The sequence below is a fragment of the Loxodonta africana genome, chromosome 18 (assembly GCF_030014295.1).
Source record: "Loxodonta africana isolate mLoxAfr1 chromosome 18, mLoxAfr1.hap2, whole genome shotgun sequence".
In the NCBI taxonomy this organism is placed as follows: Eukaryota; Metazoa; Chordata; class Mammalia; order Proboscidea; family Elephantidae; genus Loxodonta; species Loxodonta africana.
In genome coordinates, this window is record NC_087359.1 from 56,885,222 (window position 1) to 57,460,179 (window position 574,958).

Genomic DNA, 574,958 nt, shown 5'->3' on the forward strand with positions numbered 1-574,958 from the left:
CACTCTCTATTTTTTTATGGCTTAAGGGGACTTCTAAGTCAATTGGCATAATAAACTCTATTATGATAACACTCTGCATCCCACTTAGAAGTGTGGCATCTGGGGTCTTAAATGCTAACAAGCGGCCATCTAAGATGCATCAAGTGGTCTCAACCCATCTGGATCAAAGGAGAATGAAGAACACCAAGGTCACACAATAACTATGAGCCCGAGACAGAAAGGGCCACATGAACCAGAGACTTACATCATCCTGAGACCAGAAGAACTAGATGGTGCCCGGCCACAACTGATGACTGCCCTGACAGGGAACAAAACAGAGAACTCCTGAGGGAGCAGGAGAACAGTGGGATGCAGACCCCAAATTCTCATAAAAAGACCAGACTTAATGGTCTGACTGAGACTAGAAGAATCCCGGTGGTCACGGTCCCCAAACCTTCTGTTGGCCCAGGACAGGAACCATTCCTGAAGACTACTCATCAGACATGGAAGAGACTGGACAATGGGCTGGAGAGAGATGCTGATAAAGAGTGAGCTACTTGTATCAGGAGGACACTTGAGACTGTATTGGCATCTCCCGTCTGGAGGGGAGTTGGGAGGGTAGAGAGGGTTAGAAACTGGCAAAATGGTCACGAAAGGAGAGATTGGAAGAAGGGAGCGGGCTGACTCATTAGGGGGAGAATAAATGGGAGTATGTAGTAAGGTGTATATAAGCTTACATGTGACAGACTGACTTGATTTGTAAACTTTCACTTAAAGCACAATAAAAATTATTAAAAAAAAACACAATTAAAAAAAAATGTCACTCCGCTTTATCGCCTGTTGTGTTAATCTTATTGTAATCCTGGCTCCTTGTCATGATCGCAAGAGGGCTGCCAACAGCTTCCAGGACTATGTGATTCTTCATGTTCAGGGAGAGAGAAGAGAGCTCTTCCAGAGTGCTCTTGAAAGAACCAGAAAACTTGTCTTCTTTGATTTCATTGTCTCAGATGGGGTCAAATGCCCACTCCAAAACCAGGTGAACTTCAGCACCGGAGGATGGGATGTGTTGATTGGCTTAGACTTGAGCTCCATGTCCCACTCCAACTGCAGGGCAGAGTCATTTCCCACCAAAGCACATGGGTGATATGGACACAGGACTAGATGGTATCTCCTAGGGAGAGAGTGTAGGTGGACCAGGAGGGTGGGTGAACCTGGAGGAAGGCTACTGTGTTTCCCAAAGAAGGAGGCCTGAATGCAGCCATTCTGAGGGTTTTCCTTGAAAAGTGAATGTGCTGGAAAACCAACAAGTCTTTGTGCCAGCCAGGCTAGCTTTGAGCAGCCACTGCCATTTGCCTGCTGTGTAAGTTTTAGCAACTCATGTAGCCTCCCTGAGCCTTAGTTTCCCTTTCCTGTAAAAAGGAGGTAATAATACCCACACTGTGGGGTTGTGTGAAGGTAAAACTCTGTCTTAAATGGTGTTAGAGAAGTAGCATCTTAGAACTAAAATATGAAGTATTGTTATAACAACTAACATCTGTACAGCATGCTACTACAGGTTGCAAAGTGTTAATTGCATATTATCTCAATTATTCATCACAACAAATCTGGTGTCATTATTATTACGTCACCTAACAGTCTAGGGAACTGAGGCTTACCAAAAAAACCCTCCTTGGTTGAGTCAATTCTGATTCATAGTGACCCTATAGGATGGAGTAGAATTGCCCCATAGGGTTTCCACTGAGTGGCTGTTGGATTCTAACAGCCAACTTTTTGGCTAGCGGCCAAGCTCTTAAACACTGTGCCCCCAGGGCTCCAACCAAGTCTTAGAGGGGACCTTAAAGCTGGGTTTTGAACCAGTCCTGTCTGGTTCAAAGCTCTGGTGAGAATTCACATTTCTAACAAGTTCCCTGCTGATAATTTGCATTTCCACCACAGATATACTGAATCAGAATCTACGTTTCAACGAGATCTCTACGTGATTCTTACGTATAACTTCTTGAGAACTTGTTAGAAATGCAAGTTCTCAGCAGGAGGATCAAACCAGAATGAACCAGTTCGAAACCCTGCCTTAAAGATGATCTAGACCAGGGCTAGCAAACACTTGACCCTCTTATTTGCACACAGGTAGACATCATTAATCAATCACTGCACTCTTTCCCATTTAACTCAGTATGAGCTTCAGAATGCTCAACGTTGTGGCCCAGGTAGCCACTAAAAAAAAAAAAACTGATCCATTAACTGATCAGACTGACGCACAGGACACAAAGCATTTTCCAAATGGGTAGTCTGTGTCCCTCATTTTGCATGTGTGGAAACTGAGGCCTAGAGATGCCACCCAGTGAGTTAGTGGCAAAACCAGGGCTAGAACCCTGGATTCCTGGTTCATGCTTAGGGGTCTTTCCACTGGCCCCTGTACATACCACATTGCCATCAGGTTGATTCCGACTCATAGCGACATACCTACCTCTGCACTTGGAGTCTGATATAACCGGGCATCAGAATTTTTGAAGATCCCCAGGAGATTTTAATGCATAGCCAAGGTTAAAAACTACTGACTTTTTTTCCACTATAATCATGCTGGGCATATTTTCTGATGTTCGTGGACTGTGGTCATGTGTTAAATGTACTGGTTTCCAGGCCTCTCTCCTGGAAAATGTGATTCAGAGGGCTGGACTGGGGCCCCAGGAATCTGCATTTTAACAACCATCCCAGGTGGCTGTCATCATCAGGGAAGCTGGACCATACAGTCTAAACACGCTCAGCTGGGACACTCTTTGAAAACCCAAGAATGAGGCCCGTCACCTATTGAGTGTCAGGAGGGGAGGGACGATCTGGGCTCTGTCTCTTTAAACAGTTGCAGAGACCTCTGTCCATTTACCAAGCAGCCGCCTTTTCTTTTTAAGTCTCTCGTCTAGATTATTACATAATCCATTTTGAGAATTTATAAGAATAATATCATCTTCATGCCTGGCTTATGTAGAAAAAGGGACAGCAAGGAGACAGATAAAGTGGAATACAGAGAGAAGGATGAAATGAAAATTATTTGTCTATTTTAGACAAGCAATTTTCTCTAATGTTCTGTTCTCTGGTTTTGTTGTCCTTCTGAGAGCTCAAGGACATTTTAAGTTGGAGCAGAATACGGGGGTTGTTCTGGGGGGAGATAATTAGCCTTGGGGGGCTGGACATGTGGGTAGGAATTGCTGGAAGCGGGGTCAGGAGACCCCATCCCAGCCCAGGGAGGGGTGGCAAAAACTACAGTGCTGAGGTTTCACCATTTGTCAGACACCAAGCTAGATTCTTTTGACCCCCATTAAGATCCTGCAAAGCTCCAGTTTACAGATGAGTAAACTGAGGCCAAAAGAAATTACAATGTCAGGCTTAAGCCAATGGGGGGCCATGGTGGTTCAGTGGTAGAATTCTCCCCTTCCATGCAGGAGACCCAGGTTCATTCCAGCCAATGCACCTTGCGCACAGCCACCACCCGTCTGTCAGTGAAGGCTTGCTTGTTGCTATGACGCTGAACAGGTTTCAGACTAAGATGAACTGGGAAGAAAGGCCTGGCAATCTGCTTCTGAAAGTAAGCCAGTGAAAACCCTATGGATTACAATGGTCCAATCCACAACTGATCATGGGTATGGCGCAGGGCTGGGCCATAGATCGTCTTTAAGGCAGGGCTTCCAGCGGGTTTGTTCTGGTTTGATCCCCTGCTGAGGGTCTGAATTTCTAACAAGTTCCCAGGAAGTTATACATAAGAATCACCTGGGGATCTTGTTGAAATGGAGATTCTGATTCAGTACATCTGGGGTGGAAATGCAAAATAATCTTGGCCGCACATTAGAATCTCCTCGTTGTGCTTGGGAGCCCAGTGAGCCGGAGCGGGGGTGGGGGACTGACACAACAGCAGTTAACAATAAGGCTTAATCGGCTTAATCTAGGAATTTCTCATCCTAGAAGGTAAAAGCAGCATTCCCCAAACTACCAGGAAGAACCAGGTGCACCAGAACGCAGGGGTAAGATTGTGCTTGGCACTTATAAATGGAAACTAGAGTCATTTTTCTCAATCATACATATTAATAGAGAGAAATAGCCCAGAAAATTACAAATAGCAGGTTCACCACCTAAATTTCTTTATCCTCGGACTAATGCTAAAGTGGGTGGCAAATTCATAGCCTGAAAGAAATCGCCCTGGAATTAAAAGTAGGCCACAAAAAAACACCAAAAGCCTTAAAAATGCACACGGCCTCTGACCTCACAATTTTACCTCCAGGAATTTATCCTTCCAAAATAGCTGGGTAAGTGGGCAAAGAAGTATTTAAAAAGCAACATTGCTTATAGTTTTTAAAAACTGCAAACATAATTGTCCAACAATCAACTTAATAAAGTCTAGAACATTCACATAGATAAATATCATATAACCATGAACAATGGTGGTATAGACCTATATCAGGTGACATGGAAAGCAGGTTATTACACACTTGTTAAGTAAGAAAAGTCTGTATTGGAGTAGCCTGTATGATATGACAGCAGTCTTGTTAAAAACAAGTAAATCATATTTCAGTAGCGATATAGGATATGTATTTTTCCAGCAGTGTTATATAGATTATATGTGTGAACGTTCATGTATGTGTGTATATAGATACAGACATATATATGGAGCCCTGGTGGCACAGTGGTTAAGAGCTAGGGCTGCTAACCAAAAGGTGGGCAGTTCAAATCTACCAGCTGCTCCTTGGAAACCCTATGAGGTACTTCTACTCTGTCCTACAGGGTTGCTATGAGTCGACGGCAGCGGGGGCACAGTGGCTACAATAACAGGCTCAAGCAAAGATTGTGAGGATGGCGTGGAACCGGGCAGTGTTTTCGTTCTGTTGTACATAGGGTCGCTATGAGTCGATACTGACTGGATGGCACCTAACAACATCAAACACACACATACGCATACATATATGTAATATATTATATATTCAGATATTTGAGAGGGATCAGTCCCTGGAGAAGGTTATCATGCTTGGTAAAGTAAAGGGTCAGTGAAAAAGAGGAAGACCCCCAACCAGATGGATTGACACAATTACGGCAACAATGGGTTCAAGCATAACAGCGATTGTGAGGATGGCGCAGGACCAGGCAATGTTTAGTTGTGTTGTACATAGGGTCACTATCAGTTGGAACCGACTGGATGGCACCTAACACCACCTAGCAAAAACAACGTAGTGGGATTAGAGATCATTTTTATCTGCTGCTTTTTTTGCTTAACTGTTTTTTTTCCCCCTCTAATTTTTTTTTCCAGGGAACATGCTTCACTTGTGTAATTAGATGAAAGTTTAAACAGACTTTCAAAGGAAAGTGCTCCCACGATCCTGCATGACTGACTGTTGTCAGTGGTTTCTCCAGAAATAAACTGCTGAGCTGGACCCCCGGGGAGGGGACTTGCTAATGCCGCTGATGAAAGGGAGGCAAAGACAAACCCAGGGGAGGGGCAAGAAGCTGGGGGCACCTATATACAGGGCTCCAGGCCAGAACAGGAGCAGGAAGGTGCAGAGGGCTCTAGGGTAAATCAACCGCGAAAGCACCTCACAGATACACCTACTTCCTGGCTTACCGACAAGTAGGCAGAGTGTGTTGTACACCGTGGGCTGGTCCCTGGGGGGTGCATATGGCCTGTGGAGCTCGGTGTCTGCCCACCCCTGCTCCCATCATCTGTCTGTGTGGGTCAACTTGTTTATGTGGGAGCTGAGACATCTTTTGGAAAGAAATATATAAACCCTGACCCATACCCATGGCTGGGATCACTCATACTGAGGGTGTCTGGCCACCTTGGAAAGAGTGGGGTGGAGGGAGAATAGGGAAGGGGAATCAGGAAGGATTCATGATGGGGGGTCTCCTGCACAAGGAGCCCTACCGGAAATGGGCCTGGGTTGTCAGAGAGGGTGGTCCTGTGCATAGACTGGCCGCCAGCTCTTACTTGGGGTTGGGTCTGTGCTCAGGGAGAGTGTGGATGACACTCAGGACCCAAGAGACAGCCAAACTGCCATGCTGCTTAACAACTGCAAATGTTCGTTGCTGGGGTGAGGAGGCAGAGACCTCCAGACTTGAGGGGGCCCCTTGAGAAGCCATGTTTCAGAGTCTCCTAGAAAGTGGGAGCATCACACTGGAAGAAGCAAGGAGGCCAGGCAGGGTGGCTGGGGTGAGTGACCAGTGGCAGTCTAGCCTAACCAGTATTAGTTTCCCATTGCCGCTGTAACAAGCTACTACCACAAACCGAGTAGCTTAAAACAACCAGTCCTGGAGGTCAGAATCCTAAAACCAAGGTGTTGGCAGGGCGGCATTCCTTCTGAAAGCTCTAGGGAAGGATCCACTTCCTTGTCTTTTCCATCTTCTAAAGGCCACCTGCATGCCTTGGCTCATTGCTGCTTCCTTGTATCAATCACCCTGACCTCTGTCTTCTCTCCTCTGCTTCCGTCATCACACCACCTTCTCTCACTCTGACCCTACTGCCTTCCTCTTACAAGGACCCTTGTGATTACATTGGGCCCACCCGGATAACCCAGGATAATCTCCCCATCTCAAGATCCTTAACTTAATCACATCTGCAAAGACCCTTTTGCTATGTAAAGTAACATAGTCTTGAGGTTCTTGGGGATCAGGATGAGGACATCTTTGGGGAGCCATTATTCAGCCAACCATGTAACCCAAGAAGACAGGCAGGACATCCCCTTGGGGGCTCTCAGAACTTCTGGGAGCACAAGCAGGGGCTTGAGTGTTCACTCAAATCTGCAGGTTGGTGAAGTTTAGGGATGCTTAGGATTCAATAAAAATGGGGAAATGGAGGCCCAAGGGAAACTAGGGATTTGTCCAAGGTTGCAGGGCTTGTTCTCCAGCTCCAAATCCAGTCTTCTCTCAATGTTGCCTGGCTGTTTAACTCAACTGACTTTAGCCACAAAAAAAAAAGGGGGGGGGGGGTAGGCATGGAGATTGTTGTTGCTTGTTGTTGTTGCTGTTTAAAGCAGAGAATAAATTCTACCATATTATTTGGGGGGTGACGGGTTGCTTTGCAAGGGAAAGGAAGACCCAGAACCTCCTGGGTATAACTGGCTGGCTGGGGCTTGCTGGACCTCTGGACTCTGAAAATTGTTCCCTCACTAGGGCTTTCCATGAAGCCCTGTTATGGATTGAACTGTGTCCCCCCAAAATATGTCAACTTGGCTGGGCCATGATTCCCAGTACTGTGAGGTTGTCCTCCATTTTGTGATCTGAAGTGATTATCCTATGTGTTATAAACCCTAACCTCTGTGATGTTAATGAGGCAGGATTAGAGGCAGTTATGTTAATGAGACAGGACACAATCTAGAGGACTAGGTTGTACCTTGAGGCAATCTCTTCCAGATACAGAAGGGAGGAGTGAACAGAGAGGAGTGCAACCTCATACCACCAAGAAAGAAGAATTAGGAGTGGAGCGCATCCTTTGGACTCGGGGTTCCCGCACTGAGAGGCTCCTAGACCAGGAGATTGATGACAAGGACCTCACCCCCAGAAGTGACAGAGAGAGAAAGCCCTCTCCTGGAGCTGGTGCCCTGAATTCAGACTTCCAGGCTCCTAAACTGTGAGAGAACAAATTTCTGTTTGTTAAAGCCATCCACTTGTGGTATTTCTGTTATAACAGCACTAGATAACCAAGACAAACCCTAAACACCACTGAGAGGGTGAAAGGAGGCCAGATGCTTCCAGCCGCTGACGCAAAGAGAGATGGCGAACAGTCACTTCCTCCAAGGCTGCCTGGCAGCTGTTGGTCCTCCTTCAGCAGTAATGTTAAGTGGTCATTCAAAACTGCAGCTTGGTGAAGTTTAGGGATGCTTAGTGTTCAATACAAATGGGGAAATGGAAGCCCAAGAGGAACTAGGGATTTGTCCAAGGTTGTAGGGCTGCAGCTCCAAACCCAGTCATTTCTCCATGTTGCCTGCCTGTTTAACTCAACTGACTTTAGCTAAAAAAAAAAAAAAAATGGGTGGGGGGTGGGTGGACATGGAGTTGTACTGCTGTTGTTCAGCTATTTTCAGAAGGAGGAAGCTCTTCCTCTCGTTTTGGATTTGAATTATGGGCTGCTAACTGAAAGGCTGGCGGTTCAAACCCACTAGCTGTTCTGTGGCAGAAAGATGTGACAATCTGCTTCCGTAAAGGTTGCAGCCTTGGAAACCCTATGGAGCAGTTCTACTCTGTCCTAAGGGGTCACTAGGAGTCGGAATCGACTCAATGGCAACAGGTTAACCAAAATGTGGGCAGTTTGAATACACCCAGAGGTGCCTCAGAAGAAAGGCCTGGCAATCTAAGTCACTGAAAACCCTCTGGAGCACAGTTCTACTCTGACACAACGGGGCCACCATGAATCAGAATTAACACTAGGGCAACTGGTTTTCTCAACTGGTTTTCCGGAGGTAAAGGAAAAGCACTTGGTACTTGCTCAGTAAGAAGAAATTTCTGTCTAGGTCTTTGACCTTCAGGAAGATCCATATGTGTGCATGCCTGGGTAGTGAGTGGAAGTAGGGAAGCAGAACTATATGATGCAGGTATTTTTTTCTTTCTGCTCTCAAGTCAGCCAGTTTCTCACTATATTTTTCAGAAAGAGCCACTGATGTGAGTTCTAGTCCCGCCCCTGGTTCTCACTCAGGATATGACTCTGGGTAGGTTACTTGACTTCTCTGGGCCTCGGTTTGCCTAGCTGTAAATCAAGGGGTCAGACTGGACAGTTTCCAAGGAGCCTTCTAGGATTTGTCCAGCTCATGCTTGAATATTTCTGACAACCTCCCCACTGGTCTCCCCACTTCCTTCCTGTAGGGCTGGGGTCTCAAACCCACTAGAATCAGCACCCCCCCCCAACCCAGTGAAACTGTAAACCCCAGGGCCAGGAGCCACATTTGCTTTTGCTCTTCGCTGTACCCTGATGCACAGTGGTCCTGGCCGCACAGCAGGCCAAGCTCCATAAACGCATAGGGAAGGACTTGATGTCTCCAAGGAGGAAGAGGCCATGTGCTCCAGGCATAGTCGGTGTGCACAAGGAGGGGAAGCTGGGCCGAGGCAAGTGCTCATGTGAGGACGACAGACTCCCAGGAAACAGGTTGTTAAGGAAGGAGCCAGCAGCTGGCTACTGAGTTAGATAATGAATACTTGGCTTTCCACCCTGTTTACCTTGTGTTAAGTACACAAAAAATGATGTCATTTTTGCCCCCGTCCAGCTGATGCAGCTAAAGGGGTCTCTCTGGGTCTAGTCTCTGGCCTCATCGGGGGCTCCCTCCCCTCATCACTCTGGTTACCCCAACCTTCATCAGTGTGGGCTGGGCCTGGGGGAGGGTGTTGAGGCCAGTCAATGCCACATCATGAGTCTCCTAGCCACCCACTTTCTCCACTGCCTCCACCCCACGTTCATCCAGGAAGAGATGGACCTCCTGTTCCCAGCCGATCTCCTCCAGCCCATTCACCTCAGCAGTTTCAAAAGGCTCTCTAAATGGCACCCTACTTGAGCCCTTTGACTGGCTCTAGTTGTGCCCTCAGAAGAAAGCTTAGCCTGAGCCCAGGCCCTGGAGATCTGCCTACCTTTCCAGATTCACTGCCCCCACTTCCCTAATACCCCCCCGCCAGAACTCCACTTTAACCCTTCAACCAAATGAAAGTTCTTCCACATTCTCGATGGTTTGTCCCTTCTCCCCAAGTTCTTCACCCTTTGGCTCCCCCTTTCCCTTCACACTGACTAACTCCTACTAAACCTTTAGGACTCACTTCCTCTAGGGAGCCTTTCAGAGCCAACCCCTCCTTCACCCTACCCAACATGATCCCTCTACGTGCACTCATTGTGTCCTGCCTGGAACAGAAGTCATTGACACTCAGAGACTATCAGAGGCTGCAAAATGTGCACGACTCGGGGCCCTTAGGAAGAGGTGTGCCTCTGGGGATGGAAGGAGAGTGGGAACTTTGATTAGGAGGTAGGGGGGCTTCCAGGAGGAGGGAGGAAAAGGGAAGAGCCAGGGACCGAAGGAGAGGCCAGGAGGCCTGGGCAGTGAAGCTCCACTTCCTCTCATTCCCAGTTCCTTCTGAACCCTCCTTCCCTCCCACCCTGCCTGGCTTTGGGACAATTGCCTGAACTCCAGTAAAGCCCTAACAGCTGCTTCAACCTTCATCAGGGAGGAGTGTACACTGGGTCAGTGAGGTTGAGCCAGATAGGACAGAGCATGGTGGGGGGACCTGCCCCTCGGTCAGCTGATGTCCAAGAAAGAGCTCCCACTGGTCCCAGCCACCCTGGAGAATGGTCAGATCTCTGCCCCAGAGAGGAACTGAAGACTGGAGAGGCTGCCTCGTGGATTACAGGGGAAAGAGTGTGGCTTCTCTGGAGCTCTCCCCATGGTGGAGGCAGATTACCATGCCAATGCGGCCCTTGGCTGTTTGCTCTGGACTGGCCCCAGTGGGCTCCATTAGAAGGATCTCCTGTTTGGGAAGCTGGTTCCCCCCAGAAAGACATGGAGACTGAAGGCCTGGTGGTCTAGGCCTGGCTCTGTGAGAGTGAGGATCATACCCCACCCCAGGCAGTATTTCTCCCTGTTTTTTGAATATACAACCTCCACACAGACCCAACACAGTGGAACCCTTGTACTGGCTGCTGCCAGCTGAGGGAGAGTCTGGAGAGAAGGAGCTTCTGAGAGCCACTTGGGGTGGAGTGGGGTGGAGTTGGGAGGTAGCAGGCTGCACTGAGCACCTCTTCTGTGCCAGACTCTCAGGGAAGTGCAGGGGTTAGGGAAACAAGGCTCCCCCTGCCCTCAAGGGACAGACACAAACACAAAAAACAAGACTCCTTTAATTCAATCACAGATGCCAAGTTCAGCTGAGAACTAGGATCAGCTATGTGGATGTTGCTTCGTTGTTAACAATGACCAGTGTAATCTCCTTTATTCTTCACAGCATACCTGTGGAGGGAGACAGTTTAGCCCACCTTTTTACACCTGAGGAAGCAGAGGGCAGGTAATTTAGGAAGTGGCAATGTGACTGCAAAGCCCGTTCTCACAACCTGGGCTGGGCCTGGGGGCTGCTCAGGGCTTGTCCTTGGGCTTGTCTTGACCATTCCTCTGAAGAGATGCCCCACACCTTCTGCAGCCTTCTCTCCCCTACTGCTAGATCTTTACCCATCAATGAATTAGGAAGGACACATTCAGGCTTACCAAAACCAAACCCACTGCTGTCTAGTCAATTCCAACTCATAGCGACCATATAGAACAGAGTAAAAATGCCCCATAGAGTTTCCAAGGAGGGCCTGGTGAATTTGAACTGCCAACCTTTTGGTTAGTGGCCATAGCCACTACACCACCAGGGTTTTCCAAGTTAGGCTTACCTGAGTTCAAAGCCAAGCAAGTACCTTAGCCACTCTGAACCTTGGTTTTGACTTTTGTTAAATGGGATTACATTGCCTGTGTTACAAGGCTCCTGTGAGACTGAGTGAGTCTCAGATCACAGTAGGTGTGCAAGGAAATCTTAGCTTCCTAAGAAGAAACAGCCATCCTGGCCATGGGGCTAGGTGGTAGGTGGGAGCAAGAGACTTTGCCCAGATAAAGCAAGTTGGGACCCTAGTACAGGAGGATGAGGGTGAGTTCTCCGGGGCCAAACCTCAGGATACCAGGCCTCCTGGCACTGCCTTGACCTAACCCCTCTCCCCAACAGGGCCAGGGTGATCGCCGTCCTTCTCCCCCTCCTAGGTCCATGGCAGGCCAGTGTCCTGGCCTATCCATTGTGGAGTGTGGTTCACGCACGCCTAATTTGGAAATCCCCATCTCCCGCAGGTGGGGGTGGGGACATCAGTGAGGCCTAGTTCATCCTCCATCCTGACTCGCTGGCAGTGGTGGCCACTTCCGCCCGCCCGGTGGAGCCAGCAGTTGTGCTGCCTATAAATAGACAAGTGAGATTCCGAGTGGCCCTGTGAATGGTGCTGACATCCTGCCTCCGCCTGACTGAGCCCTGAGTCACAGGCCCCACTGGAGGCCCGCCCGAGTAGACCAGGACTGCACCACCAGCGTGGTCTCAGGGAAGCGTCCAGAGAATCCCTGGGGAGACTGAGTGAAGCTTAGAGAAATACGGCTGGCATTTCCTCCCTGTGAGGCCTGCCAGGGCTCCACGCTCTGGATGGCTCTTGAGTGTGCTGAAAGTGTGCGCGCTTGTGTGTGTGTGCACTGTGTGTACGTATATGTGTGTACTTGTGTGTATGTACATGCATGTGTACGTGCATGCACATGTGCCCTGTGGAGGTGTCTGACTCCAGGAAGTGCAGCATCCTCGACACTTTTCTTCAATGGGTGTGATGAGGGGATTCCCCAGGAGCCTATCTGTTCTCACCACACTCTCTTTCTGGTGTTGCTAATTTAAAAACCAAACCGAACTCACATGGAGATAGACACACCTACGCAGCTCAGAAAATGGAAGAGAAGGTTGGAGAAACAGGCCTGGGCATGGGCAAGATCTAAGACCACTTCAGAAGACCAAGAGGCAGGAACGTGCCACAGGAGACAGCCGGGGATTCCAACCACTTCTGTGTCATTGTCACCCTGCTCAAGAGTCAGTGGGACCCTGGGCTGGGGTCACATGCCCACCTTTTGGCTTGTGCAAGGTGGAGGGAGCCTAGTAGACTCTGTCTAGCAGGGATGAGGTAATTCTCCCCTCCAAAATCAAAGACTTGTTAGGAAACAAGACTGCAGTTGGTGGCCTAAGCTCAACTAATGTTCGCTGTAAATTCTCAGCTCAACCGCCACCCACTCAGAGTTCTGTCCGGCAGGTTCTCCCCACTCGCACCCTAGTATTCATTAATCCCCCCATCCCCAACCCCAGCTGTCTCCTTTATAGCCCAGTCACAATTTAACTTATGGAATATGTTTGCGTTTGCATTGTTTCTTTCCTTCTCCTCCACTATGTACATCCACTAGATTATACGCTCCCTGAGGGCAAGGATCAGGCTTGTTCACTGCTGTGCACTTGGCAGAGCACCTGACACATACCTGTTAAATGAAGGAATGAATGAACAGCCTGTGCACACAGTCACACACACACACTCACATACAGTTGCACACAAACTCATGTACACACAAAATACACTCTCACTCATATCCGCCTGGCTCACACGCTCACACACAGACTTCTTAAATGATTTGAGAAGCTTGAACAGCCCACTCTGTTGCTGTCATTGCCACCTCTCACTCTCACCTGGGTACTATTAGGGCAAGAAACCCCAGCTGTGGGGTTATAGTCTTTGCAGTTTTGACCACGAGTTCCTCCAGGAGGAATGGGCTCTTCTCACAATTCACGCTGGAAGTCAGTGATTCTCAGTCCAGAGGGGCTGATAGGGGAAACCCTCTCCTGATCAAAGGGGAAACAGTCTCTGCCCCATTCGAAATCCTTGCCGGTTCACAAGTTGGAGTCCCACCATGGGGCCACAAGGAACATCTACACTTCTGCAAACACTCGTGCTCTCACGCTTCCATGCCAATGAACAAGCTGATTCTCCCATCTAGAATGCACTCAGTTCTGCTCACCCAGCCCCCATCCCTTGCTCACCTTGCAAACTTCTATTTGCACTTCAAAACCCATCCAAATCTCGGCTCTTTGCAAGCCTGTGAGCCACATTAACACAGTTTCTGCCCCTTCCTCCCCAGATTCGTCCAGAATGCTCAAGAAACACAGATGATAAGAACTGTGGGTTTGGCAAGGCCTTTAGAGACCCGCAGTAGCTTGCAACCAGGTGGTACCGCCCCCCAGGGGTGGCTGGAAATGTGTGGGGAAATATGTGGCTGGCACAGTGACAAGGATTGTCACTGGCATTTAGTGGGCAAAGGGCCAGGAATGCTAACAAGAACTGTCCCTCTCCAAAGGCCAGTAGCAACCCACTGACCTTCCGCCTGCTGGATGGGGAACTCAAGGCCAGCAGGGGAAGCATCCTGTCAAGGTCACAGCAAATTGGGCACCAAGGTATTCAGGGCAGAGGCCTAATGAATAGTACCCACTCCCTTGGGGGAGCACTCCTGGGCATGGGGCACTCAGGTCCGGGCCTGGCCCCGGCCACACCACCAGCCCCAGGGACATCATCGGAAATGTGTCTGGGACTACCCCACAGCTTCCACCAGCTGCTGCACCTTCTCCTGCCTGCACAGGTGGCCAGACAGCTTGACGTGGTGAGGATGTGCCTGGAATGTGGAGCCAGTGTCATCAGGGAGGGAAGAGCTGAGCTCGTGGGCTGGGGCCAGAGTTCTACAATTACAGTGTTCAGCTCCATGGGCTCATCCACACGCAAATAAAGCCACCCCTGTGATCTGAGCCTGGGGGCTAGTGACCACAGCACTCCAGGGCCCAGCCTGGCCATCGGGAGGTGGGGCAGAGCAAGGCCTACTGGTTGCCGTCAAGTTGATTCTGACTCATAGCGATCTATAGGACAAAGTAGAGCTGCCCCATAGGGTTTCCAAGGATGTAATCTTTACGGAAGCAGACTGCCACATCTTTCTTCGTCTAAGTGGCTGGCGGATTTGAACCACTGACCTTTGGTTTGCACCTGAGTGCATAACCACTGCACCACTAGGGCTCCTTCAGCAAGGCCCTACCCCTGCTCCAAGACAGCATGGCTATCCTTCCCCAAATCTCCCACCGTCAACCAGAGCCACCACAGACCCCTACCATGGGGCTAGAAGGGACTTTCCGTGTGTGTGTGTGTGTGTGTGTGTGTGTGTGTGTGCTTTAAGTGAAAATTTACAAATCAAGTCAGTCTCTCATACAAAAATTTATATACACCTTGTTTTTTTTTTTTTATGTACTCCTAGTTTCTCTCCCCCTGCACACTCCGCTCCACCCTATATTCCCGTGTCCATTCAGCTAGCTTCTGTCCCCCTCTGCTTTCTCGTCTTCCCTCCAGACAGAAGCTGCCCACATAGTCTCATGTGTCTACTTGAGCCAAGAAGCTAACTCCCCACCAGTATCATTTTCTAGCTTATAGTCCAGTCCAATCCCTGTCTGAAGAGTTGGCTTTGGGAATGGTTCCAGTCTTGGGCTAACAGAAGGTCTGGAGACCATGACCTCGGGGGTCCTTCTAGTCTCAGTCAGACCATTAAGTCCGTTCTTTTTTTATCAGAATTTGAGGTCTGCATCCCACTGTTCTCTTGCTCCCTCAGGGATTCTCTGTTGTGCTCCCTGTCAGAGCAGTCATCAGTTGTAGGCAGGCACCGTCTAGTTCTTCTGGTCTCAGGCTGAAGAAGGGACTTTTTAAAAACTGAAAATTATACCAAGATTAATACAACAAACCCCCATCTCCCCATTACTCAGCTGTGACAATCATCAACCCGTGGCTGACCCTGCCTCTTCCAGCACTCCCCATCCACATCCCAGGCATGACATCGTTCCATCCATAAATATTTCAGGGTGTATCTCTAAAAGTGGCATCACTAGGGGAGTGTGGAGGGTGCAAACCGCAGCCCCAACTCTGTCAGAGGGGGTGGCACCAAAATGACCCCAGGGTCCAAGGCGGCAGTGGCTGGTCAGCACTGCAGAGGGGAGAGGCCACCAAGGCAGAGGAGTCACTAGGGTTGGCGTTACCCATCACCAAGTGCAGTAACGACTCATCACCCCCCTATCCCTCACCCTCTCAGCTATGTCTATTAACAAAAAACTGGCCATTTTCACCACTTTGAAGTGTACATACAATTCAGTGATATTACTTACATTCACCATGTTGTGCTACCATCACCACTATCCATTTGCAAATGTTTCTTATCACCCTGAGTAAAAACTCCGTAGCCCTTAAACAATAACTCACCATTTCCCCCTTCCCTCAGCCTCTGGTCACCACAAATCTACTTTGGTTTCTAGGCATTTGCTTAGTCTAAGTATTTCATATAAGTGGGATCATTCAATATTTGTCCTTCTGGGTCTGACTTATTTTACTCAGCACGCTTTCCAAGGTTCATCTACATTGTAGCACGGATCAGAAAGAACTTCATTTCTCTTTATGGCTGAATATTAATACTCCATTGTATGGATATACCACATTTTGCTTATCCATTCATCTGTTGATGGACCTTGGGTTGCTAAAAGGACCCTTTAAAACAAAAACAAAAACAAAAAACAATTGCAGCAGCATTATCATCCACCAAAAATTTAATTGTAATTTCTGATATTATCAGAAAGCCAATCAGTGTTCAAATTTCCCATAGTCACATTTTTTTTTTACAGTCTATTTGAATTATGACCTAAATTTGAATTTAGATACAATGCAATTGGTACGTCTTTTGAACCTCTTTTGGTCTAGAGTTTTGTTGTTTATTTACGTACAGTTTATTTATTGGAAGAAACTGACTGTCCTGTGGCATTCTGCTCTGTCTGGGTTTTGCTGATTTGCTACCTTGTGATGTAGTTCAATTTGTTCCCCTTTCCTGTTTTTCCTGTAAATTGATAGTTAGAAGTAGAGGCTTAATCAGATGCAAGTTTATTTTGTTTTTGGCAAGACTACCAAAAGCAAAAATTGTATGTTCAACACCACAATTCAAAGGCGTCAATTCTTCTTCAGTCTTCCTTATTCAGTGTCCAGCTTTCACATGCATATGATACAACTGAAAACACCATGGCTTGGGTCAGGTGCACCTTAGTCTTCAAGGTGACGTTTTTGCTCTTCAACACTCTAAAGAGGTCCTTTGCAGCAGATTTGCCCGATGCAATGAGTCTTTTGATTTCTCAACTGCTGCTTCCATGGCTGTTGATTGTGGATCCAAGTGAAATGAAATCCTTGGCAACTTCAATCTTTTCCTCGTTTATCATGATGTTGCTCACTGGTCCAGTTGTGAGGATTTTTGTTTTCTTTATGTTGAGGTGTAATCCATACTGAAGGCTGTGGTCTTTGATCTTCTTTAGTAAGTGCTTCAAATCCTCTTCACTTTCAGCAAGCAAATTGTGTCATCTGCATAACACAGCTTGTTAATGAGTCTTCCTCCAATCCTGATGCCCCGTTCTTCTTCATATAGTCCAGCTTCTCGGATTATTTGCTCAGCATACAGATCGAATAGGTATGGTGAAAGGATAAAACTCTGATGCACACCTTTCCTGACTTTAAACCACGCAGTATCCCCTTGTTCTGCCTGAACGACTGCCTCTTTATCTATGTACAATTTACTCATGAGCACAATTAAGTGTTCTGGAATTCCCATTCTTGGCAATGTTATCCATGATTTGTTATGATACACACAGTCGAATGCCTTTGCATAGTCAATAAAACACAGACATCCTTCTGGTATTCTCTGCTTTCAGCCAGGATCCATCTGACATCAGCAATGACATCCCTGGTTCCATGTCCTCTTCTGAATCCAGCCTGAATTTCTGGCAGTTTCCTGTTGATATACTGCTGAAGCCAATTTTGAATGATCTTCAGCAAAATTTTGCTGCATGTGATATTAATGATATTATTCGATAATTTCTGCATTCGATTGGATCACCTTTCTTGGGAATACTGCCTTTGAATTGTGGTGTCGGCGAAGAATGTTGAATATACCACAGACTGCCAAAAGAATGAACAAATCTGTCTTGGAAGAAGTACAACCAGGATGCTCCTTAGAGGCAAGGTTAGCGAAACTGCATCTTAAATACTTCGGACACGTTGTCAGGAGGGCTCAATCCCTGGAGAAGGACATCATGCTTGGCAGAGTACAGGGTGAGCGGAAAAGAGGAAAACCCTCAACAAGATGGATTGACACAGTGGCTGCAACAGTGGGCTCAAGCATAACGGTCGTGAGGATGGCGCAGGACTGGGCAGTGTTTCATTCTGCGGTACATAGATAGGGTCGCTATGAGTCGGAACAGACTCGACAGCACCTAACAACAACCACCAAAACCAAAAGGGGGAGTTCATAGTGAACAGTATTTAACAATCATAGCCATGTAAATGGTATTTCTTGGCTTTCAAACTTTTGAGTCAATCTATGGAGTCCTGGTGGCGAAGTGGTTAAGAGCTCAGGCTGTTAACCAAAAGGTCGGCAGTTCGAATCCACCAGCTGCTTCTTGGAAACCCTATGGGGCAGTTTTACTCTGTCCTACGAGGTCGCCATGAGTTGGAATTCACTTGATAGCACACAACAACAAAATGGACAAAGAAGAGTTCATTGTGGTGCAGAAGAGAATGTAAATGTCAGTGATACGGACAATGTAAAAAATATATAAGCTGACAAAGTTGGGGTGTGAACAGGCAGAAGGGATGGTAGGAACATTCGTATTTATTTTTATTCTAAAAAGGGTGACAGGAATCAAGAAGCACTGCCTAAGGTTGAACAAAAGAAGTAGACACTTAAGTATAGGTAAACTTTAGATATAGGTGGTTCTAGACTTATGACAGGCTTCCGTTCCAATGACTCCATCGCAAGTTGGTTCTGGTGTTAAGTCAAACAGCTCTTTCATTTTTTAGTTTTCATTGCCACTGCCTTTTCTTATCAGTATCTTTATAAATTAGATCTTTGAACATCTGTGAGTAAACATCTGAGAATGATAACTTCAGCAAAATTACACCCTGCTACTTTGTATGTATTACTAACGATAAGATGTACAAAACAAAAACAGCTGGTCATAAGTGCGGTTCCTTGTAACCCGAATGCATCATAAGTTGGGGACTACCTGTATACTGTGTATACTACAATTCCAATGCTGAGAAGTAGATGGAAGCATAAGTGAGCTAAATTCTCATGTACCGTACAAGGAAGTCAGTGGCTATTGTCTAAAATTTTAAGTCAAGAAATAGATGGATCAGCATATTATCTAGAGTTATGGAGGTAACCATTAGAAAAAATAAACAAGGAAATAAAATCGTTTGCCTCAGGAATGAAGCTGGGGTGAGGACGAAAGAATAGGCAAGAGTCTGATGCTATCCTTTATAAACCTCTGCTGTGCTGTTTGATTTACCGTGTTCATCTATTGCTTTGAGAATAACTATTGTTGTTAGTTGCCCCTGAGTCGGTTCCGACTTATAGTGACCCCATGTGTGTCAGTGTAGAACTGCTCCATAGGATTCTCAAGGCTGTAACCTTTTGGAAGCACATCTCCTGGCCTGTCTTCCAAGGTGCCTCTGTGTGAGTTTGAACTGCCAACATTTCAGCTAGTTGTGGAACACTTAGCTGTTTGTGCCATCCAGGAACTCCATTGATAATAATGATAATAATTAGAAAGTAAAAACGGGGTGGGAATTTACTGCCCCGTATAAAAAAAATTTTTTTTTTTTTTTTTATAAGCCAGACACTCAAAGGCAAGGGGCACTTATCTCAGCTGACGCCTTCAAGGCCTTATTCTCTGGGGCTCCACCACCTGGCCATTGGAGCTCTGGCTTCAGATACTTAAAGTTCACAGTCCAAGGGGAAATTCTGGGATGGATATTCCACAGTAGGACTCTGATTGGATCACATACCCACTTCTTGGGCCAATCCAGGGAGTCCTGGGCTATGACTGGCTTCACCAGGGTCATGTGAGCATCTGGTTGTCAAACCAAGCCAAACCAAACCAAACCCGTTAGTGTCAAGTCGATTCCAACTCATAGCGACCCTATAGGACAGAGTAGAACTGCCCCATAGGGTTTCCAAGGAGTGCCTGGTGGAATGGAACTGCCGACCTTTTGGTTAGCAGCCATAGCTCTTAACCACTATGCTGCCAGGGTTTCCCCTGGTTGCCAGGAAGGTTGAATACCCCAGGGCTACACAGACTGGTAGAGGAACCGTTCCCCAAAGAAGGTGGGGAGCTGCTATTGGAAGAAATGGAGAAGTGATGCTGGGGGACAAAACCAGTTGATGTCCATGGCACAGGCTCTACTGTGGGCCAGTCCCTGGGACAAGGTACAAGGTGTGGAAGACGTGGAGACAACTGCAACATGGAGCTTCTATGGGGAGTTGAAGTGGGACATATAGACAGGGAAATAAAGCCCTCTTATGCAAAGAAGCTCTTGTGGCACAGTAGTTAAGCACTCAGCTGCTAACCAAAAGGTTGGTGGTTCAAATCCACCAGCTGCTCCACAGGAGAAAGACGTAGCAGTCTGCTTCCATAAAGATTACAGGCTTGGAAACCCTGTGGGGCAGCTCTACTCTGTTCTATAGGGTGTCTAAGAGAATCCACTCAACAGCAATGGGTTTAGTTTTGGTTTTATGCAAAGAAGAGTGGGGAAAGAGCCACAAAGAAATTCACATGCTGTTCTGTGGCTCAACAGACCACAATCCACTGCCTGCTGGGGCATCAAGAAGTCATTGATTCTAAGACCTGTCCTAAGGCTCCCTGCTGTGAGCAGGGATTGGGCACTTGGGTTCAGATCCCAGTTCTGCTCAGGGAAATAACTCCACCTCTCTGAGCCTGTTTCTCCATCTGGATTCCCTAGAAAAGGGCCTTTGGAAAAGAGATTAAGGGCTGATGCTTTATTTTGGAGGTGGAATCCCAGGGCAGTAAGAGTGAGAGAAAGAGGAAGGGAGGTCGGGAAGGATGGGAAGTAATGTAAGATGATGTATTAACATGCTGCCACTGCTTCACAACCAACCATGGATGGACTCAGCTGGTTCCTCAGCAGGTACACCACTTACTAGGTCTCCAGGGGTGCCTCCAGACAGGCTGTATGGAGAGGGTGTTTTGACTGGTCCGTGGAGAGAGGGAGGAAGGAAGAAGGGATTTATCCTCCCATCTTCTGTCTCCCATTTCTCAGAGTTCACCCCAGAGAACTTCTGGGGTGTGTTCTCCAGCCCCTTTGGCAGCCATCTGGGAAACCAGATCCATTACTCTGGGATATGGTGTTTTATCCACAACTGAGAAGAGTTGAAGACTCTAGAAAAGTAGCTGGTCATCTTCAGTTGCGGAACTGTGAGGACCCCCCATGGAGTCTGCTGGTCACAGCAGCAGCTGAGGGAGAGCCATCAGCCAAGAGTCTGGCGGTAGATGGAGCAGAGAGAACCTGAGGAGGCACACAGACCTGTGTGATATACCCACATTAAAGCTGTGACTTCTCCTTGCCTGTTTCCCTCACCGTAAAATGGGGATGATAATACCTCCCACTAGGGTTGTTGGGAGGATTCAGGACAATGCATGTAAAGCACTTAGTACAGTGCCGGGCACCGGGGAGGTGGGCGGGATGCATGACAGCTGATTTGGTGCTGGGGGGGAGGCATCTCTGAAGGGTGGTATCATAGCTCTGCTGTATTAGTTGAGATGCTCAGTTGCAAGCTGACTCAAATGGAAAAGATGTATTGACTCATAAAACTGGGAGGTCCAGAGGAGCATCTGGGTTCATCACAGTTGGACCCAAGGGTAACTCTGCATCCCAAGGGAGACAATCTGTATAAGTTCACAAGACAAGCATCTAATTTCCAAGTGCTGGCCTGGGCAGAGAGGAGACCAAGAGGGAGATCTGGGCTGAAGCAACTGTGAAATGGGAGGCTGGACTAAGTTGGGGGTTACTGGCTTATCCTCCAGGCCTCTGGGATGGGTCCATGATTTAGTTGGTCCCATGCCAAAAAAAAAAAAAAAAAAGCAGGTCTATTTGTTTCTGGAGCCCTGGTTGAACAGTGGTTGAGTTCGGCTGCTAAACCAAAAGGTCAGCAGTTTGACTCCAGCAGCTGCTCTTTGGAAACCCTATGGGGCAGTTGTACTCTGTCCTGTAAGGTCAGTATAAGTCAGAATCTACTTGACGGCAACTGTTTCTTGTTTGTTTGTTTATTTCTCGCTGGAGTGATTTCGGTTCCCATGTCTTCAAACTGGCTTGCTCCGTGATCAGTCAGCTCAGACAGGGCGCTCTGGATACGTCTTTTGGAGCCTGAGGAGTGTGTTTGGGGAGGTGGATTCTGGCTTCATTAGTGCAGCCTGTTTAGTACCTACGATCTTTCAGACCGTGGAATTCACCAGGGGAAAACAAATAACATGGGTCCGGGGAGTGAAAAAGTGAAGACCAAGGCTACAATCCCTCACGTCAACCACAGGTACCGGACTCCATGAGCTCCTTCTCAATCAGTCCCCAAAGAGGCCCCTTTTTTAAGGAACACCCATAGTCCATTCCTCCAGCTACTTAACTGTCCCCGTTTGTGTCCATGAAGGAAAAGAGCCTTGGATTTAGAGTCAGACTGAAGACCATCAGCCATATGACCTTGAACAGGTCATTTGGCCTTTCTGAACCTCAGTTTCCTCAGCTGTAAAATGAGACTGATGTCTTGGTATAGATATGGAAACATATGCCCGCTCAAAGACTTTTATGTGAATGTTCAAAACAGCTTTGTTCATTACAGCCAAAATCTGCAAATGGCTCAAACGTCCAGTATCAGGTGTCCACCCTCAGGTAAATGTATAAGCAATCTGTGGTATATCCATACAATGGAATACTGCTCAGCAATAAAAAGGACTGAACTATTGATACATGTAGCTACATGGATGAATCTCAAAAACATGATGTAGAAAGACGCCAGACACAAAAGAGTATCCACTCTATGATAATGTTTATACGTATATGACATTTTAGCAAAGGCAAAATGAATCTATAGATCAGAAAGCACAAGAGTGGTTGTCTGGAGTTGGGAGGACTGACCGTAAAAGGGCACAAGGGAACTTTATGGGGAGATGGAAATGACCTACATTTTGATTCTGGTGGTAGTTACAAGCGTGTATATATTTAACGAAACTCAAGAATGAAACACTTAAAAAAAGGTAGATTTTATTGTGCATCACTAAAGTTGATTAAAGATGAGACCAAAGAAAAATATTGTCTATTTGAATCCCTTTTTTGACTGCAACCCAACTCGGGCTGGTTTTAGACAAAAAAAAAAATGCCTTGGCTCATATAGTCAGGGGTGCAGTGGTATCAGGCATGGCTGGAGGCAGGGCTTATTGATACCTGGACAGCACACTCTCTCCATCTCTTGGCTTTCTTCCCTGTTTGCTGGCTTTGTCCTCAGGTAGGCTCTGCCCAGGTGGAGACTAGGATGGCCACCTGTAGTCCCAAGCTTACGTCAAAGAAAATGCCCTTTTCTCCATAGTTCCTGCAACAGTGCCAGGGGGAGTCTCAGTGTCCAGGACTGGGTCACATGCCTGCCTCTAGAGCCAGGGGCTGGGCTTAGCCCCACCTGAATTCCAGGGATACAGGGTGAGGAGGGGTGGTCCCCTGAAGAAAATAGAGGCATTAGAAGAAAGGGCCATGGTGCTGGGGAGGGAAAGCCGAGAGATGGCTGCATCTCCACACATGCTCAGGGAGTGGTGTTACCACCCATTTCCTACCTCCAGACAACCCTGCAGTACCCAGGCCATCAGGGACAGGCCTACTCATTCAAGGCCTACAGCTGCTTGCTGCGCAGTCTCAGGTTCTGCCTGTCAGTTAGATACAAGTGTCAAAATAGAAAGTGAGCACTAATCACCTCCCCACCAGCCAAGCCAAACGGAAAGCCCTTCCTGCCTGTGCTGAGCCATCCGCTCCTCAGGAGGCTGGCGGGGAGGGAGGGGCTCTGCAGCAGCTCCTCTGGCCCAGGCCCAGTGGCAACACCTTGAAGCTGACGGCGTCTGAACTTGTTGGATGAACACAGCAGAGGGAAAGGATGCCTCCGTGGGCCCTAGCCCTGGACAGTGATGATGAGAGAGGAAATCTAGGGCAAAGGGACGACCAATGGGGCATGTCCAGGACCTCAGGACTACAGTCCAGAAGCACCATCCCAACAGGATCCAGCCAGGGCAGGAAAAACCATGAGGTTCAGAGTGAAGGCTGACAGGGGAGGTCATCCTGATAGGACCAAGGAGAGAAGGCACCATCTGCCATGTTGAGACTCAAACTGAATTTCTTGAGCAGTGTCACCACCACTGAGTGTCTTCTCCACACTAGTCACCACACAGAGTTCTATCCTGGAAAGGGGAAGAGGAAGCAACAACTTCATACCTATCTTCATAATAAGCGTAAACACATTCCTTCCGGGCACTACTATGCCCATCAGACCAATGAGGCAGTAGGCTCAGGGAGGTGGTGGCGGAGTTTACCCAAGGTCCCCAGCTAAGTAGCCGCCCTGGATCTGACTCCTGGGCAAAGGGTTGTCCCGCTCCAATTCCAGGAGCCCAAATCTCTTGTCTCAGCCTAACTGTTTTAGGCTGCTAGTTGAGCTGAGGTTATTCCCGACCCAGGCAGGCCAAAGCAGTTTAGGGTTATCTCCCGACCCAGCTCCCAGGGAATGTGGGATAGGAAGCTGAGCTGATGCCCACTCCCTCAGCACTGTTTCTTACCTAGGTGCTGGCCGAGCCTGCGTGCCCAATGCACCCTGCTTTCTGGGAAGCAGGTTTAATGGATGTCGTTGCCACGAGTGTGCACTCTGCTGCAAAGAGCTGGGTGGGGAGAAGGGCCAGAGCCAGACTGAAGAGGGAGAGGGAAGATGCCAAGCAAGGAAGGAGAGGCCGAGTGCTTGAGGCCCTCCCTTCCGAAGGAAGCCAGCCCGCGGGCCTGGCCCAGTGCCACAGGGCTCCGGGAAAGCGGCATTCTCGGCAGGCTGGCCCTCTAGCTCCGCAGACTGGCCCAGGGAACAGCGGACTGCTTCCTGGAGCCGACAATGCGCCGCCCGTTAGCTCACTGCACTGGCAGCCTGCCCAGCTGGCCCATAGGCCAGGCCTCCCGGAGGCAAACTCAGAGGAAGAGGAAGGGGGCAGGGACAGCTTCCTGGAGACCAAGGCACCCCCGGTGAGGTCCTGACCTTAGGACTGCCAGCCAGGGCAGGGCAGATAAGCAAGCCCCATGCAGGGCTGTGCCCCCTCCCAGATGCCTGTCTGAGCAAGGAGCAGGGAACCAAGCCACTAGCGTGTTCTGAGCCTGTTTCTCATCTGTAAAATGGGGCTAAACCTGCCTTCCCCAGAGCTGGGCTTCGTGGCCGCATGGCAGGCTGTGGATCCAGGGTATCTGGGTGCACAGTTAGCATCAGGGAGACTAAGGAAAAAATAACTCACTTTCCCTATGCAGCTGATAACTCCATAAGACAGGAGCACCCCATCCAACCACCTACCTCAAGATTCTGTAATCACCAAATGCTTAATTCAGCAGCGACTATTATTATTATTGAAATACTGACCTTGGGAGGCAGAAGGTGTGCACGTAAACCCCAGCTCTGCCATATCTCAGCTTTGTGTTTTCAGATGAAGTCCCCTGACCTCCTTAGCCTGTTTCCCTGTCTGTAAAACAAAGGTCGTAAGAATCTCAAAAGATGGCTCTGAGCAGCAGAAAAATAATGGAGGGAAAGAAATCTGCCAACGGTAAATGGTCACATCTCCCTGGTCAGGCTGAAAAGGCAGAGCGGAAGGGAATCTCTTCCATCCCTAACAAAACCAAGACCAAAGCCAAACTCATTGCCATAAAAGTCGATTCTACTCAGAGCACCGTCCCGGACAGGCACCCAGTATTCACCTCTGGCTGCTCATGAGAATCACCTGAGAAACAAACCAAAAAAAAAAAAAAAACAACCCAGAAGTAAAGACACCAATCCTTGGGTGCTCTCCCCGCCCCCTGCAATTCAATTCTACTTGATTTTGGGTGGGGCCCAGGAATTTTGTTTTGTTTTCTTTTAACCACTTCCAAGATGACTCTTATACGCGACCAGGGTTGAAAAGCAATGCGATAGGCCACCCCAAAATCAATCCAACAAGACCTCTGAGCTTCCTGGCTGGAGGTGAGCAGTGGTGCACAGCACACCCCACTTGGCAAAAAGAAAAAAAATAAAAAGGCTTTCTGGTTCCCAAGGGTACCTGGACACCTGCTCAAATGGGTTATGAGCCCGGCTCCTGTTAAAAGCCCCAATCCTGCTAACCGGGTGGGGGAGTCCATGTACAGGGAAGAAAGAGCTGGGAGGATGCACTTCATTAGCAGACTTTTTTTTTTTTTCTTTCATGTCATCCTTTTGTATTTTCCCAATTTTCTAGAGTGGAAGGCAATTCTTCCATAATGGGGGAAAAACAGTCATCAGTTTTTTGTCTTACAATCAGTTTATTGTCTTACAAAGGTTCTGTGGGGAAGAATGAGGAACATACTCAGGGACAAGGAGGAAGGTTTGGGGGGACACAAGGGCAAGGCAAAAGGTGCTCAGGGGAAGGGACAGTTGACCTGAAATCAGCAAATGCAGTCAATGAGGGAAGAACCCTCTTCCGTCACCCTTTGGCCATTGTACGTTCATTACCATTTGTCCACTGTAGATTTTGAGAATCTCCATTTAACTAGAGCCTCACCCACCTCTTACCAAGAAGGGAAAATACCATCCCTGTTTAAACTTTACCTTGGAGAAGCGTCCCTTCTCGCTAAGGCTCCTTAAAAACCATCTCTGGGAGAGCTGGTGTTGAGGCACGACTGGACCAACAGGATGGGCCAGAGCTCAGGGGCGCCAGGGGCTAGGCCAGCTAGGAAGAATGACCGAGGAAGTCAGGGTCTCACAGACGTCAAGCACCCGGCGGCCACCTTCTTGCGCAATGAGAGCCTGTGAATCAGCACCTGGAAACCTTAGAAATACCCTGGGGATAAATTTCCCCTACTGACTTGTGAGGTTGGCAAGACACAATAGACCAGGCGGAGCAAGTAGAGTTTGTCCACCTGTCTGTCCATCCATGGGCCAGCCGCCTGCCCAGCCTTGATTAGAGAGGAAAATTCTGTTGCTTTGGGATTTGGTGGCATTCTTGTGGCTCGGTGTTTTTGGGTAAGCGGAGCATGTCACAGATGGGTTGCTGTTTTAAAAGGTATTTCTGCTTTTTGACAATCCTCGAGGAATCCCAAATCTACCCCCAAGATAAAGCCTTGGCTCAAAGTATCTGTGGGGTGGAGCTGGAGATGGTTGGGGTGGGATCACCTGCTGAGAATGGAGAAGGCCCACGAAGTGAAATAGGGATGAAGACCATCCAGCTGAGACAAAAGCAAACTCCAGGGTCACAGCAGAGGGAAAAGGCCTTCAAACCACTGCAAAAGGATTTTGAAAATGCCCAGAGCACTGGGTGATTTCTGAGTGGACTCTGGGGCTTCCTGTTTTAAAACACAAGGCAAGTTGCTGCCCAGGTGCCTTCTCCCCTCTGGCCCCTAGAAGGGTCCAAGTTCTCAGTAAAGGCTGGGCATGCCGTTCAGCCCAACACTGTTGCCTTAGCCTGACAGACCCCAGGACGACCTTCCTTGGGCACTGCACATGCATGCAGCTGGGGTTTTTAAACTTCAACCACACACCAACCAGGGAGACCCCGTACTCTCCTGGGCCCCTGCCTGCACCTCAGTGCCCACCCTCCTCCACCCCAATCCTCCACCGAAACACAGACTGCACAAATGTTTGCAAGTCAATGTGTTGATCATAAAATTGCTTTAATAATCAGCAAGTCCCCATTCACTCTCATTTGGTGGGGTACATTCCAATCTGACCCCAGAGGGCCCTTCCCCTCCCAGCGGTGGGAGAGGGCAGGTTGGTGGCCATGTCCGATGCACACTGCAAGAACAATAAGGATTTTTAGGGGCATTATGACTGAGTCAGAAAACACAGCTGCCCCTGAAAGTCCCTCATTTTTCTTGCTGTCTTTGAACTCTCCAGGTGGTTAAGTGGTCGACCAGTTGTCCCAGGTGAGCTGAGGTGGAGATGCTGCCCCCTCACCTCACCCTACCCCACCTCCCCACAGCCCACAGGAAGCTCTGTGGTGGGTGGGGTTGGCTGCAGGGTCTCCACACTGGCACAATTCCCCCCAGAGTGCAGCAGTAGCCATCCTCACTGCCCCCATGGCACGCCCAGGAACAACCAGCCTCTGTTCCACCCACAGCCAACTCAGAACCCAGTGTCTTCCACCCACAGGGAGCCGTGGACTAGAATCCTGGTGGAATTCCAAGTGGGTGAGTGCTCTGGGATGTGGCAAGAACTGGGAGAAGGGTCAACTGGCCCTCGTCTTCACATGTGGTACGTGGACCCACTGTGGAGAGACTAAGCCCCCTCACCACCGGCCTCGCTTCAAGCAGAGAAGAAAACACCAGGAGGTACCGCAAGACCTAGGGAAAGGGTTGCCTTACCTTCCCTAGCCTCATAAAGAACAAATTCGGATGCCTGAACTCTCAAGAAGGAACCTGAGCTCTAGTTCAGGGCTTTGAACCGGTTCTAAGCAGTTCAGTCAGCACTGACGGAAACAAGGCAGGGGTTCAAACCAGTTGGAAGTGGTTCAGTCATGGCCGATGGAAACAAGGGCAGCATACACACTGCATAGAAACCAAATCTCTTGCAAGTTGGCTTCTGAAGAGAGTATGAAACAGACAGCTGCATCCTGCTCAAAGATGGTGGCTGACTGCTCTGCTTTAAATGTGTGTCACTCTCCACAGTCCCGCCAATAATCCAGCCTCCCGTATCAGGCTCCTGAAAGTTTCCTGATGCAGTAGAGTGGATTACTGACAGGACACACATTCAAAGTGGCGTGGCAGACTGCTATCTTTGAGCAGGGCACTGCTCTCTGTTTCCTACACAGGTCAAAAGCCCATGTGCAAGAGATCTGGTTGCTATGCAACACCTATGCTGCCCTTGTTTCCTCCAGCCATGACTGAACCATTCAGAACCAGTTCAAAGCCCTGTTCTGGTTCTACTTCTCTCCAGCGGTTACTCTATCAAATGAGCCTAGAAGGAGCTATGCTGCCACCACCATCTCTCCCATTTCAAAAGAAGAGCAAAGGAGGAAATGAGAGAATTTCAGCCATGCCATACACATCTAAAGGGCTCTTCCTGAAAAGCTGAAGGCCACACACCCACTGTCCCTAGAGAGAGGCAAGAGGCTGCAAACCCATCAGGAAGAGCCCACCTAGGGGAACTGGATCTCAAATCTCAGTCCTGCCCAGTTCCCCCTTTCTCACCTTAGCCCAGGTGAGCTGGACAAAAGGCAACAGGTTCCTTTGGGCCAAGTAGGAAGGCAAGTCCACCTCACACCCCATCTACAAAAATAACCTATTGTGTGCAACAAAGACATGAGCAAAGGCTTTTGGAATGCCCTGGGATGTTTCTGCATTCCAATCAAGGAGCTGACAGGCTCTGCTGGAAAGCACAGGCTGGGAGAAACTGAAGGTGGGTGGGGGCATGGTCAGAAAGTGACCAACAAGAAGGAAGAAGGGCCAGTGTTCTGGATTGAATTGTGTCCCCCAAAAATCCGTGTTTACTAATTTACTAACCTCTATTTTATGCCTGTGGTTATAACCCTGTTTGGGAATGGGTTGTCTTTGTTATGTTAATGAGACAGGATTAGTGTTGGGTGTGTCTTGAGACAATCACATTTGAGATATAAGAGATTAAATAAGCAAAAGAGTAAAGGGAAGGGGGGAAGAGATGTCAAGCCACATAAAGACTGCCCAGGAGCAGATGCTCAAAAAGACAAGGACCTTCCTCCAGAGCCGGGAAAGAAAGCCTTCTCCTAGAGCCTGAACCCTGAATTCAGACTTCTAGCCTCCTAAACTGTGAGAAAATAAATTTGTTTGTTAAAGCCATCCGCTTGTAGTATTTCTGTTATAGCAACACTAGATAACGAAGACAGCTGGCAACTGACTTTTTTTCCTCAGCTCACTCCCTTCCTAGAACTTGCCAGCACTCAATCTGCCCAGAGACAATTATGGGAAGATGAAAAGGGTTTCCAGAATCAAAGTCTTGTCTAGGGTCTTCCTTTCCCAATGGGATGACCCCTTCTGTCTCCGGGTAGGCAGTACAGCCTGGCCTGGCCGAGCCTCCAGCGGGGGCAGACGCTTACTAGACCACAGACGCCCCCAGCAGGCCACTCCCCACAGACCCCAAGCCTTTCTGACTCCAGGGAATGTGGTCCTCCTCCGAGACCCACGGCACGAAATGCCACCCATCTGTGGAATGCCATCCATTGGCGGGAAACTCCTCCCCAGAAGTCAGGCCACTCCACCCAGGGCCCAGCATGGCTGGAATCTGCCCAGCTGGCTGCTGGGAACATGCCCTACCCAGCCTGGCAGAGAACCCACTCTTCGGTGGGCTGGTGCAGAAAACACAGCCTCTCACAGCACGGGTGGCCCCCACTGTGGTGAATGCACAACCCCCCAGAGGACTAACCTGGCTCCACTATTTCTTACTCACTGTGTGACCATGTACAAACTACTCTGCCTCTCTGGGCCTCAGGTTTCACATCTGTAAATACGAATAATAAGACCTTACTTTGCAGGGTGATATGAGGGTTAAAGTAAAAGCATACAAAGTATTTAGCATACCACGCGCTAAGGGCCTGTGAGTAGGCTCCTAACCAAAGCATATTCCCCTCTCCAAGTAGCCTTCTCTCAGACCCCAAGGGCAGAGGCTCTGTCTGGCTCCCTGGGAGTCTCCAGGGACTCAGGCCATGGAGAATTCTTCCCTTCTTAGACAAGGGCCTGGAACAGAGTGTCAGGACATAGGCCTCCCTGCTCCCTGTGCCTCACAACACAAACATTCCACCTCCTCACCCACGCCCCACGGCCCATCTTTGTTCAAGACTGAAAGGAAGAGGGCCTGGAAGCCCACCTCTGCAGCTCCCCAGCCCTCTCGGACTGTCGTTACGGCTCCCCAGCCCTCTCGGACTGTCATTACAGTACATGTCCTCTCTCTGGGAGCTTTCTGCCCCAACCAAGATCACAGCCACCTACTCCACCAGCCGCAGGCTGTCCTATATACTAGGAGCAGAATCACCTGGACCATGAAGACAAAGTGACAGCATTATGCTTGCATGCTAAGCCCCAGCCCTCCCAGTCTGCCTAGACTTTCCGTGTGCTGACCCCCTGCCTGGCATGCCCTTACCCCTAATGCCACGGAACTTTGTAAGGAAGAGGCAGGCTGTGGGGCAAAACTGCCTGGGTTTGAACCCAGACCGTTGCTTCCTAACCACATCATCTTGGGCAAGCTACTGAACCCCTCTGTGCTTCAGTTTGCTCCTCTGTGAGGTTGGGATAACAGTATCCACTCTATGGGGTGGTTGTGAGGATTGAATGGGTTCATTCATGTAAAGGGCTTAGAACCGTGCCTGGCACAAAGTGTTCAATCAAGTTTAGCTACTATTATTATTGCCTCCTTGGTTCTTCAAGACTCAGCTCACCTCCTCTGGACAACTCCTCCCTGGGTTAGAGCCCCTTCTCCCTGTTCCTTCCTGTCCCGACACTCATCACTCTGTGCTGGCCCACCCTGCCAGAGGCTGCTCCTGGAACCACCCACATCAGAACCACAGGGGACACTTATTACCAACGCAGGTTTGCCTCCCCCTCTCCAGAACTACCAAGGGGCCTGGGGATCTGCATTGCTAACAGGCTTCCCACGCGATTCTCAGGAACGGTCAAGTTTGAGAACGACTGCTCTGGGCCAGGCTGTCTTATTCACCATGATACCTATAATGTCTGACCCAGGCACAGGTGCTCAATGACAGGGAGGTGGGGACAGAGGGCTACCCCTGGCAGTGGCCGGAGGATCCCCATGCTGTCCTAGGTAAGTGAAGGTGACCCATCTGGGCTTGGCTTTGTCAGCAGAGCTAACTCATCACCAAACACACCAGGCCCTCAGCCTGGGTTGGGTACATATCAGTGACCAAAGGGGTGCCCCTTCCACCGGGACCTGATAAGCCACTGAGACTTATAAGGGAGCTGTAAAGTGAGGTTATACCATGAACAACCCAAGTCCCCAAAATAGCCAGCTACCCACAAGCCACGACAGATGGAAAAGAAAAGCCAACCAGATATTAGCTCGTTTGCATTTTGCTTTAGAAAGAAAGCTATGCACCAGCCCCACCCTGGCCAGGGGGGAGGGGGATCCAGGCAGAGAGCAACGATCCCAAAAGGTCTTGGTGGAGGGGCTCTTCTGCAGAGAGAGCCCCCTAAGCCCAGACAGGAACCCACTGCCTTCCTGGGATGCTGGGGCCTGGCCTGAAGGGTCTGGAAAAGCCAGGCTTTGAGTCAGGGGTCCTGGCAGAGAGCTGGGTTGGGGCCAGGCGCAGGCATGGTGGCACTCTCTGCACACAGCTTAGGGGAGTGGTCTCTGCAGGGTCCTGCCCTCCTTCCAGCCACTCCACCCTGTCTGCCCAGGCCGGCCCACTGTGGAGGTAGAGCCAGAAAGCTCGGTGGGATTGAGCCTCTGCTGCAGTAAGTCTTCTTGGACTCACTGGGCAGACCAACCCTTGCTGGATGTTCTGGGCTGGGATGAACGAAGCCAGAAGACCTGAAACTCATCCATCAGAGCCCCTGGGTTTATGATAACCAAACTTTCCCTGCCAGAAATTCTTTAGCTAAGAACACATTGGCTCTAAATACTCACGTTCAGCCCCTCAGCTCCCCCCATGTACTGGCAAACTCTCCCGAGACATAGTCGCCTGGCAGCATAGCCTGGCCCGACTCTGATGGCCAGCAGGGCCTTGGGGCTTGGCTCAGCCCCCAAAACTCATCAGTGGGTAGAGGGCTGAATGCCCCTCGGCAAGGTTGGACCTGTGCCCAAATGCATTTGTCCACACAAAATATACACGTTTCCACTAAAGAAGCCAGTCCAGGGAAGGGCAGCACCTTCCTTTCATCCATGCTTCCAGGCCATCCGGAGGAGTCAAAGCAAGGGGTGGGTGCTGGCGTCAGAGCTACAACTTTTATCTCTTTAAAGGAGACGGGAAACAAGACAGGCAGAGCAGCAGCAGGGCTAAAAGTACAGAGGAGGAAGAGTCTACGTTCAAGATGCATTGATTATTTTGGCAAGGGGTCAGCAATCTCTAGCCCACAGCTCATTTTTGTAAATAAAGTTTTATTAGAACACAGGTATGCTCATTTATTTACATATTATCTATGGCTGCTTTGGCAAAGCAGAAGAGTTACAATAGATATCCTATGGTCTATAAAACCTAAAATATTTACTGTTTGCCCCTTTACGGAAAAAGCTTGCCGACCTCTGCTATTGACCAATATTTACTCAGCATTTCATACATGCCAAGTGCAGAGCTGGACACTGAAGATACAATAGTGAGGAAAACCTGTTGAACCTTCATGGAGTTAAAGGCCTGCAGAGGGGAGGGCTCTGAGGGCCAGAGGCAGTCAAATCCCCTGCCCCAGTGGGCATACAGCTGTTTGGATATCCTGTCCATCTATCAGCTGAACCCTCATTCAACCCACAGGGTCCTCCTCTAACTGAAGAAGCAACAGGTCTCTGCCCCTGTCTCTGGGCATGTAGCTGCTGTTGCCATTTATTAAGCTGATGATACTACAGGTCTGCAATCGCTTCCCCAAACCTCCAGGCCTTATGTGTTTCCAGAAGTCAGAATTTTTCACATTCTAGGAGGTACACCACGTATTATGCAACAACACCCCAGCAGGGCAGCACCCGTAATCAAACACATTAATATCTACTATAATATCTCCACAGTGGAATCCATGAATATTCACACCCTCCAGGATAAATATAGACTATTAATAGTCTCAAGTCAGGTTGGGTCAGATTTTCTCACTAAATTAGTTACTAAAACGACTTCTAATTTTCACAGTTTTGGGAGTTCAGAATTTCGGATAAAAGATTACAGGCCTATACTACCAAAAGCCACAAATGGCAAGAGCCGGGTCTCAACTTCATTCTCTGGGTCCTGGACGTCACCCCACCCCTGCTAGACTGCCCTTGTTGCCAACTGGCACAATGAAAGCACACACAAGGCACGCAGTGAATATGTACTCAGTCAATTCACATCACCACAATTCCCCCCCAAAGAATACCTACTAACATTATTGCTGAAAACAGACACATCTTCATGGCTACGTCACTGTCAAAAAAAAAGAAAAACCAAACCCATTGCCATCAAGCCCATTCCGACTCATAGCAACCCTAAAGGACAGGACAGAACTGCCCCACAGGGTTTCCAAGGAGCGCTTGGTGGATTCGAACTGCCAAACTTTTGGTTAGCAGCCGTTGCTCTTAACCACTACGCCACCAGGGTTTCCACTTCACTGTCAGGGGAAAAGAAAAACAGATATAAATGAATAAACTCATTTATGAAAAAAAAGAATAATTTTTCTAATACTATTTACGCAGGGCAAGACAAACAGCTTTCTGGTCACTGTTGCTGGCTGGGAGTCAGATGCGCTGAGTTTTTGAGGGGAGCCGTTGAATGAAAAGAAGGGAAACTTAGAAACCTGTTATTTTTCCCTTGTCTACTTCCTCGGAGCCTCCTTGTGGCCAGTTACATTTGGAAATTTAAAATAATTTTTATCTCCTCACAAATTCCTAACAATTAATTTTTTAAAATTACTAATTGGATAATCTGCTTCAGATGTTCTAATTATATTCCTTTGGGGAGAAGCAAAATACATATACATATATATATATAATTTAAAAGCACTTCTTCCCCAAAGTATAAAATATACCCAGAAAGCCTAAAGTATAATGTTCAAAAAAAAAAAACCCACCTCGAATCTTAAAACAGTAGTGATAATGAAGGAACATTGTAATACACATTATTTACGAACAGATAAACCATTCCCTATGAAATGCACAGTTCTACAAGAACAGAAAAGATATTTCAGAGATAACTCCCACCAGATGTCCTGGAATTAAAATGGATTTTCCCCTTTTTTAATGCAACACGGTTTCGGCATTCTGAAATGTCATACCCTCTTTCTTAACAGAGTACTCCTGTGAATGACTACCCCAAATTTCCTCATTGCCTGAGATTTCTAAACCCCAAATTGGGAAAGCGGCTCCCTGGTGATCTCTACCTAACCCCAGCACTGGGCAGATTTCTGGGAGCGATTTTAACTGTGCGATTGGGAAATGCTTTCAGCCTGCCTGACAAGAGTTGTGGAAAACTGCTCTGAAGGGACCACACGGAACGGTCGTGGGGTAAGAAAGCAAGAGGGGGTGGCTGTGCGGGGGCTTGCACGGCAGCAGGCCTCCCTCCCAGCTGAGAATGGCTGGAAGAAGGGTCCAGTCAGGCCCGTGGGGGCCAAGCAAACCATCCCAATTAACTGAAAGCTGCCGTGAGCTCCAGGGCTATATTTAGTCAGGGTTCTGACCGCCCCAGCACGGAGGGGACATGGAGGAATCAGGGAACTGCCACCTGGGAACCTCAGCACCCTGCAGGCACGTAGCCTGCCACCTGGTAGACGTGTTGGTAAGCCACAACTCCTGGTGGAGAGGACACAGGCATCTCTCTGGTATTCTCTCCAGACCTCCACAGGACATGTGCTACCCATCTGGCAAATATCATATCCGGGAGGGGTTGCACTGGGCACACAGGGCCTGGGCCAACGCAGGACGGCAAAGAGAGCTCCAAGGCCGGGATCAACACTGAGGAGTCAAGTTAGTTTCACTTTCTGGTTTTTTCCTGGGTCACTTCTCACCCTGAAGGGAGAAAATGTCTTTTACATGCTGTCTTAGGCTGGGTTCTCTAGAGTATCAAAACCAGTGAAGCGTATTTATATATATATATATATATATATACACACACACACACACACACATACACACACACATATATATATATAAACCAAACCTACTGCCACCAAGTTGATTTTGACTCATAGCGACCCTACAGGATAGAGTAGAACTGCCCCACACATAGGGTTTCCAAGGCTGTAAATCTTTACAGAAGCAGATGGCCACATCTTCCTTCCGCGGAGTGGGTAGTAGGTTCAAACCACCGATGTTTTGGTTAGTAGCCAAGTGCTTCACGACTGTGCCACCAGGGCTCCTTATAAATATAGAGATATAGAGGTTTATTTCAAGGAAATGGCTCACGCCATTGCGGAGGCCGGCAAGTCCCAAATCCACGGGTAAGGCATCAGGCTGGAGGATTCTCCTGACTCATGTGGTCATAGGGGCAGGTCAGGTGGAAGGCTGCTGGCTCAAAGGGTTACGAGAGCTGGAGAATCCCAAAATCCATAGGTCAGGCGGCAGGCTGCTGGCTCAGATTCCGAGAACCAGAGGTCAGAGGATGACCCGTCAGATGCAGGATCAAGAGCAAGTGAGCTTTGCCAGAATGTCCACATATATTGGATGCAGGCCACACCCCCAAGAAAACTCCCCTTACATCAAATCACAAAATGGAGGATAATTATAAAATACTGATATTCGTGGCCCAGTCAAGTTGACACATATCATTAACCATCACATATGCCAAGAGAGAAAAATCCTCAGAAACATTCCTTGTCATTTTCTTTTTTTCTGAGGATACTTTTTTCTCTGAAGACCGGGTAACAGGCTTTGGTGAAAACCCCAACTACGTAACTGCAATCCCCTGGGCTACTTAGTTCTAATGTGATTACACATCGAAACGCAATAAACGGAGCAAAGTGGTATTATTTTTCTGGGAAAAACCAACATCATGAAAGGGTCTTTATTGAATCAAGGGCCCGTGAACTGTTCTCTTGCCTAATTATGGCTCCCAAGTGAGTGAGGCTGGGTTTCCAGGCAGGGCTCCTCACAACTCTCTGGCCCAAAGACTAATGGGATATTTGTCACGACTTGTCTAATTAAAACAAAATCTACCAAATGGACGAAAGGGAGAATGCCAAGATAGGTTGGCAGCAGCCCCCTCCCCTCTGCCCCAAGTGGGCTCTAGAAACTGGGAGCTGGTTCCCAGGCCTCCTTCTATTTTAAGAAGCTGCCCCCCTGAACCATCACCACCCCTTACATTCACAGTCAGGATTGCAGACCCTGCCCCTTTCCAACTGTCAGTGCCTAAGTGGTTTTTCAGCACCCCAGGGCTGCCCTCCTCTTGCCCCTCCTATACAGAAAAGGTTCATTGTCGCAACATGGTATTTTGCCAGATGTTTTAATATTGAACAATTTGGCCAGGGTTAACATGAGCCCAGACCTGAGCGACATGGAACGCTCACTATCACTAGATACAGGAGGAGTGTGTGTCTCAGGCCAGGGGAGAAGTGAGCCCCCCACACCAACTAGCTGGGACCAAGTCATTGTGCTGACTTTTCCCAGCTATACAGTGGTCTGGCCCAGCTATTTGGAGATCAACATTTTGCTTATACATAAGCCCTGGTTCCAAGTATCTGCTTACTCTAACTCAAAGTTCCAAGAACAAAAACACATTTTCTTAATGTGTGTGTGTGTGTTTTTTTTTTCCTCATGTTCTTAAGCCCATGCAGCAAGCCCAATAAAATGGAATTCAGAAGAATGTCTCCCACTAACCTGTCCCCTCAGATGGGTTTGAATGCAGTGACCATATGAACGTACTCCTGGAAAAGTTAGGGGTGTCTGACTGGCCCCCCATCTCTACCCACTGCTTCTCTCAAGTTGTATCAGACAGGTGCCCCTGGAGAAGCAGGAACCTCCACCGCAACTCCAGCAAGGACTCACCTTTCTTCTAGTGTTTTTTTCTCTCCAGACATTAACCAGCACCTGGGCTGGCCAGGCCAGGTCTTCCTTCCTTGACTTCACTGAGGTTTGCTCACCAGCCACACAGGCCCTGGGATGAACTATGGTGTTACCTGAGAACAGCTACCATGGTGCCACTACCACAGGGCCACCACGTGCCTGGAGTTCACACTCACATTCCCATTCAATCCTCTGAATGCCCTGCAAGGTGGGCATGTATTATTACGGATGGGGAAACTGAGTCTCAGGAAGGTGCTTCACTCACCCGAGGTCACCTAGTGAGTTCGTGGGAGAGTCAGGTTCCTGGCTCCAAAGCCAACACCCATTCCATGATGCAGAAAAACGTTTTCTGCCTTAGACCAGTCTCTCAGAAAGCCCCGTGCTATCAGCAAATGAGTAGTGATGCAATTTAACACTTTCCAGAGGACAGGGAATAGGTCTACTTTACAACAGACTTAGAGAAAACAAGATAGAGAATTTTTTCTTAAATATTTGCTTAGGGGCCCAGAATTTAAGCCTCAGTCACCAAGGAGGAGAAACCAGCGTGTTCCCGTGAACCACACATACCCCAGGGCAGAAATCCAGTGAGAGGAAGCAAGTTTCATGAGAATGAACCACAAAGTCTCTCATAGACTGATCCAAATTTCCCAGCTGCACATCTCTGAGTCCTTCCCCCACCTCCTCCCACCCCTACAAACCACAGCCCCAGGTTCCAACCCTGTTTCCTCCTCTACGCCTCCTGGCTCAGAATGTTAGAAGAATTTTCAGGCTACAAGGGGGTGCACAGTCTCTACTCAGTCCAATCCCCCACCTGACAGAGAAGGGGCTCTGAGACCCTGAGTGGCAGGGCTGTGATGAAAATCGGGTGATGGTTCTTTCCACCCAGCACCTCTCTGCCCAGTTCTCCTGGGCAGCAGATGCCAAGGGGTCTAGCTACAGGGTGACTTCAAAATTCCCCAGACCGTGCCAAAGGGAGGAAGCACACAAAGCGGGTGAGAAGTCACCTGCTCGGAGTCTCGCAGAATCGCAGAAACTTCCTAAGCCCTGCCCGCTGCCAGTCAGGACTACTAAAGGCTGGTAAGCTCTGAAAACATGATGGTCTACCCACACCTCCAGTTTGAAACTAAAAATAAAAACTGAGCCACAAAAAAGGACAGGGGAGTCCAGCAAAATTCTGATCCCCCCCCCCCACCCAGGATGACTACTTTGCAGCATTTTTCTGAATATCAAATCCTACCCTTCATCCCCTTCAATTTTGCCCCTGCTTGGCTGGTCCCACTAGAGTATGTTTAACTTGGTTAGGGAGCGGGCAAGCCTAGAAAGGCTGTAGAAAAGTCACCTTTCCTGGGGGCCTTTCATGAAATGTGGAGTCTGTGGGCCTTTTGGGCTGGAGGCAGTGCACAGCAGATGTGTGAGGCAGCCACATCTGCAAGCCCAGGGCTCCTCTTTAAAGGCTCTGTGCTGCTAATCTAGACCAATCCACCTCCTGTTCTACAGCTCATGCTTGCTGGCTCTGAACCTGGGAGGCCCAGCTGCACCCAAAAGGCTTGGGGTATTGTCCCTGGTACACCAAAGGCCAGCTGTGAGATCCTGGGAGAAGCCTTTCCTGGATGTGTCTCAGCCTCAACTATAAAGTGAGGACTTTCTGCGCTGGAGTAAAAGTCAGGGTAGGCAGCAACAAGCCATGCTAGTTTTACCCCAGCCCAGCCTGGCCCAGTCCCTGGCACATAGTTGGTAGACAACAAAAACAGATTTAGACAGGGGAAGGGGCTCCCAAGTATTATCTCTGCCTAATGATCATGAAGAGTCCCTGGGTGGTGCAAACAGTTAACAGGCTCAGCCGCAAATCAAAGGTTGGAGGTCCGAGTCCACCCAGAGGTGCACCAGAAGAAAGGCCTGGCAATCTCACGTCTGAAAAATTAGCCACGAAAAACCCTATGAAGCAGAGTTCTATTCTGACATACATGGGGTCGCCATAAGTCAGAGCTGACTCAAAGGCAATTGGTTTTGAACGATGAGGAAGCTGTTGTCCCCAGTGACTTAAGTAGCTTGCCCAAGTCCACGTGGCTAGCAAGCAATGGAGGTGGCATTCGGACTTACCAGACCTGAGATTTTAACCACTCTGCACCCCTCTCTACCAAGAAATATACCCACGCAGACTCCAAAATTAGATGAGATGCGAGGAACGACAACTACCAGTTGTGCCAGGCACTGTATGTGTACTTTTTCATCTAAACCTCACCACAACCTTACATGGTAAGTATCATAACCCTCATTTCACGACGGAAAACACTGGGGCACAGAGAAATCACTTGTCAAAGGCCACTCAGCTGGCAAGTGGCAGTTAGGGCTCAACCGAAGCACAGCAGGACCCCAAGTCCACCTTCGCGGTTCCCACACTGGGCTACGAGACAAAAATCCCTCCTGGAAACCAAACTGATCCCTCGCTTCGGAGACAACTCTCTTTCAGGGACTTATCACAGATAAGGAGCACAGTGCTTTTGTATAAAAGAGCTAAGACTGGCCAAATATTTACCAGTTCACACAGAGCCGCAAACCAGCCTGGCAGCAGAATCAACTCTCACAGTAGCAAGGGCCAAGCTGTCCCGGGACAACGTAGGGGGCCTGCTGCTGCAGCTTCATAAAGAATCCTCAGTGACAGAGGGTTCGCAGAGTTCGGCTTTGGGCAAAGGGGCGGCTTTGGGCAAAGGGGCACCGAAGGCGACTTGGGGAAGCAGCTCAGAGGCCCTATAGGAGCAGACGCCAAGGAAACCCTGGAAGGAAGGTGCTACGATCTGGAGTGAAGATGAGAGAGGCCCAATACCTCCTTTGTCATCCAAATCCTGCTGGACAAAAACTGATCTCTAATTTTTCACAGGTTGGGATTTTTTTCTCCCCCCCCCCCAAAAAAAAGTCAGGAGGGTGAAGTTAATTATTCACCAGGTCACAATTTACTTAAGAGTTTGAGGGAATGCAAGTTTCCTCCCAGTGGGCAGAACTAGGAATCCAGGTGGATTTTAGGAATATTCTGTGGGCCTCCCCGGGAGTCTGGCTAAAATCCTCCCCTCCCACCAGGGTTTCCACCTTACATTTGGCTGCTTCCCGAAGAAGGCTCCACGGCAAACAAGTCTGACATTCAAGCCACTTCTCCACAACACCTGAGGTACCTGGCTTAGAAGGATGGGGTGGTGGGTTGCGGGGGGGGGGGTGGGGTGGGCAGGAAGGCCACATCTGCTCCAGGAAACTATAAGAATGCAAAAGCGACTACAAAATCAAAAAGCTCTCAACACTCAAAATTCCTAAATACAACGACTTCAAAACACAAAGTGGCTGCTGGAGGCCAGGCCCAGCCCACTGTGTAGCTGATTCAATCGCGTTCTGCAAAGGAAAAAGCCAAGAAGGAAAAACCTAATCACTCACTTCCCCCAAAGGAATGCGCCGCCAAGTCATTTCCTAAAAATCCCTAAAACCCTGGCCAGCTCTGGGGAGAATGAAGCACAGCTTGAGGAAAACTTTGGGGGACCCAGACCAGGCCGGGACTCTGGGAAAACAGTGGGTCCTTATTCCTTAATCCCAGTGATTTACATCCTGGCCTCCCCTCCCAGGTGGGTGGGAAGCCGCCAGTGAAGCCTGCTTTTCCGCAACTCCCTTGTTCTGACCCACTTCCTCAGATGTTTTAGGACCATGCTATATTCTGGAGATTTCCATTTCATTTAAGATACTCACCCCGAGGGGTGGGAGAGGCATCAGTTAAAAGGAAGACCTTCGTTTTCCCAACCTGACCCTGTGCTCCAAAGAGGGCATTTTTCCCAACTAGGGGCATATCTTCCGGTTGAAGCTCCCACCATTTCCATTCCTCTAGATGATTTTGCCTCCAAACTGAGAATTTGTCAAGAGGCTCAGCAATCTACCCCATGGTCAAAGAAAGTTCCATAATTCTGGCATCTGCACCTTCCACTAACTGGAGCCAGCAGGACAAAGCCTAGAGATAAAACGCACGCCAAATGTAGCACAGAGCTAGGCCCTCTCATCAGGTGCCAGCCCAAGCCCAACCTGCCTCAAGACCTGTGGCCCTTTTGGGTCTCAGCACACCTGGCCCCCACGTGGCCACCAAAACAGGGAAAGCTGCATCAGTACTACTGCCTGGTCTACTCAAAGTAACGCCAAGAAAGTCAGGGGGAGCCTGTGGGAAAACGTCTCTTGAATGGGTCTTTGCACAACCTGGCCACGCCCTCCTCCCTGCTTCGAGAAACCTCTCCTGTTTTCCAAAACCAGGAAGAAAGGGGCCAGAGGCACCCTATTTTGTCACGTTGCCCTTCCCATAGCTCAGGTTACCTGAGTGTCCCCAAATATTTTTTCCAAGCCCCCCACTGCCAAGACAGCCAAAACACAACACAGGCAGAAAAACGAAAAAGCAGCAAAACTATCACCATGCAAAGTTTCAGGGCTTGGTGAGGTTTTTCTTTTAGGAGTGTAAAAGCAACAGAGGAGGAGAATTTCAGCATAAAACTTGAAGAGAACTCAGACTGGGTCAGCATGTGTTGCATTTGTCAGGGAACAAAAGACCAGCCATCAGAAACACACCTACGGAGACGCATCTTTAAAGAAACGGTGAGTGTAGGGAGCGAAAGAGATGTCCTGCTCCCCAGGGGCTAAACCTCCACATCCCGTCCCACCTGCCTAGCTGCAGCTCAAGAAGTCACCCCACCCCCACCCCCTACTCAAGCTCAAGGTTGCGCCCAGGAATGCGCAGGCTCGAAGGCCCGGGGAGGGATCTGGGCTCGGACCCTAAGGGGACATGGGTGCCTCTCCTTCCACCACAGGTTTGCCGGCCATGGATCGGGCTCTGCCCGGCCGGCACGGGCCACGCGAAATGAACGTCTCACGCTTCCGAAAGCGTAGCCACTTTTCCCGCGAAGCCCAGGGAGTCCCCCCACCCTGCCGAATCACCGCCTAGAGCCCGCAGCGAGCGCGCGCCCTTGCCACCCCCCTGTCCAGTGGACCCGGGAAGTTGCAGCCCCGCCAGATTCCAAGCCCCCGCGTCGGTGCTGAGCGCGCGCGGGCCCAGGAGAAAGCCAGACTGGGGCGAGAAGCGCGGAGGTGCCGCCGGTTCTGGGGGCCGAGGACTGGGACTTTGTAGGCCAGTTGAAACGACACCCTCATCTCGCCCGCAAAGACCCAGCCCTCAGCTCCCGTCCTCAGAGTATGGAGGGGCAGGCGCCCCCCTGACGGACTTCCTCGGGCTGGGGCCGCCCAATCTTGGCACGACGCTCTGCTCGGCCCAAGCTCAGGTTTGTCCCAAGCGGCGTCCCCCAGAAAAGTCACCCTTCTTGCTCGAGCTCCGTCCGCGGGCTCCAAAACCAGCCCTCGAAGGGTTACACGGCACTCGGCGCACGCGGCAGCTTCCAGACCACCCCCGGGCCGCCCCAGTCCTGGCCGAGGGACTGTGCTGGGGTTGGGGGAGGTGCGGGGACTCAGCCTTTCCCCACCCCCACCCCAAGTCCAGCCCAAGAGTTACACGCCGAGAAACTTCGCCACGGTCCTACGCCGCGCCTGCGAGGCCCAGCTCCACGCCTTCTCGGTTACCTGCGCTCAGCTCCGCGGGGCGCAAGGCCGGGGCCGAGGAGCGAGCGCGGCGCCTCTCGCCACAGGCCGCGCCCTCCCGCACGTTCGACCCCGCGCCGCCGCCGGGGTTCGGGGGCGTAGCCACGATCGCCAGCCAAGCGACTTGCGCGCTATGGGCCCTGCGCCCCGACGTTCCCGGCGACCTGCGCACGCCTGGCCGGGGGGCCGTAGCCTCGCGCAACCTGCCCGGGACCTGGCGCCCGCCACCGCCCCCTCCCCAAGGAAGGCAAGCCCGGCGCACCGGTGAGAGGAGCGGGGCGGCGAGACCCCTCGAAAGTTGGGGGGTCCCGCTCTCGCGGCCCGAGCTGGCTCCACGTGCTGGTGACACATCAGGAAGGCTGCGCGCCCCGCGACTCCCGGCGGGCGGACGCGGCTAGCGCCCGCCGGTACCACCTCCCAGAGGCGAGCGGACGGCGCCCCGCCCCGGCCCGCCCTCCGCCCGCCCCTCGGCGGCACCGCCCCCGGCCGCGGAACCGTCTGCAGCCTGCGGCACCGGCGGGAAGAGAACCGGGCAAGGGGGAGGGTCGGTCCGGAACGGGGCGCCCCGAACCGGGGCTGTCGGAGCCGCGCCGGGGGTCGGCCCTCGGCCCGGGCGGCCCGACTCGACAGTCTCCAGTGCCTTCCTCCCAGTCACTCAGCTCTTCCCGCCCCCGAGCCCCAGTAATTTTCCCTTTTCCTCCTCTGACCCGTCCGAGCCGCTGCCAGCGCTTCCTCCAGCGAAGGCCGGCTCTGGGGGCCCTCTGCCGGCCGCGGGCGTCGCTGGCCGCTCCGCTCGCCGGCCGCGCCCCGGCCCCGGTGGAGAGCGCCTGCGATCGGCCTCAACCTACCCCGCTCTGGAACCTGGAAACGGTCAGACTCTTCTTCCAGGGCTCTTGCGGTAATCAACGAGATAATAAATGTAAAGCTACGCATATAGTAGCCTGCAGCAGTACTTAAGATGTTAATTTTGTGTTTTCCACTCCCTGTTCCGGTTACCTGCAGACAGCCTCTCTTCCTTGCTTGTGCTTTCTGAAAACCGCAGTTTAAGGGAACTGTGGAGACTGAGGGGTGAGGAGAGAGAAACTATGAGGCTACGACAGGAGGGGGTCAGCGGTCCGTGGGCTTCCTTTTGGTGGGACCCATAGCCCCACTTTCTGGAGACAGGATATGGGGTAGCTGGGGCCAGCCTGGATCAGTGGCGTTATTAGGGTTGATGTCACCCCCTCCCCATGGACCAGACCTTACAGAATCTTTAGTAATGTTTTTTGTACTGTTACTCATAAATGGTAATTCCCGTGTGTCACACCTCCTATTCTTTAATTACTACTTCATTCTTCAAAAAAATTATTGATACAGTTTCACAAATACTAATTACAACAATATTATAGCTAAAACACCAGAAAATTTGACAGAATCAGCAACTATAAAAACACCGGCAGCAGTTGCACTTCTAGTGGGCACAGATCAAAGGTGATTCAAAGCATCACCTTTTGTATAGAGTCGCTAGGAGTCGGAATAGACTGGAGGGCAATGGGTTTGTTTTGGGTTTTTTTGGTAATTGGGTATTAATGGCAGCTTTTCTGACCTGAGTGCATTAACCAAAAAAGACAAAACTATTGCTGTGAGTCAATTCCGACTCATAGTGACCCTATAGGACAGAGTAGAACTGCCCCATAGGGTTTCCAAGGAACACCTGGTGGATTTTGAACTGCTGACCTTTTAGTTAACAGCTGTATAGCCGCCAGGGTTTCCTGAGTGCATTAGAAGGTTCAAAAAGTAAATCAGCGTAGAGTTTTAGCCTTGTGGGTATATTGATACATGTAAGCTGGGCTTACGAAAAATGTTTTTGTTGTTACAACTAACTACAGGGATCTTTTGATTGTAGTGTCACCCCCTCTGACAGTGTCACCCGGTGCAGTCCAAAACCCCCGCACTCCCCTAGTGACACCACTGGCCTTAACCATCCATCAGCCTCTGCCAAAATTCCCAGCCTCAAGAGGGATCAGGACTCCAGGGACCATGGAAGAAGGGGTGATGGGGAAGCCCGAGTAACGACTAGGATTGAGTTTCCCTGCCAGCCTTTCTTCAGGTGGAGGCCTGGAGTCAGAGTTAAAGAAAATGATGTAACCATCCCTTTCCTGGCCTCACCAACCCAAATCATGCCTTAAACATATCGCAGTGCGGGTTGGGAGGTTTAGCTTCACAGCTTGCTGCCCCCCTTCTCCTCCCTCCCTACCACCACATTGGGATCCCTGGGCAGGACAGACAGATGTGTCGGGGGCAGGTGCTCCCATGAGAGAGCCATTATGGACAGGGATGGAGGGCAGATGGCGGCCAGGCTTGGCAGAGGCGCCCAGTGCCACAAGGTGGGGTGGGGCCGCTAGCCCCAGGCGTCTTTAATTCCTGTTTTGTGGGAGCCCGGGTTTAGAAGGAAAGAAAGAGGAAGAGTCCTGGCTTTGCTGGTGAAGCTGCCGGTGCTGGAGGGGGTCTGGAGCCTGTGCTCTGCTCCCTCTTCTTCTTTTATTGCTCTCTCCAAATCTGACAAACCCTTAGGGTCTTGGAGACTTGAGGAGCCTGGAGGAGCCGGTGTCCTGGGGGGATGAAAGGGCAGGGATGTAATGGGTTTACCCCGGCTCTGATCCCACAGAAGCCCGTGGATGATTAAGATTTGCTCCGAGTCTGAAATCTCCCTGCTACCCCCTGACCACATCAAAGAACACGGCAGTGGGGGTGGCTTAATCCCATCAATGGAATCAAAGCTCAACAAGAAAGGAAATTCTGCAAACTTGGGGCAGTGGCGGGACACTGCTCACAGGAGAAAAACAGATACTTGGGGCCCTGGCCCCCTTCACTGGTGGTTACATCCCAAGAAAGATCCGGAGGCAGTCCACAGAGCGACAGGGCCTCTCCTTTGCTTCTTGAGGTGGTCACTGTGGGAAAGCCAATCATAAAGTCTCAGAAAGCTGGGGCGGTATGAATGGCTACCCCCCAGAGGCAGAAAGGGACCCAAGGAGCAGCTGGTAGATTCGAACTGCCGACCTTTTGGTTAGCAGCCAAGCTCTTATCCACTGTGCCACTATGGCTACAAAAATGGTGGTTAAAAAAAAAACCAAGCCTGTTGCCATCTAGTCAATTCCAACTTATAGCCGACCCTATAGGACTGAGTAGAACAGTCCCATAGGGTTTCCAAGGAGCACCTGGTGGATTCGAACTGCTGACCTTTTGGCTAGCAGCCGAACTCTTACGCACCACCCCACCAAGGTTTCCAAAAACAGTGACGGGGGAATATAAATTACTAAAGGTAGGAAAACGCTCCTTCTAACCGTCTTTAGAGAAACACTGCCTTAGAACCTGGCTTTCAAACCCTTTTAGGCATGCCTCACGGTAGAAAATACATTTTACACCATGACACACACACATATATATTGGTACTATATGTGTATGTGGGGCCACCATGAATCGGAATTGACAGGATGGCCACTGGTTTTGGGGGGGGTATGTGTGTACATATGTTTATATATACTTATATTAATATATAAACAAATGTTTATATATTCATATATAAACAAACAGTTCTTACACACTCACATATATTTTGTTATACTATTTTGTTCCGTTAAAAAAATGCTACATGTAGAAATTGTTGAGATGGTGTATGCTTTGTAATGTATCTTTTCACCACAATTAAAAGCAAATGCTGCTTGTAACCTGTTACATTGATTTCATAATCTGTTTAAGGGTACCTCCTGCAGCTTGAGAAATACTGCATTAGAGAATGTGGCCTAATGATGATATTGACAGCTCAGTTAGTGAGAAACGTCTAGGTACCAGGACCCTGTGCTGAGAACTTCTTACAATCTCACAGTGACCCTGGGAGGTAGGTCATTATTACCCCCATTTTACAGATGAAATTACTTGCCAGGATCATTGGGCCAGTAAGTATAGATCTGAGACCAGCACCTCCAACTCCTGCCTGGTCTAAGGCACTTTCTACCACCTCATCCCGCCCTCATAAGTAAACATCTCAGAAATGCCCAGTCTGGAGATCATTTGTACCAGTTTTGCCCTTCCCACTGTGTTCTCTACCTCCCCAACTCTGCCCTTCTTGCGTCCAGAAATGACCCCCAGGAGTCAGGCTCCTCAGCAAGCCATCCACAGAGCCCTAATGTAGGGATGGGGGTGGCTTGTTGTGGACAGTTTTAATGTCCCTGCTACCTTTCCAGATTGGCGTACACATCCATCTCCATGGCTGGGAGAGATCATCCAACCTTGGGGACCAAACCCCAGAGTCCATGGGGCCTGCAGGACCTCTCTGCCCAAGGAGAGCTGGGGACACTGACCTGCCTCATTCTAGGTTCTTCCCTAGACCTTCCCTGGCCACCGTATTTTAAATTGCAGCCCCCTCCCCTGCCTCACCCATCCCCCATCCCAGATTTTTTTTTTCCTTCTGTAGCTCCCATCACCTCTAACTTGCCAGATATTTTACTCATTTATTTTAAATATAACCTGTTTTCCTGCCGCTGATCTCTGCCCTCAGCCCACAAGGACAGGGACTGTTGTCTTGTTCATACACCGCTGTATCCCAGTGTCTGGCAGATAGCTCCCACTCAGGAAATACGTGCTGGATGAACTTCAGTCCTGCACGCACTGCCTGAGAACCCAGCTTTGCCATCACTGGGTGAGCTTGGCTGTTCCAAACCTTCCCCAGCAGCCCCTGCTGGTCCTAAGTGAGAGTGGCAGAGGCGCTCCCTTCAACATGTGTTGATTTCACCAGTTTCCTCTCAGAGGGTAACTACATCCCCCCAAGGATAGGAGGGCAGACATTCACTGTGGCCTCCAGTGCCCAAACCCACGCCAGCTATTTAATATCAACACTATGTACAGGGTATTGATTCTCTGCCAACAATGAACATCTGACATCTCTCTAGCAGTGCATAAAGGGCTGTAAAGTGGCGGGGCAGGAATGAGAACCCCTGTTTTACAGATGGGGAGGCTGGGCTTGGGGAGATGAAATGACTTACCCAAGGTCACTCCGTACTGAGCTTTGTCCATTAAACGTCCTCTGCTCCGTCCATCCAGCCCCATCAGATTCTACTTCTACGGCCAGGATCGCACTGGGTTTTTGTCACTTTCTGCCATCAATGAGAAGGAGCTCTGATGGAAGACACAGGATGGTGGTGACCAGAAGGAGAAAAGGGCTGCAAATAATTGGAAGTATTTTGTATGGGGCTATGGGGCTGGTTTTCTCAGCGTATTTTGCTCAGATGGCAATTTACATGGATTTGGTTTCCCTGAGCCCGTATGTTTTGCAAAGAGGGAGTGCCGCAAAGCTCAGGAGAAAGACAGGCTGGGGATGAAATCTTTACTGCAAAAAAGCCATGCAGAGATCACCAGTCTTGGGGCCTGATCGATAAGTGCACGCTTTGATAAGTAATTCCCTGCCTGTAGGCCTCAGTTGGAAACCCTGGTGGCATAATGGTTAAGAGCTATGGCTGTTAACCAAAAGGTCAACAGTTTGAATCCACCAGGTGCTCCTTGGAAACTCTATGGGGGCAGTTCTACTCTGTCTTACAGGGTCACCATGAGTCACAATCGACTCGTTTTGAGTTTTGGGGCCTCAGCTGGAGTCCCTGGGTGGTGCAGAGAGTTAAGTACTCTACTACTGACAGAAAAGTTGGCAGTTCAAACCCACGCAGAGGCGCCTTGGAAGAAAGGCCTGGTGATTTGTTTCCGAATGTTCACAGCCATGAAAACCCTCTGGAGTGCAGTTTACCTCTGCACGCATGGGATTGCCATGAGTCAGAATCCACCTGACAGCAACTGGTTTGGTTTAGGTTTTTTTGGGGGGGGGGGACTCAGTTTCCTCACTGAAAAAATTGAGATTGGTTTTCTCTTTGACTTCTCCCAGGTCATCCAACTGTTCTATAACTATAGGAAGAGACGTTGCTCTCTCCAAACTTTGATTTCCTTCATTCATTCAGCCAACATATAAAAAGCCAGCTCCCTTGAGAGAAGAAGACACAATGTAGCCTTCAAGGAACAGCAGAGAGGTAAATTCCTCACCAAGGAGTCAGTTCTCTCTAGGTGTAATAGTGACCTCAGCAATGTCAAGGTTATCCTTCAAGTTCAGTTTTCCGGGACAGGGGCTGAGGGGTGTGTGGGGAAGAAGCAGGTGGTCTGATGCTCTTTGCTCAGGCTGTGCCCTCTGAACATGGCCCCAGGAGTAAGGCTGAGGGTGGCAGCAGCTCCTAGAAAGGGAGATCACACAATGCTCCATACTGGCCCAGGGTCCCAGCCACCTCACTCATCCCTCTCACAGAATTCTTTGGAAGGCTTTCAGTGGTACCCCTGAGGGTTGTTATGTTGTTGTTAAGTGCCATCGAGTCAATCCCAACTCGTATGATCCTATAGGACAGAGGAGAACTGCCCCATAGGGTTTCCAATGAGTGTGTGGTGGATTTGAACTGCCGACCTTTGGAACTACCCGAGGGTGGGGTAAAAAAATAATCAAAAACAACAACAAAGAAAACAGTTGTCTTCCAATCCATTCTGACTCATGGAGACCCCATGTGTGTCAGAATAGAACTGTCTCCATATGGTTTTCAGTGGCTGTGATCTTTCAGAAGTAGATCGCCAGGCCTTTCTTTTGACCTGGATGGAGCAATTAACTGTTTACACCACGCAGGGACTCCTGAGAAAAGCGTATGTGTCTGGAAAACGTTACAGCTCTGTGTCCAGAGGTTAAGCCTTTGGCCACAGCCATGAGTCTTATCTTTGCCCTCACCTTCTGTGACTAAATCTTTTCATTAAGTGTGTGTGTGTGTGTGTGTGTGTGTGTATGGGGGTCACTGTGATGCACTACCCTTCAAGGAAGGACTTGTTGCCCCAGCTGCTGAAAGTGCTGTCAACAGACCTCTTTCTGCTACCAGTCCCTTCAGAGACAGCCTCAGCTGCAGACAGCCACCTAGTCTGAGGTCATGCCCCTTCCTGGACAGCCATGTCCAATGAGTGCTGGGAGGAAGGGGCCTCTCCCTCTGCTCACACCTGCTTCCCATCCTTTCACAGGGGGAATAACATCCTGTACACTAAACTCCATCTAGGAGTCTGCCTCCTGGGAAATCCAGTCTATGACAGTGTGTGACTGTGTCCCTCCCCTGTCCCCAAAGCCTGAATATCATAGTCAAGTCCCATAATTATTTGCTTTTCCTGTTGATCAGGAATGAATATTAGGTGAAGTGCCAGCTTGGCTCCCAGGCTGGCAAGAGATAGGCCATCTCCTGGGTTCCTGTCAAGGTAATAATGCAGATGTCTTTTCCAAACAGATTTGTGCTCCTCCAGGAAAAAGCTTAATCTATGTGGTGAAGGTCGAGCTTTCTTGGTGACCTTGAGAAAGCCACCTCCCTTGTCTTTGCCAGTTTCTAGGTCTGTAAATGAGAGGGTTGGATGGTTGCTTTCATTCCTATCATTCATTTTTCCAAATTAGTAATTTTTGTCCCCAGGGATGGGGGAGTCTTAAGGGTTTGCTAATAAAGCTATCTATACAAAACGAGTATTTGTTTATTTTGAAGCCACATTTTACTTCCAGATTAAAGGGGCCACAGGGCATCGAACAGCATCTCTGCTTGCTTAGCTGCAAACCAGATCAGAAATATGAGTGTCCAAGATGGCTGAGCTGCGGCAGAAGTACTCAGGATCTCGTGATGTGCTGGTGAATTCCTATCCATCCTCCAGAACCCAGCCAAGATGTCACCTCCTCAGAGGAGAGTCCCTGACCCTCCCAGAAGGGACCTTGTGCCAGGGCTCTGTACTAGGTGCTGGAAATATTGACATGAGTGACAGGCCTGAGAGAGACACTCATGGGCCTAAGGGACTTCCCTGCTACGTGGGAGACAAAGGGGGCCCAAGAAGAAACCAGGTGACTCATTACCCAGTGGTTTTGCCAAAGGCTTTGAACTTAACTCTGATCCAGTCTCTGGATCTGCTAATTTGCAGGAAATACCAAGGACAGGGAGCTTGTTGAACCATACCAAGAGTTTGCAATATCTAGACTGTGGGAAACTCTATGGGTCAAATGACCTGACTTCCTCAACAGATACACTGAAGGGAAATGAAAGGGAAAGAGGAGAAGCCTACTGATTAAAAAAAATAAAAAAGCTTAAATGACATGTAATTAATAAAAATGATCAAAGATAAACTGTTGTCATTAGCTGCTGTTGAGTTGACCCCCAAATCATGGCGACCCCATGTACAACGGGATCCAACTACATCACCAAGGCTTTCTTAAAAATGCAAGGAAATGATAACTATAAAAGTTGAGGGTATGGTTACTTACGGTGGGAGGGAGGGGTTATGATTAGGAAGGGGCACATGGAAGGGCTTCTGGGTATCTGGCAAAGTTCTCTGACGTGAATGGTGTCCCCTTTTATAAGTCATTCAGTCATTCCTTTGATTTGCCTGATTTTTGAATCTGTGTTTCATCTTACAGTGAAAAGATTTTAAAATACAGATCTGTCTCCAGGCTGGAATACTGGACCAAAACAGACAGCATGCAGCGTAACGTATACTTGCCATATTCTCCTTTTAAGTTAAATCATATTCACGCACAGGAAGGAAGAGGCCTAACCTAGTTTGTATTTTTAAAAATATCCTGGAGGTTTTAGCTGCCCACAAATGACTGTGTCTGCCTTTGTGGCTCCCAAACTACAGTACCAGAGGCCCTCTGTTCTGTTCTAGACCTGGGGGTGCAAATGGGAGGTGGACTGAGCAAGTGAAAATGGGTGATGGGGGTGAGGGGGTATTGGTCTAGCCCTGCCCATCAGGGAGGATTGATCATAACTCTTTGGGTGGGGGAGCCAGGGTCATGCAGATTCCATCCCAAGGTTGCATTGCCCAGGCCTGGCTGTCAAAGGGGTTACTATGATTCACCGCCTTGGCAGCTACGAGAGAGTTGGGTGGGGTGACTTGAGGTTCCCTCACTTTTCCCACGGTCTAGGTGCTGAGGTAGAAACTTAGAATTTCAGGCCATAAGGCATTTAGGAAACATGTCCTTCAACTTCAAATTTTGCAAATAAGGAACTTGAAGTCCAGGAAACTTAAGTGATTTAAATGGGGTCATGCAATGAACCCCGCCTAGGTATCTAGACGAGGTGTCCCTTCTGTTCCTGCTGAAACTTCACCATACTAGGTTTCCCATGTGACATTGGTGCTCCGGGGTTGATGTTGCAGGCATTCATCTTTTTCCACTGTGACTGTAACATCAGTGTAGATAACCATTAGCCTTCAAGGCAAGTCTCAAGACCTCTCTTCCAGGTTCTTCTTGGTGCTTGTGTCTGAACTGCCTTCACTGTCATCTCCTCACCCTGGCCTTGCACTGGGGTCCATATTTGCCCTCCACCTCTGGCCCTTCACATTTGGGGGCTGATGTTTCCCTAACATCTGTATACTGATTTCTTCTGTACCTTGACCCTCTTTTGTTGACTTTAACTTGGCTTGCTGGCTCCCCTCCCTTGGAGTGTAATTCTCTCTTCAACTGCTCTAGGAAACCCAACGTCCAGCCTCTGAGCTCCTTACCAGGGATCCACATTAAGGGACACTATTCAAGGTGATATCCAGTAGTCCAGAACCTTTCCCCTTCCTGTGCCTGAATAGGAAACCCTGGTGGCATAGTGGTTGAGTCTGGCTGCTAATCAAAAGGTTGGCAGTTCAAATCCACCGGGTGCTCCTTGGAATCTCTATCCTATAGGGTCACTATGAGTTGGAATCCACTCGACAGCAATAGTTTTTTTTTTTTTTTAATGCCTGAATAACTGGAATCTGTCTAGGCTAAGAAGGCACTTGTCAGAAAGGGCCTGGATTTGCATTTCAGTAAAAATTCAGTGATGGGGCTGACACCCCAGCTCAGCGTTCCCTTCAAAGGTCAAAAGCATTTCTTCCATTTATTGGAATCTTACAGAAAAGGTCAGTACTTTCCTGCTGCTGAGCCCCATGTCCTGTATTGGACAACCCTAGAACTCGCCCCGAAGAGACTCCACTGAAATTCAACTCACCCAAAGTTCCTCACCGTCATCGGTGCGATGGGACCTCGAGAAAAGGATGTGATTTGGGGCCACATTAACAAAAGTATGAGAGGAAGAACAAGGGAGGTGAAGTCCTATGTCTGGAGTAGTATGCTCTGTGCTGAGTGACACCGCCTAAAGAGGGGGACAGCAGACTGGAGTGTACCAAAAAGAGAGTCCACGAATGGGAGCACGAATGGGCCTGTTTATCCTAGAGAGGATTTGAGGAATGTCATAACTGCCTAGGAAGGCCGGTGGGTTTTACAGGCAGGAGCCAGATCCAATGGGTCAGTTCACTAGGGCTGGGGAAGCAATCAGTGCCCACCAGCTGAACGATGTGGTTGACTTTCTAGACGAGAAGGCCGGCGGGGGAGGTGGGTTCGGCCTGGAGAACTCACTCGAAACCGAAAAAAGAGCAACCGGAAACACCGCGCCAGAAACTCGAGCGTCCTCTCCAGCGGGTCCCCTAGGCCGCCACACGGGCAGCAAGAGCGGAGCGCGAGTCCCCGCCGGCGGCGGCACTGCCGAGCGCGGGCCTTCGCCTCGGGCCTCAGTGTGCCTCCCCGCGGCGACACCGGGGCGACGGCTGCCTGCGGCTGGGAAGAGGGGCTAGAGGAGCGCGGGCGGCCGCTGCCGGATCGCGCGCCCAGTGGGCCCCGGGTTCCCGCATGCCGGGAGCGGCGTCTGCGCTTGTCGCTGCTGGTCTAGACAGAACTGACGGGCGTCGCTGTAATTCCGAGCAGGATTCGAAAAGTAAAAAGATACCGTCAGGAGGAAGGGAGCTGACAACACACACGAGGACACCGCGGCTCCACGGCCAAGCCCCCAACCTCAAGTCCTAGGCACGGACGGGGTTCGAACCCGCGATCTTCGGTTTACGAGACCGACGCCTTACCACTTGGCCACCGCGCCTGACAGCCGAGCGAGCAGTGGAAGCTCTCAGTGGAGGGGAGGTGGCGGCGGGCGCGCGGGAGGGCGGGGCCCGCCACGGCCACGCCCCGGCCACGCCCCCGGCCCGGCGGCCCGCCCTACAGACCTCCCCGCCCGGACCCCGCTCTCCCAGCGCTCAGCCCAGACCCGAGGCATCGCGCCCGCGCCGGCGGGACCCGAACCGGCGGACTAGCTGGAGCCTGGCCTGCCTGCTCCCGCTCGAGAGCCCCCCAGGGGCAAGGCGCCAGCGGAAAGCGGCCGGCTGCGCGGCCGACGGGGAAGAGGCAGGCAGGCAGGCAGGGGACTCGAAAAAGGGCGGAGGCGAGAGCCGCGTCTCCTGCGGCGGAGGAACGAGAGCCCGGAGACGGAGAAAAACCGCGACCAGCGCCCTCACGACGGAGGCGGAAGCGGAGACGGCGGCCGAGGAGCAAGCCACGACCGGGGGTCCGGGGCTAGCGTTTCGGCTCTGCGCCCGGGCCGAGTGACCTTGGCCGGGTCATTTCCGTCGGCAGGTGACGCTGGCAGCGCGGGGAGCTCGGGCCCAGTGCACGGAGGCCCAAAAAGATGGGCGATGCCGGCATGGCCGGGGCTGGCGCTCGGAGAAGGATGCGAGAAAGGTGCGGGAAGCAGGGAGGAACAGGGCTCAGACTACGGGGACAAGGGGAGGTGACCTGTCCGCGCCGACCCCCTGCACGGGTCGTGTAAGCAAAACCTTCCCCAGGTTCCTCTCGCCCCCTCCTCCGCCCCAGCCCCTGGCACAGGTTATTGTGCAGAGTAGACTCTCGATAGCAGTTTAGACAAGATGACCTTGTACAGGATGAACCGATGTGGGCGCACAAAGGGTGTCAACCCAGCGGTGTTCGTGGAGACGTTGCTAGTGAGAGTGAACAAGTGGAGGCAATCTCAAAGTGCATCAGAAAAAGAACGAACGAATCGGATAGCGTGGACCACTAGATAGCTATTAAAAGGAATGATCGAGGCTTAAAAGAATGGTTATCAACATGGACAGAGTGCAAAAGCACATGTGATTTAAAAAAGCAAGATGTAGGACAAGACATACCATTTGGTAAAGTAAAAGGTACCTCACACAAACTATGTAAAAGTAGAAACAGTTATTGGAAGAACATAAAGGAGAGAGGGAGATGGGGTCGGGGACAGAGGGGACTTTAACTTTCTTGGTAATGTTTCTATTCTCTAAAAGAGGCAAAGCAAATAAATTAGCCGCTTGGTGGGGGGGTGGGGGTGGAAACATGAGTGCTTATTATGTTAGTTACTCTTTATGCTTTTTTGTGGATCTTTTATTTTCTCGAAATAAAAAAAAGGGGGGCCCCTCTGTACTTAGTTGGCGTGTGGCCTGTTCCAGGAGACAGGTGGAAGGGGATGGGTGGGGAGGAGGACCTCTCAGGGGCAAGGATCTGATGCCCACTGGGGACAGGGAGGGGGTGACCGAATGCCAGCCTCCCTGAGTGCCTAGCCCTCCTGTGTACCAGCCGATCCCTACAGGAGGGGACACAAACCAGGCCAGTTCTGCCACCACCCACTCCACCGCCACCGCCACCAAATTCATCCTTCCTAGCTTGTAAATCTTTTTAAAAAGTATAGACTATGGAGATTTTGGACAACCTAAGAAAGTTTTTAAAAGCATAAAGAGAATTCAAAGGACCTGAAATCTTCCCACCGGAGAGAAGTACAGTGTGTGTGTGTGTGTGTGTGTGTAAAACACTGTGATTCATTGATTCCGAAATGCATGGCTTTTTCAAATTTTAATAAACTGGAAATCAAGATGATAACTAATCTCAATTGATGGAATCTTACAATTAATTGACAATAATTTTTTTCCTTTATAACCAAAACCGACTGCCATGCAGTTGATTCCAACTCATAGCAACCCCATAGGGTTTCCAAGGCTGTAAATCTTTAAAGAAGCAGACTGCCATGTCTTTCTCCTGCAGAGTTGCTGGTGGTTTTGAACCGCTGACCTTTCAGTTAGCAGTCAATTGCTTTAACCACTGTGGCACCAGGGCTCCTTCATAGTGGAACATAAAATAATAGTATTTTATCAATTTGATGAATAAAGTATTATAGTTAGGAGAATCAGACTCATCTACACACATTTGTATATTTTATAGTGTCCTGATTTTTCTCACCATTGAATAATAAGTGTTTTCCAGGTCCTTAAAAGTAGATCTTTAATCCTTTCCTCTATGAGTCACCATCGATCCTGGGCCACACTGCAGCTGCTGTTTGGTGAGGTCACCATGGACCCATCCATGTCTGCTTCTCAGCTGGGTAGGCCCAGGAGCCTGATTTTGCACTCCCATGTGCTCTAACTTCTGTTTTCTCAATGTATGTGTACCATTTTAATGTAGAGATTTTGCATTGGCAAAGATGCTCTAAAACTTGACCAAAAGATGGGAGCTAATCCCAGAGCAGAGCTCCTAGACAGCAGAAATGAAGCTGTACTCACCAGTATGTGGTATGGTGGTTAAGACCATCCAGTCATTCATTTCTTCAGTGAATCGTCACTAAGCACTTACTGTGTGCTAGACACGGTTCTTGGTGCTGGATCTATAGCGGTGAACTAAACAGCAGAAATCCCTGCCCTTGTGGAACTTCCATTCTTAAACCTAGTGTGCCAGAAGGTGGTAAATACTAGGGCAAAAAATAAGATGGAAAAGACGGATAGCGAGTTCTGGGGATGGGGAAGAAGGGTTGCAGTTCTAAATAGGGAGGCCTGGTAGGTGAAATGCAGCCACAACTTCTCACGATTTTTCCCATCCCCACGTGGAGCCTATTTCCCGCTTTGCATGTATGAACTGGCTATTCAACTTGCTTTGACCACTAGAATGTGGTGGAAGTGATGTGAAGGTTCTGAAGCTTAGGCCTCAAGAGGCTTTGTAGTTTCTGCCTTCACTGTCTTAGGACGCTGCCTGGAGACCACCATATAAGGAAGGCAGTCTAGCTACTGCAAGATAGAAGCCAGCACCACCAGCCAGACAGGCCAGTGCGGCCATCTTGGACCTTCCAGCCCAGCCTACCCTCCAGCTGAATACAGCTGCATGACTGAATCCAGGCTGACCCAACAGAGGAACTGCCCAGCTTAGCCACAGAATCCTGGGAATAAGAAAATGTTCTTGTTGTGAGCCACTACGTTTTGACAGTGGCTTGTTAACACAGCAACATTGATACAGTCAGTTACATACAACTTACACGCCTTTTGTGGGCTGGCGGGCTGGTGGTTATCTGCATGGAGTAGTTAAAATTGTCCATGTGTTTTAAAAACTCCATGAAGGTGGCAGGGACCACGCCCATCATTCTCTTAGCTGCCCTTTAGTCTCAGTTTCCTCATCAACAAAATGGGAACATTGACTATGAGTCACAGCCCTGCCTTAATTAAAAATTGAAGAAGCTTCTTCATTACTCACTGCTAAAGTTAACAGGGCAGTGAAATGCTTCTTGACTCTTTTTCCTTAAGTGCAATAGAGCAGCAACCTGACACTTTTTCCTTTGTTCAGATTTCCCAACCCCCTTGCCAGCATTGAAAGCTCTAAATTAAGGCTGCTGTTAACGGGGAGGAGGAAGCCAATGCAACTTGAACCTTTTGGAGAGTGTTATAGGTATAATTCTGGACATTTAGGTTAGATTGTTTTTCATACTTAAGGTCAGCACACTTCTCTGTCTTTCTCTCTTTCCCCTTCTCTGTAGGCAGTTCAGTGGCCTTTTCCTGCCTTCCACTTGTTGGGATTTACTCGTAATAAAATGCCTAAAGGTTAACTGTGTAACTTTAAAGGGTCAGGGAGAGCGTACAGGTGCATCAGGGGCTTAATAAAACCAGGCCTCTTCAAACCCCCCAAACACTCAGAAGCTTCCGAGAGCATTACCCCCAAGCAGCTACAGCCTCCTGGGTCTGTCTTTGCCTGAACATGATCCTGGTGCTGTGGACAGTCAGGATTTTCCATGCTGCTCCTGGACAGTAAGGGATCCTCTTGGTTGAGGTCAGTGCGCTGAAGAACTGAGTCATTCCCCGGGGTGGTCCTGCTTGTGTGGGTTCGTTTTGGGGGTGGTAGATTTTCTGGGAGGAAGCCTGGTAGAGAGAAAACTGTGGAAGACTTGCTGTTTTTTAAGTATCTATTGCTATGTTATAAATGACCCGAAACTTAGTGGCTTAAAACAATTATTATTTCTTACAGTTCTGTGGGTTGACCAGGCAGTTCTTCCACTTCACCTGGTGTTAGCTGGGTGCTGGGTTGCTGGAAGGCTCAAAATGGCCTCATGCACATGGCTGGCACTGGCTAGGAGTTCAGCTGAGGCTGCTGGCTGGGGGCCTCAGTTCTCCATGTGGCTACTTGGGTTTCCTCACAGCATGGCCTCCGGGTTCCAAGAAGATGCATTTCAAGACGAAAGAAGCAGAAGCTGCTAGTCCTCTTAAAGCAGAAACCCAGGAGTCCCAGAACATCACTTCTGCCACATCTATTGGTCAAAACAATCATGGAGCCAGCCCAGCCTCAAGAGGAGGGGAAATAAACTCCTTTTTTTTTTCTTTTTTCTCAATGAGGGGTGGCCTGCATGTACAAAAGGGAAGGAATAAATCCATGGTGACTGTCTTTAGAGACTCTACCACACCAGCCATTCACTGGCTTTATGGCTTGGGGCAGGGCACTGTGGGTCTTTGAGTGTAGACACTGATCGGTATTCAGCCCTGGCCTGGATCCTACAGAGAATGTAGAGATACAAGGCGGATCTTCTCCGTTCCCATCTCAAAATGCTAACTCATCTTGAGGCCATCTCCAGTGGGACAGGTCGGACTGCCCAGACACTCTTCCAGACTCCTTCCAGCCCTAAAGCCTCCTGAGTCTATGTTCACAACACCCCCCACTGCATACTGGAGGACTGAGGATCTGGCCCAGGGGCTGCCAGAGACTGGCAGAGTCTGGCTTTCCATCTAGCAGTACCCTGCTGGACTGGATAAGCTGGGCTGGGGGAACCAGTTTTGAAATATGATCACGTTTTGTTCTCCCCAGAAGGGGCCAGCTGGGCAAGAAAGCAGGAGTTAGGGATCCCGTGGGCTCCCCTGGGCTTACCGTCAAACAGGCTGCAGGCAGTGGGCTCAGACCTCAGTACCTTTGCTCTCTTGGTTTGGACTGTTCAGGATCACTAGCACTTCTTTTGGAAACCCTGGCGGCATAGTGGTTAAGTGCTACGGCTGCTAATCAAAAGGCTGACAGTTCAAATCCACCAGGCGCTCCTTGGAAACTCTATGGGGCTGCTCTACTCTGCTTAAGGTCATCGACCCTGAGTCAGAGGCCCATATCAAAGTCAGAGCTTGGAGCTTGGGACCTGGAGTGAGGGATGGGACGTGCGTGGGGGGAACTTCCTGCAGCCCCACCCCTATCATCCTGGTTAGTTCTACTAAGAACTGGCTTGAAGCTGGTTCCTGAGTTCCTGGGCCCTAGAGGACCACTGAGCCCCTCAGCCCACCTTAAGGCACACCTGGCAGGCCAGGCCTATGCCACAGTGCTTTGCTCCCCACACATTCACACCTCTATGCTCTTGCTCCCATTGTGCCCCTACCACCTGCTGTGCCCTCTTTACAATCTCTCTGCTCGTGGACACCTGACCCAGACTCCAGGGCTCAGTGCATGTCCTGGCTCCTCCATGAAGCCTTCCCAGCCTGCGGTGACCCCTCCCTGCTCTGAGCAACTTGCTCCTTGGGCAAGACAGTCAAGTCCTGCTCAGGGATGACTCTTCTATTTACCAAGATTAAATGACCCAATACATGTGTCTTAGTTATCTAGTGCTGCTATAACAGAAATACCACAAATGGATGGCTTTAACAAAGAGAAATTTATTCTCTCACAGTCTAGTAGGCTCCAAGTCCAAATTTAGGGTGTCAGCTCCAGGGGAAGGCTTTCTCTGTTGGCTCTGGAGGAAGGTCCTTGTCATCAGTGTTCCCTTGGTCAGGGAGCATCTCAGTGCAGGAACCTCAGGTCCAAAGGAGGCGTTCTGCTCCCAGCACTGCTTTCTTGGTGGTATGAGGTCCCCTACTCTCTGTTCCCTTGCCTTTCCTTTTATTTCTTGTAAGATAAAAGGTGGTTCAGGCCACACCCCAGGGAAACTCCCTTTACTTTGGATCAGGATGTGACTTTAGTAAAGGTGTTATAATTCCATCTAATCCTCTTTAACATAATCTAATCTTGCCTCATTAACCACAGGCAGAGATTAGGATTTACAACCCATAGGAAAATTATAATCACAAAAGGGAGGGAAACCACACGAATCACGGCTTAACCAAGTTGACACATATTTGGGGGCACACAATTCAATCCATGACAACATGCAAAGCACTTAGTAAGCCTTAAATAAATGTTAGCAATTATAAACTACCTGGTTAATGCTGCCTGTAGGCCAGGCGCTGCGTTGGTACAGGGGCGGTGAGGGGAGAACAGCGAAGGGGAGGAAGGATGTCACATCCTGCTTCCCCAGGGTTGGGAATCCAAGGGCACACAGCCAGATGGACTGACCAAGAAGGAACCTGCCTCATCCCTCACGGGCGCCCCTAGCTACTGACCACAGGTGGGTGTCTGGACCTGTGGTTAACGGTGCTGGGCCCTGAGCCCGAAGCTTTGTTTTGAGATGGATCTTTCCTCTCTTCAGGCATAGTTTAGACATTTTCTGGAGAGATGGGTCAGCTGGAGTAGACCGTCCCAGCCAGGCTGTGAAAGACCTGTCCTCCTCATCCAGTGAGCACCAAAACCTGGTGATTCTAACTCTAAATTCTCATTCAGCTCCAACCATGTCTTGGTGAGTCCAGGCTGCTGTAGTCTCTCACTGCACCTCAGCAGTCTGCCTGCCCCATTCTAAAACACAGATCTGACCAGGCCACTCCTGGTTTAAAGTTCTTCGGTGGTCTCCATGGCCTTGCTCTCTGGCTTTTAGTTCCTTCCCACCTCAGGGCCTTTGTCTCTGCTGTTCCCTCTCTCTGTGCCACTCTTTCCCCTCCCACCTCCATCCCAGTCTCCCTTTCCTGGCTGTCTCCTTATCTTTCAGGTTTCAGATGAAGCCTCCCCTGACTCCTCAAATGATTTCAGGCCCCTTGGGGTTGCCACGAGTTGGAATTGACTTTACGACAACACATTTGGTGTTTGATTTGTTATACCCTGGAGTCCCTGGGTGATGAAAACAGTTAAAGTGCACAGCTGCTGACAGAAAGGTCTGCAGTTTGAGCACACCCAGGTTCTCCTAGAAGAAAGGCCTGGTGATCCACTTCCAAAAAATCAGTCATTGAAAACCCGATGGAGCACAGTCCTACTCTGACAAAAACAGGGTCACCATGAGTCGGAACCAACTCAACTGCAACCGGTTTTTGTTACACACCAGTAGCTATCACTCCTGGCTGCACACTGGAATCTACTCCGGAGTTTAAAAAAAAAAACAAACAGTGCCCAAGCCCCACCCCTGACCAACCTAATTACTCGGGTGGGGCCCTAGCCTAGGTGTGGTCTTAACACGCCTCCCCCCCGCCGGCAGGTGATTCTAATATGCAGCCAAGCTTGGGAACCACTCAGTGCACCCTGGCAACTCCCTGTGCCCTGAGGGTGAGGAGATGTCTGTTTTGGTCACTGTCATATGCCCATCACCTAGCCCTATAGTTACACAGTTGCCGTCTGGTTGACTCCGACTCATGGTGACCCCATGTGTGTCAGAGTGGAACTGTGCTCCATAGAGTTTTCAATGGCTGATTTTTCAGAAGTAGGTCACCAGGCTTTTCTTCTGAGGCACCTCTGGGTGGACTCAAACCTTCAACCTTTTGGTTAGCAGCCTGGTGTGTCCTTTTGCATGGCCTAGTCCTACACCCCGCATCTGTTGGCACTGATGGAACATTTGCTTAACGGATGAATGAAATTTACCCTTGGACCACCAGGCCCTGCCTGGCCTGGCTGTAGTCCCTCCACGCCAGCCTCACTTCTAGGCCACCTCCTAGCCTCAGTGCCCTGAACCGGCTGGGCTTTCTTTCTGCAAGTCCCCCGACAGGTGGTTCATCTTGGAGCCTACACCCCTTCAGGGCTCTGCTGAAACACTGCTTCCTTGGGGAAGTCATCTCTGATCCCAAGCTAGGCTCAGTCCCCTTGCCCCCAGTTCCTATAGCTGTGCCCATCCCCGCCGCTTCCCCCTACCCCAGTGCTGCTCACTTTTCAGGGAGTCAGAATTGCCTCCCGTGTGCCCTAGAAAGATGAGGCCTCTTGTTGTCTTTTCTGTACCAACCCCTCGTGCCTGGCACAGAGCTTGGCACACACAGTTGTTGCCCAGTAGATATTCCTTGGTTGGGTGGGTGACTTCCATGCCCAGGTAGTTTTGACCCATCTGGAAGACTCTGGCCTGAATGCAGCAGATGACTCTGTTGTTATGTACCATTCAGGTGAGTACCTGGTACAGCCGTTGGGATGGGATGACACACCTTTGTGGGATCTGTGGCCTTTAGAGGGCGTAGGGATGACACTGTTCGTAAGAGTAAAAACTCAGGAAATTTTCTCTGAGATAGGTGAGTGGGGACCACACCTGTATGGAAGGCCTGACCACCCCCCCCAAGCAGTGCTTGCTCCCACCTCTCTCCAGAATGGTAAACTGAGGCAGTTCCACAGATCTCCTTCAATATGGGAGACACTTTCATTAAGGGCCTTTGTGGGGAGGCGAGTCAACACATACTTATGGGATCCCCACCCCATACCTTGACTACTCAGTAACTCCAGGGTTGTTGTTAGCTGCCATCGTCAAGTCAGCCCCTGACTGACAGCGACCCCATGTATTACAGAGCAGAACTGCTCCAAAGAGTTTTGTTGGCTATAATCTTTACAGAAGCAGGTTACCAAGGCTTTCTTCCATGGAGATGCTGGGTGGGAGCTAGGCAGGGTATCAGGCCTAAATGTTTAGAAATTAGAAAATGTCTAGTGTTTAATGATTGTGAAAGCTTAATAAATCATAAGTTTGATACTGGGGTATATGGTATCTCCTGCCTCCATCCCAGGCCCCAGAAACCACTACTCCCTCCCTCACTTCCTTGGCTACACTGAGCTCACCCACATGTTAAGTCATTTTGAGCCTGTTCGGGGCTCCAGATCTCCACACACTCCCCGAGGTGGGGGGCACGGGGGCTGCAGCTTCAGGAAAGGCAAGCAGGAGCATTGGGGGAGGCCACTTGCTTCTAGATGGCTGTGTTGGGGAAGGCGGGACCAGTCTTAAAGTAGTGGCGAACTATGAGAAGGAGTCTATTTCAAAAACTGGGGTCCAAGGTTAGAGCTCAGAAACTGGGGACAAGAGACACATTACTAGTGGTGGAGCAGGGTGGGATGGGACCTGGCGGTCAAGCTCTGCAGATTCTTGATAGGCTGCACAGAACAAGTGTCTGGAAAAGTCCAGCAGAACACGGGCCTTGTGAGCGAGAGTGATCTTGGCCATGGGGTATGTGCAAGCAGGGGGCGGGAAGCACTGACTGGGGTGTTGTGGAGAGCTTCCTTGCAGGGTGAGGAGCTTGGGGTTGATGCCCGTCTCTCCAATCCCAAGGTTCTAGAGTCCCACAAGGTGTAGTGTTTGAGTGAACTCTCTGAACCAGGACCTCCAGCTTCAAACCTGTGGGGCTGGAGCAAGCCTCTGACCTGGCCAGCCGCAGCGTCTCCACCTATAAACAGGGCACTACTCTGCAAACATTAGCCAACAGCCTTAGGTGCTTCTCAGCTCGGGGGGCGGCGGGGGTGGCGGGGGCGGGGGGGGGGAACGTTTCTTTCTTATCCTGAACACCTGTCCATGTTTTCCAGGAGCTGAGGTGGAAGGTTATCGGCCTGATATGCTGCCTGCCTTTTGGTCCCCAGCACTGTGCTTGACATGTAGCTGGTGCTCAGAGTCGTCCCCTGCAACTTCCCCGTTGTGAGCCACAGGGCTTTCACTGGAGAATTCTACCACTGAACTGTACCTCAAGGGGCCTTAAATCCCACTGTACAACAGGGAGAAGAGCCCCTATTTGGGCAGGGCAGCTCAGATGAGGTCAGCAAACTATCCAGCAGAGAGCAGGTGCTCAGAAAACGTTCACTCCCTTTCTCTAACAGAACTAAATGCCGTGGTCCCCTCCTCTTTGAGGAAGCTGCAACTTGGCTTCTAAACTGAGATGGAGGCAGAAAACCAACCCCCCGTTGTCCAAACATCCTGTTTGGTGGGCTCCAGCTTTCACTGCACCTGTGTTATGTCCCACCACCTTCATGCAGGTCTTGTCCCGAGGGAGACGGGGTGGCTCAGCCAGAAGCTTCCATCCTCCACCCTGCAGGCCAGGGCCAAGAGCCAGGGACCAGAGGTGGTGGTGCAAGGAAAGAATTAGATGGTGAAGCTTCTAATATAGGCTTCCAGAGTTCAGAGGATGGGGCAACCCCCCTCAAAAGGTCAGGAAAGGGTTGGGAACAGGGTTGCCAGACAGACTGCAGGGTGCCCAGTTAAATTTGGATTTCAGATATACAATGAATTTTTTTTTTTTTTTAGTATTGCATGGGGCATGCTTTAGCTATGAAAGTATTTGTTTACCTGAACTTCAAATTTAATCCCATGTCCTGTATTTTTATTTCTGCATCTGGCAGTCCTAGTTGGGAAGGGAAGGAGGAGCGTTAGGAGGAAGGAGGGAGTAGGGGTTCACAGAACACACGGCTCCCAGGACTGGAAGACGGCCTCCCTGTGAGCACAGGAGGCTGTGTACATCCAGTAAGTGGGGGACCTGTCTGCCCGGCTTGCCCATGGCACAGGGGCCTGTGTTGGGAGCTGGAGGGTTCTGGTTCTGCCTGTCCTGAGGGTCTGGGCCAAGAGGGCAAGCAGACTCATCTTCAGGTGCTGGGCCTGGGTGACTCGTGAAGCCCTTTTGATATCTAAAATCCTAGGATAAATAGAGACAGACAAGGTGGGGACCTGGGCCCACCAACCCAGGGTCACCTTGGGACTCTACGGCTTGGCAGAGGCCAGGCAGTCAGACACCAGGCTGGAGTGGAAGACTTGGGCCTGTGACCTAGACAAGTCATGGGGACTGACATGGAGAGAGGAAGTGTGGGCACTGGGGCACCACCAGAGTGCCCAGAGCAAGCAGAGGCCCCTGGGAGAACCTTGTGGGAAAGAGAAAACGGTTGCAGGGAGGACAAAGTTCTCAAACATCGTCAGAACCCCATGGCTGGAGCAGTGGCATTATACGACTTCTCCTAGGGGCAGTGGCTAAACCTAGGGCACCCTGCTCTACCCTGCCCTGGACGACAGCACTGGCCACCCCGGGGGAATCCCATACTGAGGCTGTCTGGTCCCACAGCTCTGGAACCAGGCCTCACCTCTTCCTCCCTTGGTCCCCCAGCACAGAAACTCACTTTTAAGTCAGGCAAGAAAAGCAAACTGTTTATTTACACCTTGGTCTGTACATTACAGTTCCCTGGAAGAGCCTTGCCTTTGAGAGCCTGTCCTTTTTGGACAGAAGCAGGCTGGTGGCAAAGAGCTAGGCCCCTAGGATGCAGCCTGTGCCCTCACATCACACTCTCCCCACACTGGGGCCTAGAGGTGGAGGCCCCACCCCAGCCCCAAAGCCAAGCGCATTCTCAGATGGAGGCTCCTGGGGCAGTCAAGTTGAACCCCAGGAAACTCAGAAGCCACCTGACAAACCCTGTTGGTATGTGGCCCCAGGAGAGTCAGCCGAGAGCAGAACAACTGGAAGGAAGGGAGCCAGTGGGCATGATCAAGTCCTCAGTGACGCATGGTCTAATGGAGGTCTTGAGATCAGTCGAGAATGGAATAGCACTCTGGCCTGAGCACCGTCGGCACACAAGGAAGAGCCTGGCAGTTGTTAATGGCAGGCAGGGGCAGCAACAAAAACCTCTTCCTTCTGCCCACTTGGCGTCCCAGCTGCTCTGGACACCAGATGGCCCTAAACCCAGACCCCAATGCCAAGCACCCGGAGCCACACAGCGGGACTTCCTCTGGAGGATGGGGTTGGGGGTGCGTCCTCCAAGGTGGCCATGTAGCTGCTGCAGACCCCGTGGTATCCCTGGTAGGGCCAAGGCCCCAGGTTAAAAAGGTGCGGGCTGCCTTCTACAAGTACAGACACTAACACAGGAAGAGGTTCGAGGGAGCGTTTGCTTGACAAAATGTTACTCTTTTCTGGGATGCAAGGCTTCTAAAGTAGGCACAGGCTGGGTGAGGGACTAAGTGGGTCCTAGGCCCCCAAACTTACAAGAACAACAAACTGTGTACAAAGTTACCCAGTCTGCATGGCTGAGTGAGTGAAAGGGGAGTGGAGGCTGGCTCCCATGGATAAACGTGCTGGGAGGCCTGGCCAGGGGAGCAGGTCTCTGTGTCACTCGGCTCATGCCGCTGGTACATGGGGACAGAGTGGGACGCTGTATGTGCATTTACAGGGCTCGGGAAGGCCAGGGTAAAAGAGAAGGTGTAGAAAAGAAGGCAGGGGTAACTTGGGAGATCCTGTACAGTGGTGTTAGGGAAGAAGGCACAAGGACAAAGACCCCAAACCATGCAAAGACATGGCCTGTGAAGCACAGCAAAGCAGACAGGTCCTAGCAGGTGGCAGGGTCACCCCAGGACAACAGCACAGAGATCCTGCAGGAGTGGCCCTGGGATGCCATCCTCGGCCACCACCACCCCTGCTGGTGGCTGCCAGCACCCCTGCTGGTGGCTGCCAGACAGACGTTCCTATGTTACGGCCACAATGGAAAGAGATGGGTATCACAACGTCAGCCCTGCAGCACCAACGCCACATCACGTGGGAAGCCTCATGCGCAGTAAGGTTGGTGGCATCGTGTTCCATCAGGGTCTACGCTCTTAGCAACAAACCCTTCTGGAAAGCAGCCTATTTTCCTGAGCAGGCAACAAAGAATATGGCAGCAGGGCCTCGTATTGCCCTGCCAGGCGAGGAGGGAGGGCAGACCCACGGTTCAGGCCACTCCTGCTTCCTGCTCCATTCACGCACACCTCAGCTAGAACAAGACATTAGGACCCAGAGGCCCCTACAGTCAGCAGTGGGGAAGGGACTTGCTCAGTCACCAGGGAGCTGTGGTCCCTTGGTCAGCGGGGCAGGCCTCAGTGTCACTAGCCTGAAGTATCACCCTATGGGGCGTGGGGGGGGGGGGGGAGGCGATGTCTCCCAAAGGGAAAGGCAGGGTAAGAAAGCCCATGGAGGACGCCTGCCATGAAGTCCTGAACGGTCCCTCTCCTCAGCCCAGAAGCCACTTCAGCCCCCCATGATTCTGCCAGGCAACCTTGACACAGCGACCACCCGAACGTCCCCGTCACAGTCACATCTAGCGTTAACTTTTAGGTTGAACTTGCTAATGCATTAACACGTTCACACAGGGCACAAAAAGTCTTCATTTACCCAGCTCTCCTGGCCTCTGGAGGCCTATGTGGGTTACTAAAACCTTCACTGTAACAGGAGCACCCACACTGTGCCCTCCTGTACCACGAGGACCCATGGCCAATGTATCCCAATACATGTCACCCACTGACTCCCCCAACATTAGGCAGAGATTCTGCCTATCCACTCAGGATTACTAACCTCCAAGCTGGTAAGAACAGCTGGGTCCACCAGCTCCTGATAGCATCTGGCCTCCCATCCTGGGGACAAAAGGACTTCTCATCATTGGATGGTGAAAGAGGAAAAGCCATTTGGAACGCAGTACAACTTGCTGTTGCTACTCAGCACCTGCCTTAACAAGCCCAACGGCCATTTGTTTTCTCTACCTCTGGCCAGCAAACTTCTAGGATGGAGTGGTCTCAACCTTGGACTGAACACCTGAATCACCTGCGAGCTCTTCAAATATCCTGATACCTGAGCCACACCCCACACAATAAAACCAGAACCTCTGGGGGCCCAGCCCAATCACCTAGATTTAAAGGTCTCTCCATCAAACGGACATGAAAATAGAGAGTGGACGGAAGGAGTGTGCTGTCTCATTAGGGGGAGAGCAATTAGGAGTATATAGCAAGGTGTATATAAATTTTTATATGAGAGACTGACTTGATTTGTAAACTTTTACTTAAAGCACAATAAAAATTTAAAAATAAATAAACAAAGGTCTCTCCAGGCAAGTCCACACACCGCCAAAGCACAGTACCCCTACTCAGGACTTTGTGCTTTGGGAGGTTCCCGAGCTTTATCTGTGTTCTTCATGGGTCAGAAATAAGATCAAGAAAAAGGAATTTCCCTCTGACAATTCTCCACCAAAGCTACAAATTTACAGTACTAAAATAAAGTAACTTGGGTCTGGCCGGTTCAAACAATAAAGTCTTATTTTCACTAGAACTTTTATTTCTTATATGCTCCCACGGTATAGGGCCTAGATGAACCAGAAGCTGCTTCCTTTTCTATTGTTGTTGTAGTTGGTAGGTGCCATCGAGTCAGTTCGGACTCACAGTGACCCCATGCACAACAGAATGAAACACTGCCCGGTCCCGCGCCATCCTCACAATCGCTATTGTGGTTGAGCGCGTTGTTGCAGCCACTGTGTCAATCCACTTCGTTGAGGGTCTTCCTTTTTTCTACTAACCCACTAGATACAGAAAACCCACTGGCTGGTTCAGCCAGTTCGGTTTGACTTCCCCTTGAATGCAAGGACAGCCCAGTGTCATGTAAAATGGGAGTCTACTGCAGGGGCCCCCTCTACTCCCGCCCCAAGAAAACTAAAGTTCAGACTCTCATCCCTACCTGGTAGGGCTGCCAGGTTTAACAACAAACCCGCACTGACACACAGTTAAATTAGAATCACCTGCAGAGCCCTTAAAATTCCTGATGCCTTGGCCACACCCTACATGAATTAAACCCAAACCTCTGATGATTCAGCCCAGTCTTCAGAATTTTTAAGGATCTCTCCATTTTAAATATGTCTCAAATACTGCATGGAACATACACTAAAATACCTGTATATATATATATTTTATATACATATACGCATATGTATATATTTGTTGTTTATCTGAAGTTCAATTTTAACTGGGCACACTACGTATTATGGAAGTTCAACTCCCAACTAAAAAACAAAACAAAGAGTCAGAAAACACTGACGAAACTCCCTTCTTTTCCCCGAAGCTCTGCAACCTGCCCAGGGGCGGTGGGTCTGGGACCCCTGGGGCATCTGCCTCCCCCATTCAGGTTAGCTTTCAAGCCCCGAAGATAATGAAAATGATCTTAAAAAGCCAATTTGACAGACTAGGTTTGATAAGAAACGTTTCTTGGCTGAAGAAAGTAAGAAGGTCGCCTTTAACTTCAGGTTTGTGTTACACGGGATTCAACCTCCCACCCAGGTCTGGGAACCACGGACTGCCCTCTTCCAGGGATCCTTCCGCACTGCACGCGGCCAGGAGTCCGTCCCCGCGGCGCCCCCTCGAGGGAGAACTGGGTAGAACGGCGCAGGCCGACAGCTTTCCTGCCCTCCTCCCTCTGGCTGTGCTAGGAAGGAATTTCTGCCTGGTGCTGGCTAGCTGTTATGTGTGACACTCTAACTCAGGCCACTGCTGCCTTCTCTGGAATTTCACACCAAAGCAGCTAAAAAACCCAAAACCAGATTAGTTGCTGTCAAGTTGATTCCCACTCAGTGATCACGGGCGCTTCAGAGTAGAGCTGTGCTCCTACGGTTCTCAAGGGTGTCACATTTTGGAAGCAGACTGCCAGGCCTTTCTTCCAAAGTGCTTCTGGGTGGCTTCAAACTGCCAACCTTTTGATTAGCTGTCAAGTGCCTAACCGTTAGTGCCACTCAGGAACTCCTAAAGCAGCTAAAATCAAAAACCCGTTGCCGCGGAGCTGATTCTGACTCATAGGGACCCTACTGGACAGAGCAGAACTGTTCCATAGGGTTTCCAACAAGCAGCTGGTGGATTCAAACTGCCGACCTTTTGGTTAGCATCTGAGCTCTTAACCACTGCATTACCCAGGCAGCTAAGGAGCATATAAAATTTTATATACAAAAGGCTTATCTAAAACTTCCTTTCCCTGGGGTGAGCCCTCTCACACACCAGGCCCATCCCTTAACCTTGGCAGACTCTCTGCAGGACCCCTACTGATGCAAACCCAGGCCAACGCCTCGTTCTGATTCATCGTCTTTCCTTTAATTCATGGTCATTCCTTCCTATTGGCGAATTCTCTAGAGGCCCACTCCTCATGCTTCTTTTCTACTGCCTGTATCTCAGACCCTGAGGGAGCCAGGGAGGCCAGTGTCCTAAGGGGTTGAGACTCCCAGAAGTCTGATCCAGAGGTTTGGGGCCACCCCTAACAGGTAGACTAGGCCAGGGGTCAGTCAATTCAGCCCCTTTATTTGCAGCATGAAACAAATCCTACACATATGCTTAAAAAAGAAATCACTGAAAGCTAACGGAAGCAAAAGTTGACCGGGTTGGAATGAAGATTGGTCCTGGCCACAGCCCTGCCTTCGCGAGCAGGGAACATACCCACATCCTCAAGTCCCCTCTTCACCCTCTCCCACCCTCTCTTCTCTTTGCACGCCCCTGCATTCCCCTCCCCAACATGCCCAAACCTTCCTTTATATACTAGAAGTGCTGAAGAAGACAAAAACTGCAGGGGGAAAAATAAGACCATACATGCTTATACATGTATTTGGGTGAAGGAAACGAATCACAAGCCATATAAAATTAAGACAAACTAGAAAACTCAAAGAAAGTACTTCTTTTAGTTACCTAGTGCTCCCAAAACAGAAATACCACAAGTGGACGGCTTCAACAAACAAATTTATTTTCTCACCGTTGAGGAGGCTAGAAGTCTGAATTCAGGGTGCCGGCTCTAGGGGAAGGCTCTCTCTCTGTGGGCTCTGGAGGAAACCAACGCAGCCCTGCTTCCTGCGCTCCTTCCAACAGTTCTGCTGATCTCTGAGCTGCTCCAGGGATGGTCCTTCTCTTTTCTTGAAGGATAACAGATGTAACTCTTTTGGCCTGTTTCCTGCCTGTAGAATCCAAGAGGCAAACAGCATTCTTTCCTCTCATTCTTTCTCTATCTCCTTCAGTCTAAGCTGATGGGTTTTCTGCTGTGGTAGTTGGTTAGATCCATCAGTCATAGGCTTAATCTCTTTAACAGAAGACTGTGCAGCCATGTCCTTAGACACATGTTCTAGGACACATGTCCTTAGTTTGTACAATGATTTTCCAAATCTTTTAAGTTTTGTTTTCATTTTGGACTCGGAGTTGATTTAAGACTTTTGGAATGATGTGATGGGGTGAATGTGTTTTGCATGTCGCAAGGACATGAATTTTGGGGGGTCAAAGAGTGTAGTGTTACAGATTGAATTACATCCCCCCAAAATATGGGTTGTAAATCCTAACCTCTATGCTTGTGGTTATATTATAATCCCATTTGGGAATGGGCTTTGTTATGTTAATGAGGCAGGATTAGTGTAGGGTGTATCTTGAGTCAATATCTTTTGAGATATAAGAGATTAAACAAGTGAGTGAGCAGAGATGGCCTAAGACAGATGCCAAGACATGGAGATCTCCAAGGAACCTGGAAGCAGAAGCTGAAGAGACAAGGACCTTCTTCCAGAGCAGACAGAGAGAGAAAGCCTTCCCCTAGAGCTGGCACCCTGAATTTGGACTTCTAGCCTCCTAAACTATGAAAAAATAAATTTGTTTGTTAAAGCCATCCACTTGTGGTATTTCTGTTACGGCAGCACTAAATTAACTAAGACAGTACCCCACGTGTCTAGAACAAAAGAGCACATTAAAAATCTCTAGTGTCAGAGGATGGAAGACTAAGGGTTCCCCAGCTGTGTTTCCCCCCACCAGCAGGCACTCATCCCCCTGGCTGAGAACTGAATAAGGTGTGTTTCTCAAAATGGAACAAAGGGCTCTTTTTACCCAGCTGAGCCCAGAGCTTAGATTTTGAAAACCAAACCTAAAGCCTGCCATCATCAAGCTGATTGGAGAACAGGGCTAGCTCACAGGCCTGCATCTCACTCTTAAAATGTCGCCGTGGGGAGGAACTGACAGGCACGTGGACTCCTCTCCTCCCCAAAGTTCACTTATTTGGTTGCTTGATGCCAACAGATGCCACGGACACACCCATCCATCGACCCCCTTTTCTCTTTTCATTTTACACCCAAGTGAGTGCTGCTTATTTCTCATTGTCTTAAAAAGAAAACAAACAGAAAGGGGAGGTAGGTAAGCAGGGTTGAGGAAGTACCTGGAGAACATAAAAAATGCCAGGAACTCTGCAGAGTGAAGCTGTATTCTGCAGCCTCAGGTCCTGTGCAAATCCGTATCCTCTGGTCACACTGAACACGTGGCACACAGAGGCGCCTGGACAGTGGGCCCTGCTTGGGGAGCACCCTCTTCCCCTTTGAGCCTGAACCCCTGGGCTTGAGAGGTGGCCTGATCCAGGCCAAAGAAGTTGGCGATGACACAGCTGTTGAGCACTCAAACTCCAGAAGAGATGATAGTTTTGCTCCTACTCCCAGGGGGAATAAAAATAAAATAAAATAAAAGGGCCTCTCTCAGAGTAGTTTTTCATCCCTATCCCCAGAGGTAGAATCATTTTATCCAGTATCTAAGACACAAGCATCCAGTTCTTGTTATTACAGTAACTCATGAGAGCAGACCTTGCCACCTCCCACCTCCAGCACCCTCTGCCCCTTGCAAAGGTATTACAAAGTGCATGAACACCTAACGGCGCAGGCATCATCCACGTGCCGTGAGCAGAGCCCGCAGCCACACCCCCACGCTCGGACACAGGCTGTCCCACACATACACCAGTACACGTCACACACGGTGGCCAGAGATCCATTTACAGTGTGAGTGTGAGGCCCGGGCTCTGGGCCAGCACCTCGGGCAGGGTCTGCCCCACGGTCCCTGGGTCCCAAGGCCACTCTGCAGCCAGCCCCCTTGTCTCAGTGTTTGATCTCCAGGATAGAGGGGTTATGGTCCAGGATAGCGAGGATAATCTTGTCCATGTACTGTCTCAGGCGGAAGTTGATCTCCTCCTGCTCCTTCAGGGCTTCCATTAGCTGAAGGGAACGGGAAAGAAACAGTGAGAGGTGGGGCTGTGGAGGGGGCCCAGGTTTGCAGAAGAGCCAGTGCCAAGGACAGAGACACTCAGGAGGCCAGGGGCAAGGCAGCCCCAAGACCAACCTCAGGACTCGGATGCTAGGACAAGAGACTATGGCAGTGGCTCAGCTCCCATCTAAAACCAAACCAAACTCGTTGCTGTCAAGTCAATTCTGACTTATAGCACACTATAAGACAGAGTAGAACTGCCCTCTAGGGTTTCCAAGGAGCAGCTGGTGGATTCAAACTGCCGAGCTCTTAACCACTGTACCACCAGGGCTCCCATCTAGGATATTAAGTATACAGAGCTCAGGCCTACCCTCAGAGAGCCTGCTTTAATCCATCTGGGGAGGGCCCAGGTGTGGGTCCTCCTTTTGTAAAGACTGAGAACACTGTCCTGAGGCATGTATAACCCAGGCTGACATTTAAAGCTCTGGGGCCCTTCAGGGCTGTTTGCTTTGCCTGGAATGACCTCTCTGTCCACCCCCAGCACCGCTATTGTCCTTCGCCCCAGCTTTTCCTTGCCACGTGGGGTAGTTGTACATGGGGACTCTCTGGGGTCAGCCCTGGTCTGGTTTTCTTGCTCTGGACAGCTGGGGCTATCAACACGACAGGTGGGGGCCGGGGGAAGGATGTGCATAAAGCGGGGCCTGGCCCCCAGCACAAGAGTCAGAGGGCAGAGTCACCTCGTCTCGTGAAGCTGTGTCTATTTCCGCAGCCAGAGACTGGGCTTTGGTCTGGGTGGCAAAGAGGTTCTTTGCTTCATAGAGGCTGAGGCTCAAGATCTGTCCGTTCAAGTCGTCATTTTGATCCCGCAGCTTATGGTTCTCCTATTGGAAGTAGGATGAAGGCAACGTCAATTCCCAGAAGCAACTGGAACCCACTTCTCCGCACCCAGTGTCTCCTGACTCCCACCAGCACCATCCCCCCAGGTGTACGTCATAGCCAGCTCAGGATGCCATAGGTGATGTGGACTTTGCCAGACTCAGGGGAACAGAAGGGCTGGGTCCTCGTCTGGAGACCTGGGCCTGGGAGTTCACGTGGTTTTGAGGAGCTGTGTTTCTGGAGAGAGCAAGGCTCCTGGCTACCCCTTCCTCCCTGGGGGATGGATGAGCCAGAGCAGGGGCCTCTGAGGTCCTCAGGGAAGCACCCACCTAGTGGCTCCTTCTCCACCATTCACCCTTGGTGAGGAAAAGGGAAGCTCTTGGTCTCCAGGAAGGCAGTTCAGCTTGTCTCCCTGGCTCCTCCTGCAGCCTGGGCTCAGGAGTCCTGCTCTGGTGGGAGTTCCTTACCAGGGGTATCCTTACTCTGCCCAGATCCTGCTTACCAGCTCCATGCTCCTGTTTTTGCTTAAAAGCTCCTAACTGCTCACACTGAGTCCCCTCCTGGATGAGGAGAAGGGCTGGGAGTTTCAGGATTGCTGTGGGGGCCCAACCACCCACACCTTTGCCTTGAGGTGGAACAGACTCTGCGGTGCAACTTATACCACAGAATTGCACCCCCCACCCCCTACACCAGTGTCAGGCTGAGTGCAGGACTCCGCCCGATGTCATTCCCTCACTTGGTCACTGGCCCTTCCCAATCCCACTTCCTCCACCCAGTACTGGCCTCCAACGAAGGAAGTTCATTCTACTTGACATGGGATCTTGGGCTCAGGGTCTACTCTGAGGGAACCCAATGCAGCCAGGCACTCATTTGTGGCTGGGCACAATTGCATTCTTGACCCCAAGTGCCAAGGACAGAAGAGTGGTGTCTATTTCTTTTTATAGACACAAAGAAAGATCCTGAGATTTCCATCAGCCATACCCTAGAGGTAAATGTTCCACCTGTAAAATGGGATGACCAAAGCTGACAGTCAGGGTGGCCAGAGGAGCAGACAGGAATGTGGGTGAAGCTGTGGGCTACACTCTTACCCCCTTCACCATGGTTCCCTCACAGGAGCCCACAGGTTGGGACGTAGACAGCCAGGGTGGGCCTCGCCACTGGGTCCCCTTATCCCACTGGACAGAGGCTCCCAGGGCCCACCTGCTTGAGCCGCTTGACCTCATGCTCCAGCTCCACCTCTCGGGCCCTGGCATTGAACTCGCCCAGGCTGGATGATGAACTGCGGCCCCTGCCTGCCCGCTCACAGTCCAGCTTGTACATCTGCAGGTGCTCCAGCTCCTTCCGCAAGTCTTCAATGAGCTGCACGGGAGAGAGGCCAGTTGGCAGGAGCAGGGATGCTGGTAGAAGCCCCAGCGCCCTCTGGCTGAGGACCCACCTCCTGCGTCGCCTCCCGCTCCTTTTGGAACTCGAAGCGGTTCTGCCGCAGCTTGTCCATCATGCGCTTGTACAGGTCCATCTCATCCTTGAGCCGCAGGCTGGTGTCCTCCAGCCGGTCAGACATGCGCTGCCGCTCCTGGAGCCAGGAAGACCCCGATTAGAGGAGGAGAGGCCCTGGGGCCCAAAGCCAGTTCTTAGAGAGGGATTTCCCTGGGGATCTGCACCCCAACGTGGCAAACGGACCATGAGTTCAGCTTCCCTGGACAGAGCCCTCCAACTCACAGCTTAAAATGGCCAGATCCCCTATGATTCTAGAAACACAGCTAGAAAATCCCAGGCCTCTGATGTCCGTCACTGATTCCAGATGGAGCTTGATAAAACAGAAGGTGGCAGCCCATACAGAAGCTAACTTCTTTCTCTCTCTTCTTTAAGGTTATTATTTTCCCCTACCCCCATTATGTAAGAAAACATATTCACTGTAGAAAACTTGGAAAAACAGAAATACAGAAAAACAGCTCATTATTTTGTTGCATCTCTTTCCAGGCCAGCTTCGACACCACACACTCATGGCCCCCGATGCCCAGCACTGCCTCCTGGGGACTGGGCTCACGAGCTGAGTACGAGACACCTGGGCCTACACTCACCTCATCCAACTTCTCAGTTTGTGACTTGAGCCGAGTCACTGTCGTTCTAAGCTCTGTATTTTCTTCCTCTAATTGTTGTACCCTGGGGAAAAGAAAAGGACAAAAATCCCAGGATGGAGATTGGCTTACAACTGGGTGACAAGATGCACCGATCTTCTCCTCAGAGGAGGAAGGAAGACACCAGAAACAAAAGAGGCAGAGAGATAGCGAGAGAAAGACAGAGAAGAAAATACAAATTGTCCCAACTGATAATATAGCCCTGAGGTTCCTGACATCCAAGACAAAATGGTAAAGACGCTAATGGTCATTCTAATTTTTGAAAAAGAAACATTAATTTGTGAATGAGAACACAGTCTTTACAGACACGACACAGGGTAATGGTGTCCTGCAGGATGAAGAGTTTTCCTGCGGCTGTCTGTGATAAGGGTCCTGCTGTTACAACGAGCAGCCTAAAGGCGAAGACCACATTTGCTTTTCATTCTCCACCTGCAGCATCTCGCCACGGCTCCTCCCTGAGCGCTCATCAGCTGCCTTGGACAGCCATAGGCATTGGTTCTGACAGAATGACGCTCCTTGTCAGAGTTCACGAAGGACCGTCCTAACATGCCTTCCTGAGAAGACAGACCTGGGTGCCCAGGTCACTTCAAATGACCTGAGAGAAGGTGCGCAGGGGCACCAGAACAGCACAGGGTCATTTCCGGCCACTGACTGACTTCTGCAGGGCATCCCTCCTTCCTCCCACTTTCACTTCCTCCTTCCTGGAGAGACGGTCCTGGCTGCACTGCCCTCTGGGTTCCCTGGGAGAGGCCCCCAGGCCAGCACCAGGGAGGAATTGAGACCAGCGTCCTACACTCTGCCACTGCGCAGGGGATGGGAGCTGGGGGCACGTGAGGAGCAGAGCACACTGCATGATCCTGGGGGCGGCAGCCTGGAGTTATACACAGAGGGCACAGGCTAGGAGACAGTTCCCAAGGGCGCTGGGTTTCATCCTCTGGCCTATGCTCATATTGACTTCTTCCACCACCCAGTCCCAGCCCCCTGTCAGGCCAGCTAAGCTATGTAGCTGTCAGATGCAGGCAGAGAGCAGTCATGCTAATGAGCTACCAGTCCTCAGAGACAGATGCGAAGTGGTACCTTCTAGAACATGAGTGAGAATTTAGAATGAAGCCCTGGTTGATAAAGTTAACAAAGCTGGTCTCAGGCAAGCCAGCTGCACTGTGTGCCTGATGCAGGGGTGGGGGGGGGGGAGCAGAAAAGCGGGGGGGGATGTCTCCTCACCAAATTGCAGAGAGGCCCAGTACACCATTTCTCCTTGGGCCTGCTTGCCCAAGAACCATGAGGTGCAAGGTGGGAGCCAAACTCGCAGCCATCTGCCTCAGCAGACTGCCCCATCTCTCCACCCCACCTCCCTGGGCTGGGCCAAGCAGGCTCCAGGAGGCTCAGAGAATGGAGCTGGGGGTGCGGGGCGGGGGGGGGGGGGGTTGGGGCGCGGTGCGGGGGAGCTGATGAGTGCCCAGGCGCTTTTTTCTCTGCCAGCGGCCCAGGTGGGCTCCTCGGCCTCAGTCAGCTGTAAACACAGCACTGGGGACATCAGCACAGCTCTCACCTGTGTGCAGTGCTGATGTATACAGCACTCCTTGGGGTAGATGGGGAAGGGATGACAAATGGGGAAACAGAGACCCAGGGACGTCACAAGGTCACGGAACTACCTGGGTAAGCAACCCAGATTCCCGGGTAATGCTCCTGGCCCTGTCTGCCTCAAGGTTCCAATAATGAGGCCACAGCTATACCTGAGACACAGGAGCCCACAGAAACCTGGGGCTAGGGTTTTCCATTCACTCTGACCCCTGGGGCCCAGGCTCCATCTGCCCATGTCCAGGGTCAGGGGAGAACCTGACAGTGGGGGGGCTCCAAGCCTGGACATGGGGCCTAGTCCTGGAATCTGGGCAGGACCATCCTCCCTGTCAGGCCTAGGTGTCCCATCTATAAAATGGGCGTCTGCGCCATGGTGCTGTACCTGGAGTGTGGGAGTGTACCAGAGGGCAGGAGCTCACCGTGTGTTGAGCAGCTCAATCTCGGTGCTCTTCTCTCTTTCCAGCTTGTTGTAGGCCTCGCGGTGGCGCCGTGCCTCCTCCTCCAGGGCCTGCTCGGCCATGGTCTCCTGGTCCTTCACCATCTCCTCCAGCTCGTGTACCCTGAGGACAGCAGCACTGACTCAGGTCCAGGGCAAGTCTGGGTGGCCTGAGTCTTCTCACTCCAACCCACACTGTGGCCATGGGGAGCCCCGGACCCTGAGACCCTGAGTCCTAACACCTCTGCTGTGGGGTGAGGATGTGTTTGCAAGGGCTGTGGGCTGGCAGCTTTGCCAACAAGTGAATTTGGGACACTGAGACATCTAAGGAGAAAGGTGTCAGCCATGCCTGCTACGGAGAGGCAGAGATGGCAGCGCCATCCAGAGGGGAGAGGGGCTGCAGCCGAGAAGGTGGGACTCTCGGTGGCAGGGCAGGGAGGGACAGCAGGCCTCGCCACGGCCTGGGTGAAACTGGCCTCAGGTCTCACCTCTTCTTTTTTCCCTACCCCCTTTCTTTTTTGCTGTTCTTTGCTGGCCAATACCTCTCTGATCAATTATTCAGCTTACTGGACGCCTTGACTCCAAAACTGGGCAGGTCCTGGCTAGCAGTCCCGACATGCCAGGCCCTGTTACACATGATTAAACTGGCAGCCTACATGGTACATCTGCCTGAGGACAATGGCAACAGTGCCCCCAAGAGGCTAACCTTGGGTGTAAAAAAGGGTCCACCTTTGGGTCCGACAAGGTGGAGCAATAGGCCCTGAGCTGGGGTAAGCTTACCAAGTTTCATGCCACCTGGTGAGGGCAGTTAAGCTTTCCATCCATTGCCTCACCAGCCGTCGGCATCAGGGAACGAACGCTATGTTCACTGGGCCTTTCTCCATTGGGAGGAGGGGCAGAGTGATGCCTGGCCCCTTCCCCCCATCCTCTCTCTGCAGAGCTCGTCCCCCCAGTAAGGGAGGTCAGGCTCTTGTCACATGTGACAGTGAGATACAAGAGAGTCATTTCCAACTCCTGCCTCAGGCCAGCCATGGGGCTGCAGCCCTAGCGTCAAGGTCAAGCTCCGACCTGTCTTCCTGTCTCCCAAAGACCTGTCCTCCTGGTCCCTGCATGGGCAGGGCCACATGACCAGGGACAGATGGGTCACAAACCCTCTGAATTGGAAAGGACATGCAAGTTACCTCCTCCAGGGGTCTTAGCTACAGGGCCAGCCCTCCTGTTCCCCAGGCACAGCCGAAGGCCCCAAAGCCAGAGCCCAGCCCTGACCTGTGCACCAGCTGGGTGTTCTCCTGCTTCAGCTTGCTCTTCAGGTCCCCGTTGGTCAGGCTGTCATTCTCCAGCTCCGTCACCTTCTTTTCCAGGAAGCTCACCTGCAGCAGGGGGTAGAGGGTGATGTGGAGACCTCTGAGTGCCCAGGACTGAGAACCTGGAACTGTGGGACTGACAACCAGGACCTCTGAATGAGAATGAAGGGAATGAACAGCCATGTCTGGTGGCGGTGGGGTGGGTGTGCATGTGCCCACCTCATCAGGGCCACCTACCCCCACTGCTGATTAAGTACAAGGGCCTCCCAAGCCCCCAGACAGCAGCCCGGGGCATTCCCCACTGCCCCCAGGCAGCATCATACATGAAGTCCCTCCTGCACCCAGCAGGCCCCACCTTCTCTGTGATGTCGTTGTCACTGGAGTCAATGCTGTCCCGGAACAGGTCCTCGGTGCTGCCGTTACTGCTGCTGAAGTTACTGTTGTGCATGAGCTGCCTGCGGGGTGGGGGAAGAAGGGGCTACCTGGCTGCAGAGGCTCCACAGAGGCTAAGGGTCCAGATCAGGCTACGCACTGGCTGAGTGTACAGTACCCCAGAGGCGGCCAGGAACCCCTCTAAGGAGGCCACCCTCACCCAGCCAGGGAAGGGGAGAGTTGCCTAACCTCTGAACCCGACAGATCATCCAGCTCAGGGGATGGCAAAGGGGCAGCTATGCTCCTTCCTGAGTCCCTGGGAGACACGGCCAATCAATCACAGCACTCTTCCTGCTGCCTCAGAACCTTTTTCAAACTGGTGTTCCGGCTGGTTCCCACCAGGTGATTAGAGCTGGCATGTGAGCCTCTGCCCCCGTCCTCCAGCATGAAAACTGCTCAGTGAGAGCAGCCTGGACCCACAGACCTGATAGAGGGCCTGGCCTCCTTGAGGCAGCCCAGCAAGACTCAATCCCCTCTACCATGCCGGTTCCCGCCACTCCTCTGGGGACTCTGGGGAAGGGAGAAGTGGAGGGAGATCCACCCAGACCATGCAGGGCATAGGTTAGTGCATGGGACTGGAAACAGGCAGATAGTTTGCTAAGGTGATCCTTGTCTGAGAGAAAATCCAGCTGCCTCACCCCCCAATGGCACCCACTTCCCTACTCCCTGACAGGCAGCAACCAAAGGTGTTGGCCAAGAAGCCATCCCACCTCCAGCTCCTGGGCCTGGGCACTTAATGACATCTCCCCAGGCCATGGATGTGGTCCCATGGCCAGTCTGCAGGATGTGACCCACAAAGTGCCTGGCTCCAGGGGAGCACAGTCGCACTCAGATCTCTGCCAGTGGGAGACCCAGTGTCTCTGTTAGCACAGCTGCCAGCTCCCGAACGGAGGGAAGAGGACCAACAGCCTGGGGGTGGCCGTGTCTCTTAGGGCAGCCCTGGGGAGCCTGCCTGAGGTTGAGGCAGCTGAGGGTTTGGAGCTGACAACTGCTGCCGGAAGAGGCAAGAGACTGGGGGCAGGGGGAGCTCGTCCCCCTTTTTCAGAAATGGATGCTCCCCTGGCTGTTGGGCTATGCTGCCTGGGATGGCCTTATGCCCCTCTGTTCATCAGCCACACGCAGGGCACCAGCTGGCTCTGGGCTGCTGGCTTGGAGCCAGGCCACTCTGGCAGAGGAGCACAGTTAAGGGGACAGCTCTCAACACTTCCTCCCCCGAGGGAGCCTTACCGTCCGAAGGCTGTGCTAGAGATCTTTCGGTTGGGGCTAGACAGAGAGAAAGAAAGATAGAGTCATTGAACAGAAGTTCTACCCACTCCACTCCCTTACTCTGCCCTGGCTGCAGGATACCAAAAGCAGGCCGGGCCTTTCCTTCCTGCTAATGGGAATTCACTAATGAGTCTGGCTCTGAGAAGGAACACCTGATTTTCCTTGCCGGCCAGTTCAAGCCAGGTTCTTCAACCCTGAGGATCAAGCTCGTTCTGAGTGCATGCTCACCTGCCAAGACAGAGTGGGGCTGCCTTGCCTGCCGCTTCTCCCTTCGGGGCCACATTGGCCTCCTGCCCCAACGCTGGGCCCTGGAACCTCACCTGTTGGCCTTTAGGTTTTTCAGCCGGGCTTCCAAATCATTCAGCAGGTTTATTTTCTTGCAGCACTGTGAGCAATAAACGTCCAGCAATTCGCTGTTGTACACGTGACGCATTTTCCTAGGTGTCTGCCCCGCACTGATTCATGAGAGAGAAAGAAGTCACCTTCTTAGTTGCTGTCCAGTCTGGTGTAATGCCCCACCCTGCTGAGCACACTTTTAACCTTTACACCTTTACCTGATGCCCCAATACCGCTGAGCCTTGTCTGTGTGTGTGAGAGGGAGCAGAAATACAGCCACAAATCGACCCTTCTCCAATACTCCCTAAGAAGCCGGTGAATTGTGCCCATCTAACAGATAAGGTGACTGAGAGCTAATGTCGGCATAAGTCAGTGTGACTCAGAAGGGTGGGAAGGTATCACAGTAGGTGACCTGGAAAGACCCTTCAACACTGAGGTTTTAGGAAGCAAGTCAACCAAGGTCTCTCAGTCTACAGCCTCCCAGGTTGGTTAATTCTGTTTCTCTCTCAAGATGGAAGAAGGGAGAAGGAGCTCCAGGTCCCCAGTGAGGATGGAAATGCAGCAAACCCAAACCCTCGGAGCAGAACCCCATGGTAGCTCAGCGGGAAGCATGGTCTGCTCAGGACTCTGCCCCCTGGCAAACCCGGGATGAGGCTGGATTGGTTCTGCCACTTTTTCTGAACCCCAAACTCCACCCCAGACCCAGGGGCCACCTGGAAGACACTGAAGACCCCAGGTCCGAGTAGACATTGGTCCTGGTCTCGTCGTCGGGGCAGGGGCTGCTGGGGGCACAGTCCACGTCATCTCCCTCCCCGTAGTCTTCAAACTGCTCCTCGTTGCTGATAAGCGAGGTGGTGGAGTGTGTGGAGAGGTCCGACGTCGTCATGGACGGAGTATGGCCCAGGGACCTGAGGGTCAGAAGGCAGCCCAGGTTAAAAGAGCCGGCTGTCAATAGGGCCCCATTCACAGCTTGTGGCAGGAAGACTGGACCTTCCAGAAGGTCAGTCAAGGTTACGGATTAGGAGCCCGATTAACTGTGTACCTTGTAACATTTTTAGGACTCTATCTTAAGGGACAATCTTACCACAGCAACTGTTTCTGCGTAAGAGATATTCAAAGGAACGCTATCTAGAGTTGCAAGACATTGGTAACCACCTAAAGGTTTAGCTACAGGGTCAAATTAAAGTTACTGAATTATAAATTACCATTATTAAGTTAACCAGTAACCAGTTGCTGCTGAGTTGACTCCAACTCAACACAACCGCAGGTGTGCTGGAGTAGAACTGTGCTCCATGGGATTTCCAATGGCTGACTCTTCAGAAGTAGATTACCAGCCCTTTCTTCTGAGATGCCTCTTGGTGGACTTGAACTTCCAACCTTTTGGTTAGCAACTGAGTGCATTAACTATTTGTACCACCCAGGGACCCCATTATTAAGTTACAGAATATCAAAAGTTGTTGAAAGGTTTGTACGGAATATTGGCAATAATGTATTTTTATGCAAATAACGTGCGCCTTCTGTGTTTGTTTGCCAGCCATGCCCTCTCCCCCACCACGAGGCACTGTCACAAGTGCTGCCATGCCAATCCTCATCCACATATTGCTATAAAAAAATTAGCATCAAGCACTTATGAAAATACCTAACCGGGGGTACAGGGGAGGACACAGCCTGCAAACAAAGAAAACAACAACAACAACAACAACCAAATGCATTGCTGTCAAGTTGATTCCCACCTCTAGCGACCCTACAGGACACAGCAGAACTGCCCCATAAAGTTTCCAAGGAGTGCCTAGTGGATTCAAACTGCCGACCTTTTGGTTAGCAGCTGTAGCACTTAACCACCATGCCACCAGGGTTTCCTCAAACAAAGCCACATGTTATTTGTGTAAAAATACAGTGATATAAGTAAAAAGCTGAATATAAAATTTTAAATGCAGTCAGATTGAGTATGTAAAAGGTCATCATAGAAAAAGTAGGAAATAAAAATATTAAAATGGTAACAGGGTTTGTGTTTGGGTGGTGGGACTCTGAGTACAGTGAGTTATTCCTCTCCCTTTCTTCTCACTGTTACATTTTCCAAGTTTCCTTTAACAGGCGTGTACTCCTACAATGAAATCAAGTTTATATTAAGGAGCCATGTTAGGCGAGAAGCTTCTCCCACTTTATACAGAGGGTTTGTGGCCCAAAGCAGCCTAATCCTAATGTACACAAGTCAGAGACTCCTAGAGTGTAGGGTCCCTTGTGGGTGATCCATAGTGTCCCCCTATAGTAGTATCAGGGGCCTGGTTGCACCCTGTCTACAACCTAAGAACAAAGAGAAGTACAACCCATCACCTGCCAAAATAGACTTTCCCTTTGGTCATTATACTGTAATTTCTGTGTATTATGAGTCATAAATTAGGGTTTTCCCAAACTCACTGAGCCTCCACACTAAAAATAGGAAAGGTGAAATAGTGAAAGAAGTGTGTAAATGGTTAAGATGGGTGATTCTCAAACTGTGCCCCTGAGGAAGCCCAGTTTCTGTCTAAGGATCACAGTGTTAACAGTTGCATGCTCAAGTCTCCCCAGCACCCCAACCATATCTTATTCATTTGGTTCCTCAGCATTTTAGGTTGAATTAATCATACTCCTCAATTCTTTCTCCTACAAATTTTACTAAAGCACTCTTGGTACCCACTACTGGCCTGACTTCCGGTGACTGGTCCCAGAGAAAGAGAACTTCCCCACTGGGAAAGATCAAGTGACAAATGCTTAGCCAAAAGGACAACAGGTCTGCTGTCCATGACAGTTCATCCTTGGGTTGGTTAGTCACAGAAATGGCTGATGAACCTTCTCAGTCGATAAAGAACTCCAAAATGCCCCACTGAGAACATCATGACTCCCAGCCACTAGAGTCTGAGAAGCCCTGCACTGAAAAACATGTACTAGGTTGAGCCATATGAAATTGAATTTTTATGTCTGTAAAAATTATTTAAAATTGGCGATTTCATATGGTTCAACCAACAGCGAAATCTCTTCTCCTTCTCCAAATCTCTGTGGGTTGTAGGTAACTATCACTTTCCACTGATGGGTGAGTCACCACTCCTACCGCCATGGTGTCCTCAGCCATGATGGCTGCTGCCTCTATCACCCCATAAGCACAGTATCCCTCCAGAGATTTAGTGGGGGCTGCTATGGAATGGACTCCCTTCTGCTGACACTCAACTACAAGATGACATTAGCCCACTGAACGATGTCACTAAAAATATTTTTAAATAGTATTTCCTATTTGGAGAGTACTTGATCAATATAGAAAATATGGAATATATAGCAGAGTAATGTGAGGTAATTAAAATTACTGATAGCCCCACCATCCAGAAATAACTGCTTACATTTTCTGGAATAATTCCTTCTATGAGGCATTTCCCAGTATATAAAGCTAAACCTAAACCCGCTGCTGTCGAGTCAGTTCCAACTCACAGTGACCCTGAAGGACAGAGTAGAACTGCCTCATAGGGTTTCCAAGGAGCAGCTAGTGGATTCAAACCGCTGATCTTTTGGTTAGCAGCTGAGCTCTTCACCACTGCATCACCAGGGCTCCTCCCAGTATACAGGTATGTTTTTAATGAAACTAATACTATAACTCTTCGACATCTTTGTAATCTGTCTTTTTTGCTTTCTTTAACCTAATTGAGATCATTTATCCCATGTCATTAAATAATCAATTAAAACTTGACTTTGCACAGCTGCCTAAAATTTCAGAACTATCCCTATTAAGCATTTAGGTGGCTTGGAATGTTCTGCTATTTAAAACATCCATGAAACTAACGCCCACAGTGCAAACCTCGAGCAGGTCTCACATTTACTTCCTGGAGATGCATTCTGAGGGCTGCATTTCTGGGCCCAGAGGCCACCCTGCTGGGCTTTGGAGCCTTTTAACTCACTTGTCCTCTGGCAGAAACAGGCCTCCGAGCCCCCCGTCCTTCTCCTCAGCTGGACTTCCAACCGACCCCTCCAGGCTCTGGGTGCTCTCCATGGGGCTGTCCATGTCCGACTCCTGCGGGCCCTCCGGTGGGGCCAGCGTCATAGCCTCCTCCTCATCCTCAGGAAAGAAGCCAGGCTCCCCGGAGATGAGCTCGCCATCAGCAAAGGGGGGGCCTGGGACCTCACTGCCCTGGGAAGCACAGAGGGGGACAGCATGAGCAAGGCCAGCTCCCTGGGGCTCAGTGTTCTTCATCATACACAAGGGTGTCAGCAGGGGCTGGGTGGAAGGAGGCCCAGACCTGGAGACCAAGTGTCAGAATGCCTGGCAATGTGTCTCAGGGGGCCTTTCACATGGGGCAACACATGAGACTCCAGTGAGAGTTGAAAGACCTAGGGATGGCCATCTTTGGGGGCAGCCAGGCCAGCCACATCATTGGGGCGCGCAGTCAGGACGTCCGTACCTCCATCACAAAAACTGCACAAGAAGCCAAATGACTCCAAGAAAGTTTCTTAGTGATCTGAGAGTTAAGGACACAGCCACGTTGAATGGCTTTTAAGAATAATGACCCTGACCTAGTAGAGTCTCATGCAGCATGATATAGGGAATTCTCTACCTTCCTTGACTCCGAGCACATCAGGTAACCCATCCGAACTTTGGTTTTCTCCTTTGTAAATCGGGAGTAGTGATGGAATTTTACAGGAGCATTGTGTCCATTAAATAAGACATTTCATGTAAATATCCGGCACACAGTGGGACCTCAATAAAGAAATCATGACCACAAGACGCTGATGCCAGCCTGGGAGGGTACAGTCTGCCTTGGGCACTGATTCAACCATCCCGAGGAGCAAGAACACCAGGTCTTTAACTTCTGAACTTGGAGCTAGACTTGGCCTTGCTGGGTCTCCAGTGCCTAGCACACTGCCTGGTACAACGTTAGTGCCTGATACACACTTACCGGAACGTTTTGCTAAAATCATCTTATGGCAAAAGAGCTCTAGCTTTATTTTAGTCTGAAGGGCAGATCTTTGCAAACCATCTCTGGGGCCAATTTGCTTCTACGGATGGGGTACCTCCCAGATGGCACTAATTCTATCTGCTTCCCCCCACAAGATGTCAACCTATTCCCAAGGTTCCTTGGTGTGCTCCCCGGGTAGGGCTCGCAGGGCCTCCATCAAAGGTGCTTCCCTGTTACCCTTAAGACATTGAGAAGGATAACAGGAACAAAGGCTCGGCAAAAAAGGATTAGGGATATCCCAGGAAGCTGGTAATCAAATGGGTGTAGGTAGCAGGCTTTGATGTGCTTACCCGATGTGTGTGACAGCCCTTCTGGGAATCTACCCCACCGAGACATCCCTGGGCTAAGAATAGATGGTGACTGATGAGCTTGGCTCTGCCTGTGCCAAGATATCAGCTTAGCAGCTGATGGACCAGTAAAATTGGCATCAGACAGCCAGACACCTCTGAGTGTGGAGGGACTGAAGGCCAAGGGGCTGTGTAATTAAGATCACCCATAGTGTTTACAGAGCCCTTTTCGACAAGATGTCACTAAACCAGTTCCTCATGGCTCTCAACCCTCAGATCTTGTGCCCTAACCAAGCTCTTCACTTGTAAGCCTGAAGTCACATCCTGATAGAAAAGGAAACCAACATTTATGGAGCAGATACCAAGTTCTGGAGACTGAGCTGAGACTTAACGAGATCTTATTTATGTTTCATGGCAACTCTTCAGGATTGCTACTGTTAGCCCTATTTTATTAATGGGGAAATCGAGGCTCAGAAAGCTGAAGCAGTTTCCAGAAGTCCTCCAGCCAGTAGGCAAGGACCTTGCCTGCCTTCAGTCGCCACATTCTTGGTTCTGTCTCTATCACTGATGCCACATTTCATGGATTGTCAAAACTCACAGGGGCAACGAGGACGGTGGACTTTATAGGGACGTATTACGAAGTCCAGGCATTGCACCTACTGTAGCAATTTCCACATCCTGTCCACTTCCCACCCCCACAGGAAACTCTGTGTTAGTGCATGCGATACCAAGAGGAAACAAGGCTGGAGGGAGATACCCTCTGAGGAGAAACAGGGCCCAAGGAGGCAGCACCACACATGGTCTACTCCTTCACCCGCACACCTTTCACCTTCCCAGCTACAAAGGGAGGGGAAAATTAACACCTGCTAGGAGTGCCAGCTTTGTGGCTTTCATGAGGACTCCACCATCTTGAAAGTGGGCATTTCTTTTGGTCTTTGTCACAGCCCTATGAGCTGGCTTTCCTGTCCTCCTTTTTGTAGTTGACATGACTTGCCTTGGACCATGTTGGAGTCAGTGGTGGGGGTGGGACTGAAATCTGGAGGACTGTGTGTCCCTGAAGCCCGCGCTCTGCGCAGCACCATGTAGCTGAGGTCCTGCAAAGGCTATGCCGACCTCACTTCCCAGAGAACAGGCACAATACCAAACACAGACTGGCACTCCTGCTCCTCAGGTGACTGGCTTGGCTTTTGGCCAATTCATGTTTGGCTAACCGGACACCAAGACACAGAAGCACGTTTCTGCTGGGCACTCTGCCCCGCCCCCCCCGAGACACCCAACTCACCGGGTACAGGTGGGAGCTTGCTGGTTGCCCCCACCCACCTTCTACTGTAGCACACCGTGCTCCTGGCAGCTGGCCCAAGCCCCTGAGCTGAGGTGGAGAAACTGGTCTCAAATGGCTTGTCTCAGTCACAGGGAGGGTGGTAGGAGGGGTCAGACATCCCCAAAGTACCCCCTCCACACACACACACACACCCACCCACACCCACACCCATATACACACACACACACACACACACAAACTCCTAAGCCCTTCCTCAGACAGATTTTTAGTGTCTTACTGAGTGGAGTCCACTTCTGCCTGGTTCCTCACATTTTACAAAGTGTCCTCTGTCTGTCTCTGTTACACGCACGTGCGCGCACACACACACCCCCCTCATCCCTCCCTCACAAAAGCCCTGTGAGAGCCCCATGGAATACAAGGCAAAGATTAATTAATGCGTCATTGCCTCCGTCTGACACACTGCGAAGATGAGGCTCAGAGCAGGAGAGTAGATGCTCCAGGACTCCCTCCCTGGTGAGGGCCCTGTTCAGACCTGAAGCCAGGCTCCTGACGCCAAGTCCCAGCCCCTCGGCACCCACTAAACACACACAGACACACAGATACACTTTTAAAATGAGTTGCTCCCTATAGTAATGCCTTTTCATTCAACCCACGATTACTTGCCTGAGGCAAGTAGAAACGTCAAAACCACCTCTATATTTCCCTAAATTCAAGTAGTATAAGGACAGCTATAAGAAAAGTAACCATACATATTGGTTTGCCCAGGACAGTACAGGTTTGTGCCTGTCCCAGGGATCCATCTGGTTTGGCATTTGTCCTAGACAAAGTGGCCGTGGTCACCCTAGCTATTCCCAAGGGCCTACTCCCCAGCCCCACCTCTCACTCCCTGGGCCCCTCTGGGGAAGGGCCTGTATAGCACTAGCTCCATTCCCACTGGGGTCAGGAGCGGGGGTACTGCTGCTGGTGGGCACCCTGCTCCATTCCCAAACACCCCAGGGAAGGAGACAGGGCAGGGGCAGCCCCTTGGAGGAGCTGGATGGTGACCTCTCATCTGCTCTTTGAGCTGGCCAGCTCCTACTCACTGCCTGGGAGAACTTCCAGCCACACTAAAAACCCATCTGACTCAACTTTCTCTTTTTTGTTTTTTGAATAAAGGTGCAGAGAGAAAGGGAGAACATGTTGATAATAAAAATACTGACCTCACAGAGTTTATTCCTAAGAGGCCCCCAGACACGCTTGCTCCTGACAGCACGCGCCTTCCCAAGCAAGGCTGTGGGTTACCCTCCAGCCAGGTGCCTGGGCCAGTCTAGGCCCTGCATGAAGTGCCCGTCTGTATGATTTCAAGAAGAGGCTGCCTTGCTCAGCGTGGGGGAGATCTTTGGGGAATGTGGAGGACCTAAAGATTGATCCACCTTGGTGGCGGGGAGGCAAACTCTACTGCTGCTTCAGATTCCAGCCAAGTTTTAGAGAAAGATTCCCAGCAGTGGAATCTTGCCCTGGGGGAGTCGGGTCCTTCAAACAAGAGCTGGCTGAGCGGGGAGGCTGAGGGGATAGGATGGGACAGGGCACACGTCATCGGGGTTCTGACGCCCTGAGAGCTGCTCCCTCGCCCCAGGCCGCACAGCATCCACACCGTCTGCCTTCACAGCCACACTCTCCTTCCCAGGATGGGAGAGACACCCCAGTCCCTGGGGCCTGCTCTGGAGGGGGTGGCAGGGTTAGAGGCGTGGAGAGAATGGGCCTCCTGAGAGCACCATGTTTCCAAAAAACCCAGGTGTCCATGAGCGGAATCTGGCCCAGGGCGGCTCCCAAGATCCCTGCCTCTGTTCCCGAGTGCCATGAGAAAGCGGTCCACAAACGGCAATCTAGTCACCAATAGTGACTCCTACCACCCAGGATACATCCAGGCCTGGAGCTTGGCACAGCCTCCTTGGGGTTTTTGCAGAAAATTGTGTCTGGTCTTTCAGTGCCTTTAGGGACACAGGGCTCTTGGGACCCATAACCAGCCCTGGGCACAGACCTCCCTATTCCCCCAGATCACTGCGGGCAGGCCACTGTGGTCAACTCAGGCTAAAAGGCACTGCACCTAGACCACTCCCAGGGTCACCTCCTTTCCCCTTTCCCCACCATGCCCTCCTCCCGTCACCTACTGAGGGGTCCCAGGAGTGAAGGGGGATAAGGCAGCCACAATGTTTCCCGTGCCAGTACCAGGAGAACCTTGTGAGGGTAACTAAGGGCCCTGGAGCCTGGCAGACTGAGGTTCAGTGCCAGATGGCCATGCCACTCGCAAGCCCTGTGACCTAGGGTAAGTGCCTACCTCTCTGAGCCCTGACTCCTCATCTATAGAGCAGGGACAATCACCTCTACCTCAGAGGACTGCTCTTAGGGTCACATATGGTCATTTACACAAGCACCAGAGGGTCAGCAGCAGTGGGGGCATTAAATCCTGACTCAGCCTCATGGGGGCTGTGTGCTACAGGGGCTGCGCTGTTCCTTCAACCCGTGGGGTCCCCACTGGTCAGCCAGCAAGGTCCTCAACAGACAAGAGGACAGGAGCGATGCCCTCCTCAAAGAGGCTGGGCCTGGGGAATTACCTGGGGCCAGGGTTTTCTGCAGATTCCTGAGACTCACAGCTGGGGAAATAGGCCCCAGCCAGCCCCTCTGGCAGGGCCAGGTCTGTGCCACCAGTGTCCACCTCCACGTCCCCACCTCCACCCTGTCTCTGGCTGAGGCTGGATGGAGCTGGCTACGGCTGGAAGTGGGAGCCTAGAGGCACACAGCCTGTCCCTGGGGGCCTCTCCAGTCTCAAGAGCCTCATCACCCGTCAGTAGGTCCCACAGTCACTCCTTCCTCTGTAGGAAGTTGGCAAGGGCTGAATTCAACACAGCTGGAAAGGCCAAGATATCAAAACACGTGGGGGAGCCATTCAGCCACAGAGTGGCTGACAATGCTCCACTGTCTGAACTCTCTAGAGGGGATATGACAGACCCAGGCACTACGACTTCATTTGGGCCTCACCCTCACCCACCTCAAAGTCACACACACCATTACTCTGCATTTTCCTGACAGCTAATGTACAAAGGGCATTGATTCTGGGTGACAGAACTTCTACAATTGCCCAGGAGAGGGAAGACCCGAAATGGGTAACCATGGGGATTTCTATGTCTGAACCCCTCAATGGTTAGCGTCATTGGAAGCACACGTGCTATCGACTGAATTGTGCCCCACCTCCACCACCCCAGAAAGGTATGTGGAAGTCCTAACCCCTGTACCTGTGAACATGACCTTGTTTGGAAACATGGGTTTTGTTATTTAAATGAGGTCACACCAGAGTAAAGCTAAATCACTTCTGAGTGGTGTCTTATGAAAAGGGCAGAACAGACACGGGCACACAAGGGGGAAGACAGAAGCCATGTGACAATGGAACCAGATGCATTTAACAAGCCCAGGAACACCAAGGATCGCTGGCAGCCACTAAAGCTGAAGAGACAAAGAAGGTTCTTCCCCACAGGGTTCAAGCCATGAATTTGGGCTGTTAGCCTCCAGAGCTGGGAGAAAATAAATTTCTGCTCTTCGAAGCCACCCACTTGTGGTATTTTTTGTTATAGCAATGCTAGGTAACTAAGACAACACGTTAGGTGATCGTCCAGTACTCGTTAAACCAAACTGTGCGGCCGTATGAGCAGCTGGGTAGAGCCCAACCACAGGAGGCCTGAGGCCTGGGTTCTAATTCTGGCTTGGCTATTCGCTAGCTGTATGACCTTAGATAAGTTATTTAATTCTGAGCCTCATCTAAAAACAGGGATGAAAATACCTACCTGGGAGCACTGCCTGGGAGAGTCTGGAACAAAGCCTCACACCTTGCACGTGCTGAAAACACGTCAAAGGTTAGAGGGAGACAGGCTGGTGTTTAGGGGCAGGCTCTGGAGGTGGACTAACCAGGCTCAAATCCTGGCCCACTATGTCCTAGTTCTGTGACCTTAGGTAGTTTATTGGACCTCTCAGTGCCTCAGTTCCCCCAACTATAAAATGAAGTTATCTGTTACTGGGATTAAATGAGTTGGCTCTGTTCTAATCACTTTGCAGTCTTAACCCAAAAAAACTCTCTACTTTGCAGTCTTAGCACACTCAAAGTGCTCAATAATTCTAAGCTGTTTTTGTCATCACTGTGTTGAGGGAGGACAACCAGAGTGTCCCCTGCAGTCAGCCCCTGAAACCCTTTCCCTCGGACCCCCAGCGGCACACTGGGCTGGAGGTAGGCTGGGCTCAGTTTCTGGAAGCCAGACTTTTGCCGAGTCCCGTAACCGGCTCTTCAAACACCGGGTGCCTCTTTCCTCCCCACCAGGGTCCTCTTCTGCCCACTCTCTTGGAAGGTCTCTCTGCACTTTAATTACACCCTTTAATAAGTGTTAAGATGAGATGCTGCCTAGGGAAAGGAGTCCAGGAGGCTCTGAAGCTCCGGCTCACCCACCCCCAGCCCTGGCAATGGCCCCGCTCCCCAGGCAGTAATTCAGAGCCAAGGAACAGCTCTGTGGGGACAAGGCTAGGTAAAAATAGCCTGGGCGGGCACACCCCAGCTTCCCTCATGGCAAGGCATCAGCAACCACACGTGGAACACCACTGCAGGGAAGACGGTGTGGAGGGGAGTGGACACAAACCAAGCCTCGTGTGAGGGCGAAGCTTAGCCTGCTGCCTGAGCTGGGCTGAGCAGTCTTGGGCGGGGGTGGGGGGGGGGGGGAAACAGGCGGGTGATGAAGACCCAGTCAGCCCAGGAAGAGAAAAGGGCCCCAGTCAGGGTCTCACTGCATCTTTCTCAAGGACAGCAGAAGATTCAGCTTGGGGAGATAGCTCTTGGGTATTAACACCCCCAGGCCCACAAGAAGAGGATGGGGTTAACCGAGCTGGGACCCCCCATACCAACCGTGGCTCCTCACGTGAAGATGCCAGCAGCAGAGATCAGTAAGCAATCCAGGCTGTAACCTTCTTCTGTTTGTTGGCTGCCAACCCTGGCTCTGAAATCTGACCCTGCTCTGCAGGCAGTAGCAGCAGCGCTCTTTAGGGCTAATGAGCCACTGGTTCAACAGAGTTACCCAGGTGCCACCCAGGGAGGTTGGTGCCTCAGCTTTGTCTCCTGAACAAGAATACCCTCAGCGCAGATGGAAGGCTTTGGCTCCCCCCCAAGCCCCTCCACACACAAACACAAGGGCAAGCATGGGAGCACCGGAACACCAAGCCACCAGGGTTTATCCCTGTCTCAGCCAGCGCTGGGGACTGACTTTATACTGCAGATCACAGCTCTACAGCCCTGAGCTTTCTGCTCTGTCAGGGGAGGCCTGGATCAGGAAGACAGGACAGATCATCCCATTCCCACCCCCAGGGGCAGATCAGAGCCCCTTTCCAACTGCTCGCCACCCCTGGAGGTACCCAAGACAGCTTTCAGGCTCTCTCCTGCCAGCCAGTGGCTCCAAGATGCACAGGGAGGGACTCAGTAATCGCTCAAGACCACCCTCAACGTGACTCAGGGCTCCTGCCCCAGGAGCCTCTAGGAGCGGATCTCAGCAAAGATGCCCAACTACTGCCCTCTACGTTCACCATAAGGTGGTCTTGCAGATCCCAGAAGGGGAGCAATAGCGGCAATTGTTTCTCTGCGTGCTCATTACCCTCATGTAGGAAAGAATATGATAAGAGCTTTAATCCTCACTTCGGTCCCCAGAGGGAGGAACTAATTCACCCCCATTTTACAGATGGGAGACCAAGGCTCTCAGGCAGACTTGGTGCAGTCCTGGAGCTGGTGCCCACCGGCTCCAGAACCTCAGGCTGGTACTGAACCAAAGAGAAAAACAAAACGATGCATGTGTTTTTCAAGTACTCCATGCCATTTACAGTAAGCCAGAAACAGTGGAATAAGGAGTTCTGCTACTAAACACACCATCACACAGAAGTGGTTGTTTTAATCACAACTCTTGAGTTGTCTCTCCCCCCATGTTACACCCCCCCTAAACACACATACTGCTGATAAAAGTTGTCATAAGCAGTACAAGGGGGAAAGGGGCATGATGTACCTCCCAAAATAACTTAGAAATGAGTTTACCCCGAGAGCTAAATGAAAATCAACGCCTAATGGAACAGAGGTGAGCAAATTTCCTGAAGGGTGACAGAGAGGGACCGAAAGTTACGAAGGGATCTAAAGACAGAGCCTGTCCTCTGTAAGGGGTTGGGAGTGAATGGCTTTCTGGGAAGCGACAATAAGAGAAGGTCTGAAGTAGACCCTGGCAGCATCCACCAGGCACTGGCCAGAGGTGACGTGTCCAGCTGACCAGTATGACCTGCCTGCCCCAAAGGCTGCAGGGCCTTGCCCAGCTGGCACCAGAGCCTGAGGTCCTTTACTGTCCATCCAAACCTCTAACCAGCTCCTCTGTTTCCAAGTTCACCCACCACCCTTCTGATGAGAACACGCTTCTCAGGAACCTGCCAAAGACGGGGAGGGAAGGGCTGCCCAAGCTCCCTGCCTGAACACTATCTCACTGTAAACAAATCAGTCTGCATTTTGGGTCTGCATGTCCATCCAGAGGTGCTCTGTGGGCACGAGTGGCACCTGAGTCCCAGGGATGTGGGAAGTGCCAAGTGGATCTGGTCTCCATCCTGTTAGATTGCAAGCCAGACCCTGGACCATAGTGCGTCCCTGTTGGAAACACCCCTTGTGGCTGGGCTGTCCACCTGCCCCAAGACACTGTGACCTTGCTATCCCTTCATGCCATTTCCCTTCCAATAACATGTTCGAGCACGTCAAAAAGCAGCAGTTAAAAAAAAGAAATGTAAACTAAAAATCTAATAGAGGAGGAAAAACAAAATAAGAAATACTTGAGTAATCCCATAGAATACAGAAAAAGGAAAAAAGGATCAAAGATCAGCTGGGACCAATGAAAAACAAATAGCAAGGTGGTAGACTTAAACTCAAGCACATCAATAATACATTAAACAAAAATGGACTAAACAATCCTATTAAGAGACAAACACTGTTAGACCAGATTTAAAAAACAAAACAAACAAAAAAAAACAGCTCCAATCATATGCCATTTGTAAGAGAGATAATTTTAACATAAGGACAGTGATAGGTTGAAAATACAAGGATGAAAAAAGATACATCATGCAAACACTAGCCAAGAGAAAGCTGGCAGGGTTAATTAACATCAAAGTAGAATTTAAGGCAAGAGATGGAGGAACATTTTTAGGCATCAATTTCTCAAGATGATATTCCTAAATGTTTATGCAAGGAGCCCTGGTGGCACAGTGGTTAAGCACTTGGCTGCTAACAGAAAGGTCAGTGGTTTGAGCCCACCAGCCGCACCTGGGGAGATGTGGCAGTCGGCTTCTGTAAAGATTACAGCCTAGGGAAACCTTATGAGGCAGTTCTACCCTGTCCTATAGGGTCACTCTGAGGCAGAATCACTAGACGGCAACGGGTTTAAATGTTTATGCTTCTAATAACATAGTTTCAAGACATATAACACAAAACTTAGAAGTCAATGTTGGCGATCTCAATTTCTCTCTCTCTGTGATGATGGAGCAAGCAAACAAGAAAGTCAGAAGGGATAGAGTATTTGGCCAACACAATTAACCAAATTGACCTGATACAGAAAACTACCTTCCAAAATTGTAGAATAAAACCGTTAGGGTAAAGGTTGATGGGGAACTGGATACTTGCCTGATACCAAAGAATCACCCTACAGACAACTGGAAAATGCACACCTGGCTGTTGTTACTTACTTTAATGCGGTGATCAAACTCAGTACCACTCATTTGGGAACAACCAGACGTGGGCCTCCTGATATGATACAATATGAAGTGCACTGCGTCACCAGTGATGTAGTCTAAACACAATATTTCACTCCATTCTAATCAAGCCCTAAGATCTAACTCCTAGTTTACAGGAAAACAGGGGAAAAAGGAACACACTATGTGTCACCACAGGGAAATAATCAGACAAAAAGGGAACCTGAGACCTTCTACAAGACAACTGGCCTGGTCTTTTCAAAAAAGAGAATTCATAAAAAAAAAGGCAGGGGCGATCTTTCTAGACCATGGGTTCTTTAGCTTTACCCTGTATCAGAATCTCCTGGAGGGACTGTTGGAACTCAGGTTAAAGCGGAGTTCCTGATTCAGTAGGTCAGGGGTGAAGTTCCCAAATTTGCATATCTAACAAGCTCTCAGATGTTGCTGGTCCCAGGACCACTCATTGAGAATCACTGCTCTAGATTGTGGAGCCCTGCTGGTGCAGTAGTTAAGTGCTCTGCTGCTAACTGAAAGGTCAGCGGTTCAAACCTACAAGCCATTCTGAGGGAGAGTGATGTGGCAGTCTGCTTCTGTAAAGATGACAGCCCTGGAAACCCTATGGGGCAGCTCTACTCTGTCCTACAGCATCACTATGAGTTGAAATTACCTGATGGCAACAGGTTTACTGGGATCTAGATTAACCAAGAGACAACTGAATGTTATTCCTGATTGGATCTCAGTTCAAAAAACAACTCAATTGTAAAAGACATTTTGGGAACAAATAGGGAAACTGGAATAGGGATTGGCTATTGGGTGATATTAAGAGATTATGCTTATTTTTGATAGGTATGTTAATGGCATATGATTATGAAGGAGAATGACCTTCGTTTTGATAATGGCATTGTCAGATAATGCATTCGTCTGAAGTGGTTCGGGGCGGGGGGAGGTTATATACAGAGATGAGGCAAGTATGACAAAATGCTAACTGTGGAATCTAGGTAGTGGGTGTATAAGTATTCATTTTTCTGTTCTATTTTTTCATTACATTTCCAATTTATAATAAAGTTTTTTTTTTTTTTTTTAAGGAGAATCAGTAGCACTGGAGAGCAAGAGGGACATGAAAATTTTTAATTGTACCATTTCCCCTTTGGTCTGTCTCAGTTGCCAGGTAGTGGTCTGAGCTACAGAGGAAATATTGTGGGGTATTCTTTTGTAGCTTGTCGTGGCAGAGATACAGCTATTGGAGGGGGCTCTATTGTCGCTAAGAGTCAACTCAACAGCAGTGGGTTTGGTTTTTTGGTTTGTATGGTAGACTTTGGAGCCATGGTGGTGGTGGTGCTGTGGGGGACTTTGAACCATTGTAGAGCTTTGCTTTGGGCAAAACTTTGGAGAGTTACACAAGGATGTTGGGTGACAACCAGTGGCCAGGCTGTCCTGTACCCCCAGCCCCACCCCAATGGCTTCCCAAGGCAGACAGTGGTATCTGCAGCCATGATCAGTTTTCTCACAGATCTTATTTTTTCAGTCTGTTAGAAGTAAACTTTACATAAAACATTCTAGCTTGCCTCAAACTTGCTGAATTGGTTAAGGAAAAGCGTAAAGTTTTTAACAAGTTTAGCTTCACTTAAAATGAATATGAAGAAGTGAAGTTATCCTTAAAGATGCTGTTCTAGAGGTAGACTCAATGGAAATATGGAACCTGGAGGGCCAACTCATTCTTTGAGGATGAAATAAATTCATAACAACAAGAGCTGACTGATTTATAAAAACATTCTGCATCCCACTTTGAAATGTGGCATCTGGGGTCCTAAATGCTAACAAGCGGCCATCTAAGATGCATCAATTGGTCTCAACCCACCTGGATCAAAGGAGAATGAAGAACACCAAGGTCACACGATAACTAAGAGCCCAAGAGACAGAAAGGGCCACATGAACCAGAGACTTACATCATCCTGAGACCAGAAGAGCTAGATGGTGCCTGGCCACAACCGATGACTGCCCTGACAGGGACCACAACAGAGAACCCCTGAGGGAGCAGGAGATCAGTGGGATGCAGACCCCAAATTCTCATAAAAAGACCAGACTTAATGGTCTGACTGAGACTAGAGGAATCCCGGCGGTCATGGTCCCCAAACCTTCTGTTGGCCCAGGACAGGAACCATTCCCGAAGACAACTCATCAGACATGGAAGGGACTGGACAATGGGTAGGAGAGAGATGATGATGAAGAGTGAGCTACTTGTATCAGGTGGACACTTGAGACTGTGTTGGCATCTCCTGTCTGGAGGGGAGATGGGAGGGTAGAGAGGGTTAGAAACTGGCAAAATTGTCCTGAAAGGAGAGACTGGAAGGGCTGACTCATTAGGGGCAGAGTAAGTGGGAGTAAGGAGTAAGGTGTATATAAGCTTATACGTGACAGACTGACTTGATTTGTAAACGTTCACTTAAAGCCCAATAAAAATTATTATTAAAAAAAAAAAGAGCTGACTGATGACTGATCTAGATTCCAAAAGTGTTAACGACAGCTGAAGTGATAAGAAGAATCACGAGTCATCACATCACTATAAGCTTTTCAGACAGGGCATTTGGTCAAGAGCCATCCCCCTCGGGGTCTCTTGGTCTGAAAACACAGGCACCTCCCCTTCACCCAGGCTCTCCTGGGGCCACCATCTCTTCCTCCACTGACTCTTCACAAGAAGACCTCTTCCCTTCTCCTTACTAGGAAGCCTACAGGAATTCCCCAGGTATGGTCAGAATTTTTACCCACTTTCCCATCCTGATGATACAAGCAAGCTCCTTCAAGGTTAATTCAACCTCCTAAGAGAACTACTACTGGCCTCCAGGACCTTATCAAGAGACTTGGGATATTTCTGTCTCCCCTCAAAAAAAGAAAGAATTCTCTTTCATGATCAGTTTAAAATATTACTGTTAAAAAGACTATATTTTGCTTGGTAGATCTATGATTATCAGAATGATGTTTTAGAAGTATTATTTACATATGATATCTTCTAAGTAAGTTATTTCCATTTCTTTATGTTCTCAATTGCCCATGTATTGCATTTTAATTTTAACAGTCAGCCAGCGACATTTAGAACTGGAAAGGCAATTTCTGCTTGCTCAGAGACGTATTTACTGTAGCTATAAGACAATGTGAAACTTATTTTACCTAAAAATCGATTGGTCTACAAGAAAGAAGATCTGCAGTTAGCCCTGAAATCACAAGGCCCTTGCAGGCAGAGCCTCTAATCCTCGATGGCAGGCGGCCTCTGTGGCTAGCGACACTCAGTAATTGAGCAAGATATTGCTAGTTCTCCATGCTGGGCAGTATTTCTGGCTACTTGAAATCCAAAGCAGATTTCTTCCTTCTGTTGTGGTCAGTCTGGGAAGGAGGGCCCCTGCCACTCCTGTGACACGTGGGTACCATGCTTGGCTGTGATGCCAGCCTCCCTCTGGCGTGGGCAGAACCCAAGCCCTCTCCAGGCTGGCTGTCCAGGGTCAGTGATGGTGACTGAGTTGAGGGGCCAAGAAGATGCTGCAGCTGAATTTAGCTAAATGACTCATCTCCAAGGAAAATCCACAGGGGAAGTGGCCCCAAGGTCACTTTCTGCTCCAGCCACGGATCAAGCCCATGTCCCGACAAAGCCGTGGCTCCTAGATCTGACTATCCCAGAGAACCCACTCTCTGAACGAAAAGGGTTCAACACAGAACATTCAGTCTACCTCCCGGCTCCCAAAGAGAGCCAACAGCCTCCGTTTTCAAATGAGAATGCACTTTGGAGGAAAACTGTTGAGGATTACGGAAATAGAACTCAAATTGTTTCCACATCTGGAAACTAAACCCAGCAGCCAGCCCCAAGCATTCCAGGCATGTCAGCCCACAGAGAAGCTGCAAGTCCAGGGAGGTGTTTCCTGCTAGTTTGGAGCCCCCCAGCCACCTACCCCAAAGGCACACATAAGATCTCCTCGTTGATGTCCAGCGGCCAGGCGAGCCATACCCCAAGGAAAAGAAAAGTGGCTACCGTAATAGAACACCTCCCACGTGACTAGGGTCTGCTATGTGCTTTACAGAGGTGGTCTCATTTCTGCCCCTAAAAAACCTGCAAACAAATACAGTCTCTTCCTTACAGATGAGGAAATGGCATCCTGAGAGTTTAATCCATTTTCCCCAAAAGTTACGCTGGGATTTTTCTCTCTAGTCCTCTTTGAGGCAGCCCAAAAAAAGGGGGCCATGTAAACCTGAATCAGGAACCATCTAACTTCAATCATCCCATCTAAGTCTCAGAAAATACTTCCCAAGTAGCTGCCTGGAAACTCCAGTTCCCACCAACCACTGGCTTCCCGAGAAAACCATGTGGCCAGGTGTCAGGGCAACTCAAATGTCAAAAGCAGAAGGAACAGGCTACCGGCTGAAAGGGGCACACACCAAGGGCTCTCCTGGCTCTTTGAACACGCAGCTATTTTGGGCTACAAATTACAGCTTTCAAAGATGGGGCTGTTTGAAGTGAAGGCTTAATTACTCACACAGTCAAGAGTGTGTGGGGCTTGCTTTGGGGGCTCCATATTTTATCATCATGAAAAGAGGAGCTAAAAGCTCAGAGCGAAGGCTTGGGATGTGAAAGCTGTCACTGAGGCCAGCTCTCCCCCTCTGCAGAGTCTAGCATATGGTATTCCTTCATTGGGGTGCTCTCAAAAGAGGTGAGACAGAGGATCCCCGAGTTCACTGTAGCTTCAGGGAGAGCACCCCTGGGCCCAGCAGACCAGCATTTCCCCAAAGGGTCAGCACTCTAAAGCCAGGGCAGGCTACTCACCCCAGCCCTTCTTAGCCACAGAAACCAACAGTGTTTGCAATACCATGCAGAGCACCAGCATCTGCTCATAGCCAATGGCCACAGGCTCTACTGGACACGGCTGTTATGGAGCAGGCAGACTGGGACTAGGCAGGCCAACACTGGGTGACTCTCCTCCTCCCCACCTGCACAGCTGCAGGGCCCTGTTTTCACAGGCCTCCCCCGTCCCATCTTCCAGCACCTCCCATCAGCCCAGAGCCCTAGCAGTGTTCCTGGCAGGCTTGGGTCAGGTCCCCTTCTTTGTCCTGTGGCCTTTGCCAGGCCCAGCTGCCCAGACTGCGTGTTCCAGGAGCTGCTGCACACACTGGACGTCACCAGGGCACAGCTGGCCAGAACTCCGTGTGGGTCCACAGGCAGGCTGAGCCAGCTCAGGTCCCTTCCAGGTCTCTTCCGGTAGGGACAGGTAAGGCACTAGGTCTGGCTGCAAGCCAGGCAGGAAGCCACCCAGTGGAATCCAAGGCTATTGACAGTCCATAAGTACCGCCCTTAAAGAGCCTGAGAGCTCCTGGTTGTCCCAGAACCAGGTCCTGGCTTCTCAGACCAGCACACAAAGCCCTTGAGAGGCTGGAGTTCTGGGCCTCAGGACATGATACTGCCACTCCCCTGCCTTCCCCCAACCATGCTCCACTTAACCTCCACCCTACCACCCTCTCCCGCTCCCACCCCCTGCCCCTGTGCCTTGGCACAATTCCTCACTGCTCTGTGAACACCTGTCCCTCGGTGACACAGATCACCGCATCCGGGAGGCCACCCCTGCTCTAGCGCAGAGCCAAGTCCTAGAGCCCCTCCCCATCTCAGATGCACTCACCCCAGTGCACCTTTTCTTTGCTCCCATGACTGTCCCCAGGATACTGGGTGTGGCAGCACACACAGCACCAGAGCAGGACCACACAGGGTTAGTTACACCCAGGCCACCTCATCCTCACTGCTGCCCTCCCCACCTCTCAGATACAATTTTAGGGAGAGAATTACCCAGTGGGAAACCTTTCCATCCCAGCCTTGGCACAGCGAATCCATTGGTTCTTCCTGTCCCCAGCCAGGACTGTGTGGCAGCCTTGCCTCCAGGGGTCCCAGAGGGGTCCCCGAAGCCAACTGGTACAGGTTCTTTAAAAGCGAAGATTCACCCCACCTGTGGCATAGTTCACTACACCCCATACATACAAGGGACTGAGGTACATGCTAGAGACCTCCCTGTAGGGTATCACCACTGCCCCACTGAGGAGGGTGCTGTGAATCCCTGACACCAGACACAAATTTGAAAATTCGGGCTCCTGGCTTCCATCAGGTCTCAAGTGGGAGAAATGGGGGACAGAGAGGAGGCCTGTAACAAAAACAAGGTTTAAACACCGCTGTCTCTCCAGCCAGCATCTTGCTTCTGAGAGTTGGCTCAGTGTGGCCCACTATCAGCTAGGCACCCCTGTGGCCTGTCTCCAGAGCTTGGAATCCAGTTTACTCAGGTTCAAACCCCTGCTGAGAATTTGCATTTCTAACAAGCTCCCAGGTGATACTAATGCTGCTGGTTAGGGACCAATCCTGAGAACCTCCAGCAGAGTAGCGGTTCTCAAAATTCATTATACATTAAGAATAACTTGGGGATCTTGTTAAACTGTAGATTCTGATTCAGTATATCGAGGGGAGGAAATGCACATTATCAGCAGGGTTCTGAACCAGAACAAACCGGATCAAAGCCCTGCCTGTCTCCCCATGCCTCAAGCTCAGCCCCTTTCTGAACCAGAACAAACCGGATCAAAGCCCTGCCTGTCTCCCCATGCCTCAAGCTCAGCCCCTTCCTCTCCCAGCTCTTATGTCTAACCCACTGCTCTGCTCCAGCCACACCCTGGGCAGCTTCAACCTCATCCCTACAGATGGCCACCTGGTTACCACATCCCAAAGTTCTTCCTTGTCTTTTTCCATCCTGTCCCCTCCCCCTGCACCCAGCCACCCTGAATGAGGCGTACCCCTCCCAAACTGCTCAGGCAGGTCTGTTCGCAGTGCTGTTCCCCGCCCAGAACTGCTCCATCTGTCTCAGAGCATGTACTTGGAGCACCCCAGATGGCTGATGTTCCCTGAGCCCTCAGCACTTAGCTAAAAGTAACACAAGGTGGTACTAAACATTTGGGAAAAAACTGGCGAAGAACACATCTATTAAGCACCTATTGCGTGCCAGTTGTTTTTGTGCGTCTGCCACTGTTCACATGAGAGAAGGAGGCTCAGAAAGGTTAAGTAACTTGCAAAAGATTACACAGAGCTAGTAGGGCTGGGATTTGAACCAAATCTGATTTTAATGCAGCAAGAAGGGTCCAAAGAACACTTTAAATGCTTCTGGTGATAGCAGTGACCAGCACCCCATAGACGATTACGACACTCCAGATTGAGGAGCAGCGTCAGGCTGAGCCCTGAAGGCCACGGAAAGAGGGGTTTGCAAGGCTGGTGGCACCAGAATGCAAATTCGAGCTGAAAGTTTCAGGTGCCATGGCACACAAGCCTCCTGGGGCTTACGCCATTCCGCCCATGGGGTGTAACCTATCCCTACTTCAAAGAGGCTACATGCGGGAAGATTTTACAGAAAGGGAGAGAAGAGAGATTTGAAAGAAAATTGTTAAAAGGAAACACATGTGAAAACAAAAACTGGCAAAGTGGGAGGAGGAGGAGGGAAGGAAAGACATTGTTCAAGGATTATAAACTGAGTCAGGAAGTGCTGGTAACACCAATCTCCCTCTGCCGCCTCAGATAGCTAGCGACCTCCTCTTTGCCCTTGTTCCCCTCTTAACACCAGCAGAATGCAACCTGAGATGACTGACACCCAGCAAGGGGAATAAAAGGAAAGGTGCCCCCTCACACAGTCCTGATGACTGTGGAGCCACAGTCCACATCTGGCAGGGAAAGAACCTGAGGCTCAGAAAGGTTACCTTACTTTCCCAAGGTCACACAGCTGGTGAGCTATAAAGCTAGAATCTGAGCCCAGGTGTGCTCAATGTTCACATGTGCTCCCTTGAACCACATCCGAGTATCCCCTCATACAATCCAGCCACGCTACAAGGTAGCTCTACCCTGTTCCCTGAAGAAATGAGGCAAATTATGTAAGTTCTCCAGAGGTTACCTAGTTCCTGTGTTTCATTAAATCCAACATGGCTTTGATTTGAAGATGCACTATTATTTTAAGTACCACCAGAATGAAAAGGCACTGTCAATGAAATTACAATGTGCCAGCAAATGCATAACACATGCCAATATGAGATGTGAAAATGTGCATAAAGAAAAAATTGTCTGTGACTCCAGTGGGGGGGGGGAGGGGGGAGGAATTGCGCCAGTTGCTTAGACTGTGTGTGTGCTGAAAGGCAGACATCAGCTCCACACAGGCAGGTACATGTACACACACATACACACACCGGTTGCTGCAAGAGCCTTCTTTGCTAATACCTGATACAATCTTACAGATAATCACACAAAAATGTACCAGCCAGACCAGCCTTGTCAGTAAGAACCCTATTTCCCCAGAAGCCTACATCATCAGTTCAAGGTTACGTAAAGTTGCTGGGCTAGAGCTGTCCTGACCAGTGCCCCACCAACCTGGCCAGTTTAGCCTCAGCAGAGCTACAGACTTCTGAGAAGCCAAGCTGGAGGGGCAGGCACGCCTGCTCCCTGGAAACCAACCAAGGGCAGACCCCCAGTGCAGCTGGGTGGTAGCACAGTGCACACCTCTCTGGCCCCACTCCAGATCTCCTGGGGCTGCAGCCAGCCAGGGCCGCAGAGGCAGCACTGCTCCAAGCTGGCTGGAGCTAGGGACAGGTGGGTGGACGCAGGCACAGCTGGAGGCTGGAAGTGAAGGGCCCACCCTCCCCTTGGCAAACTGGCAGCCTCTGGAAGGAAGGGCCAGATGCAGCCACAAGCAGAGCCTGGGGAGCTGGCTGCCACCTCGAAATGCGAACATGCTTTGCATCTAATTCACATGTTGCCATGAAAGCACCTGTCACTTAACTCAAGTGACCCCAGCGTCTGCAGAGGCCAAGGTGGTTTATTTAAAACATGGAAGCTGGTGGAAGTGGAGGTTTGCTTCTCCTGTTAAAGGCCCTCAGGTAATGGGGTTTTCCCCCCACCACCTCCTTGTTCTAGTACTGACAGTGCTCCTGCTAGAAGCTTGGGTAGGTGCTAAGGTTATCAGTCATAAGAATCAAACCAGTAGAAGCTTACAGGAACTAAAAATAGCGGCTCACTCGCTTGGCAGGCACTGTTTTCAGTGCTTTACATATATTTACATATTCAATCCCCATAACAACCGCATGAGGGAGGCACTAGCATCATCTTCATTTCATAAATGAGGAAATTAAGGCACAGAGAAGTTCAATAACTTGCCTAAGAGGCCACTAATTGTCAAGTGGCAGAGCCAGGATTTGGACCCAGGCAGCCTGCCTCTTGACCACTACACTTCCCTGCCTGTCTGGCTTCCTAACCAATACAGGGAATGCAGCTAAACAAGTGTCAGGCCTTACTCCAGGTATTTTAAATCTCCCCCATCACCCTATGAGATAGATACTATTATCAACCCCATTTTACAGATGGGAAACAGAGGTAGAAAGATAATCACCTCAGAAAGGTGAGGTAGTTTACCCAAAGTCCTGCAGCTAGGAAGCAGCAGAGCTAGGAACAAGACGCAGGTGTTTTCTGGCTCCAAAGCCTTTTTTGACTTTAGAAAAATAGACACTAGTTCTGTATGCTACTATAATGGTAAACATGTGACGTTAAGTATTTGTCAAAACCCACAGGGATGTACAACACCAAGACTGAACCTTAGGGAGTACCTTTCCACGTGTGATTTGACGCTACTCACTGAGCAAATCCTCTGCCCAAATAAACTTCATTTAATAGAAGGGGGGGTAAGTGAACCTGAACATAAAATATGGGCTTTAGTTAATAACAATGTATCAATATTAGTTCATCGGTTGTAACAAATGCACCACAAGAATGCAAGATGTTACAGGGGAAGCTGCAGCAGAGAGGGAGTGGATGGGAACTCTACAACGTTGCACAATTTCTCTGTAAACCTGAAACCTGCTGGAAAAAAACAGGCCTTGGATGACTGAACGTGAGACAGAGGTGCCTGTGTTTTCAGGTGTGTGTTTCTCCCAGGAAGCCAGCAAGCAGGTAGGAGAAACTTGCTCCGACTTAAGTCTGATGCAAAGAGCAGACTCCTTAGGCCTGTCTGACCCCAAGTCCACTGTACACGGCACCGGCTACTTGGAAAGTGGGTACCCCTGTTATGGTATTAGGCTTGCAGGGTACAGGAGGCTGAGGTGACCAAAGATGACTCAGGGCAAGAGAGTTCCCACCCACTCGCTCACAAACCCAGTTCTGTTTAGGGGTTCCTCTTTTCGGCCCCTTAAAAGAGAAAGGCTCCCATGAGTACGGCTGCAGACATTAACAAGAACTTCCACAGAGCTTTGTTCTCCTTTGAATAATGTTTACATTGATGGGAAAGAACCTACTGGTCTGGGGACATGAAGAAGCAGGCTGAATCAATTAAAAACATGCCCAATAGTGGAAAACTTCCCTGTTTCTTAAAGGAAATCAAGAAGTGGGGTTAGAAGCGTTGGTACCACAAGTTCCGGCCAGCCAGAGCGGATCTGGGGCTAGAGGTCACCTGGACCCCATGACTCTGGACCACAGCACCCTCCTCCTCCAACCTCTGTGCAACCTTTGGCGGATGAATGTAATCTGGTTGCCTACTTCCTCTTCCCACTCTCCTCCCCCTTTCCCAGGCCATGGGAAAAAGCCAGGAAATGATCACCGGGCTCTGGGTGCTCAGAGAGGCAGGTTCTCTGAACACAAGCTCCAGGTCCTAAGTGCTTTTGTGACGGACTCAGCTCCCTAAGAACAGAGCCCCACAGCCCCCTTAGCATACAAGGCTGGCCAGGTGCCCTGAGTCCACTCAGCCATGAATGGAGCCGACACAGATTGGCCACCAAGTTCCATTTAATTAACAGCGTAACGATGAGGACTCAAATACTTGGAGGTGAGGACTATCACCTGCAGTCAGACACCTGGCATGAGAAAATGACCGCTCCAAATGAAAACAGCTGACAAGGGGCGGCTCTGGCGAAGAGTGGGCATTGCCCAGGGCCTGTCCAAGCCCTCAGGCTTACTCTCTGCAGCCCACCACCCAGCGTGGGGCCTCATATCATACTGCCGGGAACTGGTGTCAGGCTAAACACAGCAAACCCTCCAGAGGGACTGAGTGCTGGCCAGGAGATGTGGCCACAAACTCAGTCCAGTGATACCCACCCTCTGCTCAGGGTGCTCCCTGAGTGGGTGCAGGCCTGGGCAACACCAGGAACACAGAGGACACCCTTAACCTTCAGCAGAAGGAGAGATGGGTGGGTCAGACCCAGCCTGGGTGTCCTGCCTGTCTCTTTCTCTCTCTCACACAGCATGGAGACTGAACTCACAGCCACTGCCCAGGTGTATGAGTGCCTTCCTTGGGTTGTTAGGAGAGCAGGGCACAAAACTGTGCTGCCAACTGTCTGTGGGTAGAGGGATGAAAGAGGTAGGACTGAGCACCCTGGACTAAGGGAGATCAAGGAGTCCATGACATTCAGGAAAGAGATGAGAACACAGAGCCCCAGGTGGGGCCAGCCAGAGGGTGCACAAGCATGGCAGCCAGCCTCTTCATGGGTCCTGAGGGCTGGACTTGCCTCCACCCCTGGGAGGAGCTGACCTGTGGGAATAGGGGGATAGGCCCTGAGCCAGTGCTCTGCAGCTGAGAGACACACAGCTCTATGCACATCACTGGGGTGGTTTTTGGCATTACCAATTCATGGGCTGGAAACAGTATCATCTGCAAGAACTGTTTGCACATTCCCAAGGGCAGGCTTGTCTGTCCTTACCGGAGCTGAGGGCAGGGAAGCCCACGGCAGCAACAGTCACACTCTGATACCTCTCCCCCACAATGTGGTTGCCTTCACTCAAATCCCCTCCACAGGAAGGGTCTGAAGACAGCAGAGCACTGAAGTGCATTTCTGTGCCTCGGAATTTCTAGTCTCTTTCCATTCTCCTGCTGGGGCTCCTGGCCGTCACCTGGCAGTATCAGTGCTCTTGTGACCTCTCTGAGCTCACCCCCCTGCCGGCTGGGCTCACTCCTCTTCAATCACAGTGGTCCCTTGCAGTTCCTTGGACACACCCTGTGCTAGCCACATTCCCACCCCATGGCCTTTGCAGTGCTGTTCCCGCTGCCTGTACCTCCTTTGTCAAGCTGTCACCTTCTCAGTGAGGACTGCTCTGACCACCCTACTTAAAAAACACAACAGCTCACCCCCATCACTCCCTTCCCATCTCACTTAAAAACCAGTTGCCAGCGAGGTGACTCTGACTCATGGCGACCCCATGTGTGTCAGAGTAGAACTGCGCTCCAGAGGATTTTCGAAGGCTGATTTTTCAGAAGTAGATGTCCAGGCCTTTCTTCCAAGGCCCCTCAGGGTGGACTGGAACCTCCAACCTTTCTGTTAGTGGCCCAGCACCCCCCAGGGACTCCTCCATCTCACTTACTGCATGTGTTATACTTATTTTTCTGCCTCTCTGCTATCATGAGCTCCAGAAGGGCAGGGATTTTGATGTGTTCACTGCTGTATATCCAGTGCCCAGCAGAGAACTGGCACAAATTAAGACACTCAAGTATTTGTTGGATGAATGAATTCAGCCAGCACTTCCCCTGTGCAGGCACTGTGCTGGGGCTGGTAAGTAGGAACGGGTAAAGGTCTGTGCCCTGGAATGCCAAGTGACAGAGAAGACTGCTGCTGTACCTCGTCCAGGGGTATCACACAACGTTCAGTAGGATACAGGCAGGCCTCCAGGGCAATGCGCCCATCTCACCGTGCCCAGCTGGCCGTGGGACAGCAACGCACATTAATCAAGCTGTGAAACCAAGCAGTAAGGGGACCTGAGTGACTGTATGTTGGCTGTGTATGTAGCCTCATTCATAAGGTCAGTGATTTGATGCCATCAATACCCAGTTACTCTTGACTCAGAGTCAGCAGAACTGACCCAGAGGAAAAAGGAGCCCAACTCCAGGAGTCCTGCATGCCTGACAAGGCCAAGGCACTGTGTCCCAGGGCTAATGCCAGGCAGCAGGCAGACCAGATAAAGCTGCCTCCTTTTCAAAATACATGAGCCCTGGGCAGGAGACAGCACAAGGCCGGAGGGTGGGCATTCTATGCAGATTGTGCCTCCCCTGGGTCCTTGATGCCTCCCTTCCAGAAACTGCTCACTGGCTATTTCACTGGGAGCCACTCCTGCTCCCTCTTCCTCCTTACCCACACCTTAAATACGTAAACAAAAAACTGAGCCCATTGCCATCGAGTCCATTCCGACTCATAGCGACCCTACAGGACAGAGTAAAACTGTACCCATTGGGTTTCTAAGGAGTGGCTGGTGGATTTGAACTGCTGACTTTTTGGTTAGCAACCAAACTTCTACTGCACCACCAGGGCTCCAAAATACATAGGGTGAAGTGAAATTTGGAAGCTTCCTCAAAGCAGGAACAGTGGAGGTGGCCCCAGAAGAGGGGCTGCCAAGCTGAGGAAATGAGGTTTTTAGTCAACTTGCAAGGAGGGAAAGTGCAGAAGGGTGGGCTGTAAGGAGCCCCAGGTGAGGGTGGGGTGTAAGGAGCCCCAGGGAAACAACTAAAGAGAAAGCCCTAGGTCTGGGTCCTACCTGGAGGCGAGGGGGCTGGGAGAGCATAAATGGGCCATTGTGCTTTAGGAAGGGGCACAAGAGATCTGGAAGGAGGGAATGAGGAAGGCAGAGTGCTGGCCTGTGCACCTCCGCCAGAAAGCCTTCAAGCTGTAGCCCAGAGCCTCCCAGTCAGGGGGCCCCCAAGGGAGAAGGCTTAGAACCCTCTGGGCTCCCTTATTTCTTCTTTTTTTTTCCCTCATTTAGCTAAAACTCCTTTCCAAGGACCAGTTACAGGCAGTCTCTCCTACAGTCTTCCTTGAGGCAAAGGTCAAGCCTCCCAGCCTGCTCACCTGGCCTGGCTAGTCACCCTCCCCCACAGTCCAGGCTTATCTCTCAGGCTGGCCTTAGTCATCTACCCATTCCCTCCACCAAAGCCCTCCTCCACAGACATCTGAGCTGTGCTGCCTGCTCCTGCACCTTTCCCTCTCCCTCACCCAGCTCAAATCCCGACTGACTTCTCTCAGCCTCCAGGTCCCAGAGATTGTACACACCCCACCATTAAGTCACGGGAACTCAGAGACAACCCAGATCAAAGCAACTTGCCCAAGGTCTCATGGGAGTTGGGCAGGGCCAGATTAAAAAAAACAAAAAACCCAAACCCCTTGCCTCATAGTGACCCTATAGGACACAGCAGAACTGCCCTATCTGGTTTCCAAGGACAGCCTGGTGGATTCGAACTGCTGACCTTTTAGTTAGCAGCCATAGCTCTTAACCACTAAGCCACCAGGGCCAGATTAGGCACAAGTTTTCAAAGTCTCCCTGTAAACACCTTGAGGGCAGGGCAGATGTGTCTGTTCATAATATCCCCTGGGCCTGTAATCAGCATACCAAGAAAGGTGGCTGAGCAAGGTAAGGTCTGTGATCAGGTGAGCCAGTGCTGGGTGGTGAGACCCCAGTCAATGCAGTGACTCTCAGGTGCTCAAGGGTGGGCCAGATGATTACAGAAAGGGAGAGAGAGATATGTTCCTGCACAGAGATCTGCCCTGCACACAATAGGAGCCCCCTCCTCTTTGAGATTCCTGTGGCCCATCCTGGCAATCACCCACCATGGCCAGAGAGTTGATTCCAACTCATTTAGGAGAGAGTAGAACTGTCCCATAGGTTTTCAAGGAGCGGCTGGTGGAATCCAACTGCTGGCCTTTTGGTTAGCAACCCAGCACTTATCCACTGTGCCACCAAGTCTCCTTGGCAATCACGGTAACAGTATTTCACCTGGGGAAGGGCCTGGGGGTGCCCTAGGGGATATGCCAGCCCCACCCCCTCCCCAGGAGCCTAAATGACGACCACTGTCTCCTTCCACCACCAGAGAGGGCAGAGCTCTTGTGGGTCACCAGAAACCGGCCCAGGGAAGTTGCCACGGAGATGTGTAGGATGAGTGGGGAGGCAGGAATCCAGCCCCCTCACCCTCTTTTGGGAAGGTGGCCTATAAATAAGCCAGGAAACAAACACACAACACCCGCATGGCCCTCAGGGGCAAGTGATGTGTCTTTTCCAACCATCTGTGGGAGAGCAGGCCCAGGAAGGGAAACTGGGGGAAGAGCTGAGATCTGAGGGGTTGCACAAGAGATACGATTGGGGGCCGAGTAGCGGCCGAGTTCCCAAAGGCACAGACTTCGTTCTCCGAAGGATCCCCCCGCCAGGACCTCAGAGACGCTTGTCACCCGCAGAGAAACGGCTGTGACAATAGCAACTACAGGCAGGGTTGGACTCGTCGGCTTTTGGGACACGGAGTTCGAAGGGCTGGGAACCCGCGCACATCTCCAGCCTCGGCGCATCTCTACTGGGAAGGAGCAGAGCCCGGTCCCCGAACCCCCTCGGGGCGAGCGGAGCCACCCGGAGGGATGAAGGAAGCCGGGGAACAGGCTCGGTGCAGCCGCCAAGAACTACAGAAAAACTTCGCCAGCGCACGGCTCCTTTCAGGACCTAGTCGAGCGTAGGGCAGGGCGCTGGAGCAACACCGGCCCGGCAGCCGGGCCCCAAGGGTGGCGTCCCGGGTGAACGACCCCCTTCCCAGCCCCCTGGGTTCCCCTAAAACACTTTTTAAAACTGCGCCAAAGAGAGATCATCCCTCCCTGCGCCCCGGGGCTAGTCCTGCCCAGCCAGCACCTGAGCGCAGCCAGGGACCGGGCAGAGGGCCCGGAGCGGGCAGCGGCTTCCCTTCGGTGGCCCAGCGAGCCCGGACGCAGGTAACCCGACCTCCCAGGCCAGGGCCGAGAGGGCGCCGGCTCCAGGGCGGGAGGGGGCGCCCCGGCTGCGGGGGAAGTTCCGCACTCCGGTAACTTCCCGGCCCCGGGGCGGTGGACCCGGCCGGTGCGCGTCGCCGCAGTCCCGCGAGCCCGGAGCCCTCGGCTGCCGCTTACCTGGCTCCCGGGGGCCGGCGGGCTGCGCATCCCCTGTCCGGCCGCGGGTCGGAGCGCCGCAGAGAGGCGAGAAGCCGTCGGCGGGCAGAGGTGAACCGGGCAGCCCGGCGAGAGCGGGGAACAGTCCTTGCTGCGCGCCGCCGCCGCTCGCACCGCTCGGCCCCGGTCGAAGGTAACGGCCCCGCCCCCACCGCGCCCGTTGCTGGGAGACCCGCGTGGGCCGAAGGGCTCTTTGTATCAAAACGGCGGTGACATCACGAGGCGCTCCGCTGGGGGCGTGGCCTACATGGGGGCGTGCCCCTGTGTGGGCGGGGCTGGAGGAGGAGGAAGCGGCGGCCTGGGAACCGGACACGCCGGGGAGGCGGGGCCCAGGTAAACCCGCCCACCTAAGGTAGGGGCGGGAGGGCAGGTGCTGAGGCGGTGCCGACCAATGGCCGCACGGCCGAGGGGCGGAGCTTAGGCTACTCCGGGCGCGCCTCGGGAGGTGGAGCTCGCCTAGACCCTCTCGAGCCCGCGCTCGCTGCAAAGTTGGTGCCGTCGGGTCTCTGGGATTCGGGGAGACAGAGTTTGTAAGCTCACCCTCCTGCCAGGTAGCGCTGCCCTCTCCAAAGCCGAGCCACTCTCACTGTACGCTGTCACCCGCACTGAGAGATTCCGGCCAGGGCTCCCTGGCTCACATTTGTGCACCCGAACTAAGACCTGCCAACCCCCAAGTCTGGGATCTTCTAAACTGATTTTCATCCCGATTTCGACTCACAACTTTTCCAGTCTTTTCGTGTAAAGTCAAAACTATCTTATCAATCCAGAATCACAAAACAACCAAGCGACAACAAAAAGAACTAAAAAACAGAGGAGAGGACCCCTCCTGCTGAGTCCTACTAATTATAATTTAAATCAGGGAAAAGGTGCCCCTCCATCACTCTTCTCCATGATCCCGATTAAAGGAAGGCCAAATGATGTGATGAAGCTAAACCAGCGGGCTGCTTTGCCTCAGACAGGCCCCGCGAGACAGACAGGGCCAGCTGGGAATTTGTTTGCAGGTAGGACACTGGGGAGAAAGAAGGTAAGAGCAAAGAGCCAGAGAGAGCGGCAGAGAAACTGTGGGTGTGCGTGTGCGTGTGCGTGTGTGTGTGTGTACCATGGTGCTGGACCAAAGCACCCTGGCTGCCTTTGTTGGCCAGTGAGGGCACAGGGATGGCAAATATGGCAGGGGACTTATCTTCCTAGCTGTCTGGTTCAGGGAGACATGAAGCCACCTTTGCTTGTCTCTGAGGCAAAGCAGCCCACCAGGGCTCCCAGGCCTGCTGGGTACTTTCCAGAAGGAATAGCATTAGCTGCAGAAGTTTGGGGGGGTGGGGGGATAGTCCTGATCTAGGCTGTGTGAGAGGGGAGATTGGAGGAGTGGGAGTAAGGTGAACTCCACTCCCCGACCCTCTTTGCCTATTCCTTGTGGTTCAGCAACCTGTGCACAGAAGGCGCAGACTGTTTCTTACCCTCCTTCCTGCCCACTCTCACGGTCCATACACACAGAAGCAGCAAACAGCCTTGCTTTGGAGTCAGACAGACCTGGGTTTGAATCCTGTTTTCCAGCTGTGTGTCCTGGGACAAATTATTTAACGTCTCTGAGACTCAGTTTCTTCATGTGTAAAATGGGAATGGCACAGCCTACTTCATGGGTTGTTATATACTTAGCACAGTGAGTACACTTGGTTTAGACATTTGTCAAAGGTGTGGTGAATGAATGACCCCATGCGCTCTTGACCTGTTCTGTCTGCCTTCCCTGAACCTCTGAGACCTCAGCTCAGAGACCACCCATGAGGTTTTATGGTTGTGGCTGAGTCCAGGAGCTCTGTCTCAATTTCTCCTCTTCACTTCCAAGTCCTATGTTGCTCTTAAGGACTGCTGGGCTTCAGAAAGCAAGCCACATGACAGGACAGTCCAGAACTGGGGAAGAGAAACAGAAACCAAAGTGATCTTTGGTCCTTTGGGTCCTGGCTTTCTGCCAGCAAAGGTCAGCAGATAAAGTCCAACCTGTCAAAGCCTCCTTGCCCCCAGCAGGGGCAGCCTGATCAACATTTTCAGAGATCTATAAAAAGGGAGGAAACCCTGGTGGCGTAGTGGATAAGTGCTATGGCTGCTAACCAAAAGGTTGGCAGTTTGAATCCACCAGGTGCTCCTTGAAAACCCCGTGGGGGCAGTTCTACCTTGTCCTATAGGGTCATTATGAGTTGGAATCGACTCGATGGCATTTTTTTTTTTTAAATAAAGGAGGAGCAGTGCTGGTGGGTGCCTCTTTATTCTTCCCAAGCGGTGTGGACTGGGAGGCATCTCCAGGTATTTGTCCTTCAAAACAGAGTGACAGAGGAAGGTTACAGATACTAGCATTGGACGCTACTGGGTGTGAAGCCTGCCCAGTTCTAAAATGTACCATGAGGAAGTTGTTCAATGTTTCTGAGCCTCAGTTTCCACCTCTATAAAATGAGAATGAAACCTTCCCTCTTTCAGTCGTGAGGATTAAATGAAATGATAAAATATAGGCCTAGTACAATGCCCATTGTGCTGCAGGCACTCGATAAACAGGAGCTCGGTGTGATTACCAGCAGCATTAAGGAGCCTCAGTCTGACTCTGTGGTTATATGCATGGGCTCTCCACCTCGAGGGCTGAGGGTCAAGTCTTGGCTCCAACACCTTGTAGCTGGATCACCTCGGGCAAACTTAAATTCCCAGTGCCTCAGTTTCCTCATCAGTAAATTGGAGATAATAATAGTATGGCTTTTAGGGCTATTGTGATAATAAGGACTCATTAAATACTTAGAAGAACAACAACAAAAAACCCAAACCCCTTGCCATCAAGTCGATTTTGACTCTTAGTAACCCTATAGGGTTTCCATGGAGCGCCTGGTGGATTCGAACTGCCAATCTTTTGGTTAGCATCTGAGCTCTTAACCACTGTGCCACCAGGGCTCCTGGAAAAATAAACAGTAGCCATTATTAATTATCATCATGGACAAGAGGCTAGGAGGACGTGAGGTGAGGATCAGAACCTGAAGCACTTTGTGGAAGGATTTAGGACACTGACTTTTGAGGGGAGGCTCTGACACTTTGCACTAGGGCCCAGGGAAGCAGTGAGAGTTGGTGGGGGCGCGGGGTAGAACTAGAGGCTCTAGCCCAGGCTAGGGCTCCAGAGGGCTTGGTGTCTTTGATTCAAACGAAGGCTTTGTTGTTGTTGTTGTTGTGTGCCATCAAGTCAATTCCAACTCATAGCAACCCCATGTGACAGAGTAGAACTGCCCCACAGGGTTTTCTAGGCTGTAATCTTTAAGCAAGCAGATTCCCAGGTCTTTCTCCCTCATAGGGGCTGGGTAGGTTCAAACCACCAACCTTTTAGTCAGCAGCAAATGCTTAACTGTTGCACCATCAGGGCTCCTAAATGAAGACTAGGAGAGAGTTATTAGGAAAAATAGCTATGCTTCCTGGGCGCAGCCTCACCTCCGAGGTTTGAGGCCAAGAGAGTTAAGTTGGTTTCCATGGTCCCTTAGCATAGGTATATTTTAGACATCATGGACTCAAACCAGTTTAAGCTAGGAAGACTCTCTGGATTAGCATCTAATGTATTCTTCTTCTCTCCATTTTATAGGTGAGAAGATTGAGGCCCAGAGAGGTCTAGGCACTTGCCTGAGGGAACACAGTACAGTGAGGTGTTAGCAGACATGGGGACTGAAACTCAGGCTACTGAGTACCTGAAACTCAGGTAATGACTGCCCACGCGAGGCCTCTCCTTCGTGCTTTGACTGGGATGTGTTACTGACGAGGGTAAGACAGGCAGGGGATGGAGAGCAGAGGGAAGCTTGCCCAGCACTGTGAGCCTCCTAGACTCTCCTAAGGGTCTGACTTGCCTTTTCAGGAGAAAGACTGATCTCATTAAAATATGGAAACCTTCTCCCAGGGAATGAATCCAAGAATAATCTTCAGATAGCAAGTCACTCTGATTAATTCTTTTTATGTCATGACACCGATTCTGCCGTTGTTGATATGCGAGTACTCCCAAGACGATGGATGCCGAAGCCAAATAGAAACAGACAGAACGTTAACAGTTACATACTCCAGGAAGAGACAGATTTGGGAAACACATGGCCATTTGGTTGATACAGGTGAGGCCGTGTCTACCTTCCTCCTGCCATCAACATATACAAGTTAGCTCAACGAAATACGGTGTAAAGAGGCAACACTTTGCACGTGTCTGGGGCCATATGGAAGTACTGGCTAAACATATATAGTATTGTTATAACTATAATGGAGAAAGAGCCCTTTTGAGCATTACTGAGGGTTAACATTAGTTAAGCAACTCATCTGTCAGTTGGTTGTACTATGGTGGCTTGCATGTTGCTGTGATGCCGGAAGCTTTGCCACCGGTATTTCAAATACCAGCAGGGTCACCCATGGTGGACAGCTTTCAGCACAGCTTCCAGACCAAGACAGACTAGGAAGAAGGACCTGGCAGCCTACTTCTAAAAAAACTGGCCAGTGAAAACCTTACGAATAGCAGTGGACCACTGTCTTGATAAAAGTACCGGGGGATGAGCCCCTCAGGTTGGAAGGCAATCAAAATATGACTGGAGAAGAGCTGCCTTCTCAAAGTAGAGTTGACCTTAATGATGTGGATTCAGTCAAGCTTTCAAGATCTTCATATGCTGATGTGGCATGACTCAAAATTAGAAGAAAGGCTGCAAACATTCATTAATAATTGGAATGCGGGATGTATGAAGTATGAATCTAGGAAAATTGGAAGTTGTCAGAAATGAAATGGAATACATAAACACCGATATCCTAGGCATTAGTGAGCTGAAATGGACTGGTATTGGCCATTTTGAATCGGACAGTCATATGGTCTACTATGCTGGGAATGACAAACTGAAGAGGGATGGTGTCCCATTCATCGTCAAAAAGAACATTTAAGATCTGTCTTGATGTACAATGTTGTCAGTGATAGGATAATATCCACACGCCTACAAAGAAGACCAGTTAATACGACTATTATTCAAATTTACCCACCAACCAGTAATGCCAAAGATGAAGAAATTTAAGATTTTTACCAACTTCTGCCATCTGAAATTGATCAAACGTGCAATCAAGATGCATTGATAGTTACCGGTAATTGGAATTCGAACTTTAGAAACAAAGAAGGATCGGTAGTTGGAAGATATGGCCTTGGTGATGGAAAGTCTCTGACTTTCCATCCAGTGCTCTCCAAGATAGACATCAGTCATTGGATAGGACTGCAGATATCGGTCCCACCTGGTCAACATTAGCAGGGCTTAGTTCTGTCCACACACAGCGCTGAACATTATTTCTGTCCATCCATAGGATCACCGGCTACTGTCTTTCACATGGAAAAGCCTGCAAACAGCCAGCTGGGACTGTTACACAAACACTTGTCTTCTCTCACCTCTCTCTTTGGAGGTCCCTTGATTCCTCACTTTGAAAGTGTCAGCTGTGCCTGTTAAATCTCAGCTTTCAATTCCTGGGGACAAATTCAACCTCTGATGACAAGCTGTGGCTTAGGAAAGGGAAATAGGTATAAGCAAGTAGGCAGGACCCTGAGGTGCCAGATGTGTCTTGACCCTGAGTAACTCTGGGAAGTCATTCCTCATCTCTCACTCAGGAAAAAATGGGAGAGATCCCTGAGTCTCAGAGCCCCTCCTCCGCAGGGTGGGACAGCCTCGCTGGACAGCAGGGATTGTTCCAGGAGACCTGCAGTGAGCTCACATCTTCCTGGGAAGAGGAGAACATCCGTGACCACTCCTTCCTCTGCCTCTTCCTCACCAAACCCCATGAAGATGCAGGAGGCCTGGTTCTGGGCTCTCCCCCACTTTCTGAGCTTCCAATTCTTGGAAAATCTGTGGCTTGGACAAGACATCTCTAGGGTTCCTTCCAATTCTACAACGCTGTGCTAACTCAGGAACAGATCTTGGACCTAGGTGCATGCCCCTTTCCATTGGCAAACACCATGATCGTGGTGACTGTCCTTTGCCAGCGGTGCCCTCAGTGGTCTGGCCCTGGGGCCAGGTTTCCTTGTAACATCTGACTGGAGGCTAAGCAGACAGGGCGGGTCCTGGTCTTATTGACTCTGGAACCCAGGCTGAGTTTTCAGAGATGCCAAGCTCTATTTTTGTCAACCAGTGCACATGTGATCAGTGAACGAGTTTTCTTACTAATTCAAACCCAACAGGGGGGGAAATGATGAGAAAACCCTCGTTTCCTCCTTAACAAACATTTCCTCTGACTCATTCAATCATCAGAGAAGAGGAGGTGGCAGGGGCAGAGACCAAGAGGAAGGTCTGCTTTTGCCTTGAATAGCTAAAGGCAAGGAGAAAAACCTCCTTTTCCAGGCACTGCAAACCCACAAGGGCATAAACAACCCTTCTGTCCCTCAAATGCCTCACCTCACCTTCATCATCTCCTCCAGACTCGGGCAGTGTGGACCACCCACCCCAGGTGCCGCAGCCTAGGTCTCTGATTCTCTGTTAACTCAACTGGAAGCTTTTTAGCAGGGCTTTGAACCGGTTCATTCTGGTTCAAACCCCTCCTGAGAATGTGCATTTCCACCCCAGATATACTGAACCAGAATCTATAGTTTAATAAGATCCCCAGGTGATTCTTATTCCCAGCAGCATGGGCATCACGTGAGAACATGTTAGAAATACAAATTCTCAGCAAGGAACTTGTAAGAAGTGCAAACTGGTTCGAAGCCCTGCTTTTTAGGAGTTCCTGAACTGCAGCTGCCCACTGGAATCCCTTGAGGAACTGGGAAAAATTCCAGTGCTCAGGTTGCACCCCATAGCAATTTAATCCAAATGCTTGGTGTAGGATCCAGGGCAGTTTTTAAAGATCCCCAGGTGATTCCAACGTGCAGTAAAGTTTGAGAACCGCTTTGCTACAAAGGCTTGCTGACTACAGTGGGCGTTGGCCTGCAATCACAGGTGAAGGTATCGTTCATTCATTTGCAAATATTTAATAAAGGTCTCATTCATTCATTCATTCATAAATATTTAACAAAGGTCTTCTGTGAGCCAGACCTTGTTTAGGTGCTGGAAATACACCTGTCATCAATACAACGTGTCAGTGCTCATGGAGCTAACATCCTAGTACGGGAAGTTGGACAACAAATAAATAAATGAATAAATAATATACATGCTATACAGAGTATAAAGAAAACCAAAGTAGGGTAAGGGGGTAGGGGGATACTGGGGATCGAGGGACCATTTTCACCCTGGATTTAGCCATGTCATTGTCTCCAAAGTTTACCCTGCGCTCTGGCTAAAACAGCTTCCACCTGACAGTCCTCGAGGTCCTTGCCTCCTGCCCCACATGGCACCCTCCTGCTTGCTTCTTCCCTTCAAGCTACTTCTTCAGGGCGGGGAACCAGCACCCTTGCATGCTCTCAGCTCTGACCCCTCCCTGGCTGTCAGGAAGAACGTCTGCACACAGGGCCTGGGTGAGGGGGGTGATCCATTAGAGATCATTTATGTGGTGACCGTGGATGGATCTGAGGCTTGTCGGACGACTGAGGGGTCATGTGGAACAGCGGAGAGAACCCCAAACGTAGGGTCAGAGGACTTGGCTTCGAGGCCCAGCTCTGCCATTTACTGATGAAGGACAAGTCATTTCACCTTGCTGATTCTCAGTTTCCTCGTCAGTCAAATGGAGACAGCACTTTGTAAGGACTCTCACTAACTTCCTAAGACTGGGATGTGAATTAGAAGAGGGAACGTCCAAGACTTTTGAAGTGTTTTGCAAATATAAGAACTTTAGAAAATTATTATTATTTAAATATTTTTTTTTTTTTAGATGGAGATAAAATCAGAGTGCATTAAAGCTGGAAGGGACCCTGCTTTTATAGATGGGTAACTCAGGCCCAGAGAGAGGAAATGACTTGTCCACAGTCACAAAGCTTGTTAATGGCAGACAGAGCCACACTGACCTTGGAAAGAAGAGGTGGTTGGGAGTAAACTGGGAATATTGTTTTAGTACCAAACATTTTGTCTCCTCTGTCTGGAGTGACCCCTCCCTCTTGTCCACTAGGTAAACCCCTATTCATCCTTCATAACTCTGTTCAGGTGTGACCTCCCAGGTGCACCTTCCCTGTCTCCTCTGGTGAGAATAAATTACTCTTTGGCTTCATGACCCCTGTGCCTCAAACACAGCTCTGTTACAGCATAAGGAACATACGGTTGTCAGGATTCGTCTCCCGCCAGACCCGCTGCCACAACGTAATTCCTGAGGTCAGGGTCCATGGCCCTAGTGTCTTCGGAGTTCAGCTCCTAACACAGTGACTGGCACGGGGCAGGCACTTGGGGGATATTTGTGTCCTGGATGGGGCTGAGAATCACTCACACACAGGCAGCGGAGAGCTGAGGGCCTGACTGGCTGTGAATTAGCAAGAGCCATTTCCGAAGTTCCTGAGACAGGCGTTTGAAAGGAGAGAAACAAAGGTATGAGAGAAGCCTTTGTCAAGAACCAGCCACCCTCTTCCCAGAACATATCAGATCTGAGCTCTGAAGAGACACCCTCTGCCTAATGGGCACCTGGAATAGGGGCCCTGAAACCAAAGGAGACCATTTCTCTGCAGCTATTATTAATAAAGCTACAAATTATTGAAAGTCTACTATGTGCCAGGTACTTCATTTCTTCAATTTATTTTAATCCAACAATCCTGTAGGGTAGATGGTATTACACCCATGTGACAGATGAGGAAACTGAGGCTCAGGAGTGTTAAGTGACCTGGCCAGAGAGACAGAGCCAAGATTTGTACCCAGATCTGTCTAGACCGTGTCCATGACTCCCTGCTGGCTTTCTTACTGCATAACCAGCTATTGACAGCAACTGGCATTGACTGGGAAACTAATTAATAAAGATGACAAGAGACAAGAAGCATGTGAGGGCCTCATGTGCCTCCCCCCTATCCTGGAGGAGCAGGCAGCCAGCATCAGCTTGGGGTCTTTTAGTCCCACCCTGGAGCCCTGTGATTCACCCACATGTACCTCCGCAGTACTACCTGGACAGTGTCCTGCCCTTGAGGATGCAACGACAGCCTGCTTTCCCCAGCTGTCTGGGTTAGGGCATAGGGCTGGGCACCCTTCTGGTGATGACTTGGCTGCTGCCACCTGCCCTAGGTCCATGGCCCAGGGAAACACATCCCAGCATTTCAATGGTTGCCATGGGTGAGGTAAGCAGGATGGGGCCAGGGCTCCAGCGAGAGAGGGAAAAAAGTATTTGTTCCTTCCCAAAATGTGTTTTGTGGAACCCAAGTTCCACTCTGAAAGCAAGAAAGGGGCTCTGGGGTCAAATCAGTGGGCAAAATTCTCCACCCTCCCTTGGAGATGTCACAGCGCTCATTAGCAGGAGAGAAACCTGTCCAGTTCTGTTTTAACCCGGGGCGTAAGGCCATCGCTCCTCAGACAGAAGCCCCTGTCATTTAACAATGCAAGGATCCAGGGTTCCATGAGGAGCACACTTTGGGAAACAATGCACAGGGCCCTTCATATGTGTTAACCCCCTTCATCGTCCCTGCACACACCCAAGGCAGGAGTTACTGTCGTAGCAAATGGCTACACAGTACTTAATAAGCAACGGGCTCTGTTCTAAGGGCTTCATGTGTTACTAACTCATTTGATCCTCACAACAACCCTATGAGGCCAATAACATCCTCATTTTACAGATGGGGAAACTGAGGCTCAGAGAGGTTACTCAAGGACATAAAGCTAGTAAGTGGAGAGCCAGGATTGAAACCCAGGCAGCCTGGCTCCAGAGACTGTGCAGTCAACCATTGCCCTATGAAGAAAGGGAGGCTCAGGTTGGTAAAATAATTTCCTGCAAAGTAATCCTAGTAAGCCAAGACCAGAAGCCAGTGTCCTGTCTGTAAAATGGGTCCAGGTGGGGCTGCAGGAACCCACACCCAGCTCTTCTCACTCCAAGCCAGGCTTCTTCCTGGTCCCCACAGCTCAGCACTCAGGCTGCGTCCTCTGCTGGGTCACCCCAAACCCTTCCCACAGCTGTTGTGGACCTCAGCCTGCCAACCACCTACTCTCAGCGGCTCTCCAATAGGGTGGCCTGAGGCCCTCTCAGCCCCCCTCACCCACAGTCACTGCCTCCTCCTCACAGTCATGTGGGGGCTCCCCACACTTCTGTGCTCAATTAGGCCCTACCCTAGGGACACTCTGGCGGTCATTAATCTCAGTGCTTTAAATCCCCTGAAAGAGAAAAACTTAGACAAGGATGGCAGTAGATGATCAAGACTTTGTATCTTTTTTGGATCAGAAGCACCTATACTGAAGGGCTTATCATCCCACTATGGAAGCAAACACAAACCCCGAAAAAACCAAACCCACTGCCATCGACTCAATTCCAACTCACAGCGACCCTATAGGACAGAGTAGAACTGCCCCATAGGGTTTCCAAGGAGCCGCTGGTGAATTTGAACTGTAGACCTTTTGGTTAGCAGTCATAGCTCTTAACCACTGCACCACCAGGGCTCCAAAAGCAAACACGCTTCCCCACGATGGCCTCCTAAATTATCTTAGTGATGTTGGAATGAAAAAGCACCCAAACCCCACAACAAACAAGCCTCTCCACAAACCACAGAAGCAGGCTGTGGGTTCTGCACTACGGAGAAGGTAGTGGGGCCCGAAGAGATGGGCAGTCAGGTGGGCTGGTCCTGAAGCTGGCTCTCCACAGGGCCCAGTGCCTCTGGCTCACTGGGGCCTGCCTGGGACGAGCCAGGCCACCACTGAACAAACAGGCAGCCTCAGCAGCAGACGGGCTGGGCTCCTGCCTCAGGCATACAGTATCTCCTTTGTGGCTCTCCTTCCATGGTTGGACTGGGCTGGGCAAAGGGAACTAGAGGTGGCTAAGCCCCAGGACACTGAGCCAGTGTTCCTCCCACTTAGGAGAAAAACCACAAGCCAGCAACAGCTCTGCAGCCACAGCCTGGGCAGGCTGAAAGAGCTGCTGGTATTCAGGTAGAAACTAGAGAGGCCTTGAAGCCCAGAGGAGCCCAGAACAGGGAGAAGGAGGAAGGGGCGGCTCCCTGGGTGCCCTAAAAAGGAATCCTTTCTTACAGACCAGGTCCCCTGCCATCCTCACCAGACCACAAGGCCACATCCATGGGGTGGAGTGCTCAGGCACCAGACAGGCCAGGTTCGAGCCCCAGCTCTGCTATGCTACTTACTACTTGGGAGCTTGTCCAGTCCTTCTCAGCCTCAGTGTCTCATTGAATAGGGATAATAGTAATAATAGTATCCGTGATATAAGGTTATGGAAGAGCCAGAAAAAACAAACCCATTGCTGTCGAGTCAATTCTGACTCATAGCGACCCTATAGCACACAGTAGAACTGCCCCATAGGGTTTCCAAGGAGCCCCTGGTGGATATGAACTGCCAACCTTTTGGTTAGCAGCTGTAGCACTTAACCACGACACCACCAGGGTTTCCTATAGAGGGGCAGGGACTGTTAAGTGAACTAATGAAAGAGGGTAGTTTGCACAGTGGCAGCACAAGAAATGTTTTTATTCCTACTATTTCTATTACCTACTGGTCTCTGAACAAACCATGTCCTGACATCTTTGCTGTTCCCTCTACTTGGAATGCTGCTCCTTGCACTTTTTCCATCTAGTGAATCCCAGAGCCCATGGTTTCAAGTGAGCTTTGCGACTGGGTGTGAATCACACCTCTGCTGTTTGCCAGTTGAGAGACCTTAGGTTAAGTTGGTTCTCCTTTCTCCTCCTCTCCCCTCAAATCTCTAGCACCTCTTCCACACTACTCACTCATACCTGGTCACCATGCTTAATGGAAGAAATCAGAAGAGCTGTGTTGCCTCTTGTCCACTGGCACCAGTGCCTGATCCTCTGCCTTTCTTCTGGTCCGATTCTTTGTTCAAAGATGGACCCTTCTGCCGGGCCTCTGGATCCCACCCCCTCACAAGTTCTTCATTCCGCCAGTCCCTCAACACTACCTTCTACAGTGTCACTTTCGCCTTTTCTAGTAGATAATCTCCTCACCAGGTTATGCCTGGTTTTAAAAATTTCTCCCTAAATATCACAGCAGTTGAAATGCATCAACTAGAGTGACATGGATCCTCATCTGCCCCGAGCTCTCACCTTCACTGCACTTGACCCAGTTGAGCTCTCCTTTAACCACTTTCTTAGCTTCGCTTTCAGGATGCCCCACCCTCCTGGTTTCCTCCTGCTTCCCCAGTAGTGAGGCTCAGCCTCTGGTGCTGGCTCCCTCGCCCCTCCTCAGCTCTACATGTTGCTGTGCCCTGTGGTGCAAGTTCTCTTTCCTTCTCTTCTTCCTGGGGGATCTCATCTAGTCCTGTGGCTTTAAATTCCATCCAAGTCTAATGCCTCCCCAATGTAGATGTCCAGCTTGGACCTCTTCTCTGAACTTCAGACTATTATTATATTGATTGCCTGGGCAGGGAGTTTACTGGAGAGTATCTCTGGGGTCAACAGCATGAGGGCATGAGGGAAGCAGGATGGGGCAGAGGGAGGTGTGGGGCTGCAATGCATCAGAGGTTACATCCAAGGCCTCAGCCAATCCCATGGGAGCTCTGGAACTCGAATGGTCTTTCCAAGTTGTCCCAAAATGAGGCAAGGGGCAAAACCCTTGTATTGCCACATGGACCAGTCATAGGATGCAGGCTGCCACCAGGAAGGGCCTGTAATCTTGGGCAAAGCAGGCTGCTTTCTGAGGAGGGATTGGAGCAGCCAACAGTCACCACAGATGGGAGAATGAGGGCCTCAGACTTAAAGGGCATCTGGGCAGCACACTACAAGATGTCTTCAGCTTGATGTCTAATAAGTGCCTCAAAGTTAATATGTCCACAGTTGAACCACTGAATTTCCCATCTAAACCTGTTTTGTCCCTCACTGCCCTTAGCACAATAAATGGCACCAATATTCACCAGTGGCTCAGATGTAAAGGAACCCTGGTAGTACAGTGGTTAAGCACTCAGCTGCTAACTGAAAGGTCAGCAGTTTGAACTTACCAGCTGCTCTTTGGGGAAAGATGCAGCAGTCTGCTTCCATAAAGATTTACAGCCTTGGAAACCCTATGAGGCAGTTCTGCTCTGCCCTATAGGGTTGTTTTGAGTCAGAATTCGACTTGAAGGCAATGGGTAGCTCAGATGAAAACCTCGCAATAGTCCTTTACTACTCCCCTTCCTCCACACTCCACATCAGTAAGTCCTTTCAGCTATAACAGCCTGACCACTTCTCACCACCTGTCCGTCACCATCCTAGACCAAGTACCACCGTCACTTCCCTGGATAATTGCACGGCCATGTGACTGCTCTCTCTGACTCCAGCATTGTCTTCACGCACAAGCCACGGGAATCTCTTTAAAACACCAAGCAGATCCTGTCACTTCCCAACTGGAAACCCACATCCGGCCTCCAACGGCACCTAGAACAAACCCCAAACTCCTGACCTGTGCCCTCAGGCATCTCTGCCTGGATCCTCCTTCCATTCTGCCCCCTCCCCATCACCCACTCAGCCCCCTCAGCCCTCTTGCTCACACCAACCAAGTCTTTCCTACCTCAGAGTCTTTACATCCACCCCACCCCCATCTTCACATGGCTCCATTCCTCACCTCCAGCAGGCTCTCCATTCCTCACTTCCAGCAGGCTCTGCTCACATTACCTCCTGAGAGCAGCCTTTTATAGAGAACACCCCCCCCCAACACGCACATACACTCTAACTCTTCACTCTGTTTAATTTCCCTCACAGCACTTTCTCTACCTACAGTTACATTACTTACGTTCTTGTTTGCTTGCCTTCTCCCCTGAGATTGACTTCTTTGAGGGAAGGGACCTGGTCTTTTCATTGGCAGTTGTATGCCTGGGCTACGTACATATTTGTTGAATAAGTGCTTGGCTGAGCCTCATGGGTAAAATGGGACTCGTCATGGGGACTTGTGATGAGGTGCACACAATGGAGGCACCAGCATAGTAGCTTTTATGACGGTTACGATGTTTTTTTTTTAATGGGTTTTATGATGACTCAGGAGCCCTGGTGGCACAGTGGGTAGGTGTTTGTTAATCAAAATGGCGCCAGTCCGAATCTACCAGCCGCTACTTGGAAACCCTATGAGGCAGTACTACTCTGTCCTATAGGGTTGCTATGAATCAGAACGGACTCAGTGGCAGTGGGTTTGGTTTTTGGTTTGGTGTGATGATTCAGATTTCAAGGCCCACTTTGGCAGCTGGCAGCTCCCAACACCTTGCCCTGACCCCCTGGGGCAGAATTAGCTGCTTTTTCACCAGGTTCCTTGGTACCCTGCACAGCTTTAACACGCATCGCAGGACACTGCACACAGTTCTTTGTGTCTCCCTGCCCTGATAGGCCAGCTCCTCCAGGGCAAGGACCTTGTCCTATCTCCACCCTCCCTGCTTTACAGCTGTGTGGGGTTCTGAGCAGAGAAGGAAGGGAAGGAAGGAGGGAAGAAGAGGCTCTGATCAGAAGGGTCCCAGATCTCTGAGCCCCAAGCACCAGCTACCTGGCATTGGATCCTAATGAATCTGACCGTCTCCTCCTTCCCACTCCCCCACTCCACCGGCCCCTCGTGACCTGAATCTACTGTTTGCCTTTCCAACTTCCCTGGCAGCACTGAGTGCAAAGTGTAACAGATCAGCCCAGCTCACCCCAAATAAACCTGCTCTCTGTCCCCTTCCCCTTCCTGGGCCCCTCCTCCATGGCTGCAGAGCCCAAGCTGCCTCTAACACCAGGCTCGGGCAGACAAGAGCTGGCACGCTGACCCTTGAAGGCAGGCCCTCCACTTACTGGCTTGCAAAGGCTGGTTTCAGCTCTGGGCATTCAACTACCTTCATTAGAATGGGCCCTGAGAGCCAGGCAGGCACTGACCGCTCAGCTCAGGGCAGATTCTATCACAGCAGGGATGAAGGAAGAGAAAAACAGCGGTAATGGAGCTGACTTTCTCCAGGCCACCGAGAGGGAGAGGGGTGTGTGACTGGAAGAGGCTCGAATGGCCCCACTCAGTTCCCTAATCCCCAGAGCAACCTGAGAAGAGAGGTGCTGTAAAGCCCATCCTGAGTCAGTGGACCAAACTTAGCATCAGAATGGCTGAGATAAAAGAGAATTAAATCAGAGAGAGAAAGATTACACGTGGGGGGTGGGGGTGGCAGGGAGAGGGGAAAGGAGCGCTGAGAAGAACCGGCTTTCTGGAATACAAGAAAACTAGAGGCAGAGGTACTGCTTAAGGACACCTGCTTAAATCTACTTTCGTCCCCAGACCAGGAAGTGACCCAGAATCCTCACAGCTGGCTGTGTAAAAACATTCCCTTAGGCCTAAATGCAGAGAGCCGAAGTGGAATACATCTGTAAAATGAACATAAGCTTTGAGTATAAATGGGTATTAGCATAATAAAAACGGAGCTTTCAAGATGGGGGTGGCAGCATCCCCCACAGCAACATGTCCTTATTAGGGACTCTTGGGGCCGAGGGAAGCTGAGCTGCTGCAGCTCTGTGTGACCACCTGGCTTCCCTAGATTCTGTTGGCTTGCTGTGGAACTGGGAACTTATCCTCACCCTGGAGTTTGTGAGTTTGGCGAGTGGGGGATGGGAGGGCTGTCTCACCCATCTCTAATCCCCAGCAGTGCTGCAGTGGGGGCAGAGGTGGCAAGGGTAGAAGCCCCAAGCAACTTTGTTACTTACTGGCTGTGTGACCCTGGGCAAGTCTCTTAACCTCTCTCTGCCAAACTTTCTCAGCCTGTAAAATGGGGACAATAATAGCTAACGTTGAGAGGCGGAGCCAACACGGCACCCTAGTCAGAAGCACCATGCTGCTGTCCCTCTGTAGCAAAGACCCGAAAAGCTAAGCAAAACAGATACAAACGTCAATCCTGGAACCCTAAGCATCTAACAAAGGGTAAAGAACTAGATCAAGCACTGAATGGAAGAAGAAACTGACAGAGCAAGGAGAGCTACAGAGTGGAGGTTCCCTGCTGCCATCTAACGTGAGCTTGGAAAGCAACCACCAAGGACCCCAAGCAGGGAGTAAAAAAAAAAATTTAGGGGAAGGCAAATTCACCCAGCTCCCAACAGGTGATACAGCACCCGGTAATAGGAGATATGAAAGGGAGTCCTTTGGTTAGAGAACCAACAACAGACAACGACTTGAAGCTAGTACATAGGACAGCAACAACCAGATACCAACCAAGGTAATGAGCTTTTAAGGATAAAACAAAACTAAAAGATTTACAACAGGGAACCAGAGACGTTGATCTGGAAACAACAACATCAGAACAATAAAAGAGGGAATAAACGGTGTAGGTACAGAACTTTCAAATGGAGAGGAAGTCAAGGCGGTACCAAGTAACAAAAGACTGGTTCGAACTTAGGGGGATAAGGGTAAATTTCAAGGTAACCACAAAGAAAGTTAACAAACCTACTTGTCAAAATAAAGAAGAAAACCAAGTCCCAGTAAACACAAAAACGAAAGAATGACAAGAAAATCCACAAACAAAAGGAACTCAGCACAGGAGAGTAAGAGGAACAAAGAAAACGTCAGCACCACAAAAAAAAAAAAACTACAAAATGACAGCAATAAACTCATACCTATCAATAATCACACTGAATGTAAATGGCTTAAAGGCACCCATAGAGAGACAGAGAGTGACAGAATGGATTAAAACAACAGGGCCCATCAATATGCTGTCTGTAAGAGATGCACCTTAGGAACAAAGACGTAAATATATTAAAAATCAAAGGATGGAAAAAAATCAAGCAAACAGCAAGCGAAAAAGAGCAGGAGTGGCAATACTAATCTCAGATAAAATAGACTTTAAGACAAAATCCACCATAAAAGACAAGGGAGGACATTATAATGATTAAAGGGACAATCCACCATGAGAACATAACCACAATAAATATCTATGTACCCAATGACAGGACTCCTAGTGGCACTGAAAAGAGAAATTGATATTTCTACAGTAATAGTAGGAGACTTCAATAATAGCTAACATTTACCCCACCCATCCATTGCCATCCAGTCAATTCCGACTCATAGCAATCCTATAGAACAGAACTGCTCCATAGGGTTTCCAAGGCTATAAATATTTATAGAAACAGGCTGCCACATCTTTCTTCCACGGAGTGGCTGGTGGGCTTGAATTGCTGCCTTTTTGGTTTGCAGTTAAGTGCTTAACCACTGTGCCATCAGGGCTCCTAATGTTTATATAGCACTTACTATATGGTTCAGTTCAGGGCCCTGGTGATACAGTGGTTAAGAGCTCAGACTGCTAACCAAAAGATCAGTAGTTCAAATTTACCAGTTGCTCCTTGGAAACTCTCTGGGACAGCTCTACTCTGCCATATAGGGTCACTATGAGTCAGCATGGACTCAATGCCAACAAGCTTCTTTTTTTTGGTTATATGGCTCAGTGGTAGAATTCTCACTTTCCCTGCAGGAGACCTGGGTTTGATTCCTGGCCAAAGCAGCCACCACCTGTCTGTCAGTGGAGGCTTGTGTGTGCTGAACAGGTTTCACTGGAGCTCCCAGACTAATGTGGATGAGGAAGAAAGGCCTGGCGACCTACGTCTGAAAATCAGCCAGTGAATACCTTACGGATCACAGTGGTCCAATCTGCAGCCGATCGTGGGGATGGCACAGGACTGGGTAGTGTTTCATTCTTTCGTGCGTGGCGTTGCCATGATTCAGGGGCTGGCTCCACGGCAGCTAACAACATTGTTGTCAGGTCTTAGCCAAGCACTTCATACATACTAACCTATTTAATCCTCACAACAACACTGTACGATGGCATCACCATCCTCATCCTACAGGTGAGAGAACAAAGGCACCAAGAGGTGAAGAAACACGTCGAGGTCATATAACTAGTAAGTGGCAGATGTGGGATTTGACCTCGGGCCGCTAGGTTCAGGGTTCATGCGCTTAACCGTGACAGACACTGCCTCTGAATGCATCACCTGGGACCCACTGTTGCCAGGTGCTTCAAATAAATGATGCTATAAATGAAAGTAGATTATTCGGTGTCCCGTTTACGCCGTGGCTCAGCGGAAAGCAAATCCTGAGGGGCTGGGATTCCCGAATGGTAAATGCTGATGCAGTAGGGGAGAGGTCCCCAGCACAGGCTGGGGCTTTGGGACCAGTGGGGAGAGTCCACAGCAGTGATTCTGGAAGTCCGATCAGGTGAGCTTGCTAATGATACAGACTCGCAGGCCCTACCCCGAGATCCTGAGGCAGTGGATGGCACCCAGGAATCTGCATTTAGCACTGAACCAGTGGCTGAGGAGTGAGGACTCTGGAGCACTGACCCTAGTTCCTTCCCAACCTCTCAGTGCCAAGAGGCTGGGGGAAAGCCTCAGACCCAAAAGCCAGGAGAACCAGGTTCTAGTCCAGTCCGTTGGGCAAGTCCTTGGCCCTCTGCAGCCTCAGTTTCCCCATCTGTAAGATGAAAGCATCTTACCAGTCTCCATGGACTCTGCTCTCTGAGGCCACTCTGAGATGCTAGGCCTGCCCAAGCCCTGGCTGAAAATAACCAACCACCCCCCCCCAACCCGCCCCTCCAGTTTCTCTATTCTTTGTAATGAGGCAGCCGTGATGTTTCTATTTGATTCTGGGCTCCCAGAGGGAGGAATAAAAATAAAATAACTATGACAATAACAGCTGCTCTGTCATGAGTGGGCCCACGCAGTGGGAAGAGTGCCACCAACCGTGGCCAGCACGGCCAATTTCTGCTGTTTGATCAGCCCAGGAAAGCTGGGGGGTTCCCCGTACTGACAGCCGGGTCTCCTCTCAGTCACATCCTTGCACACACACACGGGCAGTCATTGAGCCTGCTGCAGGCCTGGCAGAGGAGGAGAAACAAATGGGAGAAGGAAAAGGTATGTGCTGGACTGCTGGTGGCCTCCAGAGGGGCTGGGGGTGGTGGTGGTGGGGAGACTCAGGATGCTTCTGCTCCACGGAGGCTGAGACTGGGCCAGCTGAGAGCCCGGCCTCTTGCATCTGCCATGTGGGAGGAGAGCCCTCAAGGACTCCAACTCACTCTGCTCAAGTGCCCACCACACGCCAGGTGCTATATGGGGCTCTGTCACCTTCTATATCTCATTCAATCCACACACCAATCTATAGAAAGGAGCCCTGGCACAAGGGTTAAGCCCTGGACTATTATCCAAAATGTTGGTGGTTCAAACCTACCCAGCAGCTCCATGGGAGAAAGACCTGGCGTTCTTCTTCCATAAGTATTGTTGTTGTTGGGTGCTGTCCAGTCAATTCCAACTCATAGAGACCCCACGGCAGTTCTACTCTGTCACGTGGTATCACTATGAGTTAAAAATCAACTTGACCAAAAAAAAAAAAATCAACTCGACAGCATTTAACAACAACAGCTGTTATCCCACTTTGCAGAGAAAGGAACAGAGGCTCACAGTGACAAGTGGCAGGGCTGGGGCTCCAACCCAGGTCCACCCGGGGTCCCCTACACTTTCCATTAAGCTGAGCCACCTCCCAGCAGGTGCTCATTACATAATGGGATGAGGCTGGGTGGTTAAAATGTGTTATCATCCCTCCTTCTGGTTTTGATGGGTTAAGTGCTAATGGCTTAAGCTTTACTGACTTCAGGAACTGTCCCAGCCGCCAGCAGAATCAGAGCAGAGCAGAATAGAAGTGGCCTAGTGATCAGAACCTAATCCTTGAGGCCAAGGCTTTGGTTTGGAAAAAATTGCCAAGGAGGTAGTGTGGAGGTAACAACTATGAGCCCAGAACTGTGAGCTGACGTTAGGAAACAGCCCTGGCTCAGGCTTGGGAGAGTCCCTTGTTCTCCCTGTGCCTCACTGGGGCTGTTCCAAGACCTTCAGTGCCGCCCTGCAAAGTTTCAAGCTGATATTCCCAACCCCCTCTACCTGTCCACCCAGCCACACAGCCATCTTCCTACCTCCTTCTTTCAAGCACAAGCCATGAAACAGGTTATCTGTCCAAGGAGAAGCCCAAAGCTTCTCAACCTTCCCTGCACATTAGAATCACCTGCACAGCTTTTAAATCTGTCAATGCCCAGGTCACACTGCAGACCAAATAAATCTGAACCTGGTGGTGGGGGACCCAGGCATGGGCCAAGCTGGAGAACCAGTGACCTACATCAGTGCGGCTCAAACTTTAACGAACATAGGAATGAATCACCTGGGATCTTGTTAAATTGCAGATTTTGATTCAGTCGGTCTGGGTGTGGCCTGAGAGTCTCCACTTCTCATCTCCCGGGTGATATCCAGGGACCGCGTGGGAATATTAAACCAAAAACCAAAATGCTCAGTAAATATGGCGATGGCAGGACTGGTGGTTCAGCGATAGAATTCTTGCCTCCCATGCAGAAGACTGGATTTTACTGCACAGCCACCACCTCTCTGTCAGTGGTGGATTGTCTGTTGCTATCGTACTGAACAGATTTCAGCAGATCTTCCAGGCTAAGGTGGACTAGGAAGAAAGGCCTGGCAATCCACTTCTGAAAATCAACCGATGAAAACCCTATGGATCACAAGAGTCCCATCTGCTGTAGATTACAGGGATGGCATAGGACTGGGCAGCATTTTGTATCATTGTGCACGAGGTCACCACAAGTCATGGGTTGACTAGACGGCATCTAACAACAATGAACACAGAGGTGGTAGTGGCTCTTATCTTTGCACTTTGGGGACTGGCTGAAGGGTCTGTGATGAGGATGAAGATGCAGACAGTGGATGGTGTCTGAGTCAAAGGCCAGGCCCAAGCTTATGAAGGACAGGAGCCTTTTGGCCCCACCTGCATCTCCGTTGGCGAATGGCCTTGAGGTATTTATCAGGTAGGTGGGGCTGTGAGGCTGGTGGGGAGGCGGTGTGGGTATCGGAATGCCTACCACATATCAGCACAGTGTTGTTCTTTACTAGCAGGGCTTCCAAATGATTAGTTCAGGTTTGAGCCCCTCTGAGAACCTGCATTTCTAACAAGCTCCCAGGAGATGCTAATACTGCTGGTTAGGGACCAGTTCTGAGAGAATCACTAGTAGAGCAGTGGTTCTCAAAATTTAGTATATGTAAGAATCATCTGGGGATCTTATTAAACTGTAGGTTCTGATTCAGTGTATCTGGGGTGGAAATGGAAACCCTGGTGGTGTAGTGGTTGAGAGCTCTCCTGCCAACCACAAAGGTTGAATCTACCAGGAACTCCTTGCAAACCCTATGAGGCAGTTCTACCCTGTCCTATTATAGTGTTGCTATGAGTTAGAACTGACTCTTCGGCAATGGGTTTGGGGGTTTTTTGTGGGGGGAGGGGTGGAAATGCAAATTCTCAGTGGGGCCCTGGATAAAACACATACAACTTTGTGAAAAAATAGTCCCAGAGAGAAAGAAAGCCACCTGCTACCACTCATCATTGAAGATGAGAGAAAATAAAGAAGTCCAAGAAAATAATGGTTCTTTGCCAGAAAACAGAAGTGAAGTAGTAATATTTATAGCCACCAATGTCTACTCACTATCAGGCTCCAACACAGCCTAACTCATGCCAAGAGCCGTGCCTATTCCATCTCCTTCAACCTGCACAGCAAGCCTGAGGGACGTACTACAATCATGCCCACTTCACAGACGAGGAAACTGAGGTTCAAAGGGGTGAAGCGATTTGTTCCATCTTACTAGGAAGGGGCTAAGCCAGGATTCAGACTCACCTCTTTTTGACTCCGAAGCCCATGGCTCAATTGGGAAACTACACTGTCTTCCCTCCCATGAATGGCTGACATTTATTGACCATTTACTTAGTTAAGCCTTTTAAATGCACTACGTTTTTATTTTAACAACAGAGAGACCAGTAAGCCAAGCATCAAACACTGGTCTGTGATACACTTACTTCTCCCTCCACCAGACTCAAAGACTAATTTTTCAAAGGATTCCAGAACCTGAACTTAAAGTGCCCCACCCCCTACAAGTCAAGTCTTAGCAAACGGGTCTGTGCTGGCCTGGTGGGTCTGTACCTGGGGAGGTGGCAGGGTGACCATCCTGCCCAGGCCGGAACTGCTGGCACCTGGTTTTCTTCCCTTTGTGGAAGGCTGGGAGTCACTGGACAGCAGGAAAGAATGCTGGCCACCACCAATCTCCAGCCCACTCTGCGTACTTCTGTCCCAAGCCCTGTCCTGCGCCACGCAGGCTCTGGGAACACCAAGAGGGCACAGTAAGGTTCCACCCTACCCCGTGCCTGGCCAACAGAGGAGCCCCACCGTGGACACAAAAACACCACCACCAGGCAGAAGAGTCTGGGGCAGTGGAGGGGGGTGCTGATATGAGAGAAGGGCAGAGGCGTAGCAAGGGTGGGCAGAAGAGGGCACAAGTCCAAGGGAGCACCAGATGAGGTGTGGAATGACATTCCAAGGTGCCACGAATGTGAAAAGTGCCTGACTGAGGCGGCTGGACAAAAGGTGGAAGGCATTTCTGCTGACGCATGGCGGCTATCAAGGTCTACTCATCTTGAGGTGGGGGAGGTGCAGCTTAGAGACTGCCCCTGGGCGCTCTGCTCCTTGCTTCCAACACCTCACCTCTGGAGAGGGCTGCTTCTGGTCCAGGAGGGAGCTAGAAAAGGCTTCTGGGGTGGAGGCTAAGCCGTCCCAGGGACAGTTAGTGCTGCAGAGACAGTGCAGAAGGGAATTCTAGAAGAAGAAACAGAGCAGGAAAAGGCCTGGAAGCCAACGGGCAGGCAATGTTTGGGGACTCCATCATGGGTAAATCAATCCCGCATGTGACAGGAAGTGCAGAAGGGATCTGTCAAAGAAGTGGCATGTACAGATTTAGTCAACAGTCATTCACCAGGGCTTGGAATGAGCCAGACACTGGGATACAGAGAGGCATGAGAGACAGCCTCTGGCCTTCTGAAGCTCATAATCTGTAACAAAGAGAACTATAATCTGATGAAAACCAAATAAAACCAAATCAGTTGCCGTCGAGTCGATTCCAACTCATAGCAACCCTATAGGACAGAATAGAACTCTCTCATAGGGTTTCCAAGGAGCAGCTGGTGGATTCGAACTGGTGACCTTTTGCTTAGCAGCAGAGCTAACCACTGAGCCACCAGGCCTCCACACCCTGATGGGGAAGTATGTTATTCCCATTTTACAAATGAGGCTGTTAACCCTAGAGAGGCTAAGTGATTTTCCTGAGACCACACAGCCTGTCCATCTCAGAGGCAAGACTCACACTTTAGGTACCATTTCTTCTGCACTTCCCAGGGCCCCGGCACAGCTTGGAGGTGCTTGTAGAAGAACGACTCTGGTAACTGGCTGAGAGGAGAAGGAGCTTGCGGGAGGGTAAAGCTGAGGAGGTACTCACAGGAGGGGTGCAGAAGACACTAGAGGGGGCAGATTGGAGACAGAAAGTCAGCAGAGTCCGTTGCAACAGTCAAAGATGATGAGAGCTGGGACCAGGATTGCTGTGTCCAGCTGCGCTGGTTGTGCACAGCACAACTCCTGGAGGCGCCATTCCTATCAACTGTGATGAGAATGGCGCCCCCTGGAGTTGCGCGGCAGTGACTCTGGCAATAGAGGGATCAACCTCACCCACACAGGACCGTGTGTGCAGCTACAAGCCTTTCAGCCCCTGGGTGATAGCTACCAACCAAACCCCACACTGTTATCACAAGACTGCCTTCCGCTTCCTCCCTGGGAGGAAGTGGCAGCTACGCCCCAAACATGTTTCATACCGCACCCTGGAGAGCCAACAGAGCAGTCAGGTCTGCCTTTCTGAGACAATGATGCTGGTGACGAAGGGCCTCAAGGGCAAAGAAGCCTGAAAAACTCTGCTGGCTCCTCCCAGCTCCAGGGCCCAGAGGGGCATGCAAACATTTTAAAGGCTCCAAGAAGTCCTGTAGCCAAGAAAGTAGCTCGTCTTGGCTTGATGCAGCATTTCCCAGCCTCCCTTGCAGAGGGCTCCTTTCTAAGGAGGAATAGTAACAAGCCCTGGCACCACCCCACACTGGGAGGCCCTGTGCCACCTGCCTCTTTTGCGGGACCGAAGGACTTCATTTTTAGGACCCTCTATGTCCGTGTCGATTGGCTGCTAACAGAAAGGCCAGCAGTTCAAAACCACCAGTGGCTCCCCAGGAAAAAGATGTGGCCGTCTGCTCTGTAAAGATTTACAGCCTTGGAAACGCTATGGGGTTGCTAGGTGTTGGAATTGACTTGATGGCCGTGGGTTTAGTTTTTTTTTTTTATGTCCAGGTCAGGGCTCACCTTCAGGGCTACAAGAGCGAGTAGGAATAGGCTAGGGGAATTCTGCCCTCCCCCATGCCTTTGCCTGGCTCCTGAGATACTTTAAGGATTTCATTCCGTTGGGTAAAAGACTGTCCTCCCGCATCACAGTGCTCCCAATGAGTAGCCTCTGAAGCTACGTATCCCTCAGAGCAAATGAGTAGTTCAGGCCCTTTTCTGGCAAAATAGACACAAAGCTGGCTATCTGAGGTCTCTGGGGTCAGACAGGTGCAGATTAAAATCCCAGCTCAACACATTTAGCCCTGAGGCTTTGGGCAAGCTATTTAACTGCTGTCTGTGCCTTGGTTTCCTCATCTATAAAATGGGTATAACAGTATCTACTTGTCTAAGTAGACAGGATTGGCGGTGAGGCATGTGAAGTACATAGTTGACATACCATTCATGTCAGAGGCAGCTCTGCCCTCACCCCACACTTGTGCCTGACTCTTACTGAGACCGCTGGTCCCCACTGGAAGGTCTTCCTCATGCTGGGACTGGTGGTAACAGAATGAGAGAGAGATGGGACAGTGGAGAGAGACAGAGAGAGAAAGGGAGAACAGAAGGGGGCAGAGACGGAGAGAGGCAAAGACAAAAAGAGACAGCCACAGAGAGACAGAGAAAAAGAGACACATATACAGAGACACAGAAAGACAGAGAGAGTACAGACTCATAACCCAGAGTCATAGAAACAGAAAAAGAAAAGTTGAGGGGGAGAGCCCGGGAGCGCCGGAGCTGGCCAGAAGCTCCCCAGGCAACAGGAGGGGGCAAGGTCATCTGTGGGAGTACCCCCAGGGCTCAAACACTCCAGTCTTGTGTGAGTCGGAAGGTGGGGAGGTGGCTGCAGTGGCTGGGGGGGGGGTAGCCCCTCCTTCTCCTTCCCACTTCCCCCAGGTCCAGGGCCCAGCTGTGCTGCTGCCAGGAGCTGTAGATCCCCTGGGGGAGAGGGAGAGGGGAAGCTAGGACCCTTCAGGTAGGTGTGTGTGTGTGGCTTCCTGGAGCTGGGGATGTCCTGAGGGAGACAGTAGAGGGTGGAACCACTTGGTCCTGAATTTCCTGTTGGCCTGGATGCCTGCCCCTGGATCCCTCAACTTCACTCAGATTGGGGCTTCTTAAGGATACACATATTTCAAATTCTAGATGCCCCTTTTCCTAAAGCAAAACCCTGACCTGAGCCAGCCCCTCACCCTAGGTCTCCTTGCAGTGCTCAGTTTCTGTCCCTGTACAGCCTCCCTTAGAGGATGTCACGAGGATTGAAAAAGAAGCCAAATATATGAAAGTGCTCTATGAAGTATATAAAGGGCTATGTATTTTTAAGAGATATATTTATGATTTTTACATTATTTTTTTTTAGCATTTTCTCAATTTAAAAATTTAAACGCTAAATTATTATTATTACATTATTGTGTTTGTTGATAATTATGATCAATATCCATAATTAACCAGAACACATACAGATGATATGCCAGTACAGTTGCCGGAGCCCTGGTGGTGCAATGGTTAAGAGCCACGATGAGCTACGGCTGCTAACCAAAAGGTCAGCAGTTTGAATCCACCAGCCACTCCTTGGAAACCCTATGGGGCAGTTCTACTCTGTCCTATAGAGGTCGCTATGAGTCGGAATTGACTTGCTAGCAATAGGTTTTTTTTTTTAGTACAGCTGCCATCGCGTTGATTCTGACTCATGTTGACCCCACATACATCAGAGTAGAACTGTGCTGCACAGGGTTTTCAGTGGCTGATTTTTCATATTGGGCTGGGCAGATCACCTCTGGGCGGACTCGAACATTCAATTTTTTGCTTAGCAGCCGAGTGCATTAACTGTTTACACCACCCAGGGACTCCAGGAGATTATATAAAACCCCCTGCTGTTGAGACGATTTCAACTCAGCAGTTCCATAGGACAGAGTAGAACTGTCCCACAGGGTTTCTAGGGCTATATGTCTTTATGGAAGCAGACTGCCACATCTTTCTTCCACAGCACGGCTGGTGGATTCGAACCACTGACCTTTTGGTTAGCAGCTGAATGTTTAACCACTGCACCACCAGGGCTCCTTCTTTGAAGATTATATATACTGCTTATATTTTCAGCCGAATCATGGGTTTGCTTATAGCATGGATACTATTGATATCAGCTCTCTAAGTGGTTAAACAGTTCACCTTGGGAAATAGGGTGGACATAAGGCATTGCTATGGATTGAATTGTGTCCCCCCAAAATATCTGTCAACTTGTGTAGGCCATGATTCCCAACATGGTGTAATTGTCCACCATTTTGTCATCTGATGTGATTTTCCTGTATGTTGTAAATCCTATCTCTATGATGTGATCAGATGGGATTAGAGGCAGTTATGTTAATGAGGCAGGACTCAATCTACAAGATTAGATTGTGTCTTAAACCAGTCTCTTTTGAGATATATAAGAGAGAAGTGAGCAGAGAGACAGGGAGACCTCATATCACTAAGAAAGCAACACAAAGAGCACAGCATGTCCTGCGGACCTGAGGTTCCTGCGCTGAGAAGCTCCTAGACCAGGGAAAATTGATGACAAGGACCTTCCCCCTGAGCCAACAGAGAGAGAAAGCTTTCCCTTGGAGCTGGCACCCTAAATTCGGATTTCTAGCCTATTAGACTATAAGAGAATAAATTTCTATTTGTTAATGTCATCCACTTGTGGTATTCCTGTTATAGCAGCACTAGATGACTAAGACAGATATGAACACAGCATGTCCCCTTGTGGGCTCAGCAAATCCCAATTTAGTGCTCATAGAGCCTCCACTGAGAAGCGCAGCCATCGGTTAAATGTATAAACCAAAACACTGGGCTGAGAAGGATACTCAGAAGGGTTAACATGGACACTCATTAATTTTGTGAGTCTCTGACAGACAGTAATTACAAATGTATTCCTTTATTTCTAACAATTTGTAAACCCCAATTCCAAAATAGTCTGTGAAATTATTTACAGTAAAAGACATATTCATAACTGGAGTCATAGAAATAAGCCATATGGAAAAAGGGGGTAGTAATCAAATGGAAAAAGTTCGATTTGATTCACTTACCAATCTCATTAACTCTAAATTTTCCAACTACCAACCTAAAAAAGGGAAAGCAAGGAGTTATACTGCAATTCTTACCATCTGATGGAAGAAGGATATCATTTTGTCAGGAAGAACTTTATTTTTCTGGTGCAGAACTCTAAAAAGAATATTGGATCAGAGTATAAAGGATGATGAATTGTACCTACAAGGTTTCGAGTAGCAATTTTAGGGAGGTTGAAGGAAAATTCTTCATAGGCGTGTCTTACACTGAGCCAAGGAAATATACGTCAGTGAAGAAGTTTTTGCAAGGAGGTGAGATTAAACAGTGTTTTCTGACACGGAACTTGACGCTAGGATAAAAAACAAAAATGGAAAATCTAAAGGAAAGAGGGGTTAGTGTGTCCCTGGTATGACTTTCTCCAACATCACTTGTTGCAGCTGGGCTTTTGCCCGTAAATTCAGGGCTGCACCGTCTTGGCGGCGGGAGCACAGCTCCCTTCTGGGCATCAGCCCTGAAGGTGGCAATGCTACTGTTCATGCCATCCTACCTGGATGCTGGCCCTCCCACCCACCTCAGGGGTCCTTTTGGCTAGGATTAAAAATGTCTGAAGTCACAGAACAAAGGAAGACCCAGGCTGGGAGTGGTAAACGCAGCCGCATGTCATCTGAGTTGAGATGGTACTCAGCTTCCTAATCCCTATGGTCAAAGGAAAGTCCCCAGGTAGCACAAATGCTAATCTAAAGGTTGGTGGTTGGAACCCACCCAGAGCCACTGCAGAAGACTGCCTGGTGATTTGCTTCCTTAAAGGTTACAGCCAAGAAAGCTCTGTGCAGCAGTTCTACTCTGTGACACATGAGGTCATCGTGCATCGGGATTGACTCAATGGCAGCTAACAATAATAACATGGTCAAAGGAGACCTCTCTCTTCTATCTGATGACATGTGTACAAAGCAGAGGGCTAGGGAAGGGCATTCCCCTGCAGGATAACTCCTGAGGTGTGCTAATCAAAGAGGCTTGAGGAAAATCAACTGGCTTGGAAACTCCACCACAGTTTCCGTCTAAAGAACCAAGCTGTATGCTGTGTCTCATACTATTCTCAGCCATTTCCATTTCCCAGTGAGGTGAGGCAGAATACAGCAATGACCAGGATGGGACTGGCTATCTACTTTGATTATGAAATGCTTGGGTATTTCCCCTCAGGCTCAGAGGGTGTAGTTTTCATATTATCAGGCCCATCCCTACCCTACTGAATAAAGTCTGAGGAAGTTGTCCTTGTTGTTAGGCGCCTTCAAGTCACCACAACCCTATGTACAACAGAACAAAACACTGCCAGGACCGGCACCATTCTCACAAACACAATCGTTGCTACGTTTGAGCCCATTGTTGTAGCCTCTGTGTCAATCCATCTCATTGAGGGTCTTTGTCGTTTTCGCTGACCCCCTATCTTACCAAGCATGACATCCTTCTCCATGGACTGGTCCCTCCTGATAACATTCCAAAGTACTTGAGATGAAGTGTTGCCATCTTGCTTCTAAATAGCATTCTGGCTGTACTTCTTCCAAGACAGATTTGTTCGTTCTTCTGGCAACCTACGGTATATTCAATATTCTTCGCCAACACCACAATCTAAATGGGTCATTTCTTCAGTCTTCGTTATTCATTGTCCAGCTTTCGCATGCATATGAGGTGATTGAAAATACCATGGCTTGAGTCAGGTGCATCGTAGTCCTCAAGATGACAGCTTTGCTTTTTAACACTTTAAAGAGGTGTTTTGCAGATTTGTCCAATGAAATACATCATTTGATTTCTTTACTGCTGCTACCGTGGGCACTGATTGCGGATCCAAGTAAAATGAAATCCTTGACAACTTCAATCTTTTCTTCGTTTATCATGATGTTATTTACTGGCCCAGTTGTGAGGGTTTTTGTTTTCTTTATGTTGAGGTGTAATCCATACTGAAGGCTGTGGTCTTTGCTCTTCACCAGTAAGTGCTTCAAGTCCTCTTCACTTTCAGCAAGCAAGGTGTGTCATCTGCATATAGCAGATGATATGACAAAGGGGTGGGCCTAATCCTTGGAAATGCCCCAGGGACTGAATTTCCTAGTCCCCTTTGGTCCACATGAGTAGGAGCTTCAAGCCTGCTGTGAGGCTGGGAGATGCAGCTAGGAAGAGGCCTGGGATGCAGGCTTTGTTTGCCATCCTCACTTCTAAAGAACATTGCCTCCGTGTTTGAATGGCAATGCCTCCCAATTCACAGCTAGGTCAGCCATCTCATCCTGCACTGGGACTGTGAAACCGTCTAGACTTCTGGCAAGGCGTAACACTCCCGAGGAGTCAGCTTTAAATAAAGGAGCACAGAGCAAAAACAGAGCAGTGACAGAAGCAAGTGGCTGAGCACAATTCCTGGCAGAAAATCTGTCTTGTCTATCACGGTAGCAAAATTGTAGAGACAGAAACCTAGCAGGGCTCACCACATGCGGAGGTGACAGCGACTGCTAGAAACAACATTTGCTGGTAGACAAAGGGAGGAGGGAGAGAGGGAACACTTTTTTCATGATATTTAAGTGGAAGGATGGTGTTATGGGTTGAATTGTGCTCCCACCCCACAAAGAGACATGATGAAGTCCTAACCCTGGGTACCTGTGCAAGTGACCTTATTTGGAAATAGGGTCTTTGAAGATGTTATCAGTTAACATGAAGTCATAGTAGAGTAGGGTGGGTGTTAATCCAATGTGAGTGAAGAGACACAGAGAGACAGAAGAAGCAGGTACCAGCCGAGGAACGCCTGGGGCTACCAGGAGCCAGGAGAGATAAGAAGTAATCTTCTACAGACTTGGGAGGGAGCTGGCCCAGCTGAAACTCTGACTAGTCACTGATTTGGAGTTCCAGCCTTAGAACTGTCAGACAATAAAATTCTGTCTTCATAAACCACGCAGTTTTGTGGTACTTTGTTAGGCAGCCCTAGGAGACTATGATGGGGAAAGGACCTACAAGCCACTGAAAACATCTGCTAGAGACCAGCAGCAGCATCCCCTGGGGGTTTACGAGAAATGTAGAGTCTCAGGCTGACCCCAGACCTACTGAATCCGAACCTGCATTTTTATACATTAACATTTCAGAGTCCAGGTGTAGGGTCTCAAAGTATCTGGCCACCTCCCTTCAAGTTCCTTTCTAAGCCCCCAGAAGTACTGAGACAGGGCGATTTTTAAAACTTTTGAGCTGGGGGAAAAGAGCCATCCCTCTTTGACTCAGAGTTGACCTTCTACATCTGAGATCCATCATTCCACTTAAACAACAAATGTAATGAAGCCTTCTCTGTGCCAGGCACTGTGTTAGGTGTTGGGCACACAGCAGTGAATGTGGCAGGCAACTTGTCCAATGATACACGGAAGAAGTGGCTAAGCAGGATTCACACTCAGCCCACCTGGCTAAAACCTGAGCTCTTTCAGGGCTCCTGGACGAGGGTTAGCAGTGCCTGGTAAGGATCTGGCCAAAAGGGGCTCAAATAAAGCCTCTCTGAGGCCAGCGGTGAGAGGAGGTGGAATCATCTCACCCCTAGCGCCTGCTCACTGAGCGAGTCCCTGGCCAGGCCAGTCCCTGGCCACCCAGGGTCAGATTTCCCTGTGCCCCCCTCACATCCCCCTCCCCAGCCATGACTACTTTTGTTATTAAAATGGATATTGCTATTATTTTATTACAATAAAGCAGCAGTAATTGTAATACCTCATGTAAAGTGACCTCACCGCAGCGGAGGAAAGAGAAGTGGGTCCAAGTGGGAGTGGGGTGTGGAAGGGCCCAAAGCAGCCTTTGAGTAAAACAATTTTAAAAGTCTTCCTTCTTACTTTAAATTGTATGTGAGTTTGTTTTAATGTTAGAGAATGTTTCCCCCCTAATTCCTCAGTTGAAACTGATGCCCCAGGAAGATGCCCCTGGCACATGGCTGGGCTCACTCCAGGGCATGGGTGATCCCAAGAAGCACCACCTACAGCATCTTGGGGGTTGACAGCTCTTCCCCACATTACCTCAGATAATCCTCCAAACGACAACAAAAACAGTGAGATTCCTGTTAACCAAAAAAAGCCTGTTGTTGTCAAGAGTCAATTCCAACTCACAGAGACCCTATAGGACAGAGTAGAACTGCCCCATAGGGTTTCCAAGGCGTTAAATCTTTACGGAAGTAGACTACCACATCTTTGTCCTGTGGAACAGCTGGTGGGTTTCAACTGATGACCTTTAGGTTAGCAGCTGAGCACTTAACCACTGTGCCACCATGGCTCCTTGGAGATTCATGTTACTGGCCCAGTTTTATAGTTTTCTCTTGTGACTGAGGGGAAAAACAGCTATTTCAATGTCTTCATCTCACCACTGAGAAAACCAGCCCAGAGAGAATGGAGATGCGGCCAAGGCCAGGGAGCAAGGCTCTGTGTCTCCTAAGGGTGTACTGGGTGCTTTCTGCACACCAGGTGCCAGAGTTAGCTGTACTCTGTGCGTGCATGCATGCAAACACACACACACACACACACACACACTTACGCTGCCCACACCACGTTCCCTGAGCCAGCAGGCATTGAGGCCTGCTGCCCTCCTCTCAGTTCTGGGACAGGTATGGAAGGAACGATGCTCTGCCCCACACAGACAAGCCCCTCCACCCTGTGGAGCTCCCCCATCTTCTCCACACTTCAGTGGTTGGATGCTTTGCAAAGGGAGGGGACCTCACAGTCCACAGGGGGCAAGAGGCCCACCAGGCAGGGTAGAAGAGGTAGACTGAGAACAGAGCAGGGGAGGGAGGCTGGGGGCAAGAGAGGGGAAGGAGAGGAAGGTGGGGAGTTGAATGGGTGGAGGGTAGAGGGTTGCAGGTGGGGAGTGAGAGGGTATTCTCCATCATCCATTTTTTCCCTCCTCATCCATTTTTGGAGCTAGTCATCTATTTTCTCAAAATGCTAGAATGGACAAAAGCTGAAAGGTGCACCCAACATCATGTATCAGCTGGGAAAACTGAGGCCCACTGAGTGAGTACCAAGATAGGCACACTAAATGCGTTCTGGAGCCAAAAAACTGATACAATAGAATTCTCCTTCTGGGCCCCTCCTTCCCATCCCATTTTAATTTGGATTTAAATTACACTACCCCAAAGGACTAGAAAATCAACACTAACAAACCCAGACTGAGGAACCTTCTCCAGAGTAAATGGCCCAAAGTCTCCAAAAATGTCAGTGTCATTAGGGGCAGGAAAAAAAAAAAAAAAAGTACTGGGGAACTGTTATAGATTAAAAGAGACTAAAGAGTCTTGACATCTAAACTAATGTATGATCCTAGGTTGGATCTGAGATCAAAAAGAAAAGCTATAAAAATATCGGGAAAACCTGAATACGGAGTTATATTAGATTTATATTGTGTTAATGTTAAATCTCCTATAAGTGGCAGTTGTATTGTGATTTTGTAGAAGAATGTCCTTATTCCTAGGAATGGTCAAGTATTTAAGGGTGAAGTGCCATAATGTCTGCAAGGAACTTTAGAATAATCCAGCCAAAAAAAGGAAAGTGTATATACAGACACACAGGAAGTGAAAGCAAATGCAGCAGCATGTTGACAATTGGTGAATCTGGGTGAAGGACATAGGAGTATTCAATCTACTATTCTTACAATTGTTCTGGAAGATGACATTTTTCTAAACAAAAATTTGGAGTCAGTTTGCTAGGTTTTGTTAAGTAAAAGCAATACACTGCATTCTCGTGCCTTCTGTGGCTGCAGCCTGGGCCCACAGAAGGTCTCTGAGCTGCTTGGCTGATGAGGAAATCTCTAGCCAATTCTCATTTCTGCACTGACACATGAAGGGCCCTGTTGACTCAGAGTCCTCGTGGGCCCTTGTAAGGCCTCTCTGTGGAAAAGCAAAGTCATGGCTCACTGCACTCCAAGAATGCTCCCTCCCTGTGACTGAGAATCCAGGCAGCCAAACTCTATGGGGATAGGACACCAGGGCCCAGTGCCCTTTAATCCCAAGCATTCTTCCTAGAGGAAGCCTTCAGGGGCCATGCAAAGAGGGCAGCCAATGTTTGGGGAGCATCCACCCTCTGCCAGGCATTGGCCATATCAGGGTATAAAGCTCCTCCCCCTCCACCCCAGCCTCTGCATTCCACCCTCAGGGAAAGAAGTCCTGATGTCGGCTGGCCAAAGTCCAGGACAATGTATGGGCCAAGGCTTTGCGGAACCACTTAGCTTTAAAAAATGTTATGCCAGAATCCCACCCCAGAGGTTCTGATTTTATCCTGCACGTCAGTAATCTTCAAGCTCCCAGATAATTCTAACATGCAGCAAAGCTTGTGAACTCCTGGCTAGACAACTGGTTTTCAACCTTGGCCATATTTAGAATTCCTGGGGAGGTTTTACAAATGGCTGACCGCCCCCACCGCCATGGCATCGACGGACACAGAGTCTCTGGGAGATTCTAGGTGGGACCTGGGTAGCAGTATTTTCTGAAAGCTCCCTAGATGATTTCAATGTACAGCTAGGGTTGAGAACCAATAGTTTAGGCTGTGCTTTTTTGAGAACTAACATCTGTCTTTTGGTGATTGTGTGTGTGTGTGTGTCCAAAGCTACCTGTGTTAAAAAAATGTAACTCATTAATGAGAGAACCAGCAGTTTGAGATAGCTGGTTCAAAGGAGAATAGGAGAGAGAAAAGTATGTGTAGTCAGTGAAATAAGGAATGGTGACATAGGACTGCAAAATCAGATACAGAATCGGTTAATGTCCTACAAGGTTATGAAATAGAAACTTTTTTGCTCAATTTTAAAAAGAAGGAATGCAAGTAGCCACTTTCTAAAGTTTTATCAAGCTCTGTCAGCATCAAGGTCAGGTCAGGCAGGTAGGTGGAGTGCAGGGCTGTCCTAGGCGGCGGACAGTCAGCCCAGCTGTCCTGGGATTGGGGTGGTTAAGGGCAGGAGGTGGGGACAGACAATCTAGGGCTGAGCAGGTGAGGACAGAAACAAAAGTGACTTCCATGTCTGTCCTGCTTCTGTCCCAGCTATCTTGGGCTTAATCAGAATTCAGTTACTTCCCCAGAGATGCAAATTGGGTATCTTTTTATTCTCACAGAAACCCCATGGCTGGGGGTAAACACATTATTGTTTCTTTTTTAGGGGGTGGGGGTGTTGGAACCCTAAAAGAAATACTAATACTGGGGCCATATGTAAGTAGAAAAGATCAAGCAAGCTTCTCCTGAGCTATGGAACGCCCTCCGCCTCACCATGCCAGTGCAAGCATGGTGCCACCACCCACACCGCCACCAGCACGGCTGAATCAGAGCTCTGTTTGTCAGAAAAAGTATTTTTAGCATTTGAAAGTGCTGTTGTCATAAGGGCTTTCAGAGCTGCTTCCTTCTTCAGGATGGATGAAATTAAGCAATAGGTGGACTTGGACCTTCAGGTCACAAGCTCCCCCAAACCAGTTGAAGAAAGAAACACAGTTCTAGGGAGTTTTTTTGTTGTTGTTGTTTGTTTTGTTTTTTTCATGTTCTGGCAAGACTGGGGTTTGGTGAAACTCATTCTGTGTATAAGCAGAAGAACCAGCTCGGGCTCAGGCTGAAGTGTGGGTACCCAGCAAACCCCACTGGTTTTGCCGTTAGAGGACTGTTTATGCATAATTTTGCAAAGAGCTATTGGTTCCTGTGCTGAGGAAGTGGGTGGGAGGGAGGGTAGGAGGAGCTGGAGAGAAAAAAGTCAAGGTGATCTTTGCCTCACTGGAGATGTCAAAATTAACTCCAGGGATGAAAGCTCTAAATATAAAAATAAAAATAGAAGAGTTTCAGGATCTTGCATGGGAAAGCCTTTCTAAGCATTACACCAAAGGCTGAAGCCATTTGGAAAAGATTGATGAGTTGGCTATAAGAAAATAAAACATTTCTGTCATAACAAAGTTACAAATAAATGAAAGGCTGAAAAAATATTTGTAAGGTATGTCAAAAAGCTAATTTTTTTTTTTTTAGTTCTTATAAATCAATAAAAATGAAAACCTCAGTAGAAACATGGGCGAAGAATGTGGACAGGCAATTAGTGAAGAACGTCTAATGACCAATGTAATTTAAGAAATTCAATGATGTTATAATCCAAAAGAGCAATTCTAATCTCTGCTTTTCAAATTGGAAAGATTTCCGAAATCAGTAACCCCCAATAACTAAAACAGTAGTAGAAATCTGACAGAGTCCCTGGGTGATGCAAATAGTTAATGTGCTCAGCTGATAAACCAAAAGGATGGAGGTTCAAGTCTACCTGGAGGCACCTTGGAAGAAAGGCCTGGCAATCTACTTCCAAAAAACCAACCATTGAGAATCCTGTGGCGCACAATTCCATTCGGATACACAGGGGGTCACAATGAGTCGGAGTTGACTTGTCAGTAACTGGTTTTAGGCATCTAGCAGAATCCTGATGGGGGGGTAATTGATTCCACTGAGGTGGAATGTGGCAGATGTATTAGAAGTTTTAAGATTTTTCCATCCTTTTGATAAAAGTTTCCACCTATAGGAGTTTATCTCAGAGGTGCACAAAGTTTTTCAGTAAAGGGCTGGATAGCAAATACTCTCAGCTTTGTGGGCCATACAGTCTCTGTCCCGTTATAATACAAAAGCAGCCACAGACAGTATGTAAACAAAAAAGAATGTGTTTCAATAAAACTTTATTACAAAAACAGGTCACCGGATTTGGCCCGTGGGCCCAACCCCTGATTTATCTTAAGCAGTGATCACTGATGTGGGGAAAGATTTAGCTAGAAGGATGATTATTATACTGCTTTTGTTAATCCTCAAAATTAGGTTTTACCTTTCCGGAGCAAGGAATAATGAAGAAAACTAAAGACACAAGGGAAAGATTAGTCCAAAGGACTGATGAGCCACATCTACTATGGTCTCCACCAGACAGTCCAGTACAACTAGATGGTGCCCAGCTACCACCACTGACTGCTCAGACCGCGATCACAATAGATGGTCTTGGACAGAGCTAGAGAAAAATGTAGAACAAAATTGTAACTCAAAAAGAACGATTAGACTTGCTGGCCTGACAGAGACTGGAGAAACCCTTACAGCTCAGTAATGAAGTCACTCCTGAGGTTCACACTTCAGCCAAAGATTGGACAGGCCCATAAAACAAACTGAGACTAAAGGGGCACACCAGCCCTGGGACAAGGACTAGAAGGCAGGAAGGAACAGGAATGCTGGTAATAGGGAACCCAAGGTTGAGAAGGCAGAGTGTTGACATGTCCTGGGGTTGTTAACCAATGTCATAAAACAATATGTGTACTGTTTAATGAGAAACTAGTTTGTTCTGTAAACCTTCATCTAAAGTACAATAAAATTTTTTTTTAATTAGGTTATATATATAAATATATATATATCTGACAATTAGGAAACTGGTAAAGAAATGATTACTTCATGTGATGAAATACGTGGTCATTTAAAATTACGCAGAATATAATAGTATGGCTACATTGTTACATAGAATTAAGCAGGTTAGAAAATAGTATGTAAACAAACTATTAGAACTAGTGAGTTTAGTAAGGTTATTGTTATAAGATCAAGGTATAAAAGTCCAAAGTTGTCCTATACACTTGCCATTATCTCACTCATAATAGCAATAGAAATTCTAATCACCCAGAAAAGAAATATGCATGTATTTGAGAAAAATCACAGAACATCCCAGAAGGACATAAAAGAAAGCCAGAATGAATGAAGACACAGGAGGTATACCTCAATGAAAAAACTCAATAGTGTACAGAAACCAACGCGCAGATCAATTGATCTACAAATTCAATTGTGGACAAAATCTCTAACAAAATTTTTTACAGAATTTGACAAAAACAATTACTCTAGAAGAGAAAAATATTTAACAATCACACAGAAAAAGGTTTATTTTTATTTTTTGTAATTAAGAACCATGAGGGAGGCTTTCCCTATCAGATGTCAAACTATAAAGCAAGTATAACTGAAGCTGTGGCTTTGGTTTAGAAACAGATAGACAAATAGGTCAATATTAACAGAGCAGAGTCCAGAAAGAGACCTGGAAATGTAGCATACAATAAAGGTGAAATTTCAAATGGCTGGAGACAGAAGAACCATTCAATGATAGGAATTGCAACAGCCGGCAATCCATTTGGAAAATAATAATGTCAGATCGCTACCCCCACCAAAAACAAAAAGTTCCAGATTTATAAAAAAGCTAATTGTAAACATTTTTTTCTAAAAGTATTTGAAAAAATAATAGAATATATTTATACCATTGAGGTAGACAAGACACAAAATAATAGACACAATGTAAATTATATAAGAGAATTGATCAACAAATTAGGATTTTGAAGTTCTGTACAATAAAAGGCACCAAAACAAAACAAAGAAATAAGATTAAAATACAAGCAAAACGTATAAAGGTTGATAGACTATATAAGGATTTCTTACAAATCAAGAAGAAAAAGACAAGCGATTCAACTGAAAATGAGCTAAGAATATGAATAGGCAAGTCACAAAAGAAGAAATCCAAATAGTCAGTGAACACAAGGTGGTTTATCGCACTAGTTAACAGGGAAACCCAAGTGAAAGCAATAATGCATTTTCCTCCACCACATTGTGGAGAGAGAGACAGGGAGAGAAAAGGGTTTGTAAAGGGGTGAGGAAAAGGGTACTTGTTTATTTGTACATATAGGATGATATAATTGGTACAATTTTTTGGAAGAAAATTTTGGTAGCGTTTATTTTTTGAGAAGTAGAATATATATTCCCTTCGATACAGCAATTCCATTTCTAGATATCTAATCCTTGAACTGGAAACCCTGGTGGTGTAGTGGTTAAGTCCTACGGCTGCTAACCAAAGGGTCAGCAGTTCGAATCTGCCAGGCGCTCCTTGGAAACTCTATGGGGCAGTTCTACTCTGTCCTATAGGGTCGCTATGAGTCAGAATCAGCTCGATGGCACTGGATTTGGTTTTGGTTTGGTAATCCTAGAACTAAGTACAGAAGTGCTCTATGGGGCATAGGTAAGGATGCTCAGTATGGGTGCTGTGCTGGGTGTGAAGGGCACGAGCTCTGCTCCATCTCTGTCATCATGAGGGAAACGTGGTGTCATGGTGGAGGGAACATGGAGTCGTCATGGAGGGTGAGGCTAAGGCTGTGATAGAAGCACAGGGCTCCAAAGAAGCTCAGCAGCAGGTCCCTACTCCAGGCTGGGGAGGCAGGCTGGGGACAGAGGGCGCTAGGGAAGGCTTCCTGGAGGAGGTAGTGCCTAAATAAGTCTTAAAAGATGAGCAGAAGTCAGCCCACTGTCAAAACTTGAGCAAAGACTCAGAGGCAAGACAGAGAATACAGCCATTTCAGAAAACGAGGAGCAATTTGTTGTTGCCAATTTTGGGGTGTAACACGTGCAGTGGTGAGAGATACGGCTGGAGAAATGGGTAGGAACTGACGATGAGGGGTCTTGGATTTACCACATTGGTGATAAGGGTCACAGAAGGGTTCTTAAGGGGGGTGACCGTCAGAGCAGCTCCTTAGGAAGCTGTAGGAATGAGGGTCTGAAGAGAAAAAGGCTGGGAGGATGAGGGGACCCTGTAAGTGGCAGGGGCTGTAATGGGTAGGGGATGAGGGGATAACAGGGAATGAAGGACTTGAGGCTGGCTGGATATGGAAGCATCAAGGATGACTTTCTGGCTTGGGGGTTGGGTGAAAATTGATGCCATTTGCTGAGATGGTAGCCCCAGAGGAGAAGGAGGTGGGCCTGACTCCCTTTTAGCTGCTGGGCTCCCTATTAGTCAGCTCATGTGGGAGAATGACCAAGGGCCTGGATCCTACAGAGCTTGCGGGATCAGGTTTCACTCCTCACAGCCTCCTGAGGAGTTATCATAAACTCCTTTGTCTTTGTCTTTGAGCCTGAAGGCTCTCTATACCTCCCTGTTCCCTCCTGACACCATATGGACTGAGGCTTCAAAAAGGGAAGACAATGGACAGCCCTTTGAGCAGCCCCTAGTCTCAAGAGGGACTTCCAGGGCATTTCCTGAGACCTCGGCCAAGGGACGCTCATCATGGGCCCAGACCTGGGACACCAGGGAGTCCTTCCTAAAGCACCCAGCATCCTGTCTGACCAAACTGAAATCCCCCTGGATCAGGAAACTTGGTCCACAGTTTGCTCAACAGTTGTGCCTACCAAGCCCTCAATGAGGTTTCCGCCATGCCGGGTGAGCTCTGAGGACACAGGCAGGGTGACATCCAAGAAGTCCAAGAACTGGGGCAATGCTGGTGCCGACTACACAGAACAGGCTCCCATCGGCCTGCAGGTGTGGACAGAGGGCCCTGCTGTGACAGCCCAATGGTGGGGAGCTCACCGGGTCTGGGAGGACAGGATGCAGGGACAGCAGCTGTTCACCAGCCGGCACCACAGCATTTCACTGCTTGAAAAGCCCAGCTATGACCCCCACCAAGTTGTGAGGTCAGAGGTCTCCACCTGAAGGGAGAAGGGGAAGGGGCCTCATCTCCTTCCACAAGGGGCATGGCATTCCCATAGGATCTCCAAATCCCTGCTCAGGTTTGCATTCCCTGGAGCCATCCGGGAAGGAAGCTGTGCCTTGAGCCAGGCTCCTGCCAGCTTCCTCGGTCTTAAACTGACCCCTAGGGGGGCGGCTGCAACACAGCAAGGCCCTGAGGACATCCTGGATTAGGACCTGCCCGGGCTGGTTCTCTCTGCTCCCCCACCCTAGGAGCTGTGGTCCGGTCCCTCCAAAAGCCTGGCCTTTAGCCAAACAGAGCCTGGAGCTGTACATTACAGGAGCCTGAGCCACGAAGGGGAGTCATTCACATCAGGACAGCCTGCCGCCTCCAGGCCTTTACCACCCCTAGTCGCCCACAGGAGCCCACCCCCATACTGGGGTGTCCAAGGGCTGGCCTTGAACTGTCCCCCCATCCTCCTCCCAACCCTCAGAAGCCAGTGGTAAGAAACGGAGCCCGGGTCAATCAAGCTGCCCTGCTGGGTGCTAAGACATGGCTGCCCACTATGTGCACTGATCCATCACCATCTCGTGGGCTCCGGTCAAGGCTTGAGAAGTCCTGAGAGAAAACAAGGGGATGTGCTGGGGTTTCTGAGATAGACTGATGTGATCTCTGTGCTTTTTAAGTAATCTCTGGGTTTTGTATTCAGGAAAACAAAACAAAACTGTTTTAAAGAGAAGGGAACCCCCTTGGAGGCCAACATTTCCTTGACTATTACCATTTCTTCATGCAACATCTTTTCTGGAATGGTGGATGGCATAGTGTGGGGGCCACAGAAGCAGCTACCGGCCACAGGGAACATGACCCTCTGGTGGGTGACCCCCGGGCCACAGGCGCCACTCTGCCTCTGAGCTCTTGAGAAGCAACGCTTTATTTTGACGTAAATTTGAAAAACCATTATCCAAGAGTAAAACAAAAGATGCCAACTGGAACTTCAGCACCACTATCTTATACTCATCTCCAAGACATAGCACCAGAAGGAAAGAATTATCATGGATTGAAAGTCTGTCTTCTCATTTAAATTTCACAACAAATTGTAGAGATTGGTGTGGCAACCTGTACTGGTTTCAATGGTGTCCCCCCCAAATTCATGTCTACCAGGAACCTCAGAATGTAACCTTATTTAAAAATAAGGTCTTTGCAGGCAAGGACAAGAAAGCAGGAGGGACAGAAAAGCTGGTAATGGGGCACCCAAGGCCAAGAAGGGGAGAGGGTTGACATGCCACGGGGTTGACAACCAATGTCACAAAACAATATATGTATTAATTGTTCAATGAGAAACTAGTTTGCTCTGTAAACCTTCATCTAAAGTACAATTTAAAGAAATAAAAAAAGAAGAAATAAGGTCTTTGCAGATGTAATTATTTAAGATAAGGTCTTATTTGACTATGCCAGCCCCTAAATCCAATATGACTGGTATCTACAAAAAAGAAGACACAGACACACAGGAGAACCCCATGGGAAGATGAGGCAGACACTGGAGTGACATGTCTACAAGCCAAGGAACACCAAGGATTGCCAGGAGTCACCAGAAGTTAGGGGGAGGCAAGGCAGGATTCTCCTTTAGAGCCTTCAGAAGGAGCATGTCCCTGCCAACACCTTGATTTTGAACTTCTAGCTTCTAGAACTGTGAGAGGACAAATACCTGTTATTCCAAGCCTCCCAGGTGGTAGTAATCTGTTATGGCAGTCCTAGGAAACTAACGCACAAGCTCTGTTTTATGGCTGAGGAAGCGGAGGCTCAGGGACGTTGAGAATAACTTGTCCAAGGTTGCATTACTATCCAGTGGTCAGAGTGGAGTCTGAACCCAGTTCTTTCCGTAGGATTCCACAGCCCACCTCCTCACTCTGCCTCCTGTTCAGCAATCCATGAAGGCTCTTCTAAAAAGCTCCTGGGGCACTCAGTGTCCCACACTGGGGGGTCTTTTGCGTTGGTTCCGGTATTGAAAGTTGGCCCCAAACACATATTCACCCCACAGCCACTGGACCCATCCAGGCAAGTAGGAGCCCTCACTGCTGCCTGGGCTCTTGTCTGGAGCTGTCTCTCTTCACTTATCCCTGAAGGCTCTCATTTTGAGCACAGCACCATGACATTTGGCCACCTGATTCTAACCATGGAGGTCCTGGCCCTGCTCCTGGCATTGCGTCATAGTCTCTGCTACCAGCAAGCCTTTGCCTCCTCCAACACCATTTTTGCTTGGCAGCCCTCAGCATTTAGGGTCCTCATTACAGAATCCCCTTTACCCAGTCCTGCCCACAGAACCCAGCACTGACTCTACCACCCAGCCAAATCCCAAAAGGTATAAGTTGGCCAAAACAATCTCTGGGGTCCTGGGCCTACTTCAGCTATAAAAAGTACTTGTATGTTTTGGGTCCAGATGAGGCACCAACCAGAGTTGGAGAAGAGGTTTTGGAGCTGGCCTGGATAAGAAAGGAAGATAATCCTCTTATAGCTCTGGGGTGTCTCAGCCAGAAGGGACCTTGGAAAGTGTCAATGCGGGCATCTTTTTTTTCTTTCTTTCTAATCTTCATTTCTATTTAAGACAGTTACGTAAGTGTACTTAATCTTCAAGTTAAATGCTTTAAGTTGGTTATTTATACATGTCTTTTCCCAAATGCTTCCTTATCATATTTTTCTTCTACTTGTGATAAAAATATATATAACAAAACAATTGACATTTCAACATTTTTTACATGTATAATTCAGTGACATTAATTATGTTCATCAAGTCATACAACCATCACCACTATCCATTTCCAGAATTTTCCATCATACTTCACAGAAATTCAGTGCATAGAAACTTTGGTCTATTCATTTGTGTATTCTAGATCTTTCATATAAATGGGATCATACAATATTTGTCCTTTTGTGACTGACTTGTTTCACTCAGCATAGCGTTCCCAAGGTTCATTCCTGTTTTAGCATGTATCAGAACTTCATTTCTCTTTATGGCTGTATCTCTTGAAGATACACTGTATCTTAAACAGTGTTCCTCTGCAGGTATGAAGCTGCGTTTGGAAATATAGCACAAAGTTTTATAACAAACCAACCACTGGCAATGATAACATTGGGGCCTGTTAGCTCAGCGGGTTATGGCACAGGAAAAAAGGGGAGACATTCTAGCCCTGCCTGCTGTGACCTCAGCCTGTTACTTTCTCTCTCTGGGACTTAGTTTCTCCTCAGTACCATAAAGAGGGAGTAAAGATGCTCTGTGAGGATCCCCACCCCCAGCTCTTACACTCTCTGCTGTGGTTCCACAAGGGCCTTCTCTACTCCAGTTCCAAGAACTATTTCTTGGCTTCAAAGCCAGAGAGTCCTCAAAGGGAAGCTCTGAGTCCTCCCAGATACAGAAAAGGTGCAGTAGAGGAAAGAAGAGCATGAAGAGCAAGGCACAGCTGCAGAGGCTCTTCTGGTCCCTTCCGGAAACAAGGGGCCTGGGGCCTGGCTGTCAGGGCTCAGGGACAGCCCGCCTCTTACCTGCTCCACACAGTCTGGGATCTCAGGCCCGTACAGCAGAGTCCCTGCACTCTCTACAGACAGCACGTCCTTCAGCAGCTCCTCACACCCTGCGGACGGACAGACAGACAGACAGTGAAGGGTCAGAGCCTCAGCCTGGCATGCAGCTTTGCTTCTGACTCATGGGCCTTATAGGTCTTGGGTGGGAAGGGCCTTGGGGAGGAGGGTGGCCTGAGAGACCAGTGGATCATTTGAGGGGAGGGATTGAGCACCCAGGCCATGAGAACCTGATTCGGGCACTGTGGAGGAAGCCAAGATGAGTCCCAGCCCTAGAGACATTCTTCCACTGATACCAACCCCAACAGGGAACACAACACAGAGGGCAGGCTGGGGCAGAGGGAATCAAGGAAGGCTTCCCAGAGGAAGGACAATAAGACAAGACTGCCCAGCTTGGCTCACAGGGACTCCAAACACATACGTTGCTCTGAGGCTGAGGCTCCCCTACCCCGCCTCAGCCTTCAAACTCCAGAACATCTAGGATAGGGCCATTCCTTCCTGTTCACTCAGTCACAAAGGTGGCTTCCTCTGGCATTCCTGTGCAAACACCCCAAAGTTATATTGGACAAAGGAGGCAATGCCTACTGACCACCTAGCTTGGGGCTGGGCCCAGGGAAAGTGCACAGTCAAATAAGTCCATTCAGAAAACCTATACAGGTAGTCCCTGGCTTCTGATGTATTCATGTTATGAGAAACTGCACTTATGACCATCCTTTTTTTGTATAGCTTATCTTTAGTAATATGTACTACATAGAATGTTACAGCTCGTAGTTTGCTGGTGTTATCAAACCCAGATGTTCGCTCACAGCTGTTCAGTGTTATGATTTATCGTTCAAAACACTGCCATATAGCAGGCTATGGCCTGGTCTACAATGAAGTTGGTTTTTGTGTCGGGATTCGTGACGGATGGAAAGTCGGGCAATGTTCTACTCTAATGACATATGACATTTGAAATGTAAATGCTCCGGACAGCCTTTACCACTTCAACTTGTTATAACACTGATGCCGACTTCATTGTAGGGCAGGCTTATAGAGTGATCTTATTCAGCGTTTCGTACCGTAAGAAGCATCAGTTGTTAATCTGAAGCCGAGTTGTTTAAGTTTCTCTAACTGTAACGCCTGCACTACTTTTACCCCAGGGATGGATTATCCAATAAGCAAGGAAAGCATGTGCTCAGGGCGTCAACAAAACAGTTGTCCAAAGCAAAGACCCATAGATGCCAAGCAGACAGGTCACAAGGAAAAGTGAGTGCCACAGTGGAGGGGAACTGGCAGGGCACTAAATGAAATTGATACCAGCTCCAGTGTGTGCGCATGTGCCAACCTGGAAATAAAATTCACGCAGGGCCATGAGGGTGCCCATGCGCAAGGTTGTTTAAGCTATGAGGCCCCTACCACTTCAGCACCTTCATTGACATCTGCCTCCTACAGTCTCCCCCCAAGTAACTGAAACTCCTTGTCTTGGTGGGTCTCTTGGGAGCATACTATTTTTTTCTAATAAACAAGAGGTAGGGATGGGCTGTCAATTCTAATTCTTGCTGCATTCACTCACTAAAAAATTTGTAATCCAGTTCATCTCATTCCACCGAAATGGCATGTGCTACTTTTGTGTTCAATTGCTGATATTATAGTCGCATTTAAAAAGAAGTTACATCATGCATAGCTAAGACACACACACACAAATATATATACACTTATACATATTACTCACGGAGCCCTGGTGGCACAGTGGCTAAGAGCTCAGTTGCTAACCAAAAGGTCAGCAGTTAAAATCCACCAGCCGCTCCTTGGAAACCCTATGGGTTGGTTCCACTCTGTCCTACAGGGTCGCTATGAGTTGGAATTGACTCAACAGCAATGGGTTTGGTTTTTGTTTGGTTTTGGTGCCATACCTCCAACCCCTTACTTCACTTTCCTTTGCCCCCCTTGCTTCTACTTAAGTAATTTTTGCTTCCTTCCCACCCTCCCAGGACCCTGACATACACCAAAGAGAAGGATTCATCCTGATCTGACCCACATAGAACAGGAAAACATGGCTTCCTTCATAGATAACAGGAAGGCCTCGGCTCTCCTGGAAGTAAACTGTGTTTTCCCTTTGCGGCTGCAGGGAGGCCTTAGCAAGTCCACTTGGCTAGTGACCTAAGTCACTTTCTGCCCACAAGCAGCTTAGTAGTAAGAGCAACCGTGTTCTGACTCCTGTGTCTCTCTCACAACTGGCCTCTAAGTTTGGGAGAAAAGAGAGAGAGGCATTTTATATTGACTTTATAAAGGGGTGGGGCAGGGAGGAAAGGAAGAAATTAGGAGGAGTTAGAAGAGAAGGAGGAGGGAACAAATAAAGGAAACTAAGAGGGGTGACGGGGTGACCAGATGATCCTAGTTTGCCCAGGATGGTGACATAGTGGTTAAGAGCCCAGCTGTTAACCAAAAGGCTGGCAGTTCAAACCCACCAGGTGCTCCTTGGAAAGTATATGGGGCAGTTCTACTCTGTCCTATAAGGTCACTATGAGTCAGAATCAACTTGATGGCAATGGGTTCAGTTTTTTTTTTTTGGTCCTGGTTTTAAAACAGGAAGTACCATGTCCTGGGAAACTCCTCAGTCCCCAGCAAACTGGGATGGTTGGTTAACCTAGAGGGAGGTGGATAAGGAGGGAGAGGGGAAAAGGAAGTGGAAAGAAAAGCAAAGCGGTGTCTGTCTCCATCAGGGATAGGCAATGGGGAGGACAGAAAAGACTGTCCCTGAATCCTGCTCATCCAGGCATCCCTGACTATGGGGGTGGGACTCTGTGGTGGAGGTTGAGAAAGACTCCCAGCCCCTCCATGGCTGGGGCATCTGTGGGAGCCCAAGCCCTCCCCATCCTACAGCTCCCATGGGTGACTGGGGGCAGAGCCCACTTCTGGAGCCCACCCTGGGACCCTCAAGAGGAGGAATCAGCTTGGACCCAAGTTGTGCCAGCCTCCTCAGCTGGATGGGATCCTGAGAGAGCCCCTAGCCCCGCAGCACTCAGAAGACCTCACCTTTCATGGCGAACACTCCACGGCAAAAGTCCTTGAAGTTGATTCTACCCAGGTCGTTGGGATCCAAATATTTCACAAGCTTTTCTACCTGTGGGAAGAAAGGAGGGACAGGTATGAAGGACCCAAAGACACTCCAGAAGGCACAGGGAGCAGACGCTGGGATGGAGGGAAGGATGGTCAATCAAGCCAAGACTATACCAGTGATCCCCTTCTCCTCCCTCAATTTAGGAATGAGCACCAAGCCCCCAAGCTGTGGGGCATGTGAGTGAGGAAAAGCAAAGCCAACACCGGCTCAGAGAATACTGGTTAGTCTGGACCGAGCCCCTTCCTCCTTTTCCTTCTCCAAGCCCTGTCCCACAAAGACACCCCCTCATTGAAAGTGAACGATCTGTTAGGTTTTTTTTCATACAAAAGTAATACAAACACATTGCAGAAAACCTAGAAAAGAGAATCAAACAAAGTCCCACCATTTCCTACTTCTCCTTTCTTTTCTTTGAAAAGACATTGTTTTAACCATGTTGTTTTTTATTTTCTGTTTTATCGTTTGGAGAGAACCTTGGTCTAATTCTTCTTTGTCAACAAGGAGGAAATATCATGTATCACTTGTGCAAATTATTTAAAATTACAAATTAAATAAGATTTAAGGCAAAACCAATTGTGGTCAAGAAGGAGAGGGCCCCAGGGGTACTTCTGGGGTGCTGATGATGGTTTGTCCCTGGATGGTGCAAATGGTGGATGCACTCGGCTGTTAACCAAAAGGTTGGCAGTTCGAGCCCACCCGGAGATGCCTTGGAAGAAAGGCCTGGCAATCTTATTCCAGAAAATCAGCCACTGAAAAGCCTATGGTGCACAGTTCCATTCTGACACACATGGAGTCACCATGAGTCGGAATTGACCCCATAGCAACTGGTTTTTGGCTTGGATGATGTTCTGTTTCTTGACCTAGGTGCTAGTTACATGATGAAAACTCATTGAGCTAGCTATACACTAAGGGCCAGTGTTCTGCTTGTTCATCATTCTTTAATAATAATAATAAATTAGTAAATAAAGGTCCAGCCCAAAGGAGCCATTTCTGATGTTGGGAAGGCTGTCCTCTACTTAACAGAGTATCACACTCTCCATGCTGCATGGTGTGTGCAACCTACATTTTTAGTGGTTGTAAAATATTCTGCCCCATGGATATAACATGATTTGCTTAACTACCGCTAATAGTGATGCATTTTTTTGCTACTTTTGGCTATTATAACTCTTTTTTTTGTTTGTTTCTACAGCGCTGTGTGGATGGCTAGTTGACTGCCTGATCTCTCAGATCCTTCACCTTCTCGTGGCCAATACTTCTCCTCAGTCACCAAGTCCCTCGGTCACACTGGGGACCCAGTCACCACCATTGCTAGCCTCTCTCCAATATCCCTCACTCAAACATACCACTCCCTGACCCATCCTCCCTCCCTTCCCACCCGCTGTGTGGTTCTTCAGCGCCATTGGGACTGCTTCTTTCACCCACATGCAACCCATGCCCAAATACCATAACCTGAAATTACCTTCTTTTCCACACACCCCCTGGGGCCACCCTGGTCACAGCCACCATCATCTCCACCCTGGACTATGCAAATCTCTTAATTCATCTCCCCTCTTTCACTTTCAGCCCCTTCTAATTCATTCTCTACTCCAGTTGGGTCATGTCACCCATTCCCCTGCTTAAAACCTTTCAGTAACTTTCCATTAAATCCAAACTGCACAACCTACATCCCATATGATCTAGAACCTCAGCATCATCTCTCACTCTCTGTCACTCACTGTGCTCCAGCCACAAGCAGACGAAGCTCTTTCCTGCCTCAGGACTTTGCACATACTGTTTACTCCATCTCAAATGCCTGTTCTCTCCATTCATCATCTGGCAACATTTATCCATCCATCAGGTCTCCACATGCACCTTTATTAAGTGTTGGTCCCCAGAGACCCCTGTCCTGACCACCCCCATCTAATTAAGGCCCACCTTGCTGCTACCCTCTTTTGTAGTACACTATCATTTTCCTTCAAATGCTTTGTTGTAATTTGTAGTTATATGTTTATATGAATATTTGATTATTTTGTATCTTCCATCTAGAATGTAAGCTGCCTGTGGACAAGGAGTGGCTCTGTTTTGATCACCACATATACCTGGCACTGTATACACACCACGACTGGCTCATAGAAGCCTCATAAATATTTATTGAATAAATGAATATAAATGCTTCTAAACACAACTATATTTTTAAGGCTCTTGATACCAGTTGCCAAATTATTCTCTATAAGGGTGTCTTAATTTAGCCTTCATGTAGAGCAATTTACTTCAAATTTACCTGCCCTGGGTATTTTTTCCTAGATTTTAGCAATAGTCGATTTTGAAAAAACACTATCTTTTCTAATTAATTGGAACCTTTTTTTTTTCTTCCTAATCCGCACCTGAAATTCAGCTTCTTGATATTTCCTCCTGAAGCCTATACCTTAGTGGCCACCCCTCCTCAGTACACACGCAAACTTTGGTTGATTCATTCAATGAGTGAGAATCGAGCACCTCTTATACGCTGAGTACTGTGCACTAGCTGCTGGCTCAGCACACATGGTCACACCGACACGTACGTGCACAGCCTCACACGCACACACTCTCACTGTCAGGCTCCCCGCCTCGGTAATCACCGCCTGCAGCATCAGGATCTAAAGCATAGCTGGGCAAGGAGGAGCACATCCCCAGAATCCATCCAGGCCTGGGTTGCAGAGGTTCCCCAGAAAAGTAAATGGCATGATAGGCATTAAAGCACTTTGGAGACTGTAAAACCCAGAAGGTATAAAAGGGATTACTGTGACTGTTGTTAACACTGTGCGGTCAGATCTCCCCTCCACAGCATCACCGTGTTGGAGCATTTATCTATCCCTAAGGACACTTTTCCGGGACGGCAGTTGCAACAGTGGCCTGAAGCCCTGGTCGTTGCCAGTGGCCTGGCACTGTGGGCATGTTCCCAGAGGGCTTTGGAAGACGAGCAGTGGGCAAGGAAGAGCCCCACCACACCCACCTCTCCCCCTGCCCCTGAGCTCTGGGCTTTTATCTGCGTTCCAGCTGATCCTGCTTTTCCACACCAGTGTGAGCCCGGGGGTGCAACAGCCTCTCTATAAACCCCTGAACCTGGTACCTAGTGGGCTCTACAGGAAGGCCTGTAGAATTTCAGAGGAGGAAGGTGGCTTTCTGCCAGCTCCTGCCCTGGCTACAGCCTCCTCAGCATTGCAGCTGCCTCCCCTCCCCGCCGGCAGCCTCTGACACTGCCAGGCAATGACGTGGCTTCTGAGAATAGCAATGCCCAGGTGCCACCTGCAGGGCTGTGGGGGAGCCCACCCACCACCCCAGCTGGTATCCTGCCTCCTCTCCTCCTGCCCTTGTCACTGGTGTTGTAGGGAGTCTGTGAATGCAGACATGGACTGCGGGCACTCTGTGCCCCCAGCCTCCCAGGGTCATCCCTACAACGCTCTCCAAGGGCAGGGGCCATGCCTTCATTGTCTCTGACACAAGTCAAGGACAAAGTCTGTCACTGTACGGTCAGATCTCCCCTCCACAGCATCACGGTGTCGGAGGATTTACCTATCCCTTTTTAAGGACACTTTTCCAGGATGGAATGACTGAGGAGGAGCCCCAACCTCAGATCCCATGGAGTTCAAATTTCCTGGGGTTGGGGAGCGCTGGTGGGGCCAGGTAGTCCATCCCCCTGTGTTCACGAAAAGCCAGCCTGGAACAGAGATAAGGGTGTTCTTTGATGACAGGCAGAGAGATGGCATCCTGAGGGCCTCCTGCATGTTCTCCTGAGCTGTGGTCCCAGCTGCATCCTGGGGCTGTGACCTTCCTTCTCTGCAGCCGCTCTCTCAGGGCTCTTCAAAGAGTGGAAGTACCCTTGGGTAGCAGAAATGATGAAAGTATCGCAAAAACTGCCGTATACTCCGTTAGAAAAAATTCAAGATCATTGTTAAGATTATTATAATAAATATCATAAATGTAGGCTCAACGATTATTTAAATAAATAATGCTAGCATAGCTTAAAGGAGACCTGGTAGCACAGTGGTAAAAGCACTTGGCCGCTAACAAAAAGATCAGCAGTTCAAACCCACCAGCCGCTCAGTGGGTGAAAGATGTGGCGGTCTGCTTCCGTAGAAGATTACAGCTTTGGAAACCCTATGGGCCAGTTCTACTCTGTCCTATAGGGTCGCTATGAGTTGGAATTGACCCGATGGCAATGAGTTTGGTTATTGTGGCTTGGAGGTCAGAAGTCTGAAAATGGGCCTTACAGGACAAAAATCAAGGCGTCAGCAGGGCCACATTCTTTCTAGAAGCTCTAGGAGAGACTCCATTTCCTTGACTTTTCCAGTTTCTCGAGGCTACCTGCATCCCTTGGCTCAGGGGCCCTTCCCCCATCTTCAAAGCACATCACTCCGGTCTCTGCTTATGATGTCACATCTCTCTTCTCTCACCCTCCTGCCTCCTCTTACAAGAACCCTTGCGATTTCACTGGGTACACCTGGATAATCCGGGATAATCTCCCTGTCTCAAGATCCTTAACTTAATCACATCTGCAAGGACCCTTTTGCCATGTAAGGTAACACAGACATATGTTCAGGGATTAGGGCATGCACACCTTTGGGCTGGGCCTTATTCTGTCTGCCCCCCCCCCCACCAAGGGCCAGTTTCCTCACTAAACGCCAATCTCTGAGTTGGTCATGGCAATGGGCAGTGAGGCAAGAAAGAAAAGGCCCATGGAGTGAGCAGCACGTGCCTATCTGCCCCTCGGATGTTCTCTTGCCAGGGTCACAGCACCTGGGACAAGGGGTTGGTCTGCAGAAGGATGTGTAGAAGGCAGAGGGTCAGAATGAAAGGAGCTAGTTGGCCAGCCACAGAGTTCAGAGATGAGCAGTGAGAAGCAGCGGAGAAGGCATTCAGGCTTGTAACTGTCTTGAACTCTGTTCTCCTTGACCCCAGAGTATCAGCCACTGCACTCTACTGCCTCTGGCACCCTCCCTGCCCCCCCGCCATGTACGTGACCTCAGTGTAGGCCAGCGACAGACTCTTTCCGGGCTGCCTGCACTGAAGTGTCAGGTCGACCTCCTTTCCCTTGCCTGTTCATCAAAGGAGTTTCCCCACCACGGGTGGGACCTCCCATCTTGATCCCAAAGGGTCTTGACCTTGCAGACCTTCCTGGCCATTCACTAGACAATCTTTTTTTCAATACATTTTTAGCCTAAAAAATGGACCACAAGTACAACAGCCTCCACCAGACTGAGTCCAGCAGAACTAGATGGTGCCCAGCTATCACCAGTGACTAGCTGACAGGGATCACAATAGAGGTTCCTGGACAGAGGTGGAGAAAAATATAGAACAAAATTCTAACTCATGACAAAAAAAAAAAAGACTACACAAACTGTTCGGATGGGGATTGGAGAAACCCTGAGAGTGTGGCCCCCGGACACCATTTTAGCTCAGTAATGAAATCACTCCTGAGGTTCACCCTTCAGCCAAAGATTAGACAGGCCCATAAGACAAACTGAGACTAAAGGGGCACACCAGCCCAGGAGCAAGGACAAGAAGGCAGGAGAGGACAGGAAAGCTGGCAATAGAGAATCCAAGGTTGAGAAAGGGAGAGTGTTGACATGTTGTAGGGCTGGCAACCAACGTCACAAAACCATATGTGTATTAACTGTTTAATGAGAAACTAGTTTGCTCTGTAAACCTTCACCGAAAATACAATAAAAAAAAATTTTTTTTTATTGTGCTTTAGCTGAAAGCTTACAGAGCGAATTGGTTTCTCATTCAACAATTTATACACAAATTGTTTCATGACATTGGTTGCAATCCCCATGTGTCAGCACTCTCCCCCTTTCAACTCCAGGTTCCCTGTTTTCATTCATCCAGTTTTCCCGTCCCTTCCTGCCTTCTCATCTTTGCTTTTGGGCAGGTGTTGCCCATTTGGTCTCATGTACTTGACTGATGTAAGGAGCACGTGTGTTGTTTCATGTTGTTGTTGTTGTTAGGTGCCGTCGAGTCGGTTCCAACTCATAGCGACCCTATGCACAACAGAACGAAACACTGCCCGGTCCTGCGCCATCCTTACAATCGTTGTTATGCTTGAGCTCATTGTTGTAGCCCCTGTGTCAATCCACCTTGTTGAGGGTCTTCCTCTTTTCCACTGTTGTTTTATAGGCCTGCCTAATCTTTGGCTGAAAGGTGAACTTCATCATTAGCTAATCTTCTGCCTTTGTCACCTGATGCTTCACAGCCCCACCAGCTGGGAGGAGCTGAGAGTTTAGAACCTTCAGGTGACCCAGCCCTTCAGTTTATCACAAGGAAGCCAAGTCCCAGACCCAGAATGGTCACACAATGAGGACTGTTTCGTCCAGCAGAAACCCCCCTCAGGTGGTCTTCGTGGCGAACCTGGGCTGCAGCAGAAGGAGCTGGGGGCCTGCCTGTCAGAGCACACACCGAGCTGGGGGCCGGCCTGTCAGAGCACACACCACCCGTGGCTGGGCAGCCCTGAGCCCCCACTTGGCTCCTGGACAAGGAGAGAATGGCGAGCAGGGCCTGGCAGGGACTCCGGCAGCAGCTGCTGTCACTGAAGCACACACAGCTGGGCCACCAAGCTTGCTGCCAGGAAGTGTTTGTTCCACCAGCAGTCAAATATTGATCTTTTTTTGGGCTACTCAATTACCAGGCTTCCCCTTCTATTTCTGTTCCCTTTCTCCTCAGGCTGATTCCCCACACTCATCCCCCCGGGTCACATCTCTCCCAGCTCAGATCAGGCTTGGTTGCTGCTGCCCTCTGGTTGTCAACCACAGCCTCTCTGAGCCTGTGCCCAGCTTCCCACGCCTCCCTAATTTCAAGACCTACAAGCCATAGGAGCTCAGCAAGCCATTTAATTCTCTGAACTGCCTTATCTAAACAAGGCAGATAAGCTGACTTGTTGTGAGGCTCAGTATGACACAGGGAGGTACCTAATAAATGCTGAGGTTAGTTGCCCAATGAGTTGATTTCAACTCTTGGTGACCCTATGTGGGCAGAGTAGAACTGCTATGTAGAATCTTCAAGGCTGCAGCCTTGCAGAAGCAGACCACCAGACCTGTCTCCCAAGGTGCCTCTGGGTGGGTTCGAACTGCTAACTTTTCAACTAGTTGAGCACTTAACTGTTTTCATCACCTAAGGATTCCTTAACAAATGTTGGCTATTACTATTATTTCTCAATGCTCAGTAGCTCTTACTTTGTGCCAGGCGCTGTTCTAAGCACTCCGCACAAATTAATTCATCTAATTCTCACATCCATCCTGTGAGGTATATACTATTATTATTCCCATTTTACAGATAAGGAAACTGAAGCACAGAAAGGCTAAGTCATCCAGGGTAAAGGTCACACAGCCAGTAAGGGGCAGAGTTGGGCTTTGAATGCAGGCAGGCAGGCTCCAGGGTTCCTACTCTTAAAAACCCAACCAGTGCTTATTTCTACTAACATAATTAAGGAGCCCTGGTGGCACAACAGTTAAGAGCTCAGCTGCTGAACGAAAGGTTGGTGGTTCAAATCCATCAGCTGCTCCATGGGGAAAAAAGCCCTGGTGATCTGCTCCTGTAAAGATTACAGCCTAGGAAACCATACGGGGCAGTCCTACTCCGTCACGCAGGATTGCCATGAGTTGGAATTGACTCGATAGTCAATTATAATTATAATCACTAGTATTATTATCACAACTTGGAGAACTTGCTCTATCCAGGGAAAGAATAAATCTTTATTCTGCTCTCTTTTCGCCTACAAAAACTGGCATGGGTATGGGGAACCCTTGCTTAAGAATTTGAATATTTAAAGGAGAAACTGTACTTTCAAAATGTTGTCCTGCTAAAGCAGAAGTCGCCAACTAGCAGCCCAGATGTGGCTTGTAGACAGACTTAAAATTTTTAAATTAGATGCCAGTGTTAAATACCAAAAAAGGAAAGAAGTAAAACTACTTCTGTTCACAGATGACATGATCTTATATATAAAAAATCTCAAAGAATCCACAAAAGAGCTACTAGAACTAATAAATGAATTCGGCAAAGTTGCAGGGTACGAGATCAACACACAAACCAGCTGTGTTTCTATACAACAGCAACGAACAAGTTGAAAAGGCAATTAAGAAAACAATTCCATTTAAAAAAGCGCCTGGTTCAGGGATGGCCTGCTGGGAGGCCCTAGGCTCAAGGGACACTGGTGGGAATACAAGGGTACAGAACATGGAATGGGGGCTCATCCCCCTAGGCGGAAGGGCTGGGGGGCATCTGGGGCATCAAGAACCCCCAGGTGAGCTGAATGATCTTCAGCTGGGAGCTGGTCAGGTGAGATGGCAGTAGAGAAGGGCAAGGCAGGCAGAAAGAGGGACCAGGGAAGGGAGAGAGAAGAAGCCCACAACGGCAAGTGGTCTGGGGTGGCTGGAGGACAGGGCTGGGGACAGGGCTTGGAAAGGAGTGTCATCAAGAGGTGAGACCTTGGAGCAACAGAAGAAGGAGAGTTAGGAATAGGAAGAGGAAATGGAATGTGTGGCTAATTGCCTCCAGGAACAATTGTCTCCTTTGCCGTGAGACCAGAGGAACTAGATGGTGCCATTACTCAGTATTTTGATCAAAGGCCCCATAGAAGAATCTTTGATCAAAAGGGGGAAATGCAGCACAGAATGTCAAGTTCTCATGAAATCCAGACTTTCTGGAGCCATTGAGTTAGAGGAACCCCCAAAACTACTGCCCTGAAATAATCTTTAAGCCTTAAACCAAAACTATCCCCTCAAGTCTTCTTTAAATTAAACAATAGCTTAATTAGTAAAGAATGTTTGCCTTGAGCATTGTGCTCTTTAAAAGAACCATCTACATGGGATCGAATTGACAACAGCAACTCGAAAGGTTATATAGGAAGCTGAGGGGGCCAATGAGTTTATATTAATAGAGGAGGAACAATTTGGAAAAGGAGGATGAGAATGGTTGCACAACTTGAAGAATGTAATTAATGTCACTGAATTGTACATGTGGAAATTGTGGAATTGGTGTATGTCCTGTGGCTTATATTTTCAATAATAAAAATAAATTATTAAAAAAAAAAGAGGTGAGGCTAAAGAGGTAGGAACAGGGGGCTTGCAGGTCATGCAGGCTGGGCTTTCTCCTGAAGATTTGGGGAGCCATTAACAACAGTGATAATAGGAACAACTATCTTAGCTCACAGTTGAAGAACGCTTGCTTTAAGCACTTTATGCACGTCACCCCTTTCAATCCTTCCAATAGCTCTGTAAAACACTTGCTATCATTCCTATCTTACAGGGGACCTAATCCCCCCAGCAGGTAAAAAACTGGAATCCAAAGTCCTTCCAGTATCTCCTCCCTCCTCCAGATGGGTTTCTCCCATGAGTCCCTCCTCCGGCCACCCCAGGGGGCTCCAGCCCTCCCCTTGGGGCCTTAAGGCCAGATGCTTGTTTACCCACTTCCCCAGGCAGCACAGCTGCCTGACATCAAGGCACACAATGGGACCCTGTATTCTGGAACCCCTTCTCCACTGGGGAAAAATGGCACAAGATGGCGCGGGGGGTGGGGAGGGGAGGCAGCCACTGGCCCTCTGTATTAATTCTCTGTAGGGGAGCCAGGCAAGAGCCTCAGCTAAACCTCCATGAAGGACGAGGGAGGGGTTTCCAAAGTGGGTCTTGCAGTGTCCCTGAACCTCGGGCCAGGCTGGCACATTCTGGGTGCAGCCTGTCCTTACCCCTTCCAGAAACCTGCTCTCTTCCGTGTGCAGGGCTGTTGTGTGCAATCCACTCAGGATGGCCCTGTGTACAGGTGAATGGGGAAGAGCCTGCTGTCGTGAAAAGGCTCCAGAGGAGACAGGAGGGAAGCTCAGGCTCAGAGCCGGCTACATAATTTGAGCAGTCCCGTGAAAAATGAAAACGCCTGGCCCCTTGTTCAAAAATGATTAAGAATCCAAGATGGTGACTGCAGAGCACTGAACTTTTTGGGGTTGCACAGGTCATACCCTGAAAGCTGACCCTGCCTGGGCTTCAACACGCTCTCACCCCCGGGGCCTTGGACAAGTCATGTTGCCTCTGTGGGCCTCAGTTTCTTTATCTATAATGCATTTCCCACCAGCTCTACGGTTATTGTGAGGCTCAAATGAATGTGCAAAAGGCATCATATACTACAGAGTGCCATGGAAGCGTTAGGTGCAAAAGGCACAAAAAGAGAAACCAGAGGGGGACTCTCCAATCTGTGAGAAACAGCAGGGGTGGGGCCCAGGGCCACGCCTCAGGAGCACCAAGTCCTGATTAGGCCAAGCCAGTCAGGTGGGCTCATCCTCCTTGCCAGTGATTGGTTTAGGCAAAAGCGTGCTATGCATTTCTGGCAATGCGACCTGAGAAGACATCCACAGGGGGCTTCTGGGAGAGGTTTTCTTGGATGGGAGGTGGTGAAAAAAAAAAAAAAAAGGCAAGGGACAGCAAGTGCTCCCCTTCCTTCTGCCCCAGAGCAGACACCATCTGAGACCTACAAGGGGGAAGCTGAATGGAAAGGATCTGCATCCCCTAACAGATGCCTCCGAGCCCCTGGAACAACGAACCCTTGAGGAGGCCCTACTCTGGGCCCTCATGTTATGAGAAAGAATACATTTTCCTGAGCATTTAAGCCATTTTGCATCGGTTCCTGGTTTTCAAAGTTGGAGGGACCCTAACTGATGAAGAACCCCTCAACTAGCCTCTTCAAGGACCTGCTGGGGTATAAGACTGCAGTAGGAGGGTGGCTTCATGGAAGAAGGTGCTCATTGCCCCATGGAGAGGGGCCGTGTGGCACTGGAGAGCCTCGCCAGTGTGGTCAGGCGTCTGGGATGACCAGCCTGCACCATGGCCCGGTCACATGTACCCAGGCTGCAGCCTCAGGGGAAGCGCTGTCACAGTGGGGCCAAAGCTGGAAACTCATTCCACTATGAGACCCCCAGCATGTCAGAGCGTCACTGTGTGGGCCCCTCATTCACAGCCTGAGCCTGCCCCTAACCAGAATCCCTTAGGCCACCCACAGGGGCTTTTGTTTGTTGTCTCAATAGGAATGAAAGTGACAAAGCCTGGGTGGTCTCTGAGGTAGGCTGGCCTATGTACCCCTCTGTCCATCTGTCCATCCTTCAGCAAACATTTCCTCATGACTCAGCCAGACTCTGCCCCTTGGGGAGCTAGACATGCCCCAGGCCTGGCCCTAGCATTTAAGAAGCTCCCAGGGAAGGAACAGATGTCCTGATTTTTTTTAATTGAGGTGAAATTCACATGACATAAAACTATTTTAAAGTGAATAATTCAGTGGCATTTAGTATGTTCACAATATCATACAACCACCACCTCTATCTAGTTCCAAAGCATTTCCATCATCCCAAAAGGAAACCCTAGACCCAGGGCTGGATTAAGGCGTGTGAGGGCCCTAAACACTGATAATGTGTGGTGCCCCCTCCTCTGCTTACTCACACATTTGAACAGGATATGTGAGTTACGGAAACCCTGGTGCCATAGTGGTTAAGTGCTACGGCTGCTCACCAAAGGATCAGCAGTTCGAATCTGCCAGGCACTCCTTGGAAACTCTATGGGGCAGTTCTACCCTGTCCTATAGGGTCTCTATGAGTCGGAACCGACTCGACGGCACTGGGTTTGGTTTTTGGGTTTATGTGAGTTACATATATAAATGTATATATATGTGCGTGTGTGTCTCAGCTATCTATGATGTAACTTCTTTTTAAATGTGACTAATATTTGTGATTGAACGCAAAAGTGGGGCATGCCATTTTAGTAGAATGAGACAAACTGGATTATAAAATTTTTAGTGGGTGAATATAGCAAGAGTTAGACTTCACAGCCCATGCTCACCTCTTGTTTATTAGAAATACTGTACTCCCAACAGACCTGCTGAGATAAGGAGTTATAACTACACAGGCGGGGACTGTAGGAGGCAGATGTCAACGAAGGTGTTGAAGTGGTAGGGGCCTCACAGCTTAAACAACTTCGCAGGTGGGCACGCTTGTGACCCCACGTGGACTTTGTTTCTGGCCGGCACAGTCTTATGCACTGGAGCTGGTCTCAGTTTCATTTAGTGCCCTGCCAGTTCCCTTTCACTGTGGCCCTTGCTTTTCTTTGTGTCCTGTCTGCTTGGCATCTATGAGTCTCTACTTTGGACAACTGGTACCCCTGTTTTGTTGATGCCTTAAGCACGTGCTTACCCTGCCCATACCCATTAAGCAGCCATTCCTCATTCCCCATCCTCACCCCCTCAGCCTCTGGCAACCACCAATCTGCTTTCTGTCTCTATGGATTTACTTATTCTGGACACTTAATATAAATGGTATCATACAATATGTGACCTTTTGTGTCTGGCTTCTTTCACTTAGCATCATGTTTCTGAGGTTCATTCATACTGTAGCATGAACCAGTACTTCAGTTATTTTTATGGCTGAATAATTTTTTTTTTATATGTATACTGGAAACCCTGGTGGCGCAGTGGTTAAGAGTTATGGCTGCTAACCATAACTGCCTGGTCGGCAGTTTGAATCCACCAGGCATTCCTTGGCAACTCTACGGGGCAGTTCTACTCTGTTCTATAGCATTGCTTTGATTCCAAATCGACTCGACGGCAGTGGGTTTGATTTTATATGTATTCTGGAGCCCTGGTGGCACAGTGATTAAGTGCTATGGCTGCTAACCAAAAGGTTGGTAGTTCACATCCACCAGCCGCTCTTTGGAAACCCTATGGAGTTCTACTCTATCCTATAGCGTTGCTATGAGTCAGAATCCACTCGACAGCAATGGGTTTGGTTTCAGTTTTATATGTATACTGATACATTTTTGAGTGAAGAAAAACCAACCAGTCTCAAGAATAGCATAAAGCGTGTAGATGATTACTGATACCACCACATGCCTGGGGGCAGTACGATGTCACTCCCAGGCCCTGTCCACTCTGTGGGGTGGGGAAGATGTAGGATGTACTGTCTCTGGGCTTCTGCTGGACCAGAGCAGACCTTCTCCAACTCTAGTGTGCCTGTGAATTGCCTGGACATCTTGTTAAAACGCAGCTGCTGATTCGGTAGGTCTGGGGTAGGGCCTGAGACTCTGCATTTCTAACCAGCCCCCAGGGGGATGCTGATTCTGCTGGTTCCTGGACCATACACAGAGCAGCGAGTTCTGGCTGACCTGTAAAGTTCTTTCCAAGGAGTCCCCAGGTAGAGCACAGTTCTCTGAAACACGTGGAGTTGCCATGAGTCAGAATCCACTACATGGCAACTGGCAGAAAAAAAAAAGGTCCTTCCCAGGATTCTGAAGCAGGGGTCTGCGTGGAGTCCACTTGAACTCTGGACAGGAGGGAGATTGGGGTAGACACTGGGACTAATCTTTCCTAACGAAGCAGCGTGTCAAGGCCGAGGCTGCCCCGGCCTCTGCGGGAGGTTTCCTAATGATGGTGGCAGTGGGCTCACCCCTCAAGGAGAGGGGTACCCATTCTCATGGTCTGTTCTTGGACACTGCTTTGGGGGGAGGTTGGTGTGATGCTCATAGCACCACAGGGGGGTTCACTCTTGCGTCTGCCACTAGCTCTGGCCTCAGCATTAGGCCCTCTGCCAACATGGCCGCTTCTCAGTTTGAAAGGTGCTGCTTGAACAAAAGCTTTGGTTGATTTTATCCCCATGGTTTAGTGTTAATGGGAATGTTTGCCCATAAAGTGGAGCTGGTCTGCAAGAGTTGGGAGCACTCACCAACACTCCCTCCAAAACCGTCTCAATTCCCCATTATAATCACCCCAGTTAAGGGAGGTTTAGCTACTAAAACAAGGCAAGTATGGTGGCTCCAGCCAGAAATCCGATGTTGTTGTCAACACAACAAAAGGTGGCAGATGAGAAAGGCTACTAACTCTGGGGAACCCCACCATGGAATTTCTAAATTAGGAGGAGGAGAAGAGCAGCCTCACCAAACTCACCACGAGAACCTGGACAAATCCTAACTTCTCCGAGCCTCAGGTTTTTCACCTGTGAAATGCGACAGGCAACATGCCCTACCTCATACCATTGCTGTGGGATGAAACAAGATAACAGATCTGAGAGTGCTCGACCATCAGCAAAACACTGTGCAGGCGTTTACTAATGATCTCCTTCGTGAACCATGCTCACTCCTTCCCTGTTGCCAGGTAGGGGTCAAGTAGGCACCGATGGTGGCTGCAGGGGAAGAAGAACGAGGTCCTGCCTTCCAGTCGGTCTCTCCCTCACAGAAATCCCCACAATGATCTGGGGGAGCAGCACAGCCTGCGGCCCTGGCAGAGGACCCAAATTTTTCATGCATCCTCTGTTTAGGATGAAGCCAGAGGCTGGGGCCTGAGGGGGGCACTTCTGAGGCCTTGTCTCTTTCCATGGGATTTGCTGATGCTTCCCAAACACCTCCAGGGCCAGGCCCAGCTGGGGCCTGGGGACACAAGAGGATCAGCTGTGGTCCCTGTGCCCAGCTGGGTTCACAAGCAGAGGCAGCAGAGACTAGCCTGGCCAGTCCTCTCCCATCATTGACCCATGCGTGACCTGGTTGTGGTCCCAGTTTCCCTGGTAAGTCAACTGGGACCCAGAGAGGCCAAACCCCTTTTCCCAAGGCCACCAGTAGGGCATTTCCCAGGCAGAGTCAAGGTGTTGCATAAACAAACAGTTCTGAGATCAAATAAGTGTGAGACACGCTGGGCCAAAGTTGGATAGCTTTTAACATAGGACTTTTCGTACCCTTTATTAGATTAACCTGAGGGATACGGGCGCAGCACTTCCAAACGTACCTGACCATCACATTCTCTTTGCAGGACTAGGATTCCTCAGACTACAAGTGGGACCCCTGCTCTGAGCAAGGCACTGTCAGTTTCTCTCCTCCGCGAGGACATCCAGTGGGCCATGTCCATCTGGATGAGGGGAGGCCAGGTGATGTATGTGGCCAGCCTTTGGAGAAAGAGGCAGTCTCAGCCCACTAGCCCTGCCCCTCATTGCCAGGCAGCTCCTGGGGTACTGTTTCCAACACTGACTACACCTACCTGTGGGGTGGGGGAGCTAGCTGGTGGTACCTCCTGGGTCCAAGGACAAGGAGTGCCAGAAACAGTGTGGCTGCAGCCGTCCCAGAGCCTTGAGCTAGGGTGATAGGATAAGGGTCTGCCCATGCCGCTGGCTTCCCTCCCTCTGCTGCGGCCCTCCCTTCTCCTCAGAGGGAGGCTGGGCTCTCCACTCCCAGTGCTGCCCCATCAAAGCACTCTTAGTCAACTGAGGAAATGCCACAGGGCCCAACAGGGCCAGCTGGGAGAACTTCTAGAACATTCACTCAGAGGGAGCTCTTTGTAGAGGTAAATGTCTTTTCCAGCCAGAACAGCTGAAAAAAGCAGAAGCGAGAGGCCTCTACATGATTTATGTTCTTGTTTATAATTTATACTTCTCCCTCAAAAGAGAGTGGAGGGAGGAGAACCAATGTTAAGAGAGTCCCTGAAGCCCTACTGGGAGGGCTCATGTAGGCTCATGTAGCCTCATCATGGCCTCGAAAGGAGGTGTGGTTGGCCTCCCTACATAGACCAGAAAACTGAGACTCGAGAGAGTCAGGACCTCAAAGGAGATCTCCCAGCTAGGAGAGAAGCAGAGTGGGATTTGAACCCAGCATTCTGATCCAGAGCTTCCGCTTCCCCCATTAAACCATGTAGCCTCCAGGGTGGAGGGATGAAGGGGAGATTCCTACCCTGGCTGGTCATCCCAACACAAATGTGCTGAGTCTGATAGCCAGGGTGGGACTTTGGAATCTGCATTTTCAAAGGCCTCCCCAAGATCTTGTACCCGGGCTTAGAGCCTGGCACAAGCCCTCTGAGGCTGGCATGGAGGCATTGTGGGGGTAGTATTATCAGCAGCAGCATAAAAACAGAGGGTTGTACTATCACTCCTTCTTGTGCACACTCAGCCACAGCAGTCACAGCCCCTCTGTGGGTGTGTTGGGTCCCTGTCACCCCCTCACTGGGCTGCAAGCTCCTTGGAGTAACAGTAATAGAGATGACAATGACAATCGATGACAATTACTGAGTGTTGCTATGAGTCAGTTATTACTCTAAGAGCTTTACATGTATTGGAAACCCTGGTGCCATAGTAGTTAAGAGCTATGGCTGCTAACCAAAAGGTCAGCAGTTCGAATCCACCAGGCGCTCCTTGGAAACGCTATAGGGTCACTATGAGTCGGAATCGACTCGACGGCAACGGGTTTGGTTACATGTACTAACCCATCTATACCTCACAAGCCTAAGAAGTAGCTTCTCTTATTAATCTCATTTCACAGATGAGAAAACTGAGGCACAGACTTGCTTGAGGTCATACTAGGAAGTGGTGGAGCTGGGATTCAAACTCAAGAGCGTACACTCTTTTCTGCTATGACAAACCACCTTTTCAGATTACCCTTGTGTCTACAGCGGGCACTGTCACACAGCAGGTGCTCATACATCTCTTTATCATCATCATCATCATCAAAACAAGCCAGGACAACACTAGTGGCAGCAGCAGGTGCACTAGCAGCAAGAGTGCAATCCCAGTGGCACCACGGACTTTCCAGGAGCCCCAGGTAGTCTATAACCAGTGCCTTCTGTCCCCTTCAAATGCCCCTAAAGCTACAGAAGACTACATAATAATAGCTCCCCTGGGTAAAGTGTTTACGATGCACTGTGCTAAGCGCTTCACCCCCATTCTTTCATTTCACACCCACAAAAACCCTATGCGGGAAGCATTCCTGCGTCATTACTGCATCACAGATGAGGATCAGAGAAGTAAAGAGACCTGCCCGAGGCCACAAACTCCTCCCTCAGACCCCCACTTTCTCCCACACCATCTGGAGGGCACTGTTCTCTGTAGGCTTCACCCTGCATGCACCAGCTGGGTGGGGGTGGGGGGGGTGAGGGGACTGGGTCCCACAGAGGCTGATGGGAGCCAAGGGTTGACCAGCCGGTCCAGGTACTCCAGCAGGTGGGCTGGGTCCAGCAAGCTGTGCCGGTCAGAATGGAATGCTGTGTGGATATTAATTGTGACTGGTGGGAAAACTACACTCATGCCTGGGACGCAGGCACAGGAAATACCTCAGGTGGAAAGGGGCCAAAATAGCACACACGCACTGATTACAACCATATGTGGGTCACCGCCAAGGACAGGACGTGGATTTCAAGGTGCAGAAATACAGATTAGTGCTAATTAGCTTTCTTTTTCTACAAAGTTGTTTAAATTTACAAAATCAACAGCAATAATTGGAACTTTTTAAAAAATAAAGAGCAGCTGACCTCGGAAGGATTCCTGAGAGTGAGGTCAGCCCTTGTGCTTTGTGCGGTGTGTGAATAACCTCAAGCTGGCCTGTTCTCCACCACCCAGTCACCCACGTGGGAATCAAGGGGCTTGGAGCCAGAGACGCTTCCTCTGGTTCCTCCAGTGCTTCTCAAGTCCTGTAGGCTGCCCGAGGCATCCCTCTGACCCTCCGCTCCTTCCATCCTCGGGGTCCCCTCTCCTTGCTCTGGGACCCAGGCAGTGACCTGGCACCTCAGCCTCCTCTCCCCCAGACCTACCTGCCAGACAGTGTGTCTAAAATGCAACAGAGCCAGGCCACCCTCTGCTTAAACCTCTTCAACATTTTATCCCGACATCTTTGAGATAAAAACCCTCCGCATTTGGCCTTCACCTGCCTCGTCAGCCCCTCCCCTCTCCCACCTGCCCCCCCTCCTGCCAGGTGGGCCTTTGAAAGTGCGGGCATCTCCTTTGGCATACCTGTCCTTTCTTTTTGCCCTTGAGAACATTCTTTAAAACTCTGGGAAGGCGTTCTGATCTCCAGGGCAAAGTTAATCGTCTTCACACCCCAACACACCTGACAAGCCTCCAGCCTGGCCCTTCTCACAGGCGTTGCCAAGGTTTCTATTTTAGTCTGCCTCCCCGACAGCAGTGAACGCCCTTAGGAGAGGAGTCCCATCTCATTCATTTGTACACCCTTTAGCCCCAAATACAGCAGGTGCTCAAAAGCAACTGTGAAAGAGTGAAAATGGACAGCTCATTCAGAAAGCCTGGGGTTAGTGAGAGCTGTCACGTTAACAAATTTGTACCGCAGGTACGTGTTAGGCACGGTGTTAAGGGTTTGATGCACCTTGCTAATATTATTCCCATTTTACAGATGAGGAGATTGAGGCTCAGAGAGGTTGGATAAGCTTCTCAGGGTTACACAGCTAGTAAGTCACAGAGCTGTGTCTCAGGTGTGCCTGATGCCAGGACCCGGGCCTCCAGCCACTTCCCAGAGAGAACATTAAAGCTAGCCCGGCTGAATTGAGACACTGGAGAAAGTGGACGGCAAGAGGAAGAGGATGGAAAGCAAGAGAGGGTCAAGGGCAGCTGGGGACACAGGGCCTTTGTGGCTAAGAAGCGTCTGCCGCACAGGCCAAGGAAGATGGGGGAGCCTGGGGAACGTGGACCAGGCATTGGCGGAGTGTCCAGCCCCAGACCCGGCTGCAAGGCTGCCGCACATGCCCCAGCCTGCGGAGGACGAAGGAAGAACATCTGTCAGGAAACCTGAGCAGCCAGAGACACACTTGTCTCCCGGGGCTATTTAAGCACGATCTGAACACGCAGTGGAGATGCATAACTCAGGGCTTGGTTTGCAGGCAGCCTCCTCCAGCTCGAAAACCTCAGCTCCTGCTGGCACCTGATGCCTTCCGCAGCAGGCATCTTCCCGGCCAGCAGGGCTCACTCTCCCTGCACGTTGCAGGCCACAGACCTATTTCTAATTGGGGCTCCTTCAAGGGCTGCCCCGCCCCCAGCACCAGGACCTCTCCAGACTCAGCAAGCTGGATGAAGCCTTGGATTTGAGGTTTCTCCAGTTTTCCAGTGTCAGATTTCTGAAACTCACATCTGATCATTCCCCATTCCTCCATCTGCCCTGTCCAGCTGCTGGCCTTAGACTGGGATCTTCCTGGGGACAATGCCCAATATGGGCCCACAGGCAATCAATACATGCTTTTGGAAAATGCTGGCAAGTGATATGCAGGTTAGTCTAGAAGCTTTAGGTCTAAAGGGAACTTAGCACTCCTCATAGCTATAGTTTGGGTTATGGCCACATGGATGTCTGGTCCCCTGCTTGGATCACTGGTACACAAACTTCTGGAATCTGGGCTGCTCTGCTCCACCAACCCCCAAGAGCACGGTCCCTCAGCAGTGATCCCAGGGGTGGTAGGGTGGAGGGAATTGGTGGCCCTAAGTTATTGCTCCCAGGGCAGGGGAGGGGCTCCAAGGATCAGAAATTGCTGGAGGGAGACAGTGAGGGGAAAAGGGCACTTCTAAGAGCCCCAGATATAATCGGGGTGATGGCTCCAAACAGAAGGGCTGGGAAGGCTAGCAGTCAGGCCAACAGCACATTCAAGCAATTAGTTACAGCTCCAGCCAGTTCTTTGTGCAGGGAGGAGGCAAGGAGCAGCTCTCAGACCCCGAAGCTGGACAGACAGGCAGTCAGCACCCTAGATAGGAGACTGCGAGGTGGGGCTGCATCCTGGAAGATAAGATGCCCCAAGCCAGCAGGCTAGAGTCCCATGATCCCCAAACCCATGACTAGTTTTTAAAGGGGGCTGAATCACACCTTCATCAGGTTCTGTGTTTCTCTCATGTGAACTTTTCTCAGTGGGCAGTGAGACGTAAGGGTGAGGTAGAAGGAAGGCAGAAAGAGCCAAGGATCTGCCAGGAGGAGCTGGGCCGAAGCACATTTCTTAGGCTTGTCTACCCCTGCCACCGACACCGCCACTCAAACACCAGGCAGGCACCTCGTCCTCACCCTCCTCCTCCCTCGGCCTTCCCCATCCAGAAAATAGCAGCCTAATCCATCCAGTCTTCCAGGCTTGTCTCTTTCTCTCACCTCCGGTTGGCTCTATTATCAAAATACATCTTGACTCCCACCACTTCTCCACTGCTTCACTCCCTCCAGCTTTTATGAATGAAGTAATGGTCTCCACGCTGGTCTCCCTGCCTCCCCTGCCCTCTGCTGTGTCTTTGCCCCACAACAGTCAGAGTGGTGTTATCTAAATCTAAGTTGGATCATGTCTCTCTGCTCAGAACCCTTGGAAAGAGGGCTTCCATCTCACTGGGAACAAAGGCCAAAGTCCCCACAGGGAAGGCCCCACTGAACTGGCCCCTGCCCACCTCTCAGCCTCTTCCTCACCCTCTCCCCTCCAGTCTCCTCTCCCAGGTCATAGGCCCCTAACTGTGCCTCTAATCTCCAGGTACACTCCTGCCTCTGCCTGGACCACTGTCCCCCAGATACCCTCAAGGTGTGGCCCCCATTCTCCATTCTGGGTTCTGCCTAAATGTGCATCTCAACACAAGAGGGCTTCCACGATCATTCTAAGGCCAAAACCTTCCACTGGCCTTTCTTCCTAGCGGTTGCTAGCTAGTTCTTCCTAGATCAGTTGCTGGCTAATTGATTTGACTCATGGTGACCCCATGTGTCTTAGAGTAGAACTGTGCTCCATAGGGTTTTCAATGGCTGGTTTTTTGGGAATAGATCACCAGGCTTTTCCTCCAAGCCACCTGTGAGAGGACTCAAACTTCCAACCTTTCTGTTAGCAGCTGATTGTGTTAATGTTTACACCACCCAGGGACTCTTCCCAGCACCTAACACCACATTTGCCTGTCTCTTTTCTAGTACCCCCCAGTATGTATGACCCAGGTCACTACTGTTTCCAGAGCCTGGAACAATGTTGGCACATAAAATCCTCTGTTGTCAACTCAATTCTGACTCATAGCGACCCTATAAGACAGACTAGAATGCCCAAGGAGTGGCTGGTGGATTTGAACTGCTGACCTTTTGGTTAGCAGCCTAGATCTTAACCACCGTGCCACCTGAGCTCTGTGTTGGCACATAGTAGGTACATAAGACGTTAGCAGAATAAAACATTAAAGAAAAAAAAAACAAACAAAACAAACAACATGCAAACATGTATTAAGATGGCCCCCAAATGTAAAAGGCATTTTTACTAAAACTACAAAAATTTCAGGGCATTCACCCAATAATTTGTCGGGGAGGCTGGGTGTTAACCCAGGCGTGATAGTCACCATTTCCACGCCAGTGGGGATCTTCCCTTCCATCCCACCCTGGGGCTGCCTCACCCAGCATGTCAACCCCAGCCAGCTGTTAGGCTCCCCTTCTGCAATCGATCTGGTGGGGCTGCCCAGCGCTAGGGTAAGGATGAGTGCTGGGTGGGCCAGAGGGCCACCCCCACATCCACATATATACGTACTCCAAGGCGAGGGCAGAACCCTCAGCACAGCCATGTAATATGGACCTAGGAAGGCCCATGTTCCCACTTGTACCATAGCACACAGGTTGGGGTGTCAAGGCAGGGCCGTGTCCAGCAGTCCAGTGACCACCAGGCGCTTGGTGGCTGCACTGAGCCCAAACCTGCCCTTCCCCGCAAGGCAGGGTGAACCACTGCAGACCTCCTCAGTGATGGAATACCAGCCGAGGGGGGAGAAGCGGTTGCTCAGATGTGCTTCCCCTGCCGCTCTCCACATTTCTGGGTTCCCCCTCCTCTGGGAGGTGTGCGGGGGTCACCCAGTCCATCCAGCCGTCAGCCCAGAGGAAGCTACAAACAAGGGGAAAATTAAAGACTATTCTCAGGTCAGCTAAAGCTGAGTTACCATCCCCAAATAATTAACAACACTCTCTGGTCTTCAAACTGGAAACAAGAGAAGAATGTAACAGGGAAGCGTGGCCTAAGGTATCTCTGGCTGCTTTGAATGTCTTCCATTCTCTGAGTGCTGATGGAAGATACAAGAGGAGCTGGTAGATCAGAGCTGGACAGGGAGGTGGGCCCAGAACCCGGAGACTGGTCCAGAACTCAACCTCAATCTCAGCACAACCCTGGCACAGAACAGCCTCTCAAAGGTGCTTGCAAGTGTTTAGAAAGTAATAATAGCAGCAGCAGCAGCAACTCTAAGCAGATACCGGGATAAGCACTTTCTATGTATTAACTCATTCAAGTCCCATAATAACTCTAGGAATGGGGACTTTTATCATCCCCGGTTTATGGATGAGTAAACAGAGGACTGAGAGGTTGAGGGGGGGTGGGGAAGCAAAGCATGGGTTCAGGCTATCATTTTATGTATTTTTCATTGTCCTGCTCCTACTGTATTATAAACATTCAGGGATGAGATAATGGTTTCCCTCCATCTTTGCCTTCATAAAAAGGTCAAGCTAAGTCCCTGGATCACAAATGGTTAAGCACTCAACTACCAGCAGAAAGACGGGCAGTTCAAACCCACCCAAATGTGCCTTGGAAGACAAGGCCTGGCAATCAGCTTCCAAAAGATCGTAGCCTTGAAAACCCTACGGGGCACAGCTCCACTTTGCACACATGGGGTCAACATAAGTTGGAATCAACATGACCACAATGAACCAAAAAAAAAAAAAAAAAAAAAACCAAACTGGTTGCTGTCGAGTCAATTCCGATGCATAGCGACCCTATAGGACAGAGCAGAACCGTCCCATAGAGTTTCCAAGGAGCGCCTGGTGGATTCAAACTGCTGACCCTTTGGTTAGCTGCTGAAGCACTTAACCACTATGCCACCAGGGTTTCCCACAATGAACCAGTAGAGAGGAAAATGAAATTTAAATAAAGAGTCAAGCTCAGTGTTTCACACATTACAGGTACTCATGTTTTCGTCAAATTTTATCTTTTTTTCTTTTCTGTTATGAATTTAGGCCAACAAAACAGGAATATCAGAGACCAATCTAATATGTGCATACCCTTATTGTTAACTGAAGTCCACACTGTAGTAAGAGTTCCTCAGTTCTTTACCCACTGTCTTTCTCTGCTCTAGGATCCCATTCAGGATATGACATTACGTGTAGTTGTCATGTCTCCTTAGGCTCCTCGTGACTGTGACTGTTTCTCAGACCTTCCTTGTTTTTGATGACCTTCACAGTTTTGAGGAGCACTGGTCAGGTCTGTTGGAGATTTATCTCGTGTATTTCTAGTGATTAGACTGAGGTTACGGGTTTTGGGAAGGCCAGAGAGGAAAAGTGCCTTTCTCATCACACCATATGAAGGATACACACCATCAACATGATTTATCACTTGCTGTTGCCCTTGATCACCTGGCTGAAGTAGTGTTTGTCAGGTATCTCCACTACAAAGCTACCCTTTTCCCTCCCTTCCCTATTGTACTCTTCAGAAGGAAGTCACTACATGCATCTCACTCTGAAGGGGCAGAGAGCTATGCTCCCCACCCAAAGAGCGGGTAGCTACATAAATTATTTGAAATTTTTCTGTGCTGGAGATTCAACTAGTCTCCCTTGTTCAATCATTTATTTATATCACCTATATTTATTTTATACTTCGCAGCCGCGGATATTTTTATTTTCACAACGCACTGGACCCTGGCGTCCTGAGGGTAGCTGGTAAAATGTGGGTAATCAGCTCTGAGCGGTTCACTGAGCCCCATATTTAATGGGTGACAATCATCCACCCAGGAGCACTAGTGGGTTGGGAAATCAACATTGCCACCCTGACTTTTAAACGAATGAAAGAGAACGGTCAGGGTACATAGCATGTTGTGAGGAAGCATTACTTTTCATGACACTTGTACTTGCAATGCATACATGAGCTTGGCTGTGCAGTGATGTCAATTGTATTTCCACACAGCCTGAGCTGAACCACCCTGACCAGCGCCAGGCCCTGTCCGTGGTCCTGCCCTGCGTCTTTAACCAGCCTTGCGGACTGAGACACACAAAGCACTCGCATCTCCAAACCTGCAGGCAGCACAGCGTCTGAGTGGCAGAGGCACGATTGGAAATTCTCTCTATTGGCAGATAGAGTGAGATGAAATGAGCAAGATGGAATTTAACAGGGATAAGGGTTAAGTAACAGGCTCAGATGAAGAATTTTTGATGCAGGACAACAGGCCTGATTATCTTCAAAAACAGGGCTACTAAAAGGAAAAAAAGAAAAAAAAAGAACTGTGCTACAAAAGAGAGACCTAAGGGTCACGATAACCACATATACCCACTGCACAGTCCCGGAGAGAAAACTGGTTTGAGTACAACAACAAAAATGGACATTTGGGAGTCCAATGCAGAAACCTGAATAAGGGTCTGTGTATTTAAACGAGATGAAAATTTACTGGAGCAGAAAAGCGGGACTAGTACACGGGCAAATAAATTAGGTTACAAGACAGTATGCACAGTATGATCTCATTTTATGAAGAAAACCTCTGTATACGCATAGAAACAGCTCTGGAAGGCTGTGGCTAGGGTGTCACAGCACTGCTCCCTGGGAGATGGAATAGCAATACTTTTATTTTTGCTTGTCTATAGTTTCCCATATAAACCGCTTCTCTAATAATATATGAGCGTGCTTTTTTAAAAAAAAAAAAGACATCACTGACCCGCCCCAGGGTGGGGGGTCTCTGGCTTGGTGGTGGTTCCGGAGAAGGAGCCCTGGGAGTCTGGGTGCCCACAAGCTTAACAGGAGTGGAGTGTGTGATGCACCACACATCTGCCAAAAGGCAGCTGTACCCTGAGCCCACGTTTACGTGTGAGGTGTTGGAGCTGGAACAGTCCTTGGTGGTGGGGGTGGGGTCTCCTGGTCTGGCCCCTTCATTATATCACTAGGAAAACTGAGTCACAAAATTAGCCCACAGCAGCTCCAGGGCCAGAAGCCAGCAGTTTGGCCCCTGCAGGTGATATGGAAATGGCTGGGGGCTTCAGGAGCTAGGGGAACTTGGCCTGGAATAGGGAAGATGGGAGTCCCTGGGTGATGCAAATGGTTAGGCGCTACTAGCTGAAAGGTTGGCAGTTCAAACCCACCCAGACATGCCTCAGAAGAAAGGCCTGGCAATCTGCTTCTGAAAGGTCACAGCCTTGAAAACCCTAAGGAGTGCAGTTCTACTCTGCACATGTGGGGTCGCCATGAGTAGGAATCGACTTAATGGTAACTTTTTTTTTTTAAGGGTAGATGGAGTGAGTGGGTGTGAAGGAGTGAAGGGGGCATGAGCGCTGTTTTCAAACATTTAAAGGCTGCCACGTAGAAGAGAGAACCATGTGAGTCAACGTGCAGAACTGGGATGACCAAGTGACAAGCAGGTTTGGGCTGTAGAGTCTGTGAGGGAGAAGAGTCTAACAACAGGAGCTGTCCAGGTTCGGGATCAGGTGACCAGGCTTGCTGGGGGCATGCCCCATGCTTGGGGGTTGCTCCCTGCCTCAGCTGGGAGTCACTACGGAAGAGTGGGAAGAAGCTTGGCTGGCCTTGGGGGAAGGACAGGGATCATGGTGGCTGCAGGAAATGCCCGTGAGCAAAGCCCTGCAGAGGGGGAAAGTGGCTGTGGCCCTTAAAAGGGCTTGGCAGGCTCTAACGGGAACTGCCTCATGAGCTCCCTGGGCTGGTGTACCTGAGTTCTCACACCTGACACCTGCCTCATTCCCTTCCACCTCTGCTCTCAGGCACCCCCAGGTCCATGCCCAGGTGCTGGTGGAGAGACTGTCCATCACCTCCCACTTGATACGTGACAGGGAGGTACGGGCCCTATGTGGCCATTCCCAGCTTCTCTCATGTTCTAGAACACCAGGCTCGAGCTGTCCTAGGAACACAGTACCAAATAGAGCCCATTTGAGGCCAGTGGCCCCAGTCTCCCCATGCAAGACCCAAAGCCTTAGGTGGCTTTGAAAACATTGGTCTGTTGTGGCATTTATTGATGTTCTTTGCCCACCCCTCACTGGCCATGACTGCAGTCCTGCTAACAGTCAGCACTGTGCTTGCTTTCCCCAAACAGACCCAGCCCCACCCGTGGGGGTTGCTCTGCTCAGCTCCCACCCGGCAAGCTTGGCTCTGGCCAGCCTGCTGCAGCCAACAGGGTCAGCTGCCAGCCAGCCCTGCCTATCAGAGCCTGAATGGAGGGTCACCAGGCACTACCAAGAATCCAGGGTGGCCCCATCACAGACCCCTCCTTCTGTGTTCCAGGCAGGGTGGGTGCAGGCAGCAAAGGCACCAAAGCAGCTGGGTGCCCCTAGGGGCCCCCTCTACCCCTCGGCTAGGCCCAGTGGGGAGAGTACCTATTTACCAGTCACGGAATTCCAGACCTCTGTGTCCTGGCCTCCGCAGGGTAGAAATGGGGAGGGGGGTCCTGAGTCCAGATTCTGACAGCTCCTCCCCACCCCACATTGAGTGGGTTTGTAGATCAGGTGGAGGAACCAGCTCTGCCAGGGAGGGAGGTGGACAGGGAGGCCACCCTGGGCATGACATTCGACACCCGCAGCACAGGCTGGGGTCCGGCAGGGCAGGGGATACCCCGGGGTCCGAGGTCCTCAGCTCAGGTTGGCACAGGCAGTCTGACAGGGCAGGGGGAGGAGGGATTTCTCCCGGGAAGAAGGCCACCACCACCTTGGGTTTGTGGACGGAGAGGCTTGTCCGGTGCAGGTGAAAAGGCTGAGAAGCTGGGGGGGGGGGGGGCGGTGGGGAGAGGAAGGGTGGTCGTGGTGTCAAGGGTCGGCTTGGGAGGAGGCCAACCCGAAGGGCCTGGTGGGGGGAACGAAGGCTCCCGGGGAACCCGGGTGCCCCCTCCCGCCGCTGTGGCCCCCTTACCTCCTCGCCCTGGCCGAAGCGCAGTCCCAGCGCCGCGACGCGCTCTACCCGCAGAAAGCCGTCGGGGTCACGGCCGCACACCTCGAATACCTCGCGCAGGCGGCGCACGGAGCGCAGCAGAGCCGCGGGGGCGCCCGCCCAGCCCGCGCCGCCCGCCATCCGGGCCGGCCGCACAGCTAGCCCGAGCCCCGCGCCGCGCGCCGCCGCCGCCGCCCGCCCTGCGCCGCCGCCGCCATCGCCGCGCGCCTCCGGGGCCGCCGCCGCCGCCCGCCCTCGCGGCTCTGCGGTGCGCAGCCTCCGCCCGGCGACGGCGGTGGCGGCGGCCGATCCGTGTCAGCAGCGGCGCCGCAGCCCCCGCCGCTCGGGCGGGCGGGCGGGGACGGGAGCGCGCGGGGGGCGGAGGAGATGCGGCAGACAAAAGGAGCCGCGCGCTTCCTCCCCGCGTGGGGCCGCCCGCGCGCACCGCCGCCGCCGCGGACTCGGTTTCCCTCGGCGTAAGCCCGCTCTCTGCCCCTGCAAAGCCGGGAGGGGGGCGCGCGCCCCGACCGCCTCCGAGCGCGGGACGTGGCGGAAATTCAGAGCTGCGCAGCGGCCGCGCCCACCCACCCTCTTGTCCGGCTTTGAGACTTTAGTTACGAGGTCTGAGCCCCCGGAGCACCCGCCGTGGCGTCCAACAGCCTCTTCTCAGCCCTCAGGGCCTGCACCTCACGGTCAGCCCGTCCTCACTTAGCCCTCCCTTTGTGGGTACCTCGTATTCGCCAAGCGCTCACCCACTATGTTCCCGATCCTCCGCAGTTATCTCGTTAGGTCCTCCCTAGTCTTTTTTGTGTGTTCGATCATTACCCTCTTTTCAAGGATGAGAAAGTGAGACCCAGAGAGGTCCGACTACCTACACCAGGCCACGAAGCTGTGACAGGCAGGGTCAGGATTCATACCCCTGCCTACTCTGAACCTTCTCGGTGCAGCCTTGGAGAGAGCAGACACCCCTGGTTTTAGGACCACACAGGCGTTCCAGACAGCGCTTTGCCCAGCATCTTCCAGGGCCAGAGGGGGTCTGGGGAAGGGCACAAAGAGAAAGAGCAGGGAACAGGCCTTAGCCTGGAACTGGACCCTGGGACAGGGGAGGTAAAGAGAAGACCAGGGACAGGCGGGGCTCCTCAGAGGAGGGAAAGGCAAGGCCATTCCGCTAGGCCACAGGGCTGCAGGAGGCCAGGTGGCAGGCAGAGCAGCCTGCACATCTTACAGCCTGGACCTCCCCCCTTCAACCAGCAGTGCTCAGCTGGGCTTTTGCCCCAGCTCCTCCTGGCGGGATTCCTACCTGGGCTCACAGGGCCCTGTAGCACCCAGCCTGGCTCTCCTTCCTCCACCTCATCACTCCACACATCAGACCCTTATGGCACCAGTTGCCCTGGACCTGAATACAGGCCTTGGCTGAACTGACCCTCATTTATGCTCTCTGGCTCCATGCAGAGGTTTCCTCCTCCAGGAAGCCTTTCCGGATGGCATTCCACCTTGCCTCCCAGTTTGAGTTCTGGGCCCTTTTTCCAGATGCCCCCTTAGCTCTATAATTCCCTGGTGGCATGCCCATCTCCACCACCACTCCAGGGCAGAATATGTCTTAATCACTTTCATGCCCCTGGTCTCCAGCCCCGAGGAGGGCCTTGAATTAAGTGGTTAAGGGCCTGCTGTCCTCAACATCATGCCCCCTCCCCCACCACCTGCAGGAGCAGAGAGTAGAAAGCAGTGTGAGGACTCAGACAGGGAGCTCAGGGGTGGCTGGGGCCTAGTTCTGCCACAGGGGCTGCTGGCCTCAACTCTCTGGGCCTCAGTTTCCACCTCTGAGGTCTTCCTGCCCAACCCCAAAATGGCCCCCGTACAGGGGCCACCTTGGAACTTCCCTGACAGTGGATCTGCCCCCTTTTCCTGCCCCAGCTCCAGGGGCAAACCTGGTCTTTAGCTATCCCTTCCCCTTGAGATACTAATTCTTCCAGGAGCCATGTAAGGCAGCACCTCCTGGGAAGAGACTTGTGGGTTTGAGGATCAGAGAGTCTAAAAAATGTGAGAAAGCAGGAAAGGGGAGGCCATGCAGGAGGGGGGTGAAGGGGAGGTGCTGGGAAGAGTGCGGGCTTCTCTGCTAGCTGGATGCCCCTCAGCAGGATACACTATTTTTGAGTCTAGGTTTTCTCATCTGTACAATGGGGATAATAACAGTACTTCCCTTATGGGTGGATGACTGAAGATTAGAACTAATGTATGCAAGAGTCTGGATGTTACATCCCCTTCCACCTGCCCAGTGGGGAAGGGTAAGTAGGGAGAGGATCAAGTGGGGTGGGAGGGGGAAGTGGCTGGCCCATGGGGATCCAACAAGTCCTCAGGCAGGGAGGTGGGGAGTGAAGCTGGGGTTGCTGCCTGCCCTTGGGGTCCTGATCTCCACAGTCAGCTCAGGCCCATTTTCTCTCACCGCAGCTCTTCCCTCTGCCTGGGGATCCTCACTCCTTCCCTGTCCCCCACTCCACTTCATCTGGCCAACTCCTGTCCTTCCAGATTCGGTGGGAGTGGCATCTCCTACAGGAAGCCTCCCCTGACCACAACACCCACCCTCACCTCCTTGCTTGCCTCTCCCCTGTGCTCCTGAGCATTCTGTACAGACAGGTGAAAAGTACAGACTGTGGAGCCAGACTGCCTGAGTTCAAATTCTGTCTGTGCTACTTCTCACTGTGTGACCTTGGGGAAGTTACTTAATCCCCTTGCATCTCAATTTCCCCCACTGTAAGGTGGGGATAATAATAGCCCCTATGACATAAGGCTTTTGTGAGGGTCAAATAAGTTAATAAATGCCAGAACAGTGCTGGTAGGTAAGTGCTGGCTGTTGTTATGATTATCTTTATCACCTCTTATTCCTGTTATTTGGTCACAGGAGTAGCTGGAAAACACGTAGGAAAGGTGTAGTCACACCTGTTTTCACTTTGTCATGGTTGCCTCCAGGACAGGAACAACCATGAGGTGCTTATTTCTCCAGCTCCTAGCACAGTGTCTGATACACAGCAGACACACAGTTCAGGTCCGTGCAGCAATAAATTAAGGAATGGACAAATATGGTACAGTGGGCTGAAAAATGTCCCTCCCCCCCCCGCAAAAGATATGTGCATCACATGGGGTCGCCATGAATTGACTCAGTGGCACCTGACAACCACCACCACCCCTGGAACCTGTAAGTGTTACCTTATTGGGATAAAGGGTCTTTGCAGGTGTGATTAAGGGTCTCAAGATGGGAGATTATCCTGAGTCATCCCAGAGGGCCCTAAATGTAACCACAAATATCCTTATAAAAGCGAGGCAGAAGGAGATCTGATGGCAGACAGAAGAGGAGAAGGACATGTGACCACCGAGACAGAGATTGGAGTGATGTGGCCACAAGCTGCAGAATACCTGGAGCCACCACAGAGCTGAAAGAGACTTTCAGGAATGAGCGCAGCGTGCTGACACCTTGACTTTGGACTTCTGGCCTTCAGAACTGTGAGAGAATAAACTTCTTTCAAGCCACACGGTTTGTGGTGATTCGTTACAGCAGCCACAGAAAACGAATGTATGTGATATAAATATCACGTGGACATCATTAAAGATTAATAAGAGGCAGACTTTGGAACTCAAAACAGCTGGGCTGGGCACCAAGGTCTTTTAGCTCTGTCACTCTGGAGAAGTTAGCTTCTCTGAGCCTCAGTCTTCCCAGCTGTAAAGTGGGGGCAGTAGTCCTACCCTACAGAGTTCCTGAAAGTTTTTTTTTTTTTTTTTTTTTCAGTAAGAAATGAATATAAATCGCCTTGGCCAGGGCCTGGCACAGTACCTGGCACCTGGTGGTTATCATGTGTGTCAGTCAGTATGAATCTGTTTAGAACCAGTTTCAAAGAGGAAACATTTCTACGGTTTAACCTATGGACCACGACTTCATCATGCATGTTGTCTGGAAGTGGGACAGGATTCACAGTTTCTCCTGTTCACGGCCTACTGGTTTTTTAACTCTGAATAATTATCGCTTTGGAACGGAGGAAGGTCGTGTGAACTTATTTTCCTTCTTCACCTGTCCTAAAATATGTCTCTGTCAGCAGACACAGCTGCCGACTGTTTGGAGACAGAGCTGCCAAGACCTAGCCCACGGCTGTGCCGAGACCACAGTTGCACTGAGGCGCTTCTGGGGTGCAAGAGGGCATCTCGAGACCTTGTGCTTCCTCTTTGCCGCGTAAACCCTTGTTGGGGAGGGGGCACCCAGGAAACAGGAGCTTTTATTCTTCGTGGGTGCCCATCCAGAACCTTCTCAGACCCTCACGAGGGTGCAAGACTGCTGATGGCTCAAGTTCCTTCCCGGGGACTTCCTCTCCCTGGGAAATGCCCCAACCTTACTTTAATAAGAATAACCTTATTTATTCTATCCAGCTAGGCTCCAGATCCCTTTGTCAGCCTCAGAAGTGGCTCCTGGCCACCTGGTTCCTCCTGGTTTCTCCCAGTTTGGGGAAGCCATCTCCTTGCCTGGGGTCTAAACTGATCACAGCATTCCCCGGCGTCTTGCCTTCTCTGCTGCCCCCTTGTGCCTAGATGAAAAACTCCTAAGTCAGTGTGGGCAGCAGGCAGGAAGGCCCCACACAGTCGGATCCCAGCTGACCTCTCCGTTTATCCTCTCCCACCCTGCACCCTCTGTTCTGTAGGACATGGAGGAACAGTAGTGGTATCTACCACACACTGTTAAGCATCTATTGGGCACTTACTGTATCCCTGGGACTGTGTGGCAAGGATCTGGACTCTCAGACGATGACTACACATGGAGTTGACCAATAAAATGCTGGGCTTGCCTTGCACATGCCATTCCTTCTGCCTGGAATGGCCTCCCACCCACAACTATACTTCAGAGGCCACCACCTCCAAGAAGCCCTCCCTGAGTTAGTTGTCCTCATCAATGTCTTCTTACAGAATTTCATGTGGACTCTCTGAGAGTATTTTTGTGATGCCCTGCTGTCTTAGGCTGGGTTCTCTAGAGAAGCAAAACCAGTAGAGTATATAAATACATATATATAGAGAGAGATTTATATCAAGGAAATGGCTCATGCGGTTGTAGAGGCTGGAATATCCCAAGTCCCTGGGTCAGGCTGGAAGCTTCTCCTGATTCATGTAGCCGCAGGGGCTGGTGAACCCAAGATTGGGAGGTCAGACAGTAGGGCTCTGGCTCACAGGCTGTAAAGACTGATGAATACCAGGCTCGGCAGGCAAGACGGCAGGTAAGCTGCTAGCTGGAGGCGCAAGAACTGGGGGTCAGAAGAACAGCAGCCAGCTGCAGGATCCAGAATGAGGAAAAGCCTACAAGCCTTGCCAGAAAATCCACCTATACTGGATGTGGACCATACCCCCGGGGAAAATCCCTTTCAACTGGTAGGCTACTTGCAGCAGATTCTATCAGAGAGGTGATCACATTATGTCAAAATCTTATCATGGAGGTGATCACATCATCATAGGATTGCCAAACTACATCATAACCGCCAAACCACTGAGACTCATGGCCCAGCCAAGTTGACACACAGCCTTAACCATCACACCTGCCCACTTGTGGGCCAGGATACCAGGCTCTCTGTGTCTCTGCTCCTCTGGACCTTAGGGCTGAAAAGAAAAAAAGGGCTCATTAAAGGAGGGCTGCCTTGAATGTCAGGGTCATGCTCTCACCCACTGACCCCAGCGTGAGTCCATGCACATTCGCTCAGGAGTTTCATGTGCGCGCGTGCGCGCACACACACACACAGACGGAGCTATGTGCTTCATTAGATTTTACTGTTTGGGGCCTGTTATGCATTGCATTGCGTCCCCTCAAAAGATATGCTGAAGTTTTAACCTCTGGTACCTGTGAATGTGATATTATCTGGAAATACAGTCTTTGCAGATGTAATTAAGTTAAAATGAGGTCATTAGGGTAGCACTGCCTAATCCAATATGGCCAGTGTCCTCATGAGAAGAGACACGGGCACATGGGAGAGCACCATGTGATGAGGGAGCAGAGATTTGGGGTAATGGTGTACAAGTCAAGGAACGTCAAGAATTGCCAGCAACACCAGGAGCTAAGAGAGCGGCATGGGACCCATTCTCCCCTAGAGCCTGCAGAGAGCACACGGCCCCGCCAACACTTGGAGCAGAACACCTTGCTTTCAGACTTCTGGCCTCCAGAACTGTGAGAGAATAAATGCTCTTGTTTTAAGCCACCCAGTTTGTGGTGCTTTGTTATGGCAGCTGCAGGACACTAATTCAGGGCCCATCTGCCTGGGTGACCCAGCTGAAGGGAGGACCTTTGGCTCTTGGTAGCTTCATCTTCACTTTATTCTTCCTTAGTGGACACCCTTTCCTCTGGCCTGTCTAATAATACTAGCTAATCCTTAAAAGAGCCCCACTGGCCCAGTGGTTAAGAGCTTGGCTGCTAACCAAAAGGTCGGCAGTTCAGATCCCCCAGGTGCTCCTTGGGAACCCTGTGGGTCAGTTCTACTCTGTCCTATGGGGCTGCTATGAGTCGGAATCAACTGGATGGCAATGGGTTTGGTTTTTATCCTTAAAAACTAGTTGCTGTGGAGTCAATTCTGACTCATGGCAACCCCATATGCATTAGAGTAGAACTGTGCTCCATAGGGTTTGCAATGGTTGTGACCTTTTAGAAGTAGACCACCAGACCTTTTTTCCAAGGTGCCTCTGGGTGGGTTTGAACCACCAACCTTTTGCTTCATAGCTGAGTACTTAATCGTTTGTGGCACCCAGGGATTTCTAGCTGACCTTATTGGGAGCCTATTACATGCGAGGCACTGTTCTAAGGGCTTTTCGCTTACCAACTCTATTGTCCCCAACAGCCCTTTGAGAGGGATACTATTATTAGCTCTGTTTTAAGGTGGGGGAACTGAGGCACAGAGATGTTATGTAACTTTCCCAAGGTCAGATTTTTGGCCGCAGAGATAGGGTCCCTTCCCCCACTGAAGCTCTGGCAGAAGGTGTGGCTAGTGTCCTGGAATGACCAGTGTAGAATCTCAGCCACTAGGCTAAGGCCTGGACTTCCAATTTGGCACCCCCCAACCCCCAAGAGATTAAAAACAAAATTAAATCTGGGATCTCTCCACAGTCCTGCAGAATATACATCTCAGAGGGCGTTGGAGGCTGGGCCTTGAGCCCCAGATGAGCCAGGTTCACTGAGATTGAGAAGCAGCGAGAGGCTGAGGGGGTTTCAGGTCTGCCTGCCTGGAACCTGCACCAACAGGGACCCTGCAGGGGATGCCCAGTGTGAGATGAAGCCCTCCAGGGCCCCAAAACATTTGTCCAGACTTCTTGAGAACAGACAGGAGAGGCTGAGCAGGGCGCCTGGCCTCAGGCGAGGGAGATCCAACCAAGCAAAGCAGCAAAGCCAGTGGGCTCCCTCCGAATCTGCCTCCCTGGGGCAGACCCAACTCTCCTGCGCCCCCTACTGTTCAAGGGAGGTCTGCAAATTTAAGGTCACTGCTTAGAAGTAGTAGCATTTCTTTCCTGGATTGATTCATTTGACAACTATGTGTTGTCACTACAATGTGACGAACCCTGTTCTAGGCTCTGGCCACACATCCTTGAACAGAATAGAAAACTTCTCTGTTCTCACTGAACTCATATTTTCATGGGCTCTGGAAAGCCCTGGGAAATTCTAGGCCTTTTCCAAGCACCATCTTGGATGCAAAAAAAAAAAAAAATCAAACCCCGTTGCCATTGAGTTAATTAGAAGGCAGTGAAATTTTTTTAATTTTTTTTTTTATGGCACATAGTGTTTAGAGTAAAAAACAAACAAAAAACCTGTTGCTGTGGAATCTCCTGACTCATGGTGACCCCATGTGTTATGGAATAGAATTGCTCTGTAGGGTTTTCTTAGCTGTAATCTTTTTTAAAGCAGATGGCCAGGTCTTTTTTTCACAGAGCCACTGGGTGCTGGGTGGGTTCGAACTGCTAACTTTTTGGTTAGCAGCTGATTGCTAATTCTACATGGATTTGGGGACTCTCTATAGGAGCCAGGCCCAGGGCAAGGTAGCAGGGACATAAGTTGAGGCACGTGCTCCTGGCTCCAAAGGAGCTCACAGTTATGGGAACTTGTTATGGATTGAATTATTTTCCCCCAAATGTGTATCAACTTGGATAGGCCATGATTTTCTGTATTGTGGTTGTCCACCATTTTGTGATCTGATGTGATTATCCTATGTGTTGTACATCCTACCTCTATGTTAATGAGGCAGGATTAGAGGCAATTATGTTAATGGGTAGGACTCATTCTACAAGATTATGTTGTATCTTGAGTCAATCCCTTTTGAGATACAAAAGAGAGAATCGAGCAGAGAGGAGAGGGATCGCATTACTGCCGAGCAAGAACCAGGAGGGGAGCTCATCCTTTGGACCCGGGGTCCCTACACTGAGAAGCTCCTAGACCAGGGGAAGATTGATGTCAAGGACCTTCCCCCAGAGCCAACAGAGAGAGAGCCTGCCCCTGGAGCTGGCACCCTGCATTTGTACTTCCATCCCCCTAAACTGTGAGAGAATAGGCTTCTGTTTGTTAAAGCCATCCATTTGTGGTATTTCTGTTATAGGAGCACTAGATAACTAAGATAGAAGCCAAGTGCTCAATTCCTCCAGGAGAGAGGTGTGTGAGCTGTCAGGGAGCGGGAGAATGGCCCAACAAACTGCTTTCCCCAAGAAAACCTTCCTGGAAATGGTCTTTGAGGGGGTCTTAAGGGATGAGGAGGAGTCCCTTGGGGGCCAAGATAGGCTTCTCCAGGGAGAAATGGCATCCACAAAGCCCCACACACCAGCAAGAGCATAGCAAGGTTCAAGGAGACAGAAATGTCCTGTTCTCCAGAATTCATGTTGGGGAAAAAAGCTGGGACAGATCTGAATTACTGTGCACAAAAGAAGCCACTGAGGTTAGGAGCAAGCCTGTGTGTGCTGAGATCACAAAAGGGGAAATCCTCTTGCTCCCCTGGGCAGTGATGCGCCCAGAGGTGACAGGTCTCTGGGAGAGACTTTTTAAGATGCTGGCCGTAAGTGGTAAACCCTTTTCTGAACCTCCTGGCAAAGCTTTCAGTGAAGTTTTGTGTAAATGGATTCTCCGCTGGGAAGGAGGTGCCAGGTCATGTGTCAGGGTGGGTTTGGGTTGAAAACAATAGCTGAGGGATGAGGGGAGAGGCAAAACGTAGGTCACACATGGACCAGTCATCCCAGCTGGCTTGCCCTTCCAGGCCAGGAGCTCAAGGTAGCTGGAGCACAGAAGCTTGGCTGGAGCAAGAAGATGGGGTTGGAAAGGTATTATATACCAGTTGCTGTCAGGTCCTTGGTGGTGTAGTGGCTAAGTGCTACAGCTGCAGTTCAAATCCACCAGGTGCTCCTTGGAAACCCTATGGGGCAGTTCTACCCTGTCCTATGGGGTTGCTATGAGTTGGAATTGACTTGATGGCAGTGGGTTTGGTTTCTTTTGGTTTGAACAGGTAGACGCAGCAGACCAGTGCATCTAGACTCTAGCTTTTAGTTCCTGATTAGAGACCTTTCGGATGCCGTGCTGTCCAATCTGGTAGCCACTAGCCACGTGTGACTATTTAGTTAAAATAAATAGAAACATTAATTTTCTCAGTCGCACTAGCCACGTTTCAAGAGATCAACAGCCACACGTGGCTAGTGGCCACCATACTGGGCAGCGCAGATACGCATTGGGCTGGACAGCGCTGCCGGAGCTTTCCTTCGGGCACGATGACCACATTCGCAGCGGTGGCTGATCACGCTGGGCGTCCGAGAAACCGGGATGAGCAGCGCCCCCTGCCGACCTGTGGTGTAGCAGGAGCCAGGACAAGCTTTGCAGCTTTTAAGCCGATGGGATTGGGTTATTTTTTTTTTTTAAACCATAGCATAGCCTACCCTATCCAATAGACCCGTCTAGACTGATACAACTTTCCAGAGACTGGATATTTTCTTTCTTTTTAAAAATGATTTCGTTTTTCATCTTTAACTCTTTATTCCACCTGGAGCTTATTCTGATGTATGATATTTTGAGGTAAGGGCCTAATTGGTTTTCCCTGGCCTCTTGTAGTTAAACCATTTATCCCTTCTCCTTCCGACTCAGGTCGCTTCCATTATATTGAGTTCTCACCGAGAGGCTCAGAGCCCTTTCTGGATCGTCTAACCTGCTCCATTAACTATTTATCTGGTCTAATTACCATTATAATGTTAAATAAGATTTGTTTTACTATCTAGTAAGGCAAGTTTTCAACTGCTCTTATTTAAAATGTTTTCCTTAGACAGGCTTTTTTGTTTATTCTACCAGGTGAACTCTAGGATCGTTTTCTCAGGGTACACCTCCTCCTGGGATTTTGACTGGAACTGCTACATACACAGACACAGACACACACACACCCTACACCCCGCCTGTCTGCTGGGCAACCTCAAGTATTCTCCCCTCGGCAGCAAGGGGAGGAAAACAAGGACAACTCAGCAAAATTCATCCCTTTGAAAGAACTGTCTATCCTGCGTTTCTCTCCTTTCCTACCCTTCCGGTGTTAAAATAGCCTTTCTTTTATAAAAGGATGGTGCTATGAGAATTGTTTGCTTGTTTCTAAATGCATAAATCGACAGAATACGGTTTGGAAATTTTACTGATATGTGAAATCTCAAAGTCTGGATAGAGCTCTCAATAGAACTCTATTACACAGGTCACCTCCATTTTTTTAGGGGTTCTGCATTGCAGATACTGTTTTGAATGGGGTCTTTTTTCTTATACCTACTTATCCATGTCCCTGAAAAATTATAATATAGAAGCCTTAAGTGTTATTTACCAACCATCTGTTAAGCACCTTTGAACAAGGCACGACTCCTACATCTAGAGCCCCAAAGCCTAATGGGGAGAGAGGACGGCAGTCAGTGTCCACAACTTTGTAACAAAGAGCTGTTATAGGGGCAAGAGAAGGGTTCCCAACGCAGCTCCTGGGAGATCAGAAAGCATTTTTTCCAAGAGGTACTGATGCTGGTGTTAATTCTTGAAAACAAGGTGCCAGTGTTTTTTGAATGAATGACTGCTGCAAATTCAAAACGACTTGGTACTTTGGTATTGAATACTTTTGGCCTCCTGTAGAATCTTAGATATATGTCTCAGTGTGTGTGGCGGTGGTGTGGCGGGGTTGCTGCCTAAGGAACAGACCACCTCACTTTTTCTGCCTTCGCCCACAAATCATCAAGGTGGTAAAGTAGCATCATTCACCATTAGTCTCTCATCCTACTTCGACTTTGCGGGGGGGGCTCAAGACATTTACAATTGCTAGGCTAGAGAGCGTCCCTATTTTTTGCCCGTCGGGGGACAAGGCGTGTCTTTATGTACTTTTTCAATGTAGAAAATAACGATTTCCCAAAGAGGGACAAAAGAATGATAGAAAATAAGAACACGACAAGCCCATCTCTTTTGTGTTGAGTGGCCATCTATCTAGACTTCTGCTTCCTGTGCTCCCTGGCAGCTCGTCCACAGCCTCCATTACCTCCTGTGCACTGAAAACTTTGAAGCCTGATTTTCAGTTGTTCACTGGACATATCCCCACTTGCAAACTCTGTAGTCATTTTCCAAGACCCAACTCCTCGGTCGTAAACCACTCTGTGACCTCAAGAGTGCCATCCACACTTTGGGACACTGGTCTGTTTATGCAGCTGAGTTCCCCCATTAAACTATGAGCTCATGGAGGGCAGAGGGCGAGCTTGCTTCTTTGTATCCACAATGCCTGGCATAGGGATCCGCACAATTATAATCAACTGAAAACGTTTCTTTGAACAAATGAATGCAATCAGCTGAGGTTACATCTGTTGACATTTTCTTTCCTTAAAAATATTTGAGTTGGGGCCCTATTAAAGAGTCCAGGGTGACTTCCCTATTTTACAAGGAGGAAGCAGACCCTGTGGAGGGAATTTTGAACCCTGTAATCCTGAACCCTGTGAAGGAAGGCTTACTTCTCTTTATCACCACTATCTTATTTGACTCCCAGCATAAACTCATGGTAAAGGACTGAGAAATGTCTTGGAGTGTGACTTTTGGGGACAAAGGTAACAGCCTTTTAGGTAAAATGAAGCTGCTCTGGACACTTTAAATATACATGCATACATGTTATGCGCACGTACGCACACACAACACACACGCACCCCTCTCCCAGGACCCCATCCCTGGAGTTTGCCTTGGAGGTTTGGGATGGTACTCAAGAATATTACCAAGCTCTCCAGGGAGGTATTCCTGCTTTTCTGTCCTCCAATAAACAGACCAGCACTGGCTTAGACCTGCAGGTATCTGTTTCCCAGCCTTTTTAGTCCACTGTTTATCACTGGAGGCTGCTGCCTTCACCAGTCTCCTCTCCTGGGTCAGCTCTGTTCTGCCCACCAGGTCTAGGCTGGAGTCCCTCTCCATCTGGGTATAGACCACACGAGGGGGCTAAACGGAATAGTAAAGCTCACAGCAGCTGAGCCAGGGAAGGGGCTTCAAGGTGTTTTACACATGTAGTGTTGCAGAAGATTCCTTAGGGGGAGAGCTGAAAAAGCTGGAGAGAACTGGTGAGGTCCTAACGCATCCCTCTAGCAAGTGGTCTCGGGATTTCTGATCATTTTAGGAGAGCTCAAGCCAGCCTATCCCTGAGAGGAGAGCTGCCTCTGAGTTTGGCAGGCCCTGAAAAAGCATTTCACCACAACTATTTTTAGTTTAGAGACTGGGAACCCAAAAGCATCCTTTAAAAAAAAAAAAAGGAAATTGCCTTATTTGTTTCATAAGACCAGGGAGAGATGGGGGAAGTGAGAAAACAGAGCTTGATGCGCCTGAAGAAATCAAATAACTCCCCACATCTTACAGCAGATTGAATTTACATTTTACTTAAAAAAAGGGAGGGAGTACATACACGAGGAGGAAAGTGGGGGTGGGGAACAACACTGATCTGAAATGGATTTCTACAATTTCCCCTCCAATTACCAATCTTGTCTGTTGGGCAGTATCCCTCCTGCTGGCGTACAATGGCTTACAATATTAACAAGGTTGTAGACAAGAAAACTGCCAAAATTTAGGCCAGGAAGGAAAGGAAAGTAAGTTATCATATACAATGTAAGTTTACAACACATAGCATTTTCTTAAAATGATGTAACGCAGTTGCAGGAAGAAGTTAACAATACTAACACGAGAATAATCAAATTTTGTTTGTTATCCATGTACAGCAACTAACTGCTTTACAAAAAAGCAAAATAATACAATATATCATCACATGTATTTACAGTGTAGTAAATATACTTTTCTGTCAAATTTTACACAAACTATTTACAGGTGAATATACTGCATTAAAAAAAATTGTGTGGCTGACACTAAGTGAATTTTCGTATAAATTCATTGCATAACATTGAATAAGACATGCCTCATTACGCCTGGGCGGGGGGGTCGGGGGAGATGTAAAAACAAAAACAAAAAACCCCAAAACAACAACAAAAACTGAATCACCCTACACTCCACAAACCCTGAAGGGCTGCTGGCTTCCATTCTGTGTCCCCCACAAGGACATAGTTCCTGGTGGTGGAAGTTCACTGTGGTGTCCTGAGCACCTGGCTCGGGCCCAGTGCTGGGTAATGAACGGTGCTGGCTGAAGGACAGAGCACCGGCCACTTCCCCGCAGAGACAGTGAATGAAGCCTTGGCAAACAGGGGCAGGCACCTGGGACAGGGACACTGGTACACTAGGTAGACTACGTGACGAGAACATGGCGGTTGCTGTTTCCCTTTTCAAAGTCAGGGGAAACATCCACAAACTTTGAACAAATTGGTGATAATGTTCTTTACAGAACATACATCAAATTATGCAAAATGGGCAACTTACTCTGAATTGCAGAATTTCTTTTGTAGATTACAGGTATAAGGCCTAAAAAGGTGTTTCATTTCTCAGGGGACGCATACCGGTGAGAGATTTAGCTCACGTTCATTTTAGTTACTCGGAAAGCTGTAATTTTCTTCCAAAGGCGGAAATTCTTTAAACAAGGTAAACTTTAAACCTTAGTTAAGTTTTCAAATTCCTAAAAGTAATTTTTGCAGTTCGAAGAAGGCTCACATTGGATTTGTGCAACGCTGATCGTTTCATGAGGTACTTTAAGTGAATTCATTCACTACATGAGAGGGAAATAATAAATCCATCTAAGAAAAATGGCACGACTTGGGAAACGGGTTTATGGAAGGACCAACATCTTCAACAGTAAAATTTTGGAAGTTTCTCTATTTTGATGGAAGAAGCAAAATAGCATACTGCCACTCACTGTCATATGCACCAAACTAAGAAACAAAGAGAAAAAAAAAGACAGTGAACTACAATCATGAAAGGCTCACACTGCCTGGTATTTCAGGAGCCAAGAAGCTGTGGCACCGACACCAGAAAAGCACTGGGCTGTGGGAGAGCCACACTCGGCACTGGTGAATGGTCTATTTCTAAACACAGTCCTAGTCGTGGCTTCTTTAGGGTCTTAGTTGCTCTGTTACTATAAACATTTTAGTCTAATGCAGCCGCTATAACGGTTAAAAAGAAATGTTTGATTAATTGCACCTGTCTTCAATATTTCCCAATAATTCTATGTCAAAATAACTACTTACACTAAGTTTTTTTTTTTTCTTTTGGCAAATGGTTCTTACTTTTCCCAGGACTGTAAACAAATTAAAAAAATTAAATTGTTATTTCTGAATATCAAAAGCAATTTTATTTACATGAACATATTACACTGTTACGGTGTGGATAAATGCGAAATGTGTTATATTATTAAAATCAGAACACTTATATGTACCATTATTTATTGATTTAGCTGTGGAGTTTAATTTACTGAAATCCACTAATGAAACAGCACTACAGGAAACTCCTCTCCCCCAGGTCGCCCTCCCCCAAAGCCATTATTATATCTTAACACATAAAGGGAACCTGGGACGAGGGGGAAATATTGTAATAAATATGGTTTAGCTCTAAATTGGAATATCCAGATACTAATATGCTCACCGAAGTCAAATTATCTTGCAGACTGCAGGCACCATGAGGAAACCCGATTGCATTACCAGGGCAATGCCGTAACAACAACCCACACCGTCCAGCGTAGCAGCGACTCTTATGGCCCCCTATCTTCGCACTAATGCAGGCCGACCAGTCGTTTCACAGTGATCAAATGCAGTTCTATCCTACAGAACCCGAATGCTCTGCTAAAGAGATTCCTGATTTTTTGGCAGGGAGGGGGAAGAGTGTAAGACATTTAAAATACATCTTATTTAAAAAATTTATGATAATATACAACATACTCTATGTTTCTTGGAAAATTATTTAAGAAAAAAAAGTGTCAGCTACTCTAAAAGTCACGTACCATTCCATTTTGCTACGGAGCTAATGCAAACAGCAATGACATTTACCTTTTAGAACAATTTTCAACACTTTGTTCACTGATTCCCTGCTCGGAATTAATTAGGAAAGAAAAAGAGGAGAAAAAAAATGTATAATTACTATACTTAGTATAGCTGCGGCTTACCAAAAAACAAACAAAACAAAACAAACTTCTAGTATATTTAAAGATTAAAAGAGAATCAGCTGGAGAAAAAAATAAACTAGTTTTGATGACTGAGTTTGGATAAGGCCTCAGAACTCATAGTTTTGATTCGTAACATTAAGATACATGTAGTTACTCTTAATCTCCTCTAATTATTGCTAGTACGCAAGTGTTAATATTTCTTAAGAACTCACTAAAAATACCAAATCCCCCACCCCCAAAGTACCTCGCCTGTGGCTTTATGTTGTGAAGTCACTGAGGCTTGACCCCTATGGTTCCTTCAGTTTTGTAAAGTAAAAAAAAGTCCACAGCTAAAAGTCAGATTAAGCATATTGGGGTTATATTATTTCTCCCATAGATTTCTATCTTGAGAAGTGTGTAAATAAGACTAACACTTTACTTTGTATGATGAAGAAGGGGAAAACATAGAAGGCAGAGTTCTGTGCAAATGGCTTTCATATCTGGCTAGTAGTAGCAGTATTCAAGAATTCGTCCTCTCTCACAATTGAGATGTTCTCAGTTCAAGCTTCCCGACCTCCCACTTTCTTTGCAGTTGTTCTGAATACTTGCTTAAACCAGACACACAGCAAAAGGAGAAGAAAAAAAGTTAAAGAAAGAGCAGCATTAAATTTAGGCAATGCTTCCAAGAGTTGATCATCTGGCAACATGGCAGACTGGATGAGCTCATTATAAAACATGAAGTGCAGCATCACAGCTGGTGGTGATGGGGCAAGGCTAGGGGAGGGGTCACTAGTGAAGAGCCCATGTATGTTAAGTCTGTTTGAAAAAAGAAAGAAAGAAAGCTTCACACGATCTTCTTAATGCTATTACGTTTGAAACTGCCGGCGCTTCTTTGCTTCTGCACTTGGCTTGCGGATCCATGCCGAGTTCGTCCACTGTTACAGTGGCCGGTGGTGGGGGAGAGCTCAACGTTCTCCTTGTCGATTCCTGAAGAGAAACAGAGCACCCAGTTACCCCCTCGCTTTTGGTGTTAAGCTTCAGGATTAAATCTTACTATTTTATATACGATCAACCTGCAAAATGTTTTATGCGTATTTCATTTTAATAATCAACTGCCAAAACATTTATAAAGGCTTTGTCACTCAGCAAACCTCAAATTTTGTTAAGCAAGATTTGCCATCATAGCAGAAAAACAGCACAAGAAGAAAGAAAGGAGAAGCTGCAAGAAAAAGCTAGAGGCAGGCAGGCTTTGGCTGAATGAAAAGCCAAGCGGCCAACAGGGAACACCAGAACTCCCTTCTCCAAGTCATACCAGAAGCTTCCAGCAGAGGCCAGCTTCTAGCCACATATCTTTACTCATGTTTATCCACAGAATATACTCTCCAGTTGCAGAATGCACAGATCTAAAAATTAAATTTTTACTTGCTTTCTGTCAAATTCATCATTTCAAAGAAAGGTCAGATGTTTCTTATTTTTTCAACCACAGTGCCTGTCCTCAAACCAAACCAAACCTGTTGCCGTTGAGTCGATTCCGACTCATACCGACCCTACAGGACAGAGTAGAACTGCCCCATAGGGTTTCCAAGGAGCGCCTGGTGGATTTGAACTGCCAACCTTTTGGTTAGCAGCCATAGCTCTTAACCACTATGCCACCAAGGGTTTCTGCCTGTCCCAAAGGAACTCAAATATTTACTGATAAAATAATGTATCACAAAGGTCATACTGTAGAATCTTTGCTCTGACTTTCATCTATGGCAATTCATTTCATTTCATGTTTTGCACCTGAAACAAGTTCCATTTATTTCTCTTATGGTGGAGATTAAAATCTTCAAAAGCTGGTCCCTAAAATATTTTACAAATAATCTAAGTAGTAACATCAGAAAAGTAACCAGAAACAAAAACGAGATATTTTCACCCACCGAATTAGCAAAGATTACAAATTAGATAGAAGAATGGTGGTTACCCTTGGGGAAACAGAGGCTGGAGCGGGCAACGCAGGTGGCTTTGGAGTGCTAGCAATGTTCTGTTTCTTGACTCGGTTGCTGGATTTTCAAGTGTGTTTCCTTTCTAAAAACTCATTAAGCTGTAAACTTATGATTTGTGTGCTTTTCTGTCTGTTATACACCAATAAAATCTACCAAAAAAAACTGGACTGATTTTTTTGGCATATCAGTGGGAGTACAAATACTTGGACAGTATTTTGTGAATTTGTTTCAAAATGTAAAGTACTGATTGAGATTTACTGATACAGAAAGATGACTATAATTTTGCGATAGAAAAAAAAAAATCAAGTTAAAAAACAGCATGTATGTTCCCACACTACTGGAAGGAAGAAAACAAACAAAAAAACTGACACATAGAGAAGATGCTGAAAAAACATTTGTCAAAATATGTGATCTCTGGATGATGAGATTCCAGGTAATTTTTACTTTCTTCTTTATTCTTATCTGTACCATTTGAATTGTTAAAAATAATCATAAGCAGTAGCTATCTCCATTTCTGGACAAAAATTAGTATTTCAAGTCAAGAAGTATTTGTTGTTAAATTGACTATCTCTACAGGATGGAAACCCTGGTGGCACAGTGGTTAAGCATTATGGCTGCTAACCAAGAGGTCAGCAGCTGTAATCCACCAGGCGCTCCTTGGAAACCCTATGGGGCAGCTCTACTCTGTCCTATAAGGTCGCTGTGAGTCGGTATCGACTTGATGGCAGTGGGTTTGGTTTGGGTTTTATCTCTACAGGATAAAATTCAACCCAGGTTTTTTCTCATCTCTATTTCCTTCATGGTGCATTCTGCTGTCCTCTACCTGAACCACTTTCTCCTTCCTTTTTCCTCCCTGCTTTTACACAGCATTTACTACATTTGCCTATAAGATGACTACTCCTATATACGTCTTATTTCCGCCACTAGACTAAAGCACCTTGACGGGCAAAGACAATTACTCTTTTTTTTCCCTATAAGATATAGTTGATGACTTCTTTAGTAAATGTGGGTTGAACTAAATGCATCCATTTTTTAAAAATATGATGACTGGCTCCCTGTAATTCATAGCCAGAAAGCATGAAACTTCTAATCTCCTCCTGAGGGTGCCATATATTTAGTAGAAAAGACAATTACATTTTCTCCCCCTCTGGCTTCTGCCATCTGAAATTATCATGGAACTTGTTGGTGTTATTTCACCTTTCAGTTCCTTTCATGTGCATGTGATCCATAAGTTCAAGTCCAACAGTTCCTTATCTGGAGTCATTTCCCTAAAAGGGAGTAAGAGTCAATGCAAAACTAGGCTTTAAAGTGAAAAGCTTTGAAACAACTATGGAGCTGGCCATCAGGAGGGACACACAGCTTGGACAAACATCAGGAGCGCCCTGTGGCTCTCCGTCAGCAATCTGCCCCCTGGGACTCTGTCTTATGTGCCTTCCTTTGGAGGAGGCTTGATACGGCTGGACTATGGTACATTCTGAGGGGAAAGCAGCAAGGCAGTGGTGCTTCTGTCTGAGGATAAGAGCCTGGTCAGTGATATTCTAGAGAATTAAAATGACATAAATTGTACTCATGCAGATTAAGTCGCCAAGGTGAAGATTTCTACAAAGAAGTACAAAGAATATTCTATTGTTTTGTTAAGCAAATTACCTTTTTTTACTTAATTTTTAAAAAGCCTTGTCTCCTATTACATGTTAAGGATAAAAAGCTGTAAAATTGTACACATAACATGACCTCAATCTATGTAAAGAAACTGGAAGGAAACAGACCAAAATGTTAATCAACAGTGGTCATCTTAGAGTGGTGGGACTACGGGTGACTTTTTTCCTCTTTCTACTTCTCTCTAAATCGTATATTTCCCCCCCTAAGGAGCAGCAGTATCTTTTAATTAAAAAATGTGAAAGTATGGCTGCCTTGGCAGCCCTGTCACTCATCACCCAAAGTGTCATTGCTATGTGAGGCTGATGTCCTATGTCTACTCTCAAATTTAATTTTCATCTCACTTCAATTCTGTTCGTGCATGTTTGTGTTTTTTTCCTGCTCTGTGACTCAACTCTACAAGTGACACCCAGGTAAATGAGATGTGACTGTGATTCCTCTGGACAACCACTAGGTGGGCCCTGGGGCGAAATTCAACTGTGCAGCAAAGATGCTTTATTTTAAGGATCAAAGCAGAAACTGACATAAAAATCCTAGAGGGTCTACTAAAAACAAAAACAAAAAACAATTAAAATGCATTATATATTTATGTCAAAATACAGAATCTTAGAAAAGCTAAGTCAGTATGAAGCAGAATGATCACAGTATCTGGCTCCTGCATTTTCAGTTTCTAAGCAAAGTTCTCACTTCTGATAATTCTGGCAGCGTTCTTTGTTTTCACCCTCTAAAATTAGAAGCTGGTGAAGAACCTGGTCTCGGCATTCTACAGGGCAACTCTAAGATCATCAGCCAGGCTGCTGGAATGGAGACGAAATCAACCCCCGTTGGTCCCCGGTGTATTTTAAATTATTGAAAAGACCTTGGTGTTGCACTTTTCATCCAGGCCTCCGTGAGGTTTTGTGTTCTAGTCTTTATGCCCCTAAAAACTGGCTCTCCTTTCTGGACCTTGGTGGGCACAAACGTAAAGATCCATGAGGTGACAAACCCAGAGGCCACAACCTGAATGAAATAAGGCTAAAAACTTCTGTGGTCCTGATTCACGAGTTTAAATTTGGCCACAGACACGCTGCGGTCAAACCAGAGAACAGTTACAAATAGGCAAGGCAGAAGAAGCCGAAAATTCTCTACAACAGTGTATTAACAGCACTATGCTTCAATGAATTATGGTGGCTCCAGATAAAGATCCTAAATAAAACGTGTCATTGACCAAAATGTAGTGAACTGAGTCAGTGAGGAAAAAGATTAGATTACATTACAGTTACTTAACTTATATGTCTATCTCCTCTGCTAGAACATGAGTTCCTTGAAGGCAGGTATCAAGGCTTGTTTATTTTGCAACTAATGATAGCACTCCGGTCTGACAAGTAATAAAACAATTATTTTAAACTCACGTATTTTTTAAACGCTAAAACATGGTCCCAAACTGGAATCTAATGTCTTCAAAATAATAAAAGGGTTGAATCTCTTTCAATTCTTAAGAAGCTGAGGAAGATGGGTTAAATAATTTGTGAGTTTTACCACAAAAATGAAGGACAAATAATAACCCAGCTCTCCCACCACCTGCACAGGGGCTGTAGTAGGTTGTCTGATTCTGTTTTGCTTAGACTGTCATATTTATAATAATGCAAATGTGGCAGATGACTTGTTTATTATATATACAAGGCAAATGGGTCATAAGACTCGGTTATTACACATATAAGAAGGCAAACACGTTAGAGGGCTCACTGGTTACACATATAATAAGGCAAACATGCCAGAAGACCCAGGTTTGTGACTTGGTTGGATCGGAACTCTGCCTATCCCAAAGAACAGTGAGAAGAATCAGATAAGATAAACTATGTGAAGATTTTTTTCACATAGACAAAATAATTGCTAAACAAATTCGATGCTTCTAATACCTGAAGTAAATAGACCCAGTGAGGTACTGGAAAGAGTCTTAGAACAAATGGACAGGATTTGATTTTTATGCTAGAATTTATACAATTACTGAAGCAAATATAAATAAGCACAAAATATATCTCAGAAGAAAATGTAAATATAGCTTGTTCTTATACTACAGTAAATACATTCATGGAGATGTGCTGAACATATATTTAGGAGTATTTGTGTTTTAAGCTAAATACACAAAACAGTAAACATAAGAATTTTTATCTATTTAAAATGTACTTTTACCAATAACACTTCTTTTTTTGGTTAGGTCTAATCTTTCTGAGCAATAATCACAGAAGAATAAAAGAAATAAAAGGTATCTTTTATAAATTAGACATAGTGTATCAAATTATTCTTCTTGGTTCTTAGAGCTAACTAATGGCCACACTCCTTTTCTTAACACAGCTTACAGAGTAGACGGACAGCTTTAATTTCTAAGGAAACACTGGGGCTGGCTTTATATTTGGAGAAAATAAAATCTTCTCAGCTTTTGCTGAAGATATTTAAAAAACAGTTGCAGCAGTACATTGACAGGGAACTGCCAGAAATTCAAGGTGGATTCTGCCAGAAATTTCAAGGTAGATTCAGAAAAGGAAGTGGATCAAGGGGTATCACTGCCGATGTCAGATGGATGCTGGCTGAAAGCAGAGAATACCAGAAGGATGTCTACCTGTCTTTCACTGACTATGCAAAGGCATCCGACTGTGTGGATCATAACAAATTATGAATAAAATCGCGAAGAATGGGAATTCCAGAACACTTAACTGTGCTCACTTGGAGCCTGTACATTGACCAAGAAGCAGTGGTTCAAACAGAACGAGGGGATACTGTGTGGTCTGCAATCAGGAAACATGTGCCTCAGGGATGTATCCTCTCACCATCCTTATTCAATCTGTACACTGAGAAAATAATCTAAGAAGCTGGACTATATCAAGAAGAACATGGCATCGGAATTGGAGGAAGACTCATTAACAACCTGTGACACAGAGATGACACAACCTTGCCTGCTGAAAGTGGAGAGGTCTTGAAGCACTTTCTGATGAACATCAAAGACTACGGCCTTCAGTAAGGATTACACTTCAACGTAAAGAAAACAAAAATTCTCCCAAAGAAAAGACTGAAGTTGTCAACGATTTCATTTCACTTGGATCCACAATCAATGTCCATGGAAGCAGCAGCCAAGAAATCAAATGCTGTATTGCATTGGACAAATCCGCTGCAAAAGATCTCTATAAAGGGTTAAAAAGCAAAGATGTCACCTTGAGGACTAAGGTGTGCCTGACTCAAGCCATGGTGTTTTCAATTGCCTCATATGCATGCAAAAGATGGACAATGAATAAAAAGACGAAGAACTGATGCCTTTGAATTATGGTGTTGGATAAGAATGCTGAATATACCATGGACTGCCAAAAGAACAAACAAATCTGTCTTGGAAGAAGTACAACCAGAATGTTACTTAGAAGCAGGCATGGTGAGGCTTCATCTCAAGTACTTTGGATGTGTTCTCAGGAGAGACTAGTCCCTGGAGAAAGACATCATACTTGATAAAGTAGAGGGTCAGTGAGAAAGAGAAAGACCCTCAACGAGATGGACTGACACAGTGGCTGCAACAATGGGCTCAAACATAGCAAGGATTGCGAGGATGGTGCAGGACCAGGCAGTGTTTTGTTCTGTTGTACACAGGGTTGCTGCGAGTCGGAACTGACTCAACGATAACCTAACAACAGCAGCAAGCTTAAAAAACAAAATCTTCCTCAAACCATATATCCTATTTTTCTGTTTATTAACTCTTCCTTGAATTTTTTAAATAACTGGCTTTGTGTTAGTACTGGGCTAGGATTGTATCTTTAGTGCTCAGGGTGAGTACAGCAGTTCCTAAGCTGAGCCAAAACACACACTGGCCCTGTGGTTCTGATAAGCACCCAGACCTTATAAAGTGGTGGCTTTACAAGTTCCTCAGGTGCTAAGCCAGACTGTGCTTATAAGGACTGGTAAATGAAGTCTCATGCCATGTGCCCGGAATGAGTGCAGGGTAAGCAGTATTTTGTGCAAATATGATAGAGTAAAAAATACCTTGATGAGGGAACAGCTGCGTGAAAACTGCTGATTTAGAGCAAGGCAGAGAAGCTTCACAGATATAAAACAGAAAAAACAAAAAACCAAAAAAAAAAAAAAAAAAAAAAAAACCAAAATGAACAACGTCCATAAGATTTTTTTTTTAAAAAAGTGAAATACTATTAGATACTAGATAATCATTATGGTTCCTTGTTTTTGCTAATAAATCTGACTTTAATTATTGAACTCTGAACATTAATTTCCTAAACATCATAATCTATAATTACAGAACCTGTAATTCTTACAGAACTTATACTTTTACAGATAGATGTGTTTCCTACCACCTTTATTAGAATTAAGAATTTTAGTTTAAATCAAGAATTAAACGGAAAAATGATGAAAATTAGCAGAAATTACAGGAAGCAACTGCTCAGATTAAAATGATTTTTTCTCAAGTACAGGACAATAACAGAGAAGGGAAACAAATCAAGAAAATACCAAATAAAGGTGCGGTGATACCATGAATACTTTTTAAAACATGAAAATCGTTTCTGTGATTTTAAGTGGTCTCAAAATAGAGGCTTTTAATTTTATTCTAAAAAAGTGGTATTTTAAACCCAGTAAACATATTAGGAGTAATACTGACTCAGTCCAAGTTTAGACTAATGGCTTTGATGAACTATCACTCTGCACGCACAGCTGTCAGTGCTAGTGGCTCAGGAATGCTTCTGAATACTAGCCAACCCACCCACCTCCTGGGGGGCAGTCTGCAGTTCAGAAGCAAAGTGAGCAAATGACTGACAGACTTAGGCACAGGCCATAAATAAAGTAGAAGTGAATTTGAAATAAGGAACAGCAAAATTGGTCTTTGCTCTAAAAAAATCATGCTCCAATGCTAGCAGTAAAATAAGCTAGTCAAAGGAAAAAAAAATGGCTTTTTCTAGTAAAAAACATTTAAAATAGGTCACAGGCTTGTTTTTGCTTAAAAAATTATAACATACACCTCACATTTTTTTTTGAGGTAAAAAGTGTATATTTTAAAACTTTGCCACAATTACCTAATTCTTCCAAACAAATGTCCCTTGGAGATATAACATGACAAAACCCAAAACCCGTTGCCATCGAGTCGATTCCGACTCATAGTGACCCTATAGGACAGAGTAGAACTGCCCCATGGAGTTTCCAAGGAGCGCCTGGCGGATTCGAACTGCTGACCTCTTGGTTAGCAGCCATAGCACTTAACCACTACGCCACCAGGGTTTCCAATAACATGACAAGTACCACAAAAAAGGTAAAAGAGTTACCTATGTACACTTTACTGTTCTCACTATTCTGAAATCTACTTGAGGGCAGGCATCGTGCCCTATTAGCTCCCCTGCTTCCTTGGGTCTAATAGAGCCCTCTGCATATAGTAAACAATGAATAGCTGTAGGGTAAGTATCCAGGATCCTGGCTATTCACTACAAAATATTATATTAATGTAAAATTAATCTTAAGAGTTAATATCAAAGAACTCGTGTACACTTAGAACAGGGATCACAAATAAATAACAATTTTAGCTCAAAACCCAGTATGAGAGCCACAGGAAAAATTGTCAAATCCCTGGGGGCCAGAGTCTCCTTCATTTTTGAATGCCCCAGACTGCCTAGCATATACCTACCAGATAGGGGTCCAAATGCTTACTGGATTACATTACGAAAAATATTAGGTGATCCTGACAGAGCAGAAATTAAATTTCAAAACTCTGGTAATAGATCTATTTAATTTCTTTTTAATAAGTACTAAGTTCATATAGGAAACCCTGGTGGCACAGTGTTTAAGTGTTACAGTTGCTAACCAAAAGGTTGACAGCTCAAATCCACCAGGCTCTCCTTGGAAACACTACGGGGCAGTTCTACTCTGTCCTATAGGGCATTATTTGAGTCAGAATCGACTCGATGGTAACGTGTTTGGTTTTTTTAAGTTCATATAATTCCATCTGAATCTTTATTTCTAGCATACTTGGTCTTCCATATCTAAAAAGTATGCTGAGAGATAATATTTGAAATGGTTATGAATCATTCAAAATATAGCTTTAAAAAAGGCTTCTTTGCTCATCTGCTGAGAAAACCTACTTGTGGCTTGGCTTTAAGCAAGAGCAAGAAAATAGCATTTTTTAGGTAAATACAGTTGATTTTCCAGTTCTAATCCTGGTTCTTCAATTCATGTCTAGCTAAGCTACACTAGACCTAATAACGAATCCAAACATCAAGTTCTGGAGTAAATGTTATGGGTTATCTTCTCGACATTCTCAGCAACATTTGGGGTAGTCTAAAGAGGAAAAGCTTTATTCCCATTTGGCTAATAGGGCCACAGTTAACACAATTTTATATGCACTAAACTAGTCCATTGGCTCCATTGACGCCAAGTTCAATTCTACTAGGGAGGGATTCAGAGATAGTCATCTAAGTATTTTTAGATGTGGACTTAAAAAACAATCCCCTTTGTAGTAAGGGGATGGACAAGTGGGCTATGATAATTTATTAAGAAAGATGCATTTATTAAGAAACTTAACTGCCTTAGATAAGTTTTTCTTCAAAAGCTGGTGATTGATGAATTATCACCAAAAAAAAAATTTTTTTTAAACAAGGTTTAATGCTGGCAGGTTCATGAATCTCTTTATCGAGGTGATTATCAAACAGCAGAGAATGCTGGAAACCAAAAGAAAATATAGCTTAGGGGCTGATCCTGATGTAAAAGCACCAAAGATCTAGAAAGCAGCCAGAGTCTTGCACTGACACGTGAAGTCTGCAGCAAAGGACTGAGTTATGTGTAGATCAGGAACTTCTGCCTTTGATACAGGGCACCAGGGCCTTCACCTGCTTAAGCTCAGTAGACTGGGCACAGGTTGAAGCTGGATAATCTGATGGGAAGCCACACTTCTCAATTTCAGGAAGTGACCCAGCTTTAAATACTGCTGCTTGGGACTTGGAGGATGGCAGTGGAACTAAGGAGCTATTTTGGTATCTATACAACTAAATGTTGTTGTTGGTGGATGCCATCAAGTGACAGGGCAGGCTGTAATCTTTATGGGAGCATATCTTTCTCTCGTGGAGCCTCTGAGTGGGTTCAAACTGACAACCTTTTGGTTAGCAGCCAAGTGCTGTGCCACCAGGGGCCCTTATATAGCTAAATAGCAAAACTGAAATGCTGGATTGAGTCAGAATTATGGATAAGATTCATCACTCCCTTTAGCCCTTTAGTAACAGCAAACTCAGCTCCATAAACAAATGAGTAGATAAGGGTACAACATTACATGGAGGTAAAGACATGAAGCTGTTCCAACTAATTACAGAGGAAGTATCATAACTCTTACCCTGAGAGGTATTCCATAAGAGAGGTGACAAAAACACAATTATTAGGCACACAGATGAACCAGGATCCTTTCATGGAAATAAACCCACAACTTAGAGACACAAACAGACTTTGTGGAACAGAACACTTACTAGTGAAAAGATAAAGGCTTTCTACAAAAACATATAGTAAAATAACCTAGCAAACCAAAGGGAGCACAATTTAGAAACATTAATAACTGAACACAGTGATTTAATTCTACTAATTTTAAAGCTCTAATTTCTTTGGAGAATAGTCAGAGGTTTTCAATGTGTCGTAAGTAGTCTATTCAAGTAACCATTTTTGGAAAACTACTGGGGTGATATGAATGGTTTAAAACTGTGACCAAAACCATATATACCAGTCTCTGGTTCTTATAGACAATTTTAAATAAGAGGTTGCAGAGCAGGACTTTTTCCAAAGCCAATGATGTGGCAAATGCCCAAACCATCACTGGACATGGTTATTCATCAACTAGCAGGGGAATCTGTACGGATACCTATATTCTCAATGTGATTATTTTATTGTCCCCATCAGCGGGCAAAGATTGGCTGAAATCCCCGTAACAATCAGCCTGAATTAAAAAAAAGTTAATAGAAAAACAAGTACTTATTTTGACAAGTCTAACACCACTCTAGCAACCCAAGAGGCAAAAGTTCAGTCAAAATGAACCAAATTTTAAAAACAAAAACTAAACCCATCGCCACAGAGTCAATTCTGACTCACAGTGACCCTCCCTATAAGACAGAGTAGAGCTGCGCCACATGCTTTTCAAGGAGCGGCTGGTGGATTTGAACTGCCGACCTTCTGGTTAGCAGCCGAGTTCTTAATTTTTGTGCCACCAGGACTCCAACTAAAACAAAAAAACAGGAGGACCAATATAGACAGAGTCTACTAATTTTCTAATTGTGATTAACTTTAGTGTTTGACCATTCTAAAAGCAACAACCTGGACAACTAACAACAAAAACAACACGGAGGAAAGGAACTGGTGGAATTAAGGGAAGGCAGATTAGAACCAGACAGACAGGCAGACAGACAGATACAGAGGCAATGAGTGTGGTAGAAAGAGCACGGGCTCTGGGTCTAGATAAGAGCTGTGGGACTCTTCTAAATCTCGGTCTCCCACGGCACACAAAGCTGTGAGCCTAGAACTAAATCACCTCCATGGTCCATCCTAGCTCCAAAATGCTAAGGTTTTATTGGGGCGGGGGTGGGGGGTGGGGGGTGACTATGTTATCTGGAACGAAGTCGATTTCAAGTTTTTCCCTATTTTAACAGTTCAAATCGTGATAATGGGGCAGGATCACAGGCAAAGGCTAGCACAGTGGTTTTCAAACCCTAGTGTGCATAAGAATCACCTGAGGCTTTATTAAAACACAGATTGCTGGCTGGGCCTCATCCTCGAGAGTTTTTTTGTCCAGTAGGTCCGGGGTCAGAATCCCAGCATTTGCATTTCTAACAAGCTCCCAGATGATGGTGATGCTGCTGACCTGGGGACCACACTCGGAGAACCACTGACCCATAGAATCAGTGACAGAGGACAAGCCAACATGATTATACCAAAAACCAAACCCACTGTTGCTTAGTCAATTCTGATTCACAGCAACCCTACAGGACAGAGCAGAACTGCCCCAGAGGATTTCCAAGGCTGTAATCTTTATGGAAGCAGACTGCCACATCTTTCTTTGGTGGAGTGGCTGGTGGGTTCGAATCACTGACCTTTTGGTTAGCAGCCGGGCTCTTACCCCACTGTGCCACCAGGGTTTTTAGCATGGTTATACAGGGGGAAAGTTGGCCAAATTTCCTTCTTGGGAGGAAAAAAGGATTACCTGACTAGATACAGTAAGGTGATTAACAGATAAATGCTGAATTAAATCATTTGTTTCCTCTGTCAACTAAAGCTTTGTTATTACCTAAAGCTTAATGGTTGAATATGATTACTTTACGCAGTGGCTTATAATATGTACTGGATGTTATATTTGCTATTCTTCAGAATCTTCAAAACTATTATGTGCTTAAAAGTTCATACAAAACTGGGATTATAAACTGGGGAGTCTATTTCTGGATCCTGAACATCACAAAATAGTTGTAACACATCATGTAACTTTTTAAAAGAAAATTCATGGCAACAGTGAAAGGAACTATGCATAGTAACTTCTTTGTAATGAGGTGCTTCATAACTGAAATTTTTAGGCAACAGAACTTTAAATACAAAACCTTCTTTTATTTTAATCACTTTAGAAACAGATTTTTCTAAATAGAACCATGACTGTAACGAAGTTTTCCCTCATTATTCACTGTCATCACGACACACACAACTTCAGCTCTGTAACGAGTAACAGCCCCAGGGTCGATCAGGTTGTGTGATGCCGTTAGCCCTGACACTGAATGAGCCCAGAGTTCTGTAGGTTTCTCAGTTCTACGGTGTTTATCTAGCCACCCTGCCTATTATTTCTCAGCGTACCCACTTCTAAGTTGTCTGTGGAATTGGTATACTTTCCCCACTTGGATCTAACAGTGACTCCACAGTAAGGAATACGCTTAGGCCCTTTAAGATGTTATTTCCTTGAGGTGACTTTTCTGGTCTGGTTATTTATTTACATCCAGATTTTGAGGTTGTTCTGTGGATGGTCGAATTGTTGCTGGCAGCAGGATAGTGCGGCACCACTATATTTTGTGTGTTTTTTTTTTTTTTTTTTGAAAGAAGTATGCTGTATCAGAGACACAGAAGCCCTTAGGGCAATGTTAGTATAGCTAGTAAAGGAATTACAGGTCTGCTCTCTTACAGGGTGATGTAGCTTAGGCTGCTCTTCCTGCCCATACTCTAAGACCTTACCGACCTTGGACACTACAGGAACACTCTAAATATCTCACTGTCTTAAGTCTAACTTGTTTGAAAGTAGAAAGCTTTATAGAGTAACAAAATTCAAGTCAGCTACAAGGAAAAGAAGAAAGGTAAGGTGAACCTCATGAAAAAAAGGAGCAAATCTGCTATAAACTGGTAACAAGGGAATTCCTAATGCTGGAATACTGATATTATTGCTCAAATTTATGATAAAGATTACATTTACTGACCTGGGGAATGCTGGGAAGTTGCAAGTGAGGTCATGGAATTAGAAAGGTTAAGGTTAGCAGTAATACTAAGCTGGCTCTGCACTGCAGGAGGATAAGGAGATGTGGGTGTCAGGAGGGACTCCTCACTGGTTTCTTCATCAATTCCAGGCAAATACGTGTCAATCAAGGCATCAAGAAACTTAACAATAAGCTCAGCATAGTCTGGGATTTGTGTTTGCTGTAATGGAAAATAGGAAATTATTTTAGCTCCATTCTTCTTTTTGTAAATCCCCTTTGAAGCCAAAAATTTTTAATTCAGTTTTTGTTTTGGGCTTAATTTATGATTTTTCTTCCTTCGATCACTGAAAAAAGGGGGTGGGATAACATTTATAGACTACCATGGGACTTACAACTGGGACATTTATTCAGCTCACACTTAAAGCTTCCAGGAGAACCTGCAATTACTGAAAGCCATGCACAGACAAAGATGGAATTTAATCCTGAGACAATACAATCATCAGGAATGATGTCTAGCCAATTTTCCAAAACAGAGCAAATTAGCAGAGCATCATCAGTCTAGCTGCCACTTAGCAAGTCAACTAACTAGACACTGTGAAGGGCTCAGAGGGCGACTGGCTAATCAAGCTATAAAAACTCCTGCATGATACAGCTGTTTGTGACTTCAGGCCCACTTTTTTAGTGACGGCCTTTGCATGTCAAGAGATATTCAGCAATTTGGGTACTAAAAAGACAAAATTACATAGTAACTATCCAATTCTTAAAAATTGGAACAAGGCTCAGACAATTTATACTGATTTAGCACCCCCTGTATCTAGACCACAGCACTACGAACTGTGGGGGGAAGAAACTGAAGTCCTGCCTTCAAGGAACCGCCATCAATTTGGAGAGACACCATATACAAAGAATGTAATTAAATACATATTTGTACAGCACTGTAGCAACTAATGCCAATCAAAGAACAAACTGGATAGGAACAAATGAGGATATATCCAGGGGTAAACAGATCTAATCCAGCAGGTTGGAAGGAAAATCATTTTCAGGAGATAGATTTTAACCGCAGGGTAATGCTCCTTTTTCTCACATGATACGTGAAGTGTGTGCACTGAGATATCAAATACATGAAGCCTAAGGGCAGAGAAGTTTTAAAGAAGCTTGTCATACCCTGCTGAAAAGTCAAGCATAAACTGAGTTATTTTTTATAAAAACTGTTAAATACTTTAAGCATATTAAAGATGCTGTTCTTTGAAAGAATCTTGTGGTAAAAAACTTGATAAAATAACTTATGTGTTTATTATGATTCGTTATTCTGGTTTCAACATAACGTGTGTTCTTAAAGCAGGCACACTTATGTAGAAAAAAACTTCTGTCAGTCGTAACAAAGCAAAATATATTTTCTTACCTTTGAAAAGGGTCCTGCAAATCTCCACAAGCCATTAAAACCAAAACCTGCAACAAATCAAATGTTACTCTTATGACGATCATGACATCTTTTAATCTTAACAGATGTTAAATACACTGTATAGCTGATCTATGCACACAATGAAAACATTTTCTCAGGATAGGGTCAAAGCAGACTAAAACTCACTTAAAATATACTCAGTATAAAACCACAGTTTAATTTAAAAAAAAAAACAAAACCAGTTATCCTACTGAACATACAATTAAAAGAATCACGTGAAGAGAGAAATAGGAACAAGCCTATTCCTTCTAAAGAATTCTGTAGTTGAGTGCATTCTACGATAGTACCCATATTAGCAAGTTCAACAACCACCCTTCTCGTGATACATTTATTTACTTTGCAAGTAAGATGTTTGGTACTGTGGTGGGGATTCTTCATGGTACACCACACTCTGCACAATCCCATGGATCGGATTTAACAAATTTGGATCTTGGCACAATGACAACAGGGTATTGATCTTAGAGTCCAACAAATTGTGTCTGAAAAATAAAAGTCAACAAAGAAACATTTTAGAAGAAAAGTCAATGAAAATATACACTGGAAAGCATAATATTCCCCAGAACAATGTGACAAAAATGGAGATGTGTGCTTTTTTACTTTCTGATGCTTTTCTATATATTCCAAATTTTCTATAATGAGTGTGGGTGGGTGTGGGTGTGTGTGGGTGTGTTTGCATGCGTGTGTACATGTGTGTTTGTCTTTTTGGCTTGTCTCTTGTTTCCTTTCTGGTCATCAGGGAAAAGAAGATAAAAAAAATAAGTAGTACTGACATAAACATGAACTATAGACAGTGAGTTTCTGTTCAAGACAAGGATGGCTTTTGTCTGCCACTTAGCATGTTTTAGGGTCATTTTCTTCCTGCTGTCGGTTGATGTGTACCTAGGGAGGTAAACCTAAATTTAATATTAGTCATTGATTAATAAATGCTCATTCAGATCAAATAAGAAAAGAAAAATTGGCTTAGATGGGGTGGAATATATAAAGCAATTCAAACTTAAAAAGAAATGAATTATTTCTAATCTAGCTACAATCCATTAATAAAAATAACTGAGAGCTAACTATATACCATTCTGAAATTTTAAAAGGAGATTAATATGGAAATAGTGGTGCTACATAGACGGCCAAGATCAGGAACTGCATTTCCGAAGTTCCCTTGGGTTATATGGATTTGAACAACACTTTGAGGTTAATATTATTTTAGACCTTAAGAGAAAATAAAATTCACCTCCCAAATAGGGGATGAATTTTATTTTCACTCAGCTGTGGATAAATAAAAAATCCCTACTAAGAAGAAAACCAAAACAGGTATGCCGATTAAATACGGCAGTCTGATGGTTTGCTCCTAAGTGAGAAAATGAACAATGCTCATCATGATGAACCACTTAAGAAATCGACAAGATAAAAAATGTTTTTTTTCTAATAAACCAAAACTAGTTTTAACCACCATTAAATATACTATCTCTAAGCTAAAATCACTCTCACAGTATCTCGCTGTCCCCTTTCAACAACCAGTGAACATTACTGGGTAACACTTCTCCCAAGTCGTGATACAGTATTTGACTTCAAGACAGGTACAAAAATTAATTAAAAGCAAAAGGAGATACTTACACAACAGGAAAAACTTTTGGGAAAACAACACTGGCTTCTGCTAAGTATTCATAAAGAATTCGTTGATCAAATTCATCCGTGGTATATTTTACCAGTGTAGCCTGCCAAGATGAAAAAAGTAAACAATATTTTTACTTCATGGCTGAATTATTTGTTTTGGTGAGAAGCAGAAGACTTCTGCTTTCATGTTTTTAATATTTAAGGGCTTCCTAAGAGTAGATTAGAATAAAAACTTATAGGAGGAAAAAAAAAAAATCCTCAAAATAGCAAAAAACCTTACTAGTACAGTAAGAAGAAGGGCTTGGATTTTCGGATCAGTAAGTACTTCTTCATCCAAGAGAACATTCGATTCAGACACTGAAACTTTACGTAAATGTGGGTGCTGTTGTGATGAGGAAATCCTTTGAGTTTCTGCAGTTTAAGATACGGATTATATGATCAGCTGTACTAATTAAATACACATATTGGATACCACTTCACCTATCATATTTAGATATTAGCTCTAAAATCCAGTAGCTCTTTAGCAGATACTTGCAAATATCAACATAAACATCGTATAGAGTTATCATTCACCTATATAAAAGTTTTGGCTAGCTGTTTACATTGTTGTATAACATATATGTCATTAAAATGACAGGATAACTGTTATTTTAAGGACTGTATAGCTTATGTTCCAGAAAAGAACAAATGTTTCTCTATTTCACCCTCAAGATTCTAAGAAATGGTTGGAAAATAAATACGGCTTTAGTGTAATCTCCCATCTTATTTTCAATGGTCTAGATGAATAATTAACTTTGTTTCTCACCCATTTCATAATCAGTTTCAGCTACTCTCCTCATTTTGGGAGGTGTTGTGATCCCTGATTCCATTTCTTGCCGTTTAGGAGCCTTTGTATCTGATATCAAATGATCAAAACTTTTTCTTGTTCCTATAAACGAAAGTGACAGAATATGGAAGTTAATTAACCAGTGCTTTTTTATGATAAGTACACTTACAAGAAAACAAAAAAAAAATGTTCAGCTATAAAGCATTTAAGCTATCACTTAAGGATCCAAAGAAAGTCAAACATCTCCCTGGAGCAGAGTTTCTCTCATTTATTCTCCATCCTTCAAAGGATTTTGGTCACACAGCTTTCCATTTCAAGACAGGATGTATCTTATTGGTCCACATTAAACTGAGATTATGTTCACTAAACTGGAAGTATGCCAAACTCTACAACATGCACAATTATTGAGAACAAATACAGAGGTATGTACTGCTTAGCAGCAAAGATCAATTATGTCTGAACAGCATTTTCAATTTAAAAATTTTTGCTGGTGCCATGAATTAACATATGAGGAATTTCCAAACTTGCGTAAAATCCAAGTTTTATTTTACTTCTTCTTCTTCTTTAAGGTCAAAGTATTGAAACTGGATTATCTGGAACTTATATTTTCCTGTTCTTTACATTCGAGCCTGCTAACTTCTTGGTGCAGCTGTAAAAACAGCCCTGGAATACTTTCCACGGTACTGTTTTATAAAAGCCAGAACTGAAGCTGATTTAATAAAAGCTGACAACTGAACACTTAAGACATATAATGCTCTAATAATCTCAAGTATTAATACTAATATTCATAATAAGTGGTCATAAATATCAAGGCTAAATAATTTAACAGCCCAAAATGATCTAGTCCAGCCTCTTCATTTCACCCACATGTAAACTGAGGAAGCCATAAACATATGCTCCTGGATATCCTGAAGGGGTCTCAGATGTATCAGTTGAACTAAGTTTATCCTTTATTGCAAACATGTTAGTCTCAATCTCTGTGAATGGAGTCATTATATCCAGCCAGTCTTTGAAGCTAGAAACTTCTGCCATCCTTCAGAGCCTTCTCCCTCCCTACCTGTCCCAATCAATCAGGCACTAAGTCTTGTCCATTCTACTTCAGAAATCTATCCCAAACCTGATTTCTGTTCTCTCTTCTCCCACTGCTCTTGTCTTATAATTGCAGGCCTACACCTTTTTTTTTTTTGGCCTAGACTGCTGCATCAATCTCTTAATTGGCCCTCTTGCCAAAAATCTCTATTTCCCCACATTTGCTGCCAGGAAAACTTCCCCAAAATTAAGATTTGGTCATGTCCCTCCCCTGCTTAAAGATTTCTGTTGGATATATGATAGGCTAGATCTCTTAACATGGCACAAAGTCTTTTACAACCCAGTTTCAAACCTTCTCTAGCCTCATTTCTCCCCTACTCCCTGTGATCCAGTTACAATTAATGGCTTACTGTACGTGCCAACTGCTTTTCCTGACTTTTCTTTTGTCCTAGTCCCTGCTCTTGAATGCCTTTCCTTATCCTGCGTCTACCTGGCGAGCAATCGTTAAATCTTCAAGACCCAGCTCAGATGTTACCTCTCTGCAGCTTTTCCTCATTTCTCCAGACCCTCAAGTGCCCCCTCTCCCTGAGCACAGCAAACCATCCATATTACTTTAATGGCACCTAGGAAGGCTGTTGTAATCAGCTGATTATAAGTCTTTGCCATATCTTTTTCATTTAACACACGGGATGAGTGAATTTACAACTGGATTTTCTCTGAGGTTAGTTTTTCATTTATAACTTCCTTGGCATGAAAACCCAGAATTACAAAACACAAAGTAACCAGGAAACTCCTAGATTATGGCAAAAGCACTGATGGAAGAAACTTGAACAAAAGGTAACAGACCTATGTGACTAGTAACAGTGATTACATTTGCGGTTTCTATTTCATAGCTTACTGGCAGGTTACTTAGCTCTCAGTGCAGTGACTGTTCACTCATTTCCTTATGAACACAAACATTTCCACAAGACCTAAAGATATGCAAATATGCTTGCATGGCTAACTGAAACTCACTTAGCCATTCAACATTGGTCACTGAAATACTAATCTCAACATATTTCAGTAACAATTAAAACTTTAGTCAAAGGAGCATAAGAGCATCTTGGCATTTCCTCGGTGGCAGGTGGGATCAGTGGCTCCTTCATTAACTTACTTTCAGTTACTGAAAAGGGAAAGAGTTCTACAGCATTTTAGGTGTACTTCTCATTGACAAATGTCAATGTAAGTGAGCAATCGAAACTTTCAAGAATCCTAACTTCTTATGGTAATCTGAAAATATATTATTTTACCACTTCGTCTTTTCAAAGAAACAATGACAAGGAGTGTTTTTACAGCTTTATACCATATTCTGTTTTCGGATGATAACTTTGGGAAATACATCATTCAAGGCCTTGCATCTGACAGCAGCAAGACTATTCCTTTCTTGCAGCCATCTGAAGTCTCTCCCACTCCCACTTCCCTGCTGCTTGCTCAAGGCAGAACAAAACAAGGAGAGCCATGTGTTTAGTCTAGGAATCCGGAAAAGACTGTCTCAAGATCCCATTCTCATTCCTTTATCTTAACTGATAATGGCTTAGCTGATCTATCAAACTCTTTTATAACTGGCATCAAAAACTTTGCTAAATCCAAACAGAAAAATACTGAACAGTTTCAAATAATTTTCCGAGAGTAAAAGTAAGCATCTGAATGCTAACCAGGAAACTCCTAGAAGATTATGGTAAAAGCATTAGTGAAAAATAAGTAAAATATCCACATAACTTATGATAAACTAACCAAGTAACTTCTTAGTGTTGGCCTGAGACGGCTGCCCCATATCCAAGCTCATGGATTTCCTAGCTCGGGGACTGGTCTGGCCCACAGTTGGATAGGTGGCTGCAAGGTACCCTTCAGAACCTTTGGGAGAAGACCATGGCTGATTCTCCTTTAGCGTCCTGAGAGATTTAAACAATCGAGAAGAATTAATTAACGTGATGACCAATACAACCACTGTTTGCCCCTTCTGAATAGTTCCATTTCCCAATGACAACAATCAATTTTAAAACAGCATTTCAAGGGGCTTTAAGGTACAAACTCTTAATGCCTCCCTAGGAAGGATCAACATTCTTGCCATAGTATCTTGTACATAATAGGTACTTATCAAATGATGAACAGAACTGTACTGCATTAATTTTTTAATCAGGGCAAATCAAGTATAAATAGGCAACTGTATTTTTGGTTTAAAAATTAAGGAAATCAGCCTTAATTTACATTTTGACAGAGAAACACAGGCATTACTTTCTCAAAAGGGCATATGTTTCCTCAAGAAAATATAATCATGGTAACGACAGAAGAATAAACCAAACCCAATGCTGTCGAATCAATTCCAGCTCACGGTGACGCTATAGGACAGAGTAGAACTGCTCCATTGGGCAATAAGGCTGTAATCTTTATGGAAGCAGACTGCCACATCCTTCTCCCACGAAGTGGCTGGTGGGTTTGCATCACGGGCCTTGGCAGCCAAGCACTTAACCACTACACCACTAGGGCTCCTGACTGAAGAATACGACCAACAAAAACCAAATATGCCTGGAAAAACTCATGCAAAGGTTAAAATCTCAGTTGGAAATTGTTGAGGGCTTTTTATCAAAAAGTGGAAGGTTGATAAACTGAATGATACAGATAGAAGATTGTTTTTCTGTGTTCAAAACTGTACTTAAGCCTTAAAGATACTTTCATTTAATTGAAAATCTAGCAAGTCCTCAAATGATATCATTATCAGGGAGATTTTCATGTATTGTATTTTTATGCAAATAATGCCCACATTAATATGTTTTTCACCAACAGTACAACCTCTTTGTGCATTATTTTCCTAGGTGCTATGCATGTTACATGTGTGGGCGTGTTATTTATGTGGGCATGTTATTTGTGGGAAAAAATACATTAAGTTCCATGTTTTAGTGAAAAACACAGCATCTAAAACCATGTGAAACCGTGGACATAATTTGATGATTTAACAATCTGAATCTGTACCATAGGAAATTTAATACTTTAGCTTGATATGAGTAAATACAACAAATGTTTTGGCATGTATATGTTTTTACAAATCGGTATAGCTAAGTTTTCTATTAATAAGCATGTTGCGTATATTTCTATCATATAATGCTGCTTATATTTCATGTTAGTTTCTTCCCAGGCCCTTTTCTACAATGCAGTGTGTCAAGATCATCTCTTCTCCTATTGAACTGGTTTGTGCTTGAGAGAGGCAGACTAATCTTTATATGAGCCCAATCAGACTAGAACAAGAATAATATGACTTTCCTATTATTAACCCCCATAAAGTACTGCAAACTTATAAAATCCTCCTAGATTAGCTCTAGATTTCCCTTTATATTATCTTCTACTCTACTGCTTTCCTCCATTAGCATAGAAAATTGAAACCTGATAATTACATAATTATGGGAGAAAAAGTCCACTTACTTATAGTTAGGGTCGCCATAATGAATGGGATATGTGTCCATTGGAACATTTTCCATTGAAATATCAGTAAGAAGAAGTGACTTTCTATGTTTTAGGCTGCAGCGACTTCGAACCTCCTCAGACACTGTGAGTAAAGCTAAGAGGAAAAAGAAGGCAGAAGTGAAAATTTAACAAATCAGAAGTATGACTTAAAAACAGGATAATTCTTACAACCTCCTGTGGTGGATAATGGCTATTAAACACACATGAAAAGAGACTTACGACTGTGAGGTTTAAGGATATAAGGGTAGACTTGCTTACCTTAAAGGGTTTATGGTGCATTTTGAAAGACTGTACATAAATGTGAAATATACACAAAGAGATTTAATAAAACACTGTGTATTTGTCAAGTGCGTTAATACATATTTGACCTCAACGAACACAAAAAGCAGGGTAGGTATAAGGTCCATTTTTCAGATGAGGAAAAAAATGTTCTAAGATGTAACCAAGGTCCTATGGTTCACACAAAAAAGTTTCCACAAACTGAAGTCTGCTAAACTGGGAATCAGCACTTTCCATTAAACAACTAAAGAAATGTATTATACGTAAGTGCTAGGTGTTGCTGAGCAGAGAAACATAAATCAGGTTTAAGAGCAAACAGGAAGGTTACTGGAATGGTGGGGATGGGGCAGCCATTCCAGGTAAAACAAACAGCCCAAGGAATGAATATTAAAGGGGCAGAAAGTCACTTGTAGGAGATGACAAGTAGATTAGCTTAAAATAGCCCATTCATTTGGAGAAGTAATGAAAAATAAGGCTTACAAAATTTAGAGAAAGAGGACTGAATCAGGAGGGCTGCTTAAAGGCGCAGGATGCTGGGTGCAGGTGTTCAGGTTTTACGACAGACAACTGGGTGCCACTGTAGTTTCTTTAACCAAGAATGACAAAGGGAACACATTTCAGATATTAACACATATTCTTTCCTGAGGAAAAATGTTTTGGCAGAATTTTCAAAAATTTCAACACCACCACAGGACTGGGCTGTGAACTCTTTACCCTACCAAACAATCAGCCAGAGGACCCACGGGTATTTCAGTCTTTTTGGTGATCCTTAGATATAGATGCGGAAAGACTGATTTTGTCTCTTCTGTGTTTTTACCTGCTAAGTAAGCCACACTCTGGGTATTCACCTCAAATTTGTCACAATTTCTATGTTTGTTAACCAGAGTTAGTAGTGTATGCAAGATTCTGACTGTTCTTGCAACAATGGTAGGTGAAGGATGCCTGTACCCTACAAAAAAAACAAAAACAAACAAGAAGTTAATTATTTCAACAAATACTTGTTGAATTCTTATTCCATGACTAGTAACTTTGCAAGGCACGAAAGGGGCATATAAAGAAGCACAAGGAGTAACTCCTGCCCTCCACGAACAGATAATCTGGAAAGATAAAACATATGTATGTGAATAGTTATGTAAACTACACAAAGGATTAAGTGCCAAAAATGTACAGGATTGAATATTGTTTCTTGACACAGGGAAGTTAGAAAAGATAACGGTGTTTTTCATCTCCCACTCCTCAAAGCAGTGCAGGGATTTTTTTTTTTTTTTTAATCTGGGTATTAAGAGTTTACCTCAAGGTTTCTTTTGCTTAATTTTTAAAATTTTAATTAAAAGGAAAACAAACAACAACAACAAAAACTGATGACATAGGAAGTATATGCTCTAAAAGCTTAAAGAATAGGGTTGATTAGAGGGTAAGTTTGATTTTCGGCCAGATTTTAATAATTAATACTACTTCATTTTAAAATAGGGGATTTGGACACTAAAAATATCCCTATTTGGCTTAGAGATTAAAATTGTCAATGTTTTGGTAATAATTTTACCAATTTATGAGGTGGTGAAATCAAATGCATACATTCACGGTCATGGATGTATGTGGGCGTATATACATCGGGTAACAACTAGGGGAACCTCCGTGAGCCCTCAAGCCTAACGGCTATTTAAATGCATACGTTCACGGTCATGGATGTATGTGGGTGTATATACATCGGGTAACAACTAGGGGAACCTCCGTGAGCCCTCAAGCCTAACAGTTATTTAAATGCATACGTTCACGGTCATGGATGTGTGTGGGTGTACATACATCGGGTAACAACTTGGGGAACTTCCGTGAGCCCTCAAGCCTAACAGTTATTTAAATGCATACGTTCACTGTCATGGATGTATGTGTGTATGTATATACATCGGGTAACAACTAGGGGAACCTCCGTGAGCCCTCAAGCCCAACAGTTATGTAAATTGACTCAAGCTCTAGCCTGATTCTCTGTTGTGCCAAATCCAGTGCTGCTTAAGACTATTGGTTGATGCCAAATTCTTGTCCAAGGCCTTACTGCTTTTGCTCCTGAATGAACCAGCACTTCATGCTATCCTTGTTAACTGCAGTCTCTGGCCATGGCTGTCCCACATTAATACGCCCAAATTAAAACACAGACAAGTCAGCAGTGGAAAGTAAAGCCAAGTCAGGAAGTGAACAACTGGCTCTGAGGAACAGCTGCCCAGCACTGGCTATAAGCAATAGAGAAATCTGGAAGGGTGGGCAGGGAGAAGGTAGCAGAAAGATGAGGTTCTGTGGTATAGGATAATGGCACTGATCAACAGCAATAAACTAGAAACAAGGTAAAGAAAATCTATGATCAAAACTCTAAGATAACACTTTCCAATACAAGTTAGTTTAATAACAGTGATTTGCAGTCTGTCATATTTTGGTAATTAACAAGATACTTAAGTACTACTACTAACAATACAGATATCAGAAGATTCAGCACTTAGGCAATTTGCTAATAATCAACTCTTGCTTTTTAAAGGAAACCTGATGTGTGATGTGGAAATTAGGCTCTATTAAAATACATACTGAACAAAACATAACTGAGTTAGGCAGATATAGTCTGCATTTAAAGTATGACATATAGACCCAACTACTTTTAAATAGAATCCTTTGCATTACTTCTGGCTTCTTGACACTATTTCACAAAAACATTCTAACACAATAGTTTTACCTTTTAAGAGGTGTCCGACCAGTGCAAAGTTAAAGTTAGAGTTGAAATTGAGTCCTACAAAATGATCCATTTGCTTGCAGTGCCATTCCAGAGGATTCCGGATTGCCATAAACACTTCCTCTGGACTCTATAATAAAGACAATCATGAAACGGTTGATGGGGGGCACACAGGAGCTTTCTTTAAAGGATCACTTACTGGCTTTAGTTTGTGTACAAATTAATTCACTTGTGTACAAATTAATTAACACAACATAATCAAGCATATAACTTATAAAATGGTGCAAGATGAAACAGCTTTCATTTACAAGGAAAATTAAATCACTGTCAATTTACATCCAGGTAGCTTTAAATAAAGCTTTGTTAAATCATATTCCTAGTATCCTGAGTCACTGGATTCAATGTTGACTCCTGCTACTGGATTGTTCTTGCAGTGGATATACCAAAGCAGGCACTCCTGAGATATACACACCAAATGTCATTTGCAAATACTCTTTACATATAAATAGCCAATAGCTAAGTATCATCCTGACCACCACTGTCCCAAGACAACCCCAGAAAAGAACAAAGGGAATTAGGAAAGAGGGGTTCTAGGCCCACATCAGGTATACAATCATGGACGAATTACTCAACTTCTTTGTTCCCTTCTATTTTGACTGATAAATTTCAAGGTCTCTTCAGCTCTAAAATTTTGTTTCTAGCTGTTCTGGGTCCACACGACATCTGGTCAGACCCAGTACCTAATCATTAAAGCCACATAAGGCCACAGTCCTGTTCTCCCTTTGTTTCTTTCTATTCAAGGAAAGCGTACTTACCTTGTCATTGAATATCCGGAGGCTGTCTAAGGTGTGTAGGTTTTGTTCAAGAAGTGCAGTGCCTGCTGAGTACAAGTTGACCTCATCAAGTTGCAGCACAGCCACGGCTACCCAAAAGAGGGCTTTGTGCAGAGGGGAATCCTGGCAAAGGAGGCATGCTCCAGGTTAGTAAAATTATCATGCAATAATCTCATTGAAAATACACTGCAGTACAAAACGAAGCATGTTAGCCACACAAATTACCCATGTCTTTTGTTTAAAAAAAAATTTTTTTTTATTGTGCTTTAGGTGAAAGTTTACAGCTCAATTAATTTCTCATACAAAAATTTATATACACAGTTATGTGACCCTAGTTGCTATCCCTATGTCAGCACACTCCCCCTTTCCACCCCAGGTTTCTCACATCCATTCAACCAGCTCCTATCCTTTTCTGCCTTCTCACCTTGCCTCCACACCGGAGCGGCCCACTTAGTCTCATGTACCTACTTGAACTAAGAAGCACTCTCTTCACGAGTATCATTTTACGTCTTATAGCCCAGTCTAACCTTTGTCTGAAGAGTTGGCTTCAGGAATGGTTTCAGTTCTGGGTTAACAGAGAGTCAGGGGGTCATGTCTTCTGGGGCTCCTCTAGTCTCAGTTGGACCATTAAGTCTCGTCTTTTTACATGAGTTTGAGTTCTGCACCCTACTTTTTTCCTGCTCCATCAGGAACTCTCTGTTGTGTTCCCTGTCTGGCAGTTACTGGTGGTAGTCAGGCACCATCCAGTTCTTCTGGTCTCAGGCTGATAGAGTCTCTGGTTTATGTGGCCCTTTTTGTCTCCTGGGCTAATATTTTTCTTGTGTCTTTGGTGTTCTTCATTCTCCTTTGCTCCACATGGGCTGGGACCAATTCATGCATCTTAGATGGCCGCTCACTAGCTTTTAAGACCCCAGATGCCACTTACCAAAGTGGGATGCAGAACATTTTCTTAATAAACTTTATTACGCCAGTTGACCTAGATGGACCCTGAAACCATGGTCCCCAGATCCCAGCCCCTGCTGCTCTATCCGTCAAAGGAAACTTCACAGCTTTTGGTTTACTCCAGTTGTGCTGAATTCCCTTGTATTGTGTGTTGTCTTTCCCTTCACCTAAGGTAATTCTTGTCTACTATCTAGTTAGTGAATTCCCCTCTCCCTCCCTCCCCACCCTCGTAACCATCAATGAATGTTTTCTTCTGTGTTTAAACCTTTTCTTGAGTTCTTATAATAGTGGTTTCATACAATACTTGTCCTTTTGTGACTGACTAATTTCACTCAGCATAGCGCCTTCCAGATTCATCCATGTTATCAGATGTTTGACGGATTCATCGTTGTTCTTTGTTGTTGCATAGTATTCCATTGTGTGAATATCCCATAATTTGTTTAGCCATTTGTCTGTTAATGACCACCTAGGTTGTTTCCACCTTTTTGCCATTGTGAACAGTGCTGCAACGAACATGGGTCTGCATATATCTATTCGTGTGACAGCTCTTACTTCTCTAGGATAATTTCCAAGGAGTGGGATTGCTGGATCGTATGGTACTTCTATTTCCAGCTTTTTAAGGAAGCATCAAACGCCTTTCCAAAGTGGTTGAACCATTTTGCACTCCCACCAGCAGTGTACAAGTGTTCTACTCTCTCCACAATCTCGCCAACATTTATTATTTTGTGTTGTTTGGATTAATGTTAGCCTTGTTGGGGTGAGATGGGATCTCACTGTAGTTTTGATTTGCATTTCTCCAATGGCTAATGATTGTGAGCATTTCCTTCCATGTTTTCTTTTTTGAGAAAAGTAAATATATAGGTAAGCTCTTCATCTTTTCTACATACGTAACTAAAGACACTGTTGGCCAGGCTGAGAACATTAGCATTCCTTTGATTCCCAAATCCATCCACGAAATTTTGTTGATTCTCCCAGAGTAGTTCCTTTTGCATCTGCCATTTCTCTCTTAATTGTTAACGACACTGCCCCATACCAACCTTCTTTATTCTAAATGTGGAATCTTTCTGCCTCCAATTTTTCCCTCCTCCAGTCTACTGCACATAAGCCCTCCAGAATGATCTTTGTAAGTCCAGCTTTTGTCACGAGAAAGTTAACAGATTTCTAAACTCCTTTCTGAGGAACGCTGAATGCTAGATTAGTTCTATCTAATCTTTACAACCTTCCCTCCTACTACACTCCTGAATAGTTTCTCCATTTCAACTAGGATGGCCTGCCCACCAGACCTTCGTGGTCCCAGCATTCCTATACAATCCTACCACTGTACCTCTGCTACTCATGGCTTCCCCTCTTCTACATTAAACCCTATCTATCTCCTTAATTTTAGTTTCAACTTTACCCTTTCAGCTTTCTTTGTTACTCTTACCAGTATAGTAATCTCTTTCTGCTCTGAATTAAAAGTTTTTATTTTTTAGTAATTCTCATTTAGCAATGTGGTATATGAGAAAATAAACGGACTTTAGAGTCGGCCCTGAATTAGAGCCATGGGTCTGTCATTTATTAGGTGTGCGATCTTGGGCAAATTAATTAGCCCTTCTGAGCCTAATTTTTACTCATAAAATGAGGAAACCATTTTGTATGATTTAGGATTAGGATGTTTGTAAAACACATAACTCATATAAACACAATAGATCTTTATTCCTCTCAAGTCTGGTGTATCTTTGTACTCAATTCACAGAATTATACAACTTAGAAGACTGTACCACGCCATTATCTAGTGTAGTTTACACATTTTATCAGTGTAGAAACATGATGTCCACATAACATTAAATGACTCACTCAAGGCCACACAGCTGAAATGAACCAAGATCATCCTAAAATAGTGGCCACATCATTTTACCCCATGTGAATATCATCTTCATCTAGCACCCAAACTCGTTTGATGACCAGGTGTATCTTTCTCTTATTTACGCTTCTCCATTGTAACGATCACTAGCTAGCATATGATGTATTGCTTACTCCGCTTAGTGTCCACACACCCCAGAATGTGAGGACAGGAACTTTACTGGCTTTGTTCAGTACTGTATCTCTAGCACCTAAAACAGTACCTGGCACATGACAGATGCTCAATTAATATTTATTGGATAAAAGAATTCAGAATATATACCTATCTTTCCTTTAGCACTGATGAGAAAAAAAATCTTACAAGCCCTTGAGAACTTATTCTCCTTGTTGTTCCTCTAATGTAAATACTTCAAACAACCAAACTTTATGACAAGAATTTCTATTTTAACTATAGCTTTTTCTTAGTAACTTCTTCTCAATATTATTTCTGAACTCTTTGAAAGAAAATAACACTGAAAACCGATACCCACAATAAATGCACTCATTTTTAATACAGTAATTACCTTATTAAGAAGTGGCTGTAATTTGGTTAGTGCTATTACTGTAGCTTCTATCAGAACTTGACTGTTGTAAGTATCAGGTCCTTTTAAGCAACTCTCAAGTGCCTATTTTATGGAAACAGAATTCTTTATTTTATTTTCATTGAAATAAAATATTAACTCCTAAACTGTAGTTAACAGAATCTCAGAATCAGTTAAGAAACATTTACTTACTTAATAGTTAGTGCTAGAATTATTTCCAATGCTATGATGATCTTGGTAGCTAGTTCAATGCATTTTTAGGTTTTTTTTTTAAATAAATATTTCTATATTAATTATAAGTCAGGCATTACCACAGTAATTACAAATTATATAATTTAATATAAGGCTTATTATATTTGCTAAATGCTTTGCAAACTGATAAAATATTAAGACTACTTGCTTAGCAAAAGAGACAATACTTATTTTCCTTTCAAGGTATCTTCTTTATAGATGGGTTCTTTGCTTCAAAGAATTCTCATTTTCAAAAGGCTTAATAAGGTGCATAGAAGACATTTTATTAAACTCAAATTTAAAAGTCTTTTAGAAAAATGGAAGATGTGCTTCACAACCTGGGAGCCACAAATGCTGGGGGAGGGAGGAGTACCTTGCTAAGAATACGGATAATCTGCTTTATCTGCCCGTGAGACACTCGTTTGCTAATACAGCCAAAGACAACAAGAGCTCTTGGTTGTAGGGATGGATTATACTGAAATGCAAATCTGCAATTAAAAGACCAAAAAAGCTTGTGAAAATCTTTGTGTTTATGTATATATTAAATAATAAATTAAAATACTGATTGCGCAGTAATATCTATCTTTTCAACAATACATACACTTTTACAACTTAAATTGGGACTTACCTTTGTGCCAATTCTGTCCACTGGTCCAGCCACTTGCATGTTGGAATATCTCTCATACATGCCTAGACAAAGAACATTCTGAATGTACTTATAAACATCAAAGTTTTTAGAAGCAAGTGTAATAGCATACGTGTTAACAAGAAACACATTTCATGTTTTTACTTAAGCACATTAAGTACAAAACAGCTGAATAAACCAGTATTTCTTCTGTGCAGTACTAGCAGGTTTAAAAAAATGATTTAACTTAATTTCTTATTATGTTGCCTTATATACCTCCATGATCTCCAACAAAGCTTCTGTGACTGTTTCCAAGGATGTCAAAGCAAAAGTCTCCCTCTCATACGAGCCAGGTGAGAATGACCTGTCCCGGTAGCTGGATCGGAAGGCAATGACAGCAGCTGACTTGACCTTGCTAATGCCAAACAGCAAGTAAAATTTGGGTAACGAGAACTCAGTCAAACTGAGTCTCAAAACTTGCTTGGTCTCTTCTGTCAAAGTAAAAGGAAAAAGTAAAGACTTTGAACATATTCATTTTTTAATTCCAAGTTTTAAATCTGGAAAATTTGAGTATCATATCAAAATTACTTAACCATGCTCCCCAAACAAAATCTCTATGTATATTATGCTTATTATTTTAGTTCAATTTATCTACAAATTAGTGCTAGTAATAGACGCCATATAATGATGCTAAGTTTTTAGCTTATGGTACAACTTATAAAGGTCTACATGACAAATATGCACAGAGAATCTATACTACAGCTTGATATGGGATAGAAGTTCATGCCAAGTAATTTATTCTTTTTCTTTTTGATAATATTCAATCTCACTACTGCAGGCTTATATTAGCACATAAAATAATCTGTGGTAATCAGGTGGTACAAAATGAATGGAGAAAAGAGTTGGTGAAACAAATTACTTTTGTGGAACTTACCACTAAAATGAAGCTGTGAACAAGTGCACAAAGAGTGAATGATATTAATGACCAGCCCATGTGTGGAAGCTCTCAGGGAGAGTGGGCCTGTGGCTACTAAGAAAGTTACAACATGGAAGAGATAGGGGAGATGAGCTGCCACATCCAGAGAATTGTTGAAGGACAGCATCAGCATATAGCGTGCTAAAATAGCAATGTCGTCCCACATAAGATGTTGCTCTAAAGTAGGAGTTGGAGATAAGCATGTCTTGTCAATTATTTTGCACATCCTTCCAATAACCTAGAAAAAAGAAGAATTTTTACAATTGTGGGGGTGAAACAAAGTTTTACCACAGAAAATTTCAGTTTACCTTTAAAAATGAAGAGTTACAAAACAAAAACCCTCCTGCTAATTGATAAATCATGCCATAGTTCAGAAGACAAAGGAAAAGAGATTACCTTGCTTGAAACCAATTTCACATTTCCAGAAGCCAGAGCTACAGCAGTATCTGCCATCACCTCAGCTTTTATTGATCCCAAGCCACCTGTAGCACTGGTTTTGATGAAACTGTCTAGCACAACATCAAGCAGATCTGTAATCTAATGGAAAATGAAAAAATAAACAAGTTTTAACCATTCTACCAACTTAATTTTTAATTTAAAAATGGCCAAGAAGGGGCCTTATCAACATGAAAATTCTCTCTATTGCACCTGAAGGCCTCCAGGGTACACATGCACAGTTTTTTTTTATGCAAATAGTTAATGCATTTGGTTGCTAACGGAAAGGCAGGAGGTTCAAGTACACCCAGAGGTGCCTCAGAAGAAAGGTCTCGCGATCTAATTCCAAAAAATCAGCCACTGAAACCCCTATGGAGCTCTACTCTGATATACACTGGGTTGCCATGAGTTGACCAACAGAATCGACCTGAGGGCAATTGGTTCTGGTCAGCAAACACAACATCATAAAATATCCAGAAACAGATAAGGATATTCACTTGATTCCTTCAGGGATTAAGGGATTGGTATTCAATTTCACTCTGTTCACTTGCAAGGCACCTCTATGCTCTTGTAAGACAGTGACGTATGATCAATATAAAAACACAATTATTTTGAAATATAGAAAACGATACCCAAGTCCTGAGATGTTTTCTAGGGCTATAAGGGCACTCAGAATTACTGGGAGGATTCACAACATTGCTTGAGTAAATGTACTGCTTCTTTAAGTGATTAAAGAAATAAGATGCATAACTCTATCAGAAAAAATAAAATATTATATTACACCCTGTATTTTTTCTTATTTGGGTTATTTTAATATTGACGTTCTTATGCTAGGACTATAAATGAAAACAGGTGTCCCGAATAACACATTAACAAAAAACATTTACTGACGCCCATTTTTTTTTTTTTTTAATGGTGTGTAGGGTCCTGGGATACACTGTAAAACACTATTGCCTAGAAATGATCTCAGATTTCTACAGTTAAATCTTTTATAATTATGCTATGAAGGAGAGTGCTATAGTTTTTCTCCAACTCTGAGACATACATTAGACATTTACCATTTTGAACCAGATCAAAAGTTGGGTGGGTGTCTGCATGCTTAGGGAGCTATCTTTCCCACAACTATATCATGAAGTAGATAAAGTTTCTGCACAAAGGAGTACTAGATAAAATATCTGAACAAACTCAATACCTGCCCAAGGCTCCCCCATATTTTTGCTTGTATAGAAGGGTACATCTGCTTCTCATTTATGGTCATCGTTATCAGCTTGTCAAGAATAGCAGTAACTCTTTGTCGCTTGGCGTCATCGTTGTGCTTACAGAAACGGACTAGATTCGACAGCCATGGAGTCATATATTCTAAACAAAGGTGCTTCAATTCAATACCTGGAAAACAAATACTACACTATTAGCAATATATGGTCAATGAAAATTTATTTTTAAATAAAGAACTAAAAAAACAAAAAGGAAAAGACAATTACCTAGAGTCAGGCCTAGAGAAAAGAGACTTGGCAAATATATTATTGAAGACAGAGATGGAGAAGGATAATAAGCCTTGCAGAAAGTAATCTTAAAAGCCAGTAAGCCAATTTTTAAAAACTTTTGATTTTCCCCCTTTCAATCATTTCTCTTCCAGTTTAAATTTTTTTTTAGGTTTTACTTGTAAAAGGAGTATGTGAAAATCATAGAAAACTTGGTAAAAGTACCACCACAAAAATAAAGCTGATATTAATACATTGGTGTAGCACCTCATTTTTTCTCAGATTTTCAAATCTAGCAAATTAGGATTATGCTGTATATGGAGTTTTGTACTAAATATTCTTCCACTAAACATTAGATTTCACTCATCATTAAAAATTATTCAGAAACATTAAAAAATTTTTATTTGGAAATAACTTGAGACATAAAAAGATACAAAAATAGTATATAATGGCTTTGTATTATTTCATCATTATATTCTATAAGGAGTCCTTTATTGTTTGGCTTTTAGATTGTTCTGATTTTTTGCTATTATAAGTAATGCTATATGCAGTTTAAAAATAGGCAAAACTCATCTCTGGCAATACAGGTTATAACAGTTGTTATCTCTGGTAGGCAGACGGTGCTGGCCGCGGAAAGCCTTCTGGATGCTGGAAACGGTCTGTATCATGATCTGGGTGGTGGTTACATAATGCATTTACATGTAAAAATTTATCAAGCTCTTTTAAAGATTTGGACACTTTACTGATTATCTGCCGAACTGATAGCTAAATATGTTTATCTCATTATTTCTTCAATTTGCATTTCTTTGATTTTATTAGTGAACTTCTTAAAATCCTTAAGTATTCTTTTCTAGTGAGATATATGTTACTGTTGATCCATTTTTCTTATTAATCTATAAGAATGCTTCATGATTAAATATATTAATCTTTTCTCATATTTGCTACATCTATTTCCTAGTTTTTCATTTACCTTTTACTTTTTAAAATATACATGTTTTATTGCCAAATTTGTTCACTGTCTCCTCGTTTCCTTCTATCACTGTTTGCTTCACAAGACCTCAGTTGCCCAGAAAGTAATTAAATAATTGCTTCTTCCTTTTTTTTTTTTACATTCAACTCTCATATGTAGTTAAAACTTCTTCTGGCATCTTGTAAAGTAAGTCCAAACCCGATTCATTTCCCAGTCTCATTTGTTAAATGGTTTAATGTTTCCCCATTTGTTTGTGATGCTTCTTTACTAACCTATTTCTCTTTTACTGATCTGATCACCAATTCTTGAACACTCCTGTTTTTAATTTTATTCAACCATTGTAATGTGTTCAGACATCTGTTATAGCAAGTTTCTCTCATTTTTTATTTCCTTTCAATATTTTCTTAGTTATTTTTGAGCTTTCTAGTGAAATTTAGAATCATTTTAAGTTCTACCTCCATTTTCAATCCAAAAATCCCATAGCTATTTTGACGGGACTACAGTCCATTTGTAAATTAATCTGGGAAGAATTGTTTATCCAGCAACAAGATATGCCTGTATATTCATTCAAATCTTTTTTTACATTAGTATCTCTCAATCAAGCTTTGCACTTTTTTTTTTAATCGGTCTCACATATTTTCTTATTAGGACTATATTCTTACATATTTCATTATAAAAAAAATTAGTGACTTGATTTCAATGAACTGTCAATGCTTTCAATCACCTAACACACACAAAAAATCAAGAAATGTGTTGAATGCAGGAAAAAAAAGTTTACATATCGTGGTTGGAGAGAAAAGGGAAGAAAACAGCAGGGAGGAGGCTGGGAAAAGAACAACATTTATATTACTGCATGAGGACAGACAGAGGTAAGAGCAGAGGTTAAATTTTTAAACCCATGTCCAAGGGCTGAATCTGAACCCTGCATATGTGCCATTGCAACCTCCGCGAATCATACATGTACAATGAAATCACGGTTCAAGTCAACCTGAAGATGAGAGAAAATGGCCATTTCCCTAAAATGAAAGGACAACATGGACACTTTACTTACTACTCATCTGGAATCTTCTGCTGAGAAATCCTAAAGCTAATTAAACTGAAACATGATGAGAAAAATACTTTGTAAACGGTCCAGACACATGTAAGGTATCAAATCCTGCTACTGACAAGGTGAATGACTTCACTGACAAATTCTCAATTGAGAAGGGGTTTCTTTGAATCTTCTCAGAATCACTGTTAGTATTAAAGAAAATTACCATTACTTACTCCTGTTACTTACTCGATTTGCTAAATCCAGAAATACACTCTTCCAAAAACTCTAAGGTGAGGTGTGGCTCATTGGCTGCCAGTGTCTTACTAATGGAGACAATAAAGAGGGTGTTGTTGGCAGGGATGCATAAGCCTGATGTCTCTAGTAACTGGCCCTCGATTTTTAAATTAAAGGTACAAGTTAAGGCACACAGAAGGTTATAGGCAGCTGACCTAGGAGAAAACACAAATGAAGTTGTTTTAAAATGTATTTTTCCTTTCATTCTAAAAATTTTTTATAACATACAACTTGTGATTCTATTACAAAGCATAATCTGCTATTATAAAATTTTATGATCATTCAGAGATAAAATGTTAGAATTCTACAGCAATCCAAATATCCCTAGGTCATTTAGGCATTTTTTAAGGAACACTCTTGACATAACTAGAAGGGAGGGTACAGTGAGGCCCGTAAGACAGCTGGTGTACGCCTTTCTGGGACATAAAACACGAGAGGGTTATGATGCTAAGGTGGATCAGTGGAAACAAGGCAGAGTAAGACGTGTCTTTAATGAAGCCCAAACCCAATGTGGGTCCTCTTCCTACTAGATTAAGTTACAGCATCAGAATGAGGTAGCCCCTCATCAAATTACAATGTCAAAATCTTTAATAAGCATCTGTGAAGTTTCTGGAAACCCTGGTGGTGTAGTGGTTAAGTGCTACGGCTGCTAACCAAAGGGTCGGTGGTTCAAATCCACCAGGCGCTCCTTGGAAACCCTATGGGGCAGTTCTACTCTGTCCTATAGGGTCGCTATGAGTTGGAATCGACTCGATGGCACTGGGTTTGGTTTTTTTTTTTTGGTTTATTAAATTTCTTTCTGAGTGTCCTACAAGTTACATTACAAATTATAGGTCAAAATCAAAATTAATTTGTAAGTAAATCCTCCATTTTTTCCTTTTCTGGCTCCTTCCATTACGAATAACCATTGAAAACAAAAACCTTATAATACTCAGATTCCATTAGAACCCAAAATTCCCTTAGAAATATCTTAAAATTTTTATTTTTTTCTCTCCTCTATAGTGAAGAAATGGTTTAACTGCTTAGTAAATTTCAGGTTTTCTTCATCTCTAAACTTTTGTCATGCTCATGTATTTATGCAACAACCATAGAGGGGGAAAAAAGAGCCACTGAAATTTAAGTCTACTTTTAGGCTCTGTCCCTGGGATGACAGGCTTCAGTGAAAAGCAGAAGCTGCCAGCTTCCTTTACTTCACTAGAGAAGAATGCAGGTTCACTCAAGCTAATAATTACTAGAAGAATGTTAGCCTTCTTGTATGAGGAATTCTGAACTGGAAACTAAAGGCAGGTTTATAGCTCCATTTTCCCAAAACGAGAATATTAATGTTACTATTTCTAAGTTTATGTATCTCTTACTCATCTGTAGGAATTCTGAGTTAAACCATTTTGACATTGTTTTACTCTGCATATTTTAAAAACCTGTAAAGAACTGGAATTCCTCAAACTGGGGGTAGGTGTCACAGACCTTTTGAGACAATGAAAGATCTGTATACACAAAATTATGCCTATAATTTCTGGGAGATTGTGGACCAGATAAGACAATGAATCTTTGCAGTAGATTTTTTTTTTTTTTCCCCACTTTTAAATAAGGGAGAATCTGGAATCCCAAAAGGCCCAATATAAAACCTGGGTATGTTATGAATCCCAGGGAAGATTTTCTGAAGCTGAAAAATTTTATCTGTAAAATCTTGACAGTCTCAAGGTACCTGGGGGCAAGGAATTATTCTAACTTAAGAAGCTGAGGGCAGAAAGGAGGAAAGGCTACAAAGAGATAAAGGTAGGAGGGAGGAAATATTTACTGAGCACAAACTATTTGCTAGGTTTATACTACCATATATATTACCTATTAAACCTTTGTAGCTATGTAAGTAAGGCGCTGTTACCTTCATTTTACAAATGAGGAGACTAAAGCTCAGAGAACTTTAGTACCTCGCCCAAAGTCATACACACCTAAAAGTAGTACACCTAGATTTGAAGCAACCCTACTTAACTCCACAGGCCATGCTCTTTCCACATCAAGAATTTTTTAAAGTCACGTTTAAGTGCAAAGTATGCAACAATGTTACTGTGTCGAGGTACCAAACATCATGTCTTCCTCGGTCCAACAACGTAAATCTAATTTGACTGTTAGGGGCTTAACAGTGATGTAGTTTTGAACACAGGGAAACCTAGAGGATGCAGAGGAGGACAGAATTTAGAGGCAGACTTAAAAAAATTTTTTTTTTTCTTTTTAAAAATCTGCCATGTTGTCTGTTTCAGAGGAAAGTTTCCTAGAGAAAAAACATACACTGGTTTAGTGTGAATCACTTTATCCAGAATTCCACAGTTCATATGAATGCCCCAGAACTTGATGAAGTCACACTGGTTAACCAACACAGCATACCTTCCTATTTACAGTGTTACGGTAGGGGCTGCTTTAAAAGTTTATTAAGTGATTTCATTTCAAAAGCAACAAACCCGGAATAAAGTTGAAGTGAGACTGTAAAAGACCTACCGTAAACTAGGGTCTGAGCTGCCCAAATTAAGTAATGCGATATTGAGCAGTGTCCCAGGGACGTCTTTTGGCCGAATCTTGGTGTGCTGGGGGATGGAGTCAGGCTGTGACAGTTCCCAACGGGTCCGGATGTGAATGATGGACTGGACAATGGCTTCACACTCCTGATGCATGAAGGTGAGTGGTGTGCCCTGGTTTGCAATGGTTAAGGTGAACTGGTTCTCATCCACTAGACAGATCTCTTCGATTTCCGAGGCATAATAGATATCGTTTAGAAAGACTGATTGCCCCAGGACTTTTGTTCGTTCCGCTGAGGTTACCTGAACAGCAGTAGAACCAACCTGGCAAGTGGAAATGAGAGGATGGGGTGTAGAATAATTAAATCCTATTATGTAGGCTTTTGAGAGGCACCAAAAACCAACCAAACAAATAATCAAAACACCATGTTTGCCATTTAAAGAGTTACCACCATTATATATTCACCTAGATTCGGTAATTATTGTGATAAATGCTCTTAAAAGAGACTGAACACATCAAAAAAAGTTTTATTTTTGCTTTTAAAAAAGGTAAAGAAATCCTATAGACAATTACTGATTTTATCCTGAAGGGTCATGTTCCTCACTCTGCAAAAAGCATGTAATAATCAGAACTCTGACTAGGTAATTCCTACTCTCCACCTTCCTACCATTTGCAGGTCTGAAAATATAGCAAACTTCCCCCTTTACCACATTCTTCTGCCTCCAACCCAACCTAGAAAATAATTAAGTGTACACCTCTCACATCTTCAGCAGGACCTCCACGAAGATAAAAATCTTGGTCTTCCTATATCTGGAAATTATTCCACATTTGACTCACTACTTTGGGGGGGACACCTAGAGGAGCCAGGATGTAGTCTGGTTAGCGAGGAAAGGCAATGAATCATTTATATAATGCAGGGTGAAACTTACTTTAATAGAAACTTTGGTGTCTTTGTGAGCTAGCTTGAGAGCATTGTGGAATACCTTCAGGTCTTCTTCTAAGGCCAAGGTGGCAGCGGGTAGTTTCTGTTGTTCATGTTCTATGTGCTCAGCCAGTTTCCCAGGGCAGTCTATGAAAATGAGCCTTTTGCTGCCTTTGAGGCCGGTCAGCAGCCGCTCGTGATACTTGGTGTACTCCCTGACCCAGGAGTTACAGTTATAGACGTAGACTGCACTGACATTGTCATAAGCAAAGCCAGGAAAAACAACAAACCACTTGGAGAGAAAGTCCGTTTTAAAGCGATTGCTAGGTCCAGTATGGGTAAGGTCCACTACAATTTCATATGGCTTTGCGTAATATGGCTTTAAAGTCAGCAAGACATGGTATATCAGCAAGTCACCATTGATTTGACCAGTTTTGAACCTAAGAAAAATGAGAAAAAGGACAGATTATTAACAGAGTTCTGAATAAATATACAGGTATCACTAATCTATTTTATTCCTTTATTTCTGATTAGTTCTCTATAGAGAACTAACAATAACAACACAGTTATATAAAGTCCAGATTCATTCTTTAAGTCAGTTGTTCTTCAGACTTTGAGAAGTAAGGCTAAAGTAAAGGGAAGAAACAAATCTCCAACATAAAAATCTGAACAACAACAAAAACCCACGGAAACAAACTCGTCCATCAAATCAAGAAAGAAAGAAGGCAGTGGCCATTGGTTGGTTGCCTCCAGGCCTTTCAAATATTCCAGCTGAACAGTGTGGGTGGGAATGACTACCTTGGGGCTCCAGAGTCAACTGAAATGGCTTTAGCTTACCTGTATATCCAACCTTGATGAGAGAGGCTGTTCAGGAATGAACACATGACTGAAATCAGGACGACCAGGGCCAAAGAGGCCTGGTTCAGGGACTTTGATTTAAACTCTTAGGAATTGACACCTTTTCTTTCCTGATGTTTATAAATAAGGAAACACATAACCCTGGGAGCTGTTAGTTCGTATCTCGGAGTATTAAGGAAAAGCTTATCTAAGACCTGAAGAGAAGGAGCTGAGAAACTAAGAGAGAAACCAGCGGCCTGGCCACATGATTTGAGTTCTGGATAATGCCTCTCCTGGGGCCAAGTTTATGCCTGCACTATTCAGTTATGTGAGCTAATAAATTCCATTTATTGGTTTAACCATGTTAGGACATGATTACTTATAACCGATAGAACGCTGATTGATATCAGTAGCCATGATGAGGACACGAGAAAGCCCTGAAGAAAAGTTACTAGAATTTCAAATTAAAACAACCTGTATTAACTTACCCCTAATGTTCTACGGAAACCCTGGTGGCATAGTAGTTAAGAGTCTGAGTGCTAACTAAAAGGTTGGTAGTTCAAATCCACCAGGAGCTCCTTGGAAACCCTACAGGGCAGCTCTACTCTGTTTTATAGAGTGGCTATGAGTTGGAATCAACTCGACGGCAATGGGTTTGGTTCTTTTAACGTTCTATACTTGATGACTCGTGACAGTACTACAAAATAGACTAAGAAGTATCCTCACCTCTAGAGTTTTTAATATAATAAATATCCTCACCTCAGAGTTTTTAATCTTTTTGGGAGGGGATAAGACAAAAATATAACAAGTTAAATGATTTTAAAACAAAAGAAAAATATTTCAAGGTAAAATAAATGAGGTAGTATATAATCACTTATCAAAGGAACTACACTGAAAAATACAGCTACTGAGTTCAGAAGAAGGAGAAATCAAACACAAACAGGGTAGGCAGCAAAAGCTATACAGGATACGCAGGGGCTGAACTGAGTAGGAATAGAATTTAGAACTCAACAAAAAGCGGGGATCAGAAGGCCTCATGGAGAGAGAAAAGGTGGAAAATAGGTAACTGGATGTATTGAGGAAACAAACAGTCAAGTAGTTCGGTTGAAATGGAGGTTTCATGTAGGAAAGTTTTGAGAGATAAAGCTGGAAAAATACGAAACAGCCAAATTGTGATCCGTAACTGTTCAACCAAGGGGCTTAGATTTTCTCCTGGGGGCTCAGTATTTTTCATAGTATGTCCTGTGGATCACCAGCATCAGAATCAACTGTGGTACCTGACAAAAATGCAGTTTCCTCCTCCCAGCCCGGACCTACTAAATATGAATCTATGGAGTGGTATCTGTCAATTTTTATTGTTTCTAAATGACTTTCTCATCTGATGTTTATGTGCAAAAACATTTCTGAATCACAGATCAAAGAAAGTTATATATACCAAATGAAATGACAGAGTAGGGGGTGGGGGGAGGCTAATAAAAAAGTTACAGGAGTAGTCTAAACCAAACCCATTGCTGTCGAGTCAATTCTGACTCAGCGACCCTATAAGACAGAGGAGAACTGCCCTATAGGGTTTTCAAGGTGCGGTTGGTGGAGTCAAACTGCTGACCTTTTGGTTAGCAGCTGTAGCTCTTAACTACTGTGTAATAAGGATCTAAAATATCATGGTGACAGTAAAAATAGGACAGAAGAACTTGATCTAAGAACTGATCAGGATGGAAAGAAAGGACGTGAATTATAAGAAACTGCTATATACTAAGCATCTGAGATGACAACGAATGCTGCTATCATGAACACAAAGAGATCATAAGGACCAGCCACTTTTGGACATGTTGAATCTGAGGTGACAACATGACACAGAAGAGTGTGTGTGTATGTGTGCATGTATTACACAACACAAAAGCATTTTCTTTCCCATATAAGCTAGATATTTTCTCAAACCATTTTGTAGTTCCATAGTTTGAGATGTCGATTATAAATATCACTGTTTCTATTATCTGGCCAACACCCCAGGTCTCCAAGCTCATGTTATCAAATCAGTTTACAGTACACCAATAAAATTTTTAGAGAAGATTTTTAATACTGCAGAGAAGATGCCATCTCATAATATTTTCTGAATGCTACGAATGCAGGCATATATACAGAAGGTCAAAAGGCCTTAGTGGAAAACCCTCCCTGCTCTGGAGGCGGGATTTACACTACAAAGCCTCCTGTCATGCCAGTGGCCAACTAGACAAGCTGGAGGGTTTTTTTTTCTCCCCTCTGACATGTGCTTTAGTTGCAGCAGAAAGGAAATGTGTCATCCATCTGTGGTTTGGCTTTAAAAGTGGAAAGCTAGCTGTACATATCCTTTTTTACTGCCAATTTACTTTAAGGTTTATAATCTTCAAGTCTATTCTGCTTTAAATTACTTGGAAGCTGAGCTGCAAGACAAGAAAAGACGTGGTTTATTAAAATCACATTATAAACAGATTTTGACCAAGCATTTCATAAGGTAGGTTGTATATATGGCTTTTCTTATGCCTTTTCACTTATTACTTTGTACAGATTCATGTTCAGGGAAGTGCTTTCATATAGTACTTAAGAATTTATCACTAACAAAGTAGAATCATAAGTGACTAAAAATGTATACTATTTTTTGTTTTCTGTCCTGTTAAGTAAAATTTAAGTTAGAAGTGGAAAGATTTACAATCAACATGGAGTTTTAAATTTACAGTAGGAAGGATCTCAGTTTGGATTCCACAAATAAATTGCAACGTCTTACTTGGGGGAAAAAATTAAAAAAAAAAATAAATTTCTCATGACTAACGCTTAGGCATTATGAATTTTATTGAAAATGACCAGGCATAAAGAAATGACAGCACAACCTAGCCTCCCCGGCATAAATGAGGGCTATAGAGACAGTCCTCAATTCTCAGGCATCTGCAACGATAAGAGAAAGTCTCATTTTGTCAACAGTTTGTTTATTTGGGGATGGCAGTACATCTGGCTGAAGACAATCAACAGCGGGTCTATTATCTGTCCCGTGGTAAGCATTGTTAAAATGTGTACGAATGCTATGATGCATACTACATTGTTAACGAACTAATGTGACAGGAATAAACAAAACAAAACAAAAAAACCAAACTCATTGCCATCAAGTCGATTAAATAAATGCTAACAATAAAATATTCTTATAAAATTAGCTCATACAGATTGGTGAATTATTATAAAAGAGCTATCTCAATGGTGATGACAAATCTTTCCTGTTAGATTACCAGTACCTATAATAAACATATGAGTTCTATTTAAATCTTCAATCATACGGTGAATAGTAAGAATTATGAACAGAACTTGTCCATCCCCTTTTTGTACTGGAGCTTCCAAGGAGCTCAGAGCCCAACTTGGAATTCAACTTTTTCAATTAATTTTGGAACTCTTACAGTCTGTCTTGTTTTTCTACTTCATTCTAAATCCCCAGGATCCTGATACTCTATTTCTTTTAAATTATTTTATTGTACAATTTCTTTTTAAAAACTGTTAAACTTCTCATTAAAAAAAGGCTAGGTATAAACGATGATGAACAAAAATCAGTAACTTTTGAAATTATTAACAAAAAAACCTGCTTCTCTTTATTTGTAATGCCAAGTTTTTAGGCTGGACTAGCTAGCATGCCTACGTTTTCAGAAAGGCACTGTAACACAGGCGAAACAGAAGTGAAAAAGTGAAAAGAGAGAACCACCACCACAAAACTCATCTCACACATATGACAATATATTTCCAAGTACCTGCCTTATTCTATGCTTCAAGATAAACACCCAAGAAACAAAAAGAATACCCCAAATTCCTATTTGAAGTCCATTTTCTTTTGATTGTTCTATCCCAAATACCGTGCCCCCCTCCCCGCCAAAAAAAAAAAAAAAAGCCATACATGAAGCAAAATGCTTCATGGTCACATTTCTCTTTTACTATAAAGATTGGTGACACATTTGTTAGTGGGTGGGGAGTTTCTGCAAGAATGTCCTTGAATGTATTTTTTTTTAAAGGAGGAATCAAAGAAGTAAAAGCAGAACTATCTGACTCAAAGCTGAAGTCAAACATGCTTGAAAGGAAGAAAAATATATAAAACCATAGTACTCAGTTTAAAATGATTAATAGTTATTTGTAATGCTAACTTCCAGCATCTAAAAGTGTAACAAATTGTTTCTTTATACAACGGTTTAGAATAATAGAAAAAAATTTTAGTTGAGCAGGATAGCAAATGTTAGGCATGAGTTTATGGCTTTCAACTACAATTACCAAAACTGGAAACCTTTATTCTTTTACAAATTAACAAATTATACTGCTGTCTCAACAGATTACCAGTTTACTCATGGACATGGGACTCACAGGACATTACCTGTATCTTGCCTTCCTGACAACAACAGTTTTTTTTCTGTCCCCTGGAACAAAAGCAAACTATACCCATCTGTGGGCTAACAACACTGTCTGGGATCCAGTTATTCAAAACAAAACAGGCAAAAACCAAGATGAAAACATTAACACAAACCCTACAACTCCTGAAGTAGACTCTAAAGGTAATTCTACAAGCACGCCTGAAATAGCAACACCATCTCACATCGTATCTTTAACTCCTAAATCTGAACAGGAGATTTATACACTTTCTGTTCCCAGGAACAGTTCTCCAACAGTACAGAACATCGAAAACACAAGCAAAAGTCATAGCGAAATTTTCAAAAAGGATGTCTGTGAGGAAAACAACAAAACGGCCATGCTAATTTGCTTCATTATAATTGCAGTGCTTTTTCTTATCTGTACTCTTTTATTTCTATCAACTGTGATTCTGGCAAACAAAGTCTCATTTCTCAGACGATCAAAACAAGCAGGGAAGCGTCAGCCTAGGAGCAATGGCGATTTTCTGGCAAGCAGTGGTCTGTGGCCTGCTGAATCAGACACTTGGAAAAGAGCACAACAGCTTTCAGGACCGAACCTAATGATGCAATCCACTGAAGTGCTCACAGCTACGAGGGCAAGAAAAGATGAAGATGGAACTGAAAAGCTTACTAACAGATGCTTTAATGGAGAACAACGCAAAGCAGCAATGTGAACGACTATGGAGCAAAAATGAAGTCAGCTTGGTATTTACTGCCAAAGTGCTGGTCTAGTGGTCTAAAATGTGACATGTCAGGCCTTACGATTTAGAATGACACAGGTGGGAAGGGGAAAAGTATGCCTGCTTACTTATTACTTAAACTGTATACTTTTGTCTTGACACTGAATATTTTAAAAAGCAAATAATAAAGCAAGCAAGCATTTAGGGAAGGTTTGTAAGATGAGTTGAGGGTGCTGGCCAGTAGAGGTAGAAGGGGATAATTAAATACATGCTCTCTATTCAGCAACAGTTGTTAGATCTTTCCTTGAATGTATTTAAACTTGGAGTTTAGAGCCAAGCACATGCTTCAACATCTAACAGAAGCTGAATTCCTAACGTATAAAGTTGAACTATGTCATTTTGATGGTTCTGTCTTTGCCGGATGTGGCAGAATCCATACCAGCTCATGTTTCAACACAGCTAATTTTAGGCTAGATGTTTTCATCTTTACATATGGCACAGAAAAGAAGGCGTTTTTCTACTATAAATGTTAAACCTTTTAATTTTGTATAATAAATTGAGACTAGTTAAAATAAAACTGTGACTGTGTATATTAATACTTGTACTTACTTAATTCTCTTAGAGAACACACTGTAAAGATCAATAGGAAATAGGTCACAACTAAAATAGATGAGATTAACGGCCACACGAGAAGGCTAATCGTAAATACAAAGCATGTCTTACTGTTTAAGTGTAACATGCATCTTTTCTATAAATGCTTATTGGAGTAGTAATAGCAAATATCCAAAGTTTGGCTAATTTTTGGACTTCAAGGATGCAAAAGTGGCCTCAGAGATGATCAGTTTTATTTTTTGTATCTACTAAATTTTTCAGTAATATCCAGTGTGACATGAGAAAAGGAAGATATGTGTGTATGTGTGTGTTGATTAAGTCTGGAAAACCAAATGCTTTAGATAATTTAACCTTAAAAAAAATTAGCTTCAAGTAAAATAATGACTTAGATTTAAATCAAGACTTCCAACTTCAATTAAATATATTATAAAAGCTGATTTGAGAGACTTTCCAACTATCTACTGAAACTGACACAGAGCATACTAATTAAAGACTAGGCCTCATTCTTAAAAACCTCATGCCTCATCGAGCATTTATTTTGGGCAACAGGTCAGTTTTTTTCTTTCTTTTTTTGCAAGTATGACCACAATCTTACTCTCCTTTCTAGGTTAGTGATTCTCACCCTACCTGTATATTGAAATCACCTGGAAAGCTTTTAAAAAACACCAATGCCTAATTCCTCTCACTTCTGATTCAATCTGGAATGGGTGAAGCTCCAGGCATTGGTAATTTTTTTTTGCAAAACTCTCTAGGTGTTACTGCTCTTGGTAATCAAATTTACTTCTTGAAAGTTCCGTGTCCCCTAAGATCTAGGTTACATTTTAAAATGAGGGGAAAAAAATAAAGACAATTTTATTATAATTTGTCAAAAAATTCATTCCCTAAACAATAAATCATAACCATGTTATTCCAGCTAAATGCCAACAAAGTAAAAAGGAAAGCTAAGAAAATACTCAGGGGTCTGAACTCAGGTGATCCAGGCTGTAGCGGACTATGCCAATCATAGCGGCATCAGATCATCTCTTAAGGGGTAAAAAATGGCACAGGATGGAAATGAAACTGAGCAAAGCTCCCATTTCATGCAAATTAAAAATCTGAGATTATATACCAGAACAAATAGTGATAACTGCAAAGTGCTCCTTGAATCAAGTACTATAAATAAATATTTGCCAGAGGATGTTGAAACAAATTAGTATCATTTTAATAATAGCTAACTAGACAACCACTTTCATATTCAACATACGGGTCAAATATTTTCTCACAAAACAGAACATTTCCACTGGCAGGACTATTTAAAATTCATCACTGCTACTTGGATATTAAAAATTCATCCTTAGAATGATACTATCCAATGAGAGCTCATGAACATAACGGCAAGTGGTTTCTTTCCAAACTTGACGGGTATTTAAAGATGATAGGTAAGGAAGCCTCGAGTTCAAATTAAATAAGTTATTATTAAATAAGCAAAAAAAAAAAAAAATTTTTTTTTTGAATTTCTACCCCTGAATATTATGGTTTGCCAGATTAATTCAAGGATTTTTAAACAGTGATTCAAAAGCTTTGTAGCAGGGGACCTCACACCACCAAGAAAGTTGCACCGGGAGCAGAACCCATCCTTTGTACCTGGGGTTCTTGCATGGAGAAGCTCCTAGTCCAGGGGAAGATTGACAAGAAAGATCTTCCTCCAGGGCTCACAGAGGGAGAAAGCCTAAGCCTTCTCCTGGAGCTGAAGCCCTGAATTCAGACTCAGAATAAACTTCTCTTTGTTAAAGCAAAAAACAAAAACAAAACTTTGTAGCATTTTGATTACATTCTGCTGTATATTATGTCCCCTTTAAGAAACAAAAAAGCAATTCCTTTCATATTAAGTTCTAAGTACCCTGAAGATAAGAAGTAGGTCTTACCTTCAGGAAGACTGGAAGAGAAGGGAAGTTCCTCAGTATGATTCAGGGCATATATGAAAAACCAACAGTCAACATTATACTTAATGGATAAAGACAGAACTTTCCGCCTGAAATTGGGAGCAAGACGATGGTGCGTGCTCTCAGCATTTCTACTCGATATTGCATTAGAAGTCCTAGCCAGAGCAGTGAGACAAGAAAAAGAAACCAAACGTATCCACATTGGAAAAGAAGTAGTAAAACTAGCTCTATTTGTGGATGACATGATGCTATATATAAAAAGTCCCAAAGAGGCTGCAAGAAAACTTCCAGAGCTAATAAGGAATTTAGCAAAGTTACAAGGTACAAGATCAACAAACAAAAATCAGATGGGTTTCTATACACCAGCAATGAGAAATCTGAAAGGGAAATTATGGATAAACAATTCTATTTACAATAGCATCTTAGAAAATAAAATACCCAAGAGCAAATTTAACCCAGGATGTGGAAGACTTATACAATAGAAATTACAAAATGCTGCTGAAAGAAATTAAAGGAGACTTCAATAAATGGAAAGACATTCCATGTTCATCGACTGGAAGACTCAATATTAAGTTGCCAATACTACCCAAACCAATCTACAGATTCAATGTAATCTCCATCAAAAATCCAACAACCTTCTTTACAGAAATAGAAAAACCAATCCTCAACTTCACATGGAATGGCAAGAGGTCCCTGAATAGCTAAAGCAATGTTGAAAGAGAAGAATAAAATAGGAGGACTCACACTTCCTGATTTAAAAAATGTAATACAGCTACAGTAATCAAAACAGCCTAGTACGGGTATAACAATAGACATACAGACCAAGGGAATAGAATTAAGAGTCTAGAAATAAACATACACGTCTATAGTCTGACTTTTGACAGGGGTGCTAAATCCATTTGATGGGGAAAGAAGAGTCTCTTCAATAAATGCTGCTGGGAAAATTGGATTTCCACATGCAAAAAAAACGAAACAGGATCCATGCCTCACACCATACCCAGAAACAAATTCAAAGTGGATTAAGGACCTAAATGTGCAAACTAAAACCATAAAATTCTTAGAAAAAAATGCAGGGGCAATGCTGTCGGGCCTAACTTTTAACAATGTATTATCTAATAACAAAAGCACAAATGGCAAAAGAGAAAATAAATAAATGGGACCTCATAAAAATTAAGAACTTTTGCTCATCAAAAGACTTTACCACAAAAGTGAAAAGACAAACTACTGACTGGGAGAATATTTTTGGAAACCATGTATCTGGTAAGAATCTAATAACCAAAACATATATAAAAGTTCAATAAAGTAACAACAGAAAGACAAATAACCCAATCATAAAATGGGCAAAAGACTTGAATACACTTCATCAAAGAGGACATTCAAATGAACACCAAACACATGAAAAGATTTTCAACGTCATTAGCCACCAGACAGATGCAAACCAAAGTCTTGATGAGAGACTATTTCACTTCCACTTGGATGTCTAGGAAACCTTGGTGGTGCAGTGGTTAAGGGCTATGGCTGCTAACCAAAGTTCGGCAGCTCGAATCCACAAGGTGCTCCTTAGATACTCTATGGGGCAGTTCTACTCTGTCCTATAGGGTTGCTATGAGTTGGAATTGACTCAACGGCAATGGGTAAGATGGCTAAGTTTAAAAACAAACAAACAAACAAGAAAATAACAAATATTGGCAAGGATGTGGGGCAATTGGGACGCTTATCCATTGCTGGTGGGAATGCAAAATGGTACAGCTATTGTGGAAAACATCATAGCGGTTCCTCGAAAAAAAAAAAAAAAAAAAGAACTACCATATGACCCAACAATCCCACTCCTAGGTATATACCCAAAAGACTTGAAAGCAGAGACAGAAACCTGTACACCAATGTTCACTGCAGTACGATTCACAATAGCCAAAAAGTGGAAACAACCTAAATGCCCATTAACGGATGAATGGATGAACAAAATGTGGTACATACATACAATGAAATGCTACTCACCCAGTAAGAAAAATGAAGCCTTGATACATGCTACAGTATGAAAAGAGCTTGAAGGCATTAAGCCGACTGAAATAAGCCAATCACAAAAGGATATATATATTGTATGACCTTACGTATATAAAAAGACGAGAAAAGGCAAATGTATAGAGACCAAAGTTTTTTAGAAGTGGGAGGGAAGGGGAAAGGGGAGAGTTATTGTTTATAGAGTACTGAGTTTCGGTTTGTGATAACAGAAAAATCACATTGATTTAGGGCAGGGTTGCACAGCTAATTAATGTAATTGCGTTAAATAAGTTATACTTCTGTAAAAAGTTGAACTAGCAGAAGTTGTAAGATAGATGTATTTACAACAACAACAAAAGACAGCAGCTGCTGAGGCTGCTTATGTACAGTCAAATACATCATGGGATCTGATTCCTTGGTTTGTAGGTTTAGGGCCTGTAGGTTTCATGGGACATCCCAGTTAATTGGCCTAATAATGTGTTTACTGCTTCTATTCCACCTTCTAGTTCGTTGTGTAGTGCCTGGGGTCTTAAAAGCTTGCAAGCAGCCATCTAAGGCACAACAATTGGTTTCTATTCACCTGACGCAACAGAAGAAAGAGTCAGGAATATGGGTAGGAAGTGGAATGTGTGGCTAAGTGACTTCATGAACAAGTGCCTCCTTGGCCATGAGACTAGAAGAACTGGATGATGCCCAGCTACCATTACTGAACATTTTGATCAAAGATTACATAGAGAAATCCTGATCAAAATGGGGAAAACGCAGAACGGAATTTCAAATTCTCATATATATATATATCCAGATTTTCGAGAGCTATGGAGTCTGGATGAACCCCTGAAACTACTGCCCTGAGATAAACTTTAAATCTTAAACCAAGAATGTCCCCTGAAGTCTTCTGTCAGCTTAAAACCAAATAATAGTTTAGCTTAACTAGTAAAGAATGTCTGCCTGAGCATTGTGCTCTTTTAAGATTCATCTATATGAAATCAAATTGACAGCTGCAACTCAAAAGATTAGATAAGAGGGTAGCGAGTTAATGCGGGAGGAACAATTCAGAAAAGGAGGTTAAGAATGGTTGCATAACTCGAAGAATGTAATCAATGTCACTGAACTGTACATGCAAAAATTGCTGAATTGGTGTATGTTCTGCTGTGTGTTAAATTATATACATACATATATAAAAAAAGAACTAGGTCTTAATAATCTGTGTTTCTCTGTAGTGACCAGGAGAAAGCAAAACCAGTTGCTGTCGAAGTCTACTCAGACTCATGCACTCAAGGATGAATATTTATTTTATCTATTACAACAGGCACTACGCTAGGCACTTTACATTTACTTAATCCCCATAATAAGCTTGTAAATTAGGAATTATAACCTCCCTTGTTCTGATGAGGAAAGAGGCTAGAAGGCTAAGTGACTTGCCCAAAGAAATTTTTATTCAGACTGACTCATACTGTTTAACACACTTTGCTTAGTAAACTTATTTAAGAAATGATCCCCAACTTGTTTAATTTCCATTAGAAGCACCTTCCTTGTGGGTACATCAAATAAATAGTTGTGGACTTGAACTAAAAAAAACACTTAGTGAAGTATTTGGTCAAAATAATTTAAACATACTTTTATCTGGTCTTTGCCTAAATTATGTGTGAGGAAATAACATTAAATTTTACTGGCTACCTAGTATGTGCGAAGCATTTATACATGTTCTTATTTAATCCTCACAAAGACCCAGTAACAGAATTATTGCTCCAGTGGGGGAAAAGGTGGCTTAGAAGTGCAGCAACTTGCCTAAGGTCAAACAGAATACATCATTATCTTCTAATGAAAAAAATCTTGCTATGAGTGATAACTGACTAATTCTCTTCAGAATACACAATTTTTCTCTCCAGGGCTCCATTCTAAATATTTAAATTATACAACCACATTATTAGAGAGTCCCAAATGTTTACTTATAATACATCATTTAAAAGCACTCAAATCATGTAGCTCCAAATTGTGTTTCAAAATAAGTTTTGTTAAACTAGTGCATTTCTGAGTCATTTTGTGGCTTGTTGCACTTCCGGAATCAACTATTGATAAACTTCCTCTTTTTCTAGAGAAACAATTTCAGTCTGCTAACGGGGCCATTTTTAGTTTGAATTGAACCAGTCCTTTTGCTTTCTTAGCCAAATCACCAAAATGCTCAGTTAGAACAAGAATTTAGCATCCTACAAAAGAAGTTAACAGCTGAGGTAAGAAAATTTTCACACAGGCAGTTTGGTTTGATTTTGCTTTATGTAAGATTTATTTTATAAACTAACAACGTCATTAGTATTTTAAACTAAGTAAAACAACTCCGATAAAGATGTCTATAACAGGTCTTGTGGTTTTACGTATGGAATAAAAAAATACTGTGTTGAGTTTGCCTTGGAGAAATATTTTTACCTAAATTTTTATAATTAAGCCATTTTAGGTTTACTCGTTCACAATGCTTGTTAATCTGAATTCTGTAATTAACGAATATAAACTACAGCCATGGTAGATAAAGCTAAGGGATAAGATATAATACTACAATCCACGGGATATGACTAAATTTAAAACTTGCAAAACATTCATTGCTAAAAATTCCGATTTGCTTTCTATAAAACTTTCCTGAATGTAAATCTATAGATTGCAACTTCTTAAATACTCTTTAGTTTCCATAGTAAGAAGTCACCTTCGCTTAATTGAAAAAGAAATCAAAGGAAATTAGATGATGTACTTGATTATAATTATTATATATGCTTTATTATTTTATACAAATAGAATTTTTTATTTAAGTAGCAATGATAAGATGAAAATATTATAGCTCATTTTTAAAGCTTGCTAAGACAAAAATGTTATGAGGAAACGTGTGCATAAATCCACATCTCTACATATTTATGTCACATACGTTTTGAGTTGTTAACAAACAGTACAAGGTAGGCATAAGAAAAACCTTTGTTAATACCCAGAGTAAACAACAGAAACTGCTAATATGCATAAAAGATGCTTATTCCTTTAGTAAACTGCAATTACTAAGTAAATGCCCTCCAAAATAAAAATTACAAAGAGTCTACACAGATCTGTAATTTCAAGAAATAATAAATTCGTAGTGGGTAATAAGACAATACTCCTATTTTCACACTTCATATAAATACTTATGACTTTCCCTTATGCCTAAGTCAATACTGGGCTTCTATTACAGAAGACAGAAAATAAAAGATTTTTATTTCCTTTTTAGATAGGGCTTCTCTATATATTTCTAAGGGTCAGTTCCAAATTTAAAGTTTAATAGTGTTTGTTTTTCAATTAATTCCTACATAATTCCACATAGAAGAAATTTATGAATTCTGAAAAAAGCGTGAATTTGATAAATACAAATCTGAGGCCCATCAATGTCCAATCTTTCAAAAGTCACCTCAAATTTTTTCAATAAACTTAACTGAATATGATAGTCCATAGCCTAACCACTCAAAATTCCCGTAACTTTATTTCTCATAGACTCACAAGACTAAAATGGGTTTTCTGGTAGTTCTTTTCCTACCCTTTACTACTTGTTAGTTTCAAAAGTTACTTATGTATCTGTTCCCAGAGAGCTTACATCTCCTTCCTTCATAAAGGATTCCAACCTCATAATCTTACTATCAAAGGGCAGCATCTATATAGTGAAGTATAATAGAAGGAATGGGCTTTGGTACAAGACTGTCATGGTTTCTGTACCAGTGCCACTACTTAAAGCTGTGACACTGTGGCAAGTTACTCAACTGTCTGAGTCTTAGTTTCCTTATTTGCGAGATGAAGATACTACCACCTAGCTCATTAAAATAGGACACTACCTAGCATTTAGTGGGTACTCAACAAATGGAAGCTACTACTATTGATTAAAGATGGGTATCAAATACTCCCTATTATAGTTCAAGGTCAACTTCCCTCTGAGCTCTTCTCAAGATGTAAAATTGCTGTTTTCTTCCTTTTATGGTTTAAAACTACACTAGTTAAAGACATTATACTACCAAATTTTAATCTATTATATCTGAATTACTACTTTTATGCTATTAAAGGAACTAGAGTACACATATTTTTGATAGTGCCACTACTCTTGCATTTTAGTCTAGGATATGATCTCCCTAATATCCTGTAAAAGATAATGACATATTTCTTACCCTAAAGGTTTTTTTTTTAATCCAACTTAGCACCAATTTTAACTGCTGGATCCTTTATGTATTTAAGCATTATGTTTATGTGAATATGATTAATACATGGGGGACTCTTGCTTCACGCTAATTGCCTTTAAAATGCTTAGCTACAACAGCCTACTTTTTCTTCTTTTTAGAAAATTTTAAATATTCAGGAAAAGCAGAAGGACCAAAATCAAAAGTGCCATTCTAAATTAATGCCTAAAATACTGCTACCTGAAAGCTGAAAAATTTGGAATTTGCCTGAGCAACAGACATAGGGATTTCTAGAAAAATCCTGCATAGCAACTACACAGATTCTTTGGAGTAAATAGCAGATATGATTCTGGGTAGTACCAGGAAAAATAAAGAGAATCTCAAAGACGCTTACAGCAGACAGGAAAGCCTGAAACCAAAGATAAATGAGTTTGAGAACATGGGTCATTCAATTCCTCCATTTTAGAAAAGACAGTCTCCCCTCACAGATTCCCTGCACCGACACACACAGGCCAGTGACAACAGTGGCGTTATGTGGTTGCTTCTTTAATCCACTTCAGTCTTCTCCCTCCAACTTCTAATTACATAACCACCACTTTCTTCCATCTTTTCATTAACTTTTCTTCTTTTCAATTCCTTCTTTAGTCAACTGACCTGTCCTTTTTCTATATATTTGATGCTTAATGTAATTTTTGTTTAGTATGTGCTTTCGTACTATCTTGTTTTCCTTTTACATTCCCCTTTCATTTCATTTTATCCTAAATTTTCTTCTTTTTACTCCCCTGTCCCATATTGTTCTTTCTATCTTATTTCCTCGCAGAAACAACCTCAGGTATATATGTTGAATAAAAAAAAAACCAAACTATTGCCGTCAAGTCGATTCTGACTCACAGCAACCCTACAGGACAGAGTAGAACTGTGCCACAGGGTTTCCAAGGAGCACCTGGGAGATTCGAACTGCCGACCGTTTCGTTAGCAGCCATAGCTCTAACCACCAAGCTACCAGGGTTTCCATTTATTGAATACACGTGTTAAATAACTTTCTACACTGGTAACAACACTGGCCTCACTATCTCTGAGCTGGAAAACGTCAGTTTCTTCACTATTATACCCTCTATCATCGACGGCAGTGGGTTTTATCCTTCCTTTGGAAAACTCATGCTCCTTTATTTTCTGGATTATTCTGAATTGCCACAGTAGGATTCTAACAGATTCTAGCATCCTGAAGTAGCAGATCCTAGGAGGGTAGACAGCTAGCTGAAAAGTGGGAGAAAGAGGTAGGACAGACAAAAAATGGAACTGGTTTTAGTATTACTGTAAGCCTTAAACGACAAAAGTCTCATACACCGAACGACCTGCCAACTTCTTGTTGACAAAAGAGAATATGAACCTATCAAAATTAATCTTACAAACTTAAACTGGGTTTATAATTACGTTCCTGCTTGGGTTCTTCCTTTTCTAATGTTTTTTTCCACTAACTGAAAAGAACAACAGTATGGTTTCTTTATTTTAAGCGACGTAGCAAAAGAGGAAACATTTTTGGCTGAAGACAATTCATGACCTATATTTTCTGTTGCTTTGAATAGTATTTTTTTTTGTTTATGAAAATGAAACTATGAAGAACAATGTGTTCTAATGAAGATCCCTACTCCCCTTTTGTAATCTGTAAAAATAACAGGGAGGAACTGAATGGATTATGACCTTCTAAAGATGACCCAAATCTCCTTCCCTATGCCAAAAATTTCAACTGCTTTCTCTATTAAACCTTTTCGCAAAATGGATAAAAACAATTTATTGACTTGGATTTTACTATCTTTGTTTACATTCTGGTAGAATTATTAATAAATACTAAAAAAGTAAAATGAAACCCAAGAAGCCCAATGTAGGTTAACTGTTTACCAAGCCCACATATATATATATGTATACATATATGCGTGTGTGTGTGTGCGTGTGTATGGAGCCCTAGTGGCGCAATGGTTAAGAACTCGGCTGCTAACCAAAAGGCTGGCAGTTTGAATCCACCAGCTGCTCCTTGGAAACCCTACAGGCAGTTCTACTCTGTACTATAGGGTCACTATGAGTCAGAATCGACTCAACAGCAACGGTTTATAGACATAGTGCCGGTTTATATATATATAAACACACACCACATATACATATTGCACTATGCTGCAGAGGAATCAAAATATAAAAACATTAGGCAGTATGGGTTTGTAGAAAGAGCACAGAACATATGACTTGCATAGATGATCCTGGGTACAAATTCCTAACCTATCACTAAATTGAGATACAACCTTGGGGAAATTATTTGACTTGTTCGAATTTATCTCTTTTTCTGTAAATCAAGGATACCCCCACCTTCCTCACAGTCATTAAAGGTTTTAAATGAAAAAATTTTAAAATGAATAAAACACCTGGCAAAGTCCAACACAGAGAATGTTCTAGTTAAGTATTTTTTTTTCTTTCATTTCTTTCTGATTTCTTCAGGGTTCTTTGTAATCTCGTTTGAGCGAGTGAGAGTAATAAAAAGAAAATGAAAAGTAATAAAAAATAAATACAACTATTTAAGAGGATAGAAGAGTGAATGAGGTACATACATTCTGAACTATCTAAGGAACTACAAAGACAATAAAAACTAGGGGATTCAGAAAGGGTTGATCTGTCTGGGCTGCGGTAAGACACAAAGAACTTGGTTTAGGAAGGGGAATTTAAGCTGAGGTCTGAAAAATGAGAACAAGTTTAGATAGGCAGTCACAAGAGGGAAGAGACCGAGTTTGGAAAAAGGAACACGCTCTAGGTGAGTGAAAACCAGCATAATTAAAAGTGTGTTTTAGACAGTAAGTAAGGTGGGGAAGGGGTTCAGTCTGGCTGCATGAGAAGTTTCAATCATGAGACATTGAGTCTGAACTTGTAAACTTAGGCCAGATGGCGGGAAACTCAGAAAACAACCATTTAAAGAGTTTAGGATTTTATCTTGAAGGCAATGGAGAACTCTCAAACAGAGGATCATACACGCATTTAAGATTACTTCATCGGTGGTACACAGGGCAGTTTAAAGGTGAATTATTTTAAAGTTTAGGCTTCAATTATTAGAAAATAAAGAGACAGTACTGGAAAAAAAAATCATACCTTTTCTTCTACTAAAACAGACTTATTTATTTATTATTAAATAAATTTTATTTAAAATTAAATTAATAAATTTTACTTATTAAATAAATATTATTATTTGTTTATTTATTAACACTATGTACTAAGTGGCAGAGGAGTAAGCAATGAAAAGTACCCAAGTATGCTGATTTTTTTGGGGGGGGGGCAAAATTTGGCGTGGGGGGGTCGTCTTCTGCTTTTATTGTACCTTGCAACAGGACATCAGAGCTCTCTCAGATTAGCCTACAAATCATAGACAAACCATAGTTTCTAATCATGCCTTACCTACCATAGACACTAGGATCTAGCATCCTAAGATTTTTCTTTTCCTAATGTTACGCATAACTGGAAAAAAAAATCGTCTTAGCATATGCCTTACTTTAGAGTGGAAGCAATTGAGAACAAGAGGGATTAAGTGACCCCTTCCCTCGGTTATGTAGGTAGTTAAGTGGTAGATGTGTAACTGGAATTTAACTCTTCAAGTTTCAGCATCTATCACAGCCCACAGTAAAAGCCCTACCTGCCAGGCTTACCCACATGCTCTCTGCCTGTGCCCCTATGCTGTTTTCTCTAGCTGGAATATTTTGTTTGCTTAATTAATTCTTACGGATCGTTTAGGATTCAGTCTAAGTGTTACTTTCTCCGGGAAATGGTCCCTGAAGTCCTCCCAGGCTAGGTTAGTTCCTCTGTGCAACTCCTGCGTACCTTTATGAGAATGCTTATCAAATTATTATAATTAGTTATGTTTGTTTCTACCATTAGAATCTGGAAAACTTGAAGGCAGTAGTAACTGGTTTTATTTATTTATTTATTTATTCTATCTTCTAAACCTAGAACATGGTTTGACACAAAAATGGTATTCACCAATAAATGAATGAAAGAAAGCAGCAGGGCTACGTGACCAACTGGACAGGACAGACTCAATCAAATTCAAAGCTCAATCTAGGATTTGAGCCTAGGACTTTGGGTTAAATCGAATCTTTTAAAAATAAGAGGTTCTAACACAGAGCTGCTATACATTGAGGATGATGCACGGATTACTAATACAATAGACCCTGTGCATAAGAAACTTCCAAATGGTGGCACCATTAACAAAAATAGAAACGTTGGGAGAGGAATCAGTTGAGGTGACTATGAATTCAGTTTTAAACATGCTGAATTTGCTGTTGGTGGGATATACACATGGAAACGTCCACCAAGAAGTCACACAAATTAGAACTAAGGAGAAGATTTGGGTTCGCTGTGCATGTTTGGGAATTATGACATGAAGGTGAGACGTGAATTTTTACAGAACCAGTAACAAAGTAGGTAAGGCTGAGAACACAATATTAAGTACCCATATTTAAGAGGGAGAGGAAGAGCCAGTAAGAGTAACATGAAAGGAAGAATGTATTATAAAGAGCTAGTCGAACAGTAGGAACCCTGGTCGTGTAGTGGTTAGGTGCTTGGCTGCTAACTGAAAGGTCGCCGGTTCAAACCCACCAGCTGCTCCACAGGAGAAAGATATGACAGCATGGTTCCGTAAAGATTGGACTTTGGTGGCACAGTGGTTAAGAGCTTGGCTGATAACCAAAAGGTCGGCAGTTCGAATCCACCAGCCGCTCCCTGGAAACCCTATGGGGCAGTTCTACTCTGCCCTATAGGGTCACTGTGAGTCAGAATCGACTCGATAGCAATGGGACCCAAACAGCAGTGAAGAAATAGTTAATGGTGTCAAATGTGGTCAAAAAAGGCAAAGAAAAAGAAAGAAAAGGCCACTGGCTTAGGTAATAGATGGTCACTGGTGTCCTTCAAGACAACAGGATCGATGTATTTCTAGCAGCTAAGGGCGCTCATGGAACCAGCACATAATGTCTATGTATTTGAGAAGTATAATTGAAATGAAGCACTGTAATGTAATGAAGCTAGAGGGGCACCAGGGCCAAGATCTCATAAAAAACTTGAGAGGTCCGAATGCTTTATGATCAATTAAGAGTATATTCAAGGCTGTTTATACTAGTGTGCAGTATATCAACTCCAAGTTTAAGAATAATAAACACTTATTAAATACCTACCTACTTTATGCCAGGCATTGTAATGAAAAGTCAAATATAACTTTAGACACCAAATGATACCTAACTGTCTTTCTTTTTTGTCTTTCACTGGTAAGGAGGAAACATTCTGAAATGGATCTCAAATATTTCACCTTAATTTTCTTTTGTGGATACCTGAACAACACATTTTTCTCTGAGGCAGAGGCCATTACAACCGAGAAGCAGCCACAGTCTACTTTATTTACATCATCAGCATCATATGTCTCGGCTAGCTCTCAAAACATAACAGGGAATCCTTTGAGTCAACCAACTCAACAATTCAACATTTCTTCTGAACCACCACCACCACCACCTAACAAAGTCACTGCTGGAAAACCCACAGCAGCTGCCTATGCCTCTTCTGGAAAACCAGCAGCACACACTTCTGCTGAGCAACCACCTGCCTATACTGTCACCAGACAACCAATACCAGTGGCCAACACCTCCTCCAGACGACCAGAACTACCACCATCTGGCCATACTTCCACCAGACCACCACCACCACCACCACCTGTTTACACCTCCACTCAACAGCCATCATCTCTTCGTACCTCTTCTGGAAAACCAATTCCACTGACTGTTCATAACCCAGCCATACAACCAGCTTCAGATGTCACAAATACACCTATGATTACACCAGGATTCATCCTAGAAACTACTAGTAACAAAAATGCCCCACATAAAACCAATTCTAATTCTATAGCTGCCATACTAATTGGTGTAATTCTGACTTGTATGTTGGTAGCTATAATCATTATTGTACTGTGGAATTGCTTGAGAAAACCAGGTGTAAACGATCAAAACTGGGCCGGTAGGTCTCCATTTGCTGATGGAGAAATCCCTGATATAGATATGGATAACATTAGAGAACATGAAGTGCCTGGAAGACGTGCATCAATTGTTTCATTTATGACCTGGAAACCAGGCAAAAGCACACTTATAGCAGATGACTTAGAAATTCAGTTGTTTGAATCAAATGAAAACATTGAAGATTCCAACAACCCAAAAACAGAGAAAACAGAACATCAAGTTAATGGTACATCAGAGGACAGTGCTGATAGATCAACAATTGCCACAGCTGTTTCTTCTTCGGACGATGCAGATCTGCCTCTGCCACCTCCCCTTCTTGATTTGGAAGGACAGGAGAATAAGCAATCTGACAGCTCCACCATGACAATTGTATCTCCTCTTCCAAATGATTCTACCAATCTCCCACCATCTGTGGACTGTCTCAATCAAGCTTGTGAAGATCATAATTCTGAGATCAAACAGTCATTCTCACCTCCCCCTGACTCACTTAACTTGCCCCCACCACCAGGAGATTTTATGAAAAACCAGGAAGATCGCAACAATGAGATCCAGTGTGAGGAGTTCCCTATTCCTCTTGACTCTGCTCAAGATCTCAATGAATCCCTGCCACTCCCACCTGCAGAATTATTATAAAGACTACAGCTTGCTTTTTAGCTGATCTTCCATCCCTCTTAAAGGAGTATCTTTTGTTTTTCTTCATGTGATGAAACGTATAAAATGGCAACTGGTGGTCAATTTGGATTTTCATTCAGGAACTACATGGAAACTGCTCAAAGGCCATGTGTATAGGTGAAATTAAAAGTTTTCTGGTTAAAATGTACACAGCAAATTAGGTTTCCATTTGACAATTTCTGCACAACTTGCTCAGTGACATTAGTCACACTTACCACAATATGTTAACATTCTCTTTGTGTTGTTTGTTCCATTTCCAGTGCTCTAGTTTCCTTGCTCCCTTATCTACTCATCTTTGCTTTTGAGTAATTGTTGACCTTTTGGTCTCATACTGATGGTCTTTAAGTACAGCGCTGATCTTATGGGTAATATCCTTTATTTTGTGTGCCACTCTGCTATTTCGCTAAAGGGTGATCTCAGAAGATAGGCTCAGTTCTAGGTTTAAAAAGTGTCTCAGGGAGTTCTCTGTTCTCTACTGTTCCAGTTTGTCTGGCCTTTTTTTTTTTTTTCTTTTTTAAAGAATTTGAGTTCTGCTTCTCATTTTTCTACCATTCTATCTAGGACCATCTATTGTGACTCCAGTCAAAACAGTCACTGGCGGTAGCTGGGTACCATCTAGTTTTTGTGGTCTCAGGGTAGACGAGGTTGTAGAACATGTAGACTTGTGTCTTCTCTGAGCTTTTGGTTACTTTCTTATTGTTTTGCTCCTAACCAGTACATACCCATAGTTGTATCTTACATGGCCGTTCCCAAGCATTTAAGACCTCAGGTGCCACTCACTTCACTAGGATGCAGATCATGATTTTTGTGAACTATGTTATGCCATTTTACTGAGTTGTGACATGAGACTATGGTCCTAGGCTTTCAAACCCAGAAGACCAGTGTTGGAAGGTGTCTGGTGATATCTGTGGAGTACCTGTATTTGTGTCTTCAATGAATCCATGTGGCTGCAGCCACATATTTATATTTACATGTACCTTCTATCTGTTCTATGTACACACCTGTACCTACCCTTATACTAGTGGGCCTATACCCATTCATATGTGCTCAGACACTTGTTTTTACTTTGGTTGTGCTGTGTTCACTACATCTACATTTGGTGCTACTTTTCTTATCACCAAAAAAAAAAGGAAAAAACAAGTCTCTACAATCTACAGTATACTTTTTCCTCCCCTGCCCCTTCTGCCCATGAACACTGGTCTCTCTCAATATTATCTATTCTTGTCAGCTTACAAAAGAGGGATCATAAAATATTTGTCCTTACATGCTTGACTTATTTCACTTAGTATTATGCCCTCCAGGCCTATCCATTTTATAATATGTTAGGTAACACTGATTAAAAAAAATTATAACAGTGATCTATTTATTGGCCATAGTACCTATCTTTAAAGTATGCTACATTTTACATATGTGGATGGTATGTATGTCAATAACTTCACCATTTTGGAAATAAGCAATCTAATATACTTATTACTACCCAATAGATATATTTTTTCTTAAAATGCTGTGTGTAAACTTACAATGAATAAATAAAATGTTATTTTTCCATTTCAAAGTATGGGTGGAAAAGGGAAGGAGAGGATGTGATTAAATACATACTTCCCCCAGTTCTAAAACTTACTCCAAGTATTAAATAAATATGCAAAGTTTGTGAGGACGAGAAAATAAACCGCATGCTTGAGAACAGTTTCCTTTTTGATTTCACGGTTAGCCGTTAAACAAACATGGTAAAACACAGAACTGGGTGTTAGATTGGGGATATCTACCCTGAAAAAAAATATGGCCAAGCACCATAAAATGTAGACATGTTCCTATCTTGTTGGGGGAAGCTCAACTTTTAAACTAGCCTCAAAAAAGTTTCTTCTTTATATGCCTTAAGCACCTAAACAAAATGAAGCCTTATAAAGGAAAAAACAAAAACTTGATCGCTTCATTCAGAATTTGAATAATTTCTCCAGGAAAAACAGATTGTATCAAAATATAAATGTCCTCAACTTCCACTAAACTCATACTTCCTGACATTCTACATTTAAATTCCTAAACTACCTTTCTTATGCAGAACTTCATCCTTTCTCCATTACCTGACAACTGATGAATTTGACTTATCACAGAGTAGGGGTGGGGTCTAACCTTTGTTAAAGTAGAGATGGAGAGTTTATTTCCCTGCATTCCCCCACCCCAACTTCAGGGAGAAACAGTCACTTGGAATGAAATGGAGTGGTCTTACTGAGAGCTTAGCCTTGGAGAAGCCTCTAATAGGTCTGATGTTGTCAGAAAGGAATACAATATTTTATTATTTGTAGCACTGTCTTCTAAGAGGAGTCCCTGGTTGGTGCTAATAGTTAAGTGCTTGGCTGCTAACTGAAAGGTTGTGGTTTGAATCCACCCAGAGGTACCTCGGAAGAAAGGCCTGGTGATCTACTTCCGAAAAACCAGACATTGAAAACCCTATGGAGCACAGCTCTACTCTGACACACGACTTGCCATGAGATGGAACTGACTCCATGGCAACTGGTGGTCTTTCAAGAAACTCACAAAGTTCCATTTTTAATAACAACTAGCAAGCCTTCTGGACATTGAAATTTTATATACCATGTTTCTCTTTAAATCTTCCAAACCATTTTTTTACTGTTAAAACTTTTTATTTAGAAACACTTCCATGAGCTTCTTACCTATCCTGATAAGCATGATGTTTACTGTCCTATCACGTTGGTTCTTGATATGCACTGAATTGTGTCCCCCCAAAATATGTGCTATAAATCCAAACCTCTATGCCTGTTGTTATAATCCCATTTGGGAATGGGTTATCTTTGCTATGTTAATGAGACAGGATTAGTGCAGGGTGTGTCTTGAGTTGATCTCTTTGAGATATAAAAGAGATTAAACAAGCCAAGCGAGAGAAGCAGAGATGTGAAAAGATAGATGCCAACCCATACGAAGATCGCCCAGGAGCAGAAGCTCAAAGAGACAAGGATCTTCCTCCAGAGTTGACAGAAAAAACCTTCCCCTAGAGCCAGAACCCTGAATTCAAACTTCTGGCCTTCTAAACTGTAAGAAAAGCCACCTAATTACAGTATTTCTGTTATAGCAGCACTAGATAACTAAGACAGTTCTCTTCTGTCTTCCACATTAAAAAGTTTCTTCCATTTGTTTTTCAAAGTTGGAACTTTCAAGGCTAATTTACCCAGCAGCAATCAGAAGTTTGAGAGTTTCCTAACATTCTTTTGATTTTCAAGTATTTGAGTTAGCATTTTGTCCAAGTCTTTGGACCTATCTTGAATCATCACAACCCTTCTCACTTTACACATAAGATAGGTATTTAATGGGCTCTTTCCACACTCTTGGTCTTCTTTTTCACTATCTTCTTTCCTGACCTCTCAAAGGGTGAGCACTGGGAAACTCTCTTTGATAAGTCAAGAGCTAACAACCTACTCAGTCTTGTCTGATTTCTTCAAACACTATGGGCAGGTTTTCTCCTTCTGTTTGCACAACAGAGCAAACTACTCGCAGTACTGTTTTTTTTTTTTCCAAAGAAATTCTCTGCCGGGGGAAAAATAATTCACATTTGCTGCAGGCAATTTCCCCGCCTACTTCCCCCCACTGAGGTCAGTGGAAGTTGAGCAGCCAAATAGTGGCAATCCCTGCTTAATCAGCAAAAAGAAATATATGATAAAAATACAGGATAGAAGAAACTATTGAACAAAGTAAAACCTGCAGAAAAGACGAAAGAATCAGGACCCAGAAGAGAAAGTTTATTTCATCAATATAGTAAAAAGAACAATGAACAGGGGGATAAAAAGAAGACTGAACTACATAACCAGATGGTTACCAGTGGTGTTCTTGACTATTAGCATTAAGCAGATTCAGAAAAAAGCCCCCTGAAGACTATTTAGTTCATCACCTTCTGCTTAACAGCTGAAAAAACAGGCCTAGAGAGTAAGTTTCTTGCTTGTCATTGTTGTATGCCATTGAGCCTATTCCAACTCACAGGGACCGTACAGGACAGAGTAGAACAGTTTCCTGGCTGTAGTAATCTTTACGGGAACAGATCACCACGTCTTTTCTCCCAAGGAGATACTGGTGGGTTTGAACCTTTGATCTTTGGATTAGCAGCCAAGTGCTTAACCACTGCACCACCAGGGCTCCTTGTGACTTGCTTGCTTAAGAAAAAAACAAAAAAAACCCAAACCCATTCCTATTGATTCCAACTCATAGTAACCCTAAAGGACAGAGAACTGTCCCACAGGATTTCCAAGGCTGTAACCTTGGAAGCTGACTGCCATATCTTTCTTCCATGGAGCAGATGGTGGGTTTGAACTACCGACTTCTCTGTTAGTAGCTGTGCACTTAACCACTGTACCACCAGGCCTCCTGCATGACTTGCTTAGGTGGTCCTAAAAGCTGAGTTTATTTCCTGAGCCATGGTTTAGCATTCTTTTCACTAATGCAGGACACAAAAGAACACCTACTGCAAGCACTGAAATATACGTATATCACACATTATTTGGTGCTGGCAGAGAGTGCACAATGAATTATATGTAATTGCTGTTATTACCTAGTACTGATCAAAAAGTAAAGCGGCAAAATATTTGACCATCTATAATTAAAGCAGATGGTCAAATATTTTGCCACTTTACTTTTTTTGACCATCTATAATTAAAACGGAAACCCTGGAGGCATAGTAGTTAAGAGCTACGGCTGCTAACCAAAAGGTTGACAGTTCAAATCCACTAGGTAGTTCTTGGAAACCCTATGGGGCAGTTCCGCTCTATCCTGTAGGGTTGCTATGAGTTGGAACTGACTCGACGGCAATGGTTTGGTTTATTTTTTGTTTTGGTTTAATAATTAAAACGCTGTGATACTGGTGTATGATTAAACAGATCAATGGTACAGAATGGAAAATCCAGTAATAGCCTCAAATCTCAAATCAGTGGGAAAAAGTGTTAGGACAACAGGATAGACATTTGGGAAAGGATAAAATTGGATTCGTACTTCACACTACATTAGGATAAACACCAAATAGATCAGAGATCTAAATATAAAACATGAAATCATACAAGTGATAGAAGAAAACAGGGGTGAATTTCTTTATAACCTTGAAGTGGGAAAAATGTCCCTAGCTGAGATTAAAAATCCGAAAGCAAAAAAAAAAAAAAAAAAGTAAATTCCTTACATGAAACTTGTAAATATAAAACAAAAAACAACAACACAAAAATCCACCATAAATTAAGCGAACAGACGGATGGCAAACTGGAAAAAAAATTTTCAACTTGAATAAAGTGCTAACATCTCTAAACTTCAAAAAGCTCCTAAATACAGAGAGAAAAGATCCACACGCACAACAGAAGAATGTGTAAAACAGACATTCACAGAAGAAAAATGAAAATGGTCCTTTAAAAACATATGTAAAGATATACAACCTCTCTCGTAATGAGGTACACTTTTGAGTTATACCAAGATACTACTTACCCATCAGAATGACATAATTCAAAAGTTCAACAAAGTCTATGGTACAGCTATGCAGAAACAGACATAGCCTGCTGGTAAGGACTACAAAATGGTATAGTTTATGGAAAAGAAATTGGGTTATATCCAGAAAAATTCCAAATGTATTTACCTTTGTATCCAACAATCCTACTTCTGGGAATTTTTCTCAAAGATTCGTTGGCAAAAATATGAAAGTACTTAGGTGCAAGGTTATTCACTGCAACACTATTTGTAATAGCAAAAGACAGGAAACTCAGATGCCCATCAGCAGGGAACTGGTTGAATAAACCATGGTACATTCCCATATGCAGTACTATGTTGCTGTTGTTGTTGCTAGGTGCTGTCGAGTCGATTCCAACTCATAGCGACCCTATGCATAACAGAACAAAACACTGCCCGGTCCTGCACCATCCTCACAATTGTTGTTATCCTTGAGCACACTGTTGCAGCCACTGTGTCAATCCACCTCGTTGAGGGTCTTCCTCTTTTCCACTGACCCTGTCTGTACTCTGCCAAGCATGATGTCCTTCTCCAGGGACTGATCCTTCCTGACAACATGTCCAGAGTATGTAAGGCCCAGTCTCACCATCCTTGCTTCTAAGGAGCATTTCTGGTTGTACTTCTTCCCAGACAGATTTGTTCGTCCTTTTGGCAGTCCATGGTATATTCAATATTCTTCACCAACACCACAATTCGAGGGCGTCAGTTCTTCTTCGGTCTTCCTTTTTCATTGTCCAGCTTTCACAGGCATATGATGTGACTGAAAATACCATGGCTTGGGTCGGGCGCACCTTAGTCTTCAAGGTGACATCTTTGCTTTTCAAAACTTTAAAGAGGTCCTTGGTAGCAGATTTGCCCAATGCAACGCGTCTTTTGACTTCTTGACTGCTGCTTCCATGGCTGTTGATTGTGGATCCAAGTAAAACGAAATCCTTGGCAACTTGTAAATTTGAATAATAGTCGCATTAACTGGTCTTCCTTGTAGGCGTATGGATATTATCCTATCACTGACAGCGTTGTACTTCAGGATAGATCTTGAAACGTTCTTTTTGACGATGAATGCAACACCATTCCTCTTCAAGTTGTCATTCCCAGCATAGTAGACTGTATGATTGTCCGATTCAAAAATGGCCAATACCAGTCCATTTCAGCTCACTAATGCCTAGGATATCGATGTTTATGCATTCCATTTCATTTTTGACAACTTCCAATTTTCCTAGATTCACACTTGGTACATTCTAGGTTCCGATCATTAATGGATGTTTGCAGCTGTTTCTTCTCATTTTGAGTCGTGCCACATCAGCAAATGAAGGTCCCGAAAGCTTTACTCCATCCACATCATTAAGGTCGACTCTACTTTGAGGAGGCAGCTCTTCCCCAGTCATCTTTTGAGTGCCTTCCAACCTGGGGGGCTCATCTTCCAGCACTATATCAGACAATGTTCTGCTGCTATTCATAAGGTTTTCACTGACTAATGCTCTCCAGAAGTAGACTGCCGGGTCCTTATTCCTAGTCTGTCTTAGTCGGGAAGCTCAGCTGAAACCTGTCTTCCATGGGTGACCCTGCTGGTATCTGAATACCAGTGGCATAGCTTCCAGCTTCACAGTACGACAAACTGACAGACACGTGGGGAACACAGTACTATATACATCATGAAATTAATGAGTGCAGTGGTCTTCAAAAATATATTACTAAGGAAAAAACCCAACAAGATATACAATAGTATATATAGTAGGATGAAATCTTCTATATAAAAAGGGCTGGGGATAGGAACATATAATACATACACATACAGCAAAAAGAAATACTGTTAAGATACAACCAAAAGCTAATAAAAATAATTATCAATAGGAGGAGGAAGGGAATAGGATGGAAGGGACAGAGAAGTGAGATTTCTCTGAATATACCTTCTTATATAGTTGTGACTTAAGCAATCCCTAAAAACTGAAAAGTAACTGAAATGAACAAACCTAACTTGATGCCAAGTGTTGAGACAAAAATAATAGAGAACAGAATTATTTCGAGTTGCATTAGAACAAAGAATTGACTACTTACCCTTATTGAAATATATTCTAAGGACAAATAAAGCTGCAAAGAAGTCTTACACTTTATTCAGTAGTCTTAATTGTTTGCTACAATAGTGGTAATTCCTCTGAAACTATTGTGGGATAATGCAAATAAGCAATATTGGTAATACTGTTAGGAACCATTTATAGGAAATATGAGGTACAAAATCAAAAAGACAAAACCAGAATAAGAGGCATTCTACAAAACAATTGACTCATGGCAACAAGCTGTTGTTGTTTGTGGCACTAGTCAGTTCCCAACTCATGGTGTCCCCTTGCAATGGAATCAGACAGTTGTGACTCACTGCATTTTCACTGGCTGATTTTCTGAAGGAGATCACCAAGCCTTTCTTCCTAGTCTTAGTCTGGAAGCTCTGTTGAATCTGTTCAGCATCACAGAGACACACAGCCCTCCACTGACAGACATGTGGTGGCTGTGCTTGAGGAGCAGTGGCTGGGAACTGAACCTGAGGCTCCTGCGTGGAAGGCAAAAATTCTACCACTGAGTCACCACTGCCCTCAGCAACAAGATAGAGACATAGGAAAAAAAAAAAAAAGAGGAAGTAGGAAAACGGACTATTTGGATTTTGACCTAATAAGCCGTGTCTTGTGAGTTCTTCCATACTTCTAGAAAGCTTTTACAATATTTTACTCAGTACTCTTAGTTGTTTTCAGCAGGAAATCAAGTCTGAAGAGCCAAACATTAATTACCAAAAAATGGACAACATAAAACTTTCATCCTCAAATAAGTACAACGAGTGTTACCGACTTAAGAAGTAAAGGTAAACTGGTCAGGTTTCCAAACTGTTGATGAGCATGGGACAACTGTTCCTGGCAGGTAATCTGTCACAGGTTTCACAATGTTGGGGCAATACATATTCTGGACATTGTGTTTCACGGAAGAGTATGTTAATTAATTTATTGCTCAGTCTAGAAAATAGTAGTTGCCTCAATAGTTGTAATTTTTGACTTGACAGAGTTATCTTTAAAAAAGAAAATATTTTAATGTGCCACATCCAGAAATGTTGTATTTCTGAATAATATTTAAAATAAGTTATAACAAACTTAAGGCTCCAAAATTATTTTTTGAAGTAATAATAATATCCTATTATTTTATTTCAACATAATTTCTAAAAGCATAAGATAAAAACAGATTGCTGTAATTCTAATAAATTTAAAAGGTTCTGTTTTTCTTCTTGAGAATTTTAAAATAATCTTGTAATAATAGGAAGCAACCTGGTAGGTCCCCAAACTTGAACTGAACAACACTGTCAGTACTGCTGTATTAGAATTTTCAATTATATGCAGCAGAATCTAAACCTGATATAGCCTGAACCCAAATACATCTGCATTCATTAGTTAATGAAATAACATGTCGTTTCTTTTAAACAAAAGTACTGGCAAGTATAATGGAACTAGATAACTACTTCCACACTGACGTAGTGAGGCTTACTGAAATTAAAAGCAAAGATTTTAAGTGTTTGGTAAATTGACCCTCAGTCACATTCCTTGAACTGTAATAGTGTATGTACTAGATCAAGTAGAAATCTAAATGTCAAAGCAATCATTATTTCCTATTTCCACAAAGGGACAACATTGCTGAATGTGTTTTTTTTTTTTTTAAGCACTATGATTGATGGCTGGTTTCTAAAATCCACAGAAAGAATCTTATTAAGAGCCCACAGCTGAACCCTCAAAGTAAAGCGAGAATAAAGTACCTAATCAATATAAATTTCCACTGTTGCAGAGTTTTAAAAAGTAGATGATTCTTCAAGGAACATTAATTTTATACAAAAGAGACTCCTACTGTATAGTTTCTTTTCTAATAAGCTTCAAATTTTAATACAACGAATTCTATTTGGAGTAAAAGTCAAATAATGCAAATGTGATTTAGAGAAAAACAAAAGATTTAGTAGCTAGGCTTAACGGGACTTTTCTTACAAATAATGTGCTAATAACTGCTATCTTTTAATGGTAACAATTTGGCAATGAAAACAACATTTTATTTTTCTTTTCTAAAATAAACTTGCCAATTCTGAAATTAGCGGATCTGAGTTTTAACAAATTATTTACACAATCAATCCAATAAAGAGGGGACCAGAAACTATCATAAATCTGATCTCATTTTATAAAACTCGTGACCAAAGTCTTCCTTTTTATATTATTTCATGTAATTTTAAAACCATAAATAGATTTCCTCAGAAAGATAAAATGTCAAGCACTCTGAAGAAATCACTCAAAATTGATATTGCTACCTTTAAAACGAAATCAAACGATCATTCATAGCCACTCACCATCCAAAGTAAATTTCCTGAAGAAAAATTCCTTAACCCAAGACATAAAGTATGTTTATTATACAATATAAATTGGTAACTGAAAACCTAAGATGCTCACTGTTTTACAATGTAGCCTAGCTTGTGTGTACCTGGGTCAAATGACCCTTTGTTTCATGAAGATGAAGACAAAGTCATCATATTTAAGTAATTCTGTACCTTCTTAAGGAAGCCTTGTGGTGTAGTGATTAAGTGCTACGGCTGCTAACCAAAAGGCTGGCCCTTCAAATCCATCAAGGTGCTCCCTGGAAACTCTATGTGGCAGTTCTACTCTGCCCCACAGGGTCTCTTGGAGTTGGAATCGACTGGACGGCAATGGGTTTTTTTTTTTTCTTGGTACCTCCTAAAGAGCCTTGGTGGCACAGCAGTTAAGAGCTTGGCTACTAACCAAAAGGTTGGTAGTTTGAATCTACCAGCTGCTCTTGGAAACCCTATGGGGCAGTTCTACTTTGTCCTATAGGGTCACTACGAGTTGGAATCGACTTGGTGGCTGCGGGTTTGGTTTTGGTACCTCTTAAAAGGGAATGTAAAACATTTAAGTGGTTGGTAAATTTGAAAAGCTGATTAAATACACAGTAATCGGAATCGACTTGACGGCAACGGGTTTGGTTTTCTTGGTAATCATAAGTTAGGTGAGTACATAAAAATCAAAGACTGTATTATGATATTAAAAAGGAGGCTTATGTTATAGTACATGACAGTTATACCACATTAGAAAAGAACCTAAAAAAGCAGGAATCAAAAAAAAAACTAAAATCTTGGAAAATTCTCCAAGTGCAAGAACAAACTCATTTTCAACATGTAAAAAGAATGGACAGTAGAGGCATTAAAAAGAACCAATAATTCTTAACAACGGAAATGTTAAAATGTGAAACCCAAGCTCAGACAAATACATAGATATGAGTAAGGGCCAGATCTAATGTGCATGCTATAGCAAATCTGAGATATATAAATAACACTCAACGCTGTAAATTAAAAAAAACTGTCCATTTTCTTGCGTGTGTACCCCTTGCAATAAATTTGAGTCAGCACCAATGACAGCTCTGCAGTCCTCCTATGTGGTACTGATCAGGTGGCTGCAGAGCTTCAGCTCACAGCAACACAGTGCAGCTGAGCAGGCGAGCACAGCCCACAGCCAGGAACGGTTTCTGCTCTCCAGAGCAAGGCGGCCTTTAAGCTTAAGTTTCTCGGAGACATGAGATGCTGATGTTGAAGACGACACTATGGTAAGCTGTTCTTTAAAATCAGTAAAAGACCAACTCCAGAATCTTTTTCTGTTTTTTAAGAAAAAGTGAACCTTAGGGTTGAATATGTATTCAATAGCAAGTGCATGCACCAGAAATTTGCTGCAGTGTCAGTTGAGGGATTTCTTTTTAATATCCATTCACTTCGTAAATAGGCACAGTTTTTCTTTAGAATCTGCACTGAAATATACAGGAAAACATCATTTTGTAAAATGTGAGGTTTAAAGGTATGGTGTTGGGCTGGATTTTTCAAATGCCTTGAAATGTTTTACAAGGATATGTTTATCCCAAAAAGACAAAGATGAGATTTCAAAGTACTGCTTTAATATCTAAATAAAATTTCACCCTACTACACACACATTGACTATTACATTACTGCAGAGATTTTTTTTTTTTAAATCTAAAAACAGAGACACGACAGCCATTTTTTTTCCCATCCAAGAAAAGATTATTGAAAATAGCAATACCTTAAGATTCCAACTCTTTTATTTGCAGAGAATGTCATTTTATAATATTAAAGCTCTGGTAAGATGAATAAGAAAGACTATAGTTAAAAAAAAAAAAAAGGAGGTAAAAAGGGGAGTGAAATGCAGGAGAGCAGGGGGAAGAGCCTCTCTCCCCACCACATAGCCCCAGTTGAGGGATTAAGCGTTTGGACTATAAATGAAGGGGAGCTTTGTTAGTTTAATCACTGGAACAATTATAAAAGGACTCAACAACAACGAGGTTTATTGAAAATTTTGCCTAATGCTAATTGACCCATGCAGATGCCTAAATTGTATTTGCATATTAAAAGAAGGGTGTATCTGTTTATTTCCAGGCTTTGATGGAATATCAGATATTGAAAATGTCTCCCTGCCTGTTCGTCCTTCTGTTTCTCACACCTGGTATTTCATGCATTTGTCCTCTCCAATGTACATGCACAGAAAGGCACAGGCATGTGGACTGTTCAGGCAGAAACTTGACTACATTACCATCTGGACTGCAAGAGAATATTATACATTTAAATCTGTCTTATAACCATTTTACTGATCTGCATAACCAGTTAACCCAATACACCAATCTGAGGACCCTCGACATTTCAAACAACAGGCTGGTAAGCCTACCTGCTCAGTTACCCCGGTCACTCTGGAACATGTCTGCTGCTAACAACAACATTAAACTTCTTGACAAATCTGATACTGCATATCAGTGGAACCTTAAATATCTGGATGTGTCTAAGAATATGCTGGAAAAGGTTGTCCTCATTAAAAATACACTAAGAAGTCTTGAGGTTCTCAATCTCAGTAGTAACAAACTTTGGACAGTTCCAACCAACATGCCTTCCAAACTCCATGTCGTGGACCTGTCTAACAATTCCTTGACACAAATCCTTCCAGGAACATTAATAAACCTGAGAAATCTTACACATCTTTATCTGCACAACAATAAGTTCACATTCATTCCAGATCAAGCTTTTGATCAACTCTTACAGTTGCAAGAGATAACGCTTTACAATAATAGGTGGTCATGTGACCACAAACAAAATATTACGTACTTATTAAAGTGGATGATGGAAACAAAAGCCCATGTGATAGGGACTACCTGCTCTAACCAAATATCATCTCTGAAGGAACATAACATATACCCCACACCTTCTGGAGTTACTTCAAGCTTCTTCACTTTCAATGGGATACAGAGAGTGGACACCACTAACTCTCTGAGTATGGTAACTCAACCCAAAGTGACCAAAATACCCAAACAGTATCGAACAAGGGAAACAACGTTTGGTGCCACCCTAAGCAAAGACACTGCCTTTACTAGCGCTGATAGGGCTTTCATGCCCTATCCAGAAGGTACATCCACAGAAACGATCAAATCACACGAAGCAGCAGCTGCAACTCTAACTATTCATCTCCAAAATGGAATGGTTACAAACACGAGCCTCACTAGCTCAACAAAATCATCCCCGACACCCATGACCCTAAGTATCACTAGTGGCATGCCAAGTAATTTCTCTGAAATGCCTCAACAAAGCACAACCCTTACCTTACGGAGGGAAGAAACAACCACAAACGTAAAGACTCACTCACCTTCCATGGCACATGTCTGGAAAGTAAATCCTTCATTTCTCTTAATGCTCAATGCTGTGGTCATGCTGGCTGTCTGAGGGTCTGCATTTTCTGAAATTAATGAAAGAACTCCTCCCTGATGTATAGTTGGGAAAATATGCCCCTATCTAACCAGTGATGCAAGCTGTATTAAGTACTCAAGAAAGCCAGTCTTACAATTCTGATTCTGATATAAATGAAGTAACTTGTCTTAAATAAAAGAAATGCACAATGTCTTGGTACTTGCTGCTATTTTACTGTCTTAAGTAAAACTAATGAATCTTTTTTTTAAATGAAATGTTTTCTTTTTAAGGCTTCAATTTATTGCACAAAATATAAAGCATCTAAACTTTAATATGTATTTTATGTATGTTTACACTGTCACATCTGGGGAAAAAAATAAAAGGTCTATGCTAATAACTGTGTCATCTGGCTTTCTAGTCATACCCATTTAACCTACCCAGCAGAATCCAAATGACCCAGCCATTTTTGTTCTAGGGTACCTTAGCACAGTCTCTAAGGCAGAGGACATGTTGGAAGCATCCAAGGATGCTGCCACTAAAGCACAACTGTGGCTGCCATACCGTGAACGGTTATGCCACATCACTATTTTACACACAAGCCGTAATTGTTTTAAATCTAAATGATGTCCTGCTTCTGAGGAACTCTTGGCTACTTTACAGATCATATAATGAACAAAAGCTCTTCAAAAAGCTAGAATACACTAGGCTTTGCATCTTAATAAGGAAGTTTAATGGCTTTGTTTTTTGCACTTAAGAAAAGTATAAGAAAACACATTAAAATGAAAAATATTAGTCTAAAGAAATGTAAAGGAGCAATTTTAGTGCATATTTAACCCAAAACCCACTGCCGTCGAGTCGATTCCGACTCATAGCGACCCTATAGGACAGAGTAGAACTGCCCCGTAGAGTTTCCAAGGAGCGCCTGGCGGATTTCAACTGCTGACCTCTTGGTTAGCAGCTGTAGCACTTAACCACTACGCCACCAGGGTTTCCAACAGACCATACACTAGTGGAAATTTTAAGTACTAACAAATTAATAGCCTGTTACGTGCAGGAGAGGAAAAATTGTCATTTGTACATTAGAAGCTAGAAGGTAACTTACCTGAATTAAAAATAAGACTAGGGTAAAACTGTGGGGTCTAACAAATATGGGCTGGGCAGTACTGAGGAAGCAGGGGGAGAAAAAGGAGAGGCGTAAGGTCGGGATTCATCTGGTACACAAGCAGGTGAGGAATCCCATAACGTGGAGAACAGGACTAGCACTGACTAAATCAAACCCATTGCCGTTGAGTCAATTCTGACTCATAGAGACCTTACAGGACAGAGGAGAACTGCCCCATAGGGTTTCCAAGGAGCGGCTGGTGGATCTGAACTGTCAACCTTTAGCAGCCGAGTACTTAACCACTATACCACCAGGACTGATTAGGGTACTCCAAATCAAACTCCATGGGGCCTCCAACTACAATATAAATATAAAAATGTGAAAACCACTTTATGAATTAGGGACAAACGTAAGTAATAACCAAAAATCAGAAAAAGAAACCTTGAAATAAAGCTAAGCTAAAAACTAAGAAAGCATAATTGAAGTGGGTGAAGCCACAAATGAGCTATTTAGTTTGTGGAGCATAAGGAAGAATCTAATTCTTAGATTTGGGAAAAGAGTACCGGAAGAAATTTCATATGCTCCTTCCTAATAAATTTTAAAATTAAGATAACCTTCTTTCCTGATTTGGGAACATTTTTTTTTCAAAGAAAAAAAGTTAATAACCTTCTTACATGTACTTTTTTTTTTCTTTCCCCTTTTTATGGACCAGGCTTATGAAAAAGTACTATTAAGCTTCAGTAAAACAATTCCTCTCTTATGCTATCAGTATAGTGGCTCTTGAGCATTTTTCTGCCTCAGAAAGCCTAACGTGCTCACTATGTCAGGGAATCTCACCGTGAAGAAAAGGGATAATTTGAAAAAGTCTCCTAAATGATTTTAAACTGTATATCCTCTCCAAATGAGCAAGCTGTCCCTACTCCTTCCCAATCACTCATCTAGAACCTTCACCATCCATGATAGAGGCTAACTGCTTAGATAATCCCTACTCTATCACACTCTCTTGGTTTACTTTAAAAACTATATATCCTGAGTTCCACAGGGAGTAGGTTTCTTAGAAGTAACTGTCTTTCGCTTTGAGGGTGCCAAAAATTCAAAACTGTCTTAGAAATTCTATGGGGAAAAGTGACAAGAAAGTGAAATTATGAATTACAGCATTAGCAGCACCTATGGATTACGCCAATTCCACTGACATGTCTACAAAATGCAGGGGAAAAACTTCGAAAATTTTTGAGTACAACATATGGCAACTACTCAGACTCTTAAGTCTTCAGAAAGAAGTATTATCTAGCCTTAAAACAAATTAGATAATACTTCCTTCTAAGGAAATTATGTTCCGATCATTATTAATGGAGGAGGACTCATCATTTGCCATTAAGACAAGTACTACTGTATTACTGGGCTCCACAAACATTTTAAAATGTGTTAGTCCTTGGCATCCACCTATCAAGCTCATCAGAAGTATCTTAAACACTACGTTATTTAATCAATGTGTTCTGGTGCATAAAAAAGAGTAGTATACTTGGCACACAGTGGATAAACCATATTCTTTATTTGTTGTTGTGAAGTGAATGTTTAAGGTACTGTGCAAATTTAAACAAGAAAAGGAACTCCTACAATGTGCTTTCTAAAGTAAGACTGGCAATGAATGAAGAGCCTGCAGAATTAATGTGACTGCATATGTAATTTAGAATGTCAATGGTTTTTAACATTACAGTCAAATCAATTAACTTTTTTTCAGAATAGTAGTAATCAGTAGTTGTTTATGGAGTCCTAGAAGAGATAGTAGTATTACACACAAACACACACACCCTCCCCCACGCCTAAAGAGGCTCAGCTGTGTTTTATAAGTAACTTTTGGTTCTTGGTAAACAGGACACTCACCTGTCAGGAAGATCCAAATTAAAAAGCAAATACAGTGCGGGACAGAGCAGTGGTAAAGAGTATGTGCTCTGGTTCAGAGGATCTAGGCCTAAATCTTGCCTCTGCACTTCTGAGCTGTACAACCCTGGACACTGCTCTAAGTCAGTTTCCTCACCTATTAAACGAGAACATCTCATAGCGGTTTTCTTCTGAGGATTAAATGACATTATTCACATGAAGCCTCATCACAGTGTCTTGGCCCACCCACATTCCTATGTGCAGTAAATGCTGCTGCTGCTGTTGGAATTTTATTATTATACCTGTACATCCAAGCCCAGTGCTATGACCCTGACTGAATTCTAGAGGGTGGAAGAATAGGGAATCAAAGGATGTTTTCTTCAGCCCCTGCTCCTCCATCCTCCAGAACTGAGGTTCAGATACTAGTTTAACAAGGACCCAGAAGAAAATCAGAGAAATATTCGCTTATCACACCAGAGTGAAAAGATGTCTTCTTTGGTGAAATTAAAAGCCTGCAACTACGTGCTACTCAATAATCTTCCATAACAATGCTGGGAAGCAAAAGCAAATTCCTTGGGCTGACAAAAATGTCAGACAAAAGTCAACCTCAAATCTTTCATAAGATTATTTCTTATAAAATACATTATAAGAACTAGGTAAGGAACGACATCATGTATTGCAAACCACCAATAAATATTATACTTAGTGAAAATTAAGTCATATTTCTATAAAATCAGAACCACCAAGGATGAACACAATTGCCAATATTTTTAACATTATCTGCAGAGTACCATGACAAGAAACAGAACAGATATGATTATATCAATACATGAAATAATTGTCTATCCAAAGGATTCTTCAGGAAAACTCAGAAGAAAAATTTTAAATAGCTAACAACAAAATAAAAGTGACAACATCAATGGTTTTCTCATATACTGGCAACAAATAATCAGAAAACAAGGGGATGAGAGGAAAGATACTATGCACAACGTCAACAATAACCCAAAAGATACATTTCTAAGACATAACATTCACATGAAATGTGCAGGGCCAAATGGGGAAAAGCTAAAAAACGCTAATGAGAGGTAAAAACCAAGACCTGATGAGAGGATAAATGAAGGTCTCTCCATTCATGCATTCATTCACTCATTTATTGACTCAACAAGTCTTTTTTCAGCACCTGGGAAGTACCAGGCAGAAGGCTAAGTACAGGAGACACACTTTGACTGGATATTGTAAAACTGCAACGGATTTCAATATAATTTATGGATTAAGCCAACTCTGATAAACATTTCAATGAGATTATTTTCAGGATACAACATAAAATATTTAAGTTCATCTGGAAAAACAAACAAACAAGAACAGAAAAAGAAGAAACAGGCATTCTAGCCTTTGTTGAGAGGGAAACATACTAGCTATAACAATTAAGACAGAATAGCAATGGCATAAAAATGGAAATGAAGATAACAATACTGAAACGATAGCACAATTACAGCACAGTGCACATAAGAACTCAATATATGATAAAGTTCTGTTTATTGGTTGTATAATCTTGAGCAAATTAGCTCTCTGTACCTCCATTTCCTCACAGGGTTGTTCTGAGGGAAGAAACAAGATAATATATGTAAATTGTTTAAAACACTGCCTAGCACGTAGTCAATTCTCAAACATTCTTAGATTTAAAATCCAAACCCATTGCTGTCAAGTTGAATTCCAACTCATAGTACAACTGCCCTGTATGGTTTCCAAGGCTGTAAATCTTTACAGAGGCAGGCTGCCACACCTTCTCCCGTGGAGTGGCTGGTGGGTTCAAACCGCCAGCCTTTTGGTTAGCAGCCGAACACTTTAACCACTGTGCTACCAGGGCTCCTTATAAAGCCACTGCCATGGAATCAATTCCAATTCATAGTGACCCTATAGGACAGAGCAGAATTGCCACATACGGTTTCCCGAGGTCAAAATGTTTACAGAAGCAGATTGCCACATCTTTCTCCCTAGGAGTGGCTGGTGGGTTAGAACCACCAAATATTCAGTTAGCAGCTGAGTGCTTAACCACTGTGCCACCAGGGCTCCTTATTCTTAGAGTTAGAGGAAAAAATCACAAATCAAAGAGGAAGGGAAAAATTCAATAAACAGTGCTAGGAAAACTGGAAAATAGTGAGTTAAAAAAAGATAACATTAAAAAATGAAGTCATAAGGTCAGCAGAAGAATATTTAAAAATCTATAAATCTCCAGGGGGTTAGAAAAAGGGAAAAAACACAAAGAAATCATCAATAAATTTGTCAACAAAAACATTCAAAGAGAATACCATAAACAAGATTGTTAATCAGGAGCTCATAAAACTGATAAGAAAAGTATTAAAGATTCCCAGTGGAGAAATGCACAAAGGAAAAAAAGAAAAAAAAAAAAAACAAAAACACAACAGAATGTTTATAAGACAGGAAACAACATGGTGAGTAGTAAATATATGGGAATACTGCCAATCACAAAATAATTCAGAAATGCAATAAAAAATGTGATGCCATTTCTTACTATTAAATCGGCAATTTTTAAAAAAGTAAAGAAAGTCAATGCTGGGGAAGGTATATTAAAACGGCCATATCTACATACTGACATAACTCTTCTGGACAACAATTTGGCAATAATTTAAAAAAACGAAACTATTTTAACCTTTAACCTAGTAAATTCTGGGTAAATCACAGCATTCTAACAGCAAGAAAAAAATGGAAACAAAGTTAAATATCTACCATTAGGAAATTTGTTAAGTAAATGGATGATTCACTGACCAGACTGTTATGTGGCCATTAAAAATATTTATGAAGAATTTTTTAAAGTTTAAAATGTGAGAAAATGCTACATAAACAAAAAATGACAAGATATAAACATACATTCTACAGAATTATATATAAAAACAACAACAACAAAAAGCATACCAAAATGCTAATAACACTGTATACCAAGTATGTTTTATTTCCCGCCTCATCCTTGAAAGATAGATACGAGGGACGGGATATGCGAAAAGAACTATTGAAACAGCTGTCCAAGGGGTCTAAGTTGAGTAGGAAAACAAAGATGAGAACACAAAAGAACTATGGAATAAAAGAGGTAGTCAGGAAACTAAAGGCTATTATGACGGTAAAAACAGAGATAAAGACGCAAGATCTGACATCTTGGAAGCATAGACTCATTGTACTCTCTTACTTCAGCTCCACAGGGTCAACTCAGTCAAGATTGTTCCCAAACAAGTCTAACCAGACCAGTGCTTTTTTCTGCTTTAAAGAAAAAACAAAAATAAAAAAACACACCCTTCAATAATTTCCCAAGCCTCAGAATAAAGTTCAAACTCTTAATATGGCTTACTATGTGATCTGGTCTTTGCTTCCCTTTACAATATCATCTTAAAACTTTCCAGCTCCCTCACATTCTATAGTCCAAACAAACAAAATGTGTTTCCATCCCTCTAATTCATCACGCTCTCCTCTTGCTATCAGGCTTTCATAGATGATATATATCCTTTTTGGTACAACCTCTCCCTCTTCTTTCCTTGGCACACCCTTAGTCATCCTTCTGATTTCAGCTTTGATATCACTTCCTCCTAGAATTATGCTTGCTCGCTTGTTTGTGTGTTTTATCATTCCTTACCAGAATTCATAAATAAAAAAATGAATAACACAGATCAAAGATGCGATTGGTGGGCTAACATTGACCCACTTAAGACAGACCAAGTCATGCTTCTATTGGTCATACTCTGGAGTCTAAGTTTCCTCAGTCCAGAGAAAAGAGAGATCAAAGAAAAGTATAAGAATGAAGGATCTGACTCAGCTGCTACTTGACATGTAAGAAACTTCTTCTGGACAGTGGGATTACCTCTGGAACAACTCCAGGGAAAGACTGTTCTGGTACCTGTAAACAATTCAGGAAAAGCAGACTGCCCATGCGGTATCAGTCAGCGAAATGGAAACAAATGCTGCCTCAAAGTGTTAATAATGTGTTAAGTGGATTAGTTTGCTTCACACTTTGAAAGCTGTGGTGCAATGTGAGGTCTTTAAGAAACTCAAATTTAAGAAATGTCATTTTGGTTCAACACCCTAACTTCATTAAGCATATTTAGGAACCAATTAAAACGTATGCTCAATTCACCCATTTATCTTTATAAATCCTGACCCGATATCTGAATTTGTTTTAGTTACTGATGAGGTCAAAGCACAGAAATTAAACACACACACACACACAATAAAAACTGAAAAACTGGTTCTTGTCTGCTCAAAATAATTCTAAGTCTATTTAGAGAACACTGTGGTTTAACAGAAGAGGGCACGAGATAAGGTTTTGCACCTACAGCCCGTGTTATCTTGGGCAAGTGATAAAATGTATCCTTTAGTAAAAATACAGTAACATGCATTTTCATAAGGGTGTTTTAAGGAATGAACTAAATCATGTGTATTAAAGCACTCTGTAGGTTCTACATAAGTATTTTAATGATTACTACTGTTCCTGGTTTAAGAAATTCTTGGGTAATTAACAAGATCAGAAATGAAAATGACCGAACCCATAATGGTACATAATTTCCCATGTATCTTCCCTCTTCAGTTATGCTTAAGTAGTTTATAAAGTTTATTTTTTTACCCCAAGGGAAATAAGATTTAGCAGTTAAAAAAAATTAGATATCTAAATATTTTACATGAGTATCACAAGGCCAAGGATCAATAAATCTGATGAAAAACTCAATACCAGGAAATGCAGTTTTTCACCTTCTATTATCATTTTGTTGCCCATAGTCACAGTTCAAACAAACAAACTAAATACTTTAGGAAGTCTAAGGGAGTTCAAACATTCTGTAAGGCTTAATGGCTTTTCATTGAGAGACAAAAACTGTAGTAAAGGAAAACAAGGATGCCATACACCACAATAACCACAGAGAAGGCCCTCATTTGCCAACCAAGCCTCATTGACCATTATTGCTTCTGAGATATTATGTAGTGTAAGAATAACTGGCACACAGCCACATCCATTTACCAGTTCTATCACTTAGACATCAGATACTCGGCTGCACTTCCCCATACCAATGACAAATAATCAAAGAAAGCAAACAACAATTTGGCAGTTTTTCAAAATGTTAAACATACAGTTACCATACCCATTGCCACTGAGTTGACTCTGACTCATAGTGGCCCTACAGGTCAGAGCAGAACTGCTTTACGGGGTTTCCAAGACTGTAAATCTTTACAAAGCAGACAGCCAAAGCTTTCTTCTGCAGAGCAGCTGGTGGGTTAGAACCACCGACCTTTCGATTAGCAGCTAAGTGCTTAACTGCTGCACCACCAGGGTTCCTTAGAGTTACCATAAGACCCAACGATTCCACTCCTAGGTATATACATACGTCTGCATATAAACTTGAAGACGAATGTTCACAGAAGCATTATTCATAATAGCCAAAATTTAGAAATGTCCATTAACTGATAAATGAATAAACAAAATATGGTATATATAAATAATGGAATATTGCAAATAAAGGGAAGTTCTGATACATGCTACAATATGGATAAAGTTTGAAAACCTTACGTAAAGTAAAAGAAGGCAATCACAATAGACTACATATTGTATAGTTTCATTTATATAGAATGTCTAGAATAGGCAAATCCATAGAGATAGAAAGTAGATTAGTGGTTGCCAGGGACTGGAAAGGAGGCAGGAGAGTGACTGCTAACAGGTATGGAGCTTCTTTTAAAGGTGGCAAACTTGTTTTAAATTAGATAGTGGTGATGACTGTATAACTATATAACTGTGAATACCACTGAATTTTATACTTTAAAAGAGTGAATTTTACAATATGTGAATTTAATCTAATAAGGTTGTTATTAAAAACAAAACAAACTTGTCTACAAGAGTCAGAGGGCAGGTTATTGAGATGGGTCTTGAATCAAAAGGCGGAGTTTGCCCTATGTTAACGAAAAAATATTCTAGGCAGAATACATGCAAAAGCACAAAGGCATGTCAGGGTGCCAGGGTGCTGGGGCATGGCAGAGTAGGGCAGTGGTGAGGTGGACAGTGTAACTGAAGCATAAGATGAGATACAGAAGAAGGTCTATAGGTGTTACTACACACTATGATAATTAACCAGTCTTCTATCATTAAATTTAAATGACCATTTGAGACAAATGCTTTTAAGACAGTTTTTCTGCCACTACAGAGTGTCACCAGAACTATTTACTTGGCATTCTGAGCTTGCTGGGCAGCGTCTGAGGCTTTGCCAGCTCTTAGTGTTTTCTTAACAACCGCCTTGGTAATACCCTCAGCAACGCATCATGAACACGGTTTCCTGGGGTAGCCCAGAAGCACACACAGGCTTCCTTGGAACCACATCAGCAGATTTCCAGAACAAAAGGCCAGCATTTGGCCGCTTAACCAAAATGAGCTTCAATCTTCTGCTTCAATTTAGCCATCTTGCAAATAAATGTCAGCAGTCAAACATTTTATGGAGAGACTTGTATGAGATATTTAGGAACAACAACAAAAAAACCCAAACCAAACCCGTTGCTGTTGAGTCGATTCCAACTCATAGTGACCGTACAGGGAAGAGCAGAACTGCCCATAGGTTTTCCAAGGAGCGGCTGGTAGATTTGAACTGCCGACCTTTTGGTCAGCAGTCGAGCTCTGAACCACTTCATCACCAGGCTTTATGTTATAAGCTAGTGGTTTAAGTGTGGTGTATAGTAACTGAATGATATGTGAAATACTGTTACCTTTTATTTACCAGTTTTCTATTTATGGCAATCAATACTGGTTTTCCATTTATGGTATAATATAAAATTGCCTTTATTTAAGAAAAAAAGTCAATAAAAATATTGCATAAATAGTATTACAGATGGTAAGAAGACACAGCAGGAGACCCTGGGTGGTGCAAATGATTAAGCACTCAACTACAAGCCAAAAAGGTTGGCAGTTCAAACCCACCCAAAGGTACATTGGAAGACAGACCTGGCGATCTGCTTCCAAAAATTCATAGCCCTGAAAACACTGTGGAGCAGTTCTACTGTGCACATACGGGGTCACCACGAGTGGGAATCAACTCCATGGCAACTAACAACAACAGCATGAAAACAGCGAAAACCCTGAAGGCGGTATATGAATTACTTAAGAATGGAAAACTTAAAGGTTTTTATCTGCAAGTGACTTGGTTTATATTTCAGGAAGATCATTCTAGCAGTAATGCGGAAGATGGAGGGGATGGGATAAAATACTGGAGGCACGGAATCCAATTAGGAAGTTGCTGCAATAGTCTAGACCAGAAGTCAGCGAACTATCGCCAACTGACAATATCCTGCCTGTGGGCTATTTAGCATGGCCTGTAAGCTAAGAATGGCTTTTACATTTTTAAAGGGTTGTTAAGGTAAAGAAAAACATATGTATATAAGTGAACACATACACACACACATACATAACCCTTGCCATCGAGAAGATTCTGACTCATGGTGACACTACGTACGTCAGAGTAGTGCTGTACTCTATAGGGTTTTCAATGGCTGTAACCTTATGGAACTAGATTGCCAGGCCTTTCTTCCACAGTGACATTGGGTGAATTTGAATCACTAACCTTTCGGTTAGAAGCCAAGTGCAAACTGTGTGCACCACCCAGGGACCTGACATACATATATATATACATAAACCTTATGTGGCTTATAAAGCCTAAAATATTTACTATCTCATCCTTTATAGAAAAAGTTTGCTGAGCCTGGCCTAGATAATTGACGAAACTATCAAATGAGGCCGTAGCAATGAGGATAAAGCATTAAAAAAAGAAGATAAAATCACTAAGACTTAATGACTACACTCAGATGTCTGTGGTAAGAGCAGGCAGACATGAAGACTGATGCCAAGGTTTCTGTTTAAAACTCAAGGTAGATGGGGAGACCAAGAGAAAGGAGATTATTTTTTATTAAACTAAATTACCATTTTTCATTGATAATGAAAATAAGAATAAACGACAACAAGCCAGAATGAGATAAGAGACTTACAGTATTATACCAGTATGAAGACAAATTTGGTCAAAGATAGGCATTTGCCCTCAAAACATGTGTTTTGCAACTAAGGGGAGTGTGTTCTTTTTCCTATATTAGATTTCTAGAATGAAGAGTGTGCTATTTTACTGTAGAAGAGAATTATGCTTATGTATAATTCTAAAAGGTATTCATATTTAACTTGAATATAATAGCCTGCTTTCTGCATATTTACTTTCTCAGGAGCTTCCAAATGTTTTCAAGAAAAGTAACTGTTCACACTGAAAAGCCACTTGTCCATACTAGCTGCTACGTAACTACTGACATCTTCTGATTAAAATTTTTATCATCCAGTAATAACATGATAAAAATTTTAATCCTAAAAACATGAACTGCTTTCAGAAGTAACCAAAACATACAAACATTCCTCTCAGAACTTACCATTACTTAAAAGGGACATAAAGCACAGGTGTGATGAGCAGAGGCACAGCTGTATTACTCACGGGGTGTACCTAAAAAGCAAACAGTACTTCCACTGCCAACACAAAACTGCCATTCAAGAAAAGGTTCAAGCGTCCTTTTCATGAGACAAAAATTCAAAAAGACGATAGAAAAATTATAGAAAGGAAAACTAGACCTAACTGTTCCTAAAGTAACATATTACAATTGTTAGTTGAAATTTTTAAGAAACTATTGTATAAAATTTTTGATTATTCAGTGATTTTATAAATTACTCTTCTCTATTTTCTTCTTAAGAGTTTTGAAAGAATTAGTATGTGAAGACTTAGAAAATCCTGGTAACACACCTGTGGGGTTTACATTAACTTTACCCCAAGAGTTTGGTCTTTGTCCTTGGTTCTTGAGAGATAATCTCTTCTAAAAGAAAAAAAAAAAAAAAACCTTGGAATTTAAGTATCTTTGATAAGGACTCTAGACCACACCTATCAAAGAGGTTAGGTGAGGTCATGAGACAATCAGGTCGGGGGGTTGATCAGGCCAGAAAGACCCACCTTGTGATCATCTTGCAATAGCCAATGATCTCAGTGAAGAGGGGCTGGAGTTTGCATTACATAATGAGACCCTCAGTAAAAGCTCCAGACACTGAATCTCCACGGGCTTTCTTGGTGAAAAATGTCTGCTCTCGGAAGGGTAATGTGTCTTCTCTGGGACACAGAAGTACTGCATGAAAGCCCATCCAGACAGCCCTATGCCATCTCTTCATTTGCGTCCTCTTTTCCTACAATGAAACTGTAAACATAAGTACAACAGCACTTTCTGTGAGTTCTGCGAATCGTTCCAGTGAATTACCGAACCCGACGTTGTCGTGGTAGCTAGCAGGTCAAAAGTGAGGGGAGTTGGGAACCCCTGAGCTTGTGGTTGGCATCCTAAAGGGGTAATGGGAAAATCTCAAATTTGTAGCCAGCTGTTAAGAAGTGAGGGTTTTGCGTAGACTTCCAAACTTGTGGTTCTCATCTGAATCCTTGGCAGTCTTGAGGACCGGGTCCTTCAAGCTATGAGATCTAAAACTTAACTCCAGGTGGTTAGGGTCAGATGAAGAAGTGCTGCATGGGCAACTGGTGTTAGAACTGAACAGAGAAGTAGAAAATAGGGATTAGTAATATCCTCATAGTTGGTGTGAGAAAAAGTGGATTTGGTATCTGATGCACTCAACCTTAAAAAACAGCAGATCAACTCAAGGTAACAGAAATATGTAAACAAAAACACTGCTCGGTAGTTCCAAAGCTCCAGCACTAAATCTGAGAAGTTGAGATTTACCAGACGAAAATATAACTGCACAGTTGTTATTTGTATAGCAATAGTGGCTATCATTTGTGAAACATCTACCATGTGCTGGACACGCTATTAAATGCCATACAAATGTTATCACAATTAATACTCAAAATAAACTTACCAACTTGATATATCCGAAACCCTTCGGGGCAAGATATATTTCTGAATTTACAACTGTTCAGATTTTAGGAAGACAATATACTGCTTGTATATTGCATGTATTATTTGCCGCAGTTACAATTTCAACAGGAAACAGAAGGCACACTCAAGTTGGGATAATTAGAGATTACGTATTTATAGAGGAGAGGGAATGGTTTAGAGAAATCACAAGAGATAATGAGATACTAGACCTGAAAGGATGAAGGGAGGGAGAAGTTACCAGAACCTAGAGGGCTCCCTGACAAAAACTATAATCTTCATGGAGGGATGCAGCCAGCCCATAGAGACTCCACAGGGAGGGAGCCAAGAGGATGTGTTAGGGATTGAATTGTGTCCCCCCAAAACATGTACTGTAAATCCTAACTCCCGTACCTGTGGCTATAATCCCATTTGGGAATGGGTTTTTTTTTTTTTTGTTATGTTCAGGAGGCAATCTCTCTTGAGATATAAAAAGAGCAGACTGAGCAAGCAACGAAGCAAGCAAGCAGAGATAGGGAAGACAGATGCCATACCACGTGAACCTTGCCAACAAGCCTAGGAACAGAAGCTGAAAGAAAACAAGACCTTCTCCCAAAGGGGACAGAAAGAGAGAGCCTAACTAGAGCCAGCGCCCTGACTGCAGGATCTCTAGGCTCCTAAACTGTGAGAGGAAGCCCTGGTGGTGTACTGGTTGACTGCTACAGCTGCTAAGGTAAAAAGTTGGCAGTTTAAATCCACCAAAAGTTCCTTGGAAACTCTATAGGGCAGTTCTACTGCTGCCCTGTAGGGTCGCTAGGAGCTGGAATTGAGTCGACAGCAATGGGTTTGCCTTTTTTTTTTTTTTTAAACTGTGAGAAAATAAGTTTCTGTTTGTTAAAGCCACTCGTGGTATTTCTGTTATAGCTGCACTAGAGAATTAAAACAGGATGTATACTCCACACTTATGTTCTGCCCGCCAATCTCCTGCTTGTATTCCCCATGGCAAAACTGGAAGCCAGACAGGAAAGAAGCCCAATGACATACCTCCCACAAGTCAGTCTCTCAGGGTACAGAGTAGGGTGAGAAGAATAGAGAGTGGATTTGGAGAAGTAAAGGAAGACTTTAAGCACATATAGCTGTATTAAAGACTAACTTCTGTCACAAACAGCCTCAAAATATCAATAACTTAAGACAACAAAAGTTTATTTCTTGCTTGTATCATGTCATCTAGTGTCCTACCATTTTCTAGGGCCTAGGAGATCCCCACCGTTTCTAGCAGGCATTAACACAGACAGCAAGAGTGGAGGATTAGTGATAAATTAAAGACCAGGTTTGGAAGTGACACACATTATTGGAACCCACATTTTATCGACCAGAACTCAGTCGCATGGCACCACCTAACTACAAGGGTATAAGGTGTGGTGGAGCAACGTGCCCTGAAGAAACATATATATTCTAAATACTTGCCTTACTGTGTACAATGTAGCACCCCAGTTGAATCTGGGATAGTTCCCCAAAATTGACCCTGCTAATATTTCTGCAAGGTGCCCTGGTGGTACAATGGTTAAGCACTTGGCTACTAATCGAAAGGTTGCAGTTTGAACCTACCAGTGGCTCCGTGGGCGGTAAGATCTGAAGATCTGCTCCCATAAAGATTAAAAAAAAGATTAGATTAGAGCCTAGGAAACCCTCAGGGGCAGTTCTACTCTCTTCTATAGAGCTTCTATGAGTCCAAATCAACTCGAGGGCACACAACAACATTTTTGCCACCACCTGTCTACCAGAATTACAAATACCAGCAGTGTCACCCATGGTGGACATGTTTTAGCAGAGCTTCCAGACTAAGTCAGACTTGGGGAAATGGCCTGAAGACCTACTTCTGAAAATTAGCCAGTGAAAATCCCACAGATCACAACAAAATATTGTCTAACACTGTGCTGAAAGATGAGCTCCCTAGGTTGGAAGGCACTCAAAATATACAGCAGCTGCAACAACGAACTCAAGCACACCAACAACCCTGAAGATAGCACAGGACCAGGCCATGTTTTGTTCTATTGTACACGGGGTTGCCAAGTGTCAGAGTTGACTCCAAGGCAACTAACGGGAACAATTTCTGCCGTGAGCGTGAATAGTCCCATTCAGTGAGGCAAATAAAGATTATAACAACAAAGACAACAAAAGACTCAGGCCAGTGCAGCCCAGGTGTTTTTACCAAATGAGTTTTGGTGCCAAACTTTTATGACAAAACTTTAGGTTTTTAGAAGATCTTGGATTTCAGAATCATAGATAAGGGACTATAAATGTGCATTATGATTTATATTAACCAAATGAAGAAACTGTCTCAAAAAAGCAGCCAGAAAAATAGAGGCAGGACTTAAACTCAGACCTATGACTTCCAAGTTTATATTAATGATGCAGGAAAGATGGCCTATGACCAAACTTCTCATTTATTACTTTAGACACCATTAATGATGTTAGCCTTCAGGCACGGAGAAACAAACAGAAGTATTTCAATGAGCTCCATTGTTTGTTGTGTCCTTTCCAGACAAACTAGAAGGTAGGGAAAGACAAAGAATGAGAGGTGGTACCTGAGTACAAGAAAGCCAGAATATGGTGGGAGAAAGATTTAGGACACATCTATAGTAAAAAGCAGGCTCTGGTAAGTACGCTAGAGTATAAGGTCCTAATATGATTGATGCCAAAGGGCAGAATCAGGGAAAGTTCACATAAAAGGTGCTGACTTCAGAGACAGACCTTGAAGAAGAACAGAATTTTAAGAAGAGGAAAAAGGACTTTGGGCAGATGGTGGAACCTGCACAAAGATATAGAGGTAGGGAGCTACTTCGAGGCCTGGATAATGGCGAGTGATTTTTGTTTGGAAGTATTTGAGTGCTGGAGAGTTCAGAATTTTAAATTTTACTTAATCATCATCAAGAGGCCTGGGGAGCTTAAGATCAGTAAGAAAAGAGAAGATAATGAGAAATTTGAGGTTGTAGAGCCATTTGGCTGGTGATGGTACAATTAATTAACTGAGAAAGAGATTATGAGAAAAACATATTTGGGTACAAGAACAGGAAAGGGGAAATAGTGATTCTTCAATGACAGTTAGGTGTTTGAAGCAGAGTGATATAGGTCTAGAACTCAAAAAGAGCCCTGGTTGCACAGTGGTTAAAGTGCTCGTAAGTGAACCCAAAAAGGTCAAGGGTTTGAACCCATCAGCCACTCCTTGGGAGAAAGATACAGCAGTCTGCTTCTGTAAAGATTTACAGCCTTGGAAACCCTGAGGGGCAGTTTTACCTTGTGCTACAGGGTCACTTTGAGTCAGAATCAACTCAACGACAGTGGGTTTAGTTTGAGTTAGTATTCAAAAGGTCAGGATTGAAAAAACAGAATGAGAAGTCACAGGCAGACAGTCCGCTTAAGGCCAAAGTGTTAATGTTGTCCTATTATCATTAGCTATTAGCTACCTTAGAAGGAAAAGCCACACGGTAAAAAAAATAAGTAGAGAAAAAAAAAAAAATAGTGCCAAATCCCTGTACATCATCTTTAGTACCCTGATTTGTATCTGCTTTTGGGTTTGGTTGCCTAGGGGCCTTTTTGTTTGCTTCTTACCTTTGACCATGCTAATCTCCAGTATAATAAGGTTCTACATCATCAGCATCATATAATAGCAAACACTGGTTCTACTGAATCAAGAGAAAAAAAAAAATTTCATAGCAAAATAAAACAAGAACATGTACTGACTTGTACTTCTGCCACTTATGTAGCAACTTCCTTGTATGTCAACAGCATCGTTAACAGCCCTGCGATTTTTAAATAGTGCGGTCCAATGTGATGAAAATATTAGCACGATACAACCCAACTTCCCTCTGTGTTAATTATCAAGGAAAAGGACTGAACGACAACAAAAAAAATTCCTTTGAAGAATTTACTTAATGTGCTTTAAAGTAGGTGGGTTAATACATTTAAAAAAAAAAAAAGAAAAGGAAAAAAGCCCTGTGACTTCAATATGAAATAAACGCTTTCGTACACACTCTTTCCCTTATTTAGTTTTATATTAATAAAGTTTAACTTCTTTTCTGACAGGTTACTTCAATTATTTGTCAGAAATTAAATTTCCAGAATGCTATCTTTTTGACTTATTTTTTTAAACTTCAAAATAACCGTGCCCAGAAACTGCCCTATAAACCTATGCATGGTTGGTTTAAAAAAAAAATCTAACTCTAATATACTTGCTTGCTTAATTTTAAATTATGAAACCAGAGCAGGCAAAACAGCATATTCATCAAGTAAGAGTCAATCTAGTAAATAAATTTGTTAATGTATTGTTAATGCTATTCCTCATGGATATGAGGAATAGCAAAGTGGTATTCAATAGGTTCTTTAAATATATGAGATTTTCTTTCAAAAGACTTTGAGTTTCCTGATCTCTGCCAAAGCCCGTGTGTTTACATGGATTGTTTGGAAAACACTCAACAGGACACTTCCAAAGAGCAAACAGCAGGTCAAGTTTAAAACACGTGACTTTCTCACTAATTGTACTTAACACACCGTGAGCAGGAAATCAGATTTCCGATAAGACACTGGAGAAAGCCTAAACTTTTTGTCTTCAAGGAATATCAAAAGGTAATATTAATTTGAAATCTTTTCTATTATACATTAGAGCCAATGTAACTTTTAGCATACATTAGCGATTTCTCAAATTAAAGTTTAAGGTTTAAGTTTAAGAAAAACAAGAATACTTATTCATTTAGCCATGTCCAACATGGACTGGATGCATTATCTCAAATGTGGCAAGGGATTAGATTTGAATACAGGATAAAAGAAAATCAGTCTTTAAAAATGGTTTACTATTAAACCTTTGGCGTATGTATACACTATGCCTTCCCAGTCCACATTTGCTAAAGAACACTAGTCCAAGACTCAGACTCAAGTTCTAATTCTGGTTATTAGTAGGTATGCATCCTCAGGCAAGTAAAGTCTTACTTATGTCTGAGTCCATTTGTAAAATGAAGCGATTGATTTTGATCACTTCTAAATTTCCTTCTATCTTAAAAACTACGAAATTCTCTATGAGCTAGCTTTTTAAAAGATGGAAAAAATGAAGGTAACCTTATCCCAACACTGGAGAAATACCAACCTTTGGTTGAACTTAATTTTGTCTTTGGAGTAAACACTTAGAATATACTAATTTGTGACTTAAGCCTTTGGAATAAAGATTAAATAAATCTTATATCTTTGGAATAAAGTCCATGAGAAACCACAAGAAAATGATAACATTTGTTCCATTATTTGTTTTTTCACTCTACTCTCCAAAACTGTCTCTCATCCTTTGCCTGTGCTATATGGAGCTCAAGGCCCTATACCTATGCACTGCATGTAAAGTGTTTTATTTTTTGCTTTAAAACAAAAAAAATTAAGCTCTTTTGCAGTCTTTAAATATTTCTCCCTCTAAGTTAGTGGTCCTAGATAGAAAATAGATCAGCAGATGATGAGAACAAAGAAGGGTAAGCTAATCGTTTGTTTGCTAATAAGCAACAATCATTTATATAAAATGAATTTACTGAATGAACACAATCAAGGATATTTGCTTGCCTATTTGTTCGTGATCCAAGTGTTAAGATTAAATTTACGTAATTATTTTGAAACAGAAGGAAATGATGTTCAAGCTATCACTGATCAGCCTACTCCTTGCGTTTGCTGACAAGACATCAGGGGTAACTTCCACACGAACACCCTCAAATCCTATGACAAGCTTAACCTATAGCACAAACGTAAATGCCTACGTGATCTCAACTTCCCAGGTGACCCCAAATTCCAAGACAATCCTGAACGCCAACGTGACCTCAACTTCCCAGGTGACCCCAAATTCCAAGAAAATCCTGAATTCCAAGACAACTTCACATTCCAAGACAATCCTAAATTCCAAGACAACTTCACATTCCAAGACAATCCTGAATTCCATGACAAACTCAAATTTCAAGACAACCTTCAATTCCAAGATGTCTCCAAATGCCAAGATGACCTCGAATCCTAAGACACCTCTGAAGACAGCAGTGAGCCCAAAGATAGCAACAACCATGAATACTAAGAGTAAGACAAGTGATAGCACCACACTCAATCCAATGGACAACATTCATTTTTATTTAATATGTATTTTTGCTGTTTTGTGTGCACTTTGGCTGAAATGAACTTGAATTACCTGCATTCTTACCTTCGTTCATTATTATCTGCTGAATGACAACAAGCACATTAAAAAATTAATATTTCAACTTACTACTTAAGAAATTACCATTATCCTCGCTTAATTTGATTGTAAATTTTAATTCTGGAAGTTTAATAATTACCTTAATATGATGGTTTCCTCCCTTATATATAAAAAAGTATGTACGACCCTATCAAATACTAAAACTAGCAAAATACCATGTTTGCCTTTTAAATGTTTGTAAATCTGAATTGAAGCTCAGATGTTTACATTAAATAAATTATGTCAGTGGAATTTAACCAAAGCATGCCTGTGTGTTAGGGAAGAAATGGTCTGTGTGTGTGGAGGAAGGAGGTTTAAGAGAAAAGAGTGGTAATCTAATAAAGATTATGGAGTTCTAAAGAACAACAGAGCCATCATGTTACCATATTTCATGAATGTTTAATAGCAGTATGTTATTACAGTACAAAAAGGTGCCAATTCTACTGTTCTTTGTAATACAAAATACTGCTGCTTCATGTTATTGATAGTGCAGTCGTTACGAGCATAGCTACTGTCTCACAGTAGCTATGAAACCCAACGCTGATCCTTACTAGTTGTGCTTTTTGCCCCAAAAGGAAGGAAACAACATTATTCATGGAGTAGCAGTATTATCTGATCCAATTAAACAAATTTACAAGGTAGCACGGATGAAAACCAGATGTGACGTGCCTAAATGAAGGCACATAAAAAACCTTAATAATTTAAATGAACCTATGCTTTGTGGATTATATCAAATAGGTATTTTTGAATAGGGGGCCACTACTTAATCCTAAGCAAATGAATTCCCTAGGGTAGGACTATGGGATAGGAAAAATTTGAGTTTCTGCCTTCCACCTTCCTTTGTTCATTCTTCTTGCACCATTTCTCAACCTCAATTTGTTTTCTATAAACTGCTAAATTTTGCTACCTATGACTGTTAAGTCTACCGACATCATTCTTCAATGTGATTACATTTAGAAAACTCAGGAAGATTAAGTCCTACATAAAAAACCAAACCAGTGGCCACGGAGCGGATTCCAACTCCTGGCAACCCCCTGCACGGCAGAGTAGACTGTGCTCCACAGGGTTTTCGGTGGCTGATTCTTTGGAAGTAGCTCACCAGGCCTTTCTTCTGAGGCACCTCTGTGTAGACTTGAACCACCAACCTTTTGATTATCTGCCAAGCACATTAACTGTTTGCAAATCCTCGAGTCCTATGTCAGTACTAGTAAATAGCACAACTGAGGCTAAACAAAGTCCTTAAGATCCCAAAGCCAGTGTGCCCTCTCTATCACATCATGTTGTTTCTAAGGTTCAATTACCATGAGCTTATGTCATATTAAATGGGAAGAAATAAAAACGACCAAATAACGAAACAGATATGTTCTCAAAAGCAAAGCAGAACGAGACAAGAAAGAAATGATAATGGCAGGGAAAGGAATGCAAGCATCATGCCTATCATTAAGGAGGAGCTCACAGCATCTCCAGAAAGGCTTTCTAGGAACCACCTTGACTGAGGACAGCATGAACCAACATAATCAATTTTCTAGGCTGTCACTTGGGCCATCATACAGGGATTTCAAATACATTCTCTAAATAATTTCCCACTTCACTCTGATGCTGTCTTACATAGCAAATTACTAAAAGTTCTCAGATATAGGCTCTTAAAAATTTTTATGTTTGCTTAAAAAAAAAAAAAAGTTATGTTGCAGATACTATCTAATCAGACTATACCTTGAAACAAAAGATTCTTTGAATTTTTTTTTACTCTTGGTAAATAACCCACTGTAGGTAATATTAAAAAAAAAATTAATGTAGGAAAGAAAAGCCAATTAGAAATGGGCAACTTGAAAAGCAGTTTCTAATATGTCAAGCATTATTTTAGAACAGGATGGGTAATTAGCCAGGATTATAGTCCCAGGTAAACTTGTTAAGTCAAATAAGAAAAATCAAGCTTGCTGTCTCTCTGTATTTGCTATCATTTAAAAAATTCTGTTAAGAGAAACAAAAGCAGCATTTCTTACCTCCGTGCAACATAATAAAAAATAGGATTCCCAGCTTTGGAAGTTCCAGCTTGGTAGAAAATGCTTAATGTTTTTAAAGCCTTGAACTCTTCTTTTTCATGTACCTGGTGCCTGAAAAGAAAAAAACAAAAACAAAAAACAGAATAACTCAAACTTTGTACTGTCCATTGAATATTTATAAAAATCTATGATGGAATGATGATAAAATATTTTTAAAATGACAAAATATTTTAAAAGCAACAGGCTTTCTGAAAGGTAATTTGGCAACATACATCGAAAAATTTCAAGGTTACTCTCTGAACCACAATCCACTTTTAGAAATAACTAAAGAAAACTACTAGACGGAGAGATAATTAAGCATAGGGTTATTTACACTCATGGCATTTTTTTTTTTTTCCCCCAGACAGAAGTTTTTGAGTTTTGTTTATTCATTTTGTTTTTTAAGAGTTCGGTTCATCAATCCTTTATTTTTTGGTTTAGGGATTTTGAATCAGTGAGAAAGGCCTACCCTTCTCAGTTAAAAAGGAAACGCTCATGTTTTCTCCCTTGATTCACGGGGAATTCATCCTTTGAATGGCATACGCATCTTTTTCCAGACGGCTGTTCAGTTGTACCAATACCATTTATTAAAAGTTCATCCTAATCTTCCTGATTGTGAATACCACTTTTAGCACATACTAAATTCCATATGTATTTAAATATTTCTGATAAGGGATGGTTTAATTTTTATATATTCTTCTAAAACTTGGTGTGCTGCTTTAAATCTGAAGATTCACGTCACTCATCAACCCTGGAAAATTCTCATACATTATCTCTTTAAATAGTAACTCTTCCCCATTCTAAATTCTATTTCTGGAACACCTATTAGACATCTATTAGGCCTTTTCATTCTATCTTCTGCTTCTCTTAGCCTATTTCGTATTTGCCATTTCTTTATCTCTCTGCTCTCACTGAATTTTATGTAATTTGCTCATAAGATATCTTCCAGCTATTACTTTTATTGGTCATAAAGTATCTTCCAGCTGTGTATTCGTAAAAATATTTAACATATTTTTTATTTTACTTAAGTGTTTCCTGTGTCTTTGGGCAGGGTGGTGGTGGTGGTGCTGGTGGCGTTAGGCCAGCTCATCATGTTACTGGCCCCGGAAGGTCAGCGTTTTAGAATTAGTGGAAACTAACTAGGTATCATTTGCTAGGAGAAACAGTTACACATATACACAGATAAATGACTGGAAGGCTCAACACCTAAATGTTAACTGAATTATCTCTAAGAGGTGTAATAATGGAGAATTTTTTTACTTTCTTCTTTAGTTTTTTATGTTTTGATAGTTATTTTTATAACTGAGAAAACTGTAAAGCTCCCTTGTTTTCTTTTTAGAAAAATGTGCCTCAGGGAACACCAGCGGGAGTTTAGAAAAGAACCAAAATACCACCTAATATTTATTAAACACTTTTTGATACACACCAGACACTAAAGTGTTTTATACATATTAACTAGTTCACTTAGTCTTCAAAAGCATAGAAGCTTGCTTTATTAGACAGAGAAAGCAGAATCTTAAATAAAAAACAGTATTCAAGAAGTTTTCTAAGAAAAAGGGAAAATGGTCAGGACATCCCCAGTAATAATTAATAAAAAAAAAGTTTTATATTTTTATACTATGTAACTTTCAATTAGGTAATACCAAAATTTTGTATGCGAAGTATTCCTTTAATTACATGGGATTAACATGTTACATTAGAACATCTAACAGAGCTAAAGATAAAAAATACATTTGCAAAGGAGACTGTTATATATTCCTATATTCTCTTAACAATATCAAAGAAATGGAGTCACGTGTACAAAGCTATGATCTATATGTAATATTAATAACAGGTACTTATAATGCAAGGGCCGTCACATGCAGATCTTTTATGTGAATCAACTTCTGCATGTCAGATTGTTTTTATCTTTCTGGCTCTGGCACATACTGTGAACAAAACACGCAAACCATACTTACTTACGAAACATTTACTAAGTATTATGAAAGGTACTTTGAAGATTAAAAAGCTATCTTCGCTCTAACACTATAGCATCACATAGATGAGTGCCTAACCATGAGGATCTTTTAGTTCACAAACTCATTTAAATGACATTCAAAACAACTGTCCACAGAACAATACTGTAGTATACAGGTAGTCCCTGGGTTACAAACAAGATCTGTTCCTAAGTCTGTCTTTAGGTCAAATTTGTAGCTGAGTCCTAACACGTACAAACGGTTCATATTTATTGCCAGTTAGTCAAATGTTTGTCTTAGTATATAGTATATATTTTACCTTTCTATGCAGATAAAACACTTAAGAAACACTTCCTAAACCATGCATTATTTTTACAAGTGTCACAAAATAGTGTGTGCGTTCGTTATTATGAAACATTAACTCATTATGGCAGTCCATCCTTAGGTATGAGTTGTCCATAAGCTAGACATTCGTAACCTAGGCACTGCTTGTACTAAATTTTCTGAACCTCAACCTAAAAGAAGTTAATATTATTAACTTTTCAGAGGCTTCTAAAAAAATGTTGTAGTGCAGTAGAAAGAGTCTAGCACTTAGAATCAAAGGATCTATATGCACTCAGTGTGGAATCTTGGGCAAATTATTCACATTGAGTTGTATTTCCCCTAATTGTAATATGAAAATAATGTTGTCTACCCTCCTTTGTAAATGTTCAATGAGAAAACATATCAAAGCAACATGATAGAACACTATTTAGTATATTATTTTTATAAGAAAATCTTAAAAAAAAAAAAATTTCAATAATGTATAGAGTAAGAGAAAACTGGGATCCCAAAACATAGCAATGTGGTTAGGTACACCGTTCCTGTTAAGTTTCTATCAGAAATACAAGCATATCTAACAGGTGGCTTGGCAGTAAACTTTGCACCTCAACCAAAAAGAAAGCAATCATCATTTCAAAGGTGTACTTTACCTAGTCATAAATTCCTCAAACTTTGAACTGGTAAGGTTAAGGCTGGACCAGTGTGTATCTGCCACGGGTTTGTGCTCTGGAGGACCCAAGTATGCAAGAAGTGTTGCCATCTTATCAAAAGGTCGTCTTCCAACAGCTTTATGATCCCTAAAAAAAAAAAACAAAAATGATCCCTAGATATAGCAAATTACTTTTTTAAAAAAAGTAGCAGTTCCCATTTAGCAGTATATATTTCTTTAGATTGCCATTAGTTGCTTTTCTTTTTTACTGTTAGTGGTGGGCCCTGCTGCTGTGTAAATACCACCACTAAGATGGATGTTATCAGTATACACTGAAACATCTCAGAAATAGGACCATCCCCCAAACATCAAATTTATATAAAAATAGCATTTTTTTCTAGAACTCTTAATCCATACCACTAAAGGGGCAAATCAATCAGTAAGTAAAAATAACATTCTGATGCATTTTTTCTCATTATGAAAAGAATCCATCTTGAGAAACCACTGTTCAGGAACTCGGCATATTGCCCCTTATGTGAGATCCTCAATTAGTCGGCGTAAATACAGATTTTCCGTAACTATTAAATATTTGTAACTATATAAGAATAATAATACACCATTCACTAAACACCAAATTGATAAAAATTAAGAAGGCTGAATGCCAAGTATGCTGAGGATATGTAGAAAGAGGTTGTTCTCTCACATAGTGCTGGTCGAAGTGTAAATGGGCACACACAGAAAAGCAGTTTGGCAATATCTAGTAAAGCTGAGGCTGTGGGTGCCCTGGACCCAGTAATTCCACATTTATTAATACACAAGGAGACAAGTACAAAGATATATATTACATCACTATTTGTGACAGTGAAAAACTAGAAATAAGCCTAAATATTCATCAATTTGGTAATGTAAAAATAAACTGTGATACAAGTCATTCAATGGAATACTAACATAAGTTGAATGATGAATCTCAAATATAATGTTGAGTGAAGACACTATATTCAGTATATTTCTGTAAAATTTAAAAACACAAAATGATGTTTATATATATATATATATATATATATATATATATATATATATATATATATATATATAATTTTATCATATATTGTTGTTAGCTGTCATTGAACAGGCCTCCAGCTCATGTCAACCCCATTTGTTATGGAGTAGAACTCCACAGGGTTGTCTTGGTTGTAATCTTTATGGAAGCAGTTCACCAGGCCTTTCTTCCACAGAGGGGCTGGGTGGGTTTGGACCATCAATCTTTAGGTTAGCAGCCAATTGCAAACTGCTTGCGCCACCCAGGTTTCTTTATCATATATGTATAATATACATTTATATAGACATATATATATACACACATACATATATATATATATAAACAGTATAAAACTATATCCAGGAAGCATGTTCACCAACTTTAGGAAGTAGGTATCTCTGGAGAGAGAGGTATAGAAATGGGATTGTAGGGAGGAAGCCTTTAAATGTATCTTTTTTTTTCCTCCAAGAAATAAAATGTTATAAAGATCTGAAGTAATACAGCAAAATAGATAACGTTAAAGCTAGGCGGTAGACATGGGTCTCTGTTATGTGAATTAAATAAGAAAAAAGAATGCTTGCATTATAAGGTTCCACAGTTCATTTTAGTGTCACACAGATAAAATATCTTCATTTTTCTATTTTAGGGCTATCCATCAGTCATGCCTACGTCTACTTCAATCATTAGCCATTCATAAGGGGTTAAAATGACTTTTGTTTTAAATCCCCATCTCCTAATTGCTCAGCCTCAGCTTCATGCTCTCCTATCTTTCCATGAATGAGCAAACCATTTTTATTGGCACTTGAAAATAATCTGGACTCATTCTACTTGGTAAGAGAACTCCTCATACACAGGAATTCGGGTACTTCTGGGGTTATAGAAAAAAAATACATAATTAAGAAGGAGAACAAGCACGATTTAGGCTACAACAGATTTTAACTAAAAGTAGCTTATGAAATAATTCCCAAATTAATAATTTTCAATTGAGTACCTTTTATATAAAATATTTTATTTGTATACACTTAAGGTATCACAAACTGATGTATTATGGAATGAAAACACTGGTGATGTTTTAATTATTAAAGCCCTAAAAGTTAAGCTGCTCTTCAGATTACTACTGTCAATACTAATTTGATTTAAATTTAAACTTCTGTGTCTTATTACACATTATATTTGACAGTTTGCAAACCAGAAGGGAAAAAAAAAAAAGGCTAATTTGTGATTTCTTAGGTTGACATTAAAAAGAAAAAGGTTAGTAGCATCTAGGTAGGCTTGATGATCATTTACACTCATAACAAAAAGGAGTGTAAATTTCTCCTTTCAAATAATAATTCTTACTCCAAAAAGATGCAAAGTAAAAAAGTACTAGTCAAGCATCGATACCTGTATTAATATAAATTTAAACTAAGAGTGTTCGATATCCCCACACAATTTAGCACTGGGAAATCTAACCTGTTGCTGGAAAGATACTGGCCAATTTTCTCTTGATTGTTCCAGAGTAGACGATGTAAAGCCAGCACATTGCCATCACTGATGAAGGAAAGGCTATGATTTACTGCATCACTTGTGGGACAATCAGATGCTATATCAAGGAAAAACCTTGAAAAATGGAAAAGGCATTAGAATTTTCAAAACCAGACACATTCATGCCTATGTTTGAATTAGATTTACATGAGGTAACTTTGTGACAACAGAGATTACAAATAAGGAGGGCTTGTTCACATAATGTAAATGTCACTAAAGAAAACAAGGAGAAAGTTGACTTTCCACGTCTGATACCCAGCTTCAGCTTCAAAGTAGGTTCTGAAGTCACAGACCAACAAAATTTAGATGAATGAGACTTCAGAGAGAACCTAGTGCTTCACAGATAAGGAAAGAGAGCCCCAGACAAGATAAAGGACCTCCTCAATGTTACACAGTCTGTTAGGTCAGAGCCAGGATCAGAACTTAAGCTTCTCTTAATTTTGTAAGAGGTAGTCAATCGGCTATAATGAATCCTATGCTGACATTCACTTTTCACTTCAATATGGCTTGAAGTCCAAAAATACACCTTTTAAACTTCCATTTCCCTAACAGGAAGAAGTAGATATGAACCATGATGATGACAAACTAGGAGAGTTGTACAAGTCTATTTTAAACTATGAGTCAGAACAATGAGATTCATGTTAAATGAACAGAATTCTGAACATTAACTTACATTTACAAAGCATTTCTCATAAGTTACCTGATTTGTTTCTTTAAAAACAACTCTGAGACAGGTAAACATACTATTATCACTAGTTTACAAATAAAACAACACTCAGAGAGATAAAGTGAAGCAATTGATTAGTGACAGAAATCTAGTTCAACCCAAGTTTTCTAATTATTCATCAACTAAATCTTATGAATTTACATTATTTGGTTTAAAGTATAACTTTTTAGTTCAGATACACTTTGAAACTGAAGTATCAAAAATATTCTAACATCAAAAACATCCTGAATATATAATATTATGCATTACCTATACAATTTTGGTTTTGATTTTCACTAAAAGGAAATCTTTTCTTCTCTCCCATATGATATATAGCACCTCAAATCCTTTTGGTAGATAAGCCAAAAATCACACCTGGTTCTCAAGTAACACAAAATGGAAATCAGTACCAATTTATAATGAATATGGATTTATTTTAGCGCCGTCTCATATAGTGAAATATAAAATAAGGCAAACTATGTTGCTGATCCAGAAAGGAAAGAAACCTACACAGAAGCTTCACATAGACCAGGTACACAGACTTAAGTGAAACTGAAAATATTTGATCCAAACAGAGAAATCGACTTAGTGGCTGGCTGCTTACCTTCGTGCCGCATCAAAGTTGCTTTTCACAAAATCATTAAAAGGCCGCATATGCTCTTCTTTTGTGAAGAGAACATGGTTGGCAATACTCTGAAGTATCTAAACAATAAAACAGGGTTAAAATGAATCAGATAATTTACTGTACACATCTACACATGTAGATATTCTTTAAATAATATGAACTTTCTTGATATAATTTCTACTAGGAGTTAAAATCAACAATTCTTCATTCTATTTTTTTTCACATATAGATACAGTTATACACATACATATATTTAACACATATAAATATATATTTAAAATTTTAAATGCCCCTTTCAATTAAAAAAAAAAAATTCTACAAGGTACATTTCAGTCTCCATTTCAGGATTACCAGGATGATCACACAGAAAATTATCTTCAGAAAACAAGATATTTGCTAAAAAAATTTCCTGTAATTATAAGGCCTATCAGATATCAGTCTAGTGAAATCTTTTGTGATATAAATAAACAAAATGAAAGCCTATTAACTAAAAAACCAGGGCATTTCAAAAATATATTCAAGAAGAAAGTACTGTGACTATGAGAAACTAAAAATTTAATTGGAAGAGATATTTAAGACAGCTAGAGTATCAAAATAATTCTTCACCTTTGACATTAACTTCAAGCCCCTTTCGATTCTAGGTGGTGGCTTTTTATCTAAAATCCCCGCTTCATACGGAGAGACAATAGCAGGATTGATAAATCTGAGGAACATGGCACTTCCTACTGCACCGATGCTGTTCTGAGGAAAACGCTGGCTAACCACCTAGAAACAAGGAGTTGAAAATTGAGCATATCGTTTGGATTAAAACAAAGAAATGGGAAGAAAAAACTCAAAGGTCAAACTTTGCACAAGCTCTGAATCGACCAGCCATCGAGAATGACACATCTCTATTTTTTCCACTCCCAAAACAACAGTAAACAAAGTTCATACTCAATTCTAGTCCCATTATAATTTTAAAGCATAATTAAAATATGTAAGAGGAAAAGAAAAACCTAACAGGTGAGTTGTAGAGAAGAGACCTGAAAAAAAGCTCTTAATTTCATCATTTTTTTTTTTTTTTTATACTGCAGGTTTGATGAGTAACGGAAGCAGACCAAATATTCACGTTTTACTAAGATTAATAGATATGAGTGTGGTCAACTCTTATAAAGTATAACTAAGTTTACAACAGCATACCCTGAAACAGCCTATACCTAATAGTAAATAATGACATTTTGCTGTCTACCAAGTAAAATTGGATTTCTTCAGCAAAATGCTTACCAAAGAAAAAAACCAAAATTTAGTTTTCTTAGATTTTCACTGAGAGAAAAAAATTATAAGTAATGTTACTGCCAATTCCTTTTCTTCACCAGCATGCTTTATAATATAAAGGCCTAGCTATTATTTAAACCATGATGAATGGTAAATTCTTGGAGACCTAAAAGAAAAATGGATACTACCGGAAAAGAAGAGAATCCTCAATTTATAATCTGTCAAGTAAAAAAAGTAAAGGATCCAAAAAATGGTTGCCCACACTGAAAAGCAATATGAACCCAGTGTTTAAAGGGGGATTTATTTTCTCTTTATAAAACACTCTACTTGGAAGGTAAAGTAATAGATTAGATTGGGAAAAGTATTACGAAGTTGGCTTGGCTCCCATCTCTTCACAGTAACCCTGCTTTGAGTTAATATATGAAAAATATATTATTCTGGAATTTGTTTTTTACATATACCACACACACACATTTAACTTATTTAAAGAATACTCATGTAACATTTTAATCTCTATAACTGTTGTTGCTGGGTGTAGTTAACTGTGGATTGAGACAGCTGTGACTACAATAGCGGATTGGCAGTACTCTACTCAATGTTTTGGGATTCTGTAGATAAATACGCACCTCAAACAATATTGGGAAAAAATGAGAAAATGCAATTCATATGCAGAATATCACATCACTCTATTTTTCTTCACAATGCCTCAATAAAATAATACTTTTGTCACAAATTCACAAGGCTCACTGATACCAGATTAGCTCTGCAAAGAGTAAGGATTACTTCATTTTATTCTACTCCATTTAGTGTTTCATCCGGTCCACATTTTGAATGTGTTCTTATCTACTTCCTAAAATATCACAATAATTTTCTACCATCTCTGTTAGGAAATGAGTCAAAGTAAGACTTTAGGGAATGATTTTTTAAGTCCCCTTCCCACCCCAATCTTTCTTTAAGAGCTGATAACAGAGGTGGGTTAAATTAATGCATTCTCACCTTCAATAATGGGAAAACTGGCCAAGAAGGCTAAATACAGCAGCCTTAGTAGAATGGCTGTAACACCTAAATACTGCTGCAGAGTTATTTTTAGTGGAAATATATTTTTTTAATGGACTTAAAGAAAATTCAAATGTTTTTACTATTCCAGTACAGTAAAGACATATGCATGCTCACAGACAAAACTCTGCTTACAATTTCAGAAAGCTCACAGACCTCCATCACTACTGAGTGGTTCTTGAAGAATTCCCAAATTGTAATCTTAGAACAGAAGAAACGTAACAGCATTTCTACAAGATTTTAAAGAGTTGAAGAAATAGTTTAGCAAGAGGGAAGATGGTTAAAAATTCCTTTATATTTAATTTTAAACAGGTTGTTTTAAAAGAATCAGCATGTATTCAGTTTAACCCATCAGTACCCTGAAGTGACTTGTAAAAAGCTAAAAGCCATAGTTTGGTTTTCAAAGAACCAGTTAATTTTTAAAACACTAGCCTACTGGGAAAGTCTATCTCAAAAATATCAACAATGTATGCCCATGGAGAGCTCTTTAAAATACACTTCTGAAAGCAGCTTATACTGACTTTCTCTAGGACAAAAAAGCTTTAAAGGGTGACGCAGGTTTACACCTGGTTTATATTTAATACTACTCAACTTCAGAATTTAATGAAAAGCTAGGTGGATTATTTCCCAAAGGAATACTACTATAAAATTTATGAAAAGTGCTACACCTTCACCATTTTCCACACCTTCGAAAACAGTTCATGTCAAAACCCAAAATATCCACACCTCAGGGACACACGTTGTTTCATGTATCATGTAAATATGTAATCTCACTGAGGGAAGGGTCAGTGTATTTTTGGAACTAAGACCTGATAAAACATAATCGGTATTATTAAAAATGCTTTATAACAAGTCTTGTGAAGGAATCACTTTATGAAACCATTGCTTTTTCTTTCACTACCAGTTAACATCAATGTACTTTTACCTTATAAATATACCCAAACTCAAGTGTTTTGTTTAATTCATAAAAATCTAATTTGGGTCCAAAAGACATCCTGCATTAAAAGCCAAAGTTGGGCCACTCTGTGCTCTGAAACCAGCTATCAGCCAAACGTTCCCTTTAGTCCCCCTGGAAAATCTGAGCTACATAATGCAAATACATCTACCCATAAAGTGTATATCAGCAAGAGGATCACTACCCATACGTGCGTCGTTATTGCAAATTCTCCCTGAGTTAGGTTGGCAATTAGACTTTCAAAGTAAACTGAATAATACATATCTGAATATAACAAACAGTATTATCTCTAATATGACTACACAGTCATACACCAGAAGCCAGAAACTTGTCTATGTATTTTACCTATTCCAATCCATGACACATATGCCCCAAAAGAAAGTAGCTTGCTTTAAAAAGCAAACAAAAAAAAATTAGATTCTATTAAGCAAACAACCCCACAAAATGACATTCTAAATTCATAATAATTATACAGTCTTCATACTTTGGAATGTGTTCCAAAACATTTCATATTACCAATTAGATCTCCTTATTTCCATTAGGACCTCATTACCACCTGCGCTGAGAAATACATTCCAAAATTTGGTTACGAGAAACTTAAAAAAAAAAAAAAAACTCTGAAAATAACTGTATTAGAAAAAATCATTTCAAAGGACATTTTAGACAAAAATCTTAATAAAGCAATGTTAAGAAGGCTAGAAAACATGCTCTAAAGAAACACAGAAAGCCTGAATTTTAATTTATGTGATACACTACACAATGGCATTAGTATAACACTGAACAAGAGTGTTAGAAACAGGAAATTAATTTCAACAGTGATGGTGTATATTATGTTAAACTCACATATGCTGAGAATTAGAAGGCTGAAGCATTAGAAAGAACTATTTTTATTAAGGAAGAAGTTCACCCAATCCAATCAATTTGCTCACAGTTGACCAAACTTACTTAACATATTCAAGAAGAAAATCTTGAATGGACATAATAAAAGCATATGCCTCTAATTTTAATTTAGTTCTTAATTTAAAACAAATTTATAATATATAAAGCTTAGACACAGAATGAAAGATGAAACCGCATGTACCCTATATTCTAAATTATACTTTTTAAAGAAAAGCTACATACCTGAATCATAAAGGTTTCTTTTACATCTTCCTCTAAAATCATTTGAATTATATGAACAAATAGAGTACTGAAGTTTGGTAAGGATAAGTCACACTGACAAAGAATGGCAAATTTAAAATGAATGCATGTTGTATTTTGGACAAATTCCATTCAATGGAATAAAATAATTGACTACCATAATTTTCTTCTTTTTAAATTTAAGCAAGTTCATTGAAGTAGTATATTCGTACATCATGTTTGCAAAATAAGGTGCTTATAAATATGAACTCAATAAGTTTTATTTTAAAAGTACTGTTTTCAATCCCAGTAATTAAATAATGATGTTCTCTAAGGCAAAAGTGGTTTTACCATTAGAGGGTCTACAACCTAAGTGCAAATAAGTTATGCCCAAGGCCGTCTGCATAAAAACATAGGGGGTAAAAAATAAAATTTAGCAACTTTTAGGTAAGATTTGGAAAGTGACACGTTCCCTCCATATACTTCTAACAAGTAAGCAAACTTCCATCTCTAAGAAAAGGAACCACTCACATTACCTGCAAACAAGAAGCAAGAATGAAGAAAGTCAGCATTTCCTAAGGCCTTGAAATTAAGTTTCTTTTGCATTCATTTATAATTCAAAAAAAAAAAATAATAATAACAATAAAGTTAGACCATGGATATCCAATGCAACAAATGCCCCCAAATGCCTTTGGGATAAATCAAACCAAAGGAACACAGAGAATGTTTTTCAGTGTAACTTAATTCCAGGGTTAATTGAAATGAAAGCTATTTTGTGCCAGAATTAGTAGAATGATTTTACAGTGAAGGTCAAATAGGCTGAAGTGAAGATGTTCTTAACAAACAGCAAAAGATTTTTGTTCTGCTTTGAAAGAAACAGCTAATAAAAAGTTCTCCAAACTTACTGATTTTTTGTTTTCCTTTTTTTCTTTTACTGTAGCTTTATTCAGTAGGGAGTGGCAAGTTGCCTACAGAACAGAGATGAGCACAAACAAGTCACAGCACCAACTACATACAGCAACAAAAACAATGTTGGCTTGTACATAAAATTACACGATAAAATGTTACACAAATGGAATCAACAAAAAATTAGAAATCAACTGAATTTTGAGGGATGAATTTTAATCCTGGATTTTAATTTTTATTACACTTTAAGCCAAAGCACTAAATAAATAGTAAGAAATGTTGAGACTCAATCATATCTACTATTTCTGGCTAAAAATCACAGAAAAGCTCTCACCAAGCAGATTTGAGGGTATTAAATACTTGTATTTTAGTTAATTCCTAGCTTGTAATAAATTTTATATAAAATGCTTGTTTATAAGTAGATCACACACTAAAAACACTTCTATGTGTCTACATAGTTTTTCTTGACATGTAAAATACTTCTCTGTGTATCCTTCAATTGACTTAAAATTCCTTTTTCGATATCTGGAATTTAATTAAAATTCTACTGATTAAAAAATTAAAAATTAAATGACTAGGTACAATAGAAATTTCACTTTAAAGATTTTAAATTAAAAACTCTTAGTCTCTTTCTCTTAAGAATGATTACTCTTAAAATTCCATACATTTTCAATTTATAGGCTACTTTCCTGGAATGGTTCTAGTAAGGGGAAGTTAAAAGTTATGCAACATTTGGGAGAAAAATGTTATCAGCTCAACTAGAAATAAGCATTATTTAATATGAAAGTGAAGAAACTGCAGAGAAACTTACTGAATAAAACTGTGTGCCTGTTTAAAATTTTTACATATTACAGCTAACCATTTATTAGAATGTCTCAAACAACAACAACGACGACAAAAAACATAAAGACATTGGTTTCACCTCTCAGAGCTCCTTCTAGGCTAAAGAATTCTTTTAAAATTAAAAGATGCCTGACTGGAATAGATTAGGTAGAACAGTTGCTTTTAAATCTAAAACATTTTCTAAGCCAAATTAGGATTTGTCCTAATCCACTGATACAGAGCACCTTATTCTAGCAATTCTAGGTAATCCACAGTAGAACCCATAAAAATTTGGGCTTAAGATTAGTTCGACATTCGTCCATCCATCAATCCATTCATCCAAGCAATTACTGCGCACCTACATGCCGGACACTGTTCTGGAGGCTGGGACACAGCAGTAAGCTAAAAGGACACAGTCCCTTATCTTATGGAGCTTTGGTTCTAACTTCAGATTTACACACAAAAACCCTGTTGTTGTTAGGTGCCGTCAAGTGGATTTCTGAATCATAGTGACCTTATACGACAGAGTAGAACTGCCTCAAAGGGTTTTCTAGGCTGTAATCTTTACAGGAGCAGATCTCGTTAGGTTTTTCTCCTGCAGAGCTGCTGGGTAGGTTTGAGCCACCAACCTTTTGGTTAGCAACCAAGCACACTTAACCATTGTGCCACCAGGGCTCCATACAAAAGTGCTAGTATATCACAAAAATGAAGTTTTATAGTTTTTTTTTTTTTTTCCAATTTTGGTGTATAACCATTCTTTATAGGCTTAAAAAAATTATGTACTGGGAAAAACAGGACATTTATTTAGTATCATAATGTTTAGCTCTTCCATAGAATTCTCTTATTATAACTTAAGAGAAACTACATTCTAGGAATCCTTTTCTCTTTATTCCAAAACTATCAGGAGAAAAAGTAGAGACATACATGAGAAAATGGCTTAATGACAAATCTGACACATATTCACAGTTGGCCAGTCCTGTATAACTTTAACCCAAAGTCCACAGAGGAAAGCATATAAAATAATAGAGCTAGTTAAAGCATGATTTGAAAAAGGCTTAACAGACAAAATATCAGCTCAACTGAAAAGAGCTGAAGCTCAGAGAAAATTTATTACCTAGAAATATACTCACTTAGCTTTCAAATTTTCCCCAATAGATCCCAAAGCAGGAGCCATGTTTACTAGGGAAAAAAAACACACCACGATCTACTACTATCTATCCCTCCCAGCAGAACATAAACGCACAAAGGTACCATTATGTTAGAGCCAAAACCAAAAGGGCACAAAAAGCCAGAGGAGGGAAGATGAATAAAAACAAAAGAGCGAACCAAAGGGAAAAAAATACATTCGGAAGAAGACATGATGAAAGAGTATCTTGAGATCAAAACTTTTCTTTCTTTTTTAAATTAGTGACTGTAAAATTCCATTATCGGTCACTTATTAAAAAATGAAACCTTATTCATAAACAGCATACAGTTGCTCCATAGTACCATACGTTCCTACAATGTTAAGTTTACCTAACACTTCAAAACAATGCACTGATACAGGATTTATGTTCTTAAAGAGAATAACTTTACGTGAAATTTTAATATGATAGCTCAGGTCTGTTATTAAGATAATGCAGGATACTTTATTTTAGTGCTCTAAAAAAGCACAACACATGGTGTGTAATAAGTCACTTGGGGGGGATTTATTCCTTCATTAACTATTTCCTAAGTACTTTCTAAATTCCAAGCCCTGGTTTTCACTAAGGTTTTATCCTTTATTAGGATCATGGTCTCAAATTGGTATCCAGTTTGCTGATCATAAATATTTTTTGTTTAGAATGACAACCACCTGAAAAATTTCTATCAAAATCTACTAAACCATGTAATCAGGTAGTCAGTCCCCATTCACTTTAACCAACTGAAGTCAAAGCCAATGTCATTTTACAAACCAGTTTGCTCTCTTAAGAACAGTTACTACTAGGCAACCAAGAAGTCCACCCAGACTATTTTTAATGTGCGTTCACTATTTCTCACCTGCCCAGTTTTATAAACATAAAATTACTAAATTAGATTTAAAGAGAAAACTGAGTAAGATCCAAACTTAAGATATCATGTACTGTATTAAGTTTCATAAAATAACTATACAACCTTCCAGCCTCAGAGTTAACCAGCTGAAAAAATTATGTAGGGCTAAGTTTCCTTGAGCTTTTTTCAAAAGGCGGAAACAGTCATGATAAATTGAGACTTAATGCTAAGCAGGCTTTATCATCTATGTATAAGTTGTTTTTTTTTTTAAATAGCTACAGCAGATACATCTTTATAAATAGCAATGGGGAAAACCTTCACACAGAGCAGCCTGAAACAGCTTTTTAAAATGGTGATTTCACTGGTGCTGCTAAGGTCTCTAAGCAACCAAAGCCCTGTGCTAAAAACAAATGGCTGGGGATGGCTCTGCAAAGAAAGAGAGGCAAAGGTATGGGTTTTGGTAAATAAGTAAAATTCTTCCCTTATACCCACCCTGTCCCTAACTCCAGACCCACTAACGTTTCTTCCTGAATCACAATTCACACAGGCTAATGTGGACGACGGCTCAGGACTAGGCAGTGTTTTTTTCTGTTGTACACAGGGTCACTACAAGTCAAACTGACTCAATGACAACAACAACGTGGATACGCATTAACCTTTCTTAGAATGAATAAAATCATTTCTAAAAATGCGTATGTAATTCAAAAACACAGTCAAGGCCATAAAAGGACACAGACCTAATTCCTGCAACAAGAAGGGGGTGACTATGGACATCAAACTCACAAGCATTACTTGCTGTGCTAGTATAAGTAGCACTCTACATAAAATAAACAGAACAACGAGTCTGTCCTGGGAAAACCTGATATAAACACATCCTAATGAGGAAACCAAAATGAGAGATCAAGCATTTCATAACCCAAAAAGCAAGAAGTAGACTTGCCTCATTTGTGAAAGATCTGACAATTAATTTTGGAAAAGTAACAAACAATTCTGTAACATATTTCAACTGCAGCCATCATACCCAATAGATTAGTGCAGTTTAAATTTGCTCCCAAAGCAAGGAAATTAATAATTTCAAAGTATTCCCTCAAAATACTTTAACATACCTCCTAAGCAATATTTATGTTTATTCAAAGCCAATTCCAACAATAATTCTTAATGTATTACTCATCCAAACTGACCAGTCAACCATCCACTAACAGCTAAATCCCTCTTTGGTGAAGTATCCTTCATAATTTAGCTTTGAACTCATAGCGGTAATTTCTAACTTTAAGCATACCTGATATAAACAGTGGCACACACTTCGAAGTTGAGGGGGGAACTCCGAGGAGGAACTGATGATGGCATGAAAGAACTTTTCAGTCATCTGAAGGAGATTCCGCTGGTTTTCTTCAAGGCTTTCTGACTGTTCTAACCTACCAAAAAAACAAAAAAAAAAAAGGTAAAATCAAACAGTTGGTTTAAAAAAAAAAAAAAATCACTCTTTAAAAAAGATTCGTTAATAGACATTCAGCTAAACAGTGTATGGACCTTGGTGGTATCCTGATTTGAACTATAAAAACTGTTCTGTTTTGTTTTTTTTAAAGGGCAATTTTACTAGGAAAGATTTAATAAAAAAAATTAGTCTTAGAATTATTTTGAATTTTAGTGGGTGTGATAATAATAACTGGACATATATTTTTAAGTCCTTATCTGTTGGAAACATGATTTCTGGGATATGATTTAAAATTCCTGGGAAGGGGATGGGAGAAGAAGGGAAAACACGAACAGCAGAATGTTGATGCTGTGAAAGCGGCACACTGAGGATTACATTGTTAGATTATGTTACTAAATTAAACATACATTATTTGAAAATATTTAATCAAGACAATTTATACAGAACAAATGAGGTCGTGCTATTTTTCTTCTTCCTTTAGCAACTAAAGTTCTTACTGTGACTTATAGATCTCACTGTTCTCAAATATTACTTGGTTTCGCAGGAAGGCGGAGCCAACATGGTGCTACAGACAGAAGCACCACGCTGTCCCTCCACAGCAAAGACCCGAAAACTAAGTAAAACAGATAAACGTCAATCCTGGAACCCTAAGTGGCAAATGAGGCGATGACCCAACACCGAATGGAGTTAAGAAACTGGCAGAGGAAAGAGAACGAGGAGAGATACAGAGTGGAAGTTCCCTATCAGCTAATGCAGCACCGATTCACGATTGGCGGACAGGGACTAGGAAAGCAGCTTCACAGAGCTCCCACCAGGAGACAAAGGACCCTGTAACCAGCGCTTCACACTCTCCCATCCTCTACCTTTCATCCCCCTGCTAAGCCTCTGCTGCTTCCCAGGCCGGGAGGCCCTGGCACTATCCCACTTGGATTTTCCCCACCCACACTGGCCAGCTCCTTTGGTGCCATTTTCCTGTTGGCTATTCTTGCTTTTTTCATGCTTCTTTTGGTTTCTTCCCTCTCTCTCACCCCCTTTTCTCCCTGTCTCTCAAACACCTGGCTCTGTGTGCCATCTCCGCTTCCTCCAACAGGCTCTGAAGTGCCGCTTGGCTGGGGAGCCGCTTCCCTAGTCCGCACCGCCATGCTGGTGATATCCCTGGCGCCATTTTTTTTTTTTTTCTTCTTTTTGTTTCTTCATGTCTTGGTTTCTCTTCTCTCTACTTACCTTCTTTTTCTGTCTCCTGAATACCTAGTGCTGCACCCATCTCTGCCCCTTCTAGACAGGCTGTAACTACGTGGCTTGGGAACCACTTCCCTGGTTCGTGCACCTAAGCCAGTGGACTCCCTTGGGGATTTTTTTTTTTTTCTCGTCTCGATTTCCTGTCCCTACCATCTTTCCCCTCTTTTCTCCTGAACATCTGGCACCATGCACCATCTCTGCTCCTTCTAGACTGGCTATGCAGTGCTGCACCGCTGGGGAGCTACTTCCCTGGTCCGTGCCACCACACCGGTGGGCTTCCTCAGGGCATTATTTTTTCCTTTTCCTTTCTCTCTTCTTTTCTCGATTTCTTGTCACCCTCTACCTTTCTTCCTTCCTCTTCTCCCAAACACCTGGTGGCGTGTGCCATCTGTGCTCCTTCCTGACGTGCTGTACAGTGCCACTCAACTGGGGACTCGCTATCACATTTTGCATCACCATGCTGGTGGGATCCCTGGTGGCATTTTTTTTCTTTTTTTCTTCATTTCTCGGTTTCTCTTCTCTACTTTCTTTTCCTGTCTCCTGAATTCCTGGTGCTGTGTGCCATCTCTGCCCCTTCTAGATAGTCTGTGCAGTGCTTAGTGGCTTGGAAGCCACTTCCCTGGTCCGTGCCACCAAGCCAGTGGGCAACCTTGGGGATTTTTTTTTTTTTTTTTTGTATTTTAGATGAAGGTTTACAGAACTAGCTTCTCATTAAAGTTACTACACACATTGTTTTGTGACATTGGTTACCAACTCCACAACACGTTTATACTCTCCCTTTTCAACTTTGGGTTCCTTATTACTATCTCTCCTGTCCCCTCCTGCCTTGTAGTCCTTTCCTCTGGGCTGGACTCGTTTAGTCTTGCTTTGTTTTATGGGTCTGTCTAAACTTTGGCTGAAAGGTGAACCTCAGAAGTGACTTCGGTACTGAGCTAAAAGGGTGTCTGGGCACCATACTCTCAGGCTTTCTCCAGTCCGTCAGACTAGTAAGTATGGTCTTCTTTTGTGAGTTAGAATTTTGTTCTACATTTTTCTCCAGCTGTCTGGGACCCTCTATTGTGATCCCTGTCAGAGCAGTCAGTGGTCGTAGCTGGGCACCATCTAATTGTACTAGACTCAGTCTGGTGGAGGCTGTAGTAGTTGTAGTCCATTAGTCCCTTGGACTAGTCTTTCGTTTTCTTCATTCTCCCTTACTCTCGATGGGATGAGACCAGTGGAGTATCTTAGATGGCCACTCACAGGCTTTGAAGACCCCAGACGCTACTCACTAAATTAGAATGTATAACTTTTTTTTATATATAAACTATGTTATGCCAATTGAGCTAGATGTTCCCCATCCCCACAGCCCTCAACCCAGGAATTAGGTCTCTCTCAGGGGACTTATTGATGTATTTGTGGAGGTTCCATGACCTTGCCTTGTTCAAGTTGTGCTGGCTTCCCTGGTATTGTGTACTGTCTTACCCTTCACCGAAGTTACCTCTTATCTATTGTCTAATTAGTGTTTTTCCATCCCCATCCCTCCCCTCCCTCATAAGCATCAAAAATTGGTTTTTTTTGTGCGTGTAAACCTTTTCATGAGCTTTTATAGTAGTGGCCTCGTACAGTATTTGTCCTTTTGTGATTGACTTATCTCACTCAGCATAATGCCCTCCAGATTCATCCATGTTGTGAGATGCTTTGCAGACTCATCACTGTTCTTTACTGTTGCATAGTACTCTATCGTGTGTATGTACCGTAACTTGTTTATCCATTCATCCGTTGATAGGCATCTAGGTTGTTTCCGTTTTTTGCTATTGTGAACAATGCTGCAATAAACATGGGTGTGCATGTGTCTATTCATATGACGGCTCTTATTTGTCTCAGCTATATTCCTAGGGATGGGATTGCTTGGATCGTATGGTATTTCTATTTCTAGCTTTCTAAGGAAGCACCATATCACTTTCCACAGTGGTTGTACCATTCTGCATTCCCACCAGCAATGCATAAAGAGTTCCAGTCTCCCCCAGCCTCTCCAATATTTGTTATTTTCTGTTTTTTTGATCCATGCCAGTAATGCCGGGGTGAGACGGTATCTCATTGTGGTTTTGATTTGCATTTCTCTAATGGCTAGTGATCATGAGCATTCCCTTGTGTCTGTTAGCTGCTGGAATGTCTTTTTTGGTGAAGTATCTGTTCATTTGCTTTGCAACCCTGGGGATTTTTTTTTGTCTATTCTTTATTTCTTGTCTCTACCATCCCTCCCTCCTTTTCTCCTGAACGCCTGGTGCTGTGTGCCATCTCTGCTCTTTCTAGACAGACTATGAAGTGCCGCATCGCTAGGGAGCCACTTCCCTGGTCCACACCACTCCCTTGGGGTTTTTTTTTTTTTTTTTCCTTTGCTCTATTTCTTGTCTCTTTCTACTATGCTTCCCATCTTTTCTCCTGAACACCTGGCACTGTGTGCCATCTCTGCTCCTTCTAGACAAACTGTGCAGTGCCACGTGGCTGGGAGGCCACTTCCCTGGTCTACACCACCACACCAGTGGGCTCCCTTGGAGTACTTTATTTTTCGTCTTCTTTTCTTTCCTCAATTTCTTGTCTCCCTCTACCTTCCTTCCTTACCCTTCTCCTGAACACCTGGCATCATGTGCCATTTCCACTCCTGGACAAGCTGTGCAGCACTGCTTAGCTTGGGACATACTTCTGGAGGGCTCCCTTGGGGTATTTTTTTTCTTTCTTCTTTCTTTTCTCAGTTGCTTATCTCTATCTCTTTTCCCTTCCTTCCTCCCCCAACCACCTGGCATCTTTTTTTTTTTTTTGGTTTCTTTTCTCTTTACATTCTTTCCATTCCTTTCTCCTGACCACCTAGCTGCCTCTGCCTTTCTCTCCTCCCCCTCTTTTTTTTTTTTTTTTTAAATCTAGCTTCTTATCTCTCTCTCCCTTCCTTTCTTTCCTTTCTCCTGCTGATCTGGGTGGGTATGCTGTATCTGCTGTCCCTTCCTGACGGGCTGTGCCTCACCACTTGGCTGGAAAGTCACTGGCACATGGCCTCCCCACGCCACTCCAACGGCAGGCTCCCTAAGCACTTTTTTTTTTTTTTTGCTTCTTTTTCTTTCTCCTCTTCCTCTTTTTTCCCACACCTGCTTAGCACCACACATCACAATCTCTCCTCCTTCCTATCTGCACTGTGCACTGAACATTGTACCCTCAAGAAGCACGGTCTACTGGAACCTGCCCTGCACTGACCCCTGGCCCTGCTCTGCTGGTCCCAGTGCGTGCCACAAAGAGCCCATCCCTGTCCCTCCCCTGCTGCACCATAGCTGAGTAACTGGCCCTGCCCATTGGACCAGGTGGGGAGAAGTATCATGCCCACAGAGAAGCAAACAACAAAGAACACCTAGCCCACCTGCTCAGACATATCTAAATAAAATATTACTTGCTTTCTTTTTAACACCAGATCCCATGAATCTGCTTGAAATTCTCTTTCCCTCAGCTTCATGACCCCTGTATTGCCTACGTGGTTCTACCCTGTTTCTGTGCTTAGTTTTCTGGGTCAGCTTCTTCTTCTTAAAATTGTGGGACAGTAACCCCCACTGGAAAACCCTGGTGGCATAGTGGTTTAGTCGCTATGGCTGCTAACCAAGAGTTTAGCAGTTCAAATCCGCCAGGCGCTGGTTGAAAACTCTACAGGGCAGTTCTACTCTGTTTGATAGGGTCGCTATGAGTCGGCATCGACTCGACAGCAGTGGAGTTTTTTTGTTTTGTTTTGTTTTAATCCCCACTGAAGGAACCCTAATAGTGCAACGGTTAAGCGCTTGGCTGTTAACTGAAAGGTCAGCATTTCAAACCCACCAGCCACTCTATGGTAGAAAAAAAAACTGGCAATCTGTTTCCATAAATATTACAGCCTAGAAAACCCTATGGGGCACTTCTACTCTACCCTACAGGGTCACTATGAGGGGAATCGACTCAACTGCACACAACCACCACTACTACCTCCCACTGGCCTTTTCCCTAAACTCTTTCGGCTTCAATTATCCAGCTCTATGTAAATGACTCAAATCTTCTAACTACCAGGTCTATATTTTCTTTTTAATTATAAACTATTTCCAACATATTAAAAATAATAAAATACTTGTGTATTCACCACTAAGATTTAACAAATATTAACAATTATTATATTTCTTCAATTTCTTTTGTTGTTTAGAAATGTTACAAGAGCTACAGCCAAAGGTCAAATCCCATCCCATTCCCCTCCATTTCCAGCAGCATTAACAATCCTCAAGTAGAGAATTCTTCCAATTTGTATTTCTCTATGTGTATGTCCTCACAAAGATATTAAACACATTCTTGCACACATATACATGTATGTGTTTTTCAAATTTTCCTAAACTTTGATTCCCAGTATTGTGCGGTTGTCCTCCATTTTGTGATCTGATGTAATTATCCTATGTGTTGTAGATCTTAACCTCTATGTTGTTAATGAGGCAGGATTAGAGGCAGTTATGTTAATGAGGCAGGACTCAATCTACAGGATTAGAGTCAAACTCTTCTGAGATATAAAAGAGAGAAGGGAGCAGAAAGCAAAGGGACCTCATACTACCAACAAAGAAGGGCCAGGAACAGAACATGCCCTTTGGACTCAGGGACCCTGTGCGAGAAGCTCTTAGACCAGAGGAAGATTGATGACAAGGACCTTCCCCAAGAGTGACAGAGAACTCCTAAACTCTGAGAGGATAAATTTCTGTTTGTTAAAGCCATCCACTTGTGGTATTTCTGTTATAGGAGCACTAGATAACCAAGAGAAGTAGTTTGCCTTGAGGGCAGGCCTTTGGTACAGAGAACAGAATACTATGGGCATATTCCTTGGGATTATTTCAAAATGGCTACTTTTCCTCTGATCTGCATAGTGAGAACCTGGTGGTGCTCCTGGAGGTAAAACTCACAGAAGTATACGGTCCCCCTAAAACTGGGCCCCTAGGAATTTTAACTCTCAGAATAGTCTACATTTCGCCTCGAGCAGTTTATCGATTACTGTTCAATTGTTCTATCAGTTACTGGCTCCAGTGTGTTCTGCTGCTAGTAAGCTGTGATTTTCTGTATTCACCTGTCTCTGGTTTTTGGAGCAGTGGCTTCCCTTTGATCTCAATTCTCTGACGGGTCTAAGGAGTTGCTGATTTTCGGTTTTTCAGTGTTTTTCTTGTTGTGAGGACAAGGGTGACAACTTCCAAGGTCTTTACGTATCAGAGTGGCCCTCAGTTTGATTTTAAGCAACCTGAATATAAGAAGTTTGTCATCTAGTTCTCTTTGTTGCACCACAGAACTTAGTACAGATTTCTTTCAGGCAGTTAGTTTACTCGTTAGTCATTTTTCAATCTTTAGAAAGTGAAACTGCTTGATAGTAATAAAATATAAGATGGCTTTAAAAGAATATTGCCTTTAAATTTTAAATTATAACTATTTAACTATTTTAACAAAATTGGCTAATTTAGTGCTGGCTTTTCAATTAGAAATTACAATTGATACTTCAGCAAAGGCAAGGTCAAAAATACCAGTTGATATAAAGTTGCTGAATAATACTTATTTAGGAAGAGCAACCATCAAGAAGCCCTGAACTTAGCTTAAAAAATATGACCTTAAGGTGCTAACTGAATGGAAGACAGGCAAGAGAACGTTATCATGTGCCTTTTAAAAGCAAGCATAAGATAACTGGGTAAAATCATTCATTCAACAAATATTTATGAGCAGTAAGCCAGATACCATGCTCAACGCTCAAGAAAAGATATAAAAGATCCCACCGTCTGGGGGGGATTCATATAATAAATGATTACAATTTAGTGTTAAAATGATGGCGTGTGTGTGAAAGACACTATGAAGAACAGAATAAAGATGATTTCTTTGCTCATGTGTAGTGTGTATATATTGGGGGGCATACGGTGACAGTAGAGAAAGCTTCACAGATGGTGATTTTTAAATGGCATCTTGCATTACCTCTTTGCCTCCTTCCCTTCTCCGAAGGCACTCCTCACTATAGGAGGAGTGAGTTAGAAAAAGTTAAGCATGCTCAGTTCAGTGCTGTCCTCTCCGACCTGGGCTATGTCTCTCTGCAGAGAAGATGTATTCTGATCTTCCCTCTACTTGTGAGGTAAAGAGCCTGACAGCCCCTGTGAGGGAAGTCTGTCATTACTCAGCTGTGCTAAGAACAGGGTAGATGAGAATATTTGAAGGTGAAGTATTAGCAAGCCCTTCTGCCCACAGGATCTAACGTCATAGTCTCTAATAAATTTTATCCGAAATAGATGTGATATTTATTTCTGGTACCCTCCCCCCTTTCTTCTATCCTTTCTGGTTTTGAAGTTGGGCAAGGAAGAGAGGTATTATTTATTAGGCATCTCCATTCCCATGTATTTAAAAATGAAAAAAAACATGTATATATGTCATTGGGGTTAAACAGTACGTATGAAAGAATGGTAAGAGGTAAGGGTGGATTATAGCTAGACTACAAGGCAAAGGACTCTAAACTTTATCTTGCAGTCAATGAAGAACTAAGAACTAAGAAAGAACGTGACCAAAAATTTTGTTTCAGAAGAATAAGTCCTACAGCAAATCACCTGAAAACAACAAAGACCAAATGCTGGGACAATGATTAGAGGGCTAAATAAACTATGATATAGTCAAACTATGAAAACATTATAGTTAAAAAGAATGTGATTGATCTTTATACACTGACATAGGAAGATCTAAGACAGCTGGTTAAGTTAAAAGAAAATCAAGTTGAAAAACCATGTATACTATATGCTACCATTTATATTAAGCACATACACATTACAATACACATTTTCTTTATATGCAAAAGGGCATAAAAACAGACTAAACCAGTAACAGTACTACATCTCTGGAGGGACTAGAGGTGGTAGTCAAAGATGCCTTTAATGTCATCTGTAATGTGTATTTGTACATAACTTTTATAATTAAAAACTAATTTTCAGAGTGAAGAGGAGAAACTACGAGGGCCTTGCCTCAAACAGTGGTAGTGAAAACAGGGAGAGCAGTTGTATAGAAGAGGACTGACAAACCTGGTAGGATCCACTTCAAAGCTAACATGTTGCCAGTCAGAGGATGTGATCACAATTCTTAGTAAAGGATCCAGGAGTTTTTGTAGGTAGGTAGCACCATATACCTAAAGAGATGCACAAGTAGGAATTTATTATGTCTGCTTCATATATCTTCAGGAAAGAAGACGCTCCACTCTGTACGTACTGTACATAATCATTGTTTGGTGTGTCCATACATAAAAAGATGAACAGATACAAACCTTGAAACAGAATGTCATTATTTTACTGGCCAAGCTGTTGCCTCGGAAAAGCGTCTGCATGGAGTCTGCCAGCTCTACTTCCTTAGAAAACATGTTCCAGAGCAACTGGTAGAGTAAATGTCGAGAATCAAACAGGGTAACCAGAACTCGAGCTAGTTCATCCTGAGAACAAAACAAAATTGGCTTAGTGTAACCAGTTTCATTTTTTCTTCAGAAAGAAGTTGAAAACTGGCAGAAAGGCAAATCCAAAGTGGACAACCACCTGCCAAACCAAGGTAAATGTTGACTGTCTAAATTTCCCCCTGGGATGTACCTGTGTACATTTGTTTACAACCTGATTGTTTATGTACCCCTGTAATAGCTGTTAAATCTAAGGATTAACTGGTAAAAGGTAACTAACAGAAGCATAGGCTTTACCAGGAATCAGAAAAACTCCAGGAGTCAGCACAAATTACATGACAAAATGAAAGAGAGTGGAAATAGAGGATTTTAGCAAATAGTTGAGTTTCATTTAACAAAGGCATTGGCACAGGTCATTTTCTTAGAAAATCAGTGAGAAGGAATAGACTTTGGTGACCAAAAAAAGCCCTACTCTCTTCTCACATAGTCAGGAAACTCAGTGAACATTTAACATGGACTGAGCAGAAAAACAACAAAAATAGAAAGACTACAGGATTTTCAAGAAACAGGAAGAGGAGGACCTGTGCAGTTGCATTCCGAACCAAGAGATCAAGATTTAGTACAAATAATGTCAGAAGTCGGACTACATGAAGAAGAACACAGCATCAGGATTGCAGGAAGACCCATTAACAACCTGTGGTATACAGATGACACAACCTTGCTTGCTGAAAATGAAGACGACTTAAACCACTCACTAATGAAGGTCAAAGACTACATACAGCCTTCAGTATGGATTATACTTGAACATAAAGAAAACAAAAATCCTCATAATTGGACCAATAAATAACATCATGATTAACGGAGAAAAAACTGAAGCTGTCCACAATTTCATTCTACTTGAATCAACAATCGACGTCCATGGAAGCAGCAGTCAAGAAATCAAACAATGTATTGCATTAGGCAAATCTGCTGCAAAAGATCTCTTCAAAGTTTTGAAAGACCAAGATGTCACTTTGATGATTAAAGTGCATCATATGCATATGAAAGCTGGATAGTGAAAAAGGAAGACAGAAAAAGAATGCGTTCAAGCTGTGTTCTTGATGAAAAATAGTGAATATATTGTGGACTGCCAAAGAACGAACAAATCTTCTTCAGTGTTAGAAGAAATGCAACCAGAATATTCCTTAGAAGTGAGGATGGCAAGACCTCAACTCACTTACTGTGGGTACATCACAGGAAAAGACAAATTGCTAGAAAAGGACATCATCTCTGGAAAAGTAGAGGGCCAATGAAAACTAGAGGAACGCTGAATGAGACAGACTAACAGAACAGCCACAACAATAGGCTCAAAAATACCAGTGATCACGAAGATGGCACAGGACAGGCAACTTTTGTTCTGTTATACATAAGGCTGACATGAGTCGTAGCCAATTCAGGGGCAATTAATAACAAGTTTTTGGTACACCCAAGAAAAATGATCTTATAGTAAATCACCGTTTAAGCACACATTGAGAGGATACCTAGAGGCAGCCATAAAAAAAAATTCCCTAAACCTCATGCAGTGACAACAAAGGCCAGGATCATAGCTCATGGCCCCTCTGATTCTTACCTGGTCCCAGGACTACAATAATCTGATATTTCATTATAGGAAAAGATTTGACGACCCTAACCACAGCTAATCTAGAAGCCAAAGAATTATGAAGACCTAATATTCTGTTCTATTCCCCACAGTTACATACTAAATATTTGACTAGATAAAAAATTCTACCCATCATTATATAAAGCCAAATATAATTATGAGACAGGATTCAGTTACAAAATAGAAACTATTTTTAGACTACTGTGCTACATTTTTTTTCTATTCCAATCCCCAACCCTAAATTCTGAAAACCAGTGAAACTTTATGCACTAGAATTTATAAAACATTATTTACAAAATAGAATTAAAAAGCAAAAACTATAAAGTTCCTGGAAGATAATACAGGAACAAAATTAGGGGACCTAATTTTCAGCATAAATAGTCTATCAAACACAATTAAAAACATACAAACAACAGAAGATAATTTAGGTAACTGGGATATCCTAAAAATTAAATATTTATGCTCATCAAGACTTTACAAAAGAGTAAAAAGAGAACCTACAGACTGGGAAAAAATCTTTGGCAATGACAGATCCAACAAGGGTCTAATCTCTAAAATATATAGAAAATTGCAACAACAACAAAAAGACAATCCAATGGGGGGGGGGAAAAAAAGCAAAGGACATGAACAGACACTTCACCAAAGAGAACATTCAGATGGCCAAAAAATACATGAAGAGATGCTTGCAATCATTAGCTGTTACCCATGACCCGCTGCTGTCAAGTCGATTCTGACTCATAGCGACCCTATAGGGCAGAGCAGAACTGCCCCAGAGGGTTTCCAAGGAGCAGCTGGTTGAATTTCATCTGCTGACCTTCTGATTAGCAGCTGAGCTCTTAACCACTGTGCCACCAGGCTCCCGTTAGCCATCAGAGAGATGCAAATCAAAACTACAATGAGATAACGTGAATGCATCTGGAGGACAAATACTGTATGAGACCACTACCGTAAAAACTCATGAAAAGGTTTGCATACAAAAAGAAACAATATTTGATGGTTATGAGGGAGGACAGGGGTAGGGGTGGAAAAACAGACAACAGATGAGTAGTACCTTTGGTGAAGAGTAAGACAGGACACAATACTGGGGAAGCCGGCACAACCTGTACAAGACAAGGCCATGGTAGCTCCAGAAACGTTCAAACTTCCTGAGGGACTGAACTGCTGGGCTGAGAACTGTGGGGACCATGGCCTCAGGGAACACCTAGCTCAACTGGCATAAAAGAATTTATAAACAATATGTTCTGCATTCTACTTTGGTGAGTACCATCTGGAGTCTTGGAAGCCTGTGAGTGCCCATCTGGGACACTCCACTGGTCTCACCCCTTCGGAAGCAAGGAAGAATGAAGACGTAAGAGAAGGATTAGTCCAAAGGACTAATGGACCACAACTACTACAGCCTCCACCAGACTGAGTCCAGTACAACTACATGGTGCCTGGCTGCCACCACGGACTGCTCTGACAGGGATCACAATAGAGGGTCCTGGACAGAGCTGGAGAAAAATGTGGAAAAAAACTCTAACTCAAAAAGAAAGAGCAAACTTGCTAGCCTGACAAAACCCTGAGAGAATTGCCCCGGGAAACCCTTTCAGCTCAGTACTGAGGCCACTCCTGAGGTTTACCGTTCAGTCAAAGATCGAACAGGCCCATAGAACAAAACAAGACTAAAGGGGCACACCAGCCCTGGGGCAGGGACTAGAAGGTAGGAGGGAATAGGAAAGCTGGTAATAGGGAATGCACGGTTGAGAAGGGAGAGTGCTGACATGTCATGGGGTTGTTAACCAAAGTCATACAACAATGTGTGTACTGTCTGATGAGAAACTAGTTCTGTAAATCTTCACCTACAGTTCAATTAAAAAAAAAAAACCTACAATGAGATGCCATCTCACCCCTGCAAAAATGGCAATGATCAAAAAACAAAACTAAAGCTGATGAGGTAGTAGGGAGATTAAAACTCTTATATACTGCTGGTGGGATTGTAATACAGTACAACCACTATGGAAAATGGTATGGAGCTTTCTCAAAAAGCTAGAAATAGAAAATACCTTATGATCCAGCAATCTCACTCCTAGGTATACATCCAAGAGATTCAACAGCAGTGACATGAATAAACATATGCACACCTATCCTCACTGCAGCGTTATTCACAAAAGCAAAAAGATGGCAACAACCTCAGTGCCCATCAAGAGGTAAACAGATAAACTGCAGTACATACGTACAATAGAATACCACACAACTATAAAGAATAACGAGAAGTCCACAAAACATCTTACAACGTGGATGAATCCAGAGGACATTATGCTGAGTGAAATAAGTTAATCGCAAAAGAACAAATGTTTTATGGTTCCACATAAAAAGTTAAGAATAGATATACACACAGAAAGAAACATTCTTTGATAGTTACCAGGGATGGAAGGGGGAAGGAGGGGAAATCACATCCTAGAGAGCAAAAAAAAAAAAAAAAAAAGAGAGTAGACACTTGTTATTTTCAGTGATTGGAGAGGCAATCTCAAATATGGGTGAACCCTGCACAACTTGACCAAGGTAAATGAAGGCACTAAGAAGTACACACAAAAAAGGGACTTTGGTAAATGCTATTACATATACAACAGTAATAACAACCAAAATATATGTGTGTGGTTACATAGGTAGATATGTATGCATATATGCGTATAGGAAGGCATATGCGAGAGCATGCATGTATATGTAGAGGTTCATCTGTAGACATATGTACATACATGTTTGCATGTGCTGCATATATGTAATAAAGCACATAGAGGGCACAGTTATGGAGACCTCCTAGACATGTCCAAACAACTCATGGGATTGGTTTACTGGGTTGAAAGGCTTAGGACCATAGCCTTGTGGGATAACTTAGTCAACTGGCATAACATAGTTCACAAAGTAAATGTTCTATATCCTAGTTTGGAAAGTAGTGCCTGGGATCTTAAAAGCTTGCTGATGATCATCTAGGATACAACTATTTGTCTCTACTCACCTGCAGCAAAACAGAATGAAGGAAACCAAAGACTCGAAAAGGAAACTAGTCCACAGGATTAACAATCCACAGCCTCTTCTAACCTAAGACCAGCAGAACCAGATGATGCCCAGCTACCACTACTGACGGTTCTGACCAGGGATACAACAGAAGGTCCCCAGATAGAATGGGAGAAAAATGTAGAACAAAACTCAAACTCCTAAAAAAGGCCAGGCCTACTAGACGGACAGAGACTAGACGAATCTCGGTGATGCCCTAAATGCCCTTTGACCTTGGCGCTGAATCTACTCCTGGAGGTCGCCTTTCACCCAAAAAATATCAGCTTATAAAATAGACAATATCAACTGTGAGAAATGTGCCAATTGATCAAATACATGAGACCAAATAGTCAACATTTACCCAAAGGTAGGTGAAAAGGCAAAGAAGGGAAGGGAAGCTAGATCAACGGCAACAAAACAAACAGAATACAAAATGCTGACATGTTGTGAAAACTGTAACCAATGTCATGAACAATCCATATAAAAATTGTTAAACAGGAACCTAATTTACTGCGTAAATTTTTACCTAAAACACAGTATTTAAAAAAATAATTAAAATTTTTGAAAAGTTATCTTGTATTTTGTTCCCCTTTATATATAACTGGAAACCCTGTTGGTGTAGTGGGTAAGAGTTCAGCTGCGAACCGAAAGGTCAGCAGTTTGAATCTACCAGGTGCTCCTTGGAAACCCTATGGGGCAATTCTACTCTATCCCATAGGATTGCTACGAGTCAGAATCGACTTGACGGTAACGACTTTGGTTTTTGGTTATATACAACTAACAGATCTGGGCTAAAGTATCTTCTCAAAATAAAGTCATAATATGTAACATTACAAATGATTCACTGTAAGGCAACAGAATTACAGCTTCTTAAGACTTATTATGAAAATTACTGAGTATTTTTAGTTCTAATTACAGGTAGGTGCCAAAAAAGATCATTCAGAATAACACATTTTCAAAACAGTTGATTTTTAAACTAATCTTAGGCTTCAAGGAGACTTCAATAATTTCCTTCTCTCAGCTCCCTAGCTACAAGCAGGAGTCCATCTTCATTCATTGAACAGTTATTTACTTTGTGCCAGTCTCTAGTCCAAGAACTGGAACTACAGCAGTATACAAGACAGACAAGATCTCTGCTCTCATGAAGCTCACATTCTGATGGAATGAAAAAATAAAAATAAAAAACAAGAATTCAAATAAGATAATTTCACACAGTGAATAAATGTAGCAAAGAAAATATAACAAGACAATGTTACAGAATGACTGGGGCTAGTTTTGATTGGATGGCCAGTAAAGGCCTCACTGAGAAAGAGAAATCTGAACTGAGACTTGAATAACAAGAAGTCGGCCATTTAAAAGATCAGGAGAGACAAATTCCAGTCAGCAGCAGCAGCAGCAGCAGCAGCAAGGCTCCTCTAAGGTGGAAACAAGTCTAGTATGTTTGAGGAATAGAAAGATGACATGTGTGCTTTAAGTTTAATTAACAAGAAGGAAAACAGCACGAGATGATATCAGAGATCAGGACAGGGCTGGACCACGTAGGCCAGTGTAAAGAGTATGAATTTTGCTAAAAGCTTAAAGAAAAGTCTTTGAAGGGTGTGATGATTTGTAGAATCCTATTAAAAAGTCTACAAGGAATAAGACCCTACAGCTCCTAACCAGAAACAAATCTACAGGCAGCGATAGATTATCTTACTTTTTATATAATTTACTAGACTGAATCATTTTTGGTACACTATAAACTAAATAAAGAACATTGTGAGGTTTTAGGAAAATTTTTCATTAAATTAAAAAAAAGCAGCCAAATAACCATATTATATCTTCTGTGTTTAAGAATAAGTAGCATCATAATTTCAAATGCAAATATAATGCTTACATAAAAAAAAAAAGTCTGTACAATGCATTATAGAAAAAAGAGAAGTGAACTGGAGAGTGGAAGCAGTAAAGAGGCACAAGTCTTGGATTCCAGTTCATGTGTTACTAACAAATAATTAGTTGATTTTGCCCTAATGACATCATCTAATATGTGAAGGTATTGTGAGGATGGCACAGCACTGGCCATCAGTGTTTCATTGTGTTATAAAAGGGTCGCCATGAGTCAGAACCAACTCAACAGCATCTAACAACAACAACAACAAATATATGAAGGTACTGGACCAGATTAGTAGTTTTTTACACTTGACTTTACCCAAAAGGCTGAGAAGTGATCAAATCAGTGGTCTTTAATTTTATTTTTGATCAGGTGTTTAAAAGGGATTTTTCAGTGGGATGGAATGAGGTATCATACAAGTTTAAGGGCTAGGTGCCGCAGCCCCTTCCCCCACTGTTCCTCAGTTAAGGTACCGAAAAACATAGCTGAAAACTATTCAACAAAATATCTCAAGTTTCTTCCAGACCTAAAATTTTATCAATTCATTTAATAAACATTTATGAAACAAATATATTTTGAAGCATTTGCTACTTGCCAGGTACTCTTCTTCCCCATTTACCCAATGAACTTACCCACTGAGAACAAGGAACCACATTAGCCAGGGCCATAGCTATGGGCAGCTCTCCCTGATCACCCATCATTGTGACCAATTCGACAAGTCTCTCAAACCGATCTGCCAACACTGTTTCTGCAAGTGTGTCAAATTCTGTGCCTTGTTGGAGAATTTTTGTCAAAACTTCCATAAATGTAGCTCTTGTCTGGAGATCTTTGTGATAACCTAAACCTGATATAAAGAAAGAGATAGGTGCAAATTTACTAACATGGACTCGCTGAAGTAATTTTTACTTGTCTTACATGCCTTTTTCAGGCTTTCCATTTCTCTATGAAGCTTTAAATTTATCTCACCTATGGAGTGCATGAGGCCACTGTCCACGTTCGCATTGAGTAAGTTTGACATTGCGAGCACCGTACAGTGCCTCAGTGATGCCAGCCTCCGAGACATGCCACGTTTCCTGCCGCCTGTTTGTGCATTTTCATCTTCAACTTCACTACAGTCGTTCAAAAGGTTCATAAACAAAGTGAAGTATCTGAGAAATGAAAAGACTCGCCTTTACACAGGGCAGGCTGGGTCACCCAGAAAACTAATACAGTATTCTGCAATAATCACGTACGCATCACACGAGCAGCCCGAGTATCTGCTTCTCTTCAGTCTTGGGGTAACCAACCAGGGTGGCTCATTATGAAGTGTGCAGTGTTAAATATAATTTTATCCTGATAAATCCAAATACACGTTCTGTAACATGTGCATCAAATAGACGCACTCTTTCCTGGTGTGTCACTTTTAATGTTTAGCACGTAAAATCAATGGTCCAAATAATTTAGACAAAGTAATTTTAAATGACTTAATAAGGCAATCTGGGTTTTACTGCCACCAGTAAAACAAACAAATTTTTCTAGCCCAGCCCTGTCATGGGTAATATTTCTTCATATATTTTATAAGACAGCAGCCAATGATAGTAATATCAGAACAATTCAGTTCCTTTTTCAAAATATAGTCATTTGCTACTTTGATTACACTTGCTTTGTCTTGCTGAATATGGGGCTTTATTTGCTTTTTGCTTTGTGTTTTTGGTGACTGAAATTTACTTAAGAAATAACTGTGATTTGGCTTCCATCAATTCCACACCATCTCCTTCCTCAGGCTGCAGAGGAAGACCAGCCAGGAGTGAAACCACTGCTTCCATGCTTGCCTGGTCCAAATCTCTGGAGAAAAAAAAAAAAAAAAATTGAGACCATAAATCTTTCAGGTTCTTCCAGTCCACCTTCCCCTCAAATCATCTCTTACGAACACATATAAACTTTCTTACTAACACACACAAACTTTATTAACTACCTTTTCATTAAATAAAGGCAACCTAAATAATCAAGTTAATACGCTAATCCCAGAACGCGAAGGATTTTCCAATTGGGGAGAGGGCAGTAATTACTTTCTATGAAGTAATCTTGGCAAAATGATTACCTTGTATCAAAAATATGTACTATAAAACCAGATCTGGTCAAAGAAATATATGTGGATGGTTATTACGTAGTTCACGGTGCTTAATCGCTTTGATATTTGGCAATAAGTATTTATCATTAGTGCAAACTAAACTGCATTGTAGAAAGACTCAACACAATTACACTCCCCAAACAATACTTTTATTCATCTGATTTTTTAAAATAAATACAATCTAGGGCTTTGCAGATAGAGCCCTGGTGGCGCAGTGGTTAAGCAGCTTAGCTGCTAACCACAAGATCAGCAGTTTGAACCCACCACCCTCTCCATGGAAGAAAGATAAGGCAGTCTGCTTCTGTAAAGATTACAGCCTCGGAAACCCTATGGAACAGTTCTACTTTGTCCTATAGGGTCACTATGAGTTAGAACTGACTCAATGGTGTTAGGTTTTTTTTTTTTTTTAACTTAAATATCTTATTTCTCAATAACTGTAAATGATCCTTCCTAAATAGATAATGCTAAGTTTCCAAACATAACACCCTCTCACATTTGTTTTTTATTGAGTCTTACAATTAAAAAAAGGTTTTTAAAAAAATACTAACGATTAATATATTTATATAATTTAAATTCAAAAGCTTGTTATCTGAAACATGTAGAATAGCTGCAATGAAGTAGTACTAATGTCTACAGCAAAACCTGCTAATGCTTAATAAAACATCACCCTTTTTCTTTACCTTGTAAGACATTTTACATCATCATCTGCTGCTTGGTTTGATGTTCCCATAACCCAGTCTGTCAGGTATTCTACCATCTTATTCCTACAGAATGTAGACAAAAGGAAAGCAGCAAACATTTTTTTCTTAAAGTCACACACACACACACACCCCTTTAGTCATGTAAGAGTTTTTAATAGTGCACATCACAACTTAATAAAGAAATTTTGGTATCACAAATCTAACAGAAGGGCACAAACAGGAGCAACTTGGATATTGATCCCTTACGTTGGCCCTCAGCTATGGTTTCGGTTTGGAAACAAAATCAAATTCTTAGTTCACAATATAGTATACTTTTAGAAAACGGGAGCACTTTTCATGGGCACAAAGTTTTGGGAAATTTGAAAAGACATACAGAGAAAAACATTAAGAATGTTCCTTTGCCACGCCCTACCATCCTCATAGAAAACTAAGTTTCTATTACTTTCCTATACTTCCTTTAACGTAAGATTTACAAAACCTTGCTTTGTTCTTTTTGACAACTCACCTAAATTTCATCTCTTGGCAAAATGAGAGGTCATCTCTCCTTGCCATCATTACTTCGACCAACTGACACAGTTTAGTTTTTATCTGAATTGCATGGACCATATTCCCAAGCACACGAACGTATCTATTTAGACATGGAAACATTTAAAAAAAATTATCAGATACAGACAAAAGAGAAGGTATTCTAAATGCTTTAATCTCTAAGTAACAAGACTAAATGTAACTATAAAAACTGCAAGATTTTATTCATATGAGAATATATATATAATTTCTGGCAATCTTACTGTCACACTCTATTTGGGGGACAATAAAGAAAATGAAGGCCAATTATTCCATAAATAACTACTAATAAAAGGAGCCCTGGTGGGGCAGTGATTAAAGCATTTGGCTGCTAACTGAAAGGGCAGTGGTTTGAACCCACCAGCTGCTCCATGGGGAAAAGAAGCGGCAGTCTGCTTTCATAAGACTTACAGCCTTGGAAATCCTATGGGGCAATTCTTCCCTGTCCTATAGGGTCTCTATGAGTTGAACTCGACTTGAAAACAATGAGTTATGGGTTAACTACTAACATCAATGCATAAGAGGTTTATCTTACCTCTTAAAATGCTTTTGCTACATTTCAGTAGAACACTTACCTGACCAGATTTAACATCATGGTTTCAATGCTGGCTTGCCCCAGGTGTTCAGAGCTCCCTTCAGTATGATTATCTAGTAAATTCTTCATTATAGCTATGGTTTGCTCTACAAATTGAGTATTGGTGTCAGTTAACAAAACCTATACAGAGAACAAAATACGTTTCGTCATTAATGCACCGAAGACAGAGCAGTGAACTCTGAAGCTGCCTGAGCCACCTGTCTGATACATGCACAAACAGACTCACAGGTATATACCCAAGCAGGCCAACACTCACACCCACACCAAAGACGTTCACACCTCCAGGCAACACGTGTGCTAGAGCGCCTAAGAAGCAAACGGAATCTGAATTTAGGTGACTTTTCTTTCTTCATTCCCTTTCTGTAGGTTTTTTTTTTTTTAAAAAACTATGAGTGAGATACTTATGCCAGTACCTAATTTAAATAACCCGAAAGGGAAAAGCCTAAATGTTTAAACAAATCACTCTATATTCATAGGGAAGGGTGAAAAATAGAGAGCACTTTACCTGTCCTTGGGAGTCAAAAAACTTGCTGATGGTATTCTTCAATTTGTTAAATAGCATTGGATAAAGAGCAGGACTCAATTCTAGACCCACCAGATCCTTAACATTGGTCCGTATTTGAAGTCCCACTTTCTCTTGGTTACACACCATTAAGGATAGCAGCCGATCCATAAATTTGCTGACAGGTGTGTCTGCATTTCCCTCAGAGGACATCACTGAAATCATGGAACCTTTCCGTTCACTGACTGGGCCCATGGGTGGGCTATAGGTTGCCAGGCCAGAATTGCTTCTCTGCTGCAGGCATACTCCCCCAAGCGCACAAAGGAAGCCGGTCATGTTGATCCATTCCTGTAGGGAGTCGGTGTCAGACAAATCTATGGATCCTCCTCCACTCACATGAGACATTCGCCTCTTAACAATGGTCTTGTGAAGGCTTTCAGCAGCCTAAACACAAAATTTTTGTGGAAAACATGAATTCAACCTAATTTGGTTGACACACTTGACAAATTACTCTTTATCCATCATTTCTTTCATGGCAAATGTACATTTTTTACATTTAAAAAAATCAAAGCCTTAGATTACATACTTTTTTTTTTTTTTAAAGAACCACCAGTATATTTTTGTCATAGCTAGACTAGAAATCAATCCAGAGTATCAAATTTCTTTAGAAAAGCTTTGATTCTCATGGATGAACCTTGAAAACAACACACTAAGTGAAAGAAGATAGTCACAAAAGACCACGTATTCTATGATTCTATTTTTATGAAATGTCCAGAATAATGAAATCCACAGAAAGTAAATTAGTGCTTAGGGCTTGGGGGGAAGGGCGAAAGTTGGTAGGTTTCTTGTTGAGGTGATGAAAATGTTCTAAAAGTGATCGTGGTGATGGCTGCAAAACTTTATGAATTGTACGCTTTAAATGGGTGAATTGTATGTATGTGAATTATATCTCAAAGCTGGAACAAAAAAAGTTCTGATTCTAAAGTGGTACATCCCCTCCAAATAATAATATTAAGTACAAATTTTTGCTTTGCAAAAACATAACTTTTTTTTTCTTGTTTTAATTAAGCACGACAGGAAAAAAGCAATGAAAGGATAACCAGTTTTTCTAAAATGCCTAATAATGAGAGCAATCTGAGCATTACAAATCAATACACACAAAAACTAATTGTTAATTTCTGGGGTAATGGCACATGTTGTTGAATGAAATATCCAAATTTTTTAATTCATTTAACCTATGGTTTCAATCTTCTGTCTACCAGGTCTCTTAATTAGAATACATAACAAAATAGCAAAATTAGTTGTTTCAATTTCATCTTTCTTTACCTCTACCACCCTTTTCCTTAAAATTCTGTGAGGTACCCTCAAAACCCAGTGCCATCGAGTGATAGGAAAAAAAGCAAAAAAGGTGGTAAAGAAATGATCCCTAGCTCAGCACTGTTCAATATTTCCACAACAATGAAAATTTTTACATCATATTATTCAATATAGTAGCCATTAGCCATATGTAGCTACTGAGTACTTAAAATGAGACTACTATTAAGACTGAGGAACTGAATTTTAATATTTAGTTTTAACTAATTTAAATTAAAATATAATTTAAATTGAAATAGCCACGTGTGGGTAAAAAAAAAAAAAAAAACCCAGTGCTGTCAAGTCAATTCTGACTCATAGCGACCCTGTAGGACAGAGAAGTGCCCCATAGAGTTTCCAAGGAACACCTGGCGGATTCGAGCTGCTGGCTACCATATTAGATAGTAACAGGTAGATCCAGATGAACCACAACTAATTATCAGTTTCAAGACAACTATGTATTTATTATACATTACTAGAGTGAAGTAACAATTATATTTGGCAGATCAATTCGTAGACATAACCCAACTTTATAAACTCACCTGGCCATCTTCCATTTTGACTTTTGGGTAGTTGAGGATGAGTTTTGTAGCCTGTTCCCATTTCGCATGTGTATCTTCCCAAGCCTAAAATGAAGGCAATTACCACTTGAAAGCACCTATAAGCCTAGAGCTAAAAATCAATCAGCAACAGCCAGGTTTCATAACTTGGAACATTTGACAAGTAGAATATCCTACTTATAATATGCACCTATCTTAAAAACTGCTGCAAAAGTTATTCCTGGTCACATACACATAATGCTAGGCTTCCAAATTGAGAGTTGGGGGCATGGTGGGAGGAGGTGTTTCTGTCGCCAAGGACATACCTCAGTGTTTCCTGCAGTGGGATGCTCTATGCGCCTTAGCAGTGCCATCACTCTCTTCTGAAGTGCTGCTCTTCCTAAGCAAGGGCAACAGCAAATCGAGTTATTGCACTTAGAGATCTGCTTACCAGCAGAGAACCTGACAAGCCCAACCCAAATGGTAGAGGAATGGAATGAATGCTTTAAATGATAAAGTTGACAACTTCCTTCCACCAACCTCGCAGAAAAGGACTCCACAATGTCTCCAGCATAAAATGGCTACTTGCACCTGTATTTACTCAAAATGTGTCAATGTGTTTAAAAAGTCACTACATACAGTTCACGCAGAGTAAATCATGTAATCTACAAATGACAGTAATCTATACTGCCAGTTATTTAACAAATGTATGTACAGCATATTAAAAACTCAGTGAGGAGCTAACAATTAATTTCAAATGCTATTTATTTTGACTCACTTTGTTCAGAAAGGATCTCAGGTAAGCTATTTGAATTAGCCCTGTAAACTTACAGTTTTGTTAGCTGCCATCGAGGTTGATTCCAACTCATGGTGATCCCAAGTGTGCAGAGGGTTTTCTTTTTACATTTATTTATTTTTTAAATTTTATTGTGCTTTAGTTGAAAGCTTACAACGCAAATCAGTTTCTCATTCAAAAATTTATACACATATTGTTTTGAGACACTAGTTGGAAGCCCTGCAATGAGGCAGCACACTCCCCCTTTCTACCCCAGGTTCCCCATGTCCATTTGTCCAGTTTCCCTACCCCTTCCTGCCTTTTCATCTTGCCTTTGGGCAGGTGTTGCCCATTTGGTCTCATATACATGACTGAACTAAGGAGCATGTTCCTCATGTGTGTTACTGCTTGTTTTTATAAGCCTGTCTAATCTTTGGCTGAAAGGTGAACTTTAGGAACGGCTTCAGTTCTGAGTCAGCAGGGTGTCCAGGGGCCACAGTCTCAGAGTTTCCCCCAGCCTCTGTCAGATCAGTAAGTCTGGGCTTTTTTTTTGTGAATTTGAATTTTGTTCTGCACCTATCTTCCACTCTGTCCGGGGCTCTCTATTGTGATCCCTGTCAGAGCAGTCAGTGGTGGGAGCCAGGCACCATGTAATTCTTCTGGGCTCAGGCTGGTGGAGGCTGTGGTTCATGTGGTCCTTCAGTCCTTTGGGCTAATATTTTCCTCCATAGGGTTTTCAATGGCTGTGACCTTACGGAAGGAGATTGCCAGACATAATCTTAAATACATGACTACATTTCTAATACAATCAGGTGTTAAATGTGATCTGAGGCAGACTGAGTGAAAACACCATTATCCACATTTACCTGTTGACATCATATTGCTGACAGAGGCAAACTCCATGAATGTGTTATAGTTGGGTAAAAAGTTGTGCACCGAGACTTCATCCACCCCACACCGGATATCTGCTTCCTCACAGAGGTGGCGGAAACAGGACATGGCAACCAAAACAGCTTCAGTGTCAGGGCTCCACAGAAACATGTAAAGGGCCACTTCTAGTTTGGTCTGGGCTTGTCGGCATATCGGTGGGGTTCCGCTACACCCTGCAGTACTATCCTGGGAGTCAGGGGGTGGGAGGTATATATTTTCAACTTAGAATAATTTTATTTACAAAACCCAACAAACCGTTAAACTGTATATCATATACATTTTCATTCAACAACCCAAAAGAACTGTCTTTTTTAATGACAGGCATTTTCAATCCCCAAAATACCTTGTCTGAATGAGAAAGAATCAACGGAATGCTGCTAGTTTCAAATAGGATATGCATTATCCTCCCCCTGATTCTAGAAATGTAAACTAAATCTAACGTGGACACAAGTAAAACACCAACATAAATCTACTGCATAAAAAAAAATGTAATTGCACTTCCCTTCAGCTCTAAATGACAAAGGAAGAGGAAGTAACAAGACCATCTACCTACCCAGTGGAGGAAAGAAGTAAAATACCGCAGCACTGACTAAATGAGGGCACAAACAAGAACTAAGCATTTCTGTAGAAGATATTATTCAATTCTGGATTACATAACCCCAACACATGAAATGGAGAAATTCCTCATTTATAAAACAAATGCAAATTATTTAGGCAAAGTAAAAACCAAAAAACCAACCTCACTGCTATCGAGTTGATTCTAACTCATAGCAACCCCGTGGTATAGAGTAGAACTGCCCCACAGGGTTGTCAAGGAGTGGCTGGTGGATTCAGACTGCTGACCTTTTGGTTAGCAGCCGAGCTTTTAACCACTGTACCACGGGCAAAGGAGACAAGAGTAAATACTATACCGCTTAGTTGTCGTTGCCTTTTTTTTTTTAACCCTCAACAGAAGATTATAGTAAGGAATAAAAAAAGGTTGGTCTGGAAAAGAAACTTCTGCAATGATCTGGTATTTTCATTTGTACAGATTTATTTTTAAAAGGAATTATATACACAAACAAAAACCACTTAACTGTAACATCAAGAAAAATGCTTTATTTCCCCCCAGTACATTTGTACCTCTGCAACTGGTACAAGTTTCACACTTCTGGGGTACAAATGAACTTTCTTATAAGGTGGAGGTTTATAATAACTATAGTTATCAGCTACAGTTCATAAGTATCAAATACTCAGTCAAGTGTTGTTTATACATTATCTCATTTAGTTCTCACGATCTGGGGGCAGGATTCATTATGATCCCCACTTGAAACCTGAGAAAACTGAGGCACAGCAATGTTAAAGTACTGGCCGAGAGTTCCACAAAGAACAGTGGACTGACTCTAAGCAGCTCTTAACTACTACCCCATGTTACCTAGTTGAAATTTACCAAAGTTTGTTCAGATAAAAATACAGAACGCAGGTGATGAGAAAAAAACTACAAAAGATGCTGCTTACCATGGATGAGTTTCCTTTTCCCCTCCGGACAGAAGCTCCTGGAGTACAGGTACGCAGTAACTCTTCATGATCCATGGACATCTGACTGGTGTTTCCACTTGAAGGGACATCACATCCTACTCCATAAAGGAACAGAAAGTGACAGGAACTTCTATCTGCCTGCTAGAAAGAAGAAGTAAGTAAGCTCTACTGAAGCACTGCCAACCAGGAAAAGTAAATTTTTCATATAAGTTGTGTCCCTGTTTGAGATTATCCTGGAAAACCTCTCCTCCTCTCAATGCAACATCCCCCCCGACCCCCACCCCCCGGCCCAACCTTGCAGAACATTCATTAGAAACCCTTTAGGACAAATGTTTGTTCCATGTCTTTGAAACACCTCTCAACTTTACACCCTCCAGATCAGAAGCAAATTACAGAAATAAAAATTAAGTTTAACATGGACATAAATAAAACATCAACAACATACATCTACTGTATGAAAAATATAATGCACTCTCCAATCAATTCTAAATGACAAAGCTTTTCTCCCATTGGGTTCTGTGATCCCTGCCATGTCAGGATAACTGGAAGTTACTGCTTTGCAAGATTAAATTCCTCTGGACCAGTTACCAAGAATGGTATGTATACCAAGCATGTTACAAGAGTAATTTTCCTGCTCAAAGTACTACAGATTCATTACTAGATTGCTAATGCGTGTACCCTGGAGAATTATAAGCAAAAGCATAAAACTCTCAAGTTGAATCTCTTTCCTTACCTTTGAAATAATGCCCAATTCTAGAATATTAATACCCTAAGATAACCCACATGTGGATAAACCCACTTCACCATTAACCCATTTCTAAACACTAAAAAGCATATGAGTTTAGTACATTTAAGGTCTCTTACAGGCATGATCCTAGATCTGGATAAAAACTCATTAAATCAAATACGCCTAAAACTATGCCACGAGTAGAAAATTTTTTTATTGATTAATTACAGAAGCTACATGTTAAAAGAAATTTAAAGCTCTCTTCCGTCCCCCACAACCTCCTCACCATGTTTCAACAGTTCAAGATCAAGATATTTCATTCCACCCTATGGAAGAATACTCCTGATATTTTCAAGAGGTAGAACCTTTAAGGGAGGAATATAGAGAAACCTAGATTGAGGACCCTCAACCTCTTCTCCTCAGCTGCTGGATAGATAACATTTCCTGGACTAGCCAAGCCAGAAGATTCAAGTCTTATGTATGAACTTGAAAGATGGAATATGCTTCTCAACTTACTTTTGTTATAGCAGTCCCCATTCCTCCTAGGTCTGCTCCATAGAGTCCTACTTAGATGAACATAAGAGTTCATCAACATTGTGGCTTTAGGGCCAAAACCTTAGAATAATTTTCTAAATGTTGACTTGTCAGCCCCAGTCCTTCCCTTGAGGACCCTGTAGGAGGGAGGGGCTGGAATAAGACCTGATTGGCCTAATAAACACTTCCTTAATTTCTCAACATTACTGTTGCAAATATTTTCCATTTTTAAAGATGTCATTTTGCTTACCTTATTTTTAAGAAGAAATTTATTCCTGCAGATCAAAATTTCCCGCAACCATTTGAGAATTTCTGTGCTACTGAGCATTTGATGGCTAGTTAATTTCTTGCAGATGTAAAAAAGCATTTGTGAGCTGCAGTAGTATAAAGTTCATTGTTACTGGCATTGTTAATAAATAACCTAATATAGATATAATCGGCACCTAAGAATGGTATTCTCTGATAATGGATACAAGTTTAGAAAAGCTTATTTTGTTTCTAGGGTCTGTTTTAGAAAAACAGTTACCAAAGTGTTAATAGCATCATAATCAAAGGAAATAAGTCTCTGCTTTAGTAAAAGAAGCAAGTACTTCTACTTCCCAAACTCCCAACTGCTTCACTGGTATATTCCATCCTTGCAGTGGGCTAAGCAAGAAATAAGAAACCGTGTACAAAGCACAGAGTGCGTATAAACCCAATGCTCTAAGCGCTGGGATGGGCAACTACCACCCCCAGGCCAAATGCAGCCCACCGTATACTTTTGTAAATACAGTTTTAACACAATGCCACATGGATTCATTAACATATGGTCTATGGCTGCTTTCGTGCGCCAAGAGCAGGACTGAACAGTATGACAGCGACTAAGGCCCACAAAGGTTAAAAGCGTTTGTGAGCTGCAGTAACATAAAGTTCATCTGGCCTATACAGAAAAAGCTTGCTGATCCCTGCTTAAGTGCTGTACTGTCCCACATGGTAGTTACTAGCCATTTGTGGCTACTGAGTGTGCCACAATCGTATAACGCAGCCCAAATTTTGGTGACTTTATGAAAAAAGAATGTAAAATATCTCATTAATAACTTATATTGATGACACATTAAAATGATAATATTTTACAATCTACTGGGTTAAGGAAAATATATTATTAAAATTAATTTCACTTGTTTCTTTCTACTTTTTAATGTGACAACTAGAAAACTTTAAATTACATATGTGGTTCACTGGGAGCGCGGCTCTAGAGTCTAGGATTTAACTCAGCTGCCAAGTGACTTTAGCGCACCCATTCCTGTGATAAAATAAAGGCAACGCTGGAGGTTTACACAATTCCATTTTTCTCAATGTGTTGCCTTTGTGCTTATTAAAAAGGTAATAATTGGCATAACCTAAGAAATAGATTATAAAATTCTGCCTATATTTTTACCTTGTAAGTAGATGTCCATTATTAACTCATTTATCAGAAACTCTGGTATTATAAAAAATGTATGAAAGATCACGATTTAAAAGTGGAAACATACTATTTGAGCTACAAAATTTTAACACTATGCTTACAAACTGTAAAGATACATTAAAAGCACACTTGCAGCTACAGAGAAATCTGAAATAGAATACACTAAATGACAGTCCTTATGGTTGGGTGATAAAATCTAGCACAATTTTTAAGATTTTATTTTCTAAATTGCTGTGATACTGCTTTTATAGTTAAAGAAATATTCTAATGAATAATTTCAAGTCAAATAAAATACAAAATCATAAAAATGTCTGGAGGTACAAGTGAAAAGTTTTACAATGAACTAAGTGCTAAACTATAACATTTAAAGACAAAAGATAAAATACAAAAGAACTTTTTACAATTGAATTTAAAAAATAAACATACACATACCTAATCTCCCAAAATGTTTCTACAGGAGCATCGGGATTCCACAAATCAATGCTATCTAGCTGATGAAGGACCAGCAGAGCCTGAATTTTAAAAGAGAGAAAAAAGACTTTTACACAAAACATTTTGGTGAACATATTACTGGGGTACCTATCTCACAAACACTAACAAATTGAGCTGTTGAACTGTAGCCTCCGTGTACAAGAAAGGCAAAAGAGAAAAACTCCGGAAAACCCAAGTGCCTGGGAAAATAGATCAAAGATCAAAACTGTATACAGAATAAAATCATTTTATACCTATCATTATTATATTAAATGACATATTTTAAAAAATGACATGCATACAAAGTGGTGGTTCAGTGGTAGACTTCACGCCCTCCACGTGGGAGACCTGGGTTTGACGCCCAGCCAATGCACCTCAACTGCAGCCACCACCTATCATTCAGTGGAGGCTTGTATGTTGCTGTGACGTGAACAGGTTTCGGCAGGGCCTCCAGACTATGGCAGACTAGGAAGAAACGTCTGGCAATCTACTTCAGAAAAATCAATGAAAATCCTATGGCTCTCAACAGTCTGATCCCATTGTGCATGGGGTCACTGAGAGTCAAGGTTGACTCACAGCAGCTAACACCACAACATATAAAGTTAAATTACTGATGAATTCAGAATAGTAGTATATGCATGCAAAAATTGCTCTAGAAACAAAATAATTTCAATAAATATCAAAGAACTTTATGGAACATTGTAAATTAGTATACAAAGCAATATTTTACTTCTAGGGAAAATATAAAATGGAAGTTATCTTGCTTGCCAGAAATTCTTTTGGAACAGTAAAGATAAATTATTGTTTTTCAAAAATGAGGAAAAGGAGAGCAAATAGATCTTGCATTTCATAGCAGATTATTCATCTTAAAATTTCAATTTACCAGACACTTAACAGGAATTAAATAATTCATTTTAAATATACAACTAATTACAAATACGAATTACATAATAATTTATCTTATTACATAAATCAAAACAATCAAAGGTAAAAAGAGGTAAAACTTAGACTCTTCCTTCAAACAGGCCCCACCCTCATCTCAATTCCACAATGCTCTCCCTGAGGCAAACAGTGCAGAGTTTTGCAAATTCTTTCCAATCCATGGTCAGTAAATTTCGTGATTCTTTACTCCCCTTTAAAGCCTTTTATCAAAACTTCAATGAAATACTGTTTGGAACAAATAAAGGAAATTTATTTTTCTCTTAAAAAGCAAATCAAATGCATAAACGGCAAATGGCTGCACTGATAACCTGCCTCACACTGGAAAAAGATATGTCTAACCTTGGGCCACTTTATAACTCCAAAAGTTATAGATTATATAAGGACCATAACAATGTTATCTTGTTTCAAACACTTTTACTGTAATTACTTTTAGGTATTCAGTGAAAACTGCAATTTACTATGAGAATCTTCCAAAGTTACACAGTTCATAACTCTCATACCCAGGAAAAAGAGTACAACTTAAAATTCAATTTTCTCACTATTGTGCAAAAACCTAATAAATAAATTTTTTCAAGTAGCAAATTCCCCATTCATATTTGCATGACAAAACATTTTTTAAAAATTGAAAAAAAAAAAAGGTATTAGCCTTCTCTCTGCCTTAATATGACTGTTTTCATTTTTTTTTTATTTTCCACATATATTTTAAGGAAGCTATAAACACAGCATATTCATTTGACATTTCATAAATATTTTTCCATATTGCTATATGATCTTCATATGTTTGAATGGATATTTAACACTTAGTGAATATTACCCCATTCTCTTGATAGTGAATATCTAAAGTTCCCCTAATATTCTATTATAAATAAGACCAATAAACATCTTTACTTTTTTTTTTTTTTCATTTTGAATTGTACTCATAGGGTAAAAAAAAAAAAAAAAAATCACAGGTATGAAATTGTTTGGGCAAAAATATAAATATTTCTGTCAAACACTGTCAAATGGCCTTCCAAAAAAGAATGTAAGGATTGTACCAATTTACACAACCAATAACAATGTACACAATGTAAGCAATGAGTGCTTCTACTTGTGTACACAATAAGTACTTCAACTTTTTGGGTACACATTTTTACTGACATGTAAGTCAGCATAAACAATATAAAAACAATTTTTTAAAAAAGTCAACTACATTCACACCCACTAGGATGCCTCTAATTAGAAAGACAGACAATAACAAGTGTTGGTTGGAATGTGGCAAAGTGGGAATCCTTGAACACTGTTGGGGAAAATAGTTGGGCAGTCTCTCAAAAAATTAAACAGAATTATCATATGATTCTGCAATTCAACTTCTAGGTGGACACCCAAATGATATGTCCACATAAAAAACTGTACATAAATGTTCACAGCAGAATTATTCATAATAGTCGAAACGGGGAAACAACCCAAATGCCTATCAACTGACAAATGGATAAATGAAATGTGGTATAGCCATACAATGGAATATTATGCGGCCATAAAAAGGAATGAAGTTCTGATACATGCTACAAAAATGAATGACACTTGAAAACATCATGCTAAGTGAAGGAAGTAAGACACAAAGGGCCACACATTTTATGATTCCATTTATATAAAATGTCCAGAATAGGCAAATCCATAGAGACAGAAGTAGATTAGTGGTTGTCACTGTTTGACAAAATGTGACAAAAATGTTCTGAAATTAGATAGTGGTGATGGCTGCATAACCCTGTGAATATACTAAAAACCACTGAATTGTACTTTAAAATAATGAACTTTATGATACGTGGATTACAACTCAATAAAAAATGAATATATATTAAATATTTCTAAAAAGTCAACTACAATTAGAAAATTTAATTTGTTCAATGTTGTTACTGCAAAATAGAAAGCAAACTCCTTTCTTGATGGAATTTATAGAAGAGTATGAAGACAAATATACCATTTCCAGAAATGACATCTACCTGTCACTCCCATAAAGCACACGTCAAAGAAACATCGAGAACATCTCTAATATCACGATCTTTCTTTCAAGAGCCTAGAATTTGTTTTGCCTTTACCTCCATTGCTTCCTGAGCTATCTCCGGCATGTGTGACTGTGGGACCAGTTGGACAAGTCCTGTAATTAACTCTGCTGTACTGCCTTGGGTTTCAGGCCCCTGTTTTCTTGGATTCTGCAAGGAAAAATGAAACTTTGATTTAAAAAAAGGTCAGTTGCCAGGAGTGACTGCTAACAGGTACCGAGCTTTTTTATGGGGGTCACAACGATGTTCAGAATTAAGATAGCGGTGATGGTTGCACAACCGTGTGGAGACACTCACTGAACTGTACACTTTAAAATGGTGAATTTGATGGCATGTGAATTTTAACTCAATAGAAGTAATAATTGTGGAATTGAAAAAAAACAACTGCTTCTGTTAAGGATTCCCTTACTCCACATCTATACTTGTTTATCAATGTAAACAGTGTCCAGGGAAAAGCCTAATTAAAAAATCCAAAAAACTAGGCATCAGGTTTTCAATTAAGAAATTTTATCAATAATATGAGGGGTAAATGAGTTTTTTTCTCAACACTACCCTAGCTTAAAAACTTCTGATTTGCAACTCTTTGGCTTTGACATTGTAAGTGCTTGTGATCAAAGACACACAGCGGGCATGGTGGTCGAGGGCTACACGGTCATCCTGTGCAGCCCCTTTATCCAGTAAAAACAACCTGCCCAAATCTACACAGCTAGTTCCACACCATACTTTAGTCCACCATACTTCAGCCTAAATCTATATATCCAGTCCAGATATCCATACTTCAGTCCTTTTCATTATGGAACAAACTGTGTACTAAGCAAAGAAAATTAAGTGTACATAAATGTGAATGTCTACCTATTTAAAGAGTAACTTCCATAACTTGGAAGCAGCTATTTACTCTTCAAGTATGTATGTCTCATTTAAGTAAGGCCAGTGCAACCTGTATTCATATTTTATTTTTCTAACTACTGATTGTTCCCTGTTTTAATGATTAAGGTAAACCCTCACCCCACTCCATCTGTTAATTCAAAACTGTTAGCCTATTTTCTGACAATTATATTCATTCATTCATAACCCAATAACATTTATCAAACACCAAAGACACAATTATGAAAAAAAGAAAATGTGTTTCCGACCCTACTCTGTGTAGTCTGATGGAGAAGACAGACACTAATAAAATAATCAGACCAACAAGTGTAAAACTGCAAATAAGAGCTGCGAAGGTACGTGGCTGCTATGAGAGCTGGAACAGGGAAATACTGCCTAGTCAGAGGGCCTTCCTTAGGGCAATGATAACAGCTCAGAAACATCAGAAATCGCTATGTAGAGAGGAGAGGAAGCATTACCTAGGCATTGGAAATGCATATGTAAGGGTGGGCATGGTGGCATGTGCTAAGTAGGAGGGACTGAAAAAATGGGCCATCAGGACAAGAGTGAAGACGAAGAAAAGCATGATGCTAAGTGTGGCAGAAGTGGTAGGTGAGAGGTGGACTTTGTATGACCTTGTAGCCCAAATGGAGTTTTCTGGTCTTTCTCCCAAGAGCAATTTCAAGTAAGAGGTTTTAAGCAGGGGGCATGATCAGATTTGCTTTTGAATTTAAGATCACTATCACTTCAGTGCAGAGAAATAACTACAGAAAGGTAAAAAAGAATACAAGCTAAGCAAAACTGAAAAATTGAGAGCAGCATGGATTAGTACAGCGATGACCGAAATAGGAAACAATAAACTATATTCCTTTAAAACTAACATGATTGAGACTACTTAGTAATCCTACATTCCTCCCATTTACCAAGATTTAGAATTTTCTTATGTGAAACATGAAATAATCAAATACTTACAATGAATCTTTCACTAATTTAACTTACATATGGTTTTTTTTTATGGTTAGTCTGAAGGTCCCTGGGTGGCACAAAGAGCTTGCACACGCCCACTGACCTAAAGGCTGGCGGTCTGAACCCACCCAGCAGTGCGACTGAAGAAAGGCCTAGCGCTCTGCTTCCATAAAGATTACAGCCATGAAAACCCTACCGAGCAGTTCTACTCCGTAACACATGGGGCCTCCATGAGTCTGAATCGAGTGGAAGGGCAACGGATTTTTTTTTTTTTTTTGGTATGGTTACTGCGAGGAAAGTTGTTTAACCACTAGATGGCAGCAAAATTTCAATTTTAAATGACCTTTTTTGCTCGCTAAATTTCAAACTTGGGAAATAGCAGGTTTTGCTTAAAACCTTGGCTCTTCGAACAAGATATGTAACACAAAAGGCACCGTGAATTTGGTGCATTCTTTGAACCTAACTATATTTATGAAAACAGAGTGATACTAATCAATGTTAATAGCATCAACACAAGTAACTTGTGCTTCAAACCTAGGAACCGTGGACAAACAGTATTTCCCTACCTTCATAGCTTCACTGATAGATTCTATAGAATTTTTCCAGGCCAAAGTTCCAGCTATTTAGTCTATCAGATTCATTACATGTCCCAAATTTGGATAGGCTTTTTCAAGGAGTTCAAAATATCATAGGTCTTTTGGGATCACTGACCCTTTGGGGAATCTTCTATCCTGTCTCTCTCTTCTTTCTCTCCAGGGGAAACAAACAAACAAACAAAAAAAAAACAACTTGCATACACATTTTTATAATTTCAGGAAATTCATTAAATTCTTGAAACCATGGACATCAAGTTATTAGCCCTTACATCATAGTAATTTGGAAAGTATGCTATCAAAATTCAAAGCACCTTAGCATTTTAGAAGGCCTTTTGCTGAACAAAGCAATAAGAAATCTTTTTTGATGCTGCTTTCCAGGGGCTGGACAAACTCCACAGAGGTTAAATACATTTTCCTATGAACTTTGCAATATATAACTTTTATATTTTGGAAATTAACATTACTGTTACTGTTGACTGTATTTTACTAATTATAGTAATAGTTAACATTTATTTAATGCTTATCATGTGCCACGTATTGTTCCTAAAAGCATAACATGGGCTGCATCTCAATCTTCCCTGAGGCAGAGGCTATGATTATCTCAATATTCCAAATGAGAAAACTAAGCCCCAGAGAGGTTAAGGTACCCAGATCACATAGCTGGTAAGTAGTCTGTCTCCAGAGCCTTTGCTTTTAATCACTTCATATGAGTATCACTCTTTCACATCTGTTAATTCCTAATTACTTTGTGTACCAGAGTGTTCTCAGGAGTCTAATACCAGCTGAGGCAAAAAGAGCAGAGTTATGACGATAATGGAGTACTAACCACACACATTTTCATCTTCTTCTCCTCCTAATGGAAACCCTGGTGGCACAGTGGTTAATAGTTATGACTGTTAACCAAAACGTCGGCAGTTCGAATCCACCAGGCGCTCCCTGGAAACCCTATGGAGCAGCTCTACTCTGTTTTACAGGGTTGATATGAGTTGGAACCAACTCGATAGCAACAGGTTTGGTTTTTTGGGTTTTTTTTTTTTTCTCCTAATACAGTATTTGCAGGCAGAGGCAATGATACTTGAAAGAAGAAAGAATAGAAAAACTAAATCGCTTAGCAATAGCAACTGGAGATTAAAAAAGGGAAAAAAAACTCTATACAGCAGTGGAAAGCACTGTGATTTATGGTTGCTTCATTGCTTCCTCCCCACTGACTGTCACACCACCACCCACCCCAGGATTATGCCCACGTAATATATAACCTAATTAACAGGGTAAGGACAGATCTCACCAAAGTATGTTAGTTTAATGATAAAGAAAATTAAGAAAGGTTAAGAAATCTGACTGAATTATATTAGTATTCTCTATAATTTAGTTTTCTTTGGGATAAATCTTAGGTTTCGGGTATAACCAGAAAGGGTCAGCAAGTGCCCTTGAGCTAACACAATTTTAATTATCTCCCTGGTCTTGGCGTATCAGTTAAACCAAGTTAATTTAGTGTAATAACTTCAGGGCATTTCATTCAGAATACTTACACAGAGTAGGAGCTTTGGATCTGCATGAATTAATTTCACCATGGACAAGAGAAGGTACTTATAACTTCTTGTCTCCAGGTCTGTAGGCTTTTCTTTAAACTTAAGGCTTGTTACTTTTTCTTTAAATGTAAGACTCTAAAAGCAAAAACAAAACATGACATCATCTCGTAAGAAACAGATATCAGGCTCAGAATAATAGCTATCCAACTTTTTAAAGTGAACCTATTATGAAAAAAAAACTCTGACAAAGGAAAAAGAACTATTTTATACTACCACATTGTGGTAATTAATAGAAACAGTCAATAGTATATATAAGATTAATATTCTTAGGCTTAAAAAAATTATTTTTCATCATTTGCCTTATTCTTAAATAATCTAATAAAGTTTAAGTGAAAATCTATTAAAATACTAAACACTTTAATATCAGGTTGACTCTTATGTAAAAAAATAATTTTCTAAAATGTGAAAACATTATGGAGAAAAACACTGGTCTATAATTCTCACAAATACATACATTGGGCAACTCATTTAACAAACACTTATACACATACATAGTTCATAAGAAGGTAAGGTATTATAAATTATAAGATACATTAACTTATGTACAAGGAGAAAAAAATTATAATTAAGACACCATAAAAAGATGTATTTCTTACAAGTAAAAACATGTATGTGCTTCTTAGAATTGAAATGTTATCTTTCTTAGAATTGATGAAATATGTTCTATAGCTGATCTCTGTGTTTAACAGTTCAAATGTTAAGTTTTGCTTTTTCCTTCAAAGGCATAACATCTCTCTCAAGTTACAGAATGTCTTTTGCCTGAATAACATTCATAAAACAGAGAAATAACTCTCTGAGAAAGATTAAATCATGGAAAATGTGTTTTAACTATGGAGATGTTATGGTGAACTAAAATAATTATGGATGCTATAAAACCAAAAAATCCAAAAGTTATATTCTAGATCTAATATCACTTTTCTCTCTATTCTTATAATATGTTTCTGACTTTGATATGCATGTCTTGATGTGAACATATATGTGAATCACAGGCAGCAGAATATCCAGCATCTACAGGCCCATGATAAAAATGCCCAGTAAACATGCGTGTCTTCAGACATGAAAAGTGGTGATGCATTTCTATAACACAGAGCAACCATTCCTCAATGTTTAAGTGTGAGAAATGCCTTTGTTATTACATCCAAGAACGCTGAAGGTTTTTGGCCCACATACGGGAAGAATAGCTAATGGGCACACTTATGTTCAAGAATGTCACTACAGAGAAGAAACAGTAAAAATTACAAATATTGTCTGCTTTTACCTTTACAGTCTCAAGGCAAATGTATTTAATAAATTTTGTTTTTATGTTCATTCTAAGTCAAGGTAAGACTTGAGATCAAGGCAAAGCTTTTTACTGAACAAACTTAATAACTAAGATATAACTAAGTGTAACTATCTTCCCTGATACAGCCATTATACAGGAGCAATTAGCAAATACAAGAAATATCTTCTATTTAGTAATCATTTCCAAAAAGTAAATATTAATTCATGTCATCTTTTTATCACAGGTATCAGCATATAAATTTTGTTCCAGTATGACTGCCTAATATGAAATATAAGCCTTGAGAAAAGTCGAATAAATTTATTCGATTCAGACACCTTTTAATTTAATGACCATTAATGAGTTGCATACAGTCAGGAAAAACTTGCTAAAGAAATGTATTTCTTAGTTAGAAATGTAATCACACTCATTCATTAATTTATTAAATGATGTTTCGTACTGTAGACACTTGTAGGCATTCAAGCAAGTACATGGGCTTTGACCAAAGAAGAGAGGTAGTCATGCCCAGTAAAAAAGCTCACAAACAGAGATTTATTCAGGTATCTACTAGGGGCCAACACTGTTTGTTCACTGAATTAAAACGTGAGTGAATTACAGGCATGTAAGAAGTACTTGCTGAATCAGGATCCCCATTATGAGACACAAAATTTGCAGACATTATTTATGCAACTTATCTGTGCAAATAAGAAAATTATTTCTGAAATTATTTGTAAAACTCATACATTATTAGCAGACCTGAATTTTAGTGAAGGCAGAAGATCTTAGTTTTAAAGTAATAAATGATTAGTGCTGAGACAAACATTTCAAGTTAAAAATAAAACCTACAACAGTACAAAAAAGAAAAGCTATGGCTCAATAGGAAACTCGGGTGGTATAGTGGTTAAGTGCTATGGCTGCTAACCAAGAGGTCGGCAGTTCGAATCCGCCAGGTGCTCCCTGGAAACTCTATGGGGCAGATCCACTCTGTCCTATAGGGTCGCTATCAGTCGGAATTGACTCGATGGCAGTGGGTGCTGGGTTATGGTTCAACAGTTCATATGAAAAAGGCTAAAAAGTTTAAATGACTAAAAGCTCAATACAAGTTATCAACATAAGCGAACATGGTATCCAGACGCAGAAGGTTAATGGCTCCCATCACTGATTAGACCGCATACGGAACACTAAAATCAGATCCTAACCTATTGTTTTAATTAAAAAAAAAAAACACTGTTATGTTGAATTCTTTCTAAAAGAGAAGCAAACCAGATGGAGGAAGGTTTTGAAACCATGTTAAATAAGGGATTCACTCACTCATTCAAGAAATATGTACCAAATGCCTATTATGTGCCAGGTACTGTTCTGGGGCTAGGTATCTAGTGCTGAACAAGTCAGACAAAGCTCTTGCTGTCCTCAAGCTAGTACGTGTGTGAGGACAGCTGAAGAACCCAATAAAGACACTGGACCGAATATCAAGAAACCTCAGAGCTAATTCTAGTTGACCTTTCACTACCATGTGACTATCTACAATTCACTGAACATTATTTGGGCCCCAGTTTCTTTAGCTGTAAAAACAAATCAAGCAAAACACACACACACTTATACACTTTTGAAGAAAGCTAGAAAAATAAAGTTCCTTCCAACACTGAAATTATATGAAAAAGAAAAACAATTATATAAAAGGGTACAGGATAACTTTATTCAAATATTTGCAATGCTGCCTTATGGGCAAATCAGAAGTGTTGTATAAGAGTTCCAGAAAAAGAGGACCAATGAGGGCTGAGAGTGATAAGAACACGATTCTATTTTGAAGAAAGAATGTTCGAAGAGTTAGTTCTTTCCAACCAGTAACTCATCTGTCTGAAAAATACTGAGTGGCTTTAAAACCTATAAACATAGATTATTATTTTACTTTTATGCAGACTGAACTCCTTGATTGCTACTTCTGCAGCAAACCAAAGGCTCAGATTTATTCAGTGAAAATCAGAGTCCTAAATCATCTGGGGCAATGCTAATCAGGGACAATCCACTGAACATATCATCTAATGCAGTGGTTCTTACTTAAGTGGGAGTGGTTTTTGTCCCCCAGGAGACATTTGGAAATGTCTGTGAGAAATTTTTGATTGTCATGACTGGTGGTGTCAGGGTTGCTACTGGCATCTTGAGGGAAAGGTCAGAGATGCTGCTAACATCCCACAATGCACAAGACAGCCCCCTACAACAAAGAATTATCCCGTCCCAGATGTCAACTATATCAAAGTTGAGAAACCCTGACATAATATCCCCAAGTCATTTATTATGTATACTTGTCTGTGTTTTCAGACTTTATGGCCACTCTGTAGTGAGCTCTTCACTTGGAAGTTTTCAAACAAAACCTATGACAGCAGAATTTCTGTAAAGGCAAGTATGGTGACTTACTTCTAAAAGGGTAGTAAACTTAAAAAAGGTCAAGTTCTAACTTCTCAGAAGATATCTGGGATGAAAGTATTCTTTTTTATGATTTCTTTCAAGTCATTTTGTAAACTCTTAAAAAATGACTAGTTAAATAGCATTTAAATAGGCATTATCTCACCTCTAATTAGCTTATACCTGAACTGAAATTTTTTTCAACTGTTTAAAAAACTAAGTACTTGGCATTTCAAAAAGTCAACTAAAAAATAATCTTGCATTTTAAAGATTATTTAGTAAAAAATCACTGCCATACTCTTTTGACTGTAATTTTTTTTCAGTTAAAGAGTCCCAAAATATATGAATTAGCAAACTTCTCTGTTTGAACATCTAAAATAAATAATCCTCGGTAACAATTACTGACAACTGGATAAGAATGAACCACAACTGTGTAAAACCAAAATTTTATTTGACTTGGAAAAAGAGAAGCATGACAGAGAGGAAGCTGTTTAAATCATCTTGTAAGTGTGAAATAGCTCATTTACTAGATAAAACCAATAGGTGAAGACATGGTACATTTTCATCTGAAATGACATGATGTGACTATAATGGAAACTACACACAGAAAAGTCAAAGAAACAAAAGACTTTTCTGAGGTAGTTACAGTGAGTCATACTTACAGCCACAGAAGCCCACTGCCATGCAAAACAGTGACTGGATGGCATCTGATCATGTGATGTACAGCAGCCAATAAGAATAGAAAATAAGAAGCAGAAGACAAAGTACCACCAATCAATGTCAAGAGTTGTCATGTATAATACTCCTGCTATACATAAATACCAAGAAATGACTTTTACAGTCCTATAATTGTCTGCTTAAATTGGTTCTACATGAGTTTTTTAATTCTTTATGAGTAATAATGTTAGAAAACCTAATTTGAAAACGGCCTGCTAATTAAGCTTAAACATAGCCAAACTTAAATGTCAAAGTACCTATCATTTTAAAATGCTCAAAGCACATCTGCTGAAACATGAAATATTTTTTTTATTTTAAATAAACCATTTAAATTTTATTTCTTCTATCTTATTTCCTATCTATCATATTTAGCATCTAGTAAGTAAAATAGGTAGTCACAGGACTATTCACTCTAACCCAGGAGTCAGCTTCCTTCACTCATCACCAAAAGGTGAGGAGCTAATCAAAATATGTTACTTCATAAAGAAAAGTTAAAGAAAAAAGAAAACTAAAAAAAAAAAGGGTGACATTCACTAAGATTTTAACAGCTCTGAGTGAGAATATGACTCTAAGCTCAGCTCGCTGAAACAGTGGAAAACAAGTATCATTAACTAGTATTGCAACAATCTTTCAATATACAACATACTCCAAGATTTATGGAAAAAGAGGAACTCGTTTGATTTTCTAAAATAATCAAAACAGCAGGTATGGGAGGAAGACACTGAGAACAAGAAGAAGGAGGGATTCAAAGCTCATGAATAATCTTACCGGTGCCATTCTTACTGCTGGGTGTGCTCCGTAACCCTGCACAGCTTTGTGAAGTGTTTCACCAAACATATTTCGAAGTTCGACCGAGTGACAATATACAGCATCAATCTTAGGCCACCAATCCAATGCAGACTGGAGAAAAACACAAAGATCATAAGGAAGGAAAAGCACAAATTTGCATGAGTTATATACTCTGGTTATCACTGTGGTTTTAAGTTTTAACCTTTCATCAGAAACTTTCTGAGACCATGCAAACACACATGATAACTTCCAAAGTCTTCAAATAATATCTTTAATTCAGACAATATGCTATACATTTATTTTAAAATATAATAATCATCATGAGACAAACAGCCCACTTCATGAACATAGGCAGATATGAGGCTGTCTTTTCTCATTGACAAGCTAGTGAATCTGAAAAACAAGGAGTCTTTGGAGAGCTAGTTATGTAGCCAATCTTTTTCTTTTTTTAAGTTTAATGTTTTACACATTTCAGATACATGTGCACATGTAGTATATATTTTCCCAGGTAAGAAGGCTATCATCAAAGCTTTACAGGAGAGATTAGTGGTTCAACACAACGTTCAAAGAATATGTGGCAAGCCATTACTTATATGCTTACAGACAATGATAATTACAACACGAAATTAGTAAATGAGATAAAGCTAGTAGTAAATCTGTAATCTTAACTTGATCAGCAACAACAGCACAATACATGGAAGACTAACAATCACTATAAACAAAGACAAACTGATCTATGCTAAATATTTTTAAAAGGTAATTATTTCAAGTACTTAAAATACAGGCTTCCAATTTTTACTACCCTGCTGTAAGAAACATTTGAAAGAATGATAATATTCTAGTAGATGACACTTAAGAAGGGATTTAATAACTTTGCACCCCATTCCCAGGTAACTTCTCATTCAACACTAAGCTAGTTAAATTCTCAACATTTAATTTCTTCACACCTAATTCGTAGACTATTTGAATAGCATTAAGTTATATTACTATAAACCAAAACTCTAGAATTGTAAACTCTATTTACTGGATAGTAAAATACAAATCAATTTATGGTACATAATTTGAATACTGAACCCCACCCAGGAAGGGATACTAAAGCTGTGAGGGAAGAAATACTTTTTTTGGATAATATGATTGTTTCTGGTTTTCCCTCAACTTTTACTTTACTTAACTAATTCCTGACAAATGACAGATTTTTGGTTTGGTTTTATAATTGATTCCTCAAACCCTGGGCAATTGGATCATCTGGTTTTCCCAAAGAAACCAATGCAACTTGATTTCTATATATTTACTATTTCTATACAGCTTGTATCAATCAGCTTAAAGTAACACAGAGCTGAATAATCATAAAATGCATTGTGCAAAGGGTCTGCCTCCCTGCCAACCCCATAACATTTTGTTAGAAGTTGATTAACTAAAGATATATGCATCCCATGTAACAGCCTATTCAAATGATAGTGTCATTTCCCTGGCTGTTTAAACTGTACTGTGGTACCAGGCACACCCTATCAAATAATTTTAGATTTAAGATTTTGCATCATGTGGTTGGTAAAAATTTTGGTACATTACTGTTCTTTTTGAGCAATTATCAAACGTGTCCTTTTGAAACTAAAGTACACATGTTCTTTTTGCCCTTGAAAATACTAAGTTTACTGCCAAACAAATGACTATTAAGTAAATAGTATGAGCAAACTATGGGGTAATTCCGCAATATTTAAATAAACTTTCAAATGCCTCAGAAATATTCCTTCTGATTCTCAATATGGGAACTATCCGTAAGTAACAGCAAAACACTGCTATAAAGAAAAAATAGAACACAAAGTGCTATACCAGCCACAGCATGTCCCAGTGATGCCTAAGATACCGGCTCATAAACACATTATTTTTTTTAACTTCCCAATTACAACAACACTTCTAATTTAAAGGAAGTCCATCAAGATTAATTACTTAACACAGACCTGGTAACTGTAATTTATCTCTTATATATGCAATAAAGTGACAATATTATTTTAAGTACCATTTCAGAAACTGCTAAAAACTTGCATTACGTTGAGATTAAAAGTTAACTGACTTAAGATTTCCTAAGAAGAAACAGTGAAATAGTCTAGATCTAAGCACAGTACTTATAAACTAAGTATGTGTATGTTTCACAAAAGCAAAACTCCAAACACCACTTCTACAGAAACCTTCAAAACACATCAGTAAGATTTTATCTTATTTGAGAATGTGATAATCTGAAACATCTATGAACTGGCTAAAGAACAATGGAAGAGGAGAACTTATGAGCTGTATTGAACCAAGAATCGTTTAGAAGGAAATCTTACACTATGAATGAATTTAAGATTAGGAGTCTAAAATACCCAAGAAAAAATTTCATATGTCATAATAACTGTCTTCAGGTAGACTTTTACAATAGTAAATTCTGCAAATTTGCATATTTATCTTATATTTGACTTTTTAGTCAGAAAGTACTTCAGATTCAGCATCTATTAAATAACCTCAAACCAAAGAGGGGGTAAAAAAAAAAAACTAACAGAAAACAATCTGTAATAATAAAGTATCATTATATAAGGTATAACTTTAAAAAGACACTTTACAAACTCAATAAATTTGTATTCCTTTACAACTATCTTGTTGAAAGGTTACTGATGCTTAATATTTTAAATAGGCGTCAATATAGTTTTTTTCTTTATAAAAACAGATCTTCACATTGACTGGACCTGATATAGACAAGCTCCACCTTCACACATGCAGTACTCATTACGGTCCAGCAGGGTGCACAATCACTTTCACCAGGCACACTGAGGCATGCATGAAGTAACACTCCAGGCATGCTTGAAACCCAGAAAGGAGCAGCTCAGCCACTTACAGCAGTGCCAAGTCCATGCTTGAAAGTGCTCTATATAGTCAATTGTAGACAAAAATATTTCACAATTAAAGTAGCTAGCCACAAAGGATTAAAAAATTATATACTTGGGTTTATTAAATACAAATTTTAAGCATTTATGTAAAATTATTCACTCTAATAAATGGAGTATTTTTAGTAGTATGAGCCAAAAGAGGAAAGAAAATAATAACATGTTATTTCTGAATTACACATAAACCTCGGGAGGAAAACCATCTTTTTTCTTTTTTTAATGGCCTTGCAAGTAAGCCTCAAGACTACAATGTTCTGGATCACTACCAACCACCCACTTGCCACTGAGTCAGTCTGACTCAAGGCAGCCTCATGTGTTTCAGAGTAGAACCGTGTTCCACAGGGTTTCCAATGGCTGATTCTTTCAGAAGTAGATCACCAGGCCTTTCTTCCAAAGTGCCTCTGGGTGGACTCAAACCTCTAACCCTTCCGGTTAGCAGCTGAGTGCACTAACCATTTGCACCACTCAGGGATAACTCTGGCTCATTACACTGCCAAAGATATAGCAATTAAAAAAAAAAAAGTTTTAATACGAATGTATCTTACCTACTATCAAATTCGTTAAATTTTCCCTTTCGGAACAAAGAGTATTTAATGTTTGTTAATTTTTTTTTTTTTTTTTAACTTTAGAAACTGAGTTGCAATTTAACCCAGTGATATTCAACTGAAGGAGGTACCATTCCCTCCTAGGGAGTGTTTGGAAGTGTGTTTTTGGTTGTTCATAATGGTTGGGGAGGGTGGACCTGCAGCACAACTGGCATTTAATGAAATGAGGACTGGGATGCTAAATTTCCTGCAATGTACAGGCAGTCCTGCATAATAAAGAATTGTCCTGCCCAAAATGCTACTAGCGCCCCACTGAGAAAAACTAAATGAGTCACTGAATAGTTTTATCTGTAGTTATTTTTCCCTTGCAGGAATAGTTTAAAGAATATGTGGACAGCATTTGGTTTAATTCAATATATCCAAGGCAAACAAGGCTGAGGGGTTATTTGTAACTCACCAGAGATGTTCTTAAAATGCAATTTTATCATAAATAGGACAAATATACCTAAGTTATCAATGATTAAAGCCCTTTTTCGAGGAGAAAAGTTGACCAATTTATACATAAGTGTGATTATCTATAAATAGATAAAAGTAGAATTATGGGAGATAACACTTGAGAACTTTAAAAATGCAACTGTAATTATAACAGAATTTTTAAAATCTACTGTTCAAATCTGATAAGGTTTTACTATCTTTCTACCTAATGTATCCAAGCCAGAGTCAAAGGTTTCACAAGTACCTTTTAATGCACTCCCTTATTTTGTCTGAAGTTTTTCTATCACATGAATACCTCTTTTAAAGTACATTAACATTTCATTTTGTCTAAGGATTGAAAAGTACAATCAAGTATAGTCTTACCATTTTGCAAATGTACCATAACAGGCTACAACGTAAACACTAATACCTTTTAACTTAAATACTTAAGGAGACAAGTCAAATTGTATCAATTGCTGGGAAAGGGCTAGGAGTACTAAAATAATATGTAAAGAGCTTTTAGGATGAAAATATTTTCAGTGGCATCATTCTCAACAGCTTTTGATCTAAATGAAGTGTTTTAGATTTAATCTTTCCAAGGGATCCTATTAACCCTACCTTCATACAACAAGGGCTCTCAGGTCAAGACCGAATATTAAAAATACAATTCTATGCCAGTTTACTAGATTAAAACCACCTCTGAGAAATACCAGAATCTTTTTGTGAACTAAGAGCATCTTTCTTTAAAAAGAGAGAGGGAGGTAGGAAGGGAGGGAAGAAGGAAGGAACAAAGGATAGAAGGGAAAAAAAGATTTTTTTTGTAATTTAGCAATACCTTTTAGACTTACATTGGTGATAATTCGATGGAGTGAATTTACCAGCACATAGTGAAATGTAGAAGGGGAATTCTGAGCCAGGCAGATCTACAGAGAGGGGGAAAAAAGAGCAGATTATTTCTATAAGAAAAACATTTAGTAACATAAATGAGAACAAAGGACAAAAGGACAGCAAAAAGGCTCATTTTTAAAAGATAGAAAAAATTTTTAAGGTCTTAAAATTGACATCTTTGAGAAATACTGATAAAGGTATAATTGCTCATCTTTCCAAGCTTTTCACATTTATAAAGGATAACTGCATCATTAAACATACCTGGATAAAAACCAACGCTCTCACCTTGAAGTGCTGGTTGTTGTGAGGGCTTATTCGAAAGCAAGAAACAAGGCAGTCAATCATTAGATCCACATCTGCAGGCTGACTGCCTCTTGAGAACGGTTTACTTGGATTAAAAAGTAAGTTCTGTAAAAATCCCAATGGAAATTAAAAGCCTTTAAACAGCCATGTAGTTTTTTTTTTTTTTTTTTTTACTAGTATTACACATGACGGCCCACATATCATTCACAGACGGGAGTAACATTCAGCGGTCAGAAGAAGCACCAAACTAATATTGTGAGTCGTCATTTTGATAGCATTCTTACTATACCACATATGATTCCTTTCAGGCCTTAATTTCCACATTACTTTAAACGTAAGTCTGTATATTTATGCTAACTTAAGAAAACTGGTTAACTCTGTCACTTTGTTTAGGCTGATGAACACAGTACAACAGAAGCAGGTCTTACACACTTATTATCAAGTAACATTCAGAACTTTAGTGTTATCAATGATCTTAGACATAATACTGATACTGAAAGTTAATTTTTCATTTAATTTTCTTAAAAGTTTGTAGTAGAGAAATAATAAACATCTTACCTTAAGGTCAACCACCATGGACTGAACCAGTAGGAAAATGACAGAGTTATCTTCCCAATTGATGTAAGTACTTGCTTTACAGAGTTTGACACAAGCAATTGCAGCACTTTCTGTGAGCTGCCTGCTTCCTCCATGGCCAGCAAGAGCTTTTCGTAGACTGTCTAGAAACAGTTTCTACAGAATTCAAACATAACAACGTAACAGAACATAAAGCTTCTTAGATTTCAGAGTTATAGAGTACATATTATCAGCTTTTATAAATTACACGATAGAGAATGCATAATTGATGTATGTGGTTTTTAATTTCATAATTTAAATATTTCTTAAATTCAAAAACAAAGAAATCTATTCTCCACTTTTTTTGATGAATTACCAAAGGGACTTAAGAAACAGCCCTTGCCAAAGGTAACTGACTTCTCCACATTCAATTGACTGTAATCTCTTTTTGAAAATCATCTTTCAATCTTCAACATTATATACTGTCCTGGTTCTAGCCTATGTCAAACTGTTCTACCCTTACCTAGTTCCTCAGGCTATATTCACTCCTCGCCCTTCTAAATGAGGATGTTCTCAAGGCTATTTTGTCACTCTAAATTCTGTTCCTAAAAAAAGTTTATCCATTCTTGTGATTCCAACCCCTCTTTGCAACTCACTAATAAATCTTTAATTTTCTCCCCTTGGCTTTTCTCCTAAATAAAAATCTCATATCTCTACTTCCAAGTATTCTCAAATGTAACATGTCAAAAGCTAAACTCATACTGGGATTTTTATTTTCTTCATGTATTTTTATATTCTCCATATAAACATACACTGTTGTTAGTTGCTGTTGAGTCAATTCTGACTCATGGTGACCCCATGTGTGCAGAGCAGAACTGCTCTACAGGGTTTTCAAGGCTGGGATCTTTCGGAAGCAGATCACCAGGCCTCTCTTCTGAGATGTCTCTGTGTGGGTTTGAACCAACAACTTTTCTGCTAGTAATTGAGTGCTTAACCGTTAGCATCACCCAAGGACTACTCTCCTATAAGATGAAATAAATATTTTACTGAAAAAAAAAAAAAGCTCCCACTCTGGACTTCCCTCTCATCAACCAAAATGCCACGTTGCATGTCTCACCTCTAATTTCATACTTTTGGCCTTTCCTTACTGCCTAAAAGATAAAGTTTAATAAACTCAAAATGACTGTCTCCCAGGTTACTCACACCTGTACCTTCACCTTCATTTCTTATCACTGCCTGCATTAATCTTCCACTCTCTAGCCAACAAAGTTTTCGGAACACACCTTCAACATTCCCACTCCCATGTCCTTGATTATTCTGATTTGAACAACACACTCTTTCTCTTATCTAAATCCTCTTCTTATTTCAAGCTCAACTAAGGGTTCTATACCTCTTTCATAAAAAACTTTCCTGAGGCGGAGCCAAGATGGCAGAGTAGTCAGATGCTTCCGGTGGTTCCTTTTACAACAAAGACCCGAAAAAACAAGTGAATCGATTATATATATGACAAGCTAAGGACCCCGAACGTCAAAGGCAAAGTTAAGAAATCAGACTGAGGCGAAGGAGGAGAGACAGATGGTTCAGAAGCAGTGAGGAGTTGCTGGACCTGACTTGGCGGGAACTGGCGCGCCGTAGGCCCGATCCCCTGGTGCAACCACGGTGGGGCTGGCGGTAGCGTTTGGGACACGTTTTCACAGCAGGTGAGACCAAGCAGCACAGAATCTACTCACACCTCCGGAATCAGTGAATAGCAGCGCTCTTGGCAAAAGATAATTGCTTGCATCTAATTTACTACATGGACCAAAAAGCACCCCTTTTGAAAGAACTCTCTCCCGTTTATCTGATCCCTCCTCCTGCTTCAGTCTCTGAGCCAGCTTCGGTGGCTGTCGATTTCCCCAAACATGAGATAGACCCTGCTGTGCTCCCTGAGCCTTGGAAAAGGAATAAATTAACAAACGGGGAAAAGTAATCTGCCGGCTCCCCTAAACTGGGAACCCAGGGCAGAAGCAGCTCCTTTGTCTGGGCATAGGCACAAGCGGTCCACAGATCTGAATGCCTTTCATCCCTACATGGTACTATGTGTGGGCCCATTTCAACAGCTTAGCCCTCCTTGGCACAGAGCAATGGTGTATGTATATGCCTGAGGTCTGACTTCAACTGTTCCAGCCATGTAGTGGAGAGGCGCGTTTCTAACATTTGACACCGCTCTGCTTATTAAGCAGGGTCCTCACCTACCCACATCAGGGGCCTGAGGACTGGTGGCTCCACCCATACAACCAAGCCACCTAAGACAGGGGTCCAAGGATAAATGGTGCCTCCCAGTACTTAGAGCCAAAAGAATTGGGTACCCATGGTCTGGCTGCAGAGCCCACCTACCCATGTGCTCTAGGGAACAGGGATATGCTTTCCTCACAGACACTCAGGGACAACTGTCAGCCCTCTGCCTTGCTCAGAGCATGGCCCCCTGCTGCAACCAGATACTTGTGCCTACACCAGTCACCCCTGCTCCTCTAAGACTGTAGGTGAGGGCCTGCACCATACCCTTGATGACCAACTACCTGGACACCGGAGCTGAATCCATACAAGAAAAGTGAATGGACTTGTAGGCTCATATGCCTGATGACAGCTCTACCCATCTGGTGACAGGATGTTAAGAGCTTCAAAGGCAAACATAATCAAACTAGCTCACTCAAGCAGCTTATCTGGGCATATCAAAACAAAACAAAAGAAGAAGCTAGGATACAGTAAGCAAACATAAAATAACAACACAATAACTGATAAATTGCTTGGAGACAACAGTCAATATCAAATCACATGAAGAGGCAGACCATGATCACTTCAACAAGTTCCCAAAACAAAGAATCAAGGAATCATCCAGATGAAGAGGTGTTCCTGGAATTACCAGAGGTAGAATACAAAAGATTAACACACAGAACTCTTTAAGGGATCAGGAAGGAGATCAGGCAAAATGCAGTACAACCCAAGGAACACAGATAAAGCAATGAAAGAAATTAAGAGGGTTATTCAAGAGCATACTGACAAATTTAATAGGCTGCGAGACTCCACAGAGAAACCACAAACAGAAATTCAGAAGATTAACAATAAAATTTCAGAATTAGACAACTCAATAGAAAGAGCAGAATTGAGAAAATGGAAGTGAGAATTAGTGAGATCGAAGATAAAACCCTTGGAACCAATATATTCAAAGAAAAATCAGACAAAAGAATTTTTAAAAATGAAGAAACCCTAAGAATCATGTGGGACTCTATCAAGAAAAATAACCTAAGAGTGACTGGTGAACCAGAACAGGGAGGGAGAACAGAATATACAGAGAGAATTACTGAAGACTTGTTGGCAGAAAACTCCCCTGATACTGTGAAAGATGAGAATATATCTATCCAAGATGCTCATCGAACCCCACACAAAGTAGATATTGAAAGAAAGTCACCAAGATATAAGCAAACTTGCCAAAACCAAAGATAAACAGAGAATTCTAAGAGCAGCTACGGGTAAACAAAAAGTCATCTACAATAGAGAGTCAGTAACAATCAGCTCAGGCTACTCAGGAGAAACCATGCAGGCAAGAAGGCATATAGCCTTGAAAGAAAAAAGTTGCCAGCCCAGAATCATACATTCAACTAAACTGTCTTTCATATATGAAGGCGAAATTAGAACATTTCCAGATAAACAGAAATTTAGGGAATTTGCAAAAACCAAACCAAAACTATAAGAAATACTGGTTAGAAAATCAATAACATCAGCTATCAACCCAAGACTAGAACACAGGACAGAGCAACCAGGTATCAACCCAGGTAGGGAAATCACAAAAGTAAATCAAGATTAAAAAAAACTTTCCTTACCATCCAAACTTCACTTAAATTCTTACAGCACATATAACCTGTATTACTTGCCCAGTAAACATGTACTCTTGGTATATAAATTTTCATCTGTAAAAAAATAAATGGAATTCTACCGAGGCAGCAGCCTAACTCATCCTTGACACCACCCCCTTCTTCCCTGACTTCCATGTTCACCTCTTGTTCCTGGAGTCATAGCTATACTATACTGTATTTCCCAGCCCTTCTTGCAGTTAGATGTGGCCATGTGACTGAATTCTAGCCAATGGAATGTGAATGAAAAGTATATACACCATTTCCAGGCCTGGCCCATAAAAACCTCCTGCATGCTTTTCTATGTGATTGTTTTTCCTTCTGACTGGAAGAATGAAAACAACCTCCATAGAAGCCATGTGCTGAAGATGGTGGGGGCTTTGCCAGCAGAGTCCTAAAAACCACAAAAGAAGAGGGCTGCCCTGCACACTGCTTAGTTAAGCTGCTCTGTACTACTTCAGAAACATAATAAGGCTCTATTATGTTAGAGCCATTATTCTACCTACCCTAATTAATGCAAAAAACAACAGTAGAGATAAAAATTAGTCCCAACCCTGGAAACTGAAAAAGAAAAACACTTTTCCCATATGGGCTGCAGCCTAAATGGTGTAAATGAAAGTCTGACCTGATCTGCTTCAAGTTCTAATTGTTTCTTTGCTTCTTCACTTGGTTTATAATAAGGAGAAAAGTGTGAGTACCAAAGCCTGGGAGGAGGTCTGCCACACTGCCAGAACTCAGGGCAAAGTCTATTGGCTACCTGTGTGAGCCCAGGCAGCAAAACCAAGCAGTTCTCCACAACATAGTCTATCTCAAGCCAACTCTGAGGGAGTCCAGAGAACAGACTTAAAGATTTACATAAAATTCCGCACCCTAAAAAAGGATAACAAAAAACTAAATTCAGAAACTATTAGATGCTCCTCTAAATCAAATATGGTATTATTCTTCTAAGAGAAATGAGAGATTAATTATAAATTATGCAAATCTGTAACTGTAGCTAAGAACTAAAACTCAAGTCTTCAAGATACTTTTGCATTTTTAAAAAATAGGTGAACTTAAACCATTACCTCAAGAAACAAAAATATAAATGAAAGCTAAAATTAATGAAACAGAAAATAAAAAATGCTAGAAAACAGTTAAAAGCCTAGTTTTTTAAAGACTAATAAAATGATAAAAGCTAGCAAACATGAATGAAGAAACAACAAAAAATATTAAAAATAAAGAAAGCAATACACATGGACACTGGACAATTATAAGAGACTACAAAAATGTTATAAAATATATTTCATATACATATATATACTTCTATAAGTAAAATATATAGATATTACATACAATTCTGTGGTGAAAAACTGAAAAATGTATTTCCTACCAAAGAATAAACTAGAGGCAGAAAAACTAAACAGATTAACAGAGCTCAAAAAAAAAAAAAACTGATCAATAATTTATAATTTTTGAAAGACAGTAAGTATACAGGCTACATCTAGAAATACCCGTAAGAAACCAGTAATAGTACTTGAATCTGGAGAGGAAAAGTGTAAGACTAAAGGTCAGAGGTGAAAAGAAGGCTTACTTTTCCACTGAATGTTCTTTCTCATGTATAGTGAAAATGTTCATCATGTAATTTATTACTATTCTCTTGAAATTAACAATAATAAGCAAAGGTCAAAGAAAAGCTTAAGAAAGGGCTACAAGTCCTTTTGATTTTACAATTGAGGTCTATCTAATCAAATAATTTCTATTGTTTAAATTATTTCAGACCATAGAAAAGACTGATAGTTCCTCAATTTATATTAAGCTAGCATAAATAAGCATGTTAGAATAGTTATTTTCAACAATGACAATGCATAATATGTTAAATTCACATAGTCTAAGAACTGAAAGGCTGAAGTACCAGAAGGAAATGCTTTATTAAGTAGCCACCCAATCCATTTGCCAGCAGTCAGACAAATTTACTCCACATTCTCAAGAATGAACACAATTAGAGTTGCTTTGTTGTTGCTGTGTGTCATCAAGTCCATTCCAACTCATAATGATCCTACAGGACAGAGTTCCTTAGTAATTAAAATACAAGTCTCTAAACATATTTTAGTTTTGAATTTAAAGTAAAAATTTAAGTAACAAAAATTATCTGATTAGATATAATTCAGATCTGAAACCATCAGGGTTCTGAGCTCTTTTTAAAGATTTTGTTATTAAATTTTTTAAGAAAAGTAACTTGATGCTCGACAATAGGGAATGAAAAGTATGGTATATTCAAACTGAAGGAACACTACACAGCAGTTAAAGACAATGACCTAAATGAACAACAGTTCTGAAACTTCAATGTGCATTACAATCTGGGGGGCTTCTAAACATACAAATTGCTTGTTGAGCATCATTCTTAAGAGTTTCTGACTAAGCAGATCTACGGCTCGGTCTAAGAATTCACGTTTCTAAGAAGTTTCCAGGTGATGTTGAGCAGCTGGTCTGAAGACCACTCTTTGAGGACCACTGAACTAGACATGTATGTATCTCTCCATCTGTCTGTCCACCTCCCTCGCTCTCATAAAAATATAAAAACTAGGCAGGGGGAATATACATGTAACTCTTGACAGTGATTAATTCTGAAGAAAATGGAACTAGTGGAATCAAAGAGGTCCTGAGTTTTACACCTGTAATTTTCTGTTAAAGAATTTATGCAAGTATTACTTTTGTGATTTTTAAAACCACGCATAAATAGAAAAAACATGAGCAACATATCAAATGTTAATAGGAGTTTGAGTGATTGCTATATTCTTTGTACATTTCAAATATTTCTGCTAAAAACATCCTATACTAAAAAGAAACAATGAATTGGAAAAATATTTACGATAGACTAAAAGTAAAGGACTACTAATCCTAATACAGAAAAAGTTTTAAAAATTAATAAAAGACTGGCAAACAATATAAGAGAATTAAAAAAAAAAGGAAATGAACAGACATTTTATGCAAAAGAAAACATGCAAATGGCCAAGAACCATATGAAATTGTCCTGTATCCTTGAAAGAGGAATAAAAATTAACATGAAATACTGTTTATCTCAGCAGTCTGGCAAAAACTAAAAAGGCTGAAAAACTTGTAGTCCTGATGAGGATTCAGGAAAGTAAACATTCTAACTCAGTGCTGGTGGAAATGTGGCCTGCAGCAAACATTGGGGAACGTAATCTAGAAATTACTACTAACATTTTAAAATACATATGCCCTTGACTCAGAAATATCAGTTTTGGAATTCTAGTCTACAGGATTAAGAGCATCAATTAACAAAACTATATGAACAAAGATATTCACCTAAGGATTAATTACAACGTCTAAAAAAACCCAGAAAATCTGGATAATCTTCCATTCAGAATGAAATGGCTGAATAAACGAGGTTCATTTGAATAACAGAATATTATGTAATACTAAAAAGAATGTGTTAAATTTACTGCTTTGAGGAACAGCCAAGATATACTCTTAGGTCAATAAAGCAAGATGCAGAGTAATGTGCATAAAGTGATTGCATTTGTATTTCTATTTTCATTTGAATGTTTGTAAGGTCAAGAAGATATGAATGGAAAGGATCCATGACAACCATTCACAGTGGTTACCTTAGAGGGAATGTGACTAGAAAAAGGTGAGAATACATAAAAAAAACACATTTTTAAAAATCCACAAAGATTTAAAGATGTAAATTTTTTAACCAGACAAGTTCTAGAGAAAAATGCAAAAGCTATTTCAAAAATCTTGGGGAGTGCCAGACACAAAGGTCACATAGTGTATGATCCCATTTATATGAAATGTCAAGAACAGACAAATTCATAGGGACAGAAGGCACACTGGTGGTTGCCAGAGGCTGTGGGGGTAGGGAGTGGCTGCTAACAGGTATGGAGGCTTCTTTTAAAGATGATAAAAATGTTCCAGAATTAGATGGCGGTGATGGTTGCACCACCAAAGCATGCTACCTTTAAAGGATGAATTTTATAGATGCAAAGCATAACTCAATAAAAAAATAAAATCTTGTGGAGGAGAGGTGTGACCAAAAAAGCTAGGAGCCAAAAAGAATAAGACTGAGTAACTAAATACATGTTTTAAACATACGAGTAGCAAAAAAAAAAAAAAAAAAAAACAAACACTAAGTTTAAAAAGGGAAACCAAGTAAAAAGTATATACACACAACCTACAAGTCAATAAAAGACAAGAAATTCGGTGGGAAAACGAGCAATTCACGAAAGATATACAAATAGCCAACTAATATTTGAAAAGATGTAGCTCTGATTATTAAAACAAACTCAATTAAGTGTACTTGTCTTTTTCCCAATAAATAGAAACTTAGAAGTACTATTTTGAAGGGCTCAAAAAATAAAAAAATAAAAAAAATCTAACATGAAGCACCATAAAATCATGGACTCATCAACTAGGAGTATATACCAAGGTATATGTAAATTTTTGTATGACAGACTGGCTTGATTTGTAAACTTTCACTTAAAGCACAATAAAAATTTTTTTAAAAGGAATGGAAAAAAATCATGGACTAATAAAGATTATCGAATCATTTATTTTCCCATCAATACTAAATTCCCTATCTAGTATTTCTACAAAGGATTGGATCATTTCAGCTGATTCTGAACATCTCCACCCACAAGCCAGTCAGGCAGGAGCACATGACATGTTTAGTTAGCTTAAAGTACTGTCTCCTGAAGTAGCAAAAAAAAAAAAAAAAAAAAAGGTATTAGCAAAACAAACTGCATACCGAAATTCACGTAAAAGAATAATATTAATAACCAGCTCTTACTATTTAAAAATTAGGAGAGCCCCTTAGAATTATCAGTTCTTATAGTTCCAATTTCACTACAGACAGCATATACAGAGCAATCTGCCTTCATGATAAAATGTTGTGAAAATTGTTCTAAAATGCCTAAAATTACCAGACAACTGCAGTTGCACCAAATGACACCATCTCTAAATTACACAAAAACATCACACCATAAAAGTGATGAAGCCTAGCTGGGCAACCCTGGCAGTGATTATATTAGAGAAACTATGGTTAACAGTAACAGAAGTATGATTTAGTCTTCTCTGGGAAAAGAATGAAACTAAGGGATTGCTTTAAATCTTTAATGAGTAGCACTGGGTTTTGTTTTATTATTGTTCCATCAAATAAAATTATGTATAAGTAGGTCTCTGCAAGGTCAACAAAGAGATTTAAGATAATTATAATGAGAAACGGTCCCCTACAACATATTGTGCTTGAAGAATGCTAAACCTAAAGTAATACACACCTTGAGTAAAATAAACGGCTTCACATGTGGACTGATTGTGGAAATACTCTTGCCCCGCTCACCTTGTTCATGTTGTTTTCATCGACCACATCCCGAGATATATCCTGGATTATTTCTGGACACAAGATGAGAAGAATGATCTGTAGCGGCCAAACTGCTGCTTTACGTTTGGTGCTTTCAGCAAAACCATCCACCAAGTCAAACAGTTTTTCTGCACACTCTACATGAAAAATATAAGTATCAAAAGACATTATTAGATGAGAATAAAATCCCTAGCATTAAATTAAAAGCTGGCACTATCCATAAAACCCAAAGGCTACATTTTTAAAAGAAAAACTTGTAAGATCACTTAAACAACTACAAAAATTCATCCAGGTAAGCAGACAAGCAAGGTCATATTACCTATATGTTAGAAGAGTTACCCTGCTCCATCCTGAAAAACTCTGTATTTTCAAACGGTCAGTCAAATGTGCAGTCCCCACATCCAGGGCATTATGTAAAGCACAATACACCCAAGCACCAAAGACTGGACAGCTGCCCAAAGGGAATTACCAGGCTCCCCAGGAGTATTTTATGTCTTGTAGTTGTATCCCAAGAACTCTTACATCACAGATAAGAATATTCCTGCTTTATATACTTCTCCCTCATTACAAAACAGGTCTGAGCCCAAAAAACTGCTTCTTTACAATACCCCACCCCGCAATGCCATCAAGTCAATTCCAACTCATAGCGACCCTATAGGACAGAGTAGAACTGCCCCACAGAGTTTCCAAGGAGCACCTGCCGGATTTGAACTGCCGCCCTCTTGGTTAGCAGCTGTAGCACTTAACCACTATGCCACCAGGGTTTCCTCTTTACAATAAAGAGCCATCAAATACCCCAAATTTCAAACTTCTTTACCTATTTGCTCAAGGGAAAGGAAAGGGGTTGGGAGTAATTTAGAAATATGAGAGAAAAGTACTACTTCCTTTTAGACATTAGTTGATAACTGAAGTTGTAAAAGTTCCTTAATAACCAAAAAATACGGAAAGTGGTAACTTTTTCCCTCATAATAACAGTTTAAGAGACAAAAAAAAAAAAAATCAACCTATCCTTACCAGCCATATCAGTCTGTGGAATCTGGTACAGCTTTGTAAATTCATCTGGGTAATTTTCTACCCAGTTCCAGAATGCCTACAAATAACAAAACACATGTCTTTATATGAAAACACTGACCTTCCCTCAACATAGTAAATATAAAATATAATACGGCATTTATATCACAAAGTTCTAAGTTTCTCCACAAAAATATTGTGAGGTATTCTTCCTAAAAAAGTTTAACATGAAATTACACTCAAGTCATGTCTCTTTTGTTTCAAAATTCTAAAGACGACAAAATTTATAAGCAAAAATTAACAAAAGTTTAATACCAAAGAGTTGGTAGCTTACCTTTTCCAAACTATTTATAACTGCTAATTGTGCAACCTTCTTCAGAGCTTTAAATTTAAATGCTGTTTCTGGAAAAAAACATTTTTGAATTAGTTTTAGATGAACTAAACACAAATACATTTCAGAACCACTAGCAAAGCTAACTTTTCTTTTAAATGAAAACTTTTATTCCAGTCTTATTTGTAAACAATGTGAAGACAATTAATACGAACCATGAAATTGAGTAGAGTTATGCCTAATAAACACTAACTCAATAAAAAGTAAATATGCCTTAAACTTCAATCAGAGGTTGTTGTGAAGGTTTTTTAGTTTTGTTCTGTTTTTAATAATAACTTTAGAAAAAAATTATAAAACACATGGTCATTGTACAACATTAAAAAAATATACAACAGTCTAAGGAAAATTTAAAACATCATCCATGACGCTACCATTAAGCAACAATCGCAGTGAAGGGTTTGGTGAATTTTCTTCCATTCCTTTTCCTATCCATGTATGAGAACGTATGTTGCTCATGTGGTGTTCTTTTCCTTTCAACATCTCCCAACCCTAAATAAGCACATATTTCTTCTCTCTTGCTTTACGCTTAGCCTATCTGAATTTATTGTTCCCCAGCAACCCCATGCTATTTGACATTTCCATGCCTTTGCACATATTCTCGTTTTCCACCACGGTATTCACCTCATACCTCTTCGTTCGAGATCAATCTCAGATACCACCATTTCTGTGAGAAGCTGCTCCTCTCCTTCCTGAAAAGAAATTTAACTACTCCTTCCTTTGCACTACACCTCTAGACCTTGCATATATTTTCTGACTGCACTTACCACACTATTTTGCAAATAATTTAATAATAATATACTTGTCTCAAACAAGGCCACAAATTCCTCAGGGGCAGATTCAATATTTTATTAATCTTTACATTCCCAGGACTTAGCAATGGTTTCTCCCACTAGGTGCTCAACAAATGCCTGCTGAACTGAACTTAAACACATCATTAGTTTTATTACTCAAATAACAGGAAGCTTCAATCCCTTCCATCATCATCACACAGGACCATCTTTGCTTTATACTTTATATATTTATTGATATATACTATAAATTTTTGTTTTTTAGGACACGGCATTCAATGGGAATAACTTGCCTCAATATAAAAGAAAGTCATTTATCCACAGTTAGTTTCTCTCATTTGAGCACAAAGAGCCATTTCAGTTAATCATTATGGATCAAATATTTCTATGAAAACTATTTTTTTTTTTTTTGAAAAAAAAAATTATTCAGGGTCAACTTGGACCTGATTTATTTCTAAAATGTCACTGAGGAGTTATGAAGAATTATAAAACTCCCCTCAAAAAACAAAACCCATTGCGGTCTAGTCGACTCTGACTCATAGTGACCGTACAATTCTTCCTAAATTTAATACATAGAGGGAATCTTTAAATTTTACCATTCGCTATAAGAGCTGAACACACAGCCTTTTATTATTCATCTATATAGATACAGTCTTTCTATAACTCTGGTAAAACAGTTACTGAGTTTAAAGCACGTCTTAAAAAAACCAAATAAGGTATTTTGAAAATTGTATCGCAGAACTGTTGAGTTTTTCAAAGTCAATATAACTAAATCACCTTCTTTTAGGCCAGACCTTAAAAACATTACTGTTTGGCAATTCTTTAATTAAGATACAAAGTGAACCCACACCAATGGCCAACTGATTTTTGACAAGGGTGCCAAATCCATTCAATGGGAAGAGAACAGTCCCCTCAATTAATGGTACTGGGTAAGTGGATCTCCACATGCAGAAGAATGAAACTGGACCCCTACCTCACATCATATAAAAAAATCAAGCAATGAGTCTCAACCCACCTGGATCAAAGGAGAATGAAGAATACCAAGGTCACAAGGTAATTAAGAGCCCAAGAGACAGATAAAGGGCCACATGAACCAGAGACCTACATCATCCTGAGAGCAGAACTAGATGGTGCCCGGCCACAACCGATCACTGCCCTGACAGGGAGCACAACAGAGAACCCCTGAGGGAGCAGGAGAACAGTGGGATGCAGACCCCAAATTCTCATAAAAAGACCAGACTTAATGGTCTGACTAAGACTAGAAGAATCCTGGCAGTCATGGTCCCCAAACCTTCTGTTGGCCCAGGACAGGAACCATTCTCGAAGACAACTCATCAGACACGGAAGGGACTGAACAATGGGTTGGAGATAGATGCTGATGAGGAGTGAGCTACTTGTATCAGGTGGACACTTGAGACTATGTTGGCATCTCCCGTCTGGAGGGGAGATGTGAGGGTAGAGGGGGTTAGAAATTGGCAAAACAGTCATGAAAGGAGAGACTGGAAGGAGGGAGCGGGCTGACTCATTAGGGGGAGAGTAAGTGGGAGTATGTAGTAAGGTGTATTTAAGTTTATATGTGAGAGATTGACTTGATTTGTAAACTTTCACTTAAAGCACAATAAAAATTATTTTAAAAAATTAATCAAAATAGATGAATGATGTAAATATAAAAACTAAAACCATAAAACTCTTAGCAGAAAATATAAAGGTAAGGCTACAAGACCTTGTTTTTGACAATGGAGTTTTAGATAGGACACCAAAAGTGTAAGAAGCAAAATGAAATTTTTGTGCGTCAGAGAACTTTTATCAAGAAAGTGAAGAAACAATCTACAGAACAGGAGAAAATATTTGGGAACCATATATCTGATAAAGGTTTAATATCCATATTATATAATCTCCTACAACTCAAATAAGACAAACAACCCAATTTAAAAATGAGCAAATTTCCATATGCTTGTTAGCAAAGACAGAAACTCTGGTGACACAGCAGTTAAGTGCTATGGCTGCTAACCCAAAGGTCAGCAGTTCGAATCCACCAGGTGCTCCTTGGAAATTCTACGGGGCAGTCCTACTCTGTCCTATAGGGTCGCTACAAGTTGGAAGTGGGTTGGGTTTGGTTTTTGCTGACAAAGAAGATATACAAATAGCCAATAAGCACATGGGAAGATGGGCAATGTCACTAGTCATCAGGAAAATACAAATCGAAACCACAATGAGATACCACTTGGTCCACACTAAAAAAAAAAAAAATAGGATGGCTATAATCAGAAAAACAGAAAATAACAATGTTGGCTAGGATGTGGAGAGAGAAATTGGAATCCTTGTACACAGCTGGTGGTAATGTAAAATGATGGAAAAAAAAAAAAAACCTGTTGCCATCGACTTAATTTCGACTCAGAGCAACCCTGTAACACGGAGTAGAACTACCCCATAGAGTTTCCAAGGAGTGGTTGGTAGATTCAAACTGCTGACCTTTTGGTTAGCAGCCAAGCTCTTAACCACTATGTCACCAGGGCTCCAAAGTGATGCGGCCACTATGAAAACTTTGGCAGTTCTCAAAGTTAAATGCAGAATTACCATATAACCCAACAATGTCACTCCTAGGTATATACCCGAGTAAACTGAAAGCAGTGAGGCAAACAGATACTGTACACCAACGTTCAGCGTAAAAGGTGAAACTCTAGTGTTTATTAACAGATGCATGGATAAACAAAATGTGGTAAACACATATAATTATTATTCGGACAAAGAGAAATGAATTTCTGATACATGATACATAATGGGATAAAACTTAAAAACATTATGCTGAATCAGACATAAAAGGACAAATCTTGCATGATTCCACATATGAATTATCGAGAATAGGTAAATGCACAGAGATAGAAATTGATTAGTGGTTACAGCGACTGAGCAGAGGGATTAATGGGAGTTACTACTGAAGGGGTGCTGAGTGTCTGTCTGGAGTGATGAAAAATCTGGAAATGAATAATGATGGTGGTAGCACAACATGGGCAGTGTAATTAAAGTCACTGAATTATATACTGAAAAAGTTTTCAAGAGCAAACTGTTTGCTATCTATGTTTTACCACAATAAAAATTTTTAAATAAGTATGAATTATATACTATGAAATTTCACTTTTTAATTAGAATCCAATACCACATAAAACTAAAAAGCAATTCTGTGAAATGAAATTTAGATATTCATACTTAGTTTATGAATAATACTCACTGATATATGATTTATATTAGCACTTTAGTGCTTACCCAGCAATTCTCTCAATCCCTTCTGATAATTTATTGCAACAGGCATAATCATGTAAAGTACTTCTCAAAGCTTTAAAATCACTTATTAGGCCTTACATCATTCCCATGTAGGATACTACTGACATGTTCTACAAGCAAGCAAAATTAGGCACTGAAAGGTTAAGAGACTTTGCAGTGCTGTTAAGTCAGTCAGTAACAGCTGAAAACGGAAATGAGACCTCTGACTCAATTTCTTCTCTCGCCTTGAGCTCATGATCTCCTGGCTCCATTCTGCCATGGAACTTTGATATCCTGCTAAAAACTATCTTCTTTAAGTGCTGTAACAGTGAAATAGATAACTTCTAAAACCTATAGCCATCCTTAAAAGATCAAAATCTGGAATATTTTAAAAACAGCACCCTTACATTCTCTTTATTAAAAACATTTAGTTAAACAAAGCTTTCCACTGTTTAAAGATACTAATTTTATCTATTGTATTGTTTTCGACGGTTCAAAAACTAGGACGAGAAGTATGATCAGCCCTTTCACAAAGACATTCGCATTACAAAATCCATTTTGAGTTCTAAGTCAACACAATTAGTACATTCATAAAACTAGTTTTTGACACACAGTGATTCTTTCTAGATAATATTTAAACCTACCCTTCAGAAGTCGTTTTAATTTTGCACAATCCACATTGATATACTGTAACAATTCTATATCATGAACATCAACGTTATCTTCTGAACAAACAGTCAATTCCTGCAACCTAAAAAGTAAAAACCAAAACAGTTTATCAATTTAAGTTTTAGGATATTCCAAATTCAATAGATCCTTCTTCCCCAAGTGATGACAGTATACTGAGTAAATACACATAAAAACAAGGGACTATTTCTTATAAAAAATCTACAGGAACATAGCTAATTCAAGGGATATGATAAAAAAAAAAAATCAATAATAATCCAGTAAATTTAGTACCCCTATCCCACAAAGTGAGGTATCTAAACAATATTTCCACTAAAAGAAGCCAGGGCTCTTTGGGAAAATTAGTTAATTCTAAGACTGGGGCAGGAGATGTACACATGAGCCTACGTCACCTTAAGAAAACTATCAACAAATAAGGAGTCATGTCAAAAGCCACACAGGTGTCCACTTACAGAGGGTCCCACTGTTAAAAGATGAGATAATGTGAGCATCAAAAGAATTACGTTTACAATAATTGATACACATAAAATTATAAGAAAAAAACATGAATCTATAGTAATACACATATACATAAACCTCACTGGTTACCTTCAGAATTGTTAGGGTACGAAGTCATTCTAAAAACTGATAAATAAAAAGAAAGAAATCAAGCCTCTATCCTGCCTTCGCTATGGACTACATTGCAAGGCAAATGAATAAATAAGGAGGAAGAGAAAGCTTCTGCAAGAACCACAATTTAAAAATAAAGAATTAATGACAGAACAGAACATTTATCATTTTGCAGTTCCCAGTGAAATGACTGATTCAGGCAATGATCATCACAGCTACTAAAAACATTAGGTAAAAAATGTATAGGCAACTTTACATTGAATGAATAAGGCCGGTAACACCTAAATCCAACAACCAATCATAACAATGCTAAAAGTGGGACAATCAGACATGTTTACTGATGTGATGCAACAGGAACTACAAAGCGCCATCTATGAAGTATTCTTGATTCCCAGTCAAACGAAACTGATCCCAGTCAAGCCCAGCCAAACGAACGCCAAAAATTCTACAAGACAAACAACTCAGTTCTTCAACAAATAAGCAACATGAAGTAAATGAGGGTGGGAAGGTGAAGAAATGAGGCAATGATATAAATTAAATTGTGACACAGAGATGTAAAAGAAGTATCAACTAATTGCAAGGATGGACCTTGTTTGGATCCTGATTTGAACAAACCAAATAAAAAGGCCATTTTTTTAAATAATCAAGGAAAATTAAACATGAATTTGGTAATAGATATTAATCATGAATTTTTCTTAGGTATGATAATGGTATCGTACTTCAAAAAATCTTTCCATTAGGAATACATATTGAAATATTTATAGGTGAAATGATACATACCTGGGATTTGCTTTAAAATAAAAAGGGGGGAGGTGGAAAGCAAATGCTGAAGCAGAGTGAGAAATGCATGGAGATTCAAAATACTATATTCTCTCTGCTTTGTGTATGTTTGAAATTTTTCCACAAAAGGTTAAAAAAAAAAAAGATGGAATACCACTTCACATTTTTCAAATTATGAGTAAAATAAAGATCAAATGATTAACTTGTATTCACATCAACTAGACTTCAGAAATATGAATGATACTTCATCTGCAGCCACAGGACACAGTTACACTGCAGTAAAAAAAGCTAAGTCTCTTCATCGCACTTTTCATTGTCTATACGCATGTCCATGTGATTATTTGATGAATGTCCCTCTTTTCCCAGCAGAAGATAAGCTTATAAGGACAAGAATTTTTCTAAACTCAAAATTACCCTTAAACCGAATATAAAGTTATCATAAGTATAGTAAATTTAATACTAAGCGAAAATTCAGATATTTTAAAACTGATAAATCCACTTCAGTGAAATCGCTAACCTACTGACCCGTGAACTGTGACCCTGCATGCCATAGCAGAAACATCCCGCAGGGTTCCCTAGGCTGTAATCTTTATGGGATTAGGTCACCAGATCTTTTCTCCTACATAGCGCTGGGTGGGTTCAAACCACCAACCTTATGGTTAACAGCCAACATCAACAAATGTAAGTGGCACAATACAATGACTAATTTTTACAAATGCAGAGACAGAGAGACGCAGAGACAAAGAAAACACAAACACTACATGGTCTTATTCATAATATTAACTTGAATTTTGACCATTTTAGTGCAGTTTAAGCCTAACTTATGAATCATGACACTAGACCTTTAGTTGCTAAAAGTGAAATCAATCTCATTTCTTCCTTCTCAAATTCTTCTTTCACTCATTTTAGCTTACAGGTGTATAGCTAACATTAAAATTATTCTAAGCACTGACATAAAAACTTTTCGTATCATCTGTGTGAGAAAAGCTTAGCAGTTCATACTGAAAATGAGGAAGTCCTCAATACTGATTTACATCAAAAAAATCCCACAACTGCTTCACAGAGCCTAGAAATATAGAGTATGTCTTAGTAGGAAACACAACTCAATACATCAGCGGCGACAATTTTTGTGAAGCTAACTCCTGGGATTGTTTACGGAAAAGTTTAACTCCTTTTATAGTCCAGTTATTTCTACAGGGAAGGAGTATTTCGTAAACCTTGTCATTTTAGAGATGGAGAAATCAAATAAAAGGTAGTGGTTGGGTTTTTTTATCTTCTTAACCTAGGGACTTGGGGTTTAACAACCACATGAAGAACAGATATAAGGCCTCGGACCCTAATAATGCAAAGATTAGAGCTGAGACCCTGCATAAAATAAGAATACCAGAGAACTATGCACTCACAAAAAGAGTTAAGAAAAAGAGAAGGAAGGAGGCAGGGAGGGAGGGGAAAGAAAAAAAAGTACCAGCACAAAAAAGTCACCTGCTCTGCCTTGGCTTTGAGTATGGGAAAAAGTCACTCAGGGCTGAATCTTAAGGGTTTGGGTTCCAAGTTTGTATTACACATCCAGTACAGGGCTAAGCTGAAGAGTTAACAAACAGACCCAGAGCTGGGCACTTAGCAAAAACAAATGCAAAACTATCACTAGGACATTCCTACAGCTCAAGACTATAAGAAATTCTAAAGCTTAATCACTAAAGATAAGGTTGCAATCAAAGATTACAAAATAGAGAGGAATCAACTAACTATGAATGGAAGTCAGCAAATACAAGCAGAAGGATTACAGAATCAAGGATTTAAGGTCACTTAATCTTAAACAAAGGGGTCCTGGTGGCACAGTAGTTAAGCACTCGGCTGCTAACCAAAGGTCAGAGAAGATGTGGCAGTCTATCTCCACAAAAATTTACAGCTTTGGAAACCCTATGGGACAGTTCTACTTGAGGGCAATGGGTTTGGTTTCAATCTTAAAGAACATGTAAAATACGTAGGTTAAAAATGATTAAAAACACTACTAGTTATTGTTGTTAGGTGCCGTTGAGTCGGTTCCGACTCATAGCGATCCTATGCACAACAGAACGAAACACTGCCCAGTCCTGCACCATCCTTACAATCGTTATGCTTGAGCTCATTGTTGCAGCCACTGTGTCAATCCACCTCATGGAGGGTCTTCCTCTTTTCTGCTGACCCTGTACTCTGCCAAGCATAAAGTCCTTCTCCAGGGACTGATCCCTCCTGACAACATGTCCGAAGTATGGAAGACGCAGTCTCACCATCCCTGCCTCTAAGGAGCATTCTGGCCACACTTCTTCCAAGACAGATTTGTTCGTTTTTTTTGAGAGTCCATGGTATATTCAATATTCTTCGCCAACACCACAATTCAAAGGCGTCAACTCTTCTTCGGTCTTCCTTACTCATTGTCCAGCTTTCACATGCATATGATGTGATTGAAAATACCATGGCTTGGGTCAGGGGCACCTTAGTCTTCAGGGTGACATCTTTGCTCTTCAACACTTTGAAGAGGTCCTGTGCAGCACATTTGCCCAATGCAATGCATCTTTTGATTTCTTGACTGCTGCTTCCATGGCTGTTGATTGTGGATCCAGGTAAAAGAAAATCCTTGGCAACTTCAGTCTTTTCTCCGTTTATCATGATGTTGCTCATTGGTACAGTTGTGAGCATTTTTGTTTTCTTTATGTTGAGGTGCAATCCATATTGAAGGCTGTGGTCTTTGATCTTCGTTAGTAAGTGCTTCAAGTCCTCTTCACTTTCAGCAAGCAAGGCTGTATCATCTCCATAAGGTAGGTTAATGAGTCTTCCTCCAATCCCGATGCCCCGTTCTTCTTCATATAGTCCAGCTTCCCGGATTATTTGTTCAGCATACAGATTGAATAGGTATGGTGAAAGAATACAACCCTGACACACACCTTTCCTGACTTTAAACCAATCCGCATCCCCTTGTTCTGTCCGAACAACTGCCTCTTGATCTATGTAAAGGTTCCTTATGAGCACGATTAAGTGTTCTGGAATTCCCATTCTTTGCAATGTTATCCATAGTTTGTTATGATCCACACAGTCGAATGCCTTTGCATAGTCAATAAAACACAGGTAAACATCCTTCTGATATTCTCTGCTTTCAGCCAGGATCCATCTGACATCAGCACTGATATCCCTGATTCCACGTCCTCTTCTGAAAGTGGCCTGAATTTCTGGCAGTTTCCTGTTGGTATACTGCTGCAGCCATTTTTGAATGATCTTCAGCAAAATTTTGCTTGCGTGTGATATTAACAATATTGTTCTATAATTTCCACATTCAGTTGGATCACCTTTCTTGGGAATAGGCATAAGTATGGATCTCTTCCAGTCAGTTGGCTAGGAAGCTGTCTTCCATATTTTCTTGGCATAGATGAGAGAGCACCTCCAGCGCTACATCTGTTTGTGGAAACATCTCAATTGATATTCCATCAATTCCTGGAGCCTTGTTTTTCGCCAATGCCTTCAGAGCAGCTTGGACTTCTTCCTTCAGTACCGTCGGTTCCTGGTCATATGCCACCTCTTGAAATGGTTGAATATCAACTAATTCTTTTTGGTATAATGACTCTGTGTATTCCTTCCATCTTCTTTTGATGCTTCCTGTGTCGTTTAATATTTTCCCCATGGAATCCTTCACTATTACAACTCGAGGCTTGAATTTTTTCTTCAGTTCTTTCAGCTTGAGAAATGCTGAGCATGTTCTTTCCTTTTGGTTTTCCATCTCCAGCTCTTTGCACATGTCATTATACTTTACTCTGTCTTCTCGAGAGGCCCTTTGAAATCTTCTGTTCATTTCTTTTACTTCATCAATTCTTCCTTTTGCTTTAGCTGCTCGACGCTCAAGGGCAAGTTTCAGAGTCTCCTCTGACATCCATCTTGGTCTTTTTCTTTCTTTCCTGTCTTTCCAATGACCTCTTCCTTTCTTCATGGATGATGTCCTTGATGTCATTCCACAGCTCGTCTGGTCTTCAGTCGCTAGTGTTCAATGCCTCAAATCTGTTCTTCAGATGGTCTCTAAATTCAGGTGGGATATACTCAAGGTCACATTTTGGCTCTCGTGGACTTGCTCTGATTTTCTTCAGTTTCAGCTTGAACTTGCATATGAGCAACTGATGGTCTGTTCCACAGTCAGCCCCTGGCCTTGTTCTGACTGATGATATTGATCTTTTCCATCATCTCTTTCCACAGATGTAGTCAATTTGATTTCTGTGTGTTCCATCTGGCAAGGTCCATGTGTATGGTTGCCGTTTATGTCGGTGAAAGAAGGTATTTGCAATGAAGAAGTCGTTGGTCTTGCAAAATTCTATCATTCGATCTCCAGCATTGTTTCTATCACCAAGGCCATATTTTCCAACTACTGATCCTTCTTCTTTGTTTCCAACTTTCGCATTCCAATCGCCAGTAATTATCAATGCATCTTCACTGCGTGTTCGATCAATTTCAGACTGCAGCAGCTGATAAAAATCTTCTGTTTCTTCATCTTTGGCCCCAGTGGTTTGTGTGTAAATTTGAATAATAGTCATATTAACTGGTCTTCCTTGTAGGCGTATGGATATTATCCTATTACTGACAGCGTTGTACTTCAGGATACATCTTGAAATGTTCTTTTTGATGATGAATGCAACACCATCCCTCTTCGAGTTGTCATTCCCCGCATAGTAGACTATATGATTGTCCAATTCAAAATGGCCAATACCAGTCCATTTCAGCTCACTAATGCCTAGGATATCGATGTTTATGCGTTCCATTTCACTTTTGATGATTTCCAATTTTCCTAGATTCATACTCCGTACATTCCAGGTTCCGATTATTAATGGATGTTTGCAGCTGTTTCTTCTCATTTTGAGTCATGCCACATCAGCAAATGAAGGTCCCGAAAGCTTTACTCCATTCACGTCATTAAGGTCGACTGTACTTTGAGGAGGCAGCTCTTCCCCAGTCATCTTTTGAGTGCCTTCCAACCTAGGGGGCTCATCTTCCAGCACTATATCAGACAATGTTCGGCTGCTATTCATAAGGTTTTCACTGGCTAATGCTTTTCAGAAGTAGACTGCCGGATCCTTCTTCCTAATCTGTCTCAGTCTGGAAGCTCAGCTGAAACCTGTTCTCCATGGGTGACTCTGCTGGTATCTGAATACCGGTGGCATAGCTTCCAGCGTCACAGCAACACACAAGCCCCCACAGTACAACAAACTGACAGACATGTGGGGGGAAAAAAAACACCAGAAGGAATTGAAAACTACTAAAAAGAAATCTAATTTTAAAATAGCAGATTTTATAAAGGAACCAAAATAGTCATTGAGTCTTCTGCTTCTAGTCGTGTGTCAAAGGAGATATTCTGAAGGGCCTTCCCACTACAAAACAACTAGATCTAGCGCAGTTGTATAGTAGTTCTGTGGTAAAATCAACTAATCCTCCTCATGAAAGATCCACAGAACATGGTATACCCTAGTAGAACAATAAAGCTATCTTAAGATCTGTAGTCAAATCTTTCCTAAGGAAAATCAAAGAACAGAAATGTCAACAGTAAATCTTAATCTTAAAGAAGAAACATTTTTAAAGTTCTAACAACATTCTTTAATGAAACGGGAAACTAGAAGATGGTGGACTAGTCAGATGCACTAAGGCATCTTACCACAACGAAGAACTGAAAAACCAAGTAAAACAGATACAGATGTTAACCCTAGAACCCTGACCCTTAAATGAAGGGATAAATTATTAGATTGGAATTCACTGAGGAGAAAAAACTGATAGAAAATGGGAAAGAAATAGAGATACAGAGTGGAGGTTCCTGACAAAACAGCATGACTCAGTGTTACCATCTTAGAACATAGCCAACAACCCCACAAGTAGAAAGGCAGCTCCATGGAATTCCCAACAGGAAATACAGGTATGGCACAGACACACCAGGACGAAGTAAGACCACGTTTGCTGGCTGCAACTCAAAGAAAAGCAAATTCTCTCACCCAGTAACCGTAGGAGCATGCTCCTACAACCCCCCCGCCCGCTGAATAGTGGCTCCGTAGTCCCAGTAGCCAGACTGCCAACCCACCCTATGGGCCCTGCTGCCCCTGCCTCTGTATCCCCATCTACCTGTCCCACAGCCTATGGGCCCAAGGCGACCCAGCCCAGACCCCTTCTTACTGGTTCCAGAAGCCTCCTGCAGGCCTCCACAGCAACCAGGGGACACACCCCATATCCTAGGACCCTTCCCACCACCCCTGCAGCACCCAGGAGACCCAGCCCAGACCCCAGGCCACTACAAAATGGCTCCAGACCCCTCCCGGCACCAAGGGGACCTGGCCCAGACCCCAAGCCCTTCTCCACTGGCTCAGGAACCCCCTGCCACAGACCACAGTAGCCATGCCCAAACCCCCAGCACAGTTCACACCACAGACAAATGTCCCATCTCCATCTTTTCCCTTCCTGCTGGATCTACCCGGCTGCACCATAGCTGAGCGAACAGCCTGCACACCAGGACAAGGTGGTGAGAACTATCATGCTAACAGAGGAGCAGGCAACAAAGCATGCCCAGCCTACCCACCAGACATAACCAAACAACAACAACCAAAAAAGTGACGAAACAAACAAACCTATAATCAATAAAGAAAGAAAACAAACAAACAAAAAAAAAATAATAAAAAAAACAAGAAAGAAAACAATGCCTGAATATCTTGGAGACAGCAGACAATATCAAAACATATATAAAAAACAGCACAAGATGGCTCCAGTAAGCAACCAGAATAAAGGACCAGTTGATCTCCCAGCAGAAGAAAAGGAACCAGAACTACCTGATAGGAAATGCAAAAGTCTAATGCACAGCAATAGAAGAATTCGAGAAAATAATACAAGAACAAAATGTCAAAATAGAGAAACAATTAGAAATCCTACAAAAATGGCAATTAGAAATCCAAAACATAAACAACAAAATTTCAGAAATGGACAACACAATAAAGGGTTTAGGAGCAAATTTGAAACAATGGAAGACAAAACCAGCAAAACTGAAGATGAATACATGGATGCAATTTTGTTTGAGGAAAAATTACAGTAAAGAATGAAGAATGAAAAATACCTAAGAACTATGTGGGATACAGTCAAAATCAAAAAATTAGCAAGTGATTAGAGTTCTAGAGCAGGAGGAAAAAATGGAAAACAGAGAGGATCACCGAAGATCTGTTGATAGAAAACTTCCCTAAAATCATGAAAGATGAAAAGCTGATTATCCAAGAAGGTCAATGAACCCCACATAGGATAAACCTAAAGAGAAAGTCACCAAGACATATCATAATCACACTTAACCAAAACCAAAGACAAAGAAAGAACCCTGAAAGCAGCTAGAGAAAAATGAAAAGTCACATGCAAAGGGGAAGCAATAAGACTAAGCTCTGATTACTTGGAACAAACCATAGAGGCAAGAAGGCAATGGGAAAATATATATATATAAAAGCTTGAAACAAAAAAACTGCCAACCAAGAATAATATATCGTGTAAAACTCTCTGTCAAATATGATGACAAAATAAGGACATAATAAGGACATTTCCAGATAAATAGAAATTAAGAGACTCTGTAAAAACCAAACTAAACTTCAAGAATTATTAAAGGGTGTCCTTCAGTTAAGAGAACCAACAACAAACAGAATCTAGGACACAGGTCAGTGTCAGCCAAATATTGAACTAGATAATGAACTCTCAAGGGTAAAACAAAACTAAAAGATTCAAAAGAGGGAACCAGAGACATCAATCTGTAAATGAGAACAATGTCAAAACAATAAAAGGGGGAATACATGATATAGGTATAGAACTTTCAAATGGAGAGGAAGTCAAGGTGATATCAAGTAATAAAAGACTGGTTCCATCTTAGGAAGACGGGTAAATTTCAAGGTAGCCACAAAAAAAGTTAACAAACATACTCATCAAAATAAACAAGAAAAAATACAGTCCCAGTAAACACGAAATCTACAATAATGAAAGAAACAAAATTCAAAAGCAAAAGAACTCCGCAAAGGAGAATAAGAGGAACAAAGAAAACATCAGCACCACAAAAAAAGCACTACAAAATGACAGCAATAAACTCATACCTATCAATAATCACACTGAATGTAAATGGCCTAAATGTACCCATAAAGAGACAAAGAGTGAAAGCATGGATTAAAAAACAGGACTCATCAATATGATGTCTACAAGAGACACCTTAGATACAAAGACATAAATATATCAAAAATCAAAGAATGAGAAAAAAAATATCAAGCAAACAGCAACCAAAAAAGAACAGGAGTAGCAATACTAATCTCAGATAAAGTAGATTTTAAGGCAAAACCCATCATAAAAAACAAGGATGGATGTTATATAATGATTAAAGGGACAGTCCACCATGAAAACATAACCACAATAAATATCTATGCAAACAACAACAGGGCTCCAAAATACATAAAACAAAATCTAACACCACCGAAAAGGGAAACTGACATTTCCATAATACTAACAAAGGACTTCAACACACTATTCTCAGTAAAGGACAGAACATCTAGAAAGAAACTCAGAAACAATACAGAAGATCTTAAGGCCACAATCAACCATCTTGACCTCACAGACATATACAGAACACCCCACCCAATGGCAGCAAAGTATACATTCTTTTGCAACATACATGGAACATTCTCCAGCAGAGACAACATCTTAGGCCATAAATCAACCCTCAAAAAATTCAAAACACTGATAATACAAAGCATCTTCTCTGATCACACGCCATAAAAGTAGAAATGAGTAACAAGAAGAGCAAGGAAAAAAAATCAAATACATGAAACCTGAATAGTGCCTTGCTTAAAAACCACTGGGTAACAGAATAAATCAAAGATGGAATCAAAAAATTTCTACAATCAAATGGGAATGAAAACAAATCATACCAAAACCTATCAGACATAGCTAAGGTGGTGCTCAGAGGTCAGTTTATAGCAACAGGTGCACATGTCAAAGAATAAGAGACAAAAAACAAAACATTAACCCCACAACTCAAACAAATAGAAGAGCAAAAGAAGCCCACAGCCACCAGAAGAAAGGGAATAGTGAAGATCAGAGCAGAAATAAATGAAACAGAGAATAGAAGAACATTAAAAACAATCAACAAAATCAAAAGTTGGTTCTTTGAAAGGATCAACTAAATTGACAAACCACTGGCCAAGCTGACAAAAGAAAATCAGGAGAGGAAGCAAATAACCCAAAATAAAAATGAAATGGGGGACATTAAAACAGACCCAACTAAAATAAAGAGGATTATAACAGAGTACTATGAAAACCTGTACTCCAACAAATTTGAAAACCTAGAGGAGACTGACAAATCTCTAGAAACACACTACCTACCTAAACTAACACAAATTGAGGTAGAAACTCTGAACAGACCCATAACAAGAGATTGAAATGTTAATTTAAAAAAAACTTCCAACAAAATAAAGTCCTGGTCAAGATGGCTTCACTGGAGAATTCTACCAAATATTCAGAGAAGAACTTGCATTAGTACTACTCCAACTATTTCAGAATGTAGAAAAAGAAGGGATATGTCCGAATTCATTCTATGAATCTAGCGTAACTCTGATACCAAAACCAGGCAAAGACATCACAAAAAAGATCAGTATCCCTCATGAAACTAGATGTAAAAATTCTCAACAACATTATAGCCAATAGAATCAGCACCATAATAATAATAATAATACACCATGACCAAGTGGGATTAATACCAGGTACACAAGGATGGTTCAACGTTAGAAAATCAATCAACACAATCCACCACATAAATAAAAGGAAAGAATCACATGATCATCTCAATCCACTCAGAAAAGGCATTCAATAAAGCCCAACACTCATTCCTAATAAAGACTCTCAATAAAAATAGGAATAGAAGGGAAATTCCTCAACATAATAAAGGGCATCTATACAAAAACCATGGAAACCCTGGTGGCGTTGTGGTTAAATGCTATGGCTGCTCACCAAAGGGTCGGCAGTTCGAATCCACCAGGCGCTCCTTGGAAACTCTATGGAGCAGTTCTACTCTGTCTTACAGGGTTGCTATGAGTCGAAATCGACTCGATGGCACTGGGTTTATTTATTTTGGTTTGGATACAAAACCAAAAGTCAACATCATTCTCAATGGAGAGAGGCTGCAAACATTCCTCTTGAGAATGAGAACAAGACAAGGATGCCCTTATCATCACTCCTACTGACATTGTGCTGGAAGTCCTAGCTAGAGCAATAAAACAAGAAAAAGAAATAAAGGACATCCAAATTGGTAAGTGAGAAGTAAAACTGTCCCTATTCACAGATGATATGATACTATACATAAAAAAAAAAAATACATAGAGAACCCTAAAAACTCCACAAGAAGACTACTGGAACTAATAGAAAAGTTCAGCGAAGTAGAAGAATACAGGATAAACATACAAAAACGAGTTGGATTCCTAGACACCAATAAAGTGAAATTGAAAAGGAAATCAGGTAAGCAATACCACTTAAAATAGCTCCTAAAAAAATAAAATACTTAGAAATAAATCTAACCAGGGATGTAAAAGATCTATATAAAGAAAACTACAAAACACTATCAGCAAGAAAACAGAAGAGACCTAAATAAATGGAAAAACATACCATGCTCCTGGATACGCAGACTCAACATCGTGAAAATGTCAATTCTACCCAAAGCAATCTACAAATACAACGCAATCTCGATCCAAATACCAACAGCATTCTTTAACAAGATGAAGAAACTAACCATTAACTTTATACAGGAAGGAAGAGGCCCCAGATAAGTAAAGCATTATTAAAGAACAGCAACAATGTAGGCGGCCTCACACTACCTGACCTCAGAACCTACTACACAGCTACGGTAGTCAAAACAGCCCAGTATTGGTAGAACAACAGGCACATTTTCCAGTGGAAAAGAATGGAGAACCCAGAGATATATCCATCTACCTACGGCCACCTGATCTTCGACGAAGGGCCTAAGTCCATTAAATGGGGAAAAGACAATCTTTTAAACAAATAGTGCTCGCAAAACTGGATGTCCATCACACTATACATAAACACTAATTCAAAATGGATCAAAGACCTAAATATAAAATCAAAATCTATAAAGATCATTGAAGGAAAAACAGGGTCAACACTAGAGACCCTAATATATGGCATAAACAGGATACAAACCATAATTAACAATACAATAACACCAGAAGATAAACTAGATAAATGGGATCTCCTAAAATTGAACACGTATGCTCATAAAAAGGCTTCACCAAGAGAGTAAAAAGTGAACCTAGAGACTGGGAAAAAATTTTTAGCTAAGACATATCCAAGAAAGGTCTAATCTCTAAAATCTATAGGAAAATCCAACTCCTCTAAATTAAAAAGACAAATACTCCAACTAAAAAATGGGCAAAGGATATAAACAGACACTTCACCAAAGAACACATTCAGGTGGCTAAGAGACACATGAGGAAATGCGGTCATTAGCCATTAGAGAAATGCAAATCAAAACCACAATGAGAAACCATCTCACCCCAATATTACTGGCATGAATCAAAAAAACAGAAAATAACAAATGCTGGAGAGGTTGCAGGGAGGCTGGAGCTCTTATGCACTGCAGGTAGGAATGCAAATGGTACAAGCACTCTGGAAAACAATGTAGCTTTTGCTTAAAAGCTAGAAACAGAAATACCATATGATCCAACAATCCCACTCCTAGGAATATATCCTAGAGAAATAAGAGCCATCACACGAATAGACATATGCACACCCATATTCACTGAGGCATTATTCACAACAGCAAAAAGATGGAAACAGCCTATGTGCTCATCAACAGATGACCGGATAAACAAACTATTGTACATACACACAATGGAATACCACGCAAAGATAAAGAACAACGATGAATCTGGGAAACATCTCATAACATGGATCAATCTGGAGGGCATTATGCTGAGTGAAGTAAGTCAATCACAGAAAGACAAATACTGTATGAGACCACTATTATAACACACGAAAATGCTGCCACACAGAAAGAAAGAAATCTTCAATGGTTACAAGGGAGGGGAGAGGTGGAGAGGGACAAACACTAATTATATAGTAGATAAGTGGTAACTTGGGTGAGGGTAAGACAGTACGCAATACTGGGGAAGTCAGTACAACTAGATCAGGGCAAAGTCATAGACACTTCACAGACATACCCTAAGAGACCAAGTTACTGGGCTGAGGGCTGCGGACCATGGTCTCAGGGGACATCTAGCTCAACTGGCGTAACACAGTCTATAAAGAAAATGTCCTACATTAAACTGTGATGAGTACCATCTGAGGTCTTAAAAGCCTGCAAGTGGCCATCTAAGGCACATCTACTGGTCCCATCCCAACTGAAGGCAAAGGAGAATGAAGAAAACCAAAGATGCAAGGGAAAGAGTAGTCCAAAGGACTAATAGACCACAACCTCCACCAGACTGAGCCCAGAATAACTAGATGGTGCCTGGTTACCACCAACACCAACTGCCCTGGCATGGATCACAATAGAGGGTTCCAGATATAAAAAAAATATATATATAGCAGGAGAAAAATGCAGAACAAAATACAAATTCACCAAAAAAAAAAAAAAAAGACCAGGCTTGACTGACAGAGAGTGGAGAAACTTTGAGAATATGGCCCCTGGACACCCTTTTAATTTTGTACTGAAGTCACTCCTGAGGTTCACCCTTGTCTATAAGGCCAACAATAGCACACATGAGGGACGTGCTTCATAGTTCAATCCTGTATACGAGACTAATGGGCATGCCAGCCCAAGAGCAAAGACAAAAACGCAGGAAGGGATAGGAAAACTGGATGAATGGAAAGAGGGAACGTGGGGTGAAGAAGGGGAAAATACTGACAAATCGTAAGGTTGGCAACCAATGTCACAAAACAATTTGTGTATTAACTGTTTAATGAGAAACTAATTTACTATGTAAACTTTTACCTAAATCACAATTCCAAAAAAAAATGGAAAACTGATCTCCCATTTTCTATGGAAAAGAAAGCAGCACCACAACAGCTAAAGCAATATCGAAGAACAACAACAAAGTAGGAGGCATCCCACTTCCTGATATCAAAACTTACTATACAGCCACAGTAATCAAAACAGCCTAGTACTGATTCAGTGACAGATACATAGACCAATGGAATAGAATTGACTAACCAAAAGTAAATCTATTCATCTATGGTCAGCTGATCTTTGACAATGGGTCAAAGTCCATTCAATGGGGAAGAAACAGTCTCTTCAACAAATGGTGCTGGCAAAAATGGATAACCATATGCAGAAAAATCAATCAGGATCTATACCTCACACTGTGCACAAAAACTAACTCAAAATGGACTAAAGACCTAAATATTACAGCTAAAACTACAAAGTTCCTTAAAGATAATATATGGACCTAATTTTTGGCATAAATAGCCTATTACGCACAACTAAAATTGCATAAACAATAGAAGAGAAATTAGACAACTAGGACCTCCTAAAATTAAGTACTTATACTCATCAAAAGACTTTACCAAGAAAGTAAAAACAGAACATACAGCTAGGAAAAAATTTTTGGCAACAACGTTATCTGATAAGGGTCTAATCTCTAAAATACACAGAAAATTTCAACAATTCAATAACAAAAATAGGCAAAGGATTGCTGAAAAAGAATAACAAAGTGGGAGGCCTCGCTCTACCTAATTTCAGAACCTATTATACCGCCACAGTAGTCAGAATAGCCTGGCAGTGGTACAACAACAGATACACAGACCAATGGAACAGAATTGAGAATCCAAACATAAATCCATCCACATACGAGCAATTAATATTTGACAAAGCCCAAAGTCATTTAAATGGGGAAAAGACAGTCTCTTTAACTAATGGTGCTGGCACAACTGGATCTCCAACTGCAAAAAAATGAAACAAGACCCATACCTCACACCATGCACAAAAACGAACTCAAAATAGATCACAGACCTAAATATAAATATCTAAAATGATAAGGACAATGGAAGAAAAAATAGGGACAATGTTAGGAGCCCTAATACATGGCATAAACAGTATACAAAACATTACTAACAATGCAGAAGAGAAACTAGATAACTGGGAGCTCCTAAAAATCAAACACCTGTGCTCATCCAAAGACTTCACCAAAAGAGTAAAAAGATTACCTACAGACTGGGAAAAAGTTTTTAGCTATGACATTTCCAATTACCATCTGATCTCTAAAATCTAAATGATACTGCAAAAACTCAACAACAAAAAGAAAAATAACCCAATTAAAAAATGGGCAAAGGATATGAACAGGCAGTTCACTAAAGAAGACATTCAGGTAGCTAACAGATACATGAGGAAATGCTCACGATCATTAGCCATTAGAGAAACGCAAATCAAAACTACAATGAGATTCCATCTCACTCCAATGATGCTGGCATTAATCCAAAAAACACAAAACAATAAATGTTGGGAGAGGTTGCATAGAGGCTGGAACACTAATACACTGTTGGAGGGGATGTAAAATGGTATAACCACTTTGGAAATTGATTTGGTGCTTCCTTAAATAGCTAGAAATAGAACTACCATACGATCCAGCAATCCCACCCCTTGGAATACATCCTAGAGAAAAAAGAGCCTTTATACAAACAGATATATGCACACCCATGTTCACTGCAGCATTGCTTACAATAGCAAAAAGATGGCAGCAACTAAGGTACCCATCAACAGATGAATGGATAAATTATGGTATATTCATGCAATGGAATACTAAGCATAGATAAAGAACAATGATGAATCCATGAAACATTTCATAACATGGAGGAATCTGAAAGGCATTATGCTGAGTGAAATTAGTCAGTTGCAAAGGGACAAATATCATATGAGACCACTATTATAAGAACTCGAAAAATAGTTTAAACAGAGAGTGGGGTGAGAGGGAGGGAGAGGGGCTTTCACTAATTAGATAGTAGATAAGAACTATTTTAGGTGAAGGGAAAGACAACACACAATACAGGAGAGGTCAGCACAACTGGACTAAACCAAAAGCAAAGAAGTTTCCTGAATAAACCGAATGCTTCAAAGGCCAGTGTAGCAGGGGCAGGGGTTTGGGGACCATGGTTTCAGCGGACATCTATGTCAACTGCCATAATAAAATCTATTAAGAAAACATTCTGCACCCCACTTTGGATAGTGGCATCTGGGGTCTTAAACGCTAGCAAGAGGCCATCTAAGATGCATCAATTGGTCTCAACCGACCCGGACCAAAGGAGAATGAAGGACACCAAGGACACAAGGTACTTACAAGCCCAAGAGACAGAATGGGCCACAAAAACCAGAGACTCCATCAGCCTAAGACCAGAAGAACTAGATGGTGCCCGGCTACAACTGGTGACTGCCCTGACAGGGAACATAACAGAGAACCCTTGAGGGAGCAAGAGAACAGTGAGATACAGACCTCAAATTCTTGTAAAACAACCAGACTTAACAGTCCATCTGAGACTAGAAGAACCCCAGAGGTCATGATCCCCAGACCTTCTGTTAACCCAAGACTGGAACCACTCCCAAAGCCAACTCTTCAGACAGGGATTGGACTGGACTATGGGATAGAAAATGATACTGGTGAAGAGTGAACTCCTTGGATCAAGTAGGTACATGAGATTATGTGGGCAGCTCCTGTCTGGAGAAGAGATGAGAGGGCAGATTGGGGCAGAAGCTGGTCAAATGGACACCAAAAGAGAGAGTGGAGGGAAGGAGTGTGCTGTCTCATTAGAGGGAGAGCAACTAGGAGTACATAGCAAGGTGTATATAAATTTTTGTACGAGAGACTGACTTGGTTTGTAAACCTTCACATAAAGCACAATAAAAAAAAAAAAAAAAAAAAAGGCAAAGGACATGAACAGACACTTCACCAAAGAGGACATTCAGATTGCCAACAAATACATACTCATGATGATTAGCCATTAAAAAAAAAAAAAAACCCCACCGCGCTTGAGTCAATTTCAACTCAGAGTGAACCTACAAGACAGAGTAGAACTGCATTCAATAAAGTCCAACACATTCCTGATAAAGGCTCTCAATAAAATAGAAATAGAATGGAAATTCCACAACATAATAAAGGGCATCTATACAAAAAAAAAAAAATTTTTTTTTTTTATACAAAACCAAGAGTCAACATCATTCTCAATGGAGAAAGGCTGCAAACATTCCCCATTCGCACAATGCAAACAAGTCAAAAAATAAACAGGCACAAATAGCAAAGGCAAATGTTTTTCTCTATTCTACATCAGTCTTTGATTTACTAAGTGATTTGGCAGAAAATTGCTCCATGTTGTATCTCCCGCTTGGTCAAAATTAAGGCCCCATTTGATTCTCCTTGCATGAGAAAGATAAATCATTTGCACTAAACCAAGTTCCAGAGTTACTTGCTATAGTCAGTTCTAATTCTGTCTCACAGGGCACTAACTGTACCAATTTTTCCATCTGCAGCAGACATTTATAAAGGATAGAAACAAACAAAAAAAAAAACCAAACCCACTGCCGTCGAGTCGATTCCGACTCACAGCGACCCTGTAGGACAGAGTAGAAATGCCCCACAGGGTTTCCAAGGAGTGCCTGGCGGATTTGAACTGCCGACCTCTTGGTTAGCAGCTGTAGCACTTAACCACTATGCCATCAGGGTTTCCATAAAGGATAGAGCATATATATATAAAAGATTTCATCAAAATATGGCTAGAATGGAAGTACAGGGAAGCCACCTGGTATAATGAAACTAATGTAGACTCTGAGGCCAGCATGACTGCCTGACTTAGACTAAAATTTTGGGTCCACCATTATTTGGTACGTCACCTTAATAACTTCCTTGGGTATCAGTTTGCTTACCTATAGAACACCTACCTTTGAGGGTTTCTGTGAGGCTAGACAAAACATGATGTAAGTGGTCTATAAATGGGAGCTTTTACAGTTCATACACTTAAAACACAGTCTATTTTCTGGAGAATTCTGCTTTGTAATTATTTACTTCCTAGTGCTCCATACTGCTGAGGTTTTTCTGGTTACTCAGGAGGGTATGATAAAGAGCACAGCTGTGAGAGCATCAGAGTTCTAACTACTCTCATTAATTACTCCAACTGGTTGGCTCATTTCTTAAAGGAATAATATATTAAAAAGCCACACCAAAAACCTAGTGTTTTAAAAAAAAAAAAAAAAACCTTAAGAGCCTCAATTACAAATGTACTGGTCATAGGTAACACTTTTTCCTAAAATTGAGACTTTCAACTTTATAACAGTATTCTCATATTTAATTGTATATGTCATTATATGTATGTCACATAATAAACATTTCAAAGAAATTAAAATTTCTACAAAAACCTAGATGAAACTCTTTTCTGTTAACTTTTATGTAGACAAAAGAAAGACTTCAATGATAGTGTTTAAAAATTTACACTACTACAACAATCTTATGTGGATTTACACACTAACCTGGTAGAAATGCGACTAAAGACAGCATTGAAGTTGTTGCAGCTGAGAGAAAATAACACCCCAGAAGCAGAATTCCGAAGTTCAGCCGCATGTTGGTTTCCTTCCCGACAGGTGTGAAGAAAATGGCAGATTTCTGGTAGCAACTGTTTGACCAACATCGTTTCATCTAATCTCATCGTATCCTTTGGTTGCTAAAATAGAAATAATTACATGTTTCTAAAACTTTCTTAATTTGACATGTAAACGTGGCAATACCACTTTTTGCGAGTTTTTATTATGGGAAATTTTTAAGCATACAGAAAAGCTGAGTATAACGAACATCTATATAACTATCACCTAGATTCAGCAATTAAAATTTTATCATTGTTTGCTACATCCATCTTTTATAAAAACCAAACAAGCTGCTGTTGATTCTGACTCATGGCGACACCATGTGTTACGGTGTAAAACTGCACTCCCTAGGGTTTTCAAGGCTGTGACCTTTCTGAAGCAGGTCGCCAGGCTTTTCTTCTGAGATGCCTCTCAGTGAGTTCAAACTGCCAACCTTTCAGTTAGTAATTGAGCACTTAACCGTTTGTACCACCCAGGGACTCCAGATCTATCTTTAAAACCAAAAAAAAAAAAAGAAAACCCATTGCGGTCAAGTCGATTTTGACTCAAAGCAACTCTATAGAACAGAGCAGAACTGCCCCATAAAAGGGTTTCCAAGGCGCAGCTGGTGGATTCGAACTACCGATCTTTTAGTTAGCAGCCAAACACTTAACCCCTGTGCCACGAGGGCTCTTATCTATTACCCCAGTGCTGTCAAGTCAATTCGGACTCATAGCAACCCTATAGGACAGAGTAGAACTGCCCCACAGAGTTTCCAAGGAGCGCCTGGCAGATTCGAACTGCCGACCCTTTCCTTAGCAGCCACAGCACTTAACCACTACCCCACCAGGGTTTCCTATCTATCTATAGACAGTCTAATAAAGAAGATGATTCCATCTTCACCCCAGTTATGGGCTGAATTGTGTCCCCCAAGAACATGTGTTGTAAATCCTAACCCCTATACCCGTGGTAAAGGAGCAGGGTGTTACAGTGGTTAAGCACTCAGCTGCTAAACAGAAGATCAGCAGTGTCAACACCACCAGCCGCTCCATGAGACAAAGATATGACAGTCTGCTTCAGTAAAGACTACAGTCTTGGAAACCCTATGAGGCAGTCCTACTCTGTCCTATAGGGTCACAATGAGTCACAGTTGACTCTAAAGCTATAATGTGGTTTGGTTTATACCTGTTGTTATAATCCCATTTGGGAATGGGGTTTGTTAATGAAGCAGTATTAGTGCAGGCTGTGTCTTAAATCAATCTCGTTTCAGATATAAAAGACCAGATAATAGCAGGCAGGCATCAACGCAGAGGAAGATATGAGCCACATGATCGCCATGGAAACTAGAAACAGAAGCTGAAAAAAGACAAGATCTTCCCCCAGAGCAGACACAGAGAAAGAGCTTTCCCCTACAGTCAAGCAGCCTGAATTCAGACTTCTAGCCTTCTGCTGAAAGAAAATAAATTCCTGTTAATTGAAGCCACCCACTTGTGGTGTTTTTGTTATAGCAGCTCTAGATAACTAAAACAACCTCCTAATCACAATAAAAAGCCCATCATCCCCCTCCCTGATGAGCCTCTACCCTCCTAGGAATTCCCAGTTTGTTCTGGGTTCTAAATAACCTTTATTCATATTCATTGGTAAGTGCATTGTCTCATCTGTATGAACAACCAAATAAATTCCTGGTGGAGATCTTATCTGCTGTCTTAGTTATCTAGAGCTGCTGTAAGAGAAATAGCACAAGTGGATGGCTTTTACAAATAGAAGTTTATTCTCGCACAGTTTTGTAGGCTAGAAGTCTAAATTCTGGGCTTCAGCTCCAGGGGAAGGCTTTCTCTGTAGGCTCTGGAGGAAGGTTCTTGTCATCAATCTTCCCCTGGACTAGGAGCTCCTCCATGCAGGAACCCTGGGTCCAAAGGATGAGCTCTGCTCCCATTCCTGCTTTCTTGGTGGTATGAGGTCCCCCCCGCCGTCTCTCTGCTCTCTTCTCTCTCTTATAGCTCAAAAGAGATTGGCTCAAGACACAATCCAATCTTGTAGATTGAGTCCTGCCTCAAGAACGTAACTGCCGCCTATTCCATTCATTAACATGATAGAGGTAGGATTTACAACACATGAAAATCACATGAGATGACAAAATGGTGGACAATCACACAATACTGGGAATCATGGCCTAGTCAAATTGACACACATATTTTTGCGGGACACAATTCAATCCTTGACACCTACCACTTGGTGAACTGACCAAAACAATTATATATTACTTATTACACATGAGCTTGTTTTTACTGAACCATTTAAAAGTAAACTGCAAACATCGTAACACTTCACCCCTATGTACTTCAGCATCTCTTGAAAGTAAAAACATACTCCAACGTAACTTCCACACAAATATCAAATCAAAGAAAAATTAACAAATTTCCTTGTATCCTCTAATACTCAATCTCTATTCAAATCTCCACCACTGCTCCCCAAATGTCTTCCACAGCTTTTTAACTAGGATCTAAAAAAGGTTCAGAGATTGCAGCATAACTGTTATGTTCCTTTAGTATCTTCATTCTAGAATAATTTTCCCCCACATCTCATCTATATCACTTTTATTTTTCCATAACTGTTTAAAGAAACTGTGTCAGCTGCCTTACAGAATGTTCTATAATCTGGATTTGATCATTTACTTGTGGTGTAACTTGTTCTTCTAATTGCTATATCTTCTGTAAACTGGACCTTAAATGTAATAGTCTGATTAGATTCAGGTTAAACATTTTAAGTAATGCAACATTCTTCATATTACATCACAGGAGGGGGACATAATGTCAGATATGTACCCCTCCTGTTAATGACACCAAGTCCCATCACTTGATGTTAACACTCAAATTTCTATGCTGTAAAGATAAATGTTTCCTTTTACAATTAATAAATAACCAAAGAGTAAGCTACCTTGCAGATATTCTGTTCCACATCAATATTTTACCTAATGGTTTTAGTATCCATATATGAATAATCCATTGCCACTGAGTCAATTTCAACTCACAGCGACGGCACCTAACAACAACAACAACATATGGATAACACTTTTGGTAATACCAAGCATGGTGGTAAAGAGCAAAAATTTGTATAATTTTGTTACGCCCAATTCTGTCATTGTCATTCAAGTGCTTTCAGATGCAGGTACACTGAAACATATGAACAGAAGTTAACAGATATTATAAAAATATGCAGAAATCAAGTTAGAATATTTCTTTCTTATGCATAAAAACCCGTTGCCATCGAGTTGATTCCGACTCATAGCAACTTTGCAGGACAGAAAAGAACTGCGCCATAGAGTTTCCAAGGAGTGCCTGGTGGATTCGAACTGCCAACCTTTTGGTTAGTAGCCGTAGCGCTTAACCCCTATGCCACCAGGGTTTCCTTCTTATGCATAAGTTAACCAAGTAATGTTAATAGCGCAGATGTTGAAACTAGCTCCAATTAATAAACAAAAATTCTAAGATTGTTAAATTTTTTGAACAATGATAATAACAAAAAAAATAAGACTCCTCGATTTCTATAAAATTTTACTCATAGTACGATACTGGTAGGGGTTTGTTCACTTTCAGATATTGGTAAGGGTTAGTTAGAACAGTTAGCTATTCTGACTACTTGTATGATAAACATGTACTCAGTTCTTCTTGGTAACCTGTCTCAATTTACCGTAATCTAAAAATGAGAATCAAGAGACATCCATAAAATTACTGAAAGCAATCCAAGGAAACACAATTGTTCAATAACATAAATAGCATTATTTTTAAAAACTTAAATTTAATGAAAACAAACGTAAATTTTCAACAGTAGAACAGAGCAACTGGGTATGTATTTTAAGCATTATACAAGTTACACTATGCTCATTTATTAAAATTTCAATTAGGCTATCTCCAAAGAGCATTAAATTAGACACTAGCCAATAGTATCAGCAGATCATTCCCCTAAATATACTGAGAAAAGCTGAAAGAGGTAATAAAGCACCTTACCCCCATTCAAATATATGTGATGCACCGGTAACTTACAACCAAAGTAGTTAAGGCCACTACAAAGAGTTGATTCCAGAGAAATTTTAAAATTGCCCACCTTTCATTGTTGTACTTAACAGCCCTTTTGCTCTTTCACTCCATTTTACAAATGAACGATATATCACAAACTAATAGAAACCATCATGCTAAAACAGAACTAGTTCACCTTCAATTTAAATAGAAAACTTATAAGCACTGTGCTGTAACTCTGGAATATCGTCAAAGGTCAACACAAGCGTTTAATACATTATGCTTAGATTTTGTAGCCAAAAGTTTAAATACCTCCTTCCATACATAGTTGTGAATACAATTATTTCTTCCAATTCCCTGTTCTACTCCTTCCCCAAACATTTTTGAACATCTCCTCTCTTCTTCACCACACAATCACTTCGCATAAATTAAAGCTCCTTCCACCTAGGTTTAACTACAGAGAACTGTAACATGTGTAAGACAGAAGCAAATCTGAATAAAAAGCAAAAGATGGTCAAAGAAAGGGAGAATATAAGAAATAACCCCAATACATATTGAACAAACAGATCATTAAAGTTGAGGTATCTAATTAATATTATTTATATAAGGTCCAATCATGTTCTGGAAAGAATTACGGTTGAAGTACAGAAACATTTTGCTTTAAAAAAACCCCAGACCCAGTGCTGTTGAGTCTATTCTGACTCATAGCAACCCTATAGGACGGAGCAGAACTGCCCCATACAGTTTCCAAGGAGCGCCTAGCGGATTCGAACTGCCAACCCTTTGGTTAGCAGCCGTGGTTACATTTTGCTTTACACTACAGAAATATTCTTTAAAGAGTTCAAATTAAATCCTGTTGAAATACACTAAGGGAGATACCGATTTAGAGGAAATCTGAGACAGAATTGCTTTGTACTCACCTACTCTTCCACATATCTATTTTATGTGTTCATGTTTGCACATGAGTTTTAATTTTTTTAATTTATGGTTTCATTTTTTTAAGTTCTCTTTTAAATAGATTTGAAAAGAATATTAAAATCAGATTTATACAGGGAGAAAAAAAAGGATTACTCTTGGGAGTCCATCACTTTCTTTCACAACTAAACAATACTACACATATAATATTATCTGAAGAAATTAATTAGCAATTTCTTCATATTTTTTTTCATAAAATCTTTTCTAAAAAGCCTGAGAGAAAAATGTGGCTCAAACTTAATACTTTTTAAGTAAACCTAGTATCAGTTTGTAAGAGATTACAGTTTTCTCTTGAAAAATTATCTGTGCCACCCTACCAAGTCAGCTGTATTAGCAAAACTCGTATTTACATGTCTTAGACAAAAAGTCCATTACTCTTCTCCTTGTTCACATCTATACTTTGGTAAGTCGGATCATTCTCAAGACTGAATTTACAAACCTGCCTACTCACTTAAGGATTTACTTACCCCAGCAAGACATTTTTCCAGTGTATCCAATATAATCAACTGAGAGAGATATAAATTCCTTTCAGCAGCTTCTCCAAATATTCTCTAAAAGAAAAGATATTCAGAACACTAAAGTTGGTTATCACTTTCCTCTATAAAATCAGCACACATCTGAAAAGTGAAGGATTAAAGATCAAGAAAACTAATGCTTTTCCCTTTTATCACCTAGAGGATACTTATTTATATTTATTGTTTTTGTTTTCCTGATCCTCACACAAAATAAATTCCGAGGTAAACAGAAATGCTGGCATTTACTATAGCCTTCCATTAGCCTTCTAACAGTGAAAGATGTTGCTTTTGGTTTATGTTTTAAAAATACGTAGGGTTTAGACACATATACAGATCTGCACCAGAATCTAGAGAAGAGCATTTAACCACATTTTTATGCTACAAAATAAAGTATTAATTCTTATAGCAACAAAATGCTTTAGCACCAAATACAGTAAATTTTAAGTATTCACTATCCTCAAATTGAAGACTACACTCTCCGTTCACTAAGAGACTATGGTATCCACAATTTAATTTATTCAATAAGCACTAAATGAATGCCAGTATCACAATATTGTTTTCATTTTGAGAAGGGGGTCCCAAATTTTAAAATATTTTCAATCTAACTGGGAAAATGGCCACATATTTATATGTGCAAAATCTTATCACTGTGGTCCACATACTGTGCAACAGAAGAGCACAAAATATTAAATGTATTTCTACAAATTATAGATTTATAAGATTGTCTTTTTTTTTTTTTTTTTAAAGAAAATCTTCACTTTTTTCCATAAAGAGAAAATCTCTTTGCAAGGCAAATGACCTTAGCTCCAGTTTATCAGTTTTCTAAGTTTGGGGTATTGTCTAATCAACTTTTGTAAAGAAAACACACCAAAGATGAAGTGACTATAAAAACTGGACTTCATAATCTACAACCAGAAGTCATTTTCACAGCTGAATACAAGAAATACAAATTGAGGTTCTAAATGCTCAAGACATGCAGTTTGGAGTTAATCAAGAAAACATTCTGTGGTGTAATGAATTACTATGGTTCTTCTAGCCATGGTCTTTGTGGCTCACACACAGTGACTGAGTGGGACTATGCAAATAAGGTATATGGAACCTGTGATGATTGGGGTTATATGTCAACTTGGCTAGGCCATGATTTTCAGTATTGTGTGGTCGTCCTTTTTATGTGTTGTGGATCCTGGCCTCTACATGTTGATAAGGCAAGACTGGTGTAAGGTGTATCGTGGGTCAAAGCCTTGCACAAGGGCACGACTAAAGCCTTACCTTTACTAAAGTCATACTCTTCCCTGGGGTGTGGGCTGCATCTAAGATATGTGTGTGTATCCTGGTGAGGCTCTCCCTCTGCATCTGGATCCCACATCTGATTCGTGATCAACTGACCTCCCCAGAGGCCTGCTGTCTTGACCTGCCAACTCTGGGATTCACCGGTCTCCTTAGCCCCTTGGGCTGGCAGCCTATCATGTGACCTGATTTGCCAGCTCCCACAGCCTTGTGAACCAGCAGCCTGTGGTCTGAACTGCTGGTTTGGGTTCATCAGCTTCTGCAGCCACATGGGTCAGGAGAAGCCTACGCCTGACCTATAAATTTGGGACTTGCCAGCCTCTACAACCAAAGGAGCCATTTCCTTTACACAGTTCATGAGTTCTGTGAGACACTGCAGCGAATTAGGGAACCCAAGAACTGGAGGGTAGTACTGACAGCAGAGGGAGTAGTTGATGTTAGAGATGATGGAGTGGTACAGCAGCTTGGAAAAGTTGGACATTTGGGACATCTTTAACCTCCGCCTCATAGGAACAAGGTTTGTACTGATCCTTATTAAAAGAAATTATTTGTTTACATTCCTATCAGTTGCTCTGAACTTAGTATAAAGGAGATTTTAGATAGGAATTGACAGAAAGAAAGGAATCACCTCAGAGAGAGACAAAAGAGTACACTGAAGTCTAAGCAATGTAAACAGATCTTATAAAACAGGAAATAAAAAGCCATTATAAGCTTGGTGATAGTGATAACGAAATTGGTATATAAGGAAAACTGTTTCAACAGTTAGTTCTTTAACAACTATAGAATTTGTCATAGGTTACAGAAGTAAGTAAAAAATACATATTGATTACCTTCATAAAAATTAATCCCATATTTTAAGACTACTAGGTCCTTTTTTATTTATCCTTTACTTTAGGGTCAGGAGAATCTGGTATGTAAATATTCAAATAAGCTAAAGAAAACAGTTTAAAAGACTACTATGGTCAATTCTCATATGACACCCAAAGAACAAACCAAACTCAGTGCCATCGAGTCAATTCCGACTCATAGCAACCCTATAGGACAGAGTAGAGCTGCCCCATAGAGCTTCCAAGGAGCGCCTGGTAGATTTGAACTGCCAACCCTTTGATTAGCAGCCGTAGCACTTAGCCACTAGGCCACCAGGGTTTCCCTCATATGACACAATCTGTATTAAGCCCTAATTTCTAAAAAGTACTAGAAAGGGATACAGTATTACAAATAAGGGAAGTTTCTAAGTCAAAGAATTACAAACCAAAATGAAAGTTACCTATGCTCATCCACAAAATAAGATGGTCGTACCCAGAGTCCACAGAAAATTACTTCCCATACTTCAGAATACGCCGCTCTGAGCTTTTAAATAGAAACAGAAACAAAACAGTGTAACCCCCCTACCCCCAAGGTGGTAACCCAGATACTCACCATATTGTTAACATTCTTTAAGATAGTGGTGAGGCCGCTTATAACCAAAGAAAACTTGTATTTGGAAATATTAATAAGACATTCCTTGTTGTGTTCAGTACTGACTTTGGTATGTGTGTTCTGCTGTCCTGTTTTTATGGGAAGCTAAGAAAAAAACAAACAAGAGTTTACACTTGAAAATGACTAAAAAGCTATTTCTCACTGAAAATCATTACACTCCTTTTAAAGACAATTTTTTCAACCAAAGTTACCTATCTATGTATTTCAAACCCAAGTTTTCAATATCTATGTAGCATTTAAGTTAAATCTAAAATTTCAATTTTTGCAGTTTTCTTTCTGGAAGTCATAAATCTCTCTCTATAAAATTACATCCTTTAGCCAGCACCCTACAACAGAAAATGATGAGTCACAGAAATAGCTATTTCCTAGTAACTAAAACTTATTTCAGAGAACGTCTGCAATAAAATGAATACAATCCCTTCCCATATACGTTGAACTCAAGTGTTAAAAAAAAACAGAAACCAAGAAAATCTATGCCCCAGACCTCTTGCCAATAATGGCAATAATTGTAGATTGTGACAAATGAGGACAGCTGTATAATCTGAAACAAACACAGCAAGACTGACTCAGGTAAGATAACCACCCTCATTTACACAGCTGAGGGAGTAACAAAAAAAAAAAAAGATTAATCCCACGGGGGGGAAAAAATCCTTTGAGAGGACTACATTTATCTGAGAATGAGTTAAGACACACTGTCTAGAAGTGCATCTCTACTCTGTTCAAAGTAGCATTCTGTATTTAAGGTAAAATGAATATACTTACTGTTTAAATTTTAATGCTAACACAGAGCCCTGGTGGTAGAGCCCTGGTGGTAGAGTGGTTAAGAATTCAGCTGCTAACCAAAAGGTCAGCGGTTTAAATCTGCCAGCTACTCCTTGGAAACCCTATGGGGCAGTTCTACTGTCTATGTAAGTCAGAATCAGCTCCATGGCAATGGGTTTGGGTTTTTCATTGTTGTTGTTGTTAATGCTAACACAAGAGTCCTAGTGAGGTTCCTCTGTGAAAAAAACTAACCCTAGTCCAACCTTCTCATTTTTAAAATGGTGTGACTAAAGGTGGAAAGAGGCCAATGGTCTGGCCAAGTTTGCTTCATCAGTTAATGATAGGTGGCTAATTTGATAGTAAATAAATATTCAATAAAAGGCAGGAGCATATTTAGGGTTTGGGGAAGAGACAGAAGAGAAGCCACGGAATTCCATGATGTTAATCATAAAGATTATGGGAAAAAAATTATCTGAAAGACCAACAAAGGAGATTTTAGAAGATGGCAGTAGCTGTACAGTGGCTTTTGAATCTCCCAAATCCACCTATAAAAACAGCAGAGAAACTAGACTAGCAAAACCACAAACCCACAGACGATATCTACATCAAAACTAGGGAACAAGGCACCCCACAAACCCTAAAATACAAGCAAGTAGAACAAACCACTGACAGCTACAAAACTGATGTGGTATCTGTATCTACCTATGTGAGAGAAAGTAGAGGGAAGCAGGATGTCTGATGGTTCTGATAAGAGAACCCCAAAATTGTATTATTTATGCAATAAAAAGCACAGCAGGCCAATAGACAGGGTTTTTGCACATTCCACCTTGCAGATGAGTGTCAAAGGTCTACAATAAAGTCTGAAAGAAATGGAGCACTCTAAACCATCACTGTCTAATAAAACTTCCTACAGTGATACACTTCTATATCAGCATTGCCCATTACAGTAGCCACTACCTACATGTGGCTATTAAGCATTTACAATATGGCTAGTGCAGATCATAGGACCCCTGGTGATGCAACGGTTAAAGCGCTTGGCTGTTAACTGAAAGGTAGGTGATTCGAACCCACCAGCCGCTCCATGGGAGAAAAGATGTGGTACCCTGCTTCTGTAAAGATTTACAGCTTTGTACATTCTATGGGGGCAGTTCTATTCTGTCCTATAGGGTCGCTGTGAGTCAAAACTGACTCAACAGCAGCGAGTGTAAGTTAGTGTAGATCAGAAATCAAATTTTAAATTTAATTTAAATTACATTTACTTAAATTTAACTTTAAATAGCTAAACCACTGGACAGCACAGTTATAAACTAACCATCTAAAGATGCACCCTTCCAGGATGACGCCTATACTAAGAAGAAACTGCAGGGACTATAAACACCAAATTGAGTAGGACGGTGACAACAGGAGCAAAGGGAAAAAATTCAGGTAAAGGTGGAAAAGAGAAAGAGGGCTAACAGAGTTCAGAAAGAATGACAGACTTTTCAACAATTTATGGAAACAATACAGCTAGAAACCCATCCTGGTCTACATTTCTGTCCTAACAGTTCAAGAAAATGAACCTCATGTAAAAACGAGCAACAGAAAAGAACTGTGGTCACATCACATATAAAGTTACTATAAGAAAAAAAGAAGAAATAACAATGCAACAGAAGATGAAAGTACGCCAAAAGACATGTCCACAAACATACGAAAACTCTAAACTACTATTTCAAAATGGGCCCTAAAAATTAAGAAAATTATAATAAATATGAAATAACAAATGAGAATTACCGAACAGAGTTGACAGAACTCAGGAAGTAATGGAGGCATTAAAAAAATTTCAGAAATGAAGCCTAGAAGATTTACCATATTTTTACACAAATAACACGCGTGTTCTACACTTGTTTGCCAACCATTCCCTCCACCCCCATGAGATATTTTCTTAAGCGTCCATCTCCAACTTTTTTGTACATGTTGCTGTTAAAAAAAAATTAGTATAGCACACTTATGAAAATGCCTCGGGGTGGGGTGCAGTTGGCAAACAAATGTAGAATGTGTGAACTATTTGTGTAAAAATACAGTACGAGCATGAATAAACATAAAAGATAATGCATTAACAGAAAAACAAGGCAAAAAAAGGAGAACAATTTTAAAAAATGAAAAGTGACACAATGAGGATTTGAGACAAAAGCCAGGGAACGAAGATCCAACATACATGTAACAGAAGTCTCCAAACAAGGAAGCCAAATCAATGAGAATAAATGCTTATCTGGTAATAGACAACGATATTGGCATTTGTCCTTGGTTCCTGTGAAATGACCCGAGGAGTAACTGAGATGCCTTTATCTGAAACCTTCAGACCACATCTGAGGATTAGTGCTAATGAGTTGGAGGTTGGCCAGACCAGAAAGGACTCATCTGGTAGGCCACTGTCAAACATCAGGAGGCATGATTTAGTTTATCATGCATATGCACCAAGGGCTCAATTATGACCGGCTGTTAAAAGTTCTCAACACAGAAGCTCAGAGAGCTTCCCTCTGCCGACGGGAGGGTGATGCACCCTCTTTAGAACATGGAAGCTTCAAGATGGTAACTCTACTAGGCCTTGCCTATGCATCTCTTCCTCATGATGATCCTGATCTGTGTTCTTTTCCTATAACAAATCTACAATGTAAGTATTGTACTTTCTGTGAGGTCTGTGAGTTGTTCCAGCAAATTATCAAACCCAAAGGAGTAGGGGTAACCAGCAGGTGAAAGTGAGGGAAGCCAGGGGAGGCCGCTGTGCTTGTAGCTGGAATCCTGAAGGGATAGAGGAAAAACCGCAAATCTGTGTACAGCAGATCAGAAGTTTGGCGTGTCATGTGGACTCCCCAAACTTGCAGCTGGCATCTGCCTACTTGGCAGTCTAAAGAGATAAGTCCTAGCTCCTGGTGGCTAGGTCAGAGACAGAAAGTGCCACACGGGTGACTAGTGCCACAGATGATGGAGAAACGAGAAAGTAGGGATTTAATAATAAAAAAAAAAATTTTTTTTTCCACACATTTTGCGGACTGGATTTATATTGATTCTTAGCCACTAAATACTAGAAACTAGAGTTCAAGAAAACTGCTGAAATTAAAAAACAGGGAAAAAAAGCTTAAAACTATGTATTTAAAGGGCATACTGCATACCTGGAAAAACTGACCCAAAATAAACAACACCAGGACATATTCTAGTAAAACTACTTAACTTTTTTGAATAAGAAAAATACTTCTTTGAATGTCCAGTCAGAAAGAAGTCATTTATGCAACAGAAATTAGACTGTCATAAGACTTTGCAGATAAAACTTTATGAAAACAATAAAGTTAGAAAACTATCCTAGTCCACATGCCAGAGAACAATGGACAAACATATTTAAGATATTCAAGAAAAGAAAATGTAAACCAAGGATTTTATATCCAGCCAAACTGACAACCAAGTATAATGGTGACACTGTTTTGAAATGCCAAGAATCCAGGAAACATCGTTCCCTTGAGCCTTTCCAAAGGCTCTAGTAGAAATACGCTTCGGACAACCAAAGTAACTGGAGAGATGTCTACACTAACGGGATCATTAAATATATATTTACTGAAGAACTGAGAATAAATGAGGGTAGTAAGGGAGAAAGCATACTATGTGACTGCTGTATGTATTGATAATATAGATACGATTATCAAATATGGGGGCAGTGGAAGAAGAACATACAAAAAGTAAAATATGCTTCCTGCTTGTGTTATAGTTATTAAAAGGGTATTATTTCAAACCTATTTTCTCCCTGCTGCCCTAAAAAGGAAATGAGAGTACTACATAAAAGTATCACTGAAGAAAAGCAATAGAACACAAATATACTAAGTGTGCTGTTTGTGCTGGGTCAACTTTGTTAAGCTGGAAACTACAGTTCCCACAATCCCATTCATTACATGGTTCTAGGTTACAGTTAACCAAAAGGGGAACTTGTACAAGATTTGTTTGAAATGAGGAAGTGAAACAGCAGCCATTATTCTGAAGTTTTCATGGTTAGATACAGCGACAGACAGATGTAGCGGTGCCCAGACAGTTCCCGCTTATACTTGCTCTCTTCCACTCTATGCCCAGTTATTTCTTCTGATTTGTACCGGCTTTATTGAGCAAAGGTGGCCCAAGCCCACCACCAGATGCTTGGCTGCAAACCTACAGAGGTAGTAGCTACACAGAGGCAAGAGCTTCCTATAAGGCTCTCCGCAAGCTCCTCCTTCACAGTCCCACTTCAGTGGCTGAATATTACTTGGCTTCATTTCCCTAAAAGCTCTAGCCTGTCTACCCAATTTTCACTGACTTGGAGAATCTGGTTAGTGATTTCTTCTTTGATCCTTTAACTCCTCCTCTTCCAGATCTTTACCTCCCTGGTCCTCACAAAATTGCTTATGGTCTAATTTCTTTAATAAATCCCTTATCCCATTACACATAGTCTACCTCCCTGACAGGACCCTGACTGATACCACAAACCTTACTAAATACCAAAATATATGCTGAGAGCACAAATAAAATAGCCCATACAATCAAAGGCTTGTATAAATACAAATGTAACCTAAAACAATATGACAGGAATGAGCCCAAAGAGTCAGAGAACTATGGAATAGTCTCCAGGACGTATTGTTAAATTGAAAAAGTGTGTGTGTGTGTGTGTGATATATATATGCTACCATTCACAAGAAAGGGGAGGTGGTCGGGGGGAAAAAAAAAATATATATATATACATGCACACACACACACAGACATACACACACATATATAAAATCTTTTATTAAAAAAAAAAAAAGGATTTTTAAGAAAACTTAAATGTTACCTTCAGGGGAAGAATGAAATAAAGTAGAGATGACCAGGATACATTTATCCTTTTCAGGCTATACCTTGCTTTTTACAGATTTCATTTTAGAACCATGTAATTTACATCAATATAAAATTACTTTTAAGAAGCAAATCTAAATATAAAAAATAAAATGAACTGAAATTTGTATCCAATTAATGGCATAATCACAACAAAAGGAACTATTCTAAATGATTATAAATCATACTAAGTTGACTGTATATTCCTAGGGAATATAATTTAGGAACAACAAAAAAATGAAGATAAATCTTGACACTATATGTATTGTGGGAACATGGAAACCAATTACATGGTATTTTCTATCATTCCTGATGTCATTAAAAACTAGGACTCTCAGTATGGTAGAAAAGAGGAATACTGAAGTAAATATTCTATAGCTCTATATAAACTCACTTATTTTACATTAAAAAAACACATTTCCTAGCTAGGTCCACTGAGGAAGTCTACATACAATAGTCAACAGAGTAGCAGTGAATACTTCTAACCCAAACGTGATCCTGAAATACCATTTCCAATGAATACTCCTAATCCAAACGGGATCTTGAAATGCCATTTCCAATGATTACTCCTAATCCAAATGTGATCTTGAAATACACCTCCGGGAAATGGCTGATTCCACGTCCAGGATAAAAAGGTGCGTGATGAGCCCGGAACATTTTGTCACACCAGATAGCAAGAAAGCCGTCAAAGACTAATAAGGGCCAAGTCAAAAAGACTCTTGGAGTGAATTTTGAAGAGGCTCCCACTGGCCAAGGATGAAATAACTTCAACATCATTAAGCACAGCAATTGTAACTGATTGAAACATTACCAAATATGTTTAAATCCATACTTCTGCTTCCATGCAGGATAGAGTAATTTGCAGCAAACCAACACCCTCCCCATACCCGCCAACACGAGGAGAAAAAAAAGATAAAATACAAAAATCATCTGTTAAAGATTTCACAGAGCTACTGAAAGAATGAGGACTAAAGGGGCTAAGATTCCCAAGAGAGGAGGAGGTAAATGCACCTTCTGCAGCTGCTTTTTCCCTGAGGGCATTCGCAGATTCTGAGCAGAGAAAAGTGGCTAATGAGGCTTTTCCCTATTGAGGGAAAGAGAAACCAGCAAATTTTGGTGGTCACTGAAGCCAGAATGACAAAACTGAGGACATAAGGGGTCTCAAATGCATACGTGGGTAAAGGAAAGTAAAAGCTTAAGCCAAAGACTTCTAAAAAGCAGAGTTTGAAAGTCCTGCAGCTCAGAGATGACAAAAGATTAAAGTTCAGAGCCTGTTTAGCAGATGGACCCTAGTGAGTACATCTAGCTCTCAATTATAAGCCCTGAGAGGCTACATTCTCTACCAAAAAACCAAAACTAAAAGCATTGCCATCAAGTCGATTCTGACTCACAGTGACCCTGTATGCCAGAGCAGAGCTGCCTCACAGGGTTTCCAAGGCTGTAAATCTTTACGGAAGCCAACTGCCACATCTTTCTTCTGAGAAGTGACTGGTGGGTTCAAACCACCGACCTCTCGGTTAACAGCTGAGCACGTAGCTACTGCGCCACCAGGGCTCCCTTATATCTTCTATAAACAGGGGCAAACCAGAGCAACTGGAATTCTTATACCTTACTAGTGGGAGTATAAATCAGTAACTCGTTGGAAAACTGTTCTGGCATTACCTGCTAAAACTGAATACACACTCACCTAGCAATTTCACTAAGCATATACCAAGAGAAATGTGTATGAAAGTTTACCAAAGACATACAACAATGATTATGGTAGCACTTTTCATAATCTCCCAAAACTAGAAGCAATGAAAGTGTCCACTAACAGAATTGGTTAAAAAGGGGGAAAAAAGCTAGTATATTTATTTATACTAAGAAAAACTATACAGCAAAGAATCCATGAGAATAAATGACTTATGACTATAAGTTTAATTTCACAAATGTTAGTATTGAGTGAAAGAAAACAAAAGACAAATCACAGAGATCATATACTATATGATTATGTCATATAAATTTCAAGAACATGCTAAATTCTTCCTATGATTTTAGAAGTCAGGATGGCAGAGACTCTTGGAAAGCACAGGTAATGACTGGAAGGAAACAGGGCGACTTCTGGATTGCTGGTATTGTTTTATTTCTTGATCTCCTGAATTTTAAATCTCAAATGTAACTACAGAGGAAAATGTTATTTAACATTAAACATTTACTTAAACATACTGTCTTGAATAATTAGGAAACATGGGAAAAAGCTACTGACACTGTTAATGCTAGGAAAGCTAATCAAAATAAAAGTTATTATCTCAAACGCAGTAGATTCTCTCCAAGAGTGCATCCAGACAAAGTAGAAATGAATTTACAACTTCCAGATTTATCCTATATGTAGAAAGTATAAACACATCCACACATTTATATAACACAGATACCTATTATCAATAAATGAGTCTGTGCTTCATTTAATAGGGCAGGATTCACAGACAAATCTTTAGATTATAAAGAGATCTGAGAGAATGTTCTGGGCAATGAAACTTTATGTATCTTGACCATGGGGATGGTGACACGACTAATGCATATGTCAAAACTCACAGACTGTGCACTTATCAAAGAGTGAATGTTACCATATGTAAATTATACATCATTTTTTTAAAAACTGAGATCAAGGAAGGATTCTAACAAATATTTATTGAATATCTACTATTTGCCAGTTAGTAATGTAGGTGCTAAGAACACAAAGATGAATAAGGGTACCCTGCAGGTACTCAATAATTCTGAAACTCTGCCCTAAACTATCTCTTCTCTCTGGACATACTTAGTCCTTCTAGGGTAATCTCATATATTCACTGAATGTCCTGCTGACGGTTACCATGATGACTGCTGATGACTACAATGGCCCCCAAGACGTCCACACCCTATACAATCCCCTAACCTTGAGTGTGAGAAGGACTTGCAAAATATGATAGGACATCACTCCTAGGATTACATTGTATTATATGTTAAAAGGGCCTTTGGAAATGTAATTAAGGTTCCTAAGGCAGATCATCCTTGCTGAGTATGACCTAATCAGGTGAGCCATGAAAAGAGTCACTTTCTGTTGGCCTTAAAGAAGTAAACTGCCATATTGTGGAGAAAATTACACGGTAGGGAATAGCAAGCAGCCTCTAAGAATTGAGGACCTCTGTGCTACAACTGCAAGGAACTAAATTCTATCAAGAACCAGTGAACTTCGAAGACGACCCCACGCCTCAGATGAAATCACAGTTGCAAATGGCACTTTGATTTCTGCCTGTGAAAACCTAAGTAGAGAACTCAGCAACCCAGTACCCAGACTCTAATACATGGTAGTTATAATTTTGTATTGCTTTAAGCCACTATATTTGTGGTAGTTTGTTACACAGCGGTAGAAAGCTAATTGTAATGGTTAAGGTTGTGTGTCAACTTAGCTGGGCCATGATTCTCAGTGATTTGATAGTCATATGATGGTGTGATCACTTCTATGATGAGATGTGATATGAAGTGATCACCTCCATGATGGGATCTGCTGTGAGTTGAAAGACAGTTTCCTTGGGCATGTGGTCTGCATTGAATGTAAGTGGATATTCTGGCAAGGCTCCTGAGCTTTTGCTCATTCTGGATTCTGCAGCTAGCTCCTGTTCATCTGATCTCCGGTTCTAGCAGTTTATCTGCGGTCTTGCCTGCAGATCTTTGGGACTCATTGATCTTCACAGCCTTGTAAACAAGAGCCCTGCTCCCAGACCTGCTGATTTTGGGTTTGCCAGCCCCTGTGGCTACATGCGGGACTTGGGACATTCCAGCCTCTACGACCGCGTGAGGCATTTCTTTGATAAAAATTCTCTCTCTCTATATATATATGTATTTATACGCCCTACTGGTTTTCCTTCTCTAGAGAACCTAGTCTCAGACACTAATAAAAATACAACTATCAAATCTGTATCATCAACGCAAACTTTCACCTTGAGCTTCAGATGTGTTATTCAAATGCCTATTTGGTATCTACATGTGGGTACCTTGCAGGCGCCTCAAACTTAGTGTTCCCAAAACTTAATTCATAATCTTCATACCATGTTTCCTATTTTAGTAAACAGTACAATCCACCTTATTTCTGGTGTCTAAGATCTGAGTCATCCTTGACACCTCCTTTACATCTTTCCCCTCATTCCTCTTCAGTCAGTCAGATGGTTAAAAATGAGAAGAATAATTGGGTATGCATAACTCTGCTCTGCATTTCTTTACTTGGGAACAAGCCTGCCACGAGTTCCGAGAATTTTCCTATACTTCAACATGCCAAGAGTTGACAGGTGCCTAGCTCTGTGGCGGGGATTGGCCTGGCCCAGTCCAACACTTCCTGGGACTGGGTGAGTAAGTGTGCCTAATTCTGAGATATAATTAGTAGGTCCAGTTGAGTACCCAAATTAGCACTGATCACTAAAAAAAAAAAAGGGGGGGAGATAAATAGGCCACCATCTTTTATTTCTCAACTTGTTCTATAGCCAGAGAACGGTAGTAGTATTCAAGCCCCCAAGGTTCCAATAAGCAGCCCCAAAATCTATGATGGAAAAAAGGCAGAATCAAGGGACAGTAGGTCCAAAAAGGAGCCCTGGATGGCATAGTGATTAAGCACTCAGCTGCTAACCTAAAGGTCAGTGGTTCGAACCCACTAGCCGCTTCACAGGAGAAAGATGTGGCAGTCTGCTTTCATAAAGATTTACAGCCTTGGAAACCCTATGGGGCAGTTCTTCTCTATCCTATAGAATCATTATGAGTCAGAATCGATTTGACAGCAACGCATTTGGCTTTTGGTTTTAAGTGACCAAGACTTTATCGGATAGGGCTGTCAGGAAAGGCTCTCCAGAAAGGTAACATCTGAGCAGAAACCTGGAAGAAGTAAGAGAATGTGAAGACTCATGCAAAGGTCTGGAGAACAGCACTCAGGGTGATAGCAGCAGGTACAATGGGTCTGACACTGGAATGAGCTTGGCATGTACAAAGCGTAGCAAGGAGACCAATGTGGGTAAATTGAAGGCTAAAGAAGAAATGTAGATAAGGTGAGAGAAAGAAGCAGGGTCAGATCATGAAAGCCTTACAGGCCACTATAAAAGCCTGATGATGCAGCATATTGTATTTTCCAAATTATCTCTCATTCCACAGGCTCTCCTGCAATAAGACCTTGCCATTCCCCCACCAAGAAGTGGAGTTTATTTTCCCATCTCCTTGAGTCTGGACAGGCTCTTGTAACTATGCTGAACAATAAAATATGGCAGAAATAACACTGTGCCAGTTCCAGTCTTTCCAGTCATAGCCTTAATTGGCCCAACAGCTTTTATTTCCCACATCCTGGGAACCCTGGGGGCGTAGTGGTTAAGAGCTACAGATGATAACCAAAAGGTCAGCAATTTGAATCCACCAGGCGCTCCTTGGGAACTCTATGCGGGCAGTTCTACTCTGTCCTGTAGGGTCGCTATTAGTCAGAATTGAATTGACAGCAAAAGGTTTCGTTTTTTTTTTTTTTTTTGGAAGCCAGCTGCCATATAAAAAATATGACTACACTGATAGCCGGGAGTCCTAGTGGCACAATGGTTAAGTGATCAGCTGCTAAATGAAAGGTCAGCAGTCTGAACACACCAGTGGCTCCACTGGAGAGAAGACCTGGCAATCTGCTCCCATGAAGATTACAGCTTAAGAAACTCTTTGGGGCAGTTCTACTGTCACAATGGGTTGCTATGAGTTGGAATGACTCAATGGTATACAACAACAACACTGAGATCACCATACTGTAAGAAGCCCAGACCATATGGAGAGATCCTGAGGGATGAGAGGCCATGTGAAGAAAGAGGCGACAGGTCGACCAAGGCACGAGACATGTGGCTGAAGAAGCCATATTGGAAGGAATTCTCCAGACCCAGCTACCCCAGCAAATGCCATGTGAAGAAGAGTTCAACTGCTCAGCTGAATCCTTCATAAATTCCTGACCCATGAAACTGTGAGCAAAATCAAATGACTGTTTTAAGCTACAAAGGTTTAGAGTAGTTTGTTATGCAACAACACATAATTAAAACAGAAAAGATGACATGAAAGGAATTTAAGCAAGGGAGTGATATGATCTATGTTTTTAAAAAAGAATTCTCTTACTGCTGTGTTAGGGATAGTCTAAGCCAAGAGAGGACAGTAGCTTAAACTAGGAAAACTAATAAAGAATAATTTGATAATACTGGAGTGGGGAAGACTATCCTATGCACCAAAAGCTATAAAGAAAAAAAAATGAGATATTTGCTTACATAATTTTTTTTTTAACTATCTAAGAAAAAGACTAATACAAAGAAAAAGACAAATGACAGGAAGTTCAAGAATGTACAACAACAAGCGGACCAAGGGTTTATGTAACTAATATATAAGTTGTCTTATATATTAATGAGGCTACTTAATAGGAAAATAAACCAATTCACAAAAGTGGTCAGTAAATACATGAAAATATGGTCAATCTCACCAATAATTTTTAAAGTACAAAATTAAATTAAATTAAAAACCAAAACCAAACCAAACGCATCATCAAGTCGATTCCAACTCATAGCCACCCTATAGGTCAGAGTAGAACTGCCCCATAGGGTTTCCAGGAGCAGCTGGTGGATTTGAACTGCTGGCCTTTTGGTTAGCAGCATTCCCCAAAGTAAAACTAGATTCCTCAAAAAGTTAAACACAGAATTACCATCTGGCCCAACAATGCCATTCCTATTTATTGCAGCATTATTCACAATAGCCAACAGATGGAAACTAAGTGCTCATAAACAGATGAACGGATAAACAAAATGTGGTATATACATACAACAGAGTATTACTTAGCCACAAAGAGAAATGAAGTTCTGATACACACTACGACATGGATGAACCTTGAAAATGTTATACTGAGTGAAACAAGGAAACCCTGGTGGCATAGTGGTTAACTGCTATGGCTGCTAACCAAAGGGTCGGTAGTTCAAATCCACCAGGAGCTCCTTGGAAACTCTATGGTGCAGTTCTACTCTGTTCTACAGGGTCGCTATGAGTCAGAATCAACTCGACAGCATTGGGTTGGGGAGTGAAACAAATTGGACACAAAAGGACAAATGTATGATCCCACTTATATGAAATATCTAAAACAAGCAAATATGGAGAGACCAGTTTATTAGTGGTTACCAGGGACTGCAGGGAGGAAAGAATGGGAGTTACCACCACAGGGGTTCTGAGGTCTGTTTGGGGGGATGTAAAACTTTTGGAAATGGATAGCACTGATGGTAACACAACATGGGGAGTGTGATTAATGTCACTGAATTGTACACTTAACAAGGGGTAAAATGGCAAACTTTTTGTTTTATGTATTTCACAACAAAGTTTTTAAAAAATACATAAAACAAAGACCATTTTGTGACTCTAAAAAAAAAGTGCTATTGGAACTACTGCCTGGGGTGGTCAAAATTAAAAATAATAATAATGAAAAGAAAAAGTATTTGAGAGGTAGTAACAAGATTTCTTTTTTTTTCTTTTTCTGAGTTTTTTATTCGCACTTGGTATGTACCAGTATCACTTTCACAGTTATGGGGAAAAGGTAAATTAAGCTCATTTTTAAACAGTTAATTGCTATCTTACATAAATCTTTAGATATTATGGCAGAAATATAAAGTCTAAATTGCACGAAGAAAAATAATTCACCTTTTAATTATAATCTGTATTAACAAATTATCAGCTACTTAAGATACAAAATTTCAACAAACAAGAGGATTTAGCAAGAGAAGGCATAACATTAAGCCAAGTACTACGAACAATGGATAATTTGTTTCTAGTTGTGCTCAGAAAATTCTTCAAAAGGTCACAGGCTAAAATTTTTGTCTCTGTATACATTCTAACCAGTTTCTAAAAGGTCCTTCAAACTACAATTGGGATGGAGATTACATTAAAATTAAATCTTTGTAAATTTTCATGTAAATGAGAAAAAAGACAAAAAACAAACAAAAAAAGGTAGGAAAAAAAAAGCACCTAACATATCAGCTCTAGACACCAATCACAAAACAAACATAAATTAGGAAAATGTATCAAATATTAATACTGATTATATTAACATAGAAACCATGATGGTGTTGTGGTTAAGAGCTACTACAGTTGCTAATCAAAAGATCAGCAGTTTGAACCCACCAGGTGTTCCTTGGGGTTTCCTATGGGGCAGTTCTGCTCTGTCCTATAATAGGGTCACTATGAGTCGAAACTGAATCGACAGCCAATAGGTTTTTTTGGTTTTTATTAACACATATCTCAAAGTGAACTGTGTACCACTGGTATGTAATGTGACTTTACATGGCACCCAATGAATTTATAAATGTTGTAAAGTTATATTCATTTTAACATGTGATTTAAAAATATAATTAGCAAATCAAACCTATGATTGCAAAGGTATTACCTCTCTGAGAAGGCTAAATGAAAAAGGCAAGCCAATAAAGTTGTTAAACTAAGTAAATGATATAAGACATGGCTAAACTCATAATACACGAACAACTAAAGTTAGAGAAACACTGTGATAACATTCTGAAATTTAATACTGAACTTATAAAACGGATATTAATTTTTTTTTTAATATGGATGCCATAAAGGTATTTGGGAGCAAGGAAATTAGCATGGAACTAAACCAGTTTTGCCAAGAAGTAAATTCCAACATCACCCTCCCCTAAACACTTCTTGCTGTTTTAGTTTTTCCCTCCTTACTATTCTGAAATCATAGACTATCGAGTTTTCACACAAAGAAGCCTTCAATTCACAAATAAAGAACCTATTTATACCAGAAGTCCCAACTACTATCGAAGCTCCAAAAGCAGACACCTTTCTAGACTCTCCAAAGGCAGGGCAAGATTTGTTTCTGTCAAACAAACTTGAATCACATTGTTCCCATAAAAAATTCTGGCTTTTCCTCCTCCCCTTCAGTATAATAATCCAGTATAAAAGCCATTATGGTGAGGTAGGGGGGCAAGGTAGCCAATGCGGTGGAGGAAAACAGGCAAGGTATGTGAGATGAAAGGGTGAAGGGGGTGGGGGAATCAGGAGCCTGAGCAGAGGTGGACATTCATGTGGAGGAAACAGAACATGAGTAGGGCGAAGAGAAGTTCTACATATGGAAGGCAGCACAGCAAGTGTGTCAGAGCATGAATGGGATAAGGGTAGATTTCCATGGAGAGGGCAGCCAGGCATGAGGTAACAGAGCCTCAGCAAGGAGGCAGGCCACAGAAGGTGTCAGAGCCCAAATGGGATAAAGAGGGAGTCCATAAGGAAGACTGCACAGAGTAGGATGTCAAAACCTGAGTGGGATGAAGACAGCAACCACAGGTGGTGGGTCCCAGCATGGGGTGCTGGACTGTATGCAGGATGAAGAGGGCTTCTGCATGATTTAAAAAAAAAAAAAAAAAGTGGGGCGGGGGGGACAGTAGTGGTAGCTGAGCACAGAGTCTGAGCAAGGTGAACAGACTATCCACACAGAAGGACAATACAGGGTAGGGTGCCTAAGCCTGAGCAGGTTAAGGAGGACACGCACACCAGGGGAGAGGGGAGTAGCAAGAAGTGCTAGAGCCCAAGCAGAGTGAAAAAGGCACCCATGCTTGGGAGTAGGTGAGGAGTGACAGTGATGGGAGACTGGTTACATAAAGGTGGACTGATCAACTAATATATTGAGAATAATGGGTAGGAGGCTTCCTGTTGTCAGAGAAATAAGTTACAAATAAAGAAAAAGAGAAAATTAGAAAGGACCCTCTGGTGTAGGACTAAAATTAGAAATGAGTATAAACACATCGTTTTCAATACATATAGAAAGAAGTATTGATGTACATATATATGCATATATACATAAACGTAAACATACAGAGATAGATGGATACATACGTGTAGACACATATACACACCATATATTCTCCAGCTCTATTCACTAACAGGGCCTAGAAATCATCAACTCAGTAGTAATGAACACATCTCGCCCTAAATTTTGGTTTCTAAACATCATCTGCACTAAAAGAAACCAGAGCTCCTTAGAGAAAGGGCAGAATCTAGTGCAGAGACAAGCAAAGTACATGAAAGGCCAGGAACATTTTGTTATCCCAGCAAGTAAGGAATTTTGCTCAGAGAATAATGGAGATATGTCAAAAGGACAAAGAAGTCAGAGAGAAGGGCCTTTCACTGTCAAATCCAGAAATCTTAAGCATAAAAACAAATAATAAGAAAATGGATTATCAGCCACCAAATAAAAGAGAAAACCATTAGTCTGTACTGATAGAAATAAGTATTTGAATAAATTCAGTTTGATGAAGAATGGGTTATTTACAGTCTCTAAGCACCCTCCCACACACACACACAATATTTATTATTATGTGTGTCTAAAAGGGAAAAAGATTAACTTTACAATGAGAAGCTTCGCTCACAATCTTAAAGAGGTGGATGTCGGCATCAACAATAATGGAACAATCTAAATCATGCCACTTGAACTTCAAAAAGCAAAGCACCAAACCAATACCATTTACAATAGCCCCCAAGAAGATGAAATACATAGGAATAAATCTAGCCAGGGATCTAAAAGACCTATACAAACAAAACCACAAAGCACTACTCCAAGAAACAGAGGCCTACATAAATGGAAAAACATACCACGCTCATGGATAGAAGACTCAACACTGTGAAAATATCAATATTACCTAAAGGAATCTACAGATACAATGCAATCCTGATCCAAATTCCAACAGCACTGTTTAACAAGTTGGAAAAACAAATCACCAACTTTATATGGAAAGGGAAGAGGCCCCAAGTGGGAGGCCTCACACTACCTGATCTAAAATCTACTATATAGCCACAGTATTCAACGCAGCCTGGTACTGGTATAACAATAGACACAAACTAATGGAACAGAATTGAGAACCCAGACATAAATCCATCCATCACGAGCAACTGATATTTGACAAAGGGCCAAGGTCTGTTAAATGGGAAAAAGACAGTCTCTTTAACTAATGGTACTGACATAGCTGGATGTCCATCTTTAAAAAAAAAAAAAAGGAAACAAGATCCATGCCTCACACCATACACAAAAACTAATTCAAAAAGCATAAAAGACCTAAATATAAAACCTAAAATGATAAAGATTATGGAAGAAAAAATAGAGACAATGGTAAGGGCCCTAATACATGGCATAAATACAATACAAACCATAACTAACGATGCACAAACACCAGAAGAGAAACCAGATAACTGGGAGCTCCTAAAAATTAAACACTTATGCTTATCAAAAGACTTCACCAAAAGAGTAAAAAGAGAACCTACAGAATGGGAAAAAATTTTTGGCTATGACATATCTGACAAGGATCTAGTCTCTAAGATCTACAAAACACTTTAATGCCTCAACAACAAAAACAAATAATTCAACTAAAAAATGAGTAAAAGATATGAACAGACACTTTACCAAAGAAGACATTCAAACAGCTAATTACACAAATGGGGAAATACTCGTGATCATTAGCCATTAGAGAAATGCAATTCACAACTACAATGAGATACCATCTCACCCCAACATTACTGGCACTAATCAAAAAGCAGAAAATAACAAAGGTTAGAGAGGTTGTGGGGAGAATGGAACTCTTATACACTGGTGGTGGGAATGTGAAACGGTACAACCACTATGGAAAACAATATGGCACCTCCTTAAAAAGCTAGAAATAGAAATACTATACAATCCAGCAATCTTACTCCTAGGAATATGTCCTAGAGAAATAAGAGCCATCACACAAATAGACATAAATGCACACCCACATTCACTGCAGCACTCTTCACAACAGCAAAAAGATGGAAACACCCTAAGTGCCCATCAACAGGTGAATGGATAAACAAACTACAGTACATACAATGGAATATTACACAACGATAAAGAACAATGATGAATCTGCAAAACACCTCACAACGTAGATGACTTTGGAGGGCATTATGCTAAGTGAAATATTATAAGAACTCAAGAAAAGGTTTACGCACAGAAAAAAAAAAAATTATTTGATGGCCACAAGGGTCCGGAGGGGTGGGGAAGGTAAATCACTAACCAGACAGCAAACAAATGTCAACTCTGGCGAAGGGAAAGACTACACACAATATAGGGGAAGTCAGCACAACTTGACCAAGGCAAAGTCATAGAAGTTTCCTAGACACATCCAAATACCTTGAGGAACCAAGCTACTAGGGCTGAGTGCTAGGGATCATAGTCTCAGGGGACATCTAGGTCAACTGGAATAACACAGCTCATAAAGAAAATCTTCTGCATCCTACTTTGGTCAGTAGCGTCCGGGGTCTTAAAAGCTTGCAAGCGACCATCTAAGATAGACCTATTGGTCCCCTCCCATCCGGAGCAAAGGACAATGAAGAATTAACTATATTTCATATATTTAAATAAATGAGGTGCTTAAAACATGGGCTGGGAACAAGAAAATCTGGGGGGAAAAAAAAAACAAAATAGAACTTCCAGAAATGAAAAATTAAAACAAAAACCTCAAAGGTCAGTTTAAACAGAAGATAAAATACATTTGCAGGAAATGTTAGTGAACTAGAAAAGATCAAATAAATTATCCCAAATATAGTCTAGAGAGATAAAAAGATGGAAACTATCAAAGAGAGGTTAAGAGATTTGGAATAGAGAACAAGAAAGTCTAACAAGCATCCATCTAATTGTACTCAGAGGATTACCAGCAGTAACAGGTAAAAGGCAATATTTGAAAAGGTAAGGACTGATTTTTTTTTTTTTTTTTTTAAAGAACTGTTAGACAATGACAGTCCTCAGCTCCAGGAAATCCAAAACTCCCAAGCATAATAAATAAAAAAAACTCATACCTACAAACATCTCAGTAAAATTAAAAAGCAACAAAGAGAAGACCTCAAAAACAACCATACAGAAAATATAATCCATAAAGTAATGGCAATTACTGATAATTGAATTCTCAGTAGCATGTGGAACTCAGAAAGATAGTGAAAGGATATCTTTAATGTACTAAGAGAAAAACAGCTTCCTAGAATTCTATATGCCCAGCAGAACTATTGTTCAAAAATAAAGGAGAAATAAAAACATGTTCAAAAAAAGGAAAATAAGAGCAATTACCACAACAGACCCTCACCAAAGGAAATCCTAAAGAATATGCCTCCCAAAAAAGAAAACTGAGTCCAGAAGGAAAGTCTGGGGGGGCGGGGGAGGCTAAAAAAATTGGACAAATAAAAGGCACACAATAAAAAAGTAGAAATGAACCTAAATATATCTGTATTCACAATGAACATAAATGAACTGAACTCCATTTAGAAGGCAAAATCATCAGACTGATTATATGTGTGCTATTTATAGCAACAGACTTAAAACAAAAGGATACAGAAAGATTCATGGTCAAAGAACAGGAAAAGATCTAGCAGGTAAATACTAACCACAGAAATCTGGAGCAGACTAAGGCAAAACACACTACTAGAAATGAAGACCACTACGTAATGGCAAATAAAAAAATGCTTCCATCCAGTAGATTCTGACTCATGAAGATCACTATGTAATGATACAAGATTCAGATCACCTGGAAGCCATCATTCTAAACCCCTATGCACCTAATAAAGTGCACACACACACACACACAATTACAGGAAATATACTACTGTCTGAGTATTGAATAAACCTAGCAACGAAAAATTCATCAGAATTTAGAAGAGTTGAATTGCTTAATTAATAAGCTTGATCAAACTAAAAAATGTAAAAATCATATACAAGAACTACAGGCTACACATTATTTTCAAGAACACATGAAACCTTTATAAAAACTGCATGCTTGTTGTAGCCAAACTCCAAGGTGATCCCCAAAGATCTCTGCCTTCTACATCCACACCCTTCTACATTCCCATCCCACACTGTATCAGGGTTGTTTTGCGTGACCAATGTAATATGGAAGTGGATGGTATGTCACTTCTGAGGGTCACAGAAGACTGTGGTTTCTACTTCTCTCTCTTGGATCACTCACTCCAGGGAGTGCCAACTGCCATATAGCAAGCAACCTACAGAGGGGCCTATCTGGAGAAGAATGAATGAAGCCTGTTGCAAACAGCAAGCAAAGAACTGGGTTTCTTGTCAACAGCCACATAAGTGAGTCAGCCTGGAAGTGAATCCTCCACCCCCAGTCACGTCTTCAGGTGACCGCAGCCCTGGCCAACGGTCTGTGTACAACCTCATGAAAGCCTTCAAGCCAGAAACACCAGCTAAACTGTTCCCAGATTTTGGATACTCAGATGCTATTTGAGATAATAAATGCTCACTGTCCAAAGCTGCCACGTTTTGAGGTAATTTGTTATACAGCAATAAGTAATTAATACAATGCTCACAGACGTAAAGCTAGCTTCAAATTTCAAAGTACTGGTATCATACAGACCATATTTATCAGCCACAATAAAACTGGAAATTAATCATCAAAAGATAACTAGGAAAACTTGAAAATACTGTATATAATGAAAAGTCAATGGTCAGAATTTGTGGGCTGCAACTAAAGCATTTAGAAATAAATTTATAATTTTGAATACTTATATTCCAAAAGAAATATCCAAAATTAATGAACTTAAATACAAGTCAAAAAGTCAGAAAAAGAATGGCAGAATAAATCTAGGGGAAAAAATGGTAAGAGCAAAATTAACAAAACAAAACAAACAACAGAATCAACAAAGCTAAGAGTTTGATCTTTGGAAATAAAATGAAATACACACACTGAAAAAATTAATCAAGAAACAAACATTAGGAATGAAAACAAGATATAACTTCAGTTCCTACAGAGATTAAACAAATCGTAAAAGGATATCATAAAAGGATATATTTTGAGTTGAAATGGACATACCTGGAAAGATACAAATTATGAAAACTACTCAAGGAAAAAATCAGAATAATTGAAATGAAATCAATAGTTTAAAATTCTCCCTCCAAAAAAAAAAGCACTAAGCCTAGAGGGTTTTATAGGAGAGTTCTGCCAAACTTTAAATCAACAGATAATCCCAGTATTACATAAACATACAAAGAACATTAAAAAAGATAAGCTCTTCAATTGGTTTTATGAAGCTAGAATAACTTGGATATGGAAATCAGACAAGGGCAATATAAGAAAATTATAAATCGACCTTACTCAAAACATAAATGCAAACATCATAAACAAAACACCAGCAAACTTAATCCATCGGTAAATTTTAAAGCAGTAGCCCTGCTTTAAAAGCAGCAGTCAAGAAATCAAAAGACACATTGCATTGGGCAAATCTGCTGCAAAGGACCTCTTCAAAGTGTTGAAGAGCAAAGATATCACCCTGAAGACTAAGGTGCGCCTGACCCAAGCCATGGTGTTTTCGATCACATCATGTGCATGTGAAAGCTGGACAATGAATAAGCAAGACCGAAGAAGAGCTGACGCCTTTGAGTTGTGGTGCTGGCAAAGAATATTGAATATACCATGGACTGCCAAAAGAACGAACAAATCTGTCTTGGGAGAAGTGCGGCCAGAATGCTCCTTAGAAGCAAAGATGTCGAGACTTGCGTCTTCCATACTTTGGACATGTTGTCAAGAGGGATCAGTCCCTGGAGAAGGACATCATGCTTGGCAGAGTACAGGCTCAGCAGAAAAAAGGCAGACCCTCAACGAGATGGATTGACACAGTGGCTGCAACAATGAGCTCAAGCATAATAACAACAATCGTACGGATGGCACAGGATGAGGCAGTGTTTCGTTCTGTTGTGCACAGGGTCGCTATGAGTCGGAACCGACTCGACGGCACCTAACAACAACAACAACCCTGCAGCAGGATGCAAGGTTAATTTAATTAGAAATTAGAAAATAACATAATTCACAATAAACAGACTAAAGGAAGAAAAATTATATAATCATCTCAATGAATACTAAGTATTCGATAATACCCAGCATCCGCTCAGGGATTCAAAAACTTAGCAATCTGGAAATATAAGAGAACTTCCTTAATTTCATATGAAGGGCATCTATTAAAAAATTTTTTACAAAACTTACAGCAAACACTATGGTTAATAGCAAAATAATAAATGTTTTCCTTTTAAGATCTAAGACACAGATGCCCGCTACCACCATTCCTAAAAAAATGGTGGTAGCCATTCCTAGTCAATGAAAAACCTCAATGGGTGTATAGATGGGGAAAAAAAAAAAGTTATAGAAATTGAAAATGCAGAAACAAAACTGTAACTATCCGTAGATGATTCACTGGCTACTTAGATAATCCAAAAGACTCTAGAGATAAATCCAATAAAAGTGAAGAGTCATTGGACACACACACATGCAAAACACAAAAGTTAGTAAATTTTTATATACAATCAGAAAATGAAACTTTAAAGGCTACCGCGTACAAATAGTAACTAAAAATATTTATCTAGGGAAAATTCTGACATTTAATACACAAGTTCTTTATGGAGAAAATTATAAAACTTAATTAGAATGAGTTTTTAGAAGACAGAAAGATATACTGTTTTTAAATAAGCCTAAATATCAATGATTTCAATCAATTCTCCCCAAATTAATCCAAGATTCAATAGAGTATCATTCAAGATCCAACCATTTTTTGAACATCAGTAAGCTGATTCTAAAAGCAATGTGGAAAAACACTGCCATGAGTTTTCCTGAAGAAAAATTTAGGGAATTTACCATACATGATATTAAGACTTATTATAAACTGCAGTAAGTAATCAAGCGAGCTACTGGTCCCAGAACAGATACCAGAATAGAGAATCCAGAAACTATGCCTATGTGTATAAGGAACTAAATTTTCAACTAAGCAAGTGAGCAAGCAGTGCATCACAGGAGAAAGAACAGATTCCTCAATAAATAGGCTGGTACAACTATTTATCTATTATATAGAATAAAATAGAAGTGAATCTCTACACAAAAGTAATTTCATATGGATTAGAGATTAAAGAGTGAAAACAGAAAACTTTCAGAAAATAATACAGGACAATATCTTAATGATTTCGAGGAAGGAAATGATTTCTTAAACAAAATACACCAAAAATAAACAGACAAAATAAAAAACACAAATTACAGACTGATAAACTCAACTATTTTAAAATTACAATCTCCAGTTCATTAAAACACACCTTAAGGAGGATTTAAAAAGTACAATCATAAAGTGAAAAAAGATATCTGCAACACATGAATCAAGAATCAGACCCAAACCAATAAAGACTGCTATGAATCAATCAGGAAAAGGGAAACAACAAATAGAAAAATTAGCAAAACAGAGATAAAACCCACCCATTGCTGTTGAGTCGATTCCGACTCATAGCAACCCTGTAGGACAGAGTAGAGCTGCCCCAAAGAGTTTTCAAGGAACGCCTGGTGGATTTGAACTGCCGACCTCTTGGTTAGCAGCGATAGCACTTAACCACTATGCCACCAGGGTTTCCAAAACAGAGATACCCCAGAGAGATAGAGGGAGGCATTTCACAGAAAAACACAAATGACCCATGAAAATCTTAAAGCCATTGTTCAGTCAAGAAAATACAGACTCAAATTACAATGAGTTACCATTTCTTACCCACCAAATGGATGAAAATTAAAAAGGTGGACAATATCCTGTGTTGCCAAGGACACAGAACAACAGGAATACTTATACATTGCTGGTGGGAGTGTCAACTGGTTCAACCACTTTAACGATTTGATATTAGCCAGCAAAACTGAACAAGCCCATATCCTATAAATAATTCTGCTCCCAGACATATACTCTAAATCCCTGCAATATGCACAGGAGACAGGCACAATAATAAGAAAATTCATCAGTAGCATTGTCAGTATTACCAAAAAACTGGGAACAATACGTATGTTCACCAATGATAGCATGGATAAATTGTGGTATATTCAAATAATGAAATACTGTATAGCAGTAAAACTGAATGAACTAAATACAATATCATGAATGACACTCAAAAAAAAGCTTACAAAAAAACAGAAGAATACTCATAGTCTTATTTCATCACATAAGAATAAAAAACTAGGCAAACAAAATAATACATTGTTTAGCGAGACACACTATAAAGAAAAGCAAGGAAATTTTTGAAAATTCAATTCAGGATAGTGGTGGGGGATTGGCAGGAAAAGTAACATGATTAAGGAGGGCCATACGGGGATTTCCAAAATATAAGTAATGTACTATTTCTTAAGCTGAAGGTGGAGACTGACAAGTATTCGTAGTATTTTTAAACTATAAATTGTACAAACATGTTTTATACATTCTTGTATGCATGATAAATTTCATAATCAGAAATAAAAACTATTCACAAATACATGCAAGTATATGCTTTCTGAAGCATTGTTTGCAATAGAAAAAAACTGGAAACTAAGTATTCCTCAATAGCAGAAATCAATAAACTGATATTCTGACATTCATACAATGAAATGTTATACATGCAGTTAGAATGAATCAACTAAATGAACTTATATAAACAGGGATCAATTCTAAAATATAAGATTTAAACAGCAAGTTGCCGAAGAATACTTACGTTATACTATCAATGTAAAAATGTTGAACTGTAATTCCTGCTGCACGGACATACACATATGTAATACCAGTATAAACACAGGAAGAGTACAAATCAACTCCAGGATAGTGATTAACACTAAAGAAGGGAGGATGATATCAGGGAGGGGCTGGCTCAAAGAGAGCTTCGACTATATCTTTAAACTCTTATTTCCTTAAAAAAAAAAAAAAAAAGTATCCAAGCAAGCAAGGAAAGGTGTCATTTGTTAAATGTGGATAATGAGTACATGGGTATTTATTTTATTCTCCATATGTTCTTTCTTTTTTTTATTGGAAATATTTATAATTTTCATTAAAAAATACCCACCCCCACCCCCCCACTCAAAAAAAAATATATATCCTCTAACACATGCACAAAGAGAAACAATAATAGAAGGGGAGGTAGTACTTTCTGGGACAAATGCAACCCAAGAGTAGAACAGCCACTATCTCCCAAGTTGGTATGTTCAACCTTTCAGCTCTTACATAATATAAACATCAACTTAGCATCTGACAGAGCATTTTCTGATTTCATATTCAATACAAATATCCAAAGCTATCAAACACAGCTACTTGTTGCTACTCCTGACAACCTATATTCACAAGTTATAATTTTCTAATAGAAATAAAAAGTGAAAAAAAACTAGCTACAGAATTTGATCTATACTAAACTCAAGGTCAATCCATCTCTATGAGGTTCTTCCTCTTTTTCACTGACTTTCTACCAAGAGTGATGTCCTTGCCCAGGGACTGATCCCTCCTGATAACATGTCCAAAGCAGTCTCGCCATCCTTGCTTCTAAAAAGAGCATTCTGGTCGTGCTTCTTCCAAGCTGTGTTTGTTTGCTCTTGTGGCACAGTGGCTGCAACAATGGGCTTAAGCATAACGATCCTGAGGATGGGGCAGGCCCGGGCAGTTTTTGGTTATGTTGTACAAAGAGTCGCTATGAGTCAGAACCAACCTGACAGCACCTAACAACAACAAACTCAAGGTATCCCTTATCAAGCTGGACAGAGGTACTTCAAAGAAAAACTGTACATAGTATCATTCATCTGATTAACACAAATAATTACCATTCATGTTGTATTTTTACTTTAAGATTACAATAATTTTCTCTAAAATTATTGATCCAAGAACTACAAACATTAAAATAAAAAATAAAAAAAATTAGCCAAATACCTAGGTTTTGCCAACCTAATCTTAAAGATACCCTACCTTAAGTAAATCTGGCCTAATTCCAACTCTCAATAATTGGGAACGCATGGCTTCTTTGAAGACTCATGCTTCATCTTAAAAAGAGATACAAATTTTGCATTCCATACCATAATACAGCCATTTGTTTGAATTTAAATATTTTTCCAAAAAAAATTAAGTAGAAGTATATTCCAAGAACGCTGCCCTATGTACACCGAAGTGTTGGAGCCCAGCACGTCAATGCATACTCCTTAGGTTACACGCACCTCAGCCTGAGAAACATGGTACGCAATTCACACAGTTTACAGGACTGAACACTGATTAATCCCCACCATCTGAAACCCAAAGGAGAAAGAAGAAAAAAAAAGGTACCATCTTGGAAAACGTAGCAATTTGGTTAAAAAAAAAAAAAAAAGACTCAAAAAGTATGTGAATTGTTAGGGCAACTGCAATAGACAAACTCTGAATACGGGCCATGGGTTAGATAAAAATATTGTTATCAATGCTAAATTTCCTGATTTTGATAACTGTGTGTACTGTAGTTATTTAAGAGATGCCCTTCCTTCTTAACAAATACACACTCAAGTATTTAGGAGTAAAGGGGCACGATCCCTCCAACTTACTTTCAGCTGCCACTCACTCTACCCCACCCCTCCCAAACAGAAAGAGAAAGAATGAATAATAAAAACAACTGGAGCAAAACATAAACAACTGGTGAATCTGGGTAAAGGACATATGGGAATTTTTTATACTGCTGTTTCAACTTTTCTGTAAATTTTAAATTACTCAAAATGTTATAGTACATGAGTAGCACTGACGGCCCCAGAACTCCAACATAGTGCTTACCCCCCAAAACAAGCTGCCTCCAGGCATCATTTGAGCTATTATGTTTACTTTTGATTTATGTATTTTCCTAACTTTAAAAAGTCATCAACCAAGTTTCTGAACCAACTCTTTTTCTAGTTAAATGAAGAAATAATGTAGTTGATATTTAGAAAAAGGAAAGTAAAAGGAGTCCTAAAGACTTAACCATTATGCCAGGATAGAGCTGGTCAAATGTTTATAGTCTTCATTCTTAGTCTTTAACCCACTGCCGTCTAGTAGATTCCGACTTACAGGGTCGCTATGAGTCGAAATCGACTGTACAGCAGTGAGTTGAAGACTGCGAATGAAGACTATAAACATTTAACCAGCTCTATCCTGGCATAATGGTTAAGTGCTACAGCTGCTAACCAAAAGGTCGACAGTTCAAATGCACCAGGCACTTCTCGGAAACCCTACGGGGCAGTTCTACTCTGTCCTATATGGTGGCTATGAGTCCGAATCGACTCGATCGCAATACATTTGGTTTTTGGTTTTAACTAGAAGGAGTTTCTGGGGTTCAAATGTTTAAGAATTTATTAACAAAACATTCTAGCACAATTCATGAATTATAAATTTTAATAAATTAAGAATTGTAGAAGAAAAAAGTGAGCAAGTCAGTGAAGACACAGATCCAGCTTCATCTCCTTCCTGGGGCTGAGGCAACAGTTTTTGAACGGCAAAGATTCTATGTGCTAGTGTAACATGGCATTTAAAACAATCCCAAACTCACCCCAAGGAAGGGAAGAGGCTTTTCAAGTAACAGTTCAAGCACCTGCCACTGTGCTTAGTTTACAGCTTAGCTCAAGCCAGAAGCCTGAGCTATTTAGTCACGTACTAACAGCCATTTGTTACTTATCAGGCTGAATTAAAGAGAATTTCATTTTAAAAAAAGGAGAGAGATATCAAAATAAACTTGGAATCATCATAAAAATAACACACCCAACAGAATTTAACTTCCAGGCTTATATCCTACTGACGTTACACTGAAATGGCCCACTACTTTTAACCAATTCTTCTCAGTGACAAAATGATTCCATTTATAGTCTATCAGAAAAAAAATATTCAGTTAATATGACCAAATACATACTTTACATAATACTTTCATCTTTAATATATCTGAAAACTAATGCAAATGATTTATGGGGGTGGAAATGCTCTTTTGGTCCATAAGTAGACAATTTAAGAACACCTGCAGATGGAATTAGATAGTTTAAAACCAAAACCAAACCAAACCCACTGCCGTCAAGTCGATTCCGATTCATAGCGACCCTATAGGACAGAGTAGAACTGCCCAGTAGAGTTTCCAAGGAGCGCCTGGTGGATTTGAACTCCCAACCCTTTGGTTCGCAGCTGTAGCACTTAACCACTACACCACCAGGGTTTCCTTAGATAGTTTAGAGAACAAAATTCTAAGATTTATATTTCAGCCAATAGTCCCCTCCTTCAAACAAAATCGCTAGGAGTTGGAATCAACTCGATGGCAATGGCTTTGGCTCTTTTGTTTGTCTGTTTGTTTCAAGCAAAATAAAACATCATATGTGATGCCTATGTCAATGCAAGACTGCAGCTAAAGAAGTTGAAGGGATTTTTTTTGTTGCGGTAGGGGGAAGTGTTTCTAAAGATGGTAAAGGAAATACCCAAACTCAAAACAACTTTTGGAATCACAATCCAATATTGATTACTCGAAACAATTTTTCCGTGAAGAAACACGTCATTCATAACTTCCTCCTCTTCTCAATCAGCTCTCAACTGCTTTAGTCTCCTTATCCCCGCCATCCATCTGAAGCCTTCCAATTTCATCTCCTACGCAAATCTTATATCCAACTCTCCCGCTGCATTCCTACCATCACTCCATTAGTTCAGAGCATTGTTTCTTACCACAATAATTTCTTAAATTATGCTTCTTACTTTTAATCTCGCCCCTCAAATCCGTCCTCCATATCAATGTCATGAAACAGTCTTTAAAGTATAAACATGAGCATGCCACCTCCCCACTTAAAACCCACCAATGGCTCCCTACCACCACAGAATAATGTCCAGGCTTTTATTCACTCAACAGTTGACTGTCAGCCGTGACCTTCCATGCAAGAGCTGTGCTAGGCCTGGGGATACTAATGGGGCACAACTAAAAAATGTGCATCCTTCAAGCTCAGAATGATTTTTATAGAATGAAAAAGTCCAAGTAAACCCTTTCCAGAAAAAAATTTCAGAACCTGTTGAGATCCCTTCTGTTTTAAAAGATCCTATGATTGTTTTCAGAATCCAAAGTAATTTGTGACCATTTAAATCAAAAGATAAGAAAAATAAGAATCCCTTAAACTTTTAGGTCCAAAAATTATTTTAGAAATGTTCATGCTTTTGACACAACATACAGGCTGTAAAACAGTAAAATAAAATAGTACATTGACCTCATTTAACCTAGCAAAAACTAACCATGTATTAGTTTAATATATGTACCATATTTGAAAGGCTTATTTTTCTATAATTCAACCTTGGTCACTTAAGTCAGGCTGCACCTAACCCTGATTTGGAAATGCCAAGGTTCCAACTATATTTTAGCATTTTTCTAGGAGTTCAAAAACAAATGATAAAAGAATACCTAAAAATATGAATCATGATTTGCTTAGGCTGGGAATAAGAACAGTAAATAATTAACTGCCAGTCTACAATTTGATAAGGCCAGGTATACGACAACCACTTCTCTTCAAGATCATAAAAGATCTTATTTCACATTCATTCATTCAATGAGTATTTATGTGAGTACCTTCTACCTATAATGTACTATTCTAAGCATAAAGAATGTAACAGTGAGCAAAAAAAAAAAGAAAAAATTCTAGCCCTCACAGAATACATGCTTAACAGAGAATATAATTAAAAATAAAAATGGTTTGTAGTTCTAAAATGAAAGATTTTCTAGTTTTCTTAAGCAAAAGAAGTTTTTGGGAAATGGTCATGGTGTTTTGATAGGTCCTCACGAGGGCGCTGGGTTTTTCTGGGTTTAAAAGGGAAGACTTAAATTTTTAATTTCTCTATTTTTAAGTCTCTCAAGATTTCCTTTGTGCCTAGGCAAGTGAGTTAGAAAGGACTTAGTTAGGTAAATACTCTTATCTGGCCCACTTATATTATTTCTATGAAGTATATACACTATTCCCCTGGATCCCACTCCCCAACCCCACTGCCATCGAGTCTATTAAATACTGCTAACTCTGGTAATTAAAAAAAAAGCTCTTTCTTTTAAATTCATCCAATCTCTATTCAACGAATAATTAATTTCAGATACTGTGTTTTTCATTCCTACAATGTCCATTTGATTCCTTTGTATGATTCCAATTCTTTATGGAAATTCTCCAACTTTTCATTCATTTTATCTACCTTTTCATCTATTTTCTTTAACATATTATAGTTATTTTAAAGTCCTTGTCTGTTAACTCCAACTATGTGTGGGTCTGCAGCTATGGTTTATTTTTCCTTTGGAATATGGATCACATTTTTCCACCTTTTCATATTTCTAAAAATTGTTAATTGTATGCTGTACATTATAAATGAAAGAACCTTAGAGACTCCAGAATATTATCTTCCCAGAGTTCTCCATTTCCTCCATTAGGCAAAAGGGGATGACAGAGGCTGAGCTCAATCCAATCAGGAACTGACCTGGGCCGGGGCGATATTACAGTTCTAGTAAGACTCAGTTAACCTCTCATTCATCCTTTTAATGCTCCCCCCAGGTTTCTGATTGAGAATCTTAGTGGTCTGTCTTCTCGCCTCTGAAATTCCTGACCTTCTGGAACTTTTAAGCTTAGCTCTTTACTTCCTGCCTTACGCAGATTCAAAATCTGGCACATGTCTTCGAGAGTTAGACTCATCAAGTGTTTGGTGCAGGCTCCTTTTCTCTAGTAGCACTTTGTCTCCTAACAGCCCTAGACTGCAGACGTTTCACTCTGCCTTTCCAGGGTCCCTCCCCAGCTTCTCATGCTCACCCAGAACTCAGTAAATGTCCCCTAAGGAAAACCATCCTTGTACCTGAGGCTCCAGGTGACCACCGAAAGCTCAACTGATTACTCTTTCCCCAAGTAGAAATCTCTCTGCTTGGACTAAGACCTACCCTCAGTGCAGTCCATGTCTAGAATCAACAAAAGCCAGCAATCTTCTGTTTACCCATAAAGGGCTCTTCCCTCTCCAGAATTATAATTCATCTACTCCTTGTTACTTCTACAGTCTCCAATATTTTTAAAATATGATTTTAAAAATTCATCCAGTTTTTTTCTACTTATTGCAGTATACAGGTGACTGTACTGTGACCTACTACCAAGGTGGATTAACCAGTAAGCAAGGTATACGCAAGCTACTTGTGCTTATTGATTAATCTGTAGTACACAATTTCACCTGTTTTGTGGTTAGGTAAAATTGTGCACTACCAATTAATAAGCACAAGTACGCCTGTATGTACCTTGTATTGAGTAATCTGTCCCTGCCTACAACATACTCCCCAGAAACTGAAGTTTCCCTACATAATACAATAAACCCGCTGCTGCCAACTTGATTCTGACTCATAGCAACCCTACTGGACAGAGTAGAACTGCCCCGTACGGTTTCCAAGGAGCGGCTGGTGGATTCAAACTGCCAACCTTTTGGTTAGCAGCCTGAGCTCTTAACCACTTTGCCACCAGGGCTCCTGAGCAGCCACAGTGGTCATCAAAAAGGCCTAAGGAATCTTAAACGCTAGCAAGCAGCCATCCAAGATGCATCAATTGGTCTTAATCCACATGGAGCAAAGGAGAATGAAGAACACCAAAGACACAAGGTAATTATGAGCTCCAGAGACAGAAAGGGCCACATAAGTCACAGCCTACATCAGCCTGAGACCAGAAGAACTGGATGGTACCCAGCTACAACAGATGACTGTCCTGACAGAGAACACAACAGAGAATCCCTGAAGGAGCAGGTGAGCAGTGGGATGCAGATCTCAAATTCTCCTAAAAAGACCAGACTTATTGGTCTGACTGAGACAAGAAAGACCCTGGAGGTCGTGGTCCCCAGACCTTCTGTTAACCCAAGACAGGAACCATTCCCAAAGCCAACTCTTCAGACAGGGATTGGACTGGACTATAAGACAGAAAATGATACTGGTAAGGAGTGAGCTTCTTGGATCAAGTAGACACATGAGGCTATGTAGGCAGCTCCTGTCTGGAGGGGAGATGAGAAGGCAGAGGGGGACAGAAGCTTGCTGAATGGACATGCAAATGCAAGGTGGAGACAAGAAGTGTGCTGTCTCATTAGGGGGAAGGCAACTAGGAGTATATAGCAAGGTGTATATAAATTTTTGTATGAAAGACTGACTGGATTTGTAAACTTTCACTTAAAGTACAATAAAAGTTTAAATAAATAAATAACTTCTGCCAGGGGGAAAAAAAAAAGATCTAGGGAAATTCTTTGAACGACAACCCATGGTGCCCACCTCTAGGACTCATTCAGTAGATGTTCAGTGGTGCCAGGAAATCTGTACTTTTAACAAGGGTCTTAAGTGATCTGACAAAGCTGGCATTTCTAAAGAAACTAATTCACTTGCACCAGCTGTTCCTCCTTACTCTTCCCCCATATCTCAGTTCTCATAAGGATATTTAAGAAACAACATATACTATACACAATGGATAAACTGATAGAGTATAAAAACAGCTAAAGTTCAGAATAACTAGGAACTTTAAAGATAAAATGCCAAAATAAAATTTTAAGTGCCTTTTTAAAAATATAATTGGGTCAAGAAAAAAGGAAAGGGTAAGAACCCCTAGTGAAAGATGCTGTAGTACTAACAGATGATAAATGCAGAACTATTCAACTCAATTTTACTCCTAACTGCAGAAAACAAAAGGATCTTCAAATGTGAAAAAGAACATCGTTGATTAATAAAAGTGACCCAAACTGACATATGCACACCTATGTTCATTGATGCATTATTCCCAACAGCAAAAAGACGGAAATAACCCAAGTGCCCATCAATGGATGAATGGATAAACAAAATGTGGTACATACATAAAATGGAATACTATGCAGTCATAAAAGAATAATGATGAGTCCTCAAAACATCTTATAACATGGCTGCATCTAGAGGACATTATGCTGAGTGAAATAAGTGAATCACGAAAGGACAAATATTGTATGATCTCGCTTTTATAAAAAGACAAGAATAGGTAGGTATAGATATAAATACCAATGTCCGTCGGTGATTACCAGAGATGGAAGGTGGAAGGAGGTGGAATCACTCTCCAGACAGTAGATATTTGTTATTTTTGGTAATGGGAAAGGTAACACCAAATATGGGTGAAGTGTGTACAATCAGACCAAAGAAATGATGGCACTAAGAAGTACACAAGAATAAGGAACACTTTTGGTAAATGCTGTAACATATACGTTTTTGCAACAACCACCAAAATATATGTGTGTGGTTACACATGTAGGTAAATATGTGTCATGGGTTGAATTGTGTCCCTCAAAAATAACTGTCAACTTGGCTAGGTCATTATTCCCAGTACTGTGTGATTGTCCACCATTTTCTCATCTGATGTGATTTTCCTATGTGTTGTAAATCCTATCACTATGATGTTAATGAGATAGATTAGTGGCAGTTATGTTGATGAGATCTATAAGATTAGATTGTCTTAAGCCAATCTCTTTTGAGATATAAAAGAGAAGGAGCAGAGAGACATGGGGACCTCATAACAAGAAAACAGTGCTGGGAGTAGAATACATCCTTCGGACCTGAGGTTCCTGAGCAGAGAAGCTCTAGTCTGAGGGAAGGCTGATGACAAGAACCTTCCTCCAGAGCGGACAGAGAGAGAAAGCCTTCCCCTCAAGCTGACGCCCTGAATTTGGACTTGTAGTCTACTAGGCTGAAAGAGAATAGATTTCTCCTTGTTAAAGCCGTCCACTTGTGTATTTCTGTTATAGCAGCACTAGATAACCAAGGCGATATGCATGTATGTGTATTTAAAAAAAAAAAAACATTGCCATAGAGTCAATTCCGACTCAAAGGGACCCTACAGAACAGAGTAGAACTGTCCCATAGCATTTCCAAGGAGCAGCTGCTGGATTGGAACTGCCAATCTTTTGGTTAGTAATTGTAGTGCTTAACCGCTGCACCACCAGGGCTCCACGTATGTGTGTAAGTAGGTATATGTGTGTATATACATGTGCATATATACGTGTATCTATAAAAAAAAAAAAAAAAAAACTAGCGCCGTTGAGTCGATTCCGACTCATAGCAACCCTATAGGACAGAGTAGAACTGCCCCATAGGCATATGTATACATGTGTATGTATGTTCTGCGTACCTACTCTATAATAAAGCACACAGGAGGCACAGTTACAGACACTTCTTAGACACAACCAAACACCTTGCAAGATTGGTTTATAGGGTCTGGGGGCTTAGGACCATAGTCTCATGGAACAACTAGGTCAATTGGCATAACATAGTTCATAAACTTTATGCTCTACATCCTAGTTTGGTGAGTAGAATTTGGGGTCTTAAAAGTCTGCATGCAGCCATCTAAGATACAACTACTGGTCTCCACTTGTCTGGAGGAAAACAGAAAGGAAACCAAAGACTCAAAGATGAAACTAGTCTATAGAACTAACAGCCTACACAAACCACAGCCTCATCTACCCTGAGACTAGAACTAGATGGTGCCAGGCTACTACTACTGACCATTCCAACCAGGGACACAATAGGTAGACACTGATAGAATGGGAGAAAAATGTAGAACTACACTCAAATTCTTAAAAAAGTTAGGCTACTGGACCCGTTGAAACTAGAGGAACCCAAGGCTATCACCCTGAGATGCCCTTTTAAAGTCTGAACTGAAACTACTCCCGGAAGTTACTTTTCAGCTAAATAACAAATTGGCTCAAAAAATAAACAATACCACCCATGACTACCATGTTCCTTTAAAAAAGCACCTATAGGGAGACCAAAGGGTCAACATTTATTCTAAAGCAAAGATGTGAAGCTGATGGGAGGTACAGAAACTAGATTAATGGAAATGGAACAACCAGAACAGAAATAATGAGAATGGTGGCACACTGTGTGAAAAATGTAACTAATGTCACTGAATAATTTGTATAGAAATTATTAAATGGGAACCTAATTTGCTGTATAAACTTTCACCAAAAACACAGTATCATATACATATAAAAAGAACACTGTTGAGACCTAAAAGAACACCTAGATAGATGAAGCATAAAGAATACACCCACCTGCTTTATTTGCATTCAAGTCTATATGAATTAACCAAAAGACAGATAAAAACTTGGAAACATGATAAAGGGAGATGCTGTCAGTGAACTTCGAGAAATCATGAAGAACAGAAAGATGCCAGACTGGGAATGGGAAAATGCTGCCCCAATTGCCAAAATGCAGGGGTTGGTAAAGGCAAAAGGTGGTTTCAGAACTAGGGACTTAATTTTATGTCAGCATCCAGGTAATCCTTAAGACTGATTATTATGAGGACCTGTTAGCACTTATACAGGGAAGCAGGATTTGTTAATAATGAGACTTTACCTATGTAAAGCACTTTAGAGCTTAGAGTTTACAAAGTACCTCATATCACCTCATATCTTTGATTCTCACAGTCTTGTGAAAAAGGGCAGGTAGCATTACATTCCCCTCCCCCATCCTCAAAGGCCTCTTTCAACACAGTAGGAATCTTAAGGCTCAGACAATCTGATTTGCCCAGGTTAACTCATTATTCAGTAAAAAAAAATAAGGAACCAAACTCTCTTCTGATTCCTAATCAAGTACTTGGACATCCTTATCTCACACATTTCTTAAGGTCAGCATGAGTCAAGAGTAAGTCACACTGAAATGTATCTGGGATTGTCTTCAAAATAATGGAGAGATTAATGATGCACAAACACCAGAAGAGAAACTAGATAACTGGGAGCTCCTAAAAATCAAACACTTACATTCATCGAAAGACTTCACCAAAAGAGTAAAAAGACAGCCTATGAACTGGGAAAAATTTTTGGCTACAACATATCCAATAAATGTCTAATCTCTAAAATCTACAAGATACTGCAACACCTCAACAAAAAGATAAATAACATAATTAACAAAATAGGCAAAGGATCTGTACAGACACTTCACCAAAGAAGACATTCAGGCGACTAACAGATACATGAGGAGATGTTCACGATCATTAGCCATCAGAGAAATGAAAATCAAAGCTTCAATGAGATACCATCTCACCCCAACAAGGCTAGCACTAGTCCAAAAAACACAAAATAATATACGTTAGACAGGTTGTGGACAGGCTGAAACACTTATGCACTGCTGGTGGGGATGTAAAATGGTGCAACCACTTTGGAAATCAATTTGGCGCTTCCTCAAAAAGCTAGAAATAGAAGTACCATATGATCCAGCAATCCCATTCCTTGGGATATAACCTAGAAAAATAAAAGCCACACACGAATAGATATACGCACACCCATGTTCATCGCAGCACTGTTCACAATAGCAAAAACAAACAACCTAGGTCCCCATCAACAGACGAATGGATAAACAAATTATGGTACATACACACGATGGAATACTATGCCAGGATAAAGAACAATGATGACTCCGTGAAATATCTCAAAACATGGATCAATCTGGAAGGCATTATGCTGAGTGAAATTAGTCACAAAAGGACAAATATTGTATGAGACCACTTTCATAAGAACTCAAGAAAAGGCTGAAACACAGAAGAAAACATTCTTTGATTGTTAGGAGGGTAGGGAGGGAGGGAGAAGGAAATTCACTAACTAGATGTGTTGTTGTTGTTGTTGTTGCTGTTGTGCGCCGTCGAGTCAATTCCAACTCATAGTGACCCTACAGGACAGAGGAGAACTGCCCCATAGGGTTTTCAAGGAGCACCTGATGGATTCGAACTGATGACCTTTTGGTTAGCAGCCTGAGCTCTTAACCACTTCAACACCAGGGCTCCCACTAACTAGATGGTAGACAAGAATCATTTTAGGTGAAGGGAAGGACAACACAAAATACAGGGGAAGTCAGCACAACTGGACTAAACCAAAAGCTAAAAAGTTTCCTGAACACAACAGAACACTTCGAGGGACAGAGTAGCAGGGCCTTTGGGGTCTGGGGACCGTGGTTTCAGGGGACATCTAGGTCAAAAGGCACAACAAAGTTTATTAAGAAATGTTCTACATCCTACTTTGGTGAGTGGCGTCCGGGGTCTTAAGAGCTTGCGAGCCGCCATCTAAAATGCATCAATTGGTGCAAAGGAGAATGAAGAACACTAAAGACAAACGAAAAATATTAGCCCAAGAGACAAAAGGGCCACATACACCAGAGACTCCATCAGCCTGCGACCAGAAAAACTAGATGGTGCCAGGTTACCACCAATGACTGCCCTGACAGAGAACACAACAGAGAGTCCCTGTCATGACTGCCCTGACAGAGAACACAACAGAGAGTCCCTGTCAGAGCAGGAGAAAAGTATGGAGCAAAACTCAAATTCACGTAAAGAGACCAGACTTAATGTTTTGACTGAGACTGGAGGAACCCTCGAAGCCATGGCCCCCGGACGCCCTGTTAGCCCAGGACTAAAACCATTCCCGATGCCCACTCTTCAGACAAAGATTAGAATGGACTATAAAACATAATACTCGTAAAGAGTGTGCTTCTTAGTTCAAGTAGATACACGAGACCAAACGGGGGGCTCCTGTCCAGAGGCAGGATGAGAAGGCAGGAAGGGATGGGAGCTAGATGGATGGACAGAGGAAATCCAGGGTAGAAAGGGGGAGTGTGCTGTCACATTATAGGGATTGCAACTAGTGTCACATAACAATATGTGTATAAATTTTTGCATGAGAAACTAACTTGAGCTGTAAACTTTCACTTAAAGCACAATAAAAAAATAAAATAATGGAGGGATGCTGAGCAGGAAATGGGCAGGAGTATGGCAAAATAACATTGGCCATGAGTAGAAGCTTGATAATTGATACATCAGGATTCATTTATAATAGTCTCTCTACTTTTGTATCATTTGAAACTTTTCATAATAAAACTTATAAAGAAAAAAGACACATACACCAATTAACATTCTTTGACAGGTTTTCTGCACTAGTAATGAAATGAATACCAAAAACAGTATACCTGAATCTCAGCATTTTTAAGTCATTTCTTTAAAAGCCTCACATAACATCCTCATATACCAAAGGAGAAGATGAAAAGTGTTATGCCTGAATTTTGACCACGAATGCACCAAGAGGAAAACAAACCAGATATTAAGATGTTTTGAAAATATGTCCTATGAAAAATGACTGAAGACTTACAGATAATTTTCCTAAAAGAGAAAAGATCTACAGCGTACTTAAAATCTGTCTTCGAATATTTTTAAAGTAAAGGAACAAACTTATTTTGTAGAGTGATAACCCAAAAAAGGCAGAATTAGGAATAATGAATAGAAGGGGACACTGCACAGCTTAAAATTTGAAAAGGTATGTAAAGAAACCTGCACCCTTCCACCTTAATTATTCAATTTGAATGCTGAACAAACAATCCATGAAGCTGGACTGTATGAAGAACTTGGCATCAAGACTAGAGGAAGACTCATTAACAACCTGCAACATGCAGATGACACAACCTTGTTTGCTGAAACTGAAAACAACTTGAAGCACTTACTGATAAAGGTCAAAGGCTACATACAGCCTTCAGTATGGATTATGTGTGAGTATGAAGAAAATGAAAATCCTCACAAGTGGGTGATATACATCATCATGATAAATGGAGAAAAAAACTGAAGTTGTCAAAGATTTCATTACACTTGGATCAACAATCAATGCCCGTGGAAGTAGCAGTCAAGAAATCAAACAATGTATTGCATTGGGCAAATTTGCTGGAAAAGACCTCTTTGAAGTTTTAAAAAGCAAAGATGTCGCTTTGATGACTAAGGTGTGCCTAACCCAAGCCATGGTCTTTTCAATCGCCTCATATGCACACGAAAGCTGTACAATGAAAAAAGAAGACATAAGAACTGATGTACCTGAATTGTGGTGTTAGCAAAGAATAGTGCATATACTGTGGACTGCCAAAAGAACAAACAAATCAGTCTTAGAAGAAATACAAGAATGCTCCATAGACACGAGGATAGTGACTTCAACTCACCTACTTTGGACACATCATCAGGAAAGACTCATCGCTAGAAAAGGACATCATGTTTGGTCAAGTAGAGGGTCAGTGAAAATGAGGAAACCCTCAATGAGATGGACACAACAATGGATTCAAATATACCAACAATCGTGAAGATGGCACAGGACCAGGCAGCATTTAGCTTTGTTACACATAAGGTCGCCATGAGTTAGAGCTGACTTTGATGGCAACTAACAATGACAACCTCATTCAATTCTCACATCCTAACAATAATCAATAGCAGCTAACATGCCACATGCTTTACATATATTTCCTTATGCACATCTCACAACCACCCCAGTGAAGTAGGTGCTATTATTGACCCTATTCTACAAATGAAGAAACTGAAGTTTGAAGAGTTTTGGCCAAGAGCTAGCAAGTGACAGCAGAAGGCAGGAATTTAAGCCCAGGCGGTCTATTTCAAAAGCAGCACTCTTAATCACATACACCAAAATGTTAATAACAGTTCTCTCTGAGTTGTGGTAGTATGACTTCTATTTACTTTTTGTGATTTTCACTGCATTTTCCTTTTTTTTTTTTTTTACAATGAACATGAATTACTACTGTAATTTTTTAAAAATAAATGCCCAAGTAGAAGTTGGACAATCGTCTGTCAGGGCTATTGCAGAAGTAGGATTTAAATAATCTCAGATGCCTTCTAACTAATGATCTGTGACTGATTAGTGACTGGAATTATTTTTTCAGTCAGAGGACTGGTTCAAACAATGAAACAAAAATTAATCCATTTTGAGAATTACAAAGGTTCTCAACTGTCAAATCATACTTCTCTTATTTTAGATAATGAAACAGGCTCAGAATTTAGAAGATTTTACACAAAGTCACAAAGGTAGTTTCTGTCAAAGCAGAAGCCAGAGCTCAGGTCTTTGCAATCACCTTCATTGTTAACATTTGACCAAAACAAAACCTACTATCTCTAGCAAATTCACTTATCAGAGGCCAAACACTGAAACATAACAGGAAACACAGATGGTTCTTTTTTTTTCCCTCTCAGTCAATTATCCAAAAGGAAGAAGACCTGCCTGGAGCATAAAGGCAAACTTTCCCAGCCCTGAACTGCAACGGAAGTAAAAGACATTGGTAAAGACAGGAGGCAGAAGAGAGACACTAAAAAGCAAGATGAAGGATTTGAAAGTTGTTGGGGGCGGGGGGTGGGGAGTGGAAGCTGAAAAAGTAGAGCTAACAAGGAACAGAAGACACCCAGGAATCCAGTAGACCAAGGCACTCAAATACAGTCACCCACCGCACAACATCTGTCTGGGCAATGTCCGTCAAGGTTATAACACAATTCCAGGTACACTAAAATGTCTTTAACATAATAATACAGTAGTAACAATAATAATGTTTTCAAGCACATCACAAAGTAGTACCTGTTTGTCGCTAGGAACCACTCACTGTATGTACCTCAAATTTTTAATACAATAAGGCTTCATGGGGATTGGCTCATAACCAGTTTGTACGGTAAGTCAGACGTTTATAACTTGGGGACTGCCTGTATACAATAATATGGTGTTCAGACAATGTCCCAATCACATAACATCCTATTTCACAGAATTTATCTTGGACATTACGTGACACATGACTATACTACCAAAGTTTAAAAAAGTCATCTCAAATTTAATCAAATTCTAAGTAAAATGTTCATTTTTGGAGTGTGAAAATCAACTTTACAAAATTGGATTGTGCAATGCCAACATAAAAGAATAAAATACATAATCTGATATTTATAAATGATATTCCTTTTGGTATTCTCACATTCAGAATGCAACTCTTCTCACCTCAAAATCTACAGTGAGTATAATGAAATGTTATAAAACTAAACAAAAGGGGAAAAATGTTACAACTCTCCCTAGCAACCAAAGAAGCTTGATAAGGTGATAAGGAGAATGATAAATGATAAATCAAGGATATGTTTAAAACTTATCTCTATGCCCAACACATGACCAACCAAAAAAATTTTTCAGATACTCTCACATGAACATTAAAGGTAAACAGTAATCAGTCTTCGAGTGAAGAAGCAGCAATACATCCCTCATTTTACATATCTGTGCTATCTATTCATAAAATGTAGTCCTTTTTTGTAAAGCTCAATTTATTGAAAAGTTACTGCTCTAAGGATCAAGACACCCACACTCTAGTTTAAATATTTAATTACATGTCATATGATTGTGAACAGTTGCTTTGTCTCTGATTTTACTTTTCCTCATGCACAGTAGAAATAACAAACACCAAACTATAAATATAAAGCAAAAATGGAGAAAAAAAATAGGGCACAGTAATCATAGTAATATATTTTTGTTACTATTTACAGCTGCCTTTCACGCAAACGATAGACACCTAAAACGCTAAACAAACCCATGATGTGAGTTGCTGTTTTTGGTAAGTGCTGTCAAGTCAATTCTACTCATAGCAACCCCAGGTAACAGAGTAGAACTGTGCCGTAGGGTTTTGTCCCGCAAAGCCACGGGGTGGGATCAAAGAGCCAACCTCTTGGTTAGCAGCCAAGCACTTAACCATTGGCTTAACCAGGGCTCCTTACGATATGAGCCAAAACCAAAAACCAAACCCACTGCCGTCGAGTCGATTCCAACTCACAGCAGCTCTATAGGACTGGGTAGAACTGCCCTGTTGACTTTCCAAGGAGCACCTGGCGGATCTGAACTGCCAACCTTTTGGTTAGCAGCCGTAGCACTTAACCATTACACCACCGGGGCAGGGCAGGTATTATCCTCATTTTACAGATTAAAACATAGAAAATAGAAGTTCAGAAAGGTTAAGTGACTTGTCTACAGCCACACTGCAAGTTGCATAGTCAAGAGCTCTTTCCCTTACTACACAGTATGCTGTCCCCACAAATTTAAGGTGGTAAAAGTTATTTTCTCAATCTCAAATTACTATGAGGACTACACAAGAAAAGCTATCAACAATTAAGCAGAAACGAGTCACCTCAGGTTGTTGTGAACCATAATTACCCAAAAGGTCATTATTTGGGTATAAAATTACGGATAAAACTCAAAGTCCCTTAAAAGTAAGTTTCTAACAGTCCTGGTATTTACTAAATTACTTCATGTCTCTTGCACTAGATACACCACCCTTCTTGGGGCAGAGGAGAGGATTTCATCAGGAAAGTAAAGTAAGTTCTCTGAAATTCAATAGGATAAGACACTGAAAGCTGTAAAATATCAAGAGGGCAGGCCACAGCTTGTAGGCTTTAGTAAAAGACTGCAAGGCTGTGATATAAAGAAAATACACAATCTGGAAGTCTGCACCTCAAGTTATTGCTACCGCAAATTGTTGTTGTTAGGTGTGTTGAGTCGGTTCTGACTTAGAGCAACCCTATCCACAACAGAATGAAAAACTGCCTGGTCCTGCGCCTTCTCACAATTGTTGCTATGTTTGAGCCCACTGTTGCAGTCACTGTGTCAATCCATCTCTTTGAGGGCAATTCTCTTTTTCACTGACCCTCTACTTTACCAGGCATGATGGCTTTCTCCAGGGACTGGTCCCTCCTGATAACCCGTCATAGGACAAAGTCTTGCCATCCTCCCTCCTAAGGAGCATTCTGGCTGCACTTCTTTCAAGACAGGTTTTTTCTTTCTTCTGGCAATCCATGGTATATTCTTTGCCAACACCATAATTCAAAGGCATCAATTTTTCTTCAGTTTTCCTTATTCACTGCGCAGCTTTCACATGCGTTATGAAGCGACTAAAAATATCATGGCTTGGGTTAGGCCATACCTTAGTCCTCAAAGTGACACCTTTGCTTGTAACACTTTAAATAGGTCTTTTGCAGCAGATCTTCCCAATGCAATGTGTCTTTTGATTTCTTAACTGCTGCTTCCATGGGCATTGATTGTGGATCCAAGTAAAATGAAATCCTTGACAACTTGAATAGTTTCTCGTTTATCATGATGTTACTTGTTGATCCAGTAAACAGTGCCATTTATAGCAAAATTTTTTGAAGATAATTCCAATTCTCCATTACCATAGGATGGGAATTCCATACTGGTTTGGGGCTTTCTTATCTCAACAAGCTTTTTTGATGGTATAGTCAATGGCTCAAAAGCCACTTTCAGAGAATCAAAGAGTATAACAAGACATCACAGGCACAGAACATTTGAAGTGGTCAAATATGCAGCCTACTGTACTTTAAGAGACTTTAATAAGGGCACTATCAATATCGGCTATTATTTATATTCTAAAAAAAAAATAGTGTTAAATTTTTCTTAGCACAACCTCTAAAAGTACTGTATTTACTTACAGCTCTACCATGGTAGTATAATTCAAAATTTTACAAACTGATGAAACCTTAAATTTAATTCACAGTCACTACAATGTAATACAACTTTTCCACTCTTCAATATCAGAAACTAACTTTGTCTCATCTTCTCCTCCTCACACCCAAGAAAATAAGAGTATCCTAAAAGGTATCAGATGAAATAAACCAAGACCTTTATAAACACAAGTCAGTCCTCTGCAAAGAAATAGCTTTAAATTCCCATATTATACTTCAATATTGATTCTAAGCCTTTTAACAGCTTAAGCTGACCACAAACCTTCCCTTCTACTACTTCTATAGAACATCCTCCTCCTTAAACTTCCTTTAAAAAAGTGAACCTTCCTATACCTCCAGTCCCTTGCCTTATACATACACACACACAGACATACACAAAACTCTTAATGAAAAACAGACTGGGGCCTAAGGAACACATGTGCAAACCATTATGTTTTTAATTAATACACTGCTCACCCTTAAAAGCATGTTATTATAATGAAACAATATAGAGTTTATACTGAGGCCCAGAATACCAAATTTGAAGACTAAAATAAAATACCCCATAGCAGTCTGAGTAGTTTAAAAAACAAAACCAAATCAACTGCCACTGAGCTCATTCCAACTCACAGTGACCTACAGGACAAGGTAGAACTGCCCTGTAGGGTTTCTGAGCCTGTAAATCTTTCTGGAAACAGACTGCCACATCTGTCTCCCATGCAGTGGCTGCTGGGATCAAACTGCCAACCCCTTTGGTTGGCAGCCGAGCAGGGCTCCTCATTTAAAGAACAAAGCTGCCAAAATAAGGCATGCTGACTACTGTATTGTATCACTAAAGCTCTGTTTAAGGACAAAATTCTCTATTTTAAACACACCAAAACAAGCAGATCTCAGAAAAATCTAATTTTCTATAGGTCAAAAGTCAAATAAGAAGAGAAATGTAAAGAACTGGAATATTTAAAATCAAGTATAACAATATTGCTGACTCAAGTCACACATTCCAAACTAAGCCACATTTTATATATGCCACAAATTAATGATAAAAAAAGAAAACAGATCAATATGGACACCCACAATATGTTACAGAAAAACGCTACCAGTACCCTAAGTATTTGTCAATGAATGCTAAAGTAAGGTGCAAGCCAAGGTACATATCCAGAGACTCATCAACCTCCTTTATTAAGTGAAAACACAACAGTCAGTAGGACATAAATATATAAATCTTACATTGGAATAATTATAGACTTTTCAAAGTGCTTCATATTATCTTATCAGACACTTGCAAAAATTAAATGACATAGCCAAGATCACAAAGGTAGTTATCAGATATGAAACCTGATTTAAGAAGCATGTTCACTCTGTGGAAAACCAAAACCCGTTGCCATCGAGCCAATTCCGACTCATGGTGGCCCTGTAGGACAGAGCAGACGTGTCTCATAGGATAGGGTTTTCCAAGGCTATAATCTTTACGGAGGCCGACTGCCACATCTTTATCCCACAGATCAACTGATGGGTTCAAACGGCTGACCATTCAGTTAGCAGCCAAGCGCTTAACCACTGCGCCACCAGGGAGCCTTTCTCTTTATGGAAAGAAATGTAAACATGTTCAAGTTCCTCCTTTATGCTTACTTTTTATACATTCCTAGTTAAAATGTCACTGAACTTAAAAAGCTACGCTACTATAAACACTAAATTAAAACTCAGTCCTTTCTATTCAAAACAAAGTCAAAAATTACCACTCCTTTTACCCAGTCTACTCTTCAACCAGGAGTCAAATCAAAGTCATTCCATCAATGACATACTATGTGCCCATAACTGTGCTAGGTGCTGGGGTGACTACAGGAGAATTCTAACAGGGGCTTCTTGCTTTTCAGAAACTTTACACTGTTTGAGGATATAAAGATAAAAGAAACAATGCTAAGCTGTGTTCAACCAACTGTCCTGAGGGGAGAAACAACGTGGTTTTGTACAACCTCAGGTGACAAGGGCATCAAAAAGTGAGACAGTAGTGAGTTTAGTCTAAAAAGACTTTACGGAAAAAAAAAAAAAAAACAAAGCTTGAGCTGGACCTTTAAAGACGGATAGAACAGCATAGAGGAAGAATGAAAGCATTTAGACAGGGGCTGGCATAAACAAAGACCCCCAGGCAAGAATAAGCAAGATATGTACAGAAGAGACGGAACCGACCTGCCTAAAACAGAAAGGCTCATACTAAGGTATGAAGAGAAATAGCTTGGAAAACTGAGTGGGGTCAGCTCCCAATGGACTGTTGCAGCACAAAGAAATGCTGTTAAAATATTAAAATCATCGAATATTTAGAAAGAGAACCTTAGAGATTCTCTAGTCAATTATTTTCCAACAGATGAGGAAATCTAGGATCCATAGAGATCCAATGGCTGGCATAAAGACAGAGGCAGTGAATAGCAAAACAAAACCCTGACCCCCAAGAGGACTCCCAGTTCAATGATTTAATAAACACATCTATAAAACATGGATAACACCTGCACTGCCCACTGCAGAAGTATCAATGAGAACATCAATATATACCAAAAAAAAAAAAAAGTTGCCATCAAGTCAATTCTGACTCATAGCGACCCTACTGGACAGAGAAGAGCTGCCTCATAGGGTTTCCAAGAAGTGCCCGGTGGATTTGAACTGTCGACCTTTTGGTTAGCAGCCGCCGTAGCTCTTAACCACTATGCCACCAGGGTTTCCCATCAATATAAGGACCTATAAAATGTACACAAAATTATTATGTCTTGGGGATGAGAGGAAACTGGTTTTAAGGGGTAGGAGAAACACCACAGTGGCATTACAACTGAGCAAAGATGACTATGTTTTGCCAGAAGGACTGTTAAGAAAGCAGCAATCCAAAAGCAAAGCAGAGGCAGTAGCCAGTTTTCAGAGAGTTAAAGACAGATAAAAAGTAGAGGCAGCAGGTATCCAGCAACAAAAGAAACAGATGGATTAGTCCACAGAAAGCTACAGAACCAAGTAAATGTCCAAAGGAAAGGAAATTTTAGTAAGCTTCAAAGTGAAAAGGAAGAAGCTCGCATAAAGACTAGAGATGCTGGGGTGGGGGGGGGAGCAAATTAAACTTGCTGGCATCGAATCGATTCCAACTCATATCAACCCTATAGGACAGGGTAGAACTGCCCTGTAGAGTTTCCAAGGAACGCCTGGTGGATTCAAACTGCCAGCCTTTTGGTTAGCTGCCTTAGCTCTCAACCACTATGCCACGGGGGTGGGGGGGCTAACTGAGGACCAATTGGAGGACATAAAGAAAAAAAAAAGATAAGTTACAGAATAAGAATTATTTCTCACTCATCATAAAATTACCCCACTATACAAAGACCATTCATTTTCAAATTATTATAAGGCTTTATAAAAATGGTAGAACGTGCTTTAAGAACAAGGCTAGATTTTTTTAGTCTAAAATAGCGTCAAAGTTTTACGACTCTATCTACTTGGTCAACTAACATGTGGTTTGTAAATTCCAAGAGATTTGCCAATCATTTTACACTATCTTCAAAGGGCATTTGGATTAGCGTTCAGTTGGAAAGAACAGCCAATAGTTGCTATATGCTATTACAAAGCAAAAATCAGTTTATTCTACAATACATTCTTAAAAATGTTATTTTTTTACTTTTTATACCCTGTTTTTACTCATTCAGATATGGAAAATATGAGTGCTTTAATAAATACATGCACAACAAATAATTTCTGGATGCTTTCTTAAAACACACATACACACAAACTTCAAATCACCACATTTTTCCTTTACTCCCTTTTAGAAATAAAGCCCTACAGGACTGAGGGAACACAGAGCTAGGTGGGTCATGTGAACAGGTATGGTATGCCCAGATAGACATTCTTCCAACTGAAACAAGAAAAGGTTCTCTCCAATTTGTTAAGAACCCAGTTAATGAGCCACAATTTAAAGCAGCACTCCTGAAGTTTGCCAATTTCAATTTAGAAACTTACTGTTCAACACCATAAAGGCAGGCTAAGGAGAGGCAGAAGATATGACTGATGCATTCAGCTTTCTGACTGTCCATTTTTGCAAGTGCCATTTCCCTAATTAAGGACATAATTACTTTTAAAATCAGTAACAATCATTCAACTTAGGCCATAAATAATAGGTTTAGGTGCACTATCAGCAGGTTTACTTTACTCCCTTGGAAACAAGGACTTGAGCTCAAAATATCAAGATGGAACACTGCCACTTACTTCTTTTAACTGGGTCTACTGCACCGAGTTGCCAAGCAATATCCATCAGCGTACAATATGCCCATCATCAGCAGAGACTAGTAATGCATTTCTGCTTTAATCGCTACAAATATTAGAAGTCCAACCAAAACATCAATTTCAATCATAAACAAATTGCTATCTTTAGATATGCTCATACTCTCCGGGAACTGAAGCGTTTTCAACATACACACATCTTAAACTGTGACGAAAAGAAGCTTGACTCCCCCTGGACCCAATGAAACAAAGTTTGGACAGTATTCTCAAAATTAAAAACTTTCAAAAATACCTGAAACATGAAATCTTTATACAAATCTCTCTCACTAAATGTAGGGCCTTTTCTCTCCTAACTACACTGAACAGGTTATTAAAACAAATCCTATGGGATACTTCTGAGATTATCTCCCTGATTCATGGCACTTTATACTTTTCTGTGTAAGGATCTTGTTATTCTGCTATATGACCTTGGGAAGTCACTTAACCTCTCTGTGCCTTATTTTTCTCATTAAAAATACACATCCCCAACCTTAAAAAGAACCCTAATTTAAATCAAGCATTTACTACTTCTAGATGACAGTGGGTTAGTGGGTGGGTATAATGGAAACCCCGGTGGCGCAGAAGTTAAGTGCTACAGCTGCTAACCAAAGGGTCGGCAGTTTGAATCTGCTGGGTGCTCCTTGGAAACTCTATGGTGCAGTTTTACTCTGTCCTATAGGGTCGCTAAGAGTCGGAATCGACTCAATGGCACTGGGTTTGGTTTTTGTAATACATTAACGTACTTTATGTTAATCACAGCCCTGGTGGCGCAAAGCTGAAGAGCTACTGCTGCTAACAAAAAGGTCAGCAGTTTGAATCCACCAGCCGCTCCTTGGAAACCCTATGGGACAGTTCTACTTTGTCCTACAGGGTCACTATAAATTGGAATTGACTCAATAGCAATGGGTTTGGTTTGGGGTTTGGTTTTATGTTAATCACTGAAAATGCTTACACTTACGAGCTTTAACCTTGTAAGAGAAAAATATAAGAATTTGCCCTATACATCTATCCCTTAATTACAACATAAGGAATACAGAAAAATGCTTCTGTTTAAAAAATTTATCTCCTTAATTTCCAACAGATGGTGGTGAGTTTGATTCCACAATATACATAACAAAGCAAACAACAAAGCCTATGGTCTTTTAACCCAGGGGACAGACAGAGAAACATTTTCTTGCATTCCTGGGCATATAATCAAAATCATTCCTCTTTTAAAATGTAGAAAAACTATCTTTTCTTATGTGGTGGATAAGCCTAGAGAACAGAATAAGTGAATAAAGTTAAAAAAGTGAGCAGAAGAAGTGAATAAAGTTAAAAAAAAAAAAAAAAAACTGGGAACAACTGTGCAGTGAATCCTCTAAATTCCTACACCCAGACTACACTGCAGACAAGGTTCAGCCTTAGGGTTCTTCTGAATGCCCTTTAAATACTTTTAAAAATTACACAGAGAAAGTCTTTTCTATCAAGTGTTAAATCTCAAGCCCTATCGACGATGCAATGTTATAAGCAGTGACATTTTACTTCATCAAATAGGTGAGAATTTGCATTTCCCGGATATACTGAATGAGAATCTACAGTTTAACAAGATCCCGAGGTGATTCTTATGTATAACTTCCTGACAACTTGTCAGAAATACAAACTCTCAGTAGGGGTTGGAACCAGAAAAAATCAGGGTTTGAAGGCCTCATAGTAGAGTTGGTTAAATGCCTTTTGGCCTGGAATCAGGATGGGCGAAAAAACTCCATATCTCTTAACAGCTTCGCAATCCTATTTTATCTGTGTAGTTTCTTCTCAACTTCCTCTGCCGATTCCCGGTATCTTTCAGGTAGGTCATAAGCACTGTATGAGTCCTTACAGGTAATGTTCATGGGTCAAATAAGAGGCGTCCCCACCCCACCCCCACTCAGCTCCGCAAATCAGTTTTACGATTATATCCAGTAAACAAAGTAAGATTGACTCAACCTTAAACAATTTCCTCATCACAGGAAGCCCATGGTGGAACTGCAGCTACAAAAAGCATCCCTGTAAAGCATCCCCAACCACCTACAGTAACACAGTTAAACTAATTCCCAACGACAAAAGACTACGCGTGCATTCATTCTGAGCAGACCCAGGATTTAGTGTGTGAAGTTCGGGGACTAAAAAGTCACCTCCTGAAGCTTTGAAACTTTTTTTCCCACCCCAAATATTCTCAATGACAGTTCTTGGTCAACCTAGAGAGGAGAATTATAAAGAAAAACACTGGCTGAATTATCGGCTCCAGGACCACATCCCAGCTGTCTTTGCTCTCTGTTCTCAGCTCAGATGCAGTTTCCCACTTTCCTTTCACCTTTCTCCTCTTACTCCCCCAGATTCTCACTCAAGAGAACAATATTCACATTCTGAGACCGCTGGCGAAATACTGGGGAAACTGCAAGCCCAAGGAAAGAAAAAGGGGAAAAATATTTCAGAAGCCCGGGGGAACAAGAACCACGGTTTCCACTGCAAAGGGCAATGTGAAAGCCGGTCTTGTCTCACTAGGACATGGGGGACGCCCGTGTGGGCCATAAAAAGATGAGCAGTGTGTGTGCACTTGGAGCAGGCTGAGGCGATGGAGCAGAAAGTCAGCAAGAAACCTGTGCTTTCCCTGCTTTCTTCTACTCTTCCCCCTCCAAGAGAGGAAGCTGAAGAAACTGGGGGAGGGGCGGTATGTTACCGTTCTCCTGTTGGGGGTACACAAGACAGGCCTTAGTGTACTTTCACTCACCTCCAGTTAGGAGGTCCACGGAGGGAAAAGGGAACACCTTATCTTTACCTACCTCCATTAAAAAAAAAGTAGGGGGGACCTGATTAAATCCAGATGGAGAGCCCCTGAAAGCACCCCCAGGTCACTCATCCCTATTAGAAAGCGGAAGGGCTGTGGATAAAGGGGATGGAGGTTTGGATGGGTAGACAGGGAAAAGGCCCCACCCCCCGGTTTAGGAGGGAAGGGGAGCCCGAGCTACCAGCCATGCCCTCCTTCCCCGCACCTCCCCCCTTTGCCACCCCCACTCGCCCCCTTCCCTTCCTCCAGAGCCTGAGGCAGCCGCGGGGGAGGCGGCTGCTCCTTCCTCCCCTCACCCTCTCCGTCCCCACCCCCACGCCGCTCCCACCTCCCGCCCGCCACGGGCCCGTTACCTGCTCGTCGAAGCGGCTGACCACGGCCTGGACCCATTCCACCGGCCTGTGCGCGGCCATGTCCTCCCCGCGGCCCGGGGGCGGCGGAGGGACCGGTCGGCCGGCGCCCAGGGCCGGGAAGAGGGTGGAAAGCGGGGACTGGGGTGAAGGAAGAGACGAGGAGAGGGTCTGAGGAGTGCAGGCTCCGAACGTTCCCACGGGGGCGGGGATGGGGGGTCTGCGCCAAGCCGGGAGGGGGAGAGGGGAAGGGGGCGTTGGCAAGGCGGCTGGGGGAAGGGGACGGGGAAAAGGGGACCCGGGGAGGGGAGGGGGCCTCTTGGTCGCTCTCCCCACTAGCGCCGTCTCCCCACAGCCATCACAGTCCGAGACGCCGCCATGACACCCCACCGGAAGTGGGATCCTTTCCACGGCCCGGGGAGAGGGAGAGCGAGCGAGCTAGAGATTGAGAGCGCGGCTGGGAAAGGGGAGGGGGAAGCGAGAGGGAAGGGGGCCTGTCGCGCATGCGCCCGCGCCGGCCGGTTTCATTAATGAAAAAGCGAGTCCTCCTGGAGGTGACGTCACCTCACTCCTCAGGGCCCGGAGGCGCGCGTCCCTCAACGCCGCCGGACTCAGTTAGACTTGGGCGCTGGGCTCTGCCTGCGAGAGTCCGAGCTGGCCCCGGGGCATCCGCTCCCATCCCCTCCGCCACTTCAGGCTCCCCCTCCCCCACCCGCCTCCGCGTTTGGATTGCTCCCCGGGTTGGAAGTTAGGGCGCCCTGAGGCTAGCATTTCTCCCAACGCACAGATCTTTGCAGCTACTCTCCCGGGGAAGCGGGGCTGAGCTGTAAATTCTCACAAAAAATAAGGCACACACCTCATAGACCACTGTGAAACGGGGAAAACTAAGGCCAAGAGAGATTCCGTCATTTTTTTTCTTTTTAAAGGTCGCATAAATCCAAATACTAGACCCCACTGGTAGCCAAAGTACTTAGACTCAGTAATCCCAGAGGCTAATTTAGACTTCCCCTGCTAAACTGATAGTCACCAAAGTTAATAAAACTTTTGTACAGTTGACAAAAAGATTCAAATCTGATCCTCAAGCATTTAAGAGCTTCACATACATTGTTAATTCAACAAATTCATGTGATTTAAATCTTCCAACAAGCCTTTATCATCCTCATCTAATTGACGAGGTTAGTCTACAGAACTTAAGTGATTTGCCCAAGGTCAGAGATAGTAGGCCGCAGAGTCAGGATGGTTTGACTCCAAAGACAATGTGGATGCTTCCTACACCTGAGAGACAGCTCTCCTGAAACAAAGGCCTTCTCTCTGCCCCAATACCAGAACTGGAAAGGATTCCATGTGGAATTGGTTATGATGATTTTCTAGGAAGAGGATTACATCCAAAACAATGGATGATCCCCCTCTATCAGACATTGGGCTTTGGAATGACTTCTTTTTATCTTCCTGAATACATTTTACTTAGGCTAAGGTTAAAGTGAGTTTACCCATCCTGAGCACACCCTAATGGCAACACAGAAGGATCCGGAGTGACAAGGTGAAGTGTAACTAGAATTTAAATTCTACCAAGAAAATCTGCAAAGCCAATAGACCATGTACAGAGAGATATCTATGAGAAAAGTTTCCAGTGTTTGCTGGTTGGTGTTTGTCCAAAATTTATATTAAATGAATGTTTCATTCCATTAGAACAAAAGACCGGATCTGGACAGTTCTTTGGTCCATTCTTTAAAGAGGCAACGCTGATACTGACTAATTTATTTTAGATGATGTCAAAAATGGTGATGACTATGCTGAAGAATGAATATTAAACAAATTTCATATATGCTTTCCCCAAGTAGCACCTGTGAGAAAGCTTCACTTATACCCCTCCCACCCCCCAGCATCCTCCACTGCTAAACTTCCAGACCCATAACCTTTTCCTTCTCTCATACTTCCTCTGAAAGTGCACAATTACTTTCTTGTTGCCATGGATTTCTCTGTCTATTCCCTCATCTTCTTGCAACACTGGACACACTGCCCATACCCTCGGTTCCTTTGCCATCAGTGGCATTCCATTGCTGAGGTTCCTCTGGTTTCTTCTCTGATTCCCCATTCCTTTGTAACTCTGAGGCACCCAAACTTCAGCCTTGGCCCTCTGCTCTTCTTCCTTTATTCAGACTCCAGCCAGTACATCACTAAACCTGCTGCCATGGAGTCAGCACACAGCAACCCTATAGGACAGGGTAGAACTGCCTCATGAGGTTTCCAAGGCTGTCATCTTTATGGAAGCAGACTTTCGGTTAGCGGCCCAACACTATGCCATCAGGGCTCCTGATGTTTTTGCTAGGTGGCGTTGACTCATAGCAGCCCTATGTACAACAGAACGTTGTTATGCTTGAGCCCATTGTTGCAGCCACTGTGTCAATCCATCTCCTTGAGGCTCTTCCTCTTTTTCGCTGACCCTCTACTTTACCAAGCATGATGTCCTTCTCCAGGGACTGATCCCTCCTGATAATATGTCCAAAGTATGTGAGACGTAGTCTTGCCATTCTTGCTTCTAAGGAGCATTCTGGCTGTACTTCTTCCAAGACAGATTTGTTCGTTCTTTTGGTAGTCCATAATATATTCAATATTCTTCGCCAACACCATAGTTCAAAGGTGTCAATTCTTCTTCAGTCTTCATTATTCATTGTCCAGCTTTCACAAGACTATGAGGCAATTGAAAACACCATGGCTTGGGTCAGGTGCACCTTAGTCTTTAAGGTGACATCTTTGCTTTTCAACACTTTAAAGAGTTGCAGCAGGTTTGCCCAATGCAATGCATCTTTTGATTTCTTGACTGCTGCTTCCATGGGTGTTGACTGTGAATCCAAGTAAAATGAAATCCTTGACAACTTCAATCTTTTCTCCATTTATCATGATGTTACTTACTGTTCCAGTGGCAAGGGTTTTTGTTTTCTTTACGTTGAGGTATAATCCATACTGAAGGCTGTGATCTTTGATCTTCATCAGTAAGTGCATCAAGTCCTCTTTACTTTCAGTGAACAAGGTTGTGTCCTCTGCATATAGCAGGTTGCTAATGACTCTCCAATCCTGCTGCCCCCATTCTTTTTCATATTGTCCAGCTTCTTGGATTATTTGCTCAGCACACAGACTGAATAGGGATGGTGGAAGGACATAACCTTGATGCACACCTTTCCTGACATTAAAACACGCAGTATCCCCTTGTTCTGTTCTAACGACTGCCTCTTGATCTATGCATAGGTTCCTCATGAGCACAGTTAAATGTTCTGGAATTCCCATTCTTCACAATGTTATCCATGATTTGTTATGATCCACATAGTCAAATGTCTTTGCATAGTCAGTAAAACACAAGTAAACATTTTTCTGGTATTTGCTGCTTTCAGCCAGGGTCCATCTGACATCAGCTATGGTATCTCTGGTTCATGTTCTCTTCTGAATCCGGCTTGAATTTCTGGCAGTTCTCTGCTGATATATTGCTGCAGGGCTCCTAGTTCATCACTAATCCATCCTAATCTGCACCTCCTGTCCTGTTGCCTCCCATGAGCGCCAAGCCTCTCATTACACTTGGAGGTCTAGACTTCACCTCAACTTCTTCTCCAATTAAATTTATTCAGTTCCACTAAACCAATATTAAATGCCTGCTTTGTGCCACATACATGTCAGGCAGCACACAGTATGGCAGGAATTTTAAACTAATATGCCAAATAAGGCAATGCCTAGAGACTTTGGTGGACTGGTGAGCACACACCCCATTTAAAGGGGTGGCTTTATTCAGCTCCAATCAATTATTGCCATTTTTTTTATGAATGTAGACCCAGTGCTGCTAGATCTTCTGGGTATTCAAGAGAAGCTGGAGATATGAATTTTTATATAAATCTTCCAATTTTTACATAAAACCCCATTTAACCCATTGTTGTTGAGTGAATCCTGACTCATAACAACCCTATAGGACAGAGTAGAACTGTCCCATAGAGTTTCCAAGGAGTGCCTGGTGGATTTGAACAGCTGACCTTTTGGTTAGCAGTCATAGCACTTAACCACTAAGCCACCAGGGTTTCCAATTTTTACATAGTGGCAGCCGATCCATATTTTTTAAAACACTGTACAGCCCATCGTAATTCCTCTGCTACTTGCATTTAGCTCATGGAGCACCAGTATGACTAACTCTTGTCTAGTGGAAAGGCATGGACTTCAGAGTAGAATAGAATTAAATTTGTAGCCCAATGTCATGGATTGAATTGTGTCCCCCAAAAATATGTGTCAACTTGGTTAGGCCATGATTCCCAGTATTGTGTGGTTGTCCTCCATTTTGTGATTGTAATTTTATGTTAAGAGGTTTAGGGTGGGATTGTAACACCACTCTTACTCAGGTCACGTCCCTTATCCAAATGGGGTGCGGCCCGCACTACCTTTTATCTCTCAAGAGATAAAAGGGAAGCAAGCAGAGAGTTGGGGGCCTCATATCACCAAGAAAGCAGCACTGGGAGCAGAGCGTGCCCTTTGGACGTGGGGTCCCTGCACCTGAAAAGGTCCTCGACCAGGGGAAGATTGATGACAAGGAAACATCCTCCAGAGCCAACAGAGAGAGACTTCCCCTGGAGCTGATGCCCTGAATTTGGACTTATAACCTACTAGACTGTGAGAAAATTAATTTCTCTTTGTTAAAGTCATCCACTTGTGGTATTTCTGTTATGGCAGCACTAAATAACTAAGACACCCAACTTACTCCACTCTGTCCTGTCTAATATGAGAGTGTCCAAGGGAACTACTAGTGTTTGGTATAGTTTTAAATTCCTCTCTCTTATTCATCCTCTTTTTTTTTTTTTTTTAGCCAGGAAATAATCTCAGCCAATTTTTTTCTTTAAGAGTCATGTTCCAACAGCATTCCCTCCATTCTACCCACCCCCCCCACCCCCACTACCACTGGCACAATCAACCACACCAGCATCCTGAGGAACATGGGGCTTTAAGTTAGACCTGGTCCCCTTCAGGACTGAGGCACTCATTTCTCCAGCTACTGGGAGAGGTAGTGGCCGACAGCTCTCAGCTGAGTCCTTTTCCAAGAATTACCCTCAGCTGAAGAGAGCTACCTCACACCAGGTCACACCACTAGCATGGGGAGCCTACATCAGTGACTGCTAGATGCAGGCCTCAAGGTGGGTCCATTTGAGGGGCTATCTTCACTCAGAGCTCCCTAAGGGATCAGCTGAGGCCTTTGCTGTGATTGTTTAGTTCAACTTTTGCTCAATCCTACTGCTTTCGCTCTTGTGAGGTATTGATCCCAAGGGCATTCCCTAATAAGTTTCCTGCTTGCAAATCTCCATCTTAGGGTGGGATTTTCAGAGAATCTGAACTAAATCAGTTTAATACCATGGGTGTGGTCTGAGCCAGTGCTGCTGAATCACCCACCAGTCTGCTGTCAGCCAGGACCCCCACATGAAGCCCTGATAGCTCTGGCATGCTGTACCAGTGCGACTGTTAAAACTTTCACCAGCGGTGATGACATGGGGTAAGTGGGATGGAATAACAGTGGAAGAATGCACCAATGGAAGGTGCAATCTATCAGGCCTTTTAAAAATTTGGGGAAATAGTAATTCTAAGAGCGGTGAAATTGGAGCACTGTTGATAGAGTAAATCTATACTTAGGAGAAAGACAATGAAAGGTTGAGGGTAATTAATCACCAATTAAAGGTTAGAGGGTGTCTGAATGTCTCCTTAGCTGCATATAAAGGGGAGGGGCAGAAAAAACTGAGGATCAGTCCCAGGACTTAATCATAAGAGTAAGAAAACTCCAAAAGGTTGAATTCTTAACCCTGGCAAGCCTGCTATTCCAAGGTCAGGAGCATAATTGGGAAAGAGTAGGACCTTGACACTCTGGTTGGAGCATCTGGGTTGGTCTGCTTAAAAACCTTAAAACTTCATATCCCCCTGAATGCTCTAGGTTTATAGAAGCAGCCAACTCCTTCCTGTTAGAGACTAGTCCTCCGACCCTTATGTTTTAAGTTGATGCAGAGGTATTTACTTTGCAATGCAACACACACCCTACTCAGAATCTACCTGCACCTTTCCTCCTGTCTACCAATCCAATAACCTAAGTCAAGTCACAACATAACCCCACTGGGGAAATGCTGGACCTGCTAAAGGAGGAAAGGCAGAATATGTATGGGATTGGGTCCTGAAGATGCTGAATTGAGGGGGGGAGGGAGGAAGAGGAGATCATAAAGCTAGATACCAAAAAATCAAAACCAAACTCTTTGCCTTCGAGTCAATTCTGGCTCATGGTGCCCCTCTAGGATAGCCAAGGCTGTAAATCCTTATGGAAGTAGGCTGCCACATCTTTTTTTTCTGAGGAGCGTCTGGTGCGTTGGAACTGCCGACCTTTTTTGGTTAGCAACAGACAGCTTTAACCACTGTGCCACCAGGGCTCTTTAATGCTAGATAAAGGAGAGTTTATTGATATGAACATGTCCCTGTAATATAGTATTTATACTCTGGCAAGGACCCCAGGAGATAGCGCTAACAGGTTGCTAGGATAGCTCTAGGAACCTTGGAGAAAGTGACAGCCAACACTAGGTAAAATAGGAATGTCAGAGCCAGCATGGCAGACAATGAAAGAAGGGCGCAAATGACTCAGAGGCATGGGCATGCTAGAGTGGATCTACCATTTATATCCCATCAGCTGACTATCTCTTGCTGTTTATCAGAAGCGATAAGGAATGTGCTAGTGAGAGGGACATGAGCATTACTGAACTCAGTGGTGGATCTCTGTAGGCCAAGGCTGTTAGTGAGAGATGATATTCCAGAAGTAGGCTCACTGATAGCAATGGGCCTGATAGGATGTTGATGAAATCAAGACCAGGTGGCCAAACTTAACCAATTTAACCTGCACTGTCATAATGAGTGGCAAGATTAGGGTGGCAATCAAGGGGGCCAGAGAGTTAATAGAACACTTAAGGAAAGACCGTTAGCCAACAAGGGTTCAATCCGTCCAGTTTTAAAAAATCAAGAATGGAATGATACGCAGGCTGAGGGAAGATACCCAATAAAAAGTCACCATCTCTTGTTCAGTTTCTGGACTTGAGCCAAGATTCAGACCCAGACACCATTGAATGATGAAGACTGGGCTCCCAGCATGTGTCTACAATAATGTGCACCCCACCTCCCCTGTCCTTCCTGAATATATAATTAGAATAGACATGCAAACAGAGACTTGTACATCACTGTTTATTGCAGCATTATTTACAATAGCCAAAAGGTGGAAACAACTTAAATGCCCCTAGACAAATGAATGGATAAACAAAATGTGGTACATACACACGATGGAATACTACTCAACCAATAGGAGAAATGAAGTCTTGATACATGCTACAATATGGATAGAGCTTGAAGACATTATGCTGAGTGAAATAAGCCAATCACAAAAGGATAAATACTGTATGACCTCACTTACATAAAAAGACAAGAAAAGGCAAGTGTAGAGAGAACAAAGTTTATTAGTGGTTACCAGGGGTAGAAGGGAGGTGGAAAGGAGGGGTTATTGTTTATGAAGAACTTTGGTTTACAGTGACGGAAAAATTACAACAAATAAGGGTAGGGTTTTGCAGCTGATTATTATAAATACAATCAATAAGTTGTGTCTTAGTGATCTAGTGTTGCTACAACAGAAATACTACAATTGGATGGCTTTAACAAAGAAAAGTTTATTCTCTCACAGTCCACTAGGCTAAAAGTCCGAATTCAGGGTGCCAGCTCCAGGGGAAGGCTTTTCTCTCTGTTGGCTCTGGAGGAAGGTCCTTGTCATCAGTCTTCCCCTGGTCTGGGAGCATCTCAGTGCAGGAACCTCAGGTCCAAAGGGCGCGCACTGCTTCTAGTGCTGCTTTCTTGATGGTATAAGGTCCCCCTGTCTCTCTGCTTGCTTCTCTCTTTTATATCTCAAAAGAGATTGGCTTAAGACATCATCTAATCTTGTAGATCTCATCAATATAACTGCCACTAATCCATCTCATTACATCATAGTGATAGGATTTACAACACACAGGGAAATCATATCAGATGACAAAATGGTAGAAAATCATACAATACTGGGAATCATGACCTAGCCAAGTTGACAAATATTTTGGGAGGACATAATTCAATCTATGACACTCACCAAGGCTGATCTAGCTACCGACACTGCCAAATGGTCAGCCTGCCACCAACAAAATACAGCACCATCCCTCAAAGAAACCAACCAGCCAGTCGATGGCAAGTTCACTTCTACCTTGGAAGGAATAGTGATCCAACTCTACTGGAATAGACACGCATTCTGGGAATGGCTTAGCTTTTCCTGCCTACAGGGTTTTTTGTATTGGGAGATGGGTTTAGCCAGCACTCTGTGGGCTTACAGAGTGTCTGACACACTGACACGGGACCCTATATACCACCACACTGAACAAAAGAAACCATCTTATGGCAAAAGAGGAGCAGCAGTGGCACATGACCATGGGACCTGTTGGTCCTATAATAAGCCACACTAGCCAGAAACTGCTAGCCCAATAGGATGATGGAATGGCCTTTTGAAAGCACAACTGAGGCCCTGCTTGGAGATAATACTCTTAGAGGAGGGGGACCATCCTCCAGCACACAGTATATACCTTAATCAATGTCCATTTTGTGGTGTTGTGTCCCCAGTAGATAGAATACTGAGGGGTGGAAGTACGAGTCCTGCTTAACATCATTCCCAGTGATCCACTTGGGGAATCTGTGCTTCCCATCCCTACAACTCTGCACTCTGCAGGTTTAGAGATCCTGGTCCCCAAAGGAACACTTTCACCAGGGAACCCAGCAAAAGTCTCATTAAACTTTAGACTATAGCTGGCTCCCGGTCACTTTGGGATGCTCATAGGAGTCACTATCCTGGCAGGGATAATTGGCCCTGATCATAAGAGGGAGGTAGCACTACTCTTACACAATGAAGGCAGAGAAGGATACATTTAGTGACCTACTGGGGCATCTTTTGGTTCTCCCTTGTCCAATATTGGCAGTAAATGGACAGGTACAGCAGCCACAATCTGAGAAGGGCATAATGACCAGAGCCTCAGACACTCTCAGGGATGTGGGTTTAGGTCATCCTACCATTAATATTCAATTTTACCATGAAAGCCACTGAGACCAGCACAGATGCTAATTTAGTGTCAGATGAATCTAGAATGGATCCAGAAGGGAGATGATGATTATCAATTGTGGTCTTGAGACCAGAGCTGTTGTTCATTCTACTAACTGTATTCTTTTAAGTTTCCTCAGGAAAACATACCAACCCGAATATTGTAGGAACACTTCCCAAAACTTATTACATGAAGAAAGTGGATCAGAGCAGTGTAAGGGCTAGGCATTAGTAGGTGCCATGGTATACCTCTTCAGGTTGGAAGCCCTCACTCCCCACCCCACCCCTACTGCTGGGAGTGTTAGTAGCTGATAGTACTGTGAGACTCTCCCAGGAATTGCTGTCAGGTGAAGAGAGCCACTTCACCTAAGGTCATACCCCCTCCCCATGATAGCACACTTCTAATGATGGGGTGACACAGGGGTATAAACGCCTGGCCCCCCTGCCTCAAGGTGGGACCATTCTGATGGGCCTTCTCAGCTCCAAAGCTCCTTGTGGGCATGGCTGAAGTCGTTGTTGCAACTATGTCTTAGTTTAACTTCTTCCTTTGGCCAATTCTGCTTTCTTGTTCCCCAACAGGTGTTAAGCCCAAGGGCACTCCACAATGAACTTCCTGTATGCAAATCTCCGGCTCATAGTCTGTTTCTATAGGACTACCTAAAACATCTGGGTTCAAATAAGAGCACTAATTTTAATAACTCTGTGACCCTGGTAGGTTAATTCACCACTCCAAGCCTCCCTATCTACATTTATAGGTAAGGATGATAATATAGTACTGGCTTCATAGGCTGTCAGAAACCCTGGTGGTGTAGTGGTTAAGAGCTATGGCGGCTAACCTTAAGGTCGGCAGTTTGAATCCACCAGGTGCTCCTTGAAAGCTCTATGGGTCAGTTCTACTCTGTCCTACAGGATTGCTATGAGTAGGAATCAACTTGACAGCAATGGTTTTTTTTTTTTTTTTTTTCCCATAGGCTGTCATAAGAGTTAACTGAGATAACATACATAACAGGCTTGGCACAGTTCCTGGCAACCAGTAGGTGTTTCCCAGTTGGTAGAACCTGACAAGCTGGGAATAGAAAAGATCCAGTTTGACTCATGAAAGAAAAAAAGAGAATAGCAGTGGAAATAGAGGGGGAGGAAAGAGAGGGGTTTACATGTGTGTGCATGTGTTAAAGGGGTATCAGGGAACATTCTGTTGGAGAGAAATACAGCACATGCTACCTCGTTGCCTAGCCATCATTCTTTCTTTTCTCCTCTAATGTGTCCACTTTAAAAAAATAAACAACAACCAAGGATAGATGCCCTTCTGTGTATGTTGCTGTTAGGAGCTATCAAGTTGATTCCGACTCATAGTGACCCTGTGTGATAGGGTAGAACTGCCCCCATGGGGTTTTCTTGGCTGTAATCTTTACAGTACCCTTCTCTATATACCCAGGCTCCCTTTCTGCTAACGGTAGCCAATTGGCCTATTTCTGCCAATGAGATGTGAACAGAACTTTATCGGGTGGGGTTTCAAAAAAACTATTGTTTTCCTGATTTAAAAAAAAAAAACAAAAAACGACAGACTAAGCTGGCATGCGGCTCTTGCCATTTGCCTTTCATTCTTTTCCTTCTTGCTGACAGCACAAATTCAAAGCCTAGTGGTGAAGCAGCCATTTTGCTGAAAATTGCAGGGCAGGAAGCTAAAAGAAGCCTGGGTCCCTGATACTTCCTCAAGCAATTAGACCAGCCCTGAACTGCCTACCTCTAGTTACATAAGAAAAATAAAACCTTCGTTGTTTTTTTTTTAAGCATGTGCACCCAGGTCTGAGTTATATGCTGCTGAATGCAACCCTAATCAATTCCAGTGAGTAGAAAGAAATGGAAAGAGAGAAGGGCTTTAAGTAGCTGCTGAGTGAAGATCCAGAGGAATGGAAGAAAGATGACTTTCAGAAGTGTTACTGTGGGCTATAATTTGAATAACATACATAGGAATTACCTTCATTTTTGGTTGCTAGGTTTTCTCTGAATGCAATAAAAAAAAAAAAAAAAAAAATACCGCCCCTAAAACTGGGCCACGTGGATGTAGGACTTATTTGGGTTATTTATTATAAAATAAGTATCCATACCATTATCATAAGTAGTAATAATATAATTAGTACTATTTTTTTTTATATATAACAAAACACTGGTACAGGAGCCTTGTGGGGTACAAAGTGAAGTTAGACCTAGAAATTGACTCTATCATGTCTTTGCTCTTTTTCTCTGGGCCAGAAATAATTTTTTCTCTCTTCTTTAAAGTTCACCTTATACCTCATGGCTGATCTTGCCCTAACCAATCTACTCCTTATTCCCTTGACCTTTACTATTATTAATATTTTATTTTTGGTGAAAATATACACAGCAAAACCCGCTCCCATTCAGCAGTTTCTAGACATAATGACGAGTGTCCCTTGACCTTTAATGCACTCATAGTCTCCTTATCTTCATCTCAGGTATGCTAGGCTTCTGGCTCCTAGCAATACAAGCTGCAGGAAAACAATAATAAATTTGTTTTGATTGATTAATCAAAGAGGAGCAACTGGAAACAATTAGTTCCTAGGTAATTGTTATCAACCATCTAAGTAAGAAAAGCTACTATGGGGACTGTGATGGTTAAGGTTATGTGTCAGCTTGGCTAGGCCATGATTCTCAGTGGTTTGGCAGATATGTAATCATCCTCCATTTTGTGATCCCATTTGGACAGCCAATCAGTTGAAAGAGTTTCCTTAGGGGTATGGACTGCATCCAGCATATATGAATGAATGTCCTGGCAAAGCTCACTCTCTCTCAATACTGCATCTGCTTTGTCATTCTCTGACCTCCCGTTCTTGGGACTGAGCTGGCAGCCTGCCACCTGACCTGCAGATTTTGGATTTGCCAACTCTAGCAACCCTGTGAGCCAGCAGCCTTCCACCTAACCTGCAGATTTTGGGTTTGGTAGCCTCTGTAACCACGTGAGTCAGGAGAAGCTGCCAGCCTAATGCCTAACCCACGGATTTGGGACTTGCCAGCTTCTACAACTGCATGAGCCATTTCCTGGAAATAAACCTCTCTCTCTGTCCACGTATACGTGTGCATGTGTATATATATATACATATATATGCATCTGGAAACCCTGGTGGCGTATTGGCTAAGTACTATGGCTGCTAACCAAAGGGTTGGCATTTCAAATCCATCAGGCGCTCCTTGGAAACTCTATGGGGGAGTTCTACTCTGTCCTAAGGGGTCACTACGAGTCGGAATTGACTCGACGGCAACAGGTTTGGTTTTGGTTTTTTATGCATACATACATGTACATATATACACATATATATGTACATATATGGAAACCCTGCTGGTGTAGTGGTTAAGTACGGTAACCCTGGTGGCGTAGTGGTTAAGTGCTATGGCTGCTAACCAAAAGGTCAGCAGTCCGAATCCACCAGGCGCTCTTTGGAAACTCTATGGGGCAGTTCTACTCTGTCCTATAGGGTCACTATGAGTTAGAATCGATTCGACAGCAACGGGTTTGGTTTTATACATACATATGTATATATACATACATATATATATGATTCACTGGTTTTGCTCATCTAGAGAACCCAGCCTAAGACAAGGACTCATCCTTTGTGAGTGTTCTGGTCTAGCCATTAATGTGCTATGACAATCCATGTGATATTATTTATGGTATTTAATATATTATAAAATATACATACTGTAAATAGCAATATTTTTACTAACAGCATTGTGATTGGATTTGTCACATTATTCTTCAGCCTCTTGATTTATTGATCTTTTCAAAGTTCTGGTTCTAAAGTTCCATTTACTGTGTTACTTGTTTCATGGCAACTATACCTGAAAAGATCCCTCAAAAAGCTACATGTACAACTGGATGGAGTTCATCATGAGCTATGCTTACTACACAGTGATATTGATTTTTCAACCCTATTCAACTAATTCTGCAAGGGTGCTACTGCTCTTGATGTAATGCAGTTAATATATTTCCATTTCCGCCGATGTAGATCAGTTGTTTTTCTAAACTAACAAATGGGTCAAAATCCACGGAAACATTTCAGTTGGAAGATTTTTAAATGGGTTAGAAATGTTGATTTCCAAGTTTTAAAAGTATACAGCTATAAGAGTTTTCTTAAGTGCATACTCATGTTTTTAGCAACCAGACTGCGTAACTATGGAAACATTTCCAAACATCTGTTTTCAAAATGCCCTCTCCATAGCATGTTTCTTTAAGAAAGGAGTGAGTCCTCTCTTGCTCATTGTTAAATGACATCTTTATCTCAAAGGTCACATTATGTGTGCTAATTTTTTCTGTTTAATATTTAGAAGAGGTCAGCAAATTGAGCTGATTTGAATATGGATGACATTAAAAAAAGAAAAGTTGCCATAAAATCGATTCCAACTCATGGCGGCCCCATGTGTGTCAGAGTAGAAATGTGCTCCAAAAAGTTTTCAATGGCTGGTTTTTTGGAAGTAGATCACCAGGCCTTTCTTCCGAGGCACCTCTGGGTGGCTGTGAACCTCCAGCTGAGCACATTATATATACCACTCAGGGACTCCTAATATAACCAAAAAAACCAAACCCAGTGCCGTGGAGTCAATTCCGACTCATAGCGACCCTATAGGACAGAGTAGAACTGCCCACAGAGTTTCCAAGGAGCGCCTGGCAGATTCGAACTGCTGACCCTTTGGTTAGCAGCTGTAGTGCTTAACCACTATGCCACCAGGGTTTCCAAGAAAGAAAGCAGCCATGATTAAAAGGTAACTGTTGGTACTGACATAAGGGTAGATATACAGTGCAACTGAATAGAATAGAGTTCAGAAATGAGCTTTCACATTTCAGGTCAATTGATTGTTAAAAAGGATGCCACGATCATTCAGTGGGAGAAAGAACAGTCTTTTCAACAAATCCTGTGGGACAAATGGATAGCCAAATGCGAAAAAAAAAAAGGAAAGAAAGAAATTGGACCCCCCACCTTACACTTTACACAAAAATTAACTCAAAATGAATCAGAGAACTAAATATAAGAGCTGACACTATAATACTCTTAAAAGAAAACATAGGCGTGAATCTTTGGGACCTTGGATTAGGTAATGGTTTCTGAACTATGACACCAAAAGGACAAGCAATTAAGGAAAAAAAATAGATAAATTGAACTTCATCAAAATCAAACTTTTATGCTTCAAAGGACAACAAGAAAATGAAAAGACAACTCACAAGATGTGAGAAAATATTTGGAAACCATGTATCTGATTAAGGGATTTCTATCTAGAATATATAAAGATATAACTCATTAATAAAAAGACAAATAACTCAATTTAAAATAGGCAAAGAATCTGAATAGATATTTCTCCAAAGAAGATACACAAATGGTAATAATCACTAGAAAAGATGCTCAGCATCATCAGTTATCAAAGACATGAAAATCAAAACCATCATGGGGAACCCTTCATCCTACTAGGATGGCTATAATCCAAAAGGCAGATAATAATGTTAGGAAGATGTGAAGAAATCGGGACCCTTCTACACTGCTGGCAAGGATCGAAAATGGTGCAGCCATTTTAGAAAAGATTTTGGCAGTTCCTCAAAAGTTTAAACATAAAGCTAACATATAACCCAGCAATTATACTCCTAGGTACATACCCAAGAGAAATGAAAACATATGCCCACACAAAAACTTGTACCTGAATGTTCACAGCAGCATTATTGCTAAGAGCCAAAAGGTGGAAACAATACAAACATCCATCAGCTGATAAATGGATAAGAAAGTGTACATATGGTAAATAAAATGAAAAATTATTCAGTCATAAAAAAGGAATGATGTACTGACACATGCTACAACACAGTTGAACCTGGAAAATACTGTGCTAATATAAAAAGTCTATCACCAAAGACCCCTATTGTATGACTCCATTTATATGAAATGTCCAGAATAGGTAAAGCTATAAAAACAGAAAGTAGATTAGTGGTTGCCTAGGGGCTGGGATTTCACTGGATGGCACATAACTGCAACAGGACTGAGTGGGGGGAAGCGGTAGGGGGAAGTGAGGAGTGACTGCTAATGGGTGCAGAGTTTCATTCTGAGGTGATGAAAATGTTCTAAAGTTGACTGTGGTGATGGCGGCACGACTCTGCGGACATAGTAAAAACCAGTGAATTGTACACGCTAAATAGATGGTGTATGGTAAGTGAATAATATCTCAACAAAACTGTTACTATAAAAGTAACTCCTCCATTGTTCTGATAGGACCTGAGGCAAAATAAAAAAGACACTAAACCCTACTCTGCATTATAATTGGATCTAGAGACTTCAAATCCCTGGGTGGAGCAAATGGTTTGTGCTCACAAGAGCTCATCTGCTAACCAAAAGGTCGGCAGTTCAAATCCACCAGCTGTTCTTTGAGGACCCTATGGGGCAGCTCTACTCTGTCCTACAGAGTCACTATGAGTCGGAATTGACTCGAAGACAACGGGTTTTTTTTTGTTTGCTTGTTTTACTAACCTAAAGGTTGGTTCCAAGCCACCCAGTGGCACTGCAGAGGAAAAGTCTGGCGATCTGCTTTCATAAAGATTACAGCCAAGAAAATCCCATTAAGCAGTTCTACTCTGTAACCCATGAGGTCAGGATGATTCTGAATCAACTGAATAGGGACTTCAAGGTAAAGGGGAAGCACCTTTTTGGTTAAGGAACAGTTTCTTCCTAATTCAGGAGTCATTAATTCAACAACTACTTTGGGAGATATTTGTGCATTTAATCTAACAAGTTCAGAAGTTACTGGCACAGCCCTGTCTGCAGCTCACACTGAAGGGAATAGCAGAAAGGTAGTCTGATGTAGGTGATCTACACCCTTCCTCAGCCACAGGACCTGGTGAGCCAGAGCCTCTCCCTCTACTCCTCTTACCAGTGTGCCTTGGACCTACTGCCCACTGCAGAACTTGGCTGTCCAAGCCTGACTGATAGTCCTGCTGAGGGATGGGGAATTGTGAGGAAAGAGTGGGGCGGGGCCGGGGTGGGGGAGTGGAATACAGCAGGTCCTATGGGCTGGGGTTTCCAGAAGTAGTTTCCCCTGAGTCTGGCCATAGAAGATGCTTAGGAGAGTAGGGCATTCAAGGCCAAACCTTAGAAGAATCCCACACCCCATGAAAGCCTAGCCCCTTGTTACTTTCCTTTGTGACTCTTCGAGGATCAAATTCGCTAGGAGCTTTAACCCTTTCTCTACTATGTTTCAATTCCCTTTCCAATTGTCCCAACATATCAGTAAAGTGAACTGCTTGTATCTGCACAGCCTGGGGTGGTTGTAGTGGAGGGGAATGAGACCCATCCTCTCTCCTGCTCTTCAGTGAGTCCTGTGAGGTGAGGACTAGACTCTCTTCCTATCAAGGGCACTAACTCAGGCCAGGAGTTGTAGTTTACTACAACCATGTGGTGTGCAGTGCCTTTGGAACTCACTGCCTTTAGTTCCAATGTACAAAAAGATGGTTGAGATCTGTATTAGTCTCCTTGGGCTGCCGTTAACAAAAACTAAAAAAAATAGGTGGCTTAAAACATCAGAAATGTATTCTCTTACAGTTGTAGAGGCTAGCGAGTCTGAAATCAAGGTGTCTCTGTAGGCCATGTTCCCGCTGAAGGCGGTAGGGGAGGATCCTCCCTTGCCTATTCCTAGCTTCTGATGGTTGCTGGCAGTCCTTGGTTTATAGACACATCACTCCAATCTTTGCCTTTATTGTTACGTGCTCTTCTCCCTATAGGTCTCTGTAACTCTGTGTTCAAGCTTCTCTCTCCTTATAAGGACACCAGCCACTGGATTAGGGCCTATCCTAATCTGGTATGGCCTCACTTTAATTTGATTACATCGGCAAAGGCCCTATTTCCAAATGTCACATTCACAGGTATGGGGGCTAGGACTTGAATGTATCTTTTTTGGGGGGGACAAAATTCAACCCAAAACGGTATCCAAGTACAAAGCCACAGCTATGTGCTTAGTCTTGGATCTCAGAAAATAATACATTTATCATCATCTGTAGAAGTCTAAGGTAAAGGTTTATCTTTAGCTCCAACTACATGATTTCAAATGTCTGAACATTTTTGTACATGTCAGGTTCTTGGTTACATACAATGTAAGCCAACTGCAGTCTACCTAAACAGAAAAGGAATGCACTGGGGGGATGTTGGTGGGTCACAGAATGGGTGGGAGGCTGGGTTACTAGCGCCAGAAAAATGGCAGGAACCAATGGAGGTGAGTCAGCAGGAAACTCAGCCAAAGACATGACAGAGGAGCATTACCCACAGCCACAGCCACTGGCCAGTCCGCTCCACAGCCACTGCTGGGAATGCTAAGGGTTCCGGTACCCATGCAGTGTCACTCCCTCCAGAATCATCATTCCGGGGTGGAGCATCCCATCAGCCAAGCCAGGAAGCAGGGACAGGGAATGACTGGCCTCCTTTTGCTTCCTGAACGTCTTAGTTTCCTAGTGCTGCTCTAACAGAAAATCCATAAGTAGATGGCTTTAAAGAACAGCAATTAGTTTTTCACAGTTCAGGAGGCTAGAAGTCTGATTCAGGGCACTGGTTCTAGGGGACGGCTCTGCTTCTGTGTTGGCTCTGGGGGGAGTCCTTGCTGTCCAGTATTCCTTGGCTCCTTGGTTCCTTGGTGATCTTCATGTGGCTTCTATCTCCCTCCATTTGTGCTTCCTTGCTTCTATGTCTAATCTACTCTTTCTATAACTCAGAAGTGATTGGGTTTAAGGCACACCCTACACTGATGCGGCCTCATTAACATAACAAAGAAAGCCCCTTTTCCAAATAGGATTACATCACAGGTATAGAAGTTAGGACTCCAACATGTATTTTTAAGAGGACACAATTCAATCCATAACACTCAGGCAAGACCCCCATCCTATCAAGGGCCTTTCAAAAGTGGAATTTCCACTAAACAAGGAGATTTAGGTGCTACATAGCCAAAAACAGAGCAAATGTCTACAATTTCAAAATACCCACAAGAAAGATTGACTTTTCTATTTTCTTCCAGTTTTAATTTAGAGACATGGTAGGTTCTTAAAGGACATATTTAAGTTCTAGACTATTTAGTTGGTTTTATACAGTACTTTGGGGGCACTATAGGAAAGTGGAAGGAGCCCTGGTGGCACAGTGATTAAGTGTTCGGCAGCTAACTGAACCCACTAGCTGCTGAGGGGATGGGGGAGGGAGAAAGATGTGGTAGTCTGCTTTTGATAAGATTATAGCCTTGGAAACCCTGTGGGCCGGTTCTACAGTTCTACTCTGCCCTGTAGGGTCGCTATAAGTTGGAATGAACTTGATGGCAACAGGTGATTGGAAATTGGTTAAACATGTGGCTTGAACTCAGAACAGACCTGGGTTTGAAGCCCAGCTGTACCACTTGCTAGCTGTATAAAAAAATATACAAAAATATATATATATATAAGAAAAAAGATGTATAGCCTTGGCTAAATCCATTAACCTCTCTGAGGCTATGCTCATCTGTAAAATGAGGTCATTACAGTACCTGCCTCACAACTTTGGGCTTTGAGGTTTAAGTGAGATAATGCTTGTGATGATCTTAGCAGTGCTTGGCACCCAGGAAACACTCAATTAATATCAGTTATTATCATTGAATGACCTGTCCCAAGGTATGAGAAATTGCCTCACTCCTTGGGGGCTCTGGCTTGACTTTAAGTACAGGTAACTGGAGCTATATAAGAACAGAGGGATCTCCAGATGGCCATTGTACATACACATTGTGTTAGTCTCCTTGGGCTGCCAAAACAAATTAGCACAAATTTGATGGCTTAAAACAACAGAAATTTATTCTCTCTCGGTCCTGAAGGCTAAAAGTCTGAAATCAAGGTGTCAACAGGGCCAATTCTCTCTCCAGGGCTCTAGGAGAGAATCCTTCCTTGTCTTTTCCAGCTTTTGGTGGTTCCTGGCGTTCCTTGGCTTACCAAAAAAAAAAAAAAAAACCAAACCCAGTGCCGTCGAGTCGATTCCGACTCATAGCAACCCTACACGGCAACATAATTCCACTCTCTGCCTGCAGCTTCACATGGCCTTCTTCTCCGTCTCTTTTCCCTGGCAGCTCAGTGGTGGGATTCTTGCTTTCCACGCAGGAGACCAAGGTTTGATTTCCGGCCAATGCACCTCATGTGCAGCTACCACCCATGTGCTAGTAGAGCGTTATGTGTTTCTATGATGCTAAGCAGGTTTCAGTGGAGCTTCCAGACGAAGAAAGACCAGGAAGAAAGACTTGGCAATCTACTCCCAAAAATCAGCTAGTAAAAACCCTATGGATCACAACAGTTTGATCCCCAGCCAATCATGGGGATGGCACAGGACCAGGTAGCGTTCCGCTTCATTGTGCTTGATGTCACCACGGGTCAGGGGCTAACTAGGCAGCAGCTAACAACAACCCTTACACAGCATTAGTTAACAAAATCCTTCTTCACAAAAACTCACAACACTTTGTGAAATGCTGAGGTAGCATTTTGGTACAGGGTACTGCGGGTCCGTAAGGTCTATGGATCGTTTATGGCACCCAAATAGCAAACCTTCACTCCTCTGCCGTAGAGTCCCCAAAGTGGTGAGAACAAGTTCATGCTCCTCACGCATTTCTAAGCAAAGCAAAGCTTTCTAAGCAAAGCAAAGCTTTCTAAGCAAAGCAAAGCTCTCTAAGCAAAGCTGTATTTTAGAGCTGAAAGTTGGGACTGTTTTAAAGCAATAACTTAAAAACTCAGGACATACAATTCCCTGGAACAGCACTAGGCACGTTGGAGGGGTTTAATAATTGAATTGAGGTGAATTTTCTAGAAAGATCAGTCTCAATGTTTATTTTACCTCCCTCATTTTACTTGCCTGTCTCACTTACATGGGTACTCTAAATCTACAGGGCAGGAAGCTTCATATCATTAACTTATTAAATAAATTATTTTCAAACACCCCACTATCATATAAGGAGTGATTATGATAAAAAATACCCAAAAAGTACAAAATGAAATAAATCCTTAAATTAGAAAAGGACAAAAGATGTGAGTCATATGAAGGGGAAAGAGTTAAAAAAGAGAAGGGAAAACAGGAAGTGAGGAATTCTCATCACCATCAACAATGTCATCTTCCCACATGGTGCCACGCACTGTGCTGAGGACTTTACATGCAGTATGACAATTACTATTCTCTCCGTTTTATAGGTCAGAAGACTGAGGTTTACAGATGGAAAGGCCAAACGCTGTAAAACCTGTACATTTAACTATTGTGCCAAAATGTGATAAGGTAGGATAATGTCTTCTCATTTAAATAGTATAATAATTGGAAGTAAGTTTCTTGATTCAGGACTGTGAAGCTAATAAAGTCTTGATATGACCAATGAGACATCGGAAAAACAGTAACTATACATTTCTCTATCTTTTAAAATATAAAATGAAGTTCCATAACATATACATTCACAGTGTTCCAATGCACAGAGACAACACAGTATAAATATAGCTCTATTCAGAGTCTACTGTACTACAAATTTGATCTAAAATTAATATGTAAGTTATAATAAACATGTAATTAAAAGTAATTTTGTATACCCCTTTAGACCATAGAAACTTTCAAGATGATTGAAAAAGCTGGTTGTGTTTCAAAGCTGCTCTAGGAAATTTTACGAAGTGCCTTCATTTTCTTTTACTGCCTTCTATTTTTCTCATTACATTCAAAATTATGTCATTCGGTTCAGTCCCACACTTGACGCTCTTGACAGCCATTAGAGTTCTTCATACTCTCCCGGAAAGTCATACAAGTAAAACGAAGCATCAGGAAATTTCTCAAATGCTTAGCCATGCATGCAGGCAGAAGACTATATCCTAACTGTGGTGTGTGGTGTGTGTGTGTGATGTGTGCCTGTGTGTATGTATGTATATGCTTACATATATGTTTGCATGTATGAATGGATATACATGGGTGTATATTTGTGTGCATATGTGTGTGCACTTGTGTGTGTGTGCATGTGTGTGTGTTGGGGAACAAAGACTGACTTGAGATGCTGCTTCCTGAAAGGCGGTAGACACTGGGGGTCAATGACTCTCCCTGAACTCTATTTAAGGCAGTCTTTACCAATTTTTCTCCCAGAGAGAGGAAGAACTGCAGAAACCCTCTAAAGAAATGAAAAGACAACATAAGGATTGGGCAGGACTGAATCTTAAAAAGATAAATGAAAATTTAAATAAAATGCTAAATCGAGCATTAAATTCTTCGGGATGCTCAGAAGGAACAGGCCCAGCTCTATTACATCACATTGAAAGAAACTAGGGATAGCTTTTCCTTTTAGCCTTTAAGGCATAATACTTTTTTTTTTTTAAAGACTTTTTTCTAGGTTGGGTTTCCCAGAACCGGAGCCTAAGACAAGGATTTGTGTGTAAGTGACTTACTAAGGAAGTGCTCCCAGGAGAAATTAGTAACAGAGGGGGCAAGCAGAAAAGGGAAGAAGCCAAGCCAGGCTGCTATTCACCCAGCTCCTGTAGGGAGCCCTGGAATGTAGGTCACACCTGAGTCAACGTCGATGTGAAGCAGGGAGCTTGGTACTGTATGTATTCCCTACTCTAGGCTGGCCGGCCTGTGGATCATCAGCTAAGGGCCACACCCAGGAGGATGAAACTACTAGGCACTTCCAGAACTCTGCCCTTGAGGTGGCTCTGGCAGGCCACCAAGGGAAGTCACACAGGTGCAGGCCATTATAAGCAAAAGCACACTGAAGCTGGAGAGAAAGCACACCAAAATGATTAAAAAAAAAAAAAAAGATGTGGGAGAATGTTGGCAAAGCACTTCCTAATGATAAAGCCTTTCTGATGTGCAGATCCAGACATGCTACACAGGAGCCCCTGCCTTGAGGGGTATGCAGAAGGCACTACAGTGAAGAGGGAATCAACAGCCCAGCAGCACGAACCAGGAGGAAATGTAAGTTGTTGTTGTTAGGTGCCGTGGAGTCAGCTCCAGCTTCTGGCAACCTCACGTATAACAAACAAAACGTTGTCCCGTGCCATCTTTATGATTGTTGGTGTGTTTGAATCCACTGTTGTGGGTATTGCGTCAATCTATCTCACTGATGGTTTCTTAGTTATCTAGTGCTCCTACATATCATAGAAATACCACAAGCGGATGGCTTTAACGAAAGGAAATTTATACTCAAACAATCTGGGAGGCTAGAAATCCGAATTCAGGGTGCCAGGTCCAGGCGAAGGCTTTCTCTCTCTGTCAGCTCTGGAAGAAAGTCCTTCTCATCAGTCTTCCCCAGTTGAGGAGCTTCTCAGCACAGGGACCCTGGGTCCAAATGACACGCTACTCTCCTGGCTCTTGTTTCTTGGTGATATGAGGTCCCTGTCTCTCTGTTTGCGTCTCTCTTTTACATCTCAAAAGAAATTGACAAGACAAAACTTAATCTTGTAGAATGAGTCCTGCTTCATTAATATAACTCTTATCCTGCCTCATTATCATCATAAAAACCAAAACCCAAACTCTTTGCCTTCCAGTAGATTTTGACCCATAGCAACCCTATAGGATAAAATAGAACAGCCCCATAGTTTCCAAGGAGTGGCTGGTGGATTTGAACTGCTGACTTTTTGGTTAGTAGCTGAGCTCTTAACCACTGTGCCACCAGGGCTCCCATTAACATCATACAGGTAGGATTTACAACACACAGGAAAACCACATCAGATGACAAAATGGTGGACAATCACACAATACTGGGAATCACGGCCTAGCCAAGTTGACACATTTTGTGGGGGGCACAATCCAATCCATGATGGAGGGTTTTCCCCATTTTCACTGACCCTCTCTTTTATCAAACATTATGTCCTTTCCTAGTAATTGATCTTTATTGATGTCATGTCCAAAGTAAGCAAGTGGAAGACTTGCTATCTTCCCTTCTAAGGAACATTCTAGTTTCATATCTTCTAAGATTGATTTCTTTGTCCTTTGGCAGTTCACGGTATATTCAATTTTCTCTGATAATACCACAGTTCGAATGCACCAATTCTTCTTGTGTCTTCGTTTTCCATTATACAATTTTCACATGCATACTAGGCAACTAAAGAGACCATGACTTGGGTCAGACGGACCTTAGTCATCAAAGTGGTATCTCTGTTTTGAGGTTTTAAAAATTTTGTAAAAGGCATTAGAAAATTCTGAAGTACCATAAAGAATTAAGATGACTTATACCTTTGTACCCTGTCTTGGTTTTTCTCTTTTGCTAACCCCATTCTGTTGGGAACCATCAGTGCATGGTAGGGAAGAGGCTGGCCAATGAAGTTAGAAGATCCTGGTTTTGAATATAAGCTCTGTCACTTAATTAGCCATAGGAACCTTTCGCAAACTACCTAACCTCTCTGTGCCTCAGTTTCCTCATCTATAAAACAGGAATAATGATAGTACCTACCTTGTAGGGTTGTGACAAGTAGAAAATGAATAAATAATTGTAAAGCACTTAGAATGGTATTTGGTAACAAGGTAAGCATTTCTACACTAGCTTTTTGGTTAATTAGGGTTTATGAAAGCATAATATAAAAACATTATATTTTCAAGCTGAGAGAAATGTTTTCAGACTTTTATTTTTTTTAAATCAGTGAAACCATGATTACTTTTATTGGAGGCCCAACCCAATTTGTAAAACCAATGAAAGTTACTTGGAGCCTGGACAGCAGCTTCACCCTTCTTCCCGAGCCAGTCCTTGAGACACCGTGGGGAGTCTTGGGTTCATGGAGTCAGTAAGAATACCCCTCACTTCCTAACACCACCCCCAACAACACCCCCTCATCTTACAATATGAAGTTCATTGGGGAAAGTGCCTTGTTCACGATCTCCCCTGTTCAACAGAGGCAGAGTTAGCCCCGGAATCCAGACATTGTTCTCTTTGACACCTTCCCCACACCTGTATCACTCAAGGACCACCTGAACAATTTTTCTTGTTGCTGATTAGAAAAAAAAAAAAATTTAGAGTATCACATAATTCCTTGGTCAGCATAGCTCTTTGCAGTGATTCCCCCTCTTTTTAAACTCTTAAACTTGCTATAAATAATAATATCCATGAACCTCACATTTGACATGTTATACACTTTTCTTAGTATACATTTAAATTAAGAATGAAAGTAAAAAATACATATTCATACACCATTTCAAGTCCATTTATGCACCTCCAGTGATTTGCTTACTACATTTGGAAAAACAGTGCTCTGTGTGCAAAAAGGAAAAGACCTTCATTCAAGGAAACCAGTTCATGGTTGGGGCTGTACTGATTCCAAACACTAGGATGTCCAAGGATTCACTCGGCCCTGTTCCCTATGAGCCTTAATTTAACAGGATGACACAAGTTTAGAATGAAATTACAGCATGATTACAGTGGAGTTGGTTGGATTCTTAGCTTTTTTTTTTTTTAACCTTAGAAACAGGAAGTGGGGGGGGGTGGACATTGAGCCAGGTGATCTTTTGAAAGTGTCTCCCATTCTGTAATTCTGTAAGAGTGGGCTCTATGCACTATGCAGTGTTTGAATGTATAACTTTTAAGCACGTTTCCCTGTATCTTTAACGTGTCCACTTAACATTAAGAAAGCTGCCGTTAGTCCAGCCTTTGCTATCACAATTCGATGCTGCAGGGCTCATATCGTGGGGAAATACTTCAAACCCTGGAACGTTAATTGCACTTGCTCCTGAGCCTGGAGGCGGACAATGCAGCAGAATCATTGTGCAACAACACACGCCCTGTCTTGTCTGTTAGCTCTGGCTTGAGAAATTAAGAAAGAGAGGAAAATCATTTCAGTGTTGCGTAGAGTCAAGGTTAGTCTTTTTCACTATCCCTCCTGATAACACAACCTATATAGGTTTTGACAGACACAGGAATTTAATGCTTTTTCCATTCTCTTCAAAGGTAAATTCTTGGACCTGACTTTTTCCATTTGGTGCATCTTCTGTCAATGGCTGGTCACTTTAGAGCTGATACAAAAGTAACATAACCCAGGACAAGTCAGATATATCCCTCCTTTGCTTTCTATTTTCAGAATACCTTCTTCTTTTTTCAGTTACACAAATACTGGTATCCAAATATTTGGAAAAGTCTTCTAGAAACTTCAGAAACATAGACTGGTAATCAAGCTGGCCCCCACAGATAGACTAAACATTAATAATAAATAAAGTATCATCAGTACACTGCTGGAAGCACAGATTTGATTTCAGACAAACCTGAGTTTGAATCCTGCCTCTACTTACCGTGAGAGTTGTGGAAGTTAATCTATCTGTGCTTCATTGCTTTCACTTATTATAATGTGAAGATACAAATAGTACCTACCTCAAAGAGTTGCTTTGAGTACTGGGCACATTGTAAGCACTCTAAAAATCCTAGCCTTTATTCTCATTATTACCACCATCTTTCAGATGCATGACCTAAACTGGATATGGTCGTTGTGGAAAATTTCATGGGCTGGCCCATACAATATCACTTCAACATTTTCTAAAACCCGTAAAGCCTGAATTCCTTTATAGCTGGGGTTCTGCATATGACCCAGGTTCTGCCAAAAAAAAAATAGCCAAGCTAATGTATATATGCCACAGGAAGGTGGAAGTGAGTCAAGTGAAGTGGGTGCGTGGGTGCATCCATCTTTTTGCATACATGACGGTGGAGAAGCTTTGGTAGAAGTTCTAGTTTCCAGGCCCCAACATCATAGGTATTAAGTGGTGAGCAGCAACAGTGGGGTTTCCATGACAACAGTTCTGTTTATGGTTGGGCATTTCTCCCGGGATTGTTCCTGGCTGTGTGTTTCCCTGGCATTGCTGGAAATTCTATGAAGCTACCTAACACCCTGCTGTAAGCCCTTTCCGCTAGAGCTAGCTAAAGGGGATTCTGTTGTCTGCAACTAAGAACACAGTAGTTATCAAAATGATCAACAAAGTAATTACCAGAATAATCATTATTACTACAGTAATAAAGTTTTCTTTATTAAGTATATTCAGGCTACTGAGGGATAGAGAACAACATGTATAAGAACCCTGTCCTTGCCTTCAAAACTTGTCCATTCTGAAAGATGCCACATGAATGGAAACCTGCTGTTGTTGTCTTTAAGACTTAAGAATTTTCTTTGGCTGAAAGCCTGTTGTGAGGTACAAGCAGAATGAACTGATTAAGCTTGAAACACTACAGAAGAGAATGCTCACTTGGGTCTTTATGGCAGGTGAGCATACCTGACAGAGTGTTCTCTATAGATTATAATGGGAAGAGTGGAGGGAAATGCTGTGCTCTCTCATCAGAGGGAGAGCAATTAGGACTGTATAGCAAGGTGTATGTAAATTTTTGTGAGAGACCGACCCGATTTGTAAACTTTCACTTAAAGCACAATATAAATTAATTAAAAAAAAATATATATATATAATGGGAGAGTTGAAAGGCACACTGGAAAGCCAGTTTATGTGTATAAGCACTTGGCTCAGTATGTGGTATACAGTCATTAACGTACTCACTTCTAGGATGGCACCCAAGGGTGTGCTCAGTTACAATGGGGAGTAATTAACAAGAGCGTTGAGATAGATCTCCAGACAGATTTTGAAGTAATAAAAAGTGGTTGTGTTATGGGTATGCTGCTGTTGTTATGTGCTGTCGAGTTGGTTCAGACTCATAGCAACTCTCTAAGACAGAACAGAACTGCCGCACAGGGTTTCCAAGGAGCGGCTGGTAGATTTGAACTGCCAACCTTTTGATTAGCAGCCAAGCTCTTAAGGCCTAGGTAGACTGCGGTGTTAGTTTTGTTTTTATTGTTGTTAATTTTTTAATGATAACTGCATATTCTTTCTCTCTACAAAAACTGCTCTTAAGGTGTGTTCTCTGAGTGACCATGGTCCCATTGACAACTGTCTTGTCGCTTTAATTCCTAGTTTCCCATCCTGCTCCCCTTTTATCCCCCTGGCAAAATGAAATGACCTCTACAGAGCAGGTCAGGAATTTTCCACAATACTAAGCTAATAGGCAGAACTGTCAAGAGCTTAAGTTGCTTCTTGTCTGTCTTCCTCAAGAAAAAGGCACAAGAATGCTCTAGTTTAGTCAGTCTGGTGGTGTATTAGTGTCCTATTGTAACAAGTCACTGCAAATTCAATCAATGGCTTAAAACAACACAGATTTATTCTCTTATAGTTCTGCGCTAAACTCAAGGTTTGGCAGGGCTGGTTCCTTCTGGAAACTCTGAGGGGAGAATGTGTTTCCTTGACTTTTTCAGCTTCTAGACGCCACCTGCCTTCCTTGGCTTGTGGCCCCTTCCTTGCATCACTTGAACCTCTTGCTTCCATGGTCACGTCATCTACTACTGACTGATCCTTCTCCTTCCCTCTTAAATGTCCCTTGTGATTGCATTGGGTCACCTGGGATAACTCACGATAATGTCTCCAACTAAAAATCCTTAATTTAATCACATCAGCAAAGTTCCTTTTGCCATATAAAGTAACATTCACAGGTTCTGAGGATTAGGACATGGATATATGAGCGGGGGAGGTCATTCAGCTTATCACAGGTGGCAAGAAAGAGTCCTAGGCGTGTTTTCTCAGTCAGTGGGGGCTTATTGGAAACCCTGGTGGCGTAGTGGTTAAGTGCTACGGCTGCTAACCAAAGGATCGGCAGTTCGAATCTGCCAGGCACTCCTCGGAAACTCTATGTCCTATAGGGTCGCTATGAGTCAGAATCGACTCGACCGCACTGGGTTTGGTTTTGGTTTTGGCAGGGGGCTTACCATAAGGTCACATGGAGAAGTAAGTGAGAATACGAAAAACAAACAAACCTGTTGCCACCGAGTCGATTAGAACTCATAGCGACCCTACAGAACAAGGAGTGGCTGGTGCAGTCCAACTGCCAACCTTTTGGTTAGCAACGGAGCTCTTAACCACTGTGCCACGAGGGCTCCACGTGAGAACAGGAAACCAAAAAGAAAAACCCAACCGGCATTTTGATACCTGATTATCTTGCTGTCCTCTCAGAAGCAGGTACCTTTCACTGGAGATTCTGGACTTCACCTTTATCATGACTCTGTCTACTTCCTCTTCTTTCTATCTCAGCTAGTATCGCTTGCACGCAAACTGAGTCATCCAGAGACCTTTCTGCAGAGGACTCGGCTTCTCTGCCACGCTCTTGCACCAGGACATCTCATTGGCTGTTATCTAACCTATAAACGACCGCTTTTGAATCAGGCCCCAACCGTTGGTCCAATCAGCTGTGGCCAGGGAAGCAGGGGCACAGGGCACAAAAGGTAGCCACCAATGTGTTCGAACCGAGAGCATTGTTCAGGAAACAGGAGGTGGCAGGCGTTCAGAGGTTGTTAGACTTATCTCCAAAAAAAGTCAATGACCTCAGAGTTTGAGAAATAATTTTTTGCTTTCTGATTTTTAAAACCTGGGGTGTTTATGGGTGCTTTGGCAGCTTGTTTCAAACGGACTTTGCTTACCATTTATAGAGAAAAGAAACTATAAAATGTAAAAAAAAAAAAAAAGGGGGAGAGAGAGGGCTTTGGGAAGCTACATAGACTAATTAGAGGAAAAGATATGCAGATCACCAACGGGAAGTCGTCAAGGTCAAAGGCATCTAAGTTTTATGATACTTCTAGTTATATAAAGTAACACAGTGGAGTTCCCAAGCCTGAGAAACCCATGAAAAATAGTTCATATACCTTCCAAGACACGCAGTTTAACTGAGAAATCATTTTATCAAGTGTTTACTCTCTTTTGTAGTGAGATCTAGGAAAGGAGTCATGTCTGGTGTGACAGACACAAACCAGCTTGTCTTTAATGGAAGGCATAGAGCCTATGATACTGTATATTCTTGGATTATGTCGGATAATCATAGGTTCAGCCACTGGATTAGTCATATCGTGAATTTCATAATCACCATGTAATTGACACAGACCTTTAAACAGTCGTTTTTCCCTGGAAGCCAGTTTATTGCTGGAATTAAATGAACTGTCACTCTCTGGGGAAAATGGAACCAGCTTTTCACTTGGCTCACCTTGGCTGTCCGTAGGAGCTTTCCAGGAGTTAGTGCTCTTCCCTGCCAAACTGTCCAAGTGGAAACAAGCAGATTGTCCTAAAGAATGCAAAGTTTCTCTCTCCAAGTGGGAGACCTGAGCAAAGGTAAAGGAGGAAGTATTTAGTAATGTCCAGAGTGTTAAGATAATCAGCTGGTTGTGCTGTGTTTTTCCACTGCATTATCATCGACATTTAATTAAGACTTCTTGCAGCTCAGGCACACCTACTCAAGCTTGGACTTTGAATGAGAGGGGACTGGGTTCAAATCCCAGTAAGGCCACTTACTAACTGTGGCCTTTGGCACATGTGAGCAACAGGGGTGCATATTCTACAGGATATGATGATTAAAAGCAAGTAAAATGCTTATTGCAATCTGTGTGAGTGGAAGCACTCCATAAGCCTTACTTACTTTTGTTATTCATTGTCCAGTCTCACCACTCCAAATCTCCAAGCCCTGTCTGGAGTAACAGCACACTCTGAAGCCTCCTTATCACCAAGCCACCTCTCTCCCATCTTTGAAACTGGGCTCACCAACCTCTCGGTAACACTTTGTCACACCTAAACAGGAATCGGGGGGCTGCCCACAAGCACTCCATTGTGGCCTTTGATGGCTTCTTTTCTCCCCTAACGGCAGCTTTTCATTATTGCAGAGACTCCTTCTCTTTCCCTCCAAGTCTTCATTCCTGGTCTTTTCTGTCTCTAGTCTTGTCCCTCCAAAGACCAAAGTCTGCACTGGGGAGTAAATTCCCATTGGGTTTAGAAAATATTGAAGATGATCAGGCCAGGGGAAGAAGAAAGAGAAGGAATCACACCTGCTCGTTTTTCTTCCCAAATAAATTCAGCCCCTTGTAAATAACTCTCTACCATTTTCAGGCCTGCAGTTTCTCACCTTTCTTTTAACCCCTTTTGAACAATATAACTATCTTCTTCCCCATCCAACCCCAATTCTGTTCAAAATTTCAACATATATGGAACAGCATGACTAAAATCCTATCAAAACAATGATCATTTTAGACCATGCCTATTCAAACTGCACAAGCACCCTCAGAGATTTGAAACCTCTTTCTTGGCCTCCTCTCCCCTCCCAAGCAATTGACAGTCATTGCCCAGGCTTACCTACTCATCCTCTTCAACAAAAAATGTTGTATTTATGGCTTTCCTGGCAGAGCTGACTCTTTACATGTAAGCTCCTAAACCTGGGTACCTTTTCTATCCAATTCTGTTAGTGCTTCATCCAGAATAGTACCTTGCACAAATAAGCACCTAAGCTTCTTGATAAAGACTTGTTGGCAAATGTTGGGTATGGTTAAGAGAATGGGCTCTGAAGTCACACTGCACACAAGAAAACCTGCTGGCCTCTGTGGTAGGTTGGGGCCAGGAGACAGGGTTCTGGCTGGTTGAATGAGGGTGGATATGACTTATACCACTTCCAGATCTGGCCCCTAAAATGTCCCACACAATCTTCCACACTCTCTTTCTTCACTAATAGCGTAGTGGTGTAGAAGAGATCTAGCAGAGGACCCCAAAGAGGCCCTGGGGAATTGTAGAGCCACAAGATAGGAGGAGCCTGGATCCCTGAGTCACAACTTGGAGGAGATTCCCCAGGAGAGCTGCCCAACCCACATTCACTATGAGGTGAGGAAGAAATGAATCTTTGTTGTGATAAGCCACAGAAATTTGGGGTTATTTGTTATAGCAGCCGACTAATACATTTTAATTTTTAACTTTTTATTGTGTTTTAGGTGAAAGTTTACAGAGCATATTAGTTTCTAATTAAACAGTTAATACATAAATTATTTCATGACATTGGTTGTCAACTCTGCATTGTGTCAATACTCTCCTCTTCTTCACTCCAGATTTCCTGTTTCATTCATCCAGTTTCCCTGTCCCTTCCTGCCTCCTCTTCTTTGCTTTTGGGCTGGTGCGCACATTAATCTCATATGCCTGATCGAACTGTGAAGCATGTTCCTCACATGTGCTATTGTTGGTCCTATAGCCCTGTCTAATCTTTGGCTGAAGGGTGAGCCTCAGGAGTGACTTCATTACTGAGTTAAAAAAAAAGTCTGGGGGCCATACCCCCTGGGCTTCTCCAGTCTCTGTTAGATCAGCAAGTCTGTTTTGTGTGTGTGTGTGTGTGTGTGTGTGTGTGTGTGTGTGCGCGTGAATTTGAATTTTTTTCTACATTTTTTTCCTGCTCTGTCCAGGACCCCATATTGTGATCCCTGCCCGGGCAGTTGGCGGTGGTAGCCGGGCACCATCTAGTTGTGCTGGACTCAGTCTGGTGGAGGTTGTGGTAGTTGTGATCCATTAGTCCTTTGGACTAATCTTTCCCTCGTGTCTTTGGCTTTCTTCATTCTCCTTTGTTCCAGACAGGATGCGACCAGTAGATGTATCTTAGATGGCTGCTCGCAGGCTTCGAAGATCCCAGACGCTACGCACCACAGTTGGATATAGAACATTTTCTTTGGAGACTGTGTTATCCCAATTGAGCTAGATAACCCCTGAGACCATGGTACCTAGCCCACAACCCGATAGCTCGGTCCCTCTGGGTGTTGGAATGTGTCAGTGAAGCTTTTACGACTTTGCCCAGATCAAGTTGTGTTGACTTCCCTAGTGTTGCATACTGTCTTAACCTTCACCAAAGTTACTACTTGTCTACTATCTAGTTAGTATTTTTCCCTCTCCACACCTCCTGTCCCTCATAACCTTCAAAGATTGTTTCTTTCCAGGTAGAAAACTTTTCAGGAGTTTTTATACTTTTGGTCTCATACAGTATTTGTTCTTTTGTGATTGACTTATTTCACTCAGCAGACTCATCCATGTTGTGAGATGTTTCGTGGATTCATCACTGTTATTTATTGTTGTGTAGTATTCCATTGTGTGTATGTACTATAGTTTGTCCATTTATCTGTTAATGGGCACTTTTAGATTGTTTCCATCTTTTTGCTGTTGTGAATAGTGAACATGGATGTGCCTATATCTGTTTGTGTGACTGTTCTTATTTCTCTAGGATAACTTCTGAGGAGTGGGATTGTTGGATCATATGTATTTCTATTTATAGCTTTTTAAGGCCACACTTTTTTTTTTATATTGATTTCCAAAATGGTTGTACCATTTTGCATTCCCACCAGCAGTGCATAAGAGTTCTAATCTCTCCACAACTTCTCCAACATTTATGATTTTGTGTTTTTTGGATTAGTGCCAGCCTTGTTGGGGTGAGACGGTATCTCATCGTAGGTTTGATTTTCATTTCTCTAATGGCTAATGATTGTGAGCATTTCTTCAAGTGTCTGTTAGCTGCCTGAAAGTCTTCTTTGGTGAAGTGTCTGTTCATATCCTTTGCCCATTTTGTAACTGGATTATTTGTCTTTTTATTGCATGGGTGTTGCATTTTCCTACAGATTTTAGAAATTAGACCTTTGTCAAATTTTCCATAGCCAAAAATTTTTTCAGTCTGTAGGTTCTCTTTTTAGTGTTTTGATGAAGCCTTTTGATGAGCATAAAGTGTTTAATTTTTAGAAGATCCCAGTTATCTAGCTTGTCTTCTGGTGTATGTGTATCGTTAGTTATGGTTTGTATCCTGTTTATGCCATATATTAGGGCCCCTTAGCTTGATCCTATTTTTCTTCCACGATCTTTATAGTTTTGGGTTTTGTATTTAGATCTTCGATTCAATTTGAATTAGTTTTTTGTGTATGGTGTGAGGTATGGGTCCTGTTTCATTTTTTTAGAAATGGATATCCAGTTTTGCCAGCACCATTTGTTAAAAAGACTATCTGTTCTCCCTTTAATGGACTTTGGGCCTTTGTCAAATATCAGGTGGTGACTAATACATTTTAAAAGCTCCAAGAACAAAATAAAACAAACAAAACCAAACCTGTTGCCGCCGAGTCAGTTCCAACTTACAGCGATCCCATAGGACAGAGTAGAACAGCCCCATAGGGTTTCCAAGGAGCAGTTGGTAAATCTGAACTGTTGACCTTTTGGTTAGCAGCCAAGCTCTTAACCACTGAGCCACCAGGGCTCCTAGACATAATAGGGGCTTAATAAATGTTAGTTTTTATTAACATTATTAATTGTTCAACCAGCTAATATTGATTGGATATTAGAGGTATAATCTCATATGTTTCTCATAACACCTTGGAAGGTAGGTACTTAGACCTTGCTCCCTCCCACCTTAAGGCCTTTATCTATGTCATTCTTTCTTCCTAGCGTGCTTCTTCCTCCCTCTACACATAGTCAGCTACTACCCATCCTTAAGATCACAGCTCAAATGTCACTTACTCAGGAATAATTTCCTTAACTCCCTTGACTAGGTCGGTACTCTCTGTTACATGATCTCATAGATCCATAAACTTTTACATGATCTCATAGGACCTTACAGAGTACTCATAACAATTTGTCATTCCATGACTATTTATGTGATTCTTTGGTGAATGTCTCTCTTCCCCATCATAGAGTAAGCACCAAGAAAGTAAGAACCATCTATTTGACTCACTATTGTATGCCCTGTGCCTAGCTTAGTGCCTAGTACATACTATGTGCTCAAAAATTACTTTGGGGTGTGTGTTTCACAGGATGTTTCTGCTCTTAAACTAAAAAAAAACAAACAAAAAACCTGTGGGCATTGAGTCAATTCGACTCATGGTGAATCCCTGTGTGTCCGGGTAGACCTGTACTTTATAGTATTTTCAATGACTGGAATTTTAGGAAAGTAGATCACCGGGCCTTTCTTCTGCAGTGCCACTGGGTAGATTCAAACTGCCAACTTTGTGGTGCACAGTTTGCACCACACAGGGACTTTGTCTGCTTCTTAGTGGGGTCAAAAACCAGTGTTGGTAATACTGGGAAAGCCAGCATAACCTCTACAAGGCAAGGTCATGGTAGCTCCATAGACACATCCAAACTCCCTGAAGGACAGAATTGTTGGGCTGAGGGCTGTAGGGACCATGATCTCAGGGGATATCTAGCTTAATTGGCATGACATAGTTTATAAAGAATATGTTCTACATTCTACTTTGATGAATAGTACCTGGGGTCTTAAAAGCCTGTGAGTGGCCATCTAGGATACTTCACTGGTCTCAACCCTTCAGGAGCAAGGAAGAATGAAGAAAACTAAAGATACAAGGGAAAGATTAGTCCAAAGGACTAATGGACCACATCTACCATGGCCTCCACCAAACTGAGTCTAGTACAACTAGATGGTGCCTGGCTACCACCACTGACTGCTCTGACAGGGATCACAATAGAGGGTCCCAGACAGAACTGGAGAAAAATGTAGAACAAAATTCTAACTCAAAAAGAAAGACCAGACTTGCTGGCCTGACAGAGACTGGAGAAACCCTGAGAGTATGGCCCCCGAACACCCTTCAGCCAAAGATTGAACAGGCCCATGGAACAAAACAAGATCAAAGGGGCATACCAGCCTTGGGGCAGGGACTGGAAGGCAGGAGGGAACAGGAAAGCTGGTAATAGGAAACCCAGGGTTGAGAAGGGAGAGTGTTGACACATCGTGGCGTTGTTAACCAATGTCATAGAACAATGCGTGCACTAACTGTTTGCTGAGAAACTAGTTTGTCTGTAAACCTTCATCTAAAGTACAATTAAAAAAATAATAAAAGTATCCAAAAAGAAAAAAAAAATCACTGTTGGATCTGGTCCTTATCTTTGCAAGTTTCACAGATTCCCTCATGAAATTTCCCATTCACTCATCAAGCCCAGAACCTGGGGAATGAGTCCCAATAAGCACACTTACAGAGTATCTTCCTCCTGTTCTGAAGTTCCCTAAGAAAGTAAACTCGTATTCAGAAGATCATTTGATGAACCAAGAAGATGGTTTGGGAGGAATTTAGTTCTAGGCTGGAGAATTAACCTTGCTTCCTTAAAAAGTGTATACTTCTTCCAATCCAGCTTTTTTTCTCCCTTAGATACCATTGAAGTTATGCTCAGTGCAGGCTGGCCACATAATAGGAGCCCAATAAATATCTGTGAGTCTTGTTGGTTGAATGACTAACAAAATGTACTTACGCCTTGTCTCTCCAGGTTTTAGACTCCATGCAGATGATTACTTTTTCTTACCACATCACCTATTCCTGTAGCTATACCTTGGTGGTTTAGGAAGAACTAGTGCATGTTCACCAGACCCATGAGACAATAAATTTCTCAGAGAATCATCATCAGAGCCAACACTCAGCGTGCGATTACCCATCCCAGGCACTGCGCTGAGCCCTTTACAACTATCATCTCCTTTCATCTTCGTGACAAACTAGTATTATCCCCAATTTACAGATGCGGAAATGCTGCCCAGAGATGATCAGATCACCCAGCTAGTCAGTGGCAGAGCCAAGCTTTGAACTCATGCTTGTCTCACAGCACTGTGTGTAGTGCATCCCAGACTGTATTCCTCTCTGCATCTCTGTAACATTGGAAATTGACAAAGGACGGTGCATTCCAAACATGTATATAGTCCATTCCTGGTTGCAAGAAACAGAAAACAAGCATCACAAACAGAAAAGAGATGATAAAGTTACCAAGAATTTGCAAGAAGCTGGAAAACAAGACAAAAACTAAGATAGGGTCAGGAGCCCACGGGGCAGAATACTGGTTAATGTTTTAGCAGAGACAATCTGGCCAGAATGCCTCAGCCAGAGCCTCCTGATGCACATGGATCCTAACTTTCCATTCTTTGTTGCCTCATTTGTTCAAAACTTAAAGTGCAGGGCAAGAAAGTCTGATTTGTCAACCTAAGCCATGTGACCTTTCCTTAGCAGAGAGCAGGTGGGGAGAGATTGGTCTCTGGACCTTTCTATTTCCCTGGTGGGAAGTGAGGCTCACTGAGACTCACACAGGAGAAAACCAAAAACCAAACCCGTTGCCGTCAAGTCAATTCCGACTCCTAGAGACCCTATACGACAGAGTAGAACTGCCCCATTGGGTTCCCAAGGAGTGGCTGAGGGATTTGAACTGCTGACCTTTTGGTTAGCATCCCTAGCTCTGAATCCTGGTGCCACCAGTTTCTTCTCTCAAATAGAGAAGGGACTTGGACAGGTGTGGAATACCCAGTAAGGTAAGCATGGGCTTATTTATGCTTAGTTACTGATTAGCTGGTGTTTGCCTTGCTCTACGGGGTAATCTGTCCCTGTCAGGGATTGTAAATTTGAAAAGAGGGTTTGATTCTATAGGAAGGTGCTGTGGGGTAGGAAGAGAGACAGATGCTAGCCAGACCTAGAAGCAGAATCTTTGACGTGGTGAAAAAATGTGAAATTGTTCACGACAGATGATCTGGTAAGCAAGGTAAGCACATTTACAAGTCATCTTTTAGCGTATACGTATGATGCTTTTGAAGTTTGGCTTTAGAAGGTGACATTTTCTGACCACATGTGGGGGAAGCTCCATAATCAGGAGCCTGCAGCCGCCTCCTCTCATTAAAGGAGCCCATTCCTGAGACTGCTCCAGGCTCCAAGTTGGGAGAACCATCCCCACCTGACTGGAGGTCCAGATCCAGAGGTAAGCAATTGCCTTTGATTGACGTTACACTATCATCACAACATGGCACAGCAGGGACATTTCCTGCCTCTGAGGGATTTTTTTAGCCTTTCTGCTGCTCACCTGCCAGGTCTGTGTTTACCTTCTGTGTTAATCATGTGAAAGCCAAATGGTGATGTGAGTGCAGACGGCGGGCTGTGGTTGGGGGCAGCAGGCAGCTCCGTGCTTTGTGTCAAAATGGAGGCTTTAGTGTCGTGTTTCTCCTTTTTATAAAATATTTTGGGACCTCTGAAAATGGCTATACTAAGACACCACCACAATAGCTATCCATGGCTATCTGTGAAGCTTGTGACCAAGCTTAAAAAGACACTCAAGGCTTTAGAAGGCTAGCTGTCTGTTTTTTGTAAATAAAGTTTTTTTTAATTAAGTAATGAATTTTTTAAAATATATTTTATTGTGTTTTAGGTGAGAGTTCACACAGTAAATTAGGTTCCCATTTAACAATTTTTATACAAATCATTCCATGACATTGGTTACAATTTTCTCAATGTATTGGCAGCATTATTTCCACTGTATTTGTTCTGTTTCCATTGCTCTGGCTTCCTTTCCTCCTCCTTGCCTTCTTATCTTTGCTTTTGGGTAAATGCTGACTGTTTGGTCTCATGTAGTTGATTGTTTAAGGGAACACATTACTCATGGGTGATATTGTTTATTTTATAAGCCAACCTATTATTTGGCTGAAAGGTGACCTCCAGAAATAGCTTCACTTCCAAGTTCAAAGGTTATCTTAGGGCGCTAGTCCTGAGGGTTCCTCTAGTCTCTATCAGTCCAGTAGGTCTACCCTTTTTCAGGATTTTGAATTTTGTTCCACATTTTTCTCCAATTCTATCCAGGATCTTCTATTGTGTTCCCGGCCTGAACGATTGGCAGTGGCAGCCAGTCTCTCTCTAGTTCCACTCTCAGATTAGTAGAGGCTATGGTTTGTTTGAGCTATTAGTCCTTTGGACTATGTCAATAAAGTTTTATTGAAACCAGGGCTGGGATCAGGGTGAAGTGAGTGAGGCAGGATGTGCAAATGTAGTCTTCACTTAAAATTTCGATATTTTGTTCATCATGAATTTTTTGCATTAATTTTTATTTTTTAAAATAGTGCATTAAAATATTATTTATCTTGCTTACTGAGTTGGTTGGCATCCTCTCGAATTTTGCACACAATACAAGTGCCTCACTCACCTAAACCTAGTCCCAGTCCTGCCCTTAAATCTCTTTTAATCCTGAACAGCACTCCCAGTCTTTATTCACGGCATTGCCATTTTTTATTCTTTCAGTAAGTATTTATGGAGCACACAGCCCATCAGACAAAATTCTCTGCAGATAAAATTAAAACAACTGATACGAAGAAGAAACATTCTAATATTGAACATGACAACATAGTATACACGTGAAACAACAAATGACACGGAACCAGAACAGGGAAAGAAGGCTGACATTTCCCTTGTCCACAGCTGGCTGAAGATTTTACTGATCCCCAACTGACCGAAGACTGGAAACTAAGATCAGAAAAAAACTCTCCTTTGACTCCTTTTAGCTCCTGCTTCCTCATTTTTCCGTTCCCCTTCATGGTCAAACTTTTCAAAAGTATACCACTTTGATTTTTTGAAGAAACTGCACCAGTTGCCTTCTAGAATGGCTCAGGTTCTGGATTTGTAGGCTTCATGGTATCATACAGTTTGTTCCTCTGTCTTCTATATTTCTAGAAGTTCGATCTAAATGCTGAACTAACCAGTTCCCATTGAGTTGACCCTGACTCATGGTGTGCGTGTCAGAGTGGAAATGTGCACCTTAGGGTTTTCAATGGCTAATTTTTGGGAAGCAGACCATCAGGCATTTCTTCTGAGGTGCCTCTGGGTGGATTTGAACCCCCAACCTTTTAGTTAGCAGCTGAGCTTGTCAGCCATTTGTACTACCCAGGGACAAAGGCTGAACTAGACCCAGATTAAACAGTTGGAAAGAGATTATTTCAGACGAGACGTGGTATACATCATCTTGTGTCACATCAGGAGGCACATAATGTCTGACTGACCCGTGTTTGGATATTTTTAATTTCATTAATTCTGAGTCATTATGTGGAGTGGATTCAGAGAAGGGCTGTTCTACTGACTGCACTAACAAGGCAGAGGGAACTAGGGACTCAGATTGTGATGAAAGCCTGATCAAACTGTGAAATTTCTCGTAGCTAATACGTTTATTCATTGTCCAGAATAAATGTATTACCTAAGAGAAATGGACAATGACGCGTTTGAATTGTGGTGTTGGTGAAGAATATTGAATATACCATGGATTGTCAAAAGAACGAACAAATCTGTCTTGGAAGAAGTACAACCAGAATGCTCCTTAGAGGCAAGGATGGCGAGACTGGGTCTTACATACTTTGGACATGTTGTCAGGAGGGATCAGTCCCTGGAGAAGGACATCATGCTTGGCAGAGTACAGGGTCAGTGGAAAAGAGGAAGACCCTCAACCAAGTAGATTGACACAGTGGCTGCAACAATGAGCTCAAGCATAACGATGATTGTAAGGATGGTGCAGGACCGGGCAGTGTTTCATTCTGTTGTGCATAGGGTCACTATGAGTCGGAACTGACTCTATGGCACCTAACAACAACAGTACATTTATACATGAAGAAAGCAAAAAGTCATTAAAAAGACAGGAAAGAATGAAGAGACCAAAATAGATGTCAGAAGAGACTCTGAAACTTGCTCTTGAAGGTCAAGTAGCTAAAGTGAGTGGAAGAGATGATGAAGTAAAACAGCTGAACTGAAGATTTCAAACGGCAGCTCAAGGAAACAGAGTGTTATAATGAAATATGCAAAGACCTGATGTTAGAAAACCAAAAGGGAAGAACACACTCTGCCTTTCTCAAGCTGAAAGAACTGAAGAAAAAATTCAAGCCTTGAGTTGCAATACTGAAGGATTCTATGGACAAAATATTGAATGATGCAGGAAGTATCAAAAGAAGATGGAAGGAATATACAGATTCACTGTACCAAAAAGAATTGGTTGAGGTTCAACTGTTCAGGAAGTAGCATATGATCAAGAATCGATGGTATTGAAGAAGGCCAAGCTGTACAGAAGCCATTGGCAAAAATCAAGGCTCCAGGAACTGACAAAATACCAAATGAGATGTTTCAACAAATGAATGCAGTGCTGGAGGTGCTCACTCATCTATGCCAAGAAATTGGGAAGACAGTTACCTGGCCAACTGATTGGAAGACATCCATATTTGTGCCCATTCCAAAGAAAGGTGATCCAACAGAATGTGGAAATTACAAAACAATATCATTAATATCATACCAAAAAAACCCCACTGCCATCGAGTTGATTCCGACTCATAGCGACCCTATAGGACAGAGTAGAACTGCCCCATAGAGTTTCCAAGGAGCACCTGGTGGATTTGAACTGCCAACCTGTTGGTTAGCAGCTGTAGCTCTTAACCACTACGCCAGCAGGGTCTCCTATTAATATCATACACAAGTAAAATTTTGCTGAAGATAATTCAAAAGTGGTTGCAAAAGTACATTGACAGGGAACTGCCAGAAATTGAACCCAGATTCAGAAGAGGACACGGATCTTGGCTGAAAGCAGATAATACCAGAAAAATGTTTACATGTGTTTTATTGACTATACAAAGGCATTCAACTGTGTGGATCATGACAAATTTTGGATAACATTACAAAGGACGGGAATTCTAGAACACTTAATTGTGCTCATGAGGAACCTGTACATAGACCAAGAGGCAATCATTTGAACAGAACAAGGGGACACTGTTTGGTTTAAGATCAGGAAATGTGTATGTCAGGGTTGTATCCTTTCACCACATTTATTCAAATTGTATGCTGAGCAAATAATCCAAGAAGCTGGACTATATTAAGGACAAGGCATCAGGATTGGAGGAAGAGTCATTAACAACCTGTGATATGCAGATGACACAACCTTGCTTGCTGAAAGCAAAGAGGACTTGAAGTACCTGCTGATGAAGGTCAAAGACCACAGCCTTCAGTATGGATTACACCTCAACATAAAGAAAACAAAAATCATCACAACTGGACAATGAGCAACATCATGATAAATGGAGATAATATTGAAGGTGTCAAGGATTTCTTTTTCCTTGGAGCCACAATCAACGCCCATGGAAGCAACAGTCAAGAAATCAAATGATGTATTACATTGGGCAAATCTGTTGCAAAAGATCTCTTTAAAGTGTTGAAAACCAAAGATGTCACTTTGAGGACTAAGGTGCCCCTAACCCAAGCCATGGTGTTTTCAGTCGCCTTATATGCATGCAAAAGCAGGGCAGTGAATAAGGAAGACAGAAGAAGAATTGATGCCTTTGAATTGTGGTGTTGGCAAAGAATATTGAATGTACCAGGGAGTGCCAGAAGAACAGAACAAGCCTGTCTTGGAAGAAATACAGCCAGAATGCTTCTTTGAAGCAAGAATGGCAAGACTTCACCTTACATACTTTGGACATGTTATCAGGAAGGACCAGTTTCTGGAGAAGGACATCATGCTTGGTAACGTAGAGGGTCAGCGAAAAAGAGAAATACCCTTGACAAGATGGATTGACACAGTGGCTGCAACAATGGGCTCACAAATAGGATGCGAGGATGCTGCAGGACTGGGCAGTTTTTCGTTTTGTTGTACATAGGGTCAGTATGAGTTGGAACTGACTTGATGGCACCTAACAATGACAATATATTTATCATTCATTTTATGAAACAATGTGAATTATACACAATTAATTTATGTGTTGTGAACCACTGGATGTTATTTATAAAAAATGTTAATAGTTAAGTATTTTTAAAATAAGCTTTTTATTTTGAAATTCTTTTTTCTTTTTTTTTATTGTCCTTTAGGTGAAAGATTACAGATCAAGTTAATTTCTCATACAAAAATTTAAACACATATTGTTTTGTGACACTAGTTGCAATCTCCACAATGTGACAGCACACTCCCCCTTTCCACCTCAGGGTTCCCTGTGTCCATTTGAGCAGTTCCTGCCCTTTCCTGCCTTCTCATCCTGCCTCTGGACAGAAGCCAGCCATTTGGTCTTGTGTATTTGATTAAACTAAGCACACTTCTCACGTGTATTATTTTTTGTTTTATAGTCCTATCTAATCTTTGTCTGAAGAGTGGGCTTTGGGAATGGTCTCAGTTCTGGGTTAACGGTGTGTCTGGGAGCCATAGTTTTGGGGGTTCCTCCAGTCTCTGTCAGACTATCAAGTCTGGTCTTTTTATGTGAATTTGAGTTCTGCTCCATACATTTCTCCTGCTCCATTTGGGACTCTCTGTTGTGTTCCCTGTCAGGGTGGTCATTGGTGGTAGCCAGGCACCATCTAGTTCTTTTGGTCTCAGGCTCGTGGAGTCTGTGGTTCATATGGTCCTTTAGTCTCTTGGGCTAATATTTTCCTTGAGACTTTGGTTCTCTTCATTCTGCTTTGCTCCAAGTGGAATGGGACCAATTAAAGCGTCTTAGATGGCCGCTTACAAGTTTTAAGACCCTGGATGCCACTCGCCAAAGTGAGATGTAGAACATTTTCTTAACAAATTTTGTTATGCTGATTGACCTACACGTCTCTCAAAACTATGGTCTCCAGGCCCCAGCCCCGGCTACTCTGTCCCTCAGAGTGTTTGGATGTGTCCAGGAAACTTCTTAGCTTTTGCTTTGGTCCAGTTCTGCTGACTTCCCCTGTATTGTGTGTTGTCCTTTCCTTCACCAAAGTTGATCCTTATCTACTATCTGTTAGTGAATTTCCCTCCCCTTCCTTCCCTACCCTCAAAACCATCAAAGAATGCTTTTTTCTCTGTTTAAACATTTTCTTGAGCTCTTATACTTATACTAGTGGTCTCATACAATGTTTGTCCTTTTGTGACTGACTGATTTCACTGAGCATAATGCCCTCCAGATTCATCCATGTTGTAAGATGTTTCATGGATTCATCATTGTTCTTTATCATTGCATAGTGTTCCATTGTGTGTATGTACCGTAATTTGTTTATCCATTCATCTGTTGGTGGGCACTTTTGGCTATTGTGAATAGTGCTGCAATGAACATGGGTGTGCATATGTCTATTCATGTGATGGCTCTTATTTCCCTTGGGTATATTCCTAGGAGTGGGATTGCTGGACTGTATGGTATTTCTACTTCTAGCTTTTTAAAGAAGCAGCAAATCGTTTCCCAAAGTGGTTGTACCATTTTACGTTCCTACCAGCAGTGCATAAGAGTTATAATGTCTCCACAACCTCTCCAACATTTATTATTTCGTGTTTTTTGGATTAATGCCAGCCTTGTTGGGGTGAGGTGGTATTTCACTGTAGTTTCGATCTTCATTTCTTTAATGGCTAATGATCATGAGCATTTCTTTACGTGTCTGTTAGCCACCTGAATGTCTTCTTTGTGAAGTGTCTGTTCATGTCCTTTGCCCATTTTGTAACTGGGTTATTTGTGTTTTTGTCATTGAGGTGTTGCAGTATCTTGCAGATTTTAGAGATTAGACACTTACTGGATATGTCATAGCAGAAAATTTTTCCCAGTCTGTAGGTTCTCTTTTTACCCTTTTGGTGAAGTCTTTTGATAAGCATAAGTTTTTGATTTTTAGGAGCTGTCAGTTATCTAGTTTCTCTTCTGGTGTTTGTACATCGTTAGTTATGGTTTGTATACTATTTATGCCATGTATTAGGGCTCCCAGTATTGTTCCTATTTTTCTTCCATGATCTTTATCATTTTAGATTTTATATTTAGATCTTTGATCCATTTTGAGTTAGTTTTTGTGTATGATGTGAGGTATGGGTCTTGTTTCATTTTTTCACAAATGGATATTCAGTTATGCCAACACTGTTTGTTACAGAGACTGTCTTTTCCCCATTTAATGGACTTTGGGCCTTTGTCAAATATCAGCTGCATGTAGGTGGATGGATTTACATCTGGGCTCTCTCAATCTGTTCCATTGGTTTATGTATCTGTTGCTGTACCAATACCAGGCTGTTCTGACAACCTGGCGGTATAATAGGTTCTAAAATCAGGTAGTTGAGGCCTCCCAGTTCTTCTTCAGTAAGGCTTTACTTATCCGGGACCTCTTCGCTTTCCATATGAAGTTGGCGATTTATCTCTCCATCTCGTTTAAAATGCCATTGGAATTTGAATTGGGATTGCATTGTATCTGTAGATCACTTTGGGTAGATATTTTGGAATTATTTTAAATTTGCAATAAAGTTACAAAAGATGGTACAAAGAGTTCTCGTATACTCGTCATCCAGCTTCCCCTAATGTTAACATGTTATATAACTATGGTATATTTGTCAAAATTAAGAAATTAGCATTAACCAGTTGCCATCAAGTCTGTTCTGACTCATTATGAGTAGAACCGTGCTCCATAGGGTTTTCAATGGCTGACTTTTCGGAAGTAGACCGCCACATCTTTTCCGCCGATGAGCCTTTGGGTGAACTCAAGTGTCCAACTTTTTGTTTAGCAGCCGACTGCTAACTGCACTACCCAGGGTCTCCAACTAAACCACAGACTTAAAGTTTCTCCAGTTTTCCCATTAATGCCCTTTTTCTGTTCTAGAATCCAGTCTAGGATACCATGTTTCATTTAGTAAATTTCTTTTTAAATATTGATTTTCAAACCTCCAGGGCATTTAAATAATTCAGGCTAATATTCCTGGAGAAAAGAACATTCTGAAACAGCAGTTGTTTTTGCCTGCCCAGCTTCTATTCCCCTTTCTCCAGATATCAGTATCTTGATTTTGCTTTGGGGAACCTCCCCTTGCCCTTTGCCTGAAGTCTTAGTGGGACTATGAGGCATGACACTCTGTTCTCCATGTACCAAACTGTGACAGGTAACTGAGGCTGGGCCAACTATATCCCTTCTCTTTGGCACATGAAGAAAGAGCAGGAAAGAGCAGCAGCTGATACATCTGATAGCAGTGTCCTGAAGAACCAACCTTTGCTGCCCTGCTGCTTTTTCCCAATTATTACAGTGTTTTTCAGATTCTCTTACTGGCCCCATCTTTCCAATACCCTCCTTGCCCACTCTTAAGTTAGAGTCAGGCACAACCAAGAACTCTATTTAATATAGGAAATTATTTTAACAATAAGACCTCTAGAGACAAGTCAATTCCGGGGCGGGGGGGGGTGGGGGGGGTGGGGGTGGAAATTAACACTGGATTCACTCTCCATCAGCACCAGATTACTGTGCAGAGAAAAAAAGGTCCTGATGGAATCATGTATCAAAGCAGTCTCCCCCCATGAGAGGGGTGCCTGAGCTCTGAGAGTGATGCCCCAGGTTCTAGAAAAAATACGTGAGAAGAATGAGAGAGAACTTACCAAATAAATGCTCTCAGATGCTTTATGAAGCATCCAAGCTGTTTCCTGCCCTCTTCTGAGTACCTATGGAGGGCTGTGGCACTAGAGAGACTTGGGTAAGAATTGCAGCTGCTTATTACACATTTTGGGGGTCCCTGGGTGGCGTAGGTGGTTAAGTACTTGACTAATAACAGAAAGGTTGGTGGATTTGACACCACTCAAAGGCACCTCAGAACAAAGGCCTGGCAACCTGCTTCCAAAAGGTCACGGCCTTGAAAACTATATGAGACATGGTTCTACTCTCCATATGTGGTTTTTTTTTTTTTTTTTTTAAATTACACATGTAACTTTAGGTTAAGTTACTCAACATCCCTGAACCTCATTCCTCAAAGTCGGGGGTGGGGATGATAATACCTGCCATACGAAGTAGTGAGAATCAAAGGAATCATGTTTGCAGAGTGCCTGGCATACTGTAGGCATTCACTCTGTGTGCCCAGTTGCTTCTATTTGAATTAGTTATACAAAGAAGTTAAGGTGGCCTGAGTGTTTAATTTGTCAGGTTATATCTGGTGCCCAAGCATAAGAGGACGATTGACCATTTGTACGACACTGAGCAGGCTGGAGACCTGGGGCCTCTTGCATCCTATTTATTTGAATATTTTTGGCCAACCAGCTCAGAGGGAAACTGTGCTCATCCACTGAGCATCTTGCTGAGAGCTCCACGGCTCTGTAAGAAGGAAGAATTGGATCTCTACAACAAATGCAAAGCCCCAGGAGATCTCCCAAGACACTGGCAGCCAGGTCCATAAGTAATTACAGGGGGTGTGGATGAGACATGGGTCTTCAAGGAGTTCTTTAGCCCTGACATGGCTGCACTGCAGAGCTAGTTCCCCAAATATAGATTGTCTTCTCCTGTTTCTGCAAAGGAGTCTTCATCTGCCTCGATACTCTTCCCATGCATAGTACATCATTAAGAGCAGGGCCGCCACTGGAGTTGTGCAGTGTACAACCTGCACAACCACATACCACAGCTAACAGAATAGGCTCCAGAGTTAGGAAAACATGGATTCAAATCTCACGTCTACCATTTATTCTTAGTGAAGCCATGAACATGCTGACTTTTCTTAGTTTTGCTTTCCTGCTTTGCAAAATTAGAATAATGACAATATCTACTTGTCTTGCTTTCCTTCTTTGTGAAATTAGAATAATTACAATATCTACTTCTTAGTATTTGAACTGCTGACCTTTTGGTTAGCAGCTGTAGCTCTTAACCACTATTCTCCCAAGGTTTCCTATGAGGATTAAGTGAAATGGTACATATGTAAGATTTTAGCACAGTGCTTAATAAGAAACAAACAGAAAATATCGCCATTGAGTTGACTCCAGCTCACAGCAACCTCAAGTGTGTCAGAGCAGAACTGTGCTCTGTAGGGTTTTCAGTGGCTGATTTTTCTAAAGTAGATTGCCAGGCTTTTCTTCTGAGGGGTCTCTGGATGGACTCAAACATCCAGCCTTTCACTTAGCAGCTGAGTGAATTGCCCATTCATACCACCCAGGGACTCTCTTAATAAAAGTTATTATAACTGTTATTCTCCATGGCTGACTCTTACTCTATCTTTCAGATCAGCCTGTATGTCTTCTCCTCCGGGAACCTTTTCTAATTTCTCCCTAAGCTGAGTCAGGTGCCACTTCTGTGTGCGCCCATTCCCCCTCATGCTGCCTCTGTTTCTGTTGGGCTTCATCATGAACTGTGACCTCTTGATGTCAGGGACTGTGTCTTTCACAATAGGATCACCAGCACCGAGAACAACGCCTGGCGCATAGTAGGTACTCGTCAAATGCTAGTTGAATGAATGAATCCTGCTTTTGATGAGGCCAAAGGAGAAGCTTGCTCTTTTTATTTTCTGTTAGAAATCAGTGATGGAGAAGGAGGCAGAGAAATGGGGAGGGGGTGAGTATAGCATGGAAATAAAGTGGACATTTGCCAAAGGCAGGTCAACTCCTTCCTGTAGTCATTTTGCGGGGAGAAGAAAAACTGAGTGAAACCTTGTACTAAGCCGAGTCTATGAAGATAAACAAGCCAAGTGTTCCACCCAGACAATGGCCCAATTCTCCCTGACTGGGGAGGGTGGGAGCCGTGGGCAACCAGACAAACATCCCCTTCCAATTTCCTCCTGTCTGTGCTCAGCTCCTGCTAAGCATCACACCTCCCACCCTGCTCACAGCCTTCCCTGCATAGAAGGCATCTTCAAATCCGAGACGGGCCCTCATCCGGTGAGATCTTTGAAGGCTGGTTCGGGCTGCCATGAGTCTGAATCACTCCTAACCACAATGGCCTTAGAATGACGGAGGGTTTCTGTTTCCAGGGCGTGTTCTAAAGTGGGTTTTTGTGGCACCGTTGGCTTCTACTTGGCCCCTGCCAACTGGGAGCTGAGATGAGCAGTTCGTGTAGGTTAAATTACTGAACTTCAGAACTCCCATGAGAAATTGTAAAAACAAAACAACAGCAGAAGTACAAAGCTGGGGGTGATGTGGTTTAACAGGAGCACGTGTGAAAAATGACTTAGCAACCCCTCCACCTAAAGGCCCAGCGTGAGTCAGTGGTGGGATGTGGTGCCAAAATCCCCAGGCAGGCCTGGACGAGCAGAGGTTCCGGAATAAAGAAGATGATGGCTGACGCTATTCCGTGCTGGTCAGACCACCCTGACAGAGGTTTGGCTCTGTCTGGACACCCCATTATGAGAGGAAAGGGTGTGTCCTGAGTGGAGTTACCAAGATTGGCGGCAGCAGGGACCACCAAAATGGGGTCAAAGGAAAGACAAGGGGAAGAGGAGATGGATGAGCTGGAGAAGAAGGGTTTATATGGAGGAGTAACAGGGGATCTCTCGCCTGTAATTTCTGCTTGGAAGGCCTTCCCCTCTTGTCTATCTGGTGAGCTCCTTTTTAAAAAAAACAAAACTAAAAAAACAGTTGCCATCAAGTCGATTCCAACTTGTAGTGACTCCATGGGCTTCAGAGTAAAACTGTTCCGTAGGGTTTTCATGTCTGTGACCTTTCCAAAGCAGATTGCCAGGCCTTTCTTCCAAAGTGCTTCTGGGTGGTTTGAACGGCCAGCATTTTGATTAGTAGCCCAGCAGTTAATCATTTGCATCACCCAGAGAAACCATTCACCCTTGGGCTTCAGCTTATGCCATCTCTTCTGAGAAGCCTTTCCTCAGTTCTCTAAGTAGAACAAACCATGCCTCCCATGGGCTCCTCCACCCCCTGCATCTGGGAGTCAGACTCTTTCCTTATAGCACCTCCCACACAGAGTAATAATTTAAGTATGACTGAACAGGTGCCCTGCCTTATTTATCTTTGTATCCCTAGTGCCTGGCCCAGTGGTTTTTCTCCAGCTAACGTCTGATGAATTAAACTGTTGGCGTCAAAACTGTTGCCAAACATTCTGACCATGAGGAAGAGATTCCATTTTTCTATGTGGCTCAAAAAAACAGAACTGGAAAACAGGGTGGGGATTGCAGGAAGGTGGTTTTCAGCTCAAAATTAGGAAGTACTTTATAATAATAACAACAGTCTTGTTTATTGAGTGTTTTAGTCATCTATTGCCGTGTAACAAGTTACTCCAAAACTTAGCAGCCTGAAACAACAATAAACATTATCTCACACAGTCTCTGCGAATCAGGAGTGGCTTAGTTGAGTGGTTCCAGCTTGGGATCTTTCATGAGATTGTAGTCCAGATGGGGCTATAGTGATCTGAAGGCTTGATTGGGGCTGGAGGGTCTGCTTCCAAGTGAGTGACTCTTTCACATGGTTGTTGGCAGCAGGCCTCAGTTCTTCCCATGTGGACCTCTCCTTAGGGCTATCTGAGTGACTTCACAACATGGCAGTTGGGTTTTCTGAGAGCAAGTGATCCAAGGAAGACGGCAGGGGTAGCTGCCATGTTCTTTATGACCTAGCCTCAGAAGTCACACTCTGTCTTTTCTACAGTACTCACTGTGAGAAGGGCCTACTGGGTAGTGAGAATCACTGGGGGTCATCGTGGAGGTGGGCAGCTACACTGAGTTTCTACATACCATGCAGATCAGACATTACCTCCATGGATCCTAAGATAACAATGTAGGAGCTCATCTAAAGTTATCTACATACCAGGCATTGTGCTAAGTGTTGAACACTGGTTGTCTCATGTAATCCTTACAACAATCTTGAGAAATTGATGTTTTTATTATCCCCATTCTGTAGATAAGGAAACTGAAACACAGAGATGTTAATGTGCCCCTGGCAAGTCTCTGAGTTTTAGCTTTGGGACCTAAAATCCTAGAATCATTATACCATGCGCTATATGACACTGTGGAGCCCTGGTGGCCCAGTGGTTAAGTGTTCCGCTGCCAACTAAAAGGTCAACAGTTTGAATCCACCAGCTGCTCCTTGGAAACCTTATGGGGCAGTTCTACTCTGTCCTATAGGGTCACTGGGATTCAGAATCAACTCAAAAGTAATGGGTTTGGTATTTGGTTTGGTATATGACACTATACTAGGCTAAAAACCCATTGCCGTCGAGTTGATTCCAACTCATAGCAACCCTATAAGACAGGGTAGAACTGCCCCATAGGGTTTCCAAAGAGCATCTGGTAGATTCAGACTGCTGACCTTTTGGTTAGCAGCTGTAGCTCTTAACCACTATACCACCAGGGTTTCCACACTAGACTATCTCTTGGATATCTACTTGTCAGGGATGCTAGACCAGAGGTTCTCAATCCTGGCTGCACACAGATATCAGCTGGGAAGCTTTTACAAACTACTGATGCCTGAGGCCAACCTCCAGGGATTCTGGTCTAATTAGTCTGGGGCTTGATTGTCCTATGCAGCCAAGACTGAGAACCACCGCTAGAGAGGAACTGCCAGCACGGGTTAGGAGTCAGATCATGCTCTCCCTGTGTTATCACGTGGGGATATGGAACATATTTTTGTTAGTTGAGAAACTAGGAATTTAAATATAATGCATAGATGAGCTCCTAATTGTTATCTTAGGACCCATGGAGGTAACGTCTGATTTGCATCTTGAAAAGCAAGTAGGTGTTGACCAAGCCAAGAAAGATGTGTATTTCAGCTAGAAGGAAATACTGAGGTGAGACCCAATGCTGGAGTAGAATTTCAGGAATGTAAATTATTAACAAGTGCGTTTTTACAGAAGTCGTCCCTCAGATGCTCTTAATAATTGCCAGACCAGTCCCCTGCCTTCCTTAGCCACCTCACCAGCCATCCACTTCAGTCAGAGACATCTTTCTTAATGCAGCTACAGAGAATAAGCAGGAAAAGACCCCAGGGAAAGGAGTTGCTAGGATGATAAGTTCCTGAGATGGACAGATGGTTAGGGAGTGAATTCCTCTTAATTCTTGGCTATTGTCCTCTGTTTCTTGAACCCTGAGATTGAAACCTGGGGCCCTGCTCTCAAAAGGTCATTATAATGTAGAAAGACTAGTTGGGGCCTAGCTAGAGGTGACATTCCTTCCAAATCTCACCATACCTGCCTACCCTGCTCATCAGTGTAAGCACATGACTGCTGATACCACTAATACTGGTGGCCAAATGGTCTAGCATTCATTCATCCAGCAGATGTTGATTGAGGGATTCCTGAGGCTCAGGCATTGGATATGAAGCCTAGAGCAGAACAAAGACCTTGTTTTCAAGGAGCTCTCCAGAGAAAAGCAGATCATCTCTAATGGGATGAGGATTAGGCTGAATCCTCAGTAGAATGAAGGACAACACTGGAGAAATGTTTTCAAATCGCTGAAAGGAATTTTGAACCTAGAATTTTACATCCAGCTAAGCCATCTTTCAAATGAAGGAGTCAGTTGAAGATATTTTCAGGACTTCTAGGCGACCCTCAAGGAGTCCTGGTGGCGCAGTGGTTGAGCCCTTGGCTGCTAATTGAAAGGTCGTGGGTGGTACTCACCATTGGCTCCATGGGAGAAAGATGTGGCAGTCTGCTTCCGTAGAGATTTACAGCCTTGGAAGCCCTATGGGGCAGTTCTACTCTGTCCTATAGGGTCAGTATGAGTCAGCATCTACTTGATGGCAATGACCCTCAGAAGGCTTCCCACATAAAGATTTTTTGAAGACATTCTTGGAAAATAAAGCAAGAGAATGTTTGGAGATATTGGGCATGAAAGTAAGTTCAGTTCATTGCTACCTAAATAAGTAATCACCAAAAAAGAAAAATAAAAAAACCTAAATCATAACCCAAACTCCAGACAATACCAACCCATAAAAACAAAACAAAACAAACCCTGTTGCTCTAGAGTCGATTCTGACTCACAGTGAGCCTATAGGACAGAGCAGAACCGCCCCATAGGGTTTCCAAAGGGCAACTGGTGGATTCAAACTGCCAACCTTTCGGTTAGCAGCCAAGTGCTTAACCACTGCACCACCGGGGCCCGGACAATACCAACAGCAGTAAGAAAAAGCCCAGAGCTAGTGAAGCATACTTAAGTACATTTCTCTTTGGGACAGAATGAATAGATATTGATAAGCTTAAAAAGATGAATGGAGGGTACTATAGGTATTAATTTGTGAAGAGTAAATCCCAGAAGAATAAAAATAAAATATGTAAGCTTGTAGACAGCAGATGAAAATTCGTTCTACCCAATAGAAAGTGGAAAAGGAGGGGGGAAAAAAAAAGATGAAAGTATGGTAAATAGAAAACATGAAAGTAAATGGCAGAAACAAGTCCTAATACATTGGTGATTAGAATTTATGTAGATGGGTCAAATTCATCAACAAAAAGATTCTCAAATCAGATTTTTAAATTATCTAACATTTTCTGCAAGAGAGGCATTTAAAGGATATGAAAGCTTGAAAAAAATAGAAATGAGAAAAGGTACACCAGGCAAATATGAATCAAAACGGCACTAGGGAAGCAAGTTCAGTAGCCGACAAAAGACATGAAAACATCCCAAGAAACAAGGAAATATTTACATTAGTTAAAGAAAGAGTAGAACAGGCATGATCATGGTACGAACATGCACACACACCCAACAATATAGCTTCAAACAACAACGACAAATTAATAACTGGCAGAAAAAGAACATTTCTAGGTATAGAGACACCCCTTTCAGAAACTACCAAATAAGCCAAAAATTAAGCAAAGATAAAAAAAGATTGGAATAATAAGTCTAATCTAATAAATACAATCAAATTGTTCACTCTTTAAAAACTATCAGAAAATTAGGAATACCTTTAACTTGACATCTACAGAAACCTACAGACTCGTTTTTTAAAAAAATCACTCATTTGCTTTAAGATGGGGGGGGCAGACAAGGGTGCCCACTGTCAAGTCAAAAACCAGACCCGTTGCTGTCCAGTCGATTCCGAGACTCAGAGCGACCCTATAGGACAGAATAGAACTGCCCCATAGGGTTTCCAAGGAGCGGCTAGTGATTCCAACTGCCCAACTTTCCGTTTGCAGCCGAGCTTTTAATCACTGTGCCACCAAGGCTCCCACCCACCGTCAAAGCTGCCTTTAATCATAGTACTGGAAGTCTTGTCATTATTATAAACAAACAACGACAACAAAAAGACTTGCCATTGAGTCGATTCTGACGCGCAGCGACCCCGTGTGTTACAAAGTAGAACTGCACCATACGGTTTTCTTGGCTAGTACACAATTGGCTATGAGTCAGAATCGACTCGAAGGCCGTGGGTTTGGGTTTTTGGCGGGTTTAATCTTTAGAGAAGCAGATCGCCAGGCCTTTCTTCTGTGCCACTGCTGGGTGCATACGAACTACCAACCTTTAGATTAATAGCTGAGTGAAAACTGCTTGCACCACCGGGGACGTTTTCGCCATTATTATAAGTGAAGAGAAAAAAATATGGGGCGTAAGAATTGGAAGGGAAGGGAAACATTTACAAATAAGAGAGTTTGCCAAGGTTGTCACGTTAATGACAACTTTAAAAAGAATTAATAGCGTTCGTCCTTACTGGTGTGGTAAATTATTAAAAACAGTCCCCAGTGAATCATGCATCCCTGGGTCTATACCCCTTTGCGATGTGACTTTGTCTCTCCTGCCACCACCAAGACCTCAAACAGGTGAAGAAAGCCATCTCGAATCCTCTAGATCAGTCCAGTAATGCCAACTGACATTCAGGAAGCTGTTAAACAGCTCCCACTTAGTGCTGTCTAAAATCCTGATTCCCAGGATTGAAAGCAATAAAATAGTTGTGTTTATTCACAAAGTTTTAGTGTGGTTTATTATGCGGCCATATACATCCAATACAATATTTAAGCAGAAAATATGAACTGAGACGTAAGTCACAATAGTAACAATTTACCTAACAAAAAATGCATGAAATCTTTATGCAATTTAAAACCCTTTTAAAGGATGTGCTAAAAAGCCCAGATAATCAGAAACATGCTGTTTTTTAAACAGTTTAATTGAAGTATAACTGACATACAATAAACTGCACATTTTAAAAGTGTACAATTTAATACATTTTTGTTTTGTTTTTCTTGGTATATTCTTTTTTTTTTTTTATTATTGTGCTTTGATGAAGGTTTACAGAGCAAATCAGTTTTTTGTTAAACAACTAGTACACATATTATTTTGTGACGTTGGTTGCCAAACCCACACCATGTCAACACTCTCCCCTTCCTGACCTGGGGTTCCCCATACCAGCTTTCCCGGCTTCTCTTGCCTTCTAGTCCTTGCCCCTGGGCTGGTGTACCTTTTTAGTCTTGTTTTGTTTTATGGGCCTGTCTAATCTTTGGCTGAAGGGTGAACCTCAGGAGTACCTGAGTTAAAAGGGTGTCCAGGGGCCATACCCTCAGGGTTTCTACAGTCTCTGTCAGACTAGTAAGGGTGGTCTTTTGTGAGTTAGAATTTTGTTCTGTATTTTTCTCCAGCTCTGGCTGGGATCTTCTTTTGTGATCCCTGTCAGAGCAGTCAGTGGTGGTAGCTGGGCACCACCTATTTGCACTGGACTTGGTCTGTTGGAGGTTGTGGTAGTTGTGGCGTATTAGTTCTTTGGACGAATCTTTTCCTTGTGTCTTTGGTTTTCTTCATTGTCTCTTGCTCCAGACTGGGTGGGCCCAGTGGAGTATCTCAGATGGCTCCTCACAAGCTTTTAAGACCCCAGATGCTACTTAACGGAGTAGGATATAGAACATTTTCTTTATAAACTATATTATGCCGTTAGAGCTAGATGTCCCCTGAGACCACGGTCCACAGTCCTCAGCCCAGTAATTTGTCCCTCAGGGTATTTGGATGTGCCTGTGAAGCTTCCGGAACCCTGGTGGCCCAGTGCTTAAGTGCTATGGCTGCTAACCTAAAGGTCGGCAGTTCGAATCGACCAGCTGCTTCTTGAAAACTTATGGGGCAGTTCTACTCTGTCCTATAGGGTTGCTATGAGTTGGGATCGGCTCAACAGCGATGGGTTCAGTTTTTGGTTTCGGATGAAGCTTCCATGACCTTGCCTTGGTCAATTTGCGCTGACTTCCCCAGTATTGTGTACTGTCTCACCCTTCACCAAAGTTACCACTTATCATTGTCTATTTAGTGTTTTTTCCTCCCCACCCCCGCATGAGCATTAAAGATAGTTTCTTTTTGTGTGGCAACATTGTCATGAGTTTTTATAATAGTGGTCTCATACAGTATTTGTCCTTTTGTGATTGACTTATTTCACTCAGCATAATGCCCTCCAGATTCATCCGTGTTGTGAGATGCTTCGCAGGTACATCATCGTTCTTTATTGTTGCATCATATTCCATTGTGTGTATGTACCATGGTTTGTTTATCCATTCATCTGTTGATGGTTGCCTAGGTTGTTTCCATCTTTTTGCTATCGTGAACAACGCTGCAATGAATATGGGTGTGCATATGTCTATTCATGTGGCGGCTCTCATTTCTCTAGGATATATTCCTGGGATTGGGATAGCTGGATCATATGGTATTTCTATTTCTAGCTTTTCAAGGAAGTGCCATATTGTTTTCCATAGTGGTTGTACCATTTTCCTTTCCCACCTGCAGTGCATAAGAGTCCCAATCCCCCCAGCCTCTCCAACATTTGTTACTTCTGGTTTTTTTGTTGTTGTTGTTCGTGCCAATAATGTCAGGGTGAGATGGTATCTCACTGTAGTTTTGATTTGCATTTTGAATCCTCTGGGTGCTCCTTGGAAACCCTATAGGGAAGTTCTACCCTGTCCTAAAGGGTTGCTATGAGTCAGAATCAATTTCATGGCAACAGGTTTGGTTTTTTTTTTTTTGTTTTATTAATGGCTAGTAATGGCAAGCATTTCCTCATGTGTCTGTTAGCCACCCGAATGTGTTCTTTGATGAAGTGTCTGTTCATACCCTTTGCCCATTTTTCATCAGATTATTTGCATTTTATTCATAGAGGTATTTGATTTTCCTACAGATTTTAGAGATTAGAACTTTGTTGAATTTATCATAGCCAAATTTTTTTCCCCAGTCTGTAGGTTCTCTTTTTATTCTTTTGGTGAAGTCTTTTGATGAGCATAAGTGTTTAATTTTTACAAGATCCCAGTTATGTAGCTTATCTTCTGGTGTTTCTGTGATGTTAGTTAAGGTTTGTATCCTGTTTATGCCATGTATTAGGGGCTCTATTTTTTCTTCTATGATCTTTATAGTTTTTTGGTTTTATGTTTAGATTTTCGATCCATTTTGATCCATTTTTGTGTATGGTGTGAGTTATGGGTCCTGTTTCTTTTCTTTTTTTTAACATATGGGTGTCCAGTTTTGCCAGCACTATTTGTTGAAAAGACTGTCATTTCATTTCCCCATTTAATGGGCTTTGGGCCTTTGTCACAGATCAGGTGACTGTAGGTGGGTGGATTTACATCTGCGTGCTTGATTCTGTTCCATTCGTCAATGTATCTGTTGTTGTACCAGTACTAGACTGTTTTGACTACTGTTGCTGTATAGTAGGTCCTGAGGTCAGGTAGTGTGAGTCCTCTTACTTTCTCCTTCTTCTTCAGTAGTACTTCACTTATTCGGGGCCTCTTTCTTTTCCATGTGAAGTTAATGATTAGTTTTGCCGTCTCGTTAAAGAATGCTGTTGGTATTTGTATAGGGATTGCATTGTAGATTCAATTTAACACATTTTGATGTATGTATACACCTGGAAAACCATCGCAACAAAAAGATAGTGAATATACCTATCACCTCCTAAAGTTTCATGTCTCTTTGCAATTATCCCCTCTCACTTCTCCTTGCACCCTCACCCCCAAACCCAGCAACCACTGAAATTATTTTTGTCACTATAGATTAATTTGTATTTCCAGAATTTTATATAAATAGAATCATACAATATTGTTTTTGTCTGGCTTCTCATTTCAGTATAATTATTTTGAAATTCATCCATAGTGTTGCACATATCAATAGTTTATTGCTGAGTAGTATTCCATCATATGAATTATACCACAATTTGTTTATCTGTTCACCTGTTGACGGACATTTGAGCTGTTCCCAGTTTTCAGTTATTACAAATAAAGCTGCTATGACCATTCACATGCAAGTTTTGTATGGACGTACACTTTCATTTCTTATTCCAGTACCTAGGAGCACTACTTTATATTTCCACCAGCAGTGTATGAATGTTCCAGTCACTCCACTACCTTACTAACACTTGGTATGATCAATCTTTTTAATATTAGCCATTCTAAAACATATATAATGGTATCTGATTGTGGTCCAAATTTTCATTTCCCTAATGACTAATGAAAGCCCTGGTGTTGCAGTGGTTAAAGGGCTTGGCCACTAATAGAAAGACTAGCAGTTGGAAGAAAGATGTGACAATCTGCTCTGTAAAGATCACAGCTTTGGAAACCCCACGGGGTAGTTCTACTTTGTCCTAGAGGGTTGTTGTGAGTTGGAATTGACTCGACAGCACACATCAACAACAATGACTAATGTGAGCATCCTTTTATGTGCTTATTGACCATCCACATATCTTCGTGGTTGAAACATCTGCTCAAATCTTTTGCCCATTTTTTAATTGGGTTGTTTCTTTGGAGAGTTTTAAATATATTCTGGATACAAATATTTTATCAAATCTATCATTTGCAATTATTTTCTTCTAGTCTCTGGCCTTTTTCTTCTCTTAAAAAGGTCTTTCTAAGAGCAGAAGTTCTTAATTTTGTTCAAGTTCAGTTTATCAATCTTATTTTTATGGATCATGCTTTTGATGTCGTATTGAAAAAATCTTTGCCTAATGTAAGGTCACAAAGATTTTCTTCTATTTTTTTTTTTCCTAAGAATTTTATTGTTTTAGGCTTTACCTTTATGTCTATGGTACATTTTGAGTTAACTTTCGTCTATGGTGTAAGATATGGATCAAAGTTTATATTTTTACATACAGATATCTATTTGTTCTAGCACCATTTGTTGAAAAGAATATCCTTTCTCCATTGAATTGTTTTTTTTGCTTTTGTCAAAAATCAGAAGTTCACATATGTGTGGGACTGTTTCTGGATTCTGTTCTATTTCATTGATCCATTTATCTCATATCATTGTTCTCAGTTGCTACCTTAAGATTATAGAAAAAGAAGGGCAAATTAAACCCAAAGTAATTAGAAGAAAGAAAATAAAAAAGATCGGTGAGAAATCAATAAATTAGAAAACAGAAAAATAGAGAAAGTAAATGAGAACAAAAGCTGTTTCTCCCATATTCACTGCAGCGTTTATTCACAATAGCAAAAAGATGGAAACACCCTAAGTGCCCACTGGCAGATGGATGGATAACAAATTATGGTACATACATACAATGGAATACTACACAATGATAAAGAACAATGACAAATCCGCAAAATATCTCACAACATGGATGAATCTGAAGGGCGTTATGCTGAGTGAAATAAGTCCAATCACAAAAGGACAAATATTGTATGAGACTGCTATTATAAAAACTCCAAGAAAAGGTTTCCACACAGAAAGAAACAATTTTTGATGGTTTTAAGGGAGGGGAGGGCTGGGAAGGGGAAATTATTAACTAGACAGCAGATAAATGTTAACTTTGGCAAAGAGAAAGGTAGTATGTAATATAGGGGAAGTCAGCACAACTTGACCAAAGCAAAGTTATAGAAGCTTCATAGACACACCCAAACACCCTGAAGGACTAAGTTACTGGGGATGAAGGCTGAGGACCTTGGTCACGGGGCTCAACTACTCAATTGGGGTAACAAAGTTCATAAAGAAAATGTACTATATTCAACTTTGATGAATAGTGTCTGGGGTCTTAAGAGCTTGTGAACAGCCATGTAAGGTACATCTACTGGTCCCATCCTGTTCGAAGCAAGGCAGAATGAAGAAAACCAAAGAGACAAGGGAAATATCAGTCTAAAGAACTAATGGATGGCAAGTACCACAGCCTCCACCAACTGAGCCCAGAAGAGCTACATGGTGCCTGGCTACCACCACCAACCACTCTGACAGAGATCATAATAGAAGGTTCTGGACAGAGTGGGAGAAAAATGTAGAACAAAATTCAAATTCACAAAGAAAGACCAGACTTACTGATCTGACAGGATCTGGAAGAACCCCCAAGACTATGGCCCCCAGACACCCTTTTAACTCAGAACTGAAGCCACTCCTAAAGTTGACCCTTCAGCCAAAGATTACACAGGTTTGTATAACAAACAATAACACACATGAGGAACGTATTTCTTAGTTCAATCATGAACCTATTTCTCAGTTCAATCATGTATATGAGACCAAATGAGCAACACTTGCTCAAAACCAATGATGAGAAGGCAGGAAGAGACAAGAAAAATAGATGGACAGAAATGGGGAATGAGGGTGTGGAAGGGGAGAATGTTGACACTTTGCAGGGATTGCAACCATTATCACAAAACAATTTGAGTATAAATTGTTGAATGAGAAACGAATTTGGTCTGTAAAGTTTCAACTAAAAGCACAATCAAAAAAACAAACAAACTGGTTCTTTGACAAGATCAATAAAATTAAAAACCTGTAGCCACATGAATCATAAAAAAAAAAAGGAAAGGCAAGAATAAGCAATATCAGGAATGAGAGAGATGATATCCCTGTAGATTCTACAGATTTTTAAAGGATAATATAGGAATTCTATGAACCTTATACCAATAAATTTGACAACTTAGATGAAATTGACGAATTTCTTGAAAGACACAAACTAACAAAGCTCACTCCAAAAGAAATAAAAAAATAGATAAGCTGAATAGCCCTATGTCTATTTCTTTATTGTGCTTTAAGTGAAAGTTTACAAATCAAGTCAGTCTCTCACACAAAAACCCATACACAACTTGCTACATACTCCCAATTACTTCCCCCCCATGAGACAGCCCACTCCCTCCTTCCACTCTCTCTTTTCGTGACCATTTTGCCAGCTTCTAAGCCCCTCTACCCTTGCATCTCCCTTCAGGCAGGAGATACCAACATTGTCTCAAGTGTCCACCCGAACCAAGTAGCTCACTCCTCACCAGCATCCCTCTCCAACCCATTGTCCAGACCAATCCATGTCTGACAAGCTGGCTTCGGGGATGGTTCCTGTCCTGGGCCAACAGAAGGTCTGGGGGCCATGACCACCGGGGCCCTTCTAGTCTCAGTCAGACCATTAAGTCTGGTCTTATGAGAATTTGGGGTCTGCATCCCACTGCTCTCCTGCTCCCTCAGGGTTTCTCTGTTGTGTTCCCTGTCAGGGCAGTCATCGGTTGTGGCCAGGCACCATCTCGTTCCTCTGGTCTCAGGATGATGTAGTTTCTGGTTTTTGTAGCCCTTTCTGTCTCTTGGGCTCATTATTATCTTGTGTTCTTGGTGTTCTTCATTCTCCTTTGATCCAGGTGGGTTGAGACTCATTGATGCATCTTAGATGGCCACTTGGTAGCATTTAAGACCCTAGACGCCACTTTTCAAAGTGGGGTGCAGAATGTTTTCTTAATAGATTTTATTATGCCAGTTGACTTAGATGTCCCTTGAAACCATGGTCCCCAAACCCCTGCCCCTGCTTTGCTGACCTTCGAAGCATTCAGTTTATTCAGGAAACTTCTTTGCTTTGGTTTAGTCCAGTTGTGCTGACCTCCACTGTGTTGAGTGCTGTCCTTCCCTTTACCCAAATTAGATCTTGTTTACTTTCTATTTAGTAAATACCCCTCTCCTACCCTTCCTCCCTCCCTACCCACCTCGTAACTGCAAAAGAGTGTGTTCTTCTCAGTTTAAACTATTTCTCAAGACCTTATATTAGTGGTCTTATACAATATTTGTCCTTTTGCAACTGACTAATTTCACTCAGCATAATGCCTTCCAGGTTTCTCCATGTTATGAAATGTTTCACAGATTCATCACTGTTCTTTATTGATACGTAGTATTCCATTGTGTGAATATACCATAATTTATTTATCCATTCATCCGTTGATGGGCACCTTGGTTGCTTCTATGTTTTTGCTATTGTAAACAGTGCTGCAATAAACATGGGTATGCATATATCTGTTCGTGTAAAGGCTCTTATTTCTCTGGGATATATTCTGAGGAGTGGGATTGCTGGGTTGTATGGTAGTTCTATTTCTAGCTTTTTAAGGAAGTGCCAAATCAATTTCCAAAGCGGTTGTACCATTTTACATTCCCACCAGTAGTGTATAAGTGTTCCAATCTCTCTACAGCCTCTCCAATGTTTATTATTTTGTGATTTTTGGATTAGTGCCAGCCTTGTTGGAGTGAGATGGAATCTCATTGTAGTTCTGATTTGCATTTCTCTAATGGCTAATGATCGAGAGCATTTCCTCATGTATCTGTTAGCTGCCTGAATGTCTTCTTTAGTGAAGTGCCTGTTCATATCCTTTGCCCATTTTTTAATTGGGGTCGTATGTCTTTTTGTGGTTCAGCTTTAGCAGAGTCATGTAGATTTTAGAGATCAGGTGCTGGTCGGAGATGTCATAGCTGAAAATTTTTTCCCAGTCTGTAGGTGGTCTTTTTACTCTTTTGGTGAAGCCTTTAGATGAGCATAGGTGTTTGATTTTTTAGGAGCTCTCAGTTATCTGGTTTCTCTTTGGCATTTTTAGTAATGTCTTGTATTCTCTTTATGCCATGTATTAGGCCTCCTAATGTTGTCCCTGTTTTTTCTTCTATGATCTTTATCGCTTTAGATTTTATGTTTAGGTCTTTGATCAAGCCCTATATCTATTTAAAGAAATAGAATCTGAAGTCAAAAATCCTTCCCACAGAGAAACCTCCAGGTCCAGGTAGCTTCACCAATAAAGTCTACCACATTTAAGGAAGAAATACTACCAATCCTACACAAACTCTCCCAAAAAATTGGAAAAGAAGGAATAATCTCCACCTCATTCTATAAGGCCAGCATTGCCCTGATACCAAAACCAGACAAAGACATTACCAAAATTAAAAAAAAAAACAAAAAAAAAACCCACAGATGAATATCCTCAACAAAATTTAAGTGACATGTTTGTGGATTAGATGATTTAGCGATGTTAAGATGTCGGTTCTCTCCCAAATTAATCTATAAGTTCACGTAATTCCTTTAAAAAATTTGGCAGGATTTTTCAAAGCAAAATTTTTTATTGAAGTGTAATATGAATACAAAAAAGAACACCAATCATAAGTATGCAATACAATGAATTTTTACAAAGTCAACAACTTCATACAACCATGACCCAGATGAAAAACTACAATACTACCAGCATCTCAGTAGCCCACCTGGTCCTCCCACCATGGTAACTGGAGAATAGCTTTGTCTGTTTTGAGCTTTATATAAATGTAGTGGGATTGGGATATAGAAGGAAAGAAATAATTTAATAAAATAAAAGCGGACACTTGATGATGATAATGTACCATAAATTGAGGGGTATGATTAACTCAACTCTACAAGATAAACTAACAATAAACATTAAGACTTCTGGTGAGCCCAGCTTAGCAAGTCTAGATATGTCTGAATTCCACTGGTAGACCAGTCAAGGTCAAACTGCTTCCATATCCCTATCCTTACCAGTTCCAAATAGAACTACCAAGTCCCTTTTGGGACTAATAATAACCTAGACTAAGGTGTTGTTGATGTTGAGTCAATTCCAACTCATGGAGATGCCATGTGTGCAAAGAAGAATTGCTCCACAGGGTTTCCAAGGCTGTGACCTTTCGGAAGCAGGTCACCAAGATGGTCTTCTGAGGTGCCTGTGGATGGGTTCGAACTGCCAGCCTTTTGGCTAGTAATCAAGTGCTTATCATTTGTGCCACCCAGGAACTGAGGTGTTAAGTGACTCCTACTTCTTCCACTTGGGCTTTGCCCTCATCTTTTCAGTTTCCTCACCTGCTCAGTGGGTGTGCTTGTCCAATCTAATCCACAGAATTTAAGGAGGAAGATCAAAATGGGGTGAGGTATGTGAAAACAACTTGTAAAGTATTAATAAAATATAAGTTATAATAATTACTATTTAAAAAGAAAAATTTTCAAGCAATTCCAGCCTGGATTAAAAAAAAAAATCTTTAAATTATTTTATTATTTTTTAAAATATGAAATATTTAATAAGATGTAAGAAGTATTTTGATTTGTGGGAAAAGATGAGACCTAAATTATATTCTTAAGTGCCATGGTTTGTGTATGTTACTTATTTATTTATGTCTTTAACTTCAGATTACGTGTAATAAACTGTCTGTGGTGCAATGCTATTGATTTCCCTGCATTAGAAGCTGAATTAAATGTACATTACTCTGGGGTTGGTCACCATGGGGAATACTTAAAAAGTTTTGAGGGAGAATAAGTGAACACCATTAAGGCTCTCTAGGCCCCTTCTCCCGTTGATCCCTGTCACCCCAGGGAAGTTTTATTGCAATTTGGTTGCATGCACATCCTTGTCTAAATGCTTTCTTTAATGGTACCTAATGACAGCTTGCCTACATCACTTGCTTTAAAAAGAAACAGCTGCATTCCCCAATCTTGTTTCAGGCATGTTCTAGAAAAGAATGGTGCTTTTGAGTATATCCCATGGAAAACACAAAATTCTTTGGTCAGTCTTTTTTGTTTCATGTGTTCGTTTGCTCAGGTACTCATTCATTCAACTAGCATTTGCTGAGTATTTATCTTCTTCTAGGCATTTAGCCAGTTGCAGCCTTTATCATTATCCAACTTTTCCATGTGTATGAGACATGAAAGACCATGGCTTGGGCCAAATGCACCTCAGTCATCAAAGGGACATCTCCGCTTTTTAAAACTTTGCAGATGTCTTTTGCAGCAGATTTGTCCAATGCAATACATCCTTTTATTTCTTGACTGCAGCTTCCATGGTCACTGACTGTTGATTCAAGTAGAATGAAATCATTGACAAATCATTGACAATGAAATCTTCTCCATTTATCATGATGTTGTTCACTCCAACAATGGACTCAAACGTATCAATGATCACGAAGATGGTGCAGGACCAAGCCATTGATTTTGTTATACGTAAGGCTGCTATGAGTCCTACTGACTCATCAGGAACTAAACAACTAACAACCAAGCCTTTTTCACCAAATTACTGTACAGTCGTCCCTTGGTATTTGTGAGGCATTGGTTCCAGAACCCCCACTGATACAAGAATCCCAGGATGCTCAATCTCTTACATAAAATGGTATAGTTATTTGCATATAACCTACACGCACCGTCCCGTATACTTTAAATCATCTCTAGTTTACTTGTAATACCATGTAGATGCTGTGTAAATGGTCCTTTCATCACAGTTGAAGACTTGCTGTGGAAGGTAGTCTTTCTCCTCTATGAGCTTATCGAGCTCTCCTAGAAGCGCTAATGGTGCCTGGGCATCAGTTGATGCGATTGTCTTGTGTCTTGAAGTTCTAGAGGCTGGAGTGCTCTACAGAGCTAGCCAGCCAACCTTTACTGGCCTCATCTCACTTTCTTCAACTCCCTCACACTTAGCCTTTGAAGGATTGCTTTAACCATTTCATCGCTGGTTAGGAGTCATTTTTTTTCACAGAAACAAAAGAGTACACACAACACATGTAGCAAATGGACGAGTCACAAGGTGAACAACGCTCAAACAAGTGGTACAGCAGAGTACGCCCACACATCACTTCATTTGCATGGGTTCAGCGCAGTGCTCCGCACGTGGCAAATACAAGGTTTGCTTTTTGCAGCTTTTTTTTTCCTCGAATTTTTTCCATCTGTGGTTGGTTGAATCTGGGAGTGTGGAATGTGGAATGTGATCACTTATCTCTGTGATCAGTACTTGCCAGTCAGTGGTAAGGTTGTCTTTAGAGAATCTCAGGATACTGGGAGAAGTAATGAGGTGGAAACATGGTTTAGGATCCCACCCCCATTACCTTCCAGGTGGGTGAATATGTTATTTTTCAAATATAAGTTATTTTTCAGAATTTACTGAGGTTTTCTTTGTGGCCTAGTATACAATCAGTTTTTTAAATATATATATATAGGAAGAGGATGGTATTTACTGTGCGTAGGTACACAGTTTGGTATAGAAACCTATTAAATCAATGCAAAAATTATTTATTAGAATGTTATATAACCAAAACCAAACCCACTGCCTTCCAGTTGATTCTGACTCATAGCAACCCTACAGGACAGAGTAGAACTGCTCCATACAGTCTCGAAGACTATAAATCTTCATGAAAGCAGACTGCCACATCTTTCTCTTGCTGGTGGGTTCGAATCATGGGCCTTTTGGTTACCAGCCAAGTGCTTTAACCACTGTGCCATCAAGGCTCCCTAGAACTTTATATATCCTTATAAAATTTTTTCTTTATCTTTCAAATTCAGGAACATGACCAGGCTGCATTTAGGCCTTGTTTTAATTAATTTTGCCCGAGACTGAGATCTTTTGAGCTTCAAAGTCTTAGTATCTTCAGCTTTTTTATTTTCCTCCCTCAATTCTTTGATTATTGTTCCTATTTTTATCAGTTCTGTGTTTCTCTTGCTGGGACTCCTATTACAGTTTCCTTTAGCCATAATGCCAAATCCAAAAATCTCAGAAAACCAAAAATTTTCTGGTGAGTTTGCAGCACTCATTTGGTAGAAAGCCCTTACCTGAAGAGACTATTTGTTATCTTTATCCCCCTCAGTGCTTTACTGCAGAACAGTTAATGTTTGGGATTCCAGGGTACTACCCAGAACCTGCTGGGGGTGTATGTAATATTCAGTTAATGCACCACATAAACCCATTGTTGTTGAGTTGATTCCGGCTCAGAGCAACCCTATAGGACAAAGTAAAACTGCCCCACAGGGTTTAAGGAGCAGCTGGTGGATTCGAACTGCCCATCTTTTGGTTGGAAGCCATGCTCTTTACCACTATGCCACCAGGGTTCCATGTATCACACAAACTTTATAAAATCCCCAAAATGCTGAATCCTGAAGCACTGCAAATGTACTTGGCTGCTAACTGTAAAGCTGGAGGTTCAAGTCCACCCAGAGGCACCACAGAAGAAAGGCCAGAGATGCTACTTCTGTAAAATCAGCCACTGAAAACCCTACGGAGCACAGTTCTACTTCCACATACATGGCGTTGCCATGAGTCAGAATTGACTCAATGGCCACTGGTTTTTTGGAAGTACATCTCGCCTGTCAGTTTCTTGTATTGTGGTGGTTTGCGTGTTGCTGTGATGCTGGAAGCTATGACACTGGTATCTCAAATATCCGCAGGGTCACTGTCTTAATTATCTAGAGTTGCTATAACAGAAATACAGGTGGATGGCTTTAACAAACAAATTTATTCTTTCACAGTTTAGGAGGCTAGAAGACCACATTCAGGGAAGGCTTTCTCTCTCTCCTGGTTTTGAAGGAAATCCTTGTCATCAGTCTTCCCCGGTCTAGGAGCTTCTCACACGGGGACCCTGGGTCCGAAGGACGCGCACTGCTCCCAGTGCTCCTTTCTTGGTGGCGTGAGGTCCCACTCCTCTCTGCTCACTTCTCTCTTTTATATCTCAAAAGAGATTGACTCAAGCCTGGGTCTCATTCCCAGACCTGTGTTCACAGAATGAGGCCAATTATCAGAAGATGTTGGTGAGGAATGCTGAGCAGACTCAAACAATAAAGTCTGCTTCAAAAACAATGTTGCCTCAATCTACTTCCAACTGAAGAATTTCTCTTGGTTCTCCAGGATGGTCCTCTTCTTTTGATTTGTAGGATCTTTTCATAGATACAGGGATGTTTCCCTATTTGCTCATTTGGAAAGATGCTTTGCTGTGTGGGTGTACTGCTGATGGAGCTGTCAGCTAGGAGAGAAAGCCTTGATATGAAGACTTCCTGCTTGTGTGTCTGTTGGCCCTCACCCCTCTAAGACAGGCGAGAAGGGTTCTGCCTGGATCTTACCTAACACCAATTCCAAAGCATTTGAACAGAACCTTTTAGAGTATGTCTGTTAGATTCCTATTTGCTACAGGCAACAGAAATTTCACTCAAACTGGCTTTAAAAAAATAGAGGATTTATTGGATCCCATAGCTTAAAAAGTCCATCACTAAGGGGAGGATGTGATTGAATATCGCACAATCAAGGCTCTGGCTCTGGTTCTCAGTGATTTCCTAGGCTTGTCTTGACCCTGAGCTGGATTCCTCCTATGCTGGTAGCAAAATAGCTGCCACCATTCTAGGCTTCACCTGACAATATCCAGAGGAAAACAGTCTCTTCTGGCAGCTATCACTCAAGCATGCTTCTACAAGTTTCCAGCAAATTCTTCTCACATCTTATTAGCTCCAATTTGTTACCCGTCATTTTGTGAGCCCATCCCTGTGTCCAGAGAAATGCCATGTGTCAAAGGTCTTAGGCCTGGGTTCCTGAACCAAACAATGGCAGAAGGGATAAAAACTCACCCTTAGACCAGTCAGGCCAACTCTTTTTTTTTTTTAAATTGTGCTTTAGGTGAAAGTTTACAGCTTTAAGTCAGCTTCTCATGCAAAAATTTATACACACATTGTTATGTGACCCTAGCTGCCTTCCCTATAATGTGTCTGCACATTCCTCCCTTCTACCCCAGACTTCCTGTGTCTGTTCAACCAACTCCTGTCCCCTTCTGCTTTCTAATCTCGCCTCCAGACAGGAGCTGCCCAGTTAGTCTCATGCATCTACTTGAACTAAGAAGCACACTCTTCACAGGTATCATTTTACGTCTTATAGGAACAGGGTTAGTCCAGTCTACTCTTTGTCTGAGGAGTTGTCTTTGGGAATGGTTTTAGTTCTGGGTTAACAGAGAGTCCGGGGGCAGTGTCTTCTGGGGTTCCTCCAGCTTGAGCCAGACCACTAAGTCTGGCCTTTTTACTAGAATTTAAGTTCTGCACCCCACCTTTCTCCTGCTGCATTGAGGACCCTCTGTTGTGTTCCCCATCAGGGCTGCCATTGGTGGTAGCTCGGCATCATCTAATTCTGGTTTCGGGCTAATAGAGTCTCTGGTTTATGTGGGCCCTTTTATCTCTTGGTCATGCCAGTTCTTGGGGAATGAGGTCAGCTCTTCTTGAAACAGGTGAACTGTGCAAGGGAAGGTGGAAATCTGAATAAAATTTAGATCCTGCTAGGAAGGAGGACATAGGTGCTTATACTCACCTTGCTGTTTTACTCGAAAACCCTTTGTTGTGTTCTTAGAATGATAGGAGGCCTGTAGAGACCACCCAAAGCAAATCCCTCATTTTACAAATAAGGAAACTGAGACTCAGAGAGGGAAGCAGTTGTCCAAGGTCACACTGTGGCTACAGTTGGCTGTGAAGTCATTTATACCTTCACAGCTCTTTTTTTCTGCAGACCCTTCAGAACCTTCCTCAAGACCCGAATCACTCTTTATCTTGACCTTGTACCTGGACCTCCGTATTAAGAAATACCATTCTTAAAAAGTAGTTGGTCAGCAATGGGTACAGAATTATTTAAAAAAAAAAAAAAAAAACTAGTTTCAAGTTTGTAATGTGTTAGTGGAGTGGAGAGAGAATACTGTCAGGGGTTTTCCCATTAGTACCAAGAACGTAACAACAGAAAAGCACCTTATGTCGTGGAAGATCAGAGTCGAGTTAAACATCAAGGATCCTTTTCTTCCTGTGTATTTCTTTCTGTGGGACAATTAACCCATGTGGTGATTGTCTACTGTATATCGTGAGGCTCCCTATGGTTGCTTCATGGGCTGTCCAGCATCCATTACCCCTTAATAGTATCCAAGCTTCTTTTCAGGGCATTATCCAACTCCTATTGTGGGGATGGGTCGGTGTGGATGACCCCTTTTACTATGAGAGCCCAAGGGGCCAGACCTTTTTCTCAGGGCTGCAATTCAGACAGGAACGAGCATGTGGCTTCAGCTCAGCCAATAGGGTAGCCTCTCCTAGGACTTTGAATCCTCAACAAATGATGCAAGAATAGAGGACATGGTTGGAGCCATCCATCACAGCAAAAGCAGTAGTACGAAAACAAAACAAACAAACCCATTGCAGTAAAGTCAATTCCAACTCATAGTGACCCTATAGGACAGAGTAGAACTGCCCTGCAGGGGCTCATGGATTTGAACTGCCAACCTTTTGGTTAGCAGCTGAGCTCTTAACCACTGCCCCACTAGGGCTCCAAAGGCAGTCAAGGCATCAATATTTTGAACAGGCTATTCTGGCTATAGGGTCTGGTGGTACAGTGGTTAAGCGTTTGGTTGCTAGCCAAAATGTCGGCAGTTTGAATTTACTAGCCACTCCTTAGAAACACTAGGGGGGAGTTCTACTCTGTCCTATAGGGTTGCTATGAGTTGGAATCGAGTTGAAGGCCATGGGTTTGGTTTTGCTTCGGTATTCTCGTCATGAAGTCTTTGGGTACTGCAAACAATTAACTCATTCAACAGCTAACCAAAAAGCTTGAAGTCTAAAGGCTTCTTGGAAGAAGGTCCTGGTATCTACTTCAGAAAAATTAGTCATTGAAAATCCTATGGAGCACAGTTCTACTCTAACATACATGGGGCCATCGTGAGTTGGAGCTGATGCAAAGGCGACTGGTACTGGTATTCTGGTTACGAGGTAGTTTCTGGACTTTCTCTGAACTTTGCCTTGTTTCTTGGCCCTCCAGAGCACTCTGGGTTCTTGCATTTCCAAGTCTGGTTTCCAGGCTCCTATCAATTCTGTGAGTTCCTGTGAGCCTTTGCTCAAGTCACGCAGAATTAACTTCTGTAGCTGGCAACCAAGTCCATGACTGATACAGCAATTTGGGCACTATTTTCTACCTCTGCTTCTAACTTAGTGATAAGTCATTTTACTTCCCCAAGCCTCAGTTTTCTCATGAATAAAATTAGGAAATGGTACTAGATCCATTTCTGCAAATATTTTTTAGCCATAAAATTCTGTATAAATAAAATCTTTATGATGTTAATAGGTAAATCATAAAACTGAAAATGGCAGAGCTACTCTCTAAAAAGGGGTTCAAGACCCCAGAATCCAGGCTTCTTAGCTCTTTCTCAACAGTACATGCACCGTGACTCCGTGGGGTTCTGTGAAACATACCAGTTAGACAATCTCTAATACCGTAATGGAAAAGAGGTCCACTTCCTCTTCTTCATGTAGACGAAAATAGCCTGGGTTGATTTTATTAACTCAGGGAAGCATCAAAGTCTCGGTTTCTCATCAACAAGGTTTGTTTCTTCTCTTCTTAGAGGAAATGTGCTAAGTAACTGTCTGAGATGTTTAAGCACGCACACACACAGACACAAATTTAGCTGCCGAGGCTTAGAAACTGTTTATTGCGAAGAAGACACAACAAAACCATAAAAAGAAAAAAAAAGGAAAAAATACTGGGGTGGGATGTCTTGCCACACTCTTCTTGAAAGCATTTGTGAGTACACATATTGTCCTTTTACATTTTTTTCATTCAAAAATTTTATACACAAATTGTTTTGTGACATTGGTTGCAATCCCCGCACTGTGTCAGCACTCTCTCCCTTTCCTTTTCTACCCTGGGTTCTCAGTGTCCTACTATTCAGTTTTCTGTCCCGTCTTGGCTTCTCGTCTTTGATTTTGGGCAGGTGTTGACCATTTGGCCCCATATACTTGATTGAACTGAGAAGCACATTCCTCATGTGTGTTATTGCTTGTTTTATAGGCCCGTCTAATCTTTGGCTGAAAGGTGGACGTTAGTGGGTGGCTTCAGTTCTGAGTTAGCAGGGTGTCCCGGGGCCATAGTCTCAGGGATTACAGTAAGTCTGGTCTTTTTTTTTGTGAATTTGAATTCTGTTCTTCATTTTTCTCCCGTTCTGCCTGGGACTCCCTATTGTGATCCCTGTCAGAGTGGTCCGTGGTGGTAGCCGGGCACCACCTAGGTCTTCTGGGCTCAGGTTGATGGAGGCTGTGGTTCATGTGGTCTATTAGTCCTTTGGACTAATATTTTCCTTGTGTTTGGTTTTCTATATTCTCCTTTGCTCCAAACATGCTGAGACCAATAGTTGTGTCTTGGATGGCCCCTGGCAAGCTTTTAAGACCCCAGGTGCTACTCACTGAAGTAGGATGTAGAACATTTTGTTTATGAACTGTGTTATGCCAGTTGACCTTGATGTCCCCCAAGACCATGATTCTCAGCCCTCAGCCCCAGTAACTCAGTTCCTTAAAGTGTTTGGCTGTGCCTAGAAAGCTTCTGTGACTTTGCCTTGGTCAAATTGTGCTGAGTTCCCCTATATTGGGGGTTGTCTTTCTTTCCCTTAACCAAAGTTAACACTTGTCTGCTGTCTAGTTAGTGACTTCCCTTCCACACCCTTCCCCTCCCTTGTAACCATCAAAGATTGCTTTTTTCTGTGTGTAAACTTTTTCCTGAGTTTTTATAATAGCGGTCTCATACAATATTTGCCCTTTTGTGATTGACTTATTTCACTTCGTGTAATGCCCTCCAGATTCATCCATGCTGTGAGATGTTTCTTGGATTCATCATTGATTGTTCTTTATAGTTTGATAGAATTCCATTGTGTGTATGTACCATAATTTGTTTATCCATTCGTCTGTTGATGGGCACTTAGGTTGTTTCCATCTTTTTGCTATTGTGAATAATACTGCAATGAACGTGGGTGTGCATATGTCTATTCGTGTGATGGTTCTTATTTCCCTAGGATATGTTTCTAGGAGTGGGATTACTGTATTATATGGTATTTCTATTTCTAGCTTTTTAAGGAGGCAGCATATTGTTTCCCATAATGGTTGTACCATTTTATATTCCCACCAGCAGGGCATAAGAGGTCCAATCTCCCTGTGACGTCTTCAACTTTTGTAATTTTCTGTTTTTTTGATTAGTGACAGTAATTTTGGGGTGAAATGGTATCTCATTTTAGTTTTGATTTGCATTTCTGTAATGGCTAATGATCACGAGCATTTCCTCATGTGTCTGTTAGCCACCTGAATGTCTTCTTTGGTGAAGTATCTGTTCATATCCCTTGCCCGTTTTTTAAAAACTATTTTAGATTATTTTATTAGATCTTTGAGGGATGGAATTATGTCTTCCTTCATGATAAATACATAAATTAGTACTTTTAAAAACAAAAATAGTACAACTTCTTCTGTCAAGATATGGAGTATTTATATCATGTGAGAAATTATAAGAACATTCCTCCCCTTGGTCCTTTGTACCAGGTATTGTGCTAAGGATTTGCACACACACAGTCTCATTTATCCTCAAACAACTCCCTGAAAAAGTATCATTTATGATTCCCATTTTATAGCTGAGGACACTGAGGCTCAGAGAGGTTAAGTAACTTACCTAAACTCACAAAACTAGTAAGCAGCCACTAACTGTGTGGCTCCCAAGCTTATGTTTTTTCAAATATGATATACTGCTAGTCTAGATAATACCATGTACTTGGATATTTCAAAATGTGGAATAAGCAGACTACGTATTTCAGTGGTCATTCAGCTTTCCAGTCTAGATACAGCCTCAAGGGGGAGACCTGGAACTCCTGGCTGAAGAAGGAACAGAGACTTCTGGGCATCTCCCTTGGGTGCCACATGTCTTTTCAGGGACCTTAGCAGAGTTGGCTCTTAAAAGGAGCAAACCTTTTAACCCTGGGCAGTCTTCTCTCCTGTGGTCAATTCAAGTTTCCTCTGGGGATGCAAACTAATTTTAACAAGCCATAATCAGGAAGAGAATTTTGCGACTGAGAGAGTTTTTGGTGAAAATGAATTCTGAGTCTCTGCTCTATTACTACTCTACATATAAAATGAAATGGTGACAGAAGATAATAAAGAAATGAACTTTCTCAAATAATTCTAATTTTGATTCTTGGCTACCACCTTGGCTGTGTCAGCTGTTACCATTTCTAATAATGATAACTCTTTAGAGATCCGACTCGACGCCACTGGTTCTGGGTAGAGATCATCCAAAGAGTATTTGCCCCAATGGAGTTAATCAATATTTGCCTAACCGTCCTGAATATGCCACTCCGTAACTGTGTGAGCTTGGACAAGTCACATAAACTCCTTGACTGTTACTTTCTTCCTCTCTGAAAGGAGAGGCTTGGATGAGACATTTTGTAAATTTTCAGCTGTAAAATTCTAACCTCACTGGTTGCTTTGAAGGACCTGAGAGTCATGCAATCCCAAATGTGTCCAGCAGAGGTCAGAAGAAATCACTAAAAGCTCTACCAAAGCTGGTGAACTCAAACTGCCACCCTTTTGGTCCGTGGCCTGAGCTCTTAATCACTGTGCTGCCAGGACTCCGAGAGCTACATTAATCCCAGTTGTTGTTAGGTGCCATCGAATTGATTTTTGTTATCAGTGTAAATACAGCGTATTCACCAGTTGCCATTGAATGGATTCCAGCTCATGGTGTCAAAGTGGACTGTGCCCCATAGGTTTTCACTGGTTGATTTTTTGGAAATAAATCTCCAGATCTCTCTTCAGAGGTGCCTCTGGGTGGACTCTAAACTCTAACCTTTTGGCTGGCAGTTGAGCATGTTAACCATTTGCAGCACCCGAGGATGGTTTTATAGTAGTCCCTGTGGCACAAACAGGTAAGCGCTTGACTACTAGCCAAAAGGTTCGCACTTTGAACCCACCTGGAGACATCTCAGAAGACAGGCCTGGTGACCTGCTTCTGGAAAGTCAGAGTCTTGAAAACCCTGCGGAGCAGTTCTACTCTGCACGCATGGGTCACCATGAGTCAGAATCAACTCGGTGGCAATGGACAACAACAACAACAATTCTCCATGTTACTTAACTGATTTTTAAAATTGGGCCAGGCGCAAAGACAGGCAGTATTTTTCTTGAAAGATTAAAGCAGAGATGCACTGGATGCTTTGGGGCCTCCTGGTCAAACACAATCCATTTCTCCACTGTTAACGCAAAGTGATCAAAGGTGGCCTGGTGGGTAATACACACAAATAGATTTACAGTTATAATAAGTATAAACTAAGTAAACCTGCTACAGCAAATGCCGTTTCATCAAACCTCTCTATTACAAAGGAGCCCTAAACTCTACCTCATGACCTATTCTTTTTTGAATAATATTTACCTCAGCAAAATTCTTGTCACAATGCAGTTAGACCAATAGTTCTCCCTCTCTTCTAGATTCACTGGAAAAATTATTCGGGAAATATTCCATCACAGAGATAGAGGTTTCTGATAAATATTTAAGCATAATAAACACTTTAAGGCAGAAACTGGAGGATTGATTTAAATGTGGATTAAGTCAAACAAATTAGGAACTGGAGGAAGTCCTGCAGCCATGTGAATCCTACCCCCGAAAGCTGTTTAAAGAACACGTAGTATAGAGAAGTCTGGTGGGGAAAAATTTGAGTTCTAGCGTCAGACACTCCCACACGTCTGTCAGTTTGTTGTACTGTGGGGGCTTGCGTGTCGCTGTGATGTTGGAAGCTGTGCTACCGGGATTCAAACACAGCAAGTCACCCACGTTGTAAGGTAAAAACATCACAAAGTTTAGTAAAGCAGAAAGAAAAGGTTTTATTCGGCGTATGTTCAAAGAGGCAAAAGTGGGAAAACGGACAAGCATGCTGCCAGAGCCATGTCTGCTGGACTCCAAAGGATATTACAGAATAAGCAAAAGTGGGAAAATGGGCAAGCGTGCTGCTAGAGCCATGTCTGCCCAAGTCCAAAGAGTCATCAGTATATGCTAACATTACAAATGGGCAAAACCATTGACTAAAAACTGTGATCCTACATTTTGAATTGTCTTTCTTAACAATCTTTGGTACAGGCTTCAGTAATGACAGTCCAAAGGGTCTTCATTGGTCCGACTAATTTTCTACTCACTAAAATAAAAAAAAAAAATTTTTTTTTTAATTTTTTTTTAAATACTAATAGAAAAAGGTAAAAGTGGAAAGTCTTTTGCATTCTGTTTGATTGGCTTATGTGAAAGTGTTCCTAAAAGATGTTTTCCAAGGTTATCCTAGCTATTGTCTTTATACCTCAGAGCCCAATTGATGTGTCCTTGGGAGTCCAGTTCCAGCTGGGTCATGTTTTAGGACAGGGAATAATGGCTCCAGTATTATCTCCTAAGTCACCCAGGACCTGGCAGTGTTTCGTCCTGTTGTATATAATTGGGTCGCTATGAGTTGGAACCGACTTGGCAGCACCTAACAACAACAACAACAACATGGTTCTATCACTCACTGTCTATCAATCATATCTCTCTAGAAAATGTTTGATTGCATTTCCCCACAGTTTGGCTGAGCGTGGTGTTTGTTTGATCAACCAGGCCAAGAATAACCAGTTAACCAGCTGCTGGCTGGTCCATTCTGACTTGACAGCACCTAACAACAACAACAACAGTGTCAGACAGACTACCTTTGAATCTTTGTTAAGTTACTTAGCCTTCCTGGGGTAAATTCTTCACTTTCCTTCCCTACAAATATAGTGATACTAAATCATAAGATTGTTGTGAAGATAAAATGAGATAATACATGTAAAGAGCTTAGCAAAGTACGTGGCAGAACCTAAATAATGGATTAGAGCTATTGTTGTCATGGAGTCCCTGGGTGGTGCAGATGGTTAAGCTCTCAGCTGCTAACTAGGAGGTTGGAGGCTTGAGTCCACCTAGAGACCTGGTGATTTGTGAAACATGAACCATCGAAAACCCTGTGGAGCCCAGTTCTGCCCTGACACACATGGGGTGGCTAGACAGCAACGGGTTTGTTTTAGTCTTTGGTATTGTCATAAATTAATTTAAGAGATGTAAGGGGTTTTTAGAGGTCCCCTGGAGCCCAGGTGGCGCAGTGGTTAAGGGCCTGGCTGCCAACCAGTAGGTCAGCAGTTCGAATCCACCAGCTGCTCCTCGGTGAAGAGCTACAGCTGTTAACCAAAATGTCAACAGTTCTAATCCACCAGCTGCTCCTTGGAAAGCATACGGGGAAGTTCTACTCTGTCCTTATAGGATCACTGAGTCAAAATCAACTTGATGGTAACAGGTTTTTTTTTAGTGGCACTGCAGAAGAAAGGCCTGGAAATCTTCTGTAAAGATTACAGCCAAGAAAACCCCATGGAGCAGTTCTACTCAGTTACACATGAGGTCACCGTGAGTTGGAATAGACTTCACAATAATGGGTTTGGTTCTTTGGAAAAGGTTTTAGAAAAGACAAACAGGGAAGGAAATCACTTCATCTTTCTCTAAACCCTTTTCTTGACTATTCCACACTAAGCCCGATGCCCCTACTAGGTACTTAAGCTGAAGGACCCTGACCTGGCCACCTAGCCCCCGGCAGCCGTGCTGTCCTGACTAGCTCCATCATTGCCATCCTGGGCACCTCCCAGGTGCAGCAGAGGCAGCCGGATGCCCAGTCTCCATCATACCTCCTGTCAGCCCATCAGCAACACTGGGGACTTTGCTTTCCTTGTGGATCAGGGGTAGTCAACAGCCATTTCCTCTCTATTGAAACTTACGCAGAGCCTAAGTTTATGCTTGATTGTGGGCTTCCTGCTTGGTGCTAAACTGTTCCTCCCAGTGCTCCACCTTTGGCCTCTTGGTCTTTATTTTTTCTTTAATGCATCATTTATCACACTCAATTTGCTGATTGTCATTGCGATTTTTCCCCTGCTGTGAGAAGCTCCTCGAGGGCGAGGCCTGAACCCGTCTTGCCCACTGTAAGCCCATGGCCCAGGCAGATAGGACGCGCTGGCATATGATGGGAAGCCCGATACAGGAACCAAGGCGAGCCCACACTCTCATGTGTCCCCTGCACACGGCACATAAGCTGTGTTGTGCTGTGCTTCTACCGTGAAATGTGTAAGCAGTGGGGCAAGAGTGGGCAGGCGGGGTGAGCTCAGAGAAGGACTGGCAGGGTCGGGGACTGAGCAGAACACTCCAGACCAGAAATGAAATCTGTCACCTGGCTGGGGTGGTTAGACAGGGGCGGGATGGCAGCGGGATCTCTAACAATCTGCTCACCTGGTCCAGGTGTACCTTATTCGAGAGACCTGGGCCAGCTGCTGAGGGGCTTCCTGATATTTTGTGTTCAAAACCAAAGATTAAAAGCAAGAAATCTGTTTACAACAATTAAAAATATTGATAAAAAACAAAACACTGTGGAGCACTGTTCTATTCTGACACTCATGGGGTGGCCGTGAGTCTGCGTGACAGCAACTGGTTTATTTAAGGCGTATTCGGTGCAATAAATCATTTGACGTTATCGCTGGTTAAAAAAAAAAAAAAAAGCAAGGCGTCTGTTTCCTTATACTGACCATAGGTCAGAACTCCCTAGAAAAGGTTTACAGTCTTAGCCCCTCTGATCGCGCAAACGGAAAAAAAAAAAAAGTGGAAGGAAGCATCAATTCAAAGAGAAACTTGCCGCTTCCTCCTAAAAATGACCAGCCCTTCCTTCTGGCTCTGACAACCGTCTTGCCTATTCCCTACCAAGCTTTTTACCAACCTCTGGGTCTTCCTTAAGGAGGCTTGGTGGCACAGTAGTTAAGCGCTGAGCTGCCAAACAAAAGGTTGACGCATTTGAATCTACCAGCCACTGTTCAAGAGAAAGATGTGGCAGTCTACTTCTGTAAAGATTACATACAGCCTTGGAAACCCTCTGGGGCAGTTCTACTCTGTCCTGTAGGGTCACTGTGAGTTGGAATTGACTCGACATCAAAGGTTTTGGTGTTTTGGGGGCCTCACTTTTAGTGCCTGTAAGCAGTGGGTTTTGATTTTATGGGTTTAAGCTGTAACAGAGCTCTGGAATAAGGGTGGCGATCCCCTGCCTCTGAAGAATGGGGAAACACTGAAATCACAAATTTAGGATTGTTGGTGCACAATGCCCGTGAACCCCAAGTACCACACAGGGGACATGTTGCTGTCAACAGAATGAAAAATATTTTTATAAAACCAAAAAAGAAAAGAAAAAAAGCTAGTGTATATCTTGCTGGGAAGGTGTTAGTGTTAGATATTGAACACGTACATATTGTATTTGTAATAGCACTAATCAAAACCTACATCAGTTGTCATCAAGTCGGTTCTGACTCATGACAACCCCATGTGTTACAGAGTAGAACTGAGCTCCATAGGGTTTTCTTGGTTGTAATCTTTATGGAAGCAGATTGCCAGGCCTTTCTTCTTCTGCTGTGTGCTGAGTGGGTTTGAACCACTAACTTTTAGGTTAGTAGTCAAGTGCAAACCATTTGCAACACCCAGGGACCTTAATAACACTAATACTAAAAAAAAATGCCGTTGAGTCAATTTCAACTCAGAGCAACCCTATAGGACAGAGTAGAACTGCCCCATAGGGTTTCCATTTTTCTCCTGTGGAGCCACTGGTGGGTTCAAACCACCAACCTTTCCTTCAGTTAAGCAGCTGAGCGCTTAACCATTGTACCACCAGAGCTCCTTTAAGTGCAATAACCCTAAAAAATTCTTCCCGTTTTACAGATAAGAAAACTGAGTGTTAGCAAGATTAAGCACTTTGCCTAAATGTAGATATCTAGTAAATAGTGCTTCCCTGGGCTTGCATGGCTGCAAAGCTTGTTCTCTTAAACTCCTTCTGGGTCTCTTCTCTTACAGATCCCTGCTTAGCCCATCCCATTCCAGCCACACTGGCAGCCTCAGGCAGTGCCTCAGGGTCTTTGACCTGGAATGTAATTTCTCCAGACATCTGCAGGGCTCCCTCCCCCTCTTCATTCTTTCAAGTCTTTGCCTACTGTCCCCTGTTTGTAAAGCCTTCCTCCCATCCCCACCTTATATGAATTAGTAATGTCCTCTCTCCCTCCCTACTTCTTTGTTCTTCTTTATCACTTACTTGTTTGAAGTTCTTTGTCTCCCCCATTAGAAAGGAAGCCCCCTCTGGGGAGGTCAGAGGTCTTTGCTTTGTTTTTGGCTGTATCTCTGGCATCTAAAAGAATGCATTCAGTGAATATTAGTTCAGTGAGCGAGTGACTCAATGAGTGACCACTGGGATTAGTGAGTGAATGACTGAGGGATCACTGGGATTAGGGTGACCAGCAGGGCAGAGCAGCCTGGTGCAGGTTTGACTGTAGAACAGCGCCCAGTTCTGGAAACACAGTTCAGCAGCTAAGAATGAGGACACCCTCTCTCCTCCCATTACACTCTTAATCAGTAGATTGATTTACTTTCTCTCCCCTCCCCCTGCAAGCAAATACCTTCCCTTGAGCCTTTTCTGCCTGTCCTCTGGTCACAAGATCTAAGCCAAAAACCTACACCAAACCCATTGCCACTGAGTCAGTTCCAACTCATGGCGACCTTATAGGACAGAGTAGAACTCCTCCATAGAGTTTCCAAGGAGCACCTAGTGGGTTCGAGCTGCGAATCTTTTGGTTAGCAGCCATAGCACTTAACCACTGCGCCACCAGGGCTTCCACGAGTTCTAAAGATATGTCTAACTAGGGGTAGGTATGAGGGCTGATGAGAGACACAGGCATGAGGTGGGAAATTGACTGATTCACTGGTGGAGGGAGAAGGTCAGTAAACACTTCTGGGTTTTATTTCTGAAATCCCAGAGTGATCTCTTCCCTCTCACCAGCTGTTCCTTTGGGGCTGACTTTTCCAGACTGGGCTCAGACATCACCCCCTATGCCCCTGGCACTCCCATTTCCAATTAGTGCCTCCCTTTGGTGGCCCCAGGGTAGTCACAGCTCTCTCTGCAAGTACTCGTCACACCAACTTGGTCTCTGTTCACTTCTCTGACTCCTGATAGATGTGCCCTCATGGTTTGCGGCTCTGCTTTTCTTCCTCAGGGCCCCATTGCCAGCATTGACTCTGGCAGATGGTAAAAACATAAAAAGCAGTTGTCATCAAGTCAATACCAATTAACGGTGACTCCCTGTGCTTCAGAGTAGAACTGTGCTCCCTAGGGTTTTCAATGGCTGCAACCTTTTGGAAGCAGATCACCAGCTCTTCCAAGGTGCCTCTGAGTGGTTTCAAACTGCTGACTTCTTCATTAGTAGCTAAGCCCTTAACCATCTGAGCAGATGGTAGGTCTTCAAATAGGTATTTGTTGAATAAATGAAAAGAATATGAGAAGGTACCCAGAGACAAACACAACCACCTTCTCCATTTGAGGGTCAGCACCCAGCCCCAGTGCTGTCGAGTTGATTCCGACTCACAGCACAGCACATCATAAATAAATGTTCAATTTTGTCGTATGTCTTTTGTAGTTACAAATGCCAAGGCCAGCCCAGAGGCCCAGTTTCATTTAGGATATATATCTGACTCAAGGCACAGGATGCTTTCCTCTGCAAAACCAGTATTTCAGGTCACAAGCCACCCTGCAATCACTTCCCTATCCAGCACAGAGCCAAGATGCACCACAGCCTCCTTCATTCCCTCCTTCCTTCCTCTAAGCCCCATCAGCTTTCTGGTGCACAATTTTCCTCTCCCTAACTCCCAAGTGGTTTATAGGGGAAGGAAGTGTGGGGGATGGGACAGAGGCGCAGTGGAGGAAGTCCTGAGCAGTGGGCCTGTACAACCGGAAGCCCAGACACTGTGTGACCTTCAGTTCTGACTCATCTTTCTTCCAGTTCTTTCTAATGTCCGCAAAGAGACATGGACCCAGCTGAAAGGACTTCAGGATTGGACACAATTCCAGAAGGTGCAGCTTCAGTCCCACCCAGAAAGAACTTGAATAAGCCTCCTTTACTGCTTTTCCAGTTTTTGGTTTCACCCTGCAGGTTGAACAGGTCAGCCCTCATTCCTAGCCCCACTAAACCTCCAGATTAATAGTCACCTTACCTTTTTTTTTTTTTTACCTTTAGTCAAGCAGCTCCCTTGCTTGCTCTATTTGCTTTGTGATCTGGGTGCTCCTCCCTGCTCATGTGACTTTAGCCTATACCCCTGCTCAGTTAACTACCAGTCTAGACCAGAGCCAACTTTCCCAAACTTGCCAGCTCAAATGTATCACCAGGTCACTCCCCTAATTCACTAGGTCTGGGGAGGCCCCAGATGATTCATAAAATAGCCGATAAAAACCAAACTCATTAGCATCTGGACCCTGCCTAACTATCGGGCCTATTTTCCTGGACATGGGTTCTGTGCTTCCTGTGGTTAGCTTAGCCTAGAATGCCCTTTCTCACCCTTGTCCGTCTGGGGAGCCCCCCATTCATCAAGGCAGCTGAGGCTGGATTTTCAGCCTGTGAAGCCTTTTCTACCACCTCCACCCCTCCGAAGTGAGGTGAGTCCTCTTTTGCTCCCATAGTTCCATGCGCACTGCCCACTTGGGTCTGTGGTAGACACAACGCAGGTTAACTGACCCAATGCCCTTCCAATCCTCCTCCCCCTGGCCTTTCTCCTCTACCGAAAACTCGCCTTCCTCACTCTCCTCCAGCTGGGGGTGCCATGGGACACAGTATTGGTTAATGTTGAATAAGCAGAAGTCATCCGAGGATTTCTGCATATTTCCTGATACTGGGTGTTATGGATTAAATCGTGTCCCCCAAAAAAGATATCCTGAAGTCCTACCCTGTTGTTGCTGTTGTTAGGTGCCGTCGAGTCGATTCTGACTCATAGCGACCTTATGCACAACAGAATGAAACACTGGCCTGTCCCGCACCATCTTCACAATCGTTGTTTTGCTTGAGCCCATCGTTGCAGCCACTGTGTCAGTGCACCTCGTTGAGGGTCTTCCTCTTTTCCGCTGACCCTGTACTCTGCCAAACATGATGTCCTTCTCCAGGGACTGATCCCTCCTGACACCATGTCCAAAGTATGGAAGATGCAGTCTCGCCATCCTTGCTTCTAAGGAGCATCCTGGTTGTACTTCTTCCAAGACAGATTTATTCGTTTTTCTGGCAGTCCATGTATTCAATATTCTTCGCCAACACCACGATTCAAAGGCGTCAATTCTTCTCTGGTCTTCCTTATTCATTGTCCAGGTTTCACATGCATATGATGCAATTGAAAATACCATGGCTTGGGTCAGGCACACCTTAGTCTTCAGGGTGACATCTTTGCTCTTCAACACTTTGAAGACGTCCTTTGCGGCAGATTTACCCAATGCAATGCGTCTTTTGATTTCTTGACTGCTGCTTCCATGGCTGTTGACTGTGGATCCAAGTAAAATGAAGTCCTACCCTAGTACATGTGAATGTGAACTTGTTTGGAAATACAGTCTTTGAAGATGCTGTTTGTTAACGTGAGGTCATACTGGAGTGGGGTGGATCCTAATCAAGTGTGAGTGGTGTCGTTATAAAAAGGGAAGAGACCCACACAGGCACAGAGGGAAGAATGGCATGTGGGGATGGAGGCAGAGTCGGAGTTACGCTGAAGCTGCAAGCCAAGAACACCTGGAGCTACTGAAAGCTGAGAGACAAGAAAGGATCTTCCCCCTAGAGCCTTCAGCCTGAATTTGAACTTTTAGCCTTCAGAATTGTGAGACAATAGATTTCTGTTTTTGTAAGTACCCAGTTTGTGGTAGGAAACCCTGGTAGCGTAGTGGTTGAGAGTTACAACTGCTAACCTAAAGGTTGGCATTTTGAATCTACCAGGCGCTCCCTGGAAACTGCATGGGACAGTTCTACTCTGTCCCATAGGGTTGCTATGAGTCAGAATCAACTTGAAGGAAATGGGTAGGTAGGTAGTAGTTTGTGGTAATTTATTGCAGTAGGCCTAAGAAACTAATAAACTGGGGCTACTTCTTTTCCTGTGTGGATGTGACAGCTGGAGCTGCCATTTTGGCACCCTGAGGGAAAGGCCAAGGGAATCAGAGACCTCTGCCCTCCACACTGGAGCAGCTGAGTCCCCAGATGCAACAACCCATTTCCTGACTGCTTATGGAGGTGAGGGTGGCGGGAGACAAGAAACCAACTCTTATGTATGAATAGACTAATAGTTTTCCTTTTATTCTAAGTGGAATGAAGTCCCTAACTGATACACAGCTAAGGTACCAATGAGTCCTGGTTTCCCTGGAGCAGCCCGAGTTTATACCCGTTTTCAGGGTGAAATTCCTACCAGTGCCCCTTCACTCAAAATAGAAAGCGTTCTGGTTTGAATACACATTATCCTCTTGTGTTTTACTAGACTGTGACTCCTCCAGGACAGGGACCCTTTACCCCTTTACTTGTCAGGCTTCATGCTGGCATAGACTCAGGGCTCAAAGAACCTTTGTAGAATGAACCAAGCACCTCTGATGAGTTCTTCGGGATTCTGAGTGCTAGATGTCTTCAGTTTATTTCAGAGCATTTCAGGACTGGAAAAAGGTTTTCTTATGTTAAACATGTCTGTAGAAGCCCAAGGTCTCCTCAGAAATTCTTGGATTTATAACTGAAACTGCATTCTTAAATTTTCCCCACCATTAAAAATTCACCCCCAGTGGATCCCCTAACAGCGTTATTCCATTAACATCATCAGCCCTGGTGGTACAATGGTTAAGTGCTTGACTGCTAACCAAAAGGTTGATGGTTCTAACCCACCCAACAGCTCCATGGGAGAAAGGCCTGGCAATCTGTTCCTGTAAAGATTTCAGCCTAGAAAACCCAATGGGGCAGTTCTATTCTGTCACGTGGGTTTACTGTGAGTGGAAATCGCCTCAACGGCACGCAACAACAATAACAGCGAATGTATCTAGACCAGTAACACTGTCTTTTTAAGAGCCATGCCCTATAGATAGCAGAGACATTGACTATCCCACAAAAGATAGTATAACCTAACTGTCTGGTGGTGGTCACATTATCACACCATTGGGCCAGGTAGGAGAGGGCTTCAGGAAATGAGAATCCAGCTGGCTCACCACCAGGATACCTAAGTCCAGGATCCACCATGGGAAGCTGTACTTTGCCTGGGAGTTGCTGATTTGCACGATTGCTCTGTATCATTCACCAATCTAAAATCCTTCGGTGGCTCCCCACTGTGCCTGAGCAAGATTCAAGATGGTAGCATGGTGTACAAGCCCTAAATGACTCATCCACCTCTCCAGCCTCATCTGTGCCATTCCACATTCACCCTTCTTGTATTTCCTAACAGAAATCACACTCTCACACCTCCCTGCCTTCATTCATGAGGTGTCCTCTGCTTGGAACACCTTTCCCTCATGTCCTACCCTATCTCATCTGACTAACTCCTACTCATCTGTCAGAAGTCACTTCCTCTGGGAGGTCTTCCCAGGTTGAAGAAAGGTGATGCAGCTTGCCCTAAACAAGATGGAGAAATCAAAATGCCCCCAAATATATTGTTGTACAACCATAAAATGAAATAAAAATGGAGATGTGAATTTTCTTATTTCTTTACTAGATAGTGTAAAAGTAATAATATATGTAAAAAAAAATACGTGGTAAAAAATTAGAAAGAGTGTACAGTGAGAAGTAAGTTTCCCCGTACCCCAGTTCCGTTCTCCTCTGAGGCACCCACTGTTGTCAGTTTGTTGGGTCTATCTATGCAGAGATAGTCTACATACATATAGTATATATTACAAAAAAAGAAAAAGTTGCTGTCGAATTGATTCCAACTCATGGTGACCCCATATCTGTCGAGTAGAACTGTTCTCCATAGGGGTTTCAGTGGCTGTTTTTCAGAAGTAGCTAGCTAGGCCTTTCTTGCAAGGAGCCTCTAGATGGACTCGAACTGGCAACATTTCAGTTAGCAGTCAAGAGTGTGAAATGCTTGCACCATCCAATGACTCCACGGTATGTATAAAAAAGCCATAACCAACTACGTTGCCATCACGTCAATTTCAACTCATAGCAAGCTTATAGACAGACTAGAACTGCCCTACGGGGTTTTCAAAGACATAATCTTTACGGAAGCAGGCTGCCACACCCTTCTCCTGCAGGATGGCTGGTGGGTTTGAACCATCATCCTTTTGGTTAACAGTCAAGTGCTTAACCACTGCACCACCAGGGCTTCTTATAGTATATATGTTGTTAGGTGCCTGGGGTAGGCTCCGACTCATAGTGACCCTACGTACAACACAACAAAACACTGCCGATTTCTGCACCATTCTCACAATCATTGTTATGTTTTTGAGCCCATTGTTGAAACCACTGTGTCAATCTATCTTGTTGAGGGTCTTCCTCTTTTTCACTGACCCGCTACTTTACCAAGCATGATATCCTCCTCCAGAGACTGGTCGCTCCTGATAACGTGTCCAAAGTACATGAGATGAAGGCTCACCATTCTTGCTTCTAAGGAGCATTCTGTCTGTACTTCTTCAAGATAGATTTGTTCATTCATCTGGCAGTCCACGGTACATTAAATATTCTTCACCAACACCGTCATTCAAAGGAGTCAATTCTTCTTTGGTCTTCCTCATTAATTATCCAGCTTTCACATGCATACGAAGCAATTGAAAATACTGTAGCTCGGGTCAGGCACACCTTAGTCCTCAGAGTGGCAACTTTGCTTTTCAACACTTTAAAAAGGTGTTTTGCAGCAGATTTGCCCAATGCAATACGTCCTTGGATTTCTTGACTGCTGTTTCCATGAGCGTTGATTGTGCATCCAAGTAAAATGAAATCCTTGACAACTTCAATCTTTTCTGCATTTATCATGATGTTGTTAATTGGTCCAGTTGTGAGGATTTTTGTTTTATTTGTGTTGAGGTATAATCCATACTGGAGTGTGTAATTTTTGATCTTCATCAGCAAGCGCTTCAAGTCCTCTTCACTTCCAGCAAGCAAGGTTGTGTCATCTGCATATTGCAGGTTGTTAATAAGTCTTCCTCCAATCTGGATGCCACATTCTTCTTCATATAGTCCAGTTTCTCAGACAGCTTGCTCGACATACAGATTGAATAAGTATGGTGAAAGGATACAACCATGCCACCACGCTTTTATTGATTTTAAACTATGCAGTATCCCCTTACTCTGTTCAAACGACTGCCTCTTGGTCTATGTACAGGTTCCCCACAAGTGCAATTAAGTGTTGTGCAATTCCCATTCTTGGCAATGTTATCCGAAATTTGTTTCCATCCACAGTCAAATGCCTTTGCATAGTCAATAAAACATAGATATTGTCTGCTTTCAGCCAAAATCCATCTGACAACAACAATGATATCTTTCATTCCACATACTCTTTGAATCCGGCTTGAATTTCTGGCAGTTCCCTGTCAATATACTGCTGCAACTGCTTTTGAATTATCTTCAGCAAAACTTTAATTGCATGTGATACTAATGATAAAGCCAAACCAAAACCCAGTGCCACTGAGTCGATTCCGACTCATAGCGACTCTATAGGACAGAGTAGAGCTGCCCCATAGAGTTCCCAAGGAGCACCTGGCAGATTGAAACTGCTGACCCTTTGATTAGCAGCTGTAGCACTTAACGACTACACCACCAGGGTTTCCGATACTAACGATATTGATCAATAATTTCCGCATTCTGTTGGATCACCTTTCTTTGGAATGGGTACTGATATGGATGTCTTCCAGTCGGTTGGCCAGGTAGCTGTCTTCCACATTTCTTGGCGTAGATGAGTGAGCACCTCCAGCGCTGCATTTGTTTGTGGAAACATCTCAGTTGGTATTTCATCAATTCTTGGAGCCTAGTTTTCTGCCAATGCCTTTGGTGCAGCTTGGACTTCTTCCTTCAGTGCCATTGGTTCTTAATCATATGCCACCCCCTGAAATGGTTAAGTGTCATCCAATTCTTTTTGGTACAGTGACTCTGTGTATTTCTTCCATCTTCTTTCGATGCTTCCTGTGTTGTTCAATATTTTGCCCAGAGACTCCTTCAAAATTGCAACTCAGAGTGTGAATTTTTTCTTCAGTTCTTTCAGCTTGAGAAATGCTGAGTGTGTTCTTCTCTTTTGGTTTTCTAACTCCAGGTGTTTGAACATTTCATTATAATATTTTACTCTGCCTTCTCAAACTGGCCTTTGAAATCTCCTGTTCAGCTCTTTCATTTCATCATTTCTTTCATTCACTTTAGCTACTCTATGTTCACAAGGAAGTTTCAGAGTCCCTTCTGACATCCATTTTGGTCTTTTCTTTCTTTCCTGTCTTTTTAATGACCTTTTGCTTTCTTCATGTATGATATCTTTGATGTCATTCCACGGTTTGTCTGGTCTTTGATCATTAGTGTTCAATGAGTCAAATCTATTCTTGAGATGGTCTCCAAATTTGGGTGGGACATACTCAAGTTTGTACTTTGGTTCTCACGGACTTGTTTCAATTTTTTTCAGCTTCAGCTTGAACTTGCATGTGAGTAATTGATGGTCTGTTCCACAGTTGCTCCTGGCCTTGTTCTGACTGATGATATTGAGCACCTCCATTGTCTTTTACCACAGAGGTAGTTGATATGATTCCTGTGTATTCCATCTGGGAAAGTCCATGTGCATAGTCACCTTTGTGTTGTTGAAAAAACGTATTTGCAATGAAGAAGTCCTTGGTCTTGCAGAATTCTATCATGCCATTTCTGGAGTTATTTATATTACCAAGGCCATATTTTCCAACTACTGATCCTTCTTCTTTGTTTCCAACTTTCCCAGTAATTACCAATGCATCTTAATTGCATGTTTGATTCATTTTAGACTGCAGAAGTTGGCACAAATCTTCAGTTTCTTTATCTTTGGCATTAGTGGTTGGTGGGTGAATTTGAATAATAGTCGTATTAACTAGTTTTCCTTGTAGGCGTATAGATATTATCCTATCACTGACAGTGCTGTACTTCAGGATGGATCTTGAAATGTTCTTTTCATGATGAGTGCAATGCTGTTCCTCTTCAATTTGTCATTTCCATCAGAGTAGACCATATGATTGTCTGATTCCAAATGGCTAATGCCAGTCCAATTCAGCTCACGCGTGCCTAGAATATCATTCTTCGAGCATTCCATTTCATATAGATATATATACACACATATATATGTGTATATACGTATACATACAAATATGTATATATACACATATATGTATGTGTGTGTGTGTATATATATATATCCAAAAAAAACGTTGCCATTGAGTCAATTCCAACTCATAGCGACCCTATAGGACAGAGTAGGACTGCCTCATAGTGTTTACAAGAAGCACCTGGTGGATTCGAACTGCTGACTTTTTGGTTAGTAGTCATAGCTCTTAACCACCCTGCCACCGTGTTTTCCATACTTTATATATATACATATATATACTTTTATATACTATATACACGGAAACTCTAGTGGTGTAGTGGTTAAGTGCAATAGCTGCTAACCAAAAGGTTGGCAGTTTGAATCCACCAGAAGCTCCTTGGAAACACTACAGGGCAGTTCTACTCTGTCCTATAGGGTTGCTATGAGTTGGAATTGACTCAATGGCAACGGGTTTTGTTTGGTTTTAATAGGTACATATGCATGTAGAGGTGAGAGAGGAGTAAGGGGGGGGGGTATCAAAACATTTAAGATGTGGTCCCTGCTTCTGAGAAATTCACAATCTTCTTGGGATGATAAGTCACTCCAAAATTATTTGCAACTTTTAGCACCATGTGGAAACATGTATGAGGTTATTCACTCAAGGCTACTCAGAAACACTCAGAGCTGGGAACAAACCCCAAGCCTGGACTCATTCCATAAACCATCTGCCATCCATAAGTAAAGTGGAATCAAGACATTATTTCTGAGCCCCAGCCCCTATTTACAGCTGAAATACACATATTTTAACCCCTGTATTGCAGAGTTCTGGTGCCTGGGCTTTGAAGCTGGGACATATCTGAGTCTCAGGTTGGAAACCAGGTGTGGCAGGGTGTGATAAAATTAACAGTCCATTGAACTTTGTTGCTTAAACAATAGTTACCACAGGAAAAACAAAAACACTCCATTGAACTAAATCACTGAGTGAGACTCAGGCTCAAAGAACAGAGTGGTATTAAAATTGTGGCATCTTTTGATTGGAGATATATAGGCCACCTAGACCATTTGACAGAGAGCAACAACTTGCCTAAAGTCACCCAGATAGTTTTGGCAAGACGAAGACTAAAGTGCATGGCTCCTAACTCTGAGTTTAGTGCACTTTCTACAACACTGCTTTCCCCAATGCAGAGGTGGGGGACTTGCAAAAGGACAGGATGAGTAGATTAAAGTCCTTCCTGAGACATAGTCTGCATCCTGTTTCTCTTACTTGAAGTGAGAACATGAGACCTGGAAGAATAAGTCAGGGGCTCAATACATAACTGTCATAGTTCCGAGCTATAAGCCAGAGAAATAGACTGAGTGAATTAAGCAGAAAATGTACCAAAAGGCTAATGGGCAACACAAAGAACCACCAGGAGATCTGAGAACTAGGCTCAAAGCAACATAGGTGGGTACAGTGTCCCAAATCATGCCACCATACAGGGAAACCTTGATGTGCTGCTGTTGCCGGGCCAGGAATTCAAATCTGCTGCACACCCTTGTTCACCCCACTAACAGTGGATTCTCTTGGGCTTCAGTCCCTGCTTTCCTAGGCCACTACCAGCTTCCCATCAAAGTCTGGTACAGGCGCCTCTCATCTGTGAGCCTGGGTCACATCCCAGGCCCTGGTCACAAAGGGGAGGCTGGGAAAGGGAAAAATCTAACATTTTCAGTCTCTCTAGTGGGAGGTGGGTGCCTCCTCCCAACCAACCATAAAGCGGGGAGTCCCCCAAATGCAAGAAGGGAGTTAAAATACTGGGTGGCGAAAAGAGATAGAAAGAAAAAAAAGCTAACATCCTCTACATATTAGAACTAGGGCACAAGGAAGACAGGATGTATATACATATACATCTAGCTGGGTGGGAAGAGGAAACCCCTCAGCAGGGTTGGGGGCAGGTATATCACTTCTAGCCAAGAAGTACAATCTGACTTTTTGGTGCAGGAACATGCTATGTGAGGCATAACTCCACTGTCCCTACCGCCACAGGCAAGTGTTGCTAAATAAAGTCACATGCTTGGGGAAATTGCAACACAGGAAGGGAAATTGAGAAATAGCAGCCCCAAGGAGAAATGAAGTCTAAATATGTTTAGGAAGGAAGGGAAGGCTAATCTCTCACTACCTTGGTTAAAAGATAATTTGAGTGGAGAGGAGACGGAAGAGAGGCTAACTCACGTAAAGCACCTATGCCGAACAGGTTTCAGCAGCACTTCCAGAATAAGAAGGACTAGGAAAAAAGGCCTGGCAAGCTACTTCCAAAAAAATCAGCCAATTAAAACCCTATGGATTACAACGGTATGATCCTGTTGTGCATGGGTTTGCCAGGAGTAGGGAGCGACTGAAGGGAAGCTAACAACAACAGCAGCAGCGCTAGCTTGCTGAAGATAACAGGGTAGAAAGACAGAAATCGCACGGGTTCCTGGTGGCATTGCGAGTAGTTGAACCAATACCAGCGTCTGCTTATCTCCAGACTTCTCATATGTGAGGAAAACAAACTCATTTCTTTAACAGTGGTTAGTTAGGTTTTAGGTTATTTTTCAGCCAAAACTTTTTTTTTTTTTTTAATTGTACTGTACTTTGGAAACCCTGGTGGCGTAGTGGTTAAGTGCTACTGCTGTTAAACAAAAGGTCGGCAGTTCGAATCCGCCAGGCGCTCCTTGGAAACTCTATGGGGCAGTTCTACTCTGTCCTATAGGGTCGCTATGAGTCAGAATCGACTCGATGGCAGTGGGTTTGGTTTGGTTTTTGGTACTTAAGATGAAGGTTTATAGAGAACATTAGTTTCTCATTAAACAATACACATATTGTTTTGTGACATTGGTTGCCAACCCCGTGACATGCCAACACTCACCCCTCTTGACCTTGGGTTCCCCGTTACCAGCTTTCCTGTCCCCTCCTGCCTTCTCGTCCCTGCCCCTGAGCTGGTGTGCCCATTTAGTCTCATTTTGTTTTATAAGCCTGTCTAATCTTTGGGAACCTAAATCATTTCTGCCTCGTACTCTCTATTTTGATGCTTCTCTATTTTTGAATGTACCAAAAAATTGAAGTGGCTAAGATCTCTCTCAAACTCTGAGAGTGCCTGGTGTAGGTATTTTGGTGACACATGACTTTTCTGTGGCCCCAGGATTTGACCTGTTCCTAAATTGAGTCAGGAATACTGATTACACCTTGTCTTAGTCATCTAGTGCTGCTGTGAGAGAAATACCACAAGTGGATGGCTTTAACAAACAGAAGTTTACTCTCTCATAGTCTAGTAGGCTAGAAGTCCAAATTCAAGGCGTCAGCGCTAGAGGAAGGCTTTCTCTGTCGGTTCTGGAGGAAGGTCGTTGTCATCAATCTTCCCCTGGACTAGGAGCTTCTCCATGCAGGAACCCTGGGTCCAAAGGACGTGCTCCACTCTAGGTGCTGCTTTCTTGGTTGTATAAGGTTCCCCTTTCTCTCTGCTTGCTTCTGTCTTTTATATCTCAAAAGAGATTGGCTTAAAATGCAATCTAATCTTGGAGATCTCATCAGTATAACTGCTGCTAATCTATCTCATTAACATCATAGTGATAGGATTTACAACACATAGGAAAATCACATCAGATGACAAAATGGTGGACAGTCACACAATACTGAGAATCATGGCCTAGACAAGTTGACAGATGTTTTTGGGGACACAATTCCATCTATGACACACTTTAACTGACTATGGGAGCCTATTTTTCTGCCTCACGCTGGGCAGCTCTGTTTCCTAGTTCTGAGCCCTGTTCCTGGTTTTACCTCACTTCTGGATGGATTTTCCCAACTATGACCTGGCTTACCATCTCTCCTCCCGCTGTCCCTTCGGGCTCATTCAGGGCCCCTGTACTTAATACCCTTGTGCGACTGGACCATGGGTTGCCAGGGAGCCTCCAAACAATGATGGAGCAGCAGCAGTGGGGACAAGGTGTAGCGCAAAATAATTAAATATTTGCTCATTTCAATAGATAATTTATATACATTGTGTAGCTTTTATTAAAAGTTTCATTTTTTAAAATAGTTAATTTTCTTTGGAAAAATTCAACTGAATATTGAAGAAAAAACGTTACTTTTGAATGATTTCAAGCACTTGGCGTTCTGTGTGCTGGTCCCCGCATTATTCATTTCATTGAAAATTCTTTTTGTGTCTTTCTAGAGACTAGAATCACTAACCGATACTGAAAAAGTTCAACTAACATCCAGACAATATACCTTGTAAGTGGTATGATTTTCCTGGGTGTTCCCATGTGTCTGTGCTAATTATAAAGTAAACTGCTTTTCTAGAAGAAAAAAGAAGAAAGCCCGTAGCTAGGTCTTTACCACACAGAAATGATATTACCATATTTACCAGACAGTTTTGTAATCAAGACATATTCTTGATGATAAAAGAAAGGACATTTACATGTCCAGTTAAATATTTATCTAATTAGACCGGAAGCTAAAAAACTAGACTGTCCAGGTCAGTACAAGAGACTGAATAATCCTAATTGGCCTGCAGTTGCCATATCCTTGTTGATACTTTTAAGGTGCTATTGCTCTGCCTCAGAGTTCCCCCAGATCCCAAGGCTCCCTTATCTGAGACTCTGTCTCTCCACTCCCATCTGGTTGACCTTTGACCCACTTACTGTAGCCAATACTGGAAGTATCTTGTTTGAAATAGGTGATTTGTGTCCTTAATCCTGCCCACAGGTGTGTTGTGTTGATACTGTATAGTGTTTTAAGAAAATTTGAACTACTCCCAGTTAAACATAGCAGATTGATTATAAGAATTTGTGTCCTCTCCTTACAGAAGCATAACTAAAATGATAGTGGAGGAATTAAAAAACAAAAATAAAAATCTAGGACAAAGGGAAACCAGAGACTTAAAGAAGAACCTAGGCTAGAGAACAAGTAGTCTACCTGAATGAAGGCCTTATCTACTCTGAGACCAGAAGTACTAGATAGTGCCTGGCTACCACTACCAAAAATTCTCATCAGGGCCACAGTAGACCGACCTTGATAGAATGGGAGAAAAATGTGGGACAGAATCTCAAATTCCTAAAAAAAACAGCTGGACTGGTTGAGACTGGAGGACTCTCCGAGACTATTGCCCTGAGATACTCTTCAAACCTTGAACCAAACTAACCCCTGAGGTCATTTTGTAGCTAAATAACAAATTGGCCCCCAAAATAATGAGTATCACCCATAAGTACTGTGTTCTTTTAAAAAATCATCTATATGAGACTAAATGATCAACAATTACTTTAAAACAAAGATGAGAATGTAAGGCAGCAAGGAAACTAGTTATTAATAGAAACAAAAAAACCAGAATGGAAATACTGAGAATGTTCAGGCATTGTGAAGAATGTAACCAATGTCCCTGAACAGCTTGTGTAGAAATTGTTGAATGGGAACCTAAGCTTCTGTGTAAACTTTCACTGAAATGTTTAAAAAATATAATATAAAATGTTTAAATAATTTTAAATAAAATATTATTTAAAAAAATCTACAGCAAAAGGAACAGGAGAGGAGACAAGACAAGAAGTTTCAAGGCAGTTTTGGATGGCGGGGGAGTGGTAATCAGTCTCCCAGGGCAGAGGAAGGTAGAAACTAAAGTGCTTTCTGAGGCAGGAATATGGGTGAGATTTAGGTGACTTCCCAGGACCCCTGAGAAGACAAAGTTAAGAAGTACAAGTACAGCGAGGGTCTGGCTGAGACTGAAGACAGGGGAATTGGCTGAAAGCCTATACAACCACCTCTATCCCCAGGCCAGGACCTGAAGAATTATTCTAATTTAAAAGGCTTCAGAAATAATAGAAGGCAATGACAGAAATGTGGGACCAAAAATGGAGATTTAATGCCTGACTAATGGTTGGAACCTTAGCCTCCTTAACTCCTCATTCTTCTTTGCTCCCAGAAGGCCTGCAGCTAGGTCTTTACTACTCAGGTAGTATATTAGGGATTTTCCTTTGCCAAACCAAAAAACCCCAGAGAATAATTTTTCACATGTGGACTTTAGGGAGCTTGGCAAGAACAGGTCAGCTCCTTCCAAATCAGGCTAACCAGACACCTCTCGTCAACAAGGCCTGTCCCCATACACAGCCTTCAGTGAGACTTTTAATGCCTCATTCTTAAATATAAGCTTGGGACAATGAATGATAGAGGCCATACCTCCTTATGCCTGACTCCAAGCCTTATTATTTAAATATTATCAATTTATTTTTTCTTATAGGTAGTACATTAAAAATTCAAAAGGTTCAAAGTGAAAATTCTTCCCACCCCATCCCCTGGCCCTCCAGTTCTCTAACAAGGATCCCCACCCCCACCTCGCTAATAAACCAAAAAAACCAAACCCGTTGCTGTCAAGTTGATTCCAACTTATAGCGACCCTATAGGACAGAGTAGAACTGCCCCATAGGGTTTCCAAGGAGCAGCCGGTGGATTAAAACTGCCGACCTTTGGTTAGCAGCCAAGCTCTTAACCACTGCACCACCAGGGTTCCACTTCACTAATACTCTCCTCAAAGTCCTTCACTTTCCACCCACTGCCCAGTGCCAAAGCCATTCCCACGTTTTTAGATATTTGTTATAGCAGCATCCTACTCTTGGCACCAAAAAGTCTGTATTAGTTATCTATTGCTACATAGCAAATTAACCTTAAACTTACCAAAAACCAAACCAAACCCAGTGCCGTTGAGTCGATTCCGACTCATAGCGACCCGATAGGACAGAGTACAGCTGCCCCATAGAGTTTCCAAGGAGCACCTGGTGGATTTGAACTGCTGATCCTTTGGTTAGCAGCTATAGCACTTAACCACTACGTCACCAGGGTTTCCAAACCTTAAACAGTGGCTTAAAAACTAATAATTATACACACATGTTTTGTGGGTCAGAAACTTGGGAGTATCTTAGCTGGGTGATTCTGTCTCTAGGTTTCTCTTGAGGTTGTCTGAAGACTTAACTGGGGCTGGAGGGTCTGCTTCCAAGATGGCTCATTCACATGGCTGTTGGCAGGAGGCCTCAGTTCCTCACCACATGAGCCACTCCACAGGGCTTCTTGAATGTTCTCATTACATATCAGTGAGTGATCCAAGAAAAAAACAAGGTGAAATCTGCGCTATCTTATGACCTTGCATTGGAAGTCACACACCATCATTTCTGCAATATTCCATTGGTTACACAATTCAGCCTATTCCAGGGTGTGAATACCAGGAGGCTAGAATCTTAGGGGTCTTGGAGTCTGGCTACCACACCTTCCCAAGAAGCAACCAATGTTAATAATTTTTTTATGTGTCCTTTCAGAGATATTTTATTCAGACACAAGAAATTTCAAAGATATGTATTTCTTCCTCCCCATTTTAGACAAATGGTAGCATACTATACACACTGTTCTGCACCTGGGCTTTTCCACTTAAAAATATATTTTGGAGGTCATTCCATATTGGTGCTTAAAGTGTACCTAATTCTTTTCAGCATCTGCATGCTATTCCGCTGTATGAATGAAGCATAATTAATTTAACCAGTCCTATTATGGGATATATAGGCTGTTTTGAATCCTTTAAGGTTACAGTCCTGGCTCAAGCATTTTTAGCCACTCAACAGTAGGCAAGTTACTTAACCTCTTTGAACTTCAGTTCCATCATTTGTAAAGTGGGAATAATAACAGTTCTTCCCTCACACCTAGCAGGGTCATTGGGAGGTTTAAGTGAGATCAGTACGTAAAGCAGCTAGCCCAGAGTCTTACACAGGGCCACGCTCAATTGTGTTTGTTCTCTCCTTTCCCTCCATAATGGCCCCCCAGAGCCCGCACTGCCCTGAGGGAAGTGCTTACTTATTTCCAGTTCCACACATTGGTATTCAGCTTTATCTCCTGGGCCAGGAACAGGAGGCTTCAACAAAGGAAAGGGCTCCAGTGTCCCGTTCACTGGAGTCTCGTGGAAGGGCGCTCTCTGGCTGCTTCTCATGCTTGTCATACCCGGAGTCAGGTGCGCGGCCAGTCTGTGCTGTTTGCCTTTCCTGACACCAACCTAATTGGCAGGGCATTAGGAGAAATGTCAGGCCTGGGGCCTGGGGCATCCTTAGGGTGCTACTGCAGAGCAAACATGAGTTTGCTGACTGGTGGATACTAGCCAACGGGAAGATAACTGGACGAACGGCAAACACGAGAGAAATCCCTGCCATGGCAACAGGGAGAAGGCTGACTGCTGGCTCTGTTTGGGAGTTTTATTTATTTATTTTATACGTAATAGATTTATTCAGGTGTAATTAACACATTGTACGATTCACCCATTTAAAGTGAACAATTCCATGGTTTTGACTATGTTCTCACAATTGTGCAACCGTCACCACAACCTATTTTAGAAAGTTTTCACCACCCCAAAAAGAAAGCTTGTTTTTATTAGCAGCCATCCCATTCCCTCCCCCCATCTCCCAGCCCTAGGCAACCACTAATCTACTTTCTGTCTTTTGATTTGCCTGTTTGGGACATGTCATATAAATAGAGTCATATAAGCTGTGGTCTTGTGTGTTTGGCTTTTTAACTTAGCATAATGTTTTCAAGGATCACCCACACTGTAGAATGTATCAGAACTTCATTCCTTATTATTGCCAAATAATATTCCACACTACGTTTTATTTATCCAATCATAAGCTTATGGACATTTGGGTTGTTTCCACTTTTTGGCTATTATGAATAATGCTGCTATAAACGTTGTGTAAAAGTTTCTGTGTGGACATATGTTTTCATTTTTCTTGGGTATATACCTAGGAGTAGAATTGCTGGCCCATATGGTAGCTCTATGTTTAACCTTTTAAGGAACTGCCAGACTGTTTTCCAAAGTGACTGTAACATTTTTCATTCCCGCTAGCAGTATATGAGGGTTCCAGTTTCTCCACATTCTCGCAGCACTTGTTATTACCAGTCTTTTTTATTATGGCCATCCTAGGGGAGAAAAAGTGGTATCTCACTGTGGTTTTGATTGGCATTTCCCCGATGGCTAGATATTGAGCATCTTTTCATGTGCTTATTGGTCTTTTGTACATCTTCGTTGGAGAAATGTCTATTCAGATCCTTCGCCCATTTTTCAATTGGGTATTTGTCTTCTTATTATTGAGTTGTGGGGGTTCTTTATATATTCTAGTATGTGCCTTATTTTAATCTGTTCAAAATTTAGTGTTTTCTTCATCATACTTATACTCACATTATAACAATGTGTTTGAATCCAAAAAATACAGATGGATGGGTTTATCAAGAGGTAAGAGAGTTTGCAAGCTGCCATAACACCATGGGGGCTGTAAGGGTCTCTGGAATTCAGAACACCCAACTAGCAACTTTAAAAGAATCTCTTCAATCTCAGAGATTGTTTTTGTGCTTTCCTTGGGCAGAAGAAAACAAATTGTTTTACTACCCTGAAGTCCACACCCCAAGAATATTGTCTCTACAGGCAACAGTGGAAAAGAGGTTGGGGGACATTCCAAAGAGCAGTGGTCACTATGGCCCCAGAGAGGGCTTGTTACTACACTTCTGCTCATTTCATTTCAATAAACATTAAAGAGGGCTTCTGTTATGGATGGAATTGTGTCCCCCCAAAATATATGTTCAAATCCTAAACCCTGTACTTGTAAATATGACTCTGTTTGAAAATAGGGTTTTGTTATGTTAATGAGGTCATACCAATGTGGATCCTCAATGTAATCACTTCTGAATTATAAAAAGACCAGAGTAGACACAGAAACACACACACAGGGGAAGACAGATGCCATGTGAAGATCATCTACAAGCCAAGGAACCAAGGAATGCCAGGAACTACCAACAAGGAAGAAATCCACATGGATGAGACCCTGATTTGAACTTTTAGCCTATGGAACTGTGAGACAATAAATTTCTGTCCTTTAAAGCCACCCACTTGTGGTGTTTGTGTTACAGCAGCACTAGGTAACTAAGACAGCTTCTTATATGTCATGTACGGAGATTCAAAGATGAGCAAGTCATGAGAGGGAGAAAGAGACATACAAACAAATCATTTTCAATACCAAGTGAGCGTCTACGTGTCCAAAACATCCTGGGGGTGTGGAGAAGGAAGTAATCCATTTTTCAAGGTCGGCGAATATGGTGAGAAGGGAGATTGAAAATTTTGGCCTGCTTCATGGAAGAGATGATATTTAAGCTGGTCCTGAAGAGTAAGTATAAACTCGCTAGGTGAACAAGGAGAGGAAATGGCAGGTGCAAAAGCACCGAAGTTTAGACAGCGTGAGGAGCTCCTTCTGTGCCTTTGCAATAAATGGCTTCCGAATGAATAAACGAATTTCTGTAGGGCAGCCTGTTTCCAGCCCATCTTCAGGGTGAGAATAGAAGTGTTGAGTAGAAAGAAAGGGCTAGGGATAAAGTTCACCCCACAGCAGAAGGACGCTGACTGAAAGTTTAGTCTGATTTCTAAGTTTTCAAGATCCACACTGGGCCTGATCCAGCCATACACAAACTCTCAGGTAATATATAATTATTTCTACCTCCTATGAAAGAATCGGAGCCCTGGTGGCTCAGTGATTAACAGCTCAGCTGCTAACCAAAAGGTCGACAGTTTGAATCCACCAGCTGCTCCTTGGAAACCCTCTGTGGCAGTTCGACTCTGTCCCATAGGGTCACTATGAGTCGGAATTGCCTGGACGGCAACAGGTTTTTGTTTTTTTTTGTGTATGAAAGAATCAGCAAGAGGGACTGAATACCTGTGGAGAGGGGTGGGTATAGCACTTAAAAGGGGATTGGTGAAAGTAGGAGAGAGAAGACCCAGAAGACACACTGTTTATTCTATTCCTCTGTTTGTCCTTACATCTTACCTAGTGTTTACAGACTTTTAATGAATAACTAAATGAGTGACGTCAAAAGCTGAACCGTTGTGTAAAACAGATACTCTTCTTTAGCCCTTAAGTGCCAAAACACATTCCATTGCCCCTGGACCCTGGTCCTCTGGAAGCTGGAGGGAGGCCAATCACACTTTTTCTGGAAGCCCCAGGCAAGCTGCCAGCTGGTTGCAAGTTTAGTTACTGCTGCCCTTGTCTAGGTGTCTAGATACTTCACATACGTGTTCCAGTGTGAGAACATGGTATATTAGGAGGCTTCCTGCTCAACTCACTGAAGACCCAACTCAAAATGGCTTAAATGGTAATGAGATGTATTATCTAACGTCACATCTTTAGAGTACTGGCTCGTCCTCTTAGGTCAGCTACCCTGTTATGGATGGAATTGTGTCCCTATAAAATGTGTTGCAAAACTTAACCTCTATGCCTGTGGATATAATCCCATTTTTGTTACGTTAATGAGGAAGGATTAGTGTACAGTATATCTTGAGTTGACCTCTTTGAGATGTGAAAGAGATTAAACAAGCAAGCAAAGATGCCAAGCCAGATGAAGATCACCCAGGAGCAGAAGCTCAAAGACACAAGGACCTTTCTCCAGAGCCGACAAAGATAAAAAGCCTTCCCCTAAAGCCTGCACCCTGAATTTAGACCTAGCTTCCTAAACTGTGAGAAAATAAATTTCTGTTTGTTAAAGTCACCCACTTGTGGTGTTTCTGTTATAGCAACACTAGATAACTAAGAGATCCACTCATGGTTCCAAGATGGCTGCTGCAGCTTTGTGTGTCAAATTGTAGACAACAATGAACAGAGTAAGAAAAGGGATGTTTTTTGCCATTCACCTTTCTTCAGGAGCAAAGAAGACGTTCCCCAAAATTCCCAGAGGACTTCCCCTCACATCTTAATGGCTAAAATGGCTTCACATACCCTTGCCAAACAATCAAAGGCAAAAAAACCATGACTGACTCAGAGTTAGATGAACCAGGATTCAGCCCCTGGGGCTGGTGAGGAGGCCAGCCTCCCCTAAAGCTGTCAACACCTGATGCCCCACTAAATCTGGGTTCTATTGAGTAGGTCAATAGCAATGTTTGCCATATAGAATTCTTTGGCAGACATTGCATGTACCTCATAGGCTGTTTGAGGAGGACAATGAGTTCTGTTTATTTATTTATTTTTTCAATAATGTTTGCTATTCGGTCATTTTTTTTTTTCCTTTTAAAAATTATGCTTATATTCATATACATATATACAATAGAAAATTTGCCATTTTAAGCATATAATTCAGTGACATTAATTATATTCACAATGTTATATAATCATCAATACTGTTTCCAAAATTTTTCATCACCCCAAACAGAAACTCTGTACCCATTAAGTATTAACTCCCCAACCCCCTCAGTCCCTGGTAACCACTAATCAACTTTCTGTCTGTATCCATTTGCCTATTCCAGATATTTCCTATAAATGGAAGTATACAATATTTGTTCTTTTATATCTGGCTTTTTTTCTCTTAGAATAATGTTTTTGAGGTTCATGCATGTTGTAGAATGTATTAGAACTCCCTTTTTATGACTGAATAGTATTCCATTGTATGGATATACTACATTTTGTTTATTCATTCATCAGCTGATGGCCATTTGGATAGTTTCCACCTTTTGGCCATTGTGAATAGTGCTGCAATGAACATTGGTGTACATCTTTATTCGTATTTTTAAGCCTCTTTAATTTCCCAAAGATTCTAGCTCTGGTAATTCTAATATCAGGTGTAAGCCTGATCCTGTGTTTGTGTTCTGTGGGCTCCCATTTGTGGTGTTTTGCTTCCTCATGTGTTTAGTGATTTTCTCAATTTCCTTCTAACTTTATCTGTAGAAATTCTTTGGGCCCAAAGATAAAAAAGGGTTCTTCCAAAAAGGATCTGCATTACCCTTTCAGCCCAGTAATGAGGTCATTCCTGAGGTTCACCCTTCAGCCAAAGATTGAACAGGCCCATGGAACAAAACAAGACTAAAGGGGCGTACCAGCCCAGGGGCAGGGATTGGAAGGCAGGAGAGAACAGGAAAGCTGGTAATAGGGAACCCAAGGTTGAGAAGGGAGAATGTTGACATGTCATGGGTTGTTAACCAGTGTTATAACAAAAACTATATGTGTCTAACTGTTTGATGAGAAACTAGTTTGTTCTATAAACCTTCATCTACAGTACAATTAAAAAATAAATTAAAACCTTAAAAAACACATACAAAAAGGATCTGTGCTTATTTCTATCAGGCAATAGAGAACGCTATTTGTCAGGGACCACTGCACATCTTGAAGAGTTTAAATTCAAGCTGCAAACTCATGTGAGAACCAACTTGGGTTCAAGATTTCTTTGTGGGATTGGAGAGGGGGCTAGGGAGAGTGTCACCCACTGGACTCACTGCCAAGATTTAAGACAGGCTATTTTTTTTTTTTTCCTTGCAGACTGCTGGGACTTGGGACAGTACCTTTAGTTCACCTTTACCCTGAGGGTGTGGGCCTTTGGGGCCCCATATTTATGAAGGGTTTACGTTAATATTCTTAGATTAACACCTATATCATGTTGGTCCTAAACCTTGTATTTTGTCCCAGTGCCCTTTGGTGCTCTTCTCTGGGGCCCCCTTTCCCTCCCTCCTAGCCTGAGGATTGCTTATTTTCTGATCAGCTCATAGATGTAGTCAAGAAGATGTTTTTAATATTTTACCTGGCATAATCAGTGGTTTTCAGTGGGAGTGTTGGTAGGGTCACCTAGAACATCATGCTACCAGACACAGAAGCCATAATTCTCATTCTAAATTCATATTCATCAGTTAACAAAAACTACGAAAGATTTGAGGTGAGGGAGCCCTTTAGAAAACTTAATTTTCTATTTTTAATATGTATTTTAATAATTTATCTACATAATATAACACTGAAAAGGTAGCATAGATGAGAAGTCGCTGTACATTCTGTACAATTTTTCTATAAACCTAGAACTGTTATAAAAGTTAAAGTTTGTTAAAATGTATTAGTGGGTTACTATCTATAGTGTCTAATACAGACTGACATATCCCCAGTTTGCCAGTCATAAAGAATCCAAATCTTCTGGTTTACATTATGAAAGAACTAAACCCTAGAGACATTCAGTGACATAGGTGAAGAACTACTGCGTCAATGATGTGAGGATGATACTAAAAATAAAAATAAACACTAATATGAAAAAGTAAAGTCTATTTAAAAAAAAAAGGTAACGTAGGTGGTATACTCTTCTTCCCATCCCTGATTCTCAGCAGGCCCCCACTTCTCTCCTTCTTTCAGAGATGTTCTCTATGAATACAAACAATCTATGCATTCTTTCCCCACTCCTTCCCCCTTTGAAAACTGTAAATGATGGCATGTTATTTTTCACCTAACAATATATCTTGGAAATCATTCCCAACTAGTAAGTCAAGAGCTTTTTCATCCTTTTGTAAGGCTGCGTAGTATTTTTTTTTCCCCTAAATATTCACAATAATTTATTCACCAAGTTCCAAATCTGGAAAAAAAATAAGACTTTAAGAATGACGAACAATAATTAAGTCAAATCCTGAAGCTGTTTTTACGGATAGTGTTTGAAGTGTAATAATCAAAATTTGCAATAAAGAGGTCATTGGCTAAAACCTGACCTCCCCGAGTTATCTAGGAAAGGAGAAACTTATGGAAACTCCCAGAAGGAGGGACACTGGTTTAGCCTCTAGTTTTTCTCTCCACTGCTGGCGCAGCATCAGTAGGCAGGCACTGCAGTCCTAGAACACGTCTTCTCTGCTCCTGAGATCAGAGTGAACAGAGAGAAGTCTACTCTGACCACAAGGCCCTCCAGATGGGATCACCAATACCCAGTTCAGGTGCAGAATGCAGTGGTAGCCCCTGGGGCCCCATCCTCTGGTGAGGGACTTTTGAGGTTGGAGATGGCCTAGCTGGCTAACAGAGAACCTTTTCACAGATCAGAAACAGTTGGAGCACTGTGTCTGGTACAGTCCGAAATGCAACCAACTTGGACGGAGCAAGACAGTTTGACTACACTGGACATTCCAGTCACACATCTGTCCGCACTAATATTATTGGTACCAAAAAACAAATAAGAACTCTCCATCTTCCCATAAATGTCACTGATGGAATCAACCCACAAATGACTAAGAACACAGGTAACATTTACCACCAATGGAAAACTGGAGAATCCTATCTTACTGGTAATGTGGAGAAAGTAAGACTTGGTTTTTCAACAATAGTCGAAAAATGGTAAACGACCCTAATATTCATCAACTGTTGAATGGGTAACAAAATGGAATATATCCAGGCAATGGAATGTTATTTTGTGTAAAGAGAAATGAAGCCCTGATACAAGTTATGATGGTTGATCCTAGAAAACATTTATGCTGAGTGAAAGAAGTCAGACACGAAAGGCCACATAATGCATAATTCCATTTCTAGAAAGTCCAGAATAGGCTAATCTATAGAGGCAGAAAGTAGACTAGTGGCTGCCAAGGGCTGGGAGGGATGGGAGATTGGGGGTGATGGCTAAGGGATGCAGGGGTTCTTTGGGTATGGACAAAAATGTTCTAAAATTAGATCATAGTGATGGCTGCATAACACTGAATATATTAGAAACCACTGACACACTAAAAAGAATCTAAGTGGGTAAATTTTATGTTATGTGAATTATACCTAAATAAAGCTGTAAAAAAGTTAGACTTGGTAGAAACAATAAAAAAATAAAACAATGGTTAAAAGTTCACACATGAATTAAAAAACTGTTGAAAAATCAAATAATTTTAAAGAAACTAGATTGTCAAATTTTGACCTAAATATCTTGGACATGGCATAATGGCAAGAGAGCTCTCAATGAGAGTAAACCTTAGTATGATGAAAACGCTCGGTCTCTGTGATTGAAGAAGTGCATGTTTAAACCTCAAGACAGTACTTTCCACCACCACGTTGGCAAGGTATAAACACTAGATAACACCTGGTGTTGGTGAATATGTGAAGAAATGGGAACTCTTATCCACAATGAGTACTGGGTGGCTGAACATTTTCCAAATGCAGTAGAAGCTATAAACCCACGGATCCATGAAGCTTAACAAACCCCAAAAGCAAGCTATGCAAGGGAAACTACACCAAGGCACATCACAATCAAATTGCTTAAAGCCAGTGATGAGAAAAATTTTAAAGCCGCCAGTGAAAAAAAGACACGTTATGGACAGAGTTAAAAAGATAAGGAATACATCAGACTTCTTGTTGGAAACAATGTGAGCCAGGCAACTGCGAAGCAAAAACCCACCAATCTAAAATTCTTTACAGTGAAAATATTATAAAAGCATGCAAAGGCTGACCTGCGCTTTAAGAAATACTAAAAGAAGTCCTTCAGGCAGAAGAAAAATGGTGCCAGGTGAAAACTTGGTCTACCAGGAATGGTAACTAGGTCAGTGCCTTTATTATGATTCAGGAAGAACTCTTGAGGGTATGAGTCCTGTGCATGTGTAATATTGATAGCAAATGCCATGTTGTTCTCTGTAGAGGTTGTAAGGGCTTATACTTCCCCCTCATCAACGTATGATGGAAGTATAAAGTATATGTCTTAGTTACCTAGTGCTGCGATAACAAAGAATACCACAAGTGGGCAGATTTAAGAACAGACATTTATTGTCTCACAATTTTGGAGGCTGGAAGTCCAAATCAGGGTATCAGCTCTAGTGTGGGATCCCTCCCTCCTTCTTGGTACCCCTGGGCATTTCTTGACATTCCTTGGCTTGTAAACAAATCTTCACATGATCTCTTCTTCCTGTGTCTGTCTGTGTCTGTTCTGCGATTTAAAAAGATAACACTCGGAAGGGATTAGATTGAGGACTCACCCTACTCCGGAATGACTCATAACAGAAGAAATGACATAACAAAAGAAACTGCCTATTTCAAAACAGGGTCATGTTTACAGTTACAGGGGTTAAGACTTTGACATAACTTTTTGGGCGTGCACATTTCAATCCATAACAGTATACTGTTATGCTTTTTGATCTTTGCCAATCTGATAGGTAAAAAATGGTTATCTCATAACAATCTTCTTTACGTTCTGAAGAAATAACTAGTAGGCAGGGTGACTGAGAAAATACCCTGACCCCTGTTACCCCAAGAAGCAACCTCACCAAATCCACTCCTGGGATCCTCAAATGACTGGATTAAAAACAGAAAATCTAGGAAAGAATCCTGGTAGAGAATCCCCTCTGATTTAGAAGATTAAAAAAAAAAGTTCTTGTCTTTCTAAAATAAATTCTGATAAAGAACCCTCAGCATTCAGAGTCAACTAAGTATAAAAAGCTTAAGGCAAAGGATTTCCCCATATTCTGTCAGGAAGAGGAATATCTGTTTTTTCTGTACATGGCTAACATGGCTACTGTAAGAACTAGGTTCCTGTTTTAATTTCCGTTAGGTGGCAGAGTATGGGGAACTTTCCAGGCTAGCATTGTCCCAGTAGAATTCTCTGTGATGTTGGAAATGTTCTACACGTGAGCTGTTCAATACGGTAGCCACTAGCCACATATGGCTACGGAGCACTGGAAATGTAACTGGCGTGACCAAGGAACTGAATTTTTAACTTAATTTCATTTTTAATTTAAATAGCCACATGCAGCTCATGGCTACCATTGGACACTGCAGCTCTAGAAGACTGACTTAAAGTTTTATTTTGCTAAGAGAAATGCCCAGGTCCTACTGGTTCAGGATGCTCTCAACTGCAAACTTTGGATACAACCTTTGGCTGATAAACAACAGGTTTTTGTAACTTTAGACTTTTATTAAAATAAAAATAAATAAAATGATAAGAGTATAAGATACTTCCTCCCCATTCACCACCCCATGTTTACCTTGCCACCTAGCCCCTCAGACTGAGTCTGCACAAATGAAGTTAAGTGTTGGGTTGAGATAAATACCTATGAACGAAGGGAAATTTGGTAGGAGAGGGGAGGGAGAGAGAGAGTCTAAACTGGCTTAAATTACTTGTATGTAACTGCATCATTTCTCCACTTTGGCCTTAATATCACAACAAAGGTATTGAAGGGAGTACTAGCCAGGTACAGTTGCAACCTGATTTAATTAAATGTCTACCATGTGCTAGGAAATGTACAGGACATACAGATAATACTCTTCATCCTTCAGAACTATTCTACTCTGGTAAGATGGGTTAGAAAATCATAAAGGTAATTGAGTGAATCTAAAAGACTATAATGGATGTCTTAGTTACCTAGTGCTGCTGTAACAGAAATACCACAAGTGGATAACTTTAACAAAGAAAAATTTATTCTCTCACATCTAGGAGGCCAGAAGTCCAAATTCAGGGCACCATCTCCAGCGGAAGGCTTTCTCTTTCCGCCAGATCTGGAGGAAGGTCCTTGTCATCAATCTTCCCTTGGTCTAGGAGCTTTTCAGCACAGGGACCCCAGGTCCAAAGGTCACATTCTGCTCCTTGCACTACTTTCTTGGTGGTAGGAGGTTACCCTGTCTCTCTGCTCGATTCTCTCCTTTATATTTCAAAAGAGATTGATTTAAAATACAATTTAATCTTCCAGATTGAGTCCTGCCTCATTAACATAACTGCCTCTAATCCTGCCTCATTAACATCATAGAGGTAGGATTTATAACACATAAAAAAAAAATCATTAACATCATGAGGTAGGATTTATAACACATAGGAAAATCGTATCAGATGACAAAATGGTGGACAACCACACAATACTGGGAATCATGGCCCATAAATTTTGGGGGGACAATATTCAATCCGTAATAATGGAAAAAAATGTTGATAAACCAGTCATGTGTTATTTTCTCCTATTATGGATTTTTAAAAGTAAATATAATTTTGTTTTATTTCTAATTATGGAAACATTATTTGCTCATTATGGGAAATTTGAGAAAAATTTATAAGCACAAAGAAAATAAATATCAGCTGTAATATCATGAAAATGTTTTCTTCATTAATTGTCTTAAATTTTCTTTTTAATGATTTCATCATATTTCACCCTGTGGATATATTATAATTTATTTAACCAATGTCCTGTTGTTTCCAGTTTTTCACCTTTATAAATAAGTCCATGATAAATATTCTTATACATTAAACTTTGTGTACATGTTGGACTGTTTACATAACATCAATTCCTAGAAGGCAGACAATCTTTACTGGTTAAGCTAAACTACTGTTTGGTTTTAAGAAGACTCTTGGGGATATTTTTGGCTTAAAGCTTAGAGATTATTTCAGGACAATAGTTTCAGGGGTTCATCCAGCATCCATGGCCCCAGAAAGGTTGAATTCTATGAGAATTCGAAATTTTATTCTTCATTTCCTCCCTTTTGATCAGGTTTCTTCTATAGAACCTTTGATCAAAACGTTCAGTAATGGTAGCTAGGCAGCATCAAGTTCTGTTCGCATGGTAAAGAAGGCAGGTGTTCATGGAGGCAATTAGCCACACATTCCATTTCCTCCTTCTGCTCCTGATTCTCCAACTTCCTCTCTTGTTCCAGGCTAATAATTGTTGTGTCTTGGATCACTGCTTGAAAGCCTTTAAGACCCCAGGCACTATGCAACAAACTAGCAGGTACAACAGAAGCACCAAACATGGTATTAGGCCAATTAACTGGAACGTCTCGTGAAACCATGACCCTATACCTCCAAACAAGGACCCAAATCCCATTAGGTGTTAGGTTGTACATAAGCAGCCTCAGTAGCTACTTAGCATCTTTAATTCTTAATTTTTATCCTCATTTTCTGTTTTCTATATTTATCATCTTTTCTCTAATTATCTTGAACTTTTTTCTTTTCCTTTGTGTTTTAGGAGGAATTTTGTCCTCCAGGGCATCGATTCAGTTTTCTACCTTGTTGAGTCTAGTGGCTTTACTGCATCTCATATATTTTCAAGTTCTAGTGTATTGTTTCAATATCCAATTACCTTTTTTAAAAAATTTACCTGCCTCTGCCTCTCATCTTGTCATCTCATTGTTTGAGGATGTTTCACGGAGTCCATGTTTTGATTTTATTAGGTTCATAATGAAATTTATAATCTAAAATTTACCTTAAGTTTCTACTATAACTCCAGTGTTCACTGGCATCAACTTATCCCTTGATATTCAGATAATATTGAGTCAGCCTTCCACTGTAGGCCCTGCAGGAAGTCCATTCTCTACTTATCTAGAGTCCATGTGTTTCTCTTCCCTCATGCTTGGTCTCTTCTGTGGTCTTTCTCCCTTGAGTTTCTCGAACTACTAGCCCTTTCTCTCCCAAAATTCTCTCTACATCATGCCCCTCTGATCTGTTTCAGCCCCTCCCAATTTTTATTCCTTTCTTATCCCTCTCTCTTTTTGCTCACCAGACCATCTCGGCTCTGCCTAAAAGGCTTCATCTTCAAAGCTAGTCATGCTCTGCAAGGTATGTTCTTAAACAAAGGCGTTTCACTCCCTATGAGAAATTATGTATTCAGGTCATAAAGTAATATTTTTTCTCTCCAAATCCAAACCCAACCCACTGCCATTGAGTTGATTCTAACTCATAGCAACCCTACAGGATGACGTAGAACTGTCCCATAGGGTTTCCAAGGAGCAGCTGATGGATTTAAACTGCTGACCTTTTGGTTAGTAGCCAAGCTCTCAACCACTGCATCACCAGGGCTCCTTCCTCTACACTTCAAACCAAGCCAATTGCCATCGAGTCGATTCAGATACATGGCGACCCCTTATGTGTCAGAGTAGAACTGTGCTCCATAAGGTTTTCAATGCTGATTTTTCGGAAGTATACTGACAGGCTTTTTTCTGAGGCACCCCTGGGTAGACTCGAACCTCAGACATTTTGGTTAGCAGCCGAGCAGGTCAATCATTTGCTTCTCCCAGACACTACAGTTCACCTAATTCAAAGTGTGGTTTTCTTCTCAAATGCTCTGTTCTCTTCCCTTTATGATACAAAATATTTTCATATTGCCCATGTTGATTTTTTTTCTGCCTTTTCACATTTGAAAATTGAGAGATTTGTCTAGATTTCTTATATGGTGCCCAAACAGGTAAAATAATTCTCCTGGGATCCCATCACATTCCCTCTACCTCCCAGATGTTTTTCTCTGATGAATTTGGAGGCCTCTTTGACGTAACTGCATGAGTGGTGCAATGACCCTTGGCCTAAGGGAAGATAGAAGGGCTCCAGGGTTATGACTGTATGGCAGAGACTGTGATTTTAGACGTTTGGTGGTGCACCTGGCTCAGCTTTCCCTGACTGGCCTTGCAACAGGCCTAGGGGCCCCAGGTCCCAGGTATGGCCTAGCCTCACTCTTATCGTTGTGATTCCTGACTCAGAAAGGAGCCCCTGGCCTCTCTACGGTGTATCCACTTGTAACCTTGGCCCTCCTGCACTATTTTTAAAGGTAAAACGGATTGTAAGGGAATGATTGATCCAGGACCTGTTTTTACCTTTAACTCCTGTCTGTTATTTCTAATTAGGGGATTTAGTGAGGCCCAGGAGTCCCTGGGTGGTGCAAGTGGTTAATTGTGTTCAGCTGCTAATGGAAGGGTGGGAGGTTTGAGCCCATCCAGAGGTACCTTGGAAGAAAGGCCTGGAGATCTACTTCTGAAAAATCAGCCACTGGAAACCCTATGGAGCCCACTTCTACTCTGACACACAGACAGTTGCCATGAGTCCAAATCAACTCAAAGGCGACTGGTAGTGAGGTCCAGGATCTCCATTCATTATTCTAGGACTCTGCTTCCTGGTGGGGGCAGGGTTTAGGATGTCCTGGAGTGATTCCTTCCATGAGGGGGACAACCTGCTGTAGTCCAGCAGAAATTCCTCAAAGTTTCTGAAGTGTAGATATCTTTCTCTAGCTGTAACACTGATGCTCATTCTTACGTGGTTTTTTATTCCTTTAGATCAGGAAGTGGGGGTACAGGCTGGGATGGGATTAGACGTTAGCATTCAAAGTCACCATCTGATCCAAAAGTACCAATAATTCTTTTTTCATTGTGCTTTAAGTGAAAGTTTACAATTCAAGTCAGTTTCTCGTACAGAAACTTATACACACATTGTTATGTAACCCTAGTTGCTCTCCCTGCACTGTGACAGCATGCTCCTCTCCACCCTGTATTTCTTGTGTCCATTCAACCAGCTTCTGTCCCCCTCTGCCTTCTAATCTCACCTCAGGAGCTGCCCACATAGTTTCAGGTGTTTACTTGAGCCCAGAAGCTCATTCTTCACCAGAATCATTTTACGTCTTACAGTCCAGTCTAATTTTTGCCTGAAGGGTTGCCTTTGGGAGTGTAAAAGTACCAATAATCTTTAACTTTTTCCTTCTTTTCTAATTCATAGGAAAAAAAATAGGTTTAAAGGAGATATCCATTGTACTTTGAGTTTCGAACATGTCTAGAGAAGCACCTACTCAAATCTACTATCACAATCTAACTGCTTTCGCCCACAGGGAGACGGGGTAGCACTGCCTCTAGTTTTGTTAGGATAATCTTCAAATTTCTTTACTCCTGTTCTGTCGGGGGGGGAAAAATCAACTTAGAAAAACCTGAACGCTTCCCAAAAATAATTCCCAGCTGTGAATTCCTTTTGCTATAGTTCTCTCAGGAAGCAGAGCAAGCCTTTCCATTTCCTAGCAGGTCCCTCAGAAGCCAAAAGAGCACAAAGTGTTGTTAAGGGCATCTTATTTGCTTTTGTTTTCACCAGCCTTAGATCCCCTGGGAACACCAGACTCTAATAAACAAAATAATCTAAGGACTGGAGAAACAGCGGGCACCTGCTAGGTGGGATGCCTTCTAGCCAGAACATTGACCTCATGTCAGCTCTGCACCAAGTTGGGGTTTTGAGTTTATAAAAAGTTCCATCATCGGTTTGGTAACCAAAATCCAGAAGGAAAAAACAAATTGCTCACAGTAAAAAAAAAAAAAACAGTAAGCTCACTTAAATTAAGTGGCAGCTGTGGAAAGGTATTGTTAAGAGGAGTTTCCATCCGGTAGGCAAAGTACCACAAATGGCTTATACATAAAGACTAATAAGGAGCTCCAGAATCCCACACTGTCACAGACATCAGAGTAAATTTGGGATTAGTCTAGGGGAGCTTTCTTAATATTTCCATTTACAGTCCTCTCCAGCACTGTCCCTTAACCTTTGAGTGTCTCCGTTCCTTGACGGGCCCCTCCCTGTTCTGACATTATTTATCTAGCGCACACTTTTTCTTACTTCCTTAGGTGAGTATGCTAAGCTGAAGTTGGAACTGTAAACTCTAGTCATTTCTGCTCCCCATTATTGCTCAATTTGGAGAACTGAGGATATAGGATGTGTGTGTATGTGTGCGTGTGCGCGTGAGTGTGTGCGAGTGCGCCCACCTGTGTCTCAGATAAAAGATGCAAGCTACCTCTACCGAAAACAGGCCATCAAAAGACAAGTATATCGCCCTGGGATTAGTGGAATAACTGGTTTAACTGGGTCCAATGTAAAGTCTCCATGAGATTTTTGGGCCCAGTATTCCCCCTACATAAACAAAAATGCTTTGTTTTGTTAATAATACCAGCATATTACTAAGTAACACTTTAAAAATATAATCTAGAACTGCAACATAAAAATATAATAAACAAAAGCAATTCTATGAATAGGAAAATCTAAATAATTTTATACTAATCTGCATCATGATATGTTTAACAACGTCATCAATAAGTTTTGCAACCCCCAAGTTGTTTGAGCTACTACATTGAGAGTTCTCAGTTACATATTGTTGCCCTTCCTGGTCAGTGTTTCCCAAACTTTCCTGATGATAAAAATCACCTGAAGAACTTAGGCTGTGCTGCTCAACTTGGCAGAGGACAACTTGCAATTCTCAACATCCACTCCTGTGATGAACATCGATTAAAACCCAGTGTTCTCAGCTCTTGTCCTTTGTCTTCAAAATGAAAGGAGACAGAACAATGCCTTGAAGGTTTGTGAGTTGGGCTCCAGCAGACTTCGGAAACAGATGCTGCCTAGAGTACAGGAAGGCTTGAAACGGCATATGTGTTTATGTAAGAGCAAAGACAAGTTGATTAATTTGTCATATTCTTCCTCTCAGATATCATGAATGCAACAGATTGTTGCTTAATGTAGTGTCGTTTCTCGGGAGTGCTCCTTGCTTCTCTTTTTATTCTAACTTGTGGTTCTCGAGGTAGTCACAAATTAGTGAAATAGCACTTTTACTGTCAGGGGACAGCCCCAGCAAGGAAAAGAACCCTCACTATGCATCCTGGCAGATAATCCGAAGAACTGACACATAGCCCTTTCCAGATTCATGAGTTTATTCAGGGAAACTTACTGACATGGGCAAGCAGCTGCTCTCCAGTGGCGGCCGGCTGGAGTATTTTCCGCAACCACCTAGAAAGGGACACAAGCTTATATACCATTCCAACTGGGACCATGGCTCATTGTTTTCTTCCACGTCCTTGGGCAGTCAGTGTTCCCAGGGACTTCACGTCCAGGGCCAGATGTTTTCCTTCTTTGTTGCTAAGGGATTCCTCGGCCTTGGTCGCTGCCCCAGTCATGCCACTCCCGGCCTTGCACCTTAGCCCGAGTCCATCCCGAATCCCCAGCATGCTTCAGGGAAGAGCAAAGCTGATTCCATTAGGGAGGGGATGCATATAGCTGAATAGCATTACCTTACAATACAAAACAGATGAATATGCTGGCTGGGAAACATTTTGCAATATTAAACAACACGTATTTACTCTATAACTACATCTAAATATGTAATATGTGTAGAGCATAATATTGGTTCTTTACAAAGCCCTGGGCGTTAAAGGCTAGAAGTGCCTAGTTTTTAAAAATGAAATTAACAAGATTTAGTTAAGTTTTCAAAAACTTAAACATTTCAGCTTTATTTAAGTAATTTAAATTTAAAATTTTGATAGTCATTCATTATAATTGTGTAAAAATGAACTGGCGGGGACATCTGACTCCTCTAACTTCACGAGGAAGAAAAAGAATCACATCAATAGCCCAAGGCTGATTCCTATGAGGTGGATGGAGGTCAGACATGCCTCCACCCTCCAATGTTTTTACCAATTCTGACAACAGGGGTCCTTCCCGTGGCACTCTCTACTTCTCTACTGAGTTTGATAATTCATTGCCATGGCCACACAGAACTCAAAGATGATACTCATGATTATGGAGTTTATTAGAGAAGTAACAGGTTACAATTCAGGTTCAGGAATGCTCAGGATACAGTTCTTCCATCGGGACAGCCTCTTCTCAGCTGTGCCCGTAGGCACATTTCTCTCCGGCCCTCTGCATCTCAGTTCCTTGGCCTGGCCTCTGCCATGTTTGGGCAAGTGTTACAAAGCTCTTTTAGCTCTGCTAGTAAGTGCCTCAAGGCACTCCACTCTACCAGCAAGCCTCCTGCCCGAAGGAGCTCAGCTGTCCTGCTCCATGGGCCAGGAAGCCCACCATGCAGTGTCCTAGTCTCCTGGTTCTGGTGCTGCTGTTTCTCTGCTGCTGCTTGCTGTCTGTGGGTTTCAGCTCTCCCTCTCTGTCCTGGTTCTGCTGCCTGTCTCTGTCTTCTGTGTTATAGCTCCTCTCTCCTCCCCTCCATCTCATGTCTCCTTTTAACCCTAGAGGAATGGCAAAACTGACCAATCTCCTCATTAGGGTTCCATACACCTCATTTCCACAGTCCCATCCAGTTATTTGGTGGGAGTGACAAAGACTATGGCTAGAAGGGCCATATTAAGTAATTCACTGCACCGTAAATTGCATTGCCTTTTAATTATAATAGGTAATGTTGAACATTGTAGATGTAAAACAACTATTTTGAGAACAATGAAATGTAATTTGTTTTCTATTTACATTACTTTTGATAAAATATATTAAGTTTTTCATATTTCAAATACAATTACAGTTTTTTTTAATCCTTTAGATCATTACTGTCAATAGGGCACAATTATATAAAAAATATCAGTTATCACATTTCAATAATTTTGCTAAACTCAACATAAAAAAAATATTTTATGAACCAAATACATCATTTACAAAGTATGTTTGTTTTTATTTTATGAATCTTCCAAATGTCCCTGTCCCATCAACTGAACACCAAGACACGCTCAGAAGTAATTATATTCTGTTGTCTTTGGTAATTGACTGATTTGGGCATATAATACCATAGCTTTACATCTATTTTTTAATATTACCAATTTGAAGATATATTTATGAAAGTAGGAAGATAGAACACATTTTATTTAGCAGTTTTTTCACCTGATTTATGATTTTTAAATGTTTAGGCATAAGGTATGTCGGCCTCCACTTGTACTTTTTTCCTAAAACCAAACCAAACCTATTACTGTGGAGTTGGTTCTGACCCATAGTGACCCTTTAGGACAGAGTAGAACTGCCCCACAGGGTTTCCAGGCTGTAAATCTTTATGGAAGCAGATTGCCACATCTTTCTCCTGCTGAGAGGCTGGTGGGTTTGAACTGCCAACCTTTCGGTTAGCAGCTGAGCTCTTAACAACTGTGCCACCATGGCTCCCTATTTTAGGCACAGGGCCTGCGACTTGAGGGTTGGGTGGCCCTAAAGGGAGCTTCCTGGAGAGTGTGGTCCAGCCTTCTGCACTGTCAGCTTTTCTCTTGGGGAGGAGAGCCTCTGGGATTCCAGGAAACATGATTTCTTCCACCTGCTTACACATTAAGGGCAGTTTATTTTGAGTCTCTCGGACATGAGGTTCTAGTTTTCACATCATTTGTACGTACAGCTTGATGTTCTCCTGCTGTGCTAGGGCTAGGGCCTTAAGAGAAACAAGCTGCTTAAGAACAAGAACCAGTTAGAGAAAGAGCTGGAAGCAAACTGAGGCCTGTAACTCCTTGCTATACAAAGCAAGGTCCTCAGAGCACAAGCTCAGGCTTCTGGAAGTTTATTATTATTTCTAAATTTATTATCATTATTATTCAGAATATTATTCTGGATATTTATTAGAAATGCAAAATCTCAGGTCTCACCCCAGACCTATTTAATAAGAATATGCATTAAAAAAAAAAAATCCTCAGTTGCTTCTAATGCCCATAAAGTATGTAAAGTACTTCTATAACCTCTAAACTGAGGCAATTAAACAAATAAAAGCGAGGAAGAAGGAAAGCGTGGTGACCCAGAATCAGTGAATTTAGATGCCTAGGGCTGCCATAACCAATTACCACAAACTGCCTAGCTTAAGACAACAGAAATTTATTCTCTCACAGTTCAAAATTCCAGAAGTCCAAAATCAAGGTGTTGGCAGGACTGATTCCTTTTGGAGGCTCTGGAGGAGAATCTGTTCTATGCCTCTCACCTAGCTTCTGGTGGTTGTTGGCAATCCTTGGAGTTACTTGGCTTGTAGACACATCATTCCAGTCTCTGCCTTCGTCATCACATGGTGTTCTCCCCTGTGTGTCCTTGTGTCCTCCCCTCTTATAAGGACACCAGTCATTGGATTTAGGGTCCATCTTAACCCAGTATAACCTCATCTTAACCGATTATATCTGCAAAGCTCCTATTTCCAGTCATATTTTGATGTTCCAGGTAGACATGAATTTTGGGGGGGGACACTATTCAACTCACTGCAATCAGTCACATGCCTAGGGACACCCCCAAAAATATTGGGTTCTGGGTTTTATTGCCAGGAAGGAGACTTGGGTAGCAACATAGGAACCTAACGGTTGTGACCAGGTCACTGGGTTCCAGAAAAGGGAAGGTGTACCAAGCTATATTTTAGGATGCCTGCCCATCCACTGCCTCTTCTGGGGGACTCTTTTCCCTAAATCCAGCTGCCCCTAAGTGATCATGTTGTATACTGTGTGAATCTGAGCTCCTTAGCTATAACTAATATAATCAGAGACAGACATCAGGTCAAAAGTCAGCCAGTTCCTCGCCTGGTCAGCAGCTGGCTTGGAAATATGAGCTGGACCATCAGATTCCTTTTTGGGGGAATTTAGAATGGTCAAGAGGGGTGGGGGTGGGATTCTAGCCAATTGTAAAGAGTTAGGGTTGCATGACCCTAATGGGCCATGTACATACCTAAGGTATGAGGGAAGAGAGACAATGAGTAAGCAGAGGAAGCCAGCCAGAAAGAGAGAGAGAGGAATGGAGGAACACACCAAAAAAGGAGTGGGGCTAAGAGAGAGAGACAGTAGCCTCAGTTTTTGCTTTTCCTCAAGCACATGTTTAGCTTTTTCTGGATATAAGTCTTTCATTCTAGCAAGCAACAGACCCTTGACCAGAAAAGTAGGTAAATTAATTTCAAATCTAAGACAATTGATTTATCATCCTCCTATTAGTCTTAGCTCAGAAACTGGGATAAGTTGAAGTTTTGGTGGGAAGAGTGGATATAGCTCTGAGGTCTGAACCCAGAGTAGGTGCTGGGCACCCAGTTTAGTCCTGCACACTTGTAGCGTAGAGATTATAATTACCATGTCTTCTTATTCCTCATTAACTGGTTTGTCTCTGATGTTTTGTGAAGTTAGAGAAAGCTCAGATTAGGAGTATTGTTAGTTAAGTATTTATTTCAAAATTAGATTATCCAAATTAGTTTTTGTTAATAACAAAACCAAATCTGTTGTTGTCAAGTTGATTTTGATTGGTAGTGACCCCATAGGACAGAGTAGAACTGCCCCATGGGAGTTCCAAGGCTGTAATCTTCATGGAAGCAGAATGCCACATCTTTCTCCTGTGGAGCAGCCGGTAGGTTTGAACCACTGACCTTTCCGTTAGTGGTCGAGCACTTAACCATTGTGCAACCAGGCGCCTTCGTTTTGTTAATAGAATCTTATTATTTTAACATGTTAAGAAAGATTAATGTGGAAAGTTTAAAATAATACTCTTGTAGCAGTCCTTAAGCTGAGTCCAACACTTGGCTATTCAGACATGTATGGCCGTCTGAGGGGTACAAATGAGGGCTCAGAGAGGATTGATTTTTGAGAATTTATTTACCTAAGAGTTTTGTCAGAGAGCGCATGAACGTTTGCCCATACCTGAGGAGGGGGGTCTTGGGAGAGTAGCTTTGATCTAAGCACAGGGAGAGAGGAGCTTCTGAAAGATGCTGAAGGAGCTGTTGTCCCTAACGAGTCCTATCAAGTCCGAGTGACAAAACATGGAGGAGGGGTTCCCCCACTTTAGCAGCAGAGCCCCAGTGCACTGAGGGCGGCAGCAGCACTTGGGCCCTCAAGCCTGGGGGGTTGTCTAGATTTTGTTTTATATTGCTTGAAAGGAAGACAGAAGAAGGGTTGATGTGTTCGAACTGTGGTGAAAAATACTGAATACACCATGGCCTGCCAAGAACGAACAAATCACATTTAGAAGGCATGCAAACAGAATGTTCCTTAGAAGTGAGGATGGTGAGACTTCGACTCACTTACTTTGGACATGTCATCAGGAAAGACCAATCACCAGAAAAAGACGTCAGGTTAGGTAAAGTAGAGGGTCAACAAAAATGAGGAAAACCCTCAATGAGGTAGATTGACACAATAGCCGCAACGATGAGCTCAAACATACCAACCATCATGAAGAAGGCACAGGTCCTGCCAACATTTCTTTCTATTACACACATGTTTGCCATGTGTTGGAGCTGATTCCATGGTAACTAACAACAATAAACTAGCCTCTGTGTCATGTGACCTTGCTTTGTGCACAGTCTACACATTTAAACTCTTGCCTGACACCTGTTTTCCATTTTTTCAGCTCCCAGTATCATGCATATCTCAAATCTTTACTTGTTCACTTTTCTCTAGTCAACAGGACTACTGCAATGGCCTCTTTACTGGATCTCCCTGCTGCCATCCCTGCCCTTCTGCAGACCATTCTCAGCATAATAGCTGGCATCAACTTTCAAAAATGTAAACCCCCTTCGTGCTATTCCAGTGCCTTCCGTCATGTTTAGAACAAAGCCAAACCCCTTAACTTGGTCTACAACGGCCCGTGTGATTTGGCCCCTGCCTACCTCTCTGACATCACTAGCTACACCTCTCCTTGCTCATTTCTGTCATCAGCTCTGACTTTCTTTCTCTTTCTCAAACACCCTGGGCTCCTTGCTGCCTTAGGGCCTTCTGAAAGCCAGTTCCTCTGCCCGGCCTCTTCCTTGTCTGAATTCAAATGTTACCTCCACTGCTAAGCCTTTCCAGATCTCTGTCTACAGCAGACTGGTCCTGCAGCAGCCACTTTCTATCACATCACCACTTTCTATCACATCACTTTTTTTACAAAAGGTATCACTATCTAGAGCTCTGGTGGTGCAGTGCTTAAACACTCAGCTGTTAACTCAAATGTTGGCAGTTTGAACCGACCAGCGGCTCCCCAGGAGAAAGATGTGGCAGTCTGCTTCCGTAAAGATGACAGCCTCGGAAACCCCATGGGGTAGTCCTACTCTGTCCAAAACACTGCTGTGAGTCAGAATCGACTCAATGGCAAGGGGTTTGGTTTTAGTTTTATCACTCTTTAGTACTTCCTTGTGTCTGTTTCTTTTTGCTTGTTTGTGTGTTGCCTGTCTCCTTCCACTACAACGAAAGCTTCTTGACACACAAACCTCATCTGTCTCATTTGCTGCTATATTCCCAGCACCCAGAATAGTTTGGAGACATAGTAGTTGCTCAATAAATATTTGTTAAGGGCACAAATGACTGAATTCCTCCTGTATCTGAACCCCTACTTGTCACTTAGATTACATGCCTAGATTTTCTCCTCTGCCTGTGGAGGCTCCATTCTCCACTTACACCTTTTTTTTTTTGGCGATTCTGAGAAACTCCTCAGACCAAGCCCTGCCGCTGGAATTTTCTCTAGGTATTGGAGAGGAAAGCTAATGGACGGTTTGACGTTGTGCATTTAGTCTTTTGGTGATCGGAATTACTGCTTCCTATTTTTTTTATTCCACACCCATTTAACTCTGCAGAAATATCTTTTCCGCCAGCACTTTGCTCTCTGTCTCTCTCCTCTCTGCGTATTGACTTTGTTCTCTAAGACAATGGAGCTGCTTTCTCCACTGGCAGAGAGCATGATCACAGCACATGTGAGCCTCACATCCAAGGAGGCCACCACCATTTAAAAACTCTTGGTGGAGCTCTAGCCTGGCTTGGGTCACGCATCCACCCTTGGACCAGCCACTGTGGCAGGCGGACTGAGTCTCGCAGCACAGACATGTCTACTAGGGTCCACCCCTGAGTCTCAGGGCTGTTTCTGGAGAAGGGAGGATAGTTGTGAACCAGGAACCTGGCCCAATCTGTGCCGTGGACAGCTGGCCTTTGCTGGTAGAACTCAGGGTGGATATCTGATTCTATCTGAGTCAATAAGAATCTCTCTCTCAAAATTGGGACAGTAAATCAGTACAGGTCACCAGAGAAGAGAAGCTAAATGCAACAGGGCTAGAGCATAGGTGTTTGATTTTTTTTTAATTGACTTTATTGAGGCATAATTTACATACAATAAAATGTACCCATCTTAGGTGTCCAATTCAACGAGTTTTGACAAATGTATGCACCCATGTAATTACCATCATAAACAAAATATAGAATATTTTCATTACCCCTAAAAAGTTCCCTCATGTCCCTTTGGAGTCAGTTTCCCCATCCCCATATCCACAGATTTGCTTCCATCACTGTAGATTACCAGTTGCCATAGAGTTGATTCTAACTCATGGCAACCTCATGTCTGTCAGAGCAGAACTGCACTCCATAGAGTTTCCAATGGTAGATTTTTTTGAAATAGATTGCCAGGGCTTTCTTCCACGGAACCTCTGGGTGGACTTGAACTGCCAACCTTTCAGTAGGCAGCTGAGGACATTATCCTTTATACCACCTCAGGGCTCACTATAGATTCCAAAACCAAACCAAACCCATTGCTGTCGAGTTGATTCCGACTCATGGCAACCCTATAGGACAGAGTAGAACTGCCCCATAGGGTTTCTAAGATGCAGCTGGTGGGTTAGAACTGCCTACCTTTTGATTAGTAGCCAAGATCTTAACCTCTCTGCCACCAGGGCTCCACTATAGATTAGTTGTACCTTTTCTACATTTTACATAAATGGAATCATACAGTATGCACTTTTCTGTGTCTGACTTCTGCCACTTGGCATAATGCCTGTGAGATTCATGCATGTTTTTGCATGTATCAGTAATATGTAGAACAATCAGTTTTGGTAACAAAGCAACAGCCAGTCAACAGATAGAAAAGATTGAAGTCAAGATGCAGAGAGAAGCAGAGATGAGAAAGAACAGATGGTCTAGGAGGGATAGAGAGTATGACCTCAGTGCCTGGTTCTAAAACAATAGCTTCAAAAACAACCACCACTACCCAGGCATGTACACTAAGATCCCACTTATCAAAACAAAAGGAAGAAAAACAAACCTGCATATGAATGTATTTGTCTAGACAAAGGCTGGAAAGACACACCAAGGGGTTAGTTGTGGTTATCTCTGGGTGGTGGGATTATGAATGTTTAAAAATATTATTTTTGCTTATCTATATTTTTACTTCTGTACAGCCAACAAGGGTTATTATTATTTTTTTTTTTTAAGTATTTTTAGTTTCAAATACTCAGTTTTTAGAGCCAGGCTAGAAACAACTCTTGAATTCTTAACATTTTTAGATGATGTGAAACGTTCCCACTTACATTTCAAACCTCTGATGTGGCAGCTACAGTTCTGTTGCAGTTGTTTAAAAGCAGAATTTGTGAAATCCTATCATTTCTGACTAATTATTCACTTACCTCAGTTATGTTTCAGGCCCTTTGAAGTCCTCTCAAATTCTAACGATCCTGTTTGTCAGCAGAAACCTTAACCCAGTTGTCCTCATCATTCTTGAACCAGCAATCAAGGGGAAAGGATTGTGCTTACCGTAATTGTCAAATTTGGAACACGTGAATCTCCTGGGTGGTCGTGAAAATGCAGATCCCTGAGCTGCACACCAGACATACTGACCTAGGATCTCTTGGGGTACAGCACAGAACATAACTTTTAAACAACCCAGTTAGGTGGTTCTGGGGCACACTAAAGTTTGAGAATCAGTACGTTAGTTTCTGGCCAAAAGAAACTTAGTTCCTGCCCTGTCTAATCAGCTGATCTCCACCAAAGCTCCACTTCTGTTCTAGGACCAACCATAACCTTTGGCAGAAGAGAACATGACTGATATTTGTTGTTGCCGTTGTTAGGTGCCATTGAGTCGGTTCCAATAGCAACCCTATGTACGACAGAACAAAACACTGCTCGGTCCTGCGTCATCCTCACAATTCTTTGCTATGTTTGAGTCCCATTGTTGCAGCCACTGTGTCAATCCATCTCGTTGAGGGTCTTCCTCTTTTGCTGATGCTCTACTTTACCAAGCATTATCCTTCTCCAGGGACTGGTCCATGATAAGATGTCCAAAGTATGTGAGACAAAGTCTTGCCATCCTCTCTTCTAAGGAGTATCCTGGCTGTACTGAACAGATTTGTTCGTTCTTCTGGCAGTCTGCGATATATTCAATATTGTTCACCAACAGCATAATTCAAATGCATCAGTTCTTCTTTAGTCTTCCTCATCCACTGTCCAGCTTTTGCATGCATATGAGGTGATTAAAAATACCATGACTTGGGTTAAGGCTCACCTTAGTCCTCAAGGAGATATCCTTGCTTTTGAACACTTTAAAGAGGTCTTTTGTAGTAGATTTTACCCAGTGCAGTAAGTTGATTTCCTGACTGCTGCTTCCATGGGAGCTGATTGTTCACGCAAGTAAAATGACATCCTTGATAACTGTTCTTTTCTCTGTTTATCTTAATGTTGCTTATTGATCCAGTTGTGAGGATTTTTGTTTTCTTTATGTTGAGGTGTAATCCATACTGAAGGCTGTAGTCTTTGATCATCATCAACAAGTGCTTCAAGTCATCTTCACTTTCAGCAAGCCATGTTGTGTCATCTGCGTATCACGGATTGTTAATGAGTCTTCCACCAGTCCTGATGCTGCATTCTTCTACATATAGTCTGGTCTCTCAGATTTGCTCATTATACAGATTGAATAACTACGGTGAAAGGGTACAAAGCTGACACACGCCTTTTCTGATTTTAGACCATGCAGTATCCCCTTGTTCTGTTCGAATGACTGCCTCTTTGTCAATGTACAGATTCCACATGAGCACAATTAAGTGTCCTGGAATTCCCATTGTTTGCAATGTTAGCTATAATTTGTTATGATCTACACAGTTGAATACCTTTGCATAGTCAATAAAACACAGATAAACATCTTTCTAGCATTCTCTGCTTTCAGCCGAGATCCATCTGCCATCAGCAATGATATCCCTCATTCCACACCCTCTTCAGAGTCCGGCTTGAATTTCTGACAATTCCTTGTTGATGTACTGCTGCAACCATTTCAATGATCTTCAGCAAAATTTTACTTATGTGTGATATTAATGATATTGTTCAATAATTTTTACATTCTTTTGGATCACCGTTCTTTGGAATGGGCACAAATATGGATCTCTTCCAGTTGGTTGGCCAGATAGCTGTCTTCCAAATTTCTTGGCGTAATCAAGCAAGCGCTTCCAGTGTTGCATCGATTTGTTGAAACATCTCAATTGGTATTCTGTCAATTCCTGGAGACTTGCTTTTCGCCAATGCCTTCAGTGCAGCGTGAACTTTTTCTTTCAATATTGGTTCCTGATCATATGCTGCCTCCTGAAATGGTTGACTGTCAACCAATTATTTTTGGTACAGTAACTCTGCATATTCCTTCCACCTACTTTTGATGCTTCCTAGGTTTGTATGACCAATGACCTATTCACTGGAAATACCTTTTTTTAACAACACAAACGGTGACTATACATGTGGACTTCGCCAGATGGAACACACAGGAATCAGATCGACTACATCTGTGAAAAGAGAATGGAGAAGCTCAATATCATCAGTCAGAACAAACCCAGGGGCCAACTGTGGAACAGATATCAATTGCTCATATGCACGTTCAAGTTGAAGCACAAGAAAATTAAAACAAGTCCACAAGAACCAAAGTACAACCTTGAGCATATCCCACCTGAATTTAGAGACCACCTCAAGAATAGATTTGACACATAGCACACTAATGACTGAAGACCAGATGAGTTATGGGATGACATCAAAGATATCATACATGAAGAAAGCAAGAAGTTATTAAAAAGACAGGAAATAAACTTTTACCTAAAACCCAATAATATATTTTGAAAGTAAAGACAAGAAAGAAAGAGAAGACCAAAATGGATGTCAGAAAATACTCTGAAACTTGCTCTTGGACATAGAGTAGCTAAAGCATACCAAAGAAATGATGAAGTAAGAAAGCTGAACAGAAGATTTCAAAGGACAGCTCAAGAAGACAAAATATAAAGAAATGTGCAAAGACCTGGAGTTAGAAAACCAAAAGGGAAGAACATGCTTGGCATTTCTCAAGCTGAAAGAACTAAAGAAAAAATTCAAGCTTCAAGTTGCTATAGTGATGAATTCTATTGAAACTGGTATTTAACCAGTATTAATCCTGCTTTGGAACCCCTGGGTTACGCAAATGGTTTAAGTTCTTGGAGATTCAAGTCCATCCAGAGATGCCTCGGAAAAAAGCCTACTTCCGAGAAATCAACCACTGATAACCTCATGGAGCACAATTCTACTTTGATACATGCGGGGCCTCCATGAGTTGGAATCGACTGAACAGCAACTGGAGAAGACTGTTTTGTTTGAAACATCTATGTGCTCTCGCTTTTGCTTTTACACATTTAGTCTCTTCTAAGAACGTGAACACTGCTGGGCACCCCTTTGCATCTGACTGGTTGCCTGTCTTCTTGGACATTCTGGTATGTCGCACCCAGGAGTCCTATAGTTTTGCTTTGCATGTCTCTAGGGAAACCCTACTACTTTATTATTATTATTAATTCCACTTGTATTGGTTAGGGTAGAGGTGTAAGTGCTTTTTAAGAAAGAGATCCCAAGTTGTTGTTTTATTAGGTGCCCTTGAGTTGGTTCCAATTCATAGCAACCCCATGCACGACAGAACTGAACACTGCCTGGTCCTGTGCCCATTGTTGCAGAACTATGTCAGTTCATCTCATTGAGGGTCTTCCTCTCTTACGCTGACCCTCTGCTTTGCCAAGCATGATGTCCTTCTCCAGGGACTGATCCCTCCTGATGGCATGTCCAAAGTACAGGAGATGAAGTATCTCCAGCCTTGCTTCTAAGGAGCATGCTGGCTGTACTTCTTCCAAGACAGATTTGCATATTGTTCTGACAGTCCATGGTATATTCAATATGCCTTGCCCATACCATATTTCAAATTCATCAGTTTTTCTTTGGTCTTCCTTATTCATTGTTCAGCTTTCACATGCATATGAGAGACCCTGCTACTTTGACGGCTGTCCTCCCCACTGAACCTTCTCTGTTTATGTATGTATCTGGGTTTTTCCTCTTCTTCCACCCATCTTACTGACTCCTGGTATTTGTTGTGCTGGTGACTGGGTTTATTTCTAGATGAAGGTCTCTCTGACAGACCCGTTTTTCTAACTGGATCCCAAAAGATGATGTAAAGCAGATCGGTTAAAATCACCTTATTACTGTGAGTTCAACAATAGAGGTAAGCCTATTGAGTCTCAGTGGAGTTGTCTCCAGTTAGTCTTGAAGAATTTTCTAGAACCAATCGTAGCCTTAGGCAGAATAAAACTATGTGTACTTACCCCACCCTCATTTCTTTTAAAGTTTTGACTGTTACATTCATTGAAGTTATCCTCCAAAATAGAAATATTCAGTAGAAAACCAATGATTTGTTACTACAACTTCTATATCACAATAAAAATCCAAACTTTTTTTTTAAGTTATCTCAATCAAAGCCTACTACTTTAGAATTAACAGTGTCTTTGAAATTGTGAAATAAAGTAACACTTAAATATGTCTAAAACTCCAATGTAGAAATTTGGTTAGTTGGAAAACCTACTAAACTTCCAACTTGCCCAAATAGAATTATATAAAGCATTTTTTCCCCCACAGAAACAGTTTACTAGAATCATTAATACCAGAGAGTTGTTAGAAAATTTACAGTCCTGACGTATGGCAGATTACATTTTTCAAAGATGACTGCAACATGTATCTCACACATTACATGCACGTCTGAATTGTGACCCTTCCACTCTCCCATCAAGAGGTAGATTTGAATTCCCCTGCTCTTAAATCTGGGCTGGCCTTATGACTTCTTAAACAATAATAGAACTTAGCAGAAGTGAGGTTCTAAGACTTCCAAAGACAGGTTATAAGAAGCTTTGTACTTATACCTGGATCTCTTGGAATGCTTGGTCTAGGAAAAGTGAGCCACCATGTAAGAAGTCCAACTACCTGATACTGCTGTGTGGTGAGGAAGCTCACACTAGGCACGTGGATAGGTTGTGTGGAGAGAGAAGGTGATGCTACCCAGCCCCCAGGTGTTTCAGCCATCCAAGCCCACATACCAGGCATGTGAGTGATGGAGAAATCTTGATCATGAGGCAACAAGGAATTTAGGCTTTCTTTAGACAGTTTTCCTGTTTCCTTCCTAGTTACAGATTTATGGATGTGTTGAATTATATCACCTTAGGCAACTGTGGCCTTAATGAGAGTCCTGAGTCTTTATGCATGGCAAATTTTTTCAGTTTAAGTGTTTCAATATGCATTTCCTGTCCCTTCAAGAACCTTTATGCTGAGCGACTCATGGGTGGTTTGGCAGCAGCTGTTCTCACCCATCCATGGCTGGTTGGCAGAGATTTCAGGTGCTGATGAATGTGGTGAACCAGAAACTGCTAGCTAGATTTCTGCAACAGGAAACCACCTTTGTCTTGGCTCTTGTAGGGTTCTTCTCTGCCTTACTGTCAACCATTTTGAATTCTGCTGAAGGTCAAACCACAAAGCAGAGAAAGGGCGAAGCAATCACCTAGAAGAGATCATGCTGGACTAAGGAGAATTCCTGAT

General features: G+C 42.6%; 5 protein-coding genes, 1 long non-coding RNA gene and 1 other non-coding gene across 19 annotated transcripts; 3 read left to right on the forward strand and 4 right to left on the reverse strand.

Annotated features, from left to right (window-relative positions):
- Window positions 1-22,664: 22,664 nt before the first annotated feature.
- On the reverse strand, window positions 22,665-40,484 carry LOC104846277 (uncharacterized). 2 transcript variants are annotated; one of them, XR_775840.3, is made up of 2 exons: window positions 25,062-40,484; window positions 22,665-23,856 (listed from the first exon to the last, which is right to left on the reverse strand). It is a non-coding gene; the product is annotated as an uncharacterized LOC104846277 (long non-coding RNA). The 2 variants fall into 2 exon arrangements; XR_010318397.1 differs by lacking the exon at window positions 25,062-40,484 and adding an exon at window positions 24,229-25,055.
- A 13,310-nt stretch (window positions 40,485-53,794) lies between these two features.
- Window positions 53,795-53,866, reverse strand: TRNAT-CGU (transfer RNA threonine (anticodon CGU)). The gene has a single exon. It is a non-coding gene; the product is annotated as a tRNA-Thr (tRNA).
- An 11,012-nt stretch (window positions 53,867-64,878) lies between these two features.
- RAB11FIP4 (RAB11 family interacting protein 4) lies at window positions 64,879-184,687 on the reverse strand. Of its 4 annotated transcripts, XM_064271433.1 has the most exons (15): window positions 184,529-184,687; window positions 157,870-157,957; window positions 154,819-154,907; window positions 85,185-85,414; window positions 81,975-82,169; window positions 81,246-81,380; window positions 80,887-80,922; window positions 79,583-79,682; window positions 79,190-79,293; window positions 77,907-78,047; window positions 75,853-75,934; window positions 75,207-75,344; window positions 74,972-75,130; window positions 73,633-73,776; window positions 64,882-72,906 (listed from the first exon to the last, which is right to left on the reverse strand). In XM_064271433.1, exons 1-15 carry the CDS (start codon window positions 184,685-184,687, stop codon window positions 72,790-72,792), a joined length of 1,917 nt encoding a protein of 638 aa, XP_064127503.1. In that variant the 3' UTR covers window positions 64,882-72,789. The 4 variants fall into 4 exon arrangements, with proteins under 4 accessions (XP_023409219.2, XP_064127503.1, XP_023409218.2 ...); XM_023553450.2 differs by lacking the exons at window positions 154,819-154,907; window positions 157,870-157,957; window positions 184,529-184,687 and adding an exon at window positions 123,340-123,656 and having other exon boundaries at window positions 64,888-72,906; XM_023553449.2 differs by lacking the exons at window positions 154,819-154,907; window positions 157,870-157,957; window positions 184,529-184,687 and adding an exon at window positions 111,513-111,639 and having other exon boundaries at window positions 64,888-72,906.
- Window positions 184,688-197,410: 12,723 nt separating this feature from the next.
- Window positions 197,411-450,419, reverse strand: NF1 (neurofibromin 1). 9 transcript variants are annotated; one of them, XM_064271434.1, is made up of 58 exons: window positions 449,980-450,419; window positions 399,761-399,904; window positions 397,007-397,090; window positions 391,459-391,649; window positions 372,506-372,612; window positions 367,756-367,823; window positions 367,425-367,500; window positions 366,390-366,547; window positions 357,165-357,338; window positions 356,589-356,711; window positions 356,264-356,338; window positions 351,458-351,589; window positions 346,252-346,386; window positions 342,333-342,446; window positions 339,277-339,356; window positions 337,651-337,774; window positions 336,119-336,277; window positions 334,558-334,807; window positions 333,243-333,316; window positions 332,920-333,003; window positions 331,028-331,468; window positions 330,503-330,642; window positions 329,869-329,991; window positions 329,343-329,426; window positions 328,260-328,376; window positions 327,519-327,700; window positions 327,185-327,396; window positions 319,891-320,052; window positions 319,652-319,755; window positions 311,202-311,337; window positions 307,090-307,152; window positions 302,407-302,565; window positions 301,780-301,877; window positions 300,398-300,544; window positions 297,908-298,054; window positions 294,943-295,053; window positions 239,237-239,669; window positions 238,290-238,630; window positions 235,749-235,951; window positions 233,211-233,404; window positions 231,980-232,120; window positions 231,542-231,821; window positions 230,884-231,098; window positions 230,611-230,672; window positions 230,356-230,470; window positions 229,734-229,835; window positions 226,369-226,509; window positions 225,557-225,683; window positions 223,658-223,789; window positions 222,520-222,655; window positions 220,837-220,994; window positions 218,014-218,136; window positions 217,489-217,619; window positions 217,209-217,309; window positions 215,937-216,079; window positions 215,541-215,587; window positions 214,142-214,358; window positions 197,411-201,054 (listed from the first exon to the last, which is right to left on the reverse strand). In XM_064271434.1, exons 1-58 carry the CDS (start codon window positions 450,037-450,039, stop codon window positions 200,912-200,914), a joined length of 8,523 nt encoding a protein of 2,840 aa, XP_064127504.1. In that variant the 5' UTR covers window positions 450,040-450,419; the 3' UTR covers window positions 197,411-200,911. The 9 variants fall into 9 exon arrangements, 8 of the variants coding, with proteins under 8 accessions (XP_064127504.1, XP_064127506.1, XP_003414573.2 ...); XM_064271436.1 differs by having other exon boundaries at window positions 331,028-331,372; window positions 336,119-336,280; XM_003414525.4 differs by having other exon boundaries at window positions 336,119-336,280.
- Window positions 242,370-249,491, forward strand: EVI2A (ecotropic viral integration site 2A). Its single transcript, XM_010594204.3, has 2 exons — window positions 242,370-242,557; window positions 244,400-249,491. The coding sequence occupies exon 2, from the start codon at window positions 244,415-244,417 to the stop codon at window positions 245,147-245,149; it is 735 nt and encodes a 244-aa protein (XP_010592506.1). The 5' UTR covers window positions 242,370-242,557; window positions 244,400-244,414; the 3' UTR covers window positions 245,150-249,491.
- EVI2B (ecotropic viral integration site 2B) lies at window positions 251,702-265,725 on the forward strand. Its single transcript, XM_003414526.3, has 2 exons — window positions 251,702-251,918; window positions 259,156-265,725. Exon 2 carries the CDS (start codon window positions 259,172-259,174, stop codon window positions 260,519-260,521), a length of 1,350 nt encoding a protein of 449 aa, XP_003414574.1. The 5' UTR covers window positions 251,702-251,918; window positions 259,156-259,171; the 3' UTR covers window positions 260,522-265,725.
- On the forward strand, window positions 265,837-274,188 carry OMG (oligodendrocyte myelin glycoprotein). The gene is made up of 2 exons (XM_064271441.1): window positions 265,837-266,103; window positions 272,511-274,188. The coding sequence occupies exons 1-2, from the start codon at window positions 266,068-266,070 to the stop codon at window positions 273,837-273,839; spliced, it is 1,365 nt and encodes a 454-aa protein (XP_064127511.1). The 5' UTR covers window positions 265,837-266,067; the 3' UTR covers window positions 273,840-274,188.
- Window positions 450,420-574,958: the final 124,539 nt, after the last annotated feature.

What these genes read in the sequence shown, in the direction of transcription:
- RAB11FIP4 (XM_064271433.1), bottom strand. Translation starts at nt 184,687, where the DNA reads ATGGCGGGCGGCGCGGGCTGGGCGGGCGCCCCCGCGGCTCTGCTGCGC. An exon ending in TCCCAGACTGTGTGGAGCAG is followed by an intron (nt 85,415 to 154,818) that starts GTAAGAGGCGGG and finishes TGTGCTTCCCAG; the next exon opens with GGCAGTGAGGTCCCAGGCCC. An exon ending in AGGTCAAGCGGCTCAAGCAG is followed by an intron (nt 73,777 to 74,971) that starts GTGGGCCCTGGG and finishes TACTTCCAATAG; the next exon opens with GAGAACCATAAGCTGCGGGA.
- EVI2A (XM_010594204.3), top strand. Translation starts at nt 244,415, where the DNA reads ATGGACATGGGACTCACAGGACATTACCTGTATCTTGCCTTCCTGACA.
- EVI2B (XM_003414526.3), top strand. Translation starts at nt 259,172, where the DNA reads ATGGATCTCAAATATTTCACCTTAATTTTCTTTTGTGGATACCTGAAC.
- OMG (XM_064271441.1), top strand. Translation starts at nt 266,068, where the DNA reads ATGGTACAGCTATGCAGAAACAGACATAGCCTGCTG. An exon ending in GAAACAGACATAGCCTGCTG is followed by an intron (nt 266,104 to 272,510) that starts GTAAGGACTACA and finishes GTTTATTTCCAG; the next exon opens with GCTTTGATGGAATATCAGAT.
- NF1 (XM_003414525.4), bottom strand. Translation starts at nt 450,039, where the DNA reads ATGGCCGCGCACAGGCCGGTGGAATGGGTCCAGGCCGTGGTCAGCCGC. An exon ending in AAATCACAGTTATTTCTTAA is followed by an intron (nt 327,701 to 328,259) that starts GTAAATTTCAGT and finishes TTCATTTCTCAG; the next exon opens with ATACTTCACTTTGTTTATGA. An exon ending in TCCGGATATTCAATGACAAG is followed by an intron (nt 225,684 to 226,368) that starts GTAAGTACGCTT and finishes TCTTTATTATAG; the next exon opens with AGTCCAGAGGAAGTGTTTAT.